The sequence below is a fragment of the Microplitis demolitor genome, chromosome 6 (genome assembly GCF_026212275.2).
Source record: "Microplitis demolitor isolate Queensland-Clemson2020A chromosome 6, iyMicDemo2.1a, whole genome shotgun sequence".
NCBI lineage: Eukaryota > Metazoa > Arthropoda > Insecta > Hymenoptera > Braconidae > Microplitis > Microplitis demolitor.
The window spans coordinates 3637378-4196909 of NC_068550.1; the positions used below are offsets into that span (position 1 = coordinate 3637378).

Genomic DNA, 559532 nt, shown 5'->3' on the forward strand with positions numbered 1-559532 from the left:
ATCGTATCCTTTAATGTTTTTATAGCGGCCACTTTAAAACTTATTAATTAAATAAAAGTACAATAAAAATTTGGCGTCGAACCAACATAAACTAACATTTTTGCAAACGAAAGTACATTCTGAAAGCCAAAAATCTGTAAGTAATTCGCTGAATCCCTAGAATGAGTAAATTTATCGAGCTTTTTCGCGCGCAGCCGCACTTTCTTTATCATTATATCCATATGTATATATACCAAATACTTGCTCCTGTGTACCCTCTATTCCATAGTACAGTACACAGTTTGCTTTGCTCTACACTTTTACTCTTTCCCATCTACATCTAGACATTGCTTTCCGTACTCTCCATCTCCAACTTCTATCCACCCATACTCCGAAATTACTTGTATCCAAAGTGTATTGATCATCAATTAGCCACATCGACTATTGACTTTTGTCCAACTCTGTACTCAAACTGCAATCCTGTACTAGTTACAATACCTTTGATGCAACCAATATAAATTATTAGATCTCGATTATATGATAAAGATAATTACGAGGACACTTTTGATCCGAATCATTTCAAATAACTTACAGCGATCTCTTTGATTAATCTCAATCCAGTTTCTCAATCACTCATCACATCATATCATGTTCCTGATTAATAGTATGCATGGTACTCTTGGTATTGTCTGGCAGCTTGATTGTGCCGATACTCGGTGATAGTCGCCAGTCATATATGTGACAGTATTGCAGTTCTGGTCGATGCTGGTGGTAGTGATACTTGAAGACCCTCGAAAATCTATGGAGATGCTGGATACTGTGGAGGGTATGTACCTCTACCCTCTACCCCAGATGCTAAAATCATAGTTATAGACTTTGGATACTATACGTGTGGGGACTGGTGAGTTGGTGACATGGTATCGTGGTAGTAGTGCTGTCTTGTAGTGGTAATACTTCCCCTTCTCTGATGATAAAACTTTAGAGTAGGGGTAACCAATGTGTCTCCCCAACAAGTTGAAAACTCGGGGAAACGCTGGCTGGATACTTTGGATTTCAGTGGATGGATCCTGCTCAGTGTTAACATGGCCGTTGAGTTGAGAGCATAGGAGTTATTATTTTATTTTTTTTTTTTCGGATGGATGGACAACTGATACATCCTAAAATATATAATTTATATTATTATTATTGTTTTATTTAGTTCCTTAGCTTTTTTTTTATTTAAATGGCTGACTTGAGGTGAAAGTTTTTGAATTTATTTGAAAATTTTTTTTCACGTGTTCAGGGAGATAATGGATTCGAGTGGTAAAATAGTACAAGGAAGACAACTCAATTCACCACCAGGTATGGATACTTTTTTTTGGCCTTTATATTCCAGGAAATGGCTTTTAGATTTTCAAGGATCATAACCTAGCTTTGATATAATTATATTTTTGTTTTTAGTTTTTAAAATGTGGATCACTACTTACTTTTTTTTGCGCAGTTAAATTTTTTAAATGCCGGAAAATAAATAGACTGGAATTTAAAAAATTTTGTTTGTTTTTTTTAGCAGAGATTTTGTTTTATTACGGCGTCGAAATTTTGTCTGAGCGTCTGACGCCGTTAGTTCACACCGAATATAATCAATACCATTATTTCATTATATACAAATACTATTTTGTGTCCACATATTTATTATTCCATTCATTGATACTCAATTATTTCATTTTAAATAATTAATATATATTTTTAATTCAGAAAATCTGTTTAAAAGTAATTTTTTTTTTCACAATACTGAAGTTAGCCAACGTCTGATAATTTTTGAATTTTCTTTAAAAACTGAATTATAAAAAAAAATTTTTTTTAAATTGCACTTACAGTTTTTAAAATTTTCTACATGTGCATATTTTTAGTTTTTTATTTTTGTAATCGATTTGTTGAAAAAAAAATTCGAAAATGGTCTGTTAACTTCAGGATCGTTCTCTTCATGATACTGAAGTTAACCAACGTTTAATAATTTTTGAATTTTTTGAAAAAAGGAATATTTTAATAAATTGTACTTACAGTTTTTTGAATTTCCTACATGTGCATATTTTTCGTTTTCTTTTTCTTGTAGGCAATTTATTGAAAATAAAATTTTAAAATTTTAAATTGTCTACCAACTTCAGGATCATATTTTTATGATCCTGAAGTTAGCAGACAATTAGTAATTTTCGGTTTTTTTTTTTTTCTCAAAAAAACAAAAACTAAAAGTATGCACATGTAGAAAATTTAAAGTACTACCTATGCAATTTTTTCAAATATTGGTTTTTTAATAATTTATTGCTTAAGAAAAAACTCCAAAAATTATTAGAAGTCGGCTAACTTCAGTATCATTTTTTTCAGCAACGTGGCTTCCATATAAAAAATATTTTTTCTCCATTCGTTTGAAATAAATTTTTCTATTAGAATTGAAAATTTTTTCACACCATCTGTAAATAAAAGAAAAGGATGTGGAATTTTTTCCACATTGTTTCCTACATATTGAAATATTTATATAAAAAAAAAAAAATAAAAAACGTTCACTTGAATTTCTATTGAACACGATTGACATAATAATTTACGTGACTTATTCATATGTTGATGTGAAAAAAAAAAGTACATTAACTTTTTATTGAATGAAAAATGTATGCAGATATATATTTTAATAATAAATAAGTAAATATTATTTATATAGTAAACATATATGAAACCTTTTAGTACATATATAAAAAAGTCTATAAACATACTTTTATAAATAACTTTGACGATCGTCACTTCAATATCAAGTATATAAAAAAAACTACATGAGTATATAAATATATATAGATATTTATACAATAATTTTCCAATAGCTTTGATAGTAAATTAGCTATCGATTTTTATATATTTTCTATACATAAGTATATTTTCCTCTGCTTTTGACCCAGGACTAACTTACTGATGCTAAGGACAAACCAGTTTTCCCTGAATCGGTAGCTCTAGTAATTCTAGTGTTAAAAAGACACCTGCGTCAGCAGATGTAAAATATAGATAAAAATTTCCCTTCAAAGGAAATGGAAATGACATTAACTTTAACGGAAATGAAAATAAAAATAAAATGTGTCCATAAGAAAATGGAAATAAAGTTGATCTTAAAAAGACAGTAGAGAAAATGTTTTGTTCACAGGATGCTACATATTATTGTTATTACATATATATGATGATATACATATTTTACAGATGCTGATAACTGTAAAATAATGGCTACGATATTTGAAAACCAACCGTGGATTTCAACATTTAAATCCATGTGTTTAATGGATAACCCCGGCTCGTCGTCATTAATTTATTTAATGGAATATTTTATAAGGTAATTTATTCACTTTTTTTTGTTTGTATGTAACAAAATTTTTAGTGTACCAGTAGTTTTAAACAATGAGTACTGGTTTAGTTTGTTTTACACAAATGAAAAATTTTATTATTTGTACATAATAGAGAAAGCTTTTGAATTAAATCCTATTTAAATGAAATTGAAGCTTTTATAGAAAATAAATGGCCAATATGGAGAATATAATTATTTGGAGAAAGTTTTTAATTAAAGTTCTAAATTACTTTTTTTTTATTATAAAATTATAAAAAAAAAACATTTTTTACACAAAAGTGAACTTAAATTTGGTAATTTTGAATTTTAAGTTCACAGAAAAATATTTAGTGTGTAAAAATTTTTAAATTTAAACTGATTTAAATTTTATGGAATGACATTTGTAATTAAAAATTTATTATTGCTGAGTTTTAAATAAGCGATGAAAAAAAATTTTAAATAAAGTTACGAGTTTGGTGTAGCAGACATCAGAAAAATTAAAAATGATAAATAAGTAGAGTAAATAATTTAAAAAATAATGTTTGTAAAAAATGCACTTATTTTTTAATTTTTTAAAATTTTATTTTATTCATTATTTACTCTATTAATAATTTTAAATTTGTCTGATGACTGCTACATTTACAATCATAAAAAAGTTTGTTATAAAGTTTTCGAGATTAAAACAAAAATTTAAATGTAAACTAAACTATAAAGTTGTCATTATTTTGATAACGATTTTTCTTCACACGAAATTGACAAAAAATAATTAAATTTTTAATTAAAAGTTAGAGTTGAAAAAATGAGAATGCAAAAGAAAAAAAAATAATAAAAATGTAAATAAAGTTATTTATTTTGGATAATATGTAAATTTTATCATAACGCATAATACTATTGGTCGATATGTTACACTCGGTATTGAATTGATAAATTTTAGTTAGCGATGCAAATAATAATTTGCATGCGTAATAAATTTATCTTTGTGTCATAATTTAATTAAATTTAGTTGCCTTCACGGGCTTTAAATTTGTTAAACAGAGTCCAATAGCGCTCTTCTCTCGCTTATCAAAATTCAAAATTTTAAATTTATATTTCCACGAATTTGAACACATCTCTAATTACAATTGCAGAAACGTTCGGCCCACCGTAAACGAATGTCAAACAAAGCCGTTGCGGGCGGATAAACTAAAGGGTTTTATCAGTGAAACTCTACTCTTCTTCATGTATTACTATAGGTCGCAAGAAGAGGTGAGATATTCACATTTATATGAATTTTATTATTTTTTTTTTTTTTTTTTTTTTTTTTTTATTTTACATTATAATTAAACTGCTATTATTTATTACGATCTTATTTAGCATTCATGTATTTACAGAACTACGACCGAGCAATTTACATGGACCTAATGTCTGATTTATTGGCTATGTATATAGATTTAGAATTGAAAGCGTCCAAGCGAACATGCGAATATCATGAACGGATTTCGGGTCGCTTAGCTTCCTATCTTTATATTTATTTAGGTAAATTTTATTTATATTTATGGTAATTTTATGCTATTTATTTTATACTCGATTAATAGATTTAATTATCTTATATTCAAATCCTTTGAGCACTAATTTAATCTTTTTTTTTTCTTCAAGCTTTCAAACAATTTAATTTTATTTATTAATTTAAATTTGCTATTTTTTGTACAAAAAAAACAATTTATTTAAAATTAATTCGCTATTTATCAATCTCATTGTGTTTGTCAAGTAAATTCATAAAAATTTTAATTCAAAAATTACTTTTATGAATATTAATTTCATTTATATAAAAAAAAATGTACTGTATAAATGAATAGTGGATAACTTTTAAAAATTAAATTCTTTAAATAAAAACTTCGAGATATTTATTTAGATAATTAATGAAAATAAAATTGAAACTTTAATTTTTTATTTGCAATACCAATTTTTTATAGAAAAGATATATAATTTTTTTGCAACTTTATTAAATTGTCAATTAATTTATATTTTTATCCAGAAAATTCAATCGAGCACCTCATGGATACAATTCTTAAAATCCGATTTATGAGTTCAACTTATTATCAAATAATAAATCCAATTATGACGTAAGTACCTGATGAAGTAATGAATTTTATTATTAAATATAATTAGATATTAAATTGAAAGCTTTAACTTTCCATTAAAAACGTACTGACGTAACCATAAATACGTTAATAACAATAAAAAAAAAATTCAAGCGAATAATTTCTTTACTTCAACGCAATTTAAAAAAGAAAAAAGAATTTGTACCAGTTTTCAAAACTAGAGAAAAAGGTTTCTATTATTTCAATTTATAAACTCATAACTTTTTTACTTCTACAATTACGTATAAGTATAACAAGTATTATTGGCTGAGTTCCAAATCGCATTAAAATTGAAGACGTTGACAATCAATACTTTAGTTTCAGTACAAAGCACAATAATTATGTATGTATTTATTCATCCGAAAAATTCTTAATTTTAAAATTATTTTTTTAAAAATAAAAAAAATAAGTATTAAAGTTCTAATAAAACTATTTATAATTGAATTAAAATTTTTGCTATTATCTGTTTATTTGAAAAGTTTTTGTTAAGAAAATGCAAACTATTTGAAAACTTTAGTTTTGAGTTGATCAAAAAAAAGTAAAAAGCAAAAATGTGTTTGGCTTGACAACTTTTCTGTTTCAAAACTATCTATGACAATTCTATCTCTATTATTGTACTTTAGATAATGAAAAACTGTCGAACAAAGTTTTGAGTGGATATGTCATAATACTAAAATTGAAACCTTACGGCGATTCATTCGATCGATAAGCTATTAAATACTTACATAAAAAAAGTGAAATGCATAAGGTAAAAAATAACTTTGTACCCGATCAAAGAACTAGTACCCGATTACTCCACGTATTTGTATATTTATATTTAGTCAAATTTTTTAAATATATACGTATAAAAACATGAGTGATTGGGTATTAGTTCTTTGGTCAAGTATAAGATTTGTGTTCAGGTCCTAGCTCTCTAGTTTTCGATCGGATACTAGATCCCAGATCGGATATTGGGTCTCTTACTTTACTCAAAGTAACTTTACTCATAAACGCTGTTCTATAATTACTTTAATAACTTTTTTTTTATTGCATACAATATCGTATTTTCAAACTTTGTTGAACAAAATTATAACAACTAAATTGAAATTATAAACTAATGAAATTTTGTTAATACTTGATTGAATTTATTCATTATTGAATAAATTTAAAACTCGACAATGCACAAAGTCTCGAGTTCAATTAAGAGTTTATTTCAATTTATTTTCCGTCAATTCATATTCTTTTGAAGAACTTGTTTGAATCCGATCTCTAAATTTTAATTAAAGTATTTCTCAAAGGAACTCGTAATTTCAAAAGACATATAAGTTGACTCTATTATGAGTTGCTAAATTAATTTATAGAAAACTAGTTTTTTACAATTAAATTTACCATACTTTTTTTTACAGAACAATATTTCGTAGTGTACCGAAACACCCAAACTCCTGTTTAATGTACACTCGTTATTTTCTGGTCTACCGAATATGGAAAAGAATAACTAAAGATCAAAATATTAAAAATGAAATAAATGCCAAAGCATTGGCATCACTTAAATTACCTTCTACCTCGTTTCCGCAATATATTATTGATTATGTATTACCAAAAGTGCCAAATACTCAACAAGAAATATCAACAAAATTCATGCTATCACAGCACATGGAGTTGGAAAAATCCTGCTCGGCATTTATTAAATTTTCTCGTGAATTACGAGGATTAAAAGATAACGATATTGAAGATACTCGATTGGATGGTACCGTCGAAGCTTTAAAGGTATTTTTTTTTTAAATTTATTATTTTTAAAATCGATATTTATATTTTTTGATTTTAGAAATCATTATTATTATTTTTTTTAAAGTTGATTATTTTTAAAATTAATATATATATATATATATTTTAATTTTAAAAATCATTATTGTTTTTTTTTTTTTTTTTTTAATTTAAAAAAAGAAAAATAATATTTACTAACAAAATCAACTTTTAAATTTTTCCTATAAAATTAATCAGCCTGAAGATAATTTAATTTCAAAATTAAAATTATCGAAAGAAAATTCCATTAAAAATAATAATTTATTATTAAATAGCAATAGCGTTAAAAAAATTAATAATAATAGTGGTATTAAAAATAATATTAATAATAATAGTGAATCAAAAGTTACCGTAAACAATAATAATAATGATAATAATTTAACAACAAATATAATAAATCCAATTTGTAGTAAACCTACATCACGTAAACCCATAAAAAAAAATAATAATGTTGTACTTATTGATCTTACATCGGATGATGCAAACGTTAAAGTTATAAAACAAAAAAAACAAGAGCAGAAACGTCTTAGTTGGCTACAAAAAATATCTAAACGTAAGAGTACTGCCGCAATTGAAGACAGTAACATCAGTGAAGATGATAAAACCACCGCGGAAGATTCATTGCAACAACTCGAAGATATATTTGGTATTAAGTCTTTTACAGTAGACATAGATAATAAAAGAGTTGAAGAAGAAATAAAAGTTGAGATGAAAATTTTACCTTCTACGTCTTCAGCGGAAATAAGTCTAAATAATCCTGTAAATCTTATTGAAGAAGATAAAGAAGATAACAAAGTTTCTATGATTTCAAATAAATTGTTCGCTAGTAAAATAAATAATATTAATTTTCAAGTTGAAACAAATGAAAGTCAGTTGTGTAAAAATAATTTAACAATAGAACCAGTAGGTGGAAATGAAGAAGAATTAATTAATAATAATAATAATGAAATAGTTGTTGAAGAAAATGTTAAATTATCAAGTCCAATGATTGTTAATGATGAGTATGAACAAGTAACAATTAAAAAAAATGTACCAAGTGTAGAAGAAAATATTATTGATGTTACTAAAAATAATGTAAGCGTATCAGAAAATGAGTACCTGGATAAAAGACCGTGTAATGAAAATATAAATAAGAAAGCTGATGAAGGTAAAATTACCAGTCAATCTAATTTTAAATTTAAAAGTACAAATTTAGACGTGAATGAATACCAACGAAATACCGTTCTGCACTTTAATCAAAGTACCGAATTCGTTGACTTTAATAACAAAGATACAGAAGAAGAAGGAAAGGAAAAAGAAAAAGAAAAAAATAAAGTGACAGGAGAAAAAGTAGCAGCGTTTAAAATAAGCGACGCGGAATTTCATGAACATATTGACGGTCTCTCCTTACTAGCTTCAGTATCACAAAGGGTTTCCCATTTAACTGCAGCATCAAACGAACCATCTAAATCACGCGAATTAATTAAAGTCAAAGACTATAACAGTCTAATTACGTTATGTGATACAACTAAGCCGAATAGAACCATTAGTAATAATAATAATAATAATAATAATAATCATAGCGAAGTGCTGCTGACAAACGAGGATAATAGATTCGTTAGCATATACCCTGATGACGACATCGACAAAGTGGCTCTTCATGTGGAAGTATCATCAACTGAAGATTTTAATTACAATTTTCCAAAGTCTGAGTATCAAGAGACTTCCTCATTATCTTCTCCATTTTTATCATCTTCAACTTCTTATTCTTACAATAATAATATTAATATTAATAATAATGAAAGATCAAATGGATTGACAAGTACGTCAGTACAAGTCGAAAGTACAATTCCGTCAGATAAAGAAGAAACTAATGTTATACTCAATGGCGAGACAATTGTTTTGTTGCAAAAATCACCAAACAGTAATTTATATATTATAAATAAAGCCGTAGAAAATAAAGATCACAATATAAATAATGACGATGACGAAATTTTAAAGGATAAAAATTCTACAAAGCTGTCAGATAAAGTTACCCATGATAGTTATTCACGTGAACTATACGACTCTTACCGGCTTACTCAACCTCTTTCGTCAGTAACGTCGAAGAGTTTCGAGCTGACACAAGATATTCGTCGTATAACAAAGACTGAGCCTGTAAGTGAAGTAAAAGCATTGGATTTAAAAAAAAAGTCTACGAAGAATAAAAATTCTTGCAGTGACATTAAAGGAGTTGGAGTTTCAACAACCGGAAGATGCCGCATAAAACAAGAGTTTAATACCTGTGCAAATGATATAAAAAATCACATAAGTAATTCATCTTACGCCCAAACTTGTTCGCAAGATCATGATCCCCGCATACATTTAACAGGAACAAATTCACTGCCCGCGATGTATCATCATTCAAATTACACAACCGGTGACTTATATATTTCATGTCGTCAAAACTGTAACTCTGTTTGTGTTCCGGTAAATCATCAAGCAGCAGCATCAATGCACGGAAATCCAAAATCAACACGATGCACATGTTTAAACTGTACTTATGATATTGTCACCCATTGTAATCAATATATAATGCCAGCAGGTGATGTGGTTACAGAAACAACTTCAGCGATCGATTCAGCTGCTTACTACATTCCAATACAACAGCCCACTGTTATGCAAGACTGTTCATTGAACAAAACACACGAAGATAATGAGATTAAGATGTATGATAGTCAATTATTGTGTAAATTAGAAGCCGCTATCGATGATGAGCGACAGCATCATCATCAAAAGCAGCAGCAAACAAAACAACCGCAGCCGCAACAGCAAACTAAAATTTATTCACCCGATGTTAATATTAAATTACCATTGAAAAAGAGATTTAAGTCTATTATGGCACCGGACTTTGATACCGCATCAATTAAAATGGAAAAGGTCGATAATAATTTTATCGACAGGTCAATAATATCAATGAGCGCACTTGGAACTCATTCAACCGACAATTTAATTAAACATAAAATAAACGCAAATAATATCATGCAGAGAGATTACGATAAGAATTTAATTAATAACAATGGTTACCATAATTATAGTGATACGAGAAAGAGAAAACCACATGCTGATAATGTTATTATTTATACGGATAGTAATAATGATAATAATAACAACAATGATGACGATGATGATGATTATGAGGACTATGGTACTGATAATAATTACAAAAAAATGAATGAGGGAATTATGAGGCCTTTGAAAAAAATAAAAGAACCAAAATCTATAAACAAAAGTTTGAATTCTGCTAGAAAAACTAGAAGTTCACAAAGAAAAGTTCCAAAAATAAATTATTCATGTATGGACGATGATCTCGAAATTAATCCGTCCGTTGAAGTTAAACGTAAGAGAAGAAAAACAAGCCGATGATTATTATCATCAAAGGCCTTATAATTATCAACAAATTTGTAAAGTTTTTAAATATAACTCAGTACATATTTATTATTATATTTAAGTATGGAACAATTTTATGATAAATTACGATAATACCTGACCGTTCGATAGGCTGTGGTATTTAATTTTGTATACTAAAATTATATATATATATATATATATATATATATATATATATATATATATATATATATATATATATATATATATACATATAAATGATGAATGATGTAGTTAAGTTATCAATATTATTACTATTAATTATTAATTATTTTTTTTTTTATTATTTATTATTAAATGATAGAATCAAGCTGAAAAATAAATTGTCATCTTGAAGATCAACGACTGAAAAATATCTGGACATCTTTTTCCGTCAATTGCCAAGATTTTAGATGTTAATTACTCACTATCGGACTAAATACATATTGAGATAATTTATTCACGGTTAGTATGTTTTTTTTATATTATTATTAATATTGACTAGTAGGATGTCAACAAGCGATAAAGTCTTTAATGCTATTAACTCTTTATGTATCTCAGGGATTTAAAACTCATCGTAACTGAATTAACCTGCGGATATATTGGAAGTACTGAAATAAAATACTAAGTTCATTTTTTACAATAGCTAACAAGTATACGTTAATTCCATTATGAGTGATTCTTGACAGCCCTATTCAACTTAAGGGGTTGCTAGAGTGTTTGCTAGACAATATAAAAAAAAAAAAAATAGACGGAGCGTATAGAGATTCCCAAATGTATTGATTATTTACTCGAGTAGACGCATTAGTTATTTTTGCAGAAACTTTATTAGATAAAAGCTGTAATTTAGTACACATGTAAGGTCTTTATTTTTTTATATTTTTTTTTTTTTTATTAAAACTTATCTATGAGAAAAACCTGACTGAAGTTTGTATCTATTGTATTAATGTTTGCCTATTCAGATGCCAGAACAAAAACTTTCTTAAATAACACGTTTACTTTAAAACCACATTATAGATTTTTTTTTTCATAAAAACTAGTGTCTTTAATAAAAACGACAACTAATACAATTCAAATTGTATTTACCAGCTGGATATTTATTTGATATTTTTTAATTATTTTAAAGTTTTATCAAATTTTACAGTATAGAGAAAGAAATTTTCTCTAAATGAATTATTTGGTTGTTAATTTTGAATTGTATTTATTGTTTACATAATTGACGTCTATTGCTGACAAATTTAGTCCAAGAGCTGGCGACTCATTTTAATAAAGTGTTTGATTCACTTTGAAGCTTTACACGGTAATGCTTTTAGGATCGATAAATAATAGATCGTATGTTAGACTGGTCTTTTTTTGTACAGAGATACTGCGCAAATTTGGAAAACAATACGTCGGAAAAACTGTTTGATTCACGAATAGTGTAAAATTAAATAAAATATCGGTAAATTTTTAAGACAAAAATTAAAAAGCCAGACACTTGGAGAGTAAATATAGAACCAAGCCATCGAAGAGTAGTTTATATAATGAATATGAAATGTTTGATTCAATCTGAAATTTTAATAGCATATTTTTTTAAAAATACTCACAAAAGTCAGACACTTTTGTTAATGTTAAATAACAGCCAAACATTGAAATAAATTTCATATTAGTTGAAGTGAGAATCAGTATGGACAGTAATTAGTGTAAGAGAGAATTCATCAGCAGCGTAATTTTCTGTCGTGTCTTTTATTGCCATTAGTTATTGAAGATCACATGCTGTTTGCAATATTTGGTTGTTATGCCGGGTATAACTACGCACTAAATATAACGACCAAAATATTTACTCTTTTAAAAAAAATCTTTTCCTTAGTATAGTATGATAAAAATAAATAAATACATATTTTTATCATATAAGGTTAGACCCAATACCCAATCAGGGAACCAGTATCCGATTACTCATGTACTTGTATATCTATATACACTAAATATAGATACAAATACATGGAGCAATCGGGTACTAGTTCCTTGATCGGGTATTGGGTTTTTACACTGAGGAAAAAAAATATTTTTTAAAAAGGTAAAATATTTGAAAGTCAGATATTTTTTAGCAGCTTTTAAAGTTACAAGTAATGATTACTACTTAAAAATTTACATTACACATGAACATTACCTACTAGTATATCTCTCAAAAAACTTATTAATAATTCATTAAAAATTGAAAAATATCCGCAGACTGATCCAGTTTCCTACAACATAATTTGTGGAAATTATAATTATTTAAAATTTTATGTAGAGTAGAAGCACCAATTTCGGACACTTCATACTTCATGTTAATATACAAAGAATATAAAAATATTATTACTGTAATAAAAGTAATTGATGTATCTCTTTACATTATTCGTTGCCATGACTATAATAAAATGTAAAGTTATAAAATAACGGTAATTTGGAGCAATGTTTGTTACATGAAACGCTGTTGATTTTTAACTTTTATTCTACGAACATTGCTCTAAATTACCGTTACTTTATAAGTCGGTATTTAATTAAATACGACAAAAACTTTTGCAATGATTTTGCTTATCGTATAAATCACATTGGAATTCTTTGAGTGTCCAGAACCGGTAAATCCTTCGTACTTTTACTCTTGTGTAGAAAAAAAATTTATAATGCATTTCTTGGGTGGTTTTTATTTGAATATTCATTTATGAAACAAGCATTAATTTGAATTTGAACTTACGATGAACGCTTCAAAAAAATAAAGTAATTGCATAAAAAAAAAAAAAAAACGTGATAAATATTCTGTCAGAATTTATAATTTTTATAAATTTACTAAATTTTTATTATTTATGATCCATGTAAATATTTTTGTTTCTTATTTAAATAATTGTCCATAAATTAATTACAATTTTTTAAAATTTTGGACAATTATTAAAAACATTTCTAGATAAATTTAAAAAAAAAAATTTTGCAAATTATTATTGAGTTAAAATATAATCATTATTTTACGTCTTATTTTTAAAAATTCAAATTCAAATTAAAGATTGTCTCTATAAAATTTTATTTTTTTATCCCACTTTTTTTAAATTTTAATTTATTGATATTTTATTTAACACAAGAGTTTAAATCTATTAAAATTTGCGGTATGGATCGCAAGAATTTAATTGATCAATTAGTAAAATTAATTGATTTATTACCCATCAATATATACATTGCATGCTTATTAATTTCATAATATATCAAAGTTAATTTTTTAAAAATAAATTTAATAAATTCCTCACAAAATGTTAAATGCAATAATTCAACTAAATTTTTTTACGTCACCGTAAAAAAATTCATACGTATAAATTAATTAGGAAACAGAAAAAAATATATATTTATTTTTTTTATTTTTGAAAGCTAATTAAAATAAATAAATTAAAGTCAAGAAAACTTAATGAGTTAACTAAAACTTTCATGATTAATTATGTCATTTTTTTTTTTACACCTTTAACATTTTATAGTTTTATTCAGTAGAAAAAGTTTGTCGCTTGTTGACATTTTTTTTTTACTCTTGACGTCTTAGTACGTGAGGAAAGAACCAGCCTCAAGTGTTTCGGTTGTTGACCTTTTTTGTAAACTGCTGACCTTTTTACAATTATTGAATATTAAAAAAAAAAAAAAAAAAAAAAAAACTATTTAAAATAAAATGTAATTTAAAATTTTGCAAAACAAAAAAAAATAAAATTTAAGCTGACATTTTTCATGTTAAAAAATATGACAATAGTAGTAATTTAGATTTTATTATTATTATTATTGTTCTATTATTAAAAATGTCAAATAGCAATTGTGTAGTTCAAGAGCTCACTAATTGGAACACTTGGCGTACGTTAATTGCAATTAAAAAATAAAAAAAGGTTCAATGGTTTATAAAACTGTTTATTATTATTTTTTTTTCAGGTCAGTGGAATTAATCGAAAAACAGATACAGGATACCGAGCCGTAAATAATATAAATAAACTGATATTTTACAGAATTACGATGCCAATACTTTCATATTAAAATAAAAATAGCCAATAGTATCGCTAATGCCATAAAAAAAGTATATAAATATATATATAAATAAATATCTACCATTAGAGTATTTTTTCCCAAACAATAGGTATAACAATTACAACTATAAAGATAAATGAATAATTGTAATAATGAAAAAATAATGAAGTATAATCAAACTAAATGACAAACTAGTCAATTTAAAACTGATACTCAAAAGTATTAATCATTTATTTTTTCATTAATTCTACATAATTTTTAAAAATTGAAGTTATGTATTATTTTTTAATTTACGAGTTACCATTTAAATAAATTGTTATTTTGATTTTTTAAAAAAGTTAGATTTTATATTGCAACCAATGCAATTGTTTAAGGAAAATTAAATGATGTAATGTGTAAATTTATCTTAACTACACGGTGGAATTATTCTCGGTGGAAATTCTATGGTGTCGTAAAGCCGTACCATGCTGGCCACCTGATGGAAATTCAAATAAACCCATAGAAAAATTACTGTAACCATTGAAAAGTTTACGGTAGCCACAGTAATTTTTCTAAGGGTTTATTTAAATTTTTTGTAAGGTAGCCAACGTGGTCCGACTTTACTATAACACCATAACATTTTAAACAAGAATAATATTCCGTGTAAAAACATGTAAACCAGAAGACTGAAGATACTATTATAATGCTTGCAAGTTGTAATATAGATTAGATGTCAAGAAAAAAAAATTATCTAGTAAAAATTTTCGAGTACTGCGTAACGATTATGACTGAAATTATTTTTATTTATTATTGTTATTGTAATTATTACTTTAGCCTAAATTGTCAGTAAAAGATCTCTAAACTTTTGTGATTTGAGGTCATTCCTAGATGATGTTTCCACTTTTTCTATTAATAAAATTATTCGTGTCATAAAAAAAAAGTTGAAGAACTTGTTAAAAAACAGTGTGGTTTAAATTTTGATAGAATAGATTTTTAAAAAAGTAATTGTGTTGAATTATTTTTAACGAAATTTGTTGAATAAATTCGAGCCTAGAAATTTTAAATTGCACTTTTGCCCTGAAAATTTTGATGCGATTAATAAATATATCGAATGATATTTAATAGAAAAAATTAGAAGCAACATCTAAGAATGTCCTTAAAAAAAAACATTCATAAAATAAAATTTTCATTCTTTTACTTGATACCTGATCTGGGAACTGTGATTCGACAGTTTTGCACTTAATCTATCTATAAATATGTGCCTACAAAAGGTATTACAAAAAGCCACATGGCGATTGCCAAAAAAAGTAAAAAATAAAAATAAAAAAACTTAACAACAAAAATAGTTGAACACTTTAACGAATTTAAAAAAGTTTACGAATTAAATGATTATCTATTTTTATTTATAATAGACTAGTTGTATATTTTTTCAGCTTGTTTATTTATTGTAAGCCCACCGACTCTTCTTATATATTTTTTTTTACTTAACTAATTTTTTTCTTATTAGTTTATATTTTTTAATTTTTTTTTTTTTTATTATAAAAGTCTGATAGACGTAAGATCAAAGTATTAAGAGTGTGATGTGTGTATAGTATGTATGTAATTAATTAATTAATTGATTAGTTGATAAGATTTTTTGTTTAATTTATTAATTAAAGAAGCCTTGAACGGCAAATCAGGACATGAGTTTTGGATTTTTATTTTTCATTATCAACATTTATCCCAATTAGTAATTAAGCTGATAATTGATTTTATTATTTTTAAATGTATATATGAATATCATATATAACTATTTAAATATATATGTACATCATAACAATGTATTAAAGTTATTAAAAGTAATTATTGATGTTAAGTATAATAAATATTTTAAAAAAATGCATTTTTGTGATGATAGTAAATTTCCTTCATATATTTGTTGTTCAAAAAAAGTAATTTATATATAAAACAAGAAAAAAAAACACAATTTTGCTAATGATGTCTACAAAATTATTTGTAATGTTTTTTTATTTTTTTAATTAAATTAAAAAAATTTAATAAAATAAATAAATATCAAATAATTTTAGTTTAGTCAATAAAAAAATAATATCCCCATAAACTATAACTGTTTTATTAGTAAAATAAAATAAAATTTCAGTTATTACCCAAGACTATAATAATTTTAATGATCTCGTGAATAAAAATAATAAAATAAATACAGTTAATTAATTAAATTAGTTTATTTTATTACAAATATTAAATTTTACTCACACTTAAAAAGTATAATAAATTATTTTGTTTATTTAAATTTAAATTCAAATGTTTAAGTATAATTTTGTAATTATCCAGTAATTAATCAGTTAACAATTTTATTTTAATTATTTTAAAAAAGTAAATACTTTTATTTGTTTATATTTTAAATAAAATTATATATTTATATAAACTTAAAATATTGAACTGAAATCTAAAAAAAAATTTATTTTTATCAAATTTATAAAACTAATTCAAATTTTTAGTTTTTATATTTTTTTTATTCATAAAAAAAGTACCTTTAAAAATTACTCTAAAAAATAATGAAGCCCTCAGAAGTCCATTTGAAACTTTTAAATATTTAAAACAGCAGTTTTTGAAAGTAATTGATGCAGCTTCCAGTAGTATATTTATAATTAAAACCGTAATTGTTATGGTTCAAATAAAACATGAACTATCAAGATCAGTATTTTTCTCGCAATTATCAAAAATTCAAAATCATAATAATAATACTCCTATTTAAAATCCTCATTATTTTACTGACTACTTAATGGTTCGATCATTCGTAATTTCTTTATTTTTTTTTCTGTAATTATTTAAATTGATTTTTTCAATGCAAGAATAAATTGAAAAAATAAATGAGACCCCGTACATCTGCGTAATTACTAGAAATTTTAATTTCAAACTCCACATTAATTTTTAAAATTGAATTTTTAAAAAAATACAATCTAAAACTTTAAAATTTATTTTGTAAAAATGAAATTACTATTGTTAAATTTATATAAATGATCTTGAAACAAAATATTTAATAATTTTTTTAGTTAAAAGTTTTCTTACCATTGCAATGATACTTTTTAACGCAACGCAGTAGCAACAATTACAATAGACGGAATAAAAGTAAAAAAAAAAAGATGAAAAGAGTAAGAAATAAAAAAAAAACTGTTGAAGAATAAAAGTGCACTCTTGAAAATTGTTTTGCAGCAGTAAGAAAGAAATATAAGACAAAGTGGAGGTTCTAATTGAGCGAAAGCATTCTGCAAGTCTCAAGACTGATGAACGTAAAAAAAAATAAGAGCTTGGATATTTAGCAAATGTACCAACCGGATGTAAGTAGCAGAGAAGTAAAGTCCTTAAAAAAAGTTAAATTGAATGAACGAAACAAAGAAAAATTATTAACATTAAGTAAAATATTTGTTTATAAGATGCAAGTTAAGTTAAAATCAAGAGAAAATATATAAAATGAATGTAACCGAGTAATGATAAGATGGAAAAAGATGAAATAGTTTAAGTTAAAGATGATAAGCGCTTGCGCGAGATGAAGAATTTAACTCGCGGATTGGAGAATCGAAAAGCTCCTAGGCAAACTCTGTAGACTGGGGTTTATCGTCGTTGGGGGATGAAACTACCCCTCGGTTTCCAGTAGCTTGCTTGGATACTTGCAAATATTATATATTGCTATACTAAAAGATATAACTTTAGTATGTTCCGACGTCCAGCTAAAAGCTTCAGTTACCTTACGGACATCACCATATTCACCTCACGATATTTATTTATTAATACCATGTAGTTGTTTATCATTTAATCATTTTATCTCCAGTAATTGCTCGGACATATTGTGCCAAATTAAGTGACTTTTATTATTAATAATAATAATAATTATTATTTTTATTTTTTTATCGGCGTGTTTGATGTGGAAGTTGCGTTAAATAAAAATATCCACCCACGATGACAGTGAATTTCCACCCTCTATGGTTTATTATCTTCATGTTGCCGGGTTTCATCTGTCCTGGTGATGCTAAGCAAGGTGAGATATTTATTTATTTATTTTTTATGCTGATGAAAAATTATAGAGGGTAAATATTTTATGAAAAATTGAGTATTTATTTTTTTTGGATGTTTTAATATTTTTTTTATAGACATGTAGACAGAAAATGACATTAACATTAACATTGTCTGCTTTGAACTCGAGTATGTTTATAGGAAAATTAATTATTGGAGAATGTGTGGGTGTAAAAGCTGTATAACAGCAAAAGCAGAAGCAGGAACAGAAGCAGCTGATTAAATCATGCCGTTAAATGACGTTAATGTTATGCATAAAGTATTTTATAAACGTTTCTTTTTTCCTTTAGGTTTATATATTCAAATAATTTTCTATTTATATTCGGCACATGTAATTGTTTATTTATTTTTTTAAATTTAAAAATAGATAAAATGATAAATAATTATTTGAATAGTTGTTGGATTTTTTTAAATTTAAATTACTGAAGTTAAATTGTAAATTCAAAGGAAATTAAGAATATATGAAAAAGCCTCAAGACTCTTATCTGACAAGTTAGTGAAGAGTTAGCAGAACTTGGTGAGCGAAAGGGTCATAGACTCGCTGTAAAGTAAAGACAGGAGATGAAATTTTTAAAAAATAAAATAATGGAATAAAAAAAGAAACATGAGTTTAGAGCCCACATTGTCGAGGACAAGAGCAACTTGCGCTTAATTGGATTCAAACTTTCTCTTTAGTTATTATATCAGTTTTTTAAATCTTTTTGTTTTTGATAATTATTTTATTTTGGCAAAATTATAATTACATAAATATCAGCAAATATTTTTATTATGGAAACTACAAATAATTTTAAAAAATTTTTTTATAGATGATTCGAATAATTTGGATTGTAAATTAGAAGGATTACATCCTTTTCTCATAATTACATATAAAAATGTAACAATATCAGTAAGTATATTATAAATATGTGATAATATTGCATGTAAATATAAATAAATATGATAATTTATGAACAAAGTGATGAAGGAAATAGAGAATAACAAAGTTATCTTCTAACATATAATACATTTTGATGACATGATACGATATGTCTTTTAGGCAGACAAGATTAGAATTCCACATAGCGAACGTGTCATAGTGAGATGTCGAGAACTAGGGAGGTACAAACTTGTCGGTGATCCTTTTCTCCAATGTCGGAATGGAGAATGGAATAATAAGCCACCTTCTTGTTTACCAACAACTTCCATCTCTAATTACAGCGGTAATTACTCTTCATATTCATTTCATACATTTACTTTTATTTTATTCACCTCTGTCACCGTTATTGTTCGTGTCTCGTTATTGCCGTCATATATCATTTTTCCCATACACGTCATTTTTCTTTTTATTTCATTTCATTTAATTTCGCTTCTTTTTTCTTTTTTATCAAGTGAAAGTATTTGTGTTTAAGAGCTGCGAGAAAGTATCAGTGAGAGTAACGACTACCCTTGTCTGTTTTAATTCCCAAAAGTATTGCGGCAGGCGGGAAAACGAAAAACGTCTGTACTAATATACAAGGGGAGTTGATACTGCCGGCTTCTATTCGTACATTCACTTTCTAAGCACGTATACTACCTTTCGTATACCTATTCTTTTTTTTTTTACGTCTTCCTTATCATCATATCGCATATATACTGACAGGATAGGATATGGCAAGAAATTTTCGAAATAAAATTTATTTGTTTACATTTTTATAATTTTTTATTTGCATTAAATTTAAAATTTAATTTTTTTTAAACAAAATTACAACTTGTAGGATTCTCCATTCAAAATTTAATCTTTATTCCCATATATTATTTTTTTTTTATTAAATATTTTGTTCGAAATATTATTTTGAGTAACGTAAAAAAATATTTTAAGTCACAGTATGTAACATACAGTTACTAGAAAAAAGTAAACGTAGATCGAATTTTATGACCTCTTGGGTCGACGATAAATTGGGGCCCAAGTTCTGAGCAACTGCATATGCAAGGCAATATGTTTTTCTTCATATTGCACTCATATATATGTTTTGAACTCACACATATATAGTTTAGAAATAGGGGAGAGACTATTAGCCTCGCTGTTAAAAAATATTAATACCATTGTAGCCTTGGGTTAAAATAAGTAATAGCAAGTAGTTTAGTGACGTCAAAGGTATTGTAAGCAGTGCAGATATGTACATATATTTTTCTACTTCAATGACAGATCCTTGTAAAAATTCAGTATACTTACGCTTCGAAAATTCAAAAATTTATTATGTGTTATTCTTCATAAATACAAAAAAATTTCTGACACTTTTTTTTCTCTACATAAATAAATGATAATTTAAAATAATTAATTTGCAAAAATAAATTAAAGCTGAAGTATTTAAATTAAAGATTCTAGATTTTATCTGAAGAAAAAGTTCGTTCGAAAATTGGCGGTTTTATTTTTTTAAATGAAATTTGAATTTAGCGGGAAGTGAAAAATTTTTTCAACTTCCATTTCACCCGGATCTATCTAATATAAACATATTACTGGCACTGACCAACATAACTTTTTCCGATTAAATTTCTACAACTCAATTATTGCCATATATGATTTTATTTTAAATAAATGATGTAAAAATATTTTGTAAGACTAAATAAATAACTAGACTCAGCAACATAACTTGATAAATTCAATTTCTTCTTTTTTCAATTAATCTTTATAAGTTTTGTAAGTGACTTATGGAATAAAAGTTTTTTTGGATTAACAAGTTATCAATGTTATTTATTTGATTGATTTAAATTTAGTTATTGGAGTCACTGAACAAACAAATAAATAAATAAGAGAAAAATATTATTTTTAGTATTCATCAGGTTTTTATATCGTCTGAGTCTACTTTACATTTTACAAAACACAGGCAGATTATATATATACATATTTTTCATGCTGTTAAAATTTTCAATTTATTTTAACGAGAACTTTTCAATATTCCTCCTACGATTCTTTATAAAAAAAATACTAAAATAATCATTTTTTTATTCATGAGTAACATTACATGTCAGGGATGAAGTTTTAATAAAAAAAAAATGCTGTGACAAAAAAGAAACAAAATAAGAGTAAAAAAACAATTTTTTTTTGCTATGAAAAAGGGTTACAGGAGAATAGTGAAAAGAATCACGAAATAACTAAACGACGCACTGAGGGTGCAGAGAAACATCTGGCTGTTATTTAGCCACGAAATTGCATGCGTGAGTTGGAACAAAAAATCTCCTTTTCTTTGTCATAAATAATAAAGAAACCAGTTCAAGATAATTTGAATGTCCGCTGAATGCTAGTTACCCAGACATTTTAATTTAAAAATAAAAATATTTAAATCCCACCGCTGAAATTTAAAAAAAAATCGTTTGTATAAACTAGAGATTATTATTTTTTTACAGAAAATGCGCCACCAACAATTTTATTCGGATTACCAACAGGATCAGCGGCTATTGAACCTTCTGGAGCGTTAGCTGTCTTCCCAGGAAGTATTTTACATCTCGAGTGTTTATTTGCCAGACATATGGGTAACCCAGAATGGACGTGGACGTCGACATTTCGTCAATATCTCACGGGTAAGTTTTTCAAAATTTTATTTATTACTTTTATATTAAAAAGTAGTAGGGTACTTGCAGAGTAAAATATATAATGCAGCCAGAGTACATTACAGTATAATTTAAACCCATGGAAAAAATAAAAACATTCTTGCAATCATTTATTATTTAGCTTTCATGCATTCAAATAATTTTAAATTGTGAGCTGAAAAAGTTTAGCAACAAGTTTTCTTAAAAATTTTATTTAACATTTAAAATTTTAATCTAACGATCACTAAAAAAATATCATTACATTTTACATGTTGGCCTAAAAAAATTTACTGGAGCAAGTAAACATTTTTTTGCGCCAAGAAATAATTTTTTTTGTGTATGCATTCATTTATTTATTTATTTAAATTTTTAAAAGAAAAAAATTTTGCTATAAAAATCTACTGTCTGAGTAAAATGTTAAAGTTTAGCTTACAAAGGATATCAAGTCTTTGATGAGACAGTTTGTCATTAGGTTATTAAGCAGCTTTAGTTCATTCAATAATTCTCTATGAAAGTGTATTGCGTCCATTTGATCAGCTGACATGAGCAATAAATTAGCTTACGATGCAAGAAGCTTAATTTACTTGATGGCATAGAGTAAAGAATAAAAATAAATAATGAGAGCTGCTTTGATGATTTTTTGTTCATGTCTGTCTATTTATTTTTTAATGATCTGCTGCTGTTTCTGCAGGTAATCAGTTTTTTTTTATTATTGACTCATATTCGCGTTTTAAAAATACGTACGAGTTATTAGATCTTTCAAAACAACAAAATATGTTTTTATAATGAAGTTTTAAAAACTTTGAAGTTTGAATTTCATTGGTCTAGGGTAGAAGTTCCATTTGTGGCTACTGATCCATTTTTTGACATTTGATACTTTATTATAATTAATGAAAACGTATAAAAAAATTGCACTGTAATATTTTGATAAAAGTATCTCTGAAGACATTTTAAAAATTAAATGTCATTGCGTGTTTAGCAAATTATTTTATTTGAGTTTTTAAAATGTCCGAAATCGGTACCTCTACCCTATACTTTAAAAAATTACAGGCTGGGCTATCGCAGCATCTGAAAAAGATTGGAAGTACAGATTGTCGATATACTACGTTAAAAATCAAGACTCTGGAGTTTATACATGTTCAACACCAAAAGGTTTGACTAATTCAATTCGCATACACGTTATAGGTAAATTTTATTTATTTAAATTCAATATTCAAACAAGTTACCAAAGTTTTATTTTTTCTCTTTGATTTATTGATTATTTTTTAGATTTACATTGCCCTACATTGACAGTCGCTCCACCAACCATCGGAAGAATTCAAGGAACGAGGATGGGACATAAAGCGGAATTCGGATGTCCAGATGGTTACAAACTCGAAGGATCCCGACGTTTAAATTGTCAATATAATGGTCAGTAACATTATTATATATCAAGTCGACTATCCGTCAGAATCCCGGGCTAGGGGACGTCAGGGAAATTTTTCAGTTTTTCCACCCGTGCGTTTTTATCCTCTACTATCTGTTACAAGCCGCATACACTAAATTTTCATTTTTAATTTCATTTTCTTATTCCCCCTTTATAATTTTGACAATTAACGGGCTGTCTATTAGAAACAAATGCGTGGTTAAGTGGGGGAAGTTGGAACATTTAAATAACAGGCAAGTAAACAAAAACAATAACAAACTACCATTAACATACGACGTTTTGTCTTTTATTTATTGAGACTATCAAGCAGCTGATAATTTATACTGATAACAAACGTACACTTAATTTAATTAAACACTTACTTACTTTTAAATACCAAAGTTTACTGATAAGAATTTAACGTCAATAAATAAAAGACGAAGCGTCGCATATTTATGATAATTTTTTTTTGTTTGCTTATCCGTAATCGTTAACGATAAATATTTAGACGTCAAATTGATGGCTAACGAGTATCAATAATTGTAATTGCGCGGGAAAAAAATCAAAGTAATCTTGTTTTCTTTTTTTATTTGTTACTGTATATAATAGAAAATTGATTGAAAATTATAGGAAGATGGTCAAGTGAAGTTCCACGTTGCGATCCGATACTTTGCCCGCAAATTAATATAACGAACCCCAGACTCCAATTATTGGAGTACAATAATACCGTTGGAGGGAGAGCATCTTTTGATTGTATGTGGGGTAATAATCTCATTGGTGAACCGACAATTATTTGCAGAGATGACGGCAGGTGGAGCGCACCCCCACCTCATTGTTTACGTAAGAAATTAATTAAACTAATATTACATCAGTAGTTAATTTAAAATGTAATTATAATTATTAAATAAAGTTAATTGTTTTTTTTTTATTTAATTAGAAATAATTTGCCGTCTGCCCTCAATGCCGAAGAATGGAAAAGTTATAGAAGATCGATTAACAAATTCAGGGAAGAAACGTGTTCGTGTAAAGAAAGTAGGATCTCTTTTGAGGTTCGCGTGTCTCCCGAGTCATCAACTGATTGGTGAAGCATCAATTATCTGCATGGAAAACGGAACGTGGTCACACGATCCGCCTCAATGTAACTTTTTACTTAATACTAACTTTGATCAATCTCAAGACTTTTGCGCTAAAGAAATCTTTAATCAACTCGTAATCAACTAATTCAACTGATGATCTATTCAGATAAATTCATTTTTTATTTATTTTCAGATATATATATTTAATAACAAACTAGCAGCTCATTCATTACGTGACTGAGCTAAGAACATTTTATATTTTTTTAATTAAATTTTTTATTTAATTACAAACTAACTAATCATGAGATTAAAGAACAAAAATACTTGATTACGTCATGAAATTTTTTAGTTATTCATTTTCTAAGTATTTATTTTTTGTTAATGTTGACGTCTATTTTATTCAGTATTGATTTTAAAAATATTTTTAAATTTAAATATTTTCCCGGGAAAATAAAACGTCAGTAATTAACTGCAAAATTTACTTAATAATAATTTAAAATATTTAATTAAAATTACAGGTGAAGTAAGATGTCCTTATCCAGGCGATCCACCTCATGGAAAAATAGCTCCATTGAAATTTTGGTACAAACCTGAAGATACTATTCAAGTAACTTGTTCACCTGGATATGTAACACCTCTTGAACCAGTTAAAAGGCCTACATGCCGAGAAAATGGGATGTGGAGTGGACCACCACCACCTTGCCGGTCTTATCGTGATGTATGAAAAGTAAAAATATAAATTTTTTTATCATGACATGACAAGATAAAATTAAATCTCAAGATAAAAGTAAATCACTTTGCCGTTGCGGCATAAATTTATCAAAAAATTTAAACATTTAAATTAAAATACTATAAAAAAAAAGAAAATGTTTTACACAAAAAAAACAAATGATAATAATTAAGGGATTCAAATGTTTTTATTTGTATTAATCTTCCCATTAAAAGTTTTTTTTAAATGTAAGTACCCACAAGTAATCAGTTATTTATTAATAATAATGTACGTACATTTATTTTATTTAAATTAAAAAAATTTCCCGCGCAATTTTAAAATATTTGAATTCGGCTGAATTTAAAAATGTCCTGACACAAATATAACTGAAGTTGTTTATAAATAATTGATTACTGTAAACACTTGTAATAACTTTTTTTTAAGTAGATTAAATATTGTAAAATATATAAAGTTTAATTAAAAAATTTTCTTGTACTTAGATGTTTATCTTTATTTTTATTTTATGTGTTAGACTTTTGTTTCTCTTATAGCCTAGTCTACAAAGAGACGTAGTTCTGTTCCTTGTATTTACACTGTGAGATTAATTAAAGTCACTTGTCCTACCGGATCCTCTCTCAAGTTAAAATATATCAAGTCAACCCTCGTCGGCTTTGTGTAAATACAACTACGGCTTGATTTAGCCGCCGCTCCAACTGTTAAAATATCATTTAGTATTGTCGATACAGAACTAAATATTTTATTACGTTATATTTGTTAAAAGGTAAAACGGTGGGACTTTAATTTATAAGATAAATGTTTATTTTATTGTCAATTATTATTTTTGTTAATTAAATATTTTATCGTACATCGTTACTTATTTACTTGGACAAATTTAATTTATAATTTTAAATGTTTTCATTCATAATAAGTGACATTTATCAAGTAGATTTTAATGTAAAAAAAAATAAGTAAACTATTAATCACCCGAGTAAAAATATTTGGCCGAAATCGTAGAATTTCATTCAAAGAAACCTAAACTTGACCGAAATCGCGCTGAAGCTATGGAATTTTATTGAAAAAGATTGGAAGTTAACCGAAAATACCCCGAAATTATTGAATTTTATTCAAAGAGATTTAAATGTAGCTGAAATTTCGCTGTAGCTGTAGAATTTTATAGAAAAAGATTGAAAGTTGGCTGAAAATACGCCGAAAAAGCTAAATTAGGCCGAATCATGCCGAAATTATAGCATTTTATTCAAAGAGACTTAAATTTGGCTGAAACTTCGCTGAAGCTGTAGAATTTTATTAGAAAGGGTCGAAAGTTTGCCGAAATTTTATTATATTTTAATAGACAGACCGGAAATTGACCGATGAATTAAATCAGTCTATTTTCGGTTTTTTTTTCGGCCATTTTTCGGTCTAGTTAGTTTTTAACCCTGTATTAACTACCCGGGGTTTTTTTCTGCCGAGAAAAAATTTTATTATTATTTCGGCTTGAAATTCTTTTACCTGAGTAAAACTTTTAAATGTTTAAAAGAAAATAACTAAAATTTTTTTATTATCATTTCTTTTTTTTTATTTATATTTGTAATTTATTATTTTCTGTACCTGAATGTACACTCAAAGTGATCAAGAATCGGTCGTCCGTACCAATGGAAACTTTCAATAGTACTTGAAGATAAAATATGAAAAAAAAAAAAAAAAAAAAAAAAAATAAACTGAAGCGCAAAAGTTAAAAAAGAAAAGCAAAGTATAAAAAAAAAAATTTGAATATGATCGAAGAGAAATGTCTCTTCAGGCGACACTCAAAAAGAAATCGCACATTTTTTTAACATTCTATATCTTTCATAAGTTACTGACAAAAGAGACAGTAAGAAAATGGAGATTGATGTCGACGTAAAGTTTTACGTAGCTCAAGATAAAATGTTGAAACTTTTTTTTTTTATTTATTCCCGTTAATGAAAGGAACAAAAGTCCGAACAAAGAACAAACATAATGAAGAATAAAGGTGTTACCTTACGGATTACTGTGTACAAGATTTTCTAATATAAAAGTCTTCATTAAACTATTTCTTCTATTCAAGTATCCGAAACTAAAGCTTTTTTTATACTATAGCTCTATATATTCTTTAGTTATCCGCTGCCATATCTTTTCTTAGCCCTTATATTGGAGTAGTTCACAGTATTGCCCACCGGGGAAACTCCGTAAGACCATTACGAGATCTGGAGACTTGATTACTTCCTTTTCTCTATCGCTTCTTTCTTACTTACTTACTTAGTTTCTTTTTTTTAGATAAAAAAAAAATTATTATTTTATATTTTTATCTTTATTATTTTTCTTATCTCTCAACAGTTTTTAAATCAAATCTTATAAACATCACTTTTATTAAACAACTTTTGTTAAATTTAGATGAAAATTTGAATTTGTTATTTGCAGAGATGGCGGGTAAAATTATGACTTTGAGATAAATCTCATATATTAATACACACAGATCAATATATACAAACAGATAGTAAAGTAGATGAGTGTTACGTGATATATTTATGTGGATAAATGGAAATTTAAGGTTTAATGCACATAGTTTATGGGTTATCGCGTTTTATCCCTCTGGTCATATCGACACTACTCAGCGTTGAATAAAGTAAATATATTTTCCCTATTGCTACACGCGATTTAAATATCCTCGGGTTATTTTATAAAACTTTGTGTGCTTACTTAGATTTTAAATTAATTTTAAATGTTTATTTTATTTAATGGATTTAAGTTTTAAATTTAATTATTAATGTTTTGTATTTTTGAGTTTTAATTAAAACTTGACATCAAATAATAATTTATTTGTTAATAAAATTTTTTTTAATTACTATTTTAACAATAAAAATATTTGAATTTAAATGCACGTATTGTTAAATATTATAGACAGTAGTAATTAAAAAGCAAGAGAAGAATCTCATTAAATTGAAAGCTCGTATTTATTATTATTATTATTATTATTTAAATTACAAAAAAAAAAAAAAAAAAAAAAAAAAAAAAAAAAAGAAGTATAAAAATGAATAAAATCCCTTGAGAATTTATTGAGGTATAAAAAATATTGTAGCACATAAAAATTCAGTGGTTATGACATTTTGGTATTGACATTTAAGTTAAATAAAAAATAAAACTGCATAAAATCGATTTTGAAATTAAGTAAAAATAGAGATGAATAAAAAAATAAATCCAAATTATTAACGAGTATTTGAATAATTAAATAATAGAAGTAGGTCATGATAATAATGACTATGAATTTTTAAAGAGCAGCATTGTCTAGACTATTTAAAATTTATATCTACGTCTTTCAGTAGAATCAATAGTAGTTAGGTCAGACGAATTTCCGCGTAACGAGGACAGTAACGAGAATAACGGTATCAAGACCCCAATTAAACTCGCATTTCAATCGAGCCATCCAATCAGCCTGCTTCTCATTTTGTTCCTTTAGTATTATATACACATGTATATATGTGTATCTATAGATCCATATAAATTTTACCCTGTCGTTATACTCGATACGATGCATCGCCTGGAGGATTCAATACTAGAGCTCACATTAAAGAGCCTGTCTGTCTCAACTCGCGATACAAATGTCAGATCGATCAATCGGCTTACTCTTATACTTTTGTTCTTATTCTTCATTTTGTAAATCTCTTTTCAAAGACGTGAATTTTTCATCTCTGCTATACAAATAAAAGAATGTCAATATTTCATTTGACTTTTTTTTTTACTATAATTACTTGGCATTATTTATTAATTATTTAATTAATTTTTTTGATACTTTTAAATGTATAATTTGTAACATAAAAAATGAATAAAAAAATTTTGAGTGTACGTGAGTATAAAATTCATGGAATAAAAGACAGCAGATGGACTATCAAAGATAAAATTTATCAGTATAAAGGAGCGATAAAATTGTATGGTAAATATTAATTAACCTAAATAAATATATAAGTTTATTTATTTAAAGGAATTCTTGGAAAATACCCCCCTCTCTCTCCATCCTTAAAATAATATGTTTTATTATTGCAGGAAAGCAAAAAAAAATAAAAGCTATTGAGGCAGCGAGACAACGTAAAAAATTATCGAAAGAAATAAAAATTCTGCGAGATGAAATTAGAGAGTACAGAGAAATCCTCAAAGAAGTGAAAAGTGGTGATCGAAGACGCATGCACCAAGTGTTACAGAATGACAAAAATCTTCAGTTGGCTTATCAAGACCGGGACCCAACCGTAGGAAATATTTCGTACGCTTTCGATGTCTTTAATTTCCAGCTATCGGTAGTTTAAGTTATTATTTTTTTTTAATTTTGAATTCAGGTCGTCTACGGCGCGATTAATCAGGACTTTAGTTTACGACGTAAACAACTGGATGAGTTGTTATACTTTAAGAAGATTAAAATAAAAGAATTTTTTGATCTTAAGGTATTGATAAATAATTTATTTATTTAATTATTAATAATTAATACGAGTTTATCAATTTAAAAAATAATTAAAATTATAAAATCTATGAATTTAAATATATTCAGACAAGGTCTTAGACAAACTCGTACTGTAAATGTACCAATTATAGACAAGCAATACTGTCGTAAATTTGAATTATTAAATACAGTAAATAAATACTCTGAAAATCTCAGCTATTTGGCAAATTCTGTTTCTTAAATTTTAATGTTAATTAAATAGCACATAGTTAAAAAATTCATCAGTTTTTCAAAAACCTATTGACCAAGTCACTGAAAATTTTGTTCGACAAAAAATGAATGACAGACTGATCTAAACTCGCCAAATTAAAAATAATTTATTTAATTATATAATAATACAATTTGATATTAGTTAGAATGGACATTTTTAATGAATGAATATGAAGAACAAAACCGTCTGAGAGAACCAGATCGTCATCAACAAAAATTAGCGGCGCTCTATCAAAAGTATGTCGCTAATAGAAATTATGCTGAATCAATTCGTACGACTTACTTAGCGATGGTTAAAATATTAAAAAAGGTTTAATAAAAAAACTATATATATTATTTAAATGAGTTTGAAAATTAATTGGTAAAATTTAATGAACTAGGATACAGTTTACTTCAATGCAATAATAGAAGCTTTAAAAGAAGATAAAATGGAACAATGCAAAGTACTACTTCGTGGAATATTTATGGGTCAGTTAGCAGCTGAAGAGCTGGATGATACTCGAGAGAAATATAAAAGAATGGCTCGTGATGTTTGGAAAAATATGAAGGAGAGAGAAAGAACATTAAATATTGTACGCAGTAGGGTTGATGATCTCCGGTCTGATATACGAGAACTTGTACAAGTTGAGGTTTCTCTACTCAATTATTGAAAACTTTCATTTTTATTTTAATATTAATTTTATATTGATACTTCAAATAAATATGATAGAGTAATCCAGAATTAATGGCAATGACTAGAAAATTGCGAGATGATGATGATGGATTGGAAGAAAATATTAAAATTTTGGAAGAAACTTTTAATAAAGTTAAAGAAATTTTGATGGCGCGATCTTACGATGAATTATTTGACAGGTAATTTAATCAATGATATAATTGAATATTTATGTTAAGTATAAAGTAACGGATTGAGATAAATTTGATTTTTTTAATAGATTTGAAGAACAGGCGAGACAAAAAAAACGTTTACTTAAAAAGTTAGAAAATAATCTTAAAGAACGTGAATTATTATTAAATAAAAAAAATTGCGCGACATTAATTCTTGCTGATTTGAATAATTCACTGATATCAGCTAGTGGGGAATACGACAAGTAAGTTATGGAATAAAATATCTAATAGTTACGTGCTCTGAGATTAATTAATTCAAGTTATAAGAAGAAATTTGATAAAAAAATTTATAAGACTACTGAATTATTTTTAATTATTAAAAATAATAAATTAATGTACGTATTACAATAGATATAAAACTGATAAAAGGGAAATGTTGGAAGAAATAAAAACGTCAAAAAAGCGGGAAAAAGATTTTGTAAAATTAGAAAAATCACGGAGTGAATTATTAATCAATGTTAAATGTGGGTTACAAAATATGCTTGCAATGATGATTTTTGTAAAACCTGGTCTAGGAGGCAAGAAATCACCGCGTGAAAAAAAACGCGACAAACGTAAAACTTCAGATTTAAGTGACGGTAAAAGTAGTTCGAGAAAACCCAAAAGTCAATTTATCGATAATGCTGAGTATCAATTGGAAAAATTTGACTCTGATGGTAAATTATAAATATTTAAAATTTTTACTCTACTGAAAAATTAATATTTTATTGTAGTTTTAACGCTGCTTAATCAAGTGACCAAGAAAGCTAACATACTTTTTGGACTGTCAAATTTTGAAATGACTCAAGAAGATGAAGAAAAGGCGAAAAATTTATACCAAAGTTACGTAGCTGAGAAAAGGTCAAAAATTTATCAGAATAATCACGCGGCGGAACAAAAAGTAATGACAGTTGAGCACGTGTGTGTGGACTCGTCAGTTATGTCAAGAACTGATGTCAAAAATCAAAGTAAAAATATTATTGAAATGTATTCAAGAGCCGACTAATTATTTTGAAAAAAAATATACAATGTGATAATTTATTAAATTTTTTTATTCAATATAATAATGTACTTACGTATAACTTATTCAATATCATTAATTCTACCCTGTTTTAATTGTTCCTTCACTAATTCCGTCTTCAACCACGACGGCATGTCTTGATCGAAGGCATAAGCTCGTGGGTATTTCAGTGGTCGTTCTGGACCTTTGAAAGGATGTGTTTTTTTTAATTTCTTCAGTAAGAAATCTTTGTTTATGTCTTTAGGATCACGGTAACGGTCCAAATATAAATTGAATGCCTGTTTCAAGGGGAACCATTCTTGAGGGCGAATGTACGGAGCTGGAAAATCGTACTCGAACTTTGGAGATTTCATTTCTGTAATTTATTTTAAATATTTCAAGAATTTTTGTTTAGAATCTAGAGTATTAGTATTTTTATTGGCACATCCAGTTCGTTTAAAAATTTTTTTATTTTATTGGTAAAGAAAATTTTCTTTTATGAAATTTTTAATTCAAAAATATTTACAAAATCATAATAGTGTAGTGTAAAAAATGCAGAGAAATTTTTTTTTAAATGGTAAGTAATTAAAACTATAAATATATAAGTATCAATATAATATAACATTTTAATTTTTGTTAGAACATTGGTCTAAAGACGCTGATATATGTAATCAGCGAAATATTACCAATAAAATAAAAATTTTTGAAAAGGATTGGATGTGTCAATATTCATTACACAGTAAATAGTTATTTCCTCACGAATATATGAAAATCTTTCAAAATTTCTTATTAAAAAATAAGAATTATTATTAAATAACTTACGTAGCGTATTGTGGTAAAAATCTTTCAGACTTTGATCCCATTCAGCTTGAAAAAATGCAATGCTCGCGGGAGTTATAATGTCTTGATATTTACGATAAAAATCCAATGTTTTCCAGTTACGTTTTTCCAACTCTAAACTATTAAATAAAATTAAAAATTCAAAATACCCGCCAAATTTAAAATTATTTAAATAACCAAACGCAACTTACCAAGGCTGTTCTTTTTTGTATTCAGTAAAATCAATTTTTTTATCTTGCTTATAAAGTACGAAAATATATCTACACAATCCCATTCCCATTGGAGGAATAGGTCTCATGTAATCAACCAAAAGATCGCCTTTATCAATATCGTTACCGGGTATATTTCCACTGTAATTAATTTATTCAAGTCAACAAACAATTATTTCTGATATTTAATTAATTAATTAAAACTTACATGAACCAATGACAGTACTCAAGTTCTCTGCTAGTAAAATTAGCATCAGGAGTAGTGAGCAGTAGAGTCCAAAGAGAATCAGGTGCAGCTTCGTAGTTTATTTTTGGCGGTTGTTGAGTTTCTGAAGACTTAATTAAATTTCCTCGATGAACTACTGGAATTATTTCACTACTATTGTACTCGTATTTAATATCCATTGGTAATACTGGATAAAAATACGCGTCTCCAAATAAATCATTATAGACACCGTAATGATCAGATATTGTTTTTATCTGCTGAGGTGCTGATGTTGACCACCAATCTTTTTTAACATCCTCTAGATCGAGTAACACTAGATAAATAAATTAAATTTTTAAATAAAAATTTACTTTGAAGTTTAATTACTAATTATTAATAATTGTATTTAATTAATAACTCACACTCTTTTCTACGCGCTTTCCTTTCCATTTCTGGATTTTTTCTCACTTGTTTGACGTACTCCATATAACCGGCACTAAGTGCCGACCTAGACATTTTTGAGGGTTGAAACCCAATGTCAACTTTAAAGTCAACTTCTGGATCTTTACGATTAAGTTCTATAAAAATTAAATTATTTATTAAAATATTAAAATTATTCTTTAAATTAAACACTCGTAGCTTATAGCAATTAGAGGTTACGATAAAAAAAACTTACCTTCTAATCGTTGTTGAAGATTTTTAGCAACACCAGGTGGTTTTCCACGCATTTTATGTCCATGACGTAATTGTTGGTAATTTATAACAATTAAATCACTTTTTAAATAATTAAAGAGTCTACTAGTCATTTTAAAAAAAAAAAAAACAATTTGATTTTTACCGAAAGACTAGAGATGGTGATTCGAGAATCGACTTATTAGTATCGAATACATTGAACGACACACAATCATAACTGGCATTCATTGTAGCAAAAAAAAGTAACAATAATAATCGTAATTTTGAGTAGACCAGAAGATGGCAGCAGTCGGTAATTTTTGATGGACTTTTTTTTTTATTACAATTTTAAAAAAAACTTTTTTTCCCAAACGATTCGAGGATTTCAAACCTAGTAATAAGCGCGCATGCGCTCAAAACCCCGCCAATGTAATTTAAATTTAAATCGCGGGAAATATTCAAATTTCAGTAAGTCTAACAGATTATTTTTCAGTTTAGAAATTTTACGTGACTGTCATTAGTATAATAATTATTTTAATTATCATTAAATTAAAAAATTTTTAAATAAAAAAATTTAATGAAATCGCTAGCGAAATATAACAATGGCGCAAAAATATTCAAATTAAAAAAACTAAAATAATTTGGTTTTTTATGTTAAAGTTTTATAGAAAAATGATAAAATATTTTCTGTATGTTTATGCTTTTAAAAAAATAATATCAACTTTTTTTTGTTCCTAAGTCGCAATAACCTGCGTTAAAAAATTGCGATAACGATAAATAAAAAAGTAAAGAAATAACATTTAATGCGTTTCTGTGAACTAGTAAACTAATATCGTGAATTGTAATGATATATAACGATAGTAATCATAATAATAATAATAATAATATGATACCAATGATTAATTCCAAACAAGAAAAACCTGTTACGTAGATTTCTTTGAATTTAGTATAAGGAAAAAAGTTGCGAATTTCCATAAAAGTCATTACATATCTTATCAGTTTCCTTCTATCTACTGACATTTATGATGACCACGGCTTTATATATACGAAAATTTAGTTGTATTTAGATGTATATAAGCAACATCTTATATGATACACTTTCGTCGTTTGGCTTCAGCTGAATAGTACAGACATACATAAACAATTATGATGTGGATGTGGATTACGATATTTTTTTCATCTCTTATTATTTACGGTAAATAATTAATTTTATTTTTATTATTCGATTATTACTAATTAGATCTTAATAATTAAAAGAAATTTTTTTTTGTTAAATATTAAAATTATTCCGCAAATGATTATCAATAATTAATTAATGACTGATAATAAAATACAGTAGATTGAGATATTGATAATTAAAAGAAAATAATTATTAATATTCAACTGTGTTGTATTTTTACAAGACGCGTAAAAATTACTTTGTTTATTTTTTATTGTTTTTTTTTAAGCATCATGGTTGGAAATTTATCAGTAAATAAAAAATAAAAAAAAAATTATTAAAATTCTATTATGAAATCATGTGATAATAAATATTGTTTTTAAAACTAACTATTTCCAAATAAAAATTTATTAATTTTATTTTCCATACATTCAAAATTTCAAATAAAATCTACTTTTATTGTTCAATTTAAATTTAATAAATTATTAATAAATGCGTCTTAAAAATTTTAAGTACTGGTTTAATTAATTATTGCAATTAAAAAAAACCACGTACTTGATAAATGTAAAAAAAACAAAACTATTAAAATGTCGTTAATAATAAAAAAAATAAAACCATTAAAAAATTTTTTGATAAAACCTTGAAATTCCGTGGTATTAGTTTGTAATTTATACCCCCTACTCATGAAAACATTTTAATAACAATGACATTTTATGAAAATAATATCCAAGTGATTGTATAAAAAGAGAATATTTGAATGGAATAATATCATATTTGTTTTGCCGACTGTTGCGTCGAGGTTTGTTAAGAAAATAATAAACAATGTCTTGGATATGGATTTTTTTTTCCTCTTATTTTATTTTCTATGGTAATAAATTGTATTAAATTAATAAATAATTAATAATTATTTTGTAATTAAAATAATAAATTAAATTTTTGCAGCGCAAGTAAATAAAGTGGAGGGAAAAAAAGGCTTTGGAGTTGGGGAACAAGACTGGAGTTATGTCGAAGTTCGACCAGGTGCTCATATGTTTTGGTGGCTGTACTACGCAAACCCTCCTAACAAACCAGCCAACTTCAATGCTTTGTCGAAACCATTGGTAATATGGGTCCATGGTGGGCCTGGAGGGTCTGCTGCTGGTTACGGAAACTTTGAAGAAATTGGGCCGTATGACATTTTTGGAGAGTATCGTAACCAGACACTGGTCAATGACTACAATGTCTTGTTTATTGATAACCCAGTTGGTTCAGGCTTCAGTTATGTTGACAATGACTCGGCATATGCTACAAATAATAGACAAGTAGCCAATGATTTACTGGAATGTATTAAAAAATTCTTAGATGCTATTCCAGCATTCAAAAATGTACCGACTTATATCTTTGGAGAATCCTATGGTGCAAAAATGGGAGTAAAATTGGCTTCTATTTGGTACAAAGTAATTATCACAATGAAAAATTCATTTAATTCAGAGTAAGTTGATGAAGTAATTGAATAATTACTTGAATATTTTTTTATTACAGGCGCAAAAGTGCAGAAGTGTCCACAGTAACCTCAAGGGAATCGTCATGGGCTCCCCTTGGATTTCTCCAGTTGATACCGTTCTTTCTTGGCCACAATTTTTATTAAACACGGTAAGTTATTGATTTAATATTAGTATTGGTAGTATATTATCATGTAAACATCAGTAAATTATTTGTTTATAATTTATTCAGGGAATTGTTGACACAGCCGGGTCTAAAAGAATTGAAACGGCTGCAAAAAAAGCTGAAAAAGCCGTGAATGAGAGAAATTGGAAGGCAGCTACTGATGCTGAGGTTGAAACTTTGGATACTATAAGTCTAGTCAGTGATAATATTACGCAATTTAACATTTTGATTGAGAGAAGCTCACATGCAGGAATACAGAATCACACAACTCTATTTCCAAAACCGCCTAAACCAGCAGAGCATTGGTCGCAGTTAGTTACGTTCATGAACACAGACGTTAAACAAGCTCTTGGACTCACAAGAACTTGGCTTATGGACTCAGAAAAAGTTGCCGAAGTTCTTTGGTCAGAGATATTTAAACCTGCGGTCAGAACAGGTATACTATTATATATATTTACGAGATTAAATTATCTCTAGTAAACTAATTTGTATTTTCTGGTTATAATTCGATTTTTTTTTTTTTATAAATTTTAGTGGAAGAATTATTGAACGACACAGATTTGAAAGTGTCTGTTTATGGCGCGCAGCTCGATTTGATTTGCGCTTTGCCTGGTACTGTAAAGTGGGTGGAAAATATGAATTGGAAGCATGATAAAGCTTGGAAAAATTCATCAAGAGTCCCATTCGCCGTCAACAATATTCTCGAGGGATACGTTAAAGCGTACAAAAATTTCAAAATGTATTGGGTCTTCCGCGCGGGTCATTTGGTAAATTTTTCACATACTTTTGTTACACACAAAAATTAAATTTTTATTAAATTAATATTTATTTTAATAGGTGGCCAATGACAATCCGTATGCTGTGACTGCGATCCTCCAAGATCTTACATCTGGCCAATAATGAATTATTTTTTTTTTAAACATAAATAATGACAAATCAATAGAAATTTAAATAATGTATTAATATCAAAAAAATCTGAATAAATTTCTGTCTATTAAATTGTTATTTTTATGGTAGCTAGTTATTTATTCAGAGTGTGAACGCTGTAAAAATTAGCATATATTTGGATTACTGTTATCTTTTCAAACTGAGATAGCGTCATAAATATAGAACATATTGATAAAATTATTATAATTGACCACTTTATGATATGTCTTGAGAGTTGAACTGAGTCAGTAACTGTAATGCCTTGGATTTGGATTACAATATTCATTTCATCTCTTTTCGCGTGCGGTAATAAAATTAATTATTTAAATAAACGAGCAGTGGTATAAATTTCTCAAATTTATTTTTTAATTATAAGTAATTTATACTTTGATATTTGTAGATAAAGTAAATAAAGTGGAAGGCAAAAAAGGCTTTGGCCCTGGGGAACAGAACTGGGGGTATGTGACAGTTCGACCAGGAGCTCATATGTTTTGGTGGCTTTATTATGTCAATCCACCTGACAAACCAACTAATTTTGATCCTTTGTCAAAACCATTAATTATATGGATCCATGGTGGACCCGGTGGCTCTGGAACTGGTTATGGAAACTTTAAACAATTTGGCCCGCTTGATATTCATGGACACTATCGTAATTACACATGGGTCAATGATTACAATGTTCTGTTCATTGATAATCCAGTTGGTTCGGGATTTAGTTACGTTGATAGTTACTCTGACTATGCAAAAAATAATACACAAATAGCTAACGATTTGTTTGAATGTATAAAAAAATTTTTTCAAGTTATTCCAGCGTTTAGAAATATTTTTACTTATATTGCTAGTGAATCTTATGGTGCGAAAATGGGCGCAGAGTTGGCATCTATTTGGTACAAAGTGATTATCCAATTTAAAATTATTCACATAAATTAATTAAATAATTATTAAATTTTTTTTTTATACGCAGGCTCAAAATAGTAAAAGTATACAAAGTGATCTCAAGGGAATTGTTCTAGGGGCACCGTGGATTTCTCCAATTGATTCAATTCTTTCATGGCCGTCATTTTTACTAAATACGGTAAATTATTAATTACAACGATTGTTATTAAGTAAATGTCAATTTAATGCTTATTCAGGGAATTGTCAATACTGCTGGTTATGAGAAAATAAAGGGAGAGACAGAAAAAGTGCGGCAAGCTATAGAGGCAAAAAAGTGGAGGGAAGCTACTGATGCTAAAAACGGGGCGTTGAAAATCGTTAATGAAGTTAGCGATTACATTCCTACGAGCAATATATTAATAGAAAAAAAATCATACGACGGAGTACAAAATTATACGACTAGGTTCCCAAAACCACAAAAACCGGATGAAAACTTGGCTCAGTTAATTCATTTTATGAACAATGATGTTAAAAAAACCTTAGGACTTATTTCCCCTTGGGTTTTAAATCCACCGGAAGTTGTAGAAAATATTTATGAAGATATAATGAAGCCTGTTGTAAATACAGGTAAAAATCTATAATTAATCATTATATTTTTTTGTACTCTAGTAGCTAGAACTTGAGATTATTTATTTTCTAAACTAATGTTTTTTTTTATAAATTCTAGTTGAAGAATTATTGAACGAAACGAATTTGAAAGTTTCCGTTTACGCTGGACAACTAGATTTATTTGTCGCCTTACCCGGTACTGTCAAATGGGTAGAAAATTTGAAGTGGAAGCATGAAGATGCTTGGAAAAGAGCGCCGAGAGTTGCATTTGCTGTTGATAATATTATTGAGGGATACGTCCAAGCATGCGATAAATTGAAAATGTATTGGGTCTTACGGGCGGGACATTTGGTGAATTTTTTTTTGAATTTATAATATCATATAATTGATTATTTTTTAATTTATTGTTTATTTTACCAGGTAGTTGAAGACAATCCATATGCTATCAATGCAATCCTCCAGGAAATGACATCTGTCAAATACAATCCTTAATATTTTTTTTTAATAATAAAAATTCATAAATTAATAAAATATCTATCTAATAAATTATGGTTTAATGTAATTTATTAATTAAAAAAAAAATGATTTTAATTACTATAGCAAATTGTTACCATTTTTTTTGTTCTGTTAAATATTTTATGAGTGCAACAAAGAGAGTTAAATCCAAATATTTAAGTGCAGTTAATATGGATGATGTTTCGCCTTAATCTTAATTATTTTTGTCAAATGTGTAATTAACAAAAGCACCAGACCGTCAAGTTTAAAAAATAAAATTTTTATTTTAGCCGATCCGAACCTGTTCGCGAACAGACGATTACTAATCAGCAATAACTGTTATCAGCTCACTTTTTTGTGGCTTCCTTTTTTCATAAGCAAACAAATACGAGTAATAAATTTACATAAACACATAAATTTATTCGTAATTACTTTGTTAACTCAGTTATCTTTGTATTACAATTATACTTATACAAAGTATAACAATGTCCTAAAGATAAATTTAAAATCATCCATTGTAAATACTTCTACGAAAGTTTATATAATTTTTGACAATCGGCTATAAAACAAAATATTCTTATTACATCAATGCTAACATTGAACCAGTTGTGATATCATAATGTACAGATAAAATGCGTAGGCAGTATTTATATTTCCGTATAAATCAAGGATATAATGATCATTATTGTATTAAAAATTATTGATTAATTGGTTTTATTTCTCAATCAATATGCAAATAATCCATAAATAATTTAAAATATCGTAAAATATTTTCTTAAAAGATTTCATTAGATAAAGTCGAATAAAGTCGTCAATTTAAATATGAAACTGTACTAGTAGCCTTGAATTTTATCAATTTTCCGGTATTGCTAAATATAGTCGTCAATGACTAATTAAATAAATTACTTTCTAATTGTTAATAAGCATTCATCGTTAGAATAATACTAGTGTAACATTAAAATATGAATAAATCATTGAACAAACGCCGGATCATGGCATTAATTTTGTATTTATTTGGTAATACTAGTTTAATTAATAATTATAATGGTTTAATTGGATAGTTTGCAAGTAATATAAGTTTTTAAAATAGTGAACATAAATAAAGTGAATGGAAAAGCAGGATTTGGTCCCGGTGAACAAGATTGGGGGTATGTACAAGTCAGACCGGGTGCTCATATGTTTTGGTGGCTCTATTACGTCAATCCTCCAGTCAAACCAGCGGTCTTTGACGTTTTTAGTAGACCGCTTTTGATTTGGTTGCAAGGACATCCGGGAGTTTCTGCTACTGGTTTTGGAAATTTTGGAGAAGTTGGACCATTCGATTTAAACTTACAAGAACGTGATCACACATGGATTAATGACTTCAATGTTTTATTTATTGACAATTTGGGAACTGGTTTTAGTTATCTAGAAAATTTCTCAAATTCTACGAGCGGTAAAGAAACAGCTCAAGAGCTCGTAGAATTAATGCGGGGATTTTTTGAAGCCGTTCCTGAATTTAAAAATATTCCCACTTATATTCTTGGGGAATTTTATAGCGGAAAAGTAGCCGTCGAAACAGCTTTTCTTTGGTACAAAGTATTAATCACTCTATTAGTTTATTTTCTATTAATACTTTCTTATATAGACATATATTTTTTCATACTTTTAACGATTAGATTCAAGAACGCGGTGATATCGAGAGTAATCTCAAAGGAGTAGCGACAGGAGATTCATTAATTTCACCTGCAGATACAGTAATTTCCTATGCACCTTTTCTATTAAATGCTGTAAGACTTCATTAAATATCTGACTTTTATTCTGTCAAAGTATAATTATAAATTAATTTCCTATTTTGTTAAAGGGTTTAGTAGATCCTTTAGGTTTTAAAAAAATAAAAATAGTCGCTGACAAAACAATAAATGAAATGAATGTTGGTAACTGGAACAATGCATTAAATCTTTGGGACTACACATTAAAAATGGCTTCCAACTACACTGGAAAAATAAATTTCAAAAGATTATTGAAACAAAAAGCTGTAATAAATACACTACTCTACTACATCTCACATGAAAAATTACTAAGCGACTTAGATGTTCATAAAAAGTTGACGATTATTATGAATGGTATCAAAGAGAGTTTGAATCTTAATGTTACGTGGTCTTACACACCACTTGCTGCCATCGATTTTCCTAAAGACTTCACAAAACCAATCAACAAAATCGGTATATTTTTTCTAACTAACTAATTATTTAAATAATTATATCAATGATAAGTACTTTCAGTGGAACGATTACTCGACGAAACGAATTTACGAGTTGTCGTGTGGTCAGGAAAATTTAATTCTATTGCGGTGACACCTGGGACACTTGTATGGGTGGAAAAACTCAAATGGAAATACTCAGAAGCTTGGAGGAATTCAAAAACAAACCCATTAGTCATTGATAATATTATTGAAGGCTGCTATAAAGAGTTTAATAACTTCAAAATATTTTTGATCAAACACAATAGTCACACGGTATATAAACTATTATGATTTGAATTTACTATTCAAAAGGAATTCATATAATATTTGTTTTGGGTACCAAGCAGGTGGTTCAAGAAAATTTTAAAGCAATGGAAGCAATACTTCAAGGTTTAATATCTGATAAATAAACGTGTAGTACGTAAAGATAATTTCAAGTATCGTCAATTTGAATTTCAAGAATACATGATATCAATTTAGATTTTTCATTCTGTTATTATCTATATTTATACAATTACGTCAGTATAAATGGATATCACACCTATAAATATTCTTTTATATCATATTTTTGATAAATTCTTAATTGGATTTGATTTTAAATTTATGATAGCGAATGTTATTATTTGATATTTTTTGTAAAAGTTAATCAACAAGGAAGCGTTATTATTAATATGAGTTTTATGTATATTAAAAAATATGCAAATATAAAGAAGTAAAGAAAAAATAAAAAATAAAAATATAATATTGGTAATCTTTGCTTATTAATGAGTAGATAAATCACTTAAAAGTGAATAAATATAGGTATATGAATTATAATCTTGATCTTACAAACGTGACGTGAACTATAGAAATAATTAAATAAAATATTGATAAAAAATGATTAATGACGCAGAGGAAAGGGATAGATAGATAACAGTGACGTATTTTTTTGATATATAACGAACAGGCAATCCCTTGTGTGATTCATTTGATCTATTAATGTGTTACTAGTTTTATTTTGTATTCTTAAAGTAAAAAAATAAAGCGATGTCGTGGATTTGGATAGCGATTTTCCTTTCTGTTTTCATCAGTGGTAATGTATTCGTTGTAATTTAATTGAACAATTAATCGAAATTTTGCAATTGCTCATTTATCTAAATTTATTTATTGACAGAGCGATCGAATGGAGTGGAGGGAAAAAGAGGATTTGGACCTGGCGAACAAGATTGGGGACATGTTAAAGTTCGAGCTGGCGCCCACATGTTTTGGTGGCTTTATTATGCCAACCCGCCCGAGAAATCAGGATACTTTGATGCCTTCAGTAAACCACTAGTGATTTGGTTACAAGGAGGCCCAGGATCTCCTTCAACTGCCTACGGAAATTTTGAAGAAATCGGGCCACTTGATATCAATCTACAGAGACGTAATTATACTTGGGTCAATGATTACAATGTTTTGTTCATTGATAACCCAGTGGGCACAGGATTTAGTTACGTTGAAAACAATTCAAACTTTACTCGTAACAATATAGAAATAGCGAAAGATCTTTTGCATTGTATGACAGGATTTTCAAACGCAATTCCTCAATTTAAAAAAGTCCCGACTTATATTGTAGCCGAATCTTATGGAGGAAAAATGGCCACACATTTTGCTCTAGCGTGGGATGCAGTAATTATACAATTTAAATATCGAAATGATTAAAAGAGAACTTAATGATTAACAGATTAATATTTTTATAGTTGCAAAAACGTGGTTATATTAAAAGTAACTTGAAAGGCATTGGTTTAGGCGATTCTTGGATCTCGCCCATTGATACAGTTCTCTCTTATGCTCCATATTTATATTACACGGTATGCAACTTAATACTATTATTAATTTTTTTAAATATTCATACCTTGAAATATGGATTTTTAATGATTTTAGGGTATGGTCAATTATGATGGCTATGAAAAAATTCAAAATGCCGCGGAGCTAACGAGGGCTGCAATTGAATCAGAAAATTGGCATTATGCTACAGCAAGATTTTATGAAACATGGAAAGTTATTATGAACTGTACAAATAACATTGACTTATACAATCTTTTAGAAAGAAAAATACCGTTCAAAAAACTTCAACCTAAGTATCATTCTGGTGCGCGGGAAGAATTACGCGAATCAGACTTTGAAAAAAAATTAAATTTCCTTATGAATGGTAAAGTAAAAACCGCACTCGGTCTCAAAAATTTATTCAAAATACGTTCTAGTGAAATTAAAAGGAACCTAGATGAAGATTTTATGACGTCAGTTACTAATATTAGTAAGATATTTAAATTTTTACTCTAATATATAATAATTAAATAATTTAAATTATTAGTAGGTATTTAAATTTATGAATTTTTTTTATTTAGTTGAGAAAATTCTTGATGAAACAAATTTAAAAGTCTTTGTATACAATGGGCAACTTGATGTCATTGTACCAACTGCTAGTACAGTCGCTTGGTTAGAAAAACTAAAGTGGAATGGCGCGGAAAAGTGGAGAAATTCTGAAAGAGTTGACTTGACTATTGATAATAATATTGAAGGATATGTACAGGGCTATAAAAATTTAAAAATGTTTTGGATTAATCGAGCGGGTCACATGGTAGATTTTTTTTTCATTCATATTTTATATAATATATGATTTACATAATCGCTGAATGGAATTTAATTAAAAATTGTTATTTGTTTCAGGTACCAAAAGATAATTATTATGCAACAAATTTGATGCTCAAAATGCTGACTTCAGAAGCATAAATATCTCTTGTCGTAAATTATAAGTCATGGTTATTTAAAATAAGCAAAGTTTGTACTGAATTTCAATATTTTAATTACTATAAATCCATTATTACTTTGAAAAATAAAAAAATGATAAATTGTAATAAGCGAAAAAGAAAAAAATATATTTATTTAAAATATAAACGAAGTATAAATTCCAATTCATTACTGTGTGATATTGATTCCAGATGTTTTTAATTTTATTTTTTATTACTTAAAAAATAAATTAATCTCCTAAATAAAAATGAATATTTAAAAAAAAGCTGAATAATAAAAACAAACTAAAAATCGAATATTAAATTTCTTACCTTGACTGGAATATGATTATTTTAGTATTTTTTAACTGAATGATGTTTTAGTTTACCAGAGCCAATGGCCGGAAAGTCGTTTTCATCAAGTACTGGCGCAAAGTCAGTATTTCCTTTGAGAACTTCTGATAATGTCTGGGGACGACGAAGTGACTGGGACTGAAAAAATAACAACAAAAATATAAGTAAAATTAATAAATAATTAAGATCAATTACTCATATAAAATAAATCTTACCAGATTAGTTGAAGTTGATGATGATATTGATGCAGCAGCTGAGGGAATAATAATCGAACTTTTTCCTTCTTGGATTTCACTGTAGTCAATAATTGTTATATCTTTTCCTTCTTTTTTGCGTTGCTCATCCTCAATTCTACTGCGTTCCCCAACTTTTAGACGATAAGCTTCAGAAACCTTAAATAATAAATTACACATTTTAAATTTTTTATTAAATAAATAGTAAAAATTCACAGAAAACTTTAATTAATTAAATTAATACCCCGGTTTCAGATTTTAGTTGGCTGACTTTTTTAACTTTTTTAATACTTAATAGGCCAATGCTACATGCAAGCTGCTCATCAATAGTGTAAGGGCGATGAATTCCACTACGCATTACAATATTCAGGAGTTGACAGCAATAATCACAAAACGCGTAACCCCATTGAGTGACAATTGATTGACTACAATGTTCTCCAGTTCCTTCAATGCTCCGATGGTACTAGTGTACAAAAATAAATAAATAACAGAACAAATTTATCAATGAACAGAAGTACTTTACGTGCTACTTACTGAGCACTCAATGTTAGGCGTGTAAATAAACGCATCTTTCTCTAATTCAGCTTCTGCCAGACTAGCGCGATTAGTATCTTCAGGAAAGTTTTCATTCAAACGCATCATCAAAGTACCGAACAGATATTCCAAGGAATATAAATTAAATGTATCGTGAGCAACTCCTATGTAAATAAAAAAATTTATCAGTTATTATACAATAAAATCGTGACTCATTATTACAATAATAAGAGTCATTTACCTGCAGCGTCAGCCATACGTTTCAAAAGACAAGGAACGACATTTTTCATTTTTCTTGATGTATATAAAATTGGAAGTTTTTCTTTCGACCCACTTTGATAAGATAAAAAGCTGAATAATCTATTGTACAGCTCTTTGTAATCAGTTGGATTGTCTTTATGGTTAATATCAATCTTATGAGTGGCATCGCTATGCTCCATGGCCTCTCTGGTATATCCTGTCTCAATTACAACTTTAATAATCTCATGATAAGTCCTTTTAGTTCCATCGTTCAGGGTGAATTCGACTACTGCAAATTCCGCGGGAATGTAATCAACAACATTGTTTTCAATGTTTATTTTTGTATAATACCAATTTACATGTATGAAATAAAATGAAGTTTTATTGAGATCTGAATAAAAAAAAAAATTAATAGATAAAATTAACTATAAAAAATAAATTTTTATACAAAGTGAGACCCAGTATCTGATCAGGGATCTAGGTTTTTTACTTTACATTAATAAATTAGCTGCGTATACAAACCATCAAAATGAATTGCTTGTTCTACAAGATCATTGATGTATTGCTTCATTCTCATTTCATATTTGAGTTGTTCATTTTGTTGTTTTTCAACAACTTTTAGTGATTCTCCAATACCAGTAAATTTTTCTTCACCATTTCTTCTTCTTTCCTTAGCTTTATCATTGTACCGTTTTTTTTCAGCATCAGACAAAGCCTAGACATAAAAGTACTAATTACTAAATCTTTATAATGAATTTAATTACCAAACTTTTGATTAAAAAAAAATTATTTTATTGAAATAAAATAATAAATTTAGTTAAAAAAAAAAAAAAAATATATATATATATATATATATATATATATATATATATATTATAATATAAATGACACATTAATTGATTGCTGACTGTAGCAGACATTAAAAAAATTATTTATTTTAAATGAACAAAGTAAATATTGACAGGGAAAAATTTTCAATAATTTTCTTGTGGATATTTTTAATAAATTTTCTGATGACAATTAACTTGGTAATTAAAGACAATAAAATTGTCAGATGTCGACTACTTTCAGCATTATTTTAAAAATATAAATTTTTTGCAAAATTAAATGAACGTTAAAATGTAAGGTGACAAGTTTTGTATTTAATCATAAAAAATAAAAAAATTAATGACTTAAAATGATTTAAATTACCGGTCGATAATTATTACTATTATATTTGAATATCTTTATAAAATGTCAACCGTAATTAAAATTTCAAATCAACAAAATATTTATTATTGAAAAAATGAAAGAAAATTATTTATCTTACTCTCCACTCTTCACTACATCTCTCATCTTGTTGTATTTCTTGAAGGCTGTGAATTTTTTTGCCACCGTTTTCTAGCTTTTTTTTAAAATCTAACATAAAATAATAATACCCACTTTTTTTCTTTTTTTGCGGCATTTTGATTATTTATAGTAAATAAAATATTAATTTAAATAAATAAAAATATTCTAAAGAATTTCCATTTGCTATCAACACAAACAATGAGAGCACTGCAGTGTTTTAAGGTTTTGATTCAACTGAAACTTTTGGAATTCATCCACACGTTTAAACGAGTCTCTTTATCCTTGGCTTTGTCTTCTGGCCAATCAAATACCAGACTTTCTGCTGGACTAAAATTTTTATTGGTTCATAGTTTTCTCTTTTGTTTTCTTTTGTAACAACAACCGACTCTAGAAGTACACAGTACATGTGGTAAAATATGTAACTTGACACCCTAGACCATCAATTGACTCAAATGTAAACCAAAGAATCTTGATAATGTAAAATATAATAAATTTTAATTTATTTTGAATAAATAAATAAAATTTAAGTAGAATAAAAATTAAAAAATGCATATTTAAATCAATGGAAAATTACTACGCGCATTTTTTTAAATTTCATTATTTTAATTAATTAATTATTTAATTTATTTACTTATTCAAAATTTATGAATTGTCTGATGTCTGCTACATGCAAACTCATTTGAATTTATAATTTACTTGTTATCATTGTTATTTTTTCGTAGAGATTATGGGATTATTATAATATTTGTTCAATCATTAAGTATCGACAAATTACTAAGTAATTAAATTTATTTATGTCATTTTATCTGTAATAATAAAATTCAAATTCATATCATACTGAAGTTAACCGGCGTCTAATAATTTTTGGATTTATTTTCAAAATGATAAATTGTTTTAAAAAATTGCACTTATAGTTTTTTAAATTTTTTACATGTGTATATTTTTAATTTTTGTTATATTTTGTAAGTGATGTATTGAAAAAAATCAAAAAATTAATAATTGTCCATCAACTTCAGGATCATAAATTAAATTTATTGGTTATAAGGATTGTTTCTTTTTTTAATAAAATTTCCTATTAATTCAATTATTCATTATTATTATATGAGTTAATTTTACATAAACATCAATTTTTATATATATAATTATTACTTTTTCACATAACTATTGGATAAATATTAATTTTAATAATAATTAACAGGTAAACAAATTTATATTTAATATTAACATACAAATTTATATGATTTAAACCCAATAAAAAAATTTCTGATTTACTATTTATTACAAGATGAAGAATTTCAGTTCAAAAATATTAATAATATAAATGATAGTTATTAATTTTACAAGTATTGATGTTTGCAAAATTACCATTTGATACAGAAATAAATTTTACAAAAAGTTTAAAAAAAAAAAACATCGCTTCCATTGAGAGAACAGATTCTCTGGTCTGCATTAGTTGTACTGTTTTTCAAACTGTATTTTCAGGATCAATATCATCAGTGTCAGATTCATCAAAATCAATATCATCATCATTAACAATATCTTTAACTTCATTCGTAAAATGTAATACAGCACGTGGTATGATGTCGTCTTTGAAAATCTTTCCATCTTTAAAGTCAAGTCTCAAAATTTTTTTCGTTTTCTCATCGATATCAGCGTAATCAGTACCCTCAGGAATGACAGGAGGTTTGAAAAAATTAAAAAATGAGTAGACCCTAACTTTCTCCATACCTCCTTGTTTAAGTTTGATTCGTCTGACGGTGACGTTTTTACCGAGTTTCCAAATAATGTCGCAACCAACGCTCTTATAAATTTCTTTTCCTCCGTAATCAGCTAAATTATTTTTATTCACTTCATTTTTAGTATAATATTCTTTGGTTAATACAGAATTTTTAAAATACTCATTTTTATTGAAATAAAATTCAAACATAAAACCTGGTGGATCTGGAGATTTGAAGTATTCAATTCTAACATCATAAAGGTATTTTAGTACCGGTTCATCGTAGCTGTGAACCATTCCTTCAAGTATTTTAGCATTTTTAAATACTGTCAGCCAAAAGTCAGGAATACCAGTCAGATCGCTCTCTTCATCGATTTTCAAACTTATCATCAATTGATTACAAATGTCTTCTTCATGATTTACCCAATCACACTCTTCGTCATCTGGTTCATAATCCCCAGCAATAATACTGCCTCGTTTACTGAATAATTTATCCCGCATTTTGTGATATTTACTTTCCAATGCATCAAATTCGTCATTAAGTTGACGTTCATATTCAAAATATTCGAATTGTAATTGTTTCAATGCTCTAAGTCGTCGTTGTAGTTTGTAAAACGCCATATCGTTAAATTAAGTTTTTATTGAGCAAGTACTTGTTTCGGTTAACTATGGCACTGATCTTAAACTATTGAATATTGATCACTTGTTGATGCACCGATAACTAACGACTAAATGATATAAATGTAAGCTGCGACAATCCTCAGAGCTCAAGCTATTAATTGCTAATAATGTCGGGCAGTTGGAATTTGGAACCCTGACTTCAGTGATGTCATCACATCCTCATAGACCAACTACCCCCACTAACGAGGAATCCAGGGGCTAGAGGTTAACTAGGGTATAGGCAAAACTCGACCTGTACCTGTCGGTGGTGGCTCTCCTCAGGATGACCGGCTGTAGTAGATCTATCAAGTTAAAAAGTATTTGAGCTCATATTTTACATAAAGTTTTATGAAATTTACCTAGAGTAATTAATACTGTTTGTCTTTATTTCTTATTCATTGATCTAGAGTATAACTGACAGGAAAAATACCTTCTGTTTAATACTGTAACTAAGTCATAATTCATAATACATATGAGATTAAATAAGACAATAGACAATAAATACCTTCTAATACCTGGTAAGAAAATACATAGCTATTGTTTTTGTCCAAATACTACGTATTTAATAGCAAAAAGTTAAAAGTATATATTTTAATAATTCAAAAAATAAAAATAATATTTTATTTTATTATTTATGATTCTGAAGTTAGCAGAAAGTTAAAAACTTTCAGATTTTTTTCCAACAAATGAATTTAGAAAAAAAAAATCAAAAAATATGCTGATTTAGGAAATGAAAGAAGCTGCAGGTACAAATATTATTAATTTCATAATTTATCATTTTTAAAAAAATTCAAAAATTATGAGACGTCAGCAAATTTCATCAGTATCATTATTATTTACTATTTTTAACAATGATTGTAAATGTAGGAGACATTTAGTAATTTTATGATTTTTAAGTAAATAAAAAAAATGTAAAAGGAATAAAAATGCGCATTCATGAAATTTAAAAATTAGTATGCGCATTTTTTTTATTTTTAATTATTTAATTCGTTTATTTATAATTTATGAAAAATTAAAAAAAAAAAAAACTTTTCATTATTGGTTTCAAAATGAATTTTCTATTCTTGAAATGTACTTGAGCGGAAGTATGAGTGTGAATATAGCAGACATGAGACAGTTTATAAATTTTAAATAAATAAATATATAAATTAAAATAATAAAATTTAAAAAACGCGCGTATTAATTTTTTATTTATTTATATACGCATTTTTTCATTTTTGTTCTGCATACATTTTATTTATTTGTTCTAAAATTAAAAAAATTTACAGTTGTCAGCTACATTCACACTCATAGCAGAAATTCGATTACTCGAAATGCTTATGTTCGATTAGAAAATATTGACAATCGAAACGAGAACATCGATTGTTTGCTAATCGATTAGTTACCATTACAAAAGTAAACAAACAGGCATGATTATTTTATTATTAACCTGCAATAATGATAACAACTATACGTTTAATTAAATAAAAAAAAGTCATATATTTGATAAAAAAGTCTATAAAAATGTTGACATTACAATTCGGTCAGTGTGGGAATCAAATAGGTAATAAGTTATATTCAAAAATAATAGAAGATTTAAAAATAACACGTACTAGTGACTCATCAGTAAAAAACCAGGACTATGTTGAAGATTCAAAGGCCAAATGGTTCGGGTCATCAAAATCAGGAGGTATATTTGCACGTGCTGTTTTGATAGATACTGAAAACAAAGTTACAAATAAAATAAAAAAACAAAAACAAGATCTTTGGTGTTATCGTAGCAACAATATTATAAGTGGAGATTCATCATCAGGTGGGTCTGCTAATAACTGGGCTTATGGGTACGTTAAAAAAGGTCCAGAGTTTGATGAGTCTGTTCATGAATCAATAAGAAATGAACTAGAACTTACAGATAAAGTTGATACATTTTTCTGTCTGTCTGGTTGTGCTGGTGGTACTGGATCTGGACTCGGTAGTTATATAACGCAATCAGTGAGAGATGAGTATCCAAAAAAAAATATTTTATCAACTCTTTTATTGCCTTTTGGGTCTGGTGAAATAGCAACACAAAATTATAATACTCTACTGAGTTTGGCTAAAATTATTGACAGCGCCGACATGTTAATTATAATGGAAAATGATAAATTAAATAATGAATTAACTAAATCAGTTAATTTAAAATCACATACTGTCAATTTTCCAAATGACATCAATGACATTGCTTGTCAAAAACTATTATCGATATTACAATCAGCGAATGATGTTGAAAATAATTTAATAAATGATGTCAATTATATGGTATCTAAACTTGTACCACATCCAGCTTATAAATTTACAAGTATTGAAACAATTCCATTAACATTACCATCAAATAATAGCAATAGTTTATTGGATAAATCACTGTGGAGTGTACAGAAGGATACAATTAATTGGCAAACACAATTTAAGTATTTAAGACGTAATTTGTTATCCAGTAGTTTAAATGAAGGAAATAAATTCCGTTCATTGGCAAATGTATTGATAACACGTGGATTTAATAATGATAAAGTTAAAGTTAACAATAAACTAGTTTACAATCAACGCGATGATCCGTTTGATTGCGATGAGCTGATTAAAAATGATATTTATGCCAAATTAAAGTGGATGACGTCTTATGATAAACTGCGACATTTTCATCAAAATCGTAGATTTCTTAATTATGACAAATTATCATCTTTGATAACAAACAATTCGTCTGTAAATAAATCGCTTGATGGTATTGTTGACAAAGCTTGGAATTCTTATACATATGGAGCATTTTTACATCAGTACAAAAAATTTGAATTAGAAGATGATGATTTTTTGAGCGCGTTTACTAAAATTGAAGCTGTTATTTCTTCTTACAATGAATTAGAAAGGTATTTATTGTTTTTTATTTATTAAAAATTACTCATATATGACTGTAATAATTAGCAGTTGAAATTCTGTATCAATTTTCACAGAAGCTTCTGAATTTTTTATCAAAGCTGTAATAATATAAGATTTCAAATATAGTCATTAGGTTTTGAAACCCAAGAAAATTCCTTATCAATTAAAATCATTTGTCTATAAATTTTTAAATTTCTAATTAGAAAATTTTTAATCCACAATTCCAGGATTCCATTTAAAAAAACTCATTTTTACTTCAATTTAAATTAAAATTTTTTTACTATAAGTAATGGCAGCGGCAAATTTTCAAAAAAAATTCCATGCTATATATTTTTAATTGCATTATAAAAAAAAAACTAAAATTATTTTTTTAAAGTCAAGGTTTTAAATTTAAACTTAACTCGTACTCAATCACGTGAAATCTTATCACGTTTACTTGGAACTTATTATTTAAAAGCCTTAACATACAGCCGTTATTTTTATAACTCTATAAGCGGTTATCCGAAATCCTAGATCTGATACAAAACTCTAATTGAACCCTTTGTATTCAGCGTCTAAAAATCTGATACCCAGTAATTATTTTAATTACACAGTTAAAAAATTTTTATATCTCAGCAAAATTTATATAGACAAAGTATTTGCTAAACTAATTGATGTTTAAAATTACAGGCATAGTTAGCGCAACAGTATTGTTGTCGCCACCCTTACGTATGACTTACACTCTATCGACCGTTCCGTCAACATAACATTTAATTTTATTCGCAATCTATTTAATACTCCAATCTGTATACATGTGTATGGTTCTTATTCCGCACGAGACTACACGGAGTCAGAGAAGTTTCTTCATGACGTCACATCTTGAATCGACCCTCACAACCCTCCTAGCCAATATATTTACACCAAAAATACTCACCCTCAAAATACACCATCAGGATATATATATATATATAGTGGATAGTGGATACTATAAAAAGCTATTCAATGACGCAAAGAGAGCAGGAGTAACGACTTCTTGGAACTCGAGTTAGACTTCTTGGCGCTGCATCCTGACCTTGAAATTCGAGTAAAATAAATTTTCAACCCTTATAAATTTATTATCGACTATATTATTTTTTTCAAATTATCCAATCAACTCAAATAATTCATACTGATATTATTTATTTTTTTTTTTTTTTTTTTTTCAGATAAAAAGATTGAATGGATGGATAAAAATATATTATAGTAAACAAAAATAATATTAATACGTTCCTGGATTTGCTGTCTTCGTTTAGCGGTATTTTTCTCCCACCTCCATGGGATTTGTCCACCCCCACTGCCTAGTCGATACCACCACCACTGTAATTTTAAGGCCACCCTTATGTTGTAGCAAAGCATAAAGAGGATAGAGAGTAAGTTGGAGTAAGTTGAGGATATATAGACTATATGACCCCACTGCCAATAGACAAGGGTGGGATATACAGTTTAATACAACTGCTGCTATCCACTGACAGTTCGGTGGTACAGAATACACACACACAAGAGTAACTAATATTATATTCAAGTATTGTGTACAGTATTGTAGTAGTGGTTCTACTCTGGTTGTTCTACTCCACCGTCTCCTTTTTAAAAAAATTAAATACCAGTTTGTGTAAATAATTGTGATTTTAAACGTCTCTACAAACAAATCATCAAGGGTTTTGATTTGAATCTACAAAGTTTGTAATAATTTACGTGATTTAAATATGAAATTATAAAAAGGAGTAAAGAAAGGATCAATTATTTACCTCGAGACGCGGTGGAGTCTCTGATCGAGCTCTCTGGTGCCTGGGAATTAAACGAGACACGCCATTTTGTAACAACTACGGACGCGCATTCGCGATTTATTATGTTTTTTATATATTATTATCATTGTTACTGTAAAAAAAACATTGTAATTACTAAAAGTATAATTAGCTAGTTATATAGCTATCGGATAAAAATAATTATTTTTAATTCGAATGCACTAATTAGTTTTCTGGTGATTTGGATGGTGGTTGTTATTTGTGATTTAAAATAATACTCAGGATTTTTATTTTTTACTTTTTTCTTTTTATTAACGTAAGACTAAGTGGTATTTAGTTTGTGTACTGGATGATAAATTTAAAAGTGTGTACTCTGTGAAATTTTTATTTATTTTATTATCAATATTATTTTAACTGTCAATATTATTTTTTTACTCAGTTTTATTTTTTATTATATACATTTTAAAATGTATTAGTGATGAGCGCAATGACATTTATTACTGAGGAATACATTTTTTGGAGTCAATATTAAAGTAAGCATCATTTTTGTCGTTTATTTAGTTAATAATTAACTAATCATTGAAACAGTTATTTTTATTTTTAATTACAATTATAAATATATGTAATAATTATTTGTTTTATGAATTAAAAATTAATGCAATGTAGACATTAATATTTTATTATTATTATTATTATTATTATTATTATTATTATTAATAGTAATAATATTAAGAAAAAAAAAATATTAAAAAAATGGGTTCATTAAATTATTGCTACGACCCTGAAAGTTTCTGAAATTTAGAATCACTTGTCTCTCTTATCCCTACACCTTACGGCTTTCTCTTTTTTTATCTTTTATTCTTCATATATTAACTACAATCCCTTTCTCTAAGATAAAAAAAAAAGTAACCAAGGGCACCATAAAATAACTCAAAATATATTTCAAATTTAAAAAAATTATCATATACTTTTCAAGTTAGCCGGCGTTTTATAATTTATACTTTGCTTAAAACGATAAATTATAAAAAAAAAAATATTTCAAAAACTTGCACCTATAGCTTTTTGAATTTTTGTCATGTGCATATTTATAGTTTTTATTTTTTTTGTAATTGATTTGAATCAGAAAATAATTATTCAATAATTCAAACGAAAAAAATTTCTTAAACAGTAAAAAATACAATTTTGTAAAAATAAACAATGAACGAAATTGTTAAAATGATAGAGTATGAAGAATTTATTATGATTATCATCATTGGGTGACTTCAATGCCTGATCTCCCATACATCACATGTGGATTTGAATTTTCAAATATCGTGTCGCTACTTGAACTTTTTAAAAAAGTTAACAAGTTAAAATTGTTTAAATAGCCAATCTATTGAGGCTATTTGTCGTCAGTTTACTTGTTAGATAAGATAATTTATAAATATGTGTTTTGAAGAGCATAACTAATTATCAGGTTTTAATTCTTATTAACTTTTATAATATGTACCGCGAGGATGACTCATTGCCCTAAGGCGCAGGTTTTTAATTCTTTCTCTCTTACGCTCCCTCTTGTCCTCTTTTTTATCTTTTATTTATACATAACATTCCTCATCACTAGACCCTCTTTCAACTTTTTTTCTACCTGTACCCAAATGTTTTTTCGATTCTCACAAAACCTGTTTGAGAATTTAAAATAAAAAAAAAATGGGATAGTTATAACCAATACCAGGAATTGCATAACAAAATATGTATTTTATAAACACATTTTTTTTATTATACTATTAATATATTATATTTTTTTAGTTACTAAAAATCGAGAATAAAATTCTCGAAATATATAAAGATGAGGACTCCAGGATCTGAAACGGAGTTGAACCGCACACATGATAATTACGGGTTTGAATTTCATTTAAAACGTAAATCAAGATCTTCATCATCCTCACCTATACCATCATCATCTGGGATTATTGTTAATCCTTTGGCATTGTCAACTCCACATGGTGGAAGTCATATATTTACAAATAGGTATTGCATTTATTACATTGTTATCGTAAGACATTAAATCTGTAGTATTTACTAAATAATTAAATCTATTGATAACAATTTCAAAATTTTAATTGTCATACATGAAATTTTATTTTTATGCTCCATTACTTTTTATTCTTCCAACAATTGTACACTTGTATTTTATTTCGTATTTCTATTTTTTATGGTCATATAACTTGGAGTAAACTGTAACCATATCGAATTTCACTAATAAAAAATCTAGGGTATCTTTAAAAATCTCCAGAAAAAAATTTAATAAAGAAAAAAAAATAGTTTATAGTTTTAAAAACATACTTTCAAAAACTATTGTAATTAAATGACTAAAAAATTTGATATATTTATTTATTTATGAGAATAATTAATTAATACAAATAAATCAAAAGATGTCTGGTATTTTCAGTGTCACATACAATTTAAAATTTTATTAATTAAACAACTAAAATTCTTCAGTAATTTCTTATTTGTTTTAATTATCTTTTATAAATACATTTATAATTTATATATATATATATATATATATATATATATATATATATATATATATATATATATATATATATATATATATATATATATATATATATATATATATATATATATATATATATATATATCGTGATATAATAAATAAAAATGAGAGTGAAAGTAAAATCTATGTAATTTTAACAATTATCAACTTCCGCTAAAATTATTTTCATTCAAAATTCAAATTATATAAAAATTCAAATAAAGCCAAAGATGAGTATGAATGTATCAGACATCAGACAAATTTAAAATTATAAATAATTAAAAAAATAATATTTATAAAAAATTCACTTATTAATTTCAAAATTTTTTAAATGCGCATTTTTTTTTAATTTAATTTTACTAATTATTTACTTTATTTAATGATAATTTTAAACATGTTTGATGTCTGCTACATTCAGTCATAAGTCTAAATAAAATTTTGAAAAATTGATAACGTAAAATAACAATTGTATGACATCTGCTGATAAACAACATTAACTATAAGTATGTAAAGAATTTAACCAGGAGATTCTAAACTCATCAATTTTTTATTCAGAGCCACAAATTCTATTTTATATATTTTTTTTTATTTGCATTCCTGGAAAGCTTTCGTATCAATTGGCGCTATAATCGTTTTATTAATTAATCTATACAAAACATACACATATATTTATATATCATATAATATGTATATCATAAAACAATACATTTAAATTTAACACAATATATGTAAGTGTATAGAATACACTTACACATAAATTCTTGTGTAAATAACAAAAAATATATGTACATATGCACACATATATATGATTACTATGTGATTTCTTTGAAGTACAATTAAAAAGACTGATACGTAACGATAATAGCTCAAAAACAATTTTAATGTACGTCGTAAAGTGAGAAAAAAAAATTGATCTGATGAAATTTAAATAAAAAAGATAATCACCTTTTAAAATATTATTAATTAAATAATCATAATAATAATAAACGTCATAAAGTGCAAGTAAAAAGTTTTTTTTTAAACCTAATACTTGTTATATATTTCCAAGTTTACTATCAGATAAAAAAAAACGTGGTTACTTTAATGTTACTCCAATATGATTTTCCACATTTCTTTGTATTTAATCTCATAATCTTCAAGTACTTTGTATTTATTATTTAAATTAAATATACAAATATTGCAACATAAGTAATTATAAAATTGTATCAATTAAATTATTTAATTACAATGGTATTTACAAGATTTTTTATAAAAAAAGAGTGTGATGATTTGTCTAGCCCAGCTTCTGTAAGCAAACAAACACCTGGGTAAATTTTTATAAATACATAAAGATATATAGTACTGTATCAATTAATTTATTTAGATAGTTACTAATTAAAATGATGTATAATTTATTAGTTTGTTAATTAGTTATGGTAATGATTGTTTTTAAATTTATTACAGTATGCTGTGCATTGAAGAAGGACTCGGAAAGTTACATAGAATTCCAGTGAATTCGAGTTTAGCATCTGGAGTATTGAAAGACGGGCAATTAACGAAACCCGAAACTGTAATTAATAATTGTTCTGATGAAACAGTAAATACTGCTGGTGATAATGTACTTAAACAAGGACTAGATGATAGTCCAGAAACACCTAGAGCTAGTTTTTTAGACGGAATATTTGGTTGCATGCGACCATTCTGGGCTTTGTTATCAAAAGCAACCGTTGCTGAAAAAATAAAAGGTTCTTCAGGTATGTGTTTAATTTATAAATACATAAATTTAAATTAAATTGTATATTAAATAACAAATTTCATGATGTAACAGACGATTGGGAAATACCGTTTGAAAATATAAGCGATCTCCAATGGCTTGGATCAGGTGCTCAGGGCGCAGTATTCAGTGGAATATTAAATAAGCAAATAGTTGCTGTTAAAAAAGTACGCGAGCCCCGTGAAACTGATATCAAACATTTACGTAAACTTCACCATCCGAACATCGTCAAATTCCGAGGAGTTTGTACCCAAGCGCCTTGTTTCTGTATTATTATGGAGTACTGTCCCTATGGGCCGCTCTATGATTTACTGAGAGCTGGTGAATTTATTCCACCTCATCGCTTGGTTGCTTGGTCGAAACAAATAGCCGCTGGAATGGCTTATCTCCATGCTCATAATATTATTCATCGTGATTTAAAAAGTCCAAATGTTCTGATTGGTCCTGAGGAGGTTGTCAAGATAAGCGACTTTGGTACAAGTAGACAGTGGAATAATCGTAGCACTAAAATGACATTTGCTGGTACTGTTGCATGGATGGCACCTGAAATAATAAGAAATGAACCGTGCTCTGAAAAAGTTGACATATGGTCTTATGGAGTCGTCGTTTGGGAATTATTGAGTGGCGAAATACCTTACAAGGATGTTGATTCGTCAGCAATTATTTGGGGTGTTGGTAATAATTCTCTTCATTTACCGATACCGAAAAATTGGCCAGAGGGGTATCAATTACTGGTGAAACTTTGCTGGTCTGAAAAACCTAAAAACCGGCCGTCATTTGGACACATCGAGTCACATTTAGCGATTGCTGCTGTTGATGTACTTGGTACTGAACCGGATGAATATTTCAAAGCTCAACAGACATGGAAAAGTGAAATAAGATCACATTTAGAAGAAATGCAACGGAATAGTTCGACGGGTTCAAGATTTGAGTCTCAAATATCTGATTTATTAGAACGGCGTAACAATGAGTTACGTCATGCTCAAGAAATACGTGAATTGTATGAAAAAAAATTAGAAAAAACAAATAATCTTTATTCGCAAATAAGCACAGCTTTGTTAGAATTACAGCAACGTAAAGAAATAATATCGAAGAAAAAAAAAGAAAAGAAGTCTAAAAATCCTTTGATGAATCAACTGAGAAGAAAACGTAAAAATCCTCATCAGAAGTCAAGCTCAACAACACCGACGACACCATCATCACCAATTGAATCGCAATTACAATCACCAGTCAAAGCTACTATTTGTACACAAATAAATGTATCGACAAATCAACCAGAGACTGTAATTTTACCACCGAGTAACAACAATAGTTTTAAACAAAAAAAATACCGTCATCGACGTGTTGGATCCGGTGGAATCACTACAACAAGTTTACGTTCGTCACCCCACCGTGAACGTAAAAGTGGCGAGATGTCTGCTAAATATGTTAATCATCAAACCCAAACGGATATTACGAGCATAAACAATTCAATTGATTCAGTAGCTTGTTTTTCACGTACTCAGAGTACAAGACACTCAAAGACAACATTAAATTCACCTTTGAGTGATAAATTTATTGATTTACCAGACTGTAGGATATCATTTGACAGCGGCATTATTGGAGAATGCAGCAATGGTAATCTTGGTGAAAATAATGAGTGCTTTTATCATCATCATCATCATCATCAGCAAGACCAAACAAGCCGGTGTTCAAGTCCGGATATGTGCAACGGCAACGAAAGATTACGACAATGTAGCGAAGATGATGACCTTGAATCACTTGGTAGAAAAGTATCTGAGATTATAAATGCTAATCGTTTAATTTCATCTGTTGACAATGGAAATTGTGATGATGCTATTATGCATAGGTAATTTTTTTTTTGTTGATAATTTATGATAAAACGTTTTTACTTTCATTGTAATTTATTTTTTTATTAGTTATAGCCAAATGCAAGAAGACTTGACAAACTTACCTCATGATTTCGGTGAAATAACAATAAGTGGATCAGTTAATAATGATTACTTAGATGTAGATACACCAATTAATAAAGATAGTGGGTCAGTAACTGTAGAAGATGAAAATTATAATGATAAAAGAATCGAATCAACGAGTAATGAAGATGATGATTATGATGACGTTGATGATGAAGAAGGTGAAGCTTCTGGAAGTTATAGTTTTGATTTTTCACTTCGGAGTCGAAGGTAATTTTTATTATTTAAAGAAATCTGCAGTCTGTATAAAATTGTTCCAAGAGAGTGAACTTCGGGAGTTTTGGTTTTTAGTACCACTCTAGGTGTTCTCTGTAATATTCTCCCACTTTTACTTATGCGTGCGTAGATTTGAAATAATCGGTAGTGGGGGTGATTTTTGAAGTTCATTTTCCCTGGGAGAAGTTTATGTGACTGTCGGAAAATATTGTCTCATGGTACTGAAAGTAACAGACATTAAATTTAGATTTCAACTTGGTAATTTTGGAGTATGACAGAAAGAAATTTCTTTATTTTTATCTAGATAATTAGTCGAGTAAATGAATGAAAAAATTATTGAGTTAAATCTTAAAATTTCATTAAATTTAAATTTTAATACAAAATTTACTTAAATAAAGTAAACATTAAATTTTTACTTTTAATTAATTTGAAGTTTATTAACAAATTTTTTCAACAAATTCAAATTTAGTGCCACAAAAAATTACAATAAATATATTTATATTAATATTATTATTAAAAATGGAATATTTAATATACAAAATTACAGTTTTGGAAGAAAACCAATCAGGCCGGGATCACGTAAAAGAAGATTGAAACAAAATCCCCAAATTGATCAGTGCCTAGCATCAGATGAAGAAAACACATCTGAGTATTCACATCCGCCGTCCAGTCACACATCGACTCTTGAGAGTAATCCAGACGCTCAACGTGCTTACAAGAAGGCTACTAATCGTGCATTTAAAGAAGCTAATTAACTATTTCTTCTCAACTTTCCTTTATATAACAATTAATTATTAATCTATAATTTAGTCGAAAAGTCGCCAAACATTTAACAAAGTTCTTTAGATGTATAGACAATTATCTTTTTTTTTCATGGTAATTAAAAATGAGTAGACGCTTATTATTATTTTACTTTAACGTGTTCACGCATTACATGCCAATGAAAAAAAAACAACATGAGATTAAATGATGCTGATTGTCTAGGAATTATTTAATTAACGCGTCTTGAGACAATTATATATTTATATATATACTTGCTAGTGTGATAAGTATTATTTAATTGTATATATAGTACCCGGACAATTTAATAATCTTATGATTATTAATTAATTGTAAATATTTAAATTAATCAGCAGTTAGCTTACAAGAAGGATGAAATTTTTAAAATAATTATTTTTCGTTCTGTATATTTTTATAAACTATCAATTAGTTGGCAATTAATTATTTTGTTACTGCAAGTTTGAAATTTTTGATAATTTATTAATTTCGATTAATAAAATATTAATTTATTTATTTTTAAGTGTGAAAAAAGATTATTTATAAATTACAATTAGTGTAATAAATAATAGTAATAATTAACTGCTGATTAATAAATAATGTATGATAATATATATATAATATAAATTGTACTTTGTCTTTACGTAAAATCAAATTGTGAAAGTAGTAATTAAAAAAATAAGTTTTGTATTTAAGTTAGAATTGACTATTGACTATATAATTTAATTTAAAATTTTGATTAATTTTTTTTTCGTGTATTGTCCGTAATTAATTAAATAATTGTGACTGATAGAGAGAGAGAGAAGAATGAAAGAAAAAAAAATAGTGACGACATTATTTCTTTGAATCGCTCATAGATTTGTACAAATACGTTTTTTTTTGTCTGCATGACGATGTATATAATTGTTTTGAGATCTCAATAATGTGCCCACTTAGAAAATAAAATACAGGTATGCATTAATGTTTATGTATCATTTGATATGTTTGATTAAATGATTAATTAATTAATGGATGAATGAATTTAATAATTAGATTTGTGATTGTGCAATTCATGTTACTCATTTTAAAGGATATATATACATATATAATATTTATATTACACTTGTGCCGCCCAAAATTATGTAGAATTATATATAAACAAAAAACCTAAATTAGTTTAATTAATAAAATTAAAATGAATAATTCGATTTAATGAGAATGAAAAATAAATTTTTTGACGAATCAGTATCTTGGCAATATTATTTAAATTTGTAATTAATCAGCATTAATACGGAGCTGTATTTTTACCGGACATAAATTAATAATAAACTTAAATTATTAAATAAACGACGGAGTTGAAGAGTAATTTTTTTTTAAAACTACAATTGAGTCATAAGGTTCGAGTGCCTTTAAATTTTCCAACGGATTTATGTCTATTAATAATAATGATAAGTAATGAAATGTTGGTCAATGAAAGAAAAAAAATATGAATTATAAATTTTAAGACTAGAATGCTTAAATGGAAATAACGTAATGAAAAACTTTTTTAATAAAAATAGAAATGCTGTACCTGCTCCAGAATAAAAATGCCTTAAAAATTTTTAAATGTTATATCTTTCATAGGCACGTTTACAAGTGACAATATTTAAAATTTTCCAATGACTAATTATTATTAAATGAAAATTACTAATTAATAAATTAGGCAGCTCCATATTTGTAGTGAAATTAAAAAAAAATATTTGTATTTGATAATAAATTTTGGCAGCTAGAAATAAACTGGTTCGTCTTTTTTATTTTTATTTTTTTTTTTTAAGTATATTAAACATAAATAAGATTATAAATAAAGTATTTAGAGATGTATTATTAGGAAGAAAAATTTATTTAACATTAAAAAAAACCTTTAACTTTAAATTCTCAGTCCCTGAGTTAATTAATAGTAATTATAATTTATTAAATTTTTTTTACAATGAAAATTTATTTAAAACGAAAAAAAAGTTGCATTTAGATTAATAATGCGAGTATTTGAGTCTTTTAAATATTTGATTCGTTTGGTTTACATTAAATACATTTTTTTAATTACTGATTATTTACTTTTTTTGCATAAATAAAATTAATAAAAATGCATGGTTATTAATTTTACACAGCCTTTGTAATGATTCATTAATTAAATGATTAAATGATGATTCTATTATTGAACATATATTTACATGAATTAAAAATTTTCTAGTTTCATCTTTTGATAATAAATTTTTTAGTAAAAATTTTAATTCAAAATGGCAACTGAGTCAATCTGGTTTGAATTTTTTTTTTATTTACTTTCAAAGTGGATATTCAAAAATCTATTACCAAATTTTTATCAAGAAATCAACGATTATTTGATTCCAATAGAGAATCGAAAACTTTTTTTATTCATCGTAAGAATTTTTAAATTTAACGCGCGTTTTTTAAAAATATTTTTTTAATTGATGCGAAATGACTGAGTAATGGGAGTTTTTAAAAGCATATATTTATAACTTTTATATATGTATATATATATTTTTATTTTTAAAATTAATTACTTCAAATAGTTTACGAGATTTCAAAAATTTTCATAAGTTTAGGCCGGTCAAACCAGAACGACACTTAAAATCACTGGTAAATTAATAAAAAAGAATGAAATATTAAAAATTAATGAGATTACAACAATTACAATTACAACAATTATCTCAAAACATTTAATACTGTTTTAAAAGAAGAAATTTCTAAACTTGATGAGTTAAATTTACAATTAATTTTTTATCAATAAGACTAAAAAAGTCTTGCACTTCTCGAGGGACGAGAAAAATATAAAAACCCAATGATTGATAATTATTTTTTTTACCAATAATCAAAAATAAATTTACGAAAATTTATATTCATTAACATATATTATATCAAATCTAATTTATAATTAATAGTTAATTGAGATTTTCTTTTCCTTAAAATTTTCCAAAGAAGAAATAGAGATTATTAATATATACATGAAATTGATGATAATGAAAATAAAAATGAGGAAATTAATGGTCCTATTATAATTAATTAATTAATAAATAACATCTATTATTTATTAATTAATTATTAATGATCCTAATAGTAATTAATCTAACGCGAGAGAGGCAAAGAGATTCACCAGTAAAATGAACTGTGCAGAAATTCAGTTGTTGACTTATATATTGTCGAAGCACTTTGTTTCAAGCCAGAAAATAATGAAACAATACCGTCTTTCTGGTTATGATCTTCTTCTTCTTCCTCAGGTAAATATTCCGGCAAGTCTTCACAGTCTCCATTATCAACAGATAGCTATTTTTAAAAATTTTAATTAATTTATTATAAAATTATTAAATAAATTAAATACCCATGGAAAAATATCATGTCATTATAATTCAATATTAATTTATAATTATCATCATATTTACTAATTAATTTTCATTCATAACCGTGATGATGTATTGGTAAATTAATTTTCAAGTAATCAAAAGTTTTAAAATGTTCTTTTACAACCAAATTTTTTTCTGGCTAAGACACTTTTTCAACTTGAAGATTAATTATCTAGAGCATCTTCTTTTGATCATATAATTAATTATAATGATAATTAATTTATCTAATCATAATTGCAAATAATTATAATGACAAATATTTTTCCCACCTGATTAAATAGATTAATATTAAATTACCAATTTAACAAGAAATTCTTGATTGAATTTATTCCTGGTAACTAATCTAGCTTCCATATTTTTAGTATTATCTCTAATAGCTTCGGCAATACATTTAGCTGTTACATTTGCCAAAGTTCTCATGGTAACACGTTGATGTTCAACATCAACAACTAATGATATCAGACCTTCAACTCTAACTAATGTTGCTTCTAAATCTGTTCTAGTTTCCTGAAAAAGAAGAATAAATAAATTTCCCGAAGTTAAATTGAACGAAAAATATGTATGTATATAAATTATATACTTACAGGTAACAGGCCACTGACATGTAGAACAATAACATGTGTCTTTAATTTCTTTGGTTCAATAACTCGTCGGCAACGACTTCTTAAATTATAAATCGGTGGTTTCATCCGTTCAATATCATCTTTAACACTTTGTGCATATTTAGCTATATGGGGATCATCTATACAATATTTATTGATAACTGATTCAAGGGCTTCACGAATGCCAAATGTTGATGTCAAGTGAACATAATTTTCAACATTTTTAGTGAATACTTCAAGAATATCAAGAGCGATTTCCACAACTTCTACGTCAGGTGATTCGAGTACATAAGCTAGATATGACAGGACTGTTTTATCCTGTAAATAAATAAATATATAAATAAATATAAGTGATTAAAATACCAACAACAAATATTTCATACATATTTACTGACCTTTAAAATAGTATCATGATTTGTAAAATCATTGGCTAGTTTTTTATAAGTTTCTAATGTAGCTCTTACTTGCTCTGAATCTGTCAGATCATCGGCTTCCATTTCACTGATAAAAGTCTAACACTAAATAAAATTAACTAACAATTAAACTAAAACATAAATTATAATATAAAATAAATGTGTTTTTTTTTTTTTTATATATTGGATTTATTTTTTATACATATACATATATATGTATATATGTCACTGGATGGAACAGCTGGGTCTCTATTTATTTTTATTTTCATCATCGATTTCGTGTTTTTTTACTCTAGATGGCAACATCTGTACTTTCTTTGTACCCTGATGCTTTAAAAGAACTTTAAAAAAGCAAAATTTTGTCATAAAAAATTTTAATGACTCGATTCCTTAAAAATATTTTATGATCAATAAATTTCAAGCCAAGTGACGAAATTTGTTTACCTGAAATTTAAAAACATTCCATAAATTTAATCTTAGATCTAATTTCGATAAAAAAAAAACTAAAAGTAATATTCAAAAGTATTTATTTATTAAATGAGTTATATTATTTATTCAATGGCTAAAAAATGAAACAGAATTACAATACATATTAATTAAATAATTAAATACATAGTAATAAAATTAATAATAAATGCTGAGGAAATGAGGGTAAAGAAGTCATCATTTACATGTTAGCATATAAAATAATAGGACAATGGTCACTTCCGAAAACTTGATCCCGTATAACGGTATCACAGATATTATTTTTAATTTTATCAGACACAATAAAGTAATCTAATCTCCATCCAACGTTCTTTTCACGTGCCTTGCCCATATTCGACCAAAAGGTGTAGGCATCTGTTTTATCAGGATAGAAGTGACGGAAGGTATCAACAAATCCAGCATCCAACAGTTCAGTCATTGCTTCACGTTCTTCAGGCGTAAATCCAGCATGTTTGGTATTGGTTTTAGGATTTTTCAAATCGATTTCCTTGTGTGCGACATTTAAATCACCGCAAATTATCACCGGCTTCTTGGCATCAAGTTCTTTTACCCGTTCAAGGAATAGTTTGTTCCATTTCAATCTTTTGTCCATAGTTTTCAGTTTGTCACCAGCATTGGGAACATATACATTGATAACATAGAACTCTGGGTACTCAACCGTCAACATACGCCCTTCTGTATCAAGTTCCGGGTCATTTATACCTTCAGTGACACTAATGAAGTCTTGTTTTGAGTAAATAGCAATCCCGCAATAACCAGGCTGATTACTTTGAATGAATTTGTGTTTGTAGCCAGGCAATTCAATGTCTTCAGGTAATTTATCTAGATCACATTTGGTTTCCTGTAGTGCAATAATATCTGCGTTTTCTTTGAGAATGTATTCGAAGCCATTTTTCTTCAATAGTGCTCTCACACCAGAGACATTCCATGAGCATATTTTAATATTTGGTTTCTGTCCATTGGCGTTTTCTTTGTCACAATCATAATTCAAACTATCAAGATCAGTGTCAGTTCTATTGGCTGGAGTTTTAGCTTTTTTAGGAGCAGGTTCATCATCCTCAGCATTGTCGTCATCACTCTTCTTTTTAGCAGCTCTAGTACCTCTAGTCTTCTTGGGAGCTTCTTCAACTTCTTCATCAACATCTTGATCAGCTTTCTTCTTCCTACCAGCTTTCGGCTTGGATTTTTTCTCTTGCTCTTCATCACCCATCTCCTCATCATTCGGCTTCTGATCAGCTTGGCCTTCTTCCATCTTCTCATCGCTATCCTCTGCTACTTCATCTTTCTTATTCTTAGCAGCAGCCTTAGAAGAGGCTTTGACTTTTTTATCAGCCTTTGCATCAATTTCTTCATCAGAATTTTCATTCTTCTTCTTGCGTCCTCTCACAGGCTTCTTCTCCTCCTCTTCATCCTTCTTCTTCGAAGCCTTTGATGGAGCCTTAGCCTTCTTTGTCTCCTCTTCCGTACCATCCTCTTCCTTCTTCTTCCGTCCCCTAGCTGAAGTTTTACTTTTCTTATCTACTTCAACACTGCCCTCACTAGCAGCATCTTCCTCATCGACTTTCTTCTCCTTTTTACCTCTCCCTCTTCCTTTCTTCTCAACTTCAACACTTTCTTCACTCGTAGCATCTTCGTTAGCATCATTTTCCTTCTTCTTCCCTCTGACAGCTCTGACTTTTTTCTCAACTTCCTCTCCAATCATAGCATCTTCGTCATTTTTTTTATCCTTCTTCCCAGCTCTAGCTGCTTTAGTTTTTTTACCCGTCTCCACTACCTCTTTGTCATCAGCATCATTTTCATCCTTTTTCTGTTTGTCTCCTTTCAAAGTTTTACTTTTTTTTGCCGCAACTTCTTCAACATTTTCTTCGACGTTTTCTTCTTTAGATTTTTTATCAACAACTTGACGAGTACGTCCTTTGCGAACAGGTTCGCTTTCGACTACCGGATGACCGTTCGTTTCTTCAACGACTTCTTTGTCCTAATCAATAAAAATAATTTAATTAAATTATTTATTTTCAAACGCAATTAAATTCAACTTAATAAATAAATAAATTAATTAATTAATTAGATATATCGTACAGTTATAAATTAACATATCAAAAGAAAATTCTTTTTTTTAATAATAAATGAAAAAAATTTCTACTAACCTTAGCGGCACGTCCACGTTTTGGTGGCATTATAAATAATTCAAAATACGGTTTTTCAATCAAATGATTTTTGGTTGTTAATAATTTAGGCTTTGTTAAAATAATTTTATCGTTCAATTTATTTAACAACGCAAATCTCAATTCTTTTACTCTAGAAACTACTGATCTATTGCGTACTAATACTAACGTGTTGCCCATCAGCTATAGCCATCACCAACATCACGAACACAAAAATGCCGGTAGGTGAAAAAAAAAACGCGGGAAAAATTACCACTGAAATAATTATTTTTAATATTATATAAATAATTTATGAATTCGATATTTTATTATTATTTTATATATTATTTGAATACTTGGTAATTTAATTTTTACTTTTATAATTAATTATTTAATTAAAATATGACTGTTGATTTATATAAAAAAAAAAAACATTGTTTGGGCATGGAAGTCAGCTGATTTTTTGGCGCATGCTCATTTGTCAAAAAAAAATTTTTTTTTTAAATCTAAACTTCCGGTTAACCTCAAAAATCAAAAAAGAAAAAATTAAGCCGCTCGTGTCTTATGGCCAGACAAAAAAATCGATTTTTTAAATAAATAACAAATTAAAATTAATGACAGTCATTTTTATAATTAATAATTTAAAAAATAATTAATTGTCTAGTCAAATAAACAATTGTCAATATAATTAAATTATTTATTATTGTGAAAAATATTTTTTATTCTGACTTTTTATAATTGTAAATTTAAAATAAAAAAAAAAATGGCATGGAACAGTGATGGCTAAATGAGAAGTTTTTTTACAAATTTATATTTTCTGATAAAAAAATTTAGTTAATTAAAATATTCAATAACAATTTGAATATTTAATATGGTTTTACGTCATGGCTGCAGTTTTTTATCCAAAAAATTAAGTAAAACAGTTCGTAATTTTGCAAGACAACATGCCCCAGTACCAAAGCTCACTCCGCAAGAGGTAAAATTTATTTTTTTCATGATATTTATTTAATTTATTAACTAATTAATTTATTTATTTACTTTAGGTGACAAAAATTTTACAAACAAATGAATTTACAAAAGAATTCAATGATAATTCATCAGTTAAATCCTATGACACTAATCAATTAGCATCAAATAATCCTATTGAGGACATGAGATCAGAAGCTAGATGTAAATTAACAAATGGTAAAAATTAAAATTTATTTAGTCACTAATTATTGCAAGAGTTAATTAATGATTTATTTTACATAGGATTTTTATTTGGAATTTTTGACGGCCATGGAGGAAACGAATGTTCCCAAGTTATATCAAAGCGTTTATTTTATTATATCGCAGCATGCTTATTGCCAACTGCGACACTGAAAGATGCCATTGAGACTAAAAAATCTCCAGTGGAATTTAAAAATCATCTGCTGGAAACATTTAATGATAACGTTGAATTTGTAACAGAGTTAGGGAAACTGTACAACAAAAGTTACTTATCTTTTATTCAAGAATTGACTAAATCAAATAAGTCTGATGTTGAAGTAGAGCTAGCTTTAGAGCATGCGTTTTTACGCCTAGATCAGGATTTATCAGCAGAGGCTTTTGAGAAATTGGACCGGAGGGAAATGGCGAGGACATTGTCAGTCGCTATGTCTGGATCTGTTGCTATTGTTGCTCATATTGATGGTCCTCATCTTCATGTCGCCAATGTTGGGGATTGTCAAGCTGTTCTTGGTGTTCATTCTGGTATGACCAATTATTTATTCGAATTTTTTTATTTTTAAAGTTTTTTTTGCGCACTTATATTTAATTTAAATAAAAATATCGAGGGCAATAATTTTATAAATAGTTTTGTAATAAAGACTGTTAAAAAAAATGTTTTATCACAATCTAAAAATATTATTTTTAATCGCGGAAGTCAAGAAAAAGTTTATCAGTAAACCATTTAAATTTCAGAGGATACAAAATTAAAATAACATCTTGGCAATATATTTAAAAAAAAATATTAAAACTTTTAAATAAATTATTAAATTATATTAAAATGATTACAGAGAATGAAGGCTGGTCAGCACAACTGATGAGTGTAGAACATAATGTAGATAATTGTGAAGAAGTTAAAAGAATATTATCAGAACATCCTGAAAGAGAAAAAAATACGGTAATAAAAGTGGAGAGACTACTAGGTCAATTAGCACCACTGCGTGCATTGGGTGACTTCCGCTACAAATGGACCCGTGATATTATGAACAAAATAGTTGTCCCATACTTCGGAGAGACAGCAATCCCGCCAAATTATCACACGCCGCCTTACTTATCTGCCAAACCTCAAACTAGCTACCACAAGCTGACGCCAAAAAACAAATTTTTAATCCTTGCTAGCGACGGACTCTGGGATTTAATGACACCGCTAGAAGCTGTACATCTCGTTGGTGAACATATGACAGATAAAGTTGCCACGATTTCACTTCCGCTGTCAACAGACAATCTGAAACTATCTCAGATAAATGAAATTCTTATACAGCGCAAAGAAAGTTTAAAAAAAAAACCTCTAGATGATAACGCCGCGACTCATTTATTGAGGAACGCACTCGGTGGTACTGAGTACGGTATCGATCACTTAAGATTATCGAAATTCTTGACATTACCCAATGAAGTCGTACGTATATTTAGAGATGACATTACTATTACTGTTGTTTACATCAACTCAGAATTTTTACAAAACTAACACTAATTATTTATTTATTTGCTAAAAAAAGTTTATCCTCACTAATCATCACCACTAAATTATTTTTATAAATATTTTATTTTTTAAAAAGTTTATAAATAACGTAACAATAATTTGTTGATTGTTTTTATTAACATTTATTTAATCATAAAATAATTTACAGAAGCTATTATTTTTTTTTTTTTTTTTTTTTTTTTTTCAATATAATAAGTGTACAATGTGTTAAAGATTATTTATTTATAAGCAGTTATTTTATTTATATTAACTTATGCGCTTTGTTATTATTTTTCGGTAGACATGTGTATAGAATAAAATTTTATAATTGATTTCTTTTAGTTTTATTATTCGTTATTGTTATTAAGTGGTAATGAGTTTGTAATAAAATCCTCAAATTACCACAAAAAAATTACTACTACTTAATATTATTATTATTATTATTATTATTATTATTATAATTAATATTACATTTACTTACACTTCTGGATTAGTATATCGTACAATCAATAAGAATTTATTTATTTATCATAATAATAATAATAATTATTATTATTATTGTATTTAAAGATTCAAAAATTTGTTATGAGAAACAATGAAAGTAATAAACTCACTGAATTTAAAAAATGTGACGTCCAGCTGTTAAATACAGTAAAAAAAATAAAATATTTATTGGACAAAATTCATTAAATTAATTTTATAATTAAGCTTTAAATATAAGCATTATTATAAGGCAAGGATCTAGTACCTCATTAGTGGTTTTTTGTTATTTAATTTAACCTTCTTGACCGAAGTCTTCTTTGAATTTCTCGAGCTTACCCATATCTTCTTCATTAACTGTTGGACGGGTAGTTGACAGTGATTTCAACATATATTTCTAAAAAAATAAAACAAATTGACAATTAATTAAAGTATAAAAATGTAAATTTTTAATTAACAATAATAATATATTGTGTTTAAGCGTAAATTGTCATTTGCAATTATTTGCTGGTATTTTTTTATTATTTTATTTTTTATACCAATAAAAAAATAAATCTTACCATTGTAACTAGAGGCTCGCAAAGTTTATCACTTTCGACTTCAAGCCAATTCATTTCGATAGCATCTGGGTCACCAGGTGAACAAGGAGTAAGCAAATCATCGACAATAACTGACCGGTCTTTAGGCGATGGACCGCTCACACGTTTGAAATGTGTAGCCGTCTGTACAAGTCTCACCGGCTGCATCAAAGCATCGCGTACAATTATGCCTATATCTGCACCGGAGTAACCTTCTGTGAGAGATGCCAATTGTTTGAAATCATCCTCAGTGAGAGTGTGAGGTGTATCACCCAAGTGAAGTTTGAACATGGTCGCGCGAGCATGCTCTTCCGGAAGACCAATGTATATCCGTTTCTCAAATCGTCTTCTAATAGCGGCATCAAGAACCCACGGGATATTTGTTGCTCCCAAAACAAGGATTCCATCGTTATCATTACCAACACCTGATTTTTAAAATTTACGTTCATCAATCATTTAATAACTACAATAATTATTTATTTACTCAAGTAAATTACCTTGCATTTGAACTAAAAATTCAGTTTTAATTCGTCGTGCCGATTCGGACTCATTGTCTGAACGTGATGAACAAAGAGAATCAACCTCATCAATAAATATAATACTTGGTTTACGCTGTCGTGCTAATTCGAATAAATTTTTAACAAGTTTTTCAGATTCTCCAAGCCACTTGCTCACCAGATCAGACGATGATACCGACAGAAAATTTGAATTGTTCGCTTCAGTTGCTACTGCTTTAGCTAAATATGATTTACCAGTACCTGGAGGCTGTAATAATTTAAATAAATTAATCAACCATTACTTTTACTACAAACTAATCCATTTTTTTTACTTACACCGAAGAGAAGAATGCCCTTCCAAGGTATCCGTTTACCAGTAAACAGATGAGGAAATTTAATAGGCAATATGACAGCTTCCTTCAACGCTTCTTTAGCAAGATCCAGTCCAGCAACGTCACTCCACTTAACATTAGGTCTTTCAATAATAATCGCACCCTCTAAACGTGACTGTAATTTTTTCTTCTCTGGGTCACTGTCAGTGTCACTGTCTCCACTGTCACTTTTCTTCTCCTCTTTGGTTCCTTCGTCACCAGCAGCCACTGGTTTCTTCTTACCTTTCTTCAAGTATGCTTTTAGTTTTTCTGCCCTGTCAAGATACTGCTGGCACTTCTGCCGAATACTATCCTTTGCTCTGTCACCTTGTGCTTCATCTAAATAAATAACCACCATTAGCAGATAATTTAATTAGCAGAAAAATTAATACTGACATTTTATTGAATGAAGAAAATATTCCACTGCGTGCTCGTATAATTTCAAAGCTTCCTCATAGTTTTTATTTCGATCTTCTTCAGTAGCTTTTGTCACTAAATCTATCGCTTTCTAGACAAAACAAAATGGATAATTGTAATATTTATATTTACATTTATAAAATATGAAGAAAAATTTTTACCAACCTGCAGTATTGTTCCACTAGCCATAGTTTTGTTATTATTATTATTATTATTTAAAAAACCTTATGAGGAATAATAATTAATTCGGGGTGTATACTACACGATGTGTACAAGATCTGCGTATGTATGTTCAATGAAAAAAAAAAAAAAAATTAATTACTTTACATTCAGATGAGTAACAAATTAACCTTAATGTAAAAATCAATTTTGTCTGCTAGCGACGTAATTATAAATATAACTAGACTAATATAACGACATTTTTATGTAATTGTAGATTATAAAGATATCCTGTCAAAATAAAAAAAAGTTTTAACCTTCGAAAATAAACTGATCGAATTTGACGTCATGCGATGCAATATCACTTAAACGTACGGACAACAAAACTCTATCTCCTTTAGCTTTAGCTGGCTTTAGCTTTTAGTTTTTTAATTAAGCTGAATATTTATGAAAAAATATCGTTGGGACGGAGAAAATGTGCCTCAGTTGGCACAAATGTGTATTAAGCAAAAGAGTCAAAAATCAAAAAATCATGATAGAGAGTAATTTCGTTTCAAAAAAATTGTTGCTTTGAAGTGAATTAACATTCACTCATAAATTTTTTATAAAAACAATTAATTAAATTTTATTTATATAAAATAATTTGACTTATTTATATTTAAATATTCAAATAAAAATGAAAATTCAATTTTCATAGCTCAGGGAATTTTTTATTTAAGCTTTTTCACCGCGCGGGGAATTTAAAAATTCAAATTTGGTAACACTGTTAAAATGATAATCCGCATGCGCGTAAAAAACAAATAAAGAAAGATTACAATAATAAAGGATAAAAGACAAAAAGAAGATGATTGAGCAGCAGCTTGCAGCCCTATTCTCTCCTCTCCTCTCTTCTCTTTTCTCTTATCCTCTTATTATTCTTCATACCCGCAAGATCTTGGGTTTGGGTTACTGTTGCTGCACGAACCAGCAATCTCGCTGGTTTCGGAGCACGTCGGCAAAAATTTATACATAAAACTTCATATATATTTATATATATACATATAAATAAATTACATATTTATTATATCCATACACCAGCTGCTTATCCGGTCAATTTTAGTTCTTTTAAATAATTAATTAAAGTAATAATCAATGTGTTAAATTAATTCGTTAAATATTTATTCAGCACTCGTAGATTTAAAGTTATCTAAGTAAAATAAATTTATTTATCAGTAATCAGTCGCAAATAATAATAATAGTAAATAAATAATATTTTTTATATTAATAAACAAAATACATATTTATTAAAAAACTTTTACTGAAACATTAAACGATCTCACTTCGCCTCTATCGGATAATCCTCGCACCTGCCGTCTTCATTTTTATATATAATATATAGGTATATATCTATATACATATATATTTAGGTATATATTTTTTCTATATAACTCCGTGCTTATAAATTTCACACCACCCCCGTGATACTTTAACCTCAGCCAGTGACTGTTTAACTAAACGGGGAAAAAAATAATTATTTTCAATCATGTATTATACGTGATATATATAAATATATGTACATATATAAAAATAATAATCACTGTGTTAATTAAAGTACCGTAGCTGCCAAATATCTAAAAGTGAGTTTTGCCTTAAGAAAATCTGGACTCTAATTAAATTTAATTAATTTAGGTAAGAATTATTATCAATTAATTCATCAATTACTTGGTAAATTAAAATTTTTTTACCAAGTGCGCTCGGTGCAATTTAAATTTATTTTATTGAGGTTGAAAAAAATGAGCTGGAAATAATCTATGTAGAGGTTAGGAATTAAATCGATTCATATTTTTAATGATTACGTTAGTTTTTTTTTAATATTATATATTTTAAATAATTGGAACACGAGTTTCTGGGTAATTTATTTTTTCTGAAAATTTTGGTAATTAATTTTCTACTTTTTTTTTTTTTTTTTTTTTTTTTTTTGTAGCAAGACCACGGGTCCTTTGATACAGTGATGTCAGAACCCTCATCCTCATTGTCAACATCCTCGTCACCGTCCACGTCATTGTCATCGTCGAAAGTTATTGAAGGCGACAAACCAAGTGGGAGTAGTCCAAGTCCTGTTGAAGGTATTCCTGGTCCTAGTAATGTTGAGATTGCAAGCTGTCTGTTATCAAAAGCTGATCCGGAAGAATTCTATGAGGCTGAGGAGGCTGGAGAGGATGAGAGCAGTGAAGAAGAAAGTGAAGTATGTTTGCTATTTTTTTTTATTATTTATCATTTGATCTTTATGATATTCAGCATTTTTAATTATCAAATTAATCAATTATTTTTATTGGAATAATTTAATTTAACACTGATACAGATCAGCGACAATGGATTGTTCTGTGATGCGGATTGTGAAGATGAGGTAGCAGTAGATGAGGATGAATTATTGACAAATACTGATCCAGATGTACAGAAATCGATAAATAATCTTCCTACCCCGGATGTTACGTACAGATTTGTATCTACAACTGACACTGCCGTTAAACCTCATCCTTCTGATGATGTTTCTAAACGTATACCATTGACACTTTTTCAACCGGTTAGAAAAAGAAAAAGTGAAACGCAATTTATTAGTTTGCCATGTAAAAAAATTAATCCAGAGGATAAGACTAACCATATTATGTAAGTATTTTTTATTAATCCTGATCCTTATCATTATTTCTCTATCTTTTAAATTTTGTATTAAATTCAAATAATTAAAATTTTTTATTTTATTACAAACGAGTTATTTTAAGAAAATCAATTATTAAATAATAATAATCAGCTGAGGTAAAAATATTACATAACTTTTCTTGTGATATTGATTGACGTTTCAGTTTTTTCTTTTAGACCCAAATATTTAAAAATAAGTCGAGCAAAAATAAAAACTTGCAATTTGAAAAATAAAAAAATTATTTAAAAATAATTTCTTATAGAAATTTGATTTTATCTATTAAATATATGAGTAAAATTGTATAATAATTAACATAAATTAATTGTAATATTTAAAAAATATTAGGAATAAAAAATTATATTTAATTTTAAGTACTTTCAATTACAATTATTATCACCGGAGTACATTTAGAAAAAAAATATTTTTTATTTATTAAATTTTTAAAAATTTGGTCGTAAATTTTCTGGTAATTACAGCGATAATTACTGCCACGTTGAATTAAATAATTACATCATTTTATTGGTTAAAAAATAAAATGATTAAGTAGTTTAGAACAATGGAGGTAGTTTGTATTTAATTGTTAATGTCGGATGTTAATTAATTAACATTAATTGGTAATTAGTAATTATTTAATGTTTAGGATAACTAAAAAACTAGATGATAAAGGAAAACACGTGAGATTCGTTATTCCAACGAGAGCTAATCCCCCACCAGAAATGAGCAGCTGGTTACTTCAGTTTCAAGTAAATATTATTTATTATTTATAGATTTAAAATAAATAAATTAATGGGTTTAAATTTCCAATTATAGAAATGGACAAATGCTGAAAGAATGTTAGCAATTGATGAATTGATAGAGCGCTGTGAGCCAACGCAAGTCCGACACATGATGCAAGTCATCGAGCCACAATTTCAACGCGATTTTATATCACTGTTACCAAAAGAACTGGCACTGTCTGTTCTAGCATTTTTAGATCCCCATGATTTATTACGCGCCGCTCAAACATGTAGAAATTGGCGGTTTCTTGCCGACGACAATTTGCTTTGGAAAGAAAAATGCCGATCCGTGGGTATTGATGATCTTAGAGATGTATCATTTACAAAACGTAAAAGCAATCGTAGTAATGGCATTTGTAGTTCTCCTTGGAAACAAGCTTACATGCGTCAATATAGTATTAAAATGAACTGGAGAACTAAACCAATAAGACCGCCAAAGGTTCTTAAAGGACATGATGATCATGTTATTACATGTCTACAATTTTCTGGTAATCGTATAGTTAGTGGGTCTGATGATAACACTCTTAAAGTTTGGTCAGCAGTTACCGGAAAGGTATTGAGTCATCTCTCATCAGCTTATTAATCTTTGCAGCTAAATTATTATTATTACTAATTATTATTTTTTTTTCCAGTGCCTAAGGACACTAGTGGGTCACACAGGAGGTGTTTGGTCCTCACAAATGTCTGGTACGACAGTGATAAGCGGTAGTACGGACCGTACATTAAAAGTATGGAACGCAGATACGGGTCAGTGCATTCATACCCTGTATGGTCATACGTCAACAGTTAGGTGTATGCACCTTCATGGTAACAAAGTCGTAAGCGGTAGTAGAGATGCGACACTGAGGGTGTGGCAAGTTGACACAGGCGAGTGTTTACACGTTCTCGTTGGACACTTGGCTGCTGTAAGATGCGTGCAATATGATGGTAAATTAGTCGTTAGCGGTGCCTACGATTACTTGGTTAAAGTATGGAATCCTGAACGTGAAGAATGTCTGCACACACTTCAGGGTCACACTAATCGTGTTTATTCACTTCAGGTTTATTTTTATATTTATGATTATTTGTTCGGTTATTGATAAATTTATTTATTGACAAATAATTAATCATTTTTTTAGTTTGATGGAATTCATGTTGTAAGTGGATCATTGGATACGAGTATAAGAGTATGGGAAGTTGAAACTGGAGCGTGTCGTCATACATTAATAGGCCACCAATCGCTTACATCGGGCATGGAATTACGTAATAATATTTTAGTGTCTGGTAATGCTGATTCAACCGTTAAAGTTTGGGATATTGTAAATGGTCATTGTTTGCAAACATTATCTGGGCCTAATAAGCATCAATCGGCCGTTACTTGCCTTCAGTTTAATAGTCATTTTGTTATTACGTCTTCGGACGATGGTACTGTGAAATTGTGGGATGTTAAGACTGGTCAGTAAATTAATTATTTTTAAATTGAAAAGTAAATTGACGAAAAAAAAATGATGTTATATTATTTCAGGTGATTTTATAAGGAATCTCGTGGCTTTAGAAAGCGGTGGAAGTGGTGGAGTCGTATGGAGAATTCGTGCGAGTGATACAAAGCTTGTTTGCGCTGTTGGAAGTCGTAATGGTACCGAAGAAACAAAGCTTCTTGTCCTCGATTTCGATGTTGAGGCTAAATAATTACCTCATTGTCCGTCGAACCACCTCGTGCCTCGGCTCGTCACGGTATTTAAAAAAAAATAATTAAAATAAATATTAAAATAATAATATTAATATTATCAATGATAATGGTAATGATAATAATCATAATGATCAATTGATCATGCATACTAATAATAATAATGATGATGATGACGATGAAGAAGATTAATAATACTTCTGTATATAAAGTTGCGCAAGACAAAAAAATAAAATAAAAACATAACAATCTGTACAATGTATCGTATTATTAAATATGGTCTGATTGTGATAAGACTGCATGTTAATTTTTTAAAAAATGAAATATGTGAACAATCATAATAACTATATTGATTACAATAAGATCATTTTTTCGGAAAATAATAAATAAGAATTGTGTAAAGGCTTTAAAAGATGGTAAAAAAAAATAATAATAATTACGATAAGATACTTAATTATTATTATTATAATTATAACTATTAAATAATATTATAAAGATAATTGACACAGCTGTACCTCTTTAATGAAGCGCGATTACTCTTTTATTATTAATCATCATTATGAAAATTAATACGGATTAAATAACGCACTGTAATTATTTATCTAAAACTTAAACAGTGATAACTCTGCGTGGTTGTAAAAAAAAGTTTAGATAAATAAAATGTCTGGACTACTCATTATTTAAATTATAATTTGCATACGGAAATTATTGCAACTCAATAAAATTTTAAATAAATATACTGAGTAATGACAATGAGTTAATTAAAGTCACGTAAGCAATTTAATTTAAATACGTAATTGTCTGATTTTTATAATAAGACAATTAAATTTATTATTTTGCAGCATAATTATTTTTTTTTGTGACTTTAATTTGTCACACATGCGAAGGCGGTGAGAAAAAAAAAATAATTTTTAAACAAAATTATTGTTAGTTTGTAATGATGATTAATTTTAATTATTTTGTTGATTATTATCATTATTATTATTATTTTTTTTTATATATAAATATTTAGGCATATAAAAAAATACACTGTGATTTTACGACTTTATTTTCGATTAGTTTCGAATTTTTTTTTTTTTTTTTTTTAATTTTTAAACAGTGTCCGCATTTGTGTAAATTTAATTGATTAATTAATTAGTAAATAAATGATATGATTAAAATAATAATAAAAACTGTAATAAACTAAATGCGAGACAAAATACAAAAATTATTAAATGAACACGTCGTCTGTGTAAATAATTTACTGAATTATCTTTGTTATAATTAGTTAATCAAATATGTATTGTTTATTGCTTATTTAAATTCGTAAAATCTATTAGTGTGCAACGAAGAAAAATTAATTAATTAATTCGTAATAAATTAATTAAATACTGAATTAGGTAAAAATAAAATAAAAAGTCTCGCAAGTGTGACAAGAATGTAAAATATTTACAAGTAAATAAAAAATTGTCAAATAATTATTATAAATATTAATTAGTTATATAAATTAATTGTCAATTGAAGGAGGAAAAAATACTTGTTTCTTTTTATAATTTATTTTTTTTCTTTACTGTAAGAGAAATAGAAAAAAAATTGTGAAAGGTAAAACCCGAAACAGCAATTATATCGATTACCTCGTGTTCATTAATTAAAAATAAATCCAACTGATTAAAAAAAATTGTAACATCGTACCATTAAACTGGAGTCCAATAATTAAAATTGTTTATTGAAAAAATTTTATGTGCAATTATTTTATTATCAACTTATAAATTTTTTTTTCCTCTAATGTATTACTTTAGTAAAATTGTAATAATTAAATAATTAATATTTCAGCTTCATCATTTATTATTAATGTAAATTTAAAAAATCGGTGGAGAGATTTTTCTCAAATCGTTAAAATTTATTATTTCTGGTGATTTATTTAAAATTATAAATTATTAATAGCAAAGTTTATTAATTTACTATTCAAATTTTCATTATTGGACTACAGATGTACCAATGATCGCGTTTTATTTGTATATTGCTCAATAGTTTATATTATTAACTACTAATGTGTTATCTGTTGTATCATTTTTTATAAGAAAAAAAACAAAGAAAAAAAAAACCAACAAAAAATAGAAAAATTTTGTTGCATTTATCAAACTACCATACATTTATTTTTAAGTTTATCAGCATTACCTTCGTCCTTTACTCGTTCCTTTAATTTTTTTTCTTATTACAAATTTCAAATTCACTTCTACAAGTTGTAGTAAAAAAATTTAAATTCTGGCTAAACTAATACAGATATGACTTAAATGTACATAAACAATTTTACGGCAAATTAAATTTTCTACAAAAAAGGTCTTATTACATTTTCACATATGTCTAATTTTTTCGACGTAATTGCAACTTGAAGTTAAAAAAATAAATTCAAATATTAATTTATCCCACACTCTTTTTTAAATAACTTCAAAACTATCAGAGATACCTTAATAAGCCTTAGGCCCTTTTTTGTAGGAAATTAAATTTCCTACAATTTTTGTTAACAACTTTTTTTTCAAAAATCTATAGTTTCTCTACAAATTTGATTTAAAAATAAATTCCCTTTTATTTTTATTTTTCTATGTTGACGTTTAATTAAAACTTCAAAAAAATGTATTTTTACAGATTTCCATAAAAGATATTTTTCTTATATTTAAATTAAATATATATCGACTATTTGGGAATAATCAGGATTTAAAAAAAAAAACAAATATGTTAATTTTTATTATTTTTTTTTTATTAATAATTGCGATTAATTAATAGATTATATCTATCTAAATATCGCACTAAGTTATCACGTATAATTCTAAATTAGCCAAATAGAAATATCTTTTTATATTAATTTTACATATTTTTTTGTTCGCACATTATTCCTGTATTTTTAATAATTAATTACAATGAAATTGTAATTAATCATGAGAGATCATAAAATGCAATTTAGTTTGGTCGATGGCACTCTAAATCTCTATCAAGTCTTACACTCCACTCACACTAACACATTTTTAAATTATCATTACTTTATATAAATCAGTTAATCGATTAATTAATCGATAATAACTATCGGTCTAATTATGTAGATTTTACACAAAATTTAATAATTATCTTTTATTTATTTTCTCTTTGGTCTTAATATTACTATTCTATTCATATACATATTTATACAAATATATAAACTAAGTTTTAAACACACACCATTTCTATATTTAATATATCATCGATATTATTTAACCAATTGATTTATCAGAGCTATGGAAGTTCGACAATTTTATTAACATAATTTTTAATTTTACATAAATTAAAAAAATAAATTTCCTAAATATTTTTTATTTTAAAATTTTAAATAAAATTTTTTTAAATTATCGCACAGCGACAATATTGCACTAATTAAATAAATTTACTAAGTAATTAAAAAAATATATATTAAATCAATCAAAAATATATAATAATAATAATAATAATAATAATATATGAGATTGTTGTACGAAAAAATCCATAGCTCTTAAAAATAATAAATCACTGATTAAAATATTAATGATTCTTAATTAAAAAGCAGCAAAATAATATTATTTATATATAATATAATATATGAAATAAACTGATAAATTTAATGATAAATATTATCGAATATAAAATATTTTTCTATTGGAATCTTATGAAAAAATAGTTTAATAACAGACACACCTGTCCGTTATTAAATTTTTACTGCACAAAAAACTATTATATTTATAATATACATATATTAGTACATATTTTTTTATGTTACTTTTTCTTAAGTCTATGCTGTATACTTATCAATTATTCATTCATTTAAATTTACTCTCATTCTCTTATTCAAACTCTTGCTCCCTTTATTATCTTCGCCTAATACAAATAATATTAATATTAATAATAATAATAATAATCTACATGCAAAAATCATTTACGCAGTTCACTGTCTTCATATTCGATAATACTTTGTACCTGATAAAATATATAGACATTTAATTAATATATTTATCAGTCTCTTAAGCCATTTTAAATCAAAACAATCATCAAATCTGTATATATATATTTAATATGTGATCTGTTGTGTAATCGGGGTTTGTTGCTTTCTTAGTTACATTTATAATTTCCTTTGATTATCTTATTGATTATTAAAATACAAAATCTGTTAATTCAAATACTTCAAATAATATCATTGATTTTAAATAAAAAATATTGAAAAATTAATAATAGTTCATTCAATCAGCCACGAAAAATTTTAAAAATTCAAACTTATTTATTCTTCATTTCTATTTAATTAAAAAAAAAGGTCTTTTATTAAAATTCTCAAGTGAAGAATAATAAAGTTTATTTTTATAAAATTAACGGCAGTGTTTTTGATGATCGCTGATAATCAGATAGTAGAGAATAAGCGCGTGTACGTGTTTATTTATTTATATAATTAATTATAATAATAAAAATAATTAAGACAACTAAACAAGAACAATTTTATGATTATTGCCATTAGGTAAGAGAACGTAGTACACTCGCTTATCCTTATCTCATTGAAATTGTTGAATATTACCGTGATATTGATTGTTATCAAATGATCCGTGTTGCTGCTGCTGCTGCTGTCTGGCCTGAGAATCATTTCTCTCAATGACACTGTGAATTTCAACGACTGAATTGTCATTAGTTTGTCCATTCGTATTCGTAACACCATTTGACGATACGTTTATTCCATTACTAGTTTGAACTGACGGTACTTGTTGCTGCTGTTGTTGCTGCTGCTGCTGCTGAACCTGTTGGGTTTGTTGAGCTGTAGGTTGTTGATTAGTTACATTATTAGCGCTAGCATTTGCATTTTTTCTATGCCGTGCTTTGTGAGTAGCGAGATACTGTTTTACGGAGAAGGCTTTGTGACACAAATCGCACTTGTACGGTAGCGGGTCCGGGCAATTTTCCCCGTCTATGGGCGCATGTGTTCCTAGATGGACTAAATAATAATGTTTTACGACAAATGATTTTCCGCAGGTTTCACAAATATAAGGACCCGCTACACCATGAGTTTTCCGATGCTTGTGAAGATTATCTTTGCGGGAGAAACTTTTTCCGCACATCTCGCATTCGTGCATTTTCTGACCGGTATGGGAGACAGAGTGCCGTACGAGATGTTCCTTCCGGCTGAAAGCTTTGGTACAGGTCGTGCAAATGTAAGGACGCTCGCCGGTATGAAGCTTGCGGTGCTGAAATAAATGTTCTTTTCGTTTGAAAGGTTTGCTGCAAATGTCACAATTAAATAAATTGGTATTATTCTGAACAGGTTCTTCTTTACTGATGTCTGACATTTCATCGATTGTCGGAGAACTGGGGCACTGATGGCTGTTCAATTGATTTTCCGAGTCAAATGTTTTACCGCACTCGCGACACGCAAAACTACGGCTTGTCTGACAGATAACTTGAGGATTAACTGTAATCAATGTTGATGGCTCGGGACACGAGCGAATTCTCAGAAATTCTGAAATCTGTCCTATTGAATTACGCGACAGTGCATCATCTGTTGTATTTTTAATGTAATCTCTAAAGTCCTTGGTATCATCACGCGTCTGCTGTGTGTTATTAAGTCCGGCTTCTTTAAATTCAAGACTGAGAAACACCTCCGGTGATGCCTGGACAGTTGCGTAATTTTGTACATTTTCATTTGGTGAATTAATACTACTTGATTCCACCACTTCAGATTTTAGTGCTCTTGGTTGATTTTGATCTGTTGCAATCTCTGTTTTTGTTAACACGTTATTATTTTGATGTACTTGAGTTTGATTTTGCTCTTGCGGTGACATTCGTACTTGTTTTTCAATCTGTAACCTCTTTTCAAATTCCCGTATCTGCATTTGAGTCATCTGACACTGCTGCTGCTGTTGTTGAGTCTGTTGTCGCTGGGGTTGCTGTGGAATCTGCGTGGCTTGAGGCTGAGGTTGCGGTTGATTTTGTTGAGGTTGAGATTGTTGTTGCTGTTGATTAGGCTGCTGAGTATTTTGTACCTGTCTCGTACTTTGTAACTGATTAATTTGACTTTGGCTCTGTATTTGATTTTGCACTTGAATCTGCGGTGTTTGCTGATCAGTAAGACGATTCACATGAGTGGATTGATGTTGCGGTGACACTTGCTGAGATGTTTGCTGTTGATAACTGTAGTGAGTTTCTGCGGTTGCTTCGACTACGGCAGCGGCTACACCACCGGGTTGCATCTAAACAAGTCAAAAAATAACAAAAATTCAATAAATATTTTATTATAAAGGAATTTATTTAAAAACTGACAAACTAACCTGCATGGCACACTTGTACTGTTGGACTCTAGCTTGGACTCCGCTGATAATCTGTATGTTAGAAGCATTTATATTACCAACGACAATCGGCTGATGTTGAGGTTGCTGAGGTTCAATAATTATTTGACTTGCTACTGTCGGAGTAACGTCAACTATTTTTTCAATCTTCAGCGGATCCTCCTGAGGACTCGGCGGCTGATGATCTTTCTCAGTACTTTTGACATAAACTTTACCTTCTTTTAAAAAATCTTCCGAAAATCTCAGAGACGTAAAATACGACTCCAACATGCCCTCGGCACTGACCACAGTCTCGCGAAATTCAATGTAACTCTCCAACTTTCTAACACACTCATGACACACAATCTTTGGCAGCGAGTCTTCCTCAAGAACCTAGACAATAATAAATAAAATATCAGCACACTAGTGATTATAAAATAAATATATAAAAAATAAACGAACCTGAACAGGTAAATAATTTTGAATTTTAGTTTGCAATTGTCTTCTCCGTCCCTCGTCCCGAAATATATTCATTTTATCACCCTCACTACTTGTACACAATCGACAAAGCTCATAATAATTGACCCTACGGTATCCAGACATCGTTATCAAACCAACAAACGTGTTAAAACTTAATATATATTTATTATATTATTTTCCCGCGCAAAAATAACTAGTTTTATAAAACTAAATAATTATAAATATTAATGGCATTTATTGCCGCAATAAAAACCTCACACCGACAATATCATCACAATTAATATAATTTAACATGGAAATAAATACCACATCATTTGTTGACATGATACGTGAACAAGTTGTGTCCACTTACGGCCATTTGCAATCTGCGCCCCGCGACCACGAGAAAATTAAAATGAGATAAAAACACCCTCTCTATTTCTCTCTCTCTCGCTCTTTCTCTTTCTCAGTACCATCCCCCACTCTAGCTCTTTTAAAAAAACCATTTTTTTTAAATGAGTGTGAATGTAGCAAACGTCAGACAAATTTAAAATTATTAATAAATAGAGTAAATAATTAATTAAATTAAATTTGAAAAAAATGCACATTTAAAAAACTTAAAAACTAATAAGTGTATTTTTTATAAATATTGTTTTTTTATTTATTTATAATTTTAAATTCCTCTGATGTCTGCTACATTATGATGCTGAAATTAGTCGACGTCTAATAATTTTTTGATATTTTTTTAAAACGATACATTAAAAAAAAACAATATTTCAAAAAATTGCACTTATAGTTTTTTTAATTTTTTACATGTGCATATTTTTAGTTTTTTTTTTTTAAATTATATTATTAAAAAAAAATTTTTTAATTATTAATTGTCTGCTAACTTCAGGATCCTGCTAATTCACACTTGTCAAATTTAAAACTACAAATAAAAAGAGTAAATAATTAAAAAAATAATATTTAAAAAAAATGCACTTATTAATTTCAAAATTTTTTAAAGACGCATTTTTTAAAAATTTAAATTTATTAATTATTTACTCTATTTATTAATAATTTTAAATTTGTCTGTCTGCTACATTCATACTCAGTTTTTTAATCATACAAACTAAACCCGCGAAATAATTCAAATGCGCTTGTTCAGTATCAAGTGCCCGACAAATAAACTTATTATTTTTCTCATCTGTCATCAGCAAAAAATAAAAGTCAAACTTTAAAAAATAATTGCAGTAAAAAAATCAATGATTAAATATATAATTTATTTATGTTTTTATTATTCATCTAAATGCGTCATCATGACTCATATTTTATTGACATAAAAAAAACATTTTGTTTATTAATCTTTGATTTACGGGTTTATAAAATTAATTTTATGATTTTATTGATAATCAAATCAATTAGTAAATATTATCAGTGATAAAAAAAAAAGAAATAAAATAAAATAAAAAATAAAAAACAGCCTCAGGAGATAAGACGGAAATTTTTTTTTGTTGATAATTGAGTCATTGTCTAATGTATGTCCATTAAGATTAAAAGGCTATTGTGTGATGTCAAGGGAATAAGTTCTAAGTATTAATTACTAATTTAATAATTAATATAAAGTAATTATTTAATTGTGTATTGTCTGTGTAAGTATTTGTGATCAGTAAATAAGTGTGTGAAAAAGTCTATACTCCATCTTACACATAAACATATATGTATGTATATATAAATATACATATGATATAGACAATTGTAATTGTCGTTGTTTTATTTTTTATCCCACGAATGAAGGAATGATGGAACAAGGTCCAAATGAACCGGATGCACGGGAATGTCATCAAACCGTCATTTGAGTTTCCTGTTTGAGAGACAGAACTTCGTGGGTGGTGTTTTAATACTGTAACTGGTGTACTTGCATTGACTTGGTTGATGTTGTAGTTGTACTTAGATTTTTTAATACTCAAAGTCTAAGTACTCGATACTCAAGATAAATATAAATGTTTTCATCCAGGTCTGACACGTACAGCCAATCAATAATCATCAATAAATTACCATGTAATTATTCTTAATCATTTGTGGTTGTGATAATTGTGTAATAATTAATGTGTAATATAATTTTAGTATACAATACATTTTTTTATTTTATTATTAATGATAAATATTTTAAAAATTTTAAAAACCAGGCTACGCTAGATAGTGATGAACATAACCTGGAAACTATTAGTATATTTATGAAAAAATGAAGTCGACGGGTGCCAAAGAGCATCGGGGATGTGTGCTCCTCAAACCTGAAGAAAATGAAGAGATTTTTCGATTAATTGGTAATCGGTGTCAGGTAATTTTTTTTTGTTATTTTAAATTATTTTATATTTTATTTATTTGACGTGTAAGTGTGTGCATGTGTGAGTGTGGGAGATTTTTTACATCTAATTATCCCCTAACACTGACCTACATTCCCTGAGATGTACAAAGTGTGAGAATATTTTTAGTTATTATATACATTTTATTTTTTTTATTCCTCTATATTGTTTTATTGCCCTCAATTTTCACCATGACATTTTATACTTTATATTTAGTGCTACTATGAGATAAAAAAACGTTTTTTATACGGATGAATATATAAATATATGTGTATATTTTTTGTGCCTGTCTGTTGATAAAGATTGAGTATCATTGACAGGCACTATATTTTTTTTATTTATTTTTATCCCACGACCACCACAGATTTAGTTGATACAAAAATATCTTTAGATTTTTATTATTTGTAAAATAAAAAAACATTTTTTTTACCGAAAAAACATTTTTATTCATTAAAAAAATTATTTATTAAATGTAATTGTTTGTAATTTATATAATTGCATGAATTAAATTGTATTAAGTAAACAATTCTATTCATAGAAATTATTTTCCCTCAGTTTTGAAATCCCGCGAAATATATTTACGTTACTAAGTATTATAATTAAAATAAAATGTAAACATTAATTATTATTATCTCTGGTATTGTGTCAGTTAATGTAATACTAAAATTATAGAGTGACATTATTTGTTTATGATATAAATAAATAATTTAATATTTATTTTAGTGCCTAGCAGCCGGAGTGATTCAATTATATTTAACGGAACCACCGGAGCATCGAGAATGGATTAAAAAAAATACTGGAATAATAACATTGATAAGGGATAATCCCAAGAGAAGTTATTTTCTTCGGTTGTATTGTCTGCAAAGAAAGGCCATGCTCTGGGAACAAGAATTGTACAATTCAATGGACTATAATGCCCCATTGACATATTTTCATACGTTTGAAGGAGAAGAATGTATGGCAGCATTTAATTTTGCTAATGAAACCGAAGCTGTTATAATGAGGTAATTTATTTATTTATTACTAGCAATAATAATAATAAAAATAAATATATAAAATATATAAAAAAAATGTCTGCAGGAATATTATTTTGGAAAGACTTAATAGCAATAAACAGAGGAGGCAAGAGAGGAAAGCGAAAATAGAAGTTGATACTCAGCAAAAAATAGTGACGTTGCCTAGAAGAAGTCCAAACAATACGCAAAATTTTTTTTCATCAAATACAAGTGTCAATACCATAAATGGGTCGCCATCTTCGGTGAGTATCAACGGTGGATTGTCAGGCAGTGCAATGTATTTAAGGAAAAACAAACGAGAAAAAGATCACAAAAGAAAATTAACTGTTGCTGATATCAGTCAGCCGTCGAATTTCCGGTAATTGTTTATTTTTTATTTTATTTTTAATGTTTGATTTATTTATAAACGTAAATATATTTATTTACAGACACGTTGTGCATTTAGGAAGCGATACTAGTAGATGTATTGATCCAGATTCAATAGATCCGACATTAAGACAATTTTTTGATGTAGCAGGTATAACTCAACGACAATTAACAAGTCGTGAAACCCGTGATTTTATTTATGATTTCATCGGTAGTCACGGTGGATTAACAGCTGTAAAAAATGAATTAGGTTTAACAAGTGCCCCAGTCACATCATCACACCCAGATAATAATCATCATCCCCTACCTCCTCTTCCGCACCCAGTGTCCGACAATCCGCCGCCAATACCAGCGCGAACGGTGCCCGTTACAACGAGTCCTGGAATAAATAATGTAAGTACAGTAACATAAATACGTGTAATGCGTATGTAATTATAATATTTAGTATGTAGTGTGTAATGTGGATAAATATATATTCAAGTCATTGCTGAGGTCTTATGTCTTGTGTCGTATTTATTTATAGAATCAATCGCGAAGCACAAGACCATTGCCACCAGCAAGAACAAACGTACCGCCACCCCCGCCAAGTGCTCCACCTGCACACAGGACACTGCCGTCGAGGCCACCACCGCCTGCAGGATCACCCGCGTTGCCCCCGCCGCCTCCTGCGGTCCCACCTCCGCCACCTCGAAGCAGCTCCAATATATCAAACGCATCAAATACTTCGAATTCTTCAATTAGTGCTCCAGCTCCTCCGCCTCCACCACCTCCACCTCCGCCTCTTCCGGACTTCAGTGCAGACAATCCTACCGCAAACAATGTAAACTCTTCTTTGTCTTCTTCTAATAGTGGTAACAATAACGGTGACGTTAATGACTTGAGGCCAAAATTAATGGATGCAATAAGAAGTGGTACAACTCTTAAGGTAATTACTGTTTTCTCATTTTAAAAATTTACTATCCATGAAGTAAAACAAAGTAATTAATTCAAAAATAAATATTACAGAAAGTTGATCAAACTGAAAAGAAGACAACTCCCGTTATGGACTCGAGGAACGATTTACTAAATCAAATAAGGCAAGGAGTCGAATTGAAACCGGTGGTAAATGAACCAAAACCAGCCTCGACAGGGATTGCTCAAGGTGGACTAGCGTCAGCGCTGTCAGCAGCTCTTGCTGAACGTTCACGTTTACTCGGTTACACGGGTGATAGTCAAGACTCGAGCAGTGGCACCAGTGACGAGGATGAGTGGGACGATTAGACTTGAATATTAAGTATTTTAAATGCCAACAATTCTATTCGAGTGAAGTGAAAATTATAGTGTGACTAAATATATATCGATTTTGATTAATATTATCAAGGTTAATATCATCATCATCGTCATCATCATCATCATCATCACGATCATCGTCATCTCCATTATTACTATCATTATTACACATCTATTTTTGGTAAGCGTGTATTTATTTAATAAATATATACATATATATTTATATTATTAATTTGCACGCTTCTGCCAATCGCTCACGGTATTAAGTTATTAATCGATAATATAACGTGTGTTAAATAATTATTTTTTTAGTTTATCTAAATAATATATAGTTTCCATGCCGTACTATCCGGCCTAATGTTATTTAAATCGTCATATCATGCGTTTTATTAACATTTGATTGCACAGATCGTATACATATGTATATAAATAATAATAATTGATGAGTTAATTACGCGCGTGTTATTTTAACTAAAATAATTAAATCTGTTTAATTAAAAATACGATTAAAATTTTTCGCTCCTCAAGAGATCGAAATAAAAAATAGCGAATAGGTCGGTCGTAATTAAATAACAAGAGTCGTACACAAATATAAGAGGTGATTATTAAATTGTATAAAGGGTAAACGTGTGTAAGAAAAGTTTTATTAAATATATATATATATATTATATAATAAATTTATATATTCACCACTAAGGAGAAATCCTAGTCAAACAGCAAAATCAGCTTGATAAGATAATGTAAATTAATTATTAATTATTATTTTTTTTATTTTATAATTCGAAAGATTAAAGTAATTGTCATTTTACAACACATACTTACAAGGATTAATAATAAAATCCATGGTTAAGTAGATAATTTTTCAATTAAAGGCATTCTCAGAGTACCCCCCACTTTTAAGAAATTTTTAATGAGTCAGCTGTCAATCGTATGAAAATTTTATCAATCAATAAAAAAAAAATTACAGTTGATATCAGTTGGGAGTTGAACGAAATTTCAAAAATAAATTTTAGTAAAATTCAATTTTATAATTTGAATTTTCAAATTTTGTAGACTAAAATTTATTTAAAAAATTCGTTAGACTTCTAATTGATGACAACTGTAAGTAATTTTTTTTCAATTAAGTTTCTAATTTGATTTTTTTAATTAATTAATAAAATTTTAATACGCTTATGATAGTTGATATTGAAAATTTTTAAAAAGTGGGGGGCACTGTTTGAGGATGACCTTAAATACAAGTAAGCACAAATATAGAAAACAAAAACGAATTTCAAACAAAGTACTACGATATAATTAATTAGAAATAGTTAATTAATTTAAAAATAAATTGCAGTTGCAACAATAAAACTAACGACGCAGTCAAATTAACCCGGGAGCAGGATAGAAAATTAAATAAAATTTTAATTTAAATTTAAAAAAAATGTTTAAAGTGTTACTAAAAAAAGTATTTATGTAGATTAGTTGAGAAAAGGAAAATAATTAAGAGAAATCCGTTATCTTAAATCAATAATGTTGTATTATAAATACAAAGTTTCTTCCAATAGAATATTTTTTCATTATCTAATAAACGAGTGCGATATTTAGAGGTTGATTAAATTATAGTGATAATAAAAGTAATAAAATAAAAAAGAGAATAAAAATAATAATAACAAATTGTTATTAAATAATTTAAACAGTTGTCATGTGTAAAGGAAAGTATATATATAAATATAAATATATATTATTATAATTATTATTTATTAATCAATTTTTTCAAATTAGTCAGCATTAATTATTGTACATAGATATTAATAAAATAGAATTATTAATTATTTTGTTTATTTTTTTTTTTCTTAAAAAGAAAAAAAATATCCGTGTATGTTTTTTTTTATTTTTATTTCTGTGCTAGCCTGCGTTATTTGTAATTATTATTAGCTGATTCGGAATAAAAACATATGCGTACTTGAAGAAAAAATAATAAAAATGAAAGAGAAAATAAAAGATGTATATGGAAAAAAGAAAAAAAAGAATATATTTTATTTATTATATTAAATTAAAATTATGTAATTATTAAAATGGACTAGAACGAGCTTTATTTTAATTTACAGTTTTTTTTTTCTAATTTGTACTACATCTAAAATACTGGAATTTAAATAAAATATTTAATTAGTCATTAGTCGTAATTAATTGCTCGATGTCTATTTTAAATTCTTAATTTTTTTTTAGTTAAAAAAAAAATCCTATCATTATTATATACAATGTACAGTTTAAAGAACGTAAGATAAATATTTAATTAGCATTATGATTAATGATAACTGATAGCTAATTAATTATTACTGGAAATAAAAGATAAATCGTTGGAATACACGATTTATTATTTATGTTTATATTAAATATTTGCTTCGCCCATTTAAATTTAAATTTTATACACAACAATTCGATGATCGAAACAAAAAATATATAAATATATATTTATTTATATTGCATAAACCACGAAAATTAATATAACTGTTAGACATAAATTCATTCTTAATCGGGATTGTCCGTTTCTGAGACCTTGTTGGTTTGGTTCATCGATATTATTTCCTCCAAAACTTCCAGCATCTGGATACCAGGATTCAGTTGCCGCTTCCTGCTACGAAAAAAAATTCTAATGAGTTTTCAACTGAAACTTAAAAAAAGACAAATTATAGTCCAGATATTTTCAATAATATCACATTCAGAAATGAGTAATCATGCAGTTGTAGAAAAGAAATGAAGATTTTAAATTTTATTTACATAATTCATAGACTACTGACTTGATGGTTTAAATAAAATTCAAATCTACGAAGATTCAGTTGAATTTATAAATTATTGTAAGTACATACATATATATACATTTAGATATTATAAATATTAATATGAAGTAGTGAGATTCAACAACATGCATATCAACTGATAAAAAATTTTAAAATCAAACTAGAATAACTTCCCTTTTTTTCTCCAGAGCCCAAGTAGCACAGAGACAACTTTAAGATGTCATAAAAATGACGATAAATTTTATTGTGTCCCAGTCAAGTTTTTTTATATAAATAAGACGTACAGATGTTGGTCCTAGAAGTTAGAAAATTTGTCTTTTTTCCGCCACAAAAAAGTTATCTCAATTGACAAGTAAGATGACTTTTTATAATTATTTGTAATTAACTTTTTGCCGCCTTTTATGTCAAGTCTTTTAAGCGAATTAATTTCTGGTTGATAAGTCAAGATTATCGATAAGTCAAAGTGCTACTTGGGAGAGAATTAAAATTTTCCTATGGGGAAGTTAAGAAAATAATCTTACATCTTTAGAAGTTACCCAAGAACTAGTAGCCCAAGCTGGAATTTCCGTAGTAACTTTCGGAGAAGGTGTAGTCCAAGAAATACCTCTTCCATAATTTTGTGATCGTTGAGTGACGACAACAGCCGGCTCTTCAATACTGTGAGTGATTGTCGATGTTTCTTTTTTCTCTTCAGTCGTTTTTACTTCCGTTTCCGTGGGTGAGTCTGTTGTACTTTTAGGTGTTGCGACTTCCGGACTGGAACTTGGAGCTTCTGTAGTTGACTGACGTTGAGTTTCCGAGGCGACTATTGTCGGCGCCGGTCGGCTGTCAAATTCTTCATTTTCTACAAAGTGGTAAATCACTGTATAAATACTTATGATAGGAATCAACAATCCATGGCAATTTAGTATCTATATATTTTTTAAATTCTTGTAAATTTAATTGGAATGAGAAATTTTTTACTTGACAGAACGTTCAAAGATCTTCCGGTGCTTCGGTATGATGATGGCCCATTCATCGCACTAGTACTGGCTCCATGGAAACTACTTGCTTGACCTGAATAGCTTTCTGGTGATAATGTACGATGATAAGGCCGACGATTGGTACCGCGGCTGGAGCTTTCGTCAATGGAGCTCACAGACAAAGGTATTGAGTTTTCAGTCACTGAGTTGACGCAGTCTCTATTATTTGGGCTAAAAAAAAATAATTTATATACAATAATCATTTAATTAAAATTTTTTAAATCAATTTTTAAACTCACATATAATTCTGACATTGCTCTTGCAGAAAACTAAGAGCGCGATCAAGAATTTGCCGTGAAAACCTTGAAGCAGCGCCTGAAGGATCTCCTCTGTCGCATCGTTTACGTGTTTCAGTTATTACGCATGATCTAAACTGATGATGTAAACTGAAAAAACATATTTTATTTTATATACTACAATATCATATATATTTTTAACAATAAATAGGTAAGTATTAACCAGCAGAGATTCGCGCGCGCCATTTCACCCCGTGAAACTTCATTGACAAGTGCTGAGTATTCGTTACCGCAATGCTGAGACTCTGTTACCGTTGCTTTTAGACAACTGGCATGCTGGAGATACTCTGAAATTAATGAAAAAAAATATTTACTTCACAGTTTGAGTATAAAAATTAAAAAAAGTTGTTTTTAAGCACCAGCTTGATATGTGGAAACAGAACACATTTGATGGACTGAAGATATCGGAGCTTCGACGGCTGCATTAAATTGATCTCTTCTTTGTTTAGAGAAGCATCTATCGATATATTGTTTTATGCAATCGACAAAACCTGCCCAGGATCTATAATAATTAATTTATTAATTAGTAATTCATTAATTAAACTAGTTCATTAGTACATTGATAGAAAAAATAAATTTTAGAGTCAAAAATTTGATGACTTCATTGAAAATCATTTTCTTTTTGAAGAAATCTGAGCCAGCTCGAGATTTGCTGATTTTTTTTTCTATTGTAAATAAATTTTGGATTTCTTCTGCCAAGAAAATTATTTTTCAATTTAAATATGAAATTAATAGAGCGATTTTTTTTAAATTACCGGCAAACTAAATCGATATCTTGCATATTATCTGGGAAAATAAGATGAGGATCTTTAAGTAATGGATCCGCTAACGTAACACATTTCTGATGATCCTCTTTACCGCATCCGTAACTTGAAATAACACTGGCACCACCTAAATTATTTATCAATAACACAATTAATTATAAAAAACACTATAGATGTCTTAGTAATTGACCTAGATTTTTATTATTATTATTTTAAATATTTAAATATTTTATTATTCAATATATTTTTTAGATTTAATATATTCAAGTAATATTTTATCAGTCAGGCAATTAATGAATTTATTAAATGACCTTATTTTTTTTTTTTTTTTCTGAATAGTAATTTATGAGTCATAAAAAAATTTGAAGTCCAGTACTTTAGACAGGACAAAATATTTTTAATAATAAACAAAAGTACTTACTAATTAGAAGAAGAGCAAGACGAATTAACTGTGAGTTCATGATTCAGCAGTTTTGTTACGTTTACCTGTTGGAAAAAATACTGATTTTTATTGTAATTGTAACTTGGGGTATACTTGTGACTTGTAACGAATTATGTTAAAAGAGGGTGAGAAAATTAGATCTAACAGGTGTGATATCGATTTGTCTACTCTAGTTTAGTTAAAAATACTTGTAAAAGTATTTGAAAACAATTAGATATATATATATATATTTATAAAAATAGTTATTCAAAAGTTATAAATAAGATTCAAAAATCTCATTTAGTTTTTTTATTTTTAAAATTTGAAAAATTTGAAAAAAATTTTTGAATTTGAATTCAATAAAATATTTCTGCAATTATTTTTTATTCAATTCTAAACATAAATATAAATATAGGGTCGGTTCTCTTATATATTTTATTAATAAAATTATTTCAAGACATTTTTATTTTAAATCCGTTGAATTTTTATTTTAATGGTCAGGGGGGGGGTCATTCGAGATGAGATTTTGCTTCATTTTTATTACTATTTTATATATTATATAAATAATTATATATATCAGACTAAAATTTAATTATTTTATGATTAATAAAAAAAAAAATTTTAATTCCCATAGAAAATATTTAAATATTTTTAAAAAAGTATTCAATTATAAAGTAGAATTCTAAAAGTCTTCAACTAGAACTTCAAGACTTGGTAATTAATTAAAATTAAAAGAAGCAGACAACAATCTTTTATAGATTAGTATAAAAAAAAAAAAGTGTTATAACTAAATCTATATCACCTAATATACTAAATTAGTAAACGACAATGTCGATAACGACTTTGCAGGTCAATTCCACAAGGTTGATATTAAATATTAAATTAAACTAATTCTATACAATCAGTTGACTCATACCCTTTAAGTTTAAAAATTTCAAACTTAATAATTCAGTCGTTGCTTTCAAAGTCAAAGTCAAGGAATAATTAACTAATATAATTTGCTAATTGTTTGTTCTTATTTACCTAATCATATATTTTTATAAATAAAATATATAATTTAAAAATTGAATTAATTTGAATCGGAGAGAATAAAATGAATTAAAGTATAAAGCGGTTGTTTGAACAGAGGGTTCCATGATATTTGCCAACATTATGGACATTTCCTACATTACAGTGTAAGTACGAACGCAGGAAAAGACAACAAAGACCACACCTGAGTGCATCCATGTGCAACCAGTGAACCATGAGCTCCTAGTTAAATATACCCCCAGTGTCCTCAAATTTATATTTTTACTTATTCAATAATTGAATTAAATTTTTTCGTTCTGTTCGTAAATTTATACTTCTATTCAAACTTTTGGCATAATAACTGACAATAAAAAAAATGTTTTTGTTTAAAAATAATATAACTTTATATTAACTTATAGACAAATCGATTTATCATAAATTATTGCTGAGTTAAGTGCAAGGGTAAATCCTTGAAGAATTTAAATTTATTTACTTGCGTAAATACTTAAAAAAAATAAATAAAAAATAATAATTAACTAGAATTCCGTTTTATTGTTAAAATATTTTTTTTTTTTATTGCCCGCATGATTGCATTTAATCACGACCTGTTCAACTTGGCGGCAAGTGCAAAAAGGCTAAAGGAATTTACATTTAGGTCGTTGTCGCGACAATGATTGATAGCATCAACTTTTTTAAATTCTAGATTAAAAAAAAAATATGAAATTAAATTTTATTCAAAAAAATTTTTAAAAATTCAAATTCTTACCAATGACGTTGGATAGCTTCCGAAGAAGCTTGCAAACAATAAACAGAATATCAAACTTTCATATCACGTTTGATAAAAAATTAAGTAATTAATTAATTAATCAACTGATTGATTGATTGGATTTTTTAATTGTCAAGTAAATATAATAAATATAATATTTTGCGCAGTCTTGGATCGATTAAGATAATAGCACTTGGTAGCAAAGAGAAGTTGGATAGATGGTAGCAAACAGATTAGAATAAAACTTAAAACAGGAGCAGGAGCAAGAGACCACCAGGTATACAATCCGCTCGTGTCGAGTCACGGTGAAGAACTGGCCAGCGGCCGGCGGATTTACACACCACGAAACGTTTGAAATTTAGCTACGTCGTAAAAGTATCGTCCAGTTACTACGACCCTTCCTTCCATTGTACTAAAACCTGACGTACAATACCACCAGCAGCAATAACACCAACAACATTACCAGTATGCTCAGGTGTTTAATGTCCAGAACATGCTCTCCCTAGATATCGATTTGTACGCAGGATCATTTTAACTTTTCAGTAACTCCTTGACTATTTTTTTTTCACCCTCAATAAAAACAAAAGTAATACTATTTTTATTATAACAAATTACCGTAACTTGTCAAAGTAAAAGTTTATTTAATTTACCGTAGAGATGAAAGTTAAAAATGGTCTCTAATTTTTCACTTTTTTTTTATTATAAAAATAAATGTACGTGATTAAGTTTAAATATTCCTATTTAAAACCTTTAGGACGTCCTTCGCGTTTAACATTTTGACCGACATACATTTATTTAAAAGTCTGACCTCATAAGATCATCAGCTGAAGATTATCTTTGATTATAAACTTGTAGTTATTCGCTGAGGATTTGTTGGTTCATTATTTAACAAATGCAACATAAATTTATTTGCTCGCAATAAAACTCTCTAGAAAGTTTTGATATGCTGCTGTGCACATGGTCTCAGTAATTCGTTATTACAAAAGTTGTAAAAAATAAATTGTTAGTCTTGGTAATAAAACTATAATGCATCATATAATATAACATATATATAATAGTTTACAGATAGATAAAAAATGAAAAATTCGATGGCTCACGCGGTCATTGAAATCGCTGAATAGATTTTTTTTTAATAAAATAGAACACGTAGGTGATAAAGTAGTTACTGTACGCATGAAAATATTTTAACAATTGTAGTAATGCGTGATAGGAAATGCTAATGATTTTGGGAAGTGATCTTGCCGGATGATTGTCATGATGGCAACGCTCTGTTGCTTGTACTATTGACAATATTTTTTTTTTATAGAAACAAATAAAAAAAATAATTTACGATTACTTAATCCTTGAAAATAATTATTGTACTCATTCAACTTAAATTATTTAGTGTTGCAGTGTTAATTTATAATTAAGTAATTATATATAAATTAAAATTAAAGAGATGAATATACGGTAAAAAATTTGCGGAGTGAAAGCGGATTAAATATAGAGTGGATGACTGCTTTTTTATTTAATTTCCTTGGAGGAAATTCACTCCGAAGGGGACGGCTGCCCAATTTCAAAACACAGTAAGAGACAAATTTTTCAAAATTAATTTAGTATTTTTAGTTCCACTGTTTTGAAATTGGCAGCCGAGAGAGTGAATACAGATTGAAATAAAATCCAGATCACTGCTAAAAAAAAAATTCTCTATTTACTCCGTATTCGAAGTGATCTTTTTAAATAAAATCTGTAATCACTTCCAGTTTTTTTACAGTATAAAAAGTATAGAGGTAGAGTGAATAGTAGACATGATATCAGAATATGCAAAGTAACGTCCGCATAGGTTTTGAGTCAAAGTGTGTTACAACCCGTTGTGGTAAGTTAAGACGGTCAAGCTGGGGTCGATAATCTTTCTCTCTTGGGTCAGTTAACGCTTGACACGCAAACCTGGGAGTTCGCAAACTTAAATGTTAATCTGTTTCGTCTAGTGTAGTCTTCTGAGACTAAATTGTTATTATTTATTTTTTCTACTAGCGCAGGTCAATAAATATGTGTCCTATTTTTTTTTCTGCAAAAAAATAAATATTTTTGTATATTTAAAAATTTTATGGTTATTTTTATTAATGATTTATTTTATGATCATAGACTACTCAATGGTATCGTGTGATTGTAATGAGGGGGGATTGCCTCGCATGATTGTCGATGCAATCACAGAAATTGTTGCTGGCGAAACACGCAAGACTACCGTTGACTCCCGTTTTATCCGATACTTCTTTTGTTCTAAATCTTACTGCGAATTATTAAATACTAGTAATGAGTAAAAAATAATATTAAAGCGCACAATACTTATTCTAATAATTTAAACTTAAGTGTGAACTTAAAGAGTAAATGATGATTGATGAGTTGAAGTTTTGTAATTTTTTTTTAATAATTTTTTATTTTTAATTAGAAGTAAAATACAGCTACCCAACTTATTCGTTTTCTTCAGAACGAATACGTGCGTTTGCGTTAGTTACTCGTATAGATAATTGTTGGGCACGTTCGACAATAGCCTTCCTCTTTTTACTGCTCACAGCATGTGCAATTTCTGCGCAAAATTTACGGTTTTGCATCATAAGCACTTCCAATTCCTAAGTAAAAAAAAATAAATTTCAAATTAGTATCATTCAAGAATTTACACTAACGTCTAATTATGATCCCAAAGTTAGCAAACAATCAACTTCTAAATTTTAATTTTTAACAAATCAATTACATAAAAAAAAAAATTGCACATGTATCAAATTAAAAAAACCATATCTGCAATTTTCAAATTTTGTTTTTTTTTAAATCATTTTTAAAAAAATTTTAAAACTATCAGACGTCGACTAACTTCTGTATCATCTTCTATCCAGTTAGTGAATTAAATTTTTTTTTTTTACAAAATTAAATGAAGTAATAGATGTTTGCTGTCATTAAGGATCAGTTTTTCAAACCAGGTTTAAATTATTATCAGTGGTATATCTATATGTTATTAGTATATAATAGATATACTAGTAACAACTTAAGTCTGGACTAATAATAAACCCGGTTTAAAACACTGGTTCTAATTAAGTAGAGTCAATGATCAGAATAACAGATTAACTAAAAATAAACTACCTTCACATTGTGGACAAGGACTTTTCGGAATCCTGTTGGTAGCATGTGTCTTGTTTTGGCATTGCTACCATAACCAATGTTTGGCATCAAGTACTGTCCCTTGAAACGTCTACGGACTCTGTTGTCAATACCTTTGGGTTTTCTCCAGTTACGCTAGATAAGATTCAAATAAATAAGACTATTAGTACAAATGAAAGTATAAAAAAATAACAGCAACAAAATTAAAATTTAGGTTATACCTTGAGTTTGTCATAGCGATCACTCTGATGTCTGACAAACTTCTTTGTCCTCTTCTTCACAATTGTTGGTCGATATGCTGGTTTGATTGCCATTTTATCGCTTCAAAGGAACCTGGAATAATATAAACAAAAATCACTTAAGTATAATTGCAGCAATATCTCCAATCAAAAATATCGTGAGCACTGAGACATAATTTATTATTTTAGTAACTATTTTTTTAAAATCATGAGCAATATTGATGTAAAAATAAAGTTTAAGTACTTAGATTTGTGATTGATAATTTTTTATGTTAATTATTATAAAGATTTCAATAAAATTTATGGATTTAATTTTGTAATTTTATAAACACGTACCGTTTCCTAAGCGATACAGAATGAAAAGGCATGAAAACGTTATGAAAATCGGGGGTACCAATTGAACACGAGTTGATGGTTAGAAAAATAAGTAACTAGACAGGGATTTAAGTCCCTTGATATTAAGCTCCGTACTCAATTCATCATCTGGTTGGTTCTGAAATCAAGGAGGGGGCAGTTTCTAAATACTTTTGATTGGTTCTTTTTTAATTTCATACCAAGATAATTATTATTGAATTTAACAGAATTATTTATAAAATTTTTTAAATAATTGAATTTGAAAGCTAAATAAAATTATAAATTATCAATTATGTTTATGATTAAAATAATATGTGGGTATAATTTAATTTTCAAATGAAATTACATAAAAAACAATATGAAAATGTAAACTGAGAATTTTTAAAAAATTGAACTTTGTTCGATGCATCCAGAAATAATATTTATAAATAGAATAAAATGTTTGATGTGATTTTTAATTACCAATTAATAAATTTTCTTGGCAAGTTCAATTTGTTGTTCGTGGCAAATTTTATTTTCCATACATTTACGTTTCCTGTTGAACTCTGCTCTAGATGATGAAATTGATGAATAATTTATAATTTTTATTTAGAAATAATATTTCAATTTGAAAAGATTTTGGCTTTTATGAATTTGAATTTTTAAATTTTAAATGAATATTCTTTGTGGTTTCTGTTTTCAATTGAACAAGAGGATTACAAATATGTATAGAAAATATAAAAAAAAATTAATTAATCGAGTAAAATCACAAAGTATTCATATATTAGTGATAAATAGTAAGATTGATATTTGGCCATGAAGTTGAAACTTCTTACGGTCATCAAAAACCAAAATACAAAAAAAAAATACAATATAATATACACTTTGTATGGAGAATATATTTGTATAGATAGTATACTTAGTTTCCATAACAATTGTTATCCTTTTACTGTTTCTATGGATTTTTTCAGAAAAGTTTCTATGCATTTTCCCTGATTGTAAAAGTAAGGCGTCTGCTTTAAGATGAGGGTACAGTCATACGATGTATAGTACGGAGGGTAGGGGTAACTGTATGAAAATACTTTTCTTTTTGACGTGTCAGCCGAAGAGTATAGTCCATATTTTTTTAAACGTCAGATTTTAGTTTTTTGCTGATCATCCTCAAAATTCTTGAAAATGGTTCCGGTTACACCGACTAAAAGTACTGAAGAAATTCAAAAAATTACTCCCCCAAGTGATCTGAGACAGTCGGAAAATACATCACAAGTAAGAGATCTATTTATATAACTTAATTTAGTAATTATGTATTAAATTAACTAATAAAAGATTTTACTAGGACGCTGCTCCAAGATCCGGCGATGGCGATGCAAGACCTGAAGTTTCGGATGTAAAATAACATTTTTATTATTTACTTTATGATTAATACAGAGCACAAAGGAAGCTAATTATTAAAAGATACAATGGACAGTCTTACAGGTCAGAAGAACTATCAGCGTCAACGGCTGATGTCTCTGATGATTTGGATGATAAAAGCCATCTTTCAAAGTCGGAATTATTTAAAAGCTGTGAATCCGAGATGAGGGAGCAAGTTCTCTCAATGTTCAACAATGAAATAGAACTTAAGGGATCTTTTAATAGAATTAAGAATGAATTAATTGAATTCCTCCCAGCATTTTTGTTGGATCAACAAATCAGTACTTTAGTGGAGTTGTCAACCAAAAGTGATCCGACCAAAAAAAATAAAACGTTTGCGGAAATTTTCAATCCAAGTGAAAATTATTTGTCTTTTTTAAATGTATGTATTCTATATAAAAATTTAAAAAATTTATTCAGGTTAATTATTTAATAAAATTAATAATTGTCTAATAATATTTCATGTTGTTGCAGAAAGAAACACGAGCAGTCTCACACAGAAAAACGACCCATGACAACAATGAAGTTCCGGCACATGAAAATGATGACGAATCTGATCACTCAATGGAGGGATTAAAAAGTGTTGAAGACACAATGAGGGGATTCATTCTTCCAATGTTTACAAATGATAAAATTGATGAGCCTTTTAATGAGATTAAAAATACGCTAATTGAAAAGCTTCCTGCATTTTTAGTAGACCAGCTAGCAAAAGCTCTAGTGCAGTTGTCTAGTAAGAATGAGCCAACAAACAGGAAAAGAACTCTCGAAGATCTTTTGAAGCCTAGTGCTGAATATTTATTTTATTCAAAAGTACGTATTCACTATTTAATAATATAATAAGTCTGTTGATTGAGTAATTATATATTTTATTGTATTGATATGAATAAAAACTAAATATCTCGTCTGCAACAGCAGTCTACGGCCACAACGACTCTTCAGCAGAAAGAAAAGGAAATCTCTCTGACGGAAGATTTGGCAAAGGTGGAGTTTTCGTAAATATGTTATTTCTACAACAGGAAATACAATGACATGGTAATTTATTCATTGTTTTATAAGTAATTAATACAAGTAATGGTGTAAGAATCTAATTTAGAATTTATTTTTAGTACCATCAAGTAATCTTCATGACTTCAATCAAGAAGCCACTACACCAATTGCTTCCAAGATCAAGGAAAAGTAAAGATCGTTAAAAAAGTTGTCTGTTTTTCCTGATCGCTGTACATGCGGCAACATTAATTTGTCGGCTCAATATGTCCGTATATTTTCTTTGGAACTATCTAGAGTAGAGCAACACGACTCGGTAAAAATTATTGCAGCTGAGTGTACTAATTTTGAACCAGGAAACGTCTATCAGATAATTCTTTATTTGAGCTATGGTGATTGACTTTTATTTTTTGTACTAATTTGTCTTAAAATTAAAAAATAAATTGATGTAACAAATCTAGTAAAATGTGTTAAACTTAGTTAAAATGTATAATAATAATTTGTAATTAAACCATTCAATAAAAAAACACTTTCAAAGAAAAAAGATAACAGTAGAAAAGTATATTCCTCAATTGAAATTGTAATTTCCAAGCATGAAAAGAAATTAAATTTAAAAATTACTATTTGAAATGATAAGAAAAGGAAGCGCTCAAAAGTCATTTGAAATTTGTTAAATATTTAAGCAGCACACAATAATTTTAGGTTGAAATAAATTGAACGACTGCTAGTGTAATGATTAAAAAAATAATTACAAACCATAAAGTAGATTTTTAAATAAAATTTGTGGTAATAAATACTGGCAACAATATAGGACAAAATAAAAAGCGTAAGTTTAGTAAAAAGTTTTGTTTGGTCTTGCTAAGTTGTTATGCCTAGTCGATCTTATGGAAGCCTGTAAAGTCACACTTGTTTCATTAAATTCAAACTGTTATCTGTCGCCTATCAACATTTTAGTTTATCACCACAGACGGTGGCAAATTTATCGAACAGTAACATCAAGGTCACTAATCAGTTCCACTATGCAAGCGACATCAGCAGCAACCGCAGATTCATCGGCTCCATCATCTCAACAAGTAAAAATAAAATATTATAATAATTGATTAGTTATTAATAATTAAAAATTATTTTAGGGTGAAAATGCAGAGATGATTGAAAAGTGTCGTGAATTTTTGTTGCATTTATTAGAATTATCTAAACAAGATCCTGATGTTGTTGAATCTGACGTACGAGTGCTGATTCAAAAATTAATTGATACCAAAGTTGAATCCGAAGAGTTTTGTGATAAACTTGAGAGTTTATTAAATGCAACAGCTCAGCCATGTTTAACGAATTTTCTACAAAAAAGTTTGCCGCTTTTGCGACAGTCACTTATCTCCAAAGAGTCGGTCATTGACGGCATTAATCCTCCTTCTGACGAATAATTAAAAACAAGTAGACACTCTTCTGATAGAAATAAAAAAAAATGTTCCCGCAATTAATTATCTCAAGCCTTGTATTCAAAACACTCTCCTATTGGTCTTTCTTAAACTATTTGTAGTTTCCTTGGAAGAATTATCTACAGTATCATAACTAGTGGCGCGAATCATCAGTTCAAATTTTAAACTTTAGCCAGACGCTCTCTGTATTGTTTTTGTAAATTTAAACTGATTAATAAAATAAACAAATTGTTATAAATATAAATTATCAAGCTCCAGTGATAAGTTGTACTGTTTGATATATAAAATTATAAATAAGATAAATTTTTAACTGTATTTCGGAGCGTGCGCACGCAAACTTAATAACGCCACCAATCGTGTCTTTGCGAACACAAAATAATTATGTATATATATACATATATACTTATAGTTAATAGTTGTGAAATTTCAGTAAGATTAAATACAAACCGTGAATAAATTAGCGTAGCTATAGATATTATAAGATAAAGTTATTAAAATAAGGAGTAAATATGATAATTTTAATATTTAATAATTCAAAAAAATCATTGTTTGCACAGAGGCAATTTGAAGAGAGTATTTTTGGCGGGGTGACGTGTTTCACCAGCTCAGCGGCTATTGACAGCAGCCATATTAAAATACAGAGTTGTGTTGGGAAAAGGGCTTTATGATTATCAACTCCTCAAGCGTTTATAATTACGTATACAGTTAGCCAGCGATGACGTTAATAAAAAATAGTCCAAGTTGCGACTAAAATAAAGAAGATAAAAAAATCGAGTTAACAAAAAAAAAAAAATTATGTTATGGTTGGTGATAAGGGAGTACAAGTGCGTATAAAATAAATAGTTTAATAGTAAGTTGGTGTATTGAGTAAGTTGTTGATTTGATGGCGGTTATGTGGAATTATACATCAAGCTCAAGTTTACTAGTAATACTGAATGTAAAAGAGAGAGCGCGATTGAGTGAGTTTGAGGTAGGGGGCAATGCACCATGGGAATTATTTTCGACACGCGCCTGCGTATTTTAGTTTACAGTTGGAGCTTGGAAGAAAATGGCGTCAGCTAAGTTTCTGGAGGAAGCTCTGAGCACGGACGTCGATGAATCCGCGGTAAACGCGATCGTGGGCTCGCTCGAGACGCAGTTGGTAACGTCGTCGCCGGCAGTCGCGGGTCAGTCAGCAATAACCGCGGCCGCAACTCAACAAAATCATCATCATCAGTTAAACACGGGTATTTCTAACGGGGGCACCATCCCCAGCGCGATACAGAAGCATGGGGTTGCCAACGGCGGCGGTACCACCACCATCAACAATAGTCTGATGACTCAGGAAGTTACCAAATCTATTACTACTACCACTCTCCTGCCAGTGAATGTTGTCACATCAAATGCCGTTGGAGGATCCCAGGTTGTGACCACTCAGCAGCAGCAGCAACATCAACAACAACAGCATCAACATCAGCAGCAGCAACAGCATCATCAACAACAACAACAACAACAACAACAACAACAACAACAGCAGCAGCAGCAGCAGCATCAACAGCAGCAGCAACAACACGTTCAGGCAGGAAGTGGTAGTGGTGGTGGTATTCCAGCAACAGCAACGTATATAAATCAACTGGCGGGAAATCAAGTGACGGGTAATCAACCAAGTAACATTTCAAATATTACAAAAGCACATGAATCAGTAAAACTAATTTATAATCCAACTGTTGCCGGTCAAGTTCTAACCTCTGGTGTTGTTAATGTTAATAATAAACTGTCTTTCCCCGCGCAAACTGTCGGGCAATTAGCCAACGGTACTATTGGAGTAACATCTCAGGGAACAGTGCTCCAGACAACCTCAAATGTTGTGGTGAGTAATGTCGGTTCGGTAGTGACTCAAAGTGGTGGACATCAGACAGTTGTGGCTGGTGGTGTTAATAAACCACCTCCGGGTACTGCACTTGTTATTAAGACTAGCGGTGCACCAGGGGGTATGGTTTCTGTACCAATGTCAGTGCCAGTTTCCGTTGCTGGTAATGTCGCTACAACGACATTGCAAGCCAAAGCTGGAGGAGTTTCATCACCCATCGTGCCTGGCAATATGCAGCTCGTCAATGTCAATACAATAAGACCGGGGACTCCGGTGGCTGGTCAACAACCGGGTAAACAAGTTGCCGCCTCGAGAGTTGCTGTCATTGGCCAGCACATTGTTAACACAAGACCTGGAGGTCCAGGGGTAAAATATTAATTTTTTTGACTACTTATTTGTTTACTCATCACTGTTATTAATATTATTATTTATTAACCAGCAAATTACACTTCAAACTCTGCATGGTCTCCAACCTGGAGCACAAGGACACCTGATTGTTAAAACCGAGAATGGGCAGTATCAATTGCTGAGGGTAGGACCCGTTCCAACGGCAGCTACTCCTGGTGGTACGGCTGTTACTCCAAATAACATTACTGGAAACGCTGTAGTTGCTTCTGGAGCAACTCCTGGAGCAACAGCTTATCGTCTAGCCTCTGTACCGGCTGTAAGTAGGCTGAACGCACAGTTCACTGGCCCACCACTCGCCACCATTCGAAAACCCGTTCAGGTGACGCACACTCATACCTTTTGCGAGACTCGATTTTTTAATGCTCGTGTAGAGTTTTTTCATTTACTTTTTTTTGTTAATTATTTATTTATCTTTTGTTAGTTGAATGATCCTGGTAAGGCAACATTTTATTTTCTTATGCTGTCGTTTATAAATATTTAGTTTACAGTAGACCAAATTTTTTATTTATATCGCAGCTCCTCAGCTTCTGTGCATCGTGTGATTATACTTGAAGTTTATTATTTATCAGTCCATATATATTATATATATATATTTTTTTTTTTTTAATGGGGATTTGCATGTCATGTAGCCATCGCTTGTAAATTTATTAGCATAAAAAATATTTTTTGAAGTATGATTTGCTAAATTTAAATTTGAATTATGAAAAAATTTTTAAGGCATGCGTAGGTTTTTTTTTAAATTTTTTTAATTTGTCTAGCTTATCAGCTGTTTCGATAAATTTCAACTTACAGTAATTACTTTATTAATTAGTGAACGATTTTGTGTAATTACGGCGGGATTTGGTTTCCCAAAAAATATTTAAGGGGCCGGTTAAAATTTAAATTGCTACGGAATAAGAAAAAAAAAATTAAATGAATTATGGGTCTGTAAGGTTTGAGTGCGTCTTGATATTAACTATTGCATTTAAATGAAAGTTTATTTACTCGAAAGCAAGTTAAAATTTATTTAAAAATTGTTTGGCTTTACTTTAAAAATTATTCGAATATAAAAAATAGCAGAGTAATATTGTGATTGTAAAATGTGTATTTATAAATGTAGACGGTAGCGGCAAGTGTAACAGCGACGACAACAACACCTGGAACAGTTGTCAGTTCTATTACGACGGCAACACCAGCAACGACAGCAACACCAGCAACGACAGCAACAGTAGCAACACCAGGTCCAGCGGCTCAAACACCTCAGCAGGTATAAATAAATATGATTAGTTAATTAGTTATTTATTTATTTATTTATTTGTGAAATGTCTGGTATATAATCAATTTTATTAATAATTGATAATTATTTTGTAGCGTCAAACCGCAGATAATACCAAAGAAAAGTGTCGTAAATTTTTAGCAAACTTGTTAGAATTATCTAGTCGGGAACCTAAATCAGTGGAACGTAATGTACGGACGTTAATACAAGAATTAATTGATACTAAAGTTGAACCTGAAGAGTTTTGTGATAGACTCGAGAGATTATTAAACGCATCACCTCAGCCATGTTTAATTGGTTTTTTAAAAAAAAGTTTGCCGCTATTGCGACAATCGCTTGTTACCAAGGAATTGGTTATCGATGGTATAAGACCACCGCCTGCAAATGTTGTCTTTTCCATAGCCTCATCTCCAATCGTTTCACAAGTATGTTATTTTTTTATATAATAACCCTTATATCACACGTCTTAAATTACTCATGTGTTATGCGGTGACATTTTACTCCAGTGTAAAAAAATCCCAAACACTCCAAGAGTTTTCAAAATTTCTCTTTGAATAAATTCTGGACACATCTCTTACCTTTACACTCAAGTCTCAACTTTATCATATTGAATTTTTGGATTTTTTTAACGAAAAAAAAAAAAAAAAAAAAAAAAAAAAAAAAAAAAAAAAAAAAATTTCACTCAAGTACGCGCCATTTTTTAAATTTTCTATTTTTGGGTTTCACACCAAAGATTGATTATTTTAAAATATTTCGGTCTTGTCAATGGGTTTTCCAAAAAGATCCTTATTCTGAGGAACGAATAATGAATTTTTTTAGGAAATAAGTTGGTCTCAATTGACAGTGGCGTCCCAAGTAGCACACTTGGCTTCTTGACATCTATAAGATATCAGTTTTGAGGCTGTTTATTGACCTATTGATAAAACACCAATATGTTGACAAAACAATCATAAATTTATGTCACCAAAAATTATCTGCTTAAGAGACTTGAGACAACTGACAGCAAAAAGTAAATTACAAATAATTGTCAAATAAGTCTTCTCTACAATTTTTTAATTGGAATGACTTTTTTAAAGCTGATGAAAGAACACAAATTTTATTACTCCTAGGATCAACATTTGTATGTCTTCTTCAATATAAAAAAAATTCGTCTTTTTACCAGACATCTTTATGGTGTCTAAAGTTATTCTGTGCTACTTGGGATATTTACTCCTATTTCCAGCGGGAAAATTAAAAAAAAATGATCTGGAGTCTAAATGACACTTTCTGTCATTTAAGACTTAAACAATAATATTCAATTATTAATAAACTTTTTTTTTTTCTAGAATCAAGTAAGGCCAACAGTCGCGATGGCAGGTTCAGTCCCTGTCGTGTTGTCAAGTTCACCAGCTCCACTGAGAGTTATGGCACCTCCGTCTGTAGCAACGGCAACAGTTGGCCCACGTGCGCCTCAAGCTCTCCTACCTAGACTGGTAATTATTTAATAATTACTTTTATTTGGTCTAATGTTTATAATTAAAAATAAAATAATTATCAATTAGATACGACCTGTAACGACATTAGTTCGCACCCCAGTACCACACACTGTGAAATCAACCGTAGCGCTTGCAAATGTGAGGCTGGCTTCCCCAACTATACAAAAATCCCCAATAACTACAAGCACAGTTATAAAAACTTTACCCACAGTTACGCAGGGTAAGACAGTTAATGCCGCCACTACTGTTAATAAAACCACAGTGCCTTCTCTTGTTACTAAACCACCAAATAAAGAAAAAGAAAAAAAGACTTTTTCATCGGCAGGCTACACGTAATTATCCCATAATATTTCTTTTTTTATAATTAATGTATTCAAATATTTATTGGATTAAATTTATAAAATTCAAAGGGGTGACGATGACATCAACGATGTCGCGGCAATGGGAGGTGTCAATCTCGCTGAAGAGTCTCAGAGAATTCTCGGTTCGACAGAATTCGTTGGTACGCAAATACGATCGTGTAAAGACGAAGTTTTCTTACATGTGTCGCCACTTCAACAGAGGATTAAGCAAATTGGTAATTTAAATTAATTATTTTTTTATTTATTTATGAGTATTTTATTTAATAAAATTTTTTTAGTATCGAGTTACGGTCTTGAAGAACCCAATCAAGAAGTTGCTGCATTAATATCACATGCGACTCAAGAAAGGTTAAAGAATTTAGTGGAAAAGTTGGCAGTAATTGCTGAACATCGGATAGATTTTATTAAAGTACGATATTTACATAAATTTTGATGAAATTTTTATGATGGAGATGAATGATGAAATGAATTAATTGATGGATTGATAATTTAGGTTGACCCTCGGTACGAAGTGACGCAAGATGTAAGAACTCAGCTTAAATTTCTCGAAGACCTAGACAGAGTAGAGCGCAGAAGACACGAAGAACAAGAACGTGAGTTGCTTTTAAAAGCTGCTAAAAGTCGCGCGAAAAATGAGGATCCTGAGCAAGCGAAATTAAAAGCTAAAGCCAAGGAGGTAAAATATTTATTTTTATCTACGGTTAATTAGTTGATGATGATAAAAATTCTGATGATTAAATTTATATTTAGATGCAAAGAGCCGAGATGGAGGAATTACGTCAACGTGAAGCAAATTTGACGGCGTTGCAAGCAATAGGTCCACGAAAAAAACCAAAATTAGATACTGGAAGTGCGACAAGTAATCCAGGAGGTAGTGCAAATGTAAATGCCTCGGCGTCTGGTATTAATCGACAAATGCCAATGAGGCCGCGAGTGAAAAGAGTTAATTTCCGAGATTTGTTATTTTTACTTGAACAGGAAAAGGAATCATGTAGAACCACAACGCTCTATAAATCATATTTGAAGTGATGGTCTGTAAGGGGTAGGAACGCGAGTGATTGCCTCGAGCTGGCTCGACGGTCCTCCTCTGCTATTTATGCTGTTACTATTGCTGCTATTATTATTTTTTTAAAAATAATAACAACAATATTATTACATTTCATAAGTAAATTGTATACACGAAACGTGTATTCAAAAAAAATGTTCACTCGATATTGGCCTGGTATTTTTTATAAATTCAAAATTGCTTCATTGATGATTAATTATTAATCATTAATTATAATTAACCATAATAATAATAATAATAATAATAACTATGATAACATAAATAATAATAAGAAGAATTATAAATAATATTAATTACTAATAATAATAATAATAGTAATAATAATAACAATAATAATATTAATAATAATAATTATAATGATAATGATATCACGTCGATGATACAACATACACACTTCCCATTAATGACTGAATACGTTTTTTAATGTATAATAATATTAAATATATAAGTTTATAAATAGATTGTTCTTTATTTTTTAATGAGAAATTGAAATAATAAAAGAAAGAAAGAAATATAATTATAAAAAAAAAATACCATAAATTGGCTGGTTTATAGTGAACATATATATACGTTTAGTGAAATGCGATAATGTAAATTGTGAATATAGAATGTGGTTTACAATTGTGAGGATCATGCGTTTAATAACGAACATTTTTCTTTTTAAAATTGCGGGCATTTTCAGACGTTGCCGCCATTTTTTAAAAATTTTCAATGACCTGTTATAAGCGTGTCTAAATTTTATCAATTAATTAAAAAAGAAATTAAAGTATTAATTGAAATAAAGACAATTTCGGAAATGTAGATTTTTAAAAAATTTCTTACAATTGACATCAATTAGGAGTTACACGAAATTTGAAAAATGAATTGCAGCAAAATCTTAGTCTTTTATAATTTGAATTTTAAAATTTTGTAGGATAAGATTTTGTCAACAAATTTCGTTTAACTCCTAATTGATAACAACTGTAAGTAATTTTTTTTAAATTCTACATCTCGGCAAAATTGCAAGTTGTCTTTTTTTTCAATTAACGTTCCAATTTTTTTTTCAATTAATTAATAACATTTTCGCGCCAGTTTTTCAAACCGGGTTTATTTTTTATCTGGATTTATAGTGGAGGGACTGTCAGAGAATGCCTTTAAATCTAAATATTTTAAACAATCAATTTTTAATAATTTGGTAACTTGACTATGACTTGATAAGTTTCAAAATATTATTAATTGATGTTTAAATAAAATTTTAAAAAGATTTATCGTTGAACCTCCCGGGAGTGGTACAATGGTTGAGAAGAAGTGTGTATACATTGCCACGTTATGTATATGCCTGCTCTTTTATTCTAATACTTTATCTATACATTTGGACATGCAGTGCAACTTGTAACATATAAGCGTATGGTTCATATTTTTTTCTTTGACAATTTTTGTTTCTTTTTTTTTTATATATAATAATTATTATTAATATTATTATTATTATTATTATTATTATTATTATTATCATAAATATGGTAATAGAATTATAGTAAATTGTATTTTTGCAGATAATTATATAAATAATAAATATTACGTGAGGCACTGTCCAAAATGTATAGTTTTACTTGTACAATATATTATAAGCATATTAATTATTAATTATTAAAATAATGATTAACAAAAAAAAAAAAAGAAAAAAAAAAAATATAGTAAATAATTTTCTTATTGGTACAACAGATTATTTAGTAGCTACTCGATTATTCTTCACCGTTTTAAGGAATTGTTATTTTTATTAATTATTTTATAATTTAGATTCATTTTTTTTTCTTTATATAGAAAATTAGTTGTTACTTTTTTTTTTTTTTATTAATTAAAATTAACAATTAAAAGCTAGCAGATAACACAAAACTAATTGAGCGATGGGAAATGAAAACACGATTCTTTTTGTTAAGAAAAAAAAACTGGGAGTAAATATAATTGAAGTGTAATAAAAAATCGTGTACCTGATTTATATTTTATAAAAATAAATTTAAAATCAGCCACTTTTTTAAAATTTATTTAAATTGTTATTAATCGAGATTTTTTTAATTTGATGACGTAATTTTTTTTTCATATTGTTTTGATTTGTAATATTTTAAAATATCAATTATTAAAAATTTATTAATTTGTGTTTTTTTTTTTTTTTTTTTTGACAATTTCTCTGTGAAGATTAATCGTGAGCATGACGTTTGCATTAATAATTTATATATAAATAAATTGATTAAATATATAAATAAAATAATGAATGATAAAATAATAAAATAAAACAAATGTAAGTTTCGTATGTCGGGACAATTGTTTGTATAGTACGTTGTACAGTTTAAATAATTATCAGATTGCGAGTGAATGGTTGCGCACTTAAACAAAAAAAATAAGAGGAATCATAAAACAAATTATTATTAATTAATTTTTAATTGTTTTGTCTTTGATATAAAAAATGATAAAGATTAAAAGAAAAAAAAAATCAGAATGAAAAAAAATAAATTGTGTTGCGAGACAATCATTATTCCCGAACTAATACACGACGTCACAACTTATTATTTTAAATAAATAAAATCACACTTCATTATAATTATAACATTATTATTATTGTAGATTATATCGCGTAATTAATGACAATGTTATTTTTAAATATTATTTATGTGCAAAAAAAAAATTTCTAAGCAGTTTAAATAACATCATCCTGAAGTTAGTTAACGTCTAATAATTTTCGGATTTATTTAGAAACGACAAATTATAAAAAAAAAAATATTTGAAAAAGTTGCACCTGTAGTTTTTAAAATATTGTACATGTGCATATTTTTAGTTTTTTTTTTATTTAATTAAATTGTTGAAAAAAAATATCCAAAAATTGTTGTCTGCTAATTTCAAGATCATAAGTTAGCAGCGAATTAATAATTTTTGAATTTTTCTTTTTTAACAAATCAATTAAAAAAAAAAAAACTAAAATTATGCATATGTAGAAAATTTAAAAAAACTACAGGTGCAATTTTTTTAAATATTTTTTTTTTATAATTTATTGTTTAAAAAAAATTCAAAAATTATTAGACGTCGATTAACTTCTGTATCACTTAATAGCAGGAGATCGTATAATATTTTCTAAAACTCATGTACCTACGATCTTTTGGTAATTAAATACATTGTTTGATTATTAGAATCAGCATTGTTATTAAATACGTGATGTAAATTAAACTATTAATTTTTTTTACATCCTTTTCTTGATGAATTCGATGAACTAGTCTCGTCGAACGATAGCGAATAATTTAAATAAAGTGCGTGGTGTATTCTAAGTGTAAATAATAGTTGATAAAAGATTAAAAATGTTTAACAATAATCCAGCGTAAAAAAGTAAACATCAATACTTGTAATATATATTAATATATCAAACACATCAAATGAGATTTTTAAAGAATAATGATTAAAAAAAAACGTATTACAGTTTTTTTATAAAGATGCTGGATGGGAAATGTTCTGTTTTTTCTCCTTTACTGCCACACCACAGTGGAATTTATTAGATGATAAATAATATAGTAAATAAAATATATATAAACCGACAACACGTGGAATAAATGTTAAAATAATAGGTTTAACTGTTTTGGTACAGTATAATATTTTTACAAATTGTATGAATTAAGCCAGGTAGTCGAGAGGAAAAATAATAAGAAAAATAAAGGTATGAACAAAAAAAGTTTTATCTAAAAAAAAAAAAAAAAAAATTAAGAATTACTAACCCAGGTTTATTATTCTAAAGTAGTGGATAACTTTTTTTTTATTTATATTTTTTGTTGCAGGATGATTTTTAACGAGGGTATATTTGTGGTGATATATATTAAAGGTGTGCGAATAGTTCCTAACTTTTGAATTACTCGAATCGAATAATTCGGAAGTTGTAAAATTATTGGTAAATTTTCTTTTGAACGACTTAAAATTGTGATATTTTTCCAATAATTCAAATTTTTGTCAGAGGTATAAACAGAGCTGAGATACGAATCTACAAAATAATTTTTGCTTACTTGGTAAACTAAGCACTTTATTAAAGAGAAATTAAATATTTGAAAGCTGATTAGAATTTTCTTAATTTGAATCGATAAATTTGATGTTACAAATAATTCAAAAATTATCGATAATTCTACACTGTAAAAAGTTAGCGGAGTAAATCCGGAGTGGATGACTGCGTATTTATTTAATCCCTTCAGAGTGGACTTTACTCCGAAAACAAGTTTAATTTAATATTGAAAATCTAGTTCTGAGTGAACGTCTTAAAAAGTTTCATCTAAATATTAAGACTCCAAATCGGAGTGAATGCAAATTTAAATAAAATTCAGATCCCTCCGAAATCTCTCCGCTGAAAAAAAATCTTCCTATTTACTCCTTATGCTGAGTGGTTTTTTTAAACCTCTGGAACTTCGAGTATATTCGGATTTAAGTAAAATCCATAAACACTTCGAGTTAATTCCTAATTTTTTACAGCGTTAAGTTGATGAATAATTCGATGAAGTTGAGTGATTTAAAAATTTTCGAATAGTTATACGGTAAGAGACCTAGTTCCCGATCAGAAAACTAGTACTCAATTACTCCATATATTTGTATATCTATATATAGAAAATTCTACTAAATATAGCAATACAAATGCATGAGTGATCAGGTACTAGTTCCCTGATCAGGTACTAGGTCTCTTACCTTATTTGATTCGAACCCAATTCGCAAATCCCTATTATATATACATATTTATATTACATGAGATGTTGTTTTTTGGCAGTTATAAAATTTTGTAATAGTCTTGAAGGTGATTGCCACAGGCGATAGCACGTGTGTCGAGAGGTGGTATTGAAGACCAAAGGCTGGAAGCTGATTCCCTCTAGGCAGTATACAGAAATGGAATATAATCAGCTAGGCGCTTCGGTTGGTGGGTTTTGCGCGGCGAGGGATTAATGCTCGAGGCAAACATAATCCTCCGGCAACGCGGATATTGAGTTCACAGTAACCATGGTAACTTACCCCTGAGCGTTAACATTTGTTCGCTTTATCCCTTATTCCTGTGGTTACGTTATCAACCCAGTCAACGTAACCCGGCTACACTCACACCTCACCTATTTTTTATATTTATTTATTTACGTATTTTTATTTTATTATTTCATATAGATATACATTTATAAGTACTTTTTTTTTTTCAACCGCTTCGAAGTTTGTGTCTGTGAAAAAATTTATTTTCAACCAGATGTCAAATATTGACATTCGATTTAAATAATATAGAAATTTAATATTCATATTATATTTCGATAATTAATATTTCTTTTTTTTATGTCAGTAACAGACTGAGCGTCAATTAAATAATTTCAAAATTACATTTGATATGACATAAAATATCAAACTAATGACATTTAAATTATTATATTATTTTAAATTTAAATAGTTTAATTGATAATCGGCGGAATTAATTATAAATTTAAAGTAATAAACATTTTATTTTCATCTGTTACCCAAAAAACATCAAAGCTAACACTTTGTGTTGCCATACATCAAAGTTTTAAATGTCATTTAATTAATAATATTTACATATAATTATAATAGTATATAAATACATTAGGTACATGTTAAGTATAACGTAACAAATAGAGATAAAAAGAGATGAGGAAAAAGATTAGTCGAGCTGGATGTTTTATAATAATTTAACAATTTCTTAAGATTTTCAGCTCAATTATGAGATTTATCGACAATATTTAACAGAGACGTAGGCTGTCAAGTGTTGATGCCTTGTCGTACAAATAAATACTCGGAGAACTGCTGGCTCTCGACACCGCCGCCGTTGCTCGCGACCACTCTGAAACCCGCGTTGAGCAGCCTCGTGATTGCCTGAACGGAGTTGAGTTTGCAGTAGCCATTGAGAGGAAAACGTATGACGTGACGTGTGTCTTGTTGATGCCATGCGACACCAGAACGTGCATCAATTACTGCCTGGGTTGTCTCCGGAAAGACTTCATCCACCAGCGCCCGTCCACCTGACAGCATCACGCGCTCTCCTAGGTCTGGGCTCACGTGCAGAGCCAGACATTCAAAAGACGGCGTTGATCTTTTATCAGTATCTCTACTTGGCGGTGTTACTCTGCCATCTCTTCCTATTAATGTTGACAGTGGACTTGATGACTGGATTGTTGTGCCATTTTTTATACGTTCTTTTTTTAATTGTTCTATCTGTCGGCACATTGCTATTAAACAAGACATATTATTTTTTTTTATACAGAAAAAAAAAATTTTGAATTTTGAATTATGAATTGAAAACAAAAATTTTCTTTTTAATTCATAGTGCAAAAAATTTATTGGAGTAAGTAATTAATTATTAAAAAATATCAGACTTGCTTCAATAATTTTATAATTTTATGTACTGAAATTTTATAATTTTACCGGTTTTTCAGTACAGATGCGCATCAAGATAAAAGTAAAAATACTTACGCGCAATATCAAAGTATCGCGCCTCCTCGAGAAGTAAATCCAAGTCAGCAAAATTTTCAGGTATAAGTAACCGTGAATTTCTCATAAAATTAAGTATATGTCGAAACATGCCTCCATCACGGTCAATGAAGTAATGTTGTTTTAAAGAATCAAGCATAATGGGAATGCTACCGTTAAATAACTTTGCGAGTCTCGATTCAGGATACCTGTAACAGTTTCAAATATTTAAACCGATACAATTTACAATCTATTTGTTTATTAATTATATTGCTTGTTATAAATGTTGTGTGGCGAGGAAATAAAAAATGAAACCAGAGATGCCAGTGGAAGGAAGCAGGTGAGATGACCAAAAGTGTATTGGCACCTGCTGTAAGCCCTACAAGCCCGAGGCTCATCCAGACGCAGATGTTTCTCCATGAAACCGTCTCGACGACCTTCTCTTACCTTAATTAACGCTGCTGGAGCCTCAAGCGCAGTCTCTTATTGCATTCTCGAAATAGGGACACGCGCTCAGACCCGCGGGGTTTGAATATATCCCCGAGCGTACTTTGCCATATGTACTTATTTTATTATTATTATTATTATTATTATTATTATTATTATTATTATTATTATTATTAAATATTTATTTTCTCCGACGAACTGAGATGAACTCACTCTGACCACTGAGGTATGCACCTACTTCCGGTGAACGACTCAATTATTGTTATTATCCATGGATAATCGTGATAACGTTTTACTTTATCGAAACTCTATTATTTTTGTGAAAGCTGGCGGAACGAATCAACTTGGGAGAAAATATTAAAAAACATATATATAAAAGTATGTACTATTTGCAAGTATCTGATGTTGTTTATTTATTTTTTAATTATTAAATTTCTTATAGTAATGCGGAGTATAATTGGCGCCGAAAATTTATCCCGAAATTCCCAGGCAAAATGCCCGAGGGCTTGAGCAAGGTCGCGGACGGCATTTTGCATATAATAGAACTGAGGATTCACCAGCAACGAATTGTTATAACGTGAGTGCGTTACGGCATCAGACGAATGGAGATGTGCACACACAGACTCGTATATGCAGACAGTACTCAGGTAAAGAGAGGAAGACCTGACTGAGAGAATAGCGGGGGTGGTAGAGGCATATATATGTACGTATAGTAATAGTGGTTGTGGGGGAGAGAAATGGTTGGAAAGGAGGCTGGAGGCATCGCAGAGGTAGAGGTGAAAGGGGTACGTATCCACCTATCCGTGGCCTGAGGCTGATTCCCATACCTTCTTCCTTCTTGATAACGTATAATAATGACGATCGCGCTAGCCCCGAGACGTTCGACTTGGAAATACCGCGGGGTAACTTTAAGATACTTATATACATATGTACTCTTGTGAGTTTTGGTTGCCGTCACTACATGCATTACCTCTTGTTTCTTTTGTACAAATTATTTAAAAAGTATTTTTTTTTATTTAGTGCATCGACATGAGTCGAAGATCTTGATGGAAACGGGAGGGGGTGACGAAGGCTCGAGGGATAGACCAAGTGGTTCCAAAGCAAGACGATGCCACAGTAAAAAAAAAAAATAAAAATTCGAATGAGAAGAAAAGGATAAGAGATGAGAAGAATAAACGAGACCGGGGGCGGAGGACGTGAGCCGTGATTACCTCAGGGCATTCCTGGCTGAGGTCCCAACCCGGGTCAAATCCGTTCTTGCTTACTGCGCTATGGGAAAACGCTAAACGATCGGCTCACATCACTCACAATCCGCTCTGCTTTCGTATTAATGTATTTGTATCTCTTCATATATATATATATATATATATATGTATGTAGTATATATATATATATATTTTATAAGAGACAGAGATGGAGACAAAGACCAAGAGATTGAAGAGTCGACGCAGAGCAGCGAAGCCGACGTAAATTAGAGAGCAAGGTAACATTGACTGACTCAAAGAGTCGTTTGGTTGGTTGGTTATATTGCATTACTTATATTAACTTACATTAACTATTTTATTGTGCAACACTCGATTGTGTCGCCAGGGTTTTATGTATGCATTCTAAAGCTGACGTCTGCATACTAAGAAAATTCTTTAACTGACGTTAATCAAGGTTCTCACGATAAAGGCTCTGAAATATGCGTCTCCAGCAAAACTTGCATGTACATATATTTATATTTATATTGTAAACTTGCTGGTCAGTCTCAATAGTGCGTATGTACAAATTCGCTGGAAAGTTATACCTTCAGCTCGAACGGACCGAGTTTTAGAATTTTATTAGGATCGTGTGCAGCCGTCATGCCTCGCTGGGGAAGGGGATTACAGAAATCCTGACAGTGGATGTCGTTAAATCCTGTGACCGTTAATCCACTTTAGTTTGATTGGATACTTACAAATTAATACTTATAATGCTATCATATAAATAGTCAAGGTATAGAGCCAGTACATCAGCTAGGAGATTCTGATGTCTAAAAGATATTTATGATATATCCTTTTAATTCTAATGATCTTGTATGTTTATATATATATGTATATCAATAAATAGTAAGTATATATCCAGTTAATCATAATATGCACATGAGGACTTAGGACAAAATAATAATGAGGTCAACGACACGTAATGAGGGAGGAAGGTGCAATCAAGCGTGGAATTATCCAAGTGGGAGAGCTGGTTCTTCATCAAGATCTATTCGCGTTGTGTCGTCTGAATATATATATATATATATATATATATATATATATATATATATATATATATATATATTTATTTATATTATTTATTCAAGACCTTCAGTGTGTGTGTATGAAACTACCAGGTATCTGCAAGCTGTTAGTTAATGGATTGAAGTATGATTGAAGCTTTCGATTGGAAAATAAAATCCATGTTGAATTTTATTTTCAGCTACCGAAGTTCCAATCAAGAGTTTTAATTAATTATTTTATTTACGGGAAGTGAACTCACTTTGTAAGCGTTTCCAACGATGATGTGTATATGGTTCCGCCGACGTCGATGTGAACTGGTGCTGTGTATCTGGATGCTGCTGCAACACAGGGTATACCTGGCATTTTAGTATTGTATGCTGGTGCTACTGGTGTTGGTGGTGTCGGTGACGATGAATTAGACATCGTGGGCGACGTTGCTGGCGAACTGCTTGGCGACAGCAATCTGACAAATATACTTTCAATATTAGGTTGTCAATTAGATTGACGTTCAATTGCTTTTACAGTCAGTTGAGAATTAAAATACTCGAGACAGAATATTATTTATTTATATTTTATGTCTAATTAATTTTTTGACATTTTTATGCTGATATTTAATTGATTGATTGATTAATTAATTTTTGCGGCAATTAGGCAGGTTAATAATTAAACTGTCAGATTAAGGGCATTTTCAGACAGTAACCCGCACTTTTTTAAAATTTTAAATGACTCAACTGCCATCAACGAATCAAAACTTAATCAATTAATTAAAAAAAAATTAAAGCATTAATTGAAAAAAGGACAATTTAAACGAGACATAGATTTTAAAAAAAATTAATTACAGTTGACATCAATTAGGAGTTAAACGAAATTTGGAAAATAAATTTCTGTAAAGTGATGTCAATTTTATAATTTGAATTTTTAAATTTTGTAGGCTAAAATTTATTCAAAAAATTTCTTTTAACTTCCAATTGATGTCAACTGTAAGTAATTTTTTTTAAAACCTATCTCAGCGAATTGTGTTTTTTTAAATTAATACCGTCATTTTTTTTTTAATTAATTGATAAAATTTTGATTTGTTTATGACAGCGAAAGTCACTAAAAATTTAAAAAAAGTGGCGGCACCGTCTGAGACTGGTCTCAATGTAAAAAATTTATGAAATATTTAATATTATTTATTGAGGTGAATAATTTAAATTACGTTTAATAAAAAAAACGGAATGATAAGAAGAAAATTTCTAGAACAAAGTTCATATTATTCGAAAGTACCTCATTTTAATTTGTGCGCTAGGAAACATATTGCGTTGCACCGCCAGTTCAGCCTTTGCCTCCTTTCCATCAGCCTCACATTTCCGTCTGTAACATAATTTATTCATAAATTAAATACGTTAATTATTAATATACTCTAACATATAATTATTATTCATTTATTGCAATATATATTAAATTCCTGAAGATTGTAAAGTAAATTTTATCACAACATTTAAATATTTATAATTTATATATATGTAATTCTCATATACTTATGTATTATATTTAATAATAATTTTAAAAATCCTACTAGTATTTATGTCTCTGAAATTTATGTCAGAATATATTAGGCTGTTATATTTAAATAAAATTTTATTAACTTAATCATTCATGGATTATCGCGTTTAAAAATGAAACTTTATAGTTTAATTTACGCTTATTTCAGGTAAAAAAATAACGATACATGAGTGTGCTTAAAGGTTGAGATATACGAAGGCATGAACACGGATTTACGATTCGAACGACTTTTATTTACTGCCCGCAGTCGAGAGAATACGATATGAGAGTGTGTTCATCCGCCTACGAGTAAGATCGCGAGTAAAGAGAGTCAACATAACAGTGGCGTAACCAATCCTCGGTATGTTAACTTAAATATTATTTATTTTATTTAAAGACATGTCAGACAGCCACAACTATTTTTAAATTATAAATACACGGTAATATTTAATTATCAAATTAGCATTTCAGGACCACAGAAGATTTAAAATTTTAAAATTATGTCCCCGCAGTTTTTCATTCCCAGACAAATATGATATATATCTACGGGTAAATATGATGTGGATTCGTATATATATGAATAGTCAAGAGGTTAAAGTGGTATATAGTAGTAGAATAGAAGAGAAGAGAAGAGAAAGAATAGTGTATAGAGAAATATGAGATAAAAGAGTAGAGTAGAATATCGCCTGGAAGTTGTCGTTGCCCCAGGCAACATTGGAGCGTCTACCTGGACCTGGACTCTCGTGGTTTTAAGCCTGAGGCATTGTGCGGCGGTACTGTTGTGTGGAGGCTGTTGTGGTCTTGGTTGTGGTTTTACCGCCTTCACCTCCACCCCCACGTACTCAACTCGACTGACCATCTCTCTTAAGAAGTGACTCTTCTCATCGTCCTCGTATAAATGTATATATACTACAGCTTTACTACCACCAACTTCAATATTCTGCAAACTCAAACCGACTTGCATGCATTTATATATATGTACATATATATATTTATTTATTTATAATACTAACGCACATCTCCCGCGGTGATTTCCCAATGAGAGAATAATACTAAAGTTTTAAGAGGGATAACCAAAGCTGTTGTGTCTTGGTAAATAATAACGGAGTTGCGGTTGAATTGTTTTCAAGAATAACGCAAACGAGAATATTTAAACATAAATGAACAAGTAAATTACATATTGGCTATAATTTTAAAAAATAATTTTTTAAACCCATGTAAATATATACTTAATATATTTTATATATATATTAATAATAATGTTTTGGGTAAGTAAAATAAGTATTTAATTTATTCATGTCTGACAATTATCTTGATGGATTTTTTAGCGGACTTAAGAGGCGAAGGCAAGAAATTAGTGCAAGAAAAAAGTAGACTTTGTAGAGTAAGAGTATGATTTAAAAGGATAATAAAAAGAAGAGTATAGAGAGGGAAAGGAGGGGAGAAATACAACAACGTGGGCATTCACTCGCCTCCTATTTCAATATCCTCGGGACGTATATCATTAAGCAAATCCTGCATTCCACTGTGAAATTCGTAACGCGTGACCTATGCAAGCCCGTCGTCTTGTTTCTTGTATCCTACGTATATAAGTATTACAAGTATGTATATATTTATATTTATATCTATATGTACATGTATATGTACAGCAACGAAAGCGACGTAAATCTCTCTAGTTGCCAGCGGTACTTTTTGCATACCCTAAGAGTGTTGCTGCGAGAAATACGCAAAGTTAAAGTAACAAGACATAACTAAGCGAGTTTGTACATATATATGTATATATATTTTTACTATCTATGCCTGAATAGTACGTATGTACATATGCAATTTATACTACTCTCTCTTTCTTACTACTCAAGTATCTCGCTCAGTTAACGTCTTACTCTTTATTTTCTCTTTTAAATTTTTATTTGTAATTTCCGATTGCACGGTACCGAGAGAAGTAACGCCAGACTCTTATATCTTAGATGTGGACGAGGGCACTCCCGACACGCGCCAATGCATGTCTTGCTCCATTTCATTCTCAGTCCATTCCCTCTACACTTACTTACCCACTTATTCACCAGACGGTAACTCTCTGTCAATTTAACCATCTATATTTTACGCCTTTAGTACTAGCATTCATTCAATAATAAATATATATGTATATATTTATTTATGTTCATTAAAATATTTTTAATTATTCTTCGCTTTAAATTTCCTCACCTAAAATTACTTTTAATAACTTGAGTAAAAAAATTTTAAGTATGAAACTGTAAAAAATTCGGAGTGAATTCGGAGTGATCTGAATTTTATTTAAATCTGCATTCACTCCGACTCAGAGTTTTGAAAAATAACTCCCTATAGGAGATAATTTAACTTTGAACTGAAGTTTAAAAATTATAGTACTTCTTCGGAGTAAATTTTACCCAGGATTTAATCCGCGTTAACTTGAAAATTTTTTACAGTGAAATTAACAATCGATTTATAAAAAATAAAATTTGTAGTTTCTTTTTGAAACTTTTTTTTTAGTGAGTCAAGTAAAGATCATGATGGTAAAATGAAACGAAATATTTGTCGGAAAATATGTCCGGGAGCATGTTTCATGAATAATTTCGATTCAGCGGAGACTCGTCGGCCTTAGGCAATGTAGCTTCGAGCGATCTGTTCTAATTACGGCAACTGCGAGCACGAAGCTCGTCCGCGCCTGGAGGTAAAAGCCCTGGGGTTGAAACCGTCCCCTACGTCCCGCATCTGCCCTTGGTTCAACAAAGTCTCCCTGGGCCCGTGGGCACCGAGGAACAAAGTTCCCTCTTCCATATCCTACCCCCTTTTTCCTCTTTCCTTCTCTCTTTACCTCTTTCTTTCTATTTAAATTCTCCCGTTGGCCTAACACATTTATAAAACAAAAAAAATTACTATTATATATCCTATATTTTTTTTTATATTTTGTAATTATTTTTCAGTTTTTATTTAAAGACTTTATTACAAGTAAAATTTTAATGGAAAATATTTTACAGTATAAAGTTCTGAAGATAATTTAAATATTTATAAATTTTACGTAAAGAAGGAAATTAATTTTCCATGTAATGAAAACATTTATGAAAAAACGTAAATATTTTTTTTTAGGCAAAGCAATTTTATACTCGTCTATTACAGATGTATATAGACTATTACAAATATAAATTTATATCGATACAATAACAAAACAACAAGCAATAGTAAAAATATATTTTTACTGCCTTAGGATATTTTCTATTGTACCTGAGGTAATTTAAAATTTTTTTTATAAAAACTTTTATTTATATTATCTTCCAATACACTCAATGTCACAGATCCATACTTAAATATTGTTATTTAACAGAGACAGAGGCGAGACATTTGCGAAATTCATCGTCACGGATTAATGCAGAGAAACGTGTGAAAGTATTCAATTTTTTTTTTTTTATTTTTATTTTATTGAGTTATATTAAATTTAATGCAACGTGATTGGGTCATGATAAAATTAAAAAGATCATTTAATTTTTAACATCAAAAAAACAAGTCCATTAAAAGTCTTATTGATAAAAAAAAAAAAAAAAAAAAAAACACAAACGGGTTAATAACCGATAATTTGATGTAATTATTTAGAGGGTAATAATTGAGTAAGATAAGTTAATAGACGATAAATCTGTTGTTAAACACGTACAATTTCTCTAATTATACGAGCTAATAATTTGCTACTCTGTCAATTAAAGATACGTGCGATAATCCCGGCAAGTTGAGAGAGGATTATAAATAAATTTATGAGGATCGTGATCAAAGAAGAAGATCAAGTAGTTGTGGCATTATAAAGCAGCAAAAATAAAATAATATATATATATATATGAAGAAAATAAATACAAGTATAGAAGAAGAATAAAAAGGAGTTTCAATACATGAGTTAATGATTTATTGATTACACGTGCGATTATTGATTATTAAACGGCTTACCAAGTCATGTACAGTGTTAAAGTTTATTATAATTGCACATTTGTCAATAACCTGTCAGACAACTCGTTTAAATTTACTTATTGTTTACATTAATTTTCTCAATCACTCATTCACTAACTACAATTACTACTTTTTATTTTTTAAAAATTTAAATTGGTAATTTTAAATACCGTTTCTGACAAGTCGGCTCCAGGTTGATGGATTTTTTGTTCTCCACTTTAAATAAAATCCGTTGGGTAACACTAGTCGCCAAAGTGACTCACTGATTATTTAACACACGTATTTTTTTTTTATTTTATTTTATTACTACTATTATTAGTATTGATAAGATTTTTTTTATATCTATATCATGGACTTACTGATAAATTTGACTAATAACTTTGTTCGTGTTTACAGATACACCACGTGGGTGTCAACACGTGGTCGTGAACGGGCGAAATGCACAGCTCGGCGGTCTATCTGCAACTGAAGCGCATTCGCGGGCAACGAGAGCGCGCGCGCGACTCTCATTTCTCCCTTTCCCGTTTGTCTCAATATATAATATTAATTTAAATATGAACGGGAAAGTGAGAAAAAAAATAAACAGAGAGGAACTAAAAAAAAAATATTGTTTATTTAATATTTATATAAATTTATTGATAAAAATCCCCGCCAATATAAAAATTTTTAAAAAATTTTTGTTGGAAAGAAAATTATTTAAGTTTATAAATAATTTTATTACTGATATTAATAAGAACTTATCATAAAAAAATAAAAAATTTATTGTTAATTTTTTAACTATAAATGGAGTTTATGAAGCCCTGGGGTATAAATGATAGTGAAGTCATAAATGTTATTTTTCGTTTTCCAGATCAATTAGAGAATAATTAATTGAGTGACTGTGAATACTGTGATAAAGAACACGTCGAGTTGGAAGAATAGTTGTTGGACTCACAAGGGTCCAAGTATACACAATTGGCCATTGGGAATAATGGACCGAGTATTGTGTCGAGTACATGGGCAAAAGGTATTACAACCTGAGCGAGATGGAGCAGTACAATATAAAGGAGAGACGTGTGGCCGCGGGGAAAATAAAGACGGATTCAAGTAAACCAGGTACACGAGGAAGCGAGCCAGCTAATCCGAGGAGTACAAGGGGGTCCTGTCGTACTGGAGGTACACCCGCGGGCTAAAACGGCCACGGCCGACAACATCGTTTCAGGATAGCTCGCGGTGGTTCCAAACCCAACTTGAGCGCGATCAATCTCGCATACGTAAAACGTTTTCCTATCCAACTTTTATTTTATAGATCATCCGAGTACGGTGTCGGTAAAATCGCTGTTTCTACTTGCTGCAGGAAATTTAAGTGATAAAACCATTGCTAGTCAGACGTATTTTATTTTTTATCTTTTTTTTTTAAATAAAATATTTTTAAATTTTTAATTTTTAATTTAAGAGCTCGTTTTATTAAAAAATTTTTTTCTTAAGGTAAATATGAGGAAAAATAAATAAGGGTTGTAATAAATTATTAATTTTTAACGTCTGTTTAATATTTAAAAATATATTTTAAAAAGTACACTTGAGAAAATTTAAAAAAAGTATCGAAAAAAATTTCAAAGCTGAATGACCCCTTAAATTATGACAAAAAAATAATAAATAAATAAATAAATAAATAATAATTGATGATTATTATTATTATTATTATTATTATTATTGTTAGAGGTAAAACAGAGTGTATAGTGATATATCCAACAATATATTTTTATTGACATGTAAATCACTTGAGCATGGATACGATAAAATGAGCGTCGTGGTCACCAGCGCCGGAGGGTTTTCGCAAGAAAATAATGTGATGTTTTTGTATCATATATATATTTATACATATAAAGAGAGAAACGGGCGGCGTAGTTCAAGGGTTCCTGAGGGCGTTAAGCCACGACGTTGTAACGAGAAGAATCCAAGAGAAGAGTCGCCCAGAGCGTCACATATTTTAGGGCTTGCATTTCTCCCCTTCATTTCTTCTTTTCTCTGGCTTCACTTCGGCACCTCGGGTTTCGTCCACTTGGTGCTGCCTGGAACGTGTCTACCAACCGGGTCGCGGCAGACCCCGGGGCATTTTTTTCATCCCGTACCGATAGAGGTAAGCAAAAATAAATTAAAATTAAAATACAAAATGCTAAATTCAACAATAAAAAATATAAGTCACTAATTTTATCGTAGTAAAAAAAATATCCTTCTCTCTTTCAGATCAATTCAAATGAATTCCACGTAAAGTGTAATCATTGTGTGGCATTTGGCTAAAAGTCGTGGCATCTCCCGCAATACTTTTACATACATAAGTATATATATCTACATAAAAGTATATTGTAAGTATAAGAATACTTAAGAATACGAAGAGTAAAGGCGAAACATTTAAAATAGCCCAGAGGCTTTTTTAGTACTTGGCTCTTGTCTCTCTCTTATGGAATACCTATCATCCTTCAATCGAACTTGCCGTCAGTCCGTGCTTGCTCTGGGCCATTTCTCTTTCCTTTCTCCCCAGTATTTTCATAATGCAGCCTTGCAAATAATTCCGATTAGATCACAGAAAAATATAATATAACCCAGCTGTAATGGATTTTTATTTTATTCATTATTATTTTATTATATTTTTATATATACATATTAATTTTTTTTATCTAGTCAATTGCAAGCCTCCAGGCGCTTATTCTAGATCATAACTAATGAGAACGGAAATTCTTGAATACCTATAATTTTACATTGAGACTAGAGGTGCGATCGTTCTTCCGCAAACCTTTTCGTTTGCTTCAGGTATCACTATATGTACATATGTTTCTTTCTCTTTTTCGTTACATATAAATGATGTACATCCATGTATATATATACATATATACCTTTATAAACATTTTTATACATGTAATGCAGCCTCTCTCTTTCACCCTCGATTCGCTCGACTTGCATCGCTCGACCCGACCTCCAACTGGGTGTGTGTTTAACCTTTTCCAACTATATTGTATAATATATATATATATATATATATATATATATATATATATATATATATATATATATATATATATATATATATATATATATATATATAAGTACAGTAAAGGAAAAAGACATAGTAAAGTATTGAGAAAGAAGAGAGGGAGAGTGAGCTGGCGATCACCCACGCAAGCGAATGTAAATTACCGGAGGCTGTGAATCATTTTGAGAAGAGACCGAGGAGTTTAACCAGCGAGAATAAGTGCCTCCAGGTATTTTACCCCAGTCTCGTGGTATATGTACTTACATGAAAAGAAAATTCATCCTATAAATGTATTGATGAACATATGTGTAAGAATTATACTTACATATATATCCAGGTAGATGAAAGGGGCTTTTGCCTTGTGAGAAAGGCAAAGGCCGCAATAGATGGCCGTGGGACAAGCTCCGGGACTCAACTCCCACTCAACACCGCACTTTGCCACCAAATCCAATTCCATCGGTATTAAATTATTTGACAGTTGTCATTGTTTTATTTATATATATGTATATGCATATCTATTTGTTTATTATTATTTTTTTTTTTTATTAATGAGGCATGAGGAAGAGTATTTGGGATGATGAGATCTCCTAATTTCTATGGAGCGGCTCCACGAGGTCTACTCTGCCGAGAGATAACCTGGGGCGACTCGTGAGGATCGTGCACGAGTAAGATCGGACCTGTGGCTGTGGAGGCGTCATGCGGAGCATCTTCAACGCCGAACAATGTAAAGTAAAAAGAAGAGAACGAGAACAAGAACAAGAAAAAGTTTAAAAAAAAAAAAAAAGTAATAATAATAATAAAAATAAAGATTGCAAGAGTAAAGAGAGAAAGCCAGTGAAGGCGGAGAACGAGAGACGGGTATTACCGCAAGCGTTTAGAAGATATCGTTGTACTTAACTTATTTTTTACGTTCACTTGGGTGCACTAGACAAGGAAAATACTTTTTTTTCATTATCGCAACCGTATTGATACCGGCTAGTTTCCACAATTAAAGTCGTCTGATAAGCCAAGTCATTTATGAGCGCAATAGTGCAACAATATTTAGTATGTAAATGAGTAGTGACGTAAAATATTTGAAATTAAGATTATAGCTAACAAGTATCAAGAAACGTGACTAGTGAGTGTGTCATGTCTTAAATGACAACTCCAACTTTACTGTTGACAAGACCAATGTCCCGACCGCTGACAAGACCAATGGCCTAGAACTTAACCCTCATTTGATCGTCGAGGGCGATCAAGAATAAGCGTATATATATATTGTATAGAGTTAGTATAGTATAGAGTTCGAGTATACAGTAGAGTGGTCGTTGCGTTCATTAATATTTCATTTGGTGCTTATCGTTCTCCAGGACAGCTTAGTCCGCCTGGAGGCATCGTTACTGGCTCTCAGTGAGTATAACGTCGAAGGAGAGCCTTGGTCGGCCGTTGGCTGGAGGCGCCAGGCGCAGCATTGTCTCGCAGTAGCCTCGAGCACCACGAAATTTCTCTCTCTCTTGCCGATCCTCACTTACTTGTGGCATCCTACTCTTCGCATCTGGATGCCCCCGAAGCCTGGAGCACACTGGCAACAAACTCCCCACAACACTCCACGTGTCCCCTCATCTGCCGATTCAAAACCCGCGCTATCTCCGGCCGTTTCCGTACCCGCAGCAACTACGACGACCAACCTCGTCCCTGCCTGGGGGCTTCCCCTTTCTCATGCTGCTGCTAAGTCTTCTCTTCTCTCCTCTCTGTATAATACTACTCGCAGTGTTTCTCTCTACAGCATCCTTCCAAGCGCGGCATTATTCCCGCCTTGCCTCGGGCCACTCAAATGGCTCTACCTTGCGTCTGCCTGCAGTGCCGCGGGTCATACCCTCCTCTTCTTACTCCTCATTCTCTTATTCGTCATCGTCTTTATATTTATATATTTTACCTTTTTTTTGTTACAGTATACAGCGAAGCTTGATAATTTTAAATTTATTTCATAAGGAGACAGGGAAACTAAATAACGTAAGATGGCAGTTTGTTTCATTTACTCTATTGTTAATCATAATAAAATCTTATCGTTTACTTAAATTTTATCAAGTTATTACCATATTAGGACACAACAAGTTTCTTCTGATTTACAATCTGCAAGATTTGGCTCCACACGTAAGTGTTCAGGGCAAAAATATTTAGAACACATAGCACCGTGTTGTGTGCATTTTGTACGAAATTCACGAGTCACTGAAAATATTTATAAAAAAAATCAACTCAGATTTAATTCATCAAGTATCGAATTATTTTCATTTTTTACATCAATTACTTACCAAATTTACAGCACGTTAAGCCATCTCTACAAGTTCCAGATCCAACCATGTCACATTCTTCAGCTTTGACGCAGTTTGTTTGACACACTGTCGATTCACCTTCACCTAATTTATTATAATTAATAATTACTGTCAACTTTACCCTGTCGGAGTAACATCATCAGCCCCAAGAATGTTTAGTCTTCTTGAATAACTTGTTATCCCACGTGTTCCAATCAATAGACGATCGAGAATTCAGATACCGAAATTTAAAATTAAAAAATTAAATAAATTTTCAAGGGCTCAAAATTACTCCGACAGCAAAAGTTACTCCGATTGACTGAGTTATTGAAAGAGTAATAAATAATTTTTTTTTTAGATTTAATTAATTGAAATAAATTACTAACCTTGAGGATATGCGGCTGCGCACGCAAGAATGGCCAAAACAAAAATACAAATCTTCATTTTTATTTTTTTTGTTGTATAATTAATCGTGTTGTCAGCGAAATGGTCGACGTTTCAATGATCGCACTTTCGATGTTCCCCATTATATATACGCACGCATCGTCGCCGTCATCCTTGTCATATTATTTGTATTATTCATATTAACTTGTTACACATAAACATCCATATTTATAGATTTCTGTATTAGTTGCTATGCACACAAAAATCATAACGGGTTTGTAATGACGATGATATGACAACAACAAAAATACTATATGCGAAGCTTGATACACCCCAGCCCACGGAGTTTCGGAATTTTCAAAAAAATCACTTCGCATGCGGAGTGAATTGGGAATTTTTTTTAGCGGAGTGATTTCGGAGTGATACGGAGTTTATTTCACTTCCAATTCTCTAAGCTTCGGAGTTTTAACGTTCGATAGAAATTGAATTTATATTGAATAAAAATAATATTTTTATACAAAATCATGGATAATTAACTCCAGTTTTACACTCTAAAATATTACCGGGGTAAGTCCGAGCGGTGTAATTGTTAAAATTTTTGGTGATAAATTTCAACACCGAAAGCGGTGAGAAAATAAAAACCGCCGCCAGAGTAAAAATTCTTTAAGGGTATTAGAAAAATTTCCGGGTGTTATTTAAACATTATATGTTTGGTTTGTTTTATTTTATTAAATGTTAAAGTTACACTATAAATTATAGATAACGTTGGCTAACTTTAGTATCATTGAAATTTTCAATAATTATTGCGCGTATTATCATGTATAGTGTACTTGCACTAATTTTTGCACTCGGTATAAACATCGGAACATTAAGACTTTGCTATGTCAGTAGTAAGACAGGAGAAGTAAATAACGTAAGATTACAGTATGTTTTATTTAGTTTATTGCTAATTAGAATTTATAAAATAAACAGTACTTTTATTACAAATTATTATGAAAAAAATTTCATCGTTTACTTGAATGTTATCAAATTATTACTATACTAGGATACAACAAGTTTCTTCTGATTTACAATCTGCAAGATTTGGCTCCACACGTAAGTGTTCGGCGCAGGATTCCTTCATACATTCACCACCGTGTTGTCTGCATGTTGTACGAAATTCACGAGTCACTGAAAATATTTATAAAAAAAATCAACTCAGATTTAATTCATCAAGTATTGAATTATTTTCATTTTTTACATCAATTGCTTACCAATTTGACAGCAAGTTAAGCCATCTCCGCAAGTTCCAGGTCCAACCATGTCACATTCTTCAGCTTTGACGCAGTGTGTTTGACACACTGTCGATTCACCTTCACCTAATTTATTATAATTAATAATTACTGTCAACTTTACCCTGTCGGAGTAACATCATCCGCCCCAAAAATTTTTAGTCTTCTTGAATAACTTTTTATCCCACGTGTTCCAATCAATAGACGGTCGAGAATTCAGATACCGAATTTCAAAATTAAAAAATTAAATAAATTTTCAAGGGCTCAAAATTACTCCGACAGCAAAAGTTACTCCGATTGACTGAGTTATTGAAAGAGTAATAAATAATTTTTTTTTTTAGATTTAATTAATTGAAATAAATTACTAACCTTGAGGATAAGCGGCTGCGCACGCAAGAATGGCCAAAACAAAAATACAAATCTTCATTTTTATTTTTTTTGTTGTATAATTAATCGTGTTGTCAGCGAGACAGTCGACGTTTCAGTGATCGCACTTTCGATGTTCGCCGTTATATAAACGCACGCATCGTCGCCGTCATCCTTGTTATATTATTTGTATTAACTTGTTACACATAAACATGTATATTTGTAGATCTTTGTATTAGTTGTTATGTATATACAAATCGTAACGGGTTTGCAATAACGATAATACTCACAACAAAAAAAAAAAAAAACATCATGTATATTCATATATTTTAAAATTAAAAGCAAACAATAATATTTCATAAAATTCCCAGTGGCTAACAATGAGGTATAATCTCATTATAAATGATTCATACTGCCTCGGATCATATCATTCTATCTAACAACAAGAAATATGTAAATAATATTTAATGTTGATTAATAAACACAAATACTTACTCTGATAAAAAAACGTAATTAATATATTTTATTAATTTTTTTTCCACTATCAAGTGAAGGAGAGACATTAATATTAATTATTTAATTAAGCGGATAATCAATTAAAAAATAATTGAATCTATAATGGAAATTAATTACACTGAAGAAAGAACGTTTAAAAAAAAAGTAATTTTTAACGTCGTTTTATCACTTGACAAATGATTTCCTTTTCCAAAAACTATAAAGATAATATATATATATATATATACATACATAGGATATACTAGAGAGTGTCGGTAGATAATAAATATACGAAAGTATAAGCGGAGATTAAAGTTGACGTCTGATGTACATATAATGCTTTTACTTGGGTTTTAAATCTTGGCTATTTGCTCGGAAATAAATTGAGTAAATTGACGATTAAAGTGTAAGTGTATATGTAGATTTATATATATATATATATATATATATATATATATATATATATATTGAAGAGCTGAGGGAATTACAAAGAACAGAGAATATTATATTGGCAATGGCAATACAAGTTTAAGTGAATGAGTAAGTAACTGATGGTGAGTAATTACTGTCCTTACTGTCAATCAGTTTGTACGATTTCTCGTAACTCGAGAGAAAGTCTTCTTTATCATTACATTGGATTCAGCTTTGGAGAGAGCCCTATGGCGACAGGGTTGTACTTTTGAATTAAACCTATGAGAAATAACTTTAAGATAAGTGCATCTTTTTGTGGATGCATATATGTATATATGTGGGTATAAGAGGGTGAGAATGATAGGAAGGTTCAAAAGGTCGAGAGACTTGGCTCGATCGTTTGGTTTCTCGTGCGAGCACAAACTCGTTTGGTTCCTTGAAGCATCTCCGTAAATGTGGGCGAGATCGATCTTTTACTTGGGATTTTTAAAATCTGCCTCGAGCTAATATCGTCTCGATCCCATCGATTCTACCCAAGGGAATTAGATTAATACTTTAAATACTTTATTATTGTTAATGTTATTATTATTGTTTTATATCAACTTTATTTTATGACTTCATTAGAAAATTGTTTATTAACCGCAAATTTAATTACTGTTTTATTGATTTTATTTTTTAATTAATTTTTTAGTTAATTTTTTTGAATAATCAGAAATTTATTTTTTTTGCTAAATATTAAATTTGAAAATTTATGAGACATTGAAATTAAGATTATAAATAATTAATGTTCATGTTGTAGGTGTTGATTTAAGGCTGTCCGGTCTCAGTACATATTAGAATTGTTAATGATGTTGTGGACAGTGAATTTCAAATCAATCATTGCTGTGATAATTTTACTTACTAATCAAATAGAAAAATTTAATTCCGCTGTATGACATTTCCTAGTATATTTTAAATTGTTTATCGATTATTATTCAAATTTTTTCTATTTGTTTAAAAAATAAATTTTTGTCTAATTTCGGTCTCAGGTAAAAGTAAAATTATCAAATCAAAATTTTTATTGTAAAGAATTTTAAATTCTTCTAAAAAAGGAAAAAAATTGATCTAAGATCTACGCTAGCTTCATTAGATCAATGTAATTTTACCGAGATCCTATAGATCTAATTTTGAAAAATTAGTTCTAGGGAATTAAGAGATTAAATTTAAATTAGATTTTCCGGATAAGGAATCTCCTGTAGATTACGCGCTTTACTGACAATTCAAATGTCAAATCGGAATCGAGCTGAAATATTTAAAATTAAATACTTTTAAGTTGAAATTAATTTTTTTATCAAGCGAAAAGAAAAAATTAAATTTAATTTTCCTTTAATTAAAGTGTCTATCAATTTTCTTTCACAAATTTAAATATTATAAAGAGTAACTTTAAAAAGAGTAACGATAAAATAATTATGAAATTCACATTATTATATAAAATAAGAAATTTTAAAATTTTCAGCGGCAATTTTAAAAACTAAAAATTTTAAAAAACTACTTTTTTTTAATTTTTAACTTAATAAAGAGAAAGTTTCGAATTATTTTATAAATTTCGGTATTAATTTGAATTAATAGACTAAAAATAGTAGTAATTAAAATAGTGCGGGTACCAGCTGCAATTGATAACTTTCATCTAATTAAGCAATAAGTTTACATAATAGTTTAAAAACAAAACAAATAAATAAATAACGAAACATGAACTAATTACTGATAATTAACTTTATTTAAATATAATTAGTTATTTATAATTTGTTTATCATAAAAGCCACAATTGCAATAACAAATGTAGGCCACTACACTGACAGTCATAATTAATGCCCATAAATCTAATCATGTGCACGGTAATTTTTATTTTCCCTACTTTTTTTATCCGCGCAATTCCGACCACTAGAGTCATCTGCCACAATCTCTCCGTACTCGAGTAAAATTTCTTGATCGACTTATTTTAAAAAATAATTTAAACTTTTCCACGTAATAAATAATCAAAATACTGAGTACTGAGTACAGGTAAAAAAACAACTAAAAATTTATATAAAATTCTAATCGCCCATTTATTTATAAATTTTTCTACTTCTTATCAATGAGGCATACAATCAGTCTACTATTATAAAATAGACATTAAATAAAATATACTTAAAATGGCCTCACGTGAATGAGTGATAAAAAAAAAATTAATATATATATATTTATAAAAATTCGAGGAAGAAAAGCGAGAGCGAGATCGAATATTCAGTCCAGCTCAGTCCCCATTGAGATTCGCAATTTTTTAAATATTTTATTTATACATTTTTTTTAATAATTAATTTAATTATACACAGCTAGTAACATTAGAAATATGTATGTATATACATGCATACATTAATTTAAATATAAATAGCATTAAAAAATTAAAAATAATATTAATAAAGTAATTTTTTAAAAAATTTATCAGTAAAAAGACCTTAAGTGCTACAATAAACATACATTAATAAATATCTATGTACATATTGTTATATATATAAATTGTGGGAAATATACATATACATCCGGCTACATAAAAAAAATAATTCGTAAATTAGCGTGCGTAAGGACAATAATTAAAAATAATTACACTACATTACAATTGATTTAATAATAATAATAATAATTTTATATATATTTAATTAATAAGGAACACACTGTGACGTCGAATATAATTGTTAGATCGAGCATTGCACCATAACTCGTCGCACGCAATTATTCATACTTATTATATATGATTATTAATGCTATTTATATAAATTCTACGAGCTATCAATTCATATCTATACAACAATCAATACAATAGTCACGATTAATAATAACATAGAGCTACTGATAAGTAGTGTGACATAATTAAAAAATACAATATAATAAAATAATATATAATTAACTAGATAGATATTTTATTTTTAAAAATTACCGAGTTATATTGGAACAGGAAGATTTTTTTTTCGTACTCTTAATATCACAGTCACGAGAGGCAGAAAATAAAGTTGAGAAGAACGAGAATAAGTTTAAGAAGGTCAGACTTCCTGTGCGAAATCTTTGGTGAAATAAATACGAAAAAAAAAAATATTTGTTTCATTATCGCAATATATATATAAGATGTATTGTTATTATGTTTAGACGACAAAACATTGACTTTAGACATTATATCATTCGTATTTTTTCTTAGATATCTGTCTGCAAAAATGAATGATTATGTAAGTTGTCTTGAGTTAATTATGTTATTAATTGCTTTTAATAATGAACATTTTTTTTTCTTCGTAAATGGAGACTTTAAATGTCTCCTAGGAACACGCGCACTCGAGAACCCTCATATTTTTCCAGCTGGAGACTTTCAATTTCGTCGGATCGTTTTCGTCGAAATATAAAATTTCAAGTTCGGCAAGTTTGCTTGGAGCACAACAGGGTCTCGGAGCTTTACGTTTGTCTTCTTTCCATATTAAACTCTGCAACAGCGCATGGTGATGCGCTGGATTGTATCGAGGCGGACATCGGCCTTTGCAGTAACCGGCGTCGAAATTTTTCGGCTGCACAATGAACTCAAAGCCTTTAATGTCTTTGAATATGACAGTCATTTCATGTCGGCAGCATTTTTTATTATCACCCCGACACTCTGTTCTGCGGCCTTTGTGGAGCGACATCAGTTGCTCGGGAGCTGATCTCCGTCTTCGTGAATAACCGCGGCCGGATGTTGTAAAGACATTGAAGACTGGATCAGAGAACAGGACATTACCACCACGTGTGTTCTCCAAACGTAACTCAAGACCCAGATTGTCATCTAGACCTTCGTGCCAGTAAGTTGCAGTCTCAGTAGTGTCTAATTCAATCCACCTGGCTCCCGAAAGTCTTTTGATTCTTTCTCGTCTCACCAAATGTCTCGATGAATTAGTCAGTCGATAAATTGATACGTCCACTGGATTTTCTTCCAAATCCGTGGCCAATAGAAGCCTCAAATTCGCGTGATCTACCACAGTGTCAACAGGCATTTCTACTGGAAAAAATAGATGATGGTCCACTGCTTGTCTTTTTACTCGACTCGGCACTTCTGTAAAAAAAAAAAAAAATTATTTATAAATCATTTGTATATTTATCATCATAATAAATTATTCAATAAAATGCTAATATAAATTTTGTGTTATTTGAAGTTGAGTCAGAAGAAATTTAAAAATCTATTGATACTATCCACCTTTCCCAATACGCTATAAAAACAATAATAGACCTAGAAAATAAATCGAGAGATGAAAAGACGCGTGGGTTTTAAATTCTCGGAATTCGCGATGATATTTACACTTAGTTTTTTTAACACTAAATAAATTACGATGACTCGTCGAGTTTCGAATTAGCGATGTGTTAAAAAACCAATGAATATATATCGATACTATTTTATTATATATGTAGGGATTAAAGATTCAAGATCTTTACGGTCTAATCTATAAAAGAAATAATTTTGATAGGCAACTCAAATAGAGACAGGCATCTTGACTAAAGAGTTTTTATCACTCACATGGGTACTCGATTAAAAATAGATACAATTTAACGTGTGGCGCCTTCCCACGCACTTGCTGTTAAAGCGCCTCCAATGCGTGGGATAAGATTTCTATGACACGCGCAATCTCACCTTGTGTGTAACTACACCTTTTTTTATTTTTATTATACAAAAAATTATTTCTTACACTCTTTCCGTTTTTACTTAAAAAAAAAAAAAAAAAAGAAAAAAAAAAAACACTTTTTTTTATATTTTTTCACTTTAACGATTCAAAGAAACGATGTCGTAAAGTCATTCCTCCCCGTGTAAATGTATATAACCCATTGTCGGTGACATTTTTACGAGGCGGAAGTTGAAATAGATGTGTGATGACAACTTGACATACTAATTTTTCGGCGCCCTTACTATCTATACTTTAGCTCATCATCATCAACATCAAAAGCTAACAAATTTAATTATTTAAACATGATAAATATTTGGTCAAACATTTTTTTATTCAAAGTTTATTTTATTATTTATTCAATAAATATTTCTAATCATTTATAATAATCATAATTTTGTTTTAACTACTGCATTTATGTAAACGTCGGACATTCTATCGGAATTTTTATTTCGTAACATCACTAGCGAACATCTTTATATATATATTTGAATAAAAAAAAAAATAAAGGTAAGATTATTAATCACTAATGCTAATATATGTATATGTATATATATGTATAAATATATATAAATTATTTTATTGGATATCTTAGATGAGTTAATTCAGTTTCTTTGATCATTGATCTGCGATATCTTTTATTAGAAGATTAAAAAAAATAAAATGATAATAAAAAAATAAGGTGATGAGGAAAAGAGATCGTTGATATTATAAATATATATATATATATTATTAAAGAAGCTTGTGTGATAAGTTAGAAAATTGCTTGGAGGAATCGAGGTCAGGAGACTTCGTCCCGTCGTCTCATCAGCCGAGAAAACGTGGACCGGAAACGGGCCCCAGCTTGACCCCGCGAGTCTACTACTGGAGCTCCTGTACTCATTGAGAGTATATACATATATATGTGCAATATGTGAGATGACATACAGAATAGTGTGTCCGGTTATGAGTGAGAATAAACAGGATGCAAGGCATTACCATCTACTCGCCTCCACATTCGTTTGAGACTTTTTAAACCGTGAAAGTCTTTCTAATTAACGTTCGTTTTTTTAAATTTTTCTAATGATTATTAATTTGGAAAATAATTATTTTATTTTTTAAAAATTTGAATTTTTGTATTTACTTTGAGTGTTTGAATAATAAATTATTTATTATTTTAGATGTCAAAATGTTTTTAGCTAAAGATATTTTGAATAATAAAATATTAAGACATTATATCATGCTATTAATTATCAATAATCCCGAGAAAATTGCTCAATAGTCCATGAAAGTCAAGTATTATAAATAATTAAAAGTGAAACTTGTTTTATTTACACCAAATATTCCGTCACTTATTTAAATAAAAAATAATTTAAGGCATTAAAAATAAAAATCCATTTTAAAAAAAAAAAAAAAAATAATTTATCGATCAATTAATTAATTAATTAGCATATTTGAGAATAAAATGTTTTTAGATATAATTTAGATAAAAAATAGTGTAATTATAGATGTGCGTTAATGAATATAAATTACCTGTGGCATGAAATGTGTGAAGTCTCTTTCGTCTCCTGTCACCAGGTGCTCTCGACATTTGCAGTCTACTCAGGTACTCTCCATGGGCTCTTTCATACTCTGTCTGACTCACGTTCGCCTGGGACACACGAAAAAAAATATTCATTTACTCGGGATATTGTGTGTGGAGAATAAAACAAATAATAAAAATATATATATATATATATATATGAGTAAATAGTAGGCGAGACGGGTTGCTAATTACTAAATATATGCGCCGGAAGGATATATTGTCTGGCAGTGTTTAAAGATAAGCGTGAAGTGATCAACATCAAGAGGAGTTTAAGTGATGAAAAAGATAATTAAGTGTAAGATATTATATTATAAATAATAAATATATATCATGATAACGATGATTATGATATGATAATTATTATTATTATTATTTGTTTGAATGACCGACTCTATTATTATTATTATTACACTGCAAAAAATTGGGAGTGAATTCTGAATAATTACGGATTTTATTTAAATTCGAATTCATTCAGCACTCAGAGTTCCGGAGTTTAAAAAAAATCACTCTGCATACGAAGTAAATAAGTATTTTGTTTTTTCAGCTGATTTGAATTTTATTCCAATCTGTATTCACTTCAATTCAGAGTTTTAATATTAAAATAAACATCTTTTGGAAGTTAATTTTACTCCGAAGTGAGTTTTCACTAGTATATTTAACTCCCTGGAGTAAATTTTACTCCTAAGAAATTAAATAAATAAATAGTCACCTGCTCCGTATTCACTCCGCTAATTTTGTAGTGTATTATTATTATTATTGCGGAGTTGTTGTCGATGAAAAATATTGACCTAGTATAGCCCGTGGTAAATTAATCAAAAATCATCTTCATATATATTTATATTTATATATATATTAAATAAAACGATTCACCGATTGAACTTAGCCCTCTTAATTGATTCCCCTGGATCTCGACAAACGGATTACGATTGACCCGCTTGCTCACTCTGATATTATCTTATATTTACTTGGGTCACAGAATCGTATACTCAATCGTTTCTATTTTTATTTTATTATTATTTTTTAAATAACTTCATATTTAGTATCATGAAAACATATATATTTAAATTGATTGCGTAATTAAAAATTAAATAATTACTTATTATTTAAATATATTTTTTAGAAATAGTTTTTAAAAACAAAAATAATCATTAATTTGTAAACTAATTATTATTTAACGATTGATAAATTTTTAAATGCCGTATAAAAAATATATAAATATGTCAGTATAATTTTTACGGTAAAATAATAGTCATATAAATTGATAATTAAATTTTATAAATTTTTTAAAATTACAGATTGGAACGAAGTAATTTTAAAATAGTAAATTAATTTTTTTTACATGAATTTAAAAAAAAAATGTGATATATGTGCGTAATTACGAGGTACAAAAATATTAATGATAATAATACATAATTAATATAAAGCTGACGAAGTGATTGAGAAATTAAACGAAGATTTATTGCATCAAATAGCCAGCGGCTAAACCCTTGATATTTTGTGCAACAGCGGAATCGATGGGCGTAACTCTCTCTTTTACTTATAACTACAAACTCAAGACACAAAAAAAAAGGCAAGGTATTAAAAATATAAATACGTTGTAAAATAAAATATATTTTAATGACAATCAAGGGGTCAGCCGCTCAAACAATTTAAAATAATATTTTTTGCTACAGGAAATGAACCTCCATAAAAAGGTAGCGTTTATGACGGTGGTCCTCGAGACAGTTGGAATTGCTCATTTAAATCTCGTGGGGCATAAGAAGTTAAACGAGTAGATTACACACGTAATGGCGAAAGAGAGTAGTTACGAAGAATGAGAATAAAGAAAAAATTATAAAAAAATTTCTAGAGTGAATTTAAAATACAAAATTCGTGCGTCGCGACGCTTTTCTTCTCATCACGTCCTTTCTCTACTAATTTCTTCTCTCAACCACCACCTGGCATTTGTTTAAACTCACTTAAGCCACACTTGAGTCGCCCAGAGCCTATATAAGACGTGCTTGAATAATCTCGAGGATTTAAATCACTGTTTTTCGGGCCAAGTTTGACGGGTCTTTGAAATGCCGCTTCTCCGACACATAACACACAACACATGACATACCATCACAAACTTTGACGCTATTAATATAAAAAAGAATAAAAAAAATTAACTGACTTTAAGAGAGAGAGAGAAGAAAAAATAATTATCTAAAAGTGGCCTCGATGATTCAAAAGACTTTGTCTCAAGGATCTTTTGCGGGAATCCCGTGCACGAATAGACATCATCATCATCATCAGAGTCAAGCTTGTCTAACAATCTACTCATAACTCGTTACTAGTCGCGACAAGCTCAAGCTGAAGCTGAAGCATTTAGCGTGGAATTTCCCAACGACATTCCTTGCGCTCCGTTATGTAGTATATACTTTAAGTACTCGTCAATCCCTTCATATAAATGTTCAGCTGATGTCTTTATTTTTTTTTTTATCATCAGTACAATTACTTATTACTATTATTGTTATTAAATTACATAGTTATAATTATACTTAATGATAACAAAAAATTAATTTTAGGCTCGGGCCAGGAGACCGATTTATTTAAACCGACCCGCGTAACACCTGTTGCCAATGTTTAAAGTTAAAAAAAAATCTCACGTTTCTCATATAAATATTTGTAAGTGGATTAATAAATTCGTACGTGCTGATATTTATAAGAATTTAAATATTAATGAAAAAAGGAAAAGACTGAACTGGAGACTGGAGATGGGAGTGAAAAAAAAGTGGAAGCCTTTGGACGGAGAAATTGAACGGTTTTATAAATTGATTGGAGACTTAAAGACTCATGTGACATATGCACAAAAGAGGGTTATAAAAGAATGTGAGGAGAATGTCAGAGCAGAAGCCCGGGCGTGAGAAATACCTTTGAAGGATCGGGTATCCTCTTGAGACCGAGACCCTCCACGATGCTTCTCCTTAAGGTCTCAAGCTCATCATCGTCATCGTCACGAAATTCAGTATTGTCTCTGGTCCCCTCGTCAGTTGACTCGTGAGCCTCGAGACTCTCAGCTTGATGATGATATTGGTGATGATGGTGGTTCTGATGTCGGTCTTGTTGCTGTTGCTGTTCCATTCTCGTGGGTACCGCCAAAGTTGCCCTGAAGTGACTCAACACGAGCAGACTAACGAGAAGAAAACCAGCCAGGAGGCTTGAGATTGAGACCCTCCCACGTTTATTCCCGTGCCCGAGTGACAATGACAGGACAAGTGACGGATGTCGTCGCGTTGATGATCTTTCTGCAGGGGAATCTTGTCTACGTACCAACTTCTCACAGCTACTCCACCACTCACGTTTATTACTATTACTACTCTTACTTATTATCTTGTTGTTGTTATTATTATTTTTTTTCTTTTTATCTTCAATGTCTTCGTCGTCCTTGTCTCGATTACCTGACAAGATTATTGGATGCTCGCCCATAGCCAGTAACCACGAGCGCAAGGCGATTATTTACAATAATCGCCTGTTATTTTTTTTTTTTTTTTTTTTTATAATAAATTTATAAAATATATTTTACAATTCATTAAAAATTATTATTTTATCAGATCTATTGACACTTTAATTCACGTTCAAGATCCAATTAAAGTGAGTCCTTCCTCCGTCATCAGCGGCTTTCTCCACGGGAATCCCGCCCCTCCAGCCTTGGATTATCTGCTTGTCCATATAAAATTCAAAGTTATTAAATATCTTCAGATATATGGATTTATGTATTTATAAACTCTTGTTCCTCTTCTTTATAAAATATAATCACTTAAATTTTAATCATTTGCACACCCAGTATCCAGTAATTTCAGAGCGTCACCATTAAATTAAATTTAAAAAAAAAAAATAACAGACGATAACTGATCACGTTTAAAAAAATTCGCGCCACATGCGCACGCTCATGTACACGCGGAAATTAAAATTTAAAATTTAAAAAAAAAATTACACAGTGACCCGGTTTATTAATTTTGAAAATAACAACAAATTAATATAAATTATTTATTTATTTAAATATATTTGTGTATTTGGACGTCTCGTCCGACTGCCGCGTGTCGACTGTTAGGAGTCATGTGTGCTAGCCCGTCTATATAATAAGTCGCGGCTCCCGCTCCCGCCACTGAATAAGTCGTGGAGGCACGAGGCTCACTCACTCTGTTCCCCGCTGATCGCCAACCAACCACCAATCCCAGCTCTCTTTTCTCACTCTATTCAATACTTACTCATATATATTTACTCTCTTCATTCATTGTTGCTACTAAGTAATAACAAACTTGTATTACTGTATTAGTACTTGTACTTGTACTTGTACTTGTACTTGGTACTACACAATAACAAGAATATACATCCAGTACAGGGAAGTCCATGACTCGCGCTTCATTATTGCGCCCTCATATTACAGCACCTTATAATATATATATATATGCATACAAACTCTCAATAACGGAATTTACCCTCATTAAAGCTCGAAGGATTCACTGGAATCGTGGGCAATCTAAACTCTCAGGGGATGTCCCAGTGACTCTTCAAGGTAAAAACGTAACACTCAAGGTTCTATCGTTTTTTTATTTCCATTCTTTTGAAATATATATACATATACATATATCCAGTATACGGAGAAGTCCTTAATGATTATTGATTTTTAATTACTAAATTTTTTTTCATCCGAAGCTCTTCCGATTACTTAAATAATTAATAAAACTTTATTGTTCGCGGTACTGATCTTGTTTAAATTTTAACCGATGAAAAATAACCCAAGGTAAATTAAACATGAATTTATAATCGAGTAACTGAATTGAATAATTTCAGGCAATTAATTATCAAATATTTAGAGATAATTTATTCAGGTTTGTTTTAAAATACGATATGAGTTATGAGATTTGATTTTATTAGTCGGCTACTACGGAGCTGATATGAAGGAAACTCGTGCCAGGGAATCGATAGATTAATGAGGGGTTGGAGATAAGGGAGGGAATTAATTAATTATGGAAAATATAATGAAGATGATAAAAAAATATGAAAATAATGACTAGGGTTACAAGCGGACAAACTTGTGATGATTTCATACCTTTCCGGGACATTATCGACCAGGAATTTCACAGAACCGCTACGCAAGAGTTTATTTGTGTCTAGTGTACGTTAAAAAATATTTATATATATATATATGATATTTTTTTAATACAAAAAGATAAATAAGATGAAGAATGTGTGGATAAGAACCTTGTATAAAAATATAATAAATTATTTTGTCGTAATTATGACATTAGTGATTGATGTAGGGATCATTACGCATTAATATACTACATGTATATATATGTCTATATATACTAATACTAATGATAATAATAATAATTAACAAGATTTCGAATCCACGACAAAATAATTTCATTGGAATGATAATTTGTCTTAATATCTCAATATGATCATGACCAACTTCATGTTAACTTGATTAGTCATCGTGTCAATCGAGTTGGTAGTCATCCTCGTACCTCTTATCATTAAATATCAAATATACGCTCCTGCTCTGTTGCTCCTGATACTTTTTAACGGGTTGTTATTCACAGAAGCGCAATGGCGCTTTATTTACGTTAACGAGTTCAAACTTTTTTGGCTCCAATTTGCTCCATATTGAGTATATAGTGAAAAGACACGAGCCATTCAGTGAATTGACATCCACAAGTTGACAGCAGGAAAAGGACAAATAAACACAGAGCATGTACGCGAGATAATCTTACTTCATTGTTGAACTCTTGAGTACTCTGACATTAAATAAAAGAGTGTTGCGTAACTGAGAGTGCATCAGTGTATTTGCCGACCGCAATAAACTACTTTATGTTGTAGGCTCTTATTATTATTATTATTATTACTATTATTATTTTAGTATGGATTTAAATTTGTTTTATGTAATTATATAAACCGGCAGATTATAACCGGACAATGACGTAAATCCAATGGCAGGAATTCCAGCAGGTGGACGTTGTTAACTTCGTTACCTTGGTAGGTGTTCGTAGAACTCGACCACGCGTACACGGTAATACTTGACGATACTTTTGTATGATTCATAACACGATCATCCCTCCCTCCTATGCTACATAATATATAACAATATATATATACTACTGCCTTTGATATGTCCGCGGTTATTTTCATTTTAACCAAATGACTAAAGAACAAACTTTTAAGACCAGACACTTAACAACTACACAAAAAAAAATAATTTCTTGGCGCAAAAAATTTTCATTTACTGTAAGAAAATTTTTACCTGAAATTTATATGAAAATTTTATGTATATACTCAAAAAATTTTTCTGCATTAAAATTTTAAAACGAAAATTTTTTTTTGGTGGAAAAAAAATTCCTACTGTAAGAAATTTTTTTTTTTTCTGTATATAAATATATGTATATATATAATTTTCATTAATAACAAGTGATCAATGAAAGTAATGTTAATCTTATCACACATAAAATAATTATTTTTAAAAATAATAATTAATATATATAATTTATGTCTGATATTTGTAATTATAATTATAATAAATATGTAACTGATGATTATAAAATTAGATGGTGAGATGATATATATCATGATACCTGGTACGATGACTAAGCAGTTTTATTGACTATTTTCTCTTCATACTTATTACATATATATATTAATGATTTACGTTACTCCCCTACGTGGGAATAGTTTAATTTTATTTCCACGTGAATTCCACGTAATCTGTGGCTATCAGCCTATTAACTTATGAACATTATCCATTTATTTTTTGTCACGCACTTCTTCATCGTAATCATTGTCCTTAATATATATATCTATATCTATATCTATACACAGATATATGACACATTGGGCGTGTGTTTTAATAATAATTGTGCTAATTCCACGCCCAATTTCCTAAGAAATTTATTTTATTCACCGGAATCGGTTAATAATTAATATATATTTATTATTAATCCACTTATTTATTTGAATTCAGTTATACTTAACACCGAATAGTCACAAATGATCTTGGTGATATTGAGTGTAGACATGTGTGAGTTTATACAAATGTTAAAGACTTAACTCGAGAAAGGCTATCAGGCAAGTAAAGATTTATTTCTTCCTACGGTATCTCTTATCTTAAACACCACATGACGCCACACGGATCGAAGAAATTTAAAAAAAAAAAAAATAATACGGGAGAAACGGTTGCAAGAAGTGTCCATTCGACACGTCGAATTATCAAGACAACCGTTTAAAAAGCTTTATATATATATATATATATAGAAAACTTAACAACTAAATTAAGTACTACTTAGGATAACTTAAAATATAAATACACATTCAAGAATTACACTATCGTGTTATTTATTGGGAAACTCTGTATATTTAAAACTAAAACATTTCCGGTACACAAGTCACATGTTTATTTATCGTAAAAATTTTTTTCACTATCGGTATCACTAATTTTGTTGTGTAAAAATATATAAATTCATGGCTTTTGTTATTACTAGTGATATTGTTATTATTTTAGGATGTAGTTCGGTGCGTGAAAGAATCGACGACATGCTTGTAATTTTATTTTTTTTATTTTACTCTTAAGATCTTTAGTAATAGCCGATAAATCTCACCACCGTGCGACCGGAGCACGTACTCGGGTTTTACTTCCCGATTCTTAACGCGACACAATGACTGTTACTTATTTTTTACTTGCACTGGCAGAACTTCTTTCTGTGTTATTAGAATTTTTAAATTTAAAAGGGACAAAAACATTTACAATACAGCTCTAGATGTTTTACATCTCAAGTTATAAACTGGAGCGAGTCTGAGAGAATAATTCGTTCAATGAGTTCATGCACCGCAACCGTTGATAAATACAGACTGGTTTTAAAAACAAGCCTTTTATAAATTTAATTATTTATTATTTTATAAATTAATATTTTTTTAAAAACTTGTTTTTTTTTTTTTACTACAGATGACTCAGTAATGAATTTAGTTACTGATTATTAATTGATCCACATGTTGTATTTTTATATTTGTTGGCCTAATTGTAATGGTGACGTGAAAAATCAATTCACCAAATGAATTGTCGCCCTCTTTTTCTTTTTCTTCTTCTTCTCCTTATTTTTCTACTCCATCTTATTTTTCTTCGTGCACTCCCATGTACATTCGGGGAAAGGAAACCCATAAATTTAAAAGTCCACTAGTAAAAGAGACAGAAATAAATGACAAGAAGGAAGTTGGATAAAGAGAGAAATAATTAAGAGGGATAAAAAAAATACGTTTTTTTTTTTTTTTTTTCAATATAACGGAGCGATAAAGATTATATTTCTTAGCTGTGACTCTGACCCGCGGACTACGAAATCACTTCTAATTTATTGGACAGTGGAATTGTTTGTATATATGTATATATGTGTGTTTTTTATTAATATATATATGTGTTAAATGTGTATATTATTACGAAATCACTAGTCATTTTAGAGATGAAGAATGGGACGAGTTTATTTCGCCAGTTAAGTCTGCAATTACTCGCCTCGATTCTCTCTCTTGAGTGATTATTTATCTCATTATTGTATATATATTTATATAAATATAATATTGCCGATAATTGATAACGTGTGACTGTATTTAATGTATGTAAATTTCCGGAATACTTTACGTCCGACATATTATCATTTTATTTTTAATTAATAATTAATTATCAAGGATACACTGGCGAAATAATTCGTTTTAAAAAATTACCCATTAATAATTATTTAAACTCTTTTTAATACGACATTTATAAATTTAAATATTTAGTACTTAGGTAATTAATAGTTTAATAAAAAAAAAAAAAATTTTTTTAGTGGCTATTTTGCCCCGACCTATTGGTTATACACTATCGTTGGTTCGGATAAAAATTAAAAAAAAAGTAAATTATGTAAACATTAGTAAAAATAAATATGTGACTCGACAATATCATAAACTGTCGGTGAATACCTACAGCGTAGTTAAAAATAAACTGAACTGATGGTTCAATTTGTTGGTTAACGAGCCGCGTCGGTTCCCGTTGGCTCACAATCTTTATATTTTTTAAAAATATTATCTTTATTTCTTTAACGTCGCGGTAATTATAATATGAAAGAGCGATAATTCACCATTGGGAGGCAGGGTAACAACAGACTTAAGAGAATAATAAAAAGAATTAGAAAAAATTAAAATAAAGAACAAGAGGAAGAAGAAGAAAAAGGTGGAGGAGATAGAGGTGGAGGAATTGATGAAGAGGCGCGGTAAAATTAATCGTGGAAGCGACGAAGCGTCTCAATCGTCTACCGGCATGCTGCCTCTCTTACTTTAGTGAGGATAAAAACCAAAGAAAAACAAAATGGGAGAGACGAGGAGGCGAAAGAAAAAGAAGAAGAAAAGAGAGAAGAGGGTGTGCAAGATGGAAACAAGATTAAAAAAAATTACGAGAGAGTAAGAAGCCCCTTCCTTCCTCCTTCGCGGGCGGTCCGTCTTTTCTCTTTGGGTATACACTATCGACCTCCGGGTCTTCACTAACCGGGATCTTTCTGTCGTTTACTTTAGTATAACTTACATTAGCTGCTCCGATGCCCGATATATGTATAAGTACTCTACACTGATTGTCCATTCTTACTTTTACCCATTACTCTTGCTTTCATTACGTCGATACTTTTTTACTCTCTTTTATTTTACCGTTTACCGTATTTTCAATTACGACGAAACCACACGCGAGAAATTGTAGAGCTTCACCGATACAAGTATATACATATTATCGTGTCACTTAAAACTCTACATCACTATTATTGTTTACTTAAGAGAAAAATTATACTTATGGTTATTATTATTACACACCACAACTCTTATAGGGAAACCCGGGGTAAAGAGAGAAACCATTTGGGAAAAAAAAATAAATAAAGTTTTCGTAGACCATGTTGCCTCGGTTATATTTTTCTTGCTCTAAATGCAATATTCAAATAAAAATTCACCGAAAATTGGGCTGACCAACTTGCCCATTCTTTATTGCAAACCATAATTAAGAATTTGAAAAAAAAGAAAAAAAAAATTTTTTTTGAGTCATTGGTGTCTCATTTTGCCCCAGTTATATTAATTTTCAAAATATCGACCGTCGATTTGTAAAAAAAAATTTGAATGCTGACACTCAGTCAGAAAAATTAAAATTTTTTTCTGATAATCAAAAGTTAATTACTATTTTTATGACACAAGTAAACTTTGTATCAGCAGTATATGTTACAAAATATGTTATTACAATATGTAAAAAAAATTTTCCTCATTATTATGTTACATATTGAACTTATTACGCAATAATAAATGGATGTTGACAAAACTTGCGTAAGTGAAGCAGCAAGAGGGCAATAGCAAGTATTTAATAATAGAATGCAAGTCATAGTACTCTCTCTTTCTCTCTTATATATTCCAAGTATACATATATATATGCATACATAATTTAACTGTTGGGGGCGGATTCCGCGAATGACTCGAGGGCGTTCGATAAAAACACCTCTACCTATAGGTATACCTGCATCTCGATACGAGGAGTTGTTCGTCAGAGTATATATATTTATATATATATGAAATACGAAAGCACCAAAAATAGTGGTCGTGTCATCGACAAGGTTTACCAGTAGTTAAGTATGAATAAAGAGTGAGCGAGTCGAGAGTGAAATAAAACTGAACATTTAAGTTTAAATGAATACATGAGTAAGAAATATAAAGAATGATGATACGTAACTCAGGAATTATATACTTAAATTAAACTGCCAAGATGTAAACTAAAAGATGCCATTCCTTAAGTATATTGTATACTTACTGACGGGGGCGTGTGTTAATGCTATATAGACCCACGGAATTCCATCGTCCTGGTTTATAAATAATCCGTTGACGATCATATGATTATTTTTATATCAAACCGCATCTCTTAGGATCTCATATAATTATTTTTTATTTTTTGTCATCATAAATTTATGCAAGTTAATTCAAATCTACTGAAATCATTAGATCGATGTACATCTCAAATTTTAGATCTAGACTATATCTAGATCTACTCGGATTCTAGATCTTGGATCTAAATTTTTCAGGTTTTAAATTTTCATTTTTTATTATCATACTACATGTAAAAAAAAAATAATTCAGATTTATTGACATATATTTAGATCTCAGATTCATGTAGATCTTAGATCTTAGATCTTGGATCTGAAATTTTTTTATTTATAAAGGCCACGAAATTTTGTTTGAAATAAAAAATTTTCAATTTATCACTCAAAAGAATTGTCTTTTGTAGATCATAGATCTATATATAATACCAGATCCAGATCTCCATAGATCTAAATATTTGTAAAAATTATAATGCTAAAAAAATGTCATTGATTTTTATCTTTATAAAATTTTTATCACATTTATTACATTCATAATACTCGTGGCATATTTTTACCTAATGCCGAGTGGAAAGGTCTAATGATAAGCACTTAATATATAATTATCTTATGAAAATGCAATCACATATATATTATATCAGTCCATTAAATGTAATAATCTCTATAAATTTTTAAATTATTTTTTTTGACTAGTTTATAATTATTTATAAACATAGCGTATTTTTATTAACAGCCGCGATTACCAGGGATTTAAATTGACATAGAGCTATTTTTTTATTTGTTATTTATATGATGTGTTTTTTTTATAAAAAATATATATATTTAATATTTTAAATAAATAAATAATAGATTTTAATTATTAGGAGAGTATCACGAGTAGTAGAGTGCAGGTTCAACGACTCCGGAACGATCGATGAGAAAAGTGAGGAAAAAAAAATGTTAAGAGGACGCTCCCTCTACAAACTCTACAGCAAAGTGTTGAGGAGAGAGTACACTTAAATGCCGATCGCTTAAAAAATTTTTTTGCTTCATATAATTCTTGCTCGTGAAACAACACGCTCTTGAAAAAAACTAAATAAAAAAAAGCAATAACTTTAAGAGCTCTAATTTAAATCAATGGTCTAGTCCTGGTATCCTGATAAAAACATCATCATTATTACCATTATTATTATCAGCATTAAAAATTTATAGAGGTAAATTATAAATAATAATTATAATTAATTAACTTGTAATAAGTATTTTGAAAGATTAAGGTCATTAGATTGTTATTTATATTAATAATTTTAGTGAGGGTTATCAGTTTACAATGTGGATCCTCGGCTTCATCTTCTTGTGTGGCCTGACTTCAGCGGCCTTGGTAAAATCACCTCACATTGTTTTCATCATTGCAGATGACTTGGTACAAGTATAAGTATATAAGTATGAGTATGAGTATACATTTTAAGTATGAATGCAATTACATCAGCTTAACTATGTATTGTGTATTGTATATTGATTTATATTCATATATATATATATACATATACATTGTTGCGACAGATGATAAGCTCATTCGAACGCCGGTCTTTGATAAATAAATATTTTAAAATAACTTTATATGTTTTTTTATATATATCAGCATTAAGACAATATAATTTTAATGATTATGTTATTATTAATATTATTATTGTTTTTTTAATTGGCCAAGTCCCAATTTCTTTAAATTTTTGTAACACAGTATTCAATCCGATAATTAATTTAATTATATTTTATATAAGTATTCAAAAATTTTACGAATGTATGTTTTTGTAAATTTTGGGAAACTTTAAAGTTTGAAGTGCCTGCACAATATCATTCATTTTTCACGGGTATGATCATATATGATCATATGTAATCAGATATGAGCTCATATATCATCAGATATAAGTTCAGATATGACTATAATTTTGTATTAATTCATATCTGATCATAACTTTCATGTTTAATGTCATATATGATCATAGTATCATATAGAACTTCGTATATGATCATATATGAAGCATAGCATCATATAGGACTTTATATATGATCATATACACTCATATATGGGCATATATGAAGCATAGTATCATATAAACCATATATGACTATACACATTTATATATGGACATATATGCCTATATATGAACATATATCATCATATATGATCAGATAAAGACCAATTTTTACTATCATATATATGATCATATCTGCCTGCACAGAAATATATGTCTGTGACAAATATATGTGACATTTTGATTTTTTGCGGGAACATACATTTTCATATATTCTGTATATATGTCGATATATATGAAAAACTTATCGAACATATTGTTTTGTGTACGCATATATGTAATATATGTGACATAAATTTCATATAAACATTTTTGCACTGTTATGAGAGTCTTTTATAGTTTGAAGTATTTAATTTTTACTAATAATAATAATAATAGTAATAGAGTAAATTTCTTTTTTATTTATTTAGGGATGGTATGATGTAGGATTTCATGGTGCTGGAGATATAAAAACTCCCAACATCGACGCGTTAGCTTATACAGGAGTAATACTTGACAGATATTACGTAGCTCCAATATGTACGCCTTCTAGAAGTGCACTGATGACGGGCAAGTATCCAATTCATACTGGAATGCAGCATGGAGTAAGTTTTAATGATTATTTTAATTATGATTTCAACTAGTACCGAGAAGTTGAATTAAAGTTTATATCTGTAAAGGTAATAATGGCCGCAGAGCCGTGGGGATTACCGTTGACGGAGAAAATTTTGCCTGAATACCTCCAAGACCTTGGGTATAAAAATCATATTGTCGGTAAATGGCACTTGGGTCATTATATGAGAAATTATACACCGACATATCGCGGATTTGAGAGTCACGTTGGTTATTGGACTGGTCATCAAGATTACTTTGATCATACAGCAGTTGAATTTGTGCGTTAATTATTTAAATTAAACGACCTCTAAGTAAATTTGAATTGTCTACTAATTTTCAGCCTGACTGGGGATTGGATATGAGAAGAAACTTGGACCCAGCCTGGGATCTGCATGGCCAGTATTCAACTGACATTTTTACTCATCAAGCCGTCAAGGTAATTAGCAATCACAACTCAAGCGACCCGCTATTTTTGTACCTCGCACATGTTGCCGTCCATTCAGCGAACCCGTACAATCCTCTTCCAGCACCCGATCAAGTCGTCGCTAAATTTGATCACATAAAAGATTACAAGCGAAGACGTTTCGCGGCAATGTTGAGCAAATTAGACGACTCTGTTGGTGCAGTCGTTGATGCCTTGAAGAAACAATCGATGCTTGCTGATACCGTAATTGTATTTACGACCGACAATGGCGGTCCTGCTGCAGGATTTAATGATAACTCAGCATCTAATTTCCCTCTTCGTGGTGTTAAAAATACTTATTGGGAAGGTATATACATATATGTCATAAATATATAACATAAATAATTATCTTTTTTTAAATAAATAAAAATTGGTAGGTGGAGTCAGAGGTAGTGGATTTATTTGGTCAAAAAAATTATCAAAACCCGGAAGAGTTTATCGAGGACTAATGGATATTACTGACTGGCTACCAACTTTATTAACAGTAGCAGGTGGTAATAATTCAATTCTACCTAGAGCTATTGATGGTATTGACATGTGGGAGTCATTGAATAATAAAGACCCGTCGCCGCGGCGTGCTGTTGTTCACAATATCGACGACATATACGGCGCTGCTGCGATAACTGTTGACGACTGGAAGCTAGTGAAAGGTTTATGACATATATTATAGTCTAGACTTTAGTCTGCCAGTTTTTTAAACGCTGTTTATTCCAAACGTTTTCTGAATAAATAACAAACTATTTACTTACCATTTGTTATTCATTTTTAATTGTAGGTACAACTTACCGCGGCGCCTGGGACGATTGGTATGGGTCATCCAGCTGGGAACTACCTTACGATACCAATCAGGTAATCGAAAGTCCTGCAGGCAGAGCCATGTCCGATCTAGAATTTCCGCTTACTGATAAGCTGATCATCAATTTGAGAGAAGAGTCTCGGGTTCAATGCGGGAAGAGGAATAAAACTTTAGCTAAATGTCGCGCGCTTGTCTTGCCTTGTCTCTTTAACATCCGTACCGATCCCTGCGAGCTCAATAATCTTGCCGAAGAGTAAGTGACTGATTTATTTATTAAGATCAATTAATAATTGTATTATTATTGATTATGTATTTTTATTTATAGAAATAATGAAATGCTAGTAATTTTAATTGATGCATTGAATAAAATTAATGAAACAGCAGTACCGCCACGAAATGTTAAACCAGACCCACGATCAAAGCCAAGTCTCTGGGATCATACTTGGAGTAATTTTGGTGATTATTCATCAGCATCAATGTCATAATTACATTGTTTTTAATTGATTTTTAATCTCGGGGAACTTCGTTGCCCATCATAACTTTAGCGCATCTGAAAAAATATTTTTTGAATAAATAGTTAATGAAAAATAATAATGGAGTTCATTTATAAGAAGAAAACCTGCACAGCGAAGGGATCCACATTAATCCAGTCGAGCAAGTCTCTTCCTCTGCTAAACAAGAACAACGACAAGTATCATGATTCCAAAACATGTCTTCCTTCAGCGAACAATCCAACATCTCCTTGATATTACTGCACTCGCATGTACAGTCATCTTGATTATACTTCTGCCGGGAATTGCAATCACTCGACATGAGTTGACAATCGCATCTAAAATAACCATCAGCATTATTCCGGGAAATATTTAATTATCTTAATTTAAAACCACGACATCCTTTCATTTATCCTTTGACTTTGACTTGGACTTGGAAAACTTAATGCATGTTTATCTGTTTGATTAAAATTTATAATATTGTTATTTATAGTGAGCAACTAACTTGCATCTTGTATGTTTTTCAACTTGAATTTCCCAGCAAGGAGAGTGTAAAGAGCCTATTTGCATTCTCTGTACCAAGACACGGGTACTGACTGTCTCTATAGGCATGCAGGACTGACTCTCATGACCACACCGTCCGTCGCAGCGATCTATTAAGATCACGTCGGGAATATAAATGTATCCAGAGTCAGGATTCAATTTAACCAACGTCGGTCGCGGTTTACATATTACATCCTTACCCATTTTGCTCAATGTTTTAGTCATTCCACGGCACTCTATTATAACAGATTATGTCCATGTTTTTATTTTATACTCATTATTCAGCTTGAATTTTAATTGCATTTTCATGTCACCTGCATTGGAAATCCGAGTTTCAATGCCTGCTTTGCCAGTCAAAACGAGTTAGCTTCAGACCAATAAGATTTCGCGGGTAAATAATCAGTTTCTTCTCTAAGAAAGACACGTTAGTTTCAGACTTAATTTCATCTCTGGCGGTCAAGTAATCAAACTAACGGTCACATTGCACACCAAGAGAGGAAAATAGGACATTTCAACTCACATGTGTAATTGTCTACTCGAATCATAGACTAGGGAGGAAAATTCGCAGATAGGGACGTCCTAGTACTCTCCGTGTCATGTATTAGTATATTTTTCACCAGGTCTGAACCTAAAAGTTTAAATTTCTGCCTCTGTTTGTGGGAAGAATGGCGCATGCGCTAGTTTTTATAATTTGTTTTCTCATAAAAGATAAGAAGGATTTTCATATTTCAATACATTATTTTTTTTGCGCTATCGGTTAGAAATTAGACGGTTTCGACTGACTCTGGATATTAACAATCCCAGTATCAATGCAGGTAATATGAAAAATGTCCTGCGTGTCAAGGGATAAAACACAATTTCAGATTTCGGATGGTCAATTTTACCCTGGTCTGAAATCTTGTTTCATCTTTTGCCACGCAATAAACTAGGATTTAAAAATAATTTACTTGCCTACTTCTTGTCCTGAATTACTAGTAACTTTTTCTACCGTACTTTTAATTGTATTAGGTATTGATACTTTTGGCGTAAAATTTACTTCCGGTTTTTTAGTTACTGCATTTCTTGCTTGGTCTAGTATTAAATAAATGATAATAAATATCTATAATTTTTATTTTATTCTATTTCACAAATAAATATAATATTCTAATCTTTTATATATTTATTGATGAATAGACTTACATTGATAAAAATTTTTAACTTACTATTGTGCCACTGCTGTTCATTCATAACTTCAAAGTAATCTTGTCCCCATATAACATCGAGGTCACTGCTGATTAACATTAAAGTCAAGCGGAAAATTATATTCTTCTTCATTGTCTTATATATTTATGTATGAATATATGTATATTTATTAATTAAATACGATTAAAAAATATTTTATTCCTCTAGACTGGACACTTCTAGTCTTTACGCGACACTGAAGTCATTATTTATTTTTTTGTGGCATTTATACCGCCAATAAAAAATAATCTATTATTTTTTTTTATTTACTTATATATAACTCATAATTTTCATAGAGGAAATGGTTTAAAAAAGTGATAAAAATGTTTTAATTACATTTTATAATTTAAATCCAGTGTATTGTTTATCAAGTTTATACATAAAGTTATGAGTTTACATTTTATTTTGTGGTTTTGTAGAAAAACAAATATTATTTTATGAGCCGGTGGCTAAAATGTGAGAATTGGATCTTCTCTATGGTCCAGTATATCTAAAAAAAAAAAAATTATTATTTTATTAGTTGCGATCTTCGGAGTTGCGAATAGACCCGAGGACAAAAAAAATTTGATAAAATAACCAGAGCACAAATAATCGATAGACATTTCTCTATTTTTGTGTATGCTAGCATTTTTCCAAAAGACTTCTCTGAATACTAGACAAATCCTAGAGAAATCGTAGAGAAATTTTTTTCCTTTACTTTTATGTGTTCGTGTTATTATAGATTTCTAGATAAAAGCTCGAAGAGTTTTGGGGCTGGCCCGCAGGGTTAACCGATAGATAGATTTTTTTTCTTGAAAAAGGTGCTCATTGTGTTCCGGATTTCCTAAATCAGATATAAATTATTAGAAAAATTATAAGAACAATTTTTTCATTGACTCAAAATTTGTAATTTTGAAATTTCCGCGCTTGTATATTTATGGTTATTTTGTCCTCAGATCTAAAGTCACAGAACCAAATTTCGATAATTTTTATTATATAAATTTAATAATTTCCGTAATGAAATTTAAAATAATTAATTATGTAAATATTTGTCATACCTTTGGCAATACTCCACCATGGCAAAGTAATATATGTGAGGAATGCATTCAGAGGAACGGATTGTGCTCGCCTAGTTTCCTTCCAAAAATGGAATGTCTGAGTGAAACCTCGCATTGTCCACAGTGGATTGTACGCCCCGTCATCTAGCTCTGTTTAATTACACCAACACAAATTAATTAATTAATTAATTAGTTATAAATCACAAGATTAATATTAATAACAAAAAAAAAATTAAATTGACCTAGGTCAATCCCTCATTATTCCCGCAAACGTTAAATTTCGTGTGAATTTTAATTAAACGTTTAATTTAAAAGCGTTGCAGCAAAAAGTATAAACATATTTATGTGGTAATAATTAATACCAAAATGCTGAGAAAGCAGTAAATCGCAATGATGTAGAAAAGAAGCAGCGAGTATTGATTTAATGCAGTCAATATTTAAACTGATTCGATCATATTTCTCATAACTGTGATTGTATTAATAAATAATCGTGTCCTGACACCTCAAGTCCAGAAAAATTTTTTCTTAGTTTTAATTTAAAATAAAAAATTCCAGTGATCAATCAATCGAATCACTTTCAAATATTTATAATTTTGAATTATCAAACAGATTAAATAATAATGAGCAATAAAACAAACCGGACGAGTGACGATAGAGGGAATCAAAAGAGGGATATTGCCCATAGGTCAATAAATATATCATTTTTTTTTGTTGTTAATAAATTTAATTAACAGGGCGTTTATTAAATTTACCCTGAGAGCCGGGGCGGCGGGGAAGCTCACACCAGTAGTAGATTGCGGTGCCATCCGGAGTAACACGATGCGGTGGAAGCGGATGATTTCCTATGACACTTCCAGACAACGCGCGCCTTCGTCGTCTTCTTGGCAATGTCGCACTTTGTTTGTGCGACGTATTGACAACCTTGCTATTACTACTAATTTTAGCATTTGCATTCTTGTCTTTCAATGGCTCACTTCTGCAACTCAGATCATTGTCATCCTGCTCAGAATTTTCCAGATTAACGTCATCAATTTCGCTAACTCTACTAGACTTTATTACATTCGATTCTGTTCCATTGGTCTTGACTCCATTGACTGAATCTTCACGTCCATTAATCAGTCCGTGTTTGCGTATGGCACCGAGAATCTCATCATCACTGAAGTAGCGACGCGTGCGGTGGCGTCTCGAAGCTCCGCGTAAATTTTCAACGGAATTTTCATCTCTATCAAATCGTCGAGAATCATTATGACGTTCTTGACGTTCAATATCCATCGGGTAACTTGGAATTCTTCGATTGTCGTTATTACTTCCATAACCTAGAGGAAGTTCCTCTTTTCCATGAACTAATATCGCTCCTGTGTCAAGTTTCTGCATTACATCATCTGTCAAACGTTCAGTAGTTGACGTTGTGACAATTGACTCGGTACCAACTTCGATATTATGATGACGACGATGTCGTCGTTTTGGTATTCCTAGATCGTCATTTTATACAGTTCAGTAAATGGTTTATTACTCATTTATTATTATTATTATATATAATAATAATAATAAGCAATAAACTCACCGATAGAACGTCGCGGTGATAAACGTTTATCGTTCTCACGTGGATTATTTGTTAAAGTTTTATCTGATTTGTCTTTAGCCAATGGCTTTGATGATGAATCACTACGATCTCTAGATGTAGATGATCCACGTCGCCTGGAGCGAGGACTTCTTCGATTTTCTTTCTGGCGAACTGGGGACGCGACCCTGCCGCCCCAGCTGCTAGCTTGATTTTCAGCTATAAAGTAAATTCTTTCTAAAGCTAAATAATTTATCAAAGTTGTCTCTGATAATAATTTTTTAGTCATCGTATCACTTGTGTGTAATGCCAGGGACTATTTTTGACGTTCGGGCCAGGAGGTGTAGGTTAACGAGAGAGTAGAGAAGAGAGAAATTCAAAAAAAAAAAAAAATAAATAAATAAATAATTGTTTTTCTAATATCGCGGATTTATAATAAAAAATAAAAAAATAATAATAATGTCGTCACTCGTTGGTTTTTCTGCCTTCTCCGCTCCCGCAGGATTGGAATCATGCAGCATTGGCATGCAAGTGTGATCGAATTAAATCGTTAAATCGATTTATAAGATACTGTACAAACGGAAACTATCAAGGAATCTAGGAAAGCGTATAAGTGTAAGTCTTGATGAATCATTGCTTCTTCTCTGACATCTGCTCAACAAAATAGGTAGTATTTTTTATAAAAAAAACTATTAGTGCTAAGATTTATTTACCGTCACGAACATCACCGGCTTCGATCTCGCTCAAACCGTTGGCCATTGAATCGAGTCCCTCATTCTCGGAACGAGCTTTAGTACCTGCTGAATCGGGTTTAGTTCTCCAGCCGCCGCGGACGAAATTATTTAGATTTGAGCTTGGGTCTGAGAGACGTCGCTGATGCCGATACATGAATATTTCTTCGGCGTCGTCCCAATCTGCGTCCCAGAGGGCGTCTGTTACGGAATAACCAGGCTCGGATGTCGGAGTTTCTGCTCCTGAACCCTTTGGTTTTGTTACTGCCATCTCTGCATGTCCTTTTCCTATTGATAATTCATTGAGAAAATAAGTTACAGTTATTGGTAACCAACCGATAGATGATAATTCAAGTACCTTGAGGCCCTTTCATACGAACAAACTCGATTCTTTGGGAAGAAGCTCCGGAAAACAGCCCGAAAGTCATGCGTTGGGCCATTTTGGTACTGAGACTTGACTGAAATTGTTAATAAATTAAATAACTCAATTGTTGGAAGATCCTGGTGACGGAGATTCAAAGTGGACTTACCCGAGCATCGTAGACTTTTTTTAAAGCGTCATATCTAATAGACCCGAGAAAAATAACCCCTTGCACGGCGCCTTCGCGGTCGGAAGCTACCAATTCAACGCAAACCATCTCTCCGTCTCTAACTAAGATATCACAGAATACTTCGTCAAAATTGTCAACCATAAAACATATATGCGGGTAAGTCATTTCTTCAAGATCCCCTTTTGCGTCCATTCGTCGGCGACTTGGACTAGCGTACACTTTTTGTGAATGTCTCCTGAGTACCTTTAATTAAATTGTTCATAAAATTACCACCTTCAGATAACTTTTTCTTTTACTTCATGATAAAAATTGAAAATTCTGGTTCATACTTTATTACTCTTCAAATTGCATTAAAATTTTTTGTCAGGTCAGCCAGCTGGCAAAATTTAAAAAAATATTTTCTTATTTTCAATAGATTTTACTTTAAAAAAATTTTTTTGTAAATTTTCTCATGAAAATTTACAAAAATGAAAAATTAATTGAATAACTAAATAAATGAAACGAAGAATAAGGTAATACCCTTGTAATTTTCTTTTTATTGATTTTTTTTTCAAAAACTTCGTTTTCGGAGCGCGCATACTGGGATCATTACCTTAGGAGTCGACCCCTCAGACAATTGTCTTTTTTTAATTCATAAAAATTGAAATAAATTTTTCGAGTTTGCTGATCTGATAAAAAATTTACATGTTACTTCAACTTACTTGCAATTCCTTTGGACTAGTTCTGGTACAAATAGCCAGAGTAAGAGTGTAATCAAACTGATGAACAACAAGATTGAGATAAACAGTTTCCTCCCAATCAATATCAGGATCACCTATAGGTAATTTTTTGCTGTCCTTACGAAAAACATCAACCTCAGTCTCAAATTTCGGTACATAACGAGATGAAGTTTTAATGTGCTTCTTCCTCACAAAGAAGAGAAGGTCATCACCGTCGATCGTGTGCTCACCTTGGAAGAGAAAGTGCCTGACGAAGAGGTCCGTCCAGTACGTCGTGCCCTGCAGTACCACAAAACCTGAATCTACAAGGCAGAGCAAGGCAAATTAAATGTATTTATCATTCAAACTATAATTACGCTACCTCTCATTAAATTATAAGTGAATTAATCAATAACCGATAAGTAAATAAATAAAAAACTAACCATCTTTCAGCAGCTGCCTCATCTCCTTGGTCCTCTGGAAGTTTATCTCTTCGAGCAATTGCTCGAGCATCGTCGGTGGCCTCGGAAATCCAGCAGAACTTCCAGCTAAACTCGCCATGATCTTGACAAACAGCCGCGTATATTATGTTTGTTCTTCACCGCGTCCTTCACTTCATCCTTCACTTCCTTCTTCCCTCTAAGTCTTATCAAAAAACATCTACACCATCATTATTTATTAATACACTCATATATATTTCACTCTTATCGCGCTTGCGTGTTACCTGCACGCCAAGCCTTTGTCTTAATAATAAATTATTATCTATATATATATTGCATATATTTTTTATAAACAATTCCTGGTCATCTTAAATACTTTTCTGATAAAATAGCTACTGTTCGTCAAACACCGGCAGTGACACTGAAAAAATATTAATACGCAAATGAGTCATAGTGAGAAAAAATTGAAGATAATTGAGATTAAACACGTACCGAGTTATATGTAAACCGTACTCTGGATAACAAGTATTACATTCATTTATTTATCCTTCTCTCTTGTTCGCTATTTATCCTTACTTCCTTTTTTAATCGACAATATTTTAATTCAGCCGCGATCAATATGCGCACGCATGTTTTTACTCTTATAGAGGTCACCACATGTCAATATTACTTTATCATTTATCATTACGGGAATTCCCTTTTTTATTCTTGTTACCTTCTATCGTTAAAATTATTTTCATTAAATTTATTTATTAAAATTTTATTTTTTTTTATTCAAAAATTTAAAAAATAACTCGAATTAAATTTTGTAAAATATTTAAATAATAATAATAATAAAACTTTAAATTCTCGATAACAATAAAAAAATTTTAGTTTTTACGACAAAAATAAAATTCTATAAATTTAAATGTTCCGATTTACAAATAAAATTTATCTAGGGTCAATGGTTACCCGAGATAAACTATGACCTAAACTTCTTGGACTAAAATATATAAAATATATTAATTCAGCCAGCAATTATATCTAAAAATCTGTATCTAAATATTTTAAAAAAAATTTATTTATTTATCGTCATAATTTCTAAATAAATAAATAAATAATTTTAAAAGATTAATTTAAATAAACATATTTTTTCAGGCTCCGTTGTTGATATTTAGCCTACGCATCCGTTCTATTATCTCACCCACGTGACTGATAATTCACCAAGAAGCAGCAGTAGCCCATTCGCCCTCAGTCTCACGTCTTCTTGCAGCCGACAATGTTCTTTAACTAGCGGATAATAAATAAAATTAACCGAACAGCAACATAAATTAAAGCGAAATGTCTTGGGTATTAATTAGGCTATTGTTGTTAGCATGTATAATAAATTTAATAAAAGCTTCATGCATTTTGCAACCGGCTCCATTTATAACGACTTCAGCACGTACACCAGGAGATGGAGGGTTCAAAATATCAATAAGTGGAAATAATTCCAAGTATATTCCTAATACAATTTATTCAGTCAGCATACGAAGTACGTTATCATTATTATCACTATTACAATTATTATTGACATTAATTAATATAAAATAATTGTTCCAGGTGATCCAGCTTTACTGTTGACAGATCCAACGGCAAACTTGCCGACTTTTTCACGGTTCCGGCTCATAGTTGACTCGCAGTATTCTCCAAACAGTCCAGTGTCAAAAGTAGGGTCATTCCAACTCTATCCAGATGCTCTGACCTCATTTGACGAAGATTGCATCAACACAGTAATCGAGACAGTCGACTACCCAAAGTCAGAAGTCCAGGTCATGTGGAGATCTCCTCCAGAAGGCTCAGGCTGCGTAATTTTCACCGCGATGGTCATGACAAGTCCGTCAGTGTGGCACGCAGCGGATGGCAAACTTGTAAAACATTTTTGCGAGGCGTCCAGTGATGACATAGTCAGTCCAGATGATGAGCTAGGCTGCTGTGCTTGTGATGAAGCCAAGTATTCTGTAAGTTATATGATTATTTATCAAGTAAGTTATTGGTAATTAAAATATGGAGCAAGCTGAATTAAGAATGAGAGTAAGAGCGAGAGTAAAAAGATAAAATATATAATCAACCCACTGACACTTGGATTTAAGTACTTTATGCTTTATGATTGCAGCTTATTATGGAGGGTATTTGGTCTAAAACAACGCATCCCAAGGACTTCCCCTTCTCGGCATGGCTGACGCACTTCAGTGACCTAATTGGTGCCTCTCATGAAAGTTCATTTTCATTCTGGGGAGCTGATCATATTGCTACTGACGGATTTCGTCAATTAGCTGAGTGGGGCTCAGCATCGGGATTGGAATCTGAGTTACGAGCCAAGTCACAGTACTTGAGGACGCTTGTTAAAGCTGCTGGACTCTGGTATCCTAATGTCAATACAAATACTAGTACAAGTTTTCGGTAATTATTTAATTATGGAGTAACAGAAAAAAATGATAAGACTTTTTTGATAAACAAATAAATAAACAAATAAATAAATGAATGAATTTTAGAGTTGATAAAAAACATCCGTTGTTATCAGTCGCTTCGATGCTTGGACCCAGTCCTGACTGGGTAGTTGGTGTAAGTAAATTAAATCTTTGCCAGAAAGATTGCAGCTGGAAGGAGAATTTGATAATTGATTTGTATCCCTGGGATGCGGGAACTGACAATGGCATCAGTTATATGTCGCCTAATTCAGAGACCAAACCGAGGGAAAAAATGAAGCCTATTACGACCATGTATCCAGAGGATCCGAGATCGCCGTTTTATGACGCGAGTGGTAAGCAAATGCTGCCACTCGCTAAGTTGTACATCAAGAGGGAAAAAGTTATTGAGCGCGGGTGTGATGAAAAGTTGAAGGAACAAATCGCTGAATTTGAAGTTGCTGAAAATACTGAAGATACTTCGCGACGTAAGAAATCTATCTGATAATTATTTCATTCAAATTTTAAATTTATTTGGCGGCTAAAATGTAGTTTTTTAAGTTTTGGATCATAGAAGAAAAATTTTTAATCATTTTTTAAATTAAAAGGCGAAAAATTTTTGCGAGTTGTAAAAAACTCCCCTAATTAGAGGAAGGAATAATTTTAAATTTGAAAAATGAGAAAAATAATTATCATGGTATTATTTAGTATTTATATTTTTAAGTATTACTGTAAAAAAAAATAATTAAAAGTATTATATAAAATAAAATAACTAAATAAATTATATATAATAAAAAATTAATTGTGTAGCTGAATGTGCGACAACAGAATATACTGCATGGTCTTCTTGTTCAGTCACCTGTGGCAAAGGTCTTCGCATGCGTACGCGTTCGTACTTAATGCCAGAGAAAGCGCAGATGTTTAAATGTAACAGACAATTAGTTTCTAAGGAAATGTGCGTTGCAAGTGTTGCCGAGTGTCCGTAAGTATCGCTAATTATTAAATAAATACGACTTGCAAATTAACGGATCTGATAAATTTACGTAACTGCTTTGTTGTAGAGGCGAAGAAGAGGATGAGAATGACAATTTAACAGGCAGTCTCGATGTAGATCCAGTAATCTGCGAGACAACAGACTGGTCCGAGTGGTCCGAGTGCTCGACAACTTGTGGAGTAGGTTTTAGAATGAAAACTCGGAGATTTGTCAATAAAATGGGCCGCAAAAAATGCCCGCATGTTACTCTAGTAGAGAAAGACAAGTGTATGGGACCTGCGTGTCCTTCAGGAGCTGAAGAAGTACTCGATCCCACTTGTCCCGTAACCGAATGGTCAGACTGGTCTCCCTGCAGCGCGAGTTGTGGCAAAGGCGTTAAAATACGAACGAGATTGCTGATGGTCGATCCATCGCGTCAAGAAGAATGTTCTGCTAAAGTCGAACACATCCAGCAGCGATCTTGTCTAGTCCAAGCTGACTGCACCTTCGACATGGCCACCGCTAAAGTAGTTTGCATGGAAGAAGCCGACGTGGGACCTTGTCGCGGATATTTCCAGCGTTGGGCTTTTGATTCTAAAAAACTCACTTGCATTTCCTTTGGCTACGGCGGCTGTCGTGGGAATCGCAACAATTTCTTGACCTTCGAAGAGTGTTCAAGCACATGTGGAATTGTCAAAGCTGCATTAACTGGCCAGCAACCTACTGGACAGTCTAGTCTAGGACAAAGTTTCACTCCACCTCCAGTTGATTGCATGGTATCAGAATGGTCGCCTTGGTCTCCTTGCAGTGTTACTTGTGGTGCTGGAAAATTAACCAGCTTCAGAATGATCAAGGTAATTTATCTATTTATTTATTAACACTTACGTAAATTGTTTCTTTTGTCAACCTGTTAAATAATTATTGTCTCCATTCATGTGTGATAAATTATCAGCAATAATTTATTTGTATTAACGTTTATAGAGACAGCCAGAGAATGGAGGACGTCCCTGTCCAAGAAAATTACATCGACGTGCCAAATGTCAACTTGCTCCTTGTGAATAATTATCAGTAATAATAATAAATTTGCTCACACAATACTTAAGTAATCCATGACTTAAAAGTAAAATACAAAACTTATATAATACTTAAATAATAATAAGATTTAGTTTAAAAATAAACTAGACGTAATTAAATAAAACTAATCTTTATATTATTAATAATAATTTTTTTTATTATAATTATAATTTTTAATGATATTAATATAATTAAACGCGACAATCGGCGACCGTTCGACATTGTGCGCTTCTGTTTTTAAAATACTAATTTAAATTCTATTTGGAATACAATTAATATATCAACTGGTGATATTTGGTCGTGACGACAACGTCTCATCCACCAGTTTGTGTGTTAAATGATTTAATATTTATATATATATTTTTTTTTCTTTAACAATTCTTACATCATCGTCTAACTCGGGCTCTACTCGACTTTACTCTAATAATCGACAATTTTAATTGATAATAAAATTTTAAATGCTTTTACAAATACTTGTAATCGTCAACATTTACTTTTTTTTTTTTTTTTTTTACTTATACTTTGTATTATAAATAAAAAAAATAAATAAATATAATTAGAATTTTAATTTATAAATAATAAATGATTTATAATTTAATTATAATAATAGTGATTTATCGAGTTACAGCATTAGCAGTAATTTATTCTGGCAGTTGGAAACGCGTGTGATGATATGACATCACTACGATCATTATATTCATTTACAGCGTGCTGGTGAAAAAATACGTTTTTGTTTAAAACAAATTCGCGATTTAATTTATTATTTTTAGACGATTTTAAAAGGCGAATTGATGATGTGTAAGATAATTTTAATCTTAATAAATTTTTCTTTTAAAAAATGGAAAGGCGCCTGCGCGCTTGTCAATATTATTTTATATTTATTTTTAAATTCATTATGAATTCAATTTATTTATTAATAAATTGAATTTAATTTATATATATTTGTGTATATATATAAATAATATAAATAATTTTTTAAAATATAATTTATGAATTTTTAGGATTAAAAGCATCGAGTCAATTTGATTGTATTGAAGCCTCAGAGCCAGCCGGAGGTGACATCACGAATTGTCTCAATGCCTGGTAGTCTCTGCAATTGTGTCGCAGAACCGTTTCTTTTGACGCTTGTCGTAAGACTTTGAACTGGTACTGAGTCCCTTGAGGTTGTTGGTTGACCTAGAAAACTTTCTTCCGTCGTTGAAGGACTCAGTGGTTCAACATCTATTCTTACATCATCGTTTTCTTTACGCGAGCAAGAGGAAATGAAAATAAAAAAATAAAGTATGATAATCAATATCAGTAATGATATTTATTTTAATGATCCAAGGACTTACCGAGTCTTTCACTAACACTAACAATCTCAATGGTGTCGAGACTTGGCTGCTGACTCTGGGTCGAGTCGTGCCGTCTTGATAAATTGTGCGCCGAAAGATCTGGACTGCGAGCTGGGACACTGCTAGCTCGGTGTAATTGATTTTTCGTCGTTTTACCGATCGCCGAAGATGTCGATGAGTTTCGAACTGGCAACGTTGATAAACTGTCGACAGTGCTGGCATTTTCACTGGTTATTACGGGAGTCGAAGCACGAGATGCGGAAAATTTTTTGCGCTTCTTACGAAGAGCTGCGAGAGCTGGACCAAGACCGTGAGAAAACACGTGGTGATTTTCGTTACGTCCGTTGGTGCTCTGACTTGTCACTTGGGAATGTTCGTGAGTTGATGGAAGTTGCGGGGCACCATCTAAAGATGATTTTGAATCTGATGAACCCTCGGAACGGAATCCACCATCTTCAGATGCTGGTGGATACATGGAATCTTCAGATCTCGATCTACCGGCTAAATAAAATTTATTTCAAATTTTTTTCGGCTATTAAATACTACTTTTGACGTTTCTTGTGATGTTGACTTTAAATTTGCTTTGAATAAAATTCTATCAAGTTGAATTATAACCCAGCCGTCGCAAAGTCGAGGCGAAATTTAAAATTGTGATGAAAATTTAATACTCGTTTTCAAGTATAATTTTTTTTTTTAGTTTTACAATTGCCTCAACTCTTGTATGTTTGAGGATATTGAGAAAGCTTACTGTTACAAAACTACGTCTACATCTCCGTAAAAAAAATCCCATGAAAATATAAAAATAATATTTTAAAGCTTGAAATGTATATTTCCCAAAACCGGTATAATTAGATAGCTAAAAAATTTTTTTATAAATAAACTTCAAACCGACCCAAGGATAAATTCAGTCAATTTCCGTTCCATTGTATACTGAAAAAGTTTTTGAATCTATTATAACAAATTAACTTGAATGCGTATTCCCCAAGCTTCAATTTTCAATTTCTTAAATTTCCTTGAGTCACTTTATTCCCGTTTTATTTAATGCCGTAGCAAAGAAGACTTTCGCTGAAAATTATCTTAACTCGGAAAAAAAAAGTTGTGGAGCCTATGAATCTCTCGTTTCAAAGCTGAAACTGAGCTTTCGAAAGCTTTTTATTGATTTAACCCAACACTTTTTCCCTAAGCTGCAGTTCAAAAACAAAACAATAAAATTAAACAGCTTTCTATTCTTTCTTTTGACTGAAAACTCTTGAGTTTATTATTTGACATATTTCTGAAAGCGTCTTAAAGTATAGACTTTGAGGTTTATCATGACTTGTTTTGCATCTCAATACAATAATTAAAACCAAAGCCAGTCTTGTTAATTTTAATTATTTTCTTAGTTTTATAAAATAATCTTTTTATTTTTTTAATGAGTTCATTAAAGCGTTGTAGGGTTGAACTTTGATCTATAAAACACTCAGTCTTTGGAAATAAAATTACACATTCATTAATTTAAGTTTAAAGTCCCCAAGAAAATTTTTTATCTCAATAATAAAAGTTGTTACACTCGAAACCCAGCGCAGATACTAAATTTAAAATAGAAGATTCTCTATCAACCTCAAAAGTAACTTCAGAAACCTAGTTTATACACTCTAGTACAAAACTTTGTAAACTAGTACACTTAATAAGATAATAAATTTACCAATGAGCCGTGAACGTGCTTTGGCAGCTTCAATCAAAGTTCCCCAGCGGCGTTTACGGGATCCATTGCGTGTGCACCGATTCTGTCGATTGCTAGTCGTCAGACCCGGCACACTGTTTGTGCTAATATGATGAGGGTTCTTCTTAGGAGTAGTTGCAGGTCCAAATATGCTACTCAATGTGCTACCGAAGAGCTCCTGATTTTCCGAGTTCTCATCCTGAGCCTGCTGGAGAGACGCAATGAACTCCGCAACCGGCGGCAAAGTTCCACTGCCACCGGGTGGCTGGGGCGCAATATTAAATCCTTTCATCAATCTCCGTTCTTTCTGTCTATTTTTTTTACCCCCAGCGCCTTGAACATTCAATAATATGACTTGCTCGTATCTTCATTGATATTTATACTCGAAACATATTAAAGAGATATCATGCAGGTCATAAAAGCGTTGGATTTGAATAGTGAGTGCTAAGCTACAGGATGAATACAAAGTATTTATTTGTAAATATATATCTATATATATTTATATCGTTATAAAGTGAAGATGACAAAGGAGTGCAGGAGGGAGACTGGGGCTCACCGGTACCGGTTCCAGAGGATGTTGATGTATTCATTCCAGACTTCTTCAGGATCTCAATAAGTTCACATCTGAATGCGCTGATGTCCTGTTTTATTTCATTGACGTCGTCTTCAGTGACACCTTCCCCCTCTGTTTTCCTCTGCTCCACAGTCACGTATCTTCTCACAAGATTTCTCATGATACTTTGATACCTCAGATCTCGCTCCGACGCTTGCTTCGCTTTACGCTAATGGAACGAAATTTAAACTCTCTTATTACAACTCATCCAGGGATCACATGACTTTTATTGATCTGATATTATACTATATTGTTTAATTTTTTTATCATTACTTCAAGTTTTTTTATTTCTGCGCTTTGAATTCTCATCGCGTACCGACTATTGATTTTAGATATCGTCGCTTGAAACTTTTTTACGACGGAAATTTTAATTTAAAGTTCAACAAATAATTCTGCTATTTATCTCTTCAGAATTGTTTGCTTTTGTATTTTTTTGCGAATTTGTTGTATGGATTTTCCTATTAGTGGTCGTAAAAAATATTTAATGTGGCTTTAAAAATTAAAAAAAAATTTCATTTTATCAACTGCAGTTGAATTTCATTAAAAATTATTAGCATTTTCCATAGAAATTATTTATTGTTTTTTAAAAATTTTTTCTGCTCAATGTTAACATTTTTATTGATAAATTTATTTTTATCAAAATTTATTTAACTCAATTACTTCCCATTTTATCACATGATAAATTTAATTAATAAATGCACTAAAAAAATAATAAGTAAGTAAAGAAAATAGTAGAGTTTATTGGTCTTTATTTTATAGCCGAAACTTTTTAAGTTAGAATGCGACAGATTGAAGTTCAATTTTTTATTAAAAACTCAGTTTCTCTTTACTTTTATCTTTTAAAGATACTTATGAACACTAAAAGAATTAAAAGTACTCGAAAATAGATATTCAATCCAAGAATTTTCATCAAAGTTACATTTTCTTTGAATTCAAATTTTTTTTCAATTAAAATCGTGAATTTTTTTGCAATAAATTTAAAAAATTATTAATAAAAAAATTAATGTGACATCTGAAAATTTTTTATCAATCAGTAGATAAGTGAAAAAATTTGTATATTTTATATATTAATATAAATATGATATTTACACGTATAGTTCTCATGTGTTCTTTTTTAGCAGCTCTACTATGTCCACAGAATTTTCTATAGATCCATTTGCCAATGTACCACATGCTTTTAGGCGTCGGTATAATATTGAACGGCGGTGGTACAGTTCCCCCTTCTTCGAAGTAACTGATCCATAATTTGCTTCTCGCAAACTTCCATTCAACATCTGCACGCTCCTATTGGCATCAAGATGAAGAGTAAGAATTTAAAAATGCATTACGGAGATGGATTACAGTTTTTTATAGAGCAGCAAAAAATATTAGAATAAAATTTCCTGTCATCGCATAATAAAAAAATAATATCCCACCTAGAGCTTAAGAAATTGCAGTTCGTACTTACGGATATCAGCTGATACGAGTGATTCATCATTGCGATCAGTAGATTTAATAATACAACTATATTTATAACTGAGTAAGTACCGAACATCAGCATGCCCCAGAATCTTGTGAATATTTTAATACCGTCCAGTTCAAAACTTTCAAGATCTATTAGACCGAATACTGCCCAAAAAAGTGTTTGAATTGTTTCAAAAAGACTGTAATCAAAAATTTATTAATAATTATTTTTCTTTGCGTGTAAATCGGATTTACTTTTTATAGATTTTTTATGTTAAATTCAAATGTGATAGAAAATTTATGTCATGAGAGCTCGGGGCTTGAAAAAGTATCAAGTTTAATGTTGTTTGTGATTTTTTTTTGGTACATGACATGTTTGCAGCCTAGAAAAAAAATTTAAGTGCATTATGTGATCACTTTCACTCGATAAATTTTTTATTTTTAAAATTTGAATGTGTGATGGGTGTTTGAAAATCTCTTAAAATATTTGAACGAATAGAAAGTGTAGAGAAAATAAAAAAAGAGTGATGGTAAATAAATTTGATTTGATATTTAAAAAGTAGAGGCTTAAATTAAAGCTAAGCTTATAATCGTCAACACTTTATTGCGTTCACTTGAAATCGATTACTTAAGATTAGGTATAAATGTTAGAGCTTTTTTTATCTGAAACCGAAGCAGTCGGATATTGGAAATGATTTAGCTTGAGAGCCGAAACCTTATCGATAAATTTAATCGGATATTTTATCGTATCCTTTCTTGAGTTGTGTCATTAGTAACTTAATCGCAAAACATTAATTTTGTGAGTAAAATCCTGAATTTTTCTCTAATAGAATATTTTCAATCAAATTTATAATGTAAAAAAATTACGTTCGAGAAACTGTCAGATGGTCGGTAAAGTTTTGGAAAATGACTGCTAATAATAAAATTTGGTTATCAACTTAATTAAAAATTGCCCATAAGTCTTTTTTCATAATTTTACTAATTAACATTCCGAAATTGACATCCCCAGTGGCTTTGCTTATGCGGTATATTATTAGTACATAAATTTTGAAATACGTATATTTGTGCAAAACATATTTAATATTTACACTACATAAATACCAGCTGGAATAGGTATATATATATTATATTTACCCAACATAATTACCTGAATTTTCAACTCATATATATTCAAGAAAATCTCGAAATGATTTATATATTTTAAAAAATTTTAATAAATGTTTTTGTAATATACAAATTAGAATGTCCGCTAAAAATTTGAAAATTTATAAAAAAACGTCTTCGATTTAAAAATGTTTATGCAAAAGATTATCAATTATTTATGTCTAATAATTTTTAAAATTTACTCGAAATGATAAATTATAAAAAAAAAAAAAAAATATTTAAAAAAATGCACTGATAGATTTTTTAATTTTCTACATGTGAATATTTTTAGATTTTGTTTTTTTGTAATTTATTTGTTGAAAAAAAAATCCGAAAACTTTTAATTGTCTGCTAACTTCAGAATCATAGGCACAGAGGAGATTAAAAAATTAGTATGTCCAATAAATAGAGGATTTGCGCATGATTAAAAAAAATAAATTTAACTGGGTAATTATAAGTAATAAATATTTACTTAGCAAAACGTCTCCAAACAATGCAAGCATTTGAATCAGTGGTGGTATTGTTATTACTGTAAGGATACGAAGCCGACGGGCATCTTTTTTTCTCCATATCCGCGTAATACCACAACAGTTGATTGAGTCCTAATATAAATATGATAAAGTAAAAGTACGGATTAATAATAACCATAATTAAGTTTTTATAAATTCGTTAATTAACGTACCACTCACCACAGGAGAATGCAAATAATACAAGTACATAGAGGAAAAAAAATTTCATAATATCCATAACCATTCGGGATAATGATACCTGTAGTGGACCCAAATGAGGATTTACCGAGAAGATATAAACCAGCTTCAACGAGCTATTAAAGATATAAAGGACATAATATAATTGCAAATAATAATTATAACCAGTTGGTTAAATAAATTATTAAATAAAATTACCTGAAAATGTTAGCAGCTGAAAAAAGTCCCTCTGATATGAGCATGGGATCCCACGTGTCCCATTGCTCTCTCTGGAGTTCAACTATCATACCAGCTAATTGCCCTTCATTTTCCTTTTGAACTCGATAGTAAGCCACAACTCTTAACGCGACAGTGGCAACGTAAAGTGAATTTGTGACAAAGTCAATTACATTCCACATGTCATTAGCATATTCCTCGAGTCCTACGTCCCACAGTTGTTTAACTTCGGACCAAATTAGTCCTGACACCCATGCCAAGATAAACCTATTATACAAAACAATCCAATAAAATACAATACAAAATTAAATATCTATTGAATAATAATTATAATAATATATTTGTTGACCCAGTAACCAAGTAAGCGGTTGTGTAATTTACTAGATACGTTGACAAAAACGATCAATAGTTTATAATACTTACCATTCAACGAGAGTTGGAGCTGCCCCGCGTTTTGTTGGAGTTGTTTGCTCGTGTTCAGAGATATCTTGACCCATCCAGAGACCAATTACACTTTCTATCCTCTGGCTGGCAAGTATCAGCATGACTGTTGATGTATATTTATATTTTATTTCGGCTTTGCTTTTATTTTAAACATCTAAAGTTATGATTATGAGTTTTGTTATTGTTGCTTACAGAGAAATGTGAAGTAGGAAGCAGAGTGGCAGATGAATTTAATAAAAGGCTTCCTCATTGTTTGTCCGAAGTTACTGTGAGGTGCGATTATATATGCCACGCTGAAGATTGGAAAGAGAATTCCGATTCGAACTATTTCTAATACTTGCAGTACCATATTTTTCCTGCGAAAACCTGGTAATCCTTCGTACCAAATTGACGCTAAGAGCTGCTGTACATTTGGGTGAGCAACAAACTGACCGAAAATATTTTTATTATTTATGATATTCAAATTACACGAAAAAATTAAATTATTATTTTTTTCCCGCCAAAATTTGAAATCTAGAATTTTTAAAAAAATTATCGTACTTTTGTTAGAGGTATGAAACTTTTGAACTTTGGAAATTTGAAAAAAAAATAAAAATTTAATTTTTTCTGTATTTTCTTGATAAAATAAATAATAAAAACCTTTTTTTGACGAAGTTTAATAGCTAATTTTAATCGATTCAAATGCATACGTTCGCCGTGTTCAAATGCTGGTCCCGTTGGATCATGATTGAGAAGTACTTCAAGTTCGTGGGAACTTCTCGTGTGATCTAGGAGCGCAGTAGCGAAATCCTGACACTGACGTCGAAGTTCCTGAAATCCGATAAAGAGGAACTTAGATAAATTATATTTGATGAATTCTAGCAGGTATTTGTTGAATACCAAATTGTTTGTGCTAAGTTTGTATTGGTATGAGTAAATGAAATCCACTTTGAAAAGTAAATTTACATAAATTATAAGCTACAGTGAATTAATAAAGTATCTTGGGATGTAAGTGATAATGATAATAGTCCCTGAATTTTATTCACACCTGGTATTCACATTTGAACTCATGCTCTAGGAAAGACAGTCGCCGTAACTCCCACGACAATTCAAAGGCTGTAAGAATGGGATCTTTGGAAGACAAAGCTATCAGTGAAGGAGATGCCAGTGCTCTGTATGCATTTATTCTACTTCTTGAATGTCGCAGCGAATCCTCCATTCTTGAGGTCACACACTCGTCACACCTACATCCCGTTTAATTATTTATCAGTACTACTTACAATTATAAAATTTATTATTTATAATCATTACCGTCACTCGTAATAATTCAAAGTTTCTTTATTATAATAAGAGTAGTTGGAACACTTGGACTTTTGCAGACATATTCAAAATATTTTTAAATAAAATTATTTTTTACAAAATAATAACAAAATTTCATCGATGTTAAGAAAAATTTATTTTACCGCCTATCGATTTTTTGAATTTGAAAATTTTTGAAATTACTCAGCAATATGTCAAAAAAAAATAACTGTTTAGTTTTATGGCCACGTAGTTTGAGGATAAAAAATTTAAAAAATTGATGAATCTTCAATTTTTTTTTTTTTTTTTTCAAATTTTTCAGTCCCATGGTGGGTTTACGTTCAAAATATAAACCATTAAAATATGGTATACTTATATGCAAATATATACTTGAATGTTTAAAAAAATTAATTTTTTTATGACTAAGTCTATAAGAATTTTTCAAAAGATTGTTGTCCAAATTTTTGCTAAAAAATTTGAAACTTTCTGACAATAATTTTTAATACTAAAGGAAATTACTTTAAATGGTAGTAATTATTGATATTTTTAATCAAAATAAAAAACTATAGATCTTTACGATTAAAATATCAAGTCAGAGAAAATTTTCGCGGGTGTAATTTTTTAAATTTAAGTAATTAATTTTGAATAAGTAAATAAACTTACCCACAACGAACATCATGTGGCATAGGTAAAACAGAACCGCGATCCAAAAGTATTTTAATAATTTCATAATTATCTCGATGAGCTGAGAGAATTAGAGGCGTTATATCTGGAGTAAAAGTTGCTGTGTCTGGATGAAGTGCTTCCCAACTCTGTTGTTGTTGTTTTTGTTGTTATTGTTATTATCATAGACAAAGACAAATGTAACTTTAATATTGTTATACCAGAAAAAAAAGTTTAATAAAGTTGAGTAAGCTTGCAGTAGCAGTTGGTACAGAAGTAATCAGTAAAAAGTTAAAAATAAAAGTATTAATTTAAAATAAAAATGTTTACTGTATAAGCATCAGATAGTTGTATAAGTGGATTGTGCAGCATGACAACATAAACATAAACATAACAATAATAAAATAAAATAAAACAACACAAGTTATTACGTGAGTAGTACAAGCTACGAACGGGCATATGACAAGCAGACGACACAGCCGAGCTGCTTACGTGGGGATCGCCTTTCCTGTGTAGAGTCTCCTCGTGCTCGAGAAGCACCTCAACAGCTTCGACAAATTCTTCCGATATTGCGTGTAATAATGCATCTTTAGTGTCGACTTTGTACTCTATCAATAACTCAACCATCTCAAGATTTTCATTGTCTATTGCCATCAAAAGCGCTGATCTGCCCAATGGATCCACACAATTTATGTTTATCCACTCGTCCTGTTGTGCTCGTTGTAACATCCTTAAATTATTTTATTTATTCTTCTTATTAATTTTAAATTAAATTTAATTTATAAAATTCAATTTAACGAGTAAAGAGAGACTCAGTACCTGATTAAGGAACTACTACCCGATCTCTCATGTATTTGTGTAGATATATTTAGTGAAATTTAATATATATAGGTATACAAATACATGGAGTGATCGAGTACTAGTTCCCTGATCGGAAATGGTAATTTTTTAAATTATGGAATAGAGTGGACATTTTTGTGCATCTGTTATTGTACTAGCGGTGAAATAATTTAATTACCTCCTTACAGAAGCAACATCACCGCGTTCAACAGCTAGAAGATATTTTTTTTCAGCCAAAGAAAGACTTGCCATCTCTTGGTGAGGCCTTACTACATTTTCTTCTTCCATCATTCCATGAATACTGTGTCGCTAATAATATTTAAAAATGCTTGTAAAATAGTCAGCGAAGAAATGGACGAAATTTGAGTATTTTCTTAAGTGATTTTAATATTTCATTTTTTTTTTTGCCATTGTGATATGAAAATTTTATTTTTAGTTTATTACCTTCTTAAAAGTGGAATGGGGAGGGGGTGTGTGTTGTACGTTTTGAGTGTACATAAAAAATTAAAGGCTGAGTAAAAAGGGTACAAAAAAAATTTTGAAACTTTTTTCTTTTAATTGAAATTAAAAGATCAAGTTGTCAGAAGTGTTTTATGTTCTCTCAGTGTCTACTTGTCCCTTCATTTGAATAATAATGAAAATATTTTTATTATTAAATTTATGAATAATCAAATTTTAATTTTAAATCATTGAATTTTTTTAAATTTGATTACAATAATTAATTATGTGTTAATGATTTTTGAGATGAAAAATAAATTTTACTGTTTATATATTTTTCGGTATACTTTTGAAGATCGGCTGAAAAAAACTGTAAAAAAAAAAACGTGTCTTGATACTTTTTGTAGGAAAATGTACACTGGATATATTTGAGAAATCATCTGTAAAGTTGATATAAAAGTAGACGGAGAGAAAAAAGGGTAAAATTTGATAAAAATTGGAATGATAGATGATAATGGATCGGACTTTTTTAAAAAAATTCAAATAATATTTTACGCCACTCATGAAAACTAGTCTAGTATTACTATTAAAAATATATAAGTGAAGAAAATTTAACAGTGACCTTAAAATTTTACGAACTGTTAAATATACAAACTTTGAATTTAACTGTTTAGAGACGGAAATTTATAAGCGGTGAAGTAAAAACTTTAAATTGTATACTAGATAATAAATTTAACTGTTATACAGCTAAAATTTTATCACAGTGATAACTTGATTTTCTTCTATAAATAAAATATTTAAGTGCAAATAAAATTTGTAGTACCATCAGTACTGCGATAGTCATGGTGATTTTTAAATTTGATAAAATTTTACTCGTAAAGAACACAAGAAATTTTTTTTCAACACTAAAAAATTTTTTGGCGCCAAAAAATTATTTTTTCTGAGTACGATTTCAAATTAAAATTTTTTATATCTAAAATAAATGTAAAATTAAAATTTATTAAGGATAAAAAATGAGTAATTATTTTATTAAAATGACTAATAAATAATAGCCATTGACTTTGATAATAAAAATGTGTATGAACATTTAAAATGAATGTGTTCAAGTATTGTATAAAAGTGTATTGATTTGTATATATATATATATATATATATATATGTGTGAATGTGAGACAATGCATACAGTGGAATTGAGAATCGCGGGGTGTGAGGGTGTGGCAATTCTTCTCGACAATCATCGGGGAGCGCCAGAGTAAACACTCGTCAGTGGCCTTGTAGAAATTCTTTTCTTCACCCTCACCTTAACTCTTACCCTCTTCCTCACTCTGAACCATTCTCATTCTCCTTATCCTTATCCTCATCTTTATTCTTACACACGTGGCTATGGCTACACTGTCCAAAGACGAGCTTTTTTCCCATACCCTCTTGGTAACCAGGGTGTCCAGACACTCTCAAGGGGTTTAATCGCGCCACGCCTCGTCTTGGACTATATTGTATAGACTTTCTACAGTACATTCCACTAGCACTTCTGCCACCCATCGTGTAACGTACATTTAACGGTTGACAGTTAAATTATCAGGATTATAGATCTTAATAAGCTTAAGTGTCTTTGACATTACTATCAATTTTATTTTAACAACAATAGCACAGTAATAGATTAATTAATAATTATTTTTTTATCTCTCGAAATAACAATGAACGGTATCAAGTAAATTGTAAGAAAGCAAGTGAGGAAAAAAATAAAAAAAAATTGTTAAAAAAATAAGAGATAAGAGAAATGACAACGGGTGCTGGTGGATGGTAGAGAGGAAATTGAAGTGACAAAAAAAGTTAACGATAAATTTATCATATTTTTTTTTTAGTTTATACTGAAGGTTGATCTCGACGTGACTTTTTGTCGCGATCAAATCGAGTTGGGCAAACTTAAGCGGAAGTTTGACTTGAGTTGACTTTTCGATGGGAATCCTTAGACTTTGGAATAGAGGGTCAATAAAGAGGTGTAATAAAGGGGAAAAATATTAGCTCGATAAATATATTATGTGTATAATATATTACATACCTTGACCTTTTTATCTACATCGGGTTTCTCGAGGAAATTCGATGTCTGATGATGATACTGTGGCATCGGAGGCGGAGGTGGTGGCTCCGGTGCTTCTGGGTCAAAGCTCACATGCTGCTGATGATGGTGGTGATGATGTTGGCTCCCCATGCCACGGAAGAATCCTCCCGGACGGCCACTCAAGCTCATACGAGGTGTTCTCGTTGTCATGGCCAGATTCGTGATTGTTTCCTCACCCCCAATGCTCCCTTCATCTTCTCCCGCGCTCTCTAATCAATTATTATCTTATATAATCTATTATTTTAATTAACATCTTATCTACTTAATCATTAATTGCTTTTAATTATTATTGTGATACCCGTATATATATTTTTTTCATAGGGGTATTCCAAAAGATTGAATACATTACGCACCACAGGAGGATAGAGGACATAACTCCCACAATATTTTCCCCAAAGCCGAAGGCTTGTGATTAATATTAATGTTTACGTGATACAGCGTAATCGGGGTAGAATGGGGTAACCAAAAAATTTCCGAGTAACCCATGGGCGCGAAAAATTTTTTTGTTCAAAGACTGAATACTTATTACAGACTCATGTAATAAAAGTAAAATATGAGGTAATTAAGATTAGTAAAAAAAAAAAAATTCAAAAAGTCGGCAATAAATTGTACAAAAAAAAACCGTAAATTAATTATTAATTAGTTATAAGTCAAGCTTAAATTAATTAATTTATTTCAATTAGACAAATTAATTTTTGATTAATAATAAAACTAATAAAATAATTCATTGATATTGATAATAAATAAGATTGATAAAGACATCATTAATGTTAGATTGAGCTTTAGTAACTCTTATCTGTCCCAACAATCAAGGTTGATAGATTGTATATATCGCTTGGAACTCACAAACAATTCTCTTGGGTTATAAAGTTCAGCAATGATTGTATTCACTTTATTAGTCTAAAGAATACAATTTATCTAACCTTCAGTTTACGTCAATTTCGTTCGTTAGACTACGAGTATTTATATATACTTATATGATACATAATAGCTAGGGTTTTTTTCTGCATAGTTTAATGTGAGTATGAAATTGTTTTGAGTCTGAGCAAAAAGTTTATTGATGTAGATGTATGGTTGAATATAAGAGTGGAGAGAATGTAAGTAGTATTTGAGTGTTGTTAAACTGGATTGTCGATCAATGCTTGAGGCTACAGTTACCCTGAGGTCATTGTTCCAAAGTTGCATGTCTATGACTATGACCTGCAAGGAGGAACGTCCTAACATATAAATCAATATATATATGTACATATACATACATATATAGTTATGCAACTACACCTGCCATTTTTCTTACAACCCAACAACAAAATAATCTATATATATGTTTAATATATTCTATTTCATTCTAATATTACCATAAATCTTTTCAAGTAGGGCATGATCTTATTCTGTGTAGGAAAAAATATTTAAATTGGATTTTTTATATTTAATAAAAATTAAATATTGGTATTAATAATTTTCAATATTGGAAATTATAAATTATGTAATTTGTTATTGAGATAAAATTAATTTTTCCGAAGCTTCGGGTAAAATAAAATCACATGGCTATGAAATTTATTATCAATAGATATAGACAATATTTATTTTTATGAATGCTGACAACGAATTTTGGAAATTAAAAATAAAATATTGATTATTTTTGTTTATAAATTGTTTAAGTTCAAATTTATATTCTGTCTAAATTATTGAAGATATATAAAAATTATCTGAAAGAAATTTTTGGAGAATTTAATTTTCTATAAAAAAGTAATGTATTAATTTTTACGGCAATTCAATAATTTAGAAGAAATTTAAGTTTAAAGTAAACTGATAAAAATAATTATACTTGATAAAAACTTTTATTTCACAAAACTTTAAATTAAAATTCTGGTTAAACTTTAAGGCATAAGATAAAAATCACTCAAGACAATTTTGTAACGAATTAAATTCTCTACAAAAAAGATTTAGATCATTTTCAATTTAAATTAAATCGATCCAACCGAATTCACAATTCAAACAAAAAAAATTTTTTAAATACACTTATATATCGGCTATATTAAAGCCACGATTTATAAATTCCGTACACATTTTTTATATCTCGCGAAATGTATAACATTCAGGTAAAAATACCCGGAATCCCCGAACGATTTTTTAAAGATAAAAAATTTATTGTAGTGAATGAAAAAATAATAAGCTGACATTTGATAAATAATTAATTCAAAAATAAAAATAGATAAAGCGATAAAAGTATAAAGAGTGATATTAAAAATAAAAAATAAATCATGGATTATTTAAAAGTTGTGTTAAAAAGAGATCAATAGATATTTATAGGCTTTGTAAATATCGCAGGCAAATGAGACGAGTTGGTTGACCCCTGGCACCTATACACCTGTTGCTTTATTTCAATCGTTCTCTTACTATCGCGCAGTTTTCATAACTTTTACTATATATGTTTCTCTTTATTTTATACATAAGATAAAACCTTACTCTAATGTATAGCATAATGTTATATAAATATATATATATATATATATATATATATATATATATATATATATAAATCAGTAAGCGCCTGTGAGGCAGTCGTGATACCGATTCAATGTTTATTACGTCTATTGAATATTGCACTTTTAGATTTATTTGTACTGGTATATATAAAATATATAAGAGTAGGAAGTACCGTAGAACAGAGTTGAGTTTAGTTGAGTAGAGTAGAGTATATCGTGTATTGCTCTCGCGAGGAAACACAAGAGTAAGTGTAAAACACGCGAGCCGGAGCTTGCGGTTCTCGCTGGCGGAACCGATTACCCTCGCGTGCTTCATCGTATCAATCGATCCTTTTCTCCGGGTCAGTAATCCTACTGACGGTTTTGCGACCTGAATAACCCTACCGTACTCTCTCTCTTTCCCTCTCTCAATTTAAGTTACGTAATATTTTCTTGATTATTTTAAATATTTTTATTTATTTCTTGAAGAAAATTCTTTATATTTTTCGATAGAAGACAACTTCAGATCTTTTTTTTTTTTTTTTTTTCAGTTAGGAAATTCAATTATTTTTAAAATTGGGTAATGAAATTACTTAACGACCGGCTAATGAAAATTCAGTATGAGTAATTATCTAGTTAAATAATTATTGAAAATTATAAATCGATAATTTCACAAATCGCATTACACGTTTTAATAAATTTAAATTATAAATTTTCATTAAAACTATTTAATTAATTTAATTTTTAAAACTGATGGAAACTGTGTATTGCAGATTTATATTTTTTTTTTTAGGTATGATAATTTAAATATAAAAGATTTGAATTCTTTTTAATTTCGCGGGATAAATTACAGGGGTAGATAACGAACTCTTGACCCTTTGACTGAATATAATTTTATTATTTTAACTACAAGGTACAAATTAAGTAGGTCAAGAAAATTAAGGGTGGGAGGCAAATAAATTTTTAAAAAAATAAGTTTTTTACAGAGCAAAAAAATAAAAAATATTATAAAATAAATATTTCTTTAACTGAAGAAATTATTTCTAATTTATTCGATGTTTTATTTTCGAACACAATTTTATTTTTTATTTATAAATACAAGAGTGATGATTTTTAATTAAAATCTTAATCTTGACTATCTAATTAGAGAACATTATTAACAATTGAAAAAAAAAAAAAACGAGTTTCAATTATCAAAAATAAAGAGGTCATAAAAAAGGGCAATTTCACTTGAACGTAATCTCACCACGTATAAAATTTTTTAATTTTTCCAAGGCTAACAAGGTACATGCTAGTAGTTTCATATGAGTCGTTGAAAAATTCCAGAACATATCTAACAATAAACAACCAGTATTATGTTCCTTCTTTTTATTTTCAACATGAGCTACCAATAAAATGTGGATTCCAACTGCTAGATAAAATTCAACCAATGACTCTGATATACCTCATATATTTTGTGAACAGTTACGAAACCCATTTCATACAATGGAATCATTTTAAAAAAAATCAGTCGTAACGTTTTGAATGCCTGCTAAATTTCAAACTTAATTCGCCTGTTCACAGCCAGGAATAAATTTGGCGCCATATCAAAAAATTTAAATTCAACTAATAGTAGAATTCAAGATGCAAAAACTTAATTTTTGAATGTTTGATATCCATAATAATCTTCAGCTATTGCACATAAAAATTAATTAAAATTAAAAATTTTCTTTAATAGTTTCTTTAACTCTATTTGTAAGTGATCTGGCTGTTAATCCAATTATCGAGGTAATTTTAAGTCAAACATTTTTTCCTCCATTAATATAAGGTTCTAACGAGTTTTTATTTTTAATGAACAGATTATAGCAGATTACACTTCTCTTTGTAATTTTTTTCTTGTTACATAAAAGTTTCTACACAATTATTTAAATTTACTCGGTATTTTATTCTGGATGTACAAATTCTTAAATTTGAATTGTAGACTTTTTTTTTCATTTACGTTAACTTTCAACATCAAAGTCATTTAACTCTTAATTGCACTGTTTCATAAAAAGTTGTACTTTAATTTAAAAAAATACTGTGAATTTTTTTTCGAAACCTTGTGAATGTAAAAATTTAAATACAAAAGCTAATATTTTGGAATTTGAAAAATAATTTATAGTTTTCATAAATATTTTCCATGAAAATAAAGTACAGTTACAGAATATTTATTTCTATGACTAATTATGCAATCAGTTTGAAATTTCAAAATTTTTTTTCCCGCGAAAATGATTCAGTCAAATTTTGGATTAATAAGTAAAAATAATTATTCAAATTTAAGATGATATTTATTATCACTATTTACTAGGGTGGATCAAAAAAATCAACTATTTTTTTTTTTTACACATACGATCGAAAAATTGGTTGCTAGACACCTTCAAAAAATTCTCACCGAATATAAACTCTTAATTTTAATAGGAAGATCCTCGGCATCGCGGTTTTTTATTTTTTTCTCAGTCCACTAGAAAAAAATTCATGACTCATCATTATTTGTTTTGACAAAAAAATGTTAAAAATATTAAAAATGTTCTATTAAAATTAAGAGCTGATGTTTGGTGAGAATTTTTTTAAGGTGTCTAGCAACCCATTTTTCGATCGCATGTGTAAAAAAAAAAATAGTTGATTTTTTTGACCCACCCTACTATTTATACTATTTAATTTAAAAATTAATTACTAAGTAGTATTACAATTACTTGGGCTACATTTTGTATGTAAGTTTGACTTTAAGAATTGGCCATAAAAAAAAATTAAAATTAGGGGAGACTGGATAAAAATGACAACGCGGCATAATTTAAAAAAAAAATATTTTAAATACAAAATCTTATTAACATAATGGTTGTAGATAATTTGCATAAAAATTTTAATTAAAAATAATTAAATTGTTTGAGAAAATTTACTGATTTTTTTTTTTTGCAATCAAAATTCGGGTGACCCTATTTCTCCAACGAATGTACTTTGTGATAGCATGTATTCACATAAAGTAATAATTTTCGAGCAAAAAAAATCTTTTTTTTTTTTTTTTTTTTTTTTTTTTTTTCGAAATAAATTTCTATGTAACGTTTGTGTGTTTCATATTTCTTAATTTCCTGATTTAATACTCAAAGAGCTGAATGTATAAAAATACATAAATCTTTATAGATTTAGATCTATTGCAATTTTAAGTTACGTTACGTTTTAAAAGCACCTGGCTCCCAGTTTAAGGTTAGTAGGTTATTATTAAAGGATATATATATATATATATTGCTCTATTGATTTTTTAAAACTATTAATTAAAACATTTCTTTTTCAACTATAATTGAAGAATTTGTGTTTATTAAATTAATGGAAATGAATAAAAAAAATTTGTTTCTTTTAACAAAACGTACATTTATCAAAAATATGAAATTATCCGGATGACTAATTTTTTACAGGATAATAAACATATTACTTGATCGTCTGTTAAATATCAAAGCTACAAAAACAAGAGTTTCGAAAAATTATAGTTTAATAACCGGATGTAAAAGAATGTTAAAAAAAAAAAAAAAATAATGAAATAAAAAAATATGAAAAATGTTGTGAGTAGTTACAGCTCTCGTTGATCAGACATGGCCGTGAGCATCCGGCTTTTTCTACTACTCATTTCTCTTTTATTCTTTTGTTTATGCATACATACATACGTACATACATTTATATATAAATTTTCATATTTAAAACACCGGAGCGGCACATGCTCCTTTAAACTTTTTAATGTTTTTTACGGATAGTATACTTAGCAGTTTTTATTTATTTCACTTTTTTCTTATATTTATTTAATATTATTTATGCTCTTTTCGCGACGCATACATTTTTCAGATTATTATTTCGGTTTGTAAAATCATTGCTAGCGTAAATTAGTTCCAGATGCCCAGGATCCAAACACTGAAGTTGACTTTTAAATGTTTCCACGAGGACTTATGAGTTTTAAAGAAATGTTTCAAGAAATTGTTTTATTTTTGTACTAAAGTAGAAATTATTATTTTTTTTTTACTTTAACCCAATTTTTTTTATGCCGTTAAACTTTTCTTTATGAATCTATTTTTAGATCAATAAATTTATTTCGAAATTTTGTGCATGGAAGATAGTAAGGATTTAGTTGATGATATGTAAGAATATTATTTAGTATCGATTTGAATAAAATGACTCGGTATTACGAGGGCGTATTAATAATATTGAAATGTCTGCATTCTTACATCAGCATCATCGTTAGAACCCATACCCGTGTATCTACAATGAAGATAGATTCGGAGGACAAGCTTTAAGAATATATTTTATGTGGGAGAGAGCTAAGAGACAAAAAAAATAAAAGTATATGAGATAAAAGCTCTTTTAAGAACTTTATAATGCGTTTTTGTCTTATTTTTTAATATTGCAGAAATAACAAATTTTTGTTAAATTAAATTTTTATATTATTTTATAAAATTTACCAATTTGGCTAAGGGGAAATGAGAATGTTGTAAAAAAATTTAATTTAACATTTTTTCAGATTTGGATTTTAATAAAAATTCTTATGGAAAAAAAAGATCAAAAAATTTTTCATTTATGATTCATGAGAGTAATATGTAAAAGCTATTTTCAAATAAAGTTCAAAATTTTTTGAAAAAGTCCTTTCTAACGAAAAAGGAAAAAAAAGATTTTAAAATTTTCAAAAACTGCATAGCAATAAAATCCATGATTGCGTGATTTTTGAGCCCAGTAAAAAAAAATCCTGAAGTTTGTCAGGACATTATTAAATACAGTTAAAATATTTTTGAACTTTTTCAATATTCCTTGAACTATATCCGTTATAATATTTTTTAACAGGTTTCAGTATTTTCTATTGTTTTCATAATTAGAAATCAAAAGCTTCTAGAAGTCAGAAATATATAAATTTATTTATTGATATTATTTTCAGCCTTTATCTTTCTCAGTTCGGAATTTCGTAATATATCAAAGAAATTGTCTATTTCTACTTGACAGAAATTACTCTATTAATATTTAAGACCGGGGATGAAAAAAACATTTTTTAGTTCGGTTATCTTTGAGGATTGAGGGCCAATTAGGAGATAAGTTCCCTTTTTTGCGCGACATATATAACTCAAAAAAAAAAAATTAACTTAATTTTGACAATTTAAACTATAATTTTTTATAGTTATAATTAATATTATTTTTGACGTCAATTTGTCCCTGTTTCAGTTGAAAGACAAACTAAAAAAGACAATTTTTCACTGCAATGATCATAATTTACTTGGAAAAAATTGTACAATCGCTGATCTGTTTTTGCTGTCAGCTTAAATTTATGACTTCTGAAGGGGACTAACAAACAGCTAGAAAATTTCCAACTTATTCGCGATCGTTTTTCTTCTTGTAGCATATTTTTTGAACGAGAAAATTTTAATAAATACAACAAAAAAAATTTTTTTTTTAATCGAAATTTAAATCTTACGTCTTATTTGTAGATAAAAAAACTTGAAAAACATATTTTGCAAAAATAATCGTAAGAAAATATTTTCAAAAACAAAAACTCTGAGTAGATATTTTTATAATTAGATATTAAGTAATTTTTTGAAAAATTCTGTCCGATATTTGTTACGAAACGAAAATACTATTAACTAAAAATTTGAATGAGTAAATTAATGGGTAATTTTTTAAAAAATTAAACGAAATGCTTGACAAATTATATTCAACATAAAAAGTAGATTTATGGCAACAAAGGAATATGTAAAAAATGAAACAAGTACTTCGTGAATGCGCAGTCTAGATAAAAAAAAAAAAACAAATTACAAGGTAGAAGTTATTTAAAAAAAACTTTTAACGAGCTTCTTTTCTTTATAATCCATAGAATGTACTACGACATTGAATTTTCTCGATATTAAGTTAAGTAACGAAAATCATAGTAGAGAATATAATACAAATTTTTTATTTTTTTTGTTTATAATAAATAAATAAAAATATAATAATAATTCAAAAGAAACGTTATTTTGATAAGGATTAAACACAACAATGGAATTTATCTAAATATGAATAACTTTGAATACTTGAATTTTTAAAATTCGTGATAAGCTATTTTTGACAACAATCAAAAGTATGAATATGCATATCATCTTTAATGAAAAAACAGTCTGAACAGTTAAATAAACAGGATTTACGAAATAAAATATGATAAAAAAAAAGTAAATAAAAATAAGATAGAGAATATAAAGTATGGAAAAAAAGCGATCGTAAAAACGACGGCGCCTCTCTATTTCGTGTTGAGAATTTCAATTATTATCACTTCGGTTAATGAGATTTTTGGTCACACTGTTATCAGTTAGGACTCTAAAACATTTTACGACACTATAGCAGTTAAATAAATATTTCTTTGTTTTTTTTAGCAAAAGAAAAAGTGAATAAATAAAAATAAGTGCTAGAGAATAATCAAGAGTGAAGAGGGATTTCTTTTAAGATGTCATCTCCTCAGGGATTCATTATAAAAATGGAAGTATTTAGTGTCATTTTGAGAAATAGACAATTCTTGGAAAAGTAAAATGTGATGAAAAAACAAAAACAGAAAAAAAATCATTGCTATCTGCAGTAAGATATTTCCATATATAAAATATATAATACTTTGGTGATGATATGAGTTTTTTTCGACATTGAGTGAGCGAACTTAGTGTATATCCAGTTGCCTGGGAAACCGGGCATAGAAAAAAAACGCTAGCAAAAATGCCAAGTAAAGCTTTTACTTGAATCCTTCTATCCCAGTATTCACGATCTTATGATACGTTCATATGAAAATCCGGATGTTACTCGATCCTGTCGTATTCAGACGTTGAACTCGACAAATTTTACTATATATAAAATTTATAAGAATATATTACATATTATTTTACATATTAATGCATGTAGAGAATATTTTTATATTTTATTTTATGAGTTTGAAAACTTTCTTGCACTCTTTTTTAAAACTATAAATTTTTTTTGATGAAATATTTCAGAGCGGAGTATTGGAAAACAAAAAATTATTGAACATTTAAACTCAACTCTTTTATATAAAGGACACGTTATATGTTCATATTTATGTCCATCTTTTTTTTTATGGAAGCTGTAAAAATAAAAGTGAACAAAGAATATATAATAATAAAATATGACGCGATAAAAGAATAGAAAAATGGAGACCGTAAAAAAAATATTGGAAATGTTATTTTTAGTTAAGTTTTTTTGTGAATTTCACTGAAGAGTTATTTCGCTTTTTTTTTCTGTAAAGTAATTATGAAAAATTGATTTCATAAAGTAGAGGATTTTAAGTGGCTTCGGTTTTCTCAAAACTTTTTTTCGAGGTAGCTCTGATAGCTCAGGGCATGGAAGAAAAATGTCTTAAGTTTCTCAGCAGAACAAAAAATTTATATATATTATATATATATACATTTTTTTTAGAGTGTTTTAGACAAGCTTTTAAATCAGACGCGCGGACTTTTTTTGAAAATCTAATTCTTGGGACAACTGAACCGATTTATCCATAAAATTTTTTTATTGAAAAGATCTCGGAAAAATAAAGGAAGCAGCTTTTTCAATTGAAAATTTTACAGTCCATTACTAAACATAATACTAATTCTATATTTAAATGTCAATAAAATTTTCAATTATTACTTTGATAATTAGTTAAAGTTGCCGCGAAAAATTGAATAGTCTAATTTTATTCAAAAACTTTAAATGAAAATTATTTTTTACACAAAGAATGCCTCATTCATACTTTAACTGTATAGAGAAATTACTATTTAAAAGAAGGGAAGTATAAAGAAGCCTCTAAAATTTTTATTAGAATTTGCAGAGGTAAAATGGACATAGTGAAGCATTTAAAAGTCAACTTTCAAAAACTTAATAGGAAATATTTGGCAGCAATTTCGCTGATATCAAAATTTTATTTGAAAACTAGAAACAAATTTCTTCAAGTTTTATTAATTTTCTATTTGAAAATTTGTTTTGCTCCATATTAAAATTTTTTTGAATATCAAACTATGAAATTCTCTCTTTTTAAAGATTTTTCCTCTATTGTATAAGAAAAAAAATTTGAGGAATAGCCAATGAAAGATGAATAGACAAATTTAAGTTCCATACGTAAAACAAATTCCGTCATTCAATCGAGGTTAGTATTTTGAAAATTATTTTTAATTATCAAGACCTCATTGATAATAAAAAATAGAATTCAAAGCATAATTCATCATATATCTTGGGATTAGCCAGCAAATCCAATTTAAAATGCAATCTCCAATTTACAATGTGACTACTACTCGTCCATTCGCATTCATATTCCCGCCTATTCGTATACGAACGAACACACAAGTATACGATAAGAATGTATAAAAAAAAACGCACATATATTTTTCTCATTACCATCAGCAAACCCATTTGTCTATACCCGTTACATCTATCTCTATTTTATCTATAATCTACATTTGCATATTTCAAAAAAAATTCCCATAAATATACTCCGCCCATTTCCCATTTGGAAAATATATATTTTTCATTTTTATCATTACTATCATTTTATTTTATTTTGTCATTACTATAAACTAGTCTACACACTATATCATCCTGATATATATATATATATATATATATATATATATATATAGAGAGAAAAAAAACCCTAAGGATTATTTCGGGCTGTTTTTGAATAGCGAGCGATATCGTTTGATGCGAGTGTATATGAGATACTGGGTTTTGAATTAGATCAAGTACGGGTGCCCGAAGCGCTTTCTATTGCATCAGTTGGCAGAACTTTGTGGTTTTCCCTGCTATCGAGTATGATAAAGGATAAAGGAAACTCTCTCGGGTCTAGTCATGTTCAATGTTTTAGGTGTTGAGGGTAAAGTTAAATATTCACAAGATCTAAAACAACAATATAGATATTTTTAACAGACATATAACTCGTCTATAATAAGTAAAATCATGTTTTTATTACAATTTTGAATAAATAAGACGAATTATAAATTTTAATTTTACAAATAATACAATTTTTTATACACTAAATAATTCTGAATAGATAAAACGTTGGAATTCATCTTAATATAAAAAAATTATTATTTTTTTGTGAAAATTTTAAGAGCCAGAAATCCTCCATAACTAGGATAACCCCGATAATACCAACCGATTCCGTGAATTGGTTTAGGTGAATTTTTATCGGTGACGATCTCCTGTAAATCGACAAATGGAACAACATGTTGTATGTTATCAGAACTTTCCTTAGTTCCGCCAAAAAGTATCTTATAATCGCATGGTTCACTGCGTTCATAATTTTTTCCTATTAAACTTGTAGACGGCAGAAGATCTGAATCGCGATGTACCATGTCGATAGCACTAAAACAAAATGATTAAATAATTATAGTACTTACTACGACACAAATTTTTAACAAAAAAAGATTTTAGTATCACAATTAGACTAATATATATCACGTTACTAATTCGAAAAAAACATACTTTTATACGTTCTTTTGGCTTAGTTAAAAACCAGAAGGGCATATAATTTAAGCAACATGCCTTTTTGGCAGTTCAATTTTTTTTTTTTACATTTGTAGCTATAAAATAAATTTACAAAAGGATTGGCGATCAATGGAAAATTATACGCCCTTTTGGAATTGGTGACGCGATGTATAAATATTGATATTTTTTAAAAATAAGTTATCATTTGAAAGATACAACATTTGAACAAGAATGTAATTACCTTCCATGGCATTGACTTTTTTGTGTAATTTCGGATTCATTTTCATCAATATTTCCATTCTCATCGACGTACCGTCCACGCAATGAATCACCTAACGTAACACCTGTTTAATAACATAAACAATCTAATTATTTAAAACTGTTAATATAATAAATATTTTTCATAACATCTAAAATTGAAAACTTACCTGTAACAACTGCATTCTCTGATAAAGTAAGATCGTTTAGAATGATTTCTAAACCATCGTAATTACCATTGTTTCGGAAATTACCAATAACTTTTTTTTTTAAGTTACAATTATTTGAAGTCGTCCACTTGAGAGTTATTGGATCAATTTTTCCTAGTGATAATATTCCTTGTTGAAGTTCAAGGAATATAACGTTACCGTGTCTTTTAAATCTAGCGCCAGTTGCAACACTATCAAACAATATTTATAATTTATAAAGTAAATTTTTTATTTTAACTAATAATTAAATAATAAAACTCACTATCCATCATCAACTGAAACAGGATCGAAGCAAATTGAATGAAGTAAATTACCACGATAATTTTTTGAATTTGAATTATCATTTCGTTCACATAAGCACTTGCAAATATTACCAGTGTGTTGTAGTAAATTGCGATAATAACGTGTATCATCGGTTTCTACCCACTCATAAGAAAGACTATAGTCAGGAGCAAACTCACGAGTATATGATTTGTCGTAGTTCGCTTTTACTTTTTTTCGTTCTTCAGTTTCCTTTTTTATTTGGACATAGTTGGATTATGATAATTTATTACTTGTATTAATAACATTGTAAGTAAATGTTTTAACTTACTCTTTCGAGCCAGCAATAGCGAAGTGATCCAGAACATTGGTTTGGATAAGGTAAATTTTGTGCATTCTTTACACCTTGTGAGTCAATTGAATTACATTCGCCAGAACAATATTTATCACTGCGCAACAACTCTTCATTGATAGTTATTGCATACAAATTATTGAATTGAGCGATATTGGCTAAAAAAATTAAAGTAAATATTCCAGTCACATATTATTTTAAGACATAACTATTACATATTCATAAAATAAAATAACGATTTTTTTTTTTTTATTGAATCTTCGGGTCTAACAATATCTACGGAAATTAAAAATAAGGAAATAGTTTGAAAGAAATTTCAAATAGGGCATTTTCATTGATTTTATAGCATTCTTCTAATTGAGAGATTAAATAGATATAATATATTTTTAAAAACTTACCGTTCGCTCCATATTCACGCCATTCGCTTGGATCATTATTCTGAATTGGAACTAATTTTGATATTACCGATGAAACATTTAAGTTTATAATAATTATAAACATCCATATTGTAAAACTCGATATGTATAAAAAATTCATTTTATTATTTTTTTAGTAATGAAGAAGAATTTTAAAAATAAAATATATTGTTGAACCGCAATTGAATCGACCGTGCTCAGTTGAACGTTGAGTGAGCTCTAATAATGTCGATAGACGGCCAATAGGCTTTATAGTTTTATTTTATCACATCATCAAAGATAATCTTTTACATCAATGACGTGCATCAGAGTCATTACGTCCAAATATATGATATTTTGTAGCTGACGTTGCTACGTAAGATAATATGTTTCAATATATCCAGTAAATCATTAAATATGAATTCTAATGATAATAGTGTGACCATTTCAAAATCTTAATATTACATTTATTTACTACTCGCACGGTATCATCTGAATGTTACAGAGTTACATTAAATGTAACAATATTCGACTTAAAACTCACATCAAATAAGATATTAAAAAATCACTAATCATTAATTGTTGGCTATCAATTAATTGAATGAAAAGTGTTAAGTTTGATTATGTTGAATTATGATGGTCCATTGCTGTGATTTAAAATTAATAATTTTTTTTTTTTTTTTTTTTTTTTTCAATTTCAACTTCAACAATTGAGTGGAAATTTTTCGTACATGTAGAAAAAAACTACGTTTATAAATTTTTGATAAATATTATTACTTTAACCTTGTCGAGTGTTTAATATCTAACATGTCTTATTCATTCGAAATGAAAATAAGCCAGGATTGTAAAAAAAGAAATAAAATTTCTAAAATAACAATACAGAAAACACACATACACAAGTTCTTTTTTGTAAATTTTACAAATAATTTTACAAATAATACAATTTTTTATACACTCAATAATTCTGAATAGATAAAACGTTGGAATTCATCTTAATATAAAAAAATTATTATTTTTTTGTGAAAATTTTAAGAGCCAGAAATCCTCCATAACTAGGATAACCCCGATAATACCAACCGATTCCGTGAATTGGTTTAGGTGAATTTTTATCGGTGACGATCTCCTGTAAATCGACAAATGGAACAACATGTTGTATGTTATCAGAACTCTCCTTAGTTCCACCAAAAAGTATCTTATAATCGCAAGGTTCACTGCGTTCATAATTTTTTCCTATTAAACTTGTAGACGGCAGAAGATCTGAATCGCGATGTACCATGTCGATAGCACTAAAACAAAATGATTAAATAATTGTAGTACTTACTACGACACAAATTTTTAACAAAAAAAGATTTTAGTATCACAATTAGACTAATATATATCACGTTACTAATTCGAAAAAAACATACTTTTATACGTTCTTTTGGCTTAGTTAAAAACCAGAAGGGCATATAATTTAAGCAACATGCCTTTTTGGCAGTTTAATTTTTTTTTTTTACATTTGTAGCTATAAAATAAATTTACAAAAGGATTGGCGATCAATGGAAAATTATACGCCCTTTTGGAATTGGTGACGCGATGTATAAATATTGATATTTTTTAAAAATAAGTTATCATTTGAAAGATACAACATTTGAACAAGAATGTAATTACCTTCCATGGCATTGACTTTTTTGTGTAATTTCGGATTCATTTTCATCAATATTTCCATTCTCATCGACGTACCGTCCACGCAATGAATCACCTAACGTAACACCTGTTTAATAACATAAACAATCTAATTATTTAAAACTGTTAATATAATAAATATTTTTCATAACATCTAAAATTGAAAACTTACCTGTAACAACTGCATTCTCTGATAAAGTAAGATCGTTTAGAATGATTTCTAAACCATCGTAATTACCATCGTTTCGGAAATCACCAATAACTTTTTTTTTTAAGTTACAATTATTTGAAGTCGTCCACTTGAGAGTTATTGGATCAATTTTTCCTAATGATAATATTCCTTGTTGAAGTTCAAGGAATATAACGTTACCGTGTCTTTTAAATCTAGCGCCAGTTGCAACACTATCAAACAATATTTATAATTTAAAATGGGAATTTTTTATTACAACTAATAATTAAATAATAAAACTCACTATCCATCATCAACTGAAACAGGATCAAAGCAAATTGAATCAAGTAAATTACCACGACTATTATTCAAATTTGAATAATCATCTCGTTCACAAAAGCACTTGCAAATGTTACCCGTGTGTTGTAATACATTACGATAAAAAGGTGTACTACGGGTTTGTATCTTCATCCAAAATACAATATCGCCAGTAGTAACCACTGTTTCAAATGATTTGTCGTAGTCCGCTTTTGCTTTTTTTCGTTCTTCAGTTTCCTTTTTTATTTGGACATAGTTTGATTATGATAATTTATTACTTGTATTAATAACATTGTAAGTAAATGTTTTAACTTACTCTTTCGAGCCAGCAATAGCGAAGTGATCCAGAACATTGGTTTGGATAAATTAAATTTTGTGCACTTTTTACACCTGTTGAATCAAGTAAATTACATCTGCCAGAACAATATTTATCACTGCGCAACAACTCTTCATTGATAGTTATTGCATACAAACTATTGAATTGAGCGATATTGGCTAAAAAAATTAAAGTAAATATTCCAGTCACATATTATTTTAAGACATAACTATTACATATTCATAAAATAAAATAAAGTTTTTTTTTTTTATTGAATCTTCGGGTCTAACAATATCTACGGAAATTAAAAATAAGGAAATAGTTTGAAAGAAATTTCAAATAGGGCATTTTCATTGATTTTAGAGCATTCTTCTAATTGAGAGATTAAATAGATATAATATATTTTTAAAAACTTACCGTTCGCTCCATATTCACGCCATTCGCTTGGATCATTATTCTGAATTGGAACTAATTTTGATATTACCGATGAAACATTTAAGTTTATAATAATTATAAACATCCATATTGTAAAACTCGATATGTATAAAAAATTCATTTTATTATTTTTTTAGTAATGAAGAAGAATTTTAAAAATAAAATATATTGTTGAACCGCAATTGAATCGACCGTGCTCAGTTGAACGTTGAGTGAGCTCTAATAATGTCGATAGACGGCCAATAGGCTTTATAGTTTTATTTTATCACATCATCAAAGATAATCTTTTACATCAATGACGTGCATCAGAGTCATTACGTCCAAATATATGATATTTTGTAGCTGACGTTGCTACGTAAGATAATATGTTTCAATATATCCAGTAAATCATTAAATATGAATTCTAATGATAATAGTGTGACCATTTCAAAATCTTAATATTACATTTATTTACTACTCGCACGGTATCATCTGAATGTTACAGAGTTACATTAAATGTAACAATATTCGACTTAAAACTCACATCAAATAAGATATTAAAAAATCACTAATCATTAATTGTTGGCTATCAATTAATTGAATGAAAAGTGTTAAGTTTGATTATGTTGAATTATGATGGTCCATTGCTGTGATTTAAAATTAATAATTTTTTTTTTTTTTTTTTTTTTTTCAATTTCAACTTCAACAATTGAGTGGAAATTTTTCGTACATGTAGAAAAAAACTACGTTTATAAATTTTTGATAAATATTATTACTTTAACCTTGTCGAGTGTTTAATATCTAACATGTCTTATTCATTCGAAATGAAAATAAGCCAGGATTGTAAAAAAAGAAATAAAATTTCTAAAATAACAATACAGAAAACACACATACACAAGTTCTTTTTTGCAAATTTTTTCCTAGAAAATAGAGTGAAAAGAAGGCGAATTAATTTTCTATTTTTACTAAATCCTCTATTGCATCAATGGTATCCATTGGCCAGCATATATATCAAAGATATCGGACATGCTCAACTAAACGTTTAGAAAACTTTAATAATTATGATAAACAGTAGATAAGTTTTATAATTATCTTTTCTGAGTTTCTAACGTTTTTGTGAATAATCTATTACACCAATGACGCAAGGTAATTATGTTCAAATACATGATAACTGATTTGTAACTGATGTCATTATACATACAGAGATTATTTTTGACGTTACTGATCACCAAAAACTGTTCAATACATCTATATTTATAAATAGAGATATAGAATTATATGGAATGATCGAGTATCGGTCTTTTACTTTATGTCATAAATATAAACCCAAATATTAATTTGATCTTTTGATTTCATAATTTTACGCTGATGCTAACAAAATTTCAATGGACTTGAAAATCTTTTTTCAAATCAATTTTTGATCGAGAAATTTTGAGTTGTTCATAAACACGTTCAAAAAAAACTTAATTCACATAATAATTAAAAAAGTTCGTCTCTAGATTCAAATTGACAATTAATATATTTAAATTTTTAAAAGCTTAAAAAATTTAAACTCCAATTCCTACAAAGTATTGAATTTTCAAAATCAATATGGCCGACGCTTATTTACTACTTTTTTGATTAATTTTTTCTAAACGAAATGTTTATCGAACACTAAAATTATAAATTATATATAATTAATATAATTGACTCTACCTGTACTCACCGATCTCCGGTACGTTCCTGTCATAACTGGTCCTTGATAAAAACTGAAATAAATAAATAAAATTAATGAAAAAAAAAACTAATATTTATTTTATTAAATGTTTCAATAAAACGGTTATTGGTTTGGTTATAAAAAATATTAAGTACTATAAGTAAATTGTAAATTTTAAGTGATTCAATTTAAAAAGTAATTTATTTATCAATAAAAAATCAAGTGTAAGTAATTTGTTTTCCTTTATTTTTCATTTAGTTGTTTTAAATTTTTTAAAAATAGAATCAATTCCAAGCGATTAAATCTCATTGCTGAAAACAATGCGGCGTGTAATCGGTTAGCCGGAAGTACTCCCACGACGGTCAACAGTCGTTTATTTGAAAATAGAAATCGATTTCCCGTGGAATTTCCGTGCTATTCCAAAGAGATGCCTGAAGATAATTTATTATCCCGACTATTATAACCCATTTCCCTGTTTCTCTCGGATCGTATACATTACCAACATTTTTTTTTTTTTTTAAATAAATCAATTAATCATTTCATAAATCACTCGGGCAATAAAAAATATTTAAATAATCATTGGACGGGTTTTTACTCCAAATTGAATTATTTATTTAATTAATTTGTGTAAATTCAATTACTATAATTTTTTTTATTCATTAAATTACTTAAAGTAATTAATTAACTTGATAGTGGTAAAATAATTAAAGGCGAAAAAATTTGAGTGGCATAATGGCGATGGCATTTGCAATTCTCTGGAGATCGCAAGACCTCGGGATCTAAATATATCAAGTGAATATATATTTACAACCATGGGCAAGTAAATAAATATGAAATGAGGGTGAATAAAAAAATTTAAAAGCTAATGTATTGTAAGAAAATACTTTCCGAGATAGAAAGAATATATATCATGAGCGTAAAGATAAATAAATTGGGTAAATATTGAGGTGATTTTGAATCCACAAGAAGAAGCAACGGATATTGGGGTTTAGTTTGATTTTTATCGGGTGAAATAACGTGAAAAATAAAACAGAATAAATGAAATAAAATGAGGATCGACCTTGTGAGTTGTTGAGGGAAGCAAAAAATCTGTATTTGAGATCACATCTGCCCTCAGTTGATATCTTCTTCACTTTTTTTTGTTCAATCTACTCGTTTTCCTGTACGATGACCCAATAAAGTTCGCTCGCCTCTTTTTCTTTCCGCCCAAAAGTCAAGATTATTCGTATAAACGTTTACTTTCCACTTTATTTTTTTTTCTATCTGCGAGATCTCGAAAATAACGAGTAAGAATTTATTTTTTATTTTCATTATTTTGCACCTTTTGTGCTGAACTGGACTTGTAAAAAATTTTTTTTCGTTTAAATATTTTGATGAATTATACTTTTTTAGGTTGTTATATATTTTTCATTGAATTTTTTAGCATACATTTAATTTTAAATAAATTAAATTAAACCGCGTGTTTTTGTTTGATGTATAAATATTTTTAAAGTTTATAAAAACGAATTAAATTTTTTTTCCCATGATATTGATTTATGTTAAAAAGTCAAAAAGAACTTTAAAGTAGATATTTCATCCGAGAAAGTTTTTTAAAAAAATTTCTTATCATTTTTCTTAAAGTTATATCTTTTTGAAAAGTTTGTAATTTTATTTCTTATCAGTAATAAATTTTTTATTTTGTTGACATATAAATTGTACGGGTGTTTATTGTATGATATTATTATTATACTGTCGAAAGTAAAATTATGTAATATTTAGTGAGTATTAAATTATATGAATTTTGAGTTTAATATACATATATATATTGTAAGTAGAATGAAGGTAAATTTAAATGGGTTAACTCGTGTTTAATCATTTGAAAAGTCATAAAAACTTTATTAAGACTCATATACACATAAATATATACAAATATTTGTACATATGTATGTTCACGAATTCATATAGATGTAATTTTGACTACGAAACTTTTATTCTGCAAGCGTTTCAATTTGTCTGAATAAGATGCTCTCATGTAATAGACAAAATTAATTTTTAAATAAATTAAATTATTTTGGGCATATTCACAACAAATTTATAAAGAAGTGTTGAAAAAAAAGTAATTCAAAAACTATCTGTAATATTTTTGTAAATTTTATAAACTTCAGGGACATTTTAGAAAATTTTTGAACTGTCAAAAACTTTCCGGAAAAATTTGTGAATTTGCTGCATTGTGCATTTTGACAATGCATTAATAATAATGATAATAATAATAATAATAATAATAATAATAATAATAATAATAATAATAATAATAATAATAATATTAAAATTATTTCAAAATATATATTTATAAATATCTCAGAAATTGAAATGCGTAAATATTTATGTAGTGAAAAAATAAATAATATTTAAGAAAATTGTGAAATAAATATGTAGTCAACAAAAGTGTTAATGTCACAAGCATAATAGCTTTAGCATAAATAATGGGGTAGAATCTTGCAGAAGACATGAAATTCAATATAATGGATCCAGAAAGCTTAGAACAGAACGCCTTTCATTATCTTTAATCCAAACAATCGTAATGCGTATGTATATATGTACATTATCATCATCCATATGTGCATCCGTGTATATATAAATAGATATGTATGTGAATATATACTTTGGTATGTATGTATATATGTTTGAGATAAGGATATGTGGATAATAGAAAGAGAGTCAAGTATACCACCCGTTGTGCGTTTAATTGTGGCCTAATTATAACACGCCCTCACACTTCTCGAGTACTCACACAAACTTACAAAGTGCTCTATTCTCTCTCACCTTAATTTAGCTATATGTATACATACAAAATTTATATACACTTGCATACTCGGATATAATAGCAAGGTCGAGGCTTATAATAGGTCGGAGTTTAAATGAAAAAAAAATTTTGAAAAGTCGTTATTAAAAGTTAATTTTTCAATTCAGCCTTTTATATTTTATTATTTATATAAAAACTTATTTCCTTCACTATCATTTTATTTATTAATTATCACAAATATTAATGGAAGCTCCAATAAATTGATGCTGTCAAAAATAATATTTTGTTTACCTTTTCATCAGAATTTATTTATTCGCGTTTACTATTTAAATTATTTTCGTAATAAAATGTTTGCTAAATAAATTCAATTGATTTTATAAATTTTATTTATTTGTTTAGTTATATAGGTGACATCTTACTAACATTTTCAGTTCTCAATTTATCATTTTTGATCATTCACATATATATCTATTTGTATAAATAAAGATTTTATGATAAAAAGTCATAGCGAAATTTCACAAAACATAAATTTAATTTTTATTTAAAATTTGTACCCATAAAAAAAGGATTGTTGCCAGAAATTTTCACTACTTGTACCCAGAAAAAAATTTTGCATTGTGAATTGACTACAATAATGTTTTTTAAATGACAAAAACCTTTTCTAAGGGCGAGAAAAAATTTCTCGCGCCAAGAAATCCTATTTTATTTAGTGTAATTAGTAAAAAAATTGAATAAAGTGTAATTACTGTAATTGCAAATAGAGATTGAGAGTAAAAGAAATAAAAAGTATGTTAATAAGTGAGTCGTTAAAAGATTTAATTGTCTAAAGAATGTTTACTACTGTACTTTACAAATAAAAGTGTTTAACAAGTTCTTAGTGGAGATAATAAAAAAGGTAAAAAGTAAAAAAGCTTGATGTTAATAATGATAACAATAGTGATTATTATTATTATTATTGTTATGATAAATAAATAAATATGATAATAAAGATAAGTATGAAGATAGATGACTTAAGAGAGTGACAGAAGACTGTGCGGCGCCAAATTAAATGGAGTGTTCGTGAAGTGTCTGCCTGAGTCCACGTAAAAGAGAAAATAATAATGACGGTAGAACACATTTATTCTAACGCTTAGTGCACGGAGATGACATTGACGTTAATGAATTGTAATTTTGCTTTCTCTTTTTATCTACCTCTTTATCTTTCTTTGTTTTCACCCACGCTCATTGCGTAGTTGCGACTAAAATCCTACAATATTTTTTCGCTGAAGACAAAACAGTTTTTTTGTTCTAAAGTCAATCATCGCCATTTTCTAAGTAATTTATCATTTTTTAAATTTTAAATTCTGTCGATTTTTTATATTAAAAATTTTTAAAAATTCAATTCATTTATTACTAATAATATTTCTATGGAAATTAAAATATTAATTTTTAGAAAATTTTTTATTAAAAATAAAAAAAAAAATATTTTTTTTTTTAAATTTCAAGTTCAATGTAAATAAAATTTTACTGTTAAGAAATTTGTAGTTGATTTATATGAATAAGAGATGGTAGTTTTTCCCGCCAGACATAAAAATTAAGACGCGAGCTGCTACCCAGTTTTTAATTATTTTTACGAACAGTAATAACAGAAAATTAAAATACTAATTACGAAGCATTAAAGTGAAATATTTAGTAATAAATATGAAAACCTTTTTTCATTTACGAAAGTTTTTATTTCTATATAAAATTTTCTTTTACTTCAGATGTAAAATATCCATTTTTTACTCTCATATTATTTTCCTAAAAGTGAAACAGACAAAAAGATTTAAAACAGACAAATAATAAATCGATTTTTACAACAAAGCATCAACGACACTCAAAGAGATGAAATGTTGATTTTAGTCATTTATTATTTTTTTATACTATTTCTCTACTTTGCTTTCAATCAACATTTCATATTTTTTAATTTATGTTTTCTGATACTCATTCTCTATTATATAGATTTTTTTACAATATTTTACACAGATATAGGTCATTTAAAATTTCACGAGCTGACTCAGTGATCTGTCGAATCGAAGGAATTGATGCCAGTTTAAAAAAATAAAAAAAGGCAAATGAACGAACGAGCAATGAAGAGAAATAGATTGCGCACGACAAATCGCGAGAGGACATGATATGATATCGAGAGAAAGAGATAGTTGAGGATATGGATGAAGGGAATAGTCATCAACTCTGGGGTCGCCCTAAATCCCTGGACACTCACCCAAAATCCGCGATAGATCATATGATGTTTGCTATTCGGATTATATCCGCCAGAATTTCAATTTCTGTACAACCAAAAAACTTTTATATCTTATTTTTTAAAACTAAAACTGTAAGAAAAAAAAAAAATCCCAACTTAAACTTTTATTTTTTACAATCAAGCCACGTAAAAAAAAAAAAAAATAAAATTGTAGTAAATAAAAAGCAAATAAAATAAAATAAAATAAAATGGTTAACAATCAGAAATAAAAAATATATTTATAGCAAATAAGTGGCACGTGTAAATTTTTTTTTACTGTTATACAAGTGAAATAAAATAAATAATAAAAATAAAAAAATTTAATAGGAAAATTTTTGTAAGAGTGAAAGAGAAAGAAGATGAAAAAGGGATAAGGGAAAAAAAGAGGAAGAGAAACAGAGAAAAAAAGAGTTTGAAAAGCAATGAAATCGTATAACGTACAGGTCTCGTAATACGACGAAGCAATTACACGCTTTAGAGAGGAATCGGTAGTCGAATACTCGAATGAGAGAGAAGTTTTCAATCCCTCAACAACTTTTCCCAATTGCCTATCCTCCTATTCCTGTTTCTATTCCTTTGCACATGGTTTATATAACTTATACTACTGCTAATGCTATACATGTATATATATATATATATATAAATGTATTTGTGAGTTAAAGTATATCAAGTAGGAGAAGAGTTAGTTTTCTTTTTAAACCTTATAGAGTAAAGTAAAAATGCGAAATAAAAATAGGGATGACGTCATTCGATAACACTTTATAAACACGTTTAAAATTATTTGCGTATAAATATTATGTATATAAAGCGAGATCCCCTAAGTATATGGAGTTGAATTGAGTTTGGAAATATTAAATTTATTTTTTTTTTTAAGTTTCAGAAATTTAAATATAAAAACGGTGAATAAAATTATTTGTAATTTTTAAAAGACAAATATTATTTAATAGTTGTTTCATATACAATAGGACCTCGTTATAAGACTATTAGTTTCTCTCAAATTATTACGGTACCTCGTTTATAAAAAAGACACCAAATAGTCTTATAACGAGGCCCGACTGTTCATTTAATGGAAATTAGTGAAATTTAAAATAAAATTCTGACTGAAAATGAGATGTAAATTATTGATAACACCTTTTAGAAAATCAAATTTTATATGAAAAATTATGATAATTTTCTATATAAGTTCAGTAGTTTGAATAGAATTTAAATTTGAAGTAAATTTTCATAAATGTAGAAATTTTTACTTTCCTAAAACTTCAAATAAAAATTCTGGTTAAAATATCAAAATTGAAAAAAAAAATTACTCTAGATAAATTTATGGAAAATTTAATCCTTTACAAAAAAAATCATACTGATTTTTATATTAAATTCAATAATTAAGTGGGAATTTAAAATTCAATGTCATAATTTATACTAGAAACATAAACAAAAATAAAAAACAAACTTTTTAAAAATAAAACTACACGGGCATCGAATAAAAGTGTATTGACAGCAATATATTTCCATGATGTTAAAACCCAGGGATTGACATACGACAAACTTGAGTTATATCGACTCGCATTTAACGACTTTTTAACAACTTAATTTATTTTTTTACTGCAATAATTTATTTAGATCGGATTTTGTTGCATCAAAAGCTCAAAATTTATGTAAAAAAAAGGTCATTTGGCATCCGGATTGGAAGTAGATTTCTATATATATATATATATATATATATATATATATATATATATATATATATATATATATATATATACAATTTAATAATAACCTATCAAAAATTTTCAAAAATATGAACAATGGCATTACCAGCATAACCACATGAGTCAATTAAGTGACTTTGAACCCTTATTAAAAGTGGAAAAATTATCGTAAAACAAAAAATAAAAAAGTAGGATTTTTCGTTATTTTTGGAATTCCAAATATCCAACATTTCTAAACGAGTTCACCGATTTTGCTCATCTTCGAACTTAACCGTGATAATCGTTCATAGAATAAGTGTGCCAAGTTTCATTTAGATCCGTTAAAAATTGTGGCCGCTATCGTCGCAACATGGCGCGTTATATTACATATATATTACTTTTGAACCAATAGTATTTTTGGAACCTGCTCGATAAATTATGGTAGATTATGAGAAAATTCTTTTAAAAATCCACCATGAGGACAAATGCAAAAGATAGATTTCTATGAAATCTACTAAAAAAATCTTATACCTATCCAAGATTTTTTTAATACTCTAATAGAAATAAACAGTAACGAGAATGATTTTTCACTTTTAATTTTATCAATATTTCAATATCTGTCTTTGAAAAATCAAGAAAATATAAGTAGGATTGAGTAGAATGATTGAATTAATTGAGAGACATGTCAAGAATAGAGTCAGTGACGTCATGGAATAGGTTATAAAGTAATACCAAGTTATAGACTCGTTTTAATAATAAGCTCGTACTATACTCAGAAAAATAAATTTAATATTTACTACAGTTACTCTCTATTTGATATTCCTATTATTAAATTAACTCATTATTTTTTAAATTTTTTATTTATATATTGATTAATATTTGTCATGTATTCATGCATATATGATTAATAAATTGAACATGACAAGCAAATAACCGACTTGATTGAAAATCATTCGAATCCGACAATAGCAGCCAATACATCATCAGGGTTTTATATATATATATATATTTTTTTTTTTCGCAATTAGTAGTCCACAAAATTATAATTTTAAATATTCATGGACATAAAGAGTTTACGTTAAAATCTGATGAGTTTATTATCGTGTCACGGCTTATTGAAAATAGAGAACGGATTATTGTTTTAATTTTAACGTGGGAAATTTAACGTTGTGATAGAATCATATAATCAATTCTGACCTCGATCAAATATCGATCGTAAATATGTCGTTTTTAGTTATAGTCATTTTTATGTCATGTTTAATTTATTTATTTTTATTATGAATATATATATATTATATATATATATATATATATATATATATATATATATATATATATATGTATATATATTTTATAATAGATGTATAAGCAATAATTAATAGATAAAAAATGTTTTTATTACTCGTGTCAGTAGTCATAGGATATTTTATGTCAGACAAAAATTTTTTTGCTAATTATTAACGGGTTGGTAATTATGAAATTAATTATGGTGATATTGGTTGTTAATTTTATGTTTTAATTATACAAATAAAAGAGAGAGTAATATTTATTTTTAATAATAATTAAAATTATTTGTTTGTGGTAAAATAATAATGGCGACGTGGGAGGCAGATGAGAAACTTTTTTGATAAAATAATAAAAAAATTTTATTTAAAATTCATATGGTACCAAATTGAATTGGAATTAAATTATATTTTTCTATTTTAAACTGTCTATGATGGAAATAATTGACTTTGGAGACTTTTAACTTTTTTTTTTAACAGAAATGGATTCGAGATTGCTGGAGAATTAGTTTAGAGTTACGCGTTGGACTAAAAATCGAGATAAAAATTTTAAAAGATTAATTTTTTTTTATTTTATTAATTTTTGGATGTTAAAATTAATTGACGCGTACATGTAGTTTTTTTAAATGATTGGGATTAAAAGTCTTTTTTTTTTTTCTTTTTTTTTTTTAACAGGAAGCTCTCCCTTTTTTTATTTATTTACGTCAAGTTGTTGACATACTGAACGATAAAGATTAATCTTTTAAAATAATTTGAAAATTTTTTTTAAAACGCATTAATAAAAAAAAAGCAGATAATAAAATTTTCAAAAAATTTTTTCGATTATAATTAATTTTTAATTACAACTAAAATAATTGAAACACTGATGCGTTGAAAAAATTTTTTTTACGATCATTACCTAAGTTGATCTAAAGATTAAAAAAAAAATGATTTGTCAATTTTTCCGACAGGTAATCAATTAACAAGAAACTTAAAAAAGACAAAAAAAGTTAATTATAAGTTGTAAGAACACTTGAAGCAAGTATTGTTTTAATAAAAAAAAAAAAAGAAAAGTTTAAAAAGATAAGGTTGGAATAGTCAAGTGACACAAGCATATGAAGAATGCCGAGTCTGCTGATATAAGAAAGAAGAAAGTTTAAAAGAAAGAGTGAGAGCTTGCGGGGGTGTAAAAAGTCGGAGCGATCGAGTAGATAGGTCGAGTTGAATTACTTGGCGTTTGCTTGATCGAGCGCGCTGGGGTTGCATTAATTTTTGACCTCAATTCTCGCCCCTCGGCCCTCGATAAATACATATACATACATAAATATATATATATGTATATAAATATATTCTGAAAGCTATTTCTAGAGCAACGTACGATACAAGATAGTGTGATGTGAATGGGAATGTGCGATGGAAGTTAAGTCAAGTGAAAGGTGCGATGGGAATCTTGCCGATAGCTACGCGCGTAACTTCAAAGCTCTGCCAGTCAAGTTTCACTGATGTTCTGGTATTAATTTTATGGATGTTACTCTCACATATATATATGTATGTATGCATGTGTGGGTATGTTTGAGTAAAGAATTTTATTGATGATGATGCGTCATAAAATCATGAGAACTGTCTGATTATCTCTAAACATGTCTACTGAACTTAAACTGATTTGTTTTAAATAATTTGATTTAATATTTCCTCACTATTTTATTATTAACTGAGTAAATAGTGCTGAAATATATTTCAATGACTCAGTTATTTACTCGACCTAATTTTTAAATATCTTATTTTTTATTATTTATATTTAATTTAAATGGATCGGAAAGTTTGTGGCTGCATAGCAGGAGTAATGCAAATAATTTGAGGTAATAGTTTGTATGTGATATTAAATCCTAAGGAAATTAATCGACTAATTCAGTAGCATAGCACGGAAGTCAGAGTTTTGATGAAACGGATGTACGAGGTCTCATATCAATCATCTCGGCAGTTATACATTTACAGAGTCCGAAGATTAATTAAATGACTAAAATTAACACGATTAAATGAATCACGATGACAATGTCAAATTACTGTTATTTTTGTTAACAGAAAAATTATATACATATATATTTTATGAAGCTGAGCTTATATAATATTCATTATAATTTCATTAACGTTAATTTTTTTTTACTTTTAATTAAGAAAAATTTCATAATTAATGTGATAAATAATTAATTTTAATAAAGAGTAAAACAAATTTTTAAGAATATTTTTATGTTTGAATTTTTTATTTATTTACTCGTTTTTTTTTTTTTTTTTTTTTTTTTTTTTTTTTTTTTTTTAATTTGAAAAATTAATTAGTAGTAAAATTAGCAGTTTTAAAAATACTGAGCTTTATTTAATTAATTTATATCCGGCTCTTACTAACCATCTTTTTTAAATTTCTGTTATCTAAAATTTAAATCTTGCTAATTAATTTTTCAACAGAGGAAAAATGTCAGCTGAAAATTTTGAAAAAAAAAAATTTATTTCATAAATTTTTTTGTGAAAATTTGAAGAGGTCATTTAGTCCCAGCAATTTATAAAAATCTATCAAACGATTTTAAACCATAAAATTTATTAGAATAGTTCAAAATCCAAAGTTTAATAAAAAAATTTTTTTTTAGAAAATTTTGAAGTGTCCGTTTTGCACGAAGTTTCCAAATAATTCGATAATTAATGAAATTTTTACGATAAAATAAATAGATCTGGTGGTAAATTGATAGATTATTGGTATTGATGAGCACGAGCGAGTCTGATCAAACAACGAGATCAACTACTACACAACACTATGCTACTAGTATTGCTTCTACTACACCAACTACTACAACTACTACTACTACTTGTAGTATTTCCATTACTATGTACATGTACGTACTATATATTAATACAACGACTATAATATACTGATAGCGTTCTACAAGTACAAGTGTAGGCAGATGCAACGAACCACGTCTCGAATGTAAATTTGAGGATTCTCTATCAGGATGGTGAGCAAGCGAGATAGTAAAATTAAACTCACAATTGGGGTAACTGCTGAGATTCACTTGGCGATGTTCGATCGCATGGAAATACAGAAAACGAGGATGACAAAGATGATAAGGAGGACAACAGGCTCAAGACGAACCCAAGACTGAGACAGAGTAAGAGTAAGAGTCAGAGAGAGTGAGACAGTGAAAGATGTAAATCAACGAATGGTAGAATGGGAGAGGACGTAAACTACCGATGCAAAACGCAAGACGGTAGCTTTCGAAACACGGCTATTTGTCTAAGTACGTCGATGAAAAGACGTCGTAACTTGAAGTGCATTCATCAGCGATGAGCGAATCTATGCAGATGTTATCGGGATAAAAAAATTTTTTTATTTTTATTTGATGAATAAAATTCATGTTTACTGAGATTACTCTTTAAAAATAAATAATTATAAAAGCGGTTAATTTATACAATTTAAAATGTATACTTTTCGTATTTTGTATTGTTATTTTTAATTACGTTTTAATGTAAATTAATAGCCGTTGACAGTTAAATTTAATTTATGTTTGTAACTCGGGTTTAATTGCTAAAACAATTTATACTAGTAGTCAAAAAGTTTGTTATTGTAGTTCGTCAAACTTTAACGTGTTACTAAAATAGATTAGATATTATGTATGCTCGATCCGCTCTGATGAGTTTTAGGAAAATTAGTTTGTAATTTAAAATAAAAAAAATTACTGTGATTTTTTATTTTTTTTCAGCTCAATACTTACTCTTTATCAAAAGTCATTTTATACTTCATTGAATAAATAAACTATTCAAATTAAAATTTGCCGCGTAAAATTCTTCTTTTTTTTTATTTAATTTATTCATTGATTTTTAAAAATTAGAATAAATTTTTCGATGAAAGTTTTTAATCATAAATTTAATTACGAATTTAATTTTTCAAACAAATTTGCAAAAAGCGTAATAATTTGTATAAAAAAAATTTATTATTTTTTTATTAAATAATTAAATTTCTTTTTTGGCGCGAAATATTTTCTCATTTAAAAAATTTATGACTAACGATTTGATAAATAAATACTTTGAGTAATTAAAAAAAAATTAATTAATTAAATAGTTGACTGATTACGTTAAATAAAAAAAATATATATATATATATTTTGATGAATAATTAAAATCACCTTGTCTTGTCGACATTTTCTCGCAGCGATTGATCTTGACTGTTTCCTTAACGCCTCCAGAGATACTGATTAACTGGAACTTTAAGTTTTTTTAAGCTTACACCCAAAGTATCACACACTAATCACACGATTAACTGAGCCAGAAAGTTGTCATCGTGAAATAATAAAACTTTAATCCTTTACATAAGACTCAAATAACGTATGTATATATTTATAAATTTATCAACAATAAAAAACCATAAAAATGGAAAAAAAATTTGACAATTGGCGGTTTTTTGCGTATCTTTGTCTATGAAAACACGAAAGCTCGATATGAGCTTGCAAAGTAAACAGACGTACTCGAGTGAATGCAAAGCCGGTTGGGCGGAGACTGAGAAAACTGAGGCGTCGCGACGCTCAGCGTCTCTCCCACCTTCACATGTCGTCTCTTTTTCGGTTCATCACAATATGTTATATGTATTTCACATATATTTGACATCTATATATATATATGTAAGTATATACTTTTCTTTTAGTGTATACCGTCATTGGATTTTACTTCACTTTACTTCCATGTTTCCTTTACTTGTCTTCATGATCACTTGTCAACATAACGTTCTGTTCAATTCCACTTAAACTAGATATGGAACGTGACGAATATAAAGCAAGATCACTATTTTAAATATTTTTCTATGCTAAAAAATTTTAATGATAATAAAACTCGAGAGATATTTAAAATTTATATTTCATGTGATACTGAAATTACTTTTTTTTCTTTAATAAAACTGATCACTTTCATTAATATCATTGTTAATATTTTTTGTGAGAACGTGAAGAAAAAAATTGATGGCAGTCATAGAAAATGAAAGTAAAAAAATATTAATAAATATTTAATTAATAAATAAAAATGTTTTATCACTTTATTAATCACAAAGGTATGAAATTTTTTTCTTGCTGGACTTGTGGTCCCGAGAGAATTTTTCGATGATCGTGCAGAAAAAAAAATTAATAATGCTTTTTGTAATTAAATGTGATCACGATAATTATATTATCTTATTAACATTTTTATTATCATTTCATGACTTTACCTTTGGTTCGAGAGTTTAGTGAAGAATTTTTTTATTTTAATTTTGAGATTTGACTATTATTTTTTTATTGTATTTTATTATAATTAATGGAGGGGCAGTAAAAACTCGTTTTTTTCCTCGTCGTGCTACTAAACTTCTCGCTGATATTGAAAGAAAATAAAATTAATTTTCAGTTCACAGAAAAGTTGATCATCTTACTTTCCACTCTAGGTGCGTAAAATACCATTAATTTCAAGCATTTCTATTTAAAAAAAAAATAGCTATGGTAGACCTAATTAGTGACAATAATTTTGATTTTAGTATTTAATTATTGCTCTATAGCTTATTTCTGAATCTTTAAATTCTTCTGAGAGCAGTCGAATATAAAAAAAAAAATAATTATTATTTCTGAAAATTGAAACATTTCTGCTACTTAAAAAATAAAAAATAGATCTACTTTCTTTCTAACCGTAGACATTAAATAAATTTTTTCTTTATTTCCAATTTAATCAAATTATCCATTCCGGTGTGAAAAAAAAATTGTATACTCGCCACAAGAGGATAATAAGACATCGTAACCGCGTTTTCGTGACCACCACTTTCGGGTCGGGTGATAATATTACGCGGGTCACAATTTTTTGTAAAAATTTGTAAAACTAGTAAAAAAAAAAATTTGGTAAACTAAATTTTTTTTTCAAAATGTAGTATTACATTGAAAAATTATCCGTTACTCTCAGCTTAGTACACAACGACCTCTTTAATTATCCACTTCGATAAAACTTTATACTTTTTGAATAAATTTTCCTGCATACATAAAACCCTTAATCAGTTTTGGTAAAAGGACATCTATTTAAGCTTAAAGGTCTGAATTTTATAGGTCTGCTGTATTATACTATTTAGTCCTTGTAATTAGTATAAAACAATTAAACTCTTTGCAAATAGTATTTGAAACCCTTACACATTTGGGACTTGATTTACAAACGGATTACCAACGAATAGATTTAATAGTAAAGCTCTAAAGATATGGATTAGAAATTCTACTTGTAAATATACAAAGCTACGATAGTCCAGATATGCAAATACAAATTACTTTAATTAATAATATTTTTCAAAGCGAATTATTTAAACGTAACGTGAGTTCAAATAATTATTTGAGTTTTTTTTTCGGTCAGTGAAAAAGTTGATTTAAATTTCAATAAATTTTGACAACCATGTCATCGTCAGGTGATGTCTGAAAAATATCGAGTTGTACGGATAGTCTTTTTACAAAAAAAATATTTGAATATTCACTTTAAAAAATCAGGTGTCAATTTTCAGAGAATATGCATTTTATTTCAATTCAAATTCACTCCGTCATTTGGAATTCCGAAGTTTTGAAAAAAAAATTATTCTTCACACGAAGTAAATAAGGAACTTTTTTTTCACCGGAGTGATTTCGGAGTATCGTTGATTTTATTTCAGTCCGCATTCACTCCGATCCCGAGTTTTATTGTTAAAATCCTTGGAAAATTTCATATTATTGAAGCGCTGTTTAAAATATTGTCTTTTTTTGATAAAATTGCAGTCAACTGGACTCGATCCGAGTACCTTGTGATCATTAGTCGATACTGCGCAAACTTACAACAATCGTGTCGGTTTATATATAAATTTTGTAAACTAAAGTTCAATAAATAATAATTTATACAAAAATTAGTAACGAAGTCATAAATATATTTTTTATATTTCGATGACTCAAAACCGATTCTCTGAACGGTGAAATTTAATTTCAACAACAGGAATATAACTTTTTTTCCTTACCGACTAATAACATTTTTCGACGGAAGGAAAGATCGCGAGCACGATTTTGAGCTGTGATAATACAACTCTCTTTATTATCAACGTAAATAAAGTAATTGTATTTTGATACTTATATTTTATTGCTTTCAAAATATTTAGTAAATTATGTAACTAAAACACGTGTGTAGAATAATTTATTTAAATATTTAGTTTGTAAATTATAATTTTACTAAAACATTGGAAATTAAACTGTGATTTACATAAATATAAACGTCAATGGTCAGTAATTTTATATTTTAACCTCGAAAAATCATTCAAAACTCACTAACATCTGTCATTAATTATTCACTTATTTGCAGAAAATAAACAAACAATGGATTCAAAAAAACTCTGCCCATTTAAAGAAAAATGTTACCGAAAAAACCCAATTCACTTTGAAGAAATGTCGCATCCTCACCGTAAGTATTTTGTTTTTTACTAAAAAAATTAAAAAATATCTTAATCTGAATAAATATAACTTTTAGTGGAAAAGTTATTGAACGGACAGCTGACAGGGGACATAAATTTGCCACCAGATTTAGAATTCGATTGCCCAGACCGTTCGGAGCTCGTGGATCAGCTAAAAGTACTCCAGCTGACACTTCGTAAAAAAAAACCCAGCGAAAACCCATCAGCGGTTATAGAAACTAAACAGGCATTGAAAAGAGTTTCGGAGCCATCGACCAGTTCCGCAACAAAGAAATCTAAAGAAAGTTCAAGTCCCAAAAAAACTTCCTCCAAAGAATCTCTCCCAGCTGGTAAATCTATTTTCGATGCATTCAATTCCTGTACCGCAGACAAAGCGCGCATTGAAGTCCGGAATAACGCAATAGAGCGAATGCAAAAAGCAGGCCAGCAGGTTCCGCACCTCGAGCCTATAGGACAGTTTGACCTCAAGTACGCACTCTCAGCACCTTATCATCTTTTTCTAGCATGCGTCCAAAAGGTCCCAGAGACTTGGAGTCAACCCTACAGCGTTACCTTCCCAGAAATTCTTGACATCAGTCTCGGAACGATCGAAGAAAGTCTTCATTTCAACTTCATGGTCGACGTGGGCTGGCTCTGCCTGCAGTATCTCTTCGCTGGGCAAAAAGCCGACAGTCAAATCTTCCTGGGATCTCGGTGCGATGATATTCCTCTGCCTTCAAATATAAAAACTATTAAAATAGAAACTCCCACAGCCTTCGGAACTCACCATAGCAAAGTGTCTGTTCTGAAATACACGAATGGCGGTGCTAGAGTCGTAGTGTCAACAGCAAACTTGTACAGTGATGACTGGGACAATCGTACTCAAGCTGTCTGGATCTCTCCGCACCTTCCCAAGCTAACGGATGAGTCAAACTCATCTGGAGAAGCTCCTACAGGTTTTAAACGCGACTTTATTGACTATTTACGCGAGTACAAAAATCCAGCGCTAGACAAATGGATTTCTTTGCTCCAGACTTTGGATTTTTCATCAGTCAATGTATGTTTTGTAGCATCAGTACCTGGAACTCATCGCAACGCGGCACGTGGTCGATGGGGGCTGCGTAAACTCGCGTCGATTCTCTCTGAGCACGCGGATCCACCAGCAGAAGCTGCTCAGTGGCCCATAGTGGCCCAAGCTTCAAGTATCGGAAGTCTAGGGCCCAATTACGATGCATGGCTCACCCGCGAATTTGTTCCCGCAATGGCCAGTCTCAAATCCCAGGGGCTCAGATCCGCGCCAAATTTCAAATTCGTCTACCCGTCAATTAATAATTTCAAAGATTCTTTTGATATGCGTGTCGGCTGCTGTTGTCTTCCATACTCTAAACGCGTTCACGACAAGCAGCCCTGGCTAAATAAATATTTGTACCAGTGGAAAGCCGGTAACAAGTCACGTAATCGTGCTATTCCACATTCAAAAACCTACATTAGGTTATCTCCAGATTTAAAAAAAGTACCCTGGGCTGTTGTCACCAGTGGAAATTTAAGCAAAGCTGCTTGGGGTTACGGACAAACTTCAACAACTATTTTAAATTATGAAGTAGGTGTTGTTTTTCTGCCGAAATTTTTGTTTAAAGCAAAAACGATTCCTATCAAAGAGCAAGACGATCAAGGAAACCCGGTGTTTCCTCTGCCTTATGACTTGCCTTTAACTCCTTATGCTTCTGATGACGAACCTTTTGTCATGGAGTTCTTTAATGTTTAAGTTTAAAGTTTTATACAACGAAATTTTTATATCATTGCATTTTTCTTCTACATTTAATATTCAAATATTACTTATTGATCAATAAATAATTTATAATTATTTATTACAACTGAGTTTGATAAATTTTTTTTTCATACTTGTATGTTTGCCCAAAAAACCTGATGAATAATTTATGATGCCAAGAAAAAAAATTATTTGATTATTATGGATTTTTTCACTAGATTTCAAAAAAATCTGACAATTGTATTGTTTCCTCATGGTGAATTTTTTAAAAAATTTTATGTCTAGTCATCACGATAGCAGACAATTTTTTCCTGATTTTTTTTTACTTATTCTCTTAATTAAAATTAAAAGTGAATAGCATTGATCTATAAGCACAAAAATAAACATTTAAAATTTAAAAAAAAAAAAAAAACAAAATTTCTTTGCGTTTTTTTTTTTTTTTTTTTTTTTTTTTTTTTTTTTTTTTTCAAATAATTTGATAGCGGAAATTTCTAACACATTGAGATTGCTAATAATTTTTCATTAGATTTTTTAAATACTTCGTTTATAATTTTTTCTAAGAAATCTGAATGTTAGATTGAATTTTTCAAAGACTGCAATTATTATAATATTTTATAATTTTTTTTTAATCATAAAATAAATAACAGTCTGGTTGTTAGTACATGTTTTGTTTTCATAATTTAACAATAGAAATAACTTGATATATAAGTTGTTATTACACTACAAGAGTAATGTAAGTGAAATCAAAATCGTTTTTATTTTCATTTCGCAATAGATGACACACGTTTTATTTGTTTTTTTTTTCTCTGTTCACTACTATTATTATTATTATTATATTTTTTTATGTATTGCTTGGATTAGTTTATGATTTTATTGCTGATGTCTAATTGTCTATACAAAGTTCAGTCGCTAAATTTGTGCAGAATAGATCGTTTTAATTTTAACTTCTCCGCTTGATTTTACTTCCGGTTAAAAAAATTAAGACGTCAACAAAAAATATTTTAAACGGGTTTATTTTTATTCGCGGAATAATTTTAGTGAAATTTTTTTTAATTCATTCGAGACAAGATTGTGGATATTTTTTTTTTTTTTGAAGGCGTAAATAATTTATATAATTAATTATTGTAAATGAAACTCATTAATCTTCTTGTAAATATTTTGATTAATTTGTTAATTTTAATTAATGAATTAAATGATCTAAATAAATCAATTAAAATATTTTGTAATAAATAAAATATTTAAATAAAAGATACGACAATAGAAATTATGAAATCGAAGCATAAATATTTTTAAATATTTATATATAATTGAAATTAATTTTATAAAAAAAAATTTTAATATGAAATATACTAAAAAAGTTTATTCTATAACCGCAAATTAGAAAATTATGAAATATAAATATATACTGTCTACATATTTATGTATATCAAGGTAATTTGTTTTATTAATATTCAATTAAATTAACTAGATTAATGGAAATCATTTTTAAATAATTAATTTTTATTGCACGTAATTACTTGTTAATTTTTTCTTTTAATAAAATATAAAAACTTTTGTATTAATTAATAAATATATACAATAATAAATATTAAGTATTCGAAATAGACAAAAAATGTAAGTATTGAAATATTCATAATTTAAATAATTTTAAGAAAAAATTTGAGTCCACAATTAAAGTCATAAATAATTTTGATAACCGGAAATTACAAAGTTAAATAAATATGTGTCTATACATATCAAGGTTACTTTTTATTAAATTTTTGTTGGAAATATTAAATAAAATAAATTTATAAAAATAATTAAGTTATTGAAGAAAATAATTTTAATGAAAAATAAAATTTTAATGTAGGAAAATTTTCAAGTATTGTAATATCCTACTCAAGATTTTTTCTCCCTTAGAATTATTTAAACTCGAGATAATAGCAAAAAAAGTCATAGAAAAATACTTTTTAAAAAACTCTTTCAATGTTAATTTATTCAACTAATTACCATAGTCTCATTAACTATAATTTCCAATAATAATTTAAACCAAGTAAACAAAAGATAAAAATAAAAAAATAAATATTAGTTTATTAAAATATCCTAGACAATTTCTTAATCGAGAAAACTAGGACATGATTTAAATACTTTACTAATGAATAAAGTGGGAAAACCCGATAAAGAAAAAAATCCTAGGAGATAAATCGTAGCGAGATTGACGTCAGCTCATAGCGTCTCGCTTTAATATCAACATCCACCTCTACTCTCTCAGTTTAAAAAACTCCGCACCCTTGCGCAAGTCCGAGGATTCCCATCTCCAGAGTAATCTCGTCGTCGCGACGCCCTGCGTCTAAAGACCACAGCCAACAAACAGTTTGCTCCGAGTACATTTGCCGGAGCTCAAGTAAACCTGGTAGGCCTTCATCACTCGACATGTCGACAGTCCAGCAGAACTTGTTTGGACATCAGTGAGTTCACTTCGCCCTGTAAGTTTTACTCACTTACAATTTTAATTCCCAGTGAAATTAAACTTTTCAATTCTCATTAACTAAAAATAATAATAATTATCATTTTACAGACTTAAATTTCTCATGTGAGGTGATCGTGTCCAGTCCCTGTAAAGTGACCTTCCCCATCGTAAACAAATCTAATAAACTGTAATTTTACTCCAACCAATTATTGATTGGATTTAAAATTGAAATTTATAATTTGAAATCAGTCAATACCGTCACCGTCATCGGCATCAAGTCTTCCGTGTTAATAAATAAAAAGTCGTATTGTTTAAAAGGAAATTCAAATTCAAATTCAAATTGATTATTACTGACAAGTGTTAACCCAACGCAATGCGTATTGGTACGTGCCCTCAGTGAATTTGTTGCTCGGTAACTTTCACTATCGTGTAAGGAATTTAGAACAAGAATTCACTATCCAGTATTCCAATAAGCTTTCAAAAATTTTATATATTTTTTTTATTATTACTAAGCATATTTATTTGTTTACAGTTCCGATGAATAAAAGTGTTCGGTGGTAATTAATAAACCAGAGAGAGATAATTAAAGTCGACGATGCCGGCATCTCCAGGTGGTATTGTTATTATTAATGCAACTATACGTACAAGAAAAAGAAGCTGTTGCGGTGAATCGATAACACGCTGCTCTGAAACACCAGTTTATATTTTATCTCGCCCTTTATCTGACAGCCCAAGGCGAGACGTCTAATAAATATACTGACCAGAATAGTGATAGTTTTTTTTTTCAAGTTTAAAAATAGTCTTTTAAAATATAAAATAAATATTTACTCGCGTGTGAGATTGAAAACGGGAGGATAAAAGAAGACTATTAATAGTTTATAATTTATAATTGATAATTAATAAATAAAAATGTTGGCCTGCTGGGTACTGGTCGGTGTATTTGGTACAATAGTACTTTTATATGCACTTATTGAAGTACATTATTTCTTGAGGATGTTTCTAACTGTTCTACTTGCGAGGTTTTGTAAAAAACCAGTACACATTTTAGACGAGACAACTATTTATGGTGAGAATTATTTTATTTTTACTTTAAATGGTTTTATTATCGAAAAGTATTTTTTAACTATTGGTTTACTAACTAGTGGACGAGTATAAGTTTTTTTTTTTATTTAGTTCAGTTCAGCATGAATCTTGTTTGTGTTTATAAATTTAAAGGAGAATCCTTATAAATTATTAGCCTTGACCCTAACGGGGAAGTGATGAAAGTATTTACTGATCAATATGATAGTCAGGTCTTTTAATAAATAATTATATATAAATATAAAATTACAGTTTAATGCCGAGTATTAAAAATATTACGAAAGAAAAAAAAAATAATGGAAAAATTTAATCGTTTGCTTAAATATAATTGTGGTTGATTTTAAAAATTGTTTTATAATTACGTGGGTTTATTTAACGATTATCGTTATTATTGATTGCAATTATTGGCAATTTTTTTTTTTCTTTTAAAATTGTTTATTTTAAATTAATGAAATAATTTGTTTTGTTATTGAAATTAATATGAATCATTGTTTAAAGTTTAATATTATATGTTACGTGTTTAATTAAATTCTTAAGATATTTGTCAATGGTAAATGTCAAAAGTCCTTGATTAATTTTTTTTATGTAATATTTAATTGATATTTTATAAGATTAAAATTAAATTTTTTTTTTTTAATCATAATTATAATAATTGAAAATTATTTTCTAATGGAAGTGTCTAATTAACATTTTAAGTTTTGAATTTAAATTGGAGGTGAAAGTTTTTTTATTTGAAACCGAGTTGCATTAGAAGAAAGTTTTTTTATTGTTTTAATTATTTAAATAATTTAATTGTGTGATAGATTTTATTTTTATTATCATGAGTGTGCAGCAGACGTCAGATAAATTTAAAATTATTAATAAATAGAGTAAACAATTAATAAAATTAAATTTTAAAAAAATGCGCATTTAAAGAATTTTAAAATTAATAAGTGCATTTTTTAAAAATATTATTTTTTAAATTATTTACTCCATTTATTTATAATTTTAAATTAGTCTGATGTCTGCTACATTTACATTCATTTATTATTATTACTATTATTATTATTATTTATGAGAAGACATTTAATTTAATTGAATTTATCTTTTTAGGACTCTGTACAACAACAGATTTAGATACATTACTTTATCACATGAATAATTCACGTTATTTACGAGAGTTAGATTTCGCACGTGCTGACTTTTATGAGAGGACGAGTTTATATCGTGAAATTTGTTCACAAGGCAAAGGAGTCGTTCAAGGAGCGGCGACTATTCGTTACAGAAGATTTTTAAAGCCATTATCTATATTTAAAATTAAATCCAAGGTAATTTTTTAATATTTAATTTTTTTTTTTTTTTATTTAAATACGGAAGTGTAAGAGTGAGAGTATGTTCAATAGAGATAAAAGAAGAATAAATTGATAAGAGTTAAAATAAATAATGAATCAGTAAATGGCTGAGTCACTAAAATCTTTACCCGGAATAAATAATAACATTTCCTGTAGACGTAAAATTTTGTTTGATTTTTGGACCTTGAGAAAACAACCTGGGAATTCAGAATAGTTTTTTTAAATTTTTAATTTGATACCGGTTTCTTTTGTACGAATGTCGACATCATTATTTATTTTTTATCACATTATTGTTATTATGTATTATAATTTTGCCAACGCCGCAAATTTTTATTTTATTAAGTACGTATTATTGTCCACTCAAGGTTCAAGAATTTGAGTTTGTGTGAGTATGTAGGATGTGTGTTTTTTCAGCATAACTGCGAACCGATCGATTAGCATGATTTACTCATTATGATTCTTATCTCGACAGTATTCTGTTACTATAATCCGAGGCCTTGATTCTTATTATGCACACGATGCACTCTAATGAGTCTACGTTTTTTTAAAAGTTTTTTTCATTATGGCTTTTTTTTATTACTAATAAGTTTTTTTTTTTATTCATTTTTAATTCATTTATTGTCGGGTTGACAGTACACTTTAAACTCTGTTATAGTCATGAGTCAGGGAATTTTTTTTATTACTAATCACATTACTTACTATATTCATTATGTCAATTAGTAGTAAAAAAATTTCTTTCTTTATTTTATTTTAATCGATAAAGAAATTTTAAATTTATTATTATTTTTATTGAACATTGATTCTTTTTTATGTTAACATTTTTTTTTTTCATAAATTCTGAAGGAAAATTTAAATTTCTTAATTTTTTATGACAAAGATTGGAGTATATTTTTTTTTTATAATTACAATAAATATTTATTTAAACTATTGTCGGAAATTATACTTATTTATGAATTACTGTAGACATATTTGCATGTAAATATTAGCTATGGTTTTTCTATTGATTTTTATTTTTTTTTTGTAGATAATATACTGGGATGATAAATCAATATTTATGGAACACAAATTTATAACACCTCACGACGATTTTGTTCGTGCAATAGCAGTATGTCGGCAACGATTATTAGACTGCAGTGCTGAGACTGTTATGTCGACACTTTTAGAACGCGGAGTTAAGCAGAATGGTAGCGTCGAAGTTGGTGTCACGCAGGTTAATACTTTATCTTTATTATTATTATTATTATTATTATTATTATTATTATTATTATTATTATTATTATTATTATTATTATTATTATTATTATTATGAAGAGTACTATTATCATACATGCATAAATATATAAAATGTATTTTTATGAGATTCTTTGAAATATCGTGATGCCATCACGTCAATTTAAATTTTGTTTCTTTGGTATTGATCGCAACTTTTATTTTCTGATAAATTTTTATTTATAAAGTCTGGTAAGCTACTGGGATTTTTGTAGACTTGAAAAAATTTTAACTTTGAATTTTGATTGAGATTTTGTAAATCGAAATTTTGCTCGGAATACGAATTTGATATGAAATACGGGAAAAATGTATTTTATTTAGTAGCCTGAAGGATTAGAAGCATGAAGTTTATATGCGGAGATTGTTCGCGAATAATTTAGATTTGTTGGTGACTTTAAAAATTTTATTTGAATTCATTGAACTGATTTTCACTAACATCCGGTGTTTATAAACTAAAATCATTAGATGCTTCTGTTTAAGCTTAAAAAGTTCGTTTTTTATTTCTTATACTCAAGTTACAATACTTCGATATTAATATTTTGAGATATTTTTATTTTAAATATGAATACGCGTTTTTCGGTAATTTTGAACTGGGGTTTATACATCTATTAGAATATTTTATAATTAATTAATTTCGATGCTAAAAAATTTTCTACAAAAGTATCAACGAAAAATTAGTTTTTTTCTGCAGGGAGTTGTCCCCTACAATCATAGATATAAATCGATGTCATTAATTTTCTAACACTACCGACCATATATATAAGTGAGGGTCAAGTAAAATGGGGACGTAAAAAAACATAAAACACAGGAAGTAAAAAAAAAAATTGTGCTGAGTACATAAATCATCATCAATATTTTTTAAAAATTATTCACTTCTATTCCAAAAAAATAATCGATAGCCCCGGGGCTTTTAACATCCACTGGATGTTTTAATTTTGGTCAGGATCGTTGTCTAAGAAATTCCATAGAAAATCAATAGAAAATCTAGACTCAGGGTTAATACCAATAAGTCAAAATCATGTCATTTTTTTGACCTGGGTAATTTCATCGGTTGTATTCTACTAAATTTCACTCTAATCATATTCAATAATTATAATTTTTCTTTATGATTTTGAAGTCTGCAGACAATTAACAATTTTTGACTTTTTTTCAACAATTTATTAAAAAAAAAAGAACTGAAAATATGCACCTGTAGAAAATCAAAAAAACTATAGGTGCAATTTTTTGAAATAAATTTTTTTAAATTTATTGTTTAAAAAAAAACCCACAAATTATCATACGTCGGCTAATTTCAGTATAATTTTTCTTTTTCTGACTTTAAAAAATAAATAATGAAATTTTATATTTTCAGACACATGTAAGACCCGAAATGCCACCAGAGTTAGCCAAATGGTTGGAGAGTAATGATATCTCTTCAGCAATACTAAGAGGAACTGATACCAGTTCCGTTGTCACAACAACTTAATTAATTTATTAAAAAAAAAACTTAGTTATATAAGTTGATAAATAAAATAAAATAAATTTATTGATCGATCTCTCTCGCGTATGCGGCAAAGTTGTAAAACTTAAAATCACTTACTTAAATACATTAATAATATTTTAATAAATAAATTGTAAGTTATTTAAAAAAACAAATAAGGCCATTTGTGAAAGAGACTCTATGAGTCTAATGTAATTTTACTTAAATAATCTGTACATATGTTGATGTATTATATCAAAGAATATACGTATAATGTAATTAGAGGGTTGTAATATTTTGTTATTATTATTGGTCATTACTTGTTTGTGTAAAAGTATGATAGAGTAATCAACTAGACAAATATAATTTTAGTAATTTGAATAGATAATTATTTTATTACTGTCCGGATATATTTATGTAGTCAATGAATATTTCATCAACAGATCACGACCTGATTATTTACTCTAAGGTTAATTACTTGTGACATTGATTTTAGAATAATTTAAATTAATTATTTTTATAATTTGAAATATATTATTTGACTTTTTAAATAATTTTTACTAAATTATTATGAACAAATCGGTTATCTGTTGATTGAATAAGTAAAAAAATTTCCGAATGATTCATTTAATTGATTAATTGATAAATTTTTTGTAAAATCGATGGAAAATTTTTAAATTATATTATCTAATATGTGCGCATCTAAAAAAGTAATTATTGATTAATGACATAAACATCAGACTTTATAAATTTTTGTGGAGACAAATCAATGACTAATTAAAATATTTAATCAGTTATTTAAATTTTGTTTTGAGTTTTTTTTTGTTAATTCAATAAATTATTGAGTATGGAAATTTTTTCAATACATGCTGCTATGAAATTGAACTGTATTCTTATAAACACTCAGCAAATGTCCGTGATTATTCTACTTCGGTAAAAGGTCATCAGTAAACTGTCGGCAAATTACAGAAATTCTTTATAAGCACTCAGAAAATGTCCGTAATTACTCTCCTTCGATAAAAGGTCAATAAGACCTCGATCGATTACTAGCTAGTACAGAAAAAAAATTTTTTTCTGTACTGTTATGAGCTACTATTCTCTCAGACAACTTGTCTCATCTCCAGCCACCGAAAACCTCAAATTGAGGCTCTAGTTTTGGCCCGAATCGTATCCAAAATAAAAAGACCACACACTCTTTTTTCTGCAATTGATAAAAACTTCGGGAAGTTAATAAAAAATGATATTTAATTATTTTTCTACATCAAAATATAAATTTTTCATAGCGGAAAGAAAAAAATGTAAATTTCCTCTAAGCTTTTCTAATAGTAAGTATTTTTATCGATAGTCGGTGGCATTAAAAGTCAGTAGAGACAATAATGATGTAATATCTAGAATCTAGATAGTATTATTGTTATCAAGTGGTAGAATTACCGTAATCTTAAAAGTATGTAGGATATAGAGTGTGTCTTTTAACTACTGAACTCAAAAACTCAAGAACCTGTTTGATGTTTTGATGCATTCTCTAGTACGGAACGGACGCGGATGGATATATTGACTGAATGTGAGTCTAGGTGGGGATAGAAGCGGTTTTTTAATCCGATATACTCTGTACTGATGTACACCAACTATATGACGCGGCATAACAGTCTTCAACAGTTGCTCATTGATAAAACTTTAAGATACCAAAACTTGACAATCGAATAGCACAAAGTACTTGGTATAAATATATACACATCAAATATATTTTTTTAAAATTATTAATAGATTTGTACTTAAATATTTAACATTAAAGATGGTGTGTGCATGTACTATGACAATTATTGCAATACTTTATATGTTATTCGACGTTAATTATTTTCTCAGAATAGCATTCACGATTACTTGGGGAAGACTGTTTCAAAAAAAGAAAAAAATATTTGAAAAAACATCTATTTATGGTAAATTATTTTTATTTTTTTTTTTATCAAGTTAATTTTTAAAATAGTTTAATTTTTTTTTTTTTTATTAAAAAGTATGGAATTATATACCGGTAATTTATTTGATTAACTAACGGTAAATTGAAATGATGGATAATAAAAATATTTGTCGGTAATTAGTACTAATTTTTAGTGGAAAAATTTTTTTACGCCGGGGTAAAATGAGCTAAAATAAATTATCGGATTATTTTTTTTTCACTTGTGTTTTTGACTAATGTATTTTATTAAAAAATATTTGAAATAAAAATTTTTAATGGTAAAAAATTTTAGCTTAAAAATTTTATTAATTAATCTAATTTATTGTAACGAATTGGTATTTATTTACGTTTATGCAAAATAAAGTCAATGGTTAATGTTATGAATTGCACGAAATATTTTTTTTTTCGTATAATTTTATTAAGTAATTACCATAATTATAATACAGAAAGAGGGTGCTGAGAAAAAATTTCTAGTGGTATTTTTTTATTTTTGTTTTGTTTTGTTACCGAATAATTTTATACTAACGCGGTCGTTAAAAAAATTTAATGAGGGCTAAAATAGGTCATACAAAAAATAATAAAGACAAAAAAAAAAAATAGAAAAAAAATACTACGGCTGAAAAATTTTTTTCTGCTGTAAATATTACGTATGTTTGAAATTTTATTTAATTATGATTTTGCTAAAAAAAAAAAATTTTATCTAATTAGAGTCGACTTATTCATCAAAGAAAAATAAATTACGACAAAAATTAATGAGCTTTTTTATTTGAACGTAAAGTAATGAATTAATTAAAAAATATTTAATAAAAATGAAATTAAAAGTCTATTTTTAAAATAAATTTTAATTAAAAAAAGAATAAAAATTATTTAAAGATGATAACAAATTCAAATAATCAATAATGTCTGACATTTACTACTAAAAGAAACGTCTCTTAATAATTCATTTTCATAATTAATAACATTGTTTAATTTTTTCAGGTATCTGTACATCCCAAGATGTTGATATATTTTTGAAACACATGAACAATGCACGATATCTACGAGAACTTGACTTTGCACGTTTCCATTATTACGATAGATCAGGAATCTATGGTGAAGTAAGTCGTCGAGGTGGCGGAGCCGTCCAAGGTGCATCATCGACTCGTTACCGACGTGCACTTGCTATTTTTACACCTTACAAAGTAACGACTCAGTTAATTTACTGGGATGAAAAAAACTTCTACCTTGAACACGAATTTATCAGTCTGTCGGATAATTTTGTCCGCGCAGTCGTCCTGAGCAAACAGACAATCACTGGCTTAAAGGTCCCTGTGTCAGAGATCATTGCCAAAGTCGAACCCACAGCGCAGAGACCCGAGATGTCAAATGAACTTAAACTTTGGCTTGACTCTATGGAAGAGTCGTCACAAAAGTTAAGGAAACGCAACTAAATTATTCATTGTTTTTTTTTTTTTTTTTTTAATTTCCATCTATATATTCACATACATTGAGGTGACTGTTGACAAGGCTGTTATTCAATTACTTAACAATTTTATATATAGTGTAATTGTATTTCAATTTAATATATTAATTATTGTATCAAAATTTTGTAATCTTTTTTTTAAATTTTTGGTATAATAAATAATTAAAAATTTTTACAATAAAAAAACTAAATTATTAAATTTAAAAAAATTAATCAGAAGTTCAAATTTTTTTTTAAAGTCAATAAATATTAATTTGAGTATTTGACTTTGAATGAAATTTGAATTTAAATTAAATCCATGAATTATTTGAAGAAATTTTTTTTTTTTTCATATTTAGGATATAAAAATTTATAAGCGTTGAAAGTTAATTATTTATTAGTTAAATTACAAGAAAGAAGAGAAAATGAATAATTTAAACGCAATGGAGCGAAAGAGCCTGTAGACGTATACATATACGTATGATCTACATGACCCCCTCCAAATGTCAAGACTGCGTCGCTCCAGTCGACGTCAGTCGGTCTTCCGCGCTCGCTAGGGCCCGCGCACTTTCAGTCGTGTCTCACGACTTGCGCATATTCATTCATATTTAAGTTAACTGTATTTGTTTATGATTAAAAAAAAAGTATATAATTGATTGATCGATTTACACGAAGTATTTAAATATTTAAATACTAAATAATAAATTTATTTAACGAATTTTGAATTTATCTATCTATCAGCACCTAAAGTAAGTAAAAACCTATTTCTGTCTATTAAAAAAAATTAGTTTATCACTGATACTGTTCTGTCATATTAATTTATTACTTTTAAGATAAATTAACATGTGTTTACATTTTAAGTAACAGATTTTACGTTAAATTTTTTATAAAAAGTGTTAACAAGTTGAAATTTAATTTTTAAAAACCAAATAATTAAAATTTTTTAATATTTAAATTTTAAAAAAAAAAAGTGAACTCGATTTTTAAAATTTAATTTGTGAAAATTATTCGGAGTAAAAAAAATTTTCAAAAATAAAATAATAAATTTCCACTGACTAAAAAAAAAAAAATTTAATTATATACGTCAACAAATAAATTATTTTTCCTCTTGTACCAACAAGGTCTTAGGTATTAACTCTTCTTTTATGTCTCTACGTGACAATTCATAAGGGTCGAAGTATCACACGTTTATTTCCCAGTGTGAGACTTTTATAAGTAATAAAAAAACAGTACCGAGTACATACAGTAATGTACTAAAAAATTCACAAGCCTAATCCGTATAATAAATTCATCCAAGCAAACGTCTTCACTTCTTTCTCATTCCATTGACACCATTATTATGGTTAATCTTTATTATTTATTAAAGTTAAATATAAATGAATGCAGAGTAATATTTAACCCATTGAAAATTTCTCCATTCATAAACGCTTTTATGTATTAATTATAAATTTTCTCTGGGAGTACTGCATTGAAATATAAATTGCAATCGCAGCATTAATTTTTCGTACATGTACGTAAATATGAAAGCATGTATGCTGTACTTTTAAATACATAATTTTAAGTACTGCGTTATGTAATGAGGTTTAAATTGACGTTAAAATAATTATCTAGAGTAGGAACAGCCTGCTGGAGTCTTAATTAAACATTAGTCTACTTAAAGTTTATTAGTTATGCAGACATTTAAATACATAACGATAATTAAATAAATTTTAAATATAAATTAGTGTGATTATTATGTTATTACGTTACGTATTTAATTATGGATGGTGTTATAATGGTTATTAACTAAAGGTTAGATGTAAAATAATTGTTTAATATATGTATGTATATATAAAACGTGGGAAAAATGAGTAAATGCCAAATGGGACGCATTAATCTGCCTGATATTCGTTAAATCAGGTCGTCGGTATAAAGATATAGAAGGATGAGCGTTCAGGCATCACGTGTGGGGTTCATTGATGATTATTTGAAATTGCCTGCAATTGACAGGAAGTCAAGGGGAACCTACGTACATCACCATTAACTACATACCAGCTATATCTATATCTATATACGCACCTACGCCCTTGCTAAACTATCATTTATATTTATTTTAATTTTTTTAAATATTTTTATTATTTTACTCTCAATTTTATATATTTTTTTTTATTGAAAAATATCATTTTTTATTGATGGCTCAATTTTCTGATTTATTGAATTTATATAATTGATAAATGGTGAGGATGCTGGAGGTCGGCCCTAGTTCTTTTGATTTGGAAAAATTTTCTTATGGTTGAAAACCAAAAAAAAAAGTTAGAGTAAGTTTTAAAATTTAAAAAAGGTCTTAATTGGGATTAAAAATGACCTTCGACTGATTTTTGATTTTAAAAATTTTTTAAGTGATCTTATAGTGAAGATCTTGAAGTAGTTTTTACTATCATTTTTTATTAAGTTAAATTACATAAGTAATTAGAAAAAATACATAAAATTTTCTAATTAAAAAAATGTTAATTATCAGAACTTGGTTTAAAAAAAGATTATATCTTATTTTTTTTAACAGTCATACGAGTATGAAATATTAAATTTTTTTCAGTACAATTGAATAATTAAATAATTTTATGTCATTAATTATTAAAGAGTCATTCTTGTAAGTGACCGTAATTTCCTAGACCAAAATGTTCCTAATTAAGTACAGACTTTTTTTTCTTCTTACAGTTTTTTATGTAAAAAAATTGCGATAAATAATTAAATAGTAATAATCATTAACACTATTTAACTACTTTTTTTTCAACGCTACGACCTGGAAAATTTCGTCAAAATTTAAATTTACTTTTATATAAATTTATAAAATTTAATTAATAAGCGATAATTTTTTTTTAAGTTGACAAATTTACCGGAAATAAATTTTTCAAAATTTTTAATCAGGCGCTATGACAGGTACTCAATAATTTAAAGTTTAAAAATAAAGACATATGAAAGTATTGAGTGAAAATAGTCATTAAATATTTTTTTTTAGTAAAAAAAAAAAATAAGAAATTGACATTTAGTCATAATTTCTGTTCCCACGGGGGCCAGTGACCGGTAGGTGTTTAAATTTTCGAGTCAATTTATAAATTTACTTGAATAAATGATAAACTTGAAAAAAAAGAGTAAATCTAAAATTAAATTTTAATATTTTCTTTTTAAATTAGATCATTATTTATAATTTTATATTAATCGAAGAATATTTAAACGTCTTATCTCTTAATATTTTCTTTTTAAACTCAGATACATTTTTTTTTATTTTTTTAAATTTATTCACATCACTGGATTAAATAAATAAAAATATAAATCTGGGGTAAAGTGAATTCAGATAAATTGAGGTCCTAAAATTTTTCGGGCTCAAGTCCAATAATTTTGACAAAAAATAACAAAAGTCAGTACGAAATTTGAATATTAAATCCTGATTAATTTGTTTATTTAAAAATAATAATTTTTGATAAATTTATAAAATAAAAACCGATGATTTAAAGATCAGTGGCCTTGTTCACATCAGTAGACTGTCGATTTTTTACAGTAAACGTGTAAGAAATGTCAATGATGATTTACCGCTACTCATCGGTGATCCAGTCACGACTTTCAGAACCGACAAGTTACATTTATGCCCATATATATCTATAAATATATATATAGACATTATCAACAAGTATCATATAATAGTAAAGTACTACTTGATACTATTATATACCAATACCCTTTCAAAAATATAATAATACATCTCTCTTACAATATACTTGTCATCTAAAGACATAACTCAATTGATGTTAATGTAAACAATTTTATCAATAACTTATGCAACAACACATTCATATTTATTTCCTTCTCCATTTGTTTAAACTGATATTGTTGTTTCAACACAAACCGAAATGAATTTACTGCTGTAAGAATGATAAATAATTTTTAAGTAAAAAAATAAAATAAATTAAATGAAGATTCGTTTATTTTTTTAATACTTTTTTTCGTGACAAAATTGAATAAAAAGTGATTAGTGTAAAAATGATAAAAGTGGGAGTTTGTGGTTGCTCTGGGTCCCGTTAGAAGACCTGGAAGACCTCGAACTCATATACTTTACTACTATACACTAGTATATATTCTACAACGGCATTTATTTAATGCTTATAAATTTACTTTTTGTCAATAAAAAGGTTTATTTATTTTTAATAGCCTGTTTAATTAATTTTATTTTAATATATTAATAGTTGATACTATAAACTTTTACTTGACATTTAATGTTACTTTCTTTACGATTAATTACTTCTATTGAAAATTAATTACCGTTGATAATTATTAAAAGTTCATTTATTTACTCCTACTTAATTACAACTTTTTTAATTATTTTTATTATCGGGTTTGATAATAAAAATTTTTAATTGAATTTAAAATTTTTTTTATTTCTTCATTAATTAAAATTTTTTTTTTAAATTAATTTATTTTGCGAAAAAAGTTATTGAAAAATTTTTTTATCTTTTGATAAAAAAAAAAATTCGAGTAAACATTATTTCTATAGAGTTTTAAGATTTGAATATTTAAAAAAGCAAATTTTTTTTTTCAGGTACAGGGCTGAATAAATAAAAAATATCCAAGGCCATAATCATTACACAATGAGTCGTACAGGATATACATGTATTAGACATGTCTTTTGCTCGATGAACGTGCTAGTTTGGGTAAGCAGCCGCTTTATGCTTGATATGAATATATATTATATATTCTTTACTTCTTTTACATCTCTATACCTTTCATCTACTCTTTTAAATGAAAAAAAAAAAAAGATAAAAAAGAAAGCCGGTATAAAAATAAATGAAAAAAGTTAAAATTGAATAAGACCTGGTTTCAGAGAATTAAATATTGACCTGGAAGTAGAAACTTATAAAATAGTAATGGTATGTTCTACTTGAGCTACTGTTATGTATATGGTACCGTGATTCTGTGCAGTGGCTCTAAAGAAGCTGTCGCGGAATATAAATAATCAATTGGGGTCGATGAAATCACGATAATTGTATCAATAAAAATACTTTAGATAGTAATGCCAATAATTTTCACAGCTTTTGTTATCGTTATAACTGTATCAACAACTATTTTCCAGCTGATATTGCACTCAATATTAATAAATCATCAATTTTTTTTGTAATTTTTATCATCGATACTTTTAGTTTTTTTAAATCAAAATTATGATTAAACTATCATAGATACGGTAAAAATGGTAATCAACAATTTTTCAGGAAATTAATTTCTCTACAAAAAAGATCTTATTAAATTTTTACTTAAATCTAGTATTTTGGACGATAGGACTAATTAAAGAATATTCTATTTTTGAATAAATTTTGGAGTCGGAATTTTATTTCCTTTGAACTTTGAATCAAAATTATGATTAAACTATTATAGATACGGTAAAAATGATAGAAAACAATTCTTTGGGAAATTTAATTTTCTACAAAAAAGGTCTTATTAAATTTTTACCTAAATCTAGTATTTTAGACGATAGGACAAATTACAAAATATTCAATTTTTGGATAAATTTCAGAGTCGGAATTTTATTACCTTTGAACTTAGAATCGAAATTCTGGCCAAAATATTGAAGATATGTCAAAAATGATTTCTGACAATCTTGTTGAGAATTAAATTCACTACAAAAAAAGTCTCTATAAATTTTTGCAAAAATCCAATAGTTTTGTCATTAAACGTCATTGAAGTTATTATTAAATTTTTTTTATACACCAGACAAAGTAATTGCTCACAATCGGCTTGTCTACATATTATTAAAAAAAATTTGGTTATATAAATATTAATCTATAAATTTATTTGTAAAATTTAAATAAAAAAAAAAAAAAAAAAGAATCAGTTTTTAAATTTTATGCTCACAAAATAAATAAATAATATTTTTTTGTCAACAGTTATCGGCATGTGGAATACTCGGAGCAGTGCTTTGGCTACGATTAGCCAATTCAGGACTCGCTAATTTAGTGCCACAGTATAACTATGCATCTGCTGACACAGTATTTTTAATTATCGGAGGCGTTACATTTGTCGTGGCGTTCTTTGGATGTTGTGGTGCATGGTTTCAATCCAGATTTATGCTTATAACTGTAAGTATACCATTACATATATATATATATATACACATATATATTTACGATATTTTATTAATTTAAATGACCCCCTATCAATTTGACTGACTCAAAATTTTTCCACTGTCAAAAACATTAGACAAAAAAATTAATTTCCTCGTTATTAATAATAGTTTTATTAATTTAAAAATTATTGTTTTCAGTACTTCAGCTTGGTAATAATGTTATTCTTAGCTGAATTTATGCTTGGAGCATTGACCTTTGTTTTTCGTGAACAAGTTTCCAGAAGTGTACAAGAGGAATTATTGTTGGGAATTCATAAACATTATAATGTAACACGTGAACCTGGTACTCTTCCCGCACTGTGGGATCATATTCATCAAGGAGTAAGTTCATATTCATACTATTATTTTTTTTTAATGAAATATCGTATTAAGATATGCAAGAAAAAAAGTTATAATGTCCTTTAAAAATCGGAAGTGAATTCGAATTTTATTTTAATTCGAATTCACCATCACTTGAAATCCCGGAGTTAACAAAATAATTACTCAGCATACAAAATAAATAGGAAGTTTTTTTCCGCGTGATTTCGGAGTGAAGTAGATTTTATTTCGATCTGCATTTACTCTAATTCGGGGGTTTAATTTTAAAATTAACTCACTTCCGGAGTAAATTTCACTCTGTTCACATCGAATTTAATTCGCGTTCACTAGAAATTTTACAGTGTATACTATATTTATGTATATATACAACAACTGCTGGTCGATTAAATATTTTTTTAAAATTTATTTAAAAATTTTAAATATTACACTGGTTTTAAAAAATTAATTTTAAAAAATTAAGTAGCTCTCACTCATTTTAATAATTAAAAAAAAAAATATTAATATTTACTTTTTAAAAATATTTTAATTAATAATTAACTTTAAATATCTTATTCAAGGATTCATAATTAATTGATAATAAAAAAAAATTTTAATTTACGCATAAGTAAAAATAAATACAGTCTGACCATTGAAGACTCAATCTACTAATTTATTTAAAATTTTGATTAATATAATAATTAATATAAATTTAAAAATATAAAATTTTTTTTTAGTTACACTGCTGCGGTGTTCGAGATTACACAGACTGGTTCCAAATCGACGCATGGCCAACAGAAGACCGTGTCCCTGATTCTTGTTGCATAAAACGGGAGCGTTACTGCGGACGACTAGACCCGGAGGGCAGGAACAAAGAGTCCTGGTACAAAGAAGGATGCGCGTCAGCCATTCAAACGTGGGTTATACAAAGACTCCACGTGCTCGGAACTGTAGGCTTAATCGTCGGATTCCTCCAGCTCTTTGGGCTTGTCACCAGTATGATTCTCTTCTGTACCGTGAAACACAAGCGATCTTCCCACAGCTACAAGAGCTACGACACAAATGCCAGCTAGGAACGCGCGTGGATCCCAGCCTACGGGATCCACGATAATTCTATTGATGAAACTACTACATGAGTATTTTTATTATTAATTTTATTCCTACAATAAACATCCAAAGCCTTCACGAGCTTTACACTTGTGCCAATGCATAAGTATTTACTAATAATAATAATAACAATAATTATTGTTATCATAAATAAAATTTTTTTTTCAGAGACTGCATGTATTTTTAAAAATTTTATTATTATTATTATTATTATTATTATTATTAATTAATTAATTAATGAGCTTTAAATTTGGTAATTACCAAAAATATCCAAAGTTGCTTCATATATATATGTTTTTTTTTTTTTAATTATTATATTTTATAATTTTAAAATAAGAGCCATAATAACACTGTAAAAAATTTTAAAAGTGAACACGATTTAAATCCGGAGTAAAAGTCACTCCAAAGGGGAAATCATTTTAATATTAAAACTCTAAATCGGGGTAAATGCAGATTAAAATAAAATCCAGACCATTTCAAAATCACTGTTCTGAAAAAAAAACTCCGTATGGGAAGAGATTTTTTAAAAAAACTCCGAGAGACAGAGGGAATTCGGATTTGAAAAAAATCCGTAATCACTCCGATTTTTTGCAGTGTGTTAATTATTAATGTCAAATATTTTTGACTGTATTAATTGTTGAAATAATAGACTAGTATTAATAATAATTATGATGATTGAAGAAAAAAGTAAATATTGTGCCAGTGAATGTATGAAAGTATGTAAGTTAGTAAGATGATTATATATATTTTTGAAGGTTAATATGTAGAGTGTAAAAACAAATATTTATTGATAATTATTTGAAACAATAACTTTAGTTGTAATTGTAATTGTAACCATAGTAATCACGATTATTATGAGTAAAAAAAAAAAATTTTAAGACGCAAAGATTATTTTTAGTAAGACTAATTTATTTTCTTTTATGGTTTTCAAAGGCTGTTGTGAAAAAAATAATTATCTTTGATTTATGAAACCACAAGGCTAATCCATAAATCCATGAAGAGAAGAAACAATCTATGAAAGACATGTATAGAATATGTGACCGCGAGATAAATTATTTTGTTGACGTAAATTGTTTATTTTATGTTAATTGTTAGTGTCTAAAATATATATAACAACTATTAATATATATATATATGTATATATATATATATATATATATATATATATATATAATACATATGTAGTAATTGTATTTATGTAATGAGTAATGAGATAATATAAAATTTAAATTTTAAGTTTTGAATAAAAGTTCAGGAGAAAATTTTTTTTCATTTTCTTTTTTTATGTTAAATATTTTTTTTTGAAATTTAAATAATAAAGATATTTTAAAGTTATCAAATTTTTTTTATTTTAAGTCCATTCACTTGCCTTCAAGGTCTGGTATTACGAAAGACATTGAAATAATTGGGAAAGTGTTAATTTATTTATTAAAAAATATTAATTGTAATAATTAAATTTCAGCACTAGCGATTTATTGCAATTTTATTATCAGTTTTTTAGTTTTATTTATTTAGTAAAATGAAATTTTATTCGTTATTTTTTGTGTTATTTTTTTATAATCACTAATGAAATAAGAGAGATCTAAATAATATTAAATTACAATTACGGCATTGAGAGGTTGGATTGTGACTTGTGACAAGACTGAACGGTCCATGAATTTAAAATTGTCGGCAATCGGGTAAGTGAGTTTTAGTTGGAGGAAAACTTTCTCACCATTAGAAAACATAATACGCTACTTGAATATATGTTTTGTGGACATTGTTCTGGTAAATGCTGTTTATATCATGGTATAAAAAAATTATTTTTGTTCTACTTATTATAATTTTTATTGTCAATGAGCATTGAGATGACACGCGACTAAAAGATTTAAATGATCAACACAATAAATATATTTTGCAATTTTTAAATTATTATCATGACTTAAATTACACGTTTTGTTAATAAATAATTAAAATAATTAAGTCGCATGATTTAAGTCTGTTATTTTTTTTATTCAGAGAAACTTTTGTTTAATGAACTTGTTAAATATTTTATTTATTTTTACCAGACAAAACATTTTATTTCGCTTATTTTTATTATTGTTTGTTTAGATAATTTCTCTTCAATTAATCATTTTAAATTGACTATTATTAACAAAAAAAAAAAAAAAAAAAAAAAGTCTATTAAAAATGATTTTATTTTTTCTGTGGAATATTTTTTTGCTTTCTGCTAAATTGCAAAATAATTATTAGTTTTCATGATTAAAAAAAAAAATTTCTGACAAAAATTTTTTGAATGATTTTATATAAATTTCAATTAATTTGATAAAACAAAAATTTGAATTAAAAAAAAAAAAAAAAATAGAATGAATTTTAAAAACTGACAACTTAGTTTTCGACATCTCATTAATATTCGGGTTTATTAATTTTATTTTTTCAATAATGTGATATAATAAATATTCGGGAGTGAGTCTTAAGGTATACAAAGTGTACCATGGAGGTGGTGGAGTTGTTCTGGTAATAAAAGCCGTTCACTGACCGTCAGCACTCAGACAATCACGGGGAGCCGTCCGAGCTCCACAAAAGTTACCCAATCTCAGATTATATTTCCAATTTAAATTCCATGTGTGGTGAGTTTTTTTTTGTTTTTAACTGAACCCTTATTAAAAATTACGAGCGAAATTTCAAAATTAAATTTCTAAGTGTGTGATTTTTTTATGTGAGTGATTATAAAATTAAGTGATCATTATTATCAATAACAAATAATAGATAATAAAGTTTTATAATTTTATAAAAGTTTTCGAAATGACAAGTGTCACACATTGTGTCCTCGGTTACAGACACGTTTCTCATTTAATGTTAATTATCCCCGGGTAATTAGCCTGACATAAATTTGAATTAATAAATTCCCTCAAAAGTTTTCATTTAAATTTTTACTTCTATTTAAAATAATAAAATTCTCTGACCGTTAGCTTTTAATTTTATTTGAAACCCTATTAATTTTATGTAAACATATAACAATGTTATTTAACAAAGTATACAAACACAAACATATTTAAAAACATAAATACAGCGCATTTATAAAATTAACAGGAGAACTTTCGTTTTATTCGAACGAAAGTGAGTCTTTCGTGATATCGTGCTCGAGAAAGGTGAACCTTTTCCTCTTTCTCCGTGACTTCTATCCATCTTCTTAATTTATTTCCGGTGTTTACATATTATATTTATCACCAATAAATCATCATTACTCATTACATAACGAAAAAAAAAACAAAAAAAAAAAAAAAAAAATTAATTAAATCGATTTATAAATGAAGTAAAAAAAAATTTGTTTATTTTCAGAGTAATATTTTAAATAAATATCACAAAACCATGAGGTTTATAACGACAATTGTGATAGCGATGTGCTTAATAGCTCTAGTTAGCTCTTTCCCTCGTCCTGAGAACACGAGATTTCGTTCAAAGGTAATAATTAAAATTATTAATTAATCTAGTTTGTTTTTAAATCTTGTCCTCATTTCAAAAATATTTTATTGATTTTCAATAAATTAATTTTTAAAGGATCTGATTAATAATAAAAGCGAGTTTTTTTACGTTTTGTGAAATTTTCGATTACTCAATAGCCGGATTACATATTGGGCGTATTGCAAGTGATATATTTTATTTAATTAAAGTGGGCGAGAGTTTTTATGGAAGTAAATTTTTAGAGATCAAATGTATGCTGTACATTCCTAAGGATACTCTCATGTGGAAAGTAGTTGGCGTATGATCACGTAGCATTTCACGTGCAATGAGTACATATAGTAGGGGTTATCTTAATGTTTCGTCTCTTTACTCTTGCAAGTATTTTCCCTTTCTGCTGATTTTATACACTTAACTGGTTTTATGTTTTTTCATTTATTATTATTTTTTACATTATTATTATTATTGTTATTATTGTTATTGTTGTTTAGATTTATTCTTCATGGTAACTTTGTAATTTATTCAATGGAAAAATACTCATATTCCTTATCTGCACATTCATTTACAATTAATTTTTTTTTATTTTACATTGATTTTATCAATTTGATGTTTTATTTAAAAAACTGTCGATATTTTATTTTAATTGCAATTTATGGAATTTTTTAAATTTTTTCGACAGAAAAATTTTACATAAAAAAAAAAAGTAATAATTTTTCACTGATTTGATTTTTTTTTTGAACAAAAATGTTATGTCTTTGTGTTAAAAATTACCGAGCAATAATTAAAGTTATGCATAAAATAATAATAATCCCAGTTAATGTCCATTTAAAAATAATAATAATAATAATAGTAATATTATAAATATAAATACAAATAAGTGCATCATCATGACTCAACTCGTTAATGACGGAAGTATTTATTCCAAGATCCGCTTCGAGTAAGCTTGTATTGCATAAAAGCTTGTGTGAAGAATTACACAGCCATGTACCATAATTCGATAGCGGCCTTCACAAGCCACATTCAAATCTTGTTGTCGATTTTATTATCAAGATATACCTTCACCTATACATATAAATATATATATATTTATATATATATACGACAAGATGAGTGGGATCAAATTTCGCAGTAGTAGTGCGAGACTTTTGCACTTTCACTTTAAAACGTTCGCCTGCTGGCTTTTGCCTGCCAACTGGACACTTTCTTCGCTCGATCGATGCCCAATGGAAAGTACTAACCATCTCTATTTTTTCCATACACTAATTTACTAGTTAATTAAATTTTTTTTGTTTTTCAATACAGCCCTTAAAAAAAAAAATCCTAAAAAATTTTTTTTTCTACGATTGTAAATTTTTTTATTATTGAAAATTAATTATTTAAACAGTTACTCAATTAATTGATTAATTTAATAGTTAATAATAATAATTGAGAGTAAAAAAAATTTTTTTAAGGAAGTGAATGTGCTCTAATTTTGAAGGGCTGTTACCATGAAATAATTTAAAATGAAAGTCAACCAACAAGAATTGAGCAATTGGTCGGACCAGTTGGCCTCTCTCTTTCTTGAGATAACAAAAAAATATATAATAATGATAATAAAAAAAAAAATGAAATAAAAACATCCAGAGACGAATTAATGATAAGATGAAATTACATAAAAGTTGTAGGAGAAATTATATTGCGAAATGTAAATTAACATATTTGAGTACATGTACAATTTGAATACATTAAGAGTGCAATAAAAGAAATTAATATTGTATGAGCATGAGATAGATGCGATTAAATTATGAGTGATTTAATTAAATGGGGTATAATCATATCTATGAATATCTATGAAACTTCCGGGTTAAATTCACTTGAGAAAGTAAAAATATGTTATTTACACTTTGAGAAGTAAAGACGGTCGAATTTGAATCGGATTTAAATATTTAATGTTATGATTTTCATTCCGATTGTTAACTTCCGTGGTAATAATTTGCTCCACTTGTTTTGTCGATCAGGATCGATTTGTCCGGATGAATAGTTCACAATGAAAGTTACGGAAATAAAATGATATTTTTCGATTGATAGATTGATCGATTGATTGACTGGTGTTAGACACTTTATCGAATTTTCATTTTTACAGATGTTAGAACGAATTATGGAAAATGAAAGTAACGAGGATCCAGCTCTGAGGGGTAAAAGGACTATTGGTGTTTTACGACAATTTTTTCCAAGTATTACAAAGGTATTTATTATTTTTATTTGAATTATTTTATAATTCAACCGAAAAAATTATTTTTTAAAAAATTTTTAAGAACTATCTTTAATCGACCCGAGTAATTTTCAAATTTTTACTCTTCTGTATCTGGCATTTTTTTTGTTTTAAGAGAAAATTTTAAAAATAAAAAAATGGATTTTTTTTTATTAAAGTCAGTAAGACTTCTATACATTGGAAGAATAAAAAAATGGATTTAAATTTTCTAGAAAAAAAAAAAACGCGGTATGGATTCGAACCGTCGACCTCTCGCTAGTCAATTGCCACCGATACTAAAATTCGTGATTTTTGTAGTTTTTTTTTTACAAATAAATTATAAAAAAATAAAAATATGCACATGTAGAAAATTTTAAAAACTACAGGTGCAATTTTTTCAAATATTTTTTTTTTAATAATTTATCATGCGAAAAAAAATCAAATAATTATTAGACATCGGCTAACTGCACTTGTTATACTATCGGTGTGGAATATGAATTGTAAATGAGATTTAATGTCAATGCATTAGTGAATAAAATTAAAGTGAGAGTAAAACGTGCCTGAGGTGCGCGATAAAAATAATAATAATAATTGACGCAAAAAATAACTTGACCTTTAATATATAAAACCTGAATAATTAAATAGGACAGATAGAGATTAATGGATCAATTTGAATAATTTTAAATTTATGACTAATCTAAATATCAAAAACTCATTAATTTGAATCTTCATTAAAAGTATTATTTTTATGTTACAATGAGTAAATTAATAAGACCTATTTATATTTAAAATAATAATAATAAAAAAAAAAATGTTTATTATCACGCAAAAGCATCGAGTCTTGTGTATTTATAAATATATAAGTAGGCAATATATACACAGGAAACAAAAAGGCATCTTTGTTCTTAGATCTTTAGTAGCCGGTACTTCCGCTTTTTTTTACCCTCCCTGATCTCGTAGATCATAAAAGCGTAACGAAACGCGTGCGCTTTACACGAAGAGAGTAATCATTTTTTTTCTACACTAATAAAACAAACAATAAAATTGTCGGACTTTTTTTTTGTTGGCTTGCGATATTTTTATTTTTTGTCACCTTTATAATTACGATAATTTAGACAGATTTTAAAGACAGTAAATTATTTTACGAGCAAAAAAATGTTTTATTTACAAGAGAGATTTTAATAAATATATGATCTACTCTCAACTCTCAATGTGCTTTAATGTAATAATTTATGTTATTACTTGTATTTGTTTTTGTGTCATAAAATTTTAATGTCAATGTTTAGAGATTTTTGCTCTACTAATTTTGTGATATGGTTTTAATACACGCGTGTTGAATTATTAAATATTTCTAGATCTTTGACTTGCAATCTCAATGTGTTTTATTAATCACACGGTCAATGTAATTACAAAAAAAAATTGACTTTTGACAAATAAAATTGGATATTTTTATCATTCGTTGATTTTAGAAAAAAAAAAAAAAAAAAAAAAGAATTTTTATTAATAGTTGAGACATCGATTGCATAACTAGTTACTTAATTTTTGTGATTATAAGAATTTTATGCAACATAATTTTATTAAATATGTTTTAATATTTTTTAATGTCAAAAAAATTTTTTTATTACGTGTAATTGCAGTCGTTAACAGTCAATATATTATTTAATTACAACTACGTCACATTATTCAATTTATAAAAATATGAAATTCTATTTGAATAATTTCAAATTTTTTTTTTTTAAATTATTAATTTTTTGTATAAAAACTTGGCTTGGAAATTTTAATTTGAATATTAATCAATTTTATCAATTATTTTTTATAAAAAAAAATTGAAACAGTCCGGAGTAAAATTAGAAAATTTTTTAATTAATTAATTATCACTTACCATATCAGCAAAGTGTGGAAACCAGTCATCCGGGGCAAAATGGCCACCCCCATAGCGACCCTAAAACACAGTAGTTTTTTTTTATAAATTTTTTGAATCCAAACAAAAGTCAGTATTTCAATTTATGAGAAAGTTACTTGATAAATTTACGCGGCAAATTTAATTAATCATAAAATCTAAACCAATTATCTTATAACAATTTAAAATATATAATAATTAATCATTTTCCAGACCTATATTTATATTTAATTACTTAATTATAAAAATAAGAATTTATTAAAAATACAATGTATTTATAGTCTGATATATATGATTTTCTATAATAAAAGGTAATAGTCCTCAGATAATTAATTACTAATTTATTAAAAAAAAAAAAACATTTAAGGTATAAATAAGAAAAGAAAAACTTGACTAAAAATAAAGAAATTTTTGGAATAGATGATTGAAACAAAAGTCAACATGATAGTATCTGAAGTGATAAAAGTATTGGGTCCAACGGTCTTGCGTTCATTTTTAAATAACGGCGGACAAGAGAAAAGTCCCGAAGATCGCGCAAGAAGTGACGAAGACGGTTCTACAGTTACGGCAGCCTGTCCATTTGACGACGAAGAATTACTCGATGAAGACGAGGACAACAATATCGGAGGGCAAGAGAATAAGGGCATAGAAAAAGATAATTCGCCAGAAACTAATGAAATACCAAAATCGGAATCTAATGAGACGACTCACAAGTCAGTGGCCCTGCCCGACGACCTTCCAAGTCCGGTCAAGAGCACTGAACCATCATTACACTCAGTATTTACGGATGGGCTTAAATCAGAAGGTCGAATAATAATCTTGAATCATCAGTGAATAATTATCCTTCTTTTTACTCATCTTTTTATTCAAATCATCGCTGACACATATAAATATACGATCATAATAATGATTAATGATTAAGTTTCTTATTGACCTTCTTACTATTTTCTACTTTCTAATTCCGTCTACGACTATTACATCCATATCGACATAAACATAAATACATTATTTTTTATCAACTTCTATTTAATAATAATAATTATCGTAATAAAAATAAAAAAAAATCATTGAGCGATTTATTTCTATTTACTTTTAAAGGAAATTTTTCATTTTATCAGGGTCTACGTCTTCAACTCCGCATTGACCGGATCACCTTGATATCTTTTACTATTTATTTACATTCATCGATTAATTATTTTATTTATTTATTAATGACATTATCAGTTATTACTAATAGTCATTTTATTATTATTATTATTATTATTATTGTTATTTTTTAAATAATGTAATTTAAATTTTTGAAACTTTGTAATTGTAGGAAGTGAATCACGAAACAGAGAATCGGGTTCAAGACGTAAACGGAGCAGAGTCAAATCAGAACGAAGTAAAAGTTCAATTCGCGGATCAAGACAATCAAGCAGAAGCCGCGAACGCGAACGACGAGCTGCCACCGTTAGAGGAAATCGAAGTGCCCGAAGACGAAAACAGGAACAAGAGGTTCCTGAGTTTCGGCTTCGGAGGTAGTGGCGGAGCCGCGGGTGGTAGTGGAGGCGGATCAGGAAATTTTCTCTTTGACATTATTCGGGTAAGTTTATTTTTTTTTTTATTAACGGTACTTATTTTTATTATGATTAATATGACTTTTATTTTATTTTTTATAAATACATAAGATAATTTATTTGATAAGTTTAATGATGACAAAAAAAATTTACTGAAAGTTAAATACACTAGTTTACAAATTTTTATTTTTTAGTGTTGAATTAAAATATTACCGATAAAAACATATATTGTATTGCGTCAAATTACAGGCCAAGTCAAGGTGAAATTTGAAAAATATAATAAAAGAAATTTAGTATTCATTTTTTTGTTTGAATAGTTTTACAGTTATTTAAACTCTTCGGTACTTTATTTTATATTTATATTTTTTTTAGTATTGCCAGCCTTGAGTTTACCGAAAAAACCCTACTTTCACTATTACAAAATTTCATCAACGTCTTCGTAGAAATAAGTCGCACTAAAAAAATAATATTTTAAAGCTTGAAATGTATACTTTCCGAACCGGTATAATTCAATAGCTAAAAATTTTTTTTATAAATAAACTTTTAACTGGCCCAAGGATGACTTCAGTCAATTTTCGATCCTCTCGATAATGGAAAAGTTTTTAAATCTATTACAATAAATTAACTTGAAAGCATATTTTTCAAGCTTCAAATTTCAATTTCTCAAATTTCCCTGAGTCACTTTATTCCCGTTCTATTTAATGACGTAGCAAAGAAGACTTTCGCTGAAAATTATCTTAACTCGGAAAAAAAAAGTTGTAGAGCCTATGAATCTCTCGTTTCAAAGCTGAAACTGAGCTTTCGAAAGCTTTTTATTGATTTAACCCAACACTTTTTCCCTAAGCTGCAGTTCAAAAACAAAACAATGAAATTAAACAGCTTTCTATTCTTTCTTTTGACTGAAAACTCTTGAGTTTATTATTTGACATATTTCTGAAAGCGTCTTAAAGTATAGACTTTGAGGTTTATCATGACTTGTTTTGCATCTCAATACAATAATTAAAACCAAAGTCAGTCTTGTTAATTTTAATTATTTTTTTAGTTTTATAAAATAATCTTTTTATTTTTTTAATGAGTTCATTAAAGCGTTGTAGGGTTGAACTTTGATCTATAAAACACTCAGTCTTTGGAAATAAAATTACACATTCATTAATTTAAGTTTAAAGTCCCCAAGAAAATTTTTTATCTCAATAATAAAAGTTGTTACACTCGAAACCCAGCGCAGATACTAAATTTAAAATAGAAGATTCTCTATCAACCTCAAAAGTAACTTCAGAAACCTAGTTTATACACTCTAGTACAAAACTTTGTAAACTAATTTAATTTTTATTGATAAAAAAATAATTAGTAACATAATTTTTTTTGTCGATCATTTATAATTAAGTTATACAATTAAAAAAAAATCCGGTTCATAATTACGTTGGTAATTTACAAAATAAATAAATTTCGTCAAGGCTTCTTCTACTAACCCAATTATTTGCAGCGACTTAGGGTGACTTGAAAACAAGGGAACAATTTAAAAAAAAATAATGAATATTAAAGTGAAAAATAAAAAAAAACTAATAGTGTGAAAAAAGAGATAGAAAAAGAGATAAATAAAAAAACGACTGGTCTGTGTCCTAGCAAGCAGCCGACGGGGCGGCAAGAGCGGCAGGGACGGTTTACCGTGTGGTAGCGGGTACACAAAGCCTCGGTCTAGGTCTAAGCGCCTCGCGTGATCTAGCACCGTCCCCTTCGCCCACAGCAAGTGCCGCCCCCGCAGCCGCTCCAGCCCCCGCGGCCCCCGCAGCTGCCCCTGCGCCCGGAACTGGCACGCAACCATCGGTACGCCATTCCTTCCGACAACCACAACCGCTATTTATTTTTTTCATCTTTACATTCATCTTTCATTGCCACTCATCATTTACTCTGTACTTGTAACAAAAATTAATTTTTTATGGTTCAAATCTTAACACAATCCTTCATTAATTTATTTATTGTTTATGCAATGCAATTTTTTTTTTTCTCTAATAAATATTCTACAATGTCATCACTTTAATTGCACATTTATGCTTGACGCGTCACTTGCACTCTCGTCTGACAACAACTTTCTGTTTCTACTTGCACGTTTGTATTTTTTTTTTTATTATTCCTCAATCTATTCATTGTTCGTCTTGGTCTAATTAATTAATCTTGTCAATTTTTTATTTTTTTTTTTATAACAAAAATTGAAGAGATCTTTTTTTTAAATATCAAAATTTTTTTTTTTAAACTGTTTTAAAAAATAAATATCTGTAAGTAAAAAATTTATAACTTGCAAGGAAAGCTTCGAAAATTTTATTTCTTTGCCAAAAAATACTTGAATTGCGTCTAGAGGTGAATTAGAAAAATTGACCTTCTAGGGTAGTATGGCCACTTCAACTGGTTAAGCGAAAATTAAATTTTTCGGTGTTTGTCATTTTAATTATACGTTTTTCTTTTTTTTTTATCATGAAGGGACTGAAAAAAAGAAAAACGAGATTTGAAAATTTACAAAAAAAAAAAAAAAAACTTTTAATTGACCACGCTTGAGATGGCCAGTTTGCCTCACTTGACTAGAAAAATTGAATGCAATAATTAATTTCTGTTATTATTAATATCAATCATTTGAAATTTAATCACTAATTTTTTTTCTAGCAAAAATTTAATGATTACACTAATAATAATAATTATCTATAAAATAAGATCTCTTTGATTAAAATCTTAAATTAACATTAGTCTTGCCTAAAAAAAATCTAAATAATTAATCTTCCCGCAATCGCGTCCCGTCCAATGCGCCGTCCAGCCGAAGATCCTGACGTTCATCAGCCTGGTTCATCAACCAACGCGTCAACCGGAATCACAAATGATTAATAAAATATTAATAAACCAAACCAGGACGAACCATTTATTCCATAAATATTTAAAAATTATAATGCGTAGACTCCCTTATTACAAAAGCTATGTATCAATATCACAATTATTATATTTTTAAAATTAAATTCATTTTTAAATCCCAGTACCACCGTAGTCTAGAGTAGTTGCGTTTATAAAAATGCACAAAAAAAAAAAAAAAAAATAAAATAAGCACTTGAGTATTTTTATTATACTAGTGCTTATGTGATTTTTTAAAAAGAGCACTTGTAGCAATGTAATTAGATCCTGCGATAATTATTGCGGCAGGATCAAGGGGGACTGGATGCAACGGGCGAAAAATGGAACGCCGTTGCGAAAAAAATTTCTATTATTTATTTTCTATTCACTTTGGGTATTAGAATTTTTTTGTTCAATTTTTTTTTTATTTTTTTTTTACTGTAACTATTAAATCCTTGATCCTATCCTGGCACTGTCATGATTGTGATCAATGTTATAGAGTATAATTAATTGTAATTAAATTTTACAGTTAGTGGCAGGCAGTGGATCAGCACCGAGCGACGGAAATTCTGCTGGAAGAACAGACGAAGCAGTGCCAGGACCTATTACGAGGCTCTTTGTAATCGCTAATAGGGGCATTGCCAATCTCATGCAGGACATTATTCTCGTAAGTTTCGTAATACTTTTGTTCACTATCAGATAATAAAGATCGTTTGATTTTAAATTGGACTACTTATTATCTTGTAATGCAATTTAATAATTGAGTTATTTTACACTCGGCTGAAAGATTGATCGATAGTATATTTTTTTATCGTGACTAATCGACTTACAATCGTACGATTGACTTCCAGTTGCTTTGATCATGATTGATATATAATGGCAATTATGTTGTAATTATTTTTTTCACTCAAATATTGACAAATTAACTTTTTGTTTCAACATTTGAAAGTTTTTATTTTTTTTTTTTTTTTACAAAAATTTATTAAATTTATTGGGTTAATTTTTCATGGGTCATTTCTTGTTACTAAACTTTTTTTCCTCGTATTTTTCAATTATTTTTATAAAAGATTGTGCTTTGAAATTTTTTTATCTACTTTCCAAAAATACGACACTAGACCTATTGATATTTTTGGGAAATAATGAATCTCTCGAGTTAAATTATCTGGCTAAAGTCTCGATTCGTTGGAAAAAAAATTAATTTTTTGGGCCCGATATTTTGAAAGAAAGAACGTTTCAATTTTAAATTATTTTTTAACAGAAAGTATTGAATAAAAAAATGATATTACAAAATATAAATGATTTGATGGTCAGTAATTGAACCATTTACTTAAAAAAAAAAAATATCTCTAGCAATTTATATTATTGAGCAATAAAAAAGTATAATAAATTATTATCTTATTAGAAATGAGCTATTTCGAAATTAGATAACCGATTTATAATATAAACATTTACTGATAATTTAAAAAATATTCAGAGCATATAACGCATGTCATAAAATTTGAATTAAACTAAAAAAAAAATTTGATTGTAGTAAATTGCAATACTTTTTGTATTATAAAATAACAAAAGTACAGTATGATAGATAATAAAATATTACTCTGGAGTCGAATACCAAACGGTTAGACCGTGAACGCTTTCCAAGTTGATTCGTGATACGAAATTAAATGTGAACTGGCATAAATTACAAAAGCTACCGACAAGAATTTAAAAATTATTTTCAATGGCAAATAGTTTAGAGTTAAATCTAAATTTTATGTGACCTAAACGATTACATATTTTTTATTTATATTGCAACTGGAATATTATGTTTTATTGAGAAAAGTACTTGAGGTACTCGATAAATAAATATGTGATATAATCCAAGGTTAAATAAACCGGATAAATTGGTCCTTTTATTTATTGCGTGTATTTAAATTTATTTAGCAAGACAAAAGTTGTTCTTTTACGTAAGCAATAACCCTCGGTTCCTAAAAAGAAATAAAAATCAAGTTATTTCGTAGAGAAAGTCACGAGGTATTTTTTGCTTTCCATCGATTCGACTCGCCATTATTACGTCAGTATTTATGTATATAGTTATCTGGAACAGATGCTGATACATTCGTTTATTAATTTAAAATTTACAATTCAGTCACTTCAATTTTTTTTATGCGCTTACTGAAATTTTTATTTCATTTTAATTTTTAAATTATTTATCAAAATTTTACTAAATAACTTAATATTTCACTAGTTGAATTTTTATTTCAATAAATTCGAAATATCAAATGTCATGAAAAAAATGATTAGATAATTTTGAATCTATTGAACAATAGAAATTTTTCAATTTTTTTTATAAATTTATTAACAAAATTAATTATTTTTCAAATTAATTTGCTTAGAGTATCCTCGTATCAAAATATATATGAAAAATTTATGTGACATATTGTTTTTTCATGCGAACATATTTATATATATTTTCCATATATAATATGTAATATTCACACAAAAAAAAGATTTTTTGAAGCAGTGAAAATTTTCTGTGACAAGAAATCAGTTTCTTCTGTGCACATTTATATATTTTTACGCGGGATATTTAAATATTTGAAATTATTTAATTTATATATTTATTTTTTTTTTGTTACAGAGACTCGCAGCAACAAGTGAACGTATCGTCAACTTCAAAGCACGATTAATTACATCAATTATCTGAAATAGCATAATTAACTTAACTAAATCAAGGATTTCGTAAAAAAAAAAATGACAATTAAAGGACAAATGAATCGTAGGTACGACGCTTAGTAACATTTAAATAAAAATCGTTGCTCTTTGTTCCTGTGATTCGACTAAAAAATGAAATGGATTTGTAGTGTCACAGTTTATTATTTAATTGTAATTGTAATAGTACACATACACAGTTAAAACATTCAAATCCTTTTACTCAACAATTCCATTTATTTATTATTATATTTTACACAATTTCGATTTCTTAAAATATTTATCCGAGCGTGGAGTTGGATCTCGATTGAAGCTGATGAAAATCATCGATTGCGGCAAAAGATAACTTAATAATAATAATAATATGAATAAATAAATGGAATTAAGTGAGTACATAAGTAATTGCTGTAAAACTTGTAAATATTTTGTTGAAAAAAAAAAAAAAGTTTAAGTTTATTTTGCTAAACTGTTCACTTTTAGGTACTTATTTGTCTTGACTGTTATTTTTGTTACCATGAACTCCATACTATTATTTATTTTTTTTTTTTTTTTTTATAAATAATCTGGAGCGCTCGTGTGATTCCATTGCCTTCATACAATTCGTCTTTGCCTCTTTAAAATTATTATTATTATTTTATTTTTTAGTTTTTAACAAAAGAGGCAGAAGTTGAATTGTGATAATGATAATAAATAATAATAATGATAATAATGTTAATGTTAATAATAAGAGTATATTAATGTTCAAAGAGAAATTTTTTTGAATAAATAAAAAAAAAATTTGGTAACATTTATATGAATTTTTTCCGATTAGTTTTTAATGTAAATAAATAAATAAAAATTTTTTTAAAATATTAAGTTGAGAATTTATTTAAAAATCGACAAAAATTTTTTTTTAATGTTTTTTTTTTTTTTAAATAATTTAACTGGATGAGAAATCATTAAAATTTTTTATGAGTGGATAAAGTATAGAGTAATAAAAATTGATGACAGTGAGTAAAATTTTTTGCGCGTTTAGAAAAAAAATTACTTTGTAGAAATCGAAAAAAATAGTTGGATGTTTTCCGGCGCATTTGTCAAGAACTTGAAGTTTATCAGAAAGTCATTAATTTAAATATTTTTACGGTAGCGTATAACCAACAAAATAAATACACCATTAATGTGAGTAATATTCAAGATAATAAAAAAAATTTTAAAAAACAACATGATAAAATATTTCATAGATAAAATGTATGTATATAACATTGTCCAAACATAACTCAGTATACATTTGAATTTTATTTTTCTGACACGCTAATATTGATTATTAAAATAATTGTTTTAAATAAATAAAACAATAATGAACTACTGTTTCAATTTGCACAAAATTAAAATTATTATTTTTATAATAATTAATGCAATAAATATTTTATCAGTGACGTCAAAATTGCGTGAAATTAAAAATGAAGACCCACGTCAATGGAGCCAAGGTATTTTGAAAATTTATTAACTATAGGCATTAAAAAAAATCAGAATATATTCCAAGATAATTACGATTATTAATGAAATAAAGGGTGCCAATTAAATAAAATTATAAATTAATTTTCCAAGGTTCATTCACTGAGTTCAATAACGTATTCGATATTTTAATTGACGATAAGTATTTAAGCAATGATACAGATCCTCATAAATGTAATGCCAGTAATGCAGTAATTAAAAATGTGGCATCTGATCCGAATTACTGGAATGCATGTCCTGGAATAATTCGCAGCTGCTGGATAAATGTAATATTGATAACATATATGTTCGAATAATTCAAAATATTAAAAAAATCTTTTTTTTTGTATTTTATTAGGAAGAACCTACTGATGTGGACGAGCCCGTTTTTAAACAGTGTTTTTGTTTATGTGAACATAATAAAGACTTTACGGGTGCTATAAATACTTCTGTAAATAAAAACGTTTCCTATGTTTTCAATCTTCCTCGGCCTAAATTACTAGACTCCATTTGCTTTGATCCAATTGTATTAGAAGATAATTTGTGAGTATCATATAAATTTATTATACTCGGGGTAACTTTAAATTAAAAAAAAAAATTCTTTATCGATAAATATTCAAAATGTTATTTTTAGTGTCGTGACTGGTGTTAGATTCCGGCAATATGATAACAGATTACATCTTGAAGTTCAACAAGGAGTACTTGCAAATGGGAGAGTTGACCCAATCACAGTTGATTGGAACACTGTGGAGACATGCACTGATTCAAGAAAAATACTTTATGATTTCAGCGGTGCTTTGTTCAAAAGCATTAAACTTGTATTAGAAGACATTCCTCTACCCGAAAATTTTGTTGTCACAGGTTATTTCTTTAACTATCTATTAAAATAAAAATTAATTTGCCTTTCACTTACAAGCTTCAAGAGATCTGCGATAATTTTTAAACTAGTAGACTAATAAATTTTATCTATAACAGGTGTAACATTTGGCGAATCATTGATTGGTCGATCCGTTAATTACGACGGTAATTTCGACAGCGATACATTAAGCATAACTCAAATGAGCCATTGTACTAGCAGGTATAATTTATTAAATAAAAAATTATTTAAGCGCGAAGGAGTAGGTCTGGACCGACCCTATATTTTTATCTATTTTAAATGAATCTGTTATCATACTACGATTATTTTAATTTTGATAAATTTTTGAAGCGCGATAAAATACCCTCGTAAGTTAACTAATTAAACGTTTGGTTTCAGTACTACAAGCGTATTGAAAAATTACAAGATTCTACGGCCATCTACATCTGCATCACAAAATAATCAAGAACTGAGTCAGTCATGCAAACATCACATTGAATTCCATACAACTTCTTTTGAAATTAACTATGAGCAACATATTGTCCCGTCTGTTGATTTACAAGAACTAGTTACAGATCCACCAATGCCTATCAGTGGAATCGGATGGTATTATCGTGGATATCCAAACTGCGGAGGATATTTAGCTTTGAAAATTTTAAAAGCTTAATTTTATATAAATTGATGAATATAATAAAGTTATAACAACTATAGTTAAAACAAAAAATATTTCAGTGTTTATTTCAAAAAAGTCCTGATTTTCTATAGGTTTTCTATAGACTTTCAAGAAAATTTCTCTAGGTCTTTTCGATTTTCATTCAACGAAATTTCAAAAGTTGATTTAAATTACTAAAAGTTAATCAATTAAAACAAATTTTGTTAAAAAAAAAAAAAAAGGAAAAGTTATCGAGTTAACTGTCAAATCATCTGAGAATTGCCTCAACTACACCTGAACTTCCGCTCACAGAAATATATCTTCGAGCGAGAAATTTCAATTTCTTAGAATCGATAAAAAATATGTTTGGATCATAAATTCTTGAAATTAATTTGTTTCGCGATAACTAGATAGCGTCATTAGCAGAATATTTTTTTTTCAGAGTAGGAGAGCCTAAAAAAAAATTTACATAATAGCTGTTTTTATATTCACGAAGTAGTAGTTATTGCACTATAGTAGCGAATGTTACAATTTTTTTTTTTCCGCACAACTACAAACTTTTTTTTTCAAAATTTATTTCAAGTGTGACTTTCATGTAATAAAGAAAAAAAAAATTTTTTCATGGAAAACTCGAATTGAAAAAAAAAGAACCATTGTGACAGTAATTAAAAACCAATTTTGAATAAAAAAAATTATTTAAAATTAAAATTGCACACTTTAACCAATTGTTGATTTAATCTGGTTCTCTTTTAATCTAGAGTACTGATGAATTTAATTATTATAAAATATTAAATTATTAATCAAAAAATAATTATTTCATATAATGATTTTAAAGAGTAATTGAATTAACGGCGTCATGTATATTAAAATTAACGATGAATAATTATCAGAGTAAAACGTCTTTAACGCTTCGCCCTTGAGGTGAGAAATTTATATAGATAATCAAAAAACATGTTGGTATTGTGCGCCAATCATTATATATTATGTTTTTTAATTACGCTAATGTAAATATTTCTACAAGTGATATTAAATATTTTCGTACGAAAACGTTTCTTTTTTTAATTATTTAAGTAACAACGAGTAACTTTATCGATTTAACAGTTGAATTGAATGTATATATATCCTTCGATTGATACACTTAGTTGAATAAATCAAACATTTATAAAATTGATAATTATGATTTGTTATATATTGGTGTCAATTATGAAAATAATACATAAGATAAATATGTACCTGGGTTATTTTTAAATTTCCATGTTATCATACGACACGGAGTAATGTGTGAGGATATTCAAATTATAAAACCCATTGAATTTAAAAATAACTGAGTTTAAATTTAACTTTTTCTACTAAATAATTGATCTATTTAAAGAAAAAAATTCTTATTGACTTTTATAATCAAATTGACAATGACTCATCACTTTAATTCGGATGGAATTTCAATTGGGATTATTCTACTAATTATTAAAATCAGCATATTATTAGTGTCATCGGAATTAGTTGTGATTCAAAAAGGAGATCCAAAAGACTGGAGCAAAGGTACTGCACATTATTTTTTAAATCAATTAATGTTATTAAATTTTTTTAAAATATAAAGTAGAGGTACCGTTTTTGGTTATATTAGGATCAGTTTTGAAAACTCAAAATTTAAATAAAATAATTTGTAAAAGACAAAATGGCATAATTAATTTTGAAAATGTGTAAAAAGATACTTTTTTCACACTGTCACAATGGAAATTTTAGTTTATACATTTGCATTAAGTGAAATAAAGTATCAAATGTCCAAAATTGGAGCAGTGGTCACAAATGGTACTTCTATCCTAATTAGTGGAAAAAAAATCCAACATGACTTTAGACTTTATCAGATTGCTAAAAAAGATGTACTATTTATTTATTTATTATTTTTTTTTTAATAAATTTGAAGGCTCATTCACGTATTTTAATAGAATTTACGCATTTGCTACAATGGAAAACTCATTGCATTACGATGGATATTGTCCTGGTGACTGTAGTAGCTTCGATAATCATTTCAAGTATGGTAATACCGATTTGTGCCGTGGAATCGTTCATAAATGCTGGGTCCATTTAGTAAGTTACCAAAATTTGAATAAATTACCATAATTTAATGATAAAAATATATCTAAGCGATAAGCTGTTGTACTAAAATGTAACTAAGTAATCTAGGAATCTAATGAACGAAAGAAAGCAGTGGAAGAATTCGTTGATACTATCAATGATAAGGGAAAATGGAAAGGATATTCAAACAGAAGTGAAATAATTGCAGATCTTGAATATAAATTGGATCATACCGGAAATGTTTGCGCATGTTTATGTGAACGGAATTCTTCAGCTAGTTATAATTTTCGCGGCAAATTACTTGACTCTATTTGCTATGATCCTATTTCAGCGGATCCTGGATAGTAAGTCAAAATTATATATATATTTTTTTTTTTTATAAACTCGCGTCTTGCTTGCCAATCACGAACTAAATCAATGACTTTAACTTTTTTTCTTTAAATTTAAATTACCAGCGAATTTTAACGCAAAGTAATTGATCAGCTTTTTGAGGAAAAATAATTCGAAAATCCTGCGCGTTAGTCGCCATCGTTGGAAATGGCCAATCAAAATTACGATAGAATTTGACTAATTTTTGAATAAAAAAATTAAATTAAAAAAATCGTGCTTAAATTTTTTATCTATAAATCAATTTTAAAATTTATTTGGAGTAGAAAGAAAAACTGCTTTTAAATATAATTTTTTATAGCGTGGTGACAGGAGTCAGATTCAAAAGATATGAGAACAGAATTCATCTTGAACTCCAACAGGGCATACTAACAAATGGACGAATTAATCCAGGCACCGTGAGATGGAAAAAATCGAGTAAATGTAATAATGCGAAACCAGTAGTTTATAATTTCAGAGGTACTATTTACAAAGGTTTAAAACTTGTATTACAAGATATGATTTTACCAAGCAAAGCATTTGTTACAGGTGAGGTATTGATGAGATATTTTATCATTGTAGTAATTATAAATACAAATGATGATCATATAAAATTAAGTGATTTTTGAATATGTTATGTAGGAGTAACTATTGGAAAAACAATACGCGGACGATTTGTTACTAAAAATGGAGATATAAAAGATCCTCGATTTCGAATAAACAAACCAACTCAGTGTCGTGGGAGGTAAATTTAATTATTTAAGATAAATAATTATCAGAAGACTTCGATAATGGAAGAAAGGATATTTTATTAATTGAGTTATTATATTTAATTACAGACACCAGAACGTGGTACCGAAATACCCGCGTCTGCTGCCTCCTGTAGCTCACCTAGGAAATAATGTTGAACGCAGTAAATCATGCAAACATCATTTTTCATTTGGTGGAACATCGTATGATTCTGATTTCATACAACATATTGTTCCATATATTGATTTACAAGAAATAGTTACTGATCCGCCTGAACCAATTCGCGGAATCGGTTGGTACTACAGAGGTTATCCTGAATCTGGAGGATTTTTGGCTTTAAGAATTTGGAAATAAGAATAATCATTGCTCAATTTATATTGAACAATAAATGTTGGAGTAAAATGAATATAAGTACCTGCTCAGTTTTCGAAGTCGATAAAATATTATTAGATACTATAGTTAGAATAATTTTTTATGACTTCGAAACGTAGACATCTACAAACTCGATTTTTAAAAATTGTACTGATATTAATAGCAAGATCTTTTAAAAAAAATTAACTTTTTACAGTTGGAAGTTACTGAGCAAATATAATATAAAATAATTAGAAGACCTAACAATCATATTGTTGTAAATTGTGTTTTATAGAAAAAATTAAAGTTATTCATTTTCGGAGTGACGGAAAATTTTTTAAACATAAAATATAAAAATAAATGAAAAAGTAATTCGATTTTTTTTCCACTCTATTTTTTAGATAAAAATTTGCAGATAAAAACTTGTATATGTGTGTTTCTGTATTGTAATTCTGTAAATTTTTTTTTATTCTGATTATTTATTTTTATTGTAAATGAATAAAATGTTATAGATAATAAAAACTCGACAAAGTTAAAGCAATAATATTTATCTCGGATTCATAAATTTTATCATTTTTGCGTTTTCCATAAATTTCCACTAAATTTTTAAACTGAGAACAATAAAAAAAAAATTTAATAACTACATTTGAGTATCATAATATAACTTTATTTTCTGTAACATCATGTATTGACATTTAACATCATTTAAAGTCATCATTTTTAACTGGAATATATCACCAACTATTAGAAAAAATCGTTTACTATTGTTCGAACAATAATGATCCATCACTTCAGTTTTAATGAAATTCGAATCTGGATTTCCCTATTAATTATTGAAATTAATCTATCATCGATAGTATCAGTGTCATCGGAATTAGTTTCAATTCAAAAACAAGACCCAAATAAATCGAATACAGGTATTGCATATTATTTTCTAAGTCGACTCTATATTTGTTTTCAACTACAATTAGTTGCAAAGAAAAAAAAATTTTTTTTGGAAAGACCAAAAGTCTCACGCCTCAAATGCTCATATTGTCATATAAAAGCTAACCTTCCCCTCGCGGTCTGATCTGGTAGCCATTATACCAAATCACTTACTTGAAAGATGTTACTAATTGTATTCAGATGAATACAAACAAACTTTAGAAAATTGAAAACATCAATTTTCACAGATAGTTATTTTCACTTACATTTTTTTGTTCGAGTAAGAATTGTGTGGACCAATAAAATAAAATAAAAAATATTACATTTTGCACATTTTCGATGATGTTAAATGCAGAAGCAAACAAAAAATAAAGAATAAAAGTTCGGCATTTTTATAGTTTTTTTACAGCATTCTTTTGGTAAATGTACGTATAAAAAACAAAGTGAGATGTATACGATTATGAATATGGAAAAAAATGACCGAAAATCATGTGAACAATAAATTTTAAGAAAAAATCTCAGTAAATTCATCAAATTATACTGATATTTTTTAAATGAAAAAAAGTTGGTTGCTGATAATCCATAGGGTTCACCTCAAAGATATATGACAACTTCTATAATGAAAATTAAGTTGATTCATTGTTCGTGAGAGCTTGAATCCAGATGACTCGTAGACATACATCCTAAAGGACGTCACTTTAATCAAATTTTTATCTGAATTTTTTTTTGATTATAAATAATTACATTTAATAAAAAAATCGACCATCGCATTAATCAGACTTTAAAGTTTCCTAAAATTATTAATGAGTACAAAGTACACGATCAACTAATACTTTGGATTATTGAAATTACTTATGCGAGCATTCTGCGAAAAAGTGGCTATTCGACAGTAAAGCCCACCTAAATGCTTCGCATTTGAGGCGTGAAAAAAAAAAGAACTAGCTCGCTGAATATCAGTTTTGTAAATAATCCTTTTTCCATTTTTAATTTTCAAACTTATTCGAAGACTTTTACACGTATTTCAATAGTCTTTACGCATTCCGAGTCGACGAAGAAAGTTTAAATAGGGATTCCAATTGTTCTGGTCATTGTGATTTGCTCGATGATGAGTTTGTTTATAATTATGGCAGTATATGTGATGGAATTGTTCATGAGTGCTGGCTTATACAAGTAAGATAATTAAAACTAAACAAAGTAATATAACTGAACGATAAATAGATAGTTTTACCACAAATTGTCATATTAAAATATAATTTATTGATTTAGCATAGCGCAAGACGATTAGATGCAGTAAACAATTACAAACAAGTACATAGACGCAATATTGGTGTTTTAAACGATCCGATAAGGAGAGATCCTTTTTATGTTAATGCAGCACGTAAAAATTTAGAGGAAGCAAGATGGTTAGTGGATCATACTGGGAGCGATTGTGGATGTTTATGTGAACGTAAATCTAATTCATATTATAACATTCATGGTCCATTACTCGACTCAATTTGTTTTGATCATGTCGAAGTGGATAACGGATAGTAAGTCAATACTATATTTATGATCAAATAACTCATCTATAAATTACCTAAAAGTAGATAAAGAAGGCTGATAAATATACATAAATTTAATAAGACCCTTTATTGAAATCAATCTTACTTTTTTTAAGTATTTCTTAAGAAAAGGGAATATGAAAGAAGTTATGATATCACTCTCTAATTTCCACCTGAATCAATGACTAACATTTTTTTTTTTAAATTGAAATTGTAATTCAACTTGTCGATTAAATGGTTCACATCATCTAATTTTAAATGTATACAGCGAAATTTCGGATGAAATATAGTTACGAATGAAGAGGCATGTTAATTTCTAGCGCCAAATATGCAGATGCATAATACGTGATATCAGAAACTGATTATCGATCATTTAAGACGAAAATATAAAAATTTCAGGCGGAGTATTTCAATTGAAACGCTTTCACAGTAACACTTGTGAAACGTTTGTAACAGCAGATTTTTAAAATTTTATAATGTTTCATTGTATCAAGCCGATTGCTAAGCTTTTCGTAATTTGAAATTGTCAATCATAACCCGAACAGAATTTTGGTGAAAATCGATCACCAATTTTTTCGCCTCTATATTCATTAAAAATTGATACATAAAATACTATTTTTATAGTGTGGTAACAGGGGTCAGATTTAAAAGATATGAGAACAGAATACATCTTGAACTTCAACAAGGAATACTAGCAAACGGACGAATTGATGCTGGTACCGTAGCATGGAAAAAAACGAGTGAATGTAATAATTCAAAACCAGTAGTCTATGACTTCAGAGGTAGTTCTTACAAAGGTTTAAATTTTGTATTGGAAGATATGATTCTTCCACGCAAGCAAGTCGTTATTGGTGAGTTATGAAAAACGCAATAACTAATAATTATATAGATATGTACTAGTAGCTATTGTCGAAAAGTAATTTGTTAATATGTTTTTGTGTAGGCGTAACAGTTGGGGAAAAATTACTAGGACAATACGTAACTGATGATGGTAATTTAGATACTATGAAAATAATTGATCACACTCAATGTTATGGGAGGTAATTAAATTTGTATAATGTTGAATATAACCAAAAAAACAATTGATAACCAAAATTACTAAGGACGTTATTTCAAAGTTATTAGTTTCATAGTTTAAAATGTAATATAGTATGAATAATGTTAACTACGTTGTTACTACATTTAGTTCCGGAACTCGGAATTTGGTGCATGGTTACTCCCGACTTCTGCCACCCACAAATTTTCTAGGAATGCATATTCCATGTAGTACATCATGTAAACATCATTTGTTATTTGGTGGAACATCATATGATTCTGATTTCATACAACATATTGTTCCATATATTGATTTACAAGAAATAGTTACTGATCCGCCTGAACCAATTCGAGGAATCGGTTGGTACTACAGAGGTTATCCTGAATCTGGAGGATTTTTGGCTTTAAGAATTTGGAAATAAGAATAATCATTGCTCAATTTATATTGAAAAATAAATATTGATGTTGAATAAATATATGTATTTATTATTGTTTCAAATTCAATAAGATATTGTCATATACAGCTAGACTAATTTTTTGAGGTTTCGAAACGTAGGCATCTATAGATAGTATACGTAGAGATCGTAAACGAACTCGATTTTTAAAAATTATACTGATATTAATAGCAAGACATTTTTAAAAAAAGAATTAACTTTCTACAGCTGGGAGTTACTAAGCAAATATAATATAAAATAATTAGAATACTCAACAATCGAGTTATTGTAAATTGGGTTTTATAGAAAAAATCAAAGCTATTCATTTTCGGAGTGACGGAAAATTTTGTAAACATAAAATATAAAATTAAATGAAAAAGTATTTCGATTTTTTTCCACTCTATTTTTTTGACAAAAATTTGCAGATAAAAACCTGTGTATGTGTGTTTCTGTATTGTAATTCTGTAATTTTTTTTTTATTCTGATTATTTATTTTTATTGTAAATGAATAAAATGTTATAGATAATAAAAACTCGGCAAAGTTAAAGCAATAATATTTATCTCGAATTCATAAATTTTATCATTTTTGCGTTTTCCATAAATTTCCACTAAATTTTTAAACTGAGAACAATAAAAAAAAATTTAATAACTACATTTGAGTATCATAATATAACTTTATTTTCTGTAACATCATGTATTGACATTTAACATCATTTAAAGTCATCATTTTTAACTGGAATATATCACCAACTATTCGGAAAAATCATTTACTATTGTTCGAACAATAATGATCCATCAGTTGAGTTTTAATGAAATTCGAATCTGGATTTCCCTATTAATTATTGAAATTAATCTATCATCGATAGTATCAGTGTCATCGGAATTAGTTTCAATTCAAAAACAAGACCCAAATAAATTGGATAAAGGTATTGCATATTATTTTCTAAGTCGACTCTATATTTGTTTTCAACTACAATTAGTTGCAAAGAAAAAAAAATTTTTTTTGGAAAGACCAAAAGTCTCACGCCTCAAATGCTCATATTGTCATATAAAAGCTAACCTTCCCCTCGCGGTCTGATCTGGTAGCCATTATACCAAATCACTTACTTGAAAGATGTTACTAATTGTATTCAGATGAATACAAACAAACTTTAGAAAATTGAAAACATCAATTTTCACAGATAGTTATTTTCACTTACATTTTTTTGTTCGAGTAAGAATTGTGTGAACCAATAAAATAAAATAAAAAATTTTACATTTTGCACATTTTCGATGATGTTAAATGCAGAAGCAAACAAAAAATAAAACCATATTTTTTACAATTTTCTATTTCATCAGCGTAAATCTGGCAAAATTGCAGGATACTGACAGTATTATTAAAAAGTAAAAGTTCGGCATTTTTATAGTTTTTTTACAGCATTTTTTTGGTAAATGCTCGGTATTTTTATAGTTTTTTCGTAGCATTTTTTCAGTAAAAGTTCAGCATTTTTATAGTAATATTACTGTAGTAATCTGGTAACTTTACAGCATAAGTACAGAAAGTATATGGCATAACTACAGGAAAAAAACTGGCCAATATAACCATATTAATACCAAATTATTACGGTAAATTTACGGCATGTGCATAAATGCCGAAAATATACGGCATTTTTACGGCATTCTCAAAACCGCGAGGGTCTAAAACAAAATGAATTTAAAAAAAAAATAGATAATATATAAACTGACAGCTGGTTCAGTTTTTTTACAGGGGGTGCTTGCAGTACCTACATGAGTAGAATAGATATGGTATACGTATAAAAAACAAAGTGAGATGTATACGATTATGAATATGGAAAAAAATGACCGAAAATCATGTGGACAATAAATTTTAAGAAAAAATCTCAGTAAATTCATCAAATTATATTGATATTTTTTAAATGAAAAAAAGTTGGTTGCTGATAATCTATAGGGTTCACCTCAAAGATATATGACAACTTCTACAATGAAAATTAAGTTGATTTATTGTTCGTGAGAGCTTGAATCCAGGTGACTCGTAGACATACATCCTAAAGGACGTCACTTTAATCAAATTTTTATCTGAATTTTTCTTTGATTATAAATAATTACATTTAATAAAAAAATCGACCATCGCATTAATCAGACTTTAAAGTTTCCTAAAATTATTAATGAGTACAAAGTACACCATCAACTAATACTTTGGATTATTGAAATTACTTATGCGAGCATTCTGCGAAAAAGTGGCTATTCGACAGTAAAGCCCACCTAAATGCTTCGCATTTGAGGCGTGAAAAAAAAAGAACTAGCTCACTGAATATCAGTTTTGTAAATAATACTTTTTCCATTTTTAATTTTCAAACTTATTCGAAGACTCTTACACGTATTTCAATAGTCTTTACGCATTCCGAGTCGACGAAGAAAGTTTAAATAGGGATTTCAATTGTTCTGGTCGTTGTGATTTGCTCGATGATGAGTTTGTTTATAATTATGGCAGTATATGTGATGGAATTGTTCATGAGTGCTGGCTTATACAAGTAAGATAATTAAAACTAAACAAAGTAATATAACTGAACGATAAATAGATAGTTTTACCACAAATTGTCATATTAAAATATAATTTATTGATTTAGCATAGCGCAAAACGATTAGATGCAGTAAACAATTACAAACAAGTACGTAGACGCAATATTGGTGTTTTAAACGATCCGATAGGGGGAGATCCTTTTTATGTTAATGCAGCACGTAAAAATTTAGAGGAAGCAAGATGGTTAGTGGATCATACTGGGAGCGATTGTGGATGTTTATGTGAACGTAAATCTAATTCATATTATAACATTCATGGTCCATTACTCGACTCAATTTGTTTTGATCATGTCGAAGTGGATAACGGATAGTAAGTCAATACTATATTTATGATCAAATAACTCATCTATAAATTACCTAAAAGTAGATAAAGAAGGCTGATAAATATACATAAATTTAATAAGACCCTTTATTGAAATCAATCTTACTTTTTTTAAGTATTTCTTAAGAAAAGGGAATATGAAAGAAGTTATGATATCACTCTCTAATTTCCACCTGAATCAATGACTAACATTTTTTTTTTTAAATTAAAATTGTAATTCAACTTGTCGATTAAATGGTTCACATCATCTAATTTTAAATGTATACAGCGAAATTTCGGATGAAATATAGTTACGAATGAAGAGGCATGTTAATTTCTAGCGCCAAATATGCAGATGCATAATACGTGATATCAGAAACTGATTATCGATCATTTAAGACGAAAATATAAAAATTTCAGGCGGAGTATTTCAATTGAAACGCTTTCACAGTAACACTTGTGAAACGTTTGTAACAGCAGATTTTTAAAATTTTATAATGTTTCATTGTATCAAGCCGATTGCTAAGCTTTTCGTAATTTGAAATTGTCAATCATAATCCGAACAGAATTCTGGTGAAAATCGATCGCCAATTTTTTCGCCTCTATATTCATTAAAAATTGATACATAAAGTACTATTTTTATAGTGTGGTAACAGGGGTCAGATTTAAAAGATATGAGAACAGAATACATCTTGAACTTCAACAAGGAATACTAGCAAACGGACGAATTGATGCTGGTACCGTAGCATGGAAAAAAACGAGTGAATGTAATAATTCAAAACCAGTAGTCTATAACTTCAGAGGTAGTTCTTACAAAGGTTTAAATTTTGTATTGGAAGATATGATTCTTCCACGCAAGCAAGTCGTTATTGGTGAGTTATGAAAAACGCAATAACTAATAATTATATAGATATATACTAGTAGCTATTGTCGAAAAGTAATTTGTTAATATGTTTTTGTGTAGGCGTAACAGTTGGGGAAAAATTACTAGGACAATACGTAACTGATGATGGTAATTTAGATACTATGAAAATAATTGATCACACTCAATGTTATGGGAGGTAATTAAATTTGTATAATGTTGAATATAACCAAAAAAACAATTGATAACCAAAATTACTAAGGACGTTATTTCAAAGTTATTAGTTTCATAGTTTAAAATGTAATATAGTATGAATAATGTTAACTACGTTGTTACTACATTTAGTTCCAGAACTCGGAATTTGGTGCATGGTTACTCCCGACTTCTGCCACCCACAAATTTTCTAGGAATGCATATTCCATGTAGTACATCATGTAAACATCATTTGTTATTTGGTGGAACATCATATGATTCTGATTTCATACAACATATTGTTCCATATATTGATTTACAAGAAATAGTTACTGATCCGCCTGAACCAATTCGCGGAATCGGTTGGTACTACAGAGGTTATCCTGAATCTGGAGGATTTTTGGCTTTAAGAATTTGGAAATAAGAATAATCATTGCTCAATTTATATTGAACAATAAATATTGATGTTGAATAAATATATGTATTTATTATTGTTTCAAATTCAATAAGATATTGTCATATACAGCTAGACTAATTTTTTGAGGTTTCGAAACGTAGGCATCTATAGATAGTATACGTAGAGATCGTAAACGAACTCGATTTTTAAAAATTATACTGATATTAATAGCAAGACATTTTAAAAAAAAGAATTAACTTTCTACAGCTGGGAGTTACTAAGCAAATATAATATAAAATAATTAGAATACTCAACAATCGAGTTATTGTAAATTGGGTTTTATAGAAAAAATCAAAGCTATTCATTTTCGGAGCGATAGAAAATTTTTTAAACATAAAATATAAAATTAAATGAAAAAGTATTTCGATTTTTTTCCACTCTATTTTTTTGACAAAAATTTGCAGATAAAAACCTGTGTATGTTATCTTAGAAATTTTTTATTTTTTTCAGAATCGTGACTTATTTTTATACCAAGCCATAGATAATGATAATTTTACAATTTTATTTTTTTTTAAATTTAATGAAACCGTGTAAGATAAAAAAAAATACCATGTAAGTGATAAAGAAACATAAAATTGAGAATTTGTAATGGTTACATTCATATTTGGATTCATATTTATTAATTGCTACATATTTTTCTTCATATAACAACGTCAGCTATAAAACTAATATCAAATATTGAGACATAATAAATCAAATATAATCACATATAAAAATTTCATTAACTATGAACTATATTACAATTCTACCCAATGAATCCCAAGGTTCTGGTTACAAATGTGTTTACTGGAGATCATCTTTCTCAGGGACATTAACATAAATGGGATCTCCAATTTTGACATTGCCACTTGGTCCTTTTAATCCCAGATGAATGCCCATCACTGGACTGTCTCCAGTGAAACGACGTAAAGCAGGATCTTGAACGTTTCTGTATCTAAAAATAAACTTGCTAATGTATTTCACACGAAAATTCTACAGTTTTAATAAATAGATCACGTACTTTCGTAAAGTAACCAATGGTTCCATTTTAGGATGCTTGACGCCCTCGTTTGGATCAATAGTTGTATGCAAACATCTAGTGCAAGGTCTTATATTACGAAAAATCACATCTCCTATTTTAACCCATTTCCAAGTGTCTTCTTCAAGAGGTTTAGCCCCTTCTACAAGAAAATTGAGCCGAAAATTTAAAGCAGTAACCGGCTCTTCTAGTCGATCGTTCAAATCATCTACTGAAGCTTTGTTCATTAATGAAAAAGATGTTTCATCTGGAAACGCGCCCTATAAATAAATAATTACATGACTGAAAAATATTAGAAACATCATTTCCAAATCATTAATTATCAATATTTAACTAATTCTCAGTAATTAACTTTAAATTGTACTAATTAACATACGATATGTGAATTTTCAATCAGCGGGAATCCCCTATTGTGTTTTCTCCCATCACGAGACGGTTTTTCAAGTGGATAGTACACTAGTCTAAAGCCAGTGTCTTCTTGAACTAGAAATCGAGATATCCAACGAGCGACTTCATCTCCGCAATCAGAAGCTGGAGTAGACTGACCCCAGATTACAACTTTGAGCATTTTGTTTCTTACTTCCGCTAGATCAATGCTTATATTAGTCATTCCAGGTGCACTCAAAGTCAAAACTGACCCTTCTATACTAGGAGTCACAAGGACCATTTGCGGATATTTTCGTGCAGTAATAAATCTACCGTCTAGTTGTGTCACCATCAGTGTACGATCACGTAACCAGCCTTTTTTGCATCCCAATTGAGTGCATTCAACTTCTGTCTCCTTAATGTAACCGAATGATTTCACGGGGAAAACAAAGATGTCACTTAATTCACCGACTTTACGCCACTTGTTCGGCAATTTTGTATTTTTCCGCCATCGCCACCATGTAAATGCTAAAGCCGTTACTCCTATCGCCAATGCTGTCACATAACTCGGTCGTATTCGATCTATTTGAAAAAATATTTTTTTTCTTCCATTATTAATTGATGGTAAAACAGTTCCAGTGGATGTTTTCATATCAAGTGATACTAATCTTAATAATGCAAAGCAACATTTTTTTAGATTTTTTTTAAGTTGAATTATTGATAGATAAAATATCTAATCAACCGATTAATAAGATCATACATAGAATACTATATGTATATATTTATTTCAATAATTAAAACTTTCCGTAATAAGTTTACGCTATTGCTAAGAAAATAAAAATATTACTGTAATTATTTATCAAAAAATAATACTTACCCATTATGATAACTTTGAATTTGCTCACATGAATAAAAATATATAAAAATGTATTATATATTTAATTTAAATATATTGTTTTTACAATATCGCGCACAAGGAAATTTTATTACATCGTTCTTTGACCGTAATCAAACTACTGAGTGTAATAACACTGATACACACTATAATATATATAAATATTTATAATATGAAATAAACTCTGCAATCTACGCAGCATTTACTACATCACCTTGATCGTTAATTTTCAAGGTCATTTATGAATTCTCCGTTGAGTTCAAACGCTTAATATATAATTTAGTATAAATTAAATAAAGTAAATTGTAGACAAAATGTATATGTTTATACAAACTCCTATAGGAGACAGGGCAAATTGAACCCGCGATATTTTTTTTAAATTATTTTAAGACGCAAACGCGAAGTGTTTTTGATCTAGTAAAATTTTTGTATGAAATCTTTCAAAAAATTTGAATAAGCATTTTAAAAAATTAATTATTTTTTTGGTGTGGCCCACTTTTCCCCACAGCAAGATGTTGTTAATGACGAATTTTATTGCTATAAAATAATCATCGGCTTAAAAAAATGTAAGTAGGGAAAAAAAACTCATTATCAGCAACAAGATATTTTTGGAAAAAAAAAAAAATATAATTTATGTGAACAAGAGTTAGTTACTGATAATTCACATTAAAAAATTATAAGTATATTTGATAAATAAATAAAAATACTCGACATTAAATACAAAGATAAATATTAACATTTAAATGCGAATATTTAAATAGTACTTTAAATTATTTGAGATTTTTTAAAAAAACATTTATTATGTTTTTTTATTACAAAGTTTGTACTTGTAAACTTTATAAAAATATATAAATATTTTTTAAACCACATAAAAAATTACATATTCACTTGTTTTGTATTACAGTTAATTAAAGTAATTATTGTTATTATTAAAAATAAAATTATAGTTATAGTAATAATTTACAATTAACTGCCAGATTTGTGAGGTGAATGTGGCAAATTGGGACAAATGCACTCGCATGAGTCCCAACGCTTTAGCTATGGAGGTGACACTGAAGGATTATCTTCTTCAGTGATTCCTACATAAACTGGGTCTCCAATTCTTACGACACCGTTTGGTCCTTTTAGTCCCAAATGAACACCCATAACAGGAACATCTCCCGTTAGAGTACGTAATATAGGATCTTCCATTTGTCTGTATCTGTTAATTATAATTTGCCATCGTTATTACTCATTAGCATTATTTAGATAATTATTATAATAAATGACATACTTTCTTAATGTTTTCAATGGTTCCACTTTAGGATGCTTAACACCTAAATCTGGATCAACAGTTGTAAATATACATCTGGTACAAGGTTTTACATTGCGAAATAAAACTCCGCCAATTTTAATCCAATCCCAAGAATCTTCCTCTAGAGGTTCCGCACCTTTTACTACAAAATTTGGCCTAAATTGTAATGGAGTTACTGGATCTTCTATACGAGTATTCAAATCATTTATTGAGGCTTCATTCATTAATGTATAAGCTGTTGCGTCTGGATACGCACCCTATAAATAAAAAAAAAAAATAAATAAATAAAATAAAATGAAAATTAAATAAAATGAAAAGAAAAAAAAATTAACATACGACATCGGCATTTTCCGTGAGAGGATATCCTCGATTTTGCTTTCTAACATCGCGATACGGTCCATCAAGTGGATAGTAGACCAGCCTGAGGCCAGTGTCCTCTTGAAGAAGAAAGCGGGACAGCCAGCGGGCAACTTCTTCACCGCAATCGCAAGCAGGAACTGACTGATTCCATACCGATGCTTTAAAGCTTTTGTTTCCAATCTGAGCTAGATCTGTGCTAATGGTCATCATTCCTGGTGCACGGAGAGTCAAGACTGAACCCGCTACGCTTGGGGTCACTTGGACCATCCGCGGTATTTGCCGGCCCGTTACAAATTTACCTGACAAATCTATAACCATAAGTGTGCGATCACGCAGCCATCCAGATTTACATCCCAATTGGGTGCATTCGATTGCTGTCTCACGTATGCAGCCTAATGATTTAACTGGGAACACAAATATGTTGCTCAGTTCGCCGACTTTACGCCACTTGCTGGGTAATTTGTAATTTTTTCTCTGTCGCCACCACCACCAGGCAAACATTACTAAAGTTGTTGTTCCTATTGCTAAGGCTGTTATATAGCTCAGTCGTGTTCTATCTGTTTTAATTAAATTATCCATTAATAAAATATTTATAATAATAATAAAATTTATTTGCTACTTATTAATTTTAAAAAAAAATTTTCTGTTCATAAATTTTAAAATTGAAATATTTTACAAATAATTTAAATAATTTAAATAAAAATTTACTACTTACCCATAATATAATTAATATCTTAGTCACTTAAAAGTAAATTACTTAAGATTATGTAAAATTTGTACACAATTTGTATGTATTTTTTTTTTTTAATTAACTGATAACACAAAAAAAAAATATGGCAGATTTGATATTATGAATCGTGATAATGATCGTTTGGCTGCCGGCACACGACTGGGACGATATATATGGTGTAAAAATTTAGTCTATGATATACTCGATGTACTGCTCTATACTATTATATTTATACCATATATATATGTATATTTTAGCGAGTACATGTAGTACTACAGCATAGAAAGGAATCACGCATGGCGCATCTTAAACACGAAAGATACCGTTATCGATCCATGCAACATTTACTATCGCGTTTGATTGTTGGTATACAAATATATGTGATCCATGAATAATATGTGTATGTTAACTGTAAATGTATGAGGTTTATTGAAATGAAAATGATAATTTTTTAATTAGAAATAATTAATTGATAAATTAATTTGTAGTTTAATTATTACCCTTCAAACTATTATTAGAAAAAAGTAAATTAAACTATAAATTTATTAATACATAAATTTTAATTACTCTATTAAAAAACTGGAATTATTCATTGATAAATTATCAAGATTTTTTATTTTTATTTTAATGAGGATTTTTTTTATAGATGGAATTTTAATTATTAAAATTGTTAATAACTTAATATTTGTTAAATAGTTATCTATATAATCACTGATTTTTTGAATAACTTTTACTAGAAAAATAAAAATTTTATTTTTATTGAGGCGGAAAAAATTAACATGAATAATTTATAATGTTTATGGATAATAATAAATAATTAATCATTACGAGGTTCATTAATTACTATTATTAGTAATTAATTAATTAAATCAGCTAGAATTAATTATTTTCGATACTTCAAGCGAAAAAAAACTAATTTCATAAACTGAGAAAATAATTTTTAGCTTTCAGTAAATAAATTTATATATAAAGTAATTTTTAATAAATTAACATATCAATTTTATAATTAATTTCGATTCGTTAATTAAATCTGCTAAATTTGAATAAATATAATTTTATTTTTTTAATCTAAAAAAATATATTGGTAATAAATTTAATAAAATAAATTTTTAAACCTGACGGAAAATTTAAATTTTCCCGCCAATATAAAATACTACACATTCCAACCGCGACAGCGTTTTATATAAAATAAAATAAGAGATTAAAATAAAAAAAATCAGCTGATGAATTTCAGTGTTTTGACGTTTGTCAGTTCTTAAATGTCAGTCACCGTATATCTAAATTATCAGCAATTATTAATTATCTAATTAAACTAAATCTCTGCCTAACTCTTCTCTTAAATTTCTTATCTTTTCATTTGCATCATAAAAATAATTTAAATCAAACCAATAGAAAAAAAAATAATAAACAAAGCAGACAAATAATTAATTATTAAATTGAACAGTATTGTAATTATTGTACGTCATAAATCGGTGAGTCATTTAAAACACATTGTCATTATTCATTTATCATTGTTTTTTGTTACTAATTCATTTGATGACAAGCTGACATCTGTGATATTTCTTTTAAAAATCTAAACAATAAATTATTTGAATTTTTATTTAGATCTAAGTGTCAATATTTGATTATTAGGTTACATAAATATTAATAATTGTTTCTATTTTTTTCAGGAGTAATCATGCCTATTTTATACAGTGTTATTTCACGTGGACCAACAATATTAGCTAAATATGCAACCTGTACTGGTAATTTTGAAGAAGTTATTGATAAAATATTACCTAAAATACCGCCACATAATGACAAGCTAACATATTCACAAGGACCATATTTATTTCATTACATATGCGAGGATAGAATTATTTATATGTGTATTACAGATGACGTAAGTATTTTTATTTTATTATTTTTTAAATAAAAATTATAGTTATTTATTTTATTTAAATAAAATGTATGATTATTTATTAATTTTATTTGAATTAATTGAAGAGTCGCGATTTTTATCTGAGGACAAAACAACATAAATATTAATTATCAGCGACATGTAAACAATAATTTTTTGAAATTTTTCAATAATTATAACATGATTTTAAAAGTACGAATTTTTAAATTTTGATTTTTATTATATTTTATAACACTCGTCTATTGGCTAAAAAATTGAAAATAGAAATGAATAATTATTAATTTATTAGTATTAGTGAATTGACAGTTACAGGCAGTCGTTTATTTTTATAGGATTTTCAAAGATCGAGAGCATTTTTGTTTCTAAATGAAATAAAACGGAGATTTCTAGCAGCTTATGGTCCTGGTGTACATACTGCTATTGCTTATTCGATGAATCCTGAATTTTCACGTGTACTGACTAATGAAATGGTAAATTATTTTCTTTATATTATTATAAGTTACGATTAATCATGATAATTAATTAAATGTATTTTAAAAAATTCTATGCTCTAGTACTCGACTTAAAAAAGAATTTTTTTTAAATATTTTTTTTTCGTGTTTTGAATAAAATTTAAAAAATATTAAATCTGAAATTCAGTTCGAAATTCGCTTCGTAATGTACTTTAAGAGTAAAAGATTTACAATCTTTTATCTAAATTCTTTGGTTTTCTATTTAGCCATTTTTTTTATAAATATAGAGTACTTTGAGTTAAATATTCAACACTCGATTTTTTATCAATTAAATAATATTTATATTTTTAGAAACATTATAGTGAATCGAAGGATATTGATACACTATCAAAAGTTCATGGGGAATTAGACGAACTGAAAGATATAATGGTTAGAAATATTGATAATGTGGCTATGAGAGGCGAACGCTTGGAATTACTCGTTAATAAGACTGAAAATTTAACTAACAATGTAAGTATTCACTATTAATACTTTTATATTTCCTTTTTCAAACAAAAAAAATTCAATTGTTAACGTCTATATTTTAAAATCAATTCGTAAAAAAATTTAAACTAGTAATTTAAAGTCTAGACGTGAATGAGTCAAAAGCTATGACTAAATGTAATGAAAAAACTCAAAATTTTTACAAAGTAATAAATAACTAAATATTTATATTATATTTTTTAGTCTGTGACATTTAGAAAGACAAGCAGAAATTTAGCACGTTCACTATTTTGGAAAAATGTCAAAATTTATGTGATAATTGCCGCTATTTTGATTGTCGTTATTTATTTCATCGTTTCAATGTTCTGCGGGGGTCTGGCCTGGCAAAAATGCGTTGGGAACTAAAAAAATTATTCATCACCGTTTTCAAAAAATAAAAAAAGTAAAATTAAAAAAAAAATATATATATATATATAAATATATTTCTGTATTATTGTTAAGTTAAAAAGAGTAATAAAGTGAAAATTACGAACAAATAGAAATATAATATATGTATATAAAATTAATCATAAAGCACATTATTCAAGTAACATATATTTATATATATCCACCTTAATTTTTTACTGTACGATATTATTTTAAACTTATTATTTTGATTGTTATATTATTATAGTTGACATTAAATATTAAATATGAATTGTATTTTAAATGAAAAATATTAATAATAATAAATAATTAATAAAAAAAATTAACTACGAGTCAATTGTCAAATAAATAAAAAAAACACCCAGCAAATAAATAATTAAAATAACGGCGAAAATTAAAAGATAATTTATAAATTACAGGAATGAAAATAATAAAAGCTCGGGTCCATTATTCATCATCACATCCCTGTATAAAATATATAAAGCCCTTAAATTTCCCACCCCAAGATAAGATACGAAATACCCGAGCACTAGGAACTAGTTTGTGTATAAACGTAGCAGAGCGCTGGCATCGCGCCGGGATCCCGGGTCATTCTAGCTTCGCAGCAGCTCACGTCGGGATGTCGATGAATCGCGTGGCGCGCCCTTCTAGGGTGCGAAATTTTCGTATCTCGCAGTACAATTGATCGGACCGGTTGGCTGCTGGTTTAACTCGGGCGTGGAGAATTTTACTGGAGCATCTACACACTCTCCACTATCACTCCCTTCCTCTCTACTTCCTCTTAACTTTTTTATCATCTTCTCTCCACTACTACTCTCCTACTACTACTCCTACGCCTACTACTACTTTAATTCCATTCCTATTACTCTCATTTCCAGCCGTTAATCCCAACATGTATAGAAAAAAGTAAATACGTAAAAAATTTTTACTATTGTTTACGCTGTCGTTAATTCAACAAGTAACCCGGTCGTATTGTTATTGAATTTACCGAGTAATAAAAGTTACAAAAAAAAAAAAAATAGTAAACAAATAAAAGCAATATAAGGGAAGGAAAGTATAAAGCGAAAGTATTTTGGGGGTGTTGAGCTGCTGGAGAGTGGAGATGCTGGATGGTCACGGTAGATGTACATCATACATGTACACATTCTTAGTCACTGTCACGCTCTAGTGTCACGTATTCCAGACACGTTTAACGTAGTGTATGTATACTTTGTCTAGTGATACTGGATGTGATAGTAAGAATAGTGGGTGCTGGTTGTAGTGGTATCAGTCATTGTAGTTGTGTACTACGCTACTTTTACTACCGTTGAATCACTGGGGGTGCACATGAGGGGTGGCTAGTTCGCTCTACGTCCTGCATCCGACTGTGCATCTACCGCGTGTGTACATTTTTTTTAAAAACGTCTCACAACACTCTAAGTTGTCTTAGGATAAACATGTACTTCTATAAATCTAATGATATATATAAATATATATTTTTTTAATTTAAATATTGTGATCACTAAATAATTACTTATAGTTTTTATATATTTATGTGTATTTGAATACTCGTAAGTATTTTATATTTATATTTTTTTATAGGATACGGGTGTTTGTTTTTATTGGAAATTTTTTTTTTTACTTTGTGTCATTTGTTTGATTATTTATTTCTGAGCTGGACAAGTGACGAGTGAGTTTGATTATTTATTTTTATTCATATAAATATATAGGCAGTGATTAATATTTTTTTAATTATTGTGACAAAGGACGAAATAGTTGTTTGATATTTTAGGGCGCGTTCATCTATTTTTTTTTTTTTTTTTAAACGACCGAATACTTTTCTTGATTAAGAGTTTGAAATATTATTAAATTTTTCAAAAAAAATAATTTATCAAAAAAATGAAAAAAAATTTTTGACTCATAATTTAAAAAAAAAATTTTTTCTTGGGTTGATAAATGAGATGGAAGTTTATAAATTTATTATTTTGTGTTGCTGAAAGATATTTATATGTATATATTTTTTTTGTATACATGAAACAGAAGGCGGGGGTGGTTTTATGGAGACTGACTGGCCTATTCTGGAGCTTGTACAAGTAGTGAAATATTGGTGGCGCGGAGACCATTTCGGAGGGTCAGAAATCCCCATGAGGATGCAGACAATCTTAGGGTCTTTCCCGCTTAATATTGTCGTAGAATGTTGCTTTGGTATTACGCAAAACCTTAAATTAATGGCAATGAAACTACGACAAATGCAATTTGAAATTTCATGAGCACAAGTCACTTATAAGAAGCTTCAATTAATCCTTAAATTTTATTTTATATGTCAACTGACTGACATATTCTATGTCACGAAAAGTTTACAGACTTTACATAAAACTTTAAGCTGAAAATATAACAAAAGGCAAAAAATAGAACCCATGTGTCTTGAATAATCCATCATTCAAAACCAATTTTTTATCGTTTCACGTACCTGCTTGCAAGTGAAGACTTGCTGGGGATATGCGCTCTTTAGAATTCCGCGAACGCCTCATGACAGGCCGGTGAGGGAGAAAATATATATATATATATATAAAAAAAAAAGTAGGGAGCGAATAAAAATAAAGACAAAGAAAATAAAAAAGACAAAGGACTTAATAACTCGAGGGTTGAAAGAGATAAGAAAAATCATGGGAGAAAGTTCACCTGATCTAAGTCTTCGACTTCGTCGAGGAAGTTCCGATTCACGAGACTCATTTTATATGGACTTTGCCCAGGTAATTTTTCTTAAAAGTCAAATTTACAAAATTAACCTCGAAATTTATTTTTAAAATTATAAATTTATCGATTGATTATTTATTGTATTTAAAAAGGGCATAGATTCAGATATTGAAGAAGTAACGAGACCGAGAGAAGATCAATTAGATGAAAATCGATTAGATGAAAACGATGAAATGCCGGAAAATTTTCCGCCATTGGACGATATTTGCACGACGATACCTGAGGAAGCATCTGAAGAATTACGAGAAGAAGAAGAAGAAGCAGCGGCAGCGGCAGCAGCCGCCCTAGAGGCCGCGAGGGAAACTTCCGACTCGTCAGTAATTTCCGGTGATGTTACTGGGAAAATTAAAAAAAAACAAAAAAATAAAAACGAGTGAGTTATCTTTAATTAGCCTTTGCACCAATCTTCGTTTAAATTATTTTTAATTAACCCACCGAGTTTGCTGTAGTTTTAATTATTAACATTTATGGTATCTGTACACATTTACTTTTATTTACTAATAAATTCATTAATTTCGTATGAGTTTATGTTTTTATTAGTGTAGAGTAAAATTAATATTTGAAAGTAGTACAGGTTTCAAATGGTTTTAATTAGCAGAGCTCGTATTGATATTTTTATATTTGCGGTTAAAATAGATTATTAAACTAAAGCTGTCAAAGTAAATGGGTAACTAAAGTAAATGCGTCTCATACAGGAGATTGTATAGGAAATATTTCATCCCCTTATACACAGACGGAAATGTCACCGATGGTGCCGATAGTAATTGTCTCACTCCCTCAAACGAACCGCAGGGAAAACCCATCGCCCGTTGTAATCATCCGCAAAATTACATTTGCGGATATTTAATATTTCCTATAATACTTTACCAACTAAATATATGAATATGTATTTTTTTTTATTATAAATATTTATTATAAAAATTAAAAGTTATGAATTTAGGGGCTTTGAAAGTTTATTTTAGCTTTACATAATAATATATCGTGTTCAGACGGTTGTCATGACTAAACTATTGACTTTATAAAAAAAAAAAATTTAAATAATACTTTGTAGGAAATTTCATCCTCTGTAAAAGTAGTACTGAGATAAATTCCAGTGAAAGTATATTCGTTCAAAAGCTACCGTTTAAAGTTTTGTTTTATGAATTTCAGTTTTTTTTTCTTTGCTAAGTAAAACTTTGAATGTTAAATTTTTTAAATAAATTTGCAGAAGATTTTACTCAGGCAATATTATGTACAGAAATTAAATTTCAAAGTTAAAAAATAATTTAAATTTATTAAGTATGACGTTTACTTAAATTATAATTTTTTTTTTTTTAATGACATATTTAACTCACGGTTTTGAAAAAACAAAAAAAAATAGAAAATAGTAATTAAAGTTTTAGTATAAAAAAAATCGACTGCAAGATTTTTTTTTCGCCTGTTTGTCAATCTCTTGTGTCACATAATTGAAAATAATTATTTTCTACAGCGAAATAAGCAGAGCTTTCTCTATATAATTACGTTATTCGGTCATTACGTCATCGTTTATCGAATTACTTTGTAACCAACAATTTAGTGATGACAGGTGTTCAAACGCTTTAATATAAAATACACTTAGACAACTTGGCTCATAACTTTCGAGTGATCGATCTGAGCTCGTTAACTCCTAAAACTTTTTTTTTCACGAGTTAAATTTTTTTTCAAAATATTTAATAATAAAAAAAAAATGTAATCCACAAAAAACAGTTTTAATTTTTAAAAAATTGTCGAATTAATTTTTTAGTATAAAAAAAAAATTTTTAATTTCCTGATATAATATTATATATATTAAGCTTTGAAATAAAACAATTGATGACAGCGAGACAATCGAGCACCCTTGTGATTAGTCTAGAATAAAGAGAGAGTGAGTGACAGTTAGTTGGTCAGTCTGTGATGTGGGGTCCGAGCGTGACCGAGTGCCGCGTGGCTCTAGCCTCTTCGTGTCGTTCCTCAGTTTAAAAACTTTTTCGAAAAATAAAGCAAAACAAAAAACTAAAACAAAAACAGTAATTACAGTAACGGTGCCAGGGAAAAAAATCACGATGCTTATAAAAGAAACGTCTCTTAGGTGAGATATTTTTTTTTTTAAATTAAACCTCCACGCAAAATAAAAATAAATATCCTTTGATATTTAAGAGAAAAAAATGTATCGAAAGGTAAAGGACAGAGTTGAGTGTTATTTGCATAATAATGTCAACCCTCGGTACAATTAATGAGGTTTCATCGGTTGGTTTACTCGGTTATATAGTAAACGATATAGATGAGGATAATACAAGTATAGTTGTAAGAGGATAATTCAGTAGGCGTTGTATAGTAGCAATTGAATCGAAGGAAAAGGCAGTAGTTGTTGTAGAGAATGGCTAGGTGAAGCACAAGAGCTAAGTTCGCATATCTAACGAAGGAATGATGAAATACAAGGAGCTAAGGGATGCAAAGCTTCTCTTCTCGGACGCACCCTCGTTGAACAATGAGTGAATGCCACTCAGCCGTTGAATCAACCCCTCAGCTGAACCTTCTCCTTCTTCATCTTTACCTCCATCCCCATCTCCATCTATACTCCTCTATCTCCTCTACTCTGGCTCTTATATTCTCATCGTCAACTACCTAGGGGCTTGGCCGCTTTTGCAAAACTACGTGATTATTTTAAAAAGCTCATGTCTGAGATGAACCCGCTCGTTTCTTGTCTCTTATCCTACACTCTTGATATTCTTTATTTACATTTTTTTTGACCTCTTATGCGACATGATGAATGAATAAAAAAATACTTGTAAACATTATACGAAAATATTTTACATCAATTTAGCATCTTATTGTTTTTTTTTTTTTTTTTTTTAATTTTGTCCTGTTTAATAAATTAATGACTTGATTCATTTTTTTGAGAACTAACTTAAAAAAAAAAAAAAAATAAGTAATAAATAAATAAATTATAATTTTTATTTTATTTTATTTCCAGCAATCGTTTTAACGAAATTACTTTTCGCTCGGATTTTTTTCGGTTTACCCATTTCAATTTTACCTCATTTCTTTTCCAATAGACTCGAGATTAGAAAAAGTTATTTCGGGTAAATAGAAAAGTACTTCTTGCCAAATTCAATAAGAGAAATTTTTTTATTGGTAATAATATTGTTATTTTATTTTCAAAATAGATTTTTTGAGATAAAACTGAGCAAAACAGACAAATATTACGTCTGACCTTTTTTTTACTATTCTACTTATTACCAATGCATACGTGATATTTTACCATGAAGACAATTAAAATGGAGATCCACTTTTGGATACTATCAAAAATTTACTGTAGTTTTTTTTTTGTACTTAAAAAAAAAAAAAAAAAAAAAAAAAAAAAATTTTATATCAATCTATAAACGTCTGAAATTAAAAAAAAGTCAAAGTAATTAAGGCTATTTAAATCCTTGTGCTCTAGTTATCTTTTTTATTATCCCTATCCAGCATTAACTTCCCCTAATAATTATGAATTAAATTGTTAATTAAAAAAATTGATAATTGTTTACTCAAATATATGTATAAAAATTTTGGATTCAAAATTTACTCAAAAATAGTTTTTCAAACTACTCAAAAAAAAAAAAAAAAAAAAAAAAAAAAAAAAAAAAAAAACATCAAGTCAATGAATTTAAATTGCAACAATTAATTACCTCATTAAATTTATATTTATTTGATTATGATTAATAGCACTTTATAAAATAAATAAATTATTTTTTATTATTGCAAATTAGTTGGCCGGGACTTCCGGCGGCATTACCATCACCGGCATCACCCTCAGCAGTAATAGTATCACCGGAAACACTATCAAGAAATAGCAGTAGTTCACCGTCCCGTACGCATCATGCAGTTGGAGGATTTGCATTAGCATTGCCCTGCCCACCGCGACCAATTCCAGCTGTCTGCTATCCAGCCCCGACCTTCATCGAGGTCACCGATGATGCAAACAATAAGCACCTGGGAGCGTGAGTCTAAGTCATTTTTCGGCAATTGTACTTGTACTCCCTTACATTTTTCATTATAACAACAACAAACAAACAAACAAGTTAATCTTTCATACTCTATGACTTTTAGTTTCCTTTAACTTTTTTTTATTCACCTATTTTTTTTGTTTAGTTTTTTTTAGTTTAATTTTTCACTAAATCAACCAACAAAAAAAATCTAAAGAAAATAATGAAATAAATTGATAAAAATTAAAGGTATCACGCTGACTTCACGTGATTTCACTTGCCTTCAATGGATCCCTGTTACAATTACAGGCACTTTAGATTATAAAACGCTATACACCGGATTGTGTGGGTCTATATGAGATTGCGTGCAATTGAGCTAATATTTTTTTTTAATTTTTTATTGGCACTCACTATCTAACACTTTACGTAAAATTTATTGCAACTTACTCTTAACGTTTTTTAATTTCACTCTGATTAATTATTAAAGCAACAATCGAAAAAAAATTAACTTGAAAAAATTTCATCATTGAAAATAGGATTTGTTACTACTATAGTATTTACTTATTGATGAAAAAAAATATTTAAGCTCCAAGAAGCTTAAACAAAGCTTTTACAGATAATTAATAATCTTTGTTAAGCTTTATCAGGTTCCCGACGCAACCCTATTACAATTAACTTTTAATTTAATATTTATCAAAACCTAAAGCAAATTTAATCCTTCAGCAAACTTTCTCAAACTTTTCGATAATGTACTTATTTATTTAAATTATGTTCAAGCCTGATGAATTAATTAAAATTTCAAAATTAATTTTGTTGAAAAAAAAAAAAAAAAAAAAAAAAATAATTGTCATAAAATATAAAATTGTTTAACGTCAGAACAACATTTGAAAGCTTCGTTAAACTTCAATAGAGCTTTGAAAATATTTTATTTAGTTGAGTTAAGCTATATTGAATTTTTACTCGGCAGATTGATCTTTAATTTAATTTTACAAAGTTGCTGTTTTCTATCAACATCATATTGATTTTTTACCTTTATTGGTTTTTTCAAGCTTTGGTAGACTTACATGAAATCAAACTTTATTGACTTTTAACAATTCATTTTTTAATAAAAATATAATTTGTTAAATTATCGAGACGTCAACAAGACAAAGTTCAATTATTTAATTTATTTTTTCTGGCTAAATGACATGAAGTGAATAATGTATAGAGTTTAAATAATAAAATAATAATATGACATTATGTTTTATATTAACATTAATTAATTAAAAGAGACAAGTTAAATTAAATTGATAACTAAATTCAAACAGACTAATACATATTTATAAATTTAATTTCCATTAGAATTTTCTGTAATTTGAAATTCAATTATTCAAATTTAATTAATTTTTTTTTATTAAGAAAATTTTTTTATTATTTTTCACTCCATAATTTAAAATTTAAAAAATTTGCTCATCATTTTAAAAAATTTAACGAAATAAAAAATAAATTCTATCAGCAATGAAAATTATCTCTTAATTTATTCTGCTAATATCCAGTAATTCAAATTTTAAAAAATATTTAATGCCCATTTGGACAATAAGCAATCAGTTAAACTATCCCTGGTCAAATATAAAACTTGATTTAGACTTGGTAGTCTTAAATCGTAGCTAAATAAGACGACCAAGTCTATACCCATAAACCAATTTTTAAAATTATCTTTTATTATTTAGAAAAAATTCCCGCAAAATAACTAAGCCTTTGCTACCTCAACTACAATCTTCCATTAATGAGCTTATAATTATTTTCAGATATGCATTAGCAACAACACTAAGCGCTCTGTACGGTAAATTGTTAGTAGTAATGGGCATCGCATTTCCAATGTCCGAAGTGATATCATCATATATACCGCCTTCATTTTACGAGGGTTTCTACCTGTATCTATACTTTGGCAGTATGCTCTTCTTGCTCTGTATGCACTCACTTATGCTGATCGATGGTAAACCAAAGCAAAGTAATTATCAACCAATCACGATAATAATCAAATAATTAACATTTCACTAACAATAAATCAACACTATCCCTTCTCTATCATCTAACATTTGAATAAATTTTTAGAAAATGATACCAAAGAAATAAGTGATTTAGATTCATCTAGATCCTCAAGTGGTGCTGCGGACAGTGATTCGCCAAATAATGGATACACGAATCCAAGTGGATTAAAATTAAATCAACACTACGGAAGTTTTTATTTGCGTATGGGAGCTGTTGCTTTTGGAATCGGCTCAATGATATACTCAGGATTAGAATTCGGACAGTATTTTGAACTTGAACGTAACACAAAATGTCACAATATTATGCTAGCACTTACTCCAGCGACGCGTATGGCTTTTATATTTATACAAATGTACTTCATTTTCTTAAACAATCAGGTAAATTTATAAATATTTATTGATATGTGTAAAAGAAAAAGTTTCTTGATTGTTATTATTATTAGCTAATAGTTGTTAGTCATCAGTTATCAGTGATAATAAGAATAATTAACAATAAGTAAGAGTGGGTGTATTGATTAGCTATAATGAGAAACTTCAAAGCTCTAGTGGCTTACGTGCCGATAACAATGTTTAATGAAACGTGTGGGTCAATATACTTTTAACTTTGTACAAAGCTTGTCAGTTTGTAGGGTAAATTTAAAAATAATTTACTCTGCAGACTTTTTCTTTGTTTTTTTTTTTTTTTTTTTTTTTTTAAAACTCTTTTGTCCTTTTTAGCAAATGAAAGTTTCTTCACATCGACTACTCGCACGCTTCGGACTCATGCACATGATCGGTACTAATTTATCAGTATGGCTTAATGTCCTTGTACAGGAGACTAAGCATGAAATACTTACATTTTATAATCCGGAAAATAATTCATTGAAAATTTCTCATAGACTTGGTAAGTTTTTTTTTTTTTATTTTAATTTCTTGTTATTGTTAAATTCAATAAAAATTAAAGTCTACGTTTTTTAAAGATATTTAGTCGCGACTCCTAGTAATGAAATTTTCTAAATTTCAAATTTCATGAACTTCTCTAGATTAAAAATAATTTTCAACTTCCCGCCAAAAAAGTTTCAAATTAAAAATTTAAAATTTTAGGAGCAAAAGGAATCCATCTTGGCGGACATACGCACACACATCACGGCGAGCTTGCTCGAGTAACACGAGGATTAAAAGGCCCTCATCACATGTTCGAATGCCGTCGAACAAATATAATGGGTTCACTAGTCCAAGATGCAAGTCCATTTTTATTTCCCTGCACTATCGAGTATAGTCTAATTTGCGCAGCTATTTTATACGTTATGTGGAAAAATATTGCTAAAACAAGACCAACAAATAATTTAACAACCGGAATTTCCGGTGCAAATCATCATGCTCACGCTTACAGGTATTTCAACAAAATACTTCTACTGTCAACAAAAAAATAATAAAATAATAACAATTGTTAAACTTTTTCCCAGAAGATCACCGCATTACTACAGCGTGGACTGTGCTCGTGCTCACAAAGGACTCTTCGTAGGAATTTTAATCCTCGTCCTGACAATAATCTCCCTAATTCTATTTTTCGTTCTAATCTCGCGCTCCGAACTCGTTAGTTTCGCCGTTACCGAAGTTAACGTCTGTGAACTAACTCTCTATGGAATGTCAACAGTTGCAACTTTAATTGGTATGATACAAATGCGTAGATTGCGGTACGACGGTAACCGTAATCTAGAATTAGACAATATCCTACTGATAGCTGCCCAAACTGGAATGTTTATCTACTCAACATTCACAATAATCAGCGGTTACTTTACCCTCGAGCGCAATACTATTCTAGTTTTAGTAACGGCATTGGCCAGCGTTATACAGACAACATTTCAAACGATTTTTATTCTCGACGCGTCAAGACGTTCGGTATCAACACCTGAACAAATAAGACGTAAACCTGGACGTGAAATAGTTACATTTTTACTTGTAACAAATTTAGCAATGTGGGCAATAAATACATTAGAAAAATCACGAGCAGAGTCACATCCAGTACAATTGCACTTTTACGGTCTATGGGCATGGACAATTATCACACATGTGTCAATGCCATTAGCGATATTTTATCGGTTTCACAGTACCGTTTGTTTGTGTGAAGTATGGAAGAGAGCTTATAAAGTAAAACCTACATATATGTGACGTAAAAAGATAACCAAGGGGACCATGACCAGCGTTGTTACACAAGAGTGTTTTGATTCTTGTCAATTACACGGTAATATTACGCGTCTTGATTCTATTAATGAAAATGACCCGACTTATTTTATGTGATTGTGATTTTACTCGTAATTTATTTATTAACAAGTCCTTTGTTTATTTATTTGACACTCAGGAAGCAATAAATTATTTATTATTATTATTAATATCAATATTATTATTCATAGTTTTATTTGGCTGTAAATTAATGAGGTTGAGATACGAGTCTATTTAAATTTTTAAACCAAGACATTTTTAAAAATGTCAAATGCTTATTTATTGTATGCAGATGACTAGATATATGCGGTAGGTTTTTATTAAGTCAGCACTTTGCTCATCAAGCTCTATTTACTGGGGAGATATATAAATATATATTTAAACTGGTAGAGACCAGTTGACACGTGTAGACATTTTTTCCCTTGTACTGACGATCGTGGATTTTGCTGTGTATGGATGGATGTGAATATTTAAGGAGTAATATTATAAAATGTAGTCTGAATACTTTCCCGTGTTAATATATATATTTGTATTAATGGATAATACAGGGATTGATAAAGTTAACTGTTTAGATGTAGATTTTCATATCATGTAAAAGATAAAAGACCAACATTGGGAACAATTTTTTTATTCGTTTACTTTTTTTATTTTTTTTTATTTAAGTCAAGACTGAATTTCTAACCCGATGTTTTGCGAATTTCGTTGTATAAATATGAGTTAGGAAAAGTTGTGGATAATTAAAATTTTTTTATAAATTTATTAATGTTTAAGTAAGTGTCGGAAATATTTTTTTGCATCGAAAATTTATTTTTAGAATTTAATATTTTTGTAAAATTATTTGTCGTTTATTTTTAATCAGAAAAAAAAAAATTGACTTGGAGAGTACAGTGTTTTTTCGGAATTATTTAAAGTTCGTTGTGTTGACTTTAGTCAGTTTGAACATCAAATAATTGAGATTTTAGAAAATTCTTAATTAGAGATTGAACATTAATAGAAAAAAAATTTTTGATAAATACAATTTAAATATTTAAATTATTTTTTTAAACGAAATATTTTCAGACGAAATTGAAAATAAAAGTAACGAAGTGTACTTTACATTTCATTGATTTTTCATCAATAACTCGTAAAAAGTACATTTATTTCGAATATCAAATGTTGAAAGAGAAACATAATAGACAATGTCGCTCTGAAATGACTTGAATAAAAAAAATCCTTTTTATCGATTCCACTAAATAAAAAAAAAAAATACAAGGCCGAGGTCTGCACCCTCCAAGCATTGATTGAATTCTATTTTGTCCATTTATAAAAAATGACAAATAAATAAAATTTTATTGAATCTATTATTTTTATATCAACGTCAAATTTATAACTTTCTCACAAAAAAAAAAAAAAAAACGTTACATAAATTTTTTATAAAAATTTATCTACGAATAAAAGTACACAGTATTAGATACGTAAAAAAGGTAGAAAACTTTTAAAATTTATATTTTATAAATTTTAATTAAATTTATATCACCAATTAACACTGGTATCAATAATTAATACACCAGTAAAAAAAAAATAAATAAAAATATTCTCTTAACCATTTTTAAACACATCAATACGCAAAATAAATTTTTTAAACGCTTCATAAACATTTATACCTAGAAGTTAATTACAAATATTTTTTGTATTAATCCTCACATTGAGAATCGAATCATATGAAAATTTAAAAATATTAAAAAAAAAAAAAATACTGAAATGTCATCAGTCCTAATTTAAAAAAGAAAATTTAATAAAAAATTAATTTAAAAATCAAAATAAAGCTTGTGCGTAGTAATTAAAAATTATAATTATTTAAAAAAAATGTAAAATATATGTGAATTAATTTTAGAATGAATTGTAAATACGAAATTTTTTTTTTGTGTTAGTCATAAAAAGTTCTTCCTCTTATAGGTATTATTAATTATTTATTAAATAATTAATAAATTAATTAATAGCATAAATTTAAAACAATGCTATTATTAATAGATTATATATTATATACACATTTATATACGAGATATATATATTTATTATTGCGTTATACATTTATAATATTTATTGCATATTTGTAACGGATAAGCACAAAAAATAAATACGTTGATATTGTTGACAAGACTCACATTTGAATCGTTATATTTATATTAATATATATATTTAATATTTATAACAAGTCATCAATTTTAATAATTATTATTATTAATTATTATTATTAAATTATATATCAAAGTTTTTTAAATTTGTTGTTGCTTAAAATATTAATTATAAATTTAAAATATTATTAATAATACTCAATAGAAATCGAAATTTGATTTAAATGTGAGTCTTGTTCACCTTTACGTCTTTTCTCTTTTTTAAATAAATTTTACCAAATAACAAAAAATAAATTACCAAAGAAAAAATATTAATTTATTATTGATTATATTAATAAATGCTGTAACTTTATATATTTCCGCATTATTATAGTTCCTAACGCGATATTTGTAATCTTATACCCTTTGTACTATTTGTACCTTACGAAATTTAATACAGTCCGCAATAATCTACTAAATAAATATCTTTTAATTTATCCTTCAATATACAAAACCCAAAGGACGTTAATTAAATTACTTTTCTTGTAATTTCCTTTAATTAAAATTTATAAAAAAATTGTATTTAATTAATTAATTAATTAAATAAATTTTTTAATAAACAACAAAGTCAATTTATTTATTTAATTTTTTAAATAAATTTTTATTTAAATAAAAGTAATTAATTAATCTCCAATATACCATAAAAATGCAATTTTTATAATTAATAATTACATTTAAAAAAAATGAAATAATAATAGCGTCGCACCTTATAAATTTAATCAAATAAGTGAATAATTAGTGAAGAAAGAAAAAATGTGTATTTAGTAATAAAAATAAAAATGACCTTGAATGAGTATTATAAAAAGGCAGATTAATTTCCTAAGCGATACAGTACAGTAGCATTATTATATCAGGAACGTCAACGGCAACGTCAACAGAGAAATAGATCTAGTTGTACCTGCGTAACATCTGGGAGCTTGTAGAGAAGCGTGAGGTCCACCAACTAACAAGGGTGCGATTCTGGAACGAGGGGAAAAGTTTATACCGTAGGGTATTGATCGCGTTTTCCATCATGGGGGTGGCCGTTCTATAAAGCATCAACCCCATGAATGTAGTTGTATTATACCCATAGATTGGATTCATAAGTGTAAGTATAAAGGCAAGCGAACAGGCAGCCAACCAAGCAAGCAGCCTCGGCTGGTAAAAGTAAAAACGAGGATACATTGAAGATCGAGAGGGAGTGAATCAGGGTGATACTAACTTTATATATGTATGTATATGTATATATTGATATAGAAGGTAGCGAACCCTGTGACACGGGGTTGGACTTTTGACCGAGCTATTCCGAGCTCAGGGATATATATAAGCTGAGATATTGGATGCGCATGCCCGTAAAATCTTGTTTACATCGGCGGCTCCTTCACTGGGGCCACGCACGCCGTACGAGTATAGTGTGGTCCGTTCTCCAGTTAAGTAATTTTAACCAGAATACAATACAACAAAAACTAACGTCAAGTTGCTGAAGCAGAGGTAGAAATAGAACAAGAAGAAGAAGAAGAAGAAGAAGAGGGTTAATAACGACTGAGATAAACTGAAGCTGGAGCTGAAGAGAAGTTGAGAGAATAGAGATTGAGAAGAGGTTCCACACGCATTTTGAACAAGACAAAGAGTGCGGAAGTGGGTGAACGCAGGAGCACGCGCATTGTTTTAGAGGAACCACGCAAATAGGACTGTGTACTGTAGCCCGATTGAGGAGTGAAGCCAACCGTGAGAACACGAGGTTCAACAAGAGCCGATGGCGGACACCAAACCCACAATCGTTCGCTGTCATATCGGCTCGATTAGTAAAGTCTAGCGACTGGGTAAGTTTAATAATTGATTTATTAATTAATAATCAAGTAAATTATGATTTTTTTTTTTGCGCTTTAAATCATTTTTTAGTCAAAAATTAATTTAAAAAATTGTAAGTTAATTTTTCATATAAGAAAAAATGATGAAGCAAATTTTTACTTTTTTTTTTTATGAAAAGAATTTTTTTTTTCAAGAGTTTTATTTAAGACAAAAACTGGTACTCAACACTAACTCGTACTATTAAATACGTATAATTATCTCGATGAAACAAAAGCTTATGTATGTATACAATCAAGCGAGAAACAAAAAAAAATATATATATAATGAAAAAGGGGTTATGTACCAGGACGCGCTGCCAATTTTAAAAAGAATCCTGGCTTGGCTCGCGGTCACCCTCGGCAATTCTCTAGCGACGCGTGCAACCCCACGCGTCTACACTCCCTACGACCCCTCTTCCCTAACAACCTCCCCCTCTAACCCCTCGCAAGCCCTTAACTTCAAGTACACATACAGAGCTGCAGAAAGCTTGTACGCGAATTTACCACGCGGCCGATCGATTTCCAGCCTAACTCGTCTCTTTGTTCCCTTATCTATTTATAAAACCGATTAAAAAATTATCTCATATATAATCGATTATCGATTATCTACCCTATTTTCTTCTTTTATCTCTTTTGAAAATTCCTATAAATATATAACTATCAATAAAGATTTTTGATTTTTAATATTTTATACAACAAACCAGACAAAGGCATAGAAAGCTTTCAGTCTTGATTAACATCCGTCTGGGTTGGAGTAAAATATTCTTGAATGCACATAAAAATGCCTCTCGATATCTTTGTACTTTTATATATATATATATATATACAACAATAGTTTAAGAGTTCTGTGTGGTTCATACATACATGTACATATTAAGAGAGCTCTGACGACGACGTCGACGTAACTACAAAGGATTAAACCACAACAGTGTATGACTTTGTCAGTAAAAAATATAAATAATAAAAGTAAAAAAAAAAATTTGGGCAACCTTGCCAAAGCCCATGGCATTGAATCCATCAGACGTGCAATCGAGAGGGGGCTCCTTGTGTTGCTCTCTCTGTACCTTTATAGAGGGTGGATTTTGACCAGAGGGGATGAAAACCGACGCTAACTGGTGACTGAAAAAGAGGGGATATCTGACAGTCTATAGCCATTCTCAGAAGGTAGTTCGGCGTCATTCGTTGGCTTTTCGCGTAAAAATTATTACTCAAAAAACGCGCTGTGCTTTTGTACTTAACGATTCATCTCTTTTGCACTATTATTTACATTATTAGTATTTGCAATTGCAATAAGTAAACGTGTATTTAGTGGTCGGTGGTTAGCGCGAAATGTAATAGATACGGTTGACGACCGGTTATCACTGAGATCATTTTCCGAGCCAATGCTTTTAAATATTTAAATGTTTATATAAAGTCCGTGGGTTGCTAATGTTTATGGCGGGAGTTAAGTAAGAATGTGTAATAATATAAAAGGGAAATAGTATAGTACGAGAATCAGATAAAGATAGACAAGATATATATATCTAGTCACGCGATCTTGTCTCGATCACACAAAGCGTCAATTATGTTTTGAGCTTGCAGACGCGCTACACTTATACGCGGTTAATTTTTACAATTCACGTGATTAATCCGCTGTCTTCAAATTATTTTTACTAATTTTAACATCAAGAGTAAATTTCAATAACCATGGTAAGTTTTTTGTAAAATAAAAAAATTTTAATTTAGTAATTCCAAATAATAAAATATTACTTGTTGATAATCAATATTTCATAGAATATTAAAGTCAATTAATAATTCAAAATAAAACGAATTTTTTTTTAAATAAATTTTAAATTAGTATAAGGTATGAAATTTTAATTATCAATATTTATTGGAAAAAAAAAAAAAAATTATTTTCATTTTTATTTTTATAGATAAAATAAAAAAAAACATAAACAAACATCTCAAAATAAACCATAAAATGCCGGTAATATTTAAAAGTCACAGGTGGTCGCCACGCAGTCTGGCGAGTATTTATTTTGTCGGCTGTAGAGTTTTCGAGGTCTCCGACCGAGCTAACTCATCGATTTAATTTTATATACAGGGATGAAAGACCTAATACTACATAACATATAGACATATATATATACATACATACACATACATCATACATGTACGAGAATAGCAGAGAGTAGAGAGTAGAAACTACCCTGTATTCTGGGTAGTAAATGCAGAAGAGGAAAAGCGCCGCCACATTTCCGGTTCCGTTTGTTGTGACGCCGCGTGGCGCTACACTCGCAAGCTCTGTTTTCATACGCGTCCTGTAGCTTTTACACATGTAATATAACAAACTATGTACACGATTCATCTACATACCTTTTCATCACCTTAACACATTATACCTATTGAATCTAAATACAAATACAAATACAAATACAAATACATGTAAATGTGTGTGTAGATAAAATAAAAATCTAAGCGTATGAACGTGTTGCTTGCCGACACCCGACCCGGAATAACCACCACCAGAGGAACGACCTAACCCAACCTCGACCCTTGCCGGTGTTGTCAAGGAATTATTCAGTCTTTAAATAAACGTACGACAATACCTATCAGTAATTTTTTTTTCTATTCATAAACTTAAAGTTTTAAGTATGGGTGTGACGAGTTGATGTGCCGTTTTTGTACAGAAGACTTTTAATTATTATTCAAATTATCGATTAATTGCTGACATGATATATCATTTTTTGTTTTCTGTTTTTAATTAAGACGAGTGAAACCGAGAAAGAGTAAGTGTATTGGACGTCAGGTATTATAAATTCTTTTGTTTCGAGTACATGCTAAATATCAGAGTTGAGTTTTTAAGTCAAGAATCATCAGTATTACTTTTTTTTTTTTTTCTTTTTTTCTAAGGATCCACTCAAGTGGCAGCCGCTTTACATCGATCACTTGTCCTAGTTCTTTTGCTCAACCTGAATTGAGATTTTTAGTAAATTTTAAATGATGATTCATCTCTGGATATGAATAAATTATTTTTTCTCTCAGATTTTGTTAATTAATCTATTAAATATTTTTTTTTGTTTTTTTTTTTTTTTTATAATTAAGAGCTTTTGCAGGATTTTAATTTGTAATTGAAATAATAAATTTGATTATTATTTTTTCAATGAATTTGTTGTTATTTTATATAATGTATCAAATTTTATTAAAAAGTTCTGAAAGTGCACTTTCTTTAGATTATAAATTTATCAGAAACGAATGCTAAATTTGACTCAACTAATAATTACATTATTATTATTGTATTGCTTTATTTACTGTTTCATCTTTATTTCAAATCGCAGTTATAAATGGCATTATTATTCATTGTATTAAACTTAATTGATGAGTGATTGATTTAATTAATATTACATAAAAGCAGTCGATTCAAATTTTTAATACATATAAATTAAAGTACTAAAATACTTGGCATCGAAATTTATCTCGATTGTCAAATTGAAAAATTTAATTATAAACCAGACCGACTCAATCAGAAAATTACATATATTTTAAAAAAAGGAAAGTAAAGTAAAAATTTTTTTTGTTGATTGCTTCAAAAGTAATTGAATACTTGTATAAATTTTTGAGTTAATTGAAAAATGGGTAGAGTTGAAAAAAGTTGACAGTACAAAAAACAAAAATTAATTTAACCAAAAATTTTTCAGACGTGAAATAATACCGACTAAATTTAATACAATGAGTTCGATCTATTTATAGTCAATATGCAATTGTAAGTACACAATAAACTAATAATAAATTTCTCAATTCAATTGAAAATTTTATAAACATTTTGTTAAGAATTTTTTAAATGGAAAAATTCAAAATTAAAATCCCATCAAGTTAATCATTTAATTATTACATAAAAAAAAATTACATTAATAATTACTGCCTAGAAATAATTCAAATTTTTAGCGGAAAGTTTTGAAATCAACCGGCATCCTATCAAAGAATTATTATTATTGTTTTTATTATCATTATTATTATTCACTAAATTATTAGGTTGTTAATTTTATAAATTGTCAGAATGATTGATATCAATTTATTTAATATATTATTATATTTAACGCATGACATAAATTCACATAAATATGTTTATGTCGCGTTTACTAGAGTACATATGTGATACATGTGTAAATGGGTTAAGGCTTGAATGGTATGGATGAGCTAAATATAATGCGACAGGCAACAGTAACTAGAAGCAAAGGCGGTTAGAATAGAAGGGATGCTCCGAGGTGTCGACGTCGTCGTGTCCAGTTAATATCGCGACGCCGGTCAAATATCTCTAGCTAATGTATTAATTTAGTTCATTATTTGCATAATAATACCTTACTCCATATTATATATTACTAATATATATATATATATAGACCAGCTTTTGATACACATATATGTCAAGTGGACTAGACATCGTATTAATATATATGTATCAAGTGGATAAAAGTTTAGGTGTAGGTTAATGGCTATATATCTATATATTTATATACATCTTGACATATTTAGTTTCTAGTGTCATAAATTGATCTAAAGTTATCTTGAGACGGACTCAAGTTGATTTAAGAACGTGGGTAATCTTCATTGAATACAAACATATGACATCTTACGTCGCTTTATATATATATATAAAAGAATTCCATCAATTTAATATGATGTTAAAAAAATTAAAAATTAAAGAAAATTAAATTTGTTATTTTTTTTTTTGGGATTATTAATTATTTTAAAAAATTATAAATTGCAGATAAACGGAGACCTATTGATCCAAAGGAGATGCAACGGTGTCCTTACCTGCACGAGATGAAGGAGCGTCTGCTCTCGCAGCCGACCCCAACCGATAGCCTGGACATGGAACGACTGGACGGTGGTACTCCGGTAAAGGAGGCTAATCTCCATACAGAGTACCCGGCACAAACGAACCCTGGAGTGATCCCCGACCCCCCCGAAATGCCACCCGACACCTTGATTGGCACCGTCGTCAAGGTAAATGATCCCGAGGTAATGATCGCACCGTTCCTTCCTGCTGCACAATTACTTACTACTTACTAATTGTAATTATTTTATTATTAAACCATCAATCATTGGCTTACTAATTCATAAATATTTTTTTGTTGCTATCTAGTGATTTTTTAACTATGCTAATTTGATATTTAAATTATTACAGCTCAATTCAGATGGATATGGATCACATACGTCTCCGGCCCATGCGAGACAACCTCTTGTACCTCAGGGTTCGATGAATCCTCCGTTATGCCTTACCCCATCACATTCTGGTTATGACAGGAGAAATTTACCAAAGAATGCTAAGTAAGTTAATTATCCGAAAAATAAAAAAAGTGTTTTTTTTTTCAATGATAAAAAAAAAATAATTTTTGAGTATAACGAGAAAATATTTAATTTTCAAAGGCTCATAACTTGAAAGCCGTTAATTTTTATGTAAATTTTAAAAAGACCTTTTTTTGAGTAAATTAAATTTTCTAAAAAAAAATATTCTGACATTCAAGTGCGTAAACTTAATAGTCAAGGTGCTGGGGGCCTTAAAAAAGAACCCTAGACAATTCTACTCATCCAACGTACGACTACTCAAGTGTAAAAAGTACCTCATAAAAAATTTTTATAGTACGCGTAATTACGGCAATTAAACGCAAAAAAAAAAAAAAATGAATCTCATTCATAAATTAAAAAAAATCCCAAGATAATTTTTAGTTCTTTGGCTACAGAATCGCGGCAGCACCCGCGTTAATTCGCGCTCTCTCTTCTCGACTTTACTCTCTGTACCAAAATCAATACCCGTGCGTAAGATACAATTTGCATTAATATAATTATCAATTTAATAATCAACCGATGCCTCAATGCAGATTTCCATGAAATGAAAACCAAATGGAAATAATAAAATTATAAAGAAAACAAAAGATTTAAATGTTAATTAAAAATTGAAATCTAAATATTTGAGCGTACATTTAAACGGAAACGCCCGTGAGATTTAGTTAGAATCAAGTGGAAAAAGAGGGTAGCTTGATAGAATTTAGTACTCGCGCGTAAGGTCAATGACCTCTAGTGTGGTATCGAACGGGTCAGTGGGTCGAGTCCTCACTCTCTTACTCTCTCTCTCTTTTGGATTCTGGTCCTCTGTTCAATCTCCCGCCATCGCTGTACAATTCTATCCCCCAGGAATTCCCACTTGTAATAATTCAAATGTCCCAATGACCTGCCCCCTTAGCACTGAAACTACAAATCCTCACCTCTAATCCAAATTCCCTATAGTAAATCTTTGATTCATCCAAAGATAAATTTTCGAATCATGGAGCATAAAAATAAAATCTAAAAAGCTGGGAAAAAAAATGATACTCGCGCTTGCTCAACATTTGTACTTGATGATGAAAAGGGGATGAAATGGTGCGCGGGCGCAAGAAGCTGCTGCCCGGGAAGAGGCTACCCAGGCGAAGCCTCAGTCTCCGGGATGCTGAGGGCGGTGGATCGTGATTCCACCTCTAGATCAGCTTATCCCACTTAAAATTGTGTCTCAAATGTCATTATTTTATTTTATTTATTTATCAAACGTTTAAATTTGTTAGATTACATTTTTTCGTGTTTTTTAAGTTCCCCGTCCATTTTACCCCCTTTTTAAATTCTCTCCAATTTTTTCCACCCCTTTGTCTTTTTTCCGGTACGAATAACAATAGCCGTGTACGATTGTCTAATTTCGAAAAATAACTTTACATATAATTCTATTTTTAAAAAAAGTGGCGGGAAATTTAAAAATTATTTTTAAATCATTTGAATTTTTTTTCTTTTTAATTATCATAACATAAATACAAAGGAATATTAAAATATTTTTCTTCACTTAAGATCCAAGTCTTTTGACCTACTTTAGAGTTCCTTTGTCTGAAGCAACAGTTTGAGTCCAAAGTTTAAATTAAAAATTAACCGAAGAAGAAAAATACTAAAAATAAATACAAGTATATACTATAAAACAAACGATTTTTTTTTTTTTTTTAGTAATAATTGGGGTGGGTCTGCGCGAAAATTCGGTTCACCAAAATGGCGGATGGAGCTGACGCCCACTGACAATCGTACTCGGCTATTTCCCGCTATTTTTTAATCTCGCGGTCTTTATCTCTTAATTTATTTAAATAAAAAATAATTCAATAATTATTTTCAATAATCGGCATACTTTCAAATGAGTAGGGGGACTGTAGGAAATTATTAACGATCAACAAATCATAAATAATAGATAACCGTAGTAGTATTAATAATAATAATAATAATAAGTAATAGAGTGTTAGTGTAAAAAAAAAAAAAAAAACAAAAAAAAATGGTGGGCGGTGGTGATTGCAAAGTGGCGACGGTTGAAGTGGAAGCCGCGGCAGTGAATGACAATACGGCAACTTTGCCATCTAATCGACCGCTAAATCCTCAAGGTGGGGTGGCCGGTCCACCATCAAATGCGACACAAGATAACGCTGAGAAGAACAACGCCGCGAACAAAGAAATGGAACTCAAAAATGTCCGTTCTACACCCGCTAAACAGTAAGCGTTTTTTTGGTTGCTTTTTTCTCCAGAAGTATCATACATTTTTTTTTTTTTTCTGAATAATGAGAGAATGAGGGAATATGACGCATGAGTTTACAATGGCCACGGCAAGTGTGGATACGTGATAACAAAAAAAAAAAAAATTCCAGACGAGGGTTGTTCACGTATGCGTATATACTGATGGAGATGAAAGCCGTCTCGAGCTTTTGATACAAAAGAGAAATTTTCATTTCAAAAATGAATAAAACTACTGCGTTACTAGTTAAAATATTTTTGTATTAAATTTTTAATGAATTCGAAAATATCTTTAGTAGGTTAAATTTAAAAAATTCAAAAGTTTATTTTGCTGAGCAGTAAATTTATATTTGAGGACTGCAAAAAAATTAAAAATGTAATTTTATAAATAATTAATATGTGACCCGTTAAATTCATTGCCATCAATCCTGTTTTAAGATCGTCAACCGTAATAGGATAAAAAAAAAAAAAAACAAGTTCTCGAATTTCACTCCCAAGACGCAATAGACATGACACTTGAATGCATCACCATTCGACAGTCAGTCGTCTCGCGTTTCTCTTAACGTCATGTGTCAATCGCGATATCATTACATTCATTAATATAAATACAACTATACATATATATATATACTATTTAATCCCAAACCAACACACCATAGAAATAAATTCACTAGCGAGTGCTCACATAAAATAAAAATTTTTAAATTTTAAAATAAAATAAATTTCATAAATTTTGTGTTAATTAGTCTCATTAAAAATTAGTTTACTAAAAATAACTTAAAAAAAATTTTTTTTTTATTCTAAAATCTGTGTTAATTAGTCTCCTAAGGATTTTAGAACAATATAAAATTTTTGTAAAGAAGTTTTAATTAAAAAAAAAAAAAAATAAATAATTTTTAGTGTTCACTAATAAATATATATATAAATAAATAAATAAAATCCAATAAATCGGATAACAATATGAACTACTAGAAAACGACGTATAAGAGAAAGAATGACAGTAGAGGGGAGTAGAGTGAGATTGGAGCGAGAGTTGAAAGTAGGTAGTACTCTGTGTAGAGTAGAGTATTCGCGGTATGATATCGACCAGGAGCTCGAAGGCTTGGACCGTTCGGAGTCTGTGCCATGCACTACTGTTACCACTTAGATTACATACAACATACACCATACTACATACTCATATGAGTATATGAAGCCATCGTACTCTCCTTACTACGTAATATCACGTAGTGTATAATATCACAGACAAGAGAATAAAAAATATATAATTCGAGTAGACTCTAGTCTACTAAAACTAGAGCTAAAGGCATAGTAAAAAGTCGCTGACTCATCAACTGACGATCTTGCTCGATTTTCTCAACTACACTGCGACACTATTTAGTTTTTTTTTTTTCTCTCGGATGTGTATTCTTCTTTTAACAGAGTACTTAAAAGTTGAGCCAAGGAACTTGTGATGACATGAGACATTACACTCTAGTTCTATTGGTTCAGTTAGACAGGAGCAATTAGTACGACCCGTTAACCCCGAGGTTTAATTCACTCTCAAGTGCCGTCTTCTCAATTTGTTGAGAGACTCTAACTGTTTACAAAAGAGCTCACTAACTTTTTTATTTTGTTTTATTTATTTTTAATTATACATTGTTTTAAGACTCATACTGTTAAGATCGATTTAATTGCAATAAAGACTTTATTAGATTTTTATTTCAAGTTTATTGGATTTTTATTTTCATGTATTCAGCTATTGGGTTTATAACTCTAACTCTGTTTATTGGATTTTTATTGGGTATTTTACTGTTCAGGTTCTATTGAAAACTAGTACAAAAGTTTTATCGATAATTAATCGAATATTTAATTAAAATTTTTTAATTAATTAATTCAAAGTTTTAATGAGTAAAATTTTAGTAAAAAATTTGTTAGTGTAATTTGATAGCTTGTTGATAAAAAAAAATGTTAAAAAATTCATTTGATATGAATATAAATTTTTATGCAAGCAATACGCTCTAATTAATTATTGCGCATAATAATTACGAATGGGGCTGGAAAAAAAGAGGGATAACAGGTCATCGAGCATCAGTCAAGTCAAAAGCTTTAATATTTATATTTATTTCATTAGTTTTATTTATTTTATAATAAATATCATTTTTTATCTGATGAATTTTTTTAAAGACCGCGAGCTTGGAAGGAAAAATTCAATTTTTTTAGTTTAAAAAAAAATTTTGCTCGAGAGTCTGATTTGGTATTTAAAATTCAGATGTAGAAAGTTGAAAACGGATGAATATAGACGTCTGATTAATTATTTTATAAGAATAAAATTTAAATGCGACTTTTGATGTGTTCGATTTTTTTAATTTGCTGACTTTTCTATAAAAATTCCGTAGGAAAAAAAATTTTTAAATCTAAAAAATCATCGTGTCTAAATTACTTATTGATTTCGAATAAATTATAATTATAAATACGCAGAAAAAAGTAATCTGAATATATATTTTTAATTTTAAAACTCATATACGTAAATTGTAAAAAAAAAAATACCGGGTTGATTTTAATTATTTTAAAAGGTTGCGGTCAGTCTATTGATTTTGAATAATATAAATATATAAAATATATAATTAAAAAAAAAAAAAAATTAAAATAGGTTTGCTATTGATTAAAACACCCACTTGGAAGTACGAGAGAAAATGATTCCAAGGTTATAACAACCTCTGCAATCAGCAAGTCAGGAAATATCATGACATAATTATTGAGTATTGAACATGTGTACAAGTATCAGTACAAGTATGAGAGTTTAATAAATACATATAATACACGTGGTTTGTAAGAAAAGTTATGAGAAGAATAATAACATTCAGTCTGGATATAAGCCAGCCTACAAACAGTCGTTGCTTTTCTAAACACTCAAATCGCAAATGCAAAAATAGAATTTATTATTACTTTTTTTTATAACTATTTTTTTTTCTACATATATATCATAAAATAACATAAACCTGCGTCAGTTAATACTTTGCAACCATGCGATACACGTCTTGTTCAATTGTTGCCTAATAATAAATAATTAATATTTTTATTAAATAAGAAAGTCATTAGATTTAATGGTGTGTGGAGGTTGAAGGACGCGGACCACGCGTTATTTTAATATTTTTAATTAATAATATTATTAATTATCAATATTGTAGTTACATTTGAATCGAATTAAAATAAATAACGAATTGAAAAAAAAATTTAATATGGAAACCGAAATTATGCCATTTGTGGAAAATGATAGTAGTAATGGTACAACTCAAATTTTGCCATTAAGAAATAGTAGAATTCGTAATATGGAGCCTAAACGGTAAGATTTTTTTTTTTTTAATTTACAAAGAAAAAAAAATTATATTTTCAGTCGAACGAATTTCAACATCAAAATTAATTATAAAAATTTTATCAATTATTTATATCTCATTAATTCAGGAAAAAATAAAATTTTAATTCATTGAAGTTAATTTGAAAAATTTAAATTAAAAAAAAAATTGACAATTGGCCTGAATTTACTAATTTGTAACAAACAAAAATTAATTGAATATATTAATAATTTGTTTATTAATAAGGAATGATTTTAGAAATTTGTTAAAAAAAAAAAATTTAATTAATTTTTCAGAACGTCATTGTTTATAATTATGAGCTTCATCTACGCAAAGCTACTGGTGGTAGTGTGTGTGGCGTATGTAATAAGTGAAGTTGTAACTCACAAGCTACCATTGTATTACTTTGAGGGTTTCTTCGCTTACATGTACGGGATGAGTATCCTTTTCTTGCTCTACGTCTTTTGCTTTCTGCTACAAGAAAGCGCCTGTTGCTCGAGGGGCGCGGAAACTCCACCTCCACCTCCAAAACCACCGAAACCTCCCAAGGAGCCAAAGGATAAGAAAAATAAAAAAGATAAGAAAGACAACAAAAAAGATAATAAGAAAGACACCAAGAATAAAAAAGATTTTCAGGTATAAAAATAGTATTAATAATGATAATTTATTGTACGCTAAATAGCTCATTTCCAGTAGCCAATATTTTATCATACTGGGTCATGACTCAGATTTTGTAGAATTTTAAATAAATTATATTGATGATGTAAGCAACTTTTATGGGAGACATGTGCCAGCTTAAAATAAATACTTAGCAAAAGTGGGAGTATTCAATGCTTTTGTTTATTTTACTTTGCTATGATTTGAAAGTGAAACTGGAATTAATCATTGCCAATAATTTATTTTCATTTGTCATAATAAAAAATTAAATTATTTATCAGAAATTTTTTTCTAATTAATAATAAAATAATATGAAATAATTAAAACAATAGGATGCTAGTGATGTTGAAGCTGGAGTATCAACTCGCGTGTCACGTAAACGCAAAACTTCACAAAATGACCACAGTCACGGAAGCTTCTTCCTCAGAATCGGTGCAATTGGTAACTTTTCAAAACCTCTTAAGAAATTTTCCTACTTATATTCCAATTTAAAATTCCTCATGAAAAACTTGATAAATATTAAATTTTTTAGCATTCGGACTCGGTACCATGGTATACAATGGACTCGAATTCGGAGCTTTCTTTGAAATTCCACCGACTTCACCATGTTTCCAAATCCTCCATGGCGTTAATCCATTGCTACAAATGGTCTTTACATTCATGCAAATGTACTTCATCTTTATGAACTCGCGGGTAAAATATTTTTTTCTTTACACTATCCTCAAATATCTCAAGTTAGACGTTCAATAAAACTTTACATAATTTTTCATTACAGCTAAACATTCACCGATTTAAAGTAATCGCACGCTTTGGACTGATGCACGTCGTAGCAACGAATCTCTGCGTCTGGGTGAGGACCCTAGTTTTCGAAAGTCTTAAAGAAATCACCCAAATCAATTTGCGTTACAGCAAACCCGATCTTGGAATCATTGGTAAGTCAATCTTCGACTTTAAAAAGAATAAATAAACCTCAAAATTGAATCTCAATTAATTATTAAAATTCCAGAGAGCATTCGTCAACATTCACTTAACCACGCTGGTGTAATATTAGGCAACGAGCCGCGTGATATAGCACAACTACGCCTCGCACCATCCTCATCAACTTCAAACTTAGCAACAAAATTACTCGGCGCGACGGCAGCAACAACCCGACGATTAATCCGGACAACACCGTCATCAATAAACCGTTACGCGCGTTCAACGGCACGTTCAGTAGCACGTGCAATAACTCACGGCACCACATCGACCTTAGCAACATTTACACCAAGTACTGAAACAACCCCACATATAACAACATCTACATCAACAACAACCACAACATCAACAACTCCCCCGACAACATCAACAACAACTCCTTCCACTACGACCACAACAATATTCCCATCAACATCAACAACAACTTCAACAGCTCGACCCACATTATCAACAATAGTAGACGCCTTTACAAGTACTATAAAACCTAATATAACAACTCCAACTCTAACGAGCACTACATCAACAATAGCGCCACCTGTACCAACATCAGCGCCCTTAACAACATACGCATCAATGATGTTGGATTTCGGTGACCCAGCTTCCTCAATAAACAAAGGAATTCCGCCGTTACTTGACATTGTTAATCAAACCAACGGAACAAGTGTTTGGAGCCCAACGTTTGCATTCTACCAAAGCGCACCCTTGAATGAAAATGCATGCGGTCGCGTAAATATAATGGGAACCATTGTCCAAGATGCTGCCCCATATCTGTTTCCATTTATCATTGAATACAGTTTGATCGGAGCAGCAGTTATTTACGTTATGTGGAAGCACATTGGGCGCCACCCACGTTGGCCGCATCAAGCGGAAGCCGATTTAGAGCGTCGACTTGAAGCGATGCTTTCACGTCGTGCCGTTGCCCTGGCACATGCAGGTCACGGTCGCGTTGATTGTGTGGGCGCCAGCAAGGGGCTTTTTGTTGGGCTTTTCCTACTGGTTGGTTCCTTGATCTGTTTGATCCTTTTCTTTGTTCTAATTCATCACCCGTCATTCGGATTACTCGCAATCTATCTGGCAGATGTGTCACACTGCGTTTTGATGGCATTCTCAATAATAGCTATCATAATTGGTTTCATTCGTGTACAGAGTCTGAAATTCAAAGCCGAAGAACAAAGTGACCTCAATGATATTCTGTTGCGTGTTTCGGGTTTCGGTTTGTTCCTTTACGCTGTTTTTAGTGTAATTGCTGGTTCATTGGCGGCATTTACACACGAACCAAATTTATTGGTGATGGTTACTGGTTTATTGGCTATTGTACAAGTTGTATTGCAAATGTTGTTTATTGCAGATGTATCACGTAGGCGTGTACATTTACCAGAACATGATCGTAGCAAACCTGGACGCCAAGTTGTTACATTTTTACTTATTTGTAATGTAACAATGTGGGTTATTTATACATTTGAGACACAAAAAGTCGTTGCTAATCCAGTGCAACTTGATTTCTATGGTTCTCTTGCGTGGATTATTGTACAAAGGGTCACTATGCCACTTTGTATATTCCACAGGTTCCATAGCGCGGTTACGCTTGCTGAAATATGGAAAACCAGCTACAAAGCGCGTTTGGAGTAAGATCTGATAATTGATATCAATGTTTGAAGTGTCGATTAAATTTTCAGAGCTCCGTTTGATGAGAAGATGAAGAAAAAAAAAATCCTCTGGTACCAATAGGATACGGATTTTTTTTAAAGAGCTCGATTATTAGCATGTTTTTTTTTGCCAAACAAACCATTTGTCACTGATGCATTTTTATACTTTTATACCTTCACATCCTGTATTACGCATCGAGAATTATTGTGGAAAAATAAAAAAAATCAACGGCATTACATCCTGCCTATGAAAATTATAAAAACGAAAAATCCGATGCAACAATTAGGATAAACAATTTTAATTGTTTGTTTTTTTGTTTGTTATTTTTGTATAATGTAATTCTAATATATGTAAGTACGAGTACTTAATATTGAAAAAAAAATAATAATAAATAAAAGTGGGATCATAATTTATTAATTTTAAAATGCTTGACGCAAGTAAAAAAAAAAAAGAAGTAAAAATAAATAAAAAATAATACGTTTGTAGCGTATTTGTAAAGTACAAAATTGTTTATAATTCTAAGATTATATTTTACAATTGGCGTGTGTAATTTTTTTCCTTTATTGGAAAATTATTTAAGTTAATTCTAACAAAAGAATAAAAAAAAAAAAAATAAATAAAGGAAAGAAAAAAAAAATATCATGAAATAGAGATATTTTAAGTGTCAACGCGAGGTTCAAATGGATTAGATGAAAGAGACGGTAATAAAATCGGTCATACTACGAAATAAACAAAAAAAAAAAAGAAAATAATGATAGATATCATTAGATAATAGATATAAAAAAATGAAGATTAAGTAGATACATTCCTATCTGAAATTAGATGAAAGTTATCTCGTGTCGCTATCAAACATAAATTTAATCATCGAGTCATCGAAAAAGTAATAATTAAATGAATGAATAAAAAGTATAGATAAAATTAGTTATTGTTCTACGTGTTCGCAAATTCATTAAAGAAAAAAAAAAATTCAAACGACATTAAATATGTACTTAGCTTCGCGTTCTCATTGTAACACTGTTCAAACGCTCTGTCAACTCGTCACGATATTACTAATATAAATCTATATATATATATATATATATATATATATATATATATATATATATATATATATATATATAAATATAAATATATATAATATAAATAAATAATAATATTCAAAATACATTGACCCAAATTACACAACTGATATTACCATTACCATTAAATTAGTTAATGATATAAATAATAGATTACATTTAAAAAAAATATAACTATTAACATTATAAATAAATTTATAATAAAGCCGCGACTTTTTAAAAATTATTGAGGTATAAAAAAAATTGATGATTAAATTTATCAAATGTTCTAAAGTACTTTGTAAATATCTCGAACTGATAAACAAACACAGTGTCTGTGAGAAAAAAAAAAAAAAAAAAAAAAAAAAAAAAAAAATTTTAATTAACTAAATTTATTTTAATTATTATCATTACTGTAATAATTATTTAGCTATAATTTGAATTTATTTTTTTATATAAAAAAAAAAAAAAAAAACAAAAAGAAAATAAAAAATCTGAAGAAAATTTCATCAATATTCTGCACATTAATTATTTGTGCTTACGAGAATTTAAGCGAGTTTGTGAAGTTACAGATTTAGTAGATTATGTCCTTGACATGACCAACGCATATGATTACGAAAAAAAAAAAAAATAATAAACAACTTAAGGGGTTGAGTCCGTCTATTTAATCATATTGTAAAACAAATATTATTATATTATACATTAATTAATGAATTAATTGCCAGTAAAATTTATTAAACACTAGAATTATTAAACAAGGCACTGCCAACAGGACCAACTCCTAAAATGATACTGAGTACCGGACAAAATTTGTTTTAAAATATAATTAAATAAACTATTTAAAAGAAAATTAATTATTCATAAAAATTTGAATATCTAATTATATAAATGTAACCCTCCATAATAAACCTAGTCCTTAAAAATACTCATTATCTCCCTTGCCATAAATTACCCTCCATCATGTGTGAATGATTAATAATTTAAATGAAATATTGTAAGTGAGATCTAATAATGACTGAGTGATTGAAATTATTTTTAAAAATTTCCCGACTGTCTCTGGACTTGGGCAAAAAAAATTTTCGTTTAATTCAAACGTTTAAATATCTACTAGTTATAAGCCTAAGTGATAAATTTTTTTAAATGACGAAATCGAGCAATTAATTATTGTTATTTTTTTTTTTTTTAATTTAAGCAATTTTAAAAATTAATTTTTGAAAAGCTCGTCTTTCTCAATAATTGTAATATTTAATAATAATAATTATATTATATAAATTAAAATAACAAAGTTATTTAACCAAGTAGCGAAATAAATAATTAAAAAAAAAAAGTATGATGTAAAACATTTTTTGATGTCTTCAAACGTAACTGAAACAATTTTTAAAACACACGCGCACAATTGACAATTTAAAAAAAAGAAAAAAAATTTACAAACATATATATAAAAATATATATATATATATAAACAAAACTCACGAATACATACAAAAAAGATGTAATTTTAATTATTATCATTATTATAAATAATAATAATATTAAATAATGATTATCATAATACACAAAAATCCAAGATTTACGAAAATAATGTTAAATGTAAAAGAAACATTAATATATATATCCATGTTGTCGAGTAAAATGCAAGTTATCTAAAAAGTCAAGTAGAAAAATAAATAAGCACCCGTCAATTTCATTTTCATATATTCATCACAATTTATCATTTAATTATAATATAATATAAATAAATAAATAAATAAGAAGGTATTGTGAAAAGAAATAAAGAAAAGGGAAAAAAAAAATTAAAAATGGAAAAGTAAAAAAAAGTAAAATGAATAAACGTCGTTATAGCGTTTTATTGTACATCTTTTATCTTCCTAATTTTACCATCCACGATATTGTCGCTTTAGCGTTAATTTATGTAACGCTAAATGCTATTGATTGGTTAATAAAAGTTGTCTAGATGTATTCACTGACTCTCATTATTTAAATGTTTGATTTATTGATACTGAAGTTAGTAGACGCTCAATAATTTTTGAAATTTTTTAAAAACTATAAATTAAAAAAAAAAATTATTTAAATAAATGCACCTATAGCTTTTTTTATTTTTTACAAGCGCATATTTTTAGTTATTTTTTTTTTTTTATTGTTGAAAAAAAAAACATCCGAAAATTGAAAATTGTCTACTAACTTCCGGATCATTTTATTTAGTTATTTAAACCTGAATTATTTATAGCATTCTTTTTATTTTTTATTAAAATATACAAATGGAGTAAAATTCGATCATGAAATTATTGATTGAATAGATTCAGTTCAATGGTATATAATTTCGATCAAAATTATTTCTACATTGCGACGTGAAGACGAATTAGACCATAGGCAATTTAAAATTCTGGAGCAAAAAGAAATTTCTGATGAAGAATTCAAAAAGATAACTATATATCATAGAAATCTAATTCAACAATAGGGCATTTTATTGAAAATTGAACCCACACTGCCCTGGATTCGGGGCAACTAATTGGCCTATAAGTAATCTGAAATTTTAGGACAAAGATCCAGAACTTTTTTCAAGTATATGACCAGGTAATTTTTTATTGAACAAATCTAACTCTGTGCTAAGCAATTCTGCTGGAAATCTAATCTACAAGTTCCTGGAATCATGGTAACTAATTAGGCCATAAATCATTAATTTCAAATGCTTGGATTAATTCAACAGACAAATACTTCATGTAATTGTTTTCCAGTCTATTCAAAAACCTAAAAAATATTTTCTGAGCTCCGAAGTCAAGTCACTGTAATATTCCCGAGTGATCTGATTCGGGACTAAGAACATCGAGGATTTTTTATATCATGATCAAGAATAGAACAAAGAAAAAAATTTCGAAAAATAGTTCAAAATAAAAGTACAATTAAAAAAAAAATATATTTATGTATTCACTGACTCACCGGACCGGAGCATATTCAGGCAGACCTAAAACATAGAAAAAAAAAAAAAAAAATATTAAAATATAAATAAAACAAAAATTTTTTATGAAATGCTGATAACAGAAACATTAAGTATTTTATTTACCTTGGTGACTTGCGGGCCTGAAACATCATCCAGGAACTCCATCATCTCCAATGCAGGTACCACTCACTACACATCACAACACAACACAACACATCACAGCACATACACTTACACTTAACACTAAATGTCACAAACTTTCAACACTTATTATTATAACTGAGAAAAAAAAACTAAAAACTTTTTTTTAAAACTGATTATTTTTAAACTCACATTTTTAAATTTACGAGATTTAAGACGCGAACTCCCGAAAACTTTATTCGAATTATCACCCAACCCACACACAGTTATAAGTAACACTCAATATCACCAACTTCAAAAACTTATAACACAACTTTAAAAAAAAAAAAAAAAAAAAAAAAAAACTTCGAATTTTTTTTTTAAATCACGGACTACTTTGTAATCTCGACACCAAAGTTTTATTCAAAACCGACACTACCAAAAGTTACGACATTTAATACGCTCACTCCCGAAAATGTCCATGAATTATCACTTTAAGATTTATTTTAAATAAATTTTGAGCTCGAATATTCATGCAAAAATTTTTTATCGCCGCGAATTAATTTTTGTCCCGTTGCACCCGACTTCGAGAGACCGCTCAAAGTAAACCGAACACTAAAAATTTTTGTCGGCCATTTTGAATACGTGACTCGATAATTTATAAAAATTATAAATAATAAATCTACAAAAATTATTAAATAAATTAATTAAGCTCGAATAATTAAATAAAAAATACTAAAAACGTAATAATTGATCACCGAGCAACAGTCGCGTCTGACGACCGTTGCGTCTCCGAACGAAATAATAAATGGCGTCGTCATTTCCAGAGCTTGCGCAGTGAGCGAAGCGCGAGAAAATGGCGCGCAGGTGATAGAAGACGCTTACCGTATGTCCGCTCGCTACTGCATATCGGTTCTAACTAATTCTACGTCACTTTCAATACATTAAAATTGTTCTCAACAATAATTATTATTTAAATTTTTACTAAGATAATTAAAATATACGCAGCTGATATTTTAATCATTTTCTGCTAGAATATAACCGACAACAATTTGCTCTCACTGACGTCGCGTCGGAATGAATTTACTTAAATGAATCATACACTAGCGCCACCACTCAACTCTGGCGCTAGTGTAAGATTCATTCAAATAATTCACTCCCGCTTGGCGTCGGCCATTACCGCTTCTATCGTCGCGTCCGTAACGAGTCCGGATAAACTATCTAATAATTTCTCTATTAAAAATTCGATAAATATTTTAATTTAGTGATCTAAATAATCATCATTACGTAATTAGTTATCGGTAATAATAATTTTGACTCTAAAGTGATCAGTGTTTCATGAATTCTTATTTTAAAAAACTATTTAATCTTTTTCTTTTGCTCCCCGTTCTTACTTTTAATATCACTCCCCCCACCTTAACATCCGAGTTTAAATTTTCATGATGAGCGTGAGTGTAGCAGGTATGAAACAATTTTTATATTTAAAATAAAATAATTAATTAATTAAAACAATTAAACTGAAAAAATGCTGGTACTGATTGTTCTAATATTTAAATTTCGCATTTCTTAATTTTTATTCCAATTACATTTTTTTTATTTATGAAAAAATTGAAAAATTGCTAATTGTCAGCTGCATTCACTCTCAGAAAAGGTTTATATATAATGAAGTGTATCAAATGTTCTAAATAATTGAGTGTGTCGTGTTTTAAGAAATAAAGTGTATCAAGTGTTTTAAAAAATTAAATGAAATGAAAATGAGTACGAATGTAGCAGACAAATCAGATAATTTTTAAATTATAAATAAACAGAGTAAATAATTTAAAAAATATAATTGATGAAAAATGCAATTATTAATTTTAAAATTTTCTAAATGCCTATTTTTTAAAAATTTTATTTTAATTAATTATTTACTCTATTTATTCATAATTTAAAATTTGTCTGATGTCAACTACATTTACTCTCATAAAAGTGTTCTAAGTAATTAAGTGTATCAAGTGTTAAAAAAATTAAGTGAAATGAAAACCAACTCCAGCACATCATAATGAAGGTAAAATTTTAAAAATAAATTTTATTATTTTTATTGTCTAAGCCCATAAAATTAATATTTTATACAGAAAAAACTAAAAATTATCTAAATATAATATATAATTTATTTACCACTATAAACTTACATATAAATACTGGTAAATCTTAATTAAATTTACTTATAAAATAATAATATTAATAATAGAAATAATAATAATAATCTACACGATTGACTGCGTTCATTCTTTTCGGGCAAGTTATCGTGGGATATGTTATCTTGGATAAAAATATTAAACATAATAATTAATATATTGATTGCACACGATCAATAAATTGATTAATAAATATATCATCGTACAGATATTTTAATTAATTATTAATTTTAATAAAAATATTTAATTTATAATAACTATAAATTTATGGATACAAATCTAATAATTAAATTGCCTCAAGAATTGAGCTATTGATTGATTAATCTATCACAAGTAGATTAATAGAATTGATAATAATAACAACTAAATACAAGCACCAGCCAATTTTTGTTTACTACTTAAACAACAAATACTGTCAGTTATTTCGCATTCCATATTTATACAATAAATCAATTAATAGTTTGTCTTAATAACAAATAAAATATGGCTCGTGGTAAAAAAAAGTTTAAGACTTGAGAGTCTTAAGACTTTTAATAAATAATTATGGCATCGAGACCTCAATTATCAGGTCTGGCCTTAATTTATCTAATAAAATATAGTAATAATTAATAATATCAATAATATTTATATATATACAATTGATTAATAACAAATAATCCAAGTATTGGCGACAGTGTGATATCACAAATAAATATTATGATGACTGTGCTCAAATTAATAAAACAAAATATATAAATAATAATAATATTTACATCAAACTAAAAGACTGACTCAAGTTCGGTCGCTAAAATTTCGTGTTATTCTGAGTATAAAATCGAGTAGTCGATAAATTTAAATTAAACATAAACTTCGCCGCGATTATCATCAGGCAAATTCTGTCTCGTGACATTATTAGCAGCTAAAATATTTGAATTGGTACTAGCAGGCGAGCTGATGCGTCGATGAGGCTCGTGGATCCGAGTCCTCGTGAGATCTCTTCCAACACTTCCTGTCCTCTGTCTCCCGTCTAAATTAAGCGAATTTAATCCTCCTATAACTGGATTTACGTGTTTGTTGATGGCCGGCACACCGGGCGAGTGAGGTAACGAGTTGCTGCGATCATCTCGTAGCATATTAGCTGGAGGACAGGGTAGTGAAGTTGATCTTCTTCCTCGAGCGTCTAAATTGCTCTGCTTTTTTTGAATTTCCGACACAGGATTCATGATGTAGCCACTCAGTTTTTCTGGACTCATCAGAATAGCCGATCGCTCATTGTAAGAGTCGAATGTCGGGGTGCTTCCATGGCTACCACCGATTGGACTCTGACGCTCGCCGATCATCGGAGTCGAGCGGTCACTTTCCTCAGCTTGTTCAACTTGTTCATTTTGTTGCTCGACGGTAGTCGCTGTGCTCTCTGAATTAATGCTACTTCCGGCAATAGAACCTTCTTCCTCACTGCTGTTAACTTCTGTCAGTGTCGCCTCGTTGGAATTTGTCTGGACGTTATTTATCCGCGGCATTGGTGATGATGCGGTGGTTACGATCCCCAATTGAGTTAATTGACTCATTGTGACAGGTGTCAGTGTCACTGGAGTCACTATTCCAGCCGAAGTCAGTGTCGGTGATAAGACAGCTTGAGCTAGTGCAGCAGTCCCACCTTTTCCCGAAGCTTGGTTGTTGGCTTCCGCTTCAGCAATTGGTGATAAAACAACGTGGACAACTGTCGGAACATCAGATGAAAGAGTTCCATTTGCTGGGATAACTCCCACAACTCCAGCTCCGATATTTGCTGTATTACTGGCAGCTAGTGCCAGTCTTTGTTCACGATCTACTACTTCCTTTGTTACGTCTGGTGTTGGGATTCTCGGTCGATTCTTTAAAGATACTGGGACTGTATTTAACTTTGTCATGGTACCTAAAATTAAAAAATTACAATTAGCAGAAGATTAATTATAAATAAAAAATAATAAAAATTACCTTGACGACTCATACGTTGGCTACGAATGCTCTTCCTTCCTACCATACGATCATAAAACGATGGTTTGTTGTTAGAATTTGAATTATTCTGAGGTAAAACTCCATTTTCTGGACTACTGTACACACTATTGTGTCGATTCCGCGTAAAAAAACCTCCATTACTGCTGTAAGTTGTTGAAGAACTTCTTACAGAGCCCATTCGAATAATCTGACGTTGGAGCCAATTTTTTCTGCGCTCAACCAGAGGCGTATCTACACTCTCCTACACATGAATATGTATTATTAATAATACGTAATGTTTATTATTCATTGCCGGTTATCATAAATGCCCGAGACTTACATAATCGGCATACACGTCATCCTGATGAACTTTTCTGTGTTGATTGACGCTGTGCATCTGTGATCCCAGCATGACATTAGCGTACAAGGCATCGCTTTCTTTAATTTTGTAGTGCTCTGCCGAGCCTTTGGGTTCTTCACGACGATATTGTTCACTTGCAACAGTATATGGCAAATCTTTCGGCACCACTTCGTCCCAGTATTGGTCTTTCAGGAGCTCTGGATGCTCTTCATGCATTTCATCGACAATCATATAACTAGCCTGTAAAACAATATAATTTATTATGTAACCGGTCTACATAAATATCAATAATTAAAATAACATACCTTAATATGACGGTCAATGAGCCAGTTAAGTTCAATATCATCGTCATCTTCTCCAAACGGATTTATCAATACCTCAGCAACCTTAAGCCAGCCGACGTAGAAGCAAAACTACGGATATGAATAAAAGATAAATAACTAAAATTCCTTTTGATAATTAATTCAATTCAGTAAACATATACATGACCATTGAATCGTTGAACTATTTCATAAACTCTCAATTCAATTATGCAATTATCTCAGTCATTCATTTATTATTATTTTTTTTTTATTTCATTGTATCAAACAATCAACGTGACCTTTTAAGCTTGACATTTAAATTTCTTGCACATGAATCTGAATTATTATTTTCATTTTTTTTTTTAAATTATATTTTACCTGAAGTGTCGTAAATACTGGAAAATACATGTCTGGCTCTTCATATTTTCCTGCTCCCGCAGAATGAACGACAAACTGGCGACCCAGTAGCGCTGAGAAAAAATACGCGTACAAGGACAATGTTACCACCTGTAAAATAAACAAACATATAAATATATATTTGTTGTTTACAAATTTAATGTTTGCTCAAGGATTAAGGATACAAGTTTCGATTTCATTAACTTCCGGGATCGATATTTTAAATGGAAACTCGATTCCTCGGGTATTTACCGAACAATAGAAGGATATCACAACCGGTCACGATTCCCCCGAGTCCACCCACGTGTACAATATTTTTTTATTATCATTATTATTATTATATTATTTATTTAAACATAAACTTTCTCCTCAAGTTAGTTAACTCGTTTATCTTAAAATATTTACACATATCCACAATAACAAAATAATCGTATGAGTAATGGTAAATTATTTATCTAAGATTATTTTAAATACGTCAATGGTAGATGTTTGTATCAACAGGCAAATATTTTTTATATATATTTATACAGAGACAATGCACTGTACACTTTGTTTCTTTTATTTGCGTGTCGCGTGATATCGTTAATGTTCAATAAACTGTCAATTTAATATTCTCGACTAAAAAAAAAGTACCGTCAAAATATGAGCAATAAATAAACGATCTTAAAATAAATAAAAAATTCAATGATTAAGATGGCCTTCTGCTGGTGAATTATTTTATTATTATTATCATTATTATTATTTTAAATATTGGATAAAATAAAGTTACTGTATAAATAACTAAATAACAACCAACAATGACAACAGAAGCCGTGTAACGTTAAAAGATACACGTGTTTATTTGGTCACGTACCAGCAGCACTCGAATTATATGCCGTCTCTTCGGCGCCTCTGAAAATAATACCACGACCCGGCTATTACATTAGGTTGGTTAGCTGATGAACAATTTGCGTTGCACAATACACGCGCACTCCACCTCCCCTTTTGCTTCTTCTTCGTCTTTAGCTTTAGCTTTAGCTTAAGGTTTTCATATTCTTATTCGTGTAGTATAATTGTACACAAGATTTGTTACTTTTCCGGGAGAATCAAAAGAAAATAATAATTATGATGACGATGATAATGATAAATATATATATTTAGCTATCCAACAATCGAGCAATTTTTATTTATTAACTGAAAATAGCTGCGGTAAAATGCGCGGAAAAACCTTGAGAAAAATTTTAATAAGTTTATTATATGTTAATAATTATCAAAATATATGTACACGCCTGAAGTTGATGAACGGAAGTACGTGTCACCATGCAGGTAAAAGAGTATAAAGTTGAAACAAGACTGATTAACTGTTTTTATAATACCTCCTTATTACAATACGCAATATATTACAATGCAATGATGTTATATTAGTAAATACGTACATATCATTAGGTAGATCATGAACTATCTGAACAATGAGCAGTAGATGCTTAGAAACAATTGAGTTTATTTTATTAATATTTAAATAATATTGATAATGCGGAATAGAAACTGCGTATTTTTAAATTTACGATATATTCAAAGGGAAAAATGTTGTGTGGAAAAAAACAAAATTATGTGTGATTATTTATGCACGAAAAATAGTTGTAATCAACCGATAAAGATGGTCTAATCTTAGTTGCAGTGAAGAAACGCCAATTATTTATGAATCACGTAACTAAATGACTCTTTACCAATGCGAGGAATTGTGGAAAAAAAAAATTAAAAAATGCATTTATGTTTGTGCAAGAAGTAAATATGTGAAGACACGCGGAGCCTTGATTTATGGATGAGATGAGATTCTGTTAGCGAGTTATAAGTTACAAGTGCATAGGTAACTCACCTGAGTGTAAACTAAAGGTACGCAGACAGTGTCGTAACCAATGAGAGCACCAAGACGTTTCCTGATGTCACTCAGCTCTACCAAGAGTGTCTGGACAACGTGATCACTCGTTATTAAATCCTCTTTCCTCGCACGATTTATTATGTTGGTTGCCCAGACCAAGGGCATCCAGTACTTGGACATTACTGCTTTTTTATTCATCATCTCAAATATTTTTTTCTCCGACTCCATCATCAGACCTGGAACACAATTGAATTTTTTTACTTGCTGTAAATAATAACTTACTTCGCATTTTTATTTGTTCATGGGTGATAAAAATTTATTTTAAAAAAACAACAACAAAAGTTAATGATTTCCGTAAACGATACTGATCATTGATGCGTTCATGGATCCGTTATTCCTGGATTTACTTAACGACAGGTCAACGCTTCCTCTATACTCAATTCTCATTCTTTCGTTCAATATCTATATATACATGTGTGTTATCGCTTACATCTCTTCCTGTTTTACATTTTGAACAGTAACCGCAGACGCTAATTTTCATGTGCTCATTTTCCCGTTTACCAGGGTACCAGCATCATCTTTACACTCTTAATTATTATTATTATCATGATGCCTGTCGTTTAATTAAACCCTTGACGGTATTTTTTATTGCAGCCCAATATTGAATGTGGGTTGCCTGTAAGAAAGTACAGAGCTAAATGTAAGTAGCGAAGGAGGATAACAAGAGTTCAAGAAACCCGGTGGTCCTTGTCGAGTGTGCAAGGTCGTCGTGAAAGTAAAAAATAAGTTTCAGCTCAAAGCTGATTCTTTCTTTGTATCTTTCTTTCGGTACAAAATTTATCCCGACTCCCTTTCTTTGATATTTTTTTTATTTATTTAATTTTTAAATTCTTTTATTTGTCGTCTGAAGACGAAAAATAAAAAATATAAATAAGAATGGAAACCAGTCTCCTCGATGGTGCACCGCACGAATTCTTAACTGTTCAAATGTATGCTAATTTTATTGTGCATGTATAAAATTTACCTTTAATCAGTCAGAAAATTAAATAGATATTTATATTTATTATTAATTATTATTATTCTTGAGATGAAGTCGTTAAATTTAATGAAATAATTATGCTACGGTTTAAATAAAAATCTTTGAGGAACAAATTGTTTGTAATAAAAAGTAAAAACAGCTGAGGAATTGGCGCCAGTGAAAACTCGCGATGATTTTGATTAGGAAATATCACCGCGTAATTAGAAGTCCGTAAAACAATTGAATTGAATCAATTCGATTCGCGCATTCCCGATGTGTTTTGTTTCTCAATTGACTGTTTTATTTATTTTTTTTTTTTTTCCAAGTACTGCCAAGGAGAAAATTAAAAACTTATCACGAGGGAAATTGAAAGCTATTGTCAAACAATAATAAAATGACAAAATAACAATTATTGGATAACAAATACTACTTGTTTGAGTAATTCTATTTGTTCTATATCCACGTGTTACAATAGATCAATTGCAGCCTAATAGATCTGCGGGATCAGGCCAATGAACTTATCATCGCACTGTCACGGATTAAATTCGCGTTTCATTAAATAAAATCCTCATATCAAGTCAAAGCACACAATCACAGACTGATATTATTCACATACATGCAAACATATATAACATCAGAAATCACAACTTAAGCCTGCAACTCGTTGGTTCTTGGTCTGCTTCGTCGATCGTCTTCGCGTTTAGCATTTTAAATGAGTTTTCGCTTTTGCGAAACGTCCAAGGGCTTTTTCAAGGCCGGCTGGAGTTAACGAAAAATTTCCGGTAGCTAAAATTATTTTAGTATTAAAATTTATCAAGTGGAACATAAATTTTAATTATCTAAAAATTTATTTTTGAATTTCGATTGAGAATACCAAGAGATTTCGCAGACAATTTATCGGCCGGCCTTTACATGTTTGAAATAAATGATAAAAATTATACTTTTAAAGCATTTAAAAAATATATTTATTGAAGAACGATTAAATTAAAAAGTTTTTTAATGTCCTCGAGTAATGCCAACGCCTTTATCGACCTTCTTCAAGGCCGTAAGATCATGGGCAATTTTACGCTCTCACTTTGCATCATCATCATCACCATTATCATCATTATCATCATCATTTCTCTGGAGCATTAGTTTAGTTTTTTTTCCTCATATCAATTTATTCAAAAATAAAGTAAGAAGTAAAAATGACGATGCTAAAGCCACTCCCGATTAATCTTTCATATTAACCATAAAACGGACGCGATTACTTTCTTGTTCACGCTTGCCATATTCTCAGAGTTTAAATAATCATGGAGAAACTCGCGCCGTCGACAATTTGTGCTAAATATAGAGGTGGGCGCATAAGAAATCTTACTGATGCGCGTGCCGATTTTGATATTTTTTATATATAAACTTGCGATATTACTATAATCCGACCAAGTGCGCAAGCAAAATTGTATAGTAAATAGTAAAGACTGTGATCCATCAAAGTATAAAATTATTCCTGATGTGATTGTAAATTTGTTACAGTAAAAATAGGAATAAATTTTTTTCTCGCGAACTGACATCCGCCAGTTAGTCGACTTGCTGGCAATAGTTACCTACAGATAATGATGATTAATCAACATCTCAGTAGCTATTATAAGATCATATAAGACCTGATCACTTCTGGAAAACCTCATAAATTCTCTGAATACTTTTAAATCAGCACACTAATGAAACGTGACGACAAATTATGATTTTTAACCGATTATCCAACACATTCTTTAACAAAGCGACGTCAAATTAAAGCTAGATTATTTATGTATAATTAAAATGTATTAAAGAAACGCATAACAAACACAATAATAATTATATTGTAGTTAAAATTAATTTAAATAAAAAAAAATGGAAAAGAACGTGTCAAATGGACCGTGAACAGACAGTTTAACAACGGTAATTAGTGTTCCTAGAATAGAACGGAGATTTTACTGTGGTATTAATATATTTCCTTAAGGTAAAAAGGAACTAGAAGAATCGCGCGATAGTCTGGCGCCATAAAGTAAATTATCGATTGCCACTAAGGAGCGTTTAGACTTTAGACTATCAACATATCTACTATGTAGCGTGTCGTGTGTTATGTTAAATTGCATGGGTGAGCTACGTCGGGAGAGAAGAAATTTAATATATATATATATATATTTAATGTACGTAAGAAGGTACGTGTACCTGATGATGGCGTATAATTAACGGCAAACTATACACGACAGGGATATAGAGACAGTACAGAGACTTGTAAGTAGTCTTAATACAAGTCTGTGTACTCTGATGGCCACTGATTTTATTTAGATTTTTTTATCCTTATAATACGTCCGAGTCTTGTAAATAGTCTCTGACTTTACTGCCACTGAATTACAAAAAAGACGACAGAGATAACGTCAGTAAAAAATAACAGTGTAAGGATAAAACTCATCGTAGTGGTGATGATGATTATGATGATCGGTACACTTATGCTGTATATATCTGGCGCCGACGGGAAAATTGTCGATCACCCTTTAAGAATTACGACTTGTTGTATTATATCTTGGTCTTTATCTAGTAAATAAAACCGGGAAAACGGTAAAATTTTATCTACTGTATAATTATCAATGACTTTAATCTTGAGTCTGCGTGATCAGTCGATGGAATTTTTAAAAAAATAGAATAACATTCCATCAAAATAGCAATTCAAATGTTTCAAAGCAAAAAACAATCCTTGAAATATTAAAAATGATACAGAGCAGGCATTTATTTAAAATTTAAGTTACGGAGTAGTAGCAAAACTTGTATAACTTATATATTATATATTTATAAATAGCAGTATATAGATATTGATAGCTAATAATATAGATTTAATTTAATTACGGTATCCATAAATAGATCGTAAAGTGTTATTTTCTCTAAAACGAATAAATAAATGAGGAAAAGGAAGAGAGCTGTTTCTAAATAGAGAATTACTATCGATTTTGCCGGGAGTTTGACGTCATCATAAGATCAATCGCGATCTCAATCAATACCACTCCTCTATCTATCTATCATGAGCCTATCGGTTTAATTCCTCAAGTTTATTCATGCAAGTTTAAATAAAATATTTTTATTGCTATACAAGTAAAAGCTATTACTTTAATATGCAAACTCAAAACCTGTCATCACTTTATAAAAATATAAATACCACTGATACGAGATTATGATTTATTATCTCTCACGTGCTTTTCCTTATTAACGTATTAGTGGCATTAGTAATTATACATATACATAAATATTTAAGTATGAATCAGCCAGGAGACAGCCTCGTTTAATTCCTGCGAATTGTTTATTGTAATTGGACTTGACCCTCTTGATATAATTACAACAACTTAAACGGTTGCATTGTACTTTTTTTTTATCAATTTAATTCTTTGAATTATTAATCATAGATTCACGTGGCGTGTCACACTTGTACTGATTCTGTAATATATTAATGACCATTTAAGTCATAAAGACCGCAGCAATTGTTTATTAAAATAAAATCGTTGAATATTGAGTCGAGGAATCGGCAAGTATTTTATTTAAGTCGACGGGATTAAATTTAATACGGATTTTCTATGGATTCACTTGCGGTTTGGTATACACTAGAGGAATGCACTCATGGAAGATGCATGTCTCATGTTCCTTGAAAGGTGTGCTCGGTATAGGCTGGTCTCTGAGGACTCCCTTGGTAATTTCTTGTCACAGGCATTGAGTCTTATTTTCCATCGTTTATCGTCCGTCCTCTAGTCCGTCGTCTTGTTCTACCTCATCGAATAAATACATATATACCCAGAACACAATACATTCAGAAATTACGGCGTTAACGAGAAGAAAGAAAAGCACATAGTCGATGTATGAAGAGAGTAGAATCGACAGAGTTGACGATCGTTCGTGCCTGGCACGACAATATCTACAACTTCTTTGTCTTCCTCCTCTTTTTCTTTTTCTTCTTCCTCTCTTTCAATTTCTCAAGTATTCGCTATTTTACGTTACTCAGAATCGCTAAGAAAATTCGCTCATATTTTTATTATTTTTTTTTTTTTTTTATATAAAACTTATTTCCAATTAACAAAAAAATTATCACTAATTTTAAATTGTTTAATTAATTTTTTGAACTTACCGACATCTACAATATGTTGAAGGGTAGGAAAACGTCTCTTTACCCTCAATGAAATTCTTTGGAGTGTAATAACATAAGCAAGTACTGCATACCTTACAATGTTACGTCTCATTAATCTTCCTCTCTCGTCCTGAAAATAAAAAATTATTTTATTTTAAATTTAAAATCAAAATAAAAAATATTCACTGTGGAATTATTTCTTAATGATAAATATTGGCTTCCATTTTGAACATTCCTTTATATAATTTACATATAAAGTAAATCAGGTGTTTAAAAATAAAATAAACAGATTGATTACACCGGGCAGCGTTTTGCAATCGCACATAAAACACATATGCATTCTCAAAGAATTTAAACAAACACGTGCGTCCTTAGAATAATAATTTATCAGGAAATCTAGTACGTTTCCAAATAATTTAAAATACAGTAGTATAAATAACACACAAGTTTAACGATTAATAGCTATTTGCTTTTACTTGCAACTTAAATTCACACGGCCGTGTTGTTGCTGTACAAAAACAGTTTCACCCGTTTCGTCTTCCATTCCCTTCTCTTCCCTTCCCTTCCCTTTCTGCGGCAGTAGCACACACACCGGACTCTCCTAATCCTATAATTCTCCTTTCCCTTTCGCCATCAGCAGGAAAGTCGAAGCATATTCACAACTCTACAGTAAAAGACACATACTAGTGTAAAAATATCCGACTGCTAGCCAATAATTCTATTTGAGACCATTCTCTATCATTAATATGGTCGATACGTTCCTGCTTAGTTGTCTTTCTTTCTTTATATATATACATATGTATATATATATATATAATATATAGAAATACATTAACTCTTGACGGGATCCACAGCAACAAGTAAGAGTAGGAGGTAAAAGCTCACATACGGATCAGGTCAGCCAAAGATTTAAACCCCGAATCCTTACAGAAGGTTTCAATTTTTTATTTTTTAATCCTCGTCTCCTGCAGTTCTTAGAATCCTTGCAGAACATCTCAAAACGTTTTATCATTTTATTTAATATACAACCGCGATAAAAAAAAAACAATAATAATCCTCTAATTTATTAGCAGTTTTTCAAACTTTTTTTCGTCACAATTCAATTCTTGAGTAAAGGGAGTGGCGTACGATAAAAAAAAATTCAGTCTATCACCTACTCGTTAACGTTAACGACATTAAAAGGTGTCATGGTAAAAAGTCATCAGGCTAATGAGAGCTATGCAATAACTCAAACGTCTTCCATTAAAATTTTCCATCTTTCATAATCGTTAAATTTTTATTTTCTTTTTTTTTTTTTTTTTTTTTTTTTACCAATACTTGTCTAAAATTAATTTATAGCAGACCATATATTATAATAAAATTAAGTTTAACATTATAAATATTAATAACTTACGTTTCCAGGAATGGCTGCACTGATAAAGAGAGCCAGGTTGTCTGGCCAGGGTAGAAGTTTGTATTGGTCCCACCATCGCTTCACTACAAGACTTACGTAGAACCCCAGCACAAAGGACATCGGTATGGATTCGCTCGAGTTGCCGAAATAGTAACGTACCTTTTCGAATATCCTATTAATAGTTAAATTATTATTATTATTAATTATTATTGATGATGACAAGTCGAAGAAAAATGACCGAGGACTTGTATGTAGTTTTTTTTTGAGGACACGATTATTGGTAGCATGTGCGCTTTTAAGTAGATCAAGGCAATAGCTGCATACAGAAAATACTCAAGTTTTAAGTACGTTCACGTACTTATGGGTGGGCGATATAATTGATTTTTATTTATTTCAATTCGATTGTCATCTTCTCTCACGTTTTTTTTTTTTTTTATTATAACCGCGCATTCGTGAACAAAGTCTTGATTAATTATTAATTACTATGAGTACTGTACCTTTGTTGTTCTTCGTTGAGGACATATCTGTAAGTTAAATTGATCAGGTAGTACAAAAAGAGGTAGACCAAAAGTTCCCGCCATATTAACTTGTAGACAGATCCTCGCCATCTGTAATTTTTAAAAAATTAATTATTGATTTCGCTGGTGAAAAATTAATTTTATAAAACGTTTGCAATAATTTATTGTTTATATAAGTATTTTTTTTTTATTATAAATTATGACTTTCACGTGGACCGGAACTGATTTATGGTAATCCGATAAAGAGAATCAGCTTGAGGCATTTTAATACAAAAAAAAAAAAAAAAAAAAAAAAAAAAAAAAAAAAAAAAAAAAATGAGTTGAAGAAGCGGCTTTGTCAATATTACTAGTTTACTCAGAGGTCGACCACTTTAATATCACACGCGTATTAATACCCATCTCATCATGGACACGTGGGAAAAAATGATTATCAATATATTTTTTAAATACGCATCAAATAATATATTTTTATTTAAATATTTTACAAACAAATTCATTTGAAAGTAAGAGTTTTTAAAAATCATTCCGTGTTTTCGACAATCAAATAAAAATATAGCGGAATTAAAACGTCTACCGGATGTCCGGCGTATTATGTATGTTTATCAGTCTCGAAACTCTAACGATTTATTTTATAAAAAGTTTCATGCTAATCATCAGTAATTTATAATTAATATCAAAATTTATTAAACACATAAAAATATTTTTAAATATTTTTGTTCTCTCTTATAAAATGCAAATTAAACGTCAAATTTTTTTATTTACGCTGACGTTTAGTTACGGCAAAATATGATCACAAAAAATTAATATTTAATCAGCGAAAGTAAACCACTTTGCTGTTAATTTTGACTTTTTATTTTTTTTCGCAATTATTCAATTTACAATAATAATAATAATAATAATTACTATCATTATTATTATGCCATGATTTTTAAAAAAAGACAGCATTAATAAAAAAAAAGTATAGACTCAGAGTAAGAACTTAAATATAATCTGCTTTAAATTTAGTGATTACACTTAAACATATATATTATATATTTTCTTGTCAACTAATTTTAACTTATCTGTGACAAAAAGCCTTGAAATAAAATGGCAGTTACATTCGTAAAAACAAAACGTTAATAAAAAAAAAAAAAAAAAAAAAAAAAAAAAAAAAAAAAAAAAGATGAATGTAATCGCGTAATCGCGAGTATATAAAATCCGTTGATTACGTTTTTAAATTTTATGTCAGTGGGTCAGAGTATGAAGGTAGAGACATTGTAATATAAAATAATTTTCACGCATCTGCACACAGGATCAATCTGAGTACTCGTTTATACTTATAAGTATTAAACTACACGTGATTGTTATATATATTTGCAAAAAATATACATATGTGTATTCGTAAATGCAGACTTGTTACACTATTGGTATTACTAGTGTAGTTCAGATTGCAGCGTTCACTTACGCCACGTAGCCAATATTCACGCGCATTCTATCAGCTCAACGACCTTCGATACAGTTTTACGATACTAGTTTTAATATTGAAATAACTAGTAGCACTTTTACTAACTACCATATAAACATATTAAACCACCCGCATGCAGATGCATTTTTTTCCTAGATAAATTAGATGAGATAATTAATAGACGCGGTTTTATAGAAGTTGTAATAAGTGGTAGGAAAAATGGCTTTTAAATAATAATTGTAATTTCTCAATTATTGTTGACTAAGGATTATTATGTGCGATACAAAGGAGACGGTTACGGAAATTTACGGATGCATGACGATGATAATGAGTCAAGTCAAAACAAGCGTGAAGCTTCACACTATTTTAAATGATATTAAAAGTGTAATGAAAACCGCGGCATTGTCTTTGAAAAAATACATCATTTTTTTTTCTGGTGAAGATTTTTTTATTCAATGACGAAGTAGTAAAATTTTTAGTTTCTCGGTAAGAATTTTTAAATCGCATATGAATTTTGATTTGATTTGATTCAATAAATTATTGCGAATGCCGCAAGATTTATTTGAATTAATTGACACAAAAGTCATGAAAATTTTAAATCACTTTGTGAAAGGGTTAACGAGTAATTATAATTTTATAAATTATGAAATCAATTTAGTTAATATTTTACTCAATTAAAAAAAAATTACTTTAATATATTTTGACTAATTGATTTTGAAATATAATTAAATTGGTACTTCGAAAATTAACTGATGTTCTTATAAAATATTTATAAATTATAGCCAAGATTTTGGAAAAAAAAATTTTAGAAAGAAAATTTTATTTTTATATAAAATATGAAATTTTTCCTAAACCGTTGTAGATTGGAAATTTAAAATACCACAGTCATGAAATTACAAAACTAATTTTTACTTTAAAAAAATTCTTTTGAAAAGCAACAACTTATTTTGAAGTTTAACAATTTTATTATAAAATTTCGACATTATTTTTTACTCGTAATTTGATATTTCGAAATTTTTTTTATAGTTTTTGATCTGTAGCCTCAGAAATAATTTATAACATTTTCTGAGAACATCTGTAATTATGAGCTTACGTAAAATTTAACAGATTTTTACGATTCTAAATGTAATCACACGCGATAATTTTGTAATAAAAATTACTTAAAACGTTAAAATCATTACATAGAAAACATATAAAGTTTTACTAAAAACATGTGTCAAAATTCAAATGTTGGTTCAATGTCAGAGCATGAATTTCTAGGTAATTTTTATTAGAAAATTTTTCTGTTCGTTTCAAACCAATACCTAAAAATTTTAATAATTTACTTAAAATTTCATTCAAATTAATATATGAATCAACCTCTTTCCGAAATTATTATAATTTTTTCATAAAAAATTTCCATTTACCAAACTCTAAATAAAAACTCGTGAAATAAAATTTAATAAAATTACAAATTAAAAGAGGAAGTATAATGAAACAAGCTTGCTTATAATTTCGCGTCAGAATGTTAAATATTTCAGAAATATGACTCACTGTGTAACAGCAGCGACAGCAGTATCGTTTGTATGCATAAAATAATATTAAAACTGAACTTTCCGGAAAAACTCTTATCTTAGACATTGACGGTAATTAAACATAATATTTATCATGATTTAAATGATGATCAAATAACTAATTAACCTTGGATCATCTTCAGATAAAATTAACAATAATAAAAAATTCTCACAGGTCTTATGTCCCCAGCAAATTATAAATAATAAATCAGAAATCGAATATTTTATAAGTCAGCGATAAGATCGCGACAAAGTGCCTCATTGAATTGAATAAATTCAAACACGCGTCAAATTAATTATAAAGAATAATCACTGATAAGAAAGTTATAGCGTGACGTAGTTAAAAGCTCGTATGTTAGCTTTACATTATTTGTTTGACAAGTAAAAATAAAGGGAATGAGGACTTGAGACCCGACGTCCTTCAACCGACCTGCAGAGAAATGAGGAAATAAGAGCATAGTTTGTATTAAAACTTGCGGTAGGTAACGGACGTATTGCGTGCGCCAATTCATGCACCCTCTTATATATACATATATATATTTTATATAAATAAAAAAGCACATGATGACTGATGATTCTCATCATGTGTAATGCGCAGTATATATAACCCACCATTCACTTATTTACACACTCAAACTTTGGGGGATTCCCAAGAAATAAACTTTCATCGTTTATATATTTACATAATTTATATTTATTTAATGACCTCTCAATAATTCCGTTATCGTTTCACTCGATTATGTCATTCCCCATTGCTAATAATCTCCATTTTATTATACATATATGTTTAAGTATATGCATTGATATTTATATAAATGAGACATTTATCGCGACTTGTAGTTATTAAAAGTAATAAAACGCGAATTAAGTGGACGTCATTGAAGGGAAAAGGTGAAGTAAAATAAAAAAAAAAACTGGGCCTGACAAAATGGCGCAGAGTAACGGTCCATCGGTCAAGGCTCGTCAAGGTCTCGTAGGCTTGATCTTCAAGTATGTCTCTCTTTTTTATCCTCAATTCTTTCACTTTTTTATTAACGTCAAGTCTTAGGCGTCGTGGCAATCTCCAGCTCGTCTCATCTTTTTATTATCTTCTTAGATCTGTAGCTTCAAGTCAATGCCTAACAAGAAAATATAGAATAGAGTAGAGGGTAAAAAAAAATATCAATCAGAAACAGTAACGGATTGTCCGTAAAAAGAAACCCGGTGTTTTGTTACAAAGTCTACTTGAGTCTAGAAATTTCTAAAATAGAATTAATAAAAATATCAAAGTTTTTTTTTTTTTATAAATTGCATGCGGCACGCGAGAGATTAATAATTTTTATCACCGACAATCGTAAAAAAAATATTTAAAAAAAAAATAGCAATAGCCGGTACGTAACTATTAGAATTTTTAGGCGAGTGACAAACATATTGATTAAGATATTTCAATTGACAGTGACACGATTACGAGGTTAACCTTGACGATGTATATTATTGCATATATAAATTTCTTAAACAACTGCGTAACGCATATAATATTGTAATTGAGTCTTTCGAGGATCCAGGACATTATTGTGATTCTCGGCAATATCTTTTTATCGAAGGACGTGCACAAACGTTGAGATAATTGGTTACAATACAATTTACTTAAATAAAAATAAAAACGTCCTCGTTTACTTCGCAGCATACATTAGACTAGACTAGACTAGGCAATCTTCATCTTCATCTTCATCTTGATCTCGCTCCTCTAGACGCCGGTGTAACCACCGTACAAAGTATCAGTAATTAATAATAAAATCCATAAAAGGTACCGATGCGATTAATCGTCTCTGTACCGCCCCCAGCAGGGCCATAGAGCCTCAAGTTGAATTAAACTGACTGACGTCTTCCTTGTGATTTAGACATACGATTACTATCAGAAGCTTTGAATTAACTGATCCGACATGATTAGATGCCAGTAAACATATATTTACAAGCAAGTAACATGGCTGCATTGCTAAATTACAATCACGGCCTCAATGATTCAAATAAAATTGACTAATTGCCAAAAGCCATGAAATTGTTAATCGATAAATCCCATGACAGGCATTACATTAGATCATCTAATTTGCAGTGGATTTACTGCAGTAGCTAGACTATGAACAAGATAACAGAGCTGATGGCAAGGCCACTCTATACAAAAAGGTTGCATAACGTAAGCAGTGTCAGTCACGCTTCGTGGAGCGATGCCACGCCGTTCGTCCTCACTTTATTCGATTAATATTACCATGCAGATCCTCAACCAAATTTTTTTTTTATTTATATTTATTTATTTATTTATTTATGCTCTGTACAGGCTATAAACAAATATTTACCATCCGTCCATTACTACTTAATTCATATATATTTATAAGACAAAACGAGTATAATAATTATTTATTTCCATGGGCAATTTCAAGTCTTCGAGTCGGAATAAAACGTGAAAATGCATAAGAATGTCATTTTTTTTCCTTTTTTTTTAAAATTCAAATCATGAAATTTTTTCGGCCTGAGAGAGATTTTTAGGACAATGAGTGATCGAAGCATGAGCTTAAAGGAAGTGAATGGATTGTCTGTCGTATTGAATGTGCTCTAATATAAAACTGTGAATCGGTCTGTAGACACGTGCGTATTGACACTGTAAAATAAAATAAAATCCAAGCAAGACTACGTGCGATTGCAAGTTGAAGACGGATTGTTGTATCAGGTCAGACTCGTATCGAGTTTCTAGGCGATTCGGTAGCGACATAGCGGCACCGTACGTTATTTTATGTGTACCTTCTCTGTACACCGGGAATCCGCGCGTGCACGTCTGTTACTATACTCGGTACCACTTTAGTCCTCAGGCCTCTACTCAGGCAGCCTGGAATCTGTGTCAAGCGTTCACTAATAACTAAAACGACTGATGATGATTAATTCGAGATCCTAGTCTATAAACTCTTCGACACTCTCCAGACTATTCTAATTAATCTTTAAATAATTAAAAACTCCGTTACTTTCATTTGCTAAAATTAGAATACACATTTTTTTACCATCATCATCATCATCATCATCAATAACTTAATAATTATAAGTATATACAATTAATATTTAAATATATAAATTCACATAACGTGTAAAACCGGAAAATAGTAATAACAACTTTCCTCATAATAGTCCTATTCGTGGATAAGATTTTCTATTCTTGGACTAGAAGACATTTATTTATAGACTCAAAGTATGTGTGATGTGTGTGTGCACCTGACTTACGCTCGTTTTCCTCAACATGTAATGTAGCGAACTACATAAACCCCCACGTAAAAGTCATAGAGTAAAAGAACATCAAAGAGACACGATACACAACTTAGCAGGTATACCCGAGTCTTGAATCTTTAATTAATTAATTAATTAAACATGATCCGTGCGTTTATCGATAACATTCGGTAGGCTTTGATCCCAACTAAAAAAATAAAGTAAAAATTTAAACATTGGACGTCGTTTGGCAATGAAAGAGTCAATAGTATATATATGTATCTATACATGTATGTAGATATAAATAAATATATAATATGGGTCTATAAATCTATCTTTACTAACTTGATTAATATAAACTTTTATTCTTATTGTTATTCTCGCTATTTTATTTGCATAAGAGTCTACTTGTCGGGCACTTGACTCACGCGATCTGTTTGCACAAGTGATGTTACACGTTAATCCATCTTATTCTCACGACTCATCAGACTTTTATCGTTATTTAACAATTTAAGACCTCAACCTTACGGTTAATCTGTTAATTGTGACAAGCAATTTTATAAATTTTTATTTAATTTAAATAGAGTTTTAATTTTTTTCGGTGAAAGTCCTCAGTTCAGGCCCCAAAGCCTTAAGACATTTATTTAATTTTTTTATTCTCGTATCATAATCTCGACAATTCATTTAATACAACAACAATAACAGCAACGGCTTGTAATTAACTGTCGACACGGAAAGTGATGAGTAGCAATAATTAATAATAAAAAAATAAATAAATACATTTTTTTTAAAATATGCTTTTTCAATGACGCAACTCAGCACCTCTGACTCCAGGTTTAAATATCTTGTTTAAATCAAGGATTCTTTGAATTGTTAATTATTTTAGCTCATTATCAATCGGCGATCACAATTTTCTTGTTATTATTAACATTTCCTTGGCCAATCAATTTAAATTCACAACATTTAAAAAAAAAATTGTTATTCATTCGTTAATTTATCTTTTAATCATTTTTTTAACGACGAAGCTTAAAAATATATATACAATCGTTATCATATTTATAAACATTTAAAGCTGATGAACTTGACAGTTTTACGACGGCTCGTTATTTTATTTTTTTTATGTTTTTCAACTCACACGATTGACAACGTTCTATATAATTTTTATTATGCAACTGTAATAATATCAATTATTACTATTATTTGTCGGATGAAATTTAAAAAAATTCATTTAATAGACGTTTTAAAAATCAAAGTTGATAAGGTCATTGCCATTGACACACTCGATTTTATTTAACCAGTGACCAACAGTGACTTAATGTCGCAACTAAATAAATCTGTAATGTAAGCGCTTTCTAAATAAAATTAAAATTAAGAATTCGAATTTTAAAAAAACTAGTTTAATAAATTTATATATATCTACATATACATATATATACATACATATATAATTAAACGTAAAAGTAAAATTGAATAGAGCAGTTTAAAATATAAATTAAAAGAAAAAAAAAGTGTAATGCAAGTGATTGTTTTGTCAGATTTACAACACGCGGAAAATAATCTTGTTTGGTAGCCGGTGTTCGCCATCATCAGTAAAGAACGAGTCGAAAGTTTAAAAGAGTTATTGCACAATCGCGCTCGCAATATCGCAATTTCTCGCCGCCCACACCGCATTGTACCCCTTGGTGTAAAGAGGTATATAAAGAGTAGAGTTTGTTTAAATTGAAACAAGAAAATATAAAATATATTAAGGCATAAATAAAATATGAAAGGCATAAAAAATATTGTCAATTAATTCAGCAGACATTGTATCGGCGAGGATCGATTATGATCGTGTATGTCGCGAATGTTTTTGCGTCATTGTAACAAAAACCGAGTGAACATCCAAGGCTCATATTAATGCAGTGTCAGCTGATCGATTGATCAACATACATTCACATATGCAACACGCTCACTAAACATTTTATAAAAATAGTAATTAAATAAAAGAATAATGAATATATTATTTATAAATAGTTGTACTGATATTAATAATAATAATAATAATTATAAATTTCCACTCACTTGCGGAGTATTCTCCAGAAACAGCCAAAGCTGGATCCGTTTGGTACTTCGCTAGCGTAGGATATAGTCATTTCCCGGTCGAACGGTCCAACGACGCACCCCTTCCTCCTTCCGAGCACTTAAATAACCGATACCTATTTTAAATAATTTTAAAAATATACAATAACTATATTCTGCCCCGTTTTAATATCTGATGGCCCTCGAAAATCGGCGACTATATCACTGGGCATAGATGCCACTTATCAGGTTCGAGTGGTATCAGGACTTTAAGACAACAAAGTCCTGGTACTGGTGATGGATGTGGATGGTAAAGTGGTTTATTGTCATTTGGGACAAAAAGTAACCCAGCGCGAGAGACCGAACAAACACGTACGACTACCCGCGAATCACTAACCAGATGACTGAGGTGTGTACTGTCTACTGACTGAGCTCCACTGTCTGCACGATAAACCAGCGAGTGTCGAGTGTGGAGAACGGGCCCCACTGCCACCACCATCCTGCAAGCAGGTACGTAGGAGCAACACCAGAGACCCTGAAAAATATTTATCTCCGTTTACATATTTTTTATACCCGTTTATCTCTTTTTTATCTGCAGAACCTCTATGACTTACCTGTTTAGGGTCTTCTCTTCTCTTTTTTTTTTTATTTATATTTTCTTTTTTTTTTTTTGGTTAAGTGTTTCTGAGAGGGTGGAATCGGGAAAAATAAACTGGAGATTGTTATGATAATGAATGGTGGTGATGATGATGGATGAAGATCCTGATGGATATTTTTTTAAGTAAAGAAATCTTTGGGATACTCATGTGTTACAACAAAAGAATTATTTTAGTCTGTTAAGAAGACAAGGGTACTCCGCGAAAGTACGCCACCCCGCGGCGAATTTCCGCATCGCCCGCTCACCTTGCCGCGGCCTAGCCTCGGGCAAATTTACGGCCTTATTCTTCCTCGTTAAATACTCGCCCATATAAACCACCGGAATAAAAATTCATCATTTTTTAGTAATTAATAACATTAAATATGATTTGCTGTCAGCTGATTAATTATTCCCAGTTTTTTTTTATGATGGATATTGTGTAATTGATAAAATGCTAGATCACTTAGATCGGGCATTCAACTTGCCGATAAACTCCTGCTTACACATAACACTAGCCCTCTTGGTCTTGTCAACATTCTGCGGGATCAGTCTTCAAGGCAAGCCACTCGTCCTTCGACCCGGATGGACGAGAATCATTTTACTTAAGTCACGCAACTATTTTTTATTCTTATTTTATTTATTTATTATCGTTATTTTTTTTTTATTTTTATTCCGAGCCGCTTCTTCGAGCTTTATAACATAACAAATTATAAATTTAAAATAAACACGAGTTACAATTGTCGCAAGAATTCACGTTATCTTAATGTCCTTTTGGATGTTGTAAATAATATCCGCTGAATTATTAAATAATTTTTTTTCATGCTCAGTTATACGCATTCGTATTACTTGAGTCACACCATTCTCACCTAATGTGCAGGGTAGGGACAAAAACATCTCATGGCAAATGCCATGATGACCCTGGAGACAGCGTCGACAAAAAATTTTATTAAATAATTATTTTAAATGTATCGTTGCAATTGCTAAGGTCAGTTTGATTTTCCCACTCACTTGGATCATCGTCGATACGGATTTAACTGTCGGGTTGTTTCTTAAAATATCTCTGGTGATATCAGCCGCCGTCAAACCGATCGCCGTGTTCGAATATCCCTTGAGACATCTCACTGTCGATCCGCTAAATCGAGAAAATTTTCATTTTATTCTCAATAAATTTATTTTACTACCAATTATCTGTTTTCTAAGCTATACAGAGACCCACGCTCTGGTGACATCTTTCATCAGCTCGTTCCATCCATCCTGGTCCATATCCAAGCCTATATTTGGCATAACGTCTCGGAATAATACTCCAGCAACATTAACTCCCGACCACAACGGCACTAAAATGCAAAATAAAACCTTGGGTTTAATATCTCGCATTGGTTTTAAATACAAACTGGTGATTAAAAGAACTATATGAAACAACTTTCCATTTAAATTATCCATTTAACTTACCCTGACTATCTCCATGTTCGCCAATAATAAAAGCATTTACTGATTTTGACGCTACTCCAAGTCGTTCGCTGATTAGACATCGCAATCTCGCAGAGTCCAGGTGGCAACCGCTGCCAATTATTCTACTGTATGGTAGACCACTTACTTTCCATGTTACCCAAGACAGAATATCAACTATGTCCAATGATAATTACTTATAATTACAATAATATAACAAATATCAATTACAAAAAATAAAAAATATATATTACCAGGATTTGTTACTACGAGAAATACTGCATTAGGACTGTATTCAACCAGAGGAGGCACGATATTTCTAATAATGTCTGCATTTTTTTGAACCAACTCCAGCCGGGTTTCGCCTTTTATTTGCCGGGCACCCGCGGCAATAATGACGACCTTCGAATTACTTGATACACAAAAATCTAAAGAGAAAGCTCCGTAAATTTACAAACTTCCTGTGTTATCATCTGCAGGAAATGTCCGATACCTGTATCGTATTCGATGAACGGGTCGTCCAAAAAAACTGAAGAGTGACAAAAGTCCATTCCTTCGCCTTCCAGCTTCTTTGGAAAGGCATCGACTATCGCTACATGACTGCTTATCTTCTGATGAATTAAAACAATTAGTCGGCAATTAAATTAATTGTTTTTTTATAATTTAATAACCTGGAATAAAATGGCATTGGCACACGCAACTCCGACCGTTCCCGCACCGACGATAGTCACCTTGTCAAAATTATCTCTCGCGGGGTTTTTAACTTTGCACAAAAGTCCGTCTCGAAGAGAACCAGGTCTACTTATTCAAAAAGTCATGGAATTATTAATTATTTATTAACTTTTAAATTAAAAATTAATTAACTTCTTACTCGAAACTGACCGCTCTGTGGTTTATTCTCATATTTTTTATAAAAAAACTTTTTCTTTTAAATTGATTCACTTGATTTATTAAATTATTTCTTTGGATTATTCTTTGGGTTAAATATGACAAATAGGACAATATAATGCTCATTCTTGATGATTAATCATTGATTTTTAATTAGTCTTATCATTATTTTTGAAATTAGGAGGCTAAGGATTTGACAGTCAACTATCGACTGTCTTTTATAAGTCAAGTTTAAATATTCACACAAATACTTTATTGATATCACACAATTATCATAAATACAGGTACATTACAATGGACCAAAAAAATGTATAAAATATCGTAATTATTATTAATTGTAAGTTTGAGGTATTTTTATTATTCGGAACAAAGTAGACGTACCAGTTTTGGACCTGCTCTATTAATGGACATTTAGTATTTTATTTTTATACGTGAACATAAAAAATATTTATACTGTAAGAAGTGTCTCTTAATTCAAATAGAAAAATGAATTCAAAGTATTTTAAGTGTCCAGAACCGGAAGTTCTACTTTGTGTTAAAGTTTGATTAAAAAATATTATTTTTTCTTACTGTTAAATATTAAAACTGAGTAGAAAATATGCAGATCTTTTTTCAAATAGACACAACTTTTAAATAGATCCATAAATATATAAATCATGCAGTTAACAATTATTTTAAATATGTATTCGCTATATATTTTAAAGTTAGCTAATTAAATTTAAAATTTCAAGTTGGCTTGGACTTGATGCATTGTTTTGGCTGAAGTGAGCAAAAGAGATCTTTCATCTTCAGTCAATTTTTGCTGGACAACCGAAGTAACTCCGTCTAATCCCAAAACACAGGGTACAGATAAAAATACTTCTTCATCAATGTCATGGAAGCCCTGAAATAAAGAATTATAAATGTTTAGTGATGCGGCATGACCGTCATTTTGAGTTTCGGTCACAAATTTTATGACCAGAGTCCGTCGTTTCGGACCGTCATTAAATTTTTTATCACAAGTTAACTTTAATAAAAAATTGTCAGTCACAACCAGACAGATGATTGGGCGCAATTTTTATTTAAATTCAGGAACCGTTAAAAAAAATTTCTGTATGACCGACTTACTTTGACCATCGTAGATACTGCATGGACTTGACCAGAGTTTCTCAGCATTGCCGACGCAAGATTAGCGACACTGAGACCAATAGCCCATGAAGTGTATCCCTTTAGCTTGATAACTTCATAAGCACTTGAGACAACTTGTTTGTGAATGTCTCCGTAGTTTTCTGGGTCCTCTTTAGTCCCAACTCGGGGGTCAAGGTCACGTAGACGTACTCCAGCAACGTTAACTCCAGACCAAACTGGAACTAAAAAATAAAAATCAGTCAATAAAAATAAAGACAATTCAACATCTCAAGATTCAAATTAAATAATAAAATAAAATACCAACCACTAGTATCACCATGCTCTCCAATAATCCACCCATGGCAAGAAGTTGGAGCGGCACCCAACTTTTGGGACAACAGAAAACGGAATCGTCCGGAATCTAAATTTGTACCAGAACCAATGACGCGATTTTTCGGGAACCCGGATAATTTCCAAGCAACATAAGTCAAGATATCAACGGGGTTTGATACGATCAGCAGAATACAATTGGGACTGTGCTTAACGAGCTGAGGAATTATTCCCTTGAAAATATCAGTATTGCGCTGAACTAAATCCAAACGAGTTTCTCCTTCGCGTTGTCTAGCTCCCGCAGTGACGATACAAATACTTGAGCCTGCGCTCGCTGCGTAATCAGTACTTGCATTAACACGTGAATTTTTCAAAAAAGCACTTCCGTGCTGTAGATCCATCATCTCCCCTTTCAACTTGTCTGCCATCACGTCAATCAAAACAACGTCACTAGAAACATACTGAGAAACAAAAACATCAATAGTTATTTTTCAAAAAATATATAAATATATATTTATTTATATGTTATTTTAAAACTTACTTTTGTTAAAATACTGAATGCGCAAGCCATGCCGACTTGACCAACACCCACGACAGTTATTTTATTTTTTCCATTACCAGTCGGCTCTTTTACTACGCTCAGTAATTTTTCTTTAAGTGTTGCCATTTTTCTATAAATAAAATTACATGTAAAAATTAAGGATTACATTTGATATATAAACAAAGATATAAAAGGTCTTTATGGTTAAAGAAACAAAAGATTACGGTAATTGTCGATAAGTCAAATAAGAATGAGCCGAATTACTGCTATTGACGTCAATTGATAAATTGAGGAAAAAAAATTTAATGTCGAGGTCGGAGACCCATGAAATTAAAATGAATAAAAAAAAAGTTAAAATTCTTAATTTAGAAATGACTAGACGATTTAAGATAAAATATTTTTAAACTCAAGTTAATGAGCACGCGGAGTTTTTAGTACCGGATGTCACCGGAAGATGACATGGAGAGCACGAAAAATTCAATTTGCACGTGGAAATGATAAAATTTTATGAATAAAATCATTTTTCTCTTTGAATATATATTAAAATTATCAATTAAAATTTATTAATGACAAGATAAATTTCACGGTCAGTTGATAAATTCAAAAAAATTAGCCTTGAATTGATATAATAAATCTGTTGAAATAAAGAATTAAAATTAAGTTTACTGTCACAATTAATTCAAATAGCAAACTAGAAAAGTTCACTGAACTTTTGGCACAAAAACACTGGGGATTATTGAATTTATCAAAAATAAAATATATTATTCTTACCTATTAAAAGATCGATGCTCTGAGATCTTGATGAGATAAAAGTTTGAAGATAAATTTAACAAACTAATAAATTATCAATTATATTTGAATTTATATATATATATATTAAACAGAGACTCGGCAAAATTCAACCGGCTTTCCTGACAGTTAGCAACTTTCTGGTTTGGAAGGTGACCTTATCCCCTCCTTTATATAGGCTCCCGTACGCTCCATGCGCCGAACGTGTACGTGAGCGTATACGTGCTGTCAAATCAATTGAAGTTAACTTTTAAAATAAATTCACCAATCAAAGTCTTCTATCTTCAAAGAATTACCGAAATTATAACAAATGAAACCTCTGTCTAAATAATTCCTGAAAGAAAAAAGAAAAAAAAATTCACATGCTCGAAATATTGCATCAGTAATTTCATCATATGACGCAGTAGATTAGACGGGCCATTCGCGCATGGTGTTGAGTCACGGCAAATATTTCTGACGAAAAGTTAATACAATAACGGAAAAGCGTTTCTGACGCAACTTCGTCAAATGTGTACGTGCGTTTTGTCACTTACCCTTCGCTTTCCAGGCTACAGACCTACAGAACTCGGCCTCTATATTAATACCCGGTATCCTTTCAAGTTCTTGGACACGATACAAGGGTAAAGTGAGAGAGAAAATCGCCGGGAGCAGCACGTGCTTGAAAGAAATAATGCCAGGAAAAATATTCATAGTTTTATTTTTATTGCAATCACACGACTCCCGGGTGTATCGCATTTGCATCTGATGTATGTAGTAATAACAAACGTTGATGTTTAAGCTGAAGACGAGGACGAGGACGGTGGAATTAGCATAAACGTTGATATACAATCCCTGGAGAGTAGTTAGTAGTTAGAGCTTAGCTAATACACGCGTGGGTACATCGCGACATCCAGCATCCCAGTCCTGGAGATTGGAAATGTCTTAAAAGTTTACTTGTCCATGTGCAAATGTGTACTTGGGTATGCACACACGCATGATTTAATGTTAATGCGGGTATGCCACGTAAATCATAGGCTTCTCTGTCTGATCAAAGATAACACAACAATTGTAATGTATATATATTTTTTTTTATTTTTATTTTTTTTAATAATATTCTTTACGCACGCGTAAGATTTCTAATCGATAAGTTATCTCGGCGACGTGGCTTTATCACCTTATTATAAACCGATATAAATTTTTTTATAAATATATATTTTTTATTTACGAGAAGTGTAAAATACAGACGGTGATTTATAATAAATCGCGATAACACTAACGAGAAATTTTGATTTCGGGGTTGAGGATTAAAAGTATGTTTTAAGTACAGCGTGGATAATCATGGGGAAAATAATCGCCCGCTAAAATATACGCATACAAATATACCTATATTTATATGTATATGTATATATGAGGATGATAATAAAAGTCCTGAAGGTACTGTTGGAACGTGATCGGCGGCTTGACTGTTGTAATTTCCATAAACAATGTTTGCAACCGGGAGCTTCACACAAATTGCCATCGGGGCTGAAAAGGAACGAGCAGAAACAGGCAAAAGAGCTGGATCATTGCCGCTTTAAACTCGACGGCCACGGCCACGACAGCTGCCGAGTAATAGAGCAATTTTATAAATTATTGAGAGGAAAGATTGTGTTGTAGGTGATTAGGCGTTTTGGCATCTCTCGATGTGCCTTTGATATGCTAATTTTTGTATTTACCTTTTTTTGCCGCAATAAAAATATATACTCATATACACATATATACATACACATACTTATGTGGATGAAAAAAAAAAAAAAATACTTTTTTTTCCATCAACTGGATACTTACCACTTCGTTTTTCAAGAGAATACCGTGAGTAGTGAAGAATGCTGAGTTCTGTGTCCAGCAACAGGCAGAACAGGACTCTGCACTTACCGCGATTATTTAAAATTTTAATTCGTTCTTTTCATCTCCACGCATTGAAATTACCAAGGACAAAATAATAATTTTGACAATTCAGCCTGAGGTTAAATAAATCCTGCTGATAAATTACATCGGAGTTATTCCACTACTGATATAACAGTAAGATATGCAAACAGAAAAAATATATATAACCCCCTCTGAGCAGCGAGTGTATGCAAGAGTGGGTTTCGTTGATCCTGAGGGCGGTTATTTGCCCGTCGATTCGATATCACGCCAGCTGTTCGCCGTCTCTCCATGCGCGTCCCCGATAAATCATTCTCACAACGCCACCAACATATATATTTATATTTATATATATGTATGGGGGAGGTAATACACCGAAGAGAGTACAAAAGCGAACGCCCACCCTCGAGCCATGTTTCAAGGTCCCACGTACTCGATTCGAATCCATTCTTTCCGACTGTCGCGGAAATTTAAACAAGTTAATAAAGTTATTCGTTGCATATACATCAACCAGTTTACATCTACAATACACTTAATATTTCTTATGCATTCACGAAGTCTGAGATAAAATAATAAGCAAAAAGAAGACTGTAATTGAATTGTTTCGAGTTTCTTGGCTATAAAGGAGGAAAAGGAGTACGAGAAATAAAAGAAGGAGGAGGAGGAGGAGGTGGAAAGTATAATTAATAAAATTGAGCAATTGACTTTATAAGCCGGCACATATAGAATGAGTCAACAAAAAACCAAGTGAGATGTGGCGTGAGTATCCGCACTTACTCTTTCCTCGACAATTAACCGCGAGGGATATATATATATATATATATACTCAGCCCATTCCCTGGCCTTTCTCTCGAGCAAGCAATCGCCGGCTATTAATTACAATCAGCACTATCGCACACACATACTTTGAGCCTCCCAAGTTAATTTTTACCCCTACAACTATACTACCACTATCACAATATCCTTCTTCATTTAATCTCCAGTGTCTTCGTCCCGAAATTTTATGCCCCAAAGTACTTCGGAGAATATCAAGGTCGAAGAACTTGACACAGGCAAAGAGAAGTAGACTCACCATAAAATAGTTTTGTTACCAGCAGAATAAGAAAAAAAAAAAAAATTATTTCTGCTCTTATAAATCAGGGTAATTTTTTTTTTTTTTAGATATTATTTTTTTTGTTGGCTAAATATTTAGCACAAACGGTTACTGAGGACTCATGTGTCAGCATGACATGAGCAAATAAACTGTACAGGAAAATATATTTTTAACAGCTCGTAATAATCCGTACAAGTGACAAAGAAAAACACACAAGCGATATATTATATCAAATTACTAAAACAAAAATTTATATTTTTACTAGTCTATTCCTAGTGTGCTGTAGTAAGTGTGCCTTAGATACTCAGGCAGGGTATTATTATATTATTATAGTGGATGATCCGGGTGTCGAGTGTGGGATGATAAAATAGACGTTAGAGAGTTTAGATCTGAAAGAAGGTGACAGAATTATGTGGGCAGCCCGCATTCGCAGATTTCTCTTGTACTTAAACCATTCATATTATTATATGTGATGATAATAATAGTAATATATACATAGATATATATTTTTGTTCATTGAATCGTCGCTAATTCCACTTATTCAGCTTTATTAACTAGAAATGTATATATGTATATATATAACTCTGATTTTATAACAATACAAAAAAAAATATTTCACCTTCTGGGCTTGTATTGAGACCTGATATACGTTCTCTAATCATGGGTCCGCTGCCGAAGCTGGCGCCGTTTGGTGTATCGACAAACGTGTCGGGGCTCGAAAAGGACCCGGGAGGCTGAGGTCGGGGAGGAGAGTGAGAAGTCACTAAAAGAGACTCTGGCTGGGAGGTGAATGAGAGAGCATGTTGATTAGCGGATATCTTAATTACTGATTGGCTACGCGGACTAATTAAATCGTAACTCAATCAAGAGCCCCTGAGGAATCTCTTGGTGGAGAAATGAAAATAAACTAAATAAAATAAAAAAAAATAAAACCACTTAAAAGTAAGCTACGTTGCATCGTCGTCGTCTCTCTCCTGCGAGTTAAAAGGCTATCTCATCCCTCTTCAGTTTCACGTACACTCCCTCGATTATTTTTTTATTCCACGAACCCACGCCGTGGCTCTCAGTGCTGCCAGCGAATAAAAAGTATAATTAGCGGCACCTACCGCGGTCTTTAGGCGCTTCTGAATTTTTTTATATTTTTCTCTTCGTCTTGCACACCTCGTCTCCCTTCTTCATCTTTATGATAAATGTGACCTCGGAGAATTGTTTTTTAAAAAGTTACCAAAATAATTTTAAAATATATACAGATATATAAATAAATTATTTAGTTGTCCGTGATATTCTTCGCGGTTTAGCGGTAAAGTGCCAAGACTGTTTATAAGCTACCAGCTAACAGCAGTAAAAGTATTATAAAAAGTATGTATAAAGCGAATGAGAATTTCGGTCGGTATAAGCCGAGAAAGTCCACCAAGGAATTATATCATTACCCTGAGCAGTATCAAAGGTACCAGGGTGCGGGTTTATAAATTATGGTCTCAAGACGCGTCATCGAGATAATACAGAAAAATGGGCTTGAATTATTCTTCTTAAGGGCCTGAAAACCCGCCAACACTATTGCCCAATGTCACTGCAGTCTTCCGCATACGCAGACTCTGGTATCGGAGAGAGTACTCAAAAATATAATGCCGCTGGAGCAGCTTTGAGCCGAGAGTTACCGGGGAACCAAGATGAAGCCGTACACCGCGCGGCGGGAGCCTTAGGCTCATTCGTTAGCACGAATAATGAATCACCGGGCAGAAACGTGACGCTTCTGTCGCAGACATGATGCTGGATTGGCTGTTACTGGGACCGAAACCGGTGTGTGAAACGACTCCTCGTAGGACACCTATACTCACCTGACCGCAAACTTAATCATTTCATTATAAATAAAAATTATCAGGACGCTGATTAATCAACTGAAAAAAAAAATCACCGAACATAAAATATTTTTACTTAAATTATAATTGATCAATCAGATGACGCACTTGTTACACACTCAGACCAATGTTTATAAATTCTCAATATTGCATGTCTTTATTAGAGAGAGAGAGTGTCCACTTAGTGATTATCCAGTCCTTGAGAAACAAGTCCAAGTCCGAGATGCTGATGATGATGATTATCATTATGATTATAATGGGGATCCTGATGCGAGGAGCCAATATATTGCGATGTAGAAAAATTCGCCCACCTGTCCCGCCTCGTTCATCAGGATTACTCTCAATATACTCTGTGATTTTTTAAAACTTACGTCTCACTATAGGTATTTATAGCACGAGGCAATTTACATGCGTGTCCACGCGATCGCCCTGGTTTAAACTACGTCCTCGCTGTTTATATTATGTTGTCGATACTATATCAACACATACTAATAAAACACCACTCCAGTGTACTATATGTATACATACATATTTATTTAAATAATAATAACCGTCATCATCATCATCAACATCATCATCATCGTGATAATTACTATCAATAATTTATTCCAATTTATCTAAAATCGTCTTTTGTAATTCGTATATCGACTTGCAAGATTTTGTCGTCAATTCTTGTTCTTCTTCGGTATACTGATAGCGAATTAAGGATTGCACGCCATTTCGCCCGATGATGCAGGGCAGAGACATATAAATATCTTTCTCGAGTCCATGTTTGCAGCCCTCGTGAATAAAAAAATAGTTGGGTCATTTATGCGGCGTAATATATGTTAATATATTCAAAAACAGTGTTAGTATTTTTTATAATAATAACAGCATTAATAATGGTAATAATAATAATAGTATACCTTGAGGAAAGTAGAAACTGTGAGGCACACGCAGGTGTTCCTAATGATCGCGTCAACAATTTCACCAACACAGAGCCCGATTCCCCAACTACAGTAACCTTTTTTCCTTATTAAATCGTCAGTACTGCTAACGACTTTATTATGAAGTTCATTCCAGCCCTCAGGGTCGAACTTTGTGCCTATCTCTTTGTTTATGTCCTTCAATTTCATTCCCATGACAGACACCGCTGACCAAACTGGCACTGACAAATACCAACAATAACTTATACTATTAAAATCATTCAATATCTTGTCAAATATTAATTTAAATTATAATTATTTACTACCAGATGTGGTTCCGTTTTCTCCGATAATCATCGCCTGGACAGAACTTGGAGCAATACCAAGTTTTTGACTGATTAAATACCGAAATCTACAGCTATCCAAGAAAGTTCCGATACCAATTACGCGATTAGGCGGGAACCCGGAGAGTTTCATTGCTACGTAGGATAAAATATCGACTGAAAGAAGAAAATAAATTTGAGATTGCAGTTTTTATTGTGTAAATAATTAATAATGAAACTAACCTGGACTGGAGACAATTACGAGGACGCTGTTGGGCGCGAACTTGCAGACATTAGGAACAAGGGTTTTAAATATGTCGAGATTCTTCCGGAGCATATCTTCTCGGGTCTGCTCGGGCTGTTGCTTGGCACCTGCGGCAATGACGCAGACCGCGGCATCCCTGGCCTCGCTGTAATCTGGCAGGTATATTACCGGTTATAACTTAATCTACAGAAGAGAGTGTAGTGGAAGTTTGACCCCCAAGACCTCAGTTTCTATACCCACTCAACTGGCTCTCACCTTTGGTCCCGTAGATACTCGGGTTGCCCAGGAAAGCGCCCGCGTGGCTGATATCTTGGGCCTCTGCCCTCGCGAGACTTTCGTTCGCGTCTATCAGCACCAGCTCCGAGGCAATGCGCTGTGTTAGAGAAAACATGACAAGTGATAAACGAGATAATGAAATCTGCTAAAGCAATTTAGCTTAACTGTTTAAATAATAATAAATAAGACATATATATAGACGAATATATTATTGAGTTTTCTAATATCTTTCTCATCTCTCAGCTCCCAGCTCTCAGTCATCAATTAAAAATCAGCATCAGCGTCATACGTGACAATATTTATTATTATTTTTCATGTCTTGACTCGTAATATTTTAAAATCTTTTTATATCCTAAAATAATGACAGAGTAATAAAAGATTGGGATAAAGAGAATAAATAAATTCGATCCACGTACACGACATTAACGAGTCGTTTAATGATGGCGGTCGATTGATCGACGTCCAGGCGGTAATTTAATGCGATGGATCATTAAAGTCTCTTGATTATTTTTCTCCTGGCGATGTAACCACACGGTGGAAATTTTGTCCCTCCAAAAGTGTCCAAAATGAACAAGAACTTTAAAAGAACACGCTGATGCTGACGACGACGAGGACAAGGATGAGCGCAGAACGGTAAGACGCGGCAGGTTGTCCTCCAGCATATATTATACTCAGTCGAGAATAAGGTATACGAGTACGAGTCTGTGGACGTTTTCGTGGCGGTGCTACGCCACACGATAACTCATTCCTGAGTAATTACACGTCCGTGCTCTCAGCTCTCTCCTCTTTCAGCTTTAAGATTTGGCTGCTCGGGTATAGTCCCAAATAAGTACAAGTACAAGCACAGGAACAGGCACAAGTACAACTACGGGTATAAGTACAAGTATAAGTAGTAGTCCACAGCAACAACAACAACAACAACAACGACAACCACCGAGACAAGATACACACAAGAGTGGCCTGGGTGTTTAGCCGATCTCGGCTCGAGAGCTACAACATCACGCTGAAGCACACCCGCTGGCTCCAGTAGACCCCACCGCGATCGTTACGTGTGTTTTCAACGGGCGACCCGTCGTCCATTCATTACAGAATCCCAAACGAGCGTGCTGAGGATATTCGGTAGCGGTTCTTGTAACGCGTCGTGCATCTTTACTCCGTTTTTTATACATTTTTTTTTGTTTTTTTATTAAACATCCTCTTGGCTGTCTGCATTCTCTCTTCATTCGCGTTCAATTCTAAAAGCTCGTAACTCGGGATATAAATTCCCGTTGATTTTAAAATATGCCAACTTGTGTGTGATACTCAACTCGTTAAACATCTTCTTTAATATCACTGGTGTGTGTACATGTGTGTCGGTTTTAAAACCGACATGAGAATTTATAAACGTTCATGTATATGTATATAAATATATGTGTATTTACTTACTGGGAATTTTAACAAACATATCTTTGTGGGCAGATTGTTGATGTACCAGCGTAGTCAGTACAATAATTTACCGGGACTTTGACAAACCTACTTGTGAATTCCCTTTCGAGCTGAGGTGAAGAGAATGGCGGCTCGTATGATGAGGCATTTAGACCTGACATACGCAGTGTCGGTGACAAAACACGTTTATTGTGTTTTAGTGGCTGATGTCGTTGTCTAGTTGGACAGGTAATGTCGCACCTGAAAGACGGCACTCGGTCCTCACAGCGAAACAACCTCGACTGTCGTGGATATCCGGCCTTGCTACACCGACAAAAAGTTAATATTGGTGATGTTGTTGGTAGCGTTGGCGGTCGCAGTGGCGGCGGAGGGCATCTAGGAACAACACCTGGCGATGAGGATGTGGGTCGATAAGTTGGGGGTAATTCAGACTCGTAGCAATTGTTGTAGAGCATCAGCCGGCCCTTTAATGACGGGCAGATATTTTTTTTCGACAGATAGCGTTGTAAATTAGGTCCTGGATACGGTGGTATATTTGTTGCCGCTGTTGCTGGTGAATAATACTTGTGAGTTGGAATAAACTCGTAAGATGGTGATGAAGTTGGACGATAAGACTTTGACTTTTTACAAGGAATATATTGATGACAAGCGGGAAGTGATCTTGGCTCACAAAATGATTTTGGTGCTGATACTGGCCTTGAGTTGCATGGAATCGAAGGACATTTTCGTAAATATGAAGGCAAAGGTCCAGGACATTTCTCTAATGGAGTGCATCTGCGCTGATACTCGTACTTGTTGACTATACTGTTGATACGCTCGGCGAGACTGGGACGTGACTTGGAGGTGCAGCAGTTCATCTTGGTCGCACTTTAAATTTTCATACGACTACGCGAGTGATGACGAAAAGTCATCTTCTTTATTAATTTTTTTTTATCACGTACAATTTAAATTATAGCCATACGGCTGATTTTTAACCTAGATTGTGACGATAACTCACTTGACATGTTGATTCTTTTATTTTATAATGTCAATCAACTTCACTCGGTCAGTTATTATTATTATTATTATTATTATTTTAATAACATATACATAATATTAAATATATATTAATGTCATGTGCATACATGGATGTGTGTTTTGCGGCGCTGATGTACGAATGAACGTCACTGGTTAGCGAAAATACAAACGAGAATGCACATATGACATGTCTCCACCCCTGCATCCGCTTGCTTTCACTGTGTATATTCTCTCTATAATATTCTCGACATTTGTGCGATATAATAATGATACCAGAGCGGAAGCAAACCTCAAAATTATCCGCTTGCGACGGATTGCCTTTTCATACGCGGCGACATTGCCGGAACCGCACGTCACGACCACGTGGATATTTTATACGAGGAAATTTACTCTACACATTAATTCTACGAATATATTATCATTTATTTAATATACTTGATTTTTTTTTAATTAATATAATTTGATAAATAATTTATTTTTATTTGAAAAATTAAAAATACACAATCAAGTAATGAATTATAGTTTTTATACCTCGGTAAAAAATAATCGGATAAAAAAAAAATTTAGCTTCATTTTAATAATTTTTATTTTTTATTTTAACTCCCGTTTTTGGTCTTTCTTTTTGATTCGTAATTAAAATAAAAAAATTTTCGAGGCTGGAAGGAGTAAAATTATGTGAAAGGAGAGACTTGAAGCTTCGAAATGAATATTTTAAAATTTCAACATGACAATTTAAACCAAAGTTACAATCATTTAAAATAAAATTACAAGAAACGAGGTTTCAATTTTCCTGATAATCAAATTTTAAATTTAAATTAAAAACTTTTCTTTAAAATAAATAATAAATAAAGAAAGTTTTGATTTAGAATAAAGATAAAAAATAGTATCTAAAATTACCCGAGATAATTCAAGAATATATATTTCAATAATAATAAAAAAAAAAAACTAAATAAAGAGTTGATTAAAAAAAAAAGTAATTGGAATAATTTATAATGCATAAAGAAACGACAACTGACACCGTAACTTGGAGTAGGGAACGAGTTAAATTTCGGTTGAGAAGCCTGAGAGGAGATAAGAGATGGGTATAGCATGGATTTCAGCTTCTCGTCGTCGAAAAACATAAATCAGTGGAAGAAAGAAGAGGCAAAGAGAAAAAGAGGAAGCAAGTGCGGGGGCGCTTGGACGACGTGTAAATGCTCGCCTTACCATCCGATAAGGACCTCCAGTGAAACAAGAAGCAGCTCCGATTCTCCCTCTCTCCCCTCCAGTCACCTCATCTTCTTCTTTTTCTTTTCATCTTCTTCAGCATCCAATTCCACCCTCCGCTCATTAACATCACCATTTTGATCCGGTAGCTTCAAGGTCTACCGTCTTCCTTTTCAGTCTCTTCCATTCCCCAACTCCACCATCATCAACATCAACATCAACATCACCATCACCATCGCCATCAACATCAACTACAACTTCAACAGCAGCAAAAACAACATTAGCAATTTTAACTTCAAGGTATCAGGTAAATCGAGACTTGATGACTATCCCATCGATGGTTAGTCTTTATGGACCAGTAGAACAGGTACCTTCTCATATTACTCGATTTACCCCGGGTTTGAACGTAAAATCTATCAACCTGGCTTCGTAAAAAATTTTTTTATGTTTGTCTACACCTCGGGCTGTCAATTGTCAGTTGTTAGATGCTAGTTGTTAGTTGTCAGTTATCAGTTGTCAGTAAGACACTCCGATCTTAAGCATTTAGGTCACGTCATGTGGGTGGGAAAATTTATAACTCCAAAGAGACTAAGACGAATGATGATGTCTCAGGATTACCGTACTCCTATCGTCCTACCGATCGACGTGATCGCTTTGAAATAATAGCTAACAATAGAGATGGAAGATATGATTTGAGCTCTGTAATATTAACTATCATGTACAAACACATACATACATATAATACATAAAGAAGTCACTAGCTGAGTGGTTAGTGTATTGTACTTATTGTAGATATACAATTTACAATCGACAGTAGATGATTGAAGTTACGAACCTTGAAAAGTAGCGATACGGCAACCGCAACTCCTGTATATCCACTACCGAGGATCGCGACCTTGACCTGATGACTATCCGGGAGCTGGCCTTTCTTGTTTGCCAATAGATATTCAACAGTGTTTGACTTCTCCGTAAGCCTCTTCCGGGACTCGTTCATCCTCAACCCAATTTAAGTCCACGGATTCCCAGATCTCGTAGAAAGTAATAAATTGTCGCGAAACATGCTTAGGTTATATTGACCAGACCAATTTTTTTTTACCATATATATATAAAATAGTAATTAGATTATAAAGGTGACTTGCAGTTAAGTTCAAACCATTACTCATTCCGTCTTTTGACAATGAGTATCAAAAAGATGTATCGTTATATTAAAAAAAATCCTTGTTATGCATACACATATTCAGTATGAGGATCATGTAGTGAGACCCTGATTATCTGACACACGTGTGTATGCAGGTAATAATGCTGATGTTAACTGGAGTGTGGATAACAAGACATAGAGGATGTGTGTGTGTTTGTTTGCAATGTTGATTGTATGCAGACATGACTATGGAAGGGTGGGCGATTTAGTTTCTGCGTCCCCAATTACTCGGTTCGAGCTCCTACACTCACAACAGGAAACTTATATGTTGCTTATGTCCATTAAACAGGGAAACCACCAAAGGCAAAGTCAGAGCCATTGGTTACGAGTATTTTATACCCATCCTGGTTGCAACACATATGCTAAAGAGCGCCGAACTCATTAATGGGTTAAGCTAATTTTCATTTCCGCTTCCAATTTAATTCAGGCTTTTTTAAACACGGACACGAATTCAAAAACTCATAAGAATGCATCCAAGCACACACACAGCTCGATAGTGTGGTAATCGATCGCCAGATGTTCTATTGCATGAGGAAGACTAAGAAAGATTCTCATTTCCGATAAAGTTCCTCGGTATCCCAGAACCCGCTAGTCCATTCAACGTTCACTAATTCGATTTATTTCTGTAAGGAGATGCGGTTTATTTACTTTAACATACATCCATATACATGTACATATATATTGCATATATTTATATAGATATGTACATATAAAATACAGAGGGAAAATATGATTGTAGATTGAATTACAAAAGATCACATAGGTCGTTGATACAATGGGGAATAAATTGAAAAATAATAATATAATAAATATGATTATAAAAAATCATGAATATGATGGATAATATGATATACATATTATGTATACGTATGTGAGGATAATGATATAAATAATGATAATGGTTGTGATGAAATATATCAGGGCAATTGAATGTCGTTATCGTCATCATTGTCATCATTGTCGCGTGGTTCCATAAGAATCCCGCATTCGCGCAGAACATTTCGGATTCCATCGGCGCATGCTTGTACTTTAGTTTTCTCCTCCTCGGTTAGTTTGTGTCTCATCAGTTGAAGCATACCGCCGGTTCCAAGAATACAGGGCATGGACATGTAGACGTCCTTGTCGGTGCCATGACTGCAGCTCTGTAATAAAAAAAATTAAATACTCGGACAGCGACGCTAAATATCCTCTAAGTACTCGGTAAAATAATATAAGAAGTGAATCGGCAAGAAACACCAGTAGTCATTGATCGTGATCAATGATCACCGAGGTAAAAATTCTTACGAGAATATGTGTGGCGACTGGTAGCACGACCTTGGTATTCCTCAGAATGGCATCGACAATCTCAACAGTAGACAATGCCAAGCACCAGCAGCTCGGTCCTTTCTCACCCTTTTCACTCGCTAACTTTGATTCCATCTCGCTCACTAAGCTTGTCACCTCATACCACCGCTCAGGGTCATTTACTTCCCCCATTTTTGGATTTATCTCCCGTAACTTAAGTCCGACGACGTGAGCGCTTGACCAAACTGGTACTTAATTAATAAATTAAATAAATGTACAATATTAATGACGTTTGCATATGTCATTTAGCAATAAGATCACATGAATTAGGTCGTTATATTTTTTTTACCTGATGAATCTCCTTGTGCGCCGATACTCATGCAGGAGATCGAAGTATTAGCGACTCCGAGTCTCTGACCCAGATGACACTGGAACCTCATTGTGTCGACAAGAGTCCCAGTACCGATTACACGATTTGATGGTAACTTTGATAGTCGCCAAGTTATGTACGACATCACTTCAATGGGTCGTGTTGTAACAACGAATACTGCACGACAAGCAAACTTGGCTATTGCCGGTATAACTCGTTTGAATATTTCAAAATTTTCTTTTATATTTGGAGATTCGCCGGGGCCTGGTTCTCCCAAAGCGATTATCACAACTGTTGACTCTTTTACCATCGTCATATCTGCAACCAATACATATATATGTATATATAAAGAACAAGAGTTTTAAAGACAATAAGAGAATAAGCGCGACTTAATGAAGACACGAGTAGAAGATGAAGATATTCTAATGTCCTTACAACGGTATTTTGAAGAAGCAGTTAAGGATCCGTTCTCGTTCCATGAATCCCAACTGCTGTTACTATTTATTATCGGTCAGCGTTAAAATACTCGACACTAGCAAGCTGGAAACGAGTATGGTTACCTTGTTATTGGTAATCATCACCATGTTTGTCACGAACACGCGCCGACTTTAAACGACAAATTTCGATGGTACCAACAGTTGGCGTTTGTTCTTTCGTTAAGCCAAACTTTTCGGCTTTCTCTTTGGAAATAAAAATAACTATAAGTCAGTTAAACAAAGGTGAAACTTGTGACAGGTTATGGAGTCTGTAGATTAAGATATCGAGATGTCTTGGTGTCTTAATATCAAGAAAACCTTTATTCTTAGAAAGTATCCTAAAATTAAATAAGAACGTGACAAACGTACGGGTAAAGGTGGCTAGTAATTCAGAGATATATCTTTTTTGTCTTCTTCGAAATAAAAAAAAAAAAAAAAAAGAATAAAAAAAGTAGAAAAAAAAAATATTCAAAGCACAGTAATCCCTGGAGTCTGGATAGGAGCATCTCGATCTTGGTATAACGATAGACTGGTGGGAAGAGAGAGACGGAAAAGAGAAAAAAATTTATAGAGGACAGAAATAGAGACTGAGAAAGAGTGAACGGTGAGATCAGTTGACAAGATTAGTACCGAGTGGTCCGGCACTCTCTCGTGTCGTTGTAGAATCGTGTCCCGGGCACTGCTGCTGATGTTGCTGCTGGTACAGTATAAGTATTAGCTGTCTTGAAGCTCAGCTACGGGATAACTCGAGGCGACGAGCGTGATCCGTCAAAGCGACCGATCGTGCACCCGTTGATCCGATGAGTGAAATCACTTTTAGATGATTTCAATTTAACTCAAGGCTTTAAATGATTTTAGTACATGGATGAATTGATAATGCCAATAAGCTGAGAGGCTGGAGAATAAAATAAAAAATTTCTTATGAAAAAAAAAAAAAAAAAAAAAGAAAAAACAGGTGGAAAAAAATTTAAGTGTTTTGTCGCAGTGTCGATAAAACATTTAGGGAATCTTTACCCGTTGTACCGGTGATCAGTGGATTACCCAAGAAGATGCCTGCGTGCCGGATGTCCTCAGCCTCGGCCTCTGCTCGCACCGCATTCTTGTCGATCAGACAGACCTCGCTTGCCATTCTCTGTGAATTTAACCGACAGATTAATTGCCGTAATTATATACCAACATTAAGCTTTTATTTTTTTTTAATTCTCGTTCCCGCATTAAAATAAAATTCATTAAAAATAAATAGAGTTTGTGGTCACCCTCATGAGAATAGCGATCGCGCAGGCAACGCCGATCTTTCCCGCGCCGATTATCGACACTTTCACACGGTGGGGATAAGTATCGCAGGGATTCGGCTGGGTTGTTATCAAGGCATTTTTCGTTGTCGTTGTGATGGGTCCTCTCGTCTTATTTTTCTCAGACTCTGACTCTGACTAAAAGTAATAAAATTCCGCTCGCAAGTTGTCCGACAAAAAAAAACCCTTTTGTGGAAAAAAAAATTTTTTTTATTGCATCTTACCGTTTCGTCTTGGGCATTTTCTTCGGTATTTTTATTGTCACTTTCACTCGAGCCCTCCATATTACTAGACCCAAAATAAATAAAAAAAAAAATTAACACATTGTCACAAACTTGTAAATAATAATAAAAAAAGGGTAGGCTGTAAAATTTTTTTAACGAAAAATAGTAAAAGGGTTTTTTGGGACGCATAATAAAAATGATAATTTAAAGAAAGGGAAAAAATATTGGAAATGCAAAAAATTACGTTGTAAAAGAAACCCCGCAGAGATTACCTGGCTTCTTAGCAGGTTTCCTCAGCTAAATTTACACTCAAGGGCCGTCTGATCAGTAAATCATCGGTCAGCAAGAAAGTACACAAGGGACTAATGCGATGAGAGTTTCATTACTTGCTAGCTAGACTTATACTAAATAAATAATATGTAATTTTGTCTAATGACTCATAACCTCTGTTACTAAATACGACAGCCGTCTTGGTAAAAAAAAAAGAAGAGAAAATTCCTGCAATAAATAAATAACTTCAATTAGTTTAAATTCACGCTGTGGAAATTCACACTGAACAAAGTATCACTCGTTTTAAAAAGAATCCCGATATATATACCGGATGTATAGGTGTATATTTATTTGTGAGATTTCGTTATATGTTGCAATCAATTAAAAAATCAATCGAAAACATCCTCATAATTACTTATGGTCGTTATAATATACTCTCTCCGGCAGTACTAAAGCAAACGGGGTGGTCCCCATTTGTCCAGACCAGTTTCGAACAAGTCATGTCGTGCTTGGGCCTTTTGCGTTATGCAAATCCCCCGTTAATTCCCCTATTTTTTATTTGTTATATATGATTATTAATTCGAACGTTTAAATTAATTGTCAATTCTATAAGTCAACTCCCACCCTGTGGGGGAAAAAAGCAAGAAAGAATAAAATAAAATAATAAACTAAAGCTAAGCTTAATTTAATTTACGTAATAAATAATAATAAAGATAAATAAATAGCTTAACGTTAATTTCCAGAGTATAAACAAGGAGTTAATTATATTTACGACGTTATAAAAGGATTAAGGGAGCCGATAAAGAGTTGAGGAATTTATGTAAGGCCCATCGATAATCATCGGAAGCGCCGTCGTATTTTTTTACGGACATATCCGATCGCGATCGGCGAGCTCGCACCCAACAAGGCCTACCTCCCTCGGTGCCGCCTTTTTTACATCGCACGTGATATTCCCAAGTTATATTCTTCACTCTTACATATATACAGCGCAACAGCACACATTACTAAACTAACCCGCGGTAGATTGGAAGCTCTGGCATTCAATTTGACCGTTCGATAATTCGCCAAGACAAAAATGACCACGTCAAAACGTTAAATCCCATTCATCAGACCCACGGAGCGATCGATATTGCGAATGCACCTTTAACGACCTCGGCAGCTCTTCTCCGCCGGGCGATACAATCTTACCACCTTGCACGCCAAAGCTACTTCTTCTTCTTCTTCTTCTTCTTGGTCTTGGTCTTGGTCTTGGTCTCGGTCTCGGTCTCAGTCGTGCTCTTGATCGCCTTCTTTTTCACTTCTCTTCTCTTCTCTACATACATATATTCCATCTCGCCAACTTATTGAATCTCGTCAAATAATATACGAGCCAATAATGTACGAATAGTGCTGCAATTATGGCGCATCGATCGGTATCTAAACGGATGCCTTCGTAATTTAGTAATCCTCGCATTCAAAGTATCTTTCATTCTGACTGAGAAAGAACTCTCTCCTCATCTCCATCAGCCAACATACATATTTCTTTCTTTATAATATTATTCTTTCCTCCAAGGCATTTTTAACCACTCGCCCAAAAATAAATAACTATAAATTATAATTAAAACAAAAAAAAAAAAAAAACAATGATAGCGATCTTAAGACTACTTACCCAACTACCGGGTCGATCACTCTCTGAGCATGTGAATTCCGTCTTTTCACGAGTCCTAGCCGTAATTCTCGTTATAATGCAAAACAAACGTCGTCAAGCTGCTCTCGATAAGTCGGTTAACAAGCCTAAGTATAAGAGTTAACTCTAAGGACGTGGAGGTGCCACTTATGTATATCTTTTCTACATTCACGGAACCTCTATCCAGACAGAAACAAGTATCAAACTAAAGTAACCGGCAAGTATAAGTTGAAGTATAAGTAAAAGTTACAGAAAATAAAGATTAAGAGTAAGAAGAAGTAAAAGAGGAAGAAGATGAGGAACATAGACCGCGGTTGTTGGCTTGGACGCTGTCTTATGGATATGCCATCCTCGATGGCACAATACCACGCTGGATACTACACGTTATACCTCGCACACGGAATTTTAATTGGCTATTTGTTGGTTACCCCTGTAGGTTTTAGAGCTACTCATGGAGATGCGCACACCGCTTAGCTATTGTTCTCCTGACTTCCTCTGACACCAATAAAAGAGAGTGAACAGTCTATCGGCGAATTTATACATAACCCGCATAATCTCAAAGCTCCAACATCACATACACATATGTATATAAATATATATATATATATATATACACTCTCATTCCAAAACAAACTATTTTCCTCGAGTTTACTCTGATACTTGTTTATACCGGGGAGTGCGTGCGCGCGTTTATCTAACAGCAACGTCACATAAATTCTTATTCCCCGACAAAATTATTGACTTTTAAAAACAATCGTGCTAAGAGAGAGAATATCATTTTCCGCAGGTTTCAAGCGCCACAACCACCTCGCAGTGTAATGGGAAAACCAATGGACACATAAATAACACAACACATCTCTCTATATAATTCTTTCATACTCTCACACACACTCAAACTCTCACATAAATATAAATATAAATAAATATATGGTCTTAGTGAATAAGACTAGTGTGCTCTGAGCTTGGAGACACACCACGGGTTCTTAACGTCCGGGGACGTAACTTCCTAGACCCCCATGGTTCGCTGAAATATCTTACATACTCGCACATTTCGATATATTCGCTCAGGTCGTGGTTGAGCCCTCGGATCTAAGGAGAAAAAAAATAAGGGCTTAGATAGGACGCCAGAGTTGGAACTCTCGACCTTGTGCTTTCGTCGTCTTATTTTTATTTCTGCTTATCCTTTTATTTTTAAACTTTACATACATGCATACATACATATTATATATATATATATATATATATATATATATATATATATATATATATATATATATATATATATATATATATATATATATATATATGTATGTATTTATATATAAGTCTGGACAGATCGGAAGGGGCGAGGCCGTAGCACAATTGTTTATGCCCGTGTCCCGCCCTATCGGACTCATCGGACACACTCTCAGGATAACCGCCGCTGTGAGCTCGGTTCTCTTGGTATATTGTACCCAGTCTTGGTGAATCTGCGAACAGGTATGGTACAAACAGGCATGAGCCCAGCACAGCCAACGTCTCTTCTTGTCGTACTCGGCGTTTTCCTGCAGAGAGAGAGTAGGAGACTCTGCGGCGTCATATCTCGAAGGATAGTTGAGACCAGCCATTCGTTACATTACACCATCTATATAAATCTCTTCTCAACAACGCATTCTCCGGATTATTTATATATATTTATATTTACAAATATAAATATAAGTAACTTGCCTTTACTTTTTTACTAAGCCGAAATTTTTATTAAATCCAAACATGTCTCTCCTTCTTCATCTCTTCTTTTGCCGCTTGGCACTGAGCTTCGAGCTTTATTTTCCTATCACTTCAACCAATCGGCAAATGAATTAGTACCTTTTAATAATAATTATTATTAATTTAAATGGTATTTATTTAAAATTATATTTGTACGAGTCATTATAATAGTTGGTTTGCTCGGTGCAGAATGTGTGTAAGCAGATTGCAGCTCACCCCCGCAGCAATAATAATATCTGTGCAGTGAACAGTGATGCTCGTTGTGAAGCTGAGTGGCCCTGGTACGCGAGAAAATTAATACTCGATGTGTATACGCCGGTCATAAAGCTTCTCTGCGACGCGGTAATTACCCACGGACCGCATTATACGCCACCACCCCGATACGATACTTCATAAGATGCCGAACGACTGCTTTACGACGTTTTCTTGTTCCTCCTCCTCCATTATTATTATTATCCTCATCATCATCATCATCATAATCATTATTATTTTTATTATCGTTACTAAGCTTTGTGTTTCTTGTAACAATTTAATGATGACAAAAATCTAGTCGTAACAATGCGGCATGTCAGGTGGTAATTAAAAACTAAATGCTAATAAATATAAATATTACGTATTTATATTTGTGTGCATGTGTGCCTTAATATTTATTATTTATCGTACATTGGCAATCAATAAATAACAGTGGGGTGTATGTACAATGAGCAATAAAACCGAGTCGGCATGAGACATTTTACTATAAATAATATTAAGTACTACTGACTAGATCTTTTGATCTCGACATCATTCTTGTTTATTATCTTTCCTCAGGATACAATACCATGGACATCAATAATCCGGAAAATATTTAACAGCAACTCCTCCGATTACAGTCTCTCCCACTCGTGTTAAACTTAAAAATAAAAAAACTAAATAAATATATATGGTAATAATTAATTAAGGGTTTCAAGTAACAATATAAATGTCGAGTGGCAGCGTCCACTTAATCTCTATCCCGAATCCTTGGTCTTGTACTTACGTATTTCTCTCTTGCTTTGTACCCTCAATGCCTAAGCATCAATTCATCCCGTTTTATATTAAGAGCAAGAGTGTAGACTAGTCCGTAAAGTCCTAGATGTCGGTACCACTTGGACTTAATAATATCTACGAGCGTATGATAGTGGTTCATTAAATGGCGTCCACGAGGTCCCACCCAGCAGGTGGCAAACGAGCCGCGCTATCATTCATATTCTGTATAATGGCGATAGAGAAACCACTAAGTCCATTAATTCCGTAACAACCCATCACACATGCACACACTCTCGCATTCATCCACACACAGCAGATCCGCTTAGAGCGAAAAAAAATATAAAAAATATGTTTTTTAAGTACGCCCGACTAAAATTATAATCGAGACACTGCGGGTGACTTGACAGTGCAAAGGAGCAAGAACAAGATAGACGAGTAAAAAATATTAGTTCATTTAATCGCATAACTCTTGCGTCTAACGACATTTAAAGTATCTCTTCCGCCTAATTACTCGGCACTTGCTCTCGTCGGTACCTTCTATCTGCAGTAGGAGGACGCGTACAGAACATTAGGAACAGATCCTTTTTTTTACAACATCTTGGAAATGTATGTATATCTATAGATATATATTCCATCGTGACGACGCAAATTGCCTGGAGACACTTTCTCGCTCCCTGATGCTTTGCTTTGCGCTCAAAGCTCTACTCATGGTTCTTTTATCAACACACTTGCCGCCGGTGCATACCGGTTCCTAACATCAACATCAACAGCAACAACAACATCAACAACAACAACAACACAACAGCAATTCTCAACGTTACTACTTAGCATTTATATGAGAGGGAGGCTCCTGTAGTCTGTAAAGTAACCAGTCGATGGTGGACATGCTTGGACATTACGTCTATGCGTCTTTTCTGTAGCATCAGCATCAGCATCAGCTTTAACATCAGCGTTAGCATCGCCAGCATCTGCATCATCATCAGCAACAGCAGCGTGGAAGGTAAAAGCTGAAATAAAAAATAAAAATAAAAATAAAATGTAAACGTACGACAGGTTTACTGAGTCGGCGCAGTACTATACAGAGTGTGGAGAAAGAGTAAAGATATTGCCGGAGTGAAGTAGATGCACATGAGAGTAGATGAATTATGTTAAACGCCTGTTTAAATACATGTTCGCCTAGGGGATACATCCCGGAGTCACGAGTAGGTACCGCGTGCTATTCGTCTTCTCGATTTATATTAAATCGCCTCGCGAATGACCCGACATACTCGCGGTACGTCCTCGGTTTTATTATTTCAGAGGGATAGCGCACCAGTTGGACGACAATGAAAATAAAGGAAGATGAGAAAGAGCAGAGGGCGAGTAACTTTTTTTCTCTTGTATATATATCTATACCGTCGACTCTATATACAATTCAGCAGAAGGGGCACATCAATTTATCGTCCTGCAATATAAGAGTAAATGCGACGATAGCAATTCTAGAGTGCCAACAAGTCAGCTGGCTTTAAATCTTGCAGTACTTTGTACAGACTGTCTTATCAGTTTATCATATTTTTTTTTTATTTTTTTTTTTTTTTTTTTTTTTTGATAAGTGTAATTTATTTAATTTGTGGTTTTTTACAAGGTTCATTTAAAAAAAAAATTTTATATGGATGTCGTGGCCACCCGGGCCAAAGGTGGGATTTGCGAAGCACTGAAACATTAATCGAGGCGGACAGGACACCGATCGAACAAATGAACACCTCGCCACTGACGTTAGTGAATAAAAAATGAAATAAAATAAATTTAAAAAAATAAAGTGTGAAGAGTCGGCGAGACAGAGACTTAGCCGTGAGGTAAGGTGTGAATTTGTGAATGCACATCGGAGAGCATGAGACAGAGACGGGTTAAATGGACGACTGAGAGAGAAGAAATTGAAGCGCGTGGTCGGGACAGACAAACTCAGAGACTCGTGATTTATACAGAATCATATCTCCATCTGAATGTCTTCATTTTTAACGCACGAGCAACCCCTCCCTCCCTTCCTCCGCGGCATCGTTTCACTGACTCAGTTTATTTAATTTTTTTATCTCTCTGTCGGTAATATTTTTTATTGTGGATTTTATAAGTTTTAAAAGCCACCCTTGGCACACAGCTTGGGTCTCAGTTGTCACCAGTCGGTGGTCCACAGACCCATGTTATGTGCGAAGCTTTAATTTTCGATGATGTCAGCGCTGAGAAACAACATCATCAGGACCAAACCACAGAGTATGTGCATAAAAGTATGTCCTGATGTAACGACTGCGACTAAGACGGTGACTGAGAATGAGAACAAGACCAAGAATGAGAATGAGAATGAAAAAAATAAAATAAAAGCTCACTACCCACGATCGTGAGGGAGGACAAGGACGAAAGGGAAAGGAAAAAGGGAAATAAAACGAGAACTTACCATGGTATATATGTGCATATATTTTTTGAATATTAATACATGTGGGCGTTGGAAAGAAATTCGTCGAGTTGCGGTTTTCGTCGAGGCAATTTATTGGACAGTACGCGGGAACTTAATTTGCATGGTACTAAATTAAAACAAGAAAAGGAAAAAGGAGTTAAGGGTAAAAGAGATAAAAATAACAAAAAACGTGTGTTTGTATGTTACTTAAAAAGAATTTAAAAATAAACAACTTAAATAAAGTAAAGAGAAAATAAATTGAGATAAAGAATTAAGAGGCAAGAACAAAAGGAGCGAAAGTGCATCATCGCAAGTGCTTACATTTTACACGTGCTTGGTACTCAATTAAATCTCGGGAAAAGAAAAAAAACCCTTATGGGTTTACGAATAATAATAATGATGAAAGAAAAAAGAGATAAGACGTGATTACAAGCAGCATTGGTGGTCCATGTATGAGTTGTTGAATTCTCAAGCACGGGAGAGTAGACGAGATGACGAGGATGCACTTGAAAAATAATCCTTTTATGTTTCTGTCTGTATCTAGTTTTGATGGCTACCGGTGTGTCCACTTGAATAAGAATTCCTGTCATCTGTAATCACAAAAGGACGTAATACTCTCGATTCAAGAGTCCATTTAAGAGTGTCGAGATAAAAAAATTTATTTTAATTTAATTAATGAGAAAGATTAAAAACATGTCATCAAGCGGATGCTCTGCAAATATTTTATTTTATTCTCACCGGAAATGTTTCGTTTTTTTTTTTTACTGCAGAATAAAAAATGTCAGATAGTATTTCAGTGATAAAATAAAAACATGCTGTTTGAGGTTTAGATAAACCATCAAAATGTATATACAATAAATAGATATGCCGGTGCATTAACTGTCACTAGTAAAAATGTCACGGAAAGTGAAAAGCTATCGTACAAGCCAGGGGCTGATTCACGTTAAATAATTTACAACCCATCCTCGTAATTAACTGTCGTAATTAATGACAGTTGCGCATGATGGTTGAAGATGTCTGTGGGTATGTGCGACATAACTTTTTGCTAAACTCTCAAGGCAACACTTGACTATAAGCATAAAATCTCCTCCCTTCGAACGTGCCTCGGTTTTAACATCGATCGTAAACCCTTTTTTATCCGTACCACTACTATACACATGTGCCAACAAATAAACCCCGTCACTCATTAGATAAAAATATACCTACACACTATTTTTATAAATTAATCCTTGTAGTTTCTGATCACTTATATATAATAAAAGTTTAATCATTTAACAACCGTGTCATTCTCAGCTCAATAAAAAATAAAAGAAAAAAAAAACATTTTAAAAGATTAAATTCAACATGTTTTACAGCTAACTAAAAAATCTATATATATTTATGCAGATAAGTATTAAAAGGCTTAACTTTAAATTATTATATTCTTCAGGGCATAAAGTTTGAAGATAAATTATTTTTGATTACATTCGGCAGAAATATTAAAAGGAAAGTGAAAGTATGTACACACACACACTCACACACTCACATACTTACATAAACTTAAGGGGTTACAAAATGAGTGGTGTAGCTAAAGGACACTAGCATATCCAGCACATAAAACGTCACTCGTTTCTGTCGTAAACCAAAAGCTCTCTGGCAACCGGTCAACGCACCTATTCACCATCCTACTGATGCGTATATGCACCTCTCATCTATTTTTCCCCCTATCTTATTCACTTGCTCATACTACTTGACTACTTGCCTTATAACAAACTTTAACCGCTGCTATTTCCAGATAAAATCATATATATTTATATACATACAACTATACAGGTATAGGTACATATATATACTCATACAAGCACCTACTCGAGCATCATCAGATTCCCGGAAGTTATTTAACCAACACAACTGTATAATACACATTATAATAAAATAGCAATGGGAAAAAGAGACAAATATGCAAATCTGAGATCAAACTTGCGCTAAAATATTTTAAATATTTATATACGAAAAAAAATTTTTATTTAAATTTTTTACTAATCCGTAATATTGACCAGCTGAATTAAATCTAAACATAATCGTGTGTGAATATTTTTAGCGGTAAAAAAAAATAAATACAAGATACTAAATTGGTGATAGTAAAGGAGGATCTCAGATATGGGGAATTAATTAAATAGACTAAATAAAAAAGTGAACAGATCGTCAAGTCAATCTCAGCGGCTTTGAATAAAATCTCAAAGTAGAATTCCAGGGATTCTCGTGGACTCAATGCAGGTGCTCCATCCTCTATTGCCGTTTCTTGTATATTATGTATACTTCAATTCACTTCCTTTGGTCGTCGATATATATTCTGCAGGGTATTAAATATAATACAGGTTCTGTAGTTGCCGTAATAAAGTGACATCTAAGTCAGGAATAATATTTTATAGACCAGGAACGTCTTTATAATAAATATATTATTAAATAAATAAGTAAGGGCTTTTATGTGTACATATTTATTTATATATTTATATATTTATTTTTATGGGTTATCCATAGTCTATGGAAGTTTGTGTTGGACGTCCGACTCCCGAGTCCCCTATTCCCATAGGCCGTGAATTTATTCCATCGAGCCGAGGTGGACGTTTATAAATGCGGTGGTATAGTGCTATAAGGACGTAAGGATAATATAAGTTGCGTAGGTATCACGACCCTGAACCCGATCGAATGAGATTCTATGCTGAGAGTTTGCGACGCCGTTAACTTATATACATTTTCTCTCTTACAATAATTTAAACTCTTTATTGCACACAGTCCACACACCACACACGTTCTTTTACAATAGATATACTCAATAAAAATTATATTATTATTTTTATTATCGATTATATATTTTTATCCTCCGTGACTCTAATGAATTGTGATAAATTTATTGATTATGCCAGATGTTTGAAGGCTCTTAAAGAGTGAAAACTCAGCCCACATATCAATATGTATATACATATATATTATTGTAATGATACATACCTGAATGAACGATATGACTTGAAGGTAAGAATAGTTAAGTCCAATTGTCCTCAAGATTTCACCACTCACATTATTAACTCGCATTTTTGTTTCCGATGTATAATATAATAATGAACTATTGATCGTGCTCTCTCATATATAAATATAAATATAAATATATATATACCAACATATGTAAGGCTTCATGATCTCAGCGAATTCATTCCACACATCCTTCGTCGTACATTTCATTATTTTTTTTTATTCTCCTTCAGCGGTTGAAAACTCTCTCCCTGTAAGGAACCGAGTACGAGGCTGGTGGAGTCTATAAGAGTCCTGGCAAGTCCTTGAGGCCAGACTTACACTTACCGAGTCATTACGGGACAGTGACGAATTATAACGGGGCGTAATGTGTCTTGGTTTTATATATATATATATATATATATATATACATCGAGCGGCGTCTTTGCACCGGGTTTTAGTCGCGCCTCTCTCGATCACAGGTATCCAGCACGATCGATATTAAACAAAGATCGCGAAAATAAATCCAACAGACAATATTAAAATTACCCGCCTACACATTACGGCAAGTACATCAACTTTAATTAAAAACAATCTATTCAAACAATTTTTCGTTTACTTATAATATAACATAACATTGAAGCCGTAATAATGGCTAAATTATTTGACAATTAACTGCCTAGGATTGCCGCGATAAATAAAGGTCAGTCCGGCAACCCGACACCACACTCCTGCTCATTCATAAAACCTCGGGCTTGCATCGATCAACCGGTCGCCTGGAGACGAGAACAGAGAAAAGATACACAGACTGACCAGAATACCAGCTTTATATCTACTCCATACTCCACACTATACATATAACATAATATAAAACCTAAGAGTCAATTCACTTCGCAACGGATGCAACCGAACCCCATTTATTTCGAATGACATCCAAGACACCCTTTTATTGTGCGCGAATTCAAAGCGGGGGAATTTAAAAATGTCTGATATGTAATTTTCCCAGGTGCATTCACCAATCTACACGATCAAGATCACGTTACACCTTCACCGCTGACACTCTGGGCTTTAAATTTTGGCGGCTATTTGTTTCCTACGCGGAATGAAAAAAACATCTTGTAAGGTGGTTCTTTTTTTTTTTTTAATTCATTCTACGTGTGTACATATATATTTATATATATATAGTAGAGAGAGAGAGCAATCGTCGGACGATGGGACTATATCAAGTTATGTTTCAACTGACGCATAAACCTGTACTTAGAATGTACATTACTTAATAATATTTATTATATGATACGTAAAATACAATGTATATCTGGCGATATCATCTAGTGGGTTTAGGATCTGAGCAGACCAGTCGCACAATCTCACGATGCGGAACGACCTTCTTCCGCTTATCCTTTTCTTTATTTCTTTATTTCTTCTTCTTGTTCTTTCTTGCTTATTTATATCTATATCTATACACAGTTTGTTGGGTTTCGCTTGTTCCTTCCAAAGATACGCATGGATCCTCGCCGCAAAGATCCGTGACTTGATCCTGAAACGCTAAAGTCCAAGTGAAAGAGTGAAAAAGAGTGAGTGAGATAAAAATAGAGAGAGAAAGAGAGAAAATATCCTAAGAGTACATGAACGTACTGCGCCGCACGTGGTCTCGAAAGAAATTCCCCATTATTTCCGACACCAGCCTGCAAGAAATATGTTCCTTTATTTCACCGAGGTACTTGTTATTTTCTCTTACGAATAATTTTCTTCATCAGCTGAAAAATAAAATAAATAATATTTATATTGTTGTAATTCAGTGGGTAGTGTAACATCGTTGCCAAATTTAACAGCAAACGTGTTGAAATTCAAATTTTAGTCCGTTGATGAGATGATTGAGCTGCTGCCCAAAAATGATTTACTACTATATTTATATGTATATTTATGTACATATTTATGTATATTTATATGTATATATATATATACATATTTATATGTATACAACCAAATCCGATACATTTGCAAGGAGTAATCTACTCGGTGGCAAAAAACCGGCTCCGTAACCTCAGAAAGATTGCACGTTCCAATCTTGATGATGAGAGTCCGGCTGCAATGGCGGCTTGGGCACTCTTTCTGTCTCATATAAACATATTCCCAACAGTTGGCTCTCAACTCGTGTATCGTATCGCCTCAACAGTTGATTTTAACTTAAGGTATATTGGAATAATCATCAATAGAGTAGCTTTAGCCCTTTTTAATGTCTGTATGTCTGACTGACTTACTGATTGTATGTACGAATATACATCCGATCATATATATACGTATATATTCAATCGGCAACTATTAGCAGGTGGATTTACCACAAAGATTACTAAGCGAATAAGGGACTAATGCCAAGAAGATATCGACGCACGATCAGAGGCGTTGGGAATTCTGAAGCAACAGCAATAGGCTGCCGACCAGAGAATTCGCGGTGAGCGGACAGCACGTAGATATTTTAAAAGGGGACGTGAAGAGATGAGGAAATAATATAAGGAACAAGGTAGATATAGGTATAGGTATAACTATACCTATAAATATAGGGATCTGTGTATATATGTATGAATATGTATGTGTGTAAAATGCCAAGCTACTCGAGTTGGCCTCTAACGACTTTAACCTCAAAGACCAAAGAGTGTAGAGTGTAGAATATGTTGAGAGGATGCATTAAGGGGAGAAGTTAGGAGTTTATAAAACGCAAAGAAACACATCCCGAGAGTCTGTGACCACACCATTACTTTTCGACATGCTCGAGTTAGTTTCCACAGTCGTGGTAGTAGTCTTCTACTGCAACTACTATAATACCCTCTACTATACACTAGCCAGATATGCTTTTATACTCGCGGTGTGTATGCGGTTTTACCCACCCAATCCGGCCCTGTTACACTCAACTCGATCCTCTAATTTATATCTCCCCAAGAAATATATAACTGGGCTCGATGTTAAGCTTTTGATTCCGGCGATGGATCTCAGTCAAATCGTTTCTGGGGTCTTTATTCATTTTCTTGAGCATGCTCGGAGAATCGTGTTTTTGAGAATATGAGTTGATTGCACCAGTAATTGAGGATTTATTATTTGGACCATGACAAGCAGAATCCTGGAATGTCGGTTGTAATTTTGTTTACTGAAATTTATTATAAAAGTGCAATGTGGTAATACGGTACTCGGAAGAAATAAACGGTACGAAAGAAAACAAAGGATGAGGCTGTTGCTCAGGAACAAAATAACCAGTCATCTTGTTCTTCTTAAATGGTTATTAATTACTGGGTTTGTGTCAGCCAATTACTGGAGAACACCTTTTGATGGAACCCCGTCGATTATACAGATGCTACTTTTAATGACGGGAAAAACTTTCTTATACAGGAAATTACTTACAATCGTAGATATAGAGAGATGATAAAATTTATATTCTTACGGAAATAAAAAAATTTAAATGTTGGTTCATAGCCCGCATTTCCTACAAGACTTGTTATAACAAATTATTCTATTGACAATTATTATTTTTTATTAATTTCTTTTAAAAAAATACACTTTATGTTTTATTTTAATTATCGTAGGAGTGATTTTCAGTATTTAATTTTTTACGTCTGCTTAAATTTTTACAAAGAACAGCCGCAATAATAATTCAGGCTTTCAACCCATACTACATTCAGAAATTCTTGAGCTTCTATAAATCCCCTAGCTATGGGTCTAATTTTTTTACTCACACTTCAGTTACTTCTGAGCCGCTAGAATTGTCTGGTTTTTTTACTTACGTTCATAAAAAACAGCATTGAGAGTTTAAGCTATCAACATATTTTACTCTACATTTAACCTGTAGTCCCCATGGAAGCAATAACCGTTTGGGTTATATTTTTTTTCCATTACACAGTAGAATATTTTTTAAAATTTTTTCTTAATAGAGATATCCTTTATATAAAACATATCTAATATTTTCTTCGACTGGCATAAATTAAAAATAAAAAATACATTTCTTATGTTTTATCACATTTCCCCTAGCATTCACACTTATAAATCACATATATTTAAAATTTTTTTAAAAAACCAGAGAAATAAATTTTTCAAAATTTCAAATTACTCTATTTTGTGTGGCTCTCTCGTATAAAATATACAGACCATAAATTTAACAATACGTAATATTTTTTATTAAATTTAATATATTATTTATATGAAAACTGATGAATAAATTACAAACAATATTAAAAAATCTGAAAACTGGTCTACAAGGTATTTTAAAATTTTGTTATAGGCCAAGTAACAACATGAGTGCGGCAGCGATCAGCAACACAATGCAGCCAACAACACATTGGAAGATAAGATCTAGCCATGTGCATCTACTCCGCGCCCTTCATCTTGGTCTTAATCTTCTATTTTTCTTGAGGATTCAAACCTGGCTACAGAGTCACTAACTATACACACACTACCTGAAGAACGCCCGCTGAGATCCACGCCTTTTTGCACGCAGTTCATATCACCGGTGAGTAAAAATTAAAAAACGTAAAAAATATAATAACAAAGTAACAAACAATCTAAATGTGCAGCATGACTCGTTTATTTCTTTTTTTTTTTTTTATCGACACAATCTATCGCGCGTAAACTATCTTCCATGTACGCAATATTTAATTTAAATTTTTTGATAAATTTAGTAGTTATAATACCGCGTACGTTGTTGGATTAAATGCATTAACTCGAGCGTAACAAATGCAAAAAAAAAATAAATAAAGAAATATAAAAGGCAAATGATGAAGTGTAGCAGAAAGAAATGACGGTGATGGAGGATGAGAGAGTGATACGGGCATAGCAGGACAATGGCTGCTTCCTGGCTTGAGTTGGATCACTCTTTACTTTTAGCTCCGTCACAGCAGACGTTAGTTGTGCTCGGATTGGACGCTAAATCACGGAATAATACCGTGAATGGCTTGGCCGATCAGCGTGACAAGCCACCACTCTTTACCTTTAAAAAGAAGCCTCAGCTTTCGTCTCGGTTTCCCGTTTTGTCTCGTCTCATTCAACTCTATATACTACAAAGTACTGAGTATTATATATACATATACTCTTGTCGCATGCCCGCGGATAAAGAGATGACTTGAAAAACCCAGATAGCATTTGCATGGTGATTATGACACCGAGATTACACCGCGAAACGGGACTTTTTTATTTATTTGTTCTGGTCCAAACACACGACCGTCATTATAAATTATTTTTTGCACATTATTACAAATTTTTTTTTCGTATATTTATATATATGCATACGTTTATGATGCGAATGATGTTTTTTATTTATGAAATTTATAAATTGTACCCTAAAATATCACTAATGATATCGAAGAAGGGTTTCACGCTAACGAAATAAGTGAATCTGAGAGCCGACATTCATTAACATTGGTAGACGGCATCATCCATATGATCGAAAAAAAAATTTTCCGGGCTTCTTGAAGGCTTTCTTACTAGATGACATCATAATGAACGAAAAACGTTTGTATTATGGTGAGTTATTCCCTACAGAAGCAGATTTACGGGCTACTCTTCATACAAAATCATCTTTACCCATGTCCACCACTACTTATATGGGACTCAACTTAAAAAATAAATTATTCCCAAGACTTTTTAGGGCTTTTCCTACTAGAGGGCATCATAATGAACGAAAAACGTTTATATTGTGATGGGTTATTTCCAGCAGGAGCAAAGTTACGGTCCACACTTCATCGAAATATTTTTGAAGTCCTATTCTCTAAAAGCGAAATGTCAACATTTTTAGATATTTTCTTTATCAATCCATTGTCCTTTTTCAGCCACCCCTTGCAATCCTACTACTCTTATTTTTTAGGACGCTTATCATTGAAACATTAGAAATCCTATTTTGGGTGTTCGATAAATCCAAAAAATAATAAAACTATTGTCACCCGATTGTCATATATCCAATCTACATATGGCCTGATAATGATCCACTCTTTTTTGAGAGATAATAGTAAATTTTTTTATGCGTCAATGATAATGAGAACAAACAGGGTAGAGTAAACTTGTGTTTAATGTTAATATTTAAGAGCGGGCAGAGGCGTTGAGTGTAACAAGATCGAGACGTCTGCAGTTAAGGGCTACCGTTAATTTAAGGGGATCGGTTCTGATGGCTGAGCGGGGATAATGACAGGCCACCAGGGCGTAATTTCACGCCATTGAAATTTAGAGCCTTCGCAGTGCGCAGAGTATTAGGATACGAGAATAAAAAATCCCCGCGTTATATTATTTTAAAATATACATTAAAAAATTATTCATGAAATTAGTAATAAAAAATATTTATTGATATTTTTTTTCTTTTTTTTTGCTCGACAAAAAGTAAAAATTGAATTAGCGATGCTGCATCCGTTGGTGAAGTGTAAGAAGCCCGAATATTTGATCAATAAATTTTTTATTTTGGTCGTCTAGCTGTTTGAGAGTTGATTGGATTAAAACCCAGCCGGTTTTTGGCGTTCGTTAGCCAATGCCCGATGTCTCTAGACCCGAGTTGTCGTAGTAGCTGCCGAATGTTTTTCTTGCCAATGAAAATGGCAAAGGATCGTTATATTAATTAATCAATTGTAAATGTTGAGGTACGAAAAGGGAGACCACCGGTGGTCAATATCTCGTTGGATTGAACACCGACGTAGGTTCTACCGATCATCGATGACGGTAGCTGATTCGCCTGTTGCTGGAGAGAGAAATTATTTGAGGAATAATAAAATAAAGAGGAGGAATAGCATCTGAGTATCATCAAGCCTCGCTGTAGAACCAGCCACAGCATCAATCGACTGAGGAGGCTCGAGTGGAGAACCGGGTTGGATAAAAACCGGGCGCAACGCAACGCGGAGGCCATAAACGGCTTTTTTTACCGGGATACTGGCCGCTCGGTTTGTCGCTTGAATATTCAACACGGACATCGTCGCGCGCGGGAACCATCAGCGTGGCCCGGCAATTAATATTGATTTTATTAAATCCCCACTCTTATACTCACTTACTTATGTATTTACTTACACATAAACACAGTTTGCTGGAGCTACTGGATATATTTTAATACTTTCTTCTTCTTGTAAGCATTCTTCAAATACTTTTTTACTTCCTCGCCAGTAAATTCTTCAGCATCACGTAAATTTTATTATCTCTTTCTATTTATTGAGCCTTCTTTTTCCCAGGATATAAAAATTCATACTTGAACAATAAAAAACATAAAAGTTTTTAAGTATCAACCGAGTAAATAAGTGAGTAAGTAACTCTTATTCGTAGAAACGTGACTCTGCGGCGTGACTATAAGCATTACACCCAGATATCGAGAAAGAAGTCGAAGCAACTCAAGTCTGAAATAAAATAATAAGAAAAGGATGAGGAGATGAGGATAAAGAATAAGAGTAAGTCAAAAGTAACGAGGAACTTTTAAACTCGCACGTTGGGACTCGAGCTGGAGAAGTTTAACTCGAGCAGCAAGCAGAGGCATCAGCGAAGAAAAGAACCGAGAGCTGCTACCAGATCTTGGATGCTTGATCGAGTTAGAGACCGAGCCCCTGCCGAATCTCCGGTGCAAATTTATCCTTGTCCCGGTGGCCTGAGTAAGAGAGTACTGCCCAGAGAACTGAGAATACGTAAGGAGCAGGATGAAAGATATATCTCTGAGGCAGTGGTCCAGAGATGCTGTATAGACACGGCAGGTCGTTCAGGCGCCCCGGGAGTGAAGACGTTCGAATAATTGGCTCGCCGATTCCCACTGCGTCAGCGATAGAGTTAAGTATATATATACATATATATAAATGTACGATATAAGATGTAGTGGAGTAGAGCAATAGCAGGTTAAACGACGAAGAAGGATGGAAGGACTGGCAGTAGACTTTAAAGGATGATACTTTTCTCAGTCTCACTTTATTCGGTTAATTGCTTCGGGTAATTAGCATCCGGCGTCGCCACTTTGTCTCCTGCTGTCTGTTAAACTCTCTTCCTTTTCTTTCTCTATATAATATACTCAACTGCAACTCCCCCTCGAGACACATACACTATTCTCGCTTTAATTGTCCTCGTCCCTTTGAATAATCTAACGGGCTTCACGCCTCGTGAATTACGCCTTCGCACTCTGCTGGTGCTGAGGCTGATGATCTGAACTTGGAATCTACTCTCTTAGTAAATAAAATATATATATATATGGATGCCGACTTTCTGCCAATTTAACTTAAAAACTTTTTTATACTATTCAAAGTTAAGGATGAAAAGAATTCCCAGTTATAAATTATTTTTTTACCCATGTATATTTGTTATTTATTTTCGAAAGCATCCGTCGGCGTCTGAGTAGTCCTTGGACGTATGTCTGAAATAAGAAAAACTCCCCCACCGCCCTTGCTTTGATTTTGTCTTTAATGTCTTTTATGTCTTGAGGAGTAAAGAACAATGCGTCCGGTTACGCGGCACCCGTCACTCTATTCTCTGGTGCTCAGTAGCCTCTACTCGGCGACACGGACTCCTCTCATCGTTTATTGAGAGCTGGAAGAGGTATCCGCGGATAAGAAGTAACGAGCACAAGAGCCGGGTGAAGTACAGCAGTATCGGCACATCAGGACAAGGAGCCAGTGAGACTGAGTAAGGCTGAGTAGCTGCTAAAGAGAGCTGGCTGTTAAGAGGGACAAAGGAATATAAGAGTGACGGTCAACAGCGGCCTTATATAAGCTGCTATGGGGTGTTTGCTTCTACTCGTGCAATCGATCTTACTGCAGTCACAAACAGAACCAAGTCGACTACCTCTACTCCTCGAACGGCGATGTGCAAACGGACTAAATAAAACTCTGTCGTGCCCTCACGATGTTACAGTCCAAGAAACAAAGTCCGAGAGGGTGACAAAGTCACCATGAACACCACAAAAATGTAACATGTCAGCCTGTAACAAAAACTGAGTAAATTATTCTTTGATTACGTACCGACCGATATCAAGATTCTAAAAGTATTTCCAATAATATCTACCTGCTGTACTCTCCAATCAATTTAAAATACCAACAAAAGTTTAATTAAATTATGATTCTGAAGTTAGCCGACGTCTAATAATGTTTAAAGTTTTTTTTAAACAGTAAATAAAAAAAAAAATATTTTTAAAAAATACACGTTCAGTTTTTTAAATTTTCTACATGTGCATATTTTATTTTTGTAATTCATTTGGTGAAAAAAAAATCCGAAAATTTTGTATTGTCTAGTAACTTCTGGATCATAAGTTAGCAGACAGTAATTTTTGAATTTTTTTTTTTCCATCAAATAAATTACAAAAAATAAAAATATGCACATGTAGAAAATTTAAAAAACTTGAGGTGCATTTTTTTCAAATAATTATTTTCTTATAATTTATTATTAAAAAAAAAATCCAAAAATTATTAGATGACTAACTTCAGTATCATATTAAATTTATAGTTTTAGTATTTTCGATCGAATTATTTTCTTTGATAATTTAAATTTTATTTTCAACCCTGGAGTTTTTATTAATTACGAAAAAAAAGTGATTGTATTGTTTGTCCATTGAAAACCTCACAATCCTATTAAATTTATTGCGCAAGCAGAATTTTTTTTCTTCATTCTGTAACAAATAATTGATCAGAAATTTTTTTTTGCTTAAAATTTAATTTATCGTTACAATATACGTAATAACCAATAGATTCGTTGCTATAAATAAATCTATGTCATTACGATAACGAAATCGTTATAATAACAATACTTTTTGCCCGTGCGGTCAATAAAGACTTGAAAGTATTTAATTGAACCGAACAACGCAATTCAACTTTTAAAAATGACTGCAATATTTTATAAACTTTAACTGATAGTTCTCGAAACTCGGGACTTTTGATTTAAATGGACCAATTTTTTTTTACAGCTCAAGCCCGAAGAACTTGGACTTTGCGTGAAATCCTTAGGACTCCAGATAATAAAGAATTAACGGCAGGGGCTCTTTATTCCCGTCTAATAAAATATTCCCAGCGATATAATAAAACATGTCAAGCTGGGAATTTGTTAGGTAAGTAATACGTATGCACTTAAAAGTATAGGTTTATTTTTACTTTTATTAGTCGAGGCCCAAATTCGATTACGCCTCTCAGTATTATAAACTCGACGCGGTACTTTACTGCTCTCATCCACTTCATTACTTAGCCACCTCGGTCCCGCTTATTCACGGGTCAATCGACCGCGTACGAACGCACCGAATAAACGACCACCGATAATAATAACGTATGAACACTCTCGGTATTACTACATCATCCCATAAAGTGTCGCAAAATGGCTCTTAACTTTGCCTGTGTCTCAATAACTAAACCGTCATAACCGTCATCATCGTACACCCAATAAGAAACACGACTGCCTAATAATACGACCTCTAAACAAATTTCTGTCATGTATATATATATATCAAGTCACTCAATGCAAGTGCATACTCATCTCCCAACATATACCATCTTTATATATTAATATATATAATAATACCGCGTAGAATTTCAGCGGACCTCAGCTCTGCGTTTTTTTAAACCCTGACTCTGCTCTCCTGCGACTTGGATCTTCATCACCCATAATATTCGCTCCCATCTTTCTTCATCTTAATTTTCTTCTTTTATTCTTCCCCTTGTCACGGCTGTTTTACGCTCAGTGCATTTCGGCTCCACTGGTACGGTACTCGCGTGCGTTTTATTGCTCAAGAAATTCCTCCTCTTCTTTGTGCTCTTTTTTTCTTTGTACCCAACTTTTTCTCATCTCCTTACTTACTTACTCTCATTATATTATTTCGCGTCCTCAACTCCTATCCTCTACTGCTCTGCGTACACTCTTCCTTATTACTTTTATTATTTTTTTTATAATCTCCCCAGCTCACCAGTTCTACACAGACCTCGACTCGACATAGTCGACCGCCTAACCAATGACACTGCAAAACCGGCACTTTATCTTTCCTTTATTTACCAGCGCATCTCAATTTCACCTAAATTATCACTACGAAATGACACCCGTTTCACAGTAATATCAAATAGAATTTTTTTTTTTTTTTTTCATATTTATAAAAATTCGCGGAATTTTTTTACAAAAAAAATTAAATAAACACCATCCAGTTAATTTGAGATAATTAATATAAATCATCTCTTCATCAGAAATTTTTTACATCAAAAACTGTCATCATCAACTGGAAACAAAGAAAAAATCTGGGCATCAGTTGGCCCTGCAAGACAGCCCGAAAACTTCCCGCCGTTTTCATACACAGAAAATACAGACTCAGGACTTAGGACAGGTTATTAGCCAAAATAACTCCCTAGAACGTCGAAACGTCAAGATCTGTTAGAAATTCGGTTTTCGAAAATCGGACCAAAACCAATAACTTTCCGTTTTTTTTTTTAAATTTTAAATTTTTTTAGCGGGAAGTTAAAAAAAAAAAAGTAGTAATAAATAGTTTAATATAGCGACAGAGAGGATGACGTGGGAGTCTATATGGATGAAACGGAAGCGTCTAAAGTCTCGAGGCTTCTCTGCTAAATCGTGAAAGGCAAAGCCACCGGATAAAAATATCTATAACAAGGTTCCGCACGTGACAGATTTATAAAAAATGTCTATCCCATAATTCATTGGCTCAGCGATATTTATCACTCATCTACTTCCTCTGTCATCCTATATCACCATCAATATAATTCTAAACTTTCTTATTTTATCTTTGAAATATAAAATATACATAGAAATTCATACCAACACACACAGACACACACACGCTCATTTATATGTATGCATATAAAAAGGGAATAAGAAGCCCTTGAATAGTGAAACCCTTCTAGAGGCAGCTCTGAGGATCCTTTGAGCATCCTACGAAGCATGTATTTGCCTGTTGGTTGCCTTTGATATGTCTCGGTTTATTTTCTCCTCTGTGTAATGCACTTGGGCAATGTACGGGCGGCAAGGCACCAACAACACTGTCCCCGATATATCCAGCGCAGCGACGATGCTAAACCCGATCGAGTGACTATACATTTGGTATATTTATATGCCGAAGGCTCAACCTCAGCTCTATAGACTACACGGTTTACTTGCTCCATACCAACCAGTACATCCAATACAGGCTCTATCGTGGAAAAGACCGCGGCATATCACATGCACGCCAGCCTTCGGGCAAACACTTCCTTGCATTAGCTTCATATACAATATATACATGCACACCAAACAGTATAACTATATATCTCTGCAACGTCTTTCTGGCAACGCTGACTTTTTAAACTCTACTCCATGCTCTTAAATTGACAACCCGATATTTTTCCATCTCAGCTTTTTACTTTGTAAACCTCCACTTTACTCAATCGGGCCTCTTGTGGCTAATATGAGCAACACAACAATTGTTATTATGATAAATAAATAAATATGTAATATTTATGATTCAACGAGAACGCACGAGACATTGCGTGTGTGATGCAATGATGAGATACATAAAGATTTGTTTTGAGAGCTGAGTTGAAAGTAAAGGAAATACTTTAATGTATATATGTATATACATATATATATAAATATATATATATATATTCACGGGCGGACCGGCACCATGAGATAAATAGGCGTAAGACAATGGATCGCTCTTTCCAGGGACGGTCCTCAAGGGTCGGACATGAGTATGTACATATATATGTATACAAATATATGAGTGTGTGTATGTTTATAAGATGAAGCAAAACAAGTAGATGGAGATGAAGATGAAAAGAGAACGTAGTAGTAGTGGGTCTTGAGGTTCACATCAGTGAAATTTGCATTTCGTCCCTCCCCTTCAAGACGTCGATAAATCACTCGAGATCGCCGCCTGAACCCAACAAGAATTCGTGCCAACATCTTTCTTATCTCCCATACGCGTTTCTTTATTATTATATTACATATATTCTTATACATACTCTGGGACTCTTAAATTATTTTGTGAAAAAATTTATTTATCGTTGATTAAAAAACCAGTAGTCGTGTTTGGAATAAGGGGGATACGTCAATTGAAATTTTATCAGAAATTTTTTAACTAAAAAAAAGAACTGTATGCAATGGAAGGGAAGTTTGTCTTAATATTAATAGAGGTAAAGAAAATTTTTATGAAATTCAAAAATTTAACGGGAGTCGTCTGTATCTAATTTTCTGGAGGAGTCAATTTTTCAATAAAATTTATTATACTTATGAAAGTGATTATGTTGACGGTGTAACCTTTTAATTTGATAAAAATAACACTTTGCTGAATTGCATAAAATGGAAATAAAATATATAAGTTTATTAACGACAGTAAATGACTTGCCAGGGTATTGACTTATTCACTAGAATATGCCGTTGGACATTAGTCAGCTCACTCTAAATGACAAATTAAACTTTTGAGTCAACTAAAATTGACGTAGTGCCAAACTACACTAAATATTTCCTGCGCCAAAACAATTAAATTTATAAATATTTTATAAAATAAAATTTAAAAAAAATAGATTGAAAAGAGCCAGGGGAGGTGACTATTAATTTAGACGGCTGTTAAAATTATTAATATTTTTTGTGCTAACGATTAATGTTTTAATTATTCTGTCATTGAATAATTTTGAAAAGTATTAAGTTTTAAAAATAAAATATAAAATTTAATAGACTATTTGTGATTAATGTAATTGAGCTGACAATTATAGCCTATTGCGGTTAAAACATAAGAAAATTAAAATATCTGGTCCTTATAGCGTATAATATCCCTTTGATGATTATTTAAATAAATTTGCTGTTAAAATAGTCTGAGCATGAGGATTGAAATGTATTTATTTGTTAAAGTGAGTAAAGAAATTATTTTTAGTCTCCGAGAATAAAGCAAATTGAAAATGATTGGGACGGTATGGGCGAAAACACGTGGGCTTGTCTCCAACAATTTGCCCAGACATGTAGTCTCCGGTCGTGTTGAGTCGGTAGCGAGTCGTTTGAACTGACCGTGAAAAAAAAGTTTAAATAAATGATACAAAGTCTCGATATCAGGAGAATAAGTACAGATGTTATAAATGATGAGAAAAACACAATAATAATAGGATAGAGTCAATAATAAACCCAGTGATCACGATGATGATTATGATGACGATGACGATGACGATGAATCTCGTGGGATCACTGGCCACGAAAATCTCGAGTGTAAATTCCCCAAGTCACTGTACACTGCCCGTGCTGGTGTAACCGAGTTGGACCACACGATAACTCTCGATGTCCCTGCTCAGTTGTTGAGAATCTCGAGAGAGTCAAGAGATAAAAAATAATAAAATAAAAAATAAAGAAAGAATGAACCCTGTGAGTGGATTATAGCATGAGCTATCCAGTTTGGTGGACTGAGAAAACGATTTAACAACGATCTAACAACGTCACAAAAATATGTGCTGAGCTGTGAAGACGTAGTTGAATTGCCGTCGTTAAATCTTAATTTTAAACAATCTTCAGCCTACCAGAACATTATTTATATTTTTATTTTTATTTCTTTATACCCCTGCCTTCTGAAATAAAATCGCGAAATAAAACAGTGAGCTGATGACTCTGGGATTATCTTTAAGTAAAAGTTATCACCGGAGTGGTAATAAAAATAATTACCGCGAGGTCGGGAGTCATCTTATAAAAAATTCCTCATCCTTATATATGTATTTATATATGTAATACTAAAGCTCGATAGTTTCTTGTTGGACGGACAGTCGGACACAAATCAGAATCTGATAAGCGACTAATAAATGCCGGAGACTGAAAAATAATGGAATGCGTCTCGGGTGCTCCTAATGATTCCCAGTGTCCCGTACATCCACAGCTAAGCGTCGTCGCATCGATTTCGAACGCCGAATGCTCGATGCTGGTTTGTAGACAGTCCGCTGAGAAAAATAAATAAGAAAAGAAAAGAAAAATAAAGAGAAAGAGAAAGAAAGCGCATCGAGATGATATCTGGACCGGATGAAAGAACTTTTTGGTTGTACGCATATATTGAACTAAATGACGATGTACATGTACTTCTTTTCATCGCGACATCCATTCACGACTCTTTGACATCTATAAGAATAATGAAATGTGACTTTCATCGACTTTAATCTCAAATATATGCGTCTCTAAGGTTGAATTTTATTTTATCTTTAAATAAAAGTTATTTATAAATTTATGATTGCGTCTCTTAGCAGGACTTTTATTGGACTTTTATTGAGGTTCCAGCCAGGACAAAAAGAGAGAGTATATTTTAAATAATAAAAAAAGAAAGACAAAGAGTCTTGAGGCATTCATATGGACGTGTTAGCATCCAGTTCACCTTCCCGTGTCTCTTACCACTCGGTAAATACACTTGGGGATCATTTGTTCTCGTATATATATATATATATATATAAATATATGTACTGCATATATATATATATATATAAATATATGTACTGCAAAGTTGGAGTATGAAGTGAGTCTGGTGCTCGTGTGAATACGACAGCCACAAGCCAGTTCGTCGCGAGAATGCAGAGAGTTGGTTTCATCGTTCGCGTTCCAACCAGGCATGTCGCGCGCTCATTGTTTGCCAAACACCCAGGTGACAATGAATGTGCTGCTGTTGTATGAAAAGGACCCAACCCGTGAATTTCAATGGAGGAGTGATGTTTGTTTTGAGTACAGGTACTGGGTCGGGTTATTGTCTTTGCTCGCCGACGTACGCGCCACCGACGACGCTTTTCGACGATGGAGTAGAGCATTATGTGTAATCTCAGCACACAAGAGATCAGGGGTCCTGCCCCTTCCCGTCTATTCACACAGGCGACATAAAAATAAAAATAATTTTATTTATCACAATGGAACTGCCGAGCCGCTAAAAAGCGCCTCAATAAAATTTTTATTTTATCACAACTGGCTGCGAAAAAATACCGCCATTAGTATTGATAATTTTTCCCGTTTTTAACGTGATAATTTTTAATTAAAAACAATAATTAAGACCGTGTTTTTCGGCTGGTTAACTTTTTTTTGTCCAATAAAGTTAGTAATTAATCTGGACATTATTTGATAATTTTTTCGACCGAGAAATAATCTCATGTTAATCTCGCAAATATTATGATAAGAGGCTTTTGAAAAGTCGACGCGGGGCGAACGTGATTAAGACATTACCAACTGGCTGAATGTATGTTGTATACAAAACTACGCAAGCTAATCAGCTATTCCGATAAGAAACACTCCTTAGTATCTTGTTTGTATACTTCTCCATGGCATGCAAGAGCCATTACCATCTGAGAATATGAAAGAGCAGGAGTCGAGGATGAGGATGGAACAGGGATGCGGATAAGAAATAAAAAGAAAAGTAAATACAAAACTCATGGGACTTGGACCAGGTTTGATAACTTAAAATCTCGGCGTGGTGCTACGTCGTCCTTGTTATAATGCTCGCCCTTTTCGCGTGGATATAAAGTTTAAAAGATGGGAGGTAAAAGGTGATGACTCCCGACGACGTGCCAACATGACTTCCTCATTCCCTTCGCCATAGGGTGTCGAGAATATTTTTTTTTCAATTAACTTGTCATGAAAATCCTCTCCTTCTGTGCATTTGCAGCTACAGCGATTTACTAAATCATGGTAATTCACTTTGAATATTTTTTATTTACTACTTAAACCCGTATATCCGGATGTGGCGAGACTTTATCGGAATTACCAATGATTTACTAAGCAGTTGATATAAAAATTTAGTTAATATTCAAAGCAAGAAAAGAGCAGAGTCGAATGAAATCGAGTGACAGTATGATGGGAGCCGCTCAGCTCAGTAAATTACCAGGTCGTACGCTTGAGAATTTTAACCAAAGAGGCAATTCTACGGGGCGGACGTTGCTGCTACGTATCGGTAGGTCGCATCTCCATGACAAATACTGGCAGGACCTCGCGCGGACGCAGATACTATCAGCTTCAACGCGGCAGATAAATGGGCCCAACTATAATACCTCTCTTTTCTCAGCAGCTCACATTTGAGAGACGGAGACAAAAGTTTATACGGGTTTCTCTCTCTTATTACATCGTTCTTCCTTATTTCTACTATAGCATAGCATATACATACACTAACACGTGTACAGACTGACGAGTGATCCACACTGGTCCCGAGGCCTTAGATCGGTGTCACGTCCATCGACTTCCCGAGCGAACCCAGTAAGTCTGTCGTCTAACTAGTGACGGCGTTCGCGGGAAATCAAATCAATCTTGTCGTTAAACACGTCCGAGCCCAAGGTTTCTCAGACTATCAATACCTTTTTTCTTCTACCATTTATTTTTTTTTTTTTTGTTGTTGCCTATTAATAATAGTGTTTTATTTTATTTTATTTATTTACTTAGTTGTTTTAATTTTTTGTAATGACACGCGTGTCTAAAGCTATCTCTGTTTTGTTTATCGAGCTCGGTGGTCCCCAAGTTTCCCAAAGTGTGCTGAGGTTGAGACCGAGTAGAGGCCATTGGCTGGTGGTTGCTCACTACGTACGTGTGTGTAAGTATATATAGTACAAGCAGGTGGACACAAGACGACGAGCTCTGGGGCGTTATGTGAGACGGCTTTTTTTTCGTGCCTCGTAAATCTCATTCTTACGTCCCCGTGAAAAGAACAAACACGAGTTGAGGATAGATGACCTTTTTTTAAATTTTGTGTAGCGAAAAATATATTTTATTCATGATTCGTGATACATAAATTTATTTTATTTCATTTCGTTTTATAATAAATAGTTTTAAGCATTTAGAAGACGTTTAATTTGTATAATAGCCGTGTCAATCATCGCTGAATTCACTAAAGTCACTGCTGTCCTCGCTGAATCGCGGATCTCGTATTTTGTAATTTATGTGGGCAGGTTTACTATTATCTGCAAGTACGTATTTACGTCGTTCTGTTTTAATGATCTTCTTCACCGCAATACCGGCATTAAGCACCTCGAGCACTGCATTCACGGCTATGTCTTCAGAGTATCTCATTTGCTTCATTACATAGCGAACAATTTGACCAAATGTAGCACCGTCCTCGGGATGTGAATCTGGTTCATCATTAGTTTTTGATGCTGGTCCCGGTACCGACATAATTAATCCAATATCTGTAAAATTAAATTCATTAATTTCTCAACTTCAAATAATATTGAAAAAAATGTCATTATAATTTACGCTATTTGAATTTTTAAACCTTAAGGATAGTAATAAATTTTTTATAAGGACCAGATATTTTAATTTTCTTATGTTTTAACCGCAATAGGCTATAATTGTCAGCTCCATTACATTAATCACAAATAGTCTATTAAATTTTATATTTTATTTTTAAAACTTAATACTTTTCAAAATTATTCAATGACAGAATAATTAAAAAATTAATCGTTAGCACAAAAAATATTAATAATTTTAACAGCCGTCTAAATTAATAGTCACCTCCCCTGGCTCTTTTCAATCTATTTTTTTTAAATTTTATTTTATAAAATATTTATAAATTTAATTGTTTTGGTGCAGGAAATATTTAGTGTAGTTTGGCACTACGTCAATTTTAGTTGACTCAAAAGTTTAATTTGTCATTTAGAGTGAGCTGACTAATGTCCAACGGCATATTCTAGTGAATAAGTCAATACCCTGGCAAGTCATTTACTGTCGTTAATAAACTTATATATTTTATTTCCATTTTATGCAATTCAGCAAAGTGTTATTTTTATCAAATTAAAAGGTTACACCGTCAACATAATCACTTTCATAAGTATAATAAATTTTATTGAAAAATTGACTCCTCCAGCAAATTAGATACAGACGACTCACGTTAAATTTTTGAATTTCATAAAAATTGTCTTTACCTCTAATAATATTAAAACAAACTTCCTTTCAATGGCATACAGTTCTTTGCTTTATAAATTTCTAATAACGTATATTCACTTCTATATCATTAATCTTTATATATATAACAATACTAATACGGAGTAACTCGAGCTAATTGGATAACGCTGACCCTCAAGAATGTCGAGCGCAACAAAAAATAAAAATATACTAAAAGCTAATTCAATAAGTATATTATATATATATATATATATATATATTTAAGTGAAAGGACAGGACTATGACAGGAGACAAAGGTAAAAGACATGTGTAGTCTTTATGGGTCGTATATTAATCCTATAATTGAGATATGGTGAGCAGTCAATGTGCACGCAATGTCGTTGATACAAGAAGTAACAAGTTAACTTGGCAGCCATTATCTAAGATGAAGTTGGACGATGGTTGGCTCGTTTGCTGGACATAATAAAGTATGTGCACCAGTGAGAACAGTTGATACCAACAAAGAATCGTATGAGTTTAAGTATCAAGACAAGCAGGATGAGGATGAGGACGAGGATGAGATTGAAGATGAACATGAGGACGAGGATCAAGACAAAGAGGGCAAGTATCGAGATATAAGAACGCGGGTGGTTAAAGAACGCCGACTCGGATCTCTCTTAAGTCGTCACAGCAGTATCGACGAGCTGTATTATAAAGAGTAGGACGAGATGAAGAGCGATCTGGTGTGCAGAGCAAACGATAATTAGTGAGGCATCGGGAGCGGCGATGTCGGCTGTCGTTTAAGTTATGGCTCGATCCACATTCATTCCGCGAGGACTGCTACATTTATATATATATATATATAGATATAGATATGTATATTTATATATGTAAGACAGTTATGAGCGCCCGTGGCTTTCTTCTGGGGTCACGTGAATACAAGTCAAAGTCGTCCTCTGTATAAGCAGTTCCCAAACCAGCTGCATCGGTCGCCATACAAAGCATAATTTTTCACTGATGGACATACTGTCTAAAACCAGTATGCATTTATTAACGTCATGCAGTCTCGTAATTCTTAATGGGGAATTTTTAAAATTAATTTGCAATTTATTGACATTATTTTAATTGTTTAAAAATGTCCTGAGTATATAAGGAAATGTCTGCGCATCCGCGATAGGCTGCCTTTGCTGTAGCTCTTGATTGAGAAGACAAGAGAAGAGCCAGCCAAGAGTTTGTTTGAGATCACAAACAAGGGATAAGTCAGTCGGAACACGATGACGAGCTCAGGCGACAACGACACGCAGCAGCGACGATTACTTTTTTAGTTGGCATCCGTCTGGGCAACATTTAATAAAATAAAAACAACTAAGACCGAGTTGAGTAGTATATAGAGTAGAGTTGTTATAAGTTGTTTGTTGCTATAGTAGTAGTGTTGAGAGAGAAGAAGAGAGAATGGAAGAGTTGCAGGTGATTCGAGCGCGGCCTAATTGAAGGGGACTCGGTGAGCTTCGGTAACGTATAATTATCGGGTAGAACAAGCACGAGAATGTGGCGGCTTCAGCGAGAATAAAGACATTATTCCACTTGGTTTCTTATACACTACTCAACTCATATATATATACATATACTTCTTTGTTACTTTTAACCTATTCCACTCAGCTAAAAAACTCTACCTACTTATTTCTCCTATAAATGCCTTTAATGCCGGAAGTTGACTGGCATCTTTCCCGTCAACTCTTTTTTTCCAACGACATAAATATATACATATATACATATTTAATACTAACTCATGTTTGATGTAAGTAGTCGTATATGTGATCTCACCCGTCGATCAAACAACCTGGCTTCTGGCTCCTGGCTCATGACTCCTGAATTAACCCATAACTATTAAGGCGACTGGGTTTTAATCTTTGATAAATTATATGCCACTTTGTTTTTATCGGTGGAAAAATCGTTTTTATGTCCCGTAATGAGTTAATGGTTGATTCAAAATTATCACATTACGCGATAAGTATTTTTTTTTACTTATAAATTATTTATTTTTTTATTTATTTATTTATTAACATAACGTCTATATCATGTGTCTAAGGTCTTCCGCATTATAATCTAAATTATATAACCGAGACACTTAAATTGAGCTAAGTTTTTTGCATTTAAGATTTTTTAAAAATTCCTATAAACATTTTTTGCCTATTAAACACTCTGGGTATTCCTCTCAGGCCTCGAGTGAAGTCGCTCTATACCAGACCCTGTGTATACTTCAGTAAAACCGTGAGCCGCGGAATTATAGCGTGCGCCACGTAAACTTAGTCATGGCTCGGTATAAAACGCTGAAACTTATTTTTTTTTCTTGCTAAAGTAGATATAGTATATAGGGAATACTGAAAATATTTATGTATATATATATAAAGAGGTTGAGGCAGAGATGATTCTAAGTACACTAGAAGGAAGTTAAGCTTCACAAAAGACCTACAGACGGGTTCAACATCGACCAACAATCTCCAGGATTTTATTGATGGCTTTAAGTGCCGGGTTTCGCTCACTGCCGCGATTAATTCCCGGCTTTTCTGTTACTACTCTCGGTATTATACAACAAATAGCGCAATCCAGAATAAAAAAAAAAGGTCTGCTAAAAAGTAAATAATATAATAAAAAAGTTGATCAGCTTGTAGCTCATTGTTGTATATATATTTATATATATATTCTTTAAGAATAAGAAATAAATATTTTAACGCCGCAGTAACGAATAAAACAAAGTCCTTTAAAATATTAACTCGTTGCGGGGTTTCTTTGAGAGACCGTTTTATCCAAATAACTTATTTTCTCTTAAGATTATTATTACAAAGGATCGCGCCTGGTATATGCCAGTAACCTCATAATTATTAAGAGAATAAAAATAAATAAATATTTAAAGAAAAAAAAAAAGTAATACAAGTCAATTAACTGAACTCAGAGAAAAGATGAATCTGTCTGATGTTATTTGTGAAGTTTTATTTTAGTTTATGCTACTGCTTCAACTTTAGCTCCTGAAGTTGTTGCTAAAGATATTTGATGTTGGTTAAACCTCGCTCGAGAGTGTGTATAATCGGGTGAAATAAATTCACCAGGTATATCCAATCCGTAAACGTGGGAATGCTGATGCAGGTTTTCTCTGTATGTATGTTGTGATGTGCGTCTTCGATTTCCTTTCGCGATGATCGTGAATGGGAAAGAGAAGAAGGAGAGGAGAGGAGAGAATGGGGATAAGGATGAGGTTCTAGAGATAAGAATACGGCAAGACGAAGAAGTATAGCCACATCTCTGGCATCTCGGAGGCTCGTCACGCGACGAAAACGAGGATCTCTGGGCCAATTAACCCGTCACCACGGCTAATTGCTCCGACGCGAGGCGAATTAGGCGTTCCACGTAACTTCGTTATACACGTGAATTATATTCTTTGTTTCATTTATATTTTATACATTTTTTTTTTTTTTTTTTTTTTTTTTTTGACTGCTTTTATAATAACAATCACCGGAAAATCCTTATTTAACTTGGGACTTAAATATGTCAGACTAAGTGACAACTCTATATTTCATTCAAAAAATAATTTATTTTAATTATATTTAATTTTATATAATACTTGTATTTAACTTTTTTAAATTGAAATATTTTACTAAAATTTTATCTACACTAGGAAACAGCCAACTAAGTGGGAACAAATTGTCACAAAAAAAAAAATTTAATTTTAAAATTCATGGAGTTAAATAAATAATTATTCAGTTCCTATTACTTGCATATATAAATTTATAGATATAATTTATAATTTAAAAATAAAAAAATGAAATTTTGATATCGAGAACATCCCAAGTCGTAGGTATTTAAACGAGCTCATTTAATCTGATATCCACGTTATAATCCAATGATTATTGTATAGATAAAATCATTGAAGGCAAAACATTTCCGTGACTGTTGCATTCGTAAGAAAATTTATGCTTACTCGTATAGTTACATACGTAAATAGCGTTCGGTACACCTCTTGAAAGCCAACGGCGACGACTATACATGCACATATATATATGTATATACATCTTTAAGTATAAGGAGTATAGCATACTTACATATATATGTATGTTATTACAGAGTATGTAACTTTCTCTGTTCTCTATACAGTGAGAGATCTTGTGGTCATATATCACCGTTGTCGTTATTAGCCCTCGGCTGGTGGAGCCGTCACGAGCGGTGATCGGTGGCGAGACACACGAGTCATTATACGGGATCAACGAGTTTACACGAGCGAGCACTATAAGAGTAGAATGAGGATGCAGGGGAGTATGTACAAGAGCTGCAAAAGGGTTTGGATTAACACGACCATGAGAATGAGGAGTAGAGAAAGAGAGAAAGAGAGATTGAGGTGTGTGATATGTGAGCCGAGTAGAAAAATGATGAACGTCGTGGTTATATACATATATATGTATGTTAGTTTTAGTTTGTACTGCAGGGATAATATAAGAGGCATTGGCGCGTTAACGAATAATCAGGGAAGCCAAAAAAAGAGTATGTTCGTGCATGCGTTTCAAAGGGCTTTTGAGAATAAGTTTACCTACACAATATTTTAATGGAAAAATGAAAGAAAAAAAATTAAAAATTTTTTTGTTCGTTTTAGAAATAACGACTACGTCGGGTACTTGAATTTGAGGGGTGTCGAAACCAGACAACTTCACTCGCTTTTATCAAACGTTTTAAAAAAAAAGAGAATCCCGAGAAATTTGATTCCTCAAATTAATTAAAAACTGCAGAAAAGCGAGATGAAAATTAATTGAAAAAAATCGATGGGTAATATGCTGGATTTAAAATATTTTTAAATTAGTTCTGTTAAATAAATTGACAAGTCGACGTCACCCTTAAGTTTATTTACTTTTTTTTTGCATCGTTAATTTAATTTAAATTTTTATTTACGATACGATATATTATATGCGTCTCGTTCATGTTATTTTTTTTAAATTTGAAACCACTCCTACAGCAGCCCGTTTCGATTTAGTCTAAATTTGTGCTTGAAAAGAGGGGCCAGGGAATCCCCGGTATGCGATTGAATATCGTCGGTAAAAAGCCGGCGTTGAATGTAGCCAAGTTAACTCGAGATGAGATGAGTAGAGTTAAGAGAGTTGGAAAGGAAAGAGAATGTAATACAAGAATAAAGAGCAAGAGATGTGAGGCGTGCCCGCGGGAAAGCCGCAAGAAAGGGAGAGGAGGAGGCCACCCTGTTCGAGGATTACCATAAACACTCCTTGCGCTAGTTCTACCACCAACCAACACTACATCCACTTTTATTTATATACAAATACAAGTGCACATTAATACAACACATACCCGCAAATTCTCTCAGCCTCAGCCTCAGCCTCATACTCAGCCTCAGTTTCTCTTAACTTCTTCTTTATACTCTACACTCTCTACTGTACCTAATGTAAAAGCTCCACCACGCTTATGTACACGTGTAAATCCTCGTGTTTTCAGCTCTCGCGATCTTGCTCTCGGCAAAAAGGAAAGATCTTTCGAGGCCGCCGACGCAAAAGACCAACCGAGCACAATATAACCCGAGTTCGCGTGTTCATGCTCTTATTCACCCAGGGGTTGATCTCTACTCAGCAAACTAAACTTTGCATTCAAAACCTGTACGCTTCAAATCGATTCTCTACTTGCTCGCATACACGCATTACGAGTTTACTTCGATGCACTAAAATAACTACATACATACATACATAAAAAAAAACACATGCACAAATAAAATATTAAAAGAATGATAATTTTTGCACGAAAGTACTCGAGGTTTTATGACTAAGCGACATGTAAGAGAGCGAAATATATTTTAAAATAATAATTATAGTCAGCACGACTTGTCAATAAACGAAAACTGAAAACACATTTAATGTATTAAAAAAAAAAAAGTTAAACTCGGTAACAACCAGCGCTTGTATTTTATTTTTTACTTAATTTATAAAAGGGATAAAAATATTCCATTGAATTACTCATGTGTCGTAGATTTAGCGCGAGAAATCCGATCGGATCTAGTCTGGTAGTGTAGTGCGAATCAAAAGCAATGCAGAAATAGGTACATGTATATATATATAAGTGTATATGTATGTATATATAAGTAAACGAGTACAGGCAGATATAAACAATTGCGAAGACAGCACAGAGAATGCGAGGAAATCGTAGATTCCGCGTCACCCATTACCATATCAACGTGCTGGCGGTAGTTACCATTATTTCCCCAGCATATCGGCACTCGAATCTTACGAATAAGTATATTCTCTCTCACTCTCAGTATGCACAAGTCTATAGAATAAAATAATTCCAAGTTAAACATTTGTGCTCCCGATTGCGCAATACGCGCCTTTCTATATAATATGTATTACCTACTATACAAATACAAGTAACATGGACTCGTATAATAATAAGTTAATGCCGCTTCAGATACGCGCTAAACCCTCCAGCATGCAGCAGCTAACTTGAGAATGCAATCACATTATTATTCGTCGACATCAAATACTCAATTGTTCTCTCTCTCCAACATCACACTAATATAAATCGCTCCTTGTATAAATATTTATTCACCTTATTGCAAGAGTTAAAAACCAATCTCTCATATAAATAACCCCCGAGTGAGTCCTTGAGTACTCTAGTTATGTAAAAAAAAAAAAAAAAAAAAAAAAAATAATAAATCTATATATTTCACGAGAAAAATGAAAATATAAATATAATGATTCGGATGATGAGGTGTTGAAACTTTTTTGCGGCAACTTTATTTTTATGGGTATAATAAATTATCGCACAAGTTTTATAACAACCGACAAATTGGAATCCAGCCGTAGCCGGTCTTTAAGACCAGTAATACAAACTCGAGAAACAAAACCGCTAAACTATAATAATATTTTTATTTTTTTTTTCCCGCGCAATTGCCGATAAATGCGAGAAATGGTTAAATAATAGTCGACAACTATGGGCTTATCGACAAAACGATACCGATTCCCATCGACTTGTATTAACCTGCGATATAGTTTCGCTTTAGTTTAACAGCCCTCAGTAGTCCTCAGCCCTGTACTCTCTTCCATGGGCACTCTATACTCAGCTCGCGGTTAAGTGGAGACGCGAGGTTATCGTAAGATCCCCGGTTAAACAACGAGCCGATGCTTTGTTATGTTGTCTTATCGCTACTCGCGTTGAATCTCGCTAACAAAAACAACTCTGTATTTATAGCCTTTACTTTTATATATATTTATATATACATATATATTTTTTTTTTATTCCTTATACACCAGCTCGCAGCTTCCACACCGCGGACTCAGTCTATATAACACTCTATCTACAATATATGAACAGTTATATACTCATATATATTTATTATTATATAACAGCATATATGAAGTTCCAAGTCTTCCGTGTGTTTAGTCTGTTAATCCTGTCATGATGATTACCGCGAAGAGCAATATCATAGAAGGTAAATATTTGCGGGATTGATAAGTGAGAAATCGAGTGGTTTATCTTTCTCCATATCCCATCTATGCTCGTAAAGTCCATACATTCCATTCTCATCGTACATTTCCCCTATGATGAGTATAAATATCAGCAATATTTATATTAACCACATAAGATAATAATATATATTATATTTTTTATCTAATCGTCAATATCGTTGCGCATTACGTATATTGAGTCCCGAGGTATATCAAGATTGTCATATATGCCCCATATCAGTCTTTGTTTATTTACAATATATATATCGGGCAATAAAAAATTTATCAACTAACGTATTTATTTTTTTTATCTGTTACAGAGAAGTATCAAAGTGGCTGTTTATGTTTGCTGTTAAAAATAAAATGGATGATGATGACAACCTAGGATTTGAGAAACCAGACATTCTCTACTACTGGCTACAACTGAACACTGCATACTGGATAATAAAATTACTCCAACGACTAGTAAGTTACAACTCGTATAATTAATTACAAACATAAGTGATAATTTACCGGCGACAATAACAGACGGACTTACCGTGTAATTGAGTAAGTATAAAATGAAAATACTTTGGCGTTTAGTTTCCTTGAGTCTTTTGAGACTCTCAATACTCGAGTCGACTTGGGAATACTCAAAAGTTTAACAGCATAAGCATAAGCGCATGTACCTTTAAGTTAAAGCGGTAATATTATTTAGCGGTATGAGATGAGTTACAAGAGAAAGCGAGAAGAAGCGAGGAAACTCACACGAGTAATCGACAATGTGTGTGTATGCATACGTGCATTTACATTCATAAGTCACGTAAAATATATCCTACGCATACATAGATTATCGTAAGCTTAGTTGCGCGTTGCGTTCTTGGTATGGGACCAAACCCGTTGTTAGTCTTTATACACATCTCTTACACTATTCTGCGCTATCGTATCCTATCCTCTATACTATTCACAATCCTTTTACCCCCTGTTATATGTATGTATGTTATCCCCGTATCTTTCTCAAGCTTCGCGCGCATCTTAGTCATTTTTTTAAGTGAGTTCATCGAGCCTTGAGTTAAACTCTAAGCTTTACCATTTTACTAGTATATACAAATTCTTGTATACTTGTCTCGGTATTTCTTGTATTCATTTTTATTTTTTATTTATTTTTTTTTTTTTTTACTTCAAACGATTGACTAAAAAATACTTAGAAAATATTCGACTAGAAGTTATGAAGACTCTCGAGGGAAATTATGAATGTTAGGTATGATACGGCGGTAAAAAAATGTTTATAAAGTATAAAGTATGTTTATATGTGAGTACATGAACATAAAATCGACAGTGAGAATCGATTTCTTATCCTCACACAGCCAGAGAGCATAGCAGAGAAGTTGAGTCTATATGGCCCTCAAGGCTAGAGATTCTCGCGGGTGGCCAGCAATCACGTCTTGTGTATTGCTCTCTACTTTACTCTGTAAAAGCACACACAAGTGGTTAACTTTACGGTGGATAGACGAGGACAGAGTATTTGTTGTAGCTTGTGTACGTAGTTAGTGTACGAGAGAGGCGTTCGGTCGTCCTACAGTCTTTCTTATTCGATCATGGTCAATCGGGATACACTGCTGCTGCATTACATCGTCGTCCAACTCGTCGTCCTCCTCTGCTTCTCTACTCCTTATATATAAATATATATATATATATATATATAGGATTAACCAACAATGTTACTAAACAGAGCAAGAGCAAGAGCAAGACCAGACTACGAGAAGCCAGACAACTACTAACGGTGGCGTCCATTTGTCCAAGACATCAACGTATTTTTCCTTCGCACCAGATTTAACACAACATGACAAAAAAAAAATAATAAATAAATAAATAATGACCTGTACTTTAGCTAACTGATACCAATACTAATATATGTCATTATTTATTATGCGGACAACAAAACCCTAAATTTAAATTTAAATAAAAAATAGTGTCATCAATAATTCAAGATAAGAGTTGTAGGCAGGCAGAACCCTAAATTTATATCAGATTTTTTTTTGTTTTATACAAAGCAATATTTACATGTCGGAATAAGTTTGAGGCAATAAACAGTCTGTGTAAAACGTTGAATCAATATTGACTTTAATCATCGTCCGGATGAGCTCTTGGGTCTATTATTAAGATTGGATCCTTTGCCGATCGATAACGCAACAATTAAAAGAGAATTAATTTAGTGGGCAGTATGTTGAGTCGGCCAGTCGACTGGAGACCCGAGAGCCCTTTCGGGTAATCGAATATCCTCGCGGCCTTCTTCGTTCTCAGCTTCGCTATCGACATACAAATAATGCCAGGACTCTGGGATGAGAATGAGAGAATAATCCGAGAGGAAAACCGGCGGGCCGATTGCATCGCGGGTGTAGATGCAAGTTAAACAAAAAAAGATGCTCAAGAAAAGGGTTCAGCGGTAGCCAGTAGATCTCTATAGACTATAACGGCTTGATCTATATATATCTTGATTCCGACCCACCTTTTTGATTATTATTATTTTTTTTTTTGCTAACCTCCACGTAAAACTATTCCATAGACTGCAGGAGGTCGTGCCAAGACTAAAAATTAAGTCCGGTAGCTAATCTTTTTCAAGATCCACCGATTCAAACCTAATCAATATCCCTATTCACTAACACTCTTATCTGTTTGCTTTAATATATAATTTTGTTCGTAAAAGAAAAAAATTATTTAATATTTTATCCTCTGTCCAATTTTAAATTTTATTTTTTTTCATTATCAAATTTCTCTACCAATTTAATTAATTTCAATATTAAAAAATTTTTCCCTAAAATTTGAAAATTATGCGAGTCCATTTTTTGACAGAAAAAATTTAATTACAACTTTAGTAAAATTTTTTTCAATAACTTCTTTGACTCAACAATTTAAAAAAAATCATAAAAAATTTTAATTTGCTATTGAATACAAAAAACGCGGCTGATTTTTAAGTTTTTAAATTTTTCCCGCTTTTCCAATCCGATTCAAAAATTTTATATTTCACAATCATTTATTCTCAATTGTTTAGTTTAATTAATTAAGCGACAAAAAGAAAATTTAAACCCCACTTGTGTGTATTTACCAAATTAGGATTTTCTGTTATCTAAAAAAAAATTAACTTTTCGTCAAATCCAATAATAGCAAATAAACGTCTCCATAAATCAACGTTTTATAAAAAATAAACATCAAAGCGATCTCATAAGAGTTCTATTACGAACACAAAGTAAACTAACCTTCTTAAATCTCTTTAGACATCAAACGGGCTTAATTATTTCAATGCATCTTTACTTGGCGAAGTAAATTCCGAATTAAACCACCCGTTATAATCCATTCTTAACAAGGGTAGTATTAGTGTACACAGTATGCCTTGAATATGACTAGAGATTATAACGCTGGTACAGATTTTTAAAAAATACTGACTAGCTTTTGACGTAAGCCCGTCACCCATCACCACCACATTTAAAATTATTATATCCCTTGATACACGTGTTCATGTCCCTTCTACGCACACACATATGACGTACCCCCACCATTAGATGTTGGGCATGGGTATGGGTACGATACGAACTAGTCTCCGGCTTTGAGGCTCGAGAACGAACCAAAGTCCCGATGGGTTGCCGCCGAGTCAGTGCGTCTCCGACCGGCGTGGCGAGCGTTTCGTGTTGCTGTTAGTTTTGTTGTTTGTTATCTATTGACATGACAAGGCTCTCATTGAAGCTCCTTCTGATACTCGCGGTAAATTTAAAACTCAAATTCATTCATAATTAAATTGAGTTGCTGATAAATGTAACGTAACTAATGCGGACGGAAATTCTTAACAACTTGTGAACTCTTTCAAACAGAGAAAAAAATAATATAAAATAAAATAAAAAAGTGAAGAAATAGAGAAGAGGAAAGACTGCGTGTGGCCGCTCTTGACTCGAGTGTCTTTGCACAAGTTTTTATTTTTTTTTAACAGTTTCTTTAATCATTATTTTTTAATCCTAATTCAGTTTATAAATTTAAATTTTTAAATTCTCCCGGTTAATGAGCGATAAATAATTTTTTAAAAAAACGATCAACAAATGGTGGCCACAATCCGGGTGGTGAGTTCGTAGAAAAATTTAAAAGATGGGCTCTGAGAGAATAATAAATTAGTGAGTGTATACATGGTTTTTATTTTAATATTTTTTATATCGTAAAAAAAGGATACGTAGTTTTTATTTAGTGTGTTTTTAAATAATTATGGTTAAATTATTTACAGAGCCGGCTGGCAATAAACCATTATGGTTTAAGTTTTATACGTGCTCTGTGTGTGTACGTCAAAATGTTTATTACAATAATAATAACAACAATAATTGACAAAAGTTATAGGTTTTGTCAAAAGCCCACAAGTCCGCATGTGCGGAGTAAACTTGTTGAGTGCGCGATGACGTGACGTGTGTGTTAATAATTATTTAAAATAAATATATTTATATATATATATAATAAATTAAATAATAATAATTTATAAAATAGCAGAGGGGAGTAAAGAAGAAATAAAAAAAAAAAAAAAAAAAAAATAAAGTGAATTATACAAGTGAGTTACACATATGAAATCGCGTGTGCCCTGGCCGTTTTCGCACGGGAACTCGTACCAAGAAAGCCGTCGGAGCATCCACTGAAACCAGACGGATTAAAACCTCCCCCATCGTCAGAAAGGGAAAATACTAGTATGAACATGAGTGTAAGTACATATATATATGTATATATAGATATATAGTCTTCATAATATACCTGGTCTTTTTGTAATTGGTGGGTCTTCTTTAGAACCACCTGGCAATTTTCTCGACAATTTTCTTGGCTATTATACGGTCAATGAGAAGGCGCGTTTCTTTAAACAAGTTATTGACATCGTGATGCCCTTCCAACAACAACACCAACACTGACACCATCATCATCAATACCGACATCGACATCGTCTGGTATTATCAACTACAACCGAGCAATTCAACACTCGATTCTTGAGCCGTGTCTAACTGCATATAAATACACGAGTCCTTCAGTTGGTAGGATTTTTATTTAAATAATTATTTTACATTCTTTTATTGCATTGCACATAAAGACAGATCATTTAGTCTCCCGATGATTTGGTCACGCGTATTAGCGAGCCCCTATAACGCGGCACCGTCGGTACGTGTCGGACAATGAGACTAAGATTGCATATTGTTGTTTATATTTACGCGTCGTGGCATAAATCTTCGTTTAACTCGCATTCAGGACTCGGTCCTAACTTTATAACAGTGAATAACCATTTTTATTTTGCTATAGTCGGTGTATTTAACTTATAGATGTGTACGCGAACCACCGACTGCTTCATGGTCTTGGTCTTGGTCTTAGTCTTGGTCTTCTTCTTGGTCTCGGCCAGGGACTGAAGCTAAAGCTGAAGAGTATGTTGTAAAGAAAGAAAGAGAGAGGAAGAGAGAAATAGCAGGTCAGTTGCATTCAGCTGGCTGTTGCAAACGCATGCGGATAGAACCAGGGACGTTCCGCGTGTGTACACCAACCACGCGGGTTGCCGCGGTCTTCGTCACGGATAACGCGCGGTCTTCATTAAACCTAACCTCTTTGCGTGCTTTGAGGCCATTAAGCGGTTGGAGCAGACCGGCCTACAACTAATTTGTACTGTAAATGAGATCCCCGGTCTGCGCTGCATGTTAGTGTGTTAGGGTTCTGATAATACTCAGACTCGGTCTTTCTGTGCCAAGAGGTTTATTTAAACCTTATATTCTTACTTGCACGATTGTATTGTTCTACTCCGATTCGTGTTTATTAATATTAATAAATTCAATTCCTACGTCAAGTACAAACGGAATTGTTGCCATTTCCGCAGATCCAAGGGAATAAAAAATAAATTTAAACCACTGACGAAGATTCGTAAATCTTTAGTTGAGTTACCAAAGCGAGGACCAGCGACCAAAACCAAGACCAAAACCAAGACAGTGCGCTCTGAATTCCGATAGCAATCGAAACCGATCGTCCAGCAACTGCTTCTGCTTCTGTTTATTTTTATTTAACTTTATTTTATTATTCTCACACTTGGTGTCCAGCCGCTTCTCACCCTGGTTACGCTTTTATTTCGGCGCTGGTCGTTCTTTAACTTAACTCGGTTCTTCAACTTTTGCGGCATTTCGGAATCCCGGAGACTTTGCTCGTCGAAACGTAGAGATAAATCTACGTCTCGCGATCTATACGCTTGAAACGCGTTATCCTTTTGCATCGTGCGCCTTCTGTTCTCTCTACATTCTATCTACACATATGTATTTATTTATTTATGTACGCACCCATACCCGTCTGTGTGTGACTGTGGATATTTTTGTTTTTTATTTTACACACACTGCTGCCCTTCTCGAATTTTTTTATTTCGTAATTCTTCCCCTCGTGTCTGTTGTGTGTTCGCGCGAAAGTAGCCAACGTCGCCAGTGTATCCCAGAGAATCGCCGCCGCCGCCATCGTCACCGCCACTACACTCTTTACTTCTCTGAAGCCATGTTGCATATACACACAACACAAAGCGGTCTCTTTACAAATGGACATTTATTTAAAACACGCCACCACCTTCAACGCGCGCGATTCTCGTGTGAAAAGGAAGAAATATGTAAATGTAGGAGGGGCAAGGGTAACTAAATTTATTCGTTGAAAACGATGGACATTATATAGGAAGGATACCTCTTACTTTTTTCTCCCTTCCTCTCTCTCTCTCTCTCTTTCCATCTTTACCTCTTTTATAATAATAGTATTGCTAGTGGCAGTATAGGGAAGGCTTCAAGCACCAGATCGAATTTCATGCCACCGGCTGATGATACTCGTTCTTATTTTTCGTTACACATTTTTTAAAAGCCCGTCAAGATTTTTCACCTAATCCATTACAATATTATCAAAAAAAATAAAAGATCTACTGATAAAATAGTTTTACGCTGACGTGTTCGCTAGGTTACTAAACAAACAGAGTATTTTTATGCTCTTGGAATTTTCATGTCGAGAGCACATTTAATTTTTTGTTTTTACCTCAATAAAACCATAAACGGCCACCAGGAGTGTTTGCCCCTTTTAATGTTTGTCCGTAAATTATATAATTTATTTCATAAATCATAAATAGTCTTTTAAAGTTTATATTTTATTATTAAAACTGAATACTTTTCAAAATTATTCAGTGCTAAAATAATTAAAAAATTAGTCATTCGCATAAAAAATTTTGATAATTTTCGCATCTATTTCCTTTTAATTTTATTTTACAAAATATTTATATATATTTATAAATTTTATTGTTCTGGAGCATGAAATATTCAGTGTAGTTTGGCACTATGTCAATTTTAGTTCACTCAACAGTTTACTTTGTCATTTAAAGTGAGCTGACGTTGACGGCATATTCCACTGAATGAGTCATTACCCCAAGACATTTTTTGTCGTTAATAAACTTACATATTTTTTTATTTCCATTTTATATAATTAACCAAAGTGTTATTATTATCATACTAAAAGGCTCAACTGATAATGCAATTAGTTTCGTTTGAAGTATGAGATATGACGACCCTCGTCAAATTTAAAAATTTCAAAACTTTTGTCTCTAAAAGAATTAAAATTTTTTTTTTTTCAATGCCCATTTTCTTTTTTTCACAGTAATAATTTTTCTCGTAAACAAAAATTCCCAACAGCGTATAATCATGCTCGTATATTTAAAGTTATTTACTCAAAAAATTTTCCAGTAGATAAAAACAATATAATTAACAGTGACGATAAATAAAGAATTAACGCTCCTACCGATGAATTTCACGGTTTTGACCGCGTGTCTATTTTTTTAGCCGCATTCAGTAGAGTGGTACGGACGATAAGGCATACAATAGGTGTTCGAAGGCTCGGCCAATCGATTCGGCTCGGTACTCTGACTCGCCCTAATTCACGGGGATTGTTCTTCAACCGGCATTGTTTTCCATTAATCACAGTATCTTTTTGAACAAGAACATAAACGCGTATGCGTATACATATGTGTACAACAGAGAGCACACCAAATTGCTCGCTGTTGAATAACAAAATTCAGAGTGTGTAATACACGAATGCCGACAATAATAACAACAACAACAACAACAACAACAACAACAACAACAACAACAACAGTAACACATGACACACCAAAAGAACAAAAGCTGTGATGAATAATGGCCAAATAAATTGGAAGCTGCTGATGCCTCGGTACTACTGTATTCTATAGCACACAATATCCGGTAAATATGCAGGCATGTATGTATGGACGGACGATCTTCTCGCCTGTACTCTGCGTTATGCGTTTAACGTTCGGTTGACATGGGAATTCAGATGCAAACACGTCGGATGAGCCACATGTACATGAGTTAATGCGTCCATCACACATCAGTATGGGTATTATGCATATGCAAGAAAATATTCCCTCGAATATTAAACCGACTTGTGTCATCCTTTTAAACGTCCAACAGCTTCACCGTCTAATGGCAGATGGTAATCGGCTCTTTCTTATTTTTAATCGTTCTCGCGCATAACAACAACCCGCATATCTAACGCGCATCTTCACAATAATTTATTTATTTATTTATTTATTTATTTAGAATAAAAAAAAAAAAACATCGTGGGTCGTGACGTTTAAACAATTTTGCCTCGGCGATTAAAATTATTGGCGAGTATTAAATTAAGTCGTAAGTAGATTTATTCTGTGCAACATGTACCCACTTGTGCTTGCTTATAAATTCACCTCACCACTAACTAAAGTAAAGTAATGTAATGTAAGAGTACAGGATAATGTATATAGATATATATAGAGAAGAAATAAGAGTCGAGTGCACAAGGATGTACTGTCGGGAGGTCCTCGTGTACACGTGTTCTTACCGCGGTGCCGATATGTTTTTAAAAAATAAAAGTTTAAACTACCGCGATTCACTGAGCCCAGAACTCAGAGACCAGAGACCCGAGCTGCACATTGCACCGAGGTTCAGAGAATGTAAAAGCTTACAGAGGTCCACGGTCACGGTTTTATAAATCCTATAAATACTAAAACGCATTACGCGTTAGTAAATTATTATTTTTTTTATAAACTCCGTTATTTAATTTTTAAAATTATTAAATAACAAAATTTTTTCCGCTTCCCTATAAAAATTTATGAGATAATGTGCAATTACTCAGAACGACGGGGGGGGAATTCAACTTAATTAACCCCCGATCAGAAGCTAATTGCCGCGACTAGGAAGCGAGTAGCCGATTACCATCGCGATTCGCTTGCGGTGGTTGCCTTAGACTGGCTCTTGGTTGCTGGTAACATCCATCCATCGGGGACGTGTATTCGCAATGTGAACATCACCAGAGTAAATCCCCGTAAGCAACGTTGGCTTGTGGTGGTTGTGGTTGTGGTCAACTTATGGAGTACCATGGAACACCATGAAAGTTACCGAGTCTTTATACTTACTACCATATAATAGACAGTACAGCAAGCAAGTACACAGACATACAGTGTGTAACTAGCAGTACACTCTCAATATTACTGCACACACTCAATCGACGAGGACTAGATGAGAGAGTGGTTACGCGTTGATCATCCGACGGACGAGCACACACATTCCGAGTTGATATCGCCGGATGAATTAGATGCCCTGGAACATCATCGCATTTATCCGTTATCCTTCACGCTGGATCTCGGATGTTGCGATCCTGGCCTCCTCGCCGGACGTTTCTCATCATACTCACGAGCAGGCTTTATAGGTCAATAGTTAGGTGATGATAAAATCCAACCAGCCAACCAACCAACTAACATACCATCAGTTATACTTAATACCTACCAGCTACACCAATAATAGCAAACTCAGCTCGCATGGTAATAAAACTTGTGATGTAATGAGTCTACAAACGAGTAGATGAGACGAGACGGGATGGAATGGAACGACACGAAGCCGGGATAAAAGCCACACTAGATAAGAGCCCTTAAGCCTTTTAGATTAGATAGATTTATTGAGAGTTGATCCAAAGGTGTGTAAATAGATTGGTTTCATCGAGAGAAAGATAAACTAAGGATGCTATATATCTATTTCCAATTCCCAATATTCTTTACACAAGAGCTTTTCGTGCATATCAGGCTCAATGCTATTTTATCCTTTTATTCAAAGTTCAAATATCACCATCATCTACTCCGCCTGGATATATATTTCCGATGAGGATAAGGAGGAAAACTCCTCGTATTATTCTACGTCTAGCCCCTTTAGTTTGCTCTCAATACAATGGGGAATTCTGCTCTAATGTAGTTGGTATCCCACAGGGTTACCTCCGCCTTCTTCTCTTCGCACTCGAGGAACCCTAGCCCTGCCTCCAAAGTCTCAAGGGTGTCTATTACAACACTGCCAAATATATATATGTATCCAACCCTCGAATCACCGGGTTTGTCTTACTTGCTTGCTTGCTCACCACTTTGCCTGCTGGGTGTCTGCTATTCTGATGACTCATCTAATGTGATATCGATTGTTTTGCGTCTGAGTAACAGCCAAAACTCAACTCTTTGTCTTGACATACCTATTTTTATATTTTATTTACATCTCACACATACGTACACCATTTTTTATGTAGTACTATCGCTCGAATATTTACCGTGAAATTTGTTATTTGAACATTGGAGCCGAAAGATAATTTTGAAATGATAAAGAAACATTTTATTGCTCAATTATTTAAAATGAATTTTTTTGGATATTTAAAAAATAAATATTTCCTTAACGGAAATTTATTTAATATTTTATTTTATTTATCTCTGTTAAATATTTGGTGTAATTGAGATGTGTAAGATGAAGAGACACAGATTGGGCTCGAGATTAGACTTTTTTAATGCCATGTTTTAAGGGCGTCTGGTTTATTTTGACAGCCAGCACAACCATGTGGTTTAGTTTAGTCGCCAAGCTGTACCACTAAAAATATATAAATATATATATGTTTATATTTTCATATAATATTATAGTATTAGCTTTTAGGGATGTTAATAATATTATTTTACAAATCTTAAATTTCATTACCAAAAAAAATTTCTCAGCAATGAGAGCAGTTTCGGGTTTCCAGAAACTCTCGATTTTTTAAAATTTTTTACTCCAATACTCTGGACTAACGACTCTGAATTTACCGCGGCTTGTTTCATTTCTAGTTTTGGGAATCCGTTACCCTGCACATCGGCAATAATTACGGCCATAAAACCGCGGTAAAACCATCTCACAATCGCCTTCTTCTAAATACAACTTTAGTCCCTCAGACATAAAAAAAAAAAAAAAAATTTAACAAAAATTACTAAAAGCCCAGTAAAATAGCCACAAAAAATTCAAAAATTTTTTTTTAATCATTCGTCACTGAGCACAAAAATAATTCACACAGAAAAAAATTTCTTGATTGAAAGTAAATATTTTTGACTCAATTTTTTTTGAAAACTTCAGTTTTCTAGGATAAAATAGAAATTTCCTCTGATCAAGAAAATTCACTTGGTTCAAAAAAATTTTGACTCGCTTTCCGAAAACGTTTGACTTTCCAAATATTTTCTTTAATCCAAACAAAAGTTTAAAAAGACGTCCCAAGATTTTAAAGTAATTTCTTTTTTCTCAATTTTTCAAAAATTTAAATTGTCTTAAATTTTGGAGTTGACTATAATGGAAATTTTTGAAACAAATTTTCTCCAGTCCTTTTTTTTCCTGCAAAGTTACTCAATTCCAGTAGTTTTCTGTAGATATTACACCATTTTCTAATATTACTTTTCCAACTTGCTCGTCTTTTTTATCTCGAACTCCCAACTTTAACAAATATCCTCTTCACATATTACTCTATACTTCGGCTTGCATGTAAGTAATCTCGTGAAACAAATGTGCTGGGTTTAGTTAAAGTCTCACTACAGTCATTCGTAGTTACAAGTAGTTTTAGTGTTGTTTAGTTAGTGATGTAAATGCGTACATCTAACGCGGAAATTACAAACGGCTTTAGCGCTACAGCTTTAGCCATGTATAACCGTACTACACATTTTAAACGTGCAACTATGAAAGATGAACGACTTTAAGTTATGGCAGCATTTATTTTATATTTACCTGCTAGCGTTTATTACTATAAATATAAATACGCATGCATGGATGCATTAATGACGGGGAAAATAAACCTAAATGATTCTCAAAAACACTAAACAATAAACTACTATCAAAGTGTTAAAACATTTTGCTTACGGTTTTATAGTTCTCAGTAAATTCTACATAATATGCTAAATGCTATTAATAAATTTGCTGGTAATATTTAATAAATAAGTGGATTTGACTTAACTTTGAATATATCAACAGTATTACCGGCAAATTTGAATATTTATAAGAATTATTTTAGAGAAAGTGTTGATTTCTATTTAAAAGCTTTATTTATTAATTTATAAATTATTATAATTTATTGGTCTGTAGGATTTGCGTGGGTATGATTAATTTATTAAAGACGATTGCGTATAAATATTAATTTTTTCAATCGAAAATAAATATTAAATTACTGTAGGTTTTATTTTTATATCAGAGAAATCGTAAATTCCCTGGTACATTTTTTTTTTGTCGTTATTTTTTTGCGCGCAAATAAATAATGGATTTTAGATGCAAATAACAGGTAAAACACCTGCCTCTGGGTGTCCTGTCTTCTTGAATTTTTGAATTTCACAACTCTTAAAACTAACGGCGAGGATAATATTATTACGACGATAACGACCAGGACAGAGACAACCGACTTACAAATAAACGAACTAACAGGACGATTCTTATGGTTTATAAAGACATCAGAGAGAGGAGTAGTGCTGCTGTATTATATATATGTATATATACGTACACCTATAAAATCTCTGTGGTCGTATTTCAAAACCACTAGTCGGTAGTTTTAAGCGTTTTAGTAAATGCCGCTTAATTCAAAAAGTGATTTTAACGATCAGATTAAATAAACTGCTAGTAGCTAGCCATGAATTGTCGTTTCTCACCTCGTTTATATTCTTCATTAATACACTCAATCACTAAATATGTCATTATTATTATTATTTTAATTCATTTATTATTCATCATCAGCATCAGCATTCGCATACATACATCTCTCAATTACGCTATCAGCTTATCACTTTAAAGCCCGCATATTAATTAACCAAATAATTAAAATAATAAAACAACAGGAGACTAAAAAACCAGCCCACAAACAAAATAATTTAAATAAAAATAAAATTAAATATATATATCCTCAAAACATGTATATATAGAAAAAGTTCTCGCAGTATTATCTAATTATCAAAACTACAATTTTTTTAACGATCCGCAAGATGTCTCCGATAATTCTTTTACGAGCAGGACCAACAGCTAAAAAAGAAGAAAAAAACCGTAATAAAAATAATAATAAAATAAAATTAATCGTGATCTGAGCCGCGTTTCCAAGTTTGTAATGGTACGCTTGGGAATTCGCTCATCTCAGGTCATCATCGTTTCAGTCTCACTCTAATTCTTCGGCTGTTGGTGTTGGTCTTGATGGTCGTCAAAGAAAATATCGTCAGGGCGAGAAAGAACCTCCGATGAATAAAGAACAAGATTCATACTCCTCAGAGACAGACGACGAGGTGTCCGTCGTCGTCTTCGACTTTCCCAATTCCTATGCAAATCAGTCAATTTATTTCGCGAAGAGACCCGAAACGATTAGGTTAATGCGAGCTCCCCGTTCACCTCAATACCCCAAAGAGACCAAAGACCATCAGAGAGCCCGTCGTCGGCGCCCGTTAAATCCTGTTTCGGTCTTCTCTCTTTAACCTGCTTTGTTTTTATTATTTTTACATATAATACTTTCTCGGCCGCCCTGCCAGCTGTATATATAATGGTCTTAACTTGATTAACGAACGGCTCGATTGTAAATCCTTGGGGTGAGTGCTCGTTAAAAATCGATAAGCCACCGCTCCGCTCTCTCTCTCTCTCTCTCTCACTCTCCTTCTCAGTCTTTATCACTTGAAAGTAAACTCTCAAGTCTTTGTCACAACAACTACATACCTCAATACCTCACACTACTCACTACCTTAATCTGTTCGCGATTAACATGTTAACTATTATGTTCATTTTATTTTTTTATTAAACCTCTTTTATATTCGTTTTGTTCGGCATTGCTATCTGAAATCACTCTCGTAAAAAATGAATGCCATAAAGACCTCAAGCTGTTGCTGCTGCTGCTGCTGTTACTGTAAGTAGTAGAGGTAGTTGTAGCAGTAGTAGTACAGCTCGTAAATATATCTGGTGAATGATAACCCAGGTTGGTCTTGTCAAACAGTCCAACAACAAGCATAAATGTAAGCTGTGTTTGCCAGATCAACAGACTACTGGCCGTGGGTTTGCTTTTTCTCGGATTTCTTCATCTCGAGTGATTAATCCTCAGAATCTTTACCACCAACGGCTACTCGGATCAACATTCATACGCGTCATTCCTCGTGTTTCTTGCACTGAAAAGAGTACCTGGGGTGTATCCACCTCTAAATTAAAGTTCCACAGGGTTTCTCGTTCCCCGGAATCGTCCTCGTCGGCGGACGATCAAGACCACTAAAATATATGTGCTGTGTGCGGTGGGTCTACTGGCTAAAAACTTTTTGTGTATCATCCGCAGCTTACACGGCGAGCGAATATGCTGTTCTTAATTTGGCATGATAAATAACAACAAAAATAAATTTTCAGTCAGTCTTTTTTTTTTTACTTATTAATTCATCTAATCTTCATCATCGGGGATAGTCTGTAGATTGGGTAAAGAAGATTTAATTATTACTGTGCATATAGTCACCGGTATAAGTATCGGATTCCTCAAAGCGCATCTTAATTCCCTGGCACACTTTACTGGCACCAACCAGCAAGTCAAGCTTCAAATCCTCACGGCTTTGACACGAGGACAAGACTCTTTAGCATCATCATCTTATATAAAGAGCTGATATATGATGTGGATGGACGACGATCCACTTCATTGTCCAGGCAGTAAAGCAACGAGGACCCAAGTCGACCAAAGCAAAGTCAAGCTACACTAATACAAAGAGAGAACTCGGTGATGGTGAGTGAAGCTGATGCTGATGCTGAGGTTAAATGTGAGTGTGTAGTTGGTATAGTTGTGTATATCAGCGGTGTATACTATAGAGCAAAGCTACTCTGACTCGAAGCGGTTTGCGAAGAAGGAGAAAGAGGCAAGAAGCAAGATCGAATGTGCGATCGAGTGTGTAAGTGCGAGCCGGGCCACCAGCAGAGCCAGGGACCACCGCCGGTGCTACTCTGAAGCAGCTTATGTGAGCGAGAAACAAAGACAGTAAATATGCCTTGATACGAGTTGAGCCATTGGAGAAAGACCTATACCAAACCATACCATACCATACCATACCATGGCATGCTCCTTTGGAACTCGAAACACCATGGTGTGCCTGGATAAGACCATATACACGCGGTGGACGAACCATTCGCTGGGGAGAGGGCTGATAAAAAGAGAACCAGAAGGCTAAAGATCTACTCTTGCTCACTCTCTTTGTCTCCAGCCGATCCAGCTCGGGTTAATCCACAGAGATTCTGGTGCCTGGAAAAAGAATGCGTAGGCTGATCGTAATGATTCTCTGGTGTTTAGACCTTGAAGGTTGTCTAGCCACTGTGAATCCACCGTAACTTGGTCAACTTTAACACAGACCCGGTGAATAATAAATTTTTCCCTTCGTCCTTCCTCAGCTTTGTTACAATTATTCAAATTGCGATAATAAAATTTTCTAGTGCTTGTTGTAATAACAGCAAGTACACGCCGCGAATGTATAATTAGATAATTATGTTAAAATGTTAGAGGGTAATGAAAATAAATAAAACCACCGGGTTGTATGGGATAATTTATATTTAGTTGGTTCGTAGAAAATGAAATATCAGTATTTATCACGAAATACAAGAGGCAACGGAAACTGGAAACTATACATTTAAAATAAACTATTAACCAGCAATAAGAGCAGTAGCACTTTCCGGTTATCAATTAAAACTTTAAATGAAATAAAAATATCATAAACATTATTATTATACAAGTTTATGTAACGAAGAATGAGCAGCACATAATATAATACAAAAGCTTCCGTACTTAATATCGAGGCTGTTATAAATTTCAGGGCTAACGTAAAACAAAAATAGTTTAACAAAACCCGATCACGGTAATTATTACTATCATTACAGTAGAGTGGTTATCATTATCATTATCATTATCATTAAAGTCGTGATGATGGAGAAGAAGCAGAGAAGAGTAGAGTAGAGTAGAGTGGAAATAAGAAATCGATCTCTGGACTGATGGTCTCATCTCATCGGTCTCTCACACAAGACTCACTCAGTAACTGAGTATAGCAGAGTAGAGGTCTCGGTGTTTGTTCGTCTGTAATTATAAAACCTCGACCGCTATATAGGCGTGACCTTGATTGCTCTCTCCTTCCTGATACGCCTCTCAATTCATTCCATTCTCTTTCATACTGTATCCCAGCTCGTTGTTGCCGTCGATGCTGATGTGTAGTCGTACCCCTGCTGGTAATTTAAGTAATGTACACTGACCATCACGCATTATGTTTAAACTTCATTGTTACCGCTCGATAATAATTTTCAGCATGTAACATTACTATAGATTATTACTATAACTCGGTGTAATAGCTGTCGAGGGTCCGAAACTGTAAATGAACCCATTAATCACCTTAATATTTTCACCAAACTGAGACACGTGGTACCCCCGACAGCAAATATCAACCGCATTATTGGAAAACTCGTGCGTAAATAATTTACAGCCGAAAATTAACGTCGTCCAGATGGACAAATATGAGTTAACTTATTATTTTTGATGCTGCCGTACATCAGGGTCCAATTTAACGACCGGTATTCAGTGCTCTGAATTATTTCTCAACAAATCTATGGCTTGGTATAGTATACACACTACAGAACACATATTTAATAAAAGTGAGACTTTAGTTGTAGATGTGCAAGTATTATATTGTTAAAAGGAACATAAGGGAGAAAGCCCCAAACAATTCGACAGGGTACGTCACGCTAAAATCGAGAAACTACGGCTACAAAAGCCACGACCGGGGCTAAAAGGAAAAGACTTGTAAAAGTATAACCAAAAAAAATTGTAATAAGAGGAATTTATTCAGTACTTGCCGGCATCGTAAGCCTCGCTACGAATCTCGGTTTCATTCTCCCCTTGTATATAAGACGTTTATATTTTTTTTAAAATATATATATAAATGTCACATGAGTTCATGATGCGGATCAATTCTGTATCCTGACACAAGTTTTCTATTACATGTTTTTTTTTTCTTCTATTAAACTTAATCTATATATTTATATGAATAGATATAGATTTTTATTCCCCATAAGCCTGTGAAATGACAAGTACGGATGCGCACGTTTAATTGACACCTGGAATCAGGCTTACATGTGTTGTCTGTCCTAAATCTAAAGTCGGATGGGCTGAAAAATGTCCGCACGAGGGAGGAAAATTTACGGCCACAGCACCTGGTGGTATCAAAGATATATGTTGTATGTATCTATATATATCTATGTCAGTATACACTAGGAAATTATAGACTAGTTGCGGTGTTTTTCACCCCCTTGAGACAATAACCAAACATAAATAGGGAACGTATGGCCGTGATCTAACGCTCATTGCTGGTTAAAAATCCAAAGTCATCCGGGATGTGGAACGAATGGTTTTTTAGACAATAGACAATGGAACCAAGATGTGGTTGGGAGCTGAAAGCAAACCACCTGGACGAATTTTTAAAAGTCTGAGTTATTTTGTCTGTCGGTGCATAAATATAATGGGTTTAATCGATTATGAAAATATATATATGTACATATATATCAAACTCTCTTGAAACTCGTTGATTTAAACTCGTGTGAATTTACTACTCTGTTTTATTAACAACCACACTCTCTCAATAACTCAACACTTGCGGACAGTTTGAGAACAAGCGTTAACCCTTTGAAAAAACAAGTTACCAAAATCTTTCCAACCTTTTTTGCATTGTTGAGTCAAAAAAAAAATCTTTTAAATATACATAACATTCAATAGCATCAGTGCATTGAAAAAATACATGCATTCACTATTGACATTTATTAGTATATGTTATTTTTATTTTTTTGAAATAAAATTCATTTAAAAGTACGTTATTGAACGTAAAAAAACCAAAATAATAATAATCGTAAAATATAAAACGACAGTTTGATATTCAGGTCACTGCTGGTACAGTGACACATGTCAAAACACGTCAATGGTAACAAATACAACAATAAACTGCCATATTTCATATTATTAAATTTATATTCAAAGGTATAAAAATAATATGTACAACAACGTGTGGCTCAACATTTTTACAAGATTATAAAAATCAATAGTAATGTTGTGCATATGGTGGCACGAACGCACATATTGCTGTTGCCATTTTTTTTCTCTTCTTATTATTATTATTATTATTAAAATATTATATAGATAAAGGACTAATAACTCTTTGACAAAAGGGCAACTAATTCAACCACCTGGCGCCTGAGGAGGAGTATTCAGCAAAAAGCCACGATAAAATAATACCATTCAGTATGTATCGGGTTACACCCCCTTGATCCTTGTCAAAGCTGGTTTGAATGAAAACAACTAGATCGTGGTCATATCGTCATCAGCAGTCTGTATCTCTATATAATAGAGTTACAGTTTATATACGTAGACGTACGTGGTACGCACAATACAATGGTGTAAAGATCGAAAGGGATAGAAGATAACTAACAAGAGAAGAAAGAGGTAGATCATCAAGATATGACAGGCGACGTGCCGCAAATGTTTCAATTCATCCCACGTCCTTGGCTATGAGGCCATGCGGCGGGAAACGTGTGCGGCACGTGCTTCCTGCTTTCCATCCACCCTATCCACTGTACATACAGTACGCCCTGTGCCCTATACTGGGAGAGATAAAACCCTCTTGAGGAGTACAACAATGACCAGCTGTCACTTTTACTATCCGTTCTGACAGATTCAACACAAACTTGTCCAATAAACTACTCCATAAATCCTCAGGAAGATGAAATAAATAACAATTATTTGTTATTTTTCATTTTGTTTTTGTCTTTTTCTTCTTCCTCAATATGAAGGAAGGATCAGGTCAAGATGAAGGAAAAGAGGAAAAGAAGAAGAAGAAGAATAAGAGAATGAAGGTGATGGTGGATTAATGAAGGTAGAAAAGTCGTACCCTAAGCCTAGTTAAAAATGAAGGGATCAGTACTTCGTGGGAGGACTACTCTTGAGTTGTTCTGCTGGTATGGCTCTCGAGACACGATGAAGACGTCTCGAGCTTGGTGGCAGCTCAAGGTCTCCCACTTCCCCTTCTACTCTAAAAAACTCACACAGCCCTCTCCATCGGCAAAAGAACACTCACTCATTCTCACCACACAGCAAATCCGTATACTTGTGCCTTCTCAGGGCCTTTATTTGTCTTACTCTCGCCGGCGTGCTCGAGTTCGCGAGACCGTGACCAAGACAGAGACGGAGGCGGGGAACACACTTACGAATCCGCTATATAATACACGTACAAGTTTAAGAAAATAATAAGAAATAAAAAGTAATATTAAGGGAGAAGAAGGGATAAGCCAACGGGCTTTTTGAAATAATAGGTTGCGCCTGCGCGCTCATTAACCTTTATACCCTGGCAGCTCCGCGAGTACCACCAATCTTCCTCACTCGCTGCGTGCTTTGGTCTCTGGTCTCAGTATCTACTGCAATACTCTACCAAGTTCTGATACCCAGACTTTACATTACATTATATTTATATATATTTATACTTGGTACTTAATTCTACATCGACGCACACCGTCTCGTCTTGACTTACAATATCCTGTACTTTCTATCCTCGCTGTTATTGCCGTTGTTAGTAAACCTCTACGTCGTCAATGCAAGAGTTAAGGAAGAGATATCCTCTTCGCGATACCACTGGATTTTATATAAATACATTTATACACATATATGTAGATAGTTACATGTACGTGCTGTACATAATATGCGCTCACGCGTGTTTGCTCTACCATTCAGATCACTCTCTCACGGGAAACCACCAGGGAGGTGTGCAGCTCTTTCCTCAGGGTACTTTTGACCTTTCAAATACCCATATAATTTCACCACGTACATTGTACCCTATGCAGTACACACATACACAAAAGACATATCTTTTATTTTTTCCACACGTTATTCACTCATAAATTTTTCATTCTTTTTTATATTTTATTTTCTCCATGTTAACAAAAGAAAAATTGTCGCCGACGGATCGCTGGGGTCTTAACTTAAGATTTAAAACCAGGAGGTCAACGAAAGTCATCGGCACATCTTTATCGCTTGGGGTTACCACCCAGAAGAAGTGCCGATGGTTTACACGTCGAAAAGTTTCTAAAGGGCGACAAATATGTCCTAATGATCGCGCTGCGGGTCGTCCCGTTTTCTGGTTAATTTGACACGGCTGACAAACCAAAAGAAATCTTAATACTTTTGTCATATGATATTTTTTTTAAATTTTATGTGTCAAGAACCCCTCCCAAGACACTAAATACTAAATTAACCTCGGCACATTTTCTCATATGACTCTATTATGTTCGACTAGTTTATCGATGACTAATAGACAGACATTTTTTCAAACTTATCGAGAAAATATTTTAAATCCATAGAAACCCATAATATCGAGGGATATTTTCAAATTTTTTTCTATTAAATTTTTTTGTGTTAAATCCAACACAATTTAACTCGGCGGTGCATGTGTGCTTTAGAGCTCGTGAGAAAGGGAGAGAAAGCCGGAGGCCTGAACGACGTGTTTACGCTTTAAAACATCGTCTCGAGCGGTCTCGCCTTTGGGAGGATTATCCGCGTAGTATTTCGATGTTAAAGCTCTTTTTCTCCTTCTACTTCTTCTCCATCTTCTTTTCCTTTTACTCCTTCTTCTTCTTCTACTTCTTCATCCTCTTCTTCCATTCTCGATCGTATCCGCTACCAAAATCCTTGACGAATCATCGATTCCCGAGGATCGGCTCGCAGGTGGCGAGCGACCAGATCGCTCAATCAATCTCTCTAAAATAAATAATAAAAAAAAATTAAAGCCAACCAGACCATTGAGCCGGATTAAATTGTCCAATAATTATTTATTTTCATTTTTATTTTTTTTATTCACTACTCAATAATTGATCTTTTCTAATAATAATGTATTATTATATATTAAGAAGTAGCTTTTCTTCACTCATCTCGCATCTCTCAATACGTCGTTAATCAATCGTACAACGAGCTCCCAACTCCATCAATATCTTCTCGTCACCTGGGTACTAACCTATTGACGTGTAATTGATTCTGCTAGTGATCGATATCCTCGACTCACTGACTTACCGATACATCTATCAACGCAATATCATTGATAAGTGTGACAGTTTAATCTAAAATATAATTAACTTAATTTCACATCTAGCTTGCGTGCCAGAGAAAACAATGATCGTATAAAAAAAAAAAAAAAAAAAAAAAAAAATGCTATAAATAAATGAATATATAACAAGGGAAAGTATCCTTTCTTCTTTAGAATGAAGAAATAAATGAATAAATAAATTGCAAAGATCAGTATTCTGATGCATTAGGCAACTGTATAGTAAAGAGACAGAGGTAAAGTGTAAATGATTCGAAACGGTCGCGGAGAATTTGATCAACTCGACCGATCGGTCTGGTAGTACCTGCACTACTGTGTACGGTAGCAACCGGATATCGTTGAACCACAGCAACATATTGCAGTGCCACAAATAAAAGACCCGACCAACAAATACAAGACTCTGAAATCACAGTCCACATATGTATATGTATATATACATATGTATATACACATATAATATAAGCAAATGAAAAAAAATGCGCGGCGTTTCGTCGGCATAGGCACAGAATATCGAGTTTGAGAGTTGAGTTGGTGGTAGTCTCCCTCGATAGCGAACCTTCTTCCCTTTCTCCGGTCCGAACGCGGGCTGACAGGCCTCGAGGACCCTGGGACAGATTTATCACCCTGACTCGACGAGCCAGATATCATCTCGCCTTCGCGCACTCTTCGTCGCTCCTCTTTCCTCAGCACACTGTACTCTGCCGCCCGGCGTTTATCCTCTCGGCCCCTCGTACCCAACAGCCGACAGCTCATCTATTTATGCGCCATTTATTTCCTTTGTCTTGAGCTCTCTTTTTCTCAGAGTAGGTGGAATATTTTAAATATCTGCATACCGATCTCTATATTCTCTATTATATACTATAGTTTTTTTTTTTTCTCTCTCTCAAAACGAGCCCAATTCTGGCTTCCTCAAATAATATATTCTAAAACCCATAAATAAATTTATTACTTGAGATTTTTCACTCGTAAAAAATGACGGGTTGTTTACAAATAATTATAAAAAAAAAAAAAAAGATATTTTATTTACGTAGGACAGTAAAAAAAGAGATGTCACGAGTTTAGTCATTGTCATGTAATATAATATATTTTTAAATATATATATATATATATATATATATTTTCATCACATATCACCTTTCTATTTAAATTTCTGGTTATAAAAGTGAATAGTCGACAGTAAACACTTAAAAAAAAGGTAGAAAGGCTGAAAAAAATGTTCCAAGGGCCAGAGCAGGGGACGGAAGAGGGAAAAGGGACAAGTATTGATGTGTCGCAAAGAATGGTCACCGTTCGATTGAATTCCACCATTGTTGTCCCTCAAACGTCCGATTGTCCGGATTTCTATGGGGTCATTAGAGCCGCAGGGATCAACCTGTCGGTGGAGTTGACACGCGGAGATTGAGATCCGAGGTGGAGTGAAGCGACCGAGACACCGGCGTCGCGCACTCTCTGCATAATGCCCAAGTTTTCCTTCCTCTTCAGCCGGTTCTCCATTCTAAGGACGTATAAGTGAACAGAATTTAATGGAAGCAGATCATGGGAGCAAGTGGTGCATGATAATCCCGCGGCGATAGTATTATTTATAATAAAGTGTCTCTTTAATTTTCACCATAGCAAAAAAACGCTAAATATCACTCTTGATCCTTCGCTCGGCTGTATATTATCTATACAGGTTTTATTTATATTTACATTTAATAGTACACTGCAAGTATATATTTGTGATGCATATGCAGCAACAACATTAGCATCAGCTTCAGCATCAGCATCAGCATCAACATCAACATCAAGGAAAAGTTTAAATAAAAAGAGGGTATCGGTCACGCGAGGAGTGTATATATATGTATATAGATATTGTGTACTGCCGATGGCGATGGCGAAAAGAACAACAAAACTTTTAAAACTCTGGAGGAATAAGTAGAACGAGAAGAGCGATGACATGCTCCATGTAATGGAGTAGAGGAATAGAGTAGAGAGTAAAGAAGAACGAGAATGGAAAGAGATGATAGAATGAAAGAATATAAACGGATATATATCTATAGGATAAATATAAAGGAAAGGAAGGGAAAAAAGGTAGATCGCGGATTGAGTCATTATACTTGAGAGGTAAAAGAAGAGAGACCACAGGCCTCGTTCGATGCGGCTTAACATCGGACTTACTCCGAGTACGTTTATACTCTTGTGAAAGGAAATTTAACTCTTAGTTTGGCGGTCAATGGTTTACGTCTTGTTACAATTCACTTAACTAAATTATTTATTTATTTAAATAAACTAAATACAATAAATTATCTTTAATTATTTAATAGTATATGAGAAAAAGTTAACGACCATCAGATGACTCTGAATTTATAAGAATAATAAATTTTCTAAATCTGTCACTATATCACTGATAGTTAAATTATTTTTGGTGTTAATAAGAATTATAAGGAGTTATTTTTTTATACATTTTATCTCTGTGTTTTGGGTATAAAGTCTAATGAAGACATTAAAAATAAATAAAGTTTTTTTTTTTTAATGGAAAAGATAAAGTAATACGGTTAGATTATTTAACTTTTTTTTACCTTTACTTTGAGTATAAAGATGGATAGATATAATGTATTTAAAACGGTCTACCGACCGCGCGGCTAGTTAAAAAAAAATATGAGAATAGAATGAGAAAGAAGAGATGCCGATAGATGGATAGTCGTAGCTCTCCGGGCGTTCGGGAATGCTTGACGAGTTAATTTTTAACTTTTTTGTTTTTTGTTTCCCTCGGGCCTCGATCTTCGCAGAAACCCTGTGCCCTGTTGCTGGTGATCTTGAGTGTGTGGTGTGTCTTGTGCTGGATGGCTAAAGTACATGGAGAGATGGCGAAAGAGATATTAATGGAAACGTACACCTGCTAACCATTTTCGAAAATGGTGAAATTAAAGTCGGCGTTTGTTTCTCCAAAATCTCTAAAACTTATATGTATATGTGTATGTATATATAGATGTAAGTCCGTCGACGACTAGGATGAAAACGACGAGCTTGCAGAGCAAAAAAAAACCGAATGGAGAATGGAGGAACGAGAGAAGCGAAGAATCGTTAGCAAAACTAGCCGCAGGTGCCAGAGAACTCTGAGAGTCATTATTCCCTCGGGCTTATTCTTCTTTCTGTTGATCGAGTGTAGAGAATATCTCGTTGATTCCAACACTACTCAATTTAAAGATACTTGATGACTTTATTATCGGGCAATGTCATCCAGCCAATCAACCCATGACCCAATTATTTTTATTGCCCGAGATATAATCAACTTTATATACTTACTTTTATTATCCTTTATTACTTCAAAATAATTATTTATTTTATTTATCATGCACTTTCAACGTTCATTTTTATTATGCTCTACTGTTCTTTTTTTTTTTTTACTCACATTAACTTTATATGTCTTCAATTATTTTACTACAAAAATTTTATGATATATCACTCATATTACAATATGTCAGACAATCTGGCTTGTCAGAGTACCATTACTCGTTTAAAATAGATATTTACGTCATAAGACCGTGAAGTGACATTTTTCTGACAGCGACGATATTTCGAGGTTTGTGGCGGGAAAATTCGAAACGGGCGTAATTTTAACGTCCGAGACGTAGCCGAGTAATATTAACACGGCCTAGGCCGTGAAAAAAAGACGTTATAGTGGCGAGTATAACAAAAAAATTATATTCGTACATGAATAATTTTTTTTTCTACACGTAATCAATAGACGGTCGAAAATTTAAAGATGACTAATTTTACTGTAAAAATAAAATTATAAATAAATTTTTAAAAGGAAGATCCGAATAATTTTCAGTCAACTTAGTTTGACATCAACGAATCAATTCGAATTTATAAATTAATTGAGAACTTGTAAACTTAAAAATGAATATCTCATTCATATGTAACATAAATATCAATTAATTATTCTACGCATAATTTTATTTAACATGAGAACTCTTAATTATCGTCACCTTTATCTCGAAAAAAATTTAAACTCCTTCATTAGTGTTCTTTATATAAAACTGTAGTTACAGCATATTAGCGTAGTATATAAATAGTATATGAGATTTAATGCCGGTAAAAATAAGTGAAAAAATTTTAAGTGAGAGTGGAGCACTCAACGCTTCGCTTTGAGGTTCGTAACACCCATAATATTTGATGAATCGATTTAATTTCTCTTACATCGGCTTAAAATTTCCATCGGGTCCCTCATTAAAAATCATTATTAAAATCCTTATCATCGAATTTTAATTAATAAATCAGCAAAAAATTTAAAAAATGACCTCAAGTATTTAAAATAATTTTTTATCTTCCCATAATTCAACTTTATAAAGCGTAAATTAATAATAATTTATGACCTGTGATTGTCATATTTTAAATTAAAATGTAATTTAAAAAAATGTTTTTATTTTTAAAATTTTAATTGATATTTTTATTACAAGCCTTTGAGGAGTGTACTTTAAGCTGAGTAAAATTTTTTTTAATCTTCTCCTTGAGAAAATTTTCACTCGCTCAGCCGTCTTTGTGATGTATATTTTTTATTTTTCCTTTCATTGGCAACGAGTTCGACAGTGTCGAGAGAAGCTTATGCTTGTGAATAGAGTGAGTGGGCCTGTGTTGGCTGGCTGGTTGCAGCAGCAACATAACATAGCATAGTACGGGCCCGTCCACGCGAATTCAATGTCCATGCAAAGCAAACGGCGGCCGGTACGGCTGTCAATTATCCATTATATACGGCCTGGACTGCTCAAACCCATCCTTTTAACGACCCCTCAAACCTGTACGCCCGAATCGCGAGTAGTATAGACGCTAAGGCTGCCGAGCTAAGTAAAAGACAGCAGGGCGAATGAGACGAGAGAAGACTCTCATCTGGTTGCTGATGCTGCTGCTGCTGCCGCAACTGAAGGATAGGGTTAAGTTGAACCAACCGAGACAGCCGAAAAGGAATAAACGTTGATGTTGAATCGAGTTTGGTCAACATGCTGCTCTACTCTCTCATTCGTTTTCAGTCTCTTGTTCCTTCTTTCTGACCAGAACACACACAATATATATATATATATACTACAACAGCATACATAATACTCACCGCAAAATCTTTTTGACTAAGACGTAAAGACAAAATTTTTTAACAACTAAAATGGCTGCTGGTAATTTTAAGGGAATCGCGATCGGTATTTAATTGAAAAAATTTTTGAATTTGAATTTAAATATATAAATTAAACGTGTTGATATTTTTTGTTTATTTTATATTAAATCTTGTGAAATAAAAAAGTAAAATAAAATAAAAAGGTGGTCGTGAATTGACTGGTGGTTATAATGTCAGGCCGTTATTCTTCGGGGAATAATTCGGACTGTTCGACATGAAGTCAAGGATGATGATAGGCTGGATCACACAGGGTAAAAAGACGAGTGAACTTGAGGAGGAAGAAGAATAAGAATAAGAAAAAGAATGAGGTATATATGAAGGTTTAAGCAGGTAGTGAAGTAGGACCGAGTGAAAATAAAGGATAAAAGTCAAGGTATCGGATGCGCGAATGTCTGAGGGCCTCGTAAACGCCAACACGTAATAATTATAACGACTGGCGAGTGTAGAAAGAGTGGCGACTACCCTACGGGATAACGACGAGGGTAAGTGGCCACGAGAAACGAGTACCTGGAGGAGGAAGACCGCGAGAAGCCTCTCGTTATATCTCATCGACTAGACGTTGCAAATCAAAGAGTCCTTTGGCCTCAACGTCCTTAGAAATTTTAAACACGGCTCTTTTATTTACCCTCGGGACTCGCGCAACACTAAATAAAATAAAATAAACAGACGAATAAACGTAAACGCGAGCCTAAATGTTAGCAGGATAATAAAATAAAATATTTAAAAACCAAAGGCTTAACTCACTCACCAGGTCAACTCGTTTGCGTTTAGTGTGTTTCAAGACCCGTCAAATGCTTCACCAACACGGAAAATTTATCTGTGTAATTTAACGTCACTCATGTGTGTCAAAATATTTCTTCTCAACTGTTTCTTTTATGCGAACAATTGAATATTTAAAATACTCTGCGCCCATCATATCTATATATATATATATAGTATACAAGTATGTGTATATATTTAAACACTTGAAAAGTTCGGCTAAAACTGTTATGGCGTAACTGACTCTAGTGATCGGTAATCGAATCCCCGCGGAGGCTTTTATTCGACTGAATTGAAGTCCGAGGACATGGAAAAATGACACTTCTCTTACTCTGTAGCGTGATATCCAATGTAACATTATTTAAATTGCAAAGTCACGGGCACGAGGAAGAGAAAACTCTAGATATAGGAGGTGACGCCAACAACAGGGCCTTAATTACGCTGATATCATGGTAATTAAGCTGGTCAATGCCACCTATTGTAAGATTCACTCTGTGAATATCTCTGATGTTGAGTCCTTTCTTAAAATTTTTTACTCGGCCTCGTTTTGCTCCCAAGGCGCCTGGACCGATCTCACAAAAGATTGTCAAGTTAACGGATAGGATACCTAGAGTTAAGTGTAGTGAGAAAAAAATGATACTTAGCTTGTAAATAACTCGCCAGTCACCAAATAAACTTTTGTCTGTCCAAGTATTGGTACATAAACACTGACGGTTGGACAATTTAAATACATTATCGTCACATCAAATCTCCAATGACTGTCACGATAATTAACAATTTTTTTTCTTTTTATTTTTTCAAACCCAATAGATTGAGTGGTCAATTCGCAATTAAATATCCTTTTAATCTTACATTACAGACTTCAAAGGCCTTTGGCAATGGAATGAACAAAATAAATACTTAAAATTTTTAAAACGACTTCATTAAATTAACTTAATTACAAAGACTATTATTGTTAACGTTACATTATAACTACAATGATATCCTTAATAGTCAACACGCTTTTATTCTCAAACATAATATTAGTCATCAGTACTTTCTCATGCTCATAATAATGGATCGTCCAAGAGCAAGTGGGGTAAAAGAGGAGTTTAAGTGAAGCTAAAGCCAAAGCCAAAGCCAAAGCTGAAGAACAAGAAGAAGACGAAGAATTTCGCTTAATATTTACTCAAGTAAAGCTACATACACCACACACACCACACAAGAAACCATTAAAACCCGCTAAGATGCCAAGATTACGAAAGTTTTAGTTGCGTGGGAGACTATTTGTTTAAGATGTACAACTTTTATTCCTTACGATGGGATATTATAGTGTGTGGCTGTGTTTTGTTTGTCGTTTCAGTTAAAGCTTCTACTTTTTGTCTTAGAGAACATCGTCTCACTTTACCAAACATACTATTCAAACTATAAAACTATAAAATATTAAATAATAATAAATACATAAAATTTTTTACGGTCGGTCCAGTCAGTCAGCTAAAAAAACAGCTCTCCCTTTTTGATGATGATGATAATCTTTTCTGTTTGCCTACACTATTTTCCTCAAGTTATACAAGACAGATATGCCACCAAAAAGGCACGGGCCTTTGACCTCCTATCTCAGCTCCATTAGGCACATTTGTTTGTTCAGGACCGGATGCCATCAGAAGAGAAGATGGAGCAAGAAGTTCAAAAAAAAATTGTTTGACTTTTAAAGTCACTGGAACTTTTCAAATAACTTTCGACATTCATCCCCTCTTACCCTGTCTCCCTTGATATGTTTATTGAAACATTTGCGTGCATCTATAGTGCTTCTAAAATACCCTGTAGTATTGTACAGCATTTGTATTTATTTAAACAAACAACATTGGCAAGCTGCAACGGCTTAAAAATTAAATACATCTGTATCTTTCTTTATGTTTATATACAAATAAAAGATAATAGATATGTCTTTTATGTCGTTTGTAGATTTTACCTCCAAACTGTAAGCTTTCATCGACTAATAACAACTTGACATGATGGCTAACATATAGAATCTTTAACATGTTACAGATGACAGTGGCAAGCACGTCAACGCCAAGCCCACCAGTTAGTCCCAGCGCCAATGACATGGACTGGTTTGCCGGAGTTGCTGAAGAAGAGTTACTCTATTACACAAATAATGACGTTGATTCACTGTGGGCTGTGATAGGAAGTTTTGTTCCACCGCCTCCTAGACCACCATTTCTTCCTGAAGAACGGATTGCTACCGATGGACTTACCACCTGCGATTTGTGTACCTGGGCATTGAGAAATGACAGGCATTCCTCTTTTTCTCTCGATGGTACTCTCGGTAAGTTCAATTATGTCCTTTAGTACTCACTACATATTACCAACAGTAAAACAACCGGAAATAATCAATCTACTTCTTTATAAAATATATATCAACAGTTGTCTGTCTTTTAGAACAAATAAATTTTACACAAATGCAAAATTTTAATTTCAAATTTTACTTTCATAAAAAATTTGAAAATTTGAATTTTATAAAAATTCATGTAAATTTTTTTCACTGGAAAAAGTATTTAAAAATTTTTGCAGTCTACATTTTTCTTGAAAAATGAAAAAAAAAAAAAAAAAAAAAAAAACTTTCACAATTTCAAAGGCACCGGCCCCTATACCATATATTAAATACCGTTATTATTTAAATTCAAAAGATTATTAATCTTTTTTTAATTAAATTCTCACGAAAAATTCATTAATATTAAAAGACCTTAAAAAAAATTTCCATTTATTTTCGTTAATAATAAAACACCTTAGCATCACAATATTTTAAAAATACCTTGGTGTTAAAAGTCATACTGACATCGAGGTAATTACAGTGGAAACCACATTGTCTTTAATGTCTTCATCAATCTTGTCTTTAATATCTTTTACTAATAATAATAATAATAATAATAATAACAAATAAACGGTGGGCGGGAAGGAGACAGCCGGCTCCGACTTTAAGTAGCTACGAAGAAAATTATAAATCAAAATGTGTTTAGATAGCAATCATGAATAAATACCTAAATAGTAATTATAATTGTCTTGATAACATATTATAATAATAACATATGCATAGACATAGACATAGATATAGTTGTAGATATGGGTATAGTTATGGATATGGATAACGATACCCTATTATATGAAACAGGCGGTTTATACACAGAAGGATTGACGAGTGGGGTGCAACATCCGGTGTATCAGCCAATGAACAAACGTGCAAGCAGCATGGCCGGCGATCCGAAATACGCTGGCAAGGGTTTCCGTTTGTTCGCAGCCCCTCCCTGGGTTTTTTACCTCACGCCTTCTTTACTTCTTTATATACATCTACATCTACTACCTTTCCGTTTTGCATCAGAGCATACACTACACTACACATGTAAATCCGTGCATGTACAAAAAAAATAAACTACACCACACCACAACCACTTCTCAATGCATCTGTTCATCTCGCATCTCGTGGTAACGCCAAAATGGCGAAATGTCCTCGAAGGGTATTTTTTTTTTTTTTTTTTTTTTTTCAAGTGATTATTGTTAGTATTATTATTATATGTATATATTAAGTATATATATTTTAAAGCTCCGCAAATGAAGTCTTCGTGTCATAAATAAGAAAATTGCTGATTGCTGATGAAATAAAACGCAGGTTGAAGAATAAAATAAATTTTAAAAAATATATAGATATATATATATATAAGAAACGAGACGATGCGAGTATAGGGTTGATGTTGATGTTGTAGATCCTCGAGGCGAGAACGTAGCAATCATCGCGTCACTTCTCACTCGCTCTTACCAGAATAATTACGCGATCACACCTCGTATACTTTTGAGCGCCTTCTCATCTCGGCAAACTGTGTAAGAGAAACACATACGTGTGCCCATGAGAATAAACCCGATGAGATGTTAAGGGGGAAGGAAATGTGTGTTGTAGAAAAGCTGCTGCAGATATTGCTGTTTAACGGGATCATAATCTTCGGAGGATCAACTCTAGACTCTGATTATACTCCTTCTTGATAGCTCAAAAACAAGAAAGAAAATAAAGTAAATAACAATAATAAGTTACAAGCAACAAACAAATTAAAAATAATAATATAAAAAGACGAGTTATTTTTTATCGTTTTAACGAATTTCGACGAATTGGTAACAAAAAAGAGGACAAGTGTTGTTGGTTGGTATCAAAACGCGAGAAAAAATTTGCTCTCGTGTCTCACATCTTATCTGAGATTTGCCGAAGCTTGTATATCGTTACAGAACACACACTCCAGGCGAGGGCTAAAAAATAAAGTAAGAAAAGAATAAATATAAAAAAATGAAACTGAGACTGAGACTGAAAAGCAGAAGCTGCACCAACAGCACCGATGGAACGTAGTAACGAGCTCTCTTCCACCTTTTATCTCCTCGTTATTATTTCTTCTCTTTATTGCACCAGTTCAGAATTCTCTCTCTTGTTCTTCTCGGGCAACTTTGCCACCGTGTACTTTATTTTTTTTTCACACCTCGTTTTCGTGGCCGGTGTAAACGAGATCGGGAAACATACAGCGCCAAGATTTAATACATAGACGTGTACTTGTTTTTTAATCTCACTCGTCCCTAATATCCACATCCACACGCGCGCGCGATATATAAATAAAAATGCATATATAGGCACAGAGCACCGTAGAAAAATAATCAACAGAAGGATCTTTTGAACCTGGTGAATTTATCGGCCGCGAGAAAACAAACCGCGATGAGAAACGTTAAGAAGTAAAGAGCAAAACAAGCATAATATTACATTATAACACAGAAAGTAAGCGTCAGTAGCAAGCACACGTGCGTGAACGTCACGGATATGCGATTGCGTGAGCCAACGAGATGCTTCTGCTCCGATATCACCCGATACAACCGAAAACACTCGATTCACATTATATTTTATTCCCTTTAAATATAAATCTCTCATAATAACAACAGTGCCAACAATACCAACTTTTCTTTCGTCATGACTCAGAGCCGCTTTTAATGTGAACCGAGTCCACTCATGTTAACAATCGCTGTCGATAATTTAATATCTAATATCACATCAAATAAAAATAAAATAAAAAAATTTAAAAACAAGTGACCCTTGTAAAAATGTTGCAATAAATAATAAAAAATGATAGACACAGTATGTGTACTTTCACTGTAATCGTCAGCCAATTACCGGGCGATTGTACCAGGAGATTACATAGCTGTGTGGTAAAAAAAAAAAAGATTAATAATGTTGGTTGGAACAATTTTAAACGGCTCCTCATCATCACATCAAGCTTTAAGTATCAGGGAATGTTATATAGACAAGTATATATATATATATATAACCGTTTCCGTGAGGCGTCTATGGCATGCCACACCTCTCTCACCGGCTGCCGCAACAACAATCGGTAGATCGGATGACGGATAACTCGATCTCTCGAGATCTCTGGTGATGGATCTACCGCCCTCTGTACGCCTCCATCTTCTGTGTACCCTCTTCTATGATTCTTTCAGTCTTAACTCCACATCAAACTCTTTCTTTTGCCAATACTGTGTAAAGAGTCGAGCTAAATCTCAGTCCACAGTTGGCTGGCAAAGAATTTAAAGATCTGAGTACAAGTACCGGCACTTAAAAGCGTGAATTTATCTAAACGTCATCGCAATCGAGCGTAACGATCGACATTTTGATTTGGTCGAGAAGAGACAGATCGACATGAGACATAAGACATAAGACACAAGACAAGACGCGAGACCCAGAGAAATTAAAGCGGTTATAAAATAATATATCTCAGGGCGGTAGTCTTGTGATTTTAGTAATGTTTCTCGGTTGACTGGAGCCATGGGTAGGGACACTGGCTACAAATCCAAACCAACTACCACTGGGACACAGCAGGTTACATATATTTTCTATAAAGCCGGTTTTCTATCGCGTGCCAGACAACGATTGACTCGTCGCTGCTGGTGACTAAATCCCGACAAGTCCTTCAGGTGTATTGGACCGAGAGACAGCGACATGGAAAACTATTAACAACTATACTTATATATTTATGTATTTATATTTATATGTACTTATTACATTATCTAATGTCCGTGGTTGAACACATACGCGATAAAATTATTTCATTTGTCGCAATAATATTTCTCCTTATCATTATTGCCGATAAATCGGCCCATTAATCCTTCAGCATTAATTATAGATTTTTGCGGGTAATTTTAAAATTAAATAAACTTGATAATTAATGTGTTTTAAATAAAACCGTAGCTTAATTGGCTAAATAAACGCAGGTGCTAGATGTTTGAGCTGCTAATAAATTATCGGCTAATTCTAGTAAATAAGAGCAGATGATGCGAGAATTTTATTTGTGAGTTGAATAATAGAGAAAAAATAAGAAAAAAACGAAAAGGAAAGGAATGGAAAAATAATCAAAGTAAATCTGAATGGGACCAGTTTAAATAAAAATATCTCGTTCCAGGTAGCGTAGGCATTTCCAGGCGATTAAACGATAGATCAGGACACGCGTAAGAGCTGAACCAGCAAAATCGGGTCGCGTTGAGAAAGTCGGCGAGAGTAGACCAGAGCAGGACTACAACAGGAACAACAACTAAATAAAAACACTTTTGTTCATGTTAGATTAGCTTTGGAATTTATTTTGTCGTCTGGTGTAACGAGTTTAATTTATAACCGACCGATAAAATCAGCAAGTTTGACTTTATATATATATATATATATATATATATATATATATATATATATATATAAAACAAATTGTTGCTTCATTAAGCCAACCAACGGCCAGTGATATCTCCAATTTATATATTTTTATTTTTTTTTGTTTCTATTTATTATTATTTCTATTCGCTGACTTAGTAGTCTATCTAATAAATTACGAGGTCAAACATTTATAAAAAAAGTAAAATATATTTACCAAAAGACTAAAGAGCTAACAGTTATAAGCGTTAGCATTTTTTATAACAAGACGCGCGGATTATTAACGATCTCCAGCTCTCATCTACAGATTAAAATCTCAAAGTTGACTGGAGAACTAAACTCAGATATATATTTCTACCTCTTAAACTTACACTCGTTTATACTCGGCTCCACTCATCTATAATAAATAAATAACCAGCGAGGTATAGGTCTACTGAGGTATAGACATATTCCGAAATGTGTCTAATGGAAATTTGTAATTTATTATCCAGGCAAGACAGCGGATCCAACGAGACAATCAGGTTTTTGACACGTAGTTACCTACTGGTCAACCGTGTCCGACCGACGAGAAGCGTGTTACGTTACTAGTTGTATTTTCACACTGCGTATGGAATAACCGATTGCCTTAAGCTAAATAATAATAATAATAATAATGATAACTCATGTACATTGTGGTGTGACTGCGTGAGTAGTTGAGGCAACGTCGAGTTAGTCGTCTTGTTGGCAGTCCGCCTAACCGACACTCGAGTTTATAAAGATGATCGATAACGTTTTCTGTTAAAGTCTTATCACTGAAGCAACGGTGCAAGCTGTTATGTTAACGTCAGTTTGATCATATCCGAGAAATAAATAAGAGACGGGAGACAAGAGACAGGACGATGAGAGACGTTTTCTGATCGACACTCACTCGCACTCAACGAATAATTTAACGCTCGGTAAATAAAATCCTTTGTCAATTAATCTGTTAATCGTTGATGGTTACTTCTGGCTGTCGAATCCAATCATCCAATCTAGATTATCCTCTTAAAAACAAGACAGCTGATATTGCCAATTCTACTTGTCAAAAAATAATTCGTTTGTCTCGAAATATATTTTATTTTTATTGTAATAAATTTTTTGCCCTCAACTTCCCGGATCCGAGACGATGACTTTAACTCAGACTTAAACTCTGACTCTGGCGCTGACTCGTCTCTGTGGGGTGCAAAAGAATAAAACAAAGACAGAGTTAAGAGTATGAGGACGAGAACGAGATGAAAAGAAATAGTGGAGGCGGTGGGTGGTGCGTTCTCGGCAATTCGTGGTTCGGGATAATTAGCCATGCCGTGGCTTGTATCAAGAATCAAATACGTGGGTGGCTGCATCAGCCTATACTCGTCTTTCTCTCTCTTTCTTTCTTTCTCTCCCTCTCTCCCTGCCTTAACTTTTATTTTTATTATTTTCTTATTCTTATTTTAATTCTCATTCTTATTCTACCTTTCTTATACTGATCGCAATTAGCCGAGAACCACTCGCAGAGCAAACTACCTGAGTCTCTGCTCATGATGTGAAGAATCACGGACACTTCCGCTCTCAGCCTCGTTATTGCCACTTGATGCTTGTATGATAATTGTAAATATACATACATCTACACACACATATACACATACATATAGATTTATATGAGCACCTGCTTTTATTTATTATTATGAATAATAATGTATCATAAATAAGATTGTCTAATTCATAGTACTCTTGATTCCAGAAGCCCCTGGAGAGTTTGGATGGGTTCTTACGCTGATAATAGTGTCTCTGATATCCGCGGCCATCGGAGCTGTCATCATGGTAACGCTTCTTCACTGTCGAAGGTAAATTCACGATTTTTAAATATAATTAACAAACTAGACCCTGATAATAATAAATTAAACATGTAACTAATTATTTTATTTAAACTTTTTGTTTCAGAATGAAGAGCGCTGGCGGCCGAGGTAAGAAAAATAAAAAAAAAAAAAATAAAAAGCGACTCTCATCTTTCTCTATACATCAAGTCTTAGCAGACACAACTTTTATATAGTTTTATATACACTTAGCGTCTGTAATCCCAAGCTCTCTCCTTAATTCCCAATTAACTAACGTCCCCGATCTCTCATATAACTACCGATAAAGATCCGATTGCTATCTTGTCCTCGAGACATACACGCTTATAACAAAAGCATTCTTCGTGGACGCTGTAGAATGTCTGCGCTTCAGCGGATCGGATTACTTGTATACATATATATATAAGTGTGTATGTATATATATATACATAGACAGACTACACTAGCAAACTAAAGACTACAGAGTTAGGAAACAAGGGCTGGTTGTCTGTGAAGTAGTCTGGGGGTCTGTTGTCTGTCGTTTCCCCTAAAATAAATAAATCATTAACTGAAGTAAGTTCCTAAACCTAAAAAAAAAAACAATGACTTGATACTCGAGAACTGCTGGTCAAGTGTAGAGTGAAAGCTGAGGTTTAGGGTCGAGTCTGGCTACGGAGTAAATAAATAAATGAAATAATTATTTATGTGGGTTTCGTTAAGTTTAAATAATAAAATAAAATGGTAGGATAGGAGTGATTTGAATAATTTGTTGTCTAGTTTAAGTACAAGGAACTGCAGTATGTGGAGAGTATGTAGTCTGTTAGTGGAGGGTGTCACGAGTAAAGCAGCGACGACATCCGGATATCGGCGCCAAGTTTAGTATCGCGGTCGTGGCGTTGTCGATTGCAAGAGGACGAGTTTAAATAAAAGACGCAAACATTAAAGAGGTACTTTGTAGAAGCTGAGACAGAGAGAGGAAGAAAATGACCGGCAATTGAAGACATGAGGGTCGAAGGATCGATTGGCGTTTAATTAGTTGGCGTAATGAAAGCGGTAGGATCTTGACTCTCTTGACTCCTGGGTTACTCTTTACTCCAACGAGAGTATACAAGACTGCATAAGATACCTGCTGAAGAATAAGGAGACCGAGAGCAAGACCAAGAAGAAGAATAAGATGGAACAAGTGAGAAGACGAACGACATGATGAAAAAAGGAACAAGTGTGTGGACGTGCGACAAGGAGAACAGTGAAACGCGTCTAATTAACTTTCCGATTTGAAATCGAGCGTGCTGATACCATCAGCTGGAGAAGAGTGCTCTGGGAGACTGACGCTTCTACTCGTATTCCCAGCTCTCTCATTGACTCAGACACTGCTCCTGCTTCAGCTCCTGCTGCTGTTACTGTTGCTGCTGCTGGTGGTGAGCTCTCCCAGGCAGCATTGAGATCGGGGGTCAGCCGAATTAATTATCCGACACTCGTAGCAGCCTCCACCTCCTGTCTCTCGTGCCCCACGCGCGGCCGACGCTCCTCGCGTGCTCTGTCTCAGCCTCCGATACTTTTCTCCCTCGTATCGACGATTTATGCTAATCAAGATACTTTTTTATTTCATTATATTACTTACGTTATCCATTTTATTTTCAATAAGATCGACACCGTTGGGTCTTATCTCTTAAATTTATCCTCTAATGCTGTCAAGTAATTCATAAAAGTGTTGAAATTTTAAAAACTTTAAAAGCTTGATTCGTCGAAAAGGATTTAGGCGATTAACTAAATTTGATATAGTGTTTTTTTTTTTAGTAAAGACCCGAGATTTTGTATTAGCATTAGCATTAGTATTAAGTATTAAGCATTAGTATTAGTATTAGTATTAAAACTTGTATTCGAGGCACTCTCTTAAGCCAGATATTCCGGAATAATCAAGTTGACAAAGCGTTGATGGACGTATCCCGGTTCTCAGTGCTATAGCTCGGGTCTAAGAATGTCTCGAACAGTCACCCAGCAACGACTAACTCAAAACGTCGCTCAGAATTTGGATCCCGGTGTGTCGGTTGGCTCATGAGTTCTGCGTCTGCTTCAGCCATACAATGCGTACTCTGAATGACATTGAGAGCGGGAAAGCATCACGAAGGGAAAGAGAGCAAAAACTAGTAGATATGGAGTAGACAACCTCGAGGGGTTCGTCATTTATAACGTGAGTTGGACGAGATAATCCGATTATCCGATCCGTGACGCAATCAGCAGCATCGCCCTCGTGTGCCGCTGATGCTGGCTCTGGTGCTCCTGCTTCTGCTTCTTGTTGCGTCCTCGTCTTGTTATAAAGTTTACGCTCCGCTGAACCCACTTTGACGTTCTATACCTACTAGTTTCAGTAATAATAATAATGACAATAATAATGGTGCTCTATATCGCGCACAGAGAATGGACCAAGTGGATGGAGACATTGAAATCGACGACTCAAGTCGGGAGAAAAAATAATTGGGACGTTATAATTTTAAATGGGATAAAATTCTCATCCGAGTTGTCGATTAAAAAAAAGTGTGTGCATGTGCGATGCGTATTAAATGAAAAAATTCTTGATAATCACGTTCTTTTTGCATTCCGAGTCGGTCCCTCAGATCCACAAAATCCTATCCGGGACGATTCACATGACGGCTCGATGATGAGAGCACAATGAGAACGACGAGACGCTCCATGGAGAGAAAGAAATACTGATGGGGAGGCGCCCCTTCATATATACAAGTTCATGTCATAATGCTCTCAGATTCAACTCACACATGTTTTATATTATTATTTTTTTATTATTATTATTTTATTTTATATTTTATATTTGTCGAGTAAGCGGTTGTGTGCGGGTAAATATGCACCGTCTATATTTCTATATTATACTAGTGTACTGTGTAGTATTTGATGGTTGGCTAAGTTGAGAGAAGAGAAGTTGGAGAAAAAGAAAAATAAAATAAAAGAGGAAAGAAGAGATGCTGGAGACCCTCACCTGGCACTTGACGAGTCCCGAGGTTTCACTCAACGCGACTCTTTCTAATACAACTCAACTGATGTTAAAGAGTTGAGCCGAACCCTTGGCTCTGGTTTACTTGTGTAGTTCTTACTTTCAGTATTGAGCGAATGAACGACAGATATTTTTGTCTCAACATAAAAAGAGTAGAAGGATCTGTTTAACGGTTAAAGAAAATATGACAAGGCGAAATTTGAGTTACCACACCCACGTTGAAATAAATCCAGCCTAATTTCCTCTTTCCGACTGCTCCCCTGCCACTCCTGTGCTATTGATCTACACTTTTTTATTATCAAGACCGGTAATTTTATAGACACAGGTGTTTAATCTTAATAAATACGTTTTTAAATAATAATAATAATAATAATATATTTTTTGCAGCAAGCTGTTGCGGAGTCGGTGTAGAAGACGCGAATCCCCAGGAACCAGTTAGTCCCGGAGCCGTCGGTGTCGCCGGAGGTGTTTCTGTTATCCCCGAACGCCCGCCACTGGAGCTCGATAAATTACCGCCTTATCACGACGTTACACCAACTCCCGGTGAATATTTTATTTTTTTATTCTTATAAGGATCATAAATCTTGTGTTCAAAAGAGCAATAATAATTATTGGTCAACTATATTGATTAACAGGTCACAATGTTTGGTCATGGTTGGGATCAAGACGTGGAGGAGGCGCAGCAGGGGTGGTTGCAACCCCCCTGAGTCTGCCTCCACATCGGTGTGCAATGAATCTCCCCGTAGAGAACCATTACACCCACATGCAAACAGACGAGGCGCTGTACGCAGAACTGGACTCACAAACGGCAAGTTATGCGAGTGATCTACAGTTACAATTGAGAGGCAGCTCGACTTACGGCGGTCGTGCAACAACTCCCGGTGACGAAGAGGAAGACGAGTATCACGAGCTTGACGCCGCGCGATTGCATCGCAGGTACAGCGGAGACAGTCAAAACGGGACACTTAAAGAAAGGCGACACAATCAGAGGTAAAAAATATATCACCAAAATAATTTACTTTTCTTGTTGTCGCAGTTGCTGTTGTCGAGAAAAAACATTATTGTTAACTTTATTTTATTACTTAAGGTTACAAGAGCCGGACTACGAGATGTACGAGAATGGCCCGTCAACGCCATTATCACTAAATCGTCACCCGAATCACCAGCATCACCTACAGCATCACCATCACCACCACCATCACCTCCAGGGCCTGAGAACAACGAGCACTGCCAGCGAAGTAAACCCGTCTTACCAGAATACCGGGTACACGGGCAGCGACGCAGACCTCGACGGACCTTTTCTCTCAAGCGCGCCCAGCAGCGCGTATTACAGTGACCTGAGTTCAAACTCTGCAAACAATCAGCAGCAACAGCAATCATCAGGAGTTACGTTGCCCGCAAGTATAACAGCTCAGACACAAACAGCGACAACCAACTTAACGTGTCACCAGGCAACTGCGACGACGGAACCTCAGTACCGGTTAGCTGCCATTACCGAGACAACGACACCGTCCGACTACATTTGATTTCCTCGACAGAAATCACAGAACTAGTTAGATATATTACATTAATTACTTTTAACTACGGAGACAGCCAACTCACGCGAGATTTAAATCTTAATGTTTTGTTAAGACGAAACCAACAAGGCTGTGGGAGACAACACTTGTTTGACAAGTTAAGTCTCGAAAAATTATATACTTATTGCTGCTAATAAAAATAATACTAGTCCTCCAGAGACTTGTATATATATAATATTTAAAAATATTTAAGTAAGAAAGTAAGAAAAGCCAAAGAGCTTTGTAAGAACAACACCTCGTACTCGTTATATGTATATCGGTTTAAGTTTTCAAAGGATATTTCAAATTGCTACGCATCGATGATCACTCATTGTAACCTAATAGACACGTAATATCCATCGCCTCTGGTAATAATACACCCGAATGGCCGGAGCGACATTATGTACCAACGTCGTAGATGATAATTTAACTTTTGTTGAGCAAAGGAGCAAAAAAAGGATAATAATGCCGCTATACTTTTGTAATCTTGGATCTAATCGGCTGTAAATCTGGTCTCCTCCCATTCACCCACATCTACTGCTGTAGCATCATCACCGGCACACCACAAACACCATCGCCATCACCTGACCTTGTTCAATTCTCCGTCGTTACTCGAGGGTCAATATATATAAATATATATATATTGGATTTAGACTTTCGACTAACTTGCACTTCAATTGGCTCGCCGACGAATTAAGAGTAATCACAAGTTCACTCTGTCTCGGTTTTTAGGAGAACAACAATAAGAATAAGAGAGAAATAAAAATAAGAAAAGAGAAGACGAGAGAAAAAAAGAGAAGTTAAGATAAAACAGCAGAAGCCAAAGGCTCCGGCAACTCACGAATTTAACAGTACGAATGCACTCTCGATTAAGTTATTTCGTGGAACAGGTGTTTCGTAATTCGACGTTTGTGCCCGTGAGGAACACCGCCCCGTCTTTCTTCATCTCATTTAGTTTCCCTCGGTCTTTCACATCAAATCTCCTTTTTATTCCGCCGCAAAATCTTAACCGTCTACTCCACTCTTCTCTCTCACTGTTTACTTGCATTACCCGCGCACGCAACAATACAACACGAATTCACGCGGAACTGGTTATCTTATTTTTTATTATTTAACTTATAATATACAACAATAATAAATCTACTCAAAAGATTTTTAAATTCATCATCAATTACAATACCGTGTTATTACTGCGTTGTAAATGTCTGGGACAAAAATAAAAATAATAATAATAATAATAATAACAACAAAAGAAGAAAAATGTCTAAAAAAAGAGTAAACGAAAATAAAATAACATAATTACTCTTTTCTTCGTGGCGCTGAAAGAATTTAAAAAATCTGGTGATCCCGGTAACTCCCTCCGGACATCATTAATGCTTCTTTAAAGTGCATCGTGGCTAGCAACTCTTAGATGCACCACATTACATAGTTAGTCCTCGTACGCCGTTGTTAATATATGTGTAAATACTTACACACATGCTCAGTAACATCAGCTACAATAACAACTACCTGCTTATACGCAGTTTTAATTTATTAGTTACTTGAATAAGTAGTCCCAGTACATGGAGTATATACTTCTGGTGTATGTAATACTTTAGCGTAACTCTTTTAGCACACGTAGTCTTGTGTGTTGCTCTGTATGTGTGGTAAAAATAAAAATAATAATAGCGATAATGATAATAATAATAAAACAAGTGGTGTGCGAATGCCGATATGGTGAACACCACATAGTATTAAGTGTATAAAGTTAAACGAGTATAAGAATAAGAATGAGAATGAGAATGAGAATGAGGATAAGAGAAAGGGAAAGGGAAGTTACGGGATTGCTAAGCGCAACAGATGCAACAATGCTCGGTACCTTGCAGCCACGCAGTAATTAATTGCGCCCTTGCAGTCACAATACACCGAGCACCGAGCTCACAAGGAAGTTACGATGCGAGAAAACGAATAAAAATAAAAAAAAGGTGGAAGGTACAAGAGGGCGGTGGCTCTTCTCGTACTGCATTATTTAAACCGTTAAAAAATCCCACGAGTCTCATCCTCGGATCCTGGAGCTGCTGCTGCTGCTGCTTATATCGCAGCACACTCTTATGCAATTTTTATTTATTCTTAGTTAAACTTCGACGCGTTAAGTACCGTCGCTTATCGATCGGCGAGGTATTCCGTGACACGGCAGCTTATCGGATTTTCAGATGTCTAATTAGAGATATATCGGGTATGTGAGAATCAACAAGACTTTGGCTGTTCCCAGAGATAAGTATTTTTTTAGTTAATTCTTTTAAATAAATATATGGATGAATAAAAGCTAAACAATTATAAAAATCTGTTTCTTTTAAAAAGAAATTTTAAATATTATAATTACAGTAACAATAACAATTATAATTATGACAAATGTATCAGTATGTGTACATTATAAGTAGCGAGTTAGTTATAATAGTTGTAAAGTGTGATAAAAGTTATGTTTTAATGTAACTTGTATGTATTACATCTGTATATGTTGTCTAAATTATTTATGTATGAGTGTAATGTAAATGTAAATACATATGTATATGTTTATGTACATGTGTATGCTCTGTGTGTAATTTCTAGTTTATTACAATGAATGGTATTTAAGTGTGGTAAATATATAAATATGTGTTATGTGTAATATTTAAATGCGAGGATGTTGAGTGAAAATTTTAAAAACCGCAGATAGAGTCTGGGATTTTAAGAAAAAAGGAAAAGGCATTAAATGGTCGGGGAACGGAGGTGGTGCACATGGGAGAGACTCGCAGACTTGTCCAGGTTCCCTTGGTGTCCGCCCTTAGTCTGCGTTAACTTAGACGAGGTATATAAATTATACATGTAAATATACGGGCGGCCCAAACCCGGAGATCGAATGCTCAGATATCGATATATGTGCAAGCGACCCCCTCGTACCCTTATTTCCTCTTAATATTTTTTTTATTTATTTATTATTTTTTTGTCGGTTATTTTTTATTCCCGGGACTCACGCACCCACTGCCATACCGATTTTTAGAGCCGATATATTTTATTATTCCGTGTGCGGCAATAATCTTTTACACCGTCCATCCTCTCAATATTCCTCCTTATCTCCAGCTGGATTATAAATTTAAAATGACCATTTGCCTATTGTATTGTATTGTATGATTATATATAAATTTATGTGGTTTTATGTACAAAATAAATAAATAAATACTTGTAAATATATACATATACAATATATATACACTTTTTTTTATTGTTAAGATAATAGTTTCGCAATTAAATTTATAAAGAAGTGTGTGAGAATAAACAAATATTTTTTTTTATTTTTTTTTTTTATAATATTTTAATTTATAAATTAATAAAACTTAAAATAGTCATTGATAAATAAGGGATTCGAGCACACGAGGTTTGCCGACAAGTTTATCATTTATTTTACAAAAAGTCAAAGCCTCTAAGTTTTTTTTCCTCATATTTCTTATGGAAATTTAAAAAAATTTTAAAACTTAATGACTGATGTGACGAAAAAAATTAAATATCAAAATGTCAAACAATTCAAATAAATGATAAATGATAGTAATATTTAAGAGGCAAATAAATGTAATTTATGTTATAGAAAATATAATATGCATTTAAATTAAAACATTGTGAGGAAAAACTGTACATAAAATAAAATATATACTTTCTCACCTTAATCAGTTTTTTTTTCTTAAATTAAATCAAACCTCCATGGCTTTAATAACAATTAATTAATTTAATAATAATAATAATAATAATAATAATAATAATATTATTAATGATAATTATTATAATTGAGTAACTGATTGCACTCTCGCGTCTCTTTAAATGTTTCTTTAAAGTTTTTCTATAAATTAAATATCAACACTCGCACAAGTGCAACTATTTTAAATTAGTAAAATCTAATTGATTTATTACGCACATTATTTTAAATTAAAATAATAATAACAATCTCGATTAAATATTTTCAATGCGTTTCAAGAAATTGAAACTTAAAAAAAAAAAACTAATCAATTATCAAAATTTTTTCTAAATAAATAGAAATAAAAAGTATAATAATTACGAGTACTCTCTAACAAACTGATAGTACACTAATTATTTACACAAGCCATCAGATTACTGCGTTAAAATAAATGAAAATAAATAAGTACGCAATGAAATCTGACGAGGAAACAAAAACTAGTACATTGGTCAGCGTAAAAAAAAAGATACAAAGGTATTACTCTGGCATTGTTTAAAACACTTAAACAAGTACACTCACACTATTTCCATTTATTTATTTATTATTATTATTATTATTAATTTATCTTTTTTTTATATTTTTTCTTTTATCATAAATATAATTTTCTTTTGTAACTACAGCGTATGGTACATAGAGAAAATAAGACAGAGATCGTCGACGGCCTTCTTTATCTTTTCAAACTCGAGCAAGTTAATTTTAATTAAATGTTCACCTTAATTACATCAGTGAACTTCGTTGATTTAGATTTTTAATAATAAATTAAATTAATTTTAATTAATTTCTTTGCTGTTTTTTAAAATTATGTTTACTATTGCAACAATAAGCTCGATTTCAAATTTATTTATTTATTTAAACATCATTAATTGCGAGATTTTTAAATGCAATAATATTTTATATAAAATTCATTATTAAATAAAGCTTTTATTTTTTTAATTAATTATTTAAGCTCTGGATTTAAAAATTAATTTTTATGACAGCAATATGGCCGGATATTCAAAACGCTCGATACGTCATTACCACGATTTTATAATTTAACAATCGTGGGATATGGGCGACGAATCTACATGATATTATTTTAAATTATAATAATAATTAAACATAATTAAATTAAATTACCGAGACCATCCAACGATATTGTGGATTTATACTGATGCTCTTGGCTTAAACAGGCACTAAAATTAAGAAATAAAATTTATATTTTTTAAATTATAAATTAATTTATTTATTTATTAACTAAATAGTTACCTCGCTTAACTGCAGACGCTATGCTCACAAATAACAAGAGGATCATTTATTATCAAAGTAGATTTTTAGAGCACGTTCACGTCGTGGACTACTGTAACTAGACTCTCCGGAGCACATTTTGTATGTGCCGCTATTACTTGGTAGACATCTTGCTCTACGTTTACCGCCCACGTCCTTCCGTAAGTTACTTAATACTTTGAAAGTGGATACACCTGCATTTTCATCGTCTTCATTCGACGAATCATTTTTTTCTTCATTTTTTTCTTCAGTACTATCTCTGTATTCAAATTTTTAAATACAATATTAATTTAAATTCAACTAGGCTTACTTTTTTTTTATTTATTTAATTAATTAATTAATTAATTAATTAATTGCCCACCCTTATTTAAAAAAAAAAATAATAACTAACTTGTAATGAATAAGTGCACCATCTTCAAGTGTCGGTAATTCCCAGGACTCATCAGTTGACGTAAACCATCTCATATCATAGGTATGGTAAATTCCAAATATTACCCAGCCGCTTTTAGAAAACGTCAAATTTTCTGCACTGATACCCGTCAATTCAGCGACCTGACGTAAAATTAAACCAATTAATAATTTAAACAACAAAAAAACATAATAGTCTAAATATAGATATCGATACCTTTCCAGCCAGTTCACTCAAAGTTTTATTACTGAGAGTTATTTCGAACGACTCAATAGAATCCTGCACAGGAAACTTGAACGCGGTGACAAGAATCTGGTTTGGGTCAGTGACCATTTCCTTGTCCGGCAGCTCTTGGACAATTAGCTCCTGGTTAAAGAGCTCAATGTCTTTGAACTTCTGATGATCGAAGAGGACTTTCGATGGAGTCATTGAGAACTTTTTTCTCAGACGACATCTCTCAAACAAAATGTCAATGTGGTGATTTGCTCTCAGCTCCTCAATTATTTCTTTTTTAGTCTGAGCGACAGTGGCCTCTCTCGAGACAATCCACTCGCCCACAGAGTAGTACTCCATAGCTCTAGCCATGTATCCCACCCACAGGTAGTAGAGCTTAACTTTAAACTCTCCTTCTTTTAAAGCCCTGCCCAACTGGATAGTAAGCGTCTCGCCGTCTTCAAATCCACGTGGAGTTGATCTGCGACGCATGTACTTGACGTCCTCAGTTTCAGTGGGCTGCTGAATAACTTTGAAACACTCAGTAGGTATTCTTATATACTGCTCCAAGTGTTTCTTCAAAGACTCCATGCTGATGCGCTGATCAACCAGCAGTTGGATCTGATCTGGAGGATTACCCGGCTTACTTCTTACTTTGAAACAGTAATCTACTTGATCATCAACAGCCCAGTTTTCTCTGGTAGGCGTAAACAAGTCATGAATAACTTTGCTCATCAGCTCGTCATCCTCAGACGCATCGCCGACTAAAGTCCTATCACTGTCACTGAGACTGCTGTCCTCAGAGTTACTCCGTTCTTGCCATTCTTCAGCTTCACTTTGAAGCGCAGTCCAGCCACTAGACTCATCTTCACTCAGCTTCTGTACTTCTCCATCCACAACATCGTGCTTATCAGCACCAACAGCTGCATCCCCACTAACAACCGGCTTGACAATACCATTGGCTGTTATTTTGTCATCCTTGTGATCCTTCTGCTTTGGCTCCAGCAACTGTATGTTTAATTCCTTCAACACTTCGTTCCTCATATCCGGCAGCTCGATGTTCAGAACAATTATATTTGCAAATGAATCAACCATCGCTTTGAGCGTTGACTCGTTGAATTTCTTCAATGGATTGGTGTCCAAGTGTGAAGACACAAATACTTTGCAATTATGATTAAAACCTTTGTACTCAATTGAATAAGAATCATTCTCCAAAAGAGTAACGTCTGAAAGTATTTTCATGAGCACAACGTACATCGGAGATGGCTTTTGGTTAAAAGCCTCGGCAACTAATTTACAGTAATCATTTAGCGACGCGGAAGCTTTGACACGGACACTGACAGGTCCATCGACGATTCTACGCGAAGCGACGTTAACAAGGAAGACTTTAGTGACTATTTCACCCGGATGATATACTTTAAATTTATCATTCTTATTTCTTATCTCCATGAGCAAATTGTACGACGGCGCTGACATTGACTGATACGATCCAGACAATTGCGTTATCGACGCGATGCTTTTGTGCTCGGAGCCTTCGAAGCTGCACTCAATGAAGTCATTAGATGGATCATAAGCGACAAGGCGGCACTGGTTGATGTCAACGACATCTTTTAGATTCAATTGTTTGTAAGCGTTTTCCGTAAGATGCGACAAACGTTCTTCGTCAGAAAATAAATAAATCCTTGTGTTTATTAATTTTTTTTCTTTCGGATGGTGACAAAAAACTTTAAATTTGTGGCAATTCAAAGACTTCTCGTGGTTCATACGCTCTTCCTCCTGCTCCTTCATTTTTTTCAAGACTTCCTGAATATGTTCAGGAAAATCATTTACTTGCATAGGCAATGCGTTTCTCTCAGGATCTATTTGACGGTACATGAGCATGTAAGCGTTTGTACTGCTGCTGTAAGCACCGCTGTAGTAACCACGAGATCCGCCACCATAAGTTTTCTGAATGTCGTCATAAGTTATGGGAGATACATTTTGATCATTGAAACACAACCAGTCGTGAGTTCTAAAGTCCTTGATATACGCGTAATAGTGCCCGCCACCAGCACTTCCGCTGTGTATCATTATGGAGAACAATTCGTACTGGTATGGACCCCGGATATTTTTATTATTGCGATTCTGTTCGTTTTCTTGGCTGTGGGTACTAGACGTTGATGGATTATTCATGTCGATACCTTCGTCGTCATTCTGTTCGCTGCTCGAAGGCGTTGGTTCTCCGGATGTGAATCCATTTTCACAGGGCAGACACTCGTCTAAATCATCAGACAGTGGAGAATCCTCGTTGTCGGCGCAGGACTTAGATGCGGAAGGTATCAATGCATTCAAATTGAGAATATCAGGAAAAGTGACCTTGTCATTTAATTTAATGCGGTGGCATGTCTGGTAATCGAAATCAAATCGCTTCAAGTGTAATGTAAGTAAATAAGGAAACTTTGTAAATTTAAGTCCCTTGTGAGCGTCACATTTTTTGTTACAAGTTTCACAAAAATACTGATTAACACCCTCGAGAGTTTCCGGCTGGACGAAACCTTGGAGAGCTTCCTCGACGCTGTTGTAAGCAACAGTGCTGCCAAATGGTCTCACTGGCAGCGGAATGTCTAGGAAAGTATCCTCGCGGGATTTTTCCATCTGACACTCGAGACACTTTACGTAGTCAATCATCTTGCCCTCGTACAATCTGTTAATCAGATCGGCTTGCTCAGTATTTTTGAACTTTTGTTCCAGTGCGTCGAACATGACGCGACATAGCTCCTGGATGTCGTGCTGCTGCCATGCCTCCGTAGAGTCCCACCCGAAGCTTTTAGTCAGCGAGGTTGTCTCCACGGCGTTCTTCTGCGATGTCTGGAGATTCAAGAATAATTTTTGTAGCTGATAAGGAATACTATTTGCTTCGTCTTTCTCCGAACCTTCGACGTACTCCCAGTTGTACAAAGCGTTGCGGAACTCTGGTGTCATATAAAGAGCTTGGAGAAGACTATTCAGATAACATGTCATCGCTTGATTAACAAGACCTACATAAGTAATATCTGACTTACACTCGGGTTCAACTTTTCGCTCAGATTTTAGTTTAAACGTTCGTCTCACATCAGACGGTTGACAGTGTCTTCTTACTCTTCTATGTTCTAGAAACTTCTGATCATTCTGTTCAGAAATAAACAACGAAAAGTTTAGTGTTATCGCTGATGGTTTGCTAAAATCGAAGCCAAAGTCACTCATAAACATGCCTTGATGATCTGAAAGAAATGAAAACATCGAAACTTTATCGTGCTCCAGCATAAATCTTGGATTCGCTTGATCAGCGATAAGGTCAACGTGTGTTTTAATATTTGTCATCAACTCTTCGATTGTCGATTGCTCGCTAACAAGAAAACTGACGTTCAATAATTTATCCTCAGCCTCGTGAAACAGTTTCAATTCAACGAATACATCTTCGACGCTATTGTACTCATAAGCATTATTATCTTCGTGTCGTTTGAAAGTCAACTGTCCGCTTTGCTCGTCAACCTTTGGCGAATCGAATACCACACAGTAGTCATCCAGTGTCTTCGTCATGTCATCCAACGCGAATTCATTCCCTCCTTGCGTTAAATACAAATCAAACTCATAAATCGAGGGCGCGTCTTTGCAACAGTTAGATACAGCTTGCCGCACTTGGCTCACTGTCGTGTCCGGCGCCATCAGTAGTAACGAGTAATCAGCTATCAGTTTTTTATCACTGTCTATTACTTGCGCCGGAAATTTTGCTTCGCCAGCGACAAGTACTATCGTCTTACGATTTTTCTCCGGTGTCTTCATTTTACATTGATCACTACAATCCTCTAATTCTGTAAATAATTATAGTAAATAATTAATTACATTTTAAAATTCATTCATTTTATTTTTCTACTTATGTTTTTATCAAAAGTTTTATTTTAATTTTTTTTTCTGAACTTCTTTACTCATCTGCAGATTAAATTAAATAATTTTAATAAATTTCCGTATTAAAAATAAAGACTTCGGGTCTCAATAAAAATTTTTTTATCTGCAAACACGTAAACAAAATTAAAAAAAAAAAAAAAAGTGCATTAAAAATAAAATTTACTCTTGCAACTGCATTCCAAGCATCAAATAAGTTTATAAAAAATTACCAGGTACTGATCTATGCGAGTCTCTATCTTTTGTCACATTACAAAGTGGTATATCATGGACAACATCTCCAATACCTTCACCAGCTACCACCACCATCGTCTGTAGACACATAAAATGTCTCAAGTTAGTACAATAAAATTAAATTATTTAAAAATAACATTTCCCACTTAAAACTACATCACATTGAGTTTCATTTCGTCACTAGTTTTAAACATACAACAAACACATACATATACATACATAACATCACATCTCATCACATTACATATCATTTTATTGGAATCAAAAATATATTAAACAATTCGCACCTGTTCAGATTTATAAATTACAAAGCGATAACGATTTAAATAATAAAAGAAAAAAAATAAGTAGCGATAAAACGCGTCGACGTTTTAATAAAATAAACACCGAAAAAAATTGAGTTCAAGTCGGAGTAAAAAGATAAATAAATAAAAAAAAAATTTATCGATAATTCTCGGTTAAACTCGTTGCGTTCTGGCAGCGGGCCATCAGCAAGGTAGAAAATTAGTGTGAGATCTATGCCCCGTACACTACAGTAAAACCCACAAGATCTCACTCGTTAGTTTAGCACGGCACTACTCTCAGTATGTTATATATTATTTTGTAAGCGTGGTAGAGAATCAAGTCGGCTATGCTCTAAATTTAGAATGTCTAAACCAAGACTTGGAAAATTTACTACGTCCCTCTTTCAGTCTTTCTTTAATTATTCTCTCTAATTCAATACACAAGTCAACATGTAATAATAAATTTACTAGTTATATACTTTTAAATATATACCTAGTTCATATATTTATATATATATTATTTAAATAATCTTTCAAATTTCACAAACTCATTCATCTTCCACACTTACTTATCCATTTTCCGTCATTATTTTTTAGCAATCATAACCACCTGGACTATTTCCTTACGTTCAAGTCAAACTCCTCGGCAATTGTCTGGGTCAAAGTTGATTCCAATTAATAATATCCACTGACATCTAAAAATACATATTCTATTTTATTACATATATATATTTATCTTACTATAAATAAAAAATATTCAATTAAAATAATTATGCCCAAAAAAATTTGAAATTTAAATTTAAATAAATTATTTGATTTGTAGTTAAACTTTAAACTTTATCGAATAAATTATTGAGTCACTTACGATTAGAATTGTAATAAAGAATCATTATCTGATTGACACCTGCAGAATTCCAGAGTTCAAGGCCTGCATAAATTCTGTCTAATTATAAATATAATAATTAGTTTATTGTATTTTTAAATAAATTATTTAATCATTTGTTGGTGAATAACTTAAGCTAATGAGTATTATATTCAAACAATAATGAGTACTGGGTACTAAGACACTTTTAAATCTATTGACGTATTTTCAACGATTGTTTTTGTTTCCTATTTTTTTTTTCTTTTTATCTTAAATAAATAGTGGTAATGTATGGAGATATTACAAAAGCTATTTAAATAATGGAAAATGTCGCTTAGATTACTGGTGAAAATACAGCAAACGTGAAATGGCTGGTTGAGAATAGTGGATATATAAGTATGAGACATGAGAGTGAGAATAGGATTGAGTTTGATGTTACGTAGGTTTTTTTCAACATGAGCATGAACATGCACTTGCAAGACAAGATGACTAGATAAATTGAGGCTGCAGGATGAAATTTAATTGTTAATTTAAAGAGGATTTTAGCGTCGAATAGTAAAGTAAGCATGGAGGTGCTGAGATTAATTGACATTTACTTGTCATTGTTCTTACCGAATATTTTACTAACACATGTCTGTTGTAACCATGAAAAATAATGTAAGCAACAAAAAAAAACTGACTTTTTAATGGTTTTAGGTTTTACTACCACTTACGAGCCTGTGTACTCTCAGTGAAAAATAATGTAGCCGCCATTAATTTTGTCTGGGTGATTTTATCACTAGCTGTCGCTTCGATCCTCGATGTGGCTGACACAAATGGAAATACACCCGGATTATTTTTTATGGATGAGTACAATTATAGAAAATACGCATTGAAGTATAGAAGATACGAAATAGTGAAAAAAATAGGAAAAAAAATTTGGATATCATGACCTGAAATTTATTTTATTCCATGGAGGAAGGAAATGAGTGAAAAAATTTATTTTATTGATGATTTTTATAATCCCTCGGGAGTAAAAGAGTTGCAGCAACTTAGAATAACAAATTGGTCTTCTGAGGGGTCGATTTTGGGAAAAAAAAAAATTTTCCAGCGGTTGGGCTTTATATGATTTTTTTTTTTCCATGGGGGGAGGAGGGGAGTAAAATAAATTTATTTTATCAATGACTTTCCTGACACTAGTGTATAAAAATTAAAAATTATGAGTGTGAATGTAGCAGAAAACTGTACATTTTTTGAATTTTATAATGAATGAATGAAATGTAAGTAGAGTAAAAATTAAAAAATGTGTAGATAAATGCAAAATCTTTACGCACATTTTTTTAAATTTTATGATATTTATTTATTTAATTCAAATTTCTAATTGTCTGATGTCCGTTACATTCACACTCATTAAAAATTGAAGATCATGAAGTTAATAGACAGTTAACAATATCCGGAGTTTTTTTCCAACAAATCAATGACAAAAATATAAAATATAAAAATATGGACACATAGAAAATTAAAAAAACAATAGATACAATTTTTTCAAATATTTTTATAATTTATCATTTTAAAGAAAATCCAAAAACTACCAGACGTCTGCTAACTTCAGTATCATAAAAAGTGACCCTTTAGTTTAAAGTCTAGTTCGTATCAGTGTTGATATTATTAATCATTCTTTAGTTTCGAATTTCTATCATTTACACAGAGTTAATTTTTCACTTAACGTTTCTCATAAGTTTTCAAAAAAATTTTCAGGATAACAATATGGCGCCTTTTCAGTCACTCGCGCCTCTGGTAGTAAAAGTACGAAAATAAATTAAATTGAAATTCCTTGAAGTTAGCCGTCAATGACAAAACCAATCGAAAGTTTATTGGTAGCCATGAATTTCATTCGAAAACACAAACAAAGCATCATTAGTTTATTTTCCGTTTTTTCCCGCTCAGTAAAAACGTGATTGCGTTGCTCTTAAAATTATTTCACATATATTATTATTATATTTATTCCTAAAGAATCCAAGTTCTTGGACACTTTCTACCTGTAACTCTTCTTACTTGATTTGGTAAACGTAACTAAATAAATAGTCGAATAAAATAAACCTAAAACACTATGACATCGTTTAGTTTTGGTGAGCTCCAACATCAATTGGAAGCTAGCACCACAAATAATCAAACCGGGGTCTCATTTAGTGGTAAATCACTAAAATTAAACTCTGAGCAAGATGGTAAGTTCAATATTGTCTTATTTATATTTACTATATACTCAAAAATGAATTTTTTATCTCATAACTATTTCCCAATCATCATAACCTCTAACTTATTGTTGCCTAAAAAGCCGAAGAGGTGTGCGAGGAGATTAAGAAATGCTCGAGATTGGATTACCTAGACCTGGAAGGTAACACACTGGGCCCGGATGCTGCTAAAGCGATATCTGAAACCCTGGCGAGTCATGGTGGTGCTCTAAAACGAGCATTGTGGAAGGATATGTTTACCGGCAGAATGAAAACAGAGATTCCAAAGGCTTTGGAGTACTTGGGAAATGGACTGAATACTGCCGGAGCACATTTGGTTGAACTGGATCTCAGTGACAATGCATTTGGACCCATTGGTGTCCAGGGACTTGCTGCATTATTGAGTTCAAGCACGTGCTACACGCTCCAGGAGTTGAGGTTGAATAATAACGGACTGGGAATATCTGGGGGAAAGATGTTGGCTAAAGCGTTGCTGGATTGTCATGCCAACAGTTCAAGAGAAGCTAAACCATTGGCACTGAGAGTGTTTATTGCTGGCCGTAATCGTCTGGAGAACGAGGGTGCGACCGCTTTGGCTGGTGTCTTTGCTAAACTTGGAACACTTGAAGAAGTTGTTATGCCGCAGAATGGAATTTATCATCCGGGTGTATCAGCACTGGCTACTGGACTTTCAGCTAATCCAGGATTAAAAATTTTGAATTTGAATGACAATACAGTTGGTCCTAAAGGCGCTCAAGCTCTTGCTGATGTTCTGTCAAACTTTCCTGCTCTAGAGACGCTCAATCTTGGAGATTGTCTGCTTAAATCCAAAGGAGCGATGGTTATTGCCAATGCTTTGGGAGCTAGGGACAGTCATACGTCTTTGGTGGAGCTTAATTTAGCGTTCAATGAAATAAAAACACGAGCTGTTGACACATTGGCCCGCGCTACTATTGATAAAACTCAACTGACAAGTCTACAATTGGATGGTAACGCTTTTGGAGAAGCCGGTAGAAATTCTTTACGTGAATCGCTAAAAAATTACGACAGAATCGATTCCTTGGAGCCGCTTGAGGAAGATGCAACGGACGATGAAGAGAGTGGAGACGATGAAAGTCAGTCTGAAGGCGAAGATGAAGATACGGAAAAAGAGGGCAGTGAAAACGATGACAAAGGGGTTGAGAATGGTCACGCAAAAGTTAACACAGTAAATAACATCCAAATGTCAACTCTACCTAAAGCAAAAAAACCAGTTGATGTCAAAGAGTTTTTAAAAGAACCTACTGGAGAAAATTTCCTTTTGCTGGAAGGCGATAAAGCAGCTAAACTTTTGGATCATGTGAAGGTATGTCCAACTAACTCAATTAAATATTTGAATAAATAAATACGAACTAATTAATAATTGAATTGCTTGTTGCAGAGTATTGTCAAAGAAAATAATGCTCAAGACCATCTGCAGTACATTGACGAGTTACTGCCCGTAATAATGAAAGTCTCAGCTCTCTGTGGAAGCGGATACGGAGATATTAGAGTTGAAGCTGAACAATTGACAGACAAACTGTATTCCCATCTCTTTGATTATGCGACAACCAATCAACAGATGTCTTATGTCAACAATAATCTTTTCGTTGTCCTAGGGCTCATCAAGGTAATTTAAATTTTTAATATCAATCTCCAAACTGATATTTTTAAAAAAAAGATTTTAAGAATTCACTGACTCTGATTTAAAAAAAAAAATTGAATAAATTTATTAGAGTATTTATTTTTAATTATCATTAAAATCACAGGGAGAGCGAAATCAAGAATTTGAATGATTGAGTTACTGATAAAGTTGCAATAAAAATGATGAAACGTCTGACATTTATCAATAATCAGATTCTAATAGTTTTTGTCCTTCTCCCTGCGACTTTAATGATATTTAAAATTATTTATCGAACACGATAAGAAATCTATAAATATATTCATTTATTTTAAATATTGCAGGGTGAGAATAAAAATACAAATAAAGCAGATTGGAATTTAGAAGGCTGTTTCAAAGCACTTGAGAAAGTAAGTCAGCAAGACTATTTTCCCCCGTTGACAAGAGCAACATTGAAGCTCTTGATTGAAAGATCATTTCCAACTAAAAGCAAAACCTATGATCCTTGCTATGACGTAAAGATGTCATTAAAAACAATTTTGGATAGATTACAGAATACATAAACAAATGAGAGTTTGATTGAGCGAATCAATACTAAAAAGAAAAAATTACTTATTAATACTGAGTGCAGTGTTATCACAGAGATCTATATTTATTATCAGTAAACTTGTAAAATTGTGTGAGATCATTTGTTTTAAATACGTGTTAGAAAATTTATATATTGATAATTATTTTTCATAAATTTTGCTACATTTTCGTAAATAACTTTTTTTTTCTTTTCAAATTGTGAAATGTTTAAATATAAATACTCGTAATTTTTTCTTTATATTTTATATGCATAAAAAAAATTTATTGTAACAAATATTATTGAAAGAAATATGTTTTTTAAATATAAATATTAAATTCGGTTGCCATAATAATGATAATTAATGTAATTAAAGATTAAAATTTATTTTTTATCTACTGACTCTCGTGGAAATAAATATTTATAATTTATAATGCACACCACCATACAATTTTTAAAAAATACAAACCGACAAATGCAAAAAGAAAATAACGAGGAAGGTTATTTTTGTTTCCCCTGATTTTCGTAAAATCACAACATACTCAATTTAATTATTATTATTAATATCATCATCAGTTATTACGTAGCCTTGGGCTTCAATATACTTCGAGGATTCCATCCTGGATGAAACAGATCAGTTATTAGGGGAGAGCAGTGTTGAGATACTTGATCCTCCATATATTTATTTGCCTTAAATAATAAAAAATAAATTTTAATAAATTAATCACTTAAATTAATAATTAAAAAAAATGATGATAACTTACAAGATAAATAACAAGTTGCTGTTTAGTTTCAGCATCACAATCTTCACCTAAATTTGACGGATAACTTATGACCTCATTATTTTTATCCAAACTATTAATTATTTTTTCTAGACAAAGGCTTTCATTAATAGGATTACCGCTGCTAAATAGTCCTAATAAATAAACAAAGAAATAAAGTAATTAATGATAATTAAAATAAATAATAAGTTGTAAAATAAAAAATTACCTTGCGTCCTGACAACAAGAGATTTAGTCGAATTACTACTGGCATCACGAGTAGGATGCTCAAGATATTTATTCAGGACCTCCAGACTTTCTCTGCAGTCAGTAAATAAATAAGGATACCGATACATGAGTAATTTAGTGAGCAATATATTCGCGCGATTATCCGACAAATTGCTTGTGGGTGTGCACATTATTTCATCATCAGTACGACGAACCAGGAGCACACGTCCATTGTAACCTTTCAGCTGATCAATGACATTCAAATTCAAATATTCTCTGATAACTGTGCGAACGATGCCATCAATCGCCGCGGGCATCCGCGAAATAGCCAGTGGAAGGACATCATCAAACGTAGCGTCAAGAACTAAGCCATGAATACCCGGGTAATTCATCGCAGCCCACGTGGCCGTGTAACCGCCGATACTCCAGCCATAAATTATTATTCTTTCTTCAGGAAATTCTAGTTTTTCAATAGCGTATCGCATCACAGCTTCCATGCCGTCAATTTCACCCTCGGGAAACGGCGACCCCTGATACAAAATATATTTAAATTACAATGATTAATAAATTAAATTAAATAATTAAAAATTAAAAGTCCTTACAGTGCTACCACCAAAGCCAGGGTGATTCCATCCAAGAACAGAGTATCCTTTATTCATAGGCGTTGTTACAATTCCTGTTTCATAGAACCCGCAGTTACCTTCACAAGTTATCACAAGTATATGACCGTTAGATGACCTGATAAAAATATAAATATGATAATAAGTAATACAAATAAATGAATAATTAATTACAAATCATATGCATGGTTTACGTTACTTGTGACGTCGATCAATAAACATCGTGTCGATGTCATTTTTATTTATTGTTCGCAGCTTTGATCTCTTTCCGCCGGCGTCCAGCAGATCCATTCTACCTTGCAGCATTGTCGCTCCTACGGTATAATCAATAATCCATAAACTTTTTCCGATAACAATATTATAGAGACATAAAATATATACTAACTCATCGCTAAATTTATCACAGTCATGCTGCCAGGGTACATCAGCTTTACAGCAACAGTATTGGCAACAATATACGATACTATTTTACAAGGTACTGCAATTATTAAATCTTTACCTCCTCTTCTAGACGATCTACTTGAATTTTTTTGTAACACTATTCTTTTTTTTCCATCTGGCCTAAAAAAAACAATCATTAGTTTCCTAATTAAGGGGACATAAATAAAAAAATCTATAGTCTACATATTGCGTGCGTTAATATAATAAATTATTGTTACGATCACGGATATTTTGACCAAAGGACAACAATCGTCTTTGATGTTGACACAAAATATAATCTGACTTGATAAATAATAAACTAAATTTTTTACAGTTGTCCTTTAGCCAAAATATCCGGAATTTAAAAAATAAATACCTTTCTAATGAAAGGACGTGGAAATCAGCAGGCCATGCCCAGAATTCAAAATCATATTTAAGAAGAGCCTCTTTAGATTCATCATTGTAAGCTCGCTGTGCTTTGGTCAAGGTCTTAATAAATTTAATATACGTGGGATTATTAGCTCTAGCATATCCTCTGACTGCCAAAGATGCTATGAAAATAACTCCCGCGCCAGCAAAAAATTTTGAAAGTGTGTAAACATTTTCTACCAATGAATAATTACGGCGGAAAATAAATGGCGATATGATGGGAACTGCCCAGATACTTAGAGACCATAGAGTTGCAAACTGTAATAATTATTAAGTAAAATAATTGATATTTTAAATTATTATAAATTTAGTTTAATTACTTACTGATGTGATGACATGGTCTCCCCATCGTTCAAAACCATTTGGCTCGTAGGCTTTCTGTTAATTAAATGTAACCTGTCAGTGACTTTTTTTTAAAAATATTTTTATAACTTTTGACAACTCACCCAAGTTGTTTCCTGGTATTTGTATAAACGCGGGCTTAGTAAACATTCCCAGATACTTTTTAATAAAGACATAGTATAATTTAAAATTTTTACTTTGACGAAACCCAAATACTACACAACTACCAAATTATTTTTGACTATATAAATTTTAATAATAATAATGATAAGAGAAACTAAAACTTGTTGGTTAATTTAAATCCTGTTCTATCAACAGAAGTTCATTCAAGTTCGAATGATAAATTGTAAGGGAAATCTCACATCTGTCAGACGAAGAATTTCTAAACTCATTCAGATCTAGCTCCCAAATTAGACACCTGACGTTAGTTTTATATTTTTAATTGCAAATAATTAATTAAATATTCATTTTATTACAACTGGAGTAACTGCGGGTTCTTTTTTTTTTTTAATTATTTATTTAAAATTATTAAAATTTCGCGCCAAATTAATTGTTATATTCTGTCTGGTATAAAAGTCAGTCAATAAAAAAATTTATGCCCAGGATTTTATGGAATACTTAAAAATTTATAAATTTAATTTAATAATTTAATTGATTATTTAAAAAAAAAAAATATGAGTACAAAGGCAGCTAGAGCTCGAATAAATCGAGCTAATCAAATAAAAGCTGCTAAAGCTGCTAGGTTAGTAAAGTTGCAATTTTTAAATAATTAATTTATTGCTAATTATAATTGTAATTACTGATAATCATTTTTTAGATCAATGCCAACAGCTATTTTATTAGAGAAGAAAGCAGTTTGTGATGCAAAAGCACTGACAATTGTTGAAAAACTCATAGAACCACAAGTTGATGTTCAATGGATGCTGGAAAATGTAAACTATTTTATTTTATTTATTTATTTTAATTATAGGTTCACTGAAAACTGATCCCACAGACTAGATCCACTAATACCTGGTCCAACTGACAACTAGTTCAACTGACAACTGATTTTTGAATTCATCAGTTTCATCAAGATTTTAATTACTTTCATTATCGTCGTCTTCAAAATCTTTTATTATTTTCAGTCAAATGTCAATGGGATCACTTATCGTGGTACAAAATTCTTGGGATCAGTTGACAGCACACCTTAATTACACATGTGTTTGATGATAATAATTTTATTCTATTTTAGTTACAGCATATTAATCTTTCGCATATGGAAGACGTTGCTGAAGAAAGAGCGATAACTAAAATATGCGGATACGTTTTGTGTGACAATCCATTAACGAAAGTTGTGAATAAAAAGTACTCGATATCAGCAATGAGGAACAAAGTTTATGATGTTGAGGCGGTGAAAAATTACTGCTGCTTTTCGTGTTATAAATCAATGACTTACATTATGGAGCAGATGCTGACTAGTCCACTTTGGTTGAGAAGTTATGAAGAAATTCCAAAGTTTAAGATCATGGAGAAAAGTAATAAGAGAGATATCAGTATACCTGGAGTTGAGATTAATATTTTGGGGGTACAATTGCCCAAAGAGGATTTACCGAAAAAGAAAAAAGTTAAGAATAATAAAGGAGAAGAGAGTGAGGAAGATCAGGGAGAGTTGGGGAGAGATGATGAAGAATTGGGGAGAGATGACAATGAAGGATTAGAAAGAGATGATGATGATGATGATGAAGAATTGGAAAGAGAAAGGGATGATCATGACATCAAAAATAAAACAATGGACCAAAACGTTGATGTTTTGGTTGAAAAATTAAAGAAAGTTGTAAAATTTACAGATGAACAATTGAAAGTAAAGGAAAAAAATAATTTATTGATAAATAAAACTACAGAAAAAAGTAATGATAAGGATTCGATTTTTAAATCTAGGAGAGCTGCTATTAAAAAAGAAAATACTGATGACAGTGAATCGAAAAGTTATGTAAAGAAAACCCAAAATAAGATACCGGTATTTTTTACTGAAACATTGACTGAAAGACTTAAAAATAATTTCAGTCAACTGGTGACAGCCAACACGATAAAGTTTCTACATGGAAAGAAGACAGAAAAACAGAGTATATTTCAAAACATCAGGAATCAAGAAAAATATGCGCGATTGTGTGACAAACTCAACCAACTAGATTTGGACGATCTTGAAGATCTAGAGCCTAAGGTTTCGAATGACTTGAGGCCTGCGCCACATTTCGAGGTCCTGAAGGAACAAGCCAAGGACCTGGTTATTAAAGTAAATGCTTTTTACAAAGGTAACTTGGAAGTTGAACCACCGGTTAAAGAGGATGAGCAAGATGACAAAGAGTCGGATACTGTGATACCGCTGACTGATGCTCATGCACCCATTGCTTTGAGAAAAAGAATTTTCCTCGACAAACTTGATAAAGTGTAAGCGTAGTAGACAATACTGTTTGTAATTCACAGTAGTCATAATTTTATTTTATTACTTATTTGCAGGGTACCAGATCTACTGCCAACACTTTCTGGACCCGGTTGCATCGAGTACGATTACTCTATCGAACGTGTTACTGCTCTTAAGTCAATAGTCAGTACATTTAATCTCACAGCTAAAAATATTGTATTTAAAACAGCAGAGTGGACAGTTGTAGGTCTTCTGATGATTAAGATGTAAGTGAATACTTAAAATAAAAACCACTGATATTAAATTTTAAAATCATTATTTATATTTCAGGCTGGCTTTCATTGATCCATTGATCAAATCTTTACTGTCAACTAAACACGCAGCTTCTCGTATCTCATTAATTTTGATGTCCTACGATCTAGAACCTGATCATCTAGACAATTTAATAAAATCTTTGATAGGCACAACAGAAACCATAGAAGAACTTCCAAGTGATGATTAAGTTTAAAAAAATATCACGTTGTAAATAAATTTTTTTGTTATTAATAAATATTTAAATTTTTTTATAAATAATTTTTTTAAATTTATTGTCGTAGATATTTTTAAAGTTGCGGTAAAAATATTTTTGACGTTTCTGTGTTACCGTCAGATAATTATCAACATTTAAATTCATAACCTCTTTATTTTATTTACTATTGCATCATGCGTGGCTGATATTTAAGTAAATTTATTTATAGTCATATAATTATAAATAATGATTGTCACCATAAAATATAAATTGTAACAATAAGTATATTTATTTATGTCTACTTAATATTTAAGGTCAGTATACTTGCAATAATAATTTAGACATTAATATGTATAAAAAAAATTAATGACTGTGAATGTAACTGACAAGGGAATTTTAAAAATTTTTTAATAAACAAATAGAATGTAAGCAGAATAAAAATAAAAAATGCGTATTTAGATAAATGAAAAATTAATACGCGCACTTTTTTAAATTATTTATTTAAAATTTATAAACTGTCTCATGCCTGCTACATTTACACTCAAAAATTACAGTACGTAGTAATTGGTTATGATAAATATTTTCTTTCAGATTTTTATATAATTGACACTAGCAATAATTAATTATAATTAAAGAAATTGACAATGCATTTAACCCAAGTGGATAGTGCAGTGTATGCACCATCAATGAACCTGGTGGACATAGTGATTGATGAGGTAGCACTGGAAGGTCTAGATGGAATAACCTTAGAGGCATTATGGAAGCGACTGTCTCTGCGGCTTCAAATGCAAGATGAGTTCCCCAAATCCTTCAAAGAACAGGTATGGACAATATGTACATCAACAAGTGGAATATATTTTTATGAACTAGAGTCGCCGAGACCCCCGCTGGTTATTTATGATCGGTATGAGTACGTAGATCCTGATCTAGGAATTATAACTGAACCGGATGACATTCCTGATGACATTTACGAGTTCCATCCAGTGGATGATGTTAAGAATGGTATCCAAGGGTCATGCAAAAGTTATCATACGAGGAAGTTAATTAATTCGACAGAGTCATTGACTCTGAGAGAGGCCACCAAAAAGTATGGATCAACTCTGGTGATCGTTGGGTCTCAGGAGATAAGAAATCAAGCTTTGATAGGAGATTGCGTTTGTCCGACTTTAGAGATGAATGTAGTGCAGTATTGCTTCTTGGAACGTGTAGGCAGGTCTCGGTACCACGGGGAAGTAACTCAAGGAAAACACAGTCTTAGTATTTTAAATGAAGATCCTAAGTCGTTGTTTTATTATCGTAAATTATTGCTAAAGCATAAATTGATAACGAAACAAGTCCACTATCAAAAGACACTGGGACATGGAAGTGCCAGCAGTTTGTTGCACTTACCGCGTTTCTACGTTGAACGTAAACCAAAAATGGTCTATTTAGCTGAGAGGATAATTGACATTTTAAAGAGTCGCGATAATTATCTGGCTGATTATAAAGAAATAAAAAAGGAGTTGCAGATTGAAAATAGCATAAAACGTTTATTTAAAACTTCATTCTTCCAGAAAGTCGTTAAGACAGATTTAATAGTACCCTACAGAGTGTTGTATCCTGATGCGCCTGATTATGAATGGCAACGAAAAGCGTATCCTTCTAAAGAAAAAAGAATCCGGGCTGTACAGCTGGTTGATCCTAATGCCGACGTGAATAATTTGTGGAACAAAGAAGAGTTGGCTGATGATGAGGAGTCTTATGATCTTGATGTGTCTAATCAGCTGCTCTTTGAACCACTTCTTAAACAAGCCAATGCTGTCGTTGAACGCGCGAATGTCAATGGGATTAGTCAACGTGATCTAGGTGTCCAAATGGGCATGACTAAGTTACAGTCCCGGACGATTTTGAGAAACCTATCGAAGCTGAATGTCATTGGTACTTATATGGATGACTCGGGTAGGCAGAGAATCGGTAAATTTGTATCTAAGAAATTTGAAAAAGGCAGTACGATTAGTAAACAATTTAATTCGGAGATTCGTAAAATGAAAAAGCTGGCAAAAGATTCGTTGAATGATTCTGTCAATCAAACAGCTACTACGGCTATGGATTTCTTTTATCCTCTTGGTACTCCTGATGACAACATCAACAATACTGACAATAGACCAACTGAAACTAATTACCCAATTGAATTCAATGATAATCAGGATAATCAAGTTGATGATGATAATGCTGATAACGAACCGCCTGATCCTGATGCTAATATTATTATAAATCATTTTGAAACTGTTGATGTTGATAATATTATGACAGATCATCCTGTCAATATTAAACGAGATAATGTTGATGAACAAATAGTCAAGGGAACAGATAATCAAATGAATATAAAAATTAATGAGACAGTTACTGCTGGAGATAGTCAAGAAAACACGGGGAGAGATGCTCCGATTACTGCTAGAGATTGTAATGTTAATATTGAAATGGAAATTGAAAATACTCCAATAAAATTAGAAGCCTTGAATGTCGATCGTTATCACTTATTTTCGGTTGTAAATAAAATTTTGAAAAAATACGCAAACACTAACGTTAAAAATAAAGGAAAAGTAAGGAAGCGAAGTAAATACAAAGTTGGATATTTTAATATCGCTCAATTGGATGTATCGAAAATCGCTGGAATATCACGAGTTAATCGTAGAAGACCTAAAGAAACTAAAACAAAGTCTGCAGATGTTCAGAGTCAAAACACACAAGCAAATATTCCAATTTCTGTGGATACTCAAGAACGTAACCCTGAAGAAATCGAGTCAGCTTCGGGTTTGGACACTCAGGAGTCCGTTGTTCCTGAAAGTACTCAATCCATTCCGTCTTCAGCCACTCAAAAAATTATTCCTCCTGAAAATATTCAGCCAAATCCTTCTGCAGATGCTCAAAATTGTATTCTTCCTGAAAATATTAACGCGCATCCGCCAGATATTCAAGACAGAATTACTTTGAAAAATATTAAGAGGAATCCGGATACCCAAGATTGTATTCCTTTGGAAAATATCGAATCAAATATTTCCTTGGATACTCAAAATCATATTCTTCCTGAAAGAATAAATTCAAATCTTCCGTCACGTAAGCGAACAAATTCAAGTGGTTCTATAGATATTGATGATTTTAATGCGAAAAGAATAAAAATAAGCAGCAATCTGTTTCATAATCAAGAAATAAATACCGAAGTTAATACGGAAGCTTATAGTAGTGAAGAAAACTTCAATCCTGGATTTTATAACCCAGAAGAATATTATAACGCTGAAGGTTACAATCCAGAAGAGCATTACAATGCGGAAGGTTACAATACAGAGGAGAGTTATAATGCAGAAGGTTACAATCCAGAAGAAAATTACAATATCGAGGACAATTATGATAAATCGTGGCTTGATGACGAGGAAAAAATAATTGACGTAACAACAACTTCGACCGCGTTTACTTATCGGACATTAAAAAGATTGAATCTTATCATCACTGTTGTGAAAGAGCTTAAAATTATCGACGACCCGACGAAGCTGATGAAAATGATAAATGAGGAAGAAGAGCGTGAAGGGTACGAAGTTAAAATGGACAAGAAGTCTTTAATGCGGATGCTGCAGCGCCTAGCGCGTGACAATTTGGTTAAGAATATGAAATTGACCCTGAGCGCAAATAACCGTAAAAAAGTTCTATACTTCGTTTGTGATACAAATATTAATGTCAATCACTCGGTAATTCAATCAGCAGTCGAGCAGGCTAAAATTAAATTCTGTTTGATGCCATCTCCTAAAAAGAAGTCTGTTAAAATGAATAATATTGAGCAACAAACGGATACAAATGAAAAGACAGTAGTAGCTGATGATACTCCTACGGAAGTTGAATCTCAAGAAGCTGGAGATAAAAATAAATTTGACGCTAGGATGATGCCTGATAATTTGAAGTATGATTTGAAAGCAGGGAGAGATTATGGGTACAAACCGAAATTCATTCGTATGAAAATACTCCACAGAATTTTGTACTATTTAATTTATGAGTATAGGGGAGAGAATATATCAAAAATAGATCAGATTGAAAGGCTGCGTGCCGATGGACATGAGATAACTGAAAAAATGGAACAAGAGATGGGTGAAATATATTCCAGAGAAGTTGACTGGAGGATGTTCATCCCACCTCTGCCGCAGCACAGCGGCTGGAATGAGGGATGGGCGATGATTTGCGACGTTATTCTTCGCTTGCCACTTTCCGTTTTCCTCGAGGTCCATAAACTTCCGTTTTACATACCAGATTTGAGTTACTACATAAGCCACCCGATAAGAAAACATTATTTGATGAAAGATCTTCCGATATTTATTCGTAACGCTCTTCTAATGAAACGCAGGTATATTTATTCGATTTATGAAACCATTCAGCGGCTTTGCTACATCGGGTTGCTTCAATTCGGCCCCCAGAAGTTTAAAGAAAAAGATCAGGTGTTTGTCTATCTGAATAGGCGGAGTGAACTGACAGATACTACGTCCTCAGCTCCTGGGTACCATAAAATTGAAGACAAAACTTATCCAGTTACGGCTTATACTTTTGATAAGTTACAAGCGATTGAAAATTACTGGTATGACATGTGGCAGATTTGTGTCTGTACTAGATTGGGAGGCAGACAAGCTGTCGAGGGAACGGAAATAACTTTAGAAGAATTATCAAAAAAACCGGAAATGATTCAGTGTTTGAAGCCACGATCGGCACTTGAAGCTTCTACGCTTGATCTAGGAATCATGCCGGGTGATAAAAAAGGAGCAGCGGGAATAGACTCGGCCTTCTTTTCACATCTTAAGCGTAATTGGAACTGGGAAAACTTTAGCACTAATATTCCATTCAGTAAAATGATTAGAAAGCAACCAGATCGTGCGCGTAACGCACGATTATCAAAAATAGAAGCCAAGCCTATTAAATTCACGGAGTTCAAAGGTCTGAAAAAAGTCACCGGGCCTACGACCGTGAGTGTTAACAGCTCAAAGACCAAGAAAACTAAAGAAAAACCAGCAATTGCAGCACCGCCTAAATTAGTTGTAACTGCAGACACACAACGATCGGATAAAGTCGTCAGACGAGTCATGCCCAGAAAACGTCAGCAACGTAAACGCGTTTTGTATGATGATATTGATAATACGGCTCTTCAACACATGAAGAAGCTTCGTGTAGATTGGGATGCGCGTGAAGACAATATTCTACTGATCTGTAAAATGGTGATGGTTTATCTTTGCCCAAATCCACGTAATCAATTAGTCTCATTTCCCACAGTGAGAGATGTCCTGAGAACTTACTCCCAGAATTCTCACAACAAAACATCACGCGCTTGTCAGCGAAGACTATTGTACATATGTAAAAAACCTCAAATGGCTCATAGATTAGCTCTGGGTATCGAAGAGCTCAAAGAAAATCACTATATCAACAAAAAGTATCACAATATTATTGATATTATTCGTAAAACTTACAGTGCTAATGAACACGATGATAAAATATCTAGTGTTTTTAAAACACTTTGTAATTATGTAGCTAAGAGACATCATATTTCACAAAAGGACACCCAGGAATCAACATCACAGCCAACAACTCTAGGCGAATTTAATTTGTTGTACGACATAAGTCGCCCGGAAAAACCCTACGCCAATCAAGGCTTCACTAAACCAATTAAAAATGTAAATGACATTCATTCTGCAACAATTAATTCTGTTATCTTCAGCTCAATGTGCTGCGGAAGAGATCGTCGCTCGTGGGCCTACCAGCTGTTCCGAATTTACCAACAGTATCCTGAAATTCTGTTGAAAAACGCGATGACCAAAATTCGAGCTGACGGCATGGTCTCTTTAAAACGTCACTTCAAAACGGTTATGAAAAAAATCGGCAGCGGCAGCTGCATGCCAATGACCAGTTCCCAGTACCAATTGAGCACAACCTACGTCTACAAATTTCTTTCGAAATTGCCGCTGGAACTCTACCGCGAGACGCAAGACTTTTTGCAAAAATTAATTGACGGCTACACCAATAACTCCTTAGGATGTGAACGGGGCATCGAAATTTACGCGCCCAACGGTGGAGTGATTTTAGGCGCCCAAGAGCTTCTTGCAAGCAACAATCTTGATTTTAATATAAAAATACCTGACCATGTCATCGCGTTGGATTCAGATCTTCAAGAGTACGATAAAAATTATCTTAGGATTGCTAAAAGGTATCAGGATATCTTGTGTAACTTGGAAAGGTTAGAAACTGAGCAAGAAAAAGAGTCACAAAATGAATCTGAACGTGAAATTCCTGTACGAGATGAATTACCATCAGATCTTTCTATTGTTGCTGTTAAAACTCCGATTAAAAAATTTTCGTTTAGAAAAGATTCTTGGGGCTGGCCAAAATTAGATACTAGTAATCCTAATAGCAGTTGTAGTAATAATAATAATAATAATAATAATAATAATAATAATAATAATAATAATAATAATAATAATAATAATAATGATAATGATAATAATGATCGTAGTAATAATAATAGTGATAATAATAATACTAATGACAATAGTCAACACAATGTACCAAGACCAGTAAACAAAGATTATACTTTTGCACTTGATGACAGCGATGATGAATTAGAAATAAAAACAACAATAGATAGTCGCGGGATAAAAATCACAAAGAGTGATATAGACAATTGTAAGTCATCATTTATTGACAATGAAATGCACGAGGCATTCAGACAGACGCGAATGGATGAGCTTGAAAATATTGGTAGCGATGATCAAGAAGAAGATCCGCGTGAAGCTATGATGCGTTTAGTTGATGAGGTTTCCATGGGGACATCAATTGACACGCTCAATCGGATAGTAAATGATCATATTCCCATGGACATTGATGACGAACGAGTTAGCAAGAGCTTGATACGTCTTGGTAATCTTGATCCAAACGGGCAATCTGGTAGAGATCGCGGATTTGTCAATGAAGAAGATTTGAATAACGGGAATGAAGAATCTGCGGAAAGCCATAAAAATAATTCGAATATGGTGAATGATATTATTGCAAGTGTGAATCGTGTTAATGAATCACGAAATCAAAATCGTGCGAGAGATGAAGATACTTTTGATACGAAGAAAAAGCATACGAGAATCGCGTTGCTTCAAGTACGAGAGGAATTAAATGAAAAATTACATAATTTGCCAGATAGCCATCACGCGCATGAATATTTTGTCGTCAGTACATTCGGATTGTACTATTCCGTGCCCAAGATTGATAACGAGATAAGAGACAATCCAGATTTCGCTATTGATGATAAATTAAAAGAGGATTTATTTTTATTGAAAAATGAATCTTACAAAGATGTCGTCAATGACTTGACTAAATTTGCTGTTTTTCCAAAAGATGTACCAGATTATGAGAGTGTCAAAGAAGACCTTGAGACTCACGGCAATATTCAATCCGTTGAAACAGAACTAATTTACGACTACATACGCAACAAACGCGAGCAAGGCGCGACTTTGAAGGAACTGACTAATAAATTTTACCGAATACTTGAGGAAAAATTGTATGACATTCTTTCCCACATGACTAATTGTCGAATATTTTTACGTTCCGGTATCACTGAGATGCATTACGTTCATTATCATTACGCGGAACCCTGGTACGTGCAGTCGATTAAAATTTTGCGGCTACAGCGCGAGGCATTGCCACACTTTCCGCCTGGTAGCGTTTATGTATTTAATTCAGCGAATAATTACACAGAATCCGCGAGTGTGTTGGACAAATTTTTATCAGAAAAAAATAATAAAATAATCGACTTTGGTGAAATTAATGAAAATAATGACAGTAATAATGACAACAATGAAAACATTGATGATGATAACAATGATAACATTGATGATGACAATGATCAAGATGACATTGATCATGACAGCAATGATAATGATAATGATAATATGAATGTTGGTGTTAATTCTGATGCAATAAATTCAATGGAATTAGAAACCTCAGATATGAAATTACTCAATCAAAAAAGTACACGTGCAAATATGCGCTGTCTGTTACAAACTAAAGATATTTATACAGCAGTTAAAAAATTAGATTTAAAGTAAGTTAACTTTAATTGCTTAATTACTAGGAAAGGTCTAAAATAAATGCTCGATATTATTTATTTACTAAAAATTAATTTATACAATTAGACTTTTTTTTTAGATCTTTAGTTACTTACACATTGAATTACTTTTAATACTTATCTATGCAGAGTAAATACAATTATTATAAAACCTCATTATTACTTTTACTTTTTTATATCGTCTGTGCAATAAAGCCTTGAAAAATTGTAAGATATGAAAGGAATGTCGGTAAATAAATAATATCTAACATATCATTTAGTTATTTTCCAACGCTATTGATAATAAAACAGTTATTGATAATTAATAGGTAATTTGTTTGTTTATTTCAGTTCAGCAGAAAAGATAAACGTCTTGGTAAGACCGTGGGTTCAAATCGACGGTGTAATTAATCGTATTATGCTAGAAAAAATGCTCGGAGCGATACTATCACACTGTTTAGTGCATCCTGGGATTACATTATCTCAAGTGCAAACAAGATTTGTTCCAGCTTTGCAGCCTTATCATACCCGCGAGCTCGTGGAGGTAATTAAAGCTAATGAACTCGTGCAGAAAATAAACTTTTATTAATTATTAATGATATATGTAAATATTTATTGCAGATACTCGCGAAACTGGATTGTGTGACATTAAGAATTATACGTAAACCACCGGGTACATTATTTTCAAATGCGTCGTCAATTAAATTATGTATGCATTTAAATATTTATTACTGTAGTTAAAAATTAATCACATCATCACAGTAATAGTCAATAATTTTAATTTACGTATTACAGATTATCCAGTAAGAGCCGACGGTTCATCAGAAATTGAAAGTGAAATAATTATCGAGGCAACGATAGGCGCGACTATTAAATTTGGTACTTTCGTACGTTTTTATCTCTCACGCAAATCAAATCTTAATGATACTACAGATAGTGCTACAGCTAAAGATAATGGGACTTAATCAGTCTGAAGATAAAATTAATCTATTATTTTAATAAAGTAAAAACATTTTGATGTTTTTTTTTTTTTTTTTTTTTTTTTTTATAAATTTTTATTTAAATAATGTCTAAATTTATTAAAACAACTATTTTTTACTAAATGCTTTGATAATAGCTGTTATACTTTCGTATGTGCCTGTGATGAATCCAAGAAGTCCTATCAGTAGTATAAAAGAATTTTTAATTATTTTATAATAACTAAGGGTATTATTTTGTGAGCGCACGACTATTTCAATAATTGGCGGAAATAGTAACGCTAATGCTGTGCTACTTAGTGCACCGACTAGTGATATAAAGAGACCAAGATTAGGAATTGCTTCTGCCAGTATAACTGCAACACAACAAATATATTAATTATTGTTATTACTATTGATTATGTAAGCATTTAAATAAAGGCTTACAAGTCATTAAACAAAGTGTTGATCGGAAGCAAGTTTCCATAATAACTGGGTGACGGAATGGTCCATACCGTTGGACTATTCCCGGCCACATAATTGCTATTGGCACGTAAAATTGCAATGCATATGTAAACATGATGCTCAGAGATATAGCAACTTTTATACACTGTGGCAATCTGTAAATAAAAGTAAATAAATAAAGAAAAAAAACAAAAGATAACGGTTAAGACAACAAATAAAATGTTAGGTCAAGAGCCTGTGAAAGAATGAAGTGAGTAAATGGATTGAATTACATTTCTTTGGAATTAAGATTAAGCGTAACTGATCCCTGTACTTTATCACCATACTGGAGGTATGCTAGGAATCCCATTGTGACAAACATCCCAGCGACGAACACCATACCAACATTAAGAACACCTAGAGGACTACTGAACTTCCGGGGATTTTTCATTTCATTTTTGAGCGGCAGCACCTGTAATTTTAAATTCATTATGTCACTGCTAAATGTTTTACTTAAAATTTCTTAATCTCTCAATAAATATATCTCTTAAATGGATATAAATATAATAGTGTTTATATACCAGCGTAATAGCTTCGAATGAATAAATAACAGTGCCAAAGAACAAAGGTATCGATTGGTACTCAGCGACATAATGACGTTCACTTATCGGGGGTAAATTGTAACTCATAATGTAAATAGTCGCAACATAGCCAGCAACAACTAATAAATTAGCTATTGAAGAGACTGGAGCCAGGTACTTGAGGTTTCTTATCCACGTGCTCATCATTATCGGCAACAAGGCAATGGCCATGTGCCAGTGAACGCTCAAATGGAATCCATACTGGTCTAAAACCTGTTTTTAATAAATTAATATCACGTGTAGTGGACATGATCATACTTAATACTACTTTGTTTTGTTTTATTATATACCTGCAGCATGTTAGTTGATATAAAGACAAAGTAAACGCAGCAAAAACCAAACTGCGTTACACATACAAATAGGTTCACTATCTTTCTGAAATTAATTTTATTATGATCTAGAGTCGTTGTTACTATTATTATTATACTCATTATTATAATTATAATTATTTTATAAATAACTTGATAAATAGATATGACATCTATAGCAATGTATGCGCGTATGCATATATATTTTTTATTTTGGCACACCTCATTAATCCGGAAAATTTTCGCAACCGCTGTGGACCGATTTCAAAACATAATTCGACGGTTCCGGCATATCCAATACTGTCTGTTTTAACCGTATTACCAACATGTTTACATGCCTCGTCATTACATTCAATCTGAAAATAATTGTTTTATAATAATTTAGATATTTTATTAACTAAACACCTTTATTTTTTAGGTATTCAATCATTTTAAATTGAGTCTATATATTTATCGAGCAATGGGGGACTAAAACTTTTAACAAAATTATATTTTGTATTTTTCTTCTTTACAAAAATATAACTCACGTTTTATATATATTTTTATTAATGTTTTCTTGCTATCCATCGATCGTTTAGTCTCGTGACAAAAAGTTGATGTCAATAAATTACAGTTTACTTGAATAAACCGGAAATATCCATTCTTCTATTTATATATTTTTATTACAAAGAGCGCAAACATTCCTGTGAACATTAAAAATAAAAAAATTTTCTTCATTTTCAATTTAAAACGAAAATAGACACGTTAATTTTGATTCAAGTTTTAGTCTGCCACAGCTCAATCTAACGGTGTAGTAATTTGTCGTGCAACAATTAGCGACAATAATAAACAAAAATATATACGTATGTGTAATACATATATATATTTATATTGAATGACAAAAAAAAAAAATTAAATAAATAACAAAAAACTTGTCGGTATTTTTTTTATTTTAAACATACGAGGATATGTTGCGCGTGTACACAGATGATGCCGAGAAATATAGTGAGTGGTGGACCCAGAAACAATCCGGCATTTTTAAATGCATCTCCAAGTGCAAATATTCCTGAACCAACATTTCCTTTGAATAAGTGCATCATAGTTTCGCAATACCTAAGATAACTTTGTGATTAGTTGTACCCTTACTCCAAAAAATATCAAATTTTTTTTCTTTTCGCTTATAATCGTCGATTGTGTTATTATTACTATTTAATTAATTAATTAAATAATCATGCAATCCTTCGTCCATTCATTTATTTAAATTATTACTTTTTTTTATTGTCACTTACGACGTGGGATGATCGCTGCCTATCGGATGATCAGAAGCATGAGGATTTGAATTTACCGTCGAGTTTCCCAACGACATAATTGGATCATTTGATCGAAATACTCCATAATTATCATCAACACTTAAATTTGCATATAAATATAATTATAAATTATACATTACTCAGAATAATAATTTATGATTAAAGTTTTTAAATTTACATAAACTCACATGCTAATTTTTGATCCTTCAAATATTGTTTCCGCGCCCCGCTTGATGTCTTTGTTCTTTTTAATACTTGGATTTGTATGTAATTCCATCTGCAATTGAACATATATACAGATAGACACGGATATAAAACAATTTTTAATGAGGATAGAAAGGATTTCTGCAGAGTTAAAGCCGATGGCCATGAAATAATTTTCCACGGTAACATGACAATGAAATAAATAAATACAAAAATAAGAGAGCCCATTGTCATTATAAATTTGGGACACGTGATAACAGTGATTACACACGATAATAACCGCCCACGGTGTTATTATTATAAATGCGAATAATTTATCTTTATTATCTACAACATACTTCAATTATGCACTCATGAAAAAAAAAACGACTGATAATTATCGTCCACTTTATGCTTCAATAAATTATTTATTTCTTCATTAAACTTCAGTATTGTGAAGCAGAATTTTCAGGTTCTGCGAAGAAGACTTTTAGATTAATTCACACGATTGAATTCAAACTATCAGTAATTGTTTTGTCCTTAATGTTTAAAGTAATTTAAAATAAATAATAATAATAATGATTATAATGATAAATTTATCGTTAGCATTAGTTATTAAAAGCCTAACTAACTAACAATCTATTTATCTCTTAAACACGTCCACGTAATATACACGTGTTACGTGTGTTTAGAAATAAATTTGTTGTATTATTTATTTCAAGCTCCGTCACACGCAACAATTAATACACATACCAGTGGCTCTGATATAAATAGACGAATATAGTTAAATAGTAATGGAATTTTTCCGCTAACTAATAGACTCTAACTATTATACGATACATATGATACAAATTTTAAGTGATAAAATTAAACAAAAAGACAATGTAATTTAAGTACTTGATAAGTTGAAATGTATGGGTACTGAGTAATTATAATTTTTAATAACAGTATCAAATTAAAAATTCAAATGTATGTACATAATAATAATAGTGAGTAGGTAATTCGAACTGCACAATTTAGACTATATTTAAATCACATTGCAAGAGTCAGTGCGAACAAGTAAAGCAGACTATAAGTGCCTCTTGGCTTTTTAAATTTAAGATGTTATTTTAACACGTGAAATTTTTTATGTAAATACAAATAAATCATTTAAGCTGTATATTTGTTTAATTAGTTTATAAATTATATATTTATTGTATTTAGTTGATGGCAATGATGATAACTTGTAATAACTGTTATTACCTTGATAATTGTTAGTGATATATATTTACATTCGTATAATTGTTGTTACGTGTTTATCAGTTAGTTGTTAAACTTTCGAGTACTTGAATACGACTGATGAAATGTTTCTTTAAGAAACAGACATAAGGCATATTCTGGAGAGTACCCAAACGGTAGACACGATGACGATGACGACGACGTCTCTCCTCAGCAACTCCTTTCATCCCCACCAACAATCACAAATCTTACTCTATCTCAATACCCCTGAGTATCAACAGATATGTGGACAAATAATTACTGTAAACAATTTATTTTATTCAATTATTAAACGCTTTTATCGTTAACTGATTAATTAAACTTGCAGACTCTTTGTCTTCTCCAATTTCTTCTTCTTCTTCTTCTTTTTTTGTGGAAAGAAAAACTTACTGCTACTAAAAAACTTTTGCAGTGGAAAATATAAATAAATTAAAAGCTGATAAGACAATTGTGTAGTTATGAGGTAGTTTTTTTAAATAACTGATAAATTTTGTTTGTTCAAATCCGGTAGAACTAATTGTCCGGTAATCGAAACTCAATTTAAAAAATAAGATGATACTGAAGTTAGCCGACGTCTAATAACTTTTGGATTATTTTTAAAAATGATAAATTATAAAAAAAGTATTTGAAAAAATTGCACATATAGTTTTTTGAATTTTCTAAATGTGCATATTTTTTTTTTTCTTTTTTTTTTGTAATTAATTGTCTGTCAATTTCAGGATCATCAAATAATTGATATGAAATAAAAAATATAAACAAATAAAACCATAAATTTTGTTATTTATTTCCAATGATTGTTGCTCATGTACGTCATATTTTTTGAATTTATTTCCAGTTAACGAGGCAGTTTTTTTTTTATGTAAATATATATATATATATTTAAAGCCAACTCATAGAAGGATTATAATGTAAAGCTATAATACTCGAATTTCAAATGAATTTTTTTGATAAATTTTGATTATTTTACTTTTCGTAGCAATAAGGAAAAGAAATTATAAATAAACAAATAAAAATATATTTACTAATGATATATTTATATAAATATACATAGACATGACGGTCTTATCAAGGACGTAGACGTGTTAATGTTGATCATAAATAAAATAAAATAAAAAAAGTGAAAGTAAAAAGTATCGTTACGAATTCATAAGTTACAAATGTCCAACATACGCTAACGCATAACGCCTACGCTTGTTCTTTTACCATTCAAACCTTCCTATTTTATTTACTTTCAAACTTCTTCTTCTTATTCTTCTTCCTCTTTTTCTTATCATTTTTTCTTCTTCATGGTTCTTTTTTGTGCATCTGAAGAGAACAAGTAATACATCAGTAGGCGTTTTATAACGAGTTCACTATAATTTCTTACCTTTCTTTGAATTTAATTTTTACTTGTTTTATTGCAATCATTATTATTATTTACTTGATAAATAATTAACAATATGAACTCAATATAAATTTATCTCGTATCATTTATTATATTTTACTAAGAATTATACTGTAAATAAACGATAATTCGTTCAAAAGCATCATAACAAAAAAAAATAAAGTAAATGGATAAAGATTTGATGATTATGATGATAATAATGATGGTGATGATTAAGAGTGTAAAAGAAAAATTAAATTGACTTATAAAAATCTCAAGGGTCAAGGGAGATTAAATGATGTTAATATTTAATTATAAAATATGAGTTTTAATCGAAAGTCATTGGGATATCCGGTCAAATTGTTATTGTTGATTGTATCATATATACTCTTACATTAGATTATATATATAATTGACTGGCTAAACACCGTGATGTGATGAATATTAAACGAGGCGTTTCTCGTGACTATTAAACGTGTCTGATGAGCAACACGACGCGAAAAAGCTGATGATTGAACTATTAAAGGTCGAGTTACTCACAGAGATAAGATATCATTTGATTACTTACATCATTATGATAGACATTACAAATAGAATTGACGAAATCTAATTAAGATGATTATTTATTTTAAATGAAAATAATGATATTTATGATTCGTTATTGTTTTCAATAGATGTGATGGGAAAAAATCAGTTTTTTTAATAAACGTAACAGATAAGATTCAGTGCGTGGAATCCAGTGACATAACTGAGTCATTAACTTGTTAAGTCTATCAATTATTTATAGTCGGTAATAATAATGAGGAAAAAAAACCTGAAGGTTTAAAACTTTTTCCTTGTTCTATTAATTATTTTTTATGGTTTATTGTGTAAGGGCAATTTTTTTTTATAATTATTTAGCTATTAAAGAAGGATTTTTTTTTACTAAATCGTGGAAAGTTAACTGGAGATCTTAGATTTTATCAGTAAATAAATTGAGTAGAATTTTACTATTTTAGTCGTCGCCTTGAAAAAAAATAATTATATTATTTTCGTCAAATATTTGTTTAATTATAACTGTTTGCGTTGAGAAATTATTTCAACCGAATAATTATGTTGATAATTTTTTTTTCCACTCAATGATCGCTGATGCAAATATTTATTTAATATAAAAATATTTATAATAAAAAAAAATAATAATATTATTTAAATGAAGAGCTAAAAATATGATTTGTAAACTAAATGATTAGTCTAGATCTATTAATTTCTCCGGATGTTCATCTCAAGTTACAAGTTCACAAGCATTAGATAATTAATATTAATACAAGTTGACCTATTTTTTTTTTTACGTTATTTGAATCTATTAAATATATTTTTTCACGGCTTGTTAAAGATAATTTTTACATAATACTTGTACTATTAGATTATTAAATAATCTCCTAGATAGACCATTACATTAATCAGCTTTAAAAATAAATATTATTATATAAAAATATATAAAAGGATGTAGATATTAAGGAAATTAAAAATAAAACTCTTCGTATACCTTGAAATTGTATTTAAAACCTAAGATTACGTTCGTTTACATTTTGTATTTTGTTTTGTTTGTTTGTTCATTTTTATTTTGACAAAACTAATATAAATATATATATTTATATATTTATATATATAAATTTATATATTATATAAAGTTATTACAACTATTTAAAATTAGCTTATTCGTTTGTTGTTAATATAACAATTAAAATAATATTTCATTATAAGCAACTTATTTATGGAATATCGGGAATACCCGATTAATTAATTAAATAATCATAATTATTATTAATAATTAAAATAATAGCTAATATAATATAGTAATAATTAAAATAATAAACAACGGAATAACAATGACACAGTCAGTACATCCTGAAAAATTAGTTATTAATTATTTTTTTTTTTTTTTTTTTTTTTTTCGTACTTTATTAATCTATTTGTATAAATATTAAACAATTCTAAAAAGTTTATTAATATTTCAGGCGACATAGAAAAAATTATCAATGTTATTCGCGTCAGTAGAAAGTTTGATGGCACTTTTTTTTCTTTTCCTTAATTTTGAGCGTTATTTATTTATTTTAATTTTTTTTTTTCATTTTGTTCGTCTTCATTATATATATTTACAGTTGATTTTAAAGTTACATGCCATTGTATACAGCAGCAGGATAATAGACACCACTTTTGGCACGTTATCTAATGTGATGAGTTCTATATTGTATGTAATATTTGTTTTTTATTTTATTGTTTTTTCATTTATTTTGTTTTTCTACATTATTAAAAACCTTACATACCCCATTAACGAATTCAGTAAAGCATTACATGCTTATACCTATAGCTCGTATTATTTACTTTAATTTTAAATTTATTTTTTTATATAAATGTTGTAGCAAAGTAGTATAAAAAAGAAACAAAAATAAATAAAGATTGTTTTCTTTTTTTTGCAGTAGCAGACGACAAATCATACGTCCGTAAGTTGAAATAATTGTCCGGTCGTTTGTAATTATTTTTTTTTTTTTAAAGAAATAGGTGCCCCATTGTCGTAGACAATCCTAAAATGCAAGCAATGAAATGAATTAATGGCAATTCAATTTTTTTTTTTATTATTTATTTCAATGGCTCATGCAGTGAAACGATAAATAATAATAATAATAGTAATAATAAATTTTATATTTTTTAAATAAATAGACCTCAGACTGTGCGTTAATTATCAGTCTGTGTTATAAGCGTAAAAAAATAAACAATAAGTATATAGAGTATAGAGTACATTCTCGTGTATATAATAGATATTTTCATACATTAAATATCATAATACAAGTACATGCTTTTTTAATTTTATATATTATGTTAATGGTTATGAGTAGTAGATGTTGATGTTAATTAAGCATACCAAGCTTCAAAGAATACTTAACGTGCATTAATTCCCAAAAAAAAAAAATAAAAATAGTTGTGATAGAAAATACAAGTAAGCATCGCATTATAAATGTGCATTATTTACAAGTACATGTTGTTAAAATTAATTATTATTAATGAAAGAATGTCGCCCTTAATAAAATGTCGATTTTTTATCTTTTCTTTTCTTTTTTTTTTTTTTTTTTTTTTTTTTTAAATCTTTGAATTTATTCTATTTAATGAATTTAGGTTTTGATGTTGGGATCAAAGTAATATTATTCAACATCATGAAAAAGTAAACCAAAGTACGTCATGCTAAAAATATATTTGAGTAAAAAATAAAACGGCATCCTCATTCTTTTCTTAGAAGAATAATTAAAATTATGTACATAACTTGAAAACAAATAAAAAAGGAAAAATTCTACATAACATCGACAAAAAATTCACACGGATTTCCCATCGCAATTCGAAATGACTGTCTACTACCAGATAAATCTTGCTGATTCTGCTGATTCGACGAGCCAGTGCCTGTTTGTACAGATTGCTCGGAACCACTTGATCTGCTGCGACTGCCGTTTGATCGTTTCCCATTGGATCCGTTCCCGTTGCCGGAATTTTTGCCCGGCACTGTTGGTGGTAAATGAAGCTCTGACTCAGACGCCGATGAACAGGATTTTAAATCGTGAATTGGTTCTTTGCAAATGTGTTCACTGCCAGCGCTGCTGCCGCCTGAGACACAATTACAATTTTTTATAAATTATTTTACGTCAAATTTATTTAAAAATATAAATATAAATAGTGAAATATCTAAAGAAAGATACCTGACTCACTGTGAATACTTTCTTCGCGGTGATAGCCGTAGATAGTGGGTTCGTTTGTGAAATTAAAAGGCATTGGACTGTATCCAGCAGCCGAATGGGGTGCGTAGGGTCCAGAATACGTGCCCAGTTCCCATCCGATGGGTGGTGGCAGAGGTCCAACAGTATCACCGTCGAGTTTCATGCTACCCATTGTCGAGCACAAATCACCAAATATGTAATAGCATTGTTCCGAAAACGTTATCTTATTGACAGTGTGTCTGATGAATCCGGCCTTCAGCATAAGCGACGCATATTTACGGGCATCGCGACGATCGATAAAACCCTCGACGTGTGTATTTAGCCAATCAACAACATCTGCACCGATGAATGCATTTGGAATTGTTATTTTCAACCACATACGGTCACGTATCTCAAGACCAGAATCAGGTCGGGCCATTGCACGTACTATCGTCGGCATATCTGTATTGATACTCAGACGTAAATCTTCCAGCGGGCCTGCAATTGTACATCATCAATAACACATCGCCAATTAACTTGTCACAATAAAACTCATTGAATTAAACGCCGAGTAATGTATAGCTTACGTTCAGTATCGGGTAGCGTACTGGCGAGACTACTGGATGTCGAAGTCAAGGTCGTTGCGCTTGGCGGACGTGGTGGAAAGCCTTCACCGCGAATTGCTGCTGTGTGCGCTACCCAAGCGCCTGGATCTATCGGGCGAACCGGTTCTGTACGAGGAATCGTGAAGTAACCCTTTGGATTTGGATCCCAACACTTTGCTACGACCAGTTTTATTGGCCTGCATTAATAAATAATAATTAAAATTAAACTATCATCTCCAGCGATCTTTTTATAATTTTATAATCATGGCAATAAATAATATTATTTTTATACCCGGGTTTTTGAACGACTTCACGTAAAACTCTCACTGCCTCGTCGTTAGACATGTTTTCAAAATTAATGTCGTTCACCTGGAGGATCATATCACCGGGTTCTATCCTACCATCTAAAGCTACTGCGCCTCTGTGTAATTAAATATAAAATAATAAATAAAATATCGACATGAATAATTGAGGATAATTATTGTGCTGTCAATGATAAGTTGTTACCCTTTCATGATCGAGCCGACGTATATTCCACCGTCGCCACCTTTATTGCTTTGTCCCACGATACTAATACCAAGAAAATTAACAGTATCCATGTTCAAAGATACCGTTATAATATTAAGTGACATTGTACTGTCAGTGATGCTACTGAATGAGGATGTACGAGACATTGGCGGCAGTCTATGTCGCCGTCGTCTTTGTGGTCTACGGCGATCTAAAATAAAATACCAACCCAAGGTCATACAAACGTAAATAAAATATTAAAAAAAAAATAAACATCCATAAAGACCGAGTAATAAAATCTATTCAATAAAATGAATATTATTTATTATTGTAAACATAATTAACCTAAAGTTGCGCGCTCAATGGTACTGCTCATGTTGGTGTGTCGGCCAGTTGTTGACGTAATACGACTACTCGCATCGTCATCAGACTCCATGAACGTCGATGTCTCAAGGTCTGAGCTCAATATTGATGCTGTCTCGTAACCGTGCCCTGAACGATGTTTTGAATGTCCGTTAATACGTAATCCTAAAAATAAATAAATCCATAAATTTGTTTTATAGCCAGCTTAGATTTTTTGATAAATTTATTTGTCAGACGATGATACGTACCATTATATTTAGAATACTTTTCATATTTATCAGCATGATGTTTTGAACTTTTATGTAAATGATGACCCTGTCTACTACTTATAATACTTTCAGTTTCAGTAAGTGTGTCGTCGTGTGACAATGCCGGTGGTCCACGGTTCGTAAGACCTGGTGGTACATGATCAACCCTGTCATGTTTAGCATCAGTGTGAGCCACTGAATCTGTACACTGCGATGCTCCATCAGATACGTTGCTTCCCTCAGCGGATACGAGCTATTCATAGTCAAAAAAAGTAATAACATATGTATATATTTATAAATTTATATACATTTATTTGTATGACAAGTTAATGGTATATTGGATATATTGAACCATTTCCTTTATTGCATTATTTATATTTAACTTTTAGTGTGCCGTTAATTCGTTTTCGTCTCGATGTCTCGAAGATTAATACACGCGATTCAATATACAAGCCAAAGAAATAAATCATAATAATAAATAAAAGGGAAATAAAAAAAGTGATCGGTTGACGAGAGTAATCAAAAGGTTGGCCATTCATCAGATTAGTGAATTCGTCTGGTGCTATATGACTGGCTCTGGTTTTAGTTTGAGTTATGGGTGGGAGAAAGATGGAACAAGAGGGATAGAGACATATATATAGATATATATATATATATGTATATACTCAATATAACACCCACCCCATACTCTCAACTAACAGAGCAGAGTTCTGTACCCACACCGTTAACGGTCGTCACCCGCTCCACTCTTTCCCTCTTTATATTTCTCTCTCTCTCTCACTCTCTATCTTGCTCCTCGTCTACTATAACTACGGACAAAGTATATCTTTAAATTACTTTGATGCCGAGTAAAACCGGAAATTTTTGCATGGAAAATTCAGGAAGAAAAATTTAACTAAAAAAATAAATATAAAAACATCCGCGTTACACGTTGACACACAAAAATATTAAAAAAAAAAAAAAAGAAACCGTATCATTAACATGCTTTCAGTTATTATTTTTAATTCATAAAAAAAAAGTGCCTTTTTACTTTTAATTAACATCTTTAATAATTTATTTATAGATTTTAATTAAATGAATAAAATGAAACAGTAACTTTTTTTTACTTTTATAAATTTATTAAAAATAAATATATATAATAAACATACCCAAGAAACAACTCGACCATTGAAGCAAGGGAGGTGTGCATCATCATCGACAATTTCTTCTTTGACAACTCTGTTAAATAACAATTACATTTATTAAACTAATCACTTATCATGATACTGAAGTTAGCATACGTCAAATGATTTTTGAAATTAAAAAAAAAAAAGATAAATTATTAAAAAAAAAAAATATTTAAAAAAATTGCACTTGTAGTTTTTATAATTTTCTACATGTGCATTTTTTTAAGTTTTTTTTTCTGTCATTGATTCATTGAAAAAAAAAACTCAAAAATTTTTAGTCTTTAATTTCAGGATCATCTTATCATGATACTAAAGTTAGCATACGTCAAATAATTTTAAAAATTTTTAAAAAACGATAAATTATTAAAAAAAAAAAATTGCACTTATAGTTTTTTAAATTTTCTACATGTGCATTTTTTTAGTTTATTTTTTTTTATAATTGATTCATTGATAAAAAAAATCAAAAAATTTTTAATTGCCTGTTAACGTCAGGATCATCACTTATCTCATAATTATTTACTTAAATTTATTCATAATAGAAAACATAAATGGAGTTTAATAAAAAAAAAATTTATAATTTATAACAAAACAAACTAAATATATCATTATATTTACATAAGATAAATCTTGACTACTGTTTACTGTTCTTTAAAGAGTTAATGTAATCAACAATGAGACGGGTGAATGACCCGATTGAAGGAATAAACAAACTACCGAAATAATTATAGTTAAGTAAAAAAGTTATTGAACAATGAGTCTGTTATGTAAATTGGCTGGCGTTAAGGACAAAAAAAAGTAAATTATCAATGAAAAAAAATTGATTGACAAAAAAAACAGAGCTGGCAGAGCGCAGCACCATGAATTGTCACTTGATTTAACGTCAGGCTGAGCCGGAGCAGACAATCGTTATTTAGTGTAAATAATTTAAAAATTACAGGTCTTGGATGGCACTTAAATTTAAATGAGTAGTTTATTTATGATAATTAGGATGACAAATTTAGCTCACCCAAAATCATCGTCCATAGACTTAAAAAAAAATTTATAATTCGGACGATTCAATACATTCTTAAAGTCAGCTAGTGTCACTCGCTCCGGCGATATTGTCAGTTTAACTAAATAAGGTGTTTCCTCGTCGTCAATATGATAAATTATTTTAGTCTCTTCCATTTTTATAATTATTATTGTCTGGTGTAATACCCACACTTATACACAATAATAATATTATTTTTTTTTAAAACTTTTGTCCCGACACCATTCACTGACACGACAATCATACCAAGCCAATATGGCTACAGCCGAACTATCAAAGGCGCGATACGCAACCAACGACCGGTTATTTTATTGGAAAACAACACAACTAATATTCCTGGAGCAGCATCTCCAATCAGCAACATGCACATGCGTTCCTATGGCTGTTATTTTTTTTGCTCTTAATCTCTGTTGAGAAAAAAAAATTTATCTCGAGCTGGAGATCGAATATTCTCGCGAATTAAATTACAAGATAACAGGCGGGAAAATATTTACTATTCAAAAATAAATAAAAACATTTTTCAAATTATTATTACTTTTTTCTTTTATTTTATCATTAATATAACAATGAAACAATATATGACATAATCGGGTTTATGTTGATTTAAAAATTTTAAATTGTTTAGTTACAAAAAAAAAAAAAAAAAAAAAAAAATACGTCTATTATCTAGATTATTTCAAACTCTTTGTTTAGTTTACCTAGATCCCTGAAAAAAAAAAAAAATAAATATTAAATATTAATAAAACATGATATTCAAATATTTACATCCATATATTACATTTTGTTGAATAATAAATAAATATTTAGTTATTACCGGTTATCAACGGCGTCATTTAAATTGTATTTGTGCAATAGAGAAATAACTAATCGTAGAGTTGACCAAATGGTATCAGACATGGCACTGGTGGGTTGGCTCTGACCTTGAACGCCACGTCCAGCTGCCTGTTGATTGAGAGCCGTCAGCAAGTGCTCGGCAGCTTGTTTGTAAGCGGATAAATTGATGCAAGATATTCCGAGGTTGTAACGAGCGCGAATGAATCCTGGGGAGAGCTCGAGAGCACGGGAATAAGCGTCGACGGCTTCCTCGGATTTTTGCCCGTTGGCGAGGGAAGCGCCGAGTCGGTTCCACAGTCGACAATCATTGGGACGTACTTGCAGAGCCGCGCGAAAGCAGTCTGCTGCTTTGTCGTACTCGCTGGACAAGTTGAAAAGAACACCTAGACCGGTTTGGACATCGGGATCTATTTCTTTCATGGGATTCATTCGAGCTGCCTGGATGTAAAGATCTTTAACTTCTTTGTGCATGTCAGAGAAGAGAATCGTCGAGACGGGGAGTTTCGGAGCTGATGGTTCAGCACTCGGACGAGTCGTCGAGAGATGATTGTACTTTGGGTTCTTGGTCAGCCATTCTTTAAGGGTTATGCATGCTTGGCTTTGGTAGGATTCGTTGGTGAACGCAACTGCGAGGGTCATCAAAGCTGTCGCATTTGACGTGTCCAACGTTAAACATTTTTTTAACGCTGCTATTGCCATTGGATCTTGCTCATTCTCTGTTTGGGTTTTACCGAGAAGCAGCCAAGCTTCTGGATTATCTGGGTTTTGCTGGACAGCAGCTTCAAAACAAAGTACTGCACTTGGTAAATCCCCAGCTTCAAGTCTCCGCTTTCCCTGCTCCAAAGCATCCGGCGCATTTTTCATTGGATTTTCTTGATTAAATTTGTAATCTTTGAATGGATCATAATAACTCTCGTAATCGGACACCCAAGGATGTGACTCGTTGAGCTGTTTATTTGACAGCTTGTCCCACTCTCCTTGTAGTTTAGACCAAAAAGCCGATTCATATGTATCAAGATCTTAAATAAAATATTTTTAACATAAATATTTATTTTAAAATAATTGGTTTAAATTGAGTACGTTTACCTGATCTCATTTTATTATCGGAAAATTCACTGGCCCAAGTATTAGCGGTGCTAGTTGTCGCTTCATCGTTTTTATTCAAAACATCTGGGTTGACATCTACAACTTCCTCAAGCTTCGGGACCGTCTGAGGTTCTTCTTCTTTGAATTCTTGTGTCCATTTACTGTCATTAAGGTTAACTGGCGCTACTGAACTTTCACGGCTTTCTACTGGAATCTCTCCTTCTTGATGCATAAACTTGATAAATTTCGAGTATGCAATATTGGGATTTTCAGTTTCTCCAACCGCAGGAAAAGCGTCCACTCCTTCATTCTTTTCCGTCTCCAACGAGTGCTCAATATAATCTTCAGCCCATGTTTGTCCTAATCCTAGTTCATTAGCATCCGGCGGATGATAAGTGATCCTAGGAACTTGTTGGCCTATTGAATTTTGTAGGCTCTCAGACCATATTCGTTCAGTATTCTGTTCCTTTTAAACAACAAAAGCTCATCAGTATTATCTCTAAATAAATGTCAACATCAACTCCAACATCTTCATCTACATCTACATCTACTTCTACATCTAATTAAATCTATTAATAAATATTAATAAATGTTGCGTATGATTACATAAAAGTCTGTTCTATTTTGCGTAAACTGATTAGCCCACACGGAATCTTGGTCCAACGGCTGATGTATCAATGGAGCTGCTGTTGCCCGAATATTATTGTCATCTATTTCATTTATCTGCTGGAAGATTTCTTTCATTCTGAATGTCTGTGACTCTACAATAGGACGTAGTTCCAGAAACTCATCAACTAATTGATTAGGTGTTGCATTATCAATAGATACTCCTTGGGTAAGATGGATACCGTCTTCTCGGAAGCCGCGATCTTGTACAAAGTGCGAGGTCAAAGTTGTAAATGGACTCGGACCACCACAATCACCTTCAACTAATTCTCGTAATGCCATTTTTTATTTACTTAATGTTTTTCTTCTGATTTTAAAACTAAAAATAATTTATTTAATATTAATTAATAATCATTAATAATAATAATAACAACAATAACAATATTTGACAAATGTAAATTGGATACGATTTGTAAACAGACTTACAATAGTGTCATTACTTACATTACTCCAAAAATAAATATATATTTACTTATAGCAAATATTAAACTTTGTCAAGTGGCCATTCAGTTTGTTAATAATATTTAATTTTTTTAAATTATTCCTCCATAATTATTATTAAACAAACAATACGCGCATTCCATAACTCTCAAGTCCAAATAAAAATGATAATTAAAAAAAAAGAGAAAATAAATAAACTTGTGTTTTTTTTCTTTACTTGCGACAGTACAAAGTATGTAATTGTGTTAATGTCTTACTTGCTTACGTCTTGATCACATGGACTCTAGACTACTCTAGACCAAAACATTTTTTTTTTTTTTCACCACGACTAATAACCTCCAAACATAATCAGCAACACCAACGCCATTCAGTGATTTTATAAATTTTACCAGCAATGTCCAGCATATCGGTACACATATTTACAAGTTAAATTACATGATTGGCTGATAAGTCGCTGTCAATATTTCTATTGGCTGGTGCTCCAATCTCGAGAATATAAATTTTAAAGTATATTTATTTAATTTTTTAAATTTCAATCATCTAGGAGTAGGTCCCAAATCATGTCGGTGACTCAGGTAATTCTATCAGCAATCAGTGGCAGCAATTAGCTGATTATTAATACGATGGTTGAGTGAAAAAAATAAAAATTCTAATAAATAGTAATTGCCTAGAAGAAGCCACACCTCGTCCATGGTAAAGTAAGTTGGTTAACCCAACACCAGGTGTCACTCAGCAGAAAATATGACGCCTGTTGTTCATTTTTTTGTGTCATACACCGCGTTGCTTGCTCGTGTGTATATATACATACTGTGGTAATTAAAAGTGTTGTAATTTATAATTTTTATCTATACATATTTTTATTTATTTAACTTTTATTTATTGAGCCTGCAAAGTACTTTAGTAAAGTACTGACAATTTAACAAACAGCAAGACTGATGGTCAATGTTTGGGACAAAACATTGACAAGTATTAAAAAACAACAATGTACTTGTTTTCTCAACGACTACACCTGAATATTGACATTTCAATCCATAGTGATCGATGTGATAATTAACGGTCCTTAAAAAACCCTCGTCGAGATAAGAAATGTTTGTGCCTTTTATTTATAATATTAATTTATATATATTTAATAATAATTATTATTATTATTATTCAATTAAATAATTATTTATAAATACGTTTATAATTTAAAAATAAGTAATAAGTAAAATGTTGAGATTTCTATCCCGAAGAAGAGTCCGCGGTGTCAACGGACAAACCGCATCGCCACAGATTAAAAATCAACGATTACTTAGTAATAAAAATATTATACAGTGCCAAGTTATATTGCTTGATGGTACTGACTTGCCTATTGAATTATCTGTATGTATTTTTTTTATTTCACTGGATTTTATTTTTAAAAATGAAAGTACTTTTACTGTTTATTGTTTGTTGCAGAAAAAAGCTTTGGCTAGTGATTTATATGAACAAGTATTTTATAGTCTAGATTTGATTGAAAAGGATTACTTTGGATTGCAGTATACTGATAGTAATAATGTGCAGCATTGGTTGGATCCTACTAAACCTATTAAGAAACAAATTAAAAGTAATTATTTATTTTTTTGATAATTGGTTGACTGGTGGATGGCTGGAGAGTTTATTTATTTTTTTTTATAGTTGGACCACCTTATACGCTGAGACTCAAAGTCAAATTTTATTCATCGGAGCCCAATACTCTTAGAGAAGAATTAACTAGATACCAATTTTTTTTACAACTCAAACAAGATATTTTAGAGGGAAAACTTTATTGTCCTCACAATGTTGCTGTGCAATTATCGGCTCTGGCATTGCAATGTAAGAATTATATATAATTATTTTTTATTTTTATTGTATAATAATGATAATTTAATTGTTGGTGTAATTTTTTTTAAGCTGAACTAGGAGATTATGATTCATCAATACACACAGCGGCAACAGTTTCAGAATTTCGTTTTGTGCCTGGACAAACAGAAGAAATGGAACTGGAGATTTTGGATGAATATAAAAATTGTTCAGGCTTGAGTCCAGCTCAAGCTGAGTCGTCGTACTTAAGTAAAGCCAAGTGGCTGGATATGTATGGTGTTGATATGCACACGGTGCTGGGTAAAGATGCTTGTGAGTATTCACTAGGTCTTACACCAACAGGAATATTAGTATTTGAAGGGAATCAGAAGATCGGTTTATTCTTTTGGCCAAAGATCGGGCGATTGGATTTTAAAAAAAAGAAATTGACTTTGGTTGTTGTTGAAGAGGATGATGAAGGTAGAGGAGAACAAGAGCATACATTTGTTTTTCGACTTGTTAATGAAAAAGCTTGTAAGCATTTATGGAAATGTGCTGTTGAACACCACGCATTCTTCCGGTTGCGTGCGCCGGTAAAGGGCGCGAGTAGCCGTCAAAATTTCTTCCGCATGGGCTCACGTTTTCGTTACAGCGGAAAAACTGAGTTTCAAACAACTCAGTTGAACCGTGCACGACGTACCGTTCAATTTGAACGCCGACCGAGTCAACGTTACGCGCGGCGACAGAGTCACGTTCTGCGTGAACGGCAACGTCATCAGCCAGAACCTCAAGTGCCACAGGCATCTAATGTCCAATTAGAGCCATCATTACAACGTCAGTCGAGCCATTCTAGTTCAGAATCATCAGCTGTAAGTGTTATCCAGCCTACAACATCAACAGCATCAACATCACCACTTGTTGACTCGTTACTAAAATCATTAGCAAAAGATCCTCAGCCTTTGGAGCTTAAAAATCAGACGGCAAGTGTTACAACACCGGAAAAAGAGTCTGAACAAATGAAAACAAATTTAATTGTCGAAAGTATTAATTCTCCACCTCAATCACTGCCTAATAATCAAATCGGTGGTACTTTATTGCTATCAGCTCGATCGCCAATACCACCAGAGTCACTAAAGTGCAATATATTAAAAGCTAAGTCTCTGGAGGTGGAAAAAAATTCAAATCTTGTATCTATTACATCGACAGACAGTACAAGTTTATGTTCGATTAAAAATCAACATTCCGATGCAGCAACTATCGTCTCTGTGGTACGTATATATATTTATTTATATATACATATGCATACACATATATATATATTATTTTATTATCCAGTCATTTATTAAATTCAAGGCTACTTGATAATAATATAATATTTATTACATGTTATTACTATCTATGCGTAAGCGTATTTGTCTCGCTAGCTTATTATTGTATGCTTTTTTGCTATCTTTATACTCGTAGGGAGGCGATAAATTAACTCTCAATGTCAGTGGAGTAGCGCCGTTAACTCCAAGTCCGCCACCAACCGATGATACTGTCACTGTTACCCACTTTTCGCTAGACAACTGGGGACAAATCGCTCAGAAGACAACACCGTTTAGCAATAAATTAACAAATTCATCACAAAATCCATTCAATCCATTTAACAGTGATACTTGTACCACTGAAAGCAGTATTACTACCAGCGTCGAGGAAATAACAGAGGCCAAATGTGATGATAGCAATGAAATTAAAAATGAAATTAAAAATACAAATCCATTTATAGATTCAAACCCATTTTTGGGTTTACTTAATCCATTCAAAGACATACCAACGGTGCTAGATAAAATAATTGAAAAAGAAGAAGAAGAATGCAATGGTACTATTCCTACTGTAACTGAACCTGAACAAGTGCCTTTAACTACTTTAATTACTACTAGTACTTGTACTACTACTGCTAGTACTACTACTACATCTAGTACTGCTGTAACCACTATATTTACACGTGCGGTTAGTTAAATTTTTTAAAATGCTTGCATGCTGTAATAAATCCTCACTGTGTTTGTCATTAAATTATTTTACTGTTAAATATATTAAATATTATTTTTATTTATTTAAAACAGGATTCTTGTACCACTGCCTCTGATATCAGTCCTTGGTTGGTTGCGGAGCCAGCGCAAAACAGCAAAACACATCAACAAAATCTTACAATGAAGACTGTTATTACAACGCAGCTATGAAATAGTATTTTTTTACCAGATGAGACGATAGTTAATGAGTCTGGTATTTTTGAAATAAATGTTAATTAACTATTATTGAATTGTACTACAGTCAAATTCACCTGATACAATTAATACTTTTATGTTATACGAATATAATTTTGCATTTATATTTGATGGGACCAATGGCAGCTTTTATTTCCCAGACGCGTAGGCATTATATAAAAGCTTTTATTAAATTATAATTTTTTAATAACTATAAGATTTTATAAAAAAAAAATATATACATATATTATTATTATTATTATTATACATATTAATAAGCGAAGAACAAATAAATGAAAGTAAATTTTAATTAGATAAAGATTTACTTTATAATTACCTTTTAGTATAAAAAAGGACGAGTATTTATTTAATTATATTGAAAGTGATAGCAAATTATTGTTATTATAATATTAAGTACATTAAATAAAAGAAAACAACATTGCTTCAACCAAGAGAAAAATTTATTCGGAGAAAAGATATGTATGTAGGAGAAGGAAATCACTAGTGCTGGGCAGCATCAGCGGGGGTAGTTCCGTGCTCGCCACGAGATGCCGTCCCGAAGAGCTCGAAAATGTATTTACAACGGTGTTTTCGAGTTCCTTGAGCTCGAAAACAGCAGGAAGTTTTGGGGCTGGCCCGCAGGGTCAACTGATAGACCGAATTTTATTATTCATTTTAAGATGTTTTATGAGATGTAACAAATAAAACCTTTCAAACGATAACTATTTGTAAAAAAAAATGTATTTTCTATTTTATGAATCGTAACGTGGTTTTTAATTTATTCCGTCATTATTATTGGATTCCTATTGCTACATATTGAAGAATTTTGAATTATAATTTTTTTATTACTATAAGATTTTATAAAATATATAAGTATATATACAAACTGAAGAAAAAATAAATGAAACTGGATTTTGATAAAATAAGAATTCATTTTATAATTACTTTTTAGAATAAAAAGTGGACGAATATTTATTTAAATACATAGAAAGTGATGACAGTAAGTTATGATTACTATTATTTTAATATCAAGTACATTTAATATTTCATTTGATTTTTACAGTCATACATACATCTTATAGTTTTTTTTAAGTTATTAAATATTTTGTTTATATTTTTTTCTTTAGTTGTTTCATAAGACTACTATTGTTTTAGTAAAATATAAAGGAGGACGTATGAGAAATTGCAGATTACGCAAATTACAAGTAACCGTCTTCAAGACATAATTCTTACATCCTTTTTTTTCGTGTCCATTTTTTTTTATTATAATCATATCGCAAATTACATATTGAAAGACTACGCTAAGGACTCTTCTGCAAACTCATTTGTTCACTTAATCCCACTTGTATACAAAGCTAATTACCTTTTAACAAATTTCACAATTTATTTATTTATTTAATTATTAACCACTTTACAAATTAGCAAACAAAAATATTTAATAATAAACAACATAAACATTGTCATGGTCAATTTAAAACTAAATTCTTCAATTTTTTTTACAGCGGCTTAATTTAGTCAAGTAACTTTAGGCTTTGCACGGTTTTGAAAAGAAACTTGGAATGTGTTGACTCAGTACTAATTGGATCTAATTACAGTGAAATAAGCGAAAGGAAATGAAAAACTTTCAAAAAAAAAAAAAATATAAAAACAGTTAAAGTAAAATAGCAAAATATTAATAATTTAAAACAATTTTATTGATGTGAAAAAATAATTTAGGTCATTAAATATTAATAACGCTTTAAAAACTCACAGGAGACAAAAAGCAAAATAGTTTGATGTTAACTAAAACTACATACGTTATTTACATCCTCATTACTGTATATTTTTTTTCGTTAACATGTCTCATTAATTTAATGTACATTCTCAATTACTAGCTCATTAAACATATTTCCTTGTACAACTCCAAAATTCTAGCACAACATAGTTTTTAAATCGTCCATCTTTATCTCACATGCACTTAGTACTTTTATTTTATTTATTCAATTGTTTTAACTGACATTAATACTCATCGCTAAGTAATTTACATATGTCGGAATATAAATAATATTTATATTTAGGACACTTTACTTTTTCATCATTCAACACTCAGTTCATTTTAATACCATCAGTTGTTGCATTACTATTATTATTATTATTATTATTATTATTATTAATATTATTATTATTACTATTATTATTTAAATTTATTTGTGAACATATTTGGTTTAAATAAATAAAATGAAGCGTAAGTTGTTTTTGACTTTGAACAAATTAAATTGATAGCTATCTTGTTAACTTTTTAATAAATATTAAAAGTTTATGATTTTAAATATTTAAAATTTATTAATTTAAAAACTATTATTATTATCATTATTAATAAATTGATCGTTTAAGCCATTTGTGTGAATTTATCGACTACCTAAAAGTTTAAATATGTTTTTAAATTAACAGCTAAACCTTTTTTTTTTTTTTTTTTATAAATACCAATTACATTAGTGCTGTTTTTCCGATTTCAAATGATTACTTGAATTGTTTGCTAGATCATTTACTAGACTATCATCAGAAACCTCTTCACTGCTGTTGCTGCGGATATCGCCCTCCATCTGTTTAACAAAAAAAAAAATCGATGATTATGAATCATAATAACATGGCGCGGTGAGTCATTTTAAAGTAAAATCAATAATAACGTGTAATTAGATAATGTAAGTGTTTGTGTTTGCTTGTTTGGATGGATTGATGGGTGGGTGGGTGGGAGGGTCGATGCATGGATGGATGCAGTTACATACCTGACCGGCGTAGAATGCATTGTAGGCAATTTTTAAAATCAAGTAGGTCCAAATAGTATGTAAAACAAACAGTAATATTAATAATGAGTTAAATATATAATATGCTGGGAACATGGTTACAATTGTGGGTGCTGATACTGATGTACTGTAAACAGAACAAATATTAATTTATAATTAATAATTAATAATGGGATACTTGTTATGATTAAATAGCAATAAGTAAAACAATTTTGTATTTACCTGTAAATAATCCACATTGGATAGATAACCATCCGCGTTATCAACCACAAAATAGTAAAAATACAAAAGATAGCATCACAAGTCTTTTGATAATTAGCATACTTAGCCATCTTGGCAGCCTGCAAATAAAGGAAAATATAAATAACGTTTATATTTATTCATAGTTATATAACTAACAAAAAAACAATTGTAAGATTGTACTTCTAAGAAGATATCAGCGCAGTCATGTACAACTAATACAAGAGAACCGATCCGTGTGAGATTGCAAACCCAGGAGAAGCTCATGAGCATAATGGTGGCTTTGTGGTGGATAAACATTTGCCAGAAATCTTTTCTTTTAACGTCAAAGAACTGGGAAATGCTGAGCGAGCAGTAGAAAGATATTGAAATCATGTAGTACCACCAGACGTCATTTGTCACCGCGTGGTACGGGTAGCCGTAGTAGCAGTACTTTATGTCCCAGAGCCAGGGTTTGTCCCAGAGGACGATGAGTCCGTAGATAAATATAAGGGTATAATAAAGACATCTAAAACTAAAAATGAAATACCGTTTAAATGTTAACATTTAAAGCCAGTTAGATATTTTAAGTAAGTTATTTTGAATGCTGATGATTTACCAGTTTTCACAGAATTTGGTAAGAGTTGAAGGTTTGTCTTGAGACCGCCTTAATCGTAACCACCTCTCGACTTGTCTTTCAGACCAGTCTAATTGTTTAGCTAGTGCCGTTATTTGCTTGTGTTTTATCCTCTTGCTGTAAGCTTTCTCCAGCAACGCATTTGGTGGTGCCTTCTTCGATCTGGATGTTTTGATACCCAGTGATTTCCCAAACGGAGCAAAGCAGTATCTAATAACCAATTCAATAAATCTAATTACACATTTATACTAAATTCTTTTTGTCGAAAATTACCAATTAGTACTACTGTCTAATTTTATTTAAATAATTAGTGAGTATAAAAACCGGTAAGATAACCTAAAAAAAATATTCCTACATAGTTGATAACCTAGATGACCGGCAAGTTAAATAAAGCGTTAAAAGTAATGACAAATATGATTGTAAAAATATTTAAATAAATATGATAACATCACTTACTTCTCTAAAGCGTATCTGACTAACAGGAGGCCAAGGGCCATCGGCAATGGATATAAAAGGTGATGATAATCCGCATACTTGTTTTCCGAATTAGGACTAATATCATCCCACGTTATATTTGGTGGCAACCAAATGTCAGGAGACCAAAACCTCGAGGATATATTTGTCAGGACCTCCATAGTTCGAGATCCTGAGACACGTGATTGATGATGCTCCGCTCCTTGATGCTGTATTGCACAATTTTATTTACCGAATATAATATAACTGTACAGTTATTTTTTTATTAAATAATCGTTACAAGTAAGGCTCGAGGACTGTGGACATGGAAGTGCTCCGCCCTGTTAGAAACCGCCTCAACACACAGAGCACAGACACCACAATACACAATGCGTACTACGATAAAGTAATCTAAGAAAAAAATATAATATATGTATATATTTGTACAGAAGGTTCTGACAATGCGTATATACGCTACTTACGATTTGATTGGACACTGGTGTGATGCACGTGTGTGAGCTTTAATTTTATGTACACGTATATATAATATATGTGCGCTTATATTTTAATTTTCAGGAGCCACATATGGAGTTCATGCCAACCGGTACCGTATCATCAAACGTAAAATTACCGACATCAGCAAAGCAGGTGTGCGCTGATTATTTTTTATCCAGAGGTCTTTCAGTGGCCGCGACCCGCAACACCACCAAAATACGGCCCTTAGACAAGAGGATCAAACAGTGACACTGAAAATTTATGATATGAATAAATATAAGCATATAAAAAGAGTACTCTGAATCATGGAAGACGCGACACCTGCACCAACTGAACACACGGGTAATTAAATAAATTAGTTAGTTAATTTAGTTTTATTTTTTCTGTTATTATTATTATTAATTATTGTTTTAATTTATTAAATTAACGCGATAATTTATTTACAGTTAATCAAGATGAACTTATCCTTCAGCAGCAACGGAGTATAGAGAAAGAGGTTACTGTCATTTATTTTAAATTTGTATAAAAAAAATCAAGTTGTGGTGTTGAATAATTTATTTATTTTTTTCCTGATGCTGGTAGATATCTGAATCAATACCGCTGATTGGAGAAAAAGAAACATTAAAGGGTCTTGAACGTGAGTATGAAGAAGATCAGGTTTATTTGTCGAAAGCTAGAGTCTTGGGAGAAAAATATTCATTTATAAGACGTACCAGGCCTGATGGCAACTGTTTTTTTCGGGCATTCAGTTATGCTTACCTCGAAAGACTGATCAATAATAAAGATGAGTATGAAAAGTTCAGGGAGCTTGCCCTTAAAAGTAAAGACAATTTAGTTGCTTTAGGATTTCCTAAATTCACTGTCGAGGACTTTCATGATACAGTAAGTCCACAAGTTATTATTAACCATGCGTGTGTATACTGGGTCTTTGGACATGCTGACCACAGATTTTTTAAACTTAAATTCCCTGAAATTTACATTTACTTCTGGTCCATGTATGAGACACTTCAAGAAGTAGTTTGTAATGTTTTTAAGATTTTTTGAGTCTAGAAACTTTTAAAATTTGACTGTTCCCTAAAAGACCCAGTACGCATACCATATCTGGAAAAATATAATGTACACACGCAGGCTTAATTAAAAATGTGCTGGTGATTAATCAAATAATTAATGAGTTAAATATTTATTTCAGTTTATGGAAGTTATTGATAAAGTTGGTGGTGATTCTGAAACCAGTCATGCAGAGTTACATAAATTTTTTAATGAACAAGGATACTCTGATTACATTGTTGTATATCTTAGATTAATAACTTCTGGTCAGTTGCAAAAGGAGGCGGACTTTTATCAAAATTTTATTGAAGGTGGCCGAACGGTTACTGAATTTTGTCATCAGGTAATTTATCATTTTTATTTTTTTTTTTACTTGATGTAAAATGGTTATTTTTTATTTTTTAATTAAGGAAGTGGAACCAATGTACAAAGAGTCTGACCACATCCATATAATAGCGATGAGCACGGCATTAAACACCGGAGTCAGAGTTAAATATATGGATCGTGGTGCAGGGACAGAAATTGTAGCCCATGATTTTCCAGAAGGTTCAACGCCATCAGTTCACTTATTATATCGACCTGGTCACTATGACATTCTATATCCCTGATAATGATATTGATATTAATAATAATAATGATTTATTACTACTGCTTAATGTAATCAATTTTTAACATAAACCCGTTTTTTGCGATAAGTTACATGCATTTTTACTGGTGACCCTGTGGCCAAACCCCAAAATTCCCCGCTGTTTTCGAGCTTGGGGATCTTCAGGTTAAAACTTCGTCAGCCCTGCGGCTGCCCAATTTCAAAACACAGTAACTGACAAAAAAAAATTTTTGAAATATGCATTGAATTAAGTTCACAATACTCCATTGGAACTAAAAATGCTAAAAAATCGATTTTGAAAAATTTGTCAGTTACTGTATTTTGAAATTGGGCAGCTGCCTAATTACATTTGAAAAGTTTATATAAAAGAAGCATCCAATACTAATGACGGAATTAATTAAGAAGCAGGCCAACTATAACAAAAATTAATTAATAAAATTAAAAAAAATACATGTTTTTTTACAGTTATCGTTCAAGAGGTTTTATTTGTTACATCTCATAAAACATCTTAAAATCTATAATAAAAGTAATATTAAGTCTAATGAATAAAATAAACAATCATAATTTTTAGCTTTGAAAGGCAAGTATAAAAAGTTCTAATTCATTGTTATTTAAATATTGCATAACTTCTACAATCATTTCATATGGCAATTGAAAAAAACAATTAGTAGAAAAATGTATTTTTTTGCATTGGTTCAAAAGTTTAACTCTTTTTTGAGCTTGTCTGATACGCGCCTCTATTCTACGAAAGTAATAGATTTCTAGGTACTCGAAGCCACGCCTTTCTGTATAATGAACGTTAGTAAAATTTTCGACTCTAACAAGATTTTCCAATTTTTTGTTAGTCAACATAAGAAAATCGTAGAACGACATTCGTTTATCACTCCAGTGAATAAAATCATCCTTCAGAATTAAAAAACCCGTTTTATACGTTTCTAAATACGCTTCCATTTTAATTGGATCTTCATTAATGAAAATATCCATCAATTGTATTTCTTGTTTGGATATAGTCGGATCGTGAAAGTACCGTCTGCTAAGTAAATCTTTCAAAATAACATCTATAGTTCGTCTTCTCTCCATGGTCCAATAAACTGTGGATGTCTTACTTAGGTCATTTCCAGGGCAGTTCGGGAAATAACAATATTTCGAAACTTCAGGATTCATAGCGTTATGCAGAGCTTTTGATTTAGAAAAAGAAACGCAATAAAAAAGCAGAAACATCAAGACACGATCACAATGATTAGCAGCCGCCATATTTACTATGAAATCTATAGGATTTTTATTCATCGCTCCTTCTAAATCGAACCCTCTTGAAAGTAATAAATTCAGCACACTCAGCATTGCAAAAGTATTAATATCACCTAGATTCTTTCTTAAATTTAGACCACACAGTGAATCATGCATCAGATAATGCATCACCGAAAAATCTCCATCATCCCGAGCGTTGATTTCTTCAGGAGTTAATTTATCTGCGATCGATTTAATTATTTTTGTGCAAAATAATTTAAAATAATTATTGGCAGCATACATCAACAAAGTTTTATTGGTAAGGCTTTTGACTTTCACACTGGCATCATATTTTAATAAAAGTGTAGCCAAGTCATGATTGTTGTTGAGAATTGCATAAGTCAATAAAGTCATTTTGTCTCCAAAGTCGTCACACCACATCACATCTTTCACATGTTTTGTATAAGTAGATTTACTGATTGTAGCATCAGGATTTGCGCTGTTATCCAAGAGTATACGAACGATATCCACGTGTCCAAGAAGAGCCGCCAAGGCAATCGGTTGGGTATCATCGGCGACAGCATGAACATTAGCATCGTACTCAATGACCAATAATCTTGTCAAGTCTTGATCATTTTTAAAGCACGCAAGATGTAATGCCGTATAATTTCTCAATGAACCAGTCAATTGAACGGAATCATCAACTCGTGCTCCCAATCTTAACAATAATTCGACAGCGTCAAAATTTCTAGCATCTATAGCCAGATAAATTAGTGTCGAAGAATCTATGCGGGCATTCAGGTCTGCACCATTTTTGAAAGTTCTTTCTATTGCCGTTAAATCCCCCCATCTAACTGCATTTGCTAATTCTCTATCCATTTTGGCTTTTTCTACAAAAGCCATAGCTGATAGCTCACACACAAGATATATTTTACAAATTTTAGCTTTCTTTTAATTTATTAATTGATTATCACTACAGCAACTTTTTCAGCTTCCAGAAATATGCTTAAGACGAACTTCCTCGGAAAATTTTCAAAATTTGAATCTCCTAAGTATTTAAAACGTAATTAAAAATTTATAATCCGAAAATTCGGTTAGTACTGCCGACTCTTGACCAGTTTCTTTGAATGCTTAGTCATGACTAACGATAGATTTTAAGGGTATGGAGGGTAGAGGCAGGTAGAAGTACCTCCACCCTCGCCATACATTAGGCATTAGGAAATCCGGTCCAGCCGTTACTTCATGGAAAATAGAACCTCTACCGGGTGCCTTTTTTGAAAAATTGTTTTTTCTAGTTCTAGACGTGCACTGGTTCTACGCATATTTGTTTTAAGCGCCAGTATTTAAAATAAATTGTTATGAAAATTAATTGAAATTTTTTCTAAGATAGTTAGATAACATCAGCGTTATCAGTAATCTTTGATCAAATTACAACTGAATTTTAATTCCATAAACACATTGAAAAAAAAAAAATTCAAGTGTCAATTTAAAAACAAACAAATTTATTTGTATTTTTATTACTTTATTAAATTCTATTTATTAAATTAAAATAATTAATAAGTTTTAAAAATTTTTCAAATATTTTCAAACAAATGATTTTATTTCATGTCAAATTATTATTTTTATTAATTATACATTAGATATCTAAAAAAATGGTTAACAAAATGAATTTTTTTATTAACAGCTAAATTAATTAATTAGAATTTTGCTGGAATATTAAAATAGATTAAGCTCTATATAAATGTTAACCACAATACTATGAGATGACTAGACAGTTGGTCCCAGGGTTCACTAACGAAACAGTAAAAAAAAAAAAATTAACAACACTGTTCAACCCTGTTCAATAAATCTTCAGATTAGAACAAAAAAAGGAAAACGAATAATTGGCATAATTATCACTGAACATAGAAAAGAAAATTTATTAAACTGGTATTCGTCACTGTATTAAGTCTTCTCTTATCACTTTGTACGAGGCGGCTAGTTGTCAGAGAAATTAAACGAGATTAACTCCTGCAATGAGATCCTCCCGTACAAGTGGAAGTACAGGGCCACCGGCAACTCTTCTGAAAGCACAAGTACACGTGCCAGTGTGTAAATAACATGACTATTCAGACTTCTCTTTATATTAGCAACAAGATTTACGTACATGTTTATACACATACATATGTATAACTATGTACGTATTCTCATAGCAATGTTAAGGTTTTTGTTTTATGAACAATAGTGAAGTAAAGACTAGGCTAATAAACGAGTGCTCGTTAAGTCCATTTGTAGTTTACTCCAAATTCCAGTAAAAAATACTCACTGGGTGTGTATTAGTCCATGTATCGTAGGGGCCAGCATCTGATGCTGTGGAAGAGGAGCTGGAAGAATTGGCGGCCGCCGAGAAGCCGAATGTTGTGGAATTGATGATCCTATTAGCTGCAATTGCGGCACCTGAGTAACCGTATGTACCGTTGGCGCAGTCTGCGCAGCCAACAAATTCAACGGACTTTGATGGATCGCTGCCGGCGTTTGATTAGAAACCATACCTACTTGCTGATGCAGCTCTTTGTGCTGAGCAGCACGAGCCCGTGCCAATAGTGACATTACTGTTCGTTTAATTGGCGACATGGCAGGTCGATTGCCTGATGATATTAGCGGTCGCTTACGACATCCTGTCAACATACCATTGCCTATAAATTAATAGTTTACTAATTCACGGCTTATTCATTGCAGAGTTACCTTACTGTTGTTATTATTTGTTTACCTTGCGTCGTTTGCGTTACTCCAGGCTTAGAGGAAGACTCGTGATCGTTACTGGTACCATTGCCATTGCCAGTTGTACTGGAAACTGGAGATGCTGCTGGCTCTGATAAAGTATCATCGGGACTTGATGGTAAATCTTGATTATTATTTTCTGTACTCATCATCTGCATTTCCCACATTTGTTCTTGTCTTATATCATCATTATAATCCTGCATTTAAATTTATTAGTAAAAAAATTGATATGATATATAGGGCAAGAGTACCAGTACACAGCCCCTAACCAGTACCCAGTTGGTCATATACTTTAACATCGGCTCAAAATATATATAGATATAATTTAACATGAGGTGGCTGGCTACTGGTTTGAGGCTGGGTACTGGTGCTCTTACCCCAGTTATAGTTATTGTAAAAGCATATTTAATTATTAAAGAAAACTTACAGGAACAAGAAAACGACGAACCTCAACAAGAGCATAAGCAATCCGAGCATGTGCCTCCGCTGGAGTTGCAAATGCGCTAATTTCAACATGAAGATCTTCACTGAGGTGGGAGAATTTCGGGTCACCACTAGCTCGCAGCTCCTCCTCCTACAGAGTGTACCCCAAACCCACACCAGTGGATTAATCGATTAGCTACTTAATTACATGATTAAATATTTAAATTGTTTAAAGGAATACTACTTTGGGATGTAAGGAAGATTAAAGCAATGAGCAAAGCTCCTGCGTATACTCGTGTGTTGTCGAATGAGAATTCAAAGTTGTTGTTTATTCGAGTTAAACACTATATTTGTTTTCTACGTCATGTATAGCTTTAAGTTACTTGAATATATATGTATAATATACATTCATATATATGTGTGCGAATGTATGTTACGGATACATGCTTAATGCTTTGGCTACTTCATGACCTCTACTTCTGAAATATCTCTCGACGAGACGTACAGCTTTTAATTAAAGAAGTCATTAAAGTCGCATCGTCGAGCGAATCTCAGTAGCACACTGCGCTGAACAAACCTACAAGTGCGTTCAGCTACATTTATTATGATACCGGTGGCAAGAAAGTCGCGCGACATTTTAAACTGTATAAATATATCAAACAAAAAATAATATATAAATATTGTATATGTTACAGAAAAAAAAAAGAAAATTGTAAAATGGAAAAACGTAAAAGTAATTTTTTTATGATTCAACTTCAAGGGCACTTGACATGAGCGCCAGCTTTGATTGTGGAATTTTAACTGAAAAAATGTTTTTTTTATTCTACTTACAAATTTTGTTCCTTCTCAAGATATATGGGCTATATAAATGTTATATTTATTCACCTTTTGACGGTCTTTTACTGAACCGCGACCTAAAACAGCCATCTTACAGCCGCACTCTTCTTGTAAACGCTTCAATGAGTTGCCCTTTGGCCCTAATAATTTACCGACGAAATTGAACTGCACAAATAAAACGTTAATTATAAAAAAATTAACTCACGTATAAAAAATTCCATTAAAGTAATTAAATTTTAATTGGAAATGCAGTGAATTAAATTGAAACGTCGTAAAAAAAGTAAAAAATAGTAATAATAGTAAGATGACAAAAGGATAAAATATTTAAGTATTAGATAAATCTTTTTTCACCTGACCTTCGGGTGATCCCTGACAGGGACCTGTACCCTGACAGCAACTTTGATTGGCTTATCTCTGGTAATGTCGACCATTCTTCGCTCCACCCCATCGCAATTTCCTCCCGCAGTCCCACCGCGGACACCTCCGCTACCACTAGACCCGCTGGCACCCCCGGCAGCATTTCTCCCGGCGCCACAACTGGAATCTGAAAAGGATCGCGTGTGATGACGATATATACAAAAGCTCTTGAGAATAACTATGATACATCAGTAGCTGCATCTTACAATCTACCACTTTCCTGCACACCTTTTACTTATTGGACTCTCAGTAATACCCTTTTCAACAATGTCCTTTTGTAATACGCTTTCTATTATACTTCGTCACAACATTTTCTTCTCCTTTACTCCAACCACACAACAACTACTAAAATTGCTTTGTAATTTTCAGGTCGCGTGTGCATTTTATGTTTCTTCCAACAAAATAACGAAGACAAAGATGACTAAGAAAATAAAAAATAACTAAATCGAGAGCTTCAACTACCAAGTAAAATCTTAAGTGATATATTAAAGTTCAAACGAATTATTAAATAATTACTATCGGCACATCCACAAACGCCTAATTATTAGCGAACTATATTATATTTAATGACATTACAGATGACCTCATGAAAGCATCCGAGTATAATGATATATATAGAACATGTATAATAATATTATATATACATATATATATATATAACAGACATTATTCTCAGATGCAATGCAGAAGATTATTAATTACCCTTATTAATAATGAAGAAAAGTTTATAGAGGCGAGTAATAATTAACAATTATTTACAAAGTAAAAACAACTGGTAATATGTTATCATTATTGTCATACTTACAAGGTACCATTTATTATGACATTAAATCGCCAAGAGTATGAGAGAACTTAAACTTATGTTTAAGAAGAAACTTTGTCGAAGAAAGAGATGTTATAAGACATAAGACATTGGAAAGTTACGACACGATAAAATAAAAAAAATAAAATGAAGAAGCCTTAAGGGACATAAAAAAAATCACTCCAACTTGTTGGTTTTTTTTACTCATTTTTTAAGTAAAAACTTTTTTACTTTTACATTTTAACAAGTGATATATAACAAATATATTTACATTAAGGCACTTACCCTGGATATTGTATGACATTTGAATAATTTTATGTCTAAATCCGTTGGCATCGCTGATGATAATTCATTACGAAATTATAATTAATCTCGAACTTAATTATTATTTAATTAGCTCTAATTTAATTGATCGGTAGTCATTATTATTATTGTATAATTAATTGATTGATTAAATTTAATGACACGGTTTTATTTATTGTGCTGTAAATTTATGGCGCGGTAATAAAATAATTAATAATTGTTTGTTTAAAAGAGGAGTTTTAAGAACTCACCCCGACGGAAGTTCTGGCACGACTGAAAACAGAAACTGAAAGCCCGTACCTGAAGTTGCCTGTAGCATTGGAAACTCACGAGAGAAGGAGAAACTGAGTGAGGATCATGGACCAGCTTGAAGAGCAAAGTGAGACGAGAGAAGGAGTTTAATAAAAAATAGTTTAAGAAAAATAAGCCGCCATCATTGACGAGTCTCAATAATAATTTCCACCACAGGAATAAATCTTTGATCGATCGCTCGAGCTTTTATCAACAACTTTGCTCGTATTAGTTACCAAAATTATTGGTGAATATTAAATAGACCAAAACTAAACGCCGTGTTGATGTTTGTAGTCGTGTAAGGGCTCTGCTTCTGCATGAGTACACGTGAAATATGAATGACAAAGCTTTCGTGTATATTACAAAACAATTATTCCCGTAGGTTTTGTACAGTACATACATTAAATAGAAATGCGCTCTATGAAATTTTTATTGTCGACCGCAGTTCATTTTAATTGCAACGATTGTTAATTAAAAAATTACCAATGAATTTTTTTACAATAACTCTTGATTATTATTGAGATGAAAATTTTAATTTCATAATATTAAGCTCACATTACAAGTTGATGAGTATAAAAGTTGCCACTCAGTTAAAATTTTCTGGAAGTAAATAAATGCGCCATACGTGATTATTGTTCATAAGTAGAAACCAAAGTAGATTTATGTTCTTACCGTGATACTTCTATCGAAATGATTCCTTATTTGTCTTAATTATCGAGTTCGTGCTCCAATACAAGATTTTTTCATATAGATTATTTAGTAATTGGTATCCTCTATCTATTAATAATAAATATATAAAAGGCAACGTTCTTTTTCAACCTAAAAAATTATTTTTTGAATAAAACATGAAAGCCACCGTTTTGAAATAAATAAAAAAATATTGGAACTGATAAAGTAATTTAAATTAAAATAAATATTTTTAATATCAGATATTTATATGCACACAAAAAACATATTTGATAGAATCAATACGTTAGTTTTCTTATTTTGATCGTGTTCACATTTAACTGCCAAAGCAACAAAATGCCAATCAAATGTCTTTGAATTATTATTTTATCAAAGTGAAAAATAAAAATCTAATACTGTTATTAATTTTTTTAAAATTACTGCTGTTATAGACAGTAGTAAAAGGAAATTAATTTAAATGTCATTAATTAGTATTAATTACACTGAATATTGTGATTATGAATAGAATTGTTTATTGCTGAGTGAACCTCTTCAACAAGGCTTGCTGCTCTTCATTGTTTCAAGCCCTATCGTTGATTGACATGTCTACTTAATCCATAACAATAGATAATAATCAAATGCATACATATATACTTATATATGTAAATGATACATACTATGATATGGAAAAGTATTCAATCAATAACTAATTACTAATTAAATATTTTTATTTTACGCTTCAGTTACTTTATATCATTACAAATTTAATAATTAATCAAAACTTTTTTTTAATTTCTCTCATCAGTCTGTTCATTGGTTATTAAAAATGTATACCATTTAAATTAGTACATATATCTATACATATAAAATCCATATAGCCAAATAAAATCAATATTTTTTTTCGGTGTCATATGAAAGTTACATTGAATGTAACATGAAAAAAAAATTAGGTACTAAGTTAGGCCCTCCAACTCAATTACAAAACGCGCGCTCGCTTAAATAAGATTTTCCACACTACAATAAATCGGGAGTGAATTCGGAGTAATTGCGGATTTTATTTAAATTCGAAGTCAATCCGTCATTCGGAGTTTTGGAGTTTTAAAAAACAATTACTCCGCATACGGAGTAAATAAAGAGTTTGTCTTTACAGTGGAGTAGTTTCGGAGTTGTCTGGATTTTATTTAAGCCCGCATTTACTCCGAATTCACTCCGGATAAAAAAAGTAACTTTTGAACGGTTAAATTTAAAAAAAAATCATAAGAGATTCTTTCTATACAGCAATCGATTCTCTACAAAAATATATTATAGTAATTTCAATTTGTTGATCTGTTAAAGAATTATAAAATTGCAAAATTAAAAAAAAATTTTCCCTATTTTTAAGTGGCAAATCTTACTTACGCGAGCGCGCGTTTTCTAATTGAGTTGGAAGGCCCATTATACCCAAGTTTTTTTATGTTACATTCAACGTTAATGAGACCGAAAAAAAAAATATCGATTTCATTTGTCACAGTCTAATATAAATATGGATAATCAATTAGTAATAGGTGATGCTGATGATAAAAATATTTTTTTTTTTGGAGTTCAAATTTTTTATTCCCGCATTTTTGTGTAGGAGTAATTCGCACACATTGGATGTGGAAGTGAGAAAGGGGCTTGGGAGGAGCAAGAGGAAGAGGAATGATGACGACGGCAGCGACATGCGCAGAAGAGGAACGCCATTAGTACTACTTACCCGGATTTTTCGTCCATTTCGACGTGCTGTCCGTGTGTTAAGAAAAATATATAATTATTAATAAATAATCATTTAATTAATACTGTGTATTGTGTTAAATTGTGTAGCGATTTATTTTATTTATTCTATTATTGATTAATAGTTGAAAAAATAATAAATAATCTCAGTACAAGATGACTGAACGATCAAGCAATGGAGATTATAAATATGATGTTGAAGAGGATGGTGGCGGCGATGGAGACAGCAATGGGGGTGACGACCATCAGAGAATGCCATTAGAAAAAGATCGTAGTGAAAGAGCCGACAAAGTTGGAGAATACATGAAAGAATTGTTGGCCGAAAAATTGGCACTTGATTCTCAAAAATGCCCAAATGCTTTGCGGTTACTCGATCAAGGTGTTTATTTCATAATTAATTTCTTTTTCTTTTTTTCAATTATTGATTTTGCGTATGCTCGAGCTGCTGATTTATTACCACATTTTTTTACTGGAAACTTATAATGAGCAATTTTCATTTATATTTTTTTTTATTTCATTCAATTTAATTAATTTTCTATACCGTTTTTTTTTCTACTTTTTTCATTTTTTTTTTTTTTTTTTTTTTTTTTTTTATATGAAATGAAGTTTGCGGGTTTGATAAAGATGGCAGTGTAGCTGACGCCACATAGACGCGAATTTAAATGGATGGATTTTAAAAAGTATGACCCCGACGATATCCTCCGCAAATTAATCTGTCATATCACTGCGATATCCATGACAAGATCCGCTGATTCCTTTTGTAATCATCTAGATGTCCACATGTCTGCATATAAAAACTACCAATTATTTGCTTGCTCATCCACTTGACATTCTTTCTCCTTTTTTTTTGTTTCAGCCGTTAATAACCGGGTCATACAGTTTACTTGATTTTATTATTTACTCCGTTTGACTATAGAGCTACAAAAGAATTTAAATTCTCATGAATTATTTATTTATTTGTTTTTATAGAGATTCAGAAGACTCAAGCTATAGGAAAACCTATGAGAGACCTAAAATACGTAGACATTTATCGTGAAAAACCAATAAGAGTATCAGTTAAAGTATTGGTGCCGATTCGCGAACATCCGAAGGTAATTAAATAATCTGTTAACTCAATAAGTTTATGTACTTATATAATTTAAATGATAACTTGAAACAATAATAATAATACTGACAAAAATTTATTTCGAACAGTTTAATTTTGTGGGAAAGTTACTTGGACCCAAGGGTAACTCGATGAAACGCCTGCAGGAAGAGACTATGTGTAAGATGGCTGTGTTGGGAAGAGGATCGATGAAAGACAGACAGAAGGTATATAATTCATCATAAACTTTACAAATTGTTAATTATATTGCTTATGAGTTATATTCTTGTGAGTTATCTCAGTCCCATTGTCTTACAAGTTAACTCAACTGTAGAATGGTTTACTTCTTTACAACACAATTATTTATTCAGCTATGAGACTCTAAAATAATTTATGTAGAAAAAAAAATATAACCCAAACAAATTTAAATTATTTTATTTAGACTATTTACTTATTTACAAGGTCATTATTATTTAACGTACCGAGCGGTCGAAATATCCAGCAGTGTTTCACCATATGTTCATGTTATAAATAATCCAATTTAATCGATCGGTCTGTAACATCTCGGTATATGTACCAACATCTTTATGTAGCCTAAGCTTTAGGACTTTACTTCCTGCAAAAAAAAGAAAAATATATATGAAAAAACTCCCTGAGGATTTAATGCGGAAAAAGTAAATTTTTCTTCCCCCTGATCCCGCCGGATTATCTATCTAGACTGGCTGATAAATAATGGGGGAGTGCAAGAGTATATGAGGTGCTGGTATTCAACTTAATTTAAATTAATGAATCATTGTGGTAAATTAGTTGTTTAACGAGTTTGATAAAGCGGTCACAGGTGAATAAGTCTGAGTCTGTGACCCTGTTCTCGATAAGGGAAAACAGTTTTTACCATCGATTAATAATTTGTTGTTTGTTTTGTGGTCAACAGGAGGAAGAGTTTCGCCAGTCTCTTGACCCGAAATACGCTCATTTATGCGACGATCTACATGTTGAGATCACAGCTGTGGCACCACCAGCTGAAGCACACGCACGTATCGCTTATGCACTTGCTGAAGTTCGTAAATATTTGATACCTGACAATAATGACATTATTCGTCAAGAACAAATGCGTGAAATGGAATTAACAATGTCTGAAAGTGGAGTTGTTTCTGAAGAACATCGATCGTCTGTCAAGGCGTCAAGTTCCATGAGATCGCCTACCAGTAGACCAGTTACCACTTCATCTACATCTGTAAGATCAGCACGACCTCCTTCTTCACGTCCTGGTACCTATTTTTATTACTGTTTATTAAGCTGTACATTTTTTATTATACTTTAATAGATTTTATTTAAATATTTTTTAATAACAGTTATGCCTCCACCACCACCACATTCATCCCGAACATCAGCCTCACGTTCATCAGCAAGTAAAGCTAAAGTATTTTCGATTTTGGATCGCGCACGAGCTGCTATGGACCAAAGCTACGGGTTAGTTTTATAAAATTATTTTTTGTAATATTATTTTATTATTAATTATTACTATTAATTATTATTAAAAAAATAAAAAATAATGAACAAAAAAAAAAATAAAAAAATAAAAAAAAAAAAAAACATGATTTAATGATACTTGATATAGATCCGCGCCGCCTCCACCGTCCAGTCGTGCATCACATCCAGAATATGAATATCACGGTTCTTCGAGTAGTAGTACCAGATATACCGATAGACATTATTCGCCGTCCGCTTCGTAAGACGTTTGGAACTTTTTTTTTTCCACTCGCATGATTTTTTAAATATAATTAATTTAATTTTTATTTTTCAATTAAGATATACAATTAATACAAACAAACAAAAAAAAAATATTAAAAACATTATTATGTATACTTTTGAATTTTTTATATTTTACAATATAGTGATGACATTTATACGCCGACGTCTTACACGACTTATGAGTACAGCGATGTCCCTTCAACACACTCTACTGAGTATTATGAAACGTCTGATTACCCTGGTAAGTAAAAGTACTATTTATTTTATTTTTTTGGTTCCATAAATTTTTTTAAGCCATTTAAAAAAATTAATTTAGTGCTATTAAACATTAATTAAAAAAGCAAAAAAATTACGTGATTAAATATAACATTTAAAATAAAATAATAAATTTTATTGTGATTAAAACTAAATATAAAAAGAAATAATAATTAATTTAATATTATTAGATCAATTTAGATGCTTCAAAAACTAATCTAATAATAATTTAATAATTAATTGATATAATCTAATATATGATAATAATATAAAATAAAATTTAATAATTTAAAAAAAAAATGGATTGCGTTAAATTCGCAGAGGACTCATCCGGCCGCGCTTGGAAAACGTACAAGACATCATCGTCATCGGGCTCGGCTTCGCGGTATCGTACAACTCCGTACGCTCGCCCAAAGTAACATAAAATGAGTTCTAAAGAACTAATAAACGTGGAAGAACAAGGAAAAAAAATGAAATTAAAACGTAAATAATAATAATAATAATCATAGAATTAATGGGGAAAAAAATAATAAACAATTTTTAACTTTAATCCACGCTAATGTTTATATTTATAAAATAACTCGGGAGTTATCTTTTTAATTAAAAATATAATCATTAATATTAATAACTAATTAACCGTAAATAATAATAACTATTTAATCATAAATAATAAAAAAAAATTGATTAATAAGATGAAAAAAAATTGGTTATAAACTAAGACATAACAGTTAAAATTAACTGATATAAATTTAAAACTACCAATTATTAATTTTAATAAAAAAAAAAAAAACAATTATAAAATTTAAAATACTGTCTGTTAAAATTAAAAATTATTAAAAGACATTAAATATAATTATTTAATAAAAAAAAAATGATTATCTATAATTGATGAAGAAAAACAATTAAAATTAATATAAAAAATAATGTAACATTTTTTATTATTTAAATAATTAAATGTGTGACATAATTAAAAATGTATATCAGTTTTAAAACAATAATAAATATAATTAAAATTATTGTGTTAATAATGGACAAAAAAATAATCATTAATAAAATATACGCGAATACAAAATTTAAATTTTAAATTAAATATCCTATCCCTTAATTTAAAAAAAAAATCAGATTAATACAAAAAAAAATTTATTTAATTCTAAAACTAATTTAAAATTTTTATTTTTATTTTGAAATATCATCTCATTAGTTGATAAGTTTTTTTATTTAAATTATTAGCTTCATTTTATTTTACATATTTTTATAAATACATATATATTGTATATTGTTATATATATATATATATTTTTTTTATCACGTACTCAAACGTTATCGAGAAAAAAAAAATCCTCGATATCGTCGCTGTAAAAATTTTCGTTACTGCTTGTATATTTATTTTATCGTCAAGCTGATACGTTTGTAGCTGGTTTTAAAGAGGAAGTCGTGAAAGGAAGAAGCAAAAAATAAATGTATAGGGTGACCAGAATAGTGAATAAACATTTTTCTTCTCGCATGTAATTAAAAATTTTATTACAGAGTAAACGTTTCATAAGTCGTTAACAATTTCAATACTTTCCATTTGAATATTTCTCTCAGTTGTATTTTTACTTATAAAGAAAAATATGAATGAGCGTATTCACTTACTGAGTGTTCTTGAACTTGCTTGGTCACCCTATATAAAATATATATTCACATATGTACGTATATCCAGTCAGTTGACACGTAACTTTAAGAAACGGAGCGACTGTCAAGTGCCAGCTGCCTATTGGTTGTAATTCCATACAAATATAATTTAAAAATTCTATTTTAAAAACAATAATAATAATCATACTGATAACTATAATAAATAATTAATTAAGAGCTTCAATTATTCTATAAGACGTTTTGAAGTGACACGTTACCGTTTGGAGTATTTAATTATTTTTTAAACTTCATAATTACTCAACTGAGTAATTACTTCTGATTATTATTTGCTATAAGATATTTAATTTTTTTAAAGTTTTACTAAAAGGTAATTTAATTGTAAGTCTACAGAGTAAACTATCCAGTTTCCGGCTCTTAAAAATTTCTTTCTACGTATTTTAAAGTACAAGTCATAATTACTGAGACGTCAAAAAATACACGAGACAGTTTAATTTTATTTGTAATATTAATAATTAATAAATTTTCTCAACGAATTCCTTTATTTGATACTTTGATGACTGAACTTTTTATTAAAGTAAAATAAAATGAATTTTTAAATACTCGTTTAGTAATAAATCGGTCTGATTCAGTAAAAAAATACAAAATTCATTTTTAAAAATATATAAGGAGGCTGGTGATTGGGTAGATTACAAAAAATAAAGTTTATTTATCTACTAAGTATTTAAATCATGAATTAAAAAATATATTTATTAGAATAATTAAACGTAATTAGCGCACAGATGAACGGAGACGAGCAAAACAAAAAAAAACTTCGCAGTGATGCGATGTTCGGTAAAATAAATCAGTTTGTCACTTTACAAAAAGACGAAACTGCTAAATATAATTCTTTATTTACAAAGGTATGGTATTTTATTTTTAATTTAATTTATAAATTTTTATTATTATAATTATTGTAAAATGATAGGTGACGGAAAGTATTGTTAGTATTTTAAAAGAAAAAGATGAAGTGTTTAAAAAATACTATCGGAACACAATGTATGCCGGTAGTTTTTACAAACAAACCAGAGTCGGTCAACCCAAAGAATTTGATTTGAATTTAATTTTATGTCTTCCTGATATTGATAGTGTTAAAATAGAAGTAAGTTTGAGATTATGTAGCTAATAAATTTATTTATTTAACTCGATATTATTAACTTATGTATTTTTAAATAGAAAGGGAGGCCGGGGTTTGCTAAAATTAAATTTGATGAACGTAAAATTTCTTCTGTTTGGACTGAACACAAGTACATAATTTTATTTAATTTTTATATTTATATAAATTGCTTTTTTTTACCGCTAAGAATTTCCCAGACGGTGCCTCCCATTTTTTAAAAATATTCATTGACCTCGAACTGTCATAACTGAATTAAAACTTTATCAATTAATTGAAAAAATGAACAAGGTGGTTACAGTTTCTCGTTGTTATCAATTAGAAGTAAAACGAAATTTTGTGAGTAAATATAAGCCTAAATAATTTGAAAATTCAAATTATAATATTAATATAAAGATTTCACTGAAATTTATGTAATGTATTTATATAATCTATTATATTTTTAGTCCAAAAATTTCAAGATTTCAATAAAAATTATTTTCTTAATCGAAGAAATCTGAGCTCAGCTTCAAATATGCTGATGATTTTTTTTTGGAGTTCTGTAAATAAATTTCAATTTTCTTCTTCATGAAAATTGTTCTTCAACTTAAATAAGAAATTATTATTATTATATATAATTTTTATTGTAACCATGTTGTCCTTTTTTCAACTATTGCTTCAACTTTTTTTCATTAATTGATAAAATATAATACGGGTATGACAGTTCGTTCATTGAATATTTAAAAAAACAAGAGGTATTGTGCAAGAATGCCCTTAATTAAAAATTATTTTTTATTTTTCATCAGAGTATTAAATAAGTGGCTCGACAGCGAAGGTTACTTAGATAACGGAAAATTACGAGGATGGTTTGAGGGAATGGTCAAGAAAAGTTTGAATCCTTCCGAAAAAAATTCAAATAAATTTAGAATTTATTCAAAAGACTCCTCGAGTCCTCTATGTGAAGTATTTATTTTCAGTAGCACCCAAAATAAATCTAGTCCTATTTATTAAATTTTTTTTGCCAGGCAGAAATAAAAAAAAGTGGACCAGCGTTTACTTTAATCGTAAATGATGGATCTATGGAGTTTGCTGTAGACTTAGTGCCAGTATTAGAGTTTTCCCAGTCACCACCTCTATCAAATTTTGAAAAATTAAAAGAGCCTTGGCATCTTGTGCCTAAACCTCTTAAAAATGGGGATGTTCCTAATCAAAATTGGCGGTATTGTTTTTATCATTATGAAAAAGAAATGTTGAAGAAAAATGGTAAAGTTAAGCCAATTATTCGGCATATAAAAGTATGTTGGTTTAATTTTTGATAATGATAATAAATAAATACATGTAGGGAAAAACATTACGGAAAAATATATCACTGAAAAAAACTATCAAATATATAAACGTTTAAAAATTACTATTTGAAATTTTTCCGGCGATGTTTTTATCGTCTACTTAAATAAATATATGAAGAATTTGAAAACTCTGAAGTTTAAAATTTTCAGAAATTGAGAGACACGCAAAATTGGTCTATTCTTGCAAGTTATTACATTGAAACTTTATTTTTTCATGTGTTAAGTAAAAATGATTTTGATCAAAATGAATCACAAACAAGATTACTTGTATACGTAAGTATTTTTTATATTATTTCAGTAATAATAAGCTTATAATTACAAAAATACTATTGGAGTTTTATTAATTGTACGTAGATGTTAAAAGAACTCAGTAAAGCATTTAAAAGTGGGTTGTTAAATTATTTTTGGGATAAAACTTTTAATCTATTCGGTGAATTGACAGAAGATCAGATAGTTGGTGTCCAAAATCGTTTAGACAAAATAATTAAAGAAATAGAAGCTGATCCGACAACTATGACTCAGTATTTTTGTGAGTATTTTAAAATAAATATTTGAATAATTAAATTTTTGAGTATAAATTGAATTTTAGTAACGAAAGAAGAGCAGAAAAAATTGAAAGAAATTGAGGAAAAGGAAAAGACGCAACCGAAAAAAGAAGTCAATGGTAATTACAAAGTATTTATAAATATTTTTTTTTTTTTAATAAAATATTCAATATGGAAATAATCAGTAGATAAAACTAATGGTTTATCGAGTACATTTCCTTTGATCAGAGAAACAAAGTCTGAGAAAAATAAAAAAATTATACAAGAGTCAGAGAATAGAGAGACGAGTAAAAATGAAATCAAAGCTTTAAAAGAAATGGTACTGTCATTAAAAGCCGAATTTAAAGACTTTAAAAATTCAATTAAACAAAAACCCATTGATCAAACTCCTGAAACTGAAGGAACGGACGAAAAGGAGATGAAAAAATTACTACTGTTACTTATTAATGAAGTGAAGCAATTAAAACTTAATGTCGGAAGACTGGAAACTAAAATAGACCAGACTAATGAGCAAATTAAAAACATTAAATCACAATCAACATTTTTTGATGTCATGGAAACTGGAGTTCCTCTTTTAAATTAATTGACAAATGGTTTTTATCAGACATATTAAATAAGTTTTATTTTATAAAATATTTTTATAATTTTCTTTACTTGAATAAAATTTTATAAAAAATACATTTTTTTATATTTTTATTTTACGAGTAGCGACAACACACATATTTTCCAAAGATACTTCTAAACGTGTGTAATAGTATAATTTACTATCAAATCCCATTGAATCAAGATATTTAATCCGTCCCCAATTCAGCAGTGATTTGACCTTTCGACCTATCGATTCACGTGTTTCACGTCTCATATCCTCGCTAAAAAATTCATAAACAAATTTATAAACAATTATTCCTATTTTCTGTACGTCTAGGATAAACTTGAATAATTTATTATATTGAATAAATAAAAATATTCTGTAAAAAATACCTGGATTCTTTATCAGTGACGTTCGACTGTCGATTTTTACCAGTACCACAAGTTGCCCAGCTGGCAATACTACACAGGATTGGAAATTCTTCAGGAGTAAACCCACATTCTTTTAAATATTTTTTACCTACATACGAAATATATTCGCAACGATGATGACAGCAGAATGCGATTATTAGTCCACTGACTCCAGTATCTTCTGTCTGATTCGTCAAACATCTTAACGTTAAGTCTTAAATTAAAAATTTTTATTTCAATATTTTATATGAATTTGTATTCAAACATTTTATTCAAACATAGCGATGCGGGTATTCAAACTTGATGGAATTTCATAAAAAAATCAACAATAAATTTAAGTATTTAATGACATCAACGTACCAGTTGCAGCACCACATAAATGCTTAGCGATTCCCACAGTATATTTACTATTTTTAACTTCTTCAATTTTATTCAAACAGAGATCAGCGATATCTGCTCGTATTCTTACAATATTTATCGAACAATCTTCAGTCTTCAATTTATTGTCATTTTTATGACGATGACTTGAACGATCTACTAGTATTACCGTTGAATCTTTAGTATTTTTAATTAACTGAGCTAGCCAATAAGTTAATTTTCCTATAAATAAATATATGAATAAATTATTAAGCAATGTATAGACAATGATAAAAATAAAATTATACCTTTCCCAGCTCCAAATTCAATAAAACAACTATTCTCTTTCAATAATCCAGTCCGATTTAGATGAGCCAGCAGCGATGAATTTTGAATTAAATGCTTCTTCAAGTAGTTTCCATACGACGAATTATTTATTTCAGTGCTCAGAATATCATGTTCTAAAATTAATTCTTCTACTTTTGGCAATTTGTCTATTTAATAAATAAAACTAATAAATAAAATACTCGGTTTTTAAAAATAAACAAATATAAAGTTAAATTAATACCCGCAGCAGCTTCAACTTTTTTAATAACATCATCAACGACATTCTGGTCCAGTAAAGTAAGAGGAATGTGCTTGGGGGCTTCTATATTAATGTCACCACGATTTATTCCCTCAATAATACATTCTGGTCTAGCATCAATAAGTTTCTTGACATTGCAAACTTCCAAATGCTGCTTCAATCTCGATTCAAAACAAGTACTGCAAATAATCTATAAATTAAATACGTCACTTAAATAAAAAATTAAGTTATCATATAAAAAAATATTAAACTCCATGAGTGTGAATGTAACTGACAGGAAATTTTTTAAATTTTATAATAAATAAATAAAAATTAAAAAATGCATATTTAAATCAATGAAAAATCAGTTCGCGCACTTTTTTAAATTTCATTATTTCCATTAATTTATTTGTTTATTTAAGATTTATAAAATGTCTCGCCTGCTACAATCGCACTCATTAAAATTAAAAATTTTAATTAAATAAAACTTACTGAGTACTGTCTAGAGGACAAGGAATTCTTTTAGATGGAGATTGTACGCTGACATCTGTCTCCATATGTTCTCCACAATATTTATGTCCTTTTTTTACAGTCATTCTGCAAAATCTTTTTTTACGTTCAACAAAAAACTTACAATGCTCTGTATCCATTTTAAAAAAATTTTTTTTTGTCAAAATTTAATTATTTGAAATAATTTAGGAAGTTCAGCCCTTGGAGACTGGAGGAAAAATAACCTATTAAATTCAAATCAGCTGCGAAGCGCCACCACGTGACTTATTTTGTGTATAAAAATGTTTTTTAAATAAATGGAAGCCGCAATTAATTATTAATAATTAATAATAATAATAATAATAATTACAAATAATCATTATGAATGTCAATAAATTAAATGACATTAGACGTTTCTTTATTTCGTACAGAACTTATTGCAAAAGATTAAATGAGGAACGTATTGTTGGTAAGATATTTTATTTGTGTATTTTTTAAAATAATAAATAAATTATCTGTTTTTTTTTTTTTATGTTCTTACTCTAGATTTTCCAAATACTTATGAAGCAAAAGTTAGAGAAGAATATTGGAACGATATCTGGTTAAAAAATAATTATTGGAACCCTAAAAATGATAATTATCAATTAAAAATGTTGCTACCCCCGCCAAATGTCACTGGAGTTCTTCATCTAGGCCATGCACTGACAGTAACTGTCGAAGATATTTTAGCAAGATGGTAATTGTTCATTGAATCATTTTTTTATTTTATTGTAAGTAATGACGAATTTTTTTTAGGCACAGAATGAAAGGAGATGCTGTCCTCTGGGTTCCTGGTCTGGATCACGCGGGAATAGCAACCCAAGTAGCGGTAGAAAAAAATTTGTTTGCTACTAAAGGTGTCACGAGACATGACTTAGGGAGGGAAAAATTTTTAAAATGCGTTGATGAGTGGAAACAGGACAAAGGAGATGTGATCAAGAATCAATTGAAGAGTTTGGGAGCAACTTTAGACTGGTCACATGAATATTTTACTATGAGTAAGGTAATTTTTTAAAATTTTGATTGTTTGGATGAAGATGTTGATGAGTTTTTTAATTAACAGGAACACAATAAGGCAGTGGTTGAAGCTTTTGTAACTTTGCATCAACGTAATTTGCTGTATCGTCACAATGATTTGGTCAATTGGTCTCCTACATTGAGAAGTACGATATCGGATATTGAAGTCGAGTTTATTGAAGTAAGTAAGAAGACTGATTTAAAAATACCTGGTTATGACAAGAGTGTGAGGTTTGGAGAAATAGCAGAAGTTGTTTTTAAATTAAAAGATTGCGAAGATGAAATCACTGTGGCGACAACAAGAGTCGAATCAATGTTTGGAGATGTTGCTATAGCTGTTCATCCAGACGATTCTCGGTACTCGAGACACATCGGTCATCAAGTCTGGCATCCACTTCGCGAAACTTTTATACCCATAATAGCTGACTCTAGTGTTAAGCAAGACTTTGGCACAGGTGCAGTCAAAATAACTCCAGGTCATCATCATCAGGATCTTGATGTCGCACGCAGACACTCGCTGGAGATAATAGAAGTGATAAAGGAAGATGGCAAGATGAATGATCAAGCTAAAAATTATTCAGGTGTCCAAAGATTTGAAGCGAGAAGGAAAATTACTGATGAATTAACTGACAGAGGAATAATAAGAGATATCAAGGATCACGCGATGACTATTCCCGTTTGTTCGAGGTCTGGAGACGTTATTGAATATATGATAAAAGAGCAGTGGTTTATGAGTATGAAAAAAATGGCTGAGAGAGCTATGGAAGCTGTGAAGAGTCGAGAATTGAAATTAGACCCGCCGAGATTTGAAGAAACTTGGCTAGATTGCCTGGATAACATCAAGGATTGGTGTGTGTCCAGACAGTTGTGGTGGGGGCATCGAATTCCAGCTTACAGATGTTTTGACGGATCAAAAACTCACTGGATCGTAGCTCCGAGTCTTCAAGAAGCTCGCGAGCTCGCGCAAAAGCAGTTTGGAGTAACGGAAGTCCAGCAAGATGACGATGTGCTGGACACCTGGTTCTCTGCTGGTCTGCTTCCACTGTCCGCGATGGGTTGGCCGGATAAAAAGTACGCAAAACATTATCCACTTAGTATCATGGAAACTGGACACGACATCTTGATGTTCTGGGTCTCCAGAATGGTGATGATGTGCACAGAATTAGTTGGAACTCTGCCTTACAATGAAGTGCTGCTTCATGGTATTTTGTGTGACGCCCAAGGTAAAAAAATGTCTAAGAGTCTTGGTAATGTAATTTTACCAGAGTATATTATAAACGGAATAAGTTTAGAGGATTTGAATGCCAAAGCCGAAGAAAGTTTTGCTGGTGGAATTCTCAGCAAATCAGAACTAAAACGTACTCTAACTGTTAACAATAAAATGTTTAGTGAAGGAATCGCTAAATGTGGAATTGACGCACTGAGACTGACCCTCTGTGCTCACAACATTAAGAATGAAAAAATCAGTTTCAATGTTATTGAGTGTAAGACAAACAAACATTTTTGCAATAAAATATGGCAAGCTTGTAAATATGTGCTGCTTGTTACTGATGACAGTCTCATAGAAAAACCTGATGATCTGACGACAGTCGACCGATGGATACTAAGTCGCCTGGCTCTGATGGTAGAAACTGTGAATGAATCCTTCGAGCAGCGCAATTTCTACAAAGCCATCAGAGCTTTCAGACAATTTTTTTACTATGAATTCTGTGATTTTTTTATCGAAGCAACCAAGCCCGGTCTCCAGAGTTCGAAAGAAAATATTATTCTAAGTCACAGGTATTGCTTGATAAGATGTCTAGAAGTTTCTTTGAGAGCAATTTCACCAGTGATGCCTTTTTTGTGCGAGGAATTGTACTCGCGACTTGCGACAAAGCTTCCAGCATTTACTCCAACTCCTTCAGTCATGAAATTGTCTTACCCTACAGTGGAAGAAGTTGATAGAGATTGCAAACTAGAAGAAAAGTTTAAGCAAGTTTTAAAAATTATTTTTGATCTCAGAAATATTTATGCGTATGTTAATAAATCGTCAATCCTAGGAGGTAAATTTTCAAATTTTTCAAATATTTTCTTGTACTCCAATAAATTATTTTAAATTTTTAGTTGAAATCGTAACGGACGGAGATAATTTAGAATTATTCAAAGATAATATTAATGTGATTGTTGCTACGACGAGAGTTAGTGACATTAAAATACTGCCAGCTGATAATTATGTTATCAAAGAAAATAGTATTTGTAGTAAAGAATCTGATTATCAATTGTACTATTTATTAAAGGTAATTATTTATCATTAATTATTTGAACGTAAAACTTGATAGTTTTATTTTAATCTAATAGCTGATTAAATTTTTAGGACAATAAAGTTGGAGCACAAATGGCGGATAAAGTACAAAATAAAAAACTAAAATTAGAAGAAAGTATAAATAAACTCACAAAAAATTTATCACGCCCGAAATTCATACCCAATGAACAGAAGACAAGAATTGAGGATCAGGTAAATTGATTAATTATTTTTAAAATAATAAAAATGAATAATAATAAACTTAAAATTTATTTCTAGATTAAAAATCTTAAACATGAGCTTGAGAAAATCCCAAGATTTGTATAAAAAAAATTATTTATTAATATTTTAATAAAAATATTCTACTCAAGGTCCATATCTTCATCGTCACTACTGTCATCGCTGTCACTTTCAGATTCAGAACTTTCGGAGTCTAGCCAGACTTGCGAAGAAACATCATTTGGAATAATAGTCTGCCATTCATTTAATTTATGGAGATCTAAACTGTAGAAGTCATTGAGAGTATACTGTCTGTCTCCATCTTCATATATTCCGCCGTACAAATATAGGACATTGTTTTTTACAACGAGTCCAGGATTTATTCTCGGTGAAGGCGTGAACACTTGAGCCTTTGGTTCAGCGGCAACCGAACTCGTCGATGTGGCCGGAGCAGGTCCAATAGTCATCGTAAAAACTCCGTCATCGACTACTACTTTAGCTGGTTCTACATTTGCTTCCTTTTCCTTTTCATCTTGGTCGTCATCTTTCTCATCACCATCATCTTTAGCATCTGAATCATCTTTCCTACGCCTTCGTTTACTTTTTTCTTTATCACCAGTCAGTGTAACAATTTTCCAGTGTCGTTTCTCTAAGTCCAAAGACAATAAATCATTGAAAAATGTCCCGTTAAGTACTTCATCGTCTTCAAGATTTACGTCATCAAAAACTCCTCCAAATACATAAGCTACAGTGGGTGAGACTAAGACAGCTGATGAGCTACAACGCGGAAGAAATGTTAATCCAGAGGGTTTAACGTCATAGGATTTCCATTTAAAATCTTGACTTTCACCTTTTAGAGGACTTAGAATGTACATATCTTCATGAATTTCACCTATATCCATCTCATTTTTAATTCTTTTTCTACTGTAGCCTCCGGTAATAAGGATTTTATTATCAGCAATAGGCAAGACAATGCACCCAGACCTCGGTTGTGGAACAAAGCCGACGATACTAATTTTCTGCCATGTGTAAGTTGTCAAATCAAATTTGTACAAGTCATCGAAGTACTTGAAGTCGCGTCCGTTATCATGAAAACCGCCAAAAATAATCAACTGTTTCTTTGTGTAGACCATGCGGTGTCCACTTCTTGAAGAAGGCCCATTGGGCACCACAACTTTCTTCCATTTCTTTTCGCCAAAATTGAAAACCCACAAATCTTTGTAATGGTAAAACTGGGACTCTGACGGACTGGAAAACTCTCCACCAAACACCCAGAGCTCGCCTTTATTGCTGGGTATAGCTACCGCTTGATGCCCGCATCGCGGAGGCGGCGCACCGGGTGCTTTTATTAACGTCCAAGTTTTTTTATTCAAATTATAAAAATACATATCACCGTAAACTGTCGTCTTGCGGCCGTCGTGGAACTCTCCTCCAAGCATAATCAGCTCATCTTTAAACGGGTGGGCAGTCAAAGTAAAATTAACGCGTCTAGATGGTTGATCAACAACAACTTCAACGACTTTTTGACGCGCTGCCTCTTCTTTTTCAATCTGCGCCACAACTTTCTCAATATCATCCTGTAAAATAATATATAAATTTAATATTAACAATAATTAATAATGATTTATGTATAAATATATCAGATATAAACATGAGTGTGAATGTAGCAGACAGACAAATTTAAAATTATTAATAAAATAAAGTTTTAAAAAAATGCGCATTTTAAAAATTTTAAAATTAATGAGTGCATTTTTTATAAATATTATTTTTTAAATTATTTACTCTACTTATTTATAATTTTTAATTTGTCTGACGTTTTCAACATTCACACTCGTATATAAAATAGTAAAATTGATAACTAACCTCTCCCATTGCCTTGAGTTCTTTTTTCAATTTTGAATTCAATTTTTTTTCAGTCTTCATCGCGGTCTTTTCAATACCGCTGACTTTTTGTTTACTTTTATTTTTCTTACCCATTTTTCAAATTTTAATTATTAATAATAATAAATTTAAAAGTTTTTTTTTACACGCGGTTACAGTTCACGTGTTTTTATTTTTTCTCTCACTGGATGTTTTCTGTATTAATTACTCAATATTCTCCCACTTTTTGCGCATGCGCAATTTTGAAATTTAATTTTTGGTAGTGGGAGTTTACGCGAAATGATTTTTTCAGTCATAAATTTAAATTAACCAACAATTAAATTGCAGAGGCGCTAGTGTCAAATTCTTAAAATAGTTTATATCTTGTTCTGTCAACAGAGAAGGGATAATCAAGGATACATTTAATAAACATTCCTAATTCCTACCACCCTTGGTCTCACCCATCAGCTGATAGTTTAATAAATCAAAATAAAATATATAACTACTATTTGCTCAACAGTAATTGATTTATATAGAAGTTAATTATGGCATCAGCATCAAGTACAAGTGCGCGTAGTTTGTTCGTCGAGTCTAAAATGCGATTGGCTGATAAAGTACAAGTTAATGTAAACAATATTGCTTCACTTGCACGTCAAATACAACGTGGCTCAAAAAGTAGTGAGGTAAAAAATTTAATTTATTTAAATTTAAATTTCATTACTTTATGACTTAAAGTTACTTTTATTTATAGATATTGATGCAAGCGGCTAAAAATTTTGCTCAACAAGAACACGGACTTGAGAGCGCAGAAAACAATTTAGAAAAACTAGCATTGATTGCCTCTCATCTAGAGTGTCAGTTGGCAGCAGTAGATAGGAGTTCTGCTAAATTAGAAGACGTCACTGAACAAGTTCGTGCAATGCAGCGTTAATATAAAGCAAGTTTTTATTTATTTATTTATTATATATTATAAAATTTTTAAATAACAGTTCAAAAAACCAATATCAATATTATCACAAACAATAAAACCATAAACCAAGTTAATGATACTGGAAATAACAGACGTTAGAAAATTTTTTAATTTTCATCAACAAATGAGACGATATAGAAAAATAATTTGAATGTGGACATAAAAATTTTAAAAAGTTCTTGGTATGACTTTTAAAAATTTTTTGTATAAAAATATCTAATTTGTTTGGTTAAAAATAAAAAATATCGTCTGCTGCTTTCACAATCATCCACATCACACTGAATGTATTCCTCGAATAAAGGCTTCGACTGATGGAATAGGCGTGTCTGGAAGAATTCCATGACCCAAATTAGCAATGTAACGAGTTTTTCCAAACTGTGATGCTATTTTTCTTGCACGTTCATAGACTTGCTCTTCGTTAGCATACATTGCGCATGGATCCATGTTTCCTTGGACAGTAACGTTGGTCAATCGTGTCCTTGCATCTGATGGCTCTATTGTCCAATCAATTCCTATCACATCGTAAGCTTGACTTTTTGCAAGACGTTCCAATGAATTTAATGTTGCGCCTTTGGGGAATGCAATCTTTAAAAAAATTATTTATTACTTAATAAAAAAATTAAATAAAGAGTAATTAATTAATTAATTAATTAATTAAGTGGCAATTACCATTGGAACTCTAGGAATGTTCAATGCATCTAGTTTAAGTTTTACTTTTTCACTGATTTGTTTGAGATAAGGCAGTGAAAAAGTTTCAAAAAGTTCATCGTTCAAATAATCTGCATGACTTTCAAATACTTGAAGTGCCTGATCAATGAAAATAGTAAATAAATTCAAATAATTATAAATGATAAAACATAAATTATTTAAAATTAATCACCTGAGCACCGGCTTTAGCCTGCATTACTAGATAATCAATAATAATATCAGTAATTAATTGCAAAAGTGTATGAGATTCTTGGGGGTATTTATAAAACCAAGATCTAGCTTGCGCCATTGTAGAACTTCCTCCTCCTTGGATCATGTAGCCCATCAGTGTCCACTAGTCAAAAAAAATTGCACATTATTTTGGTAACTAAAAATCTGAACAATTTAATTATTCAAAAAAATGTTTGAATGCTTACTGGAGCACCGGTGAAGCCGATCAGGGGAACTTTACCCTCTAGTTTGTGTCTTGTTAATGTAATAGCTTCTCCAACGTACCCTAGATCTTTTTCTACATCTGGTTTTTTCAGTCGCGCCATGTCACTGGGACTAGCGATAGGTTGCGGTAGCACTGGACCCTGTCGAAAATTTCCCAAGTCATTTAAAAGTCAATTACCAGGAATAAAATAATTTGAATTTAAATTTACCACTGCGGATCTCATTTCTACGGTCATACCCATGGCTTGCGGTATCACGAGTATGTCAGAAAAAATAATACTGGCATCAAGATCAAATCTTCTTATAGGCTGCAGAGTTACTTCACATGCAAATTCAGGTGTCTGGCATATGGAAAAAAAGTCATGCTTGGTACGAAATTCGCGAAACTCTGGCAAATATCTTCCAGCTTGTCTCATAATCCATACTGGTATCTTATCAACTTCTTCACCTCTTGCAGCTTTTAAAAATCTATCGTTTTTCAAAACTGGGAAGTTGTGTTTCTCCATAATTATTTTAAAATATTTTAATTAACAAATATAGCAAAGTTTTAATCAGTATGTTTTAGGTTAAATCACTGGTAGATTCTTTTTATAAATTGACTTTACACTCGAATTAATTTCAGCGGTCTGAGCAAATATAAGTATATATATTTATTGTTCGTATTATAATGAATGACAAATCATTTTTTTTTGTAAATTACAAGAAACCGTTCATTGTTATGGTGATATCACAAGTCACAGTGTCGTTTTGCGGCCCTCGTGGCTGTTGTCTCATCTGATAAAAAAGCTCTAAAATAATAACAATTGACTTGGCAACAGCGCCATCGCAAACTTCTTGCTCCTGTAATCGATAATGCAGATCTTGATATTCAAAATAATCGCAATTTAAAAACTCCAGTTCTATAAATCAAAAATAATTTGAATTAAATGCGTGTAGGGTAAGACCGCTACTTTTCTTTACATTTAATACTTTATTTCAAAAAATGAGTGTAAAATAAAATTTTCATTTTAATAGACGGATAAAAGTGTCTATACATTTTGAATATTAGTTATGACGTTGGTCTTTTACAAATAAATTTATTTAAATTTTTAAAGTGTCAAAAACTCACCGAAAACGGTACCTCTATTCTAGATGTAAAAAGATAATCTGATAAAAAAATAAAATTTTATATTAATAATTGTTGACAAGATGAAAAATAAATAAACACTCGACCTACTAATAAATAAATATGTTCAAAGCTAAGCTGTCACACTGACCTCAATTATTAATTTTCTCATATGGGTATTTAACAGATAATTGTTCTTTATCAATTTTATACCTCTCAAGGTTAAATTTTGAGTCATAACTTAGTTTGTAAAAATTAATAAATAATAAAATTACAATCATAATATTTATTATTATTATTATTATTATTTATTATTTATTATTATAATTATTAACAGTTAAGTTATTGGATTATAATAAAAAAAATAAAATAAACGATAAAAAGAATTTTTTCCATTGGGAAAATTTCCAAAAAAAAAAGAAATCCATTTGAAATCAGTTTAAAGTCCAAAAGGTGAAGGATATTTCCAACTAATGGACCTTCAGGAAGTCACAAGTGATAACCCGACGATGAGACATCGGACGTACTTGAGTTAGTGTTATTTGTAAATCATAATGTTTAAATTATTTTCATATAATTTTCTCAAGCTTTTATTTTATTTATTACTACTAACATTTATATATTATGATTCTTCTACGCCTTATTTGAATAAATATTACAAGTAGGAGCTCTGAAAAAAATTCGAACAATAAACTTGAATTGTTTACAAGTTTAAATATTATTGTTTTGTAATATATTAATTATTATTATTATTATTATTATTATTATTGTTATTCTTTTATCTATTATCTATTTTCCAGGTATCACACGATTGTAAAATAAGCACTCAGAGTAAATACGAAAAGCGCTTGCGCTGTTTAGCAGTTGGATGGAAGTATAACGTGATCTTGAAATAAAACGCGTTGTTGTTAATTTGGTAACAAAAAAAAAAAAAAAGAAACTGACAGTTCAAGTAGAGGTACAAGACGTAATGGATAATTATTAAAAAATGTTTAACTCATCATTATCTGAATTTATTAAACTCGTTATCACTCACACTGGGCATATGTAAAATAAAATAAGCAGATTATATTTTTTTATAAGTATATAAACACATATGGAATATTTATGTATATAATATTATTATGAGAATGTGTGCAAGTGTAATTCTACTATAGATGTTACTAGTATAAAGACTACAGCTGTAGTTTTAAATGACAATATTGTATTGCGCTTTGCCCGCTTCCTGGTATAGAGTAAAGAGACTTGGACGCGCTCGTTGTTTCATTTTGATTTTCAGTCTACATCAAGACTTGACGCGGTTCGGCTGTGATTTAAATATCGTATGCACTATAAACATTATTTTCAAACAAACATTTATTGCTTGGAGTTTATTAACTTACTAATTTATTTTGTTTTCATTAATAATTAATCTGCTATTTACTGATTTCATTATTGTGATAATTTGGATTTTATCTCAACATGTGAGTGATTGTTATATTAATAAATTTCATATTTATATGTATAAGTATAGATTTATATTTTCCTTGTTATTTTAAAATGATATTTTCTATTTTTAATTATAAATTGTAATTTTTTTAATAACTCATGACCTTTGAACAGAGCTGTCAAATTTATCACAGTCTACGGATTTTTTGTTTACTTTTTGTTAATCATTTATATTAATTATCTATTAATGTGTCATTATTTTTAATAGGGAGGTTGTTAATCCCTAATTATCGTTTGTTGTCTTAATTGCAAGTGAAATTGTTTATTTTTTTTTAAATTTAGTGGGTGATAGAAAGAAAATAAACTGCAGTAATTCGCGGGGTTTAGTTTTTGACTTTCTCGTAGAAAGCGCGGGTTGGTTGACCTGATGATTTATCCTCATTTCTCGTTGATACCCATCCATCTCGCGTGAGTCAAACACTCAACACACTAACACTCTACTCAGAGTCAATGACTAATAATAATAATAATAACAGTAATAATATAAATAATAAAAAGATATGTATGTTAATCATTAAGTTCCTTTTATCAAAATTTTTCCCGCTATTTTTTTTTTAAAACTGTTCAACAACCAGATAAAACAAAGTAAATATTTTCCTGACCCGTGAAATCTTCCTTTAGATTTAAAATAAATCCATTACTTTGTTTTTTTTAATAACAAAAATTTCACTTGATCAACCGGTTCCTCAGAAAGTTTAAATTTTTATTTATCGAAAGAAAATAAAATTTTTACTTTAGACCTTTTTTACTCCGTCGTGGATTTTTTCCGATGCCAAAAAATTTTATAATCTGTTAAATTTATTTAACCCGCAGAATAAGTTTTTTGTTTCAAAAATTCTTCCGGGCTTTCAATCAAAAAATAATTAATTAATTTTTTTTATTTTTTAATATTAATTTATCATTAGTATGCAGGGAAAAAAAAATTTATTCCTTGTTTCTTTCATTTATTTGGCATTTATGTTTATTTAACAAGCATATTAATTATTGCAAAATAAGTAACAAAGTAAAAGGTCTAGTGAAAAAAAAAGCTGTTATGACATTGATGAAAAACACTAAAATTATCAATGTCATCGAAACGACATTAACATTTTACGGAAATTCTCAAATATCTGGGTATAAGAACAAGCTGAATTAATACTTTTATATTTATAGAAAACTATTATCTTACAGATATAATTAATTTACATCCTGTTACCATCACTGTTCTTGGTATTTTTTATTCCACTCGATTTTATTTTATTTTATTTATTTATATTTTTTTTTTTACGTCAACTATAAAATCAGGTTCTGCATAACTAATTTTCAGTTCTGAAAAATCAAACGATCAAATCGTGCGTGATATTTATAATAAAAAAATAAAACCATCTGTATAAATTTAAATTCAAGTTAATTAACATACAATACTATTTTTTAATTAAATGACATTTAACAAATGGTTTGAAAAAAAAAAAAAAAAAAAAAAAAAAAAATCACGTGTGAATTTTGCCGTAAGATGGAGAGAAAAATAATTGATAAGTCTAATGAATAATAAGTTTTGCAAAAAAAAAAAACTAAATTGAATAGAATGACATGTTGAGATTTATAATTTGACATTCTTATGTCTCAAGAAACTTATTAAAATTGCATATTCTGACAATTCTCATCTTTGTTACGTAAGTTAACTAATGATAGGTACTCGACCATCGTACAAATAATAATCACGCTAAAAGACATTCACTCAGTAATCTAAATCGACGAGATGTGATTTAGTAAATCAACGATCAAACGAGGTTAATGAAAGTATATTTATATTGCAGTACCCTAAGAAAAATATTTAAATAAATATATATATTTGCAATGAAAGTACATACAATTATCTTAATAACTAAATTCAAAAAATTCCATATATTAATTTTTTTTTTTTAATTTTTTAATTAAAATTAATTACTAATTAACAAGTGATAACTTTTGTAATTATTTATAATTTTTAAAAATTGATTATTCATATAAATGATATTAATAATCTTTTATACTTTCATAAAATAATTTTTTTATTTTAAATTAAAGCGGCCAAAATTTTTTACAGAATATTAAAATACGAGAAAATGTTTCAGATTTAAAATATTTAAATTAAATCAACATATCGTCAGTTAGTTTATTTTCTGAGTCATATTGATTTATAATAATATTTATCGTCCAGTAAAATCATGAGTCGATCATCATCGTCATCATAATCAATGTATCGCATTCACTTAAAAAAATATGCTTATGGATGCATTTTATGATTACGCCAACGAACTTGGACATTTGACGTCACTTTTAAAAAATTTTATTATTAGTTGCAATTTTCATATTTTTTCTCTTACTTTTCCTCCTTATAGTTTATTTACAGATTGTAATTATAATTATTATTATTATAAATCATTAATATTAAAATGAATGAATAAATTGAATTCACTGAAATAAAAGTACCTCAGTGTTATATATATTTATATTACTTGATTTATTGCTAAACCAATAAATTATATATATAAAAAAAAAAATAATAATAATAATAAACCTTCAAACCATAATTTAAATAATTAAATAAATTAGCACTTAGATAGACAATTTTAATAATAGTAGTATTAAAAAATTTTTGATTTTTCTTCATAGTTATTTCAAAAAAATTGTTTGCATTATCAATTTGATCGTAAGTTGGTTAAGTGAAAGGAGAATAGCATGTAAAAAAATTTCGTAACATTAACTTACATTTAAATAAAAAAGGACATTAAGTGAAATTACCATAAACAAAAAATTATGCATTTATATAAATATATATAAAACTAAATAATATCATTGTATTAACAAAAGAGAGAGTTTTATATATGCTCGCTAATTGACATAATTCATTACTCATTATTATTATTGTTATTTATTTATTTATTTTTTCTTATTTCAGTTTGTTCTTAAAGAACTGCTAAAAAAAATCTGGATACGATAAAATGGTCGAAGAGGAGTGAATTGCTGTAGATATAAATATAATTAACGTAGTCATTGGAGTTTTAAATAAATTATCAGAGATATAACAACAATGACGAGTGGCGTCCACCAAACAACCCACGTATCACCATCGCGGTCTTCCTTGAACTGTTGTCAGGGTTCGGATGACACTGCCAGTATTAATGATGTTACTGGTGTACAGACAGTTACTGGAAAAAATGATTATGTCGTTAAAACAAAACATGCATTTCCAAAACGGCCTGAAGTTGATTTAGCCTTCAATAATGTACGATTTCAAGTTCGTTCATGGAATTTTAGAAAATTAGTACCAGGTACATTTTGTAATTATTATTATTAATTAACTACTAATAATAACTGTACTTTTAAAATTATTTATGAGCTAACTAGTGACTAATGCAATAATCAACCGCGTAATAAAAGTTACAAAAAAAAAAAAACAGAGGATAAAAAAATATGTATATTGTTAATTAGCGTAGATAATTTATGAGTATTAGAAAATATCAGTTTCTTGTGTTTTAATTACGCGTGGGTTCGCTTCCTTTGATTACCGATGAACTCGTTTTATGCATCTACATATAGAATGTTTAGATGTGCGTATATATTTATATTTTAAATGTTTTTATGTTTTTTTACTCCACCTTCTCTCGTGACTTATGAGCGTAGCACAACATATCCGTTGAGCGTTGATAATTTTCTGTATTATTCATACAATGAGAAAGGAAGCTATGAGTATACGTCATAGGTGTTGCTTACGATCGTTCCAGTGTATTGTCTTGTAGTTACGAATACATCAGTCTTGACGTTTAAATTGTCATTATCATTATTATAATCATTATTACAATGCATGTTATATATAATATTGTATCTATGCCATAGTGCTGTCAACCCTTTCATTTTATTGGCCACAGCTCGGTTTTTTTCCTTCGACCGTACAGTCAAAGAGAAAATTTTTAAAGTCGTAAATAATGGCCAGCTTCGGTTTGTTAAATTAAAAAAAAAAACTAAATGGATACCGTAAAAATTGTATACTTAAAGAAATAAAAAGTATAAGATGAACGAGATAAACTGGTCACGTAGATAATTTACTATAGTATTTGAATCACATGTATGCACTTATGAACTCTCGGTGACTTGAGTTTTTTTAATATTTTTTTTTATGAATTAAAAAAAAGATTTATTGATGAAGATTGCAGATAACGATTTCATAAATTTTAAGTACTGCTTTTATTTTTTAATGCATTTACTATTCAAAAAAAAATTCTGCATAAGTTATTGGGGATCATAGAAATATTTAATGGGCACTAACAGTCGCATAATTTACTTAAACGTCATTTGCGCGAAAAAAAATATGTAAATAAATAAGTGATGACCATTAAATACAATGTTGATGGCTTTTTCTATTGGTAATGTAAGAAAAATGATAATTTCCGCGGGTGGTAATCGATTTAAAAAAAGCAACTTATAGAGTCTTAGATAATAAAACAATTTGAATGAGTGCTTAAGAATATATTTATATATGGATGAATTAAATTGGTTATTGAATAACGTCGTAGTATTTGCGAATAATAAACGCCACGAGTTTTGCTGTTTATCTGCCGGCATAAATAGTGTCCTTGGACAATAGGCTTTTATTGCGCTGCGATTTCATTTTTAACGGTACACTCAAACTCAGGAAAACCCGGTCACGTTCCATTTCTTGCCGGATATCACGTGGTTGCTATGGGTCAATGATATATATCTATTATTTTTAAGAAAAAAAAATATTCATCCGAAGAAAGTAATTTAAAAAAAACGTAGGCATCATTACAACAATAAAAATACTAGGAGTTTTTATTATGCAACTGTAGAATTTAGATGAATAATAATTTTTAACAATAAAATAATTGTAATATTTAAATTTCAGAGTCGAAAGAAATTCTTCATGGAGTTAGTGGTGAATTTCGCGCTGGTGAACTGACGGCAATAATGGGGCCATCGGGTGCCGGCAAATCGACGTTGCTGAATGTATTAGCAGGATTTACGTAAGTTCGTTACGTTAAACGCAGATCTATCAATAAAATTTTATGAGTTTTTCATTAATTAATAAACATATAAAATAAATATTAATGGCAAACTTGATCTTGTACAGCGTCCAAGGTATGACAGGCGAAGTTTCAATAAATGGGAAAGAACGTTCTCCGTACAGCGAAAGTTGGAAAAGGACATCGACTTACATTCATCAGGATTCAATACCACGTGCTCAGCTAACTGTTGGTGAAGCTATGACTCTTGCAGCGAATCTTAAATTAGGTTACACAATTAGTTCAGCATTCAAACATACTCAGGTATTAATGCTAATAAATTATTTGTTCATTTATCAATCCATCTATCAATCAGGTATTTAAATTAAAAAATAAATTATTTAAATATTTTCATTAACTAATCAAGGTCTTGGAGCTTCTGGAGATGTTGGGATTGAGTCATTGCTACGATACATTATGCGGTCGTTTGTCTGGAGGGCAGAAAAAAAGATTGGACGTTGCATTTGAGCTCTTGAGCAATCCTTCAGTATTATTTCTCGACGAGCCGACCACAGGTATTAATCATTAAGTAGAAAACCTAATCATCTAACTCATTCTTTTTTTTCCAAAGCAATTCCCATTGTAATTGCAATAATCAGTAATCGACATTAATGTAAATAAAACAAGAAAAATGATTATAATAAAAGATTAATGGTCTAGGTCTCGATTCAGCATCATGCAGCGCGTGCATTGCGTTGCTGCATCGTCTAGCAAGGACAGAACGACGTACGGTTGTTTGCACGATACACCAACCGTCAGCTCTACTATTCGAGATGTTTGATTCGCTGTACGCTCTTGCCAATGGACACTGCATATACCGCGGTCCCATATCATCATTCTTGCCACATCTGACCTCCGTAGGAGTAAATTGTCCAGCTTATCACAATCCCGCGGACTTTCTGATCGAGGTCGCGATCGGCGACTACGGTATAACTGTCGACAAACTTGCAACGGCTGCCGAGAAAATATGGGAAGACCGGAAAACAACATCAATAACTAAAAAACCCGGAAAAGTCACGAGCGAGGTCAAGGAACCACCACCGCCAGCTGGATTTCTTGCGCAGTGTTACCTCTTGTACAAGAGACAACTCATGTGCTTGAGAAGAGATTATTCATTGATGATGACTAGGTTACTTTGCCATCTTATGATTGGCATAATATTTGGGTATCTTTACATGGGAAGTGGCTACCGCGCGAATGGAGTTTTTGCAAATTATGTTTATTTGTACGGTTCGCTTTTGCTGATTGTCTATACCGGGAAAATGGCTGTTACTCTCGCGTTTCCCATAGAGATGCAGATATTAACGCGAGAGCATTTCAATCGGTGGTATAGTTTAGCGCCTTATTACATAAGTCTACTGCTAGTCGAAATACCATTTCAAGCAGCATGCGCTAGTACTTATTTGGCTGTCAGCTACTGGCTGACCGGACAGCCCATCGAGACGCATCGCATATTATTATTCATGGTCGTCAGCATTGCAGCTAGTTTGACTGCTCAAGCCTGGGGATTTTTCATCGGAGCAACTACTCCAGTCAAGGTAATTTAAAAAATTTCTCGTTTTGTTTTTTATTAAATAAAAAATACGTGGATTATAAAATGGATTTTTTATTAAACTTTCAGATTGCCGTTTTTGCGGGCCCAGTAATTGCCGTCTTGTTCTCAGTCTTTGGTTTCTGTATCCGTTATATGGATACACCGGTCGGGTTTCGCTGGATTTTCCATATTTCGTACTTCAGAGCTGGATTCCACAGTCTCTTGTACACAATCTATGGGTACAATCGCATTGATCTGAAGTGTGATGATATTTATTGTCATTACAAAAAACCTTTGAAATTTTTGAAAGAAATGGAAATCAATGAAGTCAATGTTATGAATAATTTGGTATTGATTGTCGGCATCGGTGTGCTTATGCACTTACTTACTGCAAGTGCGCTTTGGTGTAAATTAAATAGACGATAAAAATTTTAATTACTTATTTATAACTATAAATTTATAAATGTATAAAAAAAAAAAATGATGCGTGATTGTTCAGTATTTCATGAATGTATGATTGTCAATTACTCATAACTGGCCTTATTGTTACTCAAATCAGATGTAATGATTCATTTCACTGACTTCGTTGTCATTAATAATTCAAAGATGCTCGGAATTTATATAAATATAAAATAATAAGAAGAAAAAAAAAATTTGAAGTCTTGCCACATTTTTGTTACTTCATTGTTATGTTTATCGAAAATTTTAATCAATTTAGTTATTAGATTAATGTTTATTTAATTAATGAATGAATGAATTGATTATTAATTTGAATAAGAAGTTTTTTGTATAACTTAATTTTCCTGTAAGGAATTTTGTTCATTAGTAATATTAAATATTTTGTGTTTAGCAAATTAATTTTTGAACTAGTCTACTATATCATTGATGTATTTAATAATTGCTTTGTCGGTCTTTACGACAGTATAAATTGTATTTTGGTTAATATTAATTAATCCAATTATTATGATTAATAGAAATAAAATTGTTTTAAAATATATAAACATTGTTAATAATTTTTGCGAAAAGCAGATAGATATTAGTACCGTTGTAAGACTATTTGTTTATTTTCGCTATCGTTTTAATTATCATCTGGGAATTCCTCAGAGTTTATAAATTTTTGTAACTACTGATATGAGTTTATCATAAAAATTTTAAAAGTAATATTTTTTACAATTTTCTTGTATAGATATTGCAAGAAAAATTATGTGATAAGCTTACTAATAATTTATAAAAATATTTTATTGATAATCTTTCGCTTTGAAAGAAGCGATTCTTTCTAATCCTAAAATAAAAAAGGTATGAAATGTATGTGAAGCCTCTTTTTTGAATACCTGATTGGCTAAAGGTAAAAGAGAATTAAAATTTAAACAATTTACACGACAATTATGTGAGTTTAAATAAATATATAAATAGCGGCACGTGCGCGCTTGCGCGCGAAACATCAATTCTCGTAATAGTGAAAAAACTTCTTTTTTTTTTTTGGACACAGGCAGCGAGTCAATTTTCTATAGAATTTCTATGGAATTTCTTCGAAGACAGATTTTTTTGAAACTGAAGTCTGCGATGCCCACTTTTGAAATTTTGAAATTTTAATAAAGATGATTGGAGTCGCATTAAATAATAATAGTAACAAAAAAAGTTAGTGTTGTTACAGATAAGCTTATTAATTTTTTAAAATTTAATGTAAGAATGACAGATGAAGATTTCAAGATGATCTTTTATTTGGTACAAGAAAATTCTGATCTTTCTGATTGATCAAAAAATTTATTGAATCAGTTAGTTTGCGAATTTATAAATCAGTTGATAATTAAATTAATAAACTGTCAAATTTCTTAAAAAGATAATTAGACTTGTATACAATACTAATATATGCATTGTGAGGCCATGATTCATCATTTGTACTTGAAACGCGGAGAGGAAATGTTAAATAAAGCTTAATATAACTGTTAGCTCTTCTGGTTCATCATTCCCCCGATAGAACGCTTAAGTTTTTAAGCTCTTGTTTTTTCGCGCTTGTAATTTATTCTAATAAAATAAAATTTTCTTCAGCTTGCTAACATTTGAGCTCATACTTAGTCTGTCCGTAATAGAACAAAATACTTGTTTAACATTTTTTTAAATTTTTATCACTAAAATTGGAGTGTGGTACCAAGTGAAGGCTGCTCAAAGAAGGGCTTTAAAAATCTGAAAAAAATTCCAGATAACGTCGTCTATATTTTTTGAGAAAATTATTTTGGCTAGTGTAGAATATTTATTTTTTGATTAAATATGACTAATTAATAAATAATAAAATTTTTATAGGACACATTTATTGTAAGTATCGACTCAAATTTGATGATTTTTTAAAGCTCTGATGTATAATAAAAAAAAATTCTTTAGAAATTAAAAAATTTTTATTTAAATGTTCTTCTTTTTAAAAAATTTATAAAAACTACTTGTGCAAGGATGATACTCAGTCGGCTTCCGGAGTTAACATAAATGATTATTTTCTTGATAATTAAATAAAATAAAATAATTTTACCGATTGAAATAAAATTAAACGTCGCCGCGGATGTCGTATTTAAAATATTTAATAACAGAGGCGCTGAGTAAACATGTAAGCTTCTCATGAAAGTAATCAAGTAGCGCACGGAACGCGTGTTAATTCGAATACCAATTCTGTAGAATACTGTACAATAATATCTATCTTAGCTGTGTCTTGTATGGATCAGTTTGCGCTCGATCGTGATCGAGCACATGTCGCAATAATTTTTAAATTTGTTATTTATAACTAGTCTTTTGTGATTTTTAAATTTTTATTTATCTTAATTACTCGATAACTAGTTAGCTATTTTTGTTTGAGATAAAACGTAGTCTGTTCTACTGAGCATATTATTATTTATAAAGATTATTTAATTGTACGATGGAAGCTTTAGTTTTTTGCAATGAATTTTAAAAAAAAGTGTCATCAGATATATAATGGACGAAAGGATGCTGCCGATAAATACCAGTCGTTCATTGAACTTGACTTTCGATGGACTATCCTACTCTGTAAAAACCGGAATTTTGAGGAAAGGTATTTTATTATAGTTACGAAATTATAAACTTTATGAGAGAAAATTTTTTTGAATTTAAATTATAAAACAAAGCTGTTGGGCAACTGATTATTTGCATATCTAATAGCGCGAGCATATTTACTCTGCGTGAATTGAAGAGAGAATGACTCTTGTATTATCTCTATTTAAATAAAAACTATTTATCATTTATCGCAATTAATTATTTATAATGAAAACTCATTATGTTAATGATAATATAAAGCTATAGATATTTTTAAACAATTAATGCTTTGAATTTAATATTTAAATTGAAATTTATTACTTGTTTTTGTTTTTTGTATTATCATTTATGAAAAAAGTTTAATCAGTCACGATATCCATAGAGTTAATGATCCCAGGTGGTTTGTCTTATCACAAAGATTTTTTCTTTTATCACATGAAGATAAAAATTATAACAAAAATATCAAGTGTTGTTATAAAAAGCGGGGACAGAAGCTTATATTTTTAGTAGGGATAAATTAATTTATAATATTGGAAAATAATTTTGATTATTTTTTTTATTTTTTTCCAGAAAGTCGACAATTATTAACGACAGTTAGCGGCGAATTCCGTGTGGGAGAACTGACGGCGATAATGGGACCGTCTGGAGCTGGAAAGTCAACGCTTATGGATATTTTAGCTGGATTTACGTACGGGATGAATAATTTAATTATTTATAATTCACTTTTATTCTAGATAAAAAATTAATACACAGTCGCGGCATTATTATTACTTTTTTAATACTTAGTTATCTGAATGTCTTTGTGTTACAATGATTTGCAAGATGTACGTAGCATATGCAAAACTTGATAGATATATATTAATAAGCACGTGATATATTAATAAGTCTACAGCATTATTATCCAGTAATTTATTTAAACAATAAAATATAAATTACCTTAAGTATCATAAAATAGAAGAGGTGAAGCTAGAGCTTGACATTTGTCTATAATAAAATAATAATTTTATTAAAACTAGAGTCCAAAAAAGCGGCACAGTCTCTGTAAATGGTAATCCTCGTGATCTTGCGGAGTTCCGTCGATCATCTGCGTACATAATGCAAGACGACCACCTCGAGCCTCTTCTTACTGTTGAGGAGAGCGTATATATTGCAGCGAATCTTAAACTTGGCTGGAATTATCATAACAAAACACAAAGGGTAATAAAATTTTTTGTTCCTCGTATTCTACTTTTGTTGTAAATAAACTTCATTAAATATTATAATGACCAAACAATTGCGGCAGTAAAATATATAATAATTTTATTTCAGGTCAGCCAAATTATTTTCGCACTAGGTCTCGAGTCATGCAGAAATACAAGGACGTCGCTTCTGAGCGGAGGACAGAAAAAAAGACTAGCAATGGCTCTCGAGCTTGTTAATAATCCACCAGTTATGTTTTTTGATGAGCCAACGAGGTAATAAAGATAAAATAAAATATAAAATACATGCATTAATGTATTGAGTATCAGCAAAAAATAATAATAAAGTATCGATTAATAATATATAATGGGCTTTTATAGTGGTCTCGATAGCGTGACATCAAAACAGTGTATTAAATTGATGCAGGAACTAGCCAGAGAAGGTCCATGTACAATTATAATTAACATTCACCAACCCAGCGCAATACTTTTCGACATGATCGACCATCTATATGTGATTGTCGGTGGTCGTTGTGTTTACACAGGAAGTACCAAAGCCATAGTGCCATTTTTAGCCAAGCACGGATTACACTGCCCTACTTATTATAACCCAGCAGACTTTCGTACGTTTTTTTATTTTCATTTTTCACTCTATATTATCATTATTTTATTTTAATATTCATATCACTCTCTCTTAGTAATGGAAGTATGCAACGGCGAGTACGGGGACTGGAACGATAAACTTGTCGAGTCAATTGATAATGGAAAGTGTAATGACTGGAAATCAGAATCTAATAAAAATATTCCCTGGAGACTTAGGAGTCAATTGAATCCTGAAGTTCCCAGTGTCCAAAATGCTGACACCGATGCTGATGATGATAAAGAAGATAATAAAATTACTGAAAATAATTCTGTAGACTACGCTACTGGATTTTGTCAGCAGTTGTACATATTAATTAAGAGAAATGCCATTAAATTATCACGAGACAGAGTCAGTATAATCATAATAATTATTGAGTCTCTATAAATAGTTTTAATAAAGATAAAAAAAATTATTATGATTACGTACTTAAATTATACGTTTTTTTTTTTTAGGTCTTGACATTCACACGGTTGTCGATGCATTGCATAATTGCGCTTATCGTTGGAATTATTTACTATGGTATTGGCGAAGATGCCGCTTATGCACTAGATAATTTCAATTTACTATTTTTTAGTCTAATGTTTCTGATGTTCTCAGCATTCAGTGCCACTATAATAACATGTATGTATATGAGTTAAATAAATATAAAAAAATTATTAGATAATTTAATTAAGTAATTGATTAAATTATAAAAATAATTTTTTGGTTGTATGTAGTTCCATTGTCTCTGCCAATTGTAACGAGAGAACATTTCAACAGGTGGTATAAACTAAGATCATTTTATCTAGCGAATCAATTAGCCGATTTACCAATTCAAATAATAGCTGTTACTATCTACACATATATTGTTTATTTTATGACTGGACAGATCTTAGAAGTCAGAAGATTTGTGCTCTGGTCTATGGTCTGCGTTGTTGTCAGTCTCGTTGCCCAGCTGATTGGGGTAATTGTCGGGATCGCATTAAGTATACATGTACATATTTTTTTTTACTTTACTAACTTCAGTAGTTTTAATAGTGAAGGTACTGCCTTTATTTAATCAGCAACTATCCGATATTGAACCTATCGCCTTTCAATAATTTTTTTACGGTCAATGTGTATCAGCGGATTGATGTCGTAGCAAACTAGGTGTTGTAAACTATTTTTATAATTTCTACTTAGTGTTACAGTGTGTCAGTTTTGTTTCATATACGGCAAAGTAATCCGACGCGCCCTGTCGTCTACTGATCCTACATACCCCACATATTAAATATTTACAACTATACGATATTTATTTTTTTAATAAGACTGGTGAAATTAAATAATTTTTTTTTATTAATCCGCTGATAGATAGATCAGAAAAAAATTATTTTGTAGTGAACAAAAATATGCGGAGGCGCGAAAATAAAATTTTTGAATTTTTAGAACAGCGTGATATTTGGTCCACTTTTTATAATGCCGTTTGTCATATTCAGTGGATTCTTTGTCCACTTGAATGACGCTCCAGTTTTTCTTCAATGGTTTTTTCATTCATCATTTTTAAAATACGGCTTTGAATGCGCCATGGCATCTATGTACGGGTAAGTCATCAGTCATTACTTATAACTTAATTAATCGAAAATAAATTTATTTATTCTCATAAATTTTTGTAGATTTGAACGACCGAAAATGCATTGCTCGCAAGATTACTGTCACTTTGTTTTTCCCTCAAAATTAATGAAAGAAATGGGAATGACAAACGTCAACTACTGGTTTTCATTTATAATATTGATAGTTTTATATTTTATACTTGACTTGATAGCTTTTATTACTCTCCGTCTTCGACTTAAAAGAATCATATAACTTTTGTAAATACAAATCATTTTTTTTATGTTACCATAATTTTTTATACCAATTTAATAACAACATATACATATATATAATATTTTATATCTTTACAAGTATTAACTTATTTTTTTTTAAACAAAACAATCCACTTTCTCAGTTAATTAAATTTATAATTCTCGAGACCGATTGTTAGAAATTCCTGATTTTACTATCAGCGTTCATGGGAACTTGCAATAAATTTTCATATTTATTTAAACAATAAATTAAATTGGCTTTGTTTCTTTTCCAAGTAATTTAAGGTCACGTCAATAAACTGAATTGCATCTTTTAGATCCGAATTTAAACAACAAATATTTATTTTTAATTTATATAAATATCTAAATTAATTTACAATAGGCAGTTAAAACAAAACAAATATTTTTAAAAAATAATAATAAAAAAGAATATAAAAATAATATTTGTTTAAATAAATTCTGCTTATTTATTTTAAATTGCGTCGATACTGCAGGTATTTGATATCGTTTGAATAATACATATAAATATTTATGTATAAGTACATATAATACTGTAGACTATAACATGACTGTGACCACTGTGACTGTTTAACAACTCAGGTGCCTCAGGTGTTGTCAGGTTGAGAGGAAGAAATGTTAAAAATTTATTAAGTGGGGAGACAAAGTATACTGGCGCACAGAGAGCGCGTGGCAATTCGAATACTATTTCTTGGAGTATAATAATTTTCTATCTTACACAGAGAATCAGTATGTGCTCGCGGCTCGATCGTGATCAAGTTTATACCGCAATCTAATTTATCATACTCTTCCGTATGTCTTCTTCTTCCTTACTCGAGTTGCCGCATATCGCAATCGACATCAACATTAGATCAGTTTTGTAATTGAACTCCTCGTAAAAGTATTTAGTAATTTTTTAAAAATAAAATGGAAACTTGGGTGTCGTGACGTCTATTGATATTTGGAACCATCATCATTATTATCATTATGGAAGAAAAGATGCTGCCGAAGAACACGAGGCGTTCACTGAACTTGACCTTCGATGGGCTGTCTTACTGTGTCAGAACTGGAATTTTGAAGAATGGTATTCGACTCTCGAAAATTTTAACTTTTTAGATAATTTTTTTTTACTTATGTTAAAAGAGAGTATATTTTAATTACATCCAGTCTGGACTATCAGACTTTATACTTTGTGAAAAATATTAATTTTTTTTAGTATCTTTATTTTTCAACAAATAAAAGATTATTATAATTTTCAACAAATAATAATAATAACTTATCAAATTCATTTTTATTAACAAATAATAACTTTCTTTTGACAATAATTTAATTTAAATTTATCTGCATTTCATATCGTAATAAATAATCTGACAGCAACGTGTCCGAGTGTAATATTCTTATCAAGAATAATCATATCTTTAACAAAGCTCGGTAACTAATAACTAAATTTCACATAACAAATAGAAAAAAAAATTTTAATATACTTTCATCAAGAAAATTATTTTATGTTCTCCATAACTAATAACTATGAAAAAGTGATTTTTTTTATTTTTTTTCCAGAAAGTCGACAATTATTAACGACAGTTAGCGGCGAATTCCGTGTGGGAGAACTGACAGCGATAATGGGACCGTCTGGAGCTGGAAAGTCAACGCTTATGGATATTTTAGCCGGATTTACGTACGGGATGAATAATTTAATTATTTATAATACACTTTTTATTCTAGATAAAAAATTAATACACAGTCGCGGCATTATTATTACTTTTTTAATACTTAGTTATCTGAATGTCTTTGTGTCACAATGATTTGCAAGATGTACGTAGCATGTGCAAAACTTGATAGATATATATTAGTAAGCTCGTGAGATATTCATAAGTCTACAGCATTATTATCCAGTAATTTATTTAAACAATAATATATAAATTACCTGAAGTATCATAAAATAGAAGAGGTGAAGCTAGAGCTTGACATTTGTCTGTAATAAAATAATAATTTTATTAAAACTAGAGTCCAAAATAGCGGCACAGTCTCTGTAAATGGTAATCCTCGTGATCTTGCGGAGTTCCGTCGATCATCTGCGTACATAATGCAAGACGACCACCTCGAGCCTCTTCTTACTGTCGAGGAGAGCGTTTATATTGCAGCGAATCTTAAACTTGGTTGGAATAATCATGACAAAGCACAAAGGGTAATAAAATTTTTTGTTCCTCGTATTCTACTTTTGTCGTAAAGAAACTTCATTAAATATTATAACGACCAAACAATCGCGGCAGTAAAATATATAATAATTTTATTTCAGGTCGACCAAATTATTTTCGCACTAGGTCTCGAGTCATGCAGAAATACAAGGACGTCGCTTCTAAGCGGAGGACAGAGAAAAAGACTAGCAATAGCTCTCGAGCTTGTTAATAATCCACCAGTTATGTTTTTTGATGAGCCAACGAGGTAATAAAGATGAAATAAAATATAAAAAACATGCATTAATGTATTTAATATCTGCAAAAAATATTAATAAATTCTTTATCAATAATTAATGTATGATATTTTTTTGCAGCGGTTTGGATATTGTTACGTCTAAACAGTGTATCAATTTGCTTCGAGCACTAGCAAGAGAAGGTCCACGTACGATCATCATGACAATTCATCAACCTAGTGCAACACTTTTCGACATGTTGGACCATTTGTATGTCGTCGTAGAAGGTCGCTGTGTCTATACAGGAGGAACTAAATCTATACTGCCGTATTTAGTCAAGCACGGATTACACTGCCCTACTTATCATAATCCCGCTGACTTTTGTACGTTCATTGATATTTCATATACTTTTTTTTTAACATCCTAATCTTTATTTATTCATACTTTAAATATTAACAACTTGAGCTGTTTCTCGTACCACAATTAGTGTTGGAAATATGCAACGGTGATTACGGTAACTGGAACAAAAAACTAGTCGACTCAATTGACAACGGCAAGTGCAATAACTGGAGATCAGTTTCTAGTGAAAAAATTGCTTGGAGAGTCGATTGTCCTTTCCGACGAGGACTGAGTCTCGAAATTCCTGAAGACAATGATACAGGTGTAATAAATAAAAAGCCCGGATACTATGCCACTGGATTTCTACAACAGCTGTACATTTTAATTAAAAGAAATGCCATCAAATTATCTAGAGATAAAGTAAAAATTACTGATAACAATTAAGTAATTACTAATTAAAATTCCAATTGTCTTAATAATTTTTTTTTTCCAGGTCTTGACATTCACCCGACTGTCAATGCATTGCATAATTGCTCTTATCGTCGGTGTTATTTATTACGATATAGGCGAAGACGCCGCTTACGCTTTGGATAATTTTAATTTGATATTTTTTAATCTCATGTTTTTAATGTTTTCTGCATTCAGTGCGACAATAATAACATGTAAGTATTTAAATTTTTTAATAAAAAAAAAAAGAATTGAATTAATGAATTATTAATTTGTTTATTCAATAGTTCCAACGGCAGTACCAATAGCAACACGAGAACATTTCAACAGGTGGTATAAACTAAGATCATTCTATCTAGCTAACAAATTTGCTGATTTACCTATTCAAATAATAGCTGTTTCAATTTACACACTCATTGTTTACTTTATGACCGGACAAATACCCGAGGGTAGAAGATTTGCATTACTGTCCGCTGTTTGCGTTACTGTCAGTCTAGTTGCGCAAATTATTGGTGTAATTGTCGGAACTGGAATGAGTGTTCAGGTATTTTAATAAGCAACTTATTTTATTTTATTAGTATCTACACTAAGAAAAATTTCGTTCCAGTCATATCTATATGATGAATTAGTTAATGTCTTTAAATTTGGTATCGTCGAAAAAGTCTTGACTTGAATTTGTTCCTTTTCATAGTTTAAACTTTTGTCTATTGCCAAGTATCGAGATATTTCAATTTGTCTGTATAGCTCGAATGACATTTAAATTACGCGGGAAAAAAGACGATCGTATTTATTTTTCTTAATAAGAAAAATTTAGTCTATGCTATGACTTCTATGATAATAGATATTAGACAATTGATAAAAAAAAATTTGACTATGCACTGTAAAAAATCGGGAGTGAATTCGGAGTAATTACTGATTTTATTTAAATTCGAATTCACTCGGATTTGGAATTTTAATATTAAAATAAACTCCCCTTCGGAGTGAATTTTACTGAAATTCCATTAACATGTCCACAGAACAGCGTCATCCTTGGACCTCTGCTAATAATGCCTTTTGTTGTATTCAGTGGATTCTTTGTCCACATAAATGACGCACCTTCTTATCTCCAATGGCTTTTCCACACATCATTTCTCAAATATGGATTTGAAACTGCAATGGCTTCTATGTATGGGTAGGTCATGTTCATTTAACTTTTTATTAATCAACTTAAACCAGTTTATTAATGAGATTTATTCATATTACAGATTCGATAGACGAAAAATGAAGTGCTCGGATGATTACTGTCATTTTGCATTCCCAAAAAAACTTATGCATGAAATGGGAATGATTAACGTCGACTATTGGTTTTCAATGTTAATATTATTTTGTTTATATTTTTTACTTGATATATTAGCTTATATCACTCTCCGATTGCGTTTGAAAAAACTAATTTGATATTTTTATCAACTAGAAATAAAATTATTAGTTAATTTTTTTTTATAAATCAATTTTTATATATATTCTAGTCAGTATTATTGTTTTACAATTAAAAGTAATAATAATAATTACACTAATCAGTAATTATGAAATTAAATAATACTATAAATCAAAACTAAAAATAATTAACATGGAAAAATTGGAAAATTTTGAAAGACAAAAATTTGACAAATTTTTAAGATCTGACTTAGATAAATCTTAGGTCTAAAAATTAGTTTTATTTTTATAATAATTATATATATAAAAAATTAATAATAATAATAAGTTTTGTCATAATAAAATAAATTTATATTAAAAAAATTCATTGAATGAAAACAATCAATTAATCTAAGGACATGTTATATTTATATGAAAGTAAGAGTGTAAATGAATTAATTTTACTCCAAAAACAGTAAATATATATATTTTATATATTTATATATAAAAAACTAGTCAAACAGCATACTTTCCATTGGTTCATTAAACTTTGTGAAAGTTACAACGTGATATTGCAATTTAAAATAAATTATACTCACAATCTCTTAATAAAAAAAGCAACATTCTGTGCTGAACACTCATGGAGTAAACACTCGGACTGCATGAAGGCAAGTATGACTTTAATTCAGTTCTTTTGTCTCTTATTATTTAAAACTCGCTTATTCTTTTTATCTTTATTAGATATAAGATATATTATATCCTACTCAAACGCATTCTCCCTCCTAAATATTTTCAATATATCATGGTCAGTTAAGTTTATAAAGACTGACTGAGCCATTGGACCAGTCGCAGTTATACTTCCAGCTTATCTGCTGGTATTTTAAATGAACTTACGTCAATTGATATCGACCTATTAATTATTCCGAAAACAAAAACAATTAAATTGAATAATTAAGTATTATAAATTATATTAATTTATATTTTTATTTATAATCACAAGTTTTATTAATTCAAAGTGAAATTACGTGGATTGTGACAAACATATATTTAATTTATTAATGTATGTATGAGTAAGATAATTGAATTAATTTTATATGTTAATTTTTATCATTTGAATTTGTTTGAGAGATCGAACTAATATGCGCAATAAATTTAATTAATATTGTTTATTGTTTTTGATAAGGTTTATTTGCACTTTGTACGACTTCGATTACAAAAAATTAGCAAATATTTTATTTTGAATTTTAAAAATTTAAATAATAATTTTATTTATTTTTTTGTTGTTTAGAATTATGAAATATGAATCTTGAAAATTTAGTGAACCTTGAAAATGGAGATGAAAATAATGGTCTGATAAACGAGTCGTCCTTGATTAGAACGATGGTTCATATTGAAAGTTCTCAGACCAAAAATCTATTAAAACAACAACCAAATGCCAGCAGTATTAATATTGACTTCAGAGATTTAAATTATTCTGTACGTGTCAGTCAAAAAGGTGAATAGATTATAGAAAAAAAAAAACAAGTGGAAAATTACACATGCGAATAAAAAAAGAATTATCAAGTGTTAGAAAAATTTCACTATCAATATTAATTTTAAGGTCATTTAGATAAAAATTTTTTAATGAGTATAATATCTGTTATCTAGTGTAATGATTCAAACATTTGTTTCAGGAAAATGTAAAAGAGAAATTTTGCGCGCCGTAAGCGGTTATTTTCGCGCGTGCTCTTTGAATGGAATAATAGGACCATCTGGAGCGGGAAAAACAAGTTTGCTGAGTATCATTTGTGGATTCAAAAGCTCAAACATTCGCGGTAATATTTCAGTAAATGGAATTAAAGTTGATGCAGATGTTTTGCGTAAACTCACGTGCTATATTCCACAAGAGTTTGATTTATTGCCATTACTTACTACTCAAGAAACTTTGTATTATTCAACGAGATTGAAAGTTTCGAGGAATATTCGCACGTGTCAAGATATTGTACGCACTTGTACTATTAATGTTCTCAAGTACTCTCTTATTTAAATAATTTATTTATTTATTATCATTCAGGTGACTGAAGTAGCGGAAAAATTGGGATTATTAGAATGTCTAGGAACGATGGCGGCAAATTTAAGCGGGGGAGAAAAAAAACGTCTGTCGATTGGAGTAGAAATAGTTACGAATCCTCAGGTACTGGTACTGGATGAACCAACGAGTGGGCTGGACTCAGCAGCTTCATGCCAAGTGATTAGTTTGATTAAAAAAATGTCACAGTCCGGGTGCACGATAATCTGCGCGATCCATCAACCGAGTAGTCGAATAATGACAATGTTCGACAACGTCCTGGTGCTCGCCGATGGCCGTGATCTTTACTGCGGACCTCAGACTAGTATTGTAACAACTTTTAAACAGGCGGGATTTACTTGCCCGCCTTTCTACAATATCTGCGAGTTTGGTAATAATTGAAACAAATATTTACCCCAGAAAATGCTCACTGGTTCATTATTTCAAATTCAGGTTGATTTTAGTGATTGAAGCCGCGACGGGACAACGGACTGGCGACTGCCAATTGCTGAAAAAATTCAATGGAGAATTTTATTTGTCTTTTTTGAAAAGTTTGAAAGATAGTTCTGATAATAAGTCGATTGCTTTACCGATCAATGATCTCGGTGATAAAAAAGAGTATGATAAAAAAAATTTTTCATTGCCGTGGATTAATGAACTTCAAGTTCTTCTTTGTCGTGCTGCGACATGCGTTTGCCGTGATAATGTAATTATATATTTTTTATTGTCTTAATTATTTATTATTTATAAGTGTAATTATTTTATTTCTTGTTTCAGACCATGACTAAATTGAGATTAGTATCTCATATAGCAATTGGGTTACTACTGGGTCTGGTTTTTCGTGATTTTGGTCAAGATGCCAGCAAAACACCCAGTAATATTGCTAGTTTATTTTTTTTCTTATTGTTTTTATTTTTCGCCAATGCTATGCCAGCAGTACAAATGTGTAAGTTTTTTATTTTAACGGACTATTACTTTCAAAATATTTTATAGTTAGAAACTCAAAAATTTTATAAAATAAATCCGAAAATTTTCGCGGTTAATTTGAAAAATTTAAACACTTGACTCTGTATTTTAATTTAAAAACTTAAATAATTGACTACAGTTTCAAATCCATCGAAAAAATATTCCTTATATGCTTACAAAAATTCAATTGATTATCGAAAGCTAACGGTCTCCTTAAATTCAATTTCTAATTAAATAGTAATAAATGTTTATATTTAATTCCAGTTCCTGTTGAAGCCGCAGTCTTTACCCGAGAGCATTTAAATAATTGGTACAGCCTGTGTACTTATTATATCTCGAAAATAATAACCGATCTCCCACTACAGGTTTGATATTTATTTAAAAAATTACCAATACTTAAAACCAAGTACTCAACACATTAATCCTTTATTAGATTCTATGCCCAACATGTTTTTTAATTATCGCCTACTGCTTGACCGGTCAGCCCTTGGAATGCGACAGATTTATAAAAGTATGGCTGATGTGCTTCCTCATATCTATTTTGGCTCAATCATTTGGGATCCTCGCCGGAGCGGCATTCAATACCCACGTCGGCTGTTTTCTTGTACCAGCTCTCAACATTCCCATGTTTCTGTTCGCGGGTTTTTTCATAAAACTCTCCGAGATATCGTCGTATTTTTATCCCTTGTCAGCAATCAGTTTCTTCCGTTACGCTTTCGAGGGAATAATGCAATCGGTTTACGGAAATGACCGCCCAGTTTTGAACTGCACGACCGATTTTTGTATTCTTCGTAAGCCGAAATTCATTCTGTCATACATGGACATGCCTTCGACGGCATTTCCGATAATAATTGTCATACTTTGCAGCTGGATTTTAATTATTCACACGTTAATTTACATGGTTCTAAAATGGCGCATAATTAATGTTTTCAAATAACACATGACATTAATTGTACATATATATATTTATACATACTTAACAATTGATATATTTTATACAATCTTATTTATTATTTATACATATTTATAAGATAAAAATTTTTTTAAAACAAAAATTCATTAATAATACTTAAAAAAAATAAATCATCATTTTCCATAAAGTTATTTATGAGTATCTTGTTCATGAATTTTTTAAAAACTCATGATTTAAATTGAGGTAATTATTTTCTTTTTTAATTATTAATTAACAAGAAATTAAATTAATACAAATATCGCTAATTATTTATACAAGTGTCAGTTTATCGGGAAGCTTTTAATTTCCATCTCAGAAGATAGTAAGCAAAAGTACGAGTAGCAACAAGCATTATTAAGAGGGCAATAACGTCGTTCAAAAATTGATCGTCTCTCATTGCGATGTCATTTAAAAATATTTTGGGTTTTTTGTAGTGACAATAAACTTCAGCGCACTCAAGATTCTTCCTATTGCGTCCATATATTGCGGCGATGTAGCCTTCGAGACCAAAACGTAAGTAACTTATGTAACTACCCCATTTTAAATAACTCGGCAGGTCGCGTAAAGTCACTCCGAATCCAGCGAACATCATCATGGGCACTGATAACGTTGGTCCAGCAAAAGTACCATTCTGTAAATAATTTGTGTATTTAGATCATTCATTTATTTAATGAAGAGGTTCATAAAATACGTTACGCAAAATTTTACGTTGTGAGACTCCCTTTTCCATCGTAAAAAAAATTAAAATTAAAAAAAAAACCGAGAGACCCCGCCCTCCTTCCCGAAAGCGTGAACGTATTTTATAAACTACCCCAAATAAATAAATTAATTAATTAAAATTAACTTACAACGACATTAAAAACAGCTCCGATCATAAGACCAAAGCTTTGTGCAACAAAAACAACCATTAGACTGATAAGAAAAAACATGGAGAACCTTTCGATCTCTAGTAATTGTCCAGACATAAAGTAAATGATTGTAGAAAATAGTAGGCAGCATAAAAATGTCACGGGAATGTCAATAATTGTTATTGATAAATAAAACATTTTTAAAGTATACCATCTGTTGAAATGTTCCTTTTTTAGAATATTTAATTCCGTGGGAACTGTAATAAGAATATTATTTATTTTGAATAAATGTACTTTATATTTATTGACCGCTGATTATAAAATCTTATTGTGCAATCAGAAGATAAATTTTTAATTTGATTTTTTAATCAGAGATAATAATTTTTTTAGATCTGTTAATTTTTTATTGACGATGTTAAAGTTCAAAGTTTCGATTTTTTAATTTTTTATGTTTATCATAAGTTTTGATATTAAAAATTATTGTACACTGACAAAAATTTGGAGCGTGAACGGGGATTAAATCCGCAGTAAAATTTACACCAGGAATTTATTTTAACATTAAAACTGATTACTCCGAAATTAGTCTACTTCATTTTTTTAACTCCGAAGTTCTTAGGAACGGAGCAATGTAATAATAAATAATTATTAGTCATTGTTTGTCAACTAATACACGTTTTAGCCAAGTGACGTAAGAAATGTCGAAATGTTTACAATAATTATTTTTTTAACGTCAATAAAAATGAACGGATTTTATAACGAGAAAATAAAATATAAGTATACGCACATGTAAGAATAGTTAACATCATCGAAGTCATCATATGATGAATTAAAATAGCAAAAAGAAGATTATAATTCTCCAATACTCTTGAGCCTTCATTACCAGCTTGAATAAATAACATCCCCAGCATTATTCCAGTAACAATATTTACGATAATACGCAAATGTGTCAAAGTCTATAATATCAATAGATTAAATAAATAAATGACATAATAAAATAAATTTTAAAAATGATAACTAACTGCGTCACGTTTGCACTTGATGTATCCGCGATAAAGAAGAACTTTCAGTTGATGACTCTGCGAAGTCGCTTGCAAAGATGGTTTTTTTTTAGTAATTCTATATCTCTTGTTACTTTTCATCCCATTTGCGTTACCTAGAAAAAAAAAAAACCAAATTTGATTTACTGAAATCTATAATAAGTACAAATTATCGAGTGATTTTATTACTTTTGAAATCTTCAACCGGGATCGCGTTGCCGAACCACTGAGAACTCTTTCCATTTTGCGTGGCATGTATCAGAGTTTCAATTTTATCATCCCCGTATTCACCGCAAGCCAATTCAATCGCGTAATCCGCCGGATTATGATACATTGGACATGGAAGCTTAACGCTCTCCAGAAAGGGAATTAATTGACCTGTTGCTCCTTGGTACAAGCATGTACCTTTAGCCAGTATCAGTACCTACAAATTAAATTAACACCGTATAGTAGCCAAACCTTTAATTCAATTAAATACCACTTACGCTACGTATATATTAATTAAATCACTTACATGATCAAAAAGCTGGAATAGTGAAGCGCTTGGTTGATGAATCGTACAAACAATCGTTCGATTTTGTCGCGCTAAGACTTTTAATAAATTTACTACTTGTGTACATGTTGAGCTGTCTAATCCTCTGTAAATAATTTAATCAATAATTTAATTAATAAATATATTTTAAATATTGGAAGTGAATTCGGAGTCATTACGGATTTTATTTAAATTCACATTTACTCCAGATTTGAAATACGATTACTCCACAGATTTCTTACAGTATATCAATAAATAATTAGCTATCAAAATTAAGATATAAAAATTTTTACCCAAAAAATTAAAGAAATTGATTATTTTTTATTTGCAAAGTGATAAAATAAATTATTAATAATTGCGATATTTCTTTCATAAATTAAATTATAGAAAAAAAATTTTTTTTTTTTTTCTAAATGCAAAGGTATGATAATTTTGTCAATTACTTACGTCGTAGGCTCATCTAAAAACATAACAGTAGGATCATTAACTAACTCCAATGCTATTGATAATCTTTTCTTTTGACCACCGCTCAATCTGTCTGATCTTGTGTTAACATGCTCACTTAATCCGAGTGTAATTAATATTTCTTTAATCTATTGATAAATAAGTAAATAAATAAACAGTTTGAATATTTGATATAATAAATTCTTACAATTGATAATTTAGTTTTCTTGGCAATATTAGTTCCTAATTTTAAGTCTGCAGCGACCCACATATTCTCCGAGACAGTTAGTAACGGTTGAAGCCGGTCATCTTGAGTTATATACGCACTGGTTCTGAAGGAAAAAAACCAGAAGTAAGTAAACAAGACTAGAATGATCGAGAAAGGATGAAAAATATATAAAGTACTTTCTAAATGTATCAATATCACGAACGTCGCCATTAACTTTAATAGTTCCTTGAATTCCGGTTAATCTGTAGCCAGAAAGAATGTCAAGTAACGTCGATTTTCCAGCTCCAGATGGACCCATGATAGCGATAAGTTGTTTTGCTGGTAATCTTCCGTATATTCCGTGTAGGATTTCTTTAGTTCCTACAAAAAAAAATAAAAAACGATAGGAATTAATGAGCGATGTCTACATTGACGAAGACTAATCACTGTGATTATAACTATATGCCGGAATAAAAAATTACCCCGACGGAATCCGATGGAAACTTTGTAACGAAGATCTTCGAAAGAAATGTCAGCTGCCTCGTGTTCTTTTACTGCCTTCCGTAAACATAATTCTTGATTGCAATTATCCGGGTTGTAATTATCAGTTTTTGATTGCGGGTCACCAGCATGACCGGAAATTTGCGGTATGTTGGAGGCTTCGTTCATCAATACTTCCATGGCTTTTATTTATTGTTTATTGCGTCGGATCTTTGTTACTCCCTGAGGTTAATTATTGAGCGGTCAACGATCTACAATAAAATCGTAAATAATTATTGTGTTTTATAGATTTTTTGGTGGAGGATTCCGAATAAATGATTTGTCGGCACGTTGATGTAAGATTAGATTAGATAGTCAGTTAGTTCTTTGGGTACAAATGATAAATTGAATAAATCAATTGAGATCGAAGGCCAATAAGAGGTTGCTGCTCGTACTTGAAACCAAAGTCCATCATTGTGTTTTACTTTATTATAAAACAAATGTATTAATCATCCTTAATCATCTTTTTTTTTTACAAGATTTTAACCCCTACTTATTATTATTATTATTATTATTATTATTTTAAGTGAAATAATAAAAATAAAATTTTTATTTTTAAATTCCTACTTTTTTATTTCAAATCTCGATATCTCGCTAACTATAGAAATTTATCAAAAAATCTATTTAATCTTTTTTGTAGGAAATTTAATTTCCTACAAATAAGTTCTCATATATTTTTCTTATATTTTCAATAATTAAGCCGTAGTGTAAATTCAAAGATATATGAATTAAAAAATGTGTAATTAAAAAATTTTTTAAATCAAAGCAAATTATCTCATTAAATATGGAAACAAAATAGATATTTATAAGGAACTTTTTTATTGAAAATTAAATTTGCTACAAAATAGTATTGATGAATTTTTTTGATAAACTTAATAATTCAGCCGCTATGTTAACTTGAAGATAAAAAATATGAAAATTTATTTTTAAATAATTTATCTTTTTTACTGACTTTAAATAATTAATTTAAATTAATTACAATAATGTAATAAGTTAGTGTTGAAGTATAAAAATGAATAACAATCGAAACAAAAGTATAAAACCTTCCGCATTTTATAAATAGCTGTAGTTAAACTACAATAACTTGCTTCTGTTATTTTAAAAAAATATGTTAATATTGATGATGATAAGCGGAAATTTTTTCCTTAGGTTTTTTCCTTATACTCCATTATGTTTTTTATTTATAAAAAAAACCAGTTCTTCAGATTCGTCATCACGGGATTTTATTAAAAATTTTTTACGTTTCTTGAAATTAAATATCATGATATTAAAGTAGATCAATCGCTCAAATAATATAACATTAAACAAAACTGAGGAGTAAAAAAAAAAAATTGATAATAACAATGAGTAAAAAATGATAAACGTGTGAGCAAAGTTCGTTAGCAAACATGAGTCACATGTAGTTGTAACATATATTTGAATGACAATGAATCTTCTCTGTCAAAACGTTTTATTTAATTTTAAAAAACGTGAGAACAATAAATATAATAATAAGTATAAGTACAACATAAAAATAATCAGATAATATAAAATTTATTTAATTATAAGAGATCCATAAACTCTTATATTAACTATAAATATTTATGTATTTCACGATTAAAATTGCATAAGTATATAAATTATATTATTATTGTAAATAATGTTGACATAAAATCTAAATAGATAAGAGTATTAATTTGTCAATTCACTCGATTTATAAACAACAAAATATGATTTAATAATTTATAGTTAAGGTCGTTCGTTATTTTTATTTTCTTTTTATTTTAATTATTTTTTTTTTCCGCACAATTCATTTTTTTAAAATGATTTTTTATTAAATTCAAGGATTTTCCGGATTCGTTGACCTCTAATTGTTAACTTAAATGACAGTACTTTTATTTACTAGACATGACTAGTTTTTAAAAGTAATAAAAAAATTTATTTCCATATTCACTTTTTATGACAGCATAATTGTTTTCATTTAAATTTACATTCCCCTCATTAAATTTATATTTATTTTTATATTTATGTTTACATTTATTATTTATTTTTATAAATTTAAACTAGATCACCGAGTTTTCACTTTCTTTATGTCAAAAGTATAACAAATTATTGAGTTTAATTTCAGTGAAAGGGTAACCGGCTCCGAAATAAATTCTCAGTAAAAACTTTTTAATTTACCGTCAAGTAATTTTGTGATATTAAGTAATAAAAGTTATAATTTACTGTGCAATAATATTTAAAAATGAATCGAATAAATTATAATTAAAAATGTTAAAATGTCAATAAATTTAAAAAAACATCCGATAAATTTATTTAAAACTCGTAAAATAAATATTTAAAAAAAAAATAAAAATACCTTTAGTTACTCCGATTTATTTCAACGATAACGAACATGTTTACACTTGACGGGATTTCATTTAACGAAATAAGAATAAATTAAAATAATGAATAAATTATAAATAAAAATATAAAAATTTGTTTTAAATAAAATGTTATTGGATAGAAGACTCAAGACTGACTGACAGATCGGAGTCTTTGTAGCATAGTATCTAAGGCCCACAACGTGTTCCCTTTCTCCCACAACTATTAAGTCTTTGCTGTCTGTTACATGCACTTTACTCTCCAGAATTCTCATCTATCCAGCTTAGTTCCCCTCTTCTTTATATGCATGACCCTCGTTTTTGTAACCACAAGCGATTCTATTCTCCCTCTTTATTAAATATTCAACGATTAAAACGTTAAATTAGTATAGATTTCAAATTACATCACTTGTTTCCAAAGACACTTCCTTTTAATATCTCTTAAAAAAAAAATAAATTAGATATGTCTATCTATAGAAACTGAGAATTAGAAGTAGTAGTAAAATTAAAATCACAAATATAATAAAAAGTATTTTTTAAATTCAAATCAGCAGTACTTTGGACGTAGATCTTGATTCAAAAAATAATAAAAAAGATTAAAAATATTATATTTGCTGTTGATAAAAATTATTGTCCAATGATAATTAACTAAGATTATTATTTTACCAATAGAAGTGAAGGTTGTAGATTAAAAAAAAACAGAAAAAAAAAATACGAATCGGGTATGAGATAATCAGTATATAATTTAATCAACTTATAATTAATTTCAATACAATTTTTTTCTTTATTACTTTGTTTCAATGTCTTACAGTATATACATACGACTCAATCCTTTTATTTATCAGAAGCCAATAATTTAATTAAAGGAAAAAAATCTTTTATCAATTGATCACGTGCTTTCACAAAGAACGTTATAATATATAAAATAATAATATATAAATGAATATAAATGTACAATATATATTTACAGCAGTACTAAATTCTTTGGTTTTAATATAGTAATAATTATTGTTATTATTTAAATAAAATAATTATTGAGAGCGACTAAGTACGATGGCAATCGTTTTTTCTTTGAATAGACATCGTAGCAGCACCGACGGCCATCCATTCATTAGTGTCTGATTGATACCACGTTAATCCCAACGAGTACCGAGCATTTAAATTGGCATGCTGACAGTGACTGAACCACCAGCCGCCGTGATAGTTTGCCGCGCAATCTGCGGTACTTATATCCATATCGCGGTCTTTTGCGCTGAACGACATGCCGTTTTGATATGAAAACGCGTCAGTTGCGTTGCCAGAATAACCACCGACATGCAGCTGGTATCCGGTGTCCTCAGATTGTACATTGAAGTAATCGTAGTCAGCTCGCCATTTACTTCCGTAAATGTCCGTAAGATCGATTCTCAAACGCGTGCAGTTGTCGCGGGTGAGACGGTGAAGTGCTTCGTTGCCGACCCAAAACTCGTTGAGGGGAGACCCGAACCCGGATGCGTACTCAGACCACGTGCGGTCGAAGTCGACGATCCCGTCGACGCGACGAGCCACGACGATCCATCCATCGTGACAAGAGACTAGTAAAGGAGCACCCTGACCTACTCCTAGGAGAGTCAGACCGTCACGGGCGTCGCAATTGCCAGGAAGTGCGTCGACCATCAATCGGTACTGGTCCTCAACGTGCTCTAATTCGTGAGTGACGTTTATTGCTTTGGCTACGGACGACGTGAGATTTAGATTAGATAAACGGTCCAATTGTTTGGTCAGCTTGGCAGTTGTCTCTTGCTGGAGGTCACTTTTTTCTTGAAGCTTCGACGCACTTACGCTCAGAGCTTGAACTGTTTTACGCAAATTACCCAGCTCTTCGCGGGTTAACGACAGCTCGGCGTTCTTACGAGCTGCGTTCAAGTCCAAGTGAGCAATAGCGCGTTTCATTTCCAGCTGGAGAGATTCCTGTTTGTCCTCGAGAGTTTCGACGATTTCAAGATTCTCCGCAGACTGTTCTACCTTTACTTTAATGCCGTCTAATTGATTGGTGATGTTATCAATCCGGTTAGAAAGTTCTTCTTTTAAATTATTCGCGACCTCGGGATTGGACTCAAAGACGACTCTTTTTTCAATCATAGCTCGTTTGCGAGCGACTATTGATATTTTACGTTCAAGTTTTGAAAGACGTTCCTCTATTTTCCGGCTATATAACGACCGCGATAAACTGTGACGCATTGACCTGTGATGATCGCGTTTGTCTTGATCATAAATTTCATTCCGCGCTAATTGGTGATGCTTGTGTTGTATTGTCGGCTCCCACTTCAATGACTTCATCTCAATTTGCACTGTACTCAACTGTAAAATAATAATAAACATGTGTAAAAAATACGTTGTATTAAATTACTTTGTATCAAATTCTTTGTGGTTTTTTATATTTATTTTTTTTTTTTTTTTAACTATTAGCTAAAGTCCAGGCATGAAAAAAAATCCAGACTCAATGACGTGTCGTTGGTTTTAGCGTTGAAAAAAGGAGGGTTAAATAAAGTTACAAAAATAGACCAGGTGATAATCAAGAAAATGAAAAAGTAAAAAAAGAAGAGTAAAGTAATAAAAGAGAAGCGATTGGCCAGCGGCTCGTGTGAGGTAACACGCGCAGCCACCCCTGCTGCTGATGCTTTAGCTGCTTCGTTTGTGTCCCCAGGGCCCTGAATGCGGTCAAGAATATAAAAAGGTGGGGGATTACCACCTGCTCACCCGCTTGGCATTGGAATGGAACGCAGTGGAGGCGGAAGGCGACCAACCGAACCGGTGGGAGTGAGAGAGACACCCGGCCCGTAAGTTCATTATGATGAATAAAGAAGACACGGTAAAAGAAAGAGCAAGAGAATGGGATTGAAGGCTTGGGGGACTTGGTAATGTATAATATAATGTTGTATATATGTATATATGAATATATATAAGAGTAGAGAGACGTTGCGGCAGCTGCTGGCCGCCAAAACGAGAAACTGAAATTAAGGCCGGCTGCTAGCCGATAGCCTGCTGGCCCGCAGGTGCACATGCGTTTCATGTAAATAAGCATCTACTTGGACTTTGGGCTATCAAATGAAGTGGACATGCGGAAAATAATCTAAACTTTTACTCTTGACCAAATACTTAAATATGTAGCAAGTAAAAGAAGAGAAAATAATTAAATATTGAGTACAAACCTGACTGGCAACGTCGGCACAGCTTTTGGTCAATTGTCCAGCTCGCTCTTTAACGGAGGTAATGTCATCGCGGATTGTCCCCAAGGAAGCTTCAATCCTGGTCAATCTGCCGCCGAGATCCCGAATTCCGCGGCCAACCTGAGCGATGTCACCGCGCAAAAGTGAAAGCTCGCTCTTCATCAAGGCGCGTTGGGCAAGCTCTTCGCTGGCATTCTGGGTGCGTAATACCTCAGCCAATTCACTCTTTAGCTCAGTGACGGCGCTCCCTAACCACTTGATCCTCAGTCGCTCGTTCTTCGCCTCGTTGCCGCTTCCGCCGCGCAATCCGCTCACTTCCTTCCTACAAATGTAAGTTATTGTTAATGTTTTATTCAACCGTAACATTTTTAAAATCCTCTTAACCTAAGTACTTTATTTAAAAACTTAATGACAATAAAAAAAAATTTTGTTGCTCTGGCAGACTGACCTTAATTGCCGAACTTCATTCCTCAGTACCATTAGCTCGGTATTTTCTTCAATGGCTTTTTTAAGAGAACTCTCAAGAGCATTGTAGTCTTCCTGTCGATGATCCAGCAGCGCATTGACTTGTTCACTGAGTAATTTCACCGTGCTCGCTAATTCAGCCTCGGAAGATGAAGTTAATGAGGACGAGGGTGAGGGTGAGGATGAAGAGTTGACGTCTTGAAAAGCACTCACGACTAGGAGAAACACCAGACACTTAAGACACTCCATAATTTTGTATATTAGTAAACAGCAAGAATGTCAATGACTTAGTCAACGATAACGACCGTAGTGTGCCTCTTAGAGGCTGCACGCGCAACTCGTTAGACTATCCAAGTACTTGAGGTAATATATGTTTATGACACTGGGTTATATTATGTTATGTATTTTTAAAGAGAGACCTTTACGTAGAGACCGTTGAAGCTTAACTGAAGTAACAGAACCAAAGTCCAGGTGCTTATATCACCATGCCGGCACAAAGGGACGGGGTGGGCCACGGGTTGCTGGCTCTTGGCTGCTTGCGAGGCAGGTGTTCGCCGCAAACAACATCATGCCATCAGGTATAAAGCCACGATATATCTCCCCACCCTTTATTCTTAAACTCATGTATGTACTTGCCGAAATACCACCGTCTCCATACTCCGCAACAGAGGTTTTATAAATTCTTGCGGATATCATTAGCCATTAGCTCTGTGAAAACCTCACGGATTTATTAATATTGAGATTATATGGCATTACATCCTCTAGTTGCTGAGCATAAATTCCCTCTGGAGAAAACTGCCCAGCGTTTAGACCCAAGAGTTTGGAGTTTATGCTTCTAGGTCGAGGATTTGAGGGAATGATTTTTTGTTTGTCGGGACAGCTGCATTTATTTAAATCTGGTGGTTCTTTGATTGTGTGTGTGTATTTGTATGTGTGTTGAGCACGCTTGGGTAGATTATCCTTTTATTTGGGGATGTATATTATGTAGTTGTGTAGCCACGCGCCAGCCTCCGAGTCATCGTCGCCAAACTCGTGCCTGCGGGCACTCAATCGCGGGCATCGTCGATGTGGATAGAGTGGGATGGGATGGAAATAAGAATTAGTATGAGTATGAGGATATGGATGAGGATGAGGATGAAAGATTTCGTGTGCCAGCCGCAAGGGATGAGATAATAAATATAAAATACAGCAGATGGTTAGCAGGAACTTTAGACAATTCTGTCTACGATCCCGAATCTTTGATATAGACCCGAGCCCATTAATTTAATGAATTTTGCAACTGTGTTGGCTTTTAGCTTAATTTATACTCATATATATTTATATAAAACGGAAATTATATACAGGAAAATTATAATATTAGATATATTTATTATGATAATGATAATAATTTATTAAGATTTGATAACACTTTTACTTTTGTATAGATTATTTTATTTTATTTTTAAAAACAACTTTTTTTAGTTACATTTTTTTTTTCTACTATAATTTCAACAGTTAACATAATCGCGGATTTTATTTTAAAATATCACTACGTAATAATTACGTTTGCTTTTAATGATAATTAATAAGTGTTATATAAACTTAAAAAAAAACGTGAGGTATTAACCGTTAGTTTATTAATTAATTATCGATATTAATATTAATGTATACTATTTACAGGAGATTGTCGTTAATCTCGAGGATTAATGGCACTAAATCAAGATCATTAATCTCGATTATGGATTAACTCGAATTAATTATAAGAATCAATCCTACTTAATATTACTTCGTTATTTATTTATATATAAATATTTTAAATAGAGATCGCGAATTGCACGCTAGTTTTTTTTTAAATAATTAAGTAGTTGTCTAATTGACATTCGATTAAAATTTTTTATACAATTTTTAAAATTTAGTCTACTTTATTTTGTAGTTAAAATTAATTATTTTTTTTTTTAAGATTTGTGTGGTTGCTAGTTTGTAAATAAATAAATAAATAAATTTAAGTTTGTGCTGATCCGTAGGTTCCGGTTGGCGGACGATAAGCTTTTGGAAGAGTTAAAACTTGTATGCTATTAAACGCATATTTTCTTATTCCAATATTTTTCCAGGTATTTTCACGCCTGCATCCCTCGCTAAAAATTTAAAATTAAAAACTTAATTACTCGAGTGATATTTTGAATTTAAAAAAAAAGTTCATAGTAGGGATGTGCGAGTCGAGTCGAACTTTCTAATAATTCATAAATGTTCGAATTATTCGTAAATTCTTGAACTATTCGATTCGATTCGAACCCAATTTGCACACCCTTTATATATATGTATATTCCAAGCTGTATAATTAAGATATAAGAAAGATAACTTACCTACGCATACAGTCCAATGCCCTTGCGTATTCATTTTCGGACAGGTGATACTCCGTTGCAAGAATGTTAACTTGCTCGAGGGTAATTGACATCCCAGTTCTGTCTTTGGCACTTTTGCAGCTGGTAAACCTCAGTCCTTTCATACGTCGACAAATCTGTGATGACAATTGGAGTATGTCTGTGTTTTTTGATATTTTTGCATGTACGCTTGTCTTCAAAGTTGACATCATGTCTGATAATAAACTTTGTTTTACAAATGAACGTCCGCCGGTCACTAGCAACAAAAAGAAAAAGAACGACCATAAAATTAATTAGCGCTAAAATATTTTTTAAATTGATGTTAAAAAAAAAAATTTTTTTTTACTTGAAACTTACGTCGTGAAGAATTTGTCTCCATAGGAAGATTGAGTTTCTTAAACCTCAAATAATACTCATTAAGTCTATCGAAATTGTCAATGTTACTTTTTTCCTGTGGTTTAGTGTTACCCAAACTCTCGGCAAGAGTCGCAAGCTCATTGATACCGACGTTAAAAAATACTGGAGTGACATTGAAGGCAAGAGTTTGCCGGGAAGACTGCGGTAATGGAAGCAATGAATAAATACCATCAGGAACTGGAAGTATGACAGTTAAAGCAGCACGTGATCCGACTACTCTAGGCATCGGCAACTGAGGATTCACGAGACTTGTGTCGTCTATTTTAGAATGAGGTAACCCGCATCTCGTTAGAGTAAAAGTAACAGTGTGCAAGTCTTCAACAGCGACGGCCATGTCACCCCACATGTCAATCTCGTCCCCGTAGTAGCTGAGAAGCGCCTCGAAAGACACAAGTGGTCCCAGGGTGGTGAGAATCAAGAGGAAAAGTGGATCCGGGCGTTGGCACCAGAGTTTAGCCATCAAACCGGTGACGAGTGCAGTCAGCGCTTGGCTGAAACAGACGTCGCGACGATAGCGAACGTTACAACTGCGCTGGGCGAGTTTAGCATCTTCTTGAACACGAAATACCGAGTGGGTAAGTCGGGCAGTTTTCAGCAACCCGTCCATAGCTTGCCGTAATTTCTTCATACTCGGTCGCAATTCGCTTGTCCAGTCGACAATCGACGCAAAATCCAATCCCTCGGTAAATTTATTACGCTGACCAGAGTTTTTGATAACGCGAGTCATTGAATCGACAGCTTGACAAACGTCTTTAGCTTTTGCAAATCCCGTTGTCGCTTCATCTACACTTGCCTGTGACGGCAAACGCTGTAATGAATTGCCAGTGTCCAAAAGCTTACTGGACTCTTCGCTCTTAAAATCATTCTTTGGCTGAATGGTCACGACATTAGAGGCAATTCTGCTGGTCGGAAGACAAGCTCTCAATGGCTGAGTACGAGGCATTCCGTTTTTATTACGCAGTCTCACTGCTGGACTACTACACCGTCCACAAAGAAATTTAACTTTCGACACCAGACACATAACGCTCGCTTCAATATTCAATTGCGTTAAATCCCAAGGCTCTGGCTCATCCGTTGGCTTGTAATAATTTGCCGATGGTGAATTGCACATTTTTTGGGTATCAAGAAAACGTTTGCTGATATCGAGCTCGCCATTAGCACGCCCATCCTCCTCTTCCTCCTCCTCATCTTCTTCCCCCTTAACTATTTCTTTACCTACTTCTCTATCACCATCATCATTACGTTCATTAGTATTAATATTATTATCCCCATCTTCCTCAATGTCTTTCTCATTATCCAGAGTATTTTTACAGTCACGATCATCCTCGACCTCAGGAAATATCACAAAATTTTCATTTGTCGTGATCGCCTCAAGATTGTCATCACCATTATTACTTTCATTATTTCTACAATTAACAGAGTACTTGCTACGAGTGCTCTCTTTAGTCCACATATCTTGTACACATTCAGGAGTGTCTGGCGTAATGAGATCATCGAAATCCGGGCTTTTAAGATCAAAGTTTAGTTGCTGAGTAATTCGTTTAAACGGCGATAAAGACTGATTACAGTGCAAACTCAACGTCAAACTTTCGTCGTTATGATTTTTAGTTTCCTCGGGTATTTTTGCTACCTTGTATTCCTCCAGGAATGTCAGCGCTTCCTCGACAAGACCTGGGTCCCAAAGACTCAACAGTATACGAGTTTTAGAAATCATATCTTCACATATTGGAAGCATTCCACTGGTTTGTTTTTCCTTGGCCAACTTCATTAACGACCGCATGGCCTCAACAACGTCTCTCCTCAGCTGTTTAATCGCCTGTATAGCGTCATGTGCCATCGTTATTTTCGAAGTGCCCTGGTACAGTTGACTATGTCGTGTTGGAGACTCTTTTAATGCCTGTACCAAGCGCAGCAACCCGCCATTCTTGCTTTTGTGTGAGTGCGCAGTAAATGCACCGACACTTACAAAATCATAGAACCCACATTTATTTAACGTGTCATTGTGAACCCACATTCGCTGCAGATGAAGATTCAAAGGAGCGAATTCTAGTGTACGGTCATTTTTACGCGACGAACGTTTAAAGTAACTGGCCTTGAATGCCGCTAAATTTTCTTTTGCCTGGGAATAAAGATGTAGAAGATGGAGATGACGATCAAGGAGCTCAACTTGTTTTGTATGCCATGGCTCACGCAATTCGCCCATTCCGGCAACTTCCTGTAGCAATTCCTTCTCCTCCTGGATCCAGATACCTAGTAACTGCTGAGGGAATTCAAAGCACAGTTTACTCTCGGCCATAATTTCATGGACGCAAATATCTCCCCCGAGACCTGAATGAAACCTGTATGTCTGGACGTAAGGGTTAGCAAAGAGCAATTTTAACTGTCCCTGATGAGGTAACTTCATTTTGGTACCCAGTCTCGGAGGTAACGACTGCGAGCGTCGATGACAGTAACCCGCGTTATTTGTACTTGGAATGTTTCTCGACGGAGTGCTTTCAGTGCTGTTTCCCTTGTCATCAGCCTCCAAACTCCAAACATTTATCGTCAAAAAACCCACCGTCGTTGCCTTGGCGGACTTCAAAGGTATCCTCAGTCTCGGGGTGTCTTGGACCGCACTAAAAGTTACGCAAGCACTTCCAATGGGTGTTGCCGTCTGACTGACTCTCTCCCGCACATCATAAGCCGTTATCCTCACCTTGGTATCCGTATTCAAGCCGTCGCTCGAGCGGAAGCTCACGGTAGTCAAAAATCCCGGGTTGCTACTCCTCTCAACAACTTCCGTACGCGCGTACTTAATCCACGTGCAAGACTTGGCCACCTGAACGTCAATTTCGAGGACCGGGTTCGGCGGACGGCCATGTCCATCACAGAGAAGGTTATCACAAGACAGTGATATCTCGCAGACAGGTATTTCCGCAGGGTCAGTCTCAATGCCCCTTTGTAATCTCAGCATATGGATATCGGTATCATTTTTATGACCCGATGACATTTCAATTCGTTCACGCAATGCGAGCAATTGATTTCTCATGCACTCGTAACTCGCCAATTGGAGAGCTTGTAACCAAGAATCACGTTCTTCTGATGAATTCGCACCTAGTTGTTGATACAATCCTCCTTCAAACACTGTAATTACATATATCTATATATTTTTTAATCAACATACTATTGACACTAATTGACAACTCGTAATTACAATCAATAAAATAAAATAAAATAAAGTATATATAGTTACCTATACTAAAACCAAAAATAATTTGACTAGTTGGCGGTTCAATGCGATAAGAACACTGTTCTAAAATAATAACTCCCATTGGCTCCGACCATTGTTCCTTTGATTTAAAGTAAAATAAAAGATTGCCACGTAGACGACACCAACGCTCGAGGCTTACTGTGAATGAATTTAAAAATAATAATAAAAATAACATTAATAAATAATACATATATGATAAATTAATAATCCATAAATATATAAATGCAATGTCTTAATATAAATAATAAATAGCTACAAATACATAATAATTAAATTATAATTCAAACGTCTATCCATTTGCATCGACGAGCATTATGTTCATACTGACTTGCATGGAATTATAAATTATTCAATTGACGTCACAATGTGTCATGCTACGTTTAGTAATAAATAATAACCCATGAATACACCACAATCATATATAAATAACATGCAACAATGCTTTACGCATGCAAATTCATTTTTATTTATTTATTTATTTATTTATTTATTATTACATATTTTTCTGTTGTTGGTTTTCGTTCAACGCGCGCTTAAATATTTAAATATTTAAAATCAATACAAGTAATAAGTAATTAATAGTTTTTTTTTTTTTTATTATTTCCTACAGAATAAGCCCCGTACACCTGGTGCATTTTACATCAGCATAACAATATAATTAAAACCTAAGATTGTAAGTGTGTTAGTAAGTATGATTATTATTAATTATTATCTACGGTGAGGTTTAATAAAACGGTGATTAATTAATGGTTATAAGAGCGTGGGAAATATTTTGTGATAAATTAGTAACCAGGATTATCTGCGACTATTTTTTTTTTATTTAGTTTTAGACTCAATAGTATTGAGAAACCAGATAAGAGTATTTATAGATTATTTGGTGTAAAGGGGGAAACAAGTGTGTTTTTTTGTAGCTTTGTGTGTCAATATGATAAATGGTATGATGCATAAAACAGTCTTAATTATAAAATCAATAGTGTAAATTAGCGGGTGAGTGATGTTGGGTAATCGGATTACAGAATAAGTGAAGTATAGGTAAAAATGTTTAAATGCACTCGATGATATATGGTACCTTTGCTTGTGCTGGCTGAAACACAACTGAGGTTTCGTAGAGTCTTATGGGTTTTTCCTTTTTGTCTTTTGCGGTCAACTTTTTTACCAGTACCTGGAAATTATATTCGAGGTACCGAACTGTTTAATTAAAACAACAAATACCAAAACCCCGTATTTACAATAGGAGTCAATGCACAATTTATTTTAATTATTTTATTATTAATTTATTAGACATGTAAATCAACACTCATTAATTTATGGTTTAGTATTTAGATTTTATTTTTATTTATTATGTTTGGAGTTTGTGATTAAATTGTCATGCATCACATTAAATCATAATTATGAAATAATGGTTTTTTTTTTTTTTTTTTTTTTTTTTTGAGAAAATATATTAAAAATAAAATCTTTATGGAAATTTATGGAGTTTTATTTTATGCTAGTTGATGATTACGTCTAGTCATGCCTGTAAAAAATAAATTTTATAAAATAACAACATTTAGAGGGAAGGTTCTAGGGTAGACTGAAAGATTTTTTGAGAATTTTTCTTTTTTTTCAAATTTTTTTACAGAATGAGATAAAACAGATTTTTTTTTTTAATGCAAACTCGATTTTTTATTATTGTATATAATAAAATATATAGGATATATATAAATATATGAAATATATTTTGAATTAACAGTAAATCCTTCGAATCAACTACAGATTTAAAAAAAATTTCCGGCTAAACTACTGGAGATACAAAAAAAATGTATAATTCCATTTTAACAGAAAATTTAATTCTCTATAAAAAAGATTCTTATAAATTTTTATGTATATTCAATAGTTTAAATAAAATTTTAATTAAGATTTTTTAAATTTTTATCTCCTGTAAACAAGTTTTTTTTATTTGACTATAAATTAAATATGCGGTTAAAGTATTAAGACCACGATAAAAATGTGTAAGAACAATTTTGTAGAAGATTAAATTCTCTATAAAAAGACCTCTGTAACTTTTTACGTACATCCAATAGTTTAGAGTTTATAAAAAGTTCAAAGTAAATATTAACTAAAAAAATTTTCACGCCTTTATTACTTTGTCAGAAAAACAGTAGTTATTTCTATAATGTGATCAATAAAAATTATCAGATGGATTGAATATTAAATAATTAATTAAAAAAAAAATTCCCAAATATCTTTCCTACCAAAATTAGAATTTCTTGAATTAATAAACAAGCATTTAAAATAAAATAATTAAAAAATATAAACTATTCTATTAATTAAACAAAAAATAAATGAATTCTAATGTTTGCGAACTGTTAATTTATATAATTGAATATAATAATAATCATTCGCTGTTCATATTTCATAATAAAAAACAAAAACTTGATAAATACATTTAATAAACATGCGAATTTATAATGATAACAGGAGATAGCTACATTTAATTAATAAATTATCAATCAGCATCCTCTTTCTAGGTCAAATAAATTAATAAAAGGAGTTTTGATTTTTTAAAAAATAACAAACTCACTCTCAGTCCTTCGAAAAAATCCCTCTTGCCGTTCCCGAATGTACAAAATTCCCTCTTTTTCAAATTTTTGGGATGGCTGAGTAGCCAGTGTCATTAACTCCTGCTTATTGAACCTCATCCTAATTTATTTTCACTTTACCATCTGTAATTAAAATAAACAAAACAGTTAAATAAATTTAATTTACTTCATCAAAGCGTTATTCAAAAAAATATATTAAATAAATTATAACCTTAAATTAAAATTTAAATATAAATGAAAATTGACAATTGAATAAGTTATTAATTTGACAATTTTAAAACCAGAGGATGTTTAATTAAATATTAATGTAGTTGAGGTGAAACTCACGGTTAATGATTTTTAATTAAAACAGGAAGCTTCTGGCATCTTGATAATAAACCACTAGGTTAATTTTAATCATATTATTTATTAATTAATAAATAATATTTAAATAAGAATTATTGATTATTAATAACTTGGTTAAGTTAAATATTAATAATGATGTCATATTTTATTTTTATTATCACTCTACTTGACATCTAGGTTTGACTCGAAGACACTTCACTCTTGCGCCATTGATCTATTGGCGAAAGCTGCTTTTTTTCTCTCCTTTTTTTCTATTTCTCGTTTCACACGATCATATGTTCACTGTTTTATCTGATAATTTTTTAATTAAATTAACAATCCATCACTTGAATTTAAAAAAAAAATAATTTATTTTTATCATTCACAAAAACAAATAAAATAAATATAATTAAAAGTGAGTAGTTGAGTGTCATTATATATATATAATAAATCCCACGCACATTTTCCTGTTTATTTTTTCTCAACAATCCAAAAGTGTAATAATAAATTCTAACCTCAAGAAGACATTACACAAGACAATTATCATGGAAGAATTTCTTGGAGCCTCAAAAAAAGCACTGGCAAGTTATTTTGTGTAATTAAGATAATTATTTTATTTTTCTGATTCAGTGTAATGACATTTGGGTGGTGGTTTAAAGACCGGTTGTAATCACAACAATTAAACTCCTCATTCTGTCACCTGAGTTATTTTTTTAAATGACAGGTTGCGCGCGCGGTTTTAATTGCGCGCGCAACTGCACACTGAGCGGGAGGATTTAAAAGTGGAAAAATAGATGACTAGAAATTAGGTTCTTTTTTTTTTTAATTTTATTTTATTTCAGGAAAATTTAGGAAAGTTCAAGAAGATTAAAGTGGTCCTGGGTAATGAATCATGTGATTTGGACTCGGCGGTGTGTACGCTAGTTCATGGATTATGGCACTATGATAAATTAAAGTGCGAACATGTGGATGATGTTGCGGTAATACCGGTATTAAATGTTACCAAGCGTATGTTTAGGATAAAAACCGAAGTGGTCTACGTATTCAAGGACAATAATGTCCCCTTGGAGTTGTTGACGTTTAGGTAAGCTCTGTTTTTTTTATTGTCCCTGTCTGTTTGATCGGAGAAAGGAAAAAAAAGATTATCAGTTAATTTATTAGTGTATAGCATAAACACATTAATGTTTAAAGGGACGATATTGATATGAGGGAGCTGAGTGAACGACAGATGTTGGAATTGAGTCTTGTGGATCACCACACGTTGACCGATTACGATGTGTCATTGGCAGACTCGGTCGTAGAGGTGATCGATCACCGACCTCAAGATACGAATTGGCCGTGGACAGGTCGCGATATTAATCTGAAAAAGGTCGGCAGCTGTGCCACCCTCGTTGCCAGAAATATATTGGATAAAAATCCAAGACTACTCGACCAACAGATCTCGAGTTTGTTGAAAGGCAATTATCTGTCCGCTTCGTAAAAGCAATTTAATTTAGTGGTTTTAATTTTTTATATTAATATTAAATAACTCTTGCTTCAGCTCTATATTTATTTTATTTTATTTTATTAACATTCTATTTAAAATTAACAGGGCCAATTTTGATAGACACGAGTAATTTTTCCGAGTCAGTGGCACGTGCAACTCAACTGGACATTCAAGTGATGCAAGAGCTGGAAAAAATCTCTACCACTACCAACACGAACAGTAACAGTAACAGTAGTAGTAGTGGTAAATCCACCCCTTCTGAAACACAAACGAATCGTAATAAAATTTATTCAGCTATTTTAAATGCCAAGACTGACATCAGTTGTTTGTCGCCCGAGGATCTTATTCTAAAAGACTTAAAGTTCGTCAACGGAATTCCTATTCCTGGGTTACCAATTCTTGTAGAGGTTTGTGTATGCACGTGTACGAGTATAAGTATGTGTATATATGAGAGTATATATGAGAAAAATAGCGTGTAGATGCTGGTACAAGAGACACGACTCTAGAATTTTTCCATTTGAATTTTCACTAGATTAGAGATGCTCTCTTGCACCTTCACCTCGCGTCCAATAGCAATCCGACGATCCGTGAAGCATTCAATTTTACTTTTAGGAATTCTTGAATTTAAATGGCGCTTTGGAAGCCGTGAATTCGTTTACAAGGGAACGTGAATCCCAGCAAGAGCCCCAACATCAACAGCGTCTCACGGTAATCTTAGGGATGAATTTAAAGGGCCAAGTGGTGAAGCGAGATCTCGCAGTATTCTCTTTCTTACCCAATGATCTGGAAAATAAAGTAAGTGTTTCAGCAATTTTTTTTTTCATCAACTCCTCGGTCTGTATTCATCTCGCATACTTACCAAGTAATTGTTTAAGTAATTTACCCTTTAAATTTTTATCTCAGACACTAACTTTTAAATCGAAATGTAGATCGTAAAAGCACTTGAAAGTGGAAACGCGGAGCTGGATCTGTCACTGTGCCGTAGTACATTTAAAGAAAACTGGAGCTTGAAGCTGTACAAACAGGGAAACGTGCGGGCGACACGGAAGCAAATACTGCCGATTATACAAAGCGCATCGGCTGGCTGGCAATGTTGACCGTGTCCTCTCTCCATCCACTAAACACTCCACACTACGGTACATACGCCACACACTAGACTACTTCTAGTAGCATTAAACGTATATTGTACCACTTTATACTGTAGCAATCTAAACATTAAACTTTCTGTTAAGTTAATTACAAGCCTTCTTATCTAATTGCAACGCTCATCGTATTCCTTATCTACCCAGCACCACTCAAAGCGAATTAATATAACTTGAATTTCATTTTCAACGTCCGGTTTTTTCACCGGCCGAGACTCCGGAAAGGGGATGGAGCACCAGAAGCTGCTAGTGGAGCCGGAGGATCGTAGGATCCCAGGATACACCAGCAGTGTGCGTTAATTTCATTAAATTATCAGTTTGACAAAGGGGAAGACAGGCAAGGAGAGGTGAACAAAAGTATAAAGATGAGATGAGAACCGTCTGACCCAACGGGGAGTAAATCCACTGGGCGTATTCAATTCTCGCAATAATCCTCGCACATCCACCCCCCGTCGGCGTGCTGTTGTTGTTGTATACATCTAGCACTAAAAGCGTCGAGCGCGGCGTAGTCGAGTGAGTGAGAGATAAAGGCTTCATAAGAGACGTTACGTCGTCTCATCTACTTTTCTGTATATGATATATTATATAGATACAGGCTCCTGTAGCAGCAGCATATGGATGGATGGATGAGAGTCACTCGCGCTTGCCGCGATGCTGATGCTGAAGTTCTCGCTCGCATCCAGATCGTTATGGATCGGTTGTTAAAACCTTGCGTGGGGGTGTTGTGAGATTGCTACCAGCGGAATGCGGTGAATCATACCGTGAGAGGGTTCGCAGAGGGCGCTTAGCCTTTATACAAAGATAAAAAAAGAATCTCGGAAGAAAGAGAGGCGAGAAGCATCAGCAGCGAGAGCGTCGGGACGCAATATAAGCAGCTACCAGCCACCAACTCATATCATCTCGCCTCTGTCTTTATTTCTTTCAACGGCCGCCTCTCTTTATACTTGTGTATACGCTTACCTCATCGCACATCGTTTGTTCGCATCGCAGAGTCGCAAGCGTGTCAAGGGTTTTTACGCTTGTATACTGACAAGAGACCACCAACACCATCGCCACCATCAACGTCACCTCGGCACGCCGGTGAGGGATTATTTGAGTCAGTGCGAAAAATAAAACAGGAGATAGAGTGAGTGGTATTGTGGAGGAGCGTAAAAAGCGAAAAAAAAAAAATGGGGAAAAAAAAATGATGAAAAAGAAAAAAAGTCGGAGGAACAAATCGTAGCGATTAATTCGAGCCCGTAGCACATAGGTTGATCCATCAGTTCTAGCCTTTAATTTATGATCTAGCTCTTGAATCGTCCTCTCGCTCTTTCTACCACCGCTCGCTTTGTATTATCACCAGCAACAATTCCTCATCGCGTGCCTCATAGCAACGTACGCTTATATAATGTATATAGACATATATATTAGAGTACCTATAGCTGTCTCATCAATCCTCGCGCGCGGAAATTACCAAGATTTTCCTTTCCTTTCAAGGCCAGAGACTAGAGTCTTGAACGAGCCGTAACTGCATAGCACACTTGATCTTCTTCTGGTTCTTGTTCTTGTTCTCGTTCTTGTTCTTCTATTCTCTCTTCCCTCATTTCGCTTTGCGGGTTCAAGAATCCTCTGGGTTTGTTCAAGTAACTCAGGAGCATCTCGTGGTTGACACGCGGCAGCGACGGCGGAGTATATATCAGGTAGGAGATTATTGATAAAGGGCCAGGATCGCGCATGGCGGGGGCATAAAACAATGGGATCTCCGGGGAGAGCGATGATAACCCACCGGCCTCGGGGGTACCAGAAGGTAGTAGTGGTAGTAGAGATGAGGGTTGGTGGTGGTAGTAGTTGTGTAGTAGTAGAACGAAGGGAAAAGCATGAACGCAACGGTGGAGGGTGTCCGCAGGTGTTTCCCGGCACTCTCGGATAGCCAAAGTGCCGTGCAGAGTCTATCCTATGCTACGTTATAGGTATAGGTATCACCGTGCACGAGATGAGAGAAGAGTAGAGTAGAGTAGAGAGTAGAGTCGAGAGTTGAGTAGAGGGGACCATCAGCCACTGCCACCGGGTGCCAGAAGAGAAGGGAGATACAACAAGGCGATGCTCGATTTTGCGCACTCGAGGCAGGCTGCTGTTTCAGTATTTTATCACAACCCTGATGCCGAGCCAGACAATTCTACTGAGACTCCTCCGGTGGATGCTGTGCCGGAGACACTAGCATTATACCATCGAGAACAGACGCAGGATTTCGAGAGTGCGCGCGAACATAAGCCAAGATCTGATTTGTGATAAAAAGACTACGGCTGGCAAGACGTTACCACCAAGTCGTCAACTCCCCCGCGCGTCTCCTTAAGCCCTTCGGCTAAAGTTGTTGTATTTTTTTTATTTTATTATTTTTTGAGTAATATCCTGGCGGGCAGGATACGGATGTTGGATGTTGGAATTCAATGGGTCTCAAGTCGTTTTCTACCTCCGGAAAGGATGAGACAACATTCCAGTACATCATTTATAAATGGTAAGTGTTATTGATACTTTTATTTGTTTATTTATTCATTTATTTATTTATTCATGTATTTATCTGTACAAGCTCGTGTTTATTTATTTATTGCAATGGATTGTTTTCAATAGCCACTGTGTTGTTTTTTTTATTTTGTTATGTTTTTATTTAATTTGACATTTATTTATTTAGTGTCGGATGTTACTGAAAATTAAATAATGATGCATGACTCGCAGGAGCTATCGACAAACTGGCAATGTCAAGGGATCACAGATGTAATATTAATTTACTATACAATTCACATGTCAATGTCTCAATTTATCCAACTTTAATCCTTGATGTTACTGCACCTGACATTTTGCCTAACTGTCAATAGCCACCAGAGAATCGTTTTACGAATGTTGGAATGAAGAGAGCTTCAAAAAAAAAAAAAAATTGAGTAAAATAAAATAAAATAAAATAAAAAAAAATACAATAAAACAAAAACAATGAGTGGAGGAGGAGAGTAGATAGAGTGAGAGAGATATAAAAACAATTTCCGAAGTCAAATCCATCGCGTACCGACGACTGCTGGCGTGCCCGATAAACCGTGGACCAAGGATCAATATCCATAATTGTAATTGAAAGTAAACATGGTCCACACGTGCAGAAAGGGGGTGCCTCAACCTCGATAGCAAAGTAATCGTTTCTTTCCTCATTCTTTTTATATTTTTATCGCTCGTTCTTTCTTTTCTCGTTCCCTTTATTTTTTTCCTTTATATTTTTTGGTTGTTAGAGGAGACTAGGTGGAAAGAGGATGATGAAGGGAAAAATAGGCACATCACGATTCTCATCGTCTGTTATACGGTGTAGGAGTAAGCGAGCAAGAGAAAAACCACCCTATAGATTCTGGACCGTATGGTTTGATCGCTCGCCCTTTCGACGTTGGACGTTAATCAATTACTCAATCGGCTCGAGCCCCTGGTTTTGCCCACTGCCACTGTACCCAGCATGTGTACCGTGTGTTTGTCAGAGAGAAACCAAACGAACGAATGAAGAAATGTTTCACGTCGATTATTGTTTGCCAATTTCACCATTTCACCTACACCCGCCCGCCCACTTGTGCCCACAAAAACAAACACACCCACACACACATACATACATTCACACGTACACACATTTACGCAATTCTATATCGACATTTTCACCATTTCCCTCTGTACTAAAATTCTCATCTTTCTCTCTTTACCTCTCTCTACTCGTGTCAACCACAATGAAAGAAGGAATTAGCGAGACTCAGCAAATTGACAGAATACGTGAAAATACACTTTGAAGTTATACACATTCATACATTAATACATACACACATACATACATAAATGACACTCATCTGGCACACAGACATGGGGAACATATTTATCTAGAATAGATCCAGCTAGCTAGCTAGCAAGCGAATAGTGGATTTGTCTAATCGACACGCTCGGTCGCTGATAAATGCAATTAGTCCCAACATTGTTCTCGTGTTTGGCGGTTATGTCGGCTCGCAATAATCGACATCACGAGCATCACAAGGGAACTACTATACGCCGACAACGCCGAATGACGAAGGGATATAATGCTGCTATATTATATATGTTTAGTTATACCAAGAGAGAACAACGAACAACATGTAGACATATCGCGGGCGGAAACGTATCGCCTGTCGTGTCGCATGGTTGCACGCGTCACCGGCGTACATTCACTCATACAACCCATAGGCATATATGCACATCGTATTATATAGTGCCAATACAGCCAGTGTACATGAGAAACAACAAAGGCTAAAGCCGGGTGGGTATGAGGCCGGGGTCCAACGATAATGGCTCAAGGAATTCGAGGGTGACGCCACGTACAGGCTTGCGAAGGCCATTCAGCGGCTGGTTAGTGGCTTAGGGGTAGGCGAACCTGGCAACATATGTGGCGGGATAAAAATCCTTAAATCCTGTCGTTATTACGTTCCATCTTTTACTGCTCTCTGGTTCTAGCTCCGGCTCTTGCTCTTTCTTTATTTTCTTTTCCCTTTTTCTTTCTTTTTTCATCTCAGTCCGCTGGTGTACATAACTATATATATGGGTTTTACGTCCGCCGACCGCCAGAGAAGCCGGCGGGACCGCGATCCGAGCAAATGGACCGAGAGGGTCGAGATGAGACGACTCTTGCTATTAGGAAATGCTTTTAGGCTCGTCTCACGCCCGGGATCTTAACCGAATTATCAGTACTCTCTGAGAAACCTCCAGTTGGTTCTATCTCCCATCCAGCAAAGCAACTGTACTGCCTCACTACATACATACATAAATATATTTACTCGTACTCATATATACATATATCTATATATCTATGTATATATTATACGATATACACTTAGCTTCCATCGTAGTTGACTCGCTCGCTCGCTCGCTTACTCACTTATTCACTCACGGTTTTTGCATACATATCCATCAGATACTACTGCCGTAGCATTATATATATTTATATATATTTGCATTATATATTCAAAATAAAACACATTAAATATCAATAACGACGGGCGACGATAAGAATCAAGGTCTGCTGGAGGGTTCAGATCACATCATCCGGGAGCATAAAGAGCTCCAGCCATCCTTTTTTCCCCGGTGTTTTTTCGTTACACCGGCTTTCAGACACGGTCACGTGCGCATGCAAATGAACCGTAATTCAATAGGAGCTTTTAGGAAGCTGCCGAAGCAAACTGGCTGCTGGGTGTTTTGTGTTCTGCAGCGGCCGCCGATCCACATGAACGATGAACGCGTCTGATGGGATGAGGCTGTATTGTGATTCTGTGTGATGGGGGCCCATCCTACCCTTCCATTACATACATAGATCTATATACATCTACGTACATCTAACACCGAGAAAATACGGAAAGCCCCCTGGATTCACCACCCTCGGTGTCGTTATACATCGGCGTAAGGCCGCGAGACAACATATAGTTTATGGCATTTATTATATATATGTATATATATATATTTATAGGTAAACGCCGGGAAAAGAGATAAATCGAGCGCAGGTGCATTCGCCAAGACATAAATGAGGGTGGGCTTTTGACGCGGACATGTTTTGACTGGCTTCCTTCATCGTCCCACAGCGATATAGAAAACAGGG

General features: G+C 30.9%; 83 protein-coding genes and 1 long non-coding RNA gene across 145 annotated transcripts in view; 46 read left to right on the forward strand and 38 right to left on the reverse strand.

The window, feature by feature from the left end:
- Positions 1-1054: 1054 nt before the first annotated feature.
- LOC103574000 (probable serine/threonine-protein kinase DDB_G0282963) lies at positions 1055-10737 on the forward strand. The gene is made up of 7 exons (XM_053739919.1): positions 1055-1320; positions 3196-3325; positions 4444-4561; positions 4687-4831; positions 5331-5418; positions 6822-7182; positions 7417-10737. The coding sequence occupies exons 1-7, from the start codon at positions 1269-1271 to the stop codon at positions 10600-10602; spliced, it is 4080 nt and encodes a 1359-aa protein (XP_053595894.1). The 5' UTR covers positions 1055-1268; the 3' UTR covers positions 10603-10737.
- A 162-nt stretch (positions 10738-10899) lies between these two features.
- On the forward strand, positions 10900-16278 carry LOC128667969 (uncharacterized). The gene is made up of 2 exons (XR_008403862.1): positions 10900-11070; positions 14521-16278. It is a non-coding gene; the product is annotated as an uncharacterized LOC128667969 (long non-coding RNA).
- A 1774-nt stretch (positions 16279-18052) lies between these two features.
- LOC103572654 (locomotion-related protein Hikaru genki) lies at positions 18053-26992 on the forward strand. The gene is made up of 9 exons (XM_008551358.2): positions 18053-18625; positions 19467-19546; positions 19697-19859; positions 22024-22197; positions 23257-23391; positions 23476-23616; positions 24242-24451; positions 24549-24749; positions 25206-26992. Exons 1-9 carry the CDS (start codon positions 18547-18549, stop codon positions 25409-25411), a joined length of 1389 nt encoding a protein of 462 aa, XP_008549580.1. The 5' UTR covers positions 18053-18546; the 3' UTR covers positions 25412-26992.
- Positions 25305-34119, reverse strand: LOC103572644 (39S ribosomal protein L38, mitochondrial). 3 transcript variants are annotated; one of them, XR_549104.1, is made up of 8 exons: positions 33905-34119; positions 33651-33806; positions 33232-33562; positions 33006-33164; positions 32797-32933; positions 32051-32350; positions 27005-27067; positions 25307-25394 (listed from the first exon to the last, which is right to left on the reverse strand). XR_549104.1 is itself a non-coding variant. In XM_008551333.1 (7 exons), exons 1-6 carry the CDS (start codon positions 34032-34034, stop codon positions 32058-32060), a joined length of 1206 nt encoding a protein of 401 aa, XP_008549555.1. In that variant the 5' UTR covers positions 34035-34119; the 3' UTR covers positions 25305-25394; positions 32051-32057. The 3 variants fall into 3 exon arrangements, 2 of the variants coding, with proteins under 2 accessions (XP_008549555.1, XP_008549569.1); XM_008551333.1 differs by lacking the exon at positions 27005-27067 and having other exon boundaries at positions 25305-25394; XM_008551347.2 differs by lacking the exons at positions 25307-25394; positions 27005-27067 and having other exon boundaries at positions 32009-32350.
- On the forward strand, positions 29166-32060 carry LOC103574011 (uncharacterized). Its single transcript, XM_053740017.1, has 9 exons — positions 29166-29342; positions 29474-29652; positions 29740-29859; positions 30253-30420; positions 30491-30739; positions 30820-30962; positions 31043-31198; positions 31335-31656; positions 31702-32060. Exons 1-9 carry the CDS (start codon positions 29231-29233, stop codon positions 31978-31980), a joined length of 1728 nt encoding a protein of 575 aa, XP_053595992.1. The 5' UTR covers positions 29166-29230; the 3' UTR covers positions 31981-32060.
- A 1697-nt stretch (positions 34120-35816) lies between the features above and the next one.
- LOC103572670 (retinoid-inducible serine carboxypeptidase) lies at positions 35817-37711 on the forward strand. Its single transcript, XM_008551391.2, has 6 exons — positions 35817-35927; positions 36002-36495; positions 36581-36691; positions 36773-37142; positions 37241-37473; positions 37544-37711. The coding sequence occupies exons 1-6, from the start codon at positions 35882-35884 to the stop codon at positions 37604-37606; spliced, it is 1317 nt and encodes a 438-aa protein (XP_008549613.1). The 5' UTR covers positions 35817-35881; the 3' UTR covers positions 37607-37711.
- An 87-nt stretch (positions 37712-37798) lies between these two features.
- Positions 37799-39695, forward strand: LOC103572662 (retinoid-inducible serine carboxypeptidase). Its single transcript, XM_008551372.3, has 6 exons — positions 37799-37939; positions 38034-38527; positions 38598-38708; positions 38767-39136; positions 39237-39469; positions 39539-39695. Exons 1-6 carry the CDS (start codon positions 37891-37893, stop codon positions 39608-39610), a joined length of 1329 nt encoding a protein of 442 aa, XP_008549594.1. The 5' UTR covers positions 37799-37890; the 3' UTR covers positions 39611-39695.
- A 674-nt stretch (positions 39696-40369) lies between these two features.
- LOC103574022 (retinoid-inducible serine carboxypeptidase) lies at positions 40370-42128 on the forward strand. The gene is made up of 5 exons (XM_008553345.2): positions 40370-40630; positions 40704-41191; positions 41272-41382; positions 41457-41817; positions 41878-42128. Exons 1-5 carry the CDS (start codon positions 40576-40578, stop codon positions 42126-42128), a joined length of 1266 nt encoding a protein of 421 aa, XP_008551567.1. The 5' UTR covers positions 40370-40575.
- Positions 42129-42798: 670 nt separating this feature from the next.
- LOC103572677 (retinoid-inducible serine carboxypeptidase) lies at positions 42799-44694 on the forward strand. Its single transcript, XM_008551406.3, has 6 exons — positions 42799-42909; positions 42991-43484; positions 43556-43666; positions 43740-44112; positions 44204-44436; positions 44526-44694. The coding sequence occupies exons 1-6, from the start codon at positions 42864-42866 to the stop codon at positions 44586-44588; spliced, it is 1320 nt and encodes a 439-aa protein (XP_008549628.1). The 5' UTR covers positions 42799-42863; the 3' UTR covers positions 44589-44694.
- A 59-nt stretch (positions 44695-44753) lies between these two features.
- On the reverse strand, positions 44754-47559 carry LOC103572685 (protein maelstrom homolog). The gene is made up of 8 exons (XM_008551417.3): positions 47255-47559; positions 46468-46660; positions 45947-46336; positions 45706-45869; positions 45416-45634; positions 45154-45330; positions 44918-45076; positions 44754-44843 (listed from the first exon to the last, which is right to left on the reverse strand). The coding sequence occupies exons 1-7, from the start codon at positions 47387-47389 to the stop codon at positions 44939-44941; spliced, it is 1416 nt and encodes a 471-aa protein (XP_008549639.1). The 5' UTR covers positions 47390-47559; the 3' UTR covers positions 44754-44843; positions 44918-44938.
- An 892-nt stretch (positions 47560-48451) lies between these two features.
- Positions 48452-49928, reverse strand: LOC103572694 (nucleosome assembly protein 1-like 1-A). The gene has a single exon (XM_014442207.2). It carries the CDS (start codon positions 49610-49612, stop codon positions 48740-48742), a length of 873 nt encoding a protein of 290 aa, XP_014297693.1. The 5' UTR covers positions 49613-49928; the 3' UTR covers positions 48452-48739.
- Positions 49929-51058: 1130 nt separating this feature from the next.
- LOC103572732 (tubulin delta chain) lies at positions 51059-53291 on the forward strand. Its single transcript, XM_053740130.1, has 2 exons — positions 51059-52527; positions 53207-53291. The coding sequence occupies exons 1-2, from the start codon at positions 51155-51157 to the stop codon at positions 53214-53216; spliced, it is 1383 nt and encodes a 460-aa protein (XP_053596105.1). The 5' UTR covers positions 51059-51154; the 3' UTR covers positions 53217-53291.
- A 1449-nt stretch (positions 53292-54740) lies between these two features.
- On the forward strand, positions 54741-63308 carry LOC103572708 (mitogen-activated protein kinase kinase kinase 13-A). Of its 5 annotated transcripts, XM_008551442.3 has the most exons (6): positions 54741-54830; positions 56083-56304; positions 58277-58566; positions 58641-60435; positions 60506-60769; positions 61323-63308. In XM_008551442.3, exons 2-6 carry the CDS (start codon positions 56123-56125, stop codon positions 61528-61530), a joined length of 2739 nt encoding a protein of 912 aa, XP_008549664.1. In that variant the 5' UTR covers positions 54741-54830; positions 56083-56122; the 3' UTR covers positions 61531-63308. The 5 variants fall into 5 exon arrangements, with proteins under 5 accessions (XP_008549664.1, XP_008549678.1, XP_008549693.1 ...); XM_008551456.3 differs by lacking the exons at positions 54741-54830; positions 56083-56304 and adding an exon at positions 57365-57716; XM_008551471.2 differs by lacking the exons at positions 54741-54830; positions 56083-56304 and adding an exon at positions 57727-57835.
- Positions 63309-63661: 353 nt separating this feature from the next.
- On the reverse strand, positions 63662-66163 carry LOC103572702 (armadillo repeat-containing protein 1). The gene is made up of 4 exons (XM_008551438.2): positions 65924-66163; positions 65511-65846; positions 65224-65433; positions 63662-64849 (listed from the first exon to the last, which is right to left on the reverse strand). Exons 1-4 carry the CDS (start codon positions 66023-66025, stop codon positions 64676-64678), a joined length of 822 nt encoding a protein of 273 aa, XP_008549660.1. The 5' UTR covers positions 66026-66163; the 3' UTR covers positions 63662-64675.
- Positions 66164-66451: 288 nt separating this feature from the next.
- Positions 66452-68804, reverse strand: LOC103572739 (DNA-(apurinic or apyrimidinic site) endonuclease). Its single transcript, XM_008551493.3, has 2 exons — positions 68575-68804; positions 66452-68405 (listed from the first exon to the last, which is right to left on the reverse strand). Exons 1-2 carry the CDS (start codon positions 68770-68772, stop codon positions 66609-66611), a joined length of 1995 nt encoding a protein of 664 aa, XP_008549715.1. The 5' UTR covers positions 68773-68804; the 3' UTR covers positions 66452-66608.
- A 312-nt stretch (positions 68805-69116) lies between these two features.
- LOC103572748 (pyruvate dehydrogenase [acetyl-transferring]-phosphatase 1, mitochondrial) lies at positions 69117-71441 on the forward strand. The gene is made up of 4 exons (XM_014441712.2): positions 69117-69547; positions 69615-69756; positions 69823-70302; positions 70608-71441. Exons 1-4 carry the CDS (start codon positions 69443-69445, stop codon positions 71279-71281), a joined length of 1401 nt encoding a protein of 466 aa, XP_014297198.1. The 5' UTR covers positions 69117-69442; the 3' UTR covers positions 71282-71441.
- Positions 71442-71531: 90 nt separating this feature from the next.
- On the reverse strand, positions 71532-74203 carry LOC103572757 (vacuolar protein sorting-associated protein 4). 2 transcript variants are annotated; one of them, XM_008551526.2, is made up of 8 exons: positions 74095-74203; positions 73784-73896; positions 73598-73709; positions 73167-73540; positions 72831-73098; positions 72316-72758; positions 72024-72152; positions 71533-71914 (listed from the first exon to the last, which is right to left on the reverse strand). In XM_008551526.2, exons 2-7 carry the CDS (start codon positions 73805-73807, stop codon positions 72051-72053), a joined length of 1323 nt encoding a protein of 440 aa, XP_008549748.1. In that variant the 5' UTR covers positions 73808-73896; positions 74095-74203; the 3' UTR covers positions 71533-71914; positions 72024-72050. The 2 variants fall into 2 exon arrangements, with proteins under 2 accessions (XP_008549739.1, XP_008549748.1); XM_008551517.2 differs by having other exon boundaries at positions 71532-72152.
- Positions 74204-74698: 495 nt separating this feature from the next.
- On the forward strand, positions 74699-79933 carry LOC103572766 (F-box/WD repeat-containing protein 7). 2 transcript variants are annotated; one of them, XM_008551539.3, is made up of 8 exons: positions 74699-75445; positions 75741-76001; positions 76119-76423; positions 77095-77197; positions 77265-77783; positions 77863-78270; positions 78349-78664; positions 78735-79933. In XM_008551539.3, exons 2-8 carry the CDS (start codon positions 75768-75770, stop codon positions 78896-78898), a joined length of 2049 nt encoding a protein of 682 aa, XP_008549761.1. In that variant the 5' UTR covers positions 74699-75445; positions 75741-75767; the 3' UTR covers positions 78899-79933. The 2 variants fall into 2 exon arrangements, with proteins under 2 accessions (XP_008549761.1, XP_008549769.1); XM_008551547.2 differs by having other exon boundaries at positions 74699-75393.
- Positions 79934-82420: 2487 nt separating this feature from the next.
- LOC103572782 (zinc finger and SCAN domain-containing protein 2) lies at positions 82421-86079 on the reverse strand. The gene is made up of 4 exons (XM_008551565.3): positions 85643-86079; positions 85184-85573; positions 83443-85105; positions 82421-82856 (listed from the first exon to the last, which is right to left on the reverse strand). Exons 1-4 carry the CDS (start codon positions 85781-85783, stop codon positions 82834-82836), a joined length of 2217 nt encoding a protein of 738 aa, XP_008549787.1. The 5' UTR covers positions 85784-86079; the 3' UTR covers positions 82421-82833.
- A 1052-nt stretch (positions 86080-87131) lies between these two features.
- LOC103572796 (actin nucleation-promoting factor WASL) lies at positions 87132-92616 on the forward strand. Its single transcript, XM_008551577.3, has 8 exons — positions 87132-87339; positions 87416-87679; positions 87808-87959; positions 88708-88988; positions 89065-89358; positions 89429-89759; positions 89890-90291; positions 90372-92616. The coding sequence occupies exons 3-8, from the start codon at positions 87864-87866 to the stop codon at positions 90624-90626; spliced, it is 1659 nt and encodes a 552-aa protein (XP_008549799.1). The 5' UTR covers positions 87132-87339; positions 87416-87679; positions 87808-87863; the 3' UTR covers positions 90627-92616.
- A 386-nt stretch (positions 92617-93002) lies between these two features.
- Positions 93003-99987, reverse strand: LOC103572804 (uncharacterized). 6 transcript variants are annotated; one of them, XM_008551594.2, is made up of 9 exons: positions 97690-99987; positions 95916-95980; positions 95486-95621; positions 95090-95232; positions 94894-95017; positions 94674-94820; positions 94376-94605; positions 93934-94256; positions 93003-93249 (listed from the first exon to the last, which is right to left on the reverse strand). In XM_008551594.2, exons 2-9 carry the CDS (start codon positions 95953-95955, stop codon positions 93091-93093), a joined length of 1302 nt encoding a protein of 433 aa, XP_008549816.1. In that variant the 5' UTR covers positions 95956-95980; positions 97690-99987; the 3' UTR covers positions 93003-93090. The 6 variants fall into 6 exon arrangements, with proteins under 6 accessions (XP_008549816.1, XP_008549831.1, XP_008549825.1 ...); XM_008551609.2 differs by lacking the exon at positions 97690-99987 and having other exon boundaries at positions 93003-93246; positions 93949-94256; positions 95916-96132; XM_008551603.2 differs by lacking the exon at positions 97690-99987 and having other exon boundaries at positions 93949-94256; positions 95916-96132.
- An 84-nt stretch (positions 99988-100071) lies between these two features.
- Positions 100072-101497, reverse strand: LOC103572830 (60S ribosomal protein L32). 2 transcript variants are annotated; one of them, XM_008551617.1, is made up of 4 exons: positions 101397-101497; positions 101043-101154; positions 100804-100956; positions 100072-100298 (listed from the first exon to the last, which is right to left on the reverse strand). In XM_008551617.1, the coding sequence occupies exons 2-4, from the start codon at positions 101133-101135 to the stop codon at positions 100140-100142; spliced, it is 405 nt and encodes a 134-aa protein (XP_008549839.1). In that variant the 5' UTR covers positions 101136-101154; positions 101397-101497; the 3' UTR covers positions 100072-100139. The 2 variants fall into 2 exon arrangements, with proteins under 2 accessions (XP_008549839.1, XP_053595710.1); XM_053739735.1 differs by lacking the exon at positions 101397-101497 and adding an exon at positions 101305-101329.
- Positions 101498-102475: 978 nt separating this feature from the next.
- LOC103574033 (uncharacterized) lies at positions 102476-103986 on the forward strand. Its single transcript, XM_053740018.1, has 5 exons — positions 102476-102659; positions 102730-102780; positions 102862-103188; positions 103281-103616; positions 103900-103986. The coding sequence occupies exons 1-5, from the start codon at positions 102570-102572 to the stop codon at positions 103984-103986; spliced, it is 891 nt and encodes a 296-aa protein (XP_053595993.1). The 5' UTR covers positions 102476-102569.
- Positions 103987-104665: 679 nt separating this feature from the next.
- LOC103572839 (transcription initiation factor TFIID subunit 4) lies at positions 104666-105473 on the forward strand. Its single transcript, XM_008551626.3, has 2 exons — positions 104666-104863; positions 104921-105473. The coding sequence occupies exons 1-2, from the start codon at positions 104675-104677 to the stop codon at positions 105209-105211; spliced, it is 480 nt and encodes a 159-aa protein (XP_008549848.1). The 5' UTR covers positions 104666-104674; the 3' UTR covers positions 105212-105473.
- Positions 105474-105616: 143 nt separating this feature from the next.
- Positions 105617-113249, forward strand: LOC103572847 (transcription initiation factor TFIID subunit 4). Of its 2 annotated transcripts, none has more exons than XM_053739852.1 (10): positions 105617-107441; positions 107515-107802; positions 108583-108729; positions 108834-109163; positions 110064-110210; positions 110280-110545; positions 110624-110790; positions 110854-110984; positions 111069-111251; positions 111326-113249. In XM_053739852.1, the coding sequence occupies exons 1-10, from the start codon at positions 106275-106277 to the stop codon at positions 111602-111604; spliced, it is 3105 nt and encodes a 1034-aa protein (XP_053595827.1). In that variant the 5' UTR covers positions 105617-106274; the 3' UTR covers positions 111605-113249. The 2 variants fall into 2 exon arrangements, with proteins under 2 accessions (XP_053595827.1, XP_053595828.1); XM_053739853.1 differs by having other exon boundaries at positions 105618-107441; positions 107515-107739.
- A 3869-nt stretch (positions 113250-117118) lies between these two features.
- LOC103574043 (BTB/POZ domain-containing protein Tiwaz) lies at positions 117119-126703 on the reverse strand. Of its 5 annotated transcripts, none has more exons than XM_014441742.2 (5): positions 126622-126703; positions 122054-122140; positions 121047-121262; positions 118095-118300; positions 117119-117850 (listed from the first exon to the last, which is right to left on the reverse strand). In XM_014441742.2, the coding sequence occupies exons 2-5, from the start codon at positions 122080-122082 to the stop codon at positions 117384-117386; spliced, it is 918 nt and encodes a 305-aa protein (XP_014297228.1). In that variant the 5' UTR covers positions 122083-122140; positions 126622-126703; the 3' UTR covers positions 117119-117383. The 5 variants fall into 5 exon arrangements, with proteins under 5 accessions (XP_014297228.1, XP_014297225.1, XP_014297223.1 ...); XM_014441739.2 differs by lacking the exon at positions 126622-126703 and adding an exon at positions 126433-126614 and having other exon boundaries at positions 117120-117850; XM_014441737.2 differs by lacking the exon at positions 126622-126703 and adding an exon at positions 126263-126614 and having other exon boundaries at positions 117120-117850.
- A 6169-nt stretch (positions 126704-132872) lies between these two features.
- On the reverse strand, positions 132873-133742 carry LOC103570521 (uncharacterized). Its single transcript, XM_014441837.2, has 3 exons — positions 133588-133742; positions 133201-133305; positions 132873-133117 (listed from the first exon to the last, which is right to left on the reverse strand). Exons 1-3 carry the CDS (start codon positions 133643-133645, stop codon positions 132984-132986), a joined length of 297 nt encoding a protein of 98 aa, XP_014297323.1. The 5' UTR covers positions 133646-133742; the 3' UTR covers positions 132873-132983.
- A 3975-nt stretch (positions 133743-137717) lies between these two features.
- Positions 137718-144238, reverse strand: LOC103572867 (bone morphogenetic protein 4). The gene is made up of 3 exons (XM_008551668.1): positions 143635-144238; positions 140688-140805; positions 137718-138574 (listed from the first exon to the last, which is right to left on the reverse strand). The coding sequence occupies exons 1-3, from the start codon at positions 144187-144189 to the stop codon at positions 137814-137816; spliced, it is 1434 nt and encodes a 477-aa protein (XP_008549890.1). The 5' UTR covers positions 144190-144238; the 3' UTR covers positions 137718-137813.
- An 8373-nt stretch (positions 144239-152611) lies between these two features.
- Positions 152612-156115, forward strand: LOC103572887 (arylsulfatase B). The gene is made up of 8 exons (XM_008551692.3): positions 152612-152815; positions 152910-153021; positions 154105-154278; positions 154354-154566; positions 154629-155058; positions 155129-155401; positions 155527-155800; positions 155873-156115. Exons 2-8 carry the CDS (start codon positions 152929-152931, stop codon positions 156030-156032), a joined length of 1617 nt encoding a protein of 538 aa, XP_008549914.1. The 5' UTR covers positions 152612-152815; positions 152910-152928; the 3' UTR covers positions 156033-156115.
- LOC103572877 (balbiani ring protein 3) lies at positions 156013-157969 on the reverse strand. 2 transcript variants are annotated; one of them, XM_008551686.2, is made up of 6 exons: positions 157784-157969; positions 157533-157652; positions 156782-156817; positions 156544-156691; positions 156167-156376; positions 156013-156097 (listed from the first exon to the last, which is right to left on the reverse strand). In XM_008551686.2, exons 1-6 carry the CDS (start codon positions 157893-157895, stop codon positions 156055-156057), a joined length of 669 nt encoding a protein of 222 aa, XP_008549908.1. In that variant the 5' UTR covers positions 157896-157969; the 3' UTR covers positions 156013-156054. The 2 variants fall into 2 exon arrangements, with proteins under 2 accessions (XP_008549908.1, XP_008549901.1); XM_008551679.2 differs by having other exon boundaries at positions 156544-156817.
- Positions 157970-158140: 171 nt separating this feature from the next.
- On the reverse strand, positions 158141-163400 carry LOC103572894 (uncharacterized protein KIAA0930 homolog). 2 transcript variants are annotated; one of them, XM_053739912.1, is made up of 10 exons: positions 163313-163400; positions 162824-163241; positions 162384-162703; positions 161662-161925; positions 161490-161589; positions 161114-161419; positions 160404-160619; positions 159592-160311; positions 158840-158989; positions 158141-158292 (listed from the first exon to the last, which is right to left on the reverse strand). In XM_053739912.1, exons 2-10 carry the CDS (start codon positions 162939-162941, stop codon positions 158252-158254), a joined length of 2235 nt encoding a protein of 744 aa, XP_053595887.1. In that variant the 5' UTR covers positions 162942-163241; positions 163313-163400; the 3' UTR covers positions 158141-158251. The 2 variants fall into 2 exon arrangements, with proteins under 2 accessions (XP_053595887.1, XP_053595888.1); XM_053739913.1 differs by lacking the exons at positions 159592-160311; positions 160404-160619.
- A 537-nt stretch (positions 163401-163937) lies between these two features.
- Positions 163938-167792, forward strand: LOC103572902 (spondin-1). Its single transcript, XM_008551715.2, has 7 exons — positions 163938-164333; positions 164402-164799; positions 164955-165241; positions 165334-165734; positions 166057-166228; positions 166308-167073; positions 167201-167792. The coding sequence occupies exons 1-7, from the start codon at positions 164141-164143 to the stop codon at positions 167279-167281; spliced, it is 2298 nt and encodes a 765-aa protein (XP_008549937.1). The 5' UTR covers positions 163938-164140; the 3' UTR covers positions 167282-167792.
- Positions 167793-168305: 513 nt separating this feature from the next.
- LOC103573089 (transient receptor potential-gamma protein) lies at positions 168306-304945 on the reverse strand. 7 transcript variants are annotated; one of them, XM_008551980.1, is made up of 21 exons: positions 304615-304945; positions 304491-304515; positions 241503-241562; positions 198225-198277; positions 180174-180442; positions 177855-177985; positions 177329-177566; positions 176837-176985; positions 175923-176118; positions 175535-175705; positions 175088-175322; positions 174875-174998; positions 174434-174718; positions 174218-174351; positions 174001-174130; positions 172390-172585; positions 172032-172226; positions 170892-171111; positions 170312-170662; positions 168628-169128; positions 168306-168535 (listed from the first exon to the last, which is right to left on the reverse strand). In XM_008551980.1, exons 3-21 carry the CDS (start codon positions 241553-241555, stop codon positions 168333-168335), a joined length of 3834 nt encoding a protein of 1277 aa, XP_008550202.1. In that variant the 5' UTR covers positions 241556-241562; positions 304491-304515; positions 304615-304945; the 3' UTR covers positions 168306-168332. The 7 variants fall into 7 exon arrangements, 6 of the variants coding, with proteins under 6 accessions (XP_008550202.1, XP_008550184.1, XP_008550212.1 ...); XM_008551962.1 differs by having other exon boundaries at positions 170886-171111; XM_008551990.2 differs by lacking the exon at positions 304615-304945 and having other exon boundaries at positions 170886-171111; positions 198235-198277; positions 304491-304504.
- On the reverse strand, positions 191686-194254 carry LOC128667951 (uncharacterized). Its single transcript, XM_053739726.1, has 6 exons — positions 193651-194254; positions 193232-193410; positions 192902-193152; positions 192601-192830; positions 192414-192516; positions 191686-192049 (listed from the first exon to the last, which is right to left on the reverse strand). The coding sequence occupies exons 1-6, from the start codon at positions 193787-193789 to the stop codon at positions 191773-191775; spliced, it is 1179 nt and encodes a 392-aa protein (XP_053595701.1). The 5' UTR covers positions 193790-194254; the 3' UTR covers positions 191686-191772.
- Positions 194531-196817, reverse strand: LOC128667950 (uncharacterized). The gene is made up of 6 exons (XM_053739725.1): positions 196533-196817; positions 196116-196294; positions 195786-196036; positions 195485-195714; positions 195298-195400; positions 194531-194933 (listed from the first exon to the last, which is right to left on the reverse strand). The coding sequence occupies exons 1-6, from the start codon at positions 196669-196671 to the stop codon at positions 194657-194659; spliced, it is 1179 nt and encodes a 392-aa protein (XP_053595700.1). The 5' UTR covers positions 196672-196817; the 3' UTR covers positions 194531-194656.
- Positions 213314-215722, forward strand: LOC103573080 (probable tyrosyl-DNA phosphodiesterase). Its single transcript, XM_008551950.3, has 3 exons — positions 213314-213481; positions 213562-213660; positions 213727-215722. The coding sequence occupies exons 2-3, from the start codon at positions 213576-213578 to the stop codon at positions 215412-215414; spliced, it is 1773 nt and encodes a 590-aa protein (XP_008550172.1). The 5' UTR covers positions 213314-213481; positions 213562-213575; the 3' UTR covers positions 215415-215722.
- Positions 217520-223431, forward strand: LOC103573068 (protein THEM6). Of its 2 annotated transcripts, none has more exons than XM_008551938.3 (6): positions 217520-217882; positions 217975-218295; positions 218399-218932; positions 220039-220253; positions 221302-221487; positions 222898-223431. In XM_008551938.3, exons 3-6 carry the CDS (start codon positions 218776-218778, stop codon positions 223009-223011), a joined length of 672 nt encoding a protein of 223 aa, XP_008550160.1. In that variant the 5' UTR covers positions 217520-217882; positions 217975-218295; positions 218399-218775; the 3' UTR covers positions 223012-223431. The 2 variants fall into 2 exon arrangements, with proteins under 2 accessions (XP_008550160.1, XP_008550155.1); XM_008551933.3 differs by having other exon boundaries at positions 217975-218249.
- LOC103573060 (protein THEM6) lies at positions 224549-226445 on the forward strand. The gene is made up of 2 exons (XM_008551921.3): positions 224549-224942; positions 225938-226445. Exons 1-2 carry the CDS (start codon positions 224798-224800, stop codon positions 226387-226389), a joined length of 597 nt encoding a protein of 198 aa, XP_008550143.1. The 5' UTR covers positions 224549-224797; the 3' UTR covers positions 226390-226445.
- Positions 226952-235193, forward strand: LOC103573046 (tetraspanin-9). 2 transcript variants are annotated; one of them, XM_008551901.2, is made up of 5 exons: positions 226952-227149; positions 230971-231082; positions 232310-232501; positions 232687-232869; positions 233580-235193. In XM_008551901.2, the coding sequence occupies exons 2-5, from the start codon at positions 231020-231022 to the stop codon at positions 233913-233915; spliced, it is 774 nt and encodes a 257-aa protein (XP_008550123.1). In that variant the 5' UTR covers positions 226952-227149; positions 230971-231019; the 3' UTR covers positions 233916-235193. The 2 variants fall into 2 exon arrangements, with proteins under 2 accessions (XP_008550123.1, XP_008550131.1); XM_008551909.2 differs by lacking the exon at positions 226952-227149 and adding an exon at positions 230485-230563.
- On the forward strand, positions 236482-249198 carry LOC103573031 (brain acid soluble protein 1). 4 transcript variants are annotated; one of them, XM_008551893.3, is made up of 7 exons: positions 236482-236558; positions 237271-237393; positions 239513-239614; positions 242839-243105; positions 244703-244903; positions 246480-246617; positions 248571-249198. In XM_008551893.3, the coding sequence occupies exons 2-7, from the start codon at positions 237301-237303 to the stop codon at positions 248634-248636; spliced, it is 867 nt and encodes a 288-aa protein (XP_008550115.1). In that variant the 5' UTR covers positions 236482-236558; positions 237271-237300; the 3' UTR covers positions 248637-249198. The 4 variants fall into 4 exon arrangements, 1 of the variants encoding a protein (XP_008550115.1); XR_549149.1 differs by lacking the exons at positions 244703-244903; positions 248571-249198 and adding an exon at positions 241941-242325 and having other exon boundaries at positions 246480-246566; XR_549150.1 differs by lacking the exons at positions 246480-246617; positions 248571-249198 and adding an exon at positions 241941-242325 and having other exon boundaries at positions 244703-244769.
- On the forward strand, positions 249906-251696 carry LOC103574050 (uncharacterized). Its single transcript, XM_008553385.2, has 6 exons — positions 249906-250107; positions 250229-250401; positions 250473-250657; positions 250749-250975; positions 251090-251192; positions 251370-251696. The coding sequence occupies exons 1-6, from the start codon at positions 249978-249980 to the stop codon at positions 251635-251637; spliced, it is 1086 nt and encodes a 361-aa protein (XP_008551607.1). The 5' UTR covers positions 249906-249977; the 3' UTR covers positions 251638-251696.
- Positions 251783-255555, forward strand: LOC103573013 (uncharacterized). 3 transcript variants are annotated; one of them, XM_014441901.2, is made up of 6 exons: positions 251783-253161; positions 253547-253710; positions 253807-254042; positions 254387-254613; positions 254707-254809; positions 254904-255555. In XM_014441901.2, exons 1-6 carry the CDS (start codon positions 253032-253034, stop codon positions 255166-255168), a joined length of 1125 nt encoding a protein of 374 aa, XP_014297387.1. In that variant the 5' UTR covers positions 251783-253031; the 3' UTR covers positions 255169-255555. The 3 variants fall into 3 exon arrangements, with proteins under 3 accessions (XP_014297387.1, XP_014297391.1, XP_014297390.1); XM_014441905.2 differs by having other exon boundaries at positions 253071-253161; positions 253569-253710; positions 254904-255551; XM_014441904.2 differs by lacking the exon at positions 251783-253161 and adding an exon at positions 253327-253502 and having other exon boundaries at positions 253569-253710.
- On the forward strand, positions 255829-259139 carry LOC128667952 (uncharacterized). The gene is made up of 6 exons (XM_053739727.1): positions 255829-256082; positions 257096-257259; positions 257356-257618; positions 258255-258481; positions 258574-258670; positions 258817-259139. Exons 1-6 carry the CDS (start codon positions 255944-255946, stop codon positions 259085-259087), a joined length of 1161 nt encoding a protein of 386 aa, XP_053595702.1. The 5' UTR covers positions 255829-255943; the 3' UTR covers positions 259088-259139.
- On the forward strand, positions 259771-263559 carry LOC103572994 (uncharacterized). The gene is made up of 6 exons (XM_014441898.2): positions 259771-260025; positions 261467-261630; positions 261727-261989; positions 262626-262852; positions 262945-263041; positions 263188-263559. The coding sequence occupies exons 1-6, from the start codon at positions 259887-259889 to the stop codon at positions 263456-263458; spliced, it is 1161 nt and encodes a 386-aa protein (XP_014297384.2). The 5' UTR covers positions 259771-259886; the 3' UTR covers positions 263459-263559.
- On the reverse strand, positions 263969-265959 carry LOC103572971 (mitochondrial amidoxime-reducing component 1). The gene is made up of 4 exons (XM_014441914.2): positions 265753-265959; positions 264886-265457; positions 264492-264769; positions 263969-264425 (listed from the first exon to the last, which is right to left on the reverse strand). The coding sequence occupies exons 1-4, from the start codon at positions 265754-265756 to the stop codon at positions 264275-264277; spliced, it is 1005 nt and encodes a 334-aa protein (XP_014297400.1). The 5' UTR covers positions 265757-265959; the 3' UTR covers positions 263969-264274.
- Positions 266570-268426, reverse strand: LOC103572954 (mitochondrial amidoxime-reducing component 1). The gene is made up of 4 exons (XM_008551786.3): positions 268140-268426; positions 267401-267981; positions 267044-267321; positions 266570-266971 (listed from the first exon to the last, which is right to left on the reverse strand). The coding sequence occupies exons 1-4, from the start codon at positions 268141-268143 to the stop codon at positions 266809-266811; spliced, it is 1026 nt and encodes a 341-aa protein (XP_008550008.1). The 5' UTR covers positions 268144-268426; the 3' UTR covers positions 266570-266808.
- On the forward strand, positions 269389-271632 carry LOC103572948 (vesicle-associated membrane protein 7). The gene is made up of 5 exons (XM_014441953.2): positions 269389-269626; positions 269825-270036; positions 270387-270524; positions 270858-271016; positions 271233-271632. The coding sequence occupies exons 2-5, from the start codon at positions 269833-269835 to the stop codon at positions 271392-271394; spliced, it is 663 nt and encodes a 220-aa protein (XP_014297439.1). The 5' UTR covers positions 269389-269626; positions 269825-269832; the 3' UTR covers positions 271395-271632.
- On the forward strand, positions 274020-283093 carry LOC103574056 (proton channel OtopLc-like). Of its 3 annotated transcripts, XM_014441882.2 has the most exons (8): positions 274020-274147; positions 274244-274524; positions 277901-278131; positions 279904-280106; positions 280211-280524; positions 280864-281029; positions 281230-281518; positions 281592-283093. In XM_014441882.2, the coding sequence occupies exons 1-8, from the start codon at positions 274061-274063 to the stop codon at positions 282295-282297; spliced, it is 2277 nt and encodes a 758-aa protein (XP_014297368.1). In that variant the 5' UTR covers positions 274020-274060; the 3' UTR covers positions 282298-283093. The 3 variants fall into 3 exon arrangements, with proteins under 3 accessions (XP_014297368.1, XP_014297374.1, XP_053595698.1); XM_014441888.2 differs by lacking the exons at positions 274020-274147; positions 274244-274524 and adding an exon at positions 276105-276237; XM_053739723.1 differs by lacking the exons at positions 274020-274147; positions 274244-274524 and adding an exon at positions 276105-276237 and having other exon boundaries at positions 281595-283093.
- On the forward strand, positions 285884-301529 carry LOC103572910 (proton channel OtopLc). 5 transcript variants are annotated; one of them, XM_008551722.2, is made up of 8 exons: positions 285884-286303; positions 291078-291331; positions 291498-291640; positions 297513-297852; positions 298206-298314; positions 298406-298566; positions 298649-298805; positions 298880-301529. In XM_008551722.2, the coding sequence occupies exons 2-8, from the start codon at positions 291107-291109 to the stop codon at positions 300475-300477; spliced, it is 2733 nt and encodes a 910-aa protein (XP_008549944.1). In that variant the 5' UTR covers positions 285884-286303; positions 291078-291106; the 3' UTR covers positions 300478-301529. The 5 variants fall into 5 exon arrangements, with proteins under 5 accessions (XP_008549944.1, XP_008549952.1, XP_008549984.1 ...); XM_008551730.2 differs by lacking the exon at positions 285884-286303 and adding an exon at positions 287530-288019; XM_008551762.2 differs by lacking the exon at positions 285884-286303 and adding an exon at positions 287530-288019 and having other exon boundaries at positions 291078-291316.
- A 1728-nt stretch (positions 304946-306673) lies between the features above and the next one.
- On the reverse strand, positions 306674-327444 carry LOC103573121 (uncharacterized). The gene is made up of 10 exons (XM_014442636.2): positions 327006-327444; positions 318699-318809; positions 318202-318373; positions 316809-316938; positions 311659-311897; positions 309786-309914; positions 309411-309518; positions 309085-309345; positions 308745-309006; positions 306674-308682 (listed from the first exon to the last, which is right to left on the reverse strand). The coding sequence occupies exons 1-10, from the start codon at positions 327074-327076 to the stop codon at positions 307625-307627; spliced, it is 2541 nt and encodes an 846-aa protein (XP_014298122.1). The 5' UTR covers positions 327077-327444; the 3' UTR covers positions 306674-307624.
- Positions 327445-328334: 890 nt separating this feature from the next.
- Positions 328335-329988, reverse strand: LOC103574065 (L-lactate dehydrogenase-like). The gene is made up of 8 exons (XM_008553403.1): positions 329957-329988; positions 329757-329883; positions 329579-329696; positions 329340-329513; positions 329089-329262; positions 328856-328973; positions 328648-328771; positions 328335-328557 (listed from the first exon to the last, which is right to left on the reverse strand). The coding sequence occupies exons 1-8, from the start codon at positions 329986-329988 to the stop codon at positions 328390-328392; spliced, it is 1035 nt and encodes a 344-aa protein (XP_008551625.1). The 3' UTR covers positions 328335-328389.
- A 215-nt stretch (positions 329989-330203) lies between these two features.
- On the reverse strand, positions 330204-332905 carry LOC103573122 (L-lactate dehydrogenase). The gene is made up of 5 exons (XM_008552038.3): positions 332723-332905; positions 331952-332081; positions 331406-331871; positions 331081-331322; positions 330204-330856 (listed from the first exon to the last, which is right to left on the reverse strand). The coding sequence occupies exons 2-5, from the start codon at positions 332075-332077 to the stop codon at positions 330692-330694; spliced, it is 999 nt and encodes a 332-aa protein (XP_008550260.1). The 5' UTR covers positions 332078-332081; positions 332723-332905; the 3' UTR covers positions 330204-330691.
- A 5274-nt stretch (positions 332906-338179) lies between these two features.
- Positions 338180-343987, reverse strand: LOC103574074 (L-lactate dehydrogenase A-like 6A). The gene is made up of 6 exons (XM_008553417.1): positions 343829-343987; positions 339325-339442; positions 339048-339221; positions 338808-338981; positions 338482-338723; positions 338180-338356 (listed from the first exon to the last, which is right to left on the reverse strand). Exons 1-6 carry the CDS (start codon positions 343985-343987, stop codon positions 338180-338182), a joined length of 1044 nt encoding a protein of 347 aa, XP_008551639.1.
- Positions 343988-345108: 1121 nt separating this feature from the next.
- Positions 345109-347897, reverse strand: LOC103574081 (L-lactate dehydrogenase-like). Its single transcript, XM_008553428.1, has 6 exons — positions 347838-347897; positions 347578-347751; positions 347336-347453; positions 345825-346163; positions 345476-345726; positions 345109-345333 (listed from the first exon to the last, which is right to left on the reverse strand). Exons 1-6 carry the CDS (start codon positions 347895-347897, stop codon positions 345109-345111), a joined length of 1167 nt encoding a protein of 388 aa, XP_008551650.1.
- A 14336-nt stretch (positions 347898-362233) lies between these two features.
- Positions 362234-427740, forward strand: LOC103573130 (TSC22 domain family protein 1). Of its 4 annotated transcripts, none has more exons than XM_053739731.1 (9): positions 362234-362438; positions 367827-367967; positions 384507-384651; positions 413571-413850; positions 419981-420080; positions 420178-420200; positions 423463-423618; positions 423711-424065; positions 424163-427740. In XM_053739731.1, exons 2-9 carry the CDS (start codon positions 367945-367947, stop codon positions 424599-424601), a joined length of 1521 nt encoding a protein of 506 aa, XP_053595706.1. In that variant the 5' UTR covers positions 362234-362438; positions 367827-367944; the 3' UTR covers positions 424602-427740. The 4 variants fall into 4 exon arrangements, with proteins under 4 accessions (XP_053595706.1, XP_008550272.1, XP_008550290.1 ...); XM_008552050.2 differs by having other exon boundaries at positions 362236-362438; positions 419978-420080; XM_008552068.2 differs by lacking the exons at positions 362234-362438; positions 367827-367967; positions 384507-384651 and adding exons at positions 387814-388894; positions 388978-389216 and having other exon boundaries at positions 419978-420080.
- LOC103573144 (uncharacterized) lies at positions 375589-382376 on the reverse strand. Its single transcript, XM_008552083.2, has 2 exons — positions 382043-382376; positions 375589-376002 (listed from the first exon to the last, which is right to left on the reverse strand). The coding sequence occupies exons 1-2, from the start codon at positions 382074-382076 to the stop codon at positions 375686-375688; spliced, it is 351 nt and encodes a 116-aa protein (XP_008550305.1). The 5' UTR covers positions 382077-382376; the 3' UTR covers positions 375589-375685.
- Positions 427741-427830: 90 nt separating the features above from the next.
- Positions 427831-436295, reverse strand: LOC103573161 (ubiquitin carboxyl-terminal hydrolase 47). 5 transcript variants are annotated; one of them, XM_014442477.2, is made up of 8 exons: positions 436175-436295; positions 435566-435643; positions 435328-435395; positions 434395-434494; positions 430265-434091; positions 430031-430191; positions 429622-429898; positions 427831-429548 (listed from the first exon to the last, which is right to left on the reverse strand). In XM_014442477.2, exons 4-7 carry the CDS (start codon positions 434489-434491, stop codon positions 429664-429666), a joined length of 4320 nt encoding a protein of 1439 aa, XP_014297963.1. In that variant the 5' UTR covers positions 434492-434494; positions 435328-435395; positions 435566-435643; positions 436175-436295; the 3' UTR covers positions 427831-429548; positions 429622-429663. The 5 variants fall into 5 exon arrangements, with proteins under 5 accessions (XP_014297963.1, XP_014297962.1, XP_014297960.1 ...); XM_014442476.2 differs by having other exon boundaries at positions 435311-435395; XM_014442474.2 differs by having other exon boundaries at positions 435270-435395.
- A 1080-nt stretch (positions 436296-437375) lies between these two features.
- Positions 437376-440419, forward strand: LOC103573168 (ran GTPase-activating protein 1). The gene is made up of 4 exons (XM_008552136.3): positions 437376-437766; positions 437877-439117; positions 439193-439420; positions 439756-440419. Exons 1-4 carry the CDS (start codon positions 437652-437654, stop codon positions 439972-439974), a joined length of 1803 nt encoding a protein of 600 aa, XP_008550358.1. The 5' UTR covers positions 437376-437651; the 3' UTR covers positions 439975-440419.
- Positions 440344-443018, reverse strand: LOC103573178 (phosphatidylserine lipase ABHD16A). Its single transcript, XM_008552147.2, has 9 exons — positions 442881-443018; positions 442759-442812; positions 442382-442692; positions 441971-442146; positions 441785-441899; positions 441568-441703; positions 440967-441495; positions 440741-440892; positions 440344-440666 (listed from the first exon to the last, which is right to left on the reverse strand). The coding sequence occupies exons 1-9, from the start codon at positions 442950-442952 to the stop codon at positions 440556-440558; spliced, it is 1656 nt and encodes a 551-aa protein (XP_008550369.1). The 5' UTR covers positions 442953-443018; the 3' UTR covers positions 440344-440555.
- Positions 443019-443164: 146 nt separating this feature from the next.
- LOC103573186 (putative RNA polymerase II subunit B1 CTD phosphatase rpap2) lies at positions 443165-445734 on the forward strand. Its single transcript, XM_008552159.3, has 5 exons — positions 443165-443518; positions 443594-443708; positions 444008-445203; positions 445273-445443; positions 445508-445734. The coding sequence occupies exons 1-5, from the start codon at positions 443451-443453 to the stop codon at positions 445677-445679; spliced, it is 1722 nt and encodes a 573-aa protein (XP_008550381.1). The 5' UTR covers positions 443165-443450; the 3' UTR covers positions 445680-445734.
- Positions 445735-445871: 137 nt separating this feature from the next.
- Positions 445872-454797, forward strand: LOC103573196 (general transcription factor 3C polypeptide 1). The gene is made up of 5 exons (XM_008552172.2): positions 445872-445999; positions 446277-453780; positions 454135-454327; positions 454405-454492; positions 454579-454797. The coding sequence occupies exons 2-5, from the start codon at positions 446330-446332 to the stop codon at positions 454746-454748; spliced, it is 7902 nt and encodes a 2633-aa protein (XP_008550394.1). The 5' UTR covers positions 445872-445999; positions 446277-446329; the 3' UTR covers positions 454749-454797.
- Positions 454798-454820: 23 nt separating this feature from the next.
- Positions 454821-459272, reverse strand: LOC103573206 (proton-coupled amino acid transporter-like protein CG1139). The gene is made up of 10 exons (XM_008552184.3): positions 458847-459272; positions 457610-457698; positions 457401-457520; positions 457074-457224; positions 456355-456488; positions 456115-456199; positions 455765-456037; positions 455477-455655; positions 455187-455359; positions 454821-455116 (listed from the first exon to the last, which is right to left on the reverse strand). Exons 2-10 carry the CDS (start codon positions 457696-457698, stop codon positions 454872-454874), a joined length of 1449 nt encoding a protein of 482 aa, XP_008550406.1. The 5' UTR covers positions 458847-459272; the 3' UTR covers positions 454821-454871.
- A 2879-nt stretch (positions 459273-462151) lies between these two features.
- Positions 462152-468139, reverse strand: LOC103573211 (segment polarity protein dishevelled homolog DVL-3). Of its 3 annotated transcripts, XM_014442677.2 has the most exons (10): positions 467842-468139; positions 466818-466887; positions 465670-465922; positions 465404-465586; positions 465059-465269; positions 464844-464972; positions 464534-464748; positions 463950-464444; positions 463615-463857; positions 462152-462788 (listed from the first exon to the last, which is right to left on the reverse strand). In XM_014442677.2, exons 1-10 carry the CDS (start codon positions 468000-468002, stop codon positions 462754-462756), a joined length of 1995 nt encoding a protein of 664 aa, XP_014298163.1. In that variant the 5' UTR covers positions 468003-468139; the 3' UTR covers positions 462152-462753. The 3 variants fall into 3 exon arrangements, with proteins under 3 accessions (XP_014298163.1, XP_008550427.1, XP_008550418.1); XM_008552205.3 differs by having other exon boundaries at positions 462152-463857; positions 463959-464444; XM_008552196.3 differs by having other exon boundaries at positions 462152-463857.
- A 269-nt stretch (positions 468140-468408) lies between these two features.
- Positions 468409-471241, reverse strand: LOC103573226 (peroxisomal targeting signal 1 receptor). 4 transcript variants are annotated; one of them, XM_053739758.1, is made up of 6 exons: positions 471150-471216; positions 470896-471037; positions 470392-470770; positions 469786-470251; positions 468680-469718; positions 468410-468571 (listed from the first exon to the last, which is right to left on the reverse strand). In XM_053739758.1, the coding sequence occupies exons 3-6, from the start codon at positions 470731-470733 to the stop codon at positions 468532-468534; spliced, it is 1887 nt and encodes a 628-aa protein (XP_053595733.1). In that variant the 5' UTR covers positions 470734-470770; positions 470896-471037; positions 471150-471216; the 3' UTR covers positions 468410-468531. The 4 variants fall into 4 exon arrangements, with proteins under 4 accessions (XP_008550448.1, XP_053595734.1, XP_053595733.1 ...); XM_008552226.2 differs by lacking the exon at positions 470896-471037 and having other exon boundaries at positions 468409-468571; positions 471150-471241; XM_053739759.1 differs by having other exon boundaries at positions 468409-468571; positions 469786-470245; positions 470896-471200.
- Positions 471242-472090: 849 nt separating this feature from the next.
- Positions 472091-475703, forward strand: LOC103573244 (band 4.1-like protein 5). The gene is made up of 6 exons (XM_008552246.3): positions 472091-472254; positions 472330-472477; positions 472549-472725; positions 472804-473960; positions 474157-474684; positions 474798-475703. Exons 1-6 carry the CDS (start codon positions 472102-472104, stop codon positions 474912-474914), a joined length of 2280 nt encoding a protein of 759 aa, XP_008550468.1. The 5' UTR covers positions 472091-472101; the 3' UTR covers positions 474915-475703.
- A 202-nt stretch (positions 475704-475905) lies between these two features.
- LOC103573253 (ceramide synthase 6) lies at positions 475906-479600 on the reverse strand. 3 transcript variants are annotated; one of them, XM_008552268.2, is made up of 8 exons: positions 479513-479600; positions 479034-479441; positions 478560-478787; positions 478145-478475; positions 477944-478062; positions 477704-477848; positions 477409-477520; positions 475906-477336 (listed from the first exon to the last, which is right to left on the reverse strand). In XM_008552268.2, exons 2-7 carry the CDS (start codon positions 479210-479212, stop codon positions 477410-477412), a joined length of 1113 nt encoding a protein of 370 aa, XP_008550490.1. In that variant the 5' UTR covers positions 479213-479441; positions 479513-479600; the 3' UTR covers positions 475906-477336; position 477409. The 3 variants fall into 3 exon arrangements, with proteins under 3 accessions (XP_008550490.1, XP_008550498.1, XP_008550481.1); XM_008552276.2 differs by having other exon boundaries at positions 477402-477520; XM_008552259.2 differs by lacking the exon at positions 475906-477336 and having other exon boundaries at positions 477358-477520.
- A 103-nt stretch (positions 479601-479703) lies between these two features.
- Positions 479704-481267, forward strand: LOC103573270 (ubiquitin thioesterase otubain-like). The gene is made up of 5 exons (XM_008552289.2): positions 479704-479867; positions 479972-480021; positions 480108-480407; positions 480715-480915; positions 480983-481267. The coding sequence occupies exons 1-5, from the start codon at positions 479831-479833 to the stop codon at positions 481178-481180; spliced, it is 786 nt and encodes a 261-aa protein (XP_008550511.1). The 5' UTR covers positions 479704-479830; the 3' UTR covers positions 481181-481267.
- A 2854-nt stretch (positions 481268-484121) lies between these two features.
- LOC103573278 (KH domain-containing, RNA-binding, signal transduction-associated protein 3) lies at positions 484122-487658 on the reverse strand. Its single transcript, XM_053740019.1, has 7 exons — positions 487649-487658; positions 486783-486970; positions 486475-486591; positions 485594-485740; positions 485156-485363; positions 484712-485081; positions 484122-484469 (listed from the first exon to the last, which is right to left on the reverse strand). Exons 1-7 carry the CDS (start codon positions 487656-487658, stop codon positions 484400-484402), a joined length of 1110 nt encoding a protein of 369 aa, XP_053595994.1. The 3' UTR covers positions 484122-484399.
- A 2945-nt stretch (positions 487659-490603) lies between these two features.
- On the forward strand, positions 490604-494472 carry LOC103573319 (KH domain-containing, RNA-binding, signal transduction-associated protein 3). The gene is made up of 8 exons (XM_008552357.3): positions 490604-491033; positions 491624-491745; positions 491849-491965; positions 492670-493006; positions 493091-493208; positions 493357-493467; positions 493634-493731; positions 494067-494472. The coding sequence occupies exons 1-8, from the start codon at positions 490811-490813 to the stop codon at positions 494162-494164; spliced, it is 1224 nt and encodes a 407-aa protein (XP_008550579.2). The 5' UTR covers positions 490604-490810; the 3' UTR covers positions 494165-494472.
- Positions 494473-494987: 515 nt separating this feature from the next.
- On the forward strand, positions 494988-499078 carry LOC103573290 (cyclic GMP-AMP synthase-like receptor). 4 transcript variants are annotated; one of them, XM_053740312.1, is made up of 10 exons: positions 494988-495747; positions 496153-496279; positions 496345-496518; positions 496593-496663; positions 497316-497472; positions 497535-497804; positions 498006-498128; positions 498210-498384; positions 498445-498519; positions 498629-498809. In XM_053740312.1, the coding sequence occupies exons 2-10, from the start codon at positions 496160-496162 to the stop codon at positions 498709-498711; spliced, it is 1248 nt and encodes a 415-aa protein (XP_053596287.1). In that variant the 5' UTR covers positions 494988-495747; positions 496153-496159; the 3' UTR covers positions 498712-498809. The 4 variants fall into 4 exon arrangements, with proteins under 4 accessions (XP_053596287.1, XP_008550553.1, XP_008550544.1 ...); XM_008552331.3 differs by having other exon boundaries at positions 494990-495747; positions 496134-496279; positions 498586-499078; XM_008552322.3 differs by having other exon boundaries at positions 494991-495747; positions 498586-499078.
- On the reverse strand, positions 498989-500974 carry LOC103573349 (tRNA:m(4)X modification enzyme TRM13 homolog). The gene is made up of 6 exons (XM_008552389.3): positions 500811-500974; positions 500322-500518; positions 500062-500247; positions 499757-499996; positions 499379-499610; positions 498989-499266 (listed from the first exon to the last, which is right to left on the reverse strand). Exons 1-6 carry the CDS (start codon positions 500966-500968, stop codon positions 499086-499088), a joined length of 1194 nt encoding a protein of 397 aa, XP_008550611.1. The 5' UTR covers positions 500969-500974; the 3' UTR covers positions 498989-499085.
- Positions 500975-501182: 208 nt separating this feature from the next.
- LOC103573340 (valine--tRNA ligase, mitochondrial) lies at positions 501183-504518 on the forward strand. The gene is made up of 7 exons (XM_053740311.1): positions 501183-501276; positions 501354-501543; positions 501603-501849; positions 501910-503905; positions 503967-504139; positions 504217-504357; positions 504424-504518. The coding sequence occupies exons 1-7, from the start codon at positions 501189-501191 to the stop codon at positions 504469-504471; spliced, it is 2883 nt and encodes a 960-aa protein (XP_053596286.1). The 5' UTR covers positions 501183-501188; the 3' UTR covers positions 504472-504518.
- Positions 504396-506453, reverse strand: LOC103573329 (kelch domain-containing protein 4). The gene is made up of 2 exons (XM_008552367.2): positions 506227-506453; positions 504396-505940 (listed from the first exon to the last, which is right to left on the reverse strand). The coding sequence occupies exons 1-2, from the start codon at positions 506338-506340 to the stop codon at positions 504507-504509; spliced, it is 1548 nt and encodes a 515-aa protein (XP_008550589.1). The 5' UTR covers positions 506341-506453; the 3' UTR covers positions 504396-504506.
- A 315-nt stretch (positions 506454-506768) lies between these two features.
- LOC103573361 (BLOC-1-related complex subunit 7) lies at positions 506769-507154 on the forward strand. Its single transcript, XM_014441530.1, has 2 exons — positions 506769-506906; positions 506975-507154. Exons 1-2 carry the CDS (start codon positions 506769-506771, stop codon positions 507152-507154), a joined length of 318 nt encoding a protein of 105 aa, XP_014297016.1.
- Positions 507155-507186: 32 nt separating this feature from the next.
- LOC103573356 (uroporphyrinogen decarboxylase) lies at positions 507187-509577 on the reverse strand. The gene is made up of 6 exons (XM_008552402.3): positions 509445-509577; positions 508546-509235; positions 508318-508476; positions 508074-508235; positions 507863-508000; positions 507187-507778 (listed from the first exon to the last, which is right to left on the reverse strand). The coding sequence occupies exons 2-6, from the start codon at positions 508840-508842 to the stop codon at positions 507467-507469; spliced, it is 1068 nt and encodes a 355-aa protein (XP_008550624.1). The 5' UTR covers positions 508843-509235; positions 509445-509577; the 3' UTR covers positions 507187-507466.
- A 240-nt stretch (positions 509578-509817) lies between these two features.
- Positions 509818-518404, forward strand: LOC106693598 (ATP-binding cassette subfamily G member 4). Its single transcript, XM_014441957.2, has 8 exons — positions 509818-509972; positions 510242-510904; positions 513850-514222; positions 515815-515932; positions 516040-516235; positions 516339-516486; positions 516632-517509; positions 517593-518404. The coding sequence occupies exons 3-8, from the start codon at positions 513982-513984 to the stop codon at positions 517929-517931; spliced, it is 1920 nt and encodes a 639-aa protein (XP_014297443.1). The 5' UTR covers positions 509818-509972; positions 510242-510904; positions 513850-513981; the 3' UTR covers positions 517932-518404.
- A 1738-nt stretch (positions 518405-520142) lies between these two features.
- LOC103574087 (ATP-binding cassette sub-family G member 1) lies at positions 520143-524274 on the forward strand. Its single transcript, XM_014441958.2, has 10 exons — positions 520143-520560; positions 521112-521229; positions 521558-521738; positions 521850-521995; positions 522101-522342; positions 522418-522710; positions 522815-522983; positions 523079-523335; positions 523767-523921; positions 523994-524274. Exons 1-10 carry the CDS (start codon positions 520464-520466, stop codon positions 524181-524183), a joined length of 1848 nt encoding a protein of 615 aa, XP_014297444.1. The 5' UTR covers positions 520143-520463; the 3' UTR covers positions 524184-524274.
- Positions 524275-524707: 433 nt separating this feature from the next.
- On the forward strand, positions 524708-528968 carry LOC103573369 (ATP-binding cassette sub-family G member 4). Its single transcript, XM_008552430.3, has 10 exons — positions 524708-525263; positions 525740-525857; positions 526187-526367; positions 526479-526624; positions 526734-526975; positions 527080-527351; positions 527425-527593; positions 527666-527922; positions 528395-528549; positions 528623-528968. Exons 1-10 carry the CDS (start codon positions 525167-525169, stop codon positions 528810-528812), a joined length of 1827 nt encoding a protein of 608 aa, XP_008550652.1. The 5' UTR covers positions 524708-525166; the 3' UTR covers positions 528813-528968.
- A 396-nt stretch (positions 528969-529364) lies between these two features.
- LOC103573373 (ATP-binding cassette sub-family G member 4) lies at positions 529365-532805 on the forward strand. Of its 2 annotated transcripts, none has more exons than XM_008552442.2 (8): positions 529365-529438; positions 530059-530265; positions 530444-530751; positions 530824-531208; positions 531282-531523; positions 531595-531763; positions 532048-532148; positions 532217-532804. In XM_008552442.2, exons 2-8 carry the CDS (start codon positions 530070-530072, stop codon positions 532718-532720), a joined length of 1905 nt encoding a protein of 634 aa, XP_008550664.1. In that variant the 5' UTR covers positions 529365-529438; positions 530059-530069; the 3' UTR covers positions 532721-532804. The 2 variants fall into 2 exon arrangements, with proteins under 2 accessions (XP_008550664.1, XP_008550673.1); XM_008552451.2 differs by lacking the exon at positions 529365-529438 and adding an exon at positions 529622-529830 and having other exon boundaries at positions 532217-532805.
- Positions 532806-532870: 65 nt separating this feature from the next.
- Positions 532871-539105, reverse strand: LOC103573387 (ATP-binding cassette sub-family G member 4). Its single transcript, XM_008552463.3, has 11 exons — positions 538683-539105; positions 536287-536556; positions 536002-536185; positions 535805-535928; positions 535600-535745; positions 535135-535258; positions 534810-535044; positions 534603-534736; positions 534368-534536; positions 533584-533840; positions 532871-533366 (listed from the first exon to the last, which is right to left on the reverse strand). The coding sequence occupies exons 2-11, from the start codon at positions 536483-536485 to the stop codon at positions 533022-533024; spliced, it is 1917 nt and encodes a 638-aa protein (XP_008550685.1). The 5' UTR covers positions 536486-536556; positions 538683-539105; the 3' UTR covers positions 532871-533021.
- A 557-nt stretch (positions 539106-539662) lies between these two features.
- On the reverse strand, positions 539663-542609 carry LOC103573396 (protein scabrous). The gene is made up of 3 exons (XM_008552475.3): positions 542344-542609; positions 541878-542217; positions 539663-541026 (listed from the first exon to the last, which is right to left on the reverse strand). Exons 1-3 carry the CDS (start codon positions 542607-542609, stop codon positions 539731-539733), a joined length of 1902 nt encoding a protein of 633 aa, XP_008550697.2. The 3' UTR covers positions 539663-539730.
- Positions 542610-543816: 1207 nt separating this feature from the next.
- LOC103573444 (inositol polyphosphate-4-phosphatase type I A) overlaps positions 543817-559532 on the reverse strand; it is a 23134-nt gene continuing 7418 nt past the window's right edge. The window contains exons 1-7 of one of the 4 annotated variants that reach the window (XM_008552541.2): positions 551294-551385; positions 550948-551089; positions 549457-549549; positions 548370-548525; positions 545078-548260; positions 544703-544976; positions 543817-544474 (exon numbers count right to left, since the gene is read on the reverse strand). In XM_008552541.2, coding sequence (XP_008550763.1) covers positions 544342-544474; positions 544703-544976; positions 545078-548260; positions 548370-548525; positions 549457-549549; positions 550948-551065 — 3957 coding nt within the window. In that variant the 5' untranslated portion in view covers positions 551066-551089; positions 551294-551385 and the 3' untranslated portion in view covers positions 543817-544341. Of the gene's footprint in view, positions 544475-544702; positions 544977-545077; positions 548261-548369; positions 548526-548649; positions 548716-549456; positions 549550-550947; positions 551090-551293; positions 551386-559532 lie in introns of those variants that run through there. The other 3 variants (XM_008552548.3, XM_008552555.2, XM_008552558.2) reach the window with 3 other exon arrangements.
- Positions 551792-554339, forward strand: LOC103573432 (exopolyphosphatase PRUNE1). The gene is made up of 6 exons (XM_008552520.2): positions 551792-551871; positions 552133-552374; positions 552482-552747; positions 552882-553183; positions 553389-553571; positions 553706-554339. The coding sequence occupies exons 1-6, from the start codon at positions 551836-551838 to the stop codon at positions 553871-553873; spliced, it is 1197 nt and encodes a 398-aa protein (XP_008550742.1). The 5' UTR covers positions 551792-551835; the 3' UTR covers positions 553874-554339.
- LOC103573422 (discoidin domain-containing receptor 2) overlaps positions 555771-559532 on the forward strand; it is an 11497-nt gene continuing 7735 nt past the window's right edge. The window contains exon 1 of the mRNA XM_008552508.3: positions 555771-556412. The gene's annotated coding sequence lies outside the window, so the exon portion shown is untranslated. The remainder of the gene's footprint in view (positions 556413-559532) is intronic.

Bases quoted from the DNA above. Each gene is read 5' to 3' on its own strand.
- LOC103573089 (XM_008551962.1), bottom strand. From the start codon at position 241,555: ATGGGGGTGGCCATTTTGCCCCGGATGACTGGTTTCCACACTTTGCTG. The intron at 176,119-176,836 runs GTAAGTTTATTT...AACGGGATGTAG, and splicing joins CCACATGATGTTCGTTGTGG to GTGTGACGAGTGTGTGACCT. The intron at 170,663-170,885 runs GTGAGCCCCAGT...TGAATGTTCAAG, and splicing joins ATCCTCTGGAACCGGTACCG to GCGCTGGGGGTAAAAAAAAT.
- LOC103573244 (XM_008552246.3), top strand. From the start codon at position 472,102: ATGTTGAGATTTCTATCCCGAAGAAGAGTCCGCGGTGTCAACGGACAA. The intron at 472,255-472,329 runs GTATGTATTTTT...TGTTTGTTGCAG, and splicing joins ACTTGCCTATTGAATTATCT to AAAAAAGCTTTGGCTAGTGA. The intron at 472,726-472,803 runs GTAAGAATTATA...ATTTTTTTTAAG, and splicing joins ATCGGCTCTGGCATTGCAAT to CTGAACTAGGAGATTATGAT.
- LOC103572694 (XM_014442207.2), bottom strand. From the start codon at position 49,612: ATGGCGTTTTACAAACTACAACGACGACTTAGAGCATTGAAACAATTA.
- LOC103574081 (XM_008553428.1), bottom strand. From the start codon at position 347,897: ATGGAGGGCTCGAGTGAAAGTGACAATAAAAATACCGAAGAAAATGCC. The intron at 347,752-347,837 runs GTAAGATGCAAT...TATTACTTTTAG, and splicing joins AAAATGCCCAAGACGAAACG to TCAGAGTCAGAGTCTGAGAA. The intron at 345,727-345,824 runs GTAAAAAAAATA...TTATTAATTAAG, and splicing joins CGCACAAGGAGATTCATCAG to TACCAGTTTGGTCAAGCGCT.
- LOC103573206 (XM_008552184.3), bottom strand. From the start codon at position 457,698: ATGGAATTACATACAAATCCAAGTATTAAAAAGAACAAAGACATCAAG. The intron at 456,489-457,073 runs GTATGTTTAAAA...AATTATTTTCAG, and splicing joins TACACGCGCAACATATCCTC to ATTGAATGTAATGACGAGGC. The intron at 456,038-456,114 runs GTATATAATAAA...TATTAAAAACAG, and splicing joins TATCAACTAACATGCTGCAG to GTTTTAGACCAGTATGGATT.
- LOC103572847 (XM_053739852.1), top strand. From the start codon at position 106,275: ATGGCGTCAGCTAAGTTTCTGGAGGAAGCTCTGAGCACGGACGTCGAT. The intron at 110,791-110,853 runs GTAATTTAAATT...AAATTTTTTTAG, and splicing joins ACAGAGGATTAAGCAAATTG to TATCGAGTTACGGTCTTGAA. The intron at 110,985-111,068 runs GTACGATATTTA...TTGATAATTTAG, and splicing joins ATCGGATAGATTTTATTAAA to GTTGACCCTCGGTACGAAGT.
- LOC103573253 (XM_008552268.2), bottom strand. From the start codon at position 479,212: ATGGAGGTCCTGACAAATATATCCTCGAGGTTTTGGTCTCCTGACATT. The intron at 478,063-478,144 runs GTACAATCTTAC...CTTTATTTGCAG, and splicing joins GCGCTGATATCTTCTTAGAA to GCTGCCAAGATGGCTAAGTA. The intron at 477,849-477,943 runs GTAAATACAAAA...TTCTGTTTACAG, and splicing joins CCAATGTGGATTATTTACAG to TACATCAGTATCAGCACCCA.
- LOC103573211 (XM_008552196.3), bottom strand. From the start codon at position 468,002: ATGGAAGAGACTAAAATAATTTATCATATTGACGACGAGGAAACACCT. The intron at 466,888-467,841 runs GTGAGCTAAATT...GTTATTTAACAG, and splicing joins TCTATGGACGATGATTTTGG to AGTTGTCAAAGAAGAAATTG. The intron at 464,749-464,843 runs GTATAAAAATAA...TTATTAATGCAG, and splicing joins GAAGTCGTTCAAAAACCCGG to GCCAATAAAACTGGTCGTAG.
- LOC103573340 (XM_053740311.1), top strand. From the start codon at position 501,189: ATGAATGTCAATAAATTAAATGACATTAGACGTTTCTTTATTTCGTAC. The intron at 501,544-501,602 runs GTAATTGTTCAT...AATTTTTTTTAG, and splicing joins GAAGATATTTTAGCAAGATG to GCACAGAATGAAAGGAGATG. The intron at 503,906-503,966 runs GTAAATTTTCAA...TTAAATTTTTAG, and splicing joins TAAATCGTCAATCCTAGGAG to TTGAAATCGTAACGGACGGA.
- LOC103572902 (XM_008551715.2), top strand. From the start codon at position 164,141: ATGTCTTGGGTATTAATTAGGCTATTGTTGTTAGCATGTATAATAAAT. The intron at 164,800-164,954 runs GTAAGTTATATG...TTATGATTGCAG, and splicing joins GTGATGAAGCCAAGTATTCT to CTTATTATGGAGGGTATTTG. The intron at 167,074-167,200 runs GTAATTTATCTA...TAACGTTTATAG, and splicing joins CCAGCTTCAGAATGATCAAG to AGACAGCCAGAGAATGGAGG.
- LOC103573196 (XM_008552172.2), top strand. From the start codon at position 446,330: ATGCATTTAACCCAAGTGGATAGTGCAGTGTATGCACCATCAATGAAC. The intron at 453,781-454,134 runs GTAAGTTAACTT...TGTTTATTTCAG, and splicing joins GTTAAAAAATTAGATTTAAA to TTCAGCAGAAAAGATAAACG. The intron at 454,493-454,578 runs GTATGCATTTAA...TACGTATTACAG, and splicing joins TGCGTCGTCAATTAAATTAT to ATTATCCAGTAAGAGCCGAC.
- LOC128667952 (XM_053739727.1), top strand. From the start codon at position 255,944: ATGATCCATCACTTCAGTTTTAATGAAATTCGAATCTGGATTTCCCTA. The intron at 257,260-257,355 runs GTAAGATAATTA...TTATTGATTTAG, and splicing joins ATGAGTGCTGGCTTATACAA to CATAGCGCAAGACGATTAGA. The intron at 258,671-258,816 runs GTAATTAAATTT...TACTACATTTAG, and splicing joins CACACTCAATGTTATGGGAG to TTCCGGAACTCGGAATTTGG.
- LOC103572702 (XM_008551438.2), bottom strand. From the start codon at position 66,025: ATGGAAGCCGATGATCTGACAGATTCAGAGCAAGTAAGAGCTACATTA. The intron at 65,847-65,923 runs GTCAGTAAATAT...ATTTATTTACAG, and splicing joins ATCATGATACTATTTTAAAG to GATAAAACAGTCCTGTCATA. The intron at 64,850-65,223 runs GTAATTTAATAT...TTTTAAAAATAG, and splicing joins AAGAATTTCTTGTTAAATTG to CTATCTGTTGATAATGGAGA.
- LOC103573130 (XM_008552050.2), top strand. From the start codon at position 367,945: ATGTCAAGCTGGGAATTTGTTAG. The intron at 384,652-413,570 runs GTAAGTTACAAC...AACATGTTACAG, and splicing joins TAAAATTACTCCAACGACTA to ATGACAGTGGCAAGCACGTC. The intron at 420,201-423,462 runs GTAAGAAAAATA...TATTTTTTGCAG, and splicing joins GAAGAGCGCTGGCGGCCGAG to CAAGCTGTTGCGGAGTCGGT.
- LOC103573178 (XM_008552147.2), bottom strand. From the start codon at position 442,952: ATGTCTTTATTAAAAAGTATCTGGGAATGTTTACTAAGCCCGCGTTTA. The intron at 441,704-441,784 runs GTAACGTAAACC...TATTTTTATCAG, and splicing joins TTTATTGATCGACGTCACAA to GTCATCTAACGGTCATATAC. The intron at 441,496-441,567 runs GTAAGGACTTTT...ATTTTGTATCAG, and splicing joins CTGGCTTTGGTGGTAGCACT to GGGTCGCCGTTTCCCGAGGG.
- LOC103573278 (XM_053740019.1), bottom strand. The intron at 486,592-486,782 runs GTCAGGTGAAAA...TTATTTGTGCAG, and splicing joins CTGTCAGGGATCACCCGAAG to TTCAATTTCGTCGGTAAATT. The intron at 484,470-484,711 runs GTGAGTATTTTT...TTGTGCTTTCAG, and splicing joins CATGGACTAATACACACCCA to AAGAGTTGCCGGTGGCCCTG.
- LOC103572782 (XM_008551565.3), bottom strand. From the start codon at position 85,783: ATGTCTGGATACCGTAGGGTCAATTATTATGAGCTTTGTCGATTGTGT. The intron at 85,574-85,642 runs GTTCGTTTATTT...ATTATTGTCTAG, and splicing joins AAAATTATTTACCTGTTCAG to GTTCTTGAGGAAGACTCGCT. The intron at 82,857-83,442 runs GTAATATTCAAC...ATATTTTATCAG, and splicing joins TGATAACAATCAATATCACG to GTACAAAGTATTATCGAATA.
- LOC103572766 (XM_008551539.3), top strand. From the start codon at position 75,768: ATGTCAGAACCCTCATCCTCATTGTCAACATCCTCGTCACCGTCCACG. The intron at 76,002-76,118 runs GTATGTTTGCTA...ACACTGATACAG, and splicing joins GCAGTGAAGAAGAAAGTGAA to ATCAGCGACAATGGATTGTT. The intron at 77,198-77,264 runs GTAAATATTATT...TTCCAATTATAG, and splicing joins GCTGGTTACTTCAGTTTCAA to AAATGGACAAATGCTGAAAG.
- LOC103573068 (XM_008551938.3), top strand. From the start codon at position 218,776: ATGTTGGCCTGCTGGGTACTGGTCGGTGTATTTGGTACAATAGTACTT. The intron at 218,933-220,038 runs GTGAGAATTATT...TTATCTTTTTAG, and splicing joins AGACGAGACAACTATTTATG to GACTCTGTACAACAACAGAT. The intron at 220,254-221,301 runs GTAATTTTTTAA...TTTTTTTTGTAG, and splicing joins TATTTAAAATTAAATCCAAG to ATAATATACTGGGATGATAA.
- LOC103572804 (XM_008551594.2), bottom strand. From the start codon at position 95,955: ATGAACTCACAGTTAATTCGTCTTGCTCTTCTTCTAATTA. The intron at 95,233-95,485 runs GTAATTTAAAAA...TAATTATTATAG, and splicing joins GATATCGATTTAGTTTGCCG to ATCCTGGGCAGGTTTTGTCG. The intron at 94,257-94,375 runs GTAAAAAATTTC...ACCACTTTGTAG, and splicing joins ATCTTTGAACGTTCTGTCAA to AAAATGAAGAATTTGACAGC.
- LOC103573046 (XM_008551901.2), top strand. From the start codon at position 231,020: ATGAGTCGTACAGGATATACATGTATTAGACATGTCTTTTGCTCGATG. The intron at 232,502-232,686 runs GTAAGTATACCA...TATTGTTTTCAG, and splicing joins CCAGATTTATGCTTATAACT to TACTTCAGCTTGGTAATAAT. The intron at 232,870-233,579 runs GTAAGTTCATAT...ATTTTTTTTTAG, and splicing joins GGGATCATATTCATCAAGGA to TTACACTGCTGCGGTGTTCG.
- LOC103573060 (XM_008551921.3), top strand. From the start codon at position 224,798: ATGGTGTGTGCATGTACTATGACAATTATTGCAATACTTTATATGTTA. The intron at 224,943-225,937 runs GTAAATTATTTT...TAATTTTTTCAG, and splicing joins TGAAAAAACATCTATTTATG to GTATCTGTACATCCCAAGAT.
- LOC128667950 (XM_053739725.1), bottom strand. From the start codon at position 196,671: ATGAATTTTTTATACATATCGAGTTTTACAATATGGATGTTTATAATT. The intron at 195,715-195,785 runs GTGAGTTTTATT...ATTGTTTGATAG, and splicing joins GTTTCAGTTGATGATGGATA to TGTTGCAACTGGCGCTAGAT. The intron at 194,934-195,297 runs GTAATTACATTC...ATTTTGTTTTAG, and splicing joins AAAAGTCAATGCCATGGAAG to TGCTATCGACATGGTACATC.
- LOC103574011 (XM_053740017.1), top strand. From the start codon at position 29,231: ATGAATAAAAAAATTTTGAGTGTACGTGAGTATAAAATTCATGGAATA. The intron at 30,963-31,042 runs GTAATTTAATCA...TTTTTTTAATAG, and splicing joins TACGATGAATTATTTGACAG to ATTTGAAGAACAGGCGAGAC. The intron at 31,199-31,334 runs GTAAGTTATGGA...AAATTAATGTAC, and splicing joins GCTAGTGGGGAATACGACAA to GTATTACAATAGATATAAAA.
- LOC103570521 (XM_014441837.2), bottom strand. From the start codon at position 133,645: ATGAAGATTTGTATTTTTGTTTTGGCCATTCTTGCGTGCGCAGCCGCT. The intron at 133,306-133,587 runs GTTAGTAATTTA...ATAATAAATTAG, and splicing joins CGCAGCCGCTTATCCTCAAG to GTGAAGGTGAATCGACAGTG. The intron at 133,118-133,200 runs GTAAGCAATTGA...AAATATTTTCAG, and splicing joins CTTAACTTGCTGTCAAATTG to TGACTCGTGAATTTCGTACA.
- LOC103572654 (XM_008551358.2), top strand. From the start codon at position 18,547: ATGACAGTGAATTTCCACCCTCTATGGTTTATTATCTTCATGTTGCCG. The intron at 19,860-22,023 runs GTAATTACTCTT...ATTTTTTTACAG, and splicing joins TTCCATCTCTAATTACAGCG to AAAATGCGCCACCAACAATT. The intron at 22,198-23,256 runs GTAAGTTTTTCA...AAAAAATTACAG, and splicing joins ATTTCGTCAATATCTCACGG to GCTGGGCTATCGCAGCATCT.
- LOC103572971 (XM_014441914.2), bottom strand. The intron at 264,770-264,885 runs GTATGTTAATTA...ATTTATTTATAG, and splicing joins TGATTGAAAATTCACATATC to GGCGCGTTTCCAGATGAAAC. The intron at 264,426-264,491 runs GTACGTGATCTA...GTTTATTTTTAG, and splicing joins CCATTGGTTACTTTACGAAA to ATACAGAAACGTTCAAGATC.
- LOC103572708 (XM_008551442.3), top strand. From the start codon at position 56,123: ATGAGGACTCCAGGATCTGAAACGGAGTTGAACCGCACACATGATAAT. The intron at 56,305-58,276 runs GTATTGCATTTA...AATTTATTACAG, and splicing joins AGTCATATATTTACAAATAG to TATGCTGTGCATTGAAGAAG. The intron at 60,770-61,322 runs GTAATTTTTATT...ACAAAATTACAG, and splicing joins TTTTCACTTCGGAGTCGAAG to TTTTGGAAGAAAACCAATCA.
- LOC103572670 (XM_008551391.2), top strand. From the start codon at position 35,882: ATGTCTTGGATATGGATTTTTTTTTCCTCTTATTTTATTTTCTATG. The intron at 35,928-36,001 runs GTAATAAATTGT...AAATTTTTGCAG, and splicing joins CTCTTATTTTATTTTCTATG to CGCAAGTAAATAAAGTGGAG. The intron at 36,496-36,580 runs GTAATTATCACA...TTTTTATTACAG, and splicing joins TGGCTTCTATTTGGTACAAA to GCGCAAAAGTGCAGAAGTGT.
- LOC103573013 (XM_014441901.2), top strand. From the start codon at position 253,032: ATGACTCATCACTTTAATTCGGATGGAATTTCAATTGGGATTATTCTA. The intron at 254,043-254,386 runs GTAAGTCAAAAT...AATTTTTTATAG, and splicing joins ATTTCAGCGGATCCTGGATA to CGTGGTGACAGGAGTCAGAT. The intron at 254,614-254,706 runs GTGAGGTATTGA...TATGTTATGTAG, and splicing joins AAGCAAAGCATTTGTTACAG to GAGTAACTATTGGAAAAACA.
- LOC106693598 (XM_014441957.2), top strand. From the start codon at position 513,982: ATGACGAGTGGCGTCCACCAAACAACCCACGTATCACCATCGCGGTCT. The intron at 515,933-516,039 runs GTAAGTTCGTTA...GATCTTGTACAG, and splicing joins AATGTATTAGCAGGATTTAC to CGTCCAAGGTATGACAGGCG. The intron at 517,510-517,592 runs GTAATTTAAAAA...TTAAACTTTCAG, and splicing joins GAGCAACTACTCCAGTCAAG to ATTGCCGTTTTTGCGGGCCC.
- LOC103572748 (XM_014441712.2), top strand. From the start codon at position 69,443: ATGGTTTTACGTCATGGCTGCAGTTTTTTATCCAAAAAATTAAGTAAA. The intron at 69,548-69,614 runs GTAAAATTTATT...TATTTACTTTAG, and splicing joins CAAAGCTCACTCCGCAAGAG to GTGACAAAAATTTTACAAAC. The intron at 69,757-69,822 runs GTAAAAATTAAA...TATTTTACATAG, and splicing joins TAGATGTAAATTAACAAATG to GATTTTTATTTGGAATTTTT.
- LOC103572839 (XM_008551626.3), top strand. From the start codon at position 104,675: ATGGAAGCCTGTAAAGTCACACTTGTTTCATTAAATTCAAACTGTTAT. The intron at 104,864-104,920 runs GTAAAAATAAAA...AAATTATTTTAG, and splicing joins CGGCTCCATCATCTCAACAA to GGTGAAAATGCAGAGATGAT.
- LOC103573122 (XM_008552038.3), bottom strand. From the start codon at position 332,077: ATGGCAACACTTAAAGAAAAATTACTGAGCGTAGTAAAAGAGCCGACT. The intron at 331,872-331,951 runs GTAAGTTTTAAA...TTTGTTTCTCAG, and splicing joins CATTCAGTATTTTAACAAAA to TATGTTTCTAGTGACGTTGT. The intron at 331,323-331,405 runs GTTGGTATTTTA...TTTATTTTTTAG, and splicing joins AGAGCATGGTGATACTAGTG to TTCCAGTTTGGTCTGGAGTT.
- LOC103573396 (XM_008552475.3), bottom strand. From the start codon at position 542,609: ATGGAGTGTCTTAAGTGTCTGGTGTTTCTCCTAGTCGTGAGTGCTTTT. The intron at 542,218-542,343 runs GTCAGTCTGCCA...TTACATTTGTAG, and splicing joins AATGAAGTTCGGCAATTAAG to GAAGGAAGTGAGCGGATTGC. The intron at 541,027-541,877 runs GTTTGTACTCAA...ATTATTTTACAG, and splicing joins GTGCCGACGTTGCCAGTCAG to TTGAGTACAGTGCAAATTGA.
- LOC103572662 (XM_008551372.3), top strand. From the start codon at position 37,891: ATGCCTTGGATTTGGATTACAATATTCATTTCATCTCTTTTCGCGTGC. The intron at 38,528-38,597 runs GTGATTATCCAA...TTTTATACGCAG, and splicing joins TGGCATCTATTTGGTACAAA to GCTCAAAATAGTAAAAGTAT. The intron at 39,470-39,538 runs GTGAATTTTTTT...TTATTTTACCAG, and splicing joins TCTTACGGGCGGGACATTTG to GTAGTTGAAGACAATCCATA.
- LOC103573186 (XM_008552159.3), top strand. From the start codon at position 443,451: ATGAGTACAAAGGCAGCTAGAGCTCGAATAAATCGAGCTAATCAAATA. The intron at 443,709-444,007 runs GTAAACTATTTT...ATTCTATTTTAG, and splicing joins TTCAATGGATGCTGGAAAAT to TTACAGCATATTAATCTTTC. The intron at 445,444-445,507 runs GTAAGTGAATAC...TTTATATTTCAG, and splicing joins GGTCTTCTGATGATTAAGAT to GCTGGCTTTCATTGATCCAT.
- LOC103572732 (XM_053740130.1), top strand. From the start codon at position 51,155: ATGTTGACATTACAATTCGGTCAGTGTGGGAATCAAATAGGTAATAAG.
- LOC103572739 (XM_008551493.3), bottom strand. From the start codon at position 68,772: ATGGGCAACACGTTAGTATTAGTACGCAATAGATCAGTAGTTTCTAGA. The intron at 68,406-68,574 runs GTTAGTAGAAAT...TTTATTGATTAG, and splicing joins AACGTGGACGTGCCGCTAAG to GACAAAGAAGTCGTTGAAGA.
- LOC103573121 (XM_014442636.2), bottom strand. From the start codon at position 327,076: ATGACTATATCCTACGCTAGCGAAGTACCAAACGGATCCAGCTTTGGC. The intron at 311,898-316,808 runs GTAAGTTCAAAA...ATTGTGTTCCAG, and splicing joins TCAACATATTGTAGATGTCG to GTCTGATGATGGAGTCGGAG. The intron at 308,683-308,744 runs GTAATTTTTATT...TTTTAATTTTAG, and splicing joins CCAACGTATGAGTCGTCAAG to GTACCATGACAAAGTTAAAT.
- LOC103574050 (XM_008553385.2), top strand. From the start codon at position 249,978: ATGAACTACTGTTTCAATTTGCACAAAATTAAAATTATTATTTTTATA. The intron at 250,108-250,228 runs GTATTTTGAAAA...TAATTTTCCAAG, and splicing joins CCCACGTCAATGGAGCCAAG to GTTCATTCACTGAGTTCAAT. The intron at 250,402-250,472 runs GTAATATTGATA...GTATTTTATTAG, and splicing joins TTCGCAGCTGCTGGATAAAT to GAAGAACCTACTGATGTGGA.
- LOC103573319 (XM_008552357.3), top strand. From the start codon at position 490,811: ATGACTGAACGATCAAGCAATGGAGATTATAAATATGATGTTGAAGAG. The intron at 493,007-493,090 runs GTACCTATTTTT...TTTTAATAACAG, and splicing joins ACCTCCTTCTTCACGTCCTG to TTATGCCTCCACCACCACCA. The intron at 493,209-493,356 runs GTTAGTTTTATA...TACTTGATATAG, and splicing joins GCTATGGACCAAAGCTACGG to ATCCGCGCCGCCTCCACCGT.
- LOC103573031 (XM_008551893.3), top strand. From the start codon at position 237,301: ATGAGGTTTATAACGACAATTGTGATAGCGATGTGCTTAATAGCTCTA. The intron at 243,106-244,702 runs GTAAGTTTATTT...TCTGTGTCCTAG, and splicing joins TTCTCTTTGACATTATTCGG to CAAGCAGCCGACGGGGCGGC. The intron at 246,618-248,570 runs GTAAGTTTCGTA...TTTTTGTTACAG, and splicing joins TCATGCAGGACATTATTCTC to AGACTCGCAGCAACAAGTGA.
- LOC103573168 (XM_008552136.3), top strand. From the start codon at position 437,652: ATGACATCGTTTAGTTTTGGTGAGCTCCAACATCAATTGGAAGCTAGC. The intron at 439,118-439,192 runs GTATGTCCAACT...TGCTTGTTGCAG, and splicing joins AACTTTTGGATCATGTGAAG to AGTATTGTCAAAGAAAATAA. The intron at 439,421-439,755 runs GTAATTTAAATT...TAAATATTGCAG, and splicing joins TTGTCCTAGGGCTCATCAAG to GGTGAGAATAAAAATACAAA.
- LOC103573226 (XM_008552226.2), bottom strand. From the start codon at position 470,733: ATGGCATTACGAGAATTAGTTGAAGGTGATTGTGGTGGTCCGAGTCCA. The intron at 470,252-470,391 runs GTAATCATACGC...GTTGTTTAAAAG, and splicing joins AAAATAGAACAGACTTTTAT to GAACAGAATACTGAACGAAT. The intron at 468,572-468,679 runs GTAATAACTAAA...TTTTTTTTTCAG, and splicing joins AATGACGCCGTTGATAACCG to GGATCTAGGTAAACTAAACA.
- LOC103573329 (XM_008552367.2), bottom strand. From the start codon at position 506,340: ATGGGTAAGAAAAATAAAAGTAAACAAAAAGTCAGCGGTATTGAAAAG. The intron at 505,941-506,226 runs GTTAGTTATCAA...ATTATTTTACAG, and splicing joins AACTCAAGGCAATGGGAGAG to GATGATATTGAGAAAGTTGT.
- LOC103573144 (XM_008552083.2), bottom strand. From the start codon at position 382,076: ATGAGGCTGAGGCTGAGGCTGAGAGAATTTGCGG. The intron at 376,003-382,042 runs GTATGTGTTGTA...TTAATTTTACAG, and splicing joins GAGGCTGAGAGAATTTGCGG to ATATTGGATTAATTATGTCG.
- LOC103573361 (XM_014441530.1), top strand. From the start codon at position 506,769: ATGGCATCAGCATCAAGTACAAGTGCGCGTAGTTTGTTCGTCGAGTCT. The intron at 506,907-506,974 runs GTAAAAAATTTA...TTTTATTTATAG, and splicing joins GTGGCTCAAAAAGTAGTGAG to ATATTGATGCAAGCGGCTAA.
- LOC103574074 (XM_008553417.1), bottom strand. From the start codon at position 343,987: ATGAACGAGTCCCGGAAGAGGCTTACGGAGAAGTCAAACACTGTTGAA. The intron at 339,443-343,828 runs GTTCGTAACTTC...TCTCTAACACAG, and splicing joins CCGTATCGCTACTTTTCAAG to CGCATTGCCTCGGAGCTGGT. The intron at 338,357-338,481 runs GTATACTATTAT...TTTATTCACGAG, and splicing joins CAGTTTCTACTTTCCTCAAG to GGCTGCAAACATGGACTCGA.
- LOC103573387 (XM_008552463.3), bottom strand. From the start codon at position 536,485: ATGGAAGTATTGATGAACGAAGCCTCCAACATACCGCAAATTTCCGGT. The intron at 536,186-536,286 runs GTAATTTTTTAT...TTTTTTTTGTAG, and splicing joins TTCCATCGGATTCCGTCGGG to GAACTAAAGAAATCCTACAC. The intron at 533,841-534,367 runs GTGCGTATACTT...TTCTTATTACAG, and splicing joins GATGTTAACTATTCTTACAT to TTCCCACGGAATTAAATATT.
- LOC103572994 (XM_014441898.2), top strand. From the start codon at position 259,887: ATGATCCATCAGTTGAGTTTTAATGAAATTCGAATCTGGATTTCCCTA. The intron at 260,026-261,466 runs GTATTGCATATT...ACTTATTCGAAG, and splicing joins CCCAAATAAATTGGATAAAG to ACTCTTACACGTATTTCAAT. The intron at 263,042-263,187 runs GTAATTAAATTT...TACTACATTTAG, and splicing joins CACACTCAATGTTATGGGAG to TTCCAGAACTCGGAATTTGG.
- LOC103573369 (XM_008552430.3), top strand. From the start codon at position 525,167: ATGGAAGAAAAGATGCTGCCGAAGAACACGAGGCGTTCACTGAACTTG. The intron at 527,594-527,665 runs GTAAGTATTTAA...TTTATTCAATAG, and splicing joins CAGTGCGACAATAATAACAT to TTCCAACGGCAGTACCAATA. The intron at 528,550-528,622 runs GTAGGTCATGTT...TTCATATTACAG, and splicing joins GCAATGGCTTCTATGTATGG to ATTCGATAGACGAAAAATGA.
- LOC103574022 (XM_008553345.2), top strand. From the start codon at position 40,576: ATGAATAAATCATTGAACAAACGCCGGATCATGGCATTAATTTTGTAT. The intron at 41,192-41,271 runs GTATTAATCACT...TTTAACGATTAG, and splicing joins CAGCTTTTCTTTGGTACAAA to ATTCAAGAACGCGGTGATAT. The intron at 41,383-41,456 runs GTAAGACTTCAT...ATTTTGTTAAAG, and splicing joins CACCTTTTCTATTAAATGCT to GGTTTAGTAGATCCTTTAGG.
- LOC103574056 (XM_014441882.2), top strand. From the start codon at position 274,061: ATGGGAGAAAGTTCACCTGATCTAAGTCTTCGACTTCGTCGAGGAAGT. The intron at 278,132-279,903 runs GTGAGTCTAAGT...AATTATTTTCAG, and splicing joins AACAATAAGCACCTGGGAGC to ATATGCATTAGCAACAACAC. The intron at 281,519-281,591 runs GTATTTCAACAA...ACTTTTTCCCAG, and splicing joins CATCATGCTCACGCTTACAG to AAGATCACCGCATTACTACA.
- LOC103573270 (XM_008552289.2), top strand. From the start codon at position 479,831: ATGGAAGACGCGACACCTGCACCAACTGAACACACGG. The intron at 480,022-480,107 runs GTTACTGTCATT...TGATGCTGGTAG, and splicing joins AACGGAGTATAGAGAAAGAG to ATATCTGAATCAATACCGCT. The intron at 480,916-480,982 runs GTAATTTATCAT...TTTTTAATTAAG, and splicing joins TTACTGAATTTTGTCATCAG to GAAGTGGAACCAATGTACAA.
- LOC103573290 (XM_008552331.3), top strand. From the start codon at position 496,160: ATGAACGGAGACGAGCAAAACAAAAAAAAACTTCGCAGTGATGCGATG. The intron at 496,280-496,344 runs GTATGGTATTTT...GTAAAATGATAG, and splicing joins ATAATTCTTTATTTACAAAG to GTGACGGAAAGTATTGTTAG. The intron at 496,519-496,592 runs GTAAGTTTGAGA...ATTTTTAAATAG, and splicing joins TTGATAGTGTTAAAATAGAA to AAAGGGAGGCCGGGGTTTGC.
- LOC103574087 (XM_014441958.2), top strand. From the start codon at position 520,464: ATGGACGAAAGGATGCTGCCGATAAATACCAGTCGTTCATTGAACTTG. The intron at 522,343-522,417 runs GTACGTTTTTTT...ACTCTCTCTTAG, and splicing joins TTATAACCCAGCAGACTTTC to TAATGGAAGTATGCAACGGC. The intron at 522,711-522,814 runs GTCAGTATAATC...TTTTTTTTTTAG, and splicing joins TTAAATTATCACGAGACAGA to GTCTTGACATTCACACGGTT.
- LOC103572644 (XM_008551333.1), bottom strand. From the start codon at position 34,034: ATGACTAGTAGACTCTTTAATTATTTAAAAAGTGATTTAATTGTTATA. The intron at 33,807-33,904 runs GTAAGTTTTTTT...TAATTTTTATAG, and splicing joins TCTTCAACAACGATTAGAAG to AACTTAATCGTAAAGATCCA. The intron at 33,563-33,650 runs GTGAGTTATTAA...TTATTTATCTAG, and splicing joins GAAAGCGCGTAGAAAAGAGT to TGTTACTCGATCTAGAGGAT.
- LOC103574043 (XM_014441742.2), bottom strand. From the start codon at position 122,082: ATGTTTCCTAGCGCACAAATTAAAATGAG. The intron at 118,301-121,046 runs GTGAGTTCACTT...AAACTGTTACAG, and splicing joins TCGTTGGAAACGCTTACAAA to GTATCCTGAATCGAGACTCG. The intron at 117,851-118,094 runs GTAAGTATTTTT...CTTGTTTAATAG, and splicing joins GCGATACTTTGATATTGCGC to CAATGTGCCGACAGATAGAA.
- LOC103574065 (XM_008553403.1), bottom strand. From the start codon at position 329,988: ATGAGAATAAACCACAGAGCGGTCAGTTTCGA. The intron at 329,263-329,339 runs GTAATATATATT...CATTGGACATAG, and splicing joins TCTCGTAGTAACAAATCCTG to TTGATATTCTGTCTTGGGTA. The intron at 328,772-328,855 runs GTGGGTCTCTGT...TTCTCGATTTAG, and splicing joins ATGAAAGATGTCACCAGAGC to CGGATCGACAGTGAGATGTC.
- LOC103573080 (XM_008551950.3), top strand. From the start codon at position 213,576: ATGGATTCAAAAAAACTCTGCCCATTTAAAGAAAAATGTTACCGAAAA. The intron at 213,661-213,726 runs GTAAGTATTTTG...TATAACTTTTAG, and splicing joins AGAAATGTCGCATCCTCACC to TGGAAAAGTTATTGAACGGA.
- LOC103572685 (XM_008551417.3), bottom strand. From the start codon at position 47,389: ATGCCGCAAAAAAAGAAAAAAAGTGGGTATTATTATTTTATGTTAGAT. The intron at 45,870-45,946 runs GTAAATGACTCT...TTATTTACATAG, and splicing joins ACGTATGGCTGACGCTGCAG to GAGTTGCTCACGATACATTT. The intron at 45,331-45,415 runs GTATTAATTTAA...TTATTATTTAAG, and splicing joins AACTAAAATCTGAAACCGGG to GTTTCTGAAGCTTATCGTCT.
- LOC103573373 (XM_008552442.2), top strand. From the start codon at position 530,070: ATGAATCTTGAAAATTTAGTGAACCTTGAAAATGGAGATGAAAATAAT. The intron at 530,266-530,443 runs GTGAATAGATTA...CATTTGTTTCAG, and splicing joins TGTACGTGTCAGTCAAAAAG to GAAAATGTAAAAGAGAAATT. The intron at 531,524-531,594 runs GTAATTATATAT...TTCTTGTTTCAG, and splicing joins CATGCGTTTGCCGTGATAAT to ACCATGACTAAATTGAGATT.
- LOC103573161 (XM_014442477.2), bottom strand. From the start codon at position 434,491: ATGGTGGTGGTAGCTGGTGAAGGTATTGGAGATGTTGTCCATGATATA. The intron at 434,092-434,394 runs GTAATTTTTTAT...AATTATTTACAG, and splicing joins CTCGCATAGATCAGTACCTG to AATTAGAGGATTGTAGTGAT. The intron at 429,899-430,030 runs GTTAGTTATTAT...ATTTGAATACAG, and splicing joins GGTGCACTTATTCATTACAA to AGATAGTACTGAAGAAAAAA.
- LOC103572877 (XM_008551679.2), bottom strand. From the start codon at position 157,895: ATGAAGAAGAATATAATTTTCCGCTTGACTTTAATGTTAATCAGCAGT. The intron at 156,818-157,532 runs GCAAGTAAATTA...CTGTTATAATAG, and splicing joins TAATTCAGGACAAGAAGTAG to AGTGCCGTGGAATGACTAAA. The intron at 156,377-156,543 runs GTTAGTTGCTCA...TGGTTATTTTAG, and splicing joins GAAAAACATACAAGATGCAA to ATGCGATTGTCAACTCATGT.
- LOC103572867 (XM_008551668.1), bottom strand. From the start codon at position 144,189: ATGGGCGAGCATCCAATAATCTTGTCAGGTAATCGAGACAAGGACGAC. The intron at 140,806-143,634 runs GTATTTCTCACG...CGTGTGTCCCAG, and splicing joins GGATACCCGATCCTTCAAAG to GCGAACGTGAGTCAGACAGA. The intron at 138,575-140,687 runs GTAATTTATATT...TTTTTTTTACAG, and splicing joins TCACACATTTCATGCCACAG to AAGTGCCGAGTCGAGTAAAA.
- LOC103572887 (XM_008551692.3), top strand. From the start codon at position 152,929: ATGTGGATCCTCGGCTTCATCTTCTTGTGTGGCCTGACTTCAGCGGCC. The intron at 155,059-155,128 runs GTATATACATAT...AAAAATTGGTAG, and splicing joins TAAAAATACTTATTGGGAAG to GTGGAGTCAGAGGTAGTGGA. The intron at 155,402-155,526 runs GTTTATGACATA...TTTTAATTGTAG, and splicing joins CGACTGGAAGCTAGTGAAAG to GTACAACTTACCGCGGCGCC.
- LOC103573356 (XM_008552402.3), bottom strand. From the start codon at position 508,842: ATGGAGAAACACAACTTCCCAGTTTTGAAAAACGATAGATTTTTAAAA. The intron at 508,477-508,545 runs GTAAATTTAAAT...AATTTTCGACAG, and splicing joins TAGAAATGAGATCCGCAGTG to GGTCCAGTGCTACCGCAACC. The intron at 508,001-508,073 runs GTGATTAATTTT...TTCATTGATCAG, and splicing joins AGGCTAAAGCCGGTGCTCAG to GCACTTCAAGTATTTGAAAG.
- LOC103572910 (XM_008551722.2), top strand. From the start codon at position 291,107: ATGCAACGGTGTCCTTACCTGCACGAGATGAAGGAGCGTCTGCTCTCG. The intron at 291,332-291,497 runs GTAATGATCGCA...AAATTATTACAG, and splicing joins TCAAGGTAAATGATCCCGAG to CTCAATTCAGATGGATATGG. The intron at 291,641-297,512 runs GTAAGTTAATTA...TTAATTTTTCAG, and splicing joins AATTTACCAAAGAATGCTAA to AACGTCATTGTTTATAATTA.
- LOC103574033 (XM_053740018.1), top strand. From the start codon at position 102,570: ATGGTTCCGGTTACACCGACTAAAAGTACTGAAGAAATTCAAAAAATT. The intron at 102,781-102,861 runs GTAAAATAACAT...TACAATGGACAG, and splicing joins CAAGACCTGAAGTTTCGGAT to TCTTACAGGTCAGAAGAACT. The intron at 103,617-103,899 runs GTACGTATTCAC...AATCTAATTTAG, and splicing joins AATATTTATTTTATTCAAAA to AATTTATTTTTAGTACCATC.
- LOC103574000 (XM_053739919.1), top strand. From the start codon at position 1,269: ATGGATTCGAGTGGTAAAATAGTACAAGGAAGACAACTCAATTCACCA. The intron at 4,832-5,330 runs GTAAATTTTATT...ATTTTTATCCAG, and splicing joins CTATCTTTATATTTATTTAG to AAAATTCAATCGAGCACCTC. The intron at 5,419-6,821 runs GTAAGTACCTGA...TTTTTTTTACAG, and splicing joins ATAATAAATCCAATTATGAC to AACAATATTTCGTAGTGTAC.
- LOC103572830 (XM_008551617.1), bottom strand. From the start codon at position 101,135: ATGGCAATCAAACCAGCATATCGACCAACAATTGTGAAGAAGAGGACA. The intron at 100,957-101,042 runs GTATAACCTAAA...AATCTTATCTAG, and splicing joins ATCGCTATGACAAACTCAAG to CGTAACTGGAGAAAACCCAA. The intron at 100,299-100,803 runs GTAGTTTATTTT...TTTTTTACTTAG, and splicing joins TCCTTGTCCACAATGTGAAG to GAATTGGAAGTGCTTATGAT.
- LOC103572757 (XM_008551517.2), bottom strand. From the start codon at position 73,807: ATGGCTAGTGGAACAATACTGCAG. The intron at 73,710-73,783 runs GTTGGTAAAAAT...TGTTTTGTCTAG, and splicing joins CTAGTGGAACAATACTGCAG to AAAGCGATAGATTTAGTGAC. The intron at 73,541-73,597 runs GTCAGTATTAAT...TTATTTATTTAG, and splicing joins TTTTCTTCATTCAATAAAAT to ATGAAGCACAAGGTGACAGA.
- LOC103573349 (XM_008552389.3), bottom strand. From the start codon at position 500,968: ATGGATACAGAGCATTGTAAGTTTTTTGTTGAACGTAAAAAAAGATTT. The intron at 500,248-500,321 runs GTATTAATTTAA...TTTATTAAATAG, and splicing joins AAAAGTTGAAGCTGCTGCGG to ACAAATTGCCAAAAGTAGAA. The intron at 499,267-499,378 runs GTATTTTTTACA...TGAATTTTTTAG, and splicing joins GTCACTGATAAAGAATCCAG to CGAGGATATGAGACGTGAAA.
- LOC103572796 (XM_008551577.3), top strand. From the start codon at position 87,864: ATGAAGTCGACGGGTGCCAAAGAGCATCGGGGATGTGTGCTCCTCAAA. The intron at 89,760-89,889 runs GTAAGTACAGTA...ATTTATTTATAG, and splicing joins CGAGTCCTGGAATAAATAAT to AATCAATCGCGAAGCACAAG. The intron at 90,292-90,371 runs GTAATTACTGTT...TAAATATTACAG, and splicing joins GAAGTGGTACAACTCTTAAG to AAAGTTGATCAAACTGAAAA.
- LOC103572948 (XM_014441953.2), top strand. From the start codon at position 269,833: ATGCCTATTTTATACAGTGTTATTTCACGTGGACCAACAATATTAGCT. The intron at 270,037-270,386 runs GTAAGTATTTTT...TTATTTTTATAG, and splicing joins ATATGTGTATTACAGATGAC to GATTTTCAAAGATCGAGAGC. The intron at 271,017-271,232 runs GTAAGTATTCAC...TATATTTTTTAG, and splicing joins CTGAAAATTTAACTAACAAT to TCTGTGACATTTAGAAAGAC.
- LOC103572894 (XM_053739912.1), bottom strand. From the start codon at position 162,941: ATGGCGAGTTTAGCTGGAAGTTCTGCTGGATTTCCGAGGCCACCGACG. The intron at 162,704-162,823 runs GTTAGTTTTTTA...TCTGCCTTGTAG, and splicing joins GAGGCAGCTGCTGAAAGATG to ATTCAGGTTTTGTGGTACTG. The intron at 158,990-159,591 runs GTAAATTTAATA...GTAATTAAACAG, and splicing joins CCGCCGCCCCGGCTCTCAGG to AGCTAGATGACGGGGCGTAC.
- LOC128667951 (XM_053739726.1), bottom strand. From the start codon at position 193,789: ATGAATTTTTTATACATATCGAGTTTTACAATATGGATGTTTATAATT. The intron at 193,411-193,650 runs GTAAGTTTTTAA...TAATTTTTTTAG, and splicing joins GCGTGAATATGGAGCGAACG to CCAATATCGCTCAATTCAAT. The intron at 193,153-193,231 runs GTAAGTTAAAAC...CAAATAAAAAAG, and splicing joins GCTATTGCTGGCTCGAAAGA to GAAACTGAAGAACGAAAAAA.
- LOC103573432 (XM_008552520.2), top strand. From the start codon at position 551,836: ATGGAAGAATTTCTTGGAGCCTCAAAAAAAGCACTG. The intron at 552,748-552,881 runs GCAATTATCTGT...TAAAATTAACAG, and splicing joins GATCTCGAGTTTGTTGAAAG to GGCCAATTTTGATAGACACG. The intron at 553,184-553,388 runs GTTTGTGTATGC...TTTTACTTTTAG, and splicing joins GGTTACCAATTCTTGTAGAG to GAATTCTTGAATTTAAATGG.
- LOC103572954 (XM_008551786.3), bottom strand. The intron at 267,322-267,400 runs GTATGTTAATTT...TTTTATTTATAG, and splicing joins TCACGGAAAATGCCGATGTC to GGTGCGTATCCAGACGCAAC. The intron at 266,972-267,043 runs GTATGTCATTTA...TATAATTAACAG, and splicing joins CCATTGAAAACATTAAGAAA to ATACAGACAAATGGAAGATC.
- LOC103572677 (XM_008551406.3), top strand. From the start codon at position 42,864: ATGTCGTGGATTTGGATAGCGATTTTCCTTTCTGTTTTCATCAGTG. The intron at 44,113-44,203 runs GTAAGATATTTA...TTTTTTATTTAG, and splicing joins GACGTCAGTTACTAATATTA to TTGAGAAAATTCTTGATGAA. The intron at 44,437-44,525 runs GTAGATTTTTTT...TATTTGTTTCAG, and splicing joins TTAATCGAGCGGGTCACATG to GTACCAAAAGATAATTATTA.